Source organism: Centruroides vittatus, unplaced genomic scaffold (genome assembly GCF_030686945.1).
Source record: "Centruroides vittatus isolate TY-2023 unplaced genomic scaffold, ASM3068694v2 scaffold_861, whole genome shotgun sequence".
Taxonomy (NCBI): Eukaryota; Metazoa; Arthropoda; class Arachnida; order Scorpiones; family Buthidae; genus Centruroides; species Centruroides vittatus.
In genome coordinates, this window is record NW_027122718.1 from 8,438,872 (window position 1) to 8,861,163 (window position 422,292).

General features: G+C 29.5%; 2 protein-coding genes, 2 long non-coding RNA genes and 1 pseudogene across 7 annotated transcripts; 4 read left to right on the forward strand and 1 right to left on the reverse strand.

Annotated features, from left to right (window-relative positions):
• The first annotated feature begins 942 nt into the window (after window positions 1–942).
• LOC136989996 (protein FAM219A) lies at window positions 943–90,304 on the forward strand. 4 transcript variants are annotated; one of them, XM_067288308.1, is made up of 6 exons: window positions 943–1,268; window positions 8,868–8,955; window positions 16,490–16,580; window positions 21,844–21,924; window positions 31,360–31,517; window positions 90,036–90,304. In XM_067288308.1, the coding sequence occupies exons 1-6, from the start codon at window positions 1,131–1,133 to the stop codon at window positions 90,146–90,148; spliced, it is 669 nt and encodes a 222-aa protein (XP_067144409.1). In that variant the 5' UTR covers window positions 943–1,130; the 3' UTR covers window positions 90,149–90,304. The 4 variants fall into 4 exon arrangements, with proteins under 4 accessions (XP_067144409.1, XP_067144410.1, XP_067144412.1 ...); XM_067288309.1 differs by having other exon boundaries at window positions 946–1,268; window positions 31,363–31,517; window positions 90,036–90,302; XM_067288311.1 differs by lacking the exon at window positions 90,036–90,304 and adding an exon at window positions 40,955–41,124 and having other exon boundaries at window positions 948–1,268.
• An 8,994-nt stretch (window positions 90,305–99,298) lies between these two features.
• On the forward strand, window positions 99,299–254,417 carry LOC136989964 (uncharacterized). The gene is made up of 3 exons (XR_010882982.1): window positions 99,299–99,414; window positions 198,381–198,556; window positions 254,115–254,417. It is a non-coding gene; the product is annotated as an uncharacterized lncRNA (long non-coding RNA).
• A 15,641-nt stretch (window positions 254,418–270,058) lies between these two features.
• Window positions 270,059–274,244, reverse strand: LOC136990248 (uncharacterized). The gene is made up of 2 exons (XR_010883017.1): window positions 273,458–274,244; window positions 270,059–270,144 (listed from the first exon to the last, which is right to left on the reverse strand). It is a non-coding gene; the product is annotated as an uncharacterized lncRNA (long non-coding RNA).
• A 14,789-nt stretch (window positions 274,245–289,033) lies between these two features.
• Window positions 289,034–398,746, forward strand: LOC136989958 (semaphorin-2A-like). Its single transcript, XM_067288266.1, is given in 18 exon segments — window positions 289,034–289,189; window positions 304,155–304,242; window positions 317,513–317,564; window positions 353,050–353,112; window positions 356,487–356,594; window positions 368,213–368,318; window positions 369,025–369,189; window positions 370,150–370,271; window positions 372,057–372,165; window positions 375,821–375,881; window positions 377,887–378,227; window positions 378,757–378,881; window positions 380,288–380,323; window positions 380,325–380,440; window positions 382,108–382,154; window positions 382,303–382,584; window positions 393,408–393,517; window positions 396,402–398,746. Coding segments are annotated over 18 exon segments (2,091 nt in total). The 5' UTR covers window positions 289,034–289,086; the 3' UTR covers window positions 396,459–398,746.
• A 4,392-nt stretch (window positions 398,747–403,138) lies between these two features.
• On the forward strand, window positions 403,139–417,359 carry LOC136990186 (pleiotropic regulator 1-like; annotated as a pseudogene).
• Window positions 417,360–422,292: the final 4,933 nt, after the last annotated feature.

The window sequence follows — 422,292 nt, forward strand, 5'->3', positions numbered from 1 at the left end:
GTTTGTAAATTACTGTTGTGTGACGCCATAATACAGCACGAACTCGCCAAATTCATATTTTGTATGGAATATTAAAATCTATGTATAGTGACTGATGAGGGATCCGATAGGTCTGAAATGCATCTCAATAAATACATAGGAAATCAAAAAAAGTGTTTCAGTTTCTTTGTTTAGTGACCGTCCAGTGTGATAAGTCCGCCTACATGAAAAATTCACTAGCACAAAACATAATAAATAACATAAAGCAGATACTTGCTCAGCAAATAATTAGTCTAATTCACAAAACAACATCTTTACTTGTTGCTGAGATATTTTTATTGAGAGAACTAACGTTTTCGGCCTACTCAATAGGTATATATATACATAATAATAATAATAATAGGTACTCAATATACATAATAAGTCAACAGACAAAAAGCCATTTGGATGAAACAAAAAGAATTTATTCATATTTTTCAATCTAGTAATAAATATAGGCATATATAATAGAGAGGTTGCGGCCGAAGTTTTCAACGCGAAAACTCCGGCCACAACCTCTCTGATACCGAAAAAGTAGACAGGAGACATTTTGAAAATGGGTCTTTTCTTTTTTTTTTTTTTTTAACTTTCTGCCCTGTGAGCACTAGGAGGGCCTCTTTTTAGTAAGCCCATTATGGGTTCGGACAAACCCGCCGGGTGGTGAGGGACGGGGCCCGACATATCCGGATGAACCACCCCCGAAGAATTCCTAGGAATTTTTCGACCCATCAGGATTTGATTCCGGGTCCCCCAGAGCGGTGGACTGCCACCTTGAACGCTCGGCCATCCGACCGTCTTTGAAGATAGGGTCATTATTTATGAAATGATTGTTATTAACTTTATAATAATAATAATAATAATGAATTATTTTTATTTTATAATACAGTATTAATTATTTTATTAAAAAACGTTGTATTTTTATTTCTATAATTTTCAATAATTTTTTTTATGTAAAAAAAATTGTATTGGCAACACTTATAAATTGATAAGCAGACGAGAAATGGCGGTGCTCAATATGTGGTTTGATTCAAATTCGATTTAGTATTCGTTAGAAAGACTATGAGAGATACTCATTTTACGTTTGAATGTAATATCTATCTTTATAACCGAAAATGGAAGATAGTGGTATAGATAGCGATTCTAAATCAATCAGTTATGGCTGTGTAGGTGCTACCTCTGGCTGGAGTGGACATGACACATCGATGGCTGCGAGGAAGGAAAACACGCCACACGAATCAAATTTACAAGAGGTTTGTACCAAAATTTAATGCTGAATTGCCTACAAGTTTTTAAAGGTAACATTCTTATTTGAAACGTGCAATTACTTAAATAATTTTGTTTATTTTGAAAGTTTCTTAATTAAGATATAAAATAGGATATATTTTGAACGTATATTAATCAATATTGGAAAGGGAATTCTCTATATAAAATCGATTTGTAAAACATTTTAATTTTCAATCAGTTGTATATTAAATGTATAATTGTATTGTATAATAAAACTTAAAATACATATAAAGGAACGTATCAGAGCATTTAGAGGAAATTATACAAAGCAGTAGCTGAGAATTACAACAAAGAAAGATGTGAAATTAATTTAAGTACAGTAAAAAGAAAGAAATGAACTTAAAAGGCAATTATTTGAACATATTTGTATAAATAAAAGGTTAATGTTACCCTAGGTATCGAATATGGCGGCTCGTCTCCGATCCCAGCAATCAGAAGACAGGGAACAGTGGGGACACACGTTCTAACCTAACCTAACCTATTCTATTAAATTTCCATAATTATTGCCAACCAAATTATTAGAATAGGTTAGGTTAGGTTAGAATGTGCGTCCCCACTGTTTCAGGGACGAGCCGCATGTTCCTACCATAGGTAACATTAACCGTAATTTTATCTTATCTTAAATATTATTGTCAGGTTTAATATCATTGTTTTTAAAAAGTTTTTATACAATTGTTATAGAATGTTGTAAACCTGCTGAAGAAGGGCCTTCAGATCTGAAACACACAAAAAGAATGTACAGGTGAAAATAAAGATATTTTGTTTTGACTTTTGACTATTGGGTTGTTCAGAAAGTAATTTCGTTTTTTCCATAGAAAAATAAATGCAATATTCTTATAATAAATAAATACTGTATTGAATTATATTTTTACCATTTTGGTCAAATACCTGTTGTTGTTGTTGTTGTTTCTGGTAGTAGCACGATTTCACATTCATAAAAATTTTGATCGTTTACAAAAAACTGATCCAAGTGATTTTTGACACTGTCATTTCAAGTAAATGTCTTACAGTTAATAAAAATTTGTATAGACCGGAACAAGTAATAATCTGAGTGTGCCCAATCTGGCGGATATGGTTGGTGTGATGACACATCCCATCTAAGCTATAACAGTTTCTGACGAGTTACCGAACTTGTATGAAATTTGGCATTATCATGGTAAAACACTACACTTTGTTTGTTGATCAATTCTGGCCTTTTCTGTTTGATGATATTGCTCAATTTGTTTACTCGATGGCAGTACACTTTCGAATCAATTGTTAAATTGTCTAGTAAAAGCTCAAAAAAAAATTTCTTTAAAATCCAACCATAGAGAGCATCTCTTGTTAATAACATGTGGAACCCATATATTGAGCTTTGAAACGAAACCGATTCGTTTTAAGTAATAATAAACAGTTCAATTTAACAGATTTAATATCTTAGTGTTTTCACATGTTGTTATACGGCAGGTTGCTTTAATCCGTAACTTTATTTTGTTTTCATTGCCTTCAAATGGCCATCCAGAATGTGGTGTATCTTCGATATTAAAATTGCCAGAACACAATTTTGTAAACCAGTTTTGGCACTGTCTTTCTCTCAACACATCATCTCCAAACATGTACCACAATTTTTTTCTTGTTTGAACAGCATTTTGGTTTTTTAGTTATAAAAAAGCAAAATATGCCGAAAATGATGCTTTCGATTTTCAATATTTGATGGGTCACCGAAAAAGAACAATTGTACAGAATCAAACAAAATTTTTTACAAATAAGCCTTAAAATGTCAGCTGTTGAAATATATAATGAAAATGTGGTTTAAAATAAAATTGGCTGGTAAAAATACATCTAATTCCTCTAGTAATAAAAAAACGAAATTACTTTCCGAACAACCCAATAAAATTTCCACTTTTTGGTAATCAGAAACTACACCAGTATAAGAAGTCCTGTTGTAATTGTAAAGTTTGATATAGTTTAACAGTTGATAAAAATTAGGCCAATTCTTTAACATTTTAAAATGTGGATTTGGAAAGCTCTTCAGTCAGCTAACAAAACCAAAACAATATCCTTAAAATTTTGTAAAGCATTCTTCTGATAAACATCGATCTTATCTTAAACATAATAGCACATGAGATAAAAATTATCTAAAAAGCAACCAGAGAGCAGACATGAGATCAAATACAGAGACCAGATTTATCTCTGCTAGAGGCTATTGGCATCTTGTAAGGATTGTAGACTATCTCTAGAGATAAAATCTTGTGTAAAAGTAGTAATAAAGTGATAATTTGTTGTAAATTGATGATGATGATAAGATGTTTTTATTAAATAATTACCCAAAGAAACTACTTGAAAACTGGCTGGAACACCTATTTGAAAAAAATTAACTGTACTAATACTAAAGTTGTTAATGAAAGGGATAATAATCAAAGTTTAGTAAAATATTTTAAATTGACATATGTTAAAAATATGTTAGAAAAAATTAAAAAATGAATTAAAAAAGTTTAATATTGTATTAGTCCTGGATCAATGTAATAAAGTACAAAAATATATTGTGTTGAATAATATGAAAAGAGTATATAAATGATTTAGAAAAAAGTAATGTAGCTTATAGATTTAATTGTAGTTGTGCTGAAAAAATGAAATATCATTTTTTCAGCACAATTTTTTGTTTCTCATATATATAATATGTGTGTGTATAGAGGAGAAACAAAAAGAAATTTAAAAGTACAAGTTATAGAATATATAAACACAATAAAATATAATATGCCTAATTCTTCTGTTGCTAAGCATTGTAATGTTAAAGGATGTGAAATAGTGAAAGACTCAATAAAAGCAATAAAATATGAAACTAACGCTGAAAAAAGGAAATACTACAAACATGTAGAAATTTTAAAGTAAAAACAGAAAAAGAATTAATGACAATTTAGGAGTGAAATTAAATACAGGATGGTATGACTTTACTGATGATAATAAAAATAAATTAATAATTAATGATGCAATAGTTGCTGAAACGTGATGTATGTAAATATACAAATTTAGTAGTAGTGCTCTAGCAGTAGTAGTATGCAGCAGTAATGCAGTGTTTCAGTATTATCGTAAGCTGTTCCAGTCAGTTCAACCAATATGAGTATATGTCTATCACTTTACATTTATAATACTTTATAAAAATAGTAATTTTGGTAAATTGTATTAGTGTTCCAATGACAAAGAGCTGATATCAGATTGTGAAACTATTACATTCATGAGACATCACCTGTGATGATTGTGAAGTCATCACGTTTACAATGGCCTTTTAAATGTATTTGTAATTTATTTTTATAATTTTATATGTATGAACATCAACTGAAGAGGGACTGTTTATTATGTCTGAAATGCATTTTGAGTATTCTATATTAAAGGAGCCACAGTTTATTGTAAATTTTTATTATTAAGGTGTTAATAAATCTCATTCACTGGCATGATAAGTCCATATGTATATATATGTTTTGTTGAGTTACACTAATTGATAATCTGTAGATGTTAAAAATATGGGAAGTTTTATATAATTTTTTTACAATTTTCCCATTGATAATAAATATTTATTAATCTAATATATATTAGTGAATCTTGCTTTTGTGTGATTCTATGAGGCAGCTGTTACAATTGAAACTATCTCCTATTTCCTGGATTGCTGAAAGAATAAGAATAATTCCAATCAGTTATTATTGATCTACTAAGTTCAGAATAATCATAAAATCACCAATTAATAAACTTATCATTTTTATAAAAATTAAGTAAAAATATAAGCTATATTCCATGTCAAGTGGAAATAGTTTTGTTTGCCATAGATTATTTTGGCCAATAGTGGTTTGCTTTAGGAAAAGATTTATCAAACTTAAAAATGTCAAGTTTAATTTTTTAAAGTTCTGTTTGGGATAGCTACCCCAAACAGAACTAATATTAAATAGTATGTTTGATGACTAATTTATGCTGTTTTTGGATGATATAATTGTTTGAATTCTAAAGAAACGTATGTTCAGCCTTTTACATAAATTTATTGACAAAACTGTCTTGTTTATAAAATCGTACGTCCTGCTGTCTTATCAGCTTAGAGGTATGAAGGAGTACATGTGAGGAGTTGAAATTTGGCACAGAGTATTGGGTGCCCAAATCATGCATGCATAAAAAAAACCAGACTTGTAGGTAGTTAGAAGTCCAAGAACTGAAACGCAATAAAATACAAAATGGTGACACACTCTACAAACAGGCAGTAGTGCGAGATCTGCACATGCGAGATCTGCACATGCAGATCTCGCATGTGCAGATCTCGCACTACTGCCTGTAAGCTGGTTGGTAAGTTGGAAATACAAATATTTTGAAGTCAAATTTTGACAAACAAATCTTTGACGAAAACCCATTTACCTGTCCCATGTTATTCCCCACATATTTCTGGTTGCCACGTGCTAACCTCGACCGATTGACCGATGTCTCGTTTCGTCATTGGAACTTTTTGAAACTAGATGGTGCATTGTTATAATTTTATATTAAAACTAACTACCGAAATAGAATTATTTTTTCTTTTTACATTTATTAATATATATATATATTTCGTTTGTGCAAAATAAAAAAATAATTGCGAATGATACAATAGCCACCATTACTTTTTTCAAAAACGGGAAATTTTCGCATTGACAAAAATTCAACCTGGGCTGTCATGCAACGGAGAGAAATTTCAACATTCGGATAGGTTAATTTCAATGAAAATGCATCATGGAAGACCTCGTGGTCGTGGCTATGGCCGGTGAAGTTTGAATGATCGCACTCAAAACCAGCAATACCAAAGATGATTGGAGAATGAGAATGAGACCAGCCGTGAGTGTCGAAGTGATCCCACTTAGTGGTGAGTCTCCGAGACATAGTCTTGTCACAAATATGGCCTTGTCATTTTACTTGTTTTATTTTATCCAAATAAGAAAAAAACGTCTTATTCCTTAATAAGTCAATTTATTTTTATAAAAAATGAAACAAGAATGGGTATATTTTCATAAGTCAAAAATAAAGCATGGATTAATTTATCCCATTTTTTGACTCTGACCTAATCATCTTCATTATAATGAATTTACCATTTTTTGTTTGTCATCTTGAATCAACATGCTTAAATTGTCAGATTGTTTTTTAAGCTATGTTGAAGATAATTTTTAATTAATTGATACTCTTTAGGACAAATTCTGTTATTTAAATCTCATTTTTATATAAAGATTAATTAAATTCAAATTTAATTTTCAATTGTTAAATAATTTAAAATCTTTTGGAATGAGATTTGAAACTCCTCTTGAAGTCAATATTCTGGATAATAGCTAACAATAATCTAGTAGTTTAGTGTTGGGATTAGAATCATTTGGACGTACGATTCCTGCCTTTTTTCTCTATTTTCAAATGAGCAACGGTCCATGTTGGAGAAATAACCATTAGTTTGAAAAAGCCGGATCACTGATTGGCCACCTATCATTGAAACATCGGCAGACCTCTGACAGAGCTACAAAGCGCTGATTGGTCAATCAATCCTATCTTCAATCCATATAAAAAGGTTGAGTTTTGGCAGGAAGCAGGTTGGTCAAACTTGTTTAAGAAGGTTGTCTTTGTCTCGCTGTTTCATTGCCAGATGTTGAAGGAGTTTACGACCAGCTGAATCTCGGATTGCTTCGCAAGGTGTTTTTCCGACGGACCTGTAAGGATTTTGGTGGACTATTTGAACTTTAGTTTATTCTTGTGTGTGGAAACCTACATTGTAAATATTTTAACGTTGTAATTTTCATCTTTTGTAATCATCGTTGGTTTGTAAACTTTAATTGACATTATAAAGTTCTTGAAATTTCATGGTAAACTTGACTTTTAGATTTAGTTACAATTCTGGTTTTGGTTATGTGGGTATATTTTTTAAACTAATATGGGAAATTATTCATGTATAATGTTGTAACTATAACAAGTACAACCAAAAGCAATAATTGTTTTTGGTTGTACCTGTTAAAACAATAAACAGTTGACCTGATAAAGATCCAGGCAAAGGATTGAAAGGTGATAATTTACTGTGGATTTATTTAAGAAGGTTCTCTAAGAAGTTTTGAACTAAAACTAATAATGTCATACAGCGCCGGATTAAGCCTCTAGCAGGCCCTAGACAAAATTTAAATTGGGGCTCCATTTAAATAAGTTGCTTCTAAACAAATCTTATATAATGTGACATTAGCGTAGCTAACATGGGTGACACCCGGTGCGGATATCGTGGTGTCATTCCAAGCCACACCGTAGTGTCACCCTTTTTAACTCTTTTATAAAACACTATTGAATTGTAATATTTTCGCACTCGGGAAACTTGAACGCTATATCGAATATGCGATGTCGCGACGTATAAGTTTAGATTTAGAAAATAAATCATAACCATACATCAGTACTACCACGAGAGGCGGCCCTAGGAATATTTTTAGATGGTGCGAGAGATCTCGTGGTGTACATTACTTCTGGTGCACGGGTGGCTGTTGACCTTTTTTTTTTAGGTAGTAGCTAGTCGAGCGGAGCTAAGTAGGAATTGTTAAATACAGCCTTTTCTGTCCTATCGAATTTCTTACATAATTTTTAACTCGTTTTGAAACAGAGAAATCTTCTGCACTGAAGCCGGGCCCCTCCGAATTACGGGCCCTAGACATTTGTCTAATTTGTCTATTCGATAATCCGGCCCTGATGTCATATGACCAGAAATTTTTTGATCCAGAAGAGTATATAGAAATGATAACACAAAACAGTGTTGACAGATGTTAGGTTTGTTCAAGACCCATGTGACTGTCCAAAAACAATTGAATTTATTTTCTGAATTCTACAGTACATGATGTGATTAATTTTTCTTAAGTGGTGCTACTGCAATAAGTAAATATAAGATTATAGTAGGAAATCTTGATAACTGTTATCTTGGAAACCTTTGAGCAGGGAAAAAAAAGATTTAAACTACTTATATTGGCATGAGATGTTTGAGTAGAAGTAGCCTTTTTACAGAAAAACAAATTAATATAATTGAAAAGCGATATTGAATATGTTACTAAGAAATCAAAAATTTCACAAAAGTAAAATATTTGGTATGTACAAGATACTGAAGTTCAATTCTCGATGCTTTTCATAGAACATCATGATGTTCAAGCAATCGGTGTCATATGCTTATTTTTAAAGATGTTTATTATTAATTTGCTCTACATTATTTTAAATGACATTTTCTTTCATTTCATTGTTTATTATTATTATTATTTGTAGTTATTTAATCAACATTTATATAATTAATACATTTTATGTAAAGAATTATTATAAATTGCAACTCAGATATGATGACTAGTATGACAAAATGTTGGGATAGGGCTGCTGAAGGCAGTCAAGAGTAGTGCTGCTGTTGTTTTATATAAATACAAGCATTTCTTTTGCAAACATTAAAATAATACAAAATTTATATTTTATTTATACAGGTGTTACTCTGAAGATGGGTCTCAAGGCCCAAAAATATTCCTGTTTTTTATTTTGCTTTATTTGCAAAATTTAAGTTTTAATTTATTTAAAACTTTTAATTTAATTAGGCAGAAAATCAGAAAGATGAAATTAATGAAACTATTCCTACATCATCATCACAGTTGATGACAACTGTTCAGCTACAAAAACGTCTTGGTAAGTATGATATTTATGCTTAAAAATAATGTGTAACAAATACTTTAAATTAAAATATAAATTTCAATAATTAAAGTTATTCTTGGTACATACAATTGATTTTTATATGTATGATAACTATGTTCATACATATACATAACTCAAATAACAATATAATTATATAATTATATGGATATTTAAAATTTGTAATTTTCTTTTCCTTAATTGTTTAATATTTGGAATTTTTTGATTTTTTTTAAAGTGTTTCTTCTGATTAGTTTATACCAACATTTTATTTGAATATTTTTAAATTTTTTTAAATCTTGATTGCTTGTGATTGCAACTGTTTTTTTATTTTGGCCAGTTATTTCAACTTTTTATCATGTTTTTCTTTCATAAATAAACAACACTATAGCTACAATGTTTTCCTACCAATCAACAAGTCCCATTAATAACTAATAAACACAAATATCTGTATCTAAAGTAAAATTTAAACCTATGATATAATGAACAGGAAACCTCTCAGCCAAATTTCTTCACTAAATTCAGTGTTTTTATTCAACTGTCTGACACAAAATTAATATGAAGTTATACTATTAGATTATAAAAAATTTTCAAAATATTTAGTAATTGCTTTTTCTATTTTTGATGTTTGATAAAGATAATTTATTAGTGATAAAAATAATTTTCATTGATGAAATAATATATGCAATGGCAGTTACATATCATTTTATCATCCATTTGTTGTTGTACTTGCACTTATACTTTAATCTCTTGATAAATGTTTTCAAAAAAAATCATTCTTTTAAAAATCAAATAATCAAACTGGATTTATTACTGGGCTGCATTTTGGTTAATTAAATATATAAATGCTATGTAATTAGGACTAAAGATGAGCATCTTTAGTCTAAATTGTTACCATCTTGACAAAGTTGCCATCTTAATTGCTTATCTTCAGTTCAACTTACATAACATTTGTGTATTCATTTAGCTAAAATATAGCTTGATAATAAATTCAGCCTGATTTTATTACATTCGAAGTAATATTTGAGTTTGGTTTCTTATATGATAATTCTTTTATCAAAAATATTCAAATCAAGTTGATTTAAAATATTTTCTTGTATATTATTATATGTATGCTTTTGAACTAATTTGAGTATTAACTAAATATAGAATCAACATTTGATTGAGTAAAAATATAAATATTGTATTAAATGCAATCTCAATTTTTTTATTTAATTTGAGAATTTAATGAAATTTAATGAAAATTAAACTAGAAAGTTAATACAGGTAAACTAAGCATCACCTAATAACAAGACAAAAAATAAACTATACAGAGTTCAATGTAGTAAAGTTTTATGAAAAATCATTTGTATTCATAAGAAAAATGGAAGTCTGGTAAAAATAACATTTCACAAATCTATCATTTTGTCCTTTTTGCTATCAAAAACATTACTTCTGTCAAATCACATAACATTTCCATTTTGTTGTTTTGATATACTCCTGAATTATATTTTCTTAGAATATTTTGATAAACAAAAGCAGTTTATTTAATTATTTGGAACAATAAAATATAGAATAACAAAATGAAACAAGTTAATATACAATTAAAAACAGTAAAACTTAGGATTTTTAAGGAAAGAATGACAGACTAAGCACATTTTTATAATAACAATAAAATAAATTCAAAGTTGACATGGCTCAATTTTATTGGTTGAACACACTGCCTTAAAAAGCATACCTAATGACATTTTTCCTTTTTATTTGATGTCATCTTGGAGACATCATAGTTCCATAAAGTGGCATTACATAGAATTTTATCCAATTGGCATGCATTATCTCACTCAACTTCATTCTGCTGCACTCAGTCATTTAGTAGAAGCAATGACACCAACTTTGTAGGTAGAATCTGACCATTGACAAAACACTGTACAAGCCAATGTATCAATATGAAAGTATCTCAAAGAGTGTGATGAAATAGCTCAAATATTCACCATCTTCCTAGAAAAACAAATAAAGAAGAAAAATAATAAACAGTGCAGTTTGCAATGTTAGATTTTAGCAATTCAGTATAGATGTAATTATAAAATAACTGAAATGGAATATCTACGACTGAGTCACCTAAACTGCATTAAATGTTGAAGATATAAAATAATAATAATAATAATTCTCCCGTGGTCACTACCTGGTCGTGGTGGGAGAACCCAGTAATTTTACTGAACATAGAGCAATGCAGGCTGGAGCACAAGCTCCTGGTAGGGACACCCATGCCAGTAAGGTCTATGGGGAGAAATGAAGCTAAGAGTGACCACACCCACATTCTGTGGAGATATTTATCATGGTAGTAACCAGATCAAAGTGTGATACCGGCTCGGACATCACCCGGGTTAACAAGGTCCGCATTCCTGGGTTAGGCAGAGGTTCATGTTCGAAAAATAGGCCACAGTCTCCCTTGGTTACTGGTGGTGAAAGCAGCACCAGCCTAAGCATGGCTACTGCAATGCCCTCAACAGATGTGAGGAACCAACCTAGCCTTGGTGTTTCTGTGGCAGTGCATCCACAGACCACAAAGGCTGGAAAACCATGCCAACGGATGAAATGGACAATAGAAATGAACGAGTTTATCATCCGTATTTACTACACCATCACGAAACTCAAAACAAACATGACAGCATACAGACAACAACTACACCATAGATTCACACAACATCATCTTCACCTCATTGTCACCGAACAAAGGGTTGTTGATCAAAAAAGAACAATTATAGACAATAACCTTATCCCACAAACAACACTTGAACTTATCAAACAACAGGTTGTTGATCAAATACGTCAACAGACAGAAACATCTAACATTAATGAAGATCACGTAACCTATCAGGATAATTCAGCAACAAGCATTGATAATAATACACATACAACAACTACTACTAATGATACTACAGACACACTACAGGCACAGATCCCACACAAAGACCACGAATACCAAAAATCAACATGTCAAAGGGAGCAGGAAAAACACTAAATTACGTAAACACTCACTACCACACTACATTCATTCAATTTCTACACTCTCAGACATATATACGTTAGTTTATGCTGGGGCAGTCACAGTAGTGACACACCATGGACTGAAAATACAATCGCAGACAGATACACACAAAACACAGTTCTATCACAAGCCTGCCTGGCAGAGAAGAATAGAAACACAAATAAATGACATTAGACAGCAATTAGGCAGGCTGACACAATACACTAAAAGTAACATAACACCCAAATTAAATAAACAACTCAAAAACATTTTCAAGAAAATCAAAACACAAACAACACAACACACACATTACAGAATACATTGACACACTAAAACAAAAACTTGCAGCGAAAGCACGTAGGCTCAAACGATACAAAACATGTTCACTACGAAAACAAAATAAATTATTCACAATAAAAAACTCTTCTACAGACAAATCAGTACCAAAACAAACACTGATACACAGCAGTGGCACACCAACAGAAAAAGAACTCGCAACTTGTTGGTCTTCTCTTTGGTCCAGTGCTGTTACGCACAATGCTGATGCAGGTTGGATCGAGGAGGAGAACAAAAACCTGCATAACATACCAACTATGCCCTGTGCTGAAATAAACGTACACAACATCTGCTATGCTGTTAACAGAACACACAACTGGAAGACACCTGGTGTAGACAACATTCACAATTTCTGGTACAAAAAATTTACATCACTGCACCAGGAACTAGCTAAACATCTAACACATATCTACATGAAACCTAAAAACAACAATACCACAGATCCCACACAATACAGACCAATTACATGTCTTCCAACACTCTACAAATTATTGACATCCTGTATCGCAAACAAAATATACAAACATATTGAAGAACATGACATTCTTACGGAACAACAAAAAGGTTACCGTAGAAATCATCCCCTGTGATTTCTACGGTAACCTTTTTGTTGTTCCATAAGAACAGTTACTCATAGATTCAGTCATTCTATGGCAAGCACACAAACAACACAACAGAAACATACACATGGCATATATAGACTACAGAAAAGCATTCAGCAATGTTCCACACAGTTGGCTGCTACATATTCTACACATGTACAAAATACATCCATCACTCATTGCATTTTTCCAAAACACTATGCAGCACTGGAGAACAACACTACATCTCAGGGTTCATAACACTTCCATACAAACAAACCAAATATTCATTAGGCGAGGAATTTTTCAAGGAGATTCCTTGAGTTTTCTCTGGTTCTGCTTTGTCCTGAACCCATTATCCAACATGTTAAACAATATGCAATATGGTTACAATATCAGACATGAAAAAACAACACATTTTATACTGTCACATCTCATATACAGTGCATGGATGACATAAAACTTTATGCATCCACACAAAAACAACTTCATCAACTCATACGAATCACACATTCATACACCAAAGATGTACAAATGGAGTTTGGCTTAGACAAATGCAAAACACTTCACGTGGAAAAAGAAATCCTGAAGAAAGAAGATTTTGCACTTAAAAATGGAGACGTTATTGAATCCATGGAAGAGGGCAAGTTCTACAAGTATTTAGGATTCCAACAGGCCAAACTAACAGAACACGCACAAATAAAGCAAAGATTAATTAAAGAATACCAAAGTAGGTTAAATACTATTCTTAGAACAGAGTTAAATGCAAAACACACAGTCAAAGCAATAAACAAATATATCATCCCAGTACTCACATATTCTTTTGGAGTTATACATTGGACTCAAACAGATCTTGAGCAACTCCAAAGGAAAACAAGAACAACACTTACTAAGCATAAACAACATCATCCTAAATCCGCCACAGAAAGATTAACCCTTCCACGTAAAGATGGCGGATGTGGCCTGATTGACATAGCTAACCTTCACTACAAACAAATACAGTCACTGCGAGAGTTTTTCTACAAAAAGCAAGAAACATCACAGTTACATAAAGCAGTAACTCTAGCAGACTCGAATAACACACCATTAAATTTACACTCACAACATACGGACATGACACAACATATAAAAAGCATAGACACCATTAAGCAATTGTGGGCTCGAAAGGTGCTCCATGGCAGGCATCCCTACGACCTAGCCCAGGATTTTGTTGACAAAACTGTCAAACAGCTGGTTAGCTCAGGGATATCTTTTTGGGGAGATGGAAGGATTCATGATTGCCATACAGGATCAGGTCATAAATACTAAAAACTACAGAAAACACATACTCAAAGATGCAACACTCACAAATGACACATGCAGAAAATGTCCCATCATGCCAGAAACTATACAACACATCACTTCTGGTTGCAAGCTCTTGGTATAGACAGATTATTTACACAGACATAATCAAGTGGCAAATATAATACACCAAGAGCTTGCAAAGAAACACAAATTATTAAACATCCACGAACCATACTACAAGTACATTCCACAGACAGTATTGGAAAACAACACGCACAAAATGTACTATGACAGAGCCATAATCACAGATAAAACAATTTACCACAACAGGCCAGACATCACACTCATTGACAAACACAATAAAATCACATACATTATAAACATGTCCATTCCAAACACTCGCAATGTACAAAACACATGCACTGAAAAAGTTAGCAAGTACACAGAACTCGCCCAGGAAATAAGGCATCTGTGGAGGATGGATAGGGTGCTTATTGTACCTGTCATTCTCTCCTCTACAGGTGTCATACCACACACACTACACAAAAGCCTGGGCACATTACAATTGTATAGAAATGCATATATCACACTACAGAAGGCCACTATATTTAATACATGTCATATTGTGAGGAAATTCCTGAATACAGATACACACACTGATACACTTCTTTAATTTTTGTTTTGGTCACAGCCTCCGGTGTTGACCGAGTATATCTCACTTAACCCAACATAATAATAATAATTTCATTCAAAGATGATCTTCCTTATATGCTAAAGATCTTATAGCTAGCAATTGTGTCAGGTTATCCAATAGTTTCAAAAATTCTGTTTCATTATTCAATTACTGTTTATAAAATTTTGTGAGTAATTTTACTACTGTCTTTTAAATGCACACTTTATTTCTAAATTTTAGTAATCTTGACAATTTAACATGTTCTTGTTGTTGAAGACCTCTTTTAATATCTTACCATAATTAATAACTTTCACACTAACCATTATTAATTTGCATGTTTAAATTAATGTAATGTAAAATGTTTTATATTTAAATGATTTTATTCTCTTTTTTATTTTAATTTAAATGTAAAAGAAAGTTCATAGATAGATATATCTATCTATCTATGATCTTTGATACACAGCAGTGGCACAATTTTTTTTTTTTTTTTTGAACATTTGTATATACAGAGTACCCCATGTAAAATTGGTTATGCAAGTTTTCAAAATATTTTGTGAATTATTTTACTCCTCAAAATTTACTTTATATCAATGAAAAATGTAAGAGTTTACAGCCTGCTCTTATTATAATCATCAAACAATGTGCCTTAATTCTTAATGAGACTGACTAACTCATCAGAAATGATTTTGAAAAGTTTCATTTGTTGAATAGACAATAAATATATAGTAATAATAATTCTACAGACAATTACTAACCAAGCTCAATTACACAATTACAGCACAATAACACACACAATAGATAAAGATCTCTCAGATTATTTGTTGAATCTTTGATCCAGTCTAGTCACACACACAAGGAAGAACAAAACGTGCAAGAGTCATCAATCATGCTTTGTGTTGAAATAAACATATAATATATGATATCCAGAATTTTGTGCAAAAAATAGTTAGAAAGCACTTAGTGTAGATAATCACAATTTTTGGTATAAAAATTTTACATCTGTATTCTACAAAATATTCCCTTCATGCATCACAAACAAAATATAACAGCACATTGAACAGCACAAACATTTTCATAGAACAAAAAACAGGCTATCAAGAAATGTGAGAAGAAAAGAACAGCTACTTCTAGTTGTGCTCTGTTGTGTTGCAGATAGCAGTAGAATAGATACATGTCATGGTGATGTAATACCTGGTGTATTGTGTCTGTTGCAGTCTAAAACTAGAAAGATCTTTCTGCCCCTGGATTGATGTTTAAGTGGACATCCTGTATGTAATGTCATTGTGTGTACATTGAATTCCCAGCATGTAGCAATGTGCACAGTTGCACCCTGACCTTTTTCTTTGATTTCTGCCCAGGATCTTTAGTGCACCTTAAGGCCAAATTAATTTTGATTCATGAAATACTAGCCTGTTAGATTATCATCAGAAATTTTCAGAGGGTGCCAAATTAGAAGTCATTCTGGGTTATCATGTGTAGGATTAATTAATGAACTTGTATTATAATACCTTGAATATAAACAATAAATAATAATGACAATATTCAAACTATTATTTAATAGAATAAATTATTTATTAAATAATTTTCAGTGAATATAAATATGAACGTTCTTTGGAAAAACAGAATTCTGATAAATATTTTTAAATTTAGAAAAACAAATCCAGCAAGCAAGAAAAATAAGAAAAGAAGCAGGAAATGACAGTGAAGTTCACCCAAAAAAATCACTTATTTCACGAAACAGGTATTGTAAATAACTATTTAATGTAATACAGTCAAACCTGTTTTTATGCGGGGGATAGGGACCGCATTAAAAAAAACGCATTAAAAAAAATCTCACGAAACTTCACGAATGGCTGTAAATAATAGTTTTCGCAACACAATTAAAAAAATAATTTTTTTATGCGGTCAACAGGGACCGCATAAAAAAAGTCTCACATAGAAAATAACTCAAAACTGTACAAAATAGAATTTATTGACAACAGATGTCAGCACTTGACTGCATCGTCTGGTCTATCGTCTGTTTTACATATTCTTGTCCAGGTGGTGTTTTGTTGACTTAAAAAGTAAATTATTTCATTTTTTGCATATTCATGCAATAATATTACTATAATAAGTGCATTTATGCTATAATAAGTTTATTTAGCTATAATAAGTCAACGTAAGACATGACGAATCGCACGAGACTAGTCGCCAACTATACCGCACAAATTAAAAATTCGCATTAAAAAAATCGCACAAATAAAAAGAGCTCATAAAAACAGGTTTGACTGTACTTAGTTTTATTTTAATGAAAGGTGTGTTGTTAGAAAAATTATATATATATATTTTAAGACTTAATCATAAAATATATTTTAATGCAACATTGTTGAAATTTCAGCATTTTATGATTGACAGAATTTTTTTTATATACATTATTATATTTTTACAAACTGATCAATTGTTTACTTTGATTTAGAATATCTGAAAACATTATAATTTTATTATTTTATACTTAATACGTTTATAATATAGAATGGAAAGGAAACCAGAGATGGTATCTAGATTCAAATGCTTCTTTGCATATGTGCTATTAGAAATGAAGTTATTCTATGTTGAAACATCTCATGCAAAAGAATTAAACTTGGCAACTTCTCTACATCAAAATTCAAGGGAAGTGGTGATATAGTGATTGAAACAGGGGAACTACTTGAAGCCAAATTAGAGAACAACTTCTTGTGTCAGTAGGAATGATAATGGATTATGGCTTCAATGTATTCAAAAAGAATCAGACAACTGTCATCAACCAAAAAACCAAGAAAGTTCATCTACAAGCATTTAAAGGAGGAGGAATCTAAACTCTCTTGAACAAATGTTAGACAAATGAAAGTATGGTACGAATGTTTAAGTCACTTCAACAAAAGAGATGTATGGCACATGGTTAGTTGTATGAAGATTAGGGGATTAATATTAAACAAAAAGAAGAACTTGACCCTTGTGAAATCTGCATAAGAGGAAAACAAACAAAACTACCATTTCAGAAATAGAACAAGAAGAGATACAGAGAAATATTAGAACTTATCACACCAACATTTGTAGACCAATGAGAACTGCATCATTGAATTGGTTGAAATATTTTATCATGTTTATAGATTATCATTCTAGATGGTGTGAAGCATATTTTATGAAAAATAAAAGTGAGACCCTTGACAAATTCAGAACATATCTAGATTTAATAAAGAAAATAAAACATAAAGAAAAATTAAAGCTATAAGAAGTGACAATGGAACCAAGTACATAAGGAAGTTGAAAACTTCCTGAAGTAGAAAGGAATAAGACTTAAGAAAACAGCTTGTTATGCACAGTGGCAAAATGGCATTGCAGAGAGAGAAAACAGAACACTAGTAGAAATGGAAAGATGCATGCTACTTCAGGCAAGATTGAAAGAAAACTTTTGAGCAGAGACTGTACATCGTATCATATATTAGAACAAATGTCCATCAAAGAGTCTAAAAGGTAGCATATCCTTTTGAACAATGGACTGAGAGAATGCCAGCAATCACACATTTTATGACATTTGGTCAGACAGCATTCTCATTAGACAAGAGGCCAGGGAAAGGAAAAGTTTATGAGAAATCTATCAAATGCATATTTTATAGGCTACTCAAGTGAGTCTAAAATCTATGGTACACAATGACAAAAAGAGTCATAACAAGCAAAGATATAAAATTTACCAATGAATTTCTGAACAAATCAAACAATAATATCAAAATGATTGAAGATAACTGAACCTAAGAAAGAGAGAGAACTAACAATAAAGAAATACAATTAGAAATTATGAGCATACCAAGAAACAATTTAGAACTCAAAGGAAACACTTCATCATAAAACAAAACAAATGAAGATGAAAATGAGCAGAACAGAGAATTAACAGAAGTGAGTAGAAGACTACAAATTACTCATACCAGACAGAAGAGAAGATCTAAAAGAGAATACAAAATGAAAACTATGGACAAATCCTCCACAATCACTGAAAGTATAACAAGAGACAATACAGAGCCTTCAATATACAAAGAAGCTATGGTGTCAAATGGCAAGCAACCATGGAAAAGGAAATGGAATCCCTAAAAAACAAAATATAAAACTTATTGTAGCTACCCAAGAGTGACACCTATCAAATTCAAATGAATTTTATAAATTCAAGGATAATAAAGCTACAGAGGACAGGAAACACAAGCACACTTAGTGGCAAAGGGCTTTCCACAGCAAAACTTCATAGATTATGATGAAATATATTCCCTGTATAGGATTTTGACATAATAAGGCTGCTAACAGCTATAACAATAAAGAATTGGTTCTTACATCAATATGATGTGAAATCAACATATCTACATAGCTACCCGAGAGAAATAGATTTAAAAAATCCTGAAAAAATTTTTAATACAATAAAAACATTTTCAATAATTTTAAATGATCTTCATCAGTTACAGAAAAATCGAACATAAAATGAATTCAAAATAAATATAAAAATTAATGGAAAAATGCCCTTGCGGATGAAATATAGATAAATAAATAAACAACTTAAATAAGGTCAAAATACAGTGAAAAAGAATAAATATAAGATATAACATCAAAATTAGCATTATCATTAATTATTGTAAAATGATCTCCAAGCGATTGACAATGCGTCTGCATCTCTATGGTTTATACAACCAGTTCCCATGTGTGCCTTGAAGATTTCTACTTTCTCAAGATGCTTCACTGCTTGCCTATTCGATGTTGTTCTAATGATTGCCGCCTGATCCCATTGGACGCTAACATCTTGTTGTCTTGCATATGCCGCTAAAACAGTGCTGTCCAGGTTCTTATTGATTGTATATTTGTGTTCCTTGAGTCTTTATTTTAAAGTGTGCATCGTTGCCCCCACATAAACAAGCTTGGAATCAAAATGTTGGTTTTGTAAAGGTACCGAATAAATACTCGTCTCTGAATTCCAATCCTCTTTCTTTTTTATCGTTTCTTAAAAGTTTGAAAACAGTGGGATTACGTCGGTATACAATGTGAAAATTATTAGCTTTGGCAGTACCTCTATGTATCCTGTTTAAACATGGGATGTAATTTAGTACTATTCTTTTCCTGCAGTCTACCTTGGGAGAATGCCATCCCATGATTTGGAAGGCTGTAATAAGTCTCTCAACCTCCTCTCTCCAGTATCCTTGTTGTTCAGCTATCTTAAGAATGTAATCCAGTTCTTTGATTGTGTCATAAATGCTTGTGCAATGTGTATAAGCACGTTTAATCCATGCTCTGAAAGATGCCAAGTTGATGTGCCCAGGATCGATGGATTGATGTGGGATAACAATGCACTGAAAGCAGGGTTTATGATATATGTCGGTGCAGATCTCCCTTTGCTTGCATGTAATGGAAATGTCTAGGGAGTTGACATTAGTATCGCTCTTTTGGTCAACTTGTAGCAATAATCCATGAGGGTTATTGTTGATTGTGTCTAAGAAATGTTGCAAGTTAGGCTCCCTTTGCAACAGTATGAAAATGTCATCCACATATCTAGCATACAAAATGATATGTTGTTGAAAGTTAGGTAGGACTGTGTATTTTTTTACATATTCCGTTTCCAGTACATAGTTTATTATATGAAGAAACAGATCTAGAGTAACCAGAAGGACTTCAATGGAAGAGTAAAGAGCATTTATATTGTAAACTTAAAGCCAATCTATGGTCTAAAACAAAGTGGACGTTGCTGGAACAATCACTTTGGGAAATGCTTAAATGAATCAAACATCAGAAGGATTATGGTTGATCCTTGCATATATAAACTAATAAGAAAGAAAGTGATGATAATCTTAGCAGTATACATGGACAACACCTTCGTAATCTCACAAAACAAACATATGAGAAAATTGGTACAAGATTCAAAATTGATTTTAAGCAAACTTTTTTTTGACATTAAGTCCTTAGGACTCATTTCTGAGCTACTAGGAGTAAGATTCATAGGTTGAAAAAACAGTATCATCCTAGATCAGGAAAGATACATCGAAAAACTATTGGAGAAATTCAGTATAAAGGAAGTAAAGGAAGTTGCTACTCTGATAAAATGTAAACAGGATTTGCACAGAAACTAATGATACAGATGAGAATTTATCCTACAGAGAGCTTATAGGTGGGCTAATATATGTACATATCTGGCTTTGTTCTCTGTGATATCTCATTTGCAGTCAATAAACTTTCCAATATTGTTACAAGATGTGGGGAAGATTTTCTTGGATGTTTGAATGCAGACTGAGCAATGGACAAAGAAAGTTGCAAGAGCACTACTGGATACATCATATTTATGGCAGGAAGATCCATGATCTGGAAAAGTACTAAACAATCCATAATAGCACTGATCACCATGGGAGCAGTGTGTGTATCCCTACCGATATGCATGAGAGATGTGACTTAGATGAGAGAGATGGACAACTTGATCAACATGAACTACTGAAAGATCCTACAGTAATCAGTTGTAACAATCAGGCGGTGATAGGACACATCAAAAGTTATGTAACAAATGATAGGACTAAGCACATAGCTTGAAATACTACTTTATTTGAAAGAAAAATCACAGATGATACAATAGAGATGAATACATAGTTATCAGAACATAGCTGACATCCTCACAAAACCACTAGGGATGGAACCCTTTTGACCACATAACTAGTAAATATATTATCAAGCAAAGGTAGAATCTCTTCAAGAGAGGGGATAATTAGGGAAAGAACGTTAAAGAAATAAATATATACAATCAATCAACATTATTATTATATAAAGTGGCAGTACTTAGTGAGACCCTTAGAACACAAAGGGGTAACAGAAAGAATAGAACTGGATTTAAAAGTGTGCACTATTATCAATGAGTTAGAATAGTTATGTATAGTTATATGTTAGAATAAAAAGTAGTGTAGATAAAGCTAGTCTCATCATTTTCCCAACAGTAATCTTATTTTTAAATTTCAAAATTGAATAAATTACAGGTTGACAGTGCCTAGTAAATCTCAAGTTCCTGTGGTGACTAAATCTGATGAGCATCCATTAGTAACATGGGAAAGTGAAAGGTAGATACTAATTATAAGTAATAGATGTACAGGTATACTTCGAGTTACGTCATTCTCGATTATACGTCGTTTGTCAAAAAAGTATATGGAAAAATAAAAATCAAGTTTAAGTCATTTTATTCGACTTTACATCCGTCCACCACAAATATTGAAGTTGTAATATCACTAGAAAAGCATTAAAAGCACATAAAATCATATTAAAATATGTACATTTACAGTAAATGTTAATATAATCATCATAAATCCTAGAGAACGAAACATGAAAACATCTGTGTTTCTGTGTTGTCGTCTTATTTAGCGATCTTTAAATGCTCATTATTGGCATTTTCCATGGTAGTTCAAACATCTACTATTTATCGTTGTCGTTAGCACCACTCGATATTAGTAAATTTAACATAAATTAGTTTATTTTCTACTATTGCAAAATAATTTTAATAACTCTATTTGTTGTTTAACCTTAAAATATCGTCTTATTTTATAATGTCTTAAAGAAACCACATTCACAAATAAAGAGTTTGCGATGTACTGTAAACATCACCAAATTGTATACATGTACTGTACATTTACAAGTATTTACTGTATGTACTGTACAGTATATGTGTTTGTAAATTTAGATTACTTTTTTCTGTACTATATTAGTTTTTAATATAGTACTAAATATAATAGGCCTATAATATAAAATTTATATGTTTGTAAGCTTAAAATAGATTCTTATTAACCACATATTAAAAATGCATTTATACATAAAATACAGAACTGGAATGGTAATTTGTGGTTTAGCCTAGTGACAAGTAAATTCAACTTACGTTGTCTCTCCTGGAACCAATTACCGACGTAAGGCGAGGTATACCTGTTTTGAGTGATTAAGCTTTACATAAATAATATAGTATAAAACATACAGTATATAAATAATATATAAATTAATTAATTGAATTAATTTTTTGATTATTGAATTTATTTAAGTTAAAAAAAACTTTTACTTGTAAAATATTAATTTTTCACGCATCATCTTACAGATATTTATATATGTAGACTGATAACTTCAATTAATAATTTAAAGTATATATAAATGGTTTGCTGTATATTAGCTAATATGACGATTTTAGTCTCTGTAATCCAAATTCTTGGTAGACAAATCTCACAGCAATTTAAAACTTATTGGCAAATTAAATTTATTTTGTAAAGACTACATCAAATGCATTTCGGGCTGGTGTAATATCTTCCAGACCCTCTTCAGTGAATAACCGTTGGTGGTAGTTACAATGATATTTCCATAGGTAAGGGTGGTAAACTTTGCACACATTTATATGAATCAAGTTTAAGAAACTTTTCACACACGTGTATAATAAACATACTAAAACCTCCCATCATTTAGTATGTTTATTATACACGTGTGTGAAAAGTTTCTTAAACTTGATTCATATAAATGTGTGCAAAGTTTACCACCCTTACCTATGGAAATATCATTGTAACTACCACCAACGGTTATTCACTGAAGAGGGTCTGGAAGATATTACACCAGCCCGAAATGCATTTGATGTAGTCTTTACAAAATAAATTTAATTTGCCAATAAGTTTTAAATTGCTGTGAGATTTGTTTACCAAGAATTTGGATTACAGAGACTAAAATCGTCATATTATTAAATAATTTAAAGATTTAAAGTTACTGAAATTTCACTACATTTTTAAGTCAAGAGATTAAAAATATACAGGTAATTCCTGTATAACACAGCACTTCTATAGCATGGATTCACTCTAACACGGTTCGAGAATTGGGAACATCCCCTGTATAACACGGTGCTTTTATAGCATGGGTTCACTCTAACATGGTTCGAGAATTAGGTAAAACCCTCGTACAACATGAAATGTATTAAAAACTGTTACCAGTTGATGATTCTCATGCTGAGATCATCATATAGGATGAATAATCTCTGGTAAAATATTTACTTAAATAAGTATTTTACCCATAAAAAAATCTACTATGTAAAGCTGAAAAACTGGATTCTATCACTGTATGCCAAAAATGGCCACTAGGAGCACCCCTAGCAATTATTTAAATTAACAATATAAATTATTTTATATATATTTTATATTTTTACAGTATAATATTCAATATATTATTATTTTTATTTGTAATTTTGTATGCCCCGATGCCTGCATCGGCATTTTGTGAATCATAAATCCGATTTAAAGAAGGATTTAACAGCATGTTTTTTTAATTTTTGGAACCTAACCACCCTTTTCACACTAATTCTTTGTTTCGTATAACATGAATTCGCATAACACTGCAATTTTTTTGAATGTAACTACCGTGTTATACGGGGGTTGCCTGTACTATAATTTATTGAAGCCATAGAAGTTGCTGACAAATAGACATTTTGCTTTTAACTTCTATAATTCAAAATCATCATGTAAAAAAATTACCTTTTACTTTGTTCTCTTAAAAATTTCTGATATCATTAATATGAGTTTTATTTTATCATATTGAAACAAAAGAATAATGAGTCTATATTCAATATAGAAAAATTGGACATGGAGGAGCTTAGAAATATTTTCTTTCAGTTTCATTTGAATAAAACTATTGTTTGTTTGAAGCCTTTCTGATCCCTTAGATAAATTAGAAAGGCTTCAAATTAGAAATCTAGGGGGTTGAAGAGCTAATAAATGAATTATATAAAACTGCTTTAATATTAATAAAATACAGTGGAACCTCGCTTAATGAGCATAATTTGTTCCAGAGTCTTACTCTAATTTATCTAAGGGATCAGAAAGGCTTCAAACAATCCATCTAAGAATGGATCAAAAAGGGTAGAAAATGTTTTGGGCCAGAAAGGATTACTATTAATTTGATTTCTCATGTGATGTGAGAGTAAAAATGAATGAACTTATATAAAAGTAGCAATATTGATTTTGTTTGTTTTCTCTAACTATGAACTATTATATATTCAATTATTACTTCTGATTATATTTTTTTGAACTAACTTTTGAAGTTTTTCTTTTTTGAAATTAAATCATTGGTTTGTCTTTTTTTATAACATGTAAATTTTAGTTATGGTTAAAAATAAAGCATAACAGTTGGCTTAAAATAAATAGAAATCTTCAATTTTAATAAAGAAAATGTTTTTAGAATCTCTTCCTTCATCTTCAGTTCCAGAAATGAATTAAAATAATAAAAAATAAGTTAAATGATAAAACTTTGGACAGCATATATGGAATGTATTAAAATCTGAAAGTATGTTTTTTAATTTAAAATTTAAGAAAGTTGAAAGTTGAAAACAAACTCAATTCTAGTTTGTTAGTCTAAAATCACCACTTTTCTATTTTAAAAGTGGTTTTTTTTTTTAGTATTTAAAAACTAAATATTATAAAAATAACTAAATATATTAAAACTACAATTTGACAATAAAATGAACTATAGAAACTTACTCTGTCAATAATCTAGGTTTTGATAGAAATAAATGGTATTAATAGCTTGGAGATTTTTGAAATTTTTTTAATAATGTTGACAGAATAAGTTTTATTTAAATGAATAATATACAACTGGTGCTTCAGGTTACCAAAAATTATTTATTCACAAAAAAATGTCTTTTGGCTGTACTAGAGCCATCATCAGTTTGACATTTTGAATTTAATTTCTTTTTAGCGCACTCATGTATAAAATTTTGTTGTATTTCAGACCTTTTCATCCCTCATCAGCAGGTGTTTTATCAGTTATATTTCTAAAATACAATAATTTTTTTAATTACACAATTAAAAATTTTTTAAAAATGATAAAATCTTAAACCATAATTACCTACTTAATATGCTTTAGACAAATGATTCCCAAATTTTTTTTGAGGCACTGGCCCCTTGGTTCCATAAACTTATACCCAACACCCACAACCTATTTTCCCTTGTGTGAGAAAGGTTAAAAAATAGATAAGCTTTTCTACATCACTCACACTGTGTCCTTACCATACATTGTTGTCAACATCTGAAAACCATTAAATGCAATGTTTATTCTTACCCATTTTAATGGAGAAAAGGGAAAGGTCATCAGTGACCTGAACTCTCAACTTAAGTTCACCATTCAGGCATGCCTCCATTGCCCCCTGCTTCTCTTCAACCCCCTAGATTTACTCACCACTCCCAAGGATGGTGAGTAAATCTAGGGGGCTAATAAATGAATAATATAAAACTACTTCAATATTTAACAAAATACAGTGGAACCTCGCTTAATGAGCATAATTCGTTCCAGAGTCTTACTCGTTGATTTCTATGGGAAAAATTGTTTCACTTAATGTAAAATATGATAATGTGTTCCACACCGAAAAAATACTCAAATGTTTTACGTATAACGTTTATTCAAATAAAATTATACAGTGTACAAAGTTAAGGAGCATGAATCATCATCATTTTTCCTTCTAGCGCAGAATGAACCATCCTGGAATGAGAATTCGATTTGCAGAAACAAAAAAAAAAATTACAGCTAATATGTTTGATAAACAGTCCAAACAATATGCCAAATTCTTGAGTTATGTAAAGGCTATAATTAAATATTAGAAATTAATTAATTTGACTAGAGGTAGGCAGTTATGTTTCTATCTCATATTAAATTTAATAATTATAAATAGTTAATTTTTAATTTAGACATTTCTAAAACTTAATTTGGAATCGGTCATTAAATTTAATGACCCAAGAATTTGGCATATCGTTTGGTGTGTTTATTATATAATGGGCTATGGTTGTTGATGTTTATAAGTAATATGTGTGAACACAAGTTTGGAAAAATATGTGATTACAAGCGACACTAAGATGCTAGCGGAACGAGTGCTAAACACAGACTGACGGAGCATGCCGCATGCGCACAATTCAGGACTTCCCCTCTCTTCGTCACTTGTTATGCAAAACATCGCTTGTTAAGCAAGGCAAATTTTTACAATTTGTTTCGCACGTTATGCAAAATACTCATTTTGCGAGATGCTTGTTAAGTGAGGTTCCACTGTATCTTACTAAAATAGTTTGTTCCACAAGCTGTTCTAAACAAGCTTGATCAATCCGATCTGATAGCACGCTTCACAAAAGTGAATCAAATATTAATTTTGTTGAAAATAAATTTTATAAATTCTTGGAATCAAGTAGTTGAATTTTTTACTATAGCTTACAGTGACCGTAAATGAAAATGTTCAGTTTCCTTGTGTGTGTGGACATGTGCAATGAATGGAATGAACAGAACACATCTGACAGACATACAAAAGTTCTATCATAAGCACATAAAAGTTTTTATTAATTTGAACCAATAGATTGATTTAATCTCTCTAATTTCATCTGCAAGTTAAATCAGCGTAATAAGTTTTATTAATAGATTATAGTCACAATAGACTAATATTAATAAAATAATAATATTAGAAGCATTAATTAATTTAGGAATATAAGTTTTATTTTTTTGTATCGTTACTAATATTAAAGATTTAAAATTAAACTCATATTTAAAATTTGAATTATTTTATCATGATTCAAGTGAATTAAATTAAAGATCAAATTTGAAGGTTTTTATTACGATGACAAAAACAGTCAAATTTCAGATGAAGAGTATATATATGATAAGCATATCTGATAATCACACAGTGGACATTTAGGCCCTTAAAAGTGGCATTTTAGGCACTTAAAATAAGCTCTTAAGTTGCCTCGTTTAGGCTTTATAAACAAAAAATTTGCGCAATGAACAATTAATGTACTTATCAGGATGACAAATTATTTACTTAACATATGCATTCCAAACAGAAATGCACGTATTCAGAATGATGCAAACACAATGTTTGTACATTTTTTTATTCACTCTGTTTCTCATAGTTGCAACATCTGCCACTGAGAATTAATTTATATGCAGGGAAAGAGCATTTCACATATACTGAAGATAACAGACAGTATTTCAACCTTGGAAGAAGATGAACTGGCAATTCACTTTTAGTTTTGCTCTTCTTTTTTGCCAAAATATCATCCATAACAAACAAGCACTTTAATCCAGTACAGTAATACCCCGAACTTACGCGATAGGTGGGACCAAGCGATAACCGCGTAAGTCAAATTAGTGTAAGTCTGGTATAATTTCGCATATAAATACATAGAAATTATTTTTAATTGGGGCTGGAGACTAAAGAAAACAATAATTTACAAAAAATGTTTAATAAAATCTTAGATAATACACACGAATAATAAATTATATTATTAAAATCATAAACCGAAGTTATTTTGATGTAGAAGGCTTTATAAAATCTAACAAATTTGTCTGATGGCTCAAAGATTTTTTTTTCCTCCCACAAAATTTCCTCGTAGCATGCTAATAATTTTTTTATTTCTCGTTTTGTAGAAGAAATGTGCTCTTTGTTGGAGTCTATATTTTCTAAAATTTGTAACCCCTTTTCAATTGAACTGAGGCCATCTTTCAAGTTTCCAACCATTATTTGATCTTCTGATTGAACTGGGTTTAAAGAATCAAGTTCTTCAATGTCTTGCTCTTGCTCACGCATTTCTTTGAGCTCATCAATTGTCAGCTCCTGATTGTGGGAATCCAGCAGTTCTTGAACGTCATCGCTGTCCACTTCTAAATTTGTTTGCCTGGCAAGATTGACAACTTCTTCAATCACATTACCAATTTCATCAGGCTCTGGCACTGATTCTGCCTGAGTTTCAGTGGTGGAAAAAAAGGACAGTTTTTTTCCAGATGCCATTTAAAGTTTTTTGTGAAACTTCATTTCAAGATTGTCCAATGATTCTCACTGCATCTAAAACATTGAATTGTTTCCAAAAATCTTTAACAGTGAGCTCGTTGTTTTGTCTCATAGCTTCATGCGGATGTGCAAACTATCGTCTCTTGTAATAAGCTTTGAATATTTTGATGACTCCCCAATCCATTGGTTGAAGCAAACTGGTAGTATTTGGTGGCAAAAATACAACTTTCACACTTGGGTCAAAAATTAGTTAAAGTTGCAGGGGGATGACCTGGTGCGTTGTCGATTATTAGTATCATTTTAAATGAAATTTGTTTAGATTGGCAATAATGTTTGACTTCAGGTATGAAGTGATGACCAAACCAGTCCTCAAAAAGGGAAGCTGTCACCCAAGCTTTATGATTAAACTTCCAAATCACAGGCAAGTCAGCTTTAGATTTATTTTTCAATGCTCTTGGATTTTCCGGGCAATAAACTAAGAGAGGTTTTAACTTACAATCACCAGCTGCATTCGTGCCAACCATCACTGTCAATTGATCTTTGGTTGCCTTAAAACCTGGAAAAGCTTTCTCTTCATGTGCGATAAAAGTTCTTTTAGGCATCTTCTTCCAGAACAGGCCAATCTCCTCTACGTTGAATATGGTTTGGCTGGTATAGCCACCTTCATCTATCATAGCTTTGAATTTCTCTGGATAGTAAGACGCAGCCTCTTTATCAGCACTTACTGCCTCGCCACTTTCTGCAATGCTATGCCAAATTACAGTGACTTTTGAATCGGCTGAACCAACCATTACTAGCTTTAAACTCTTCATCTTTAGCCACCTCTCTAGCATCCTCTTTCAATCTCTCAAAAATCAGCTTAGCTTCAGAGCATGCTATGTTCTGATCAACAGGACAATTTTTCACATTTACTTAATTACCACACCATAATTTTAACATTGTTTCCATCTCAGCAATAGTATCGTGACATTTAGGAATGATGCCTGAATTTAAAGATTGAGCATTTTTCACAGCTTTGAGAATTTTTTCTTTACCTTTTATAATTGTTCTGACCATCGATTCCTGTAGATCAGCGAAGTCTTTACTAATGTTAACTTTACATTCCAAAGATAAAGTTTTTTTCTTTTCTTATTTGATGCACAAGAATTAGTTCTACTTCATTTGGATGACATAGTAGAGTCTCTCAAGTCTCAGTAGATGTAACAAACACAGAAATAAATAACACAAAATAAATTGTAGCTATGCGTCGATTTCGCGCAACACATCCGAATATGTAAGCTGAACAATAGTGTGGGGGAGTGAGTAATCAAGAGTTGCGTGGTGCTCAAACAAAAGACAAATCGACGAGATTTGAAAATCGTGTAACTCTGGGTTCACATAAGTTGAGGTATTACTGTACTCTCTTGAAGCACTGCTTTCAACTCTTTCTTCACTTTTTTGCAGCAGTGCTTGGTGCATCACAAAGTTGCTGCTTTGCTCTGTTGTGGATATCAATTTGTTCATATATAGTTTTCCCACTACTTTCAAGAGCTGTAATAGTATATTCAATGAATGTGAAATAAGACTTGATGTACACCAGATTGTTCTAAACATAAATGTCATTCAAAATTTTTTTGGCTTTAGTTACACAAACTGCATAGTCTGCTAATGTGGCCAGAAGTTTTTTGATATTGGAGAGATGTTCACTGTAGTAGTTGATACAAAATCTTAGCCATGTATACGCTAAGGGAAAAATACAGATTTGCCTAAAATCCACTGTCCAAAAATGACAAATAAAGCATCTCTAACACTATATTTATTAAATAAAAGCATTTATTTTAAAATATTTTATATAGTTTTAATTTTATTATTATAAAATTGCATCAGGGGGTCTAATTTATTTCCATTATTATTGCATTCTAATTTTTTCTGCTTGGGATATGCATTCACTGGGACTTAAATATAAATAATTAATAATTAAAAAATGAATTTGTCTGATTGCATTTTTGGAAAAAAAAATGAAACTTAAGCAGTTTAATTTAAGAATTAAAGTAAATCTTTGCAGAAAATGAAATGAAAAATTAATAAAACCTTTTTAAAAATATAAAAACAGACTAAACTTTGTGTTTTAGGTAAAAATAGGCAGAAACATCAAAATAAGCATTTTTAGACATTATAAAATACCATTGTTTCAGTCTAAATGTTCATGAAAGGTATTCATACGAAATCTTAGCCATGTATATGCTAAGGAAAAAAATAGGCATTTGTCTAAAATTCGCTGTCTACTAATAATATAGAACTGTTTTTTGTATCTAAGCAGAACATTCATAATACAAATTATATATTTTCAAATTGGTAAAGCAATTTATTATTAACAACAATGAGAGAGAATAAAAACTTTGTTTATTGATATTTTATAAATACTGTAATGATTGTAAACAATTGATTATTCTGACAAATTGATATGTGACATATCAATTTGTCAGAATAATCAATTGTTTGATCTTTTAATAACATTTTCAACTGAAGATATCTCCAAAGTTGGATTAATAAGTAATTTGCTACTTACATATTTTGTAACCTTAAAATAACATTGTTTAGTCATTTATAATATTTTTTTATTTATTGTCTGTAATTTAGCATGAGTCATGAATATTTGTAATTCTTTTAGTTTTTTTCCTTATTCAGCTACAAATAGATTTAAGCCAGAAAAGCCATTAAATAATTGATTTTAATTTTTACTTAGCAGTGACGATGACTATGAATTCCATTCCTTGAGTAAATCAGCCACTAGAGAAATAACTCAACAATTAATCAGAGATGGATATAATTTGGATCTGACTCCTGATGATGAAGACCTTGACTTAATACCACCAAAGCCATTGAATCAGCGATGTGCTTGTTGTAATATTAATTATTTATGTTTAATTCAATAATTATTACATTCCAATTTAAAAAATGTTTACTTGTTAAGTATGAAAAATTTTATATTTTTATGATATATTATTATTGCAAAGTAAAAGTTTGTGAATTCTTTTTATATTATTAATCAAATAAATGATTTAAACTACAAAATTACTTCAGAGAATATATGAAGAATATATATTAAATTTTGAAAATACTGGCACTCTAGTAATAATGAAAATAATACTACTGTTTTTTTTTTAATATTCAAAACACGTACCCAGAAGAAAATGCAGAAAAAATTCCAGAAATATGCATTAATGTATTTGTTAACATACTTTAAAACTAAATTTAAGCTAATTATTTTCAAAATATGTTACAAAGTGATATCAATACTTTGAAAAATTATTTTATTTAAGTAATATAATTAATCAAATTAATTTTTTAATATGGTGCTGTGATAAATTTATTTGAACAAAAAGAATTCTATCATTAATTATAAAAGTAATCAGTATTAAAAGAAAAACAATTGGAAGTTTTATGTATAGAGATTGTGTCAAAATACTTTACCATGTTTGCATATAGAAAATTATTGAATATTCCTGTTTTTTACATTTCCATTTTATACTTTTTTTTATTCTTTTCTTTGAAATGAAAATCAGATATTATATTTAATATAATGTTGATTTTAAATTATATTTTTTAAGGAAATTAACATTATAATTAGTTATTTTTATGCTCTATGCAATGTTTCATTTACATAAAAAAATTTCTCAGGTTTTCATTTCCTGTTTTTTGTAGACATCTAAACAAATCTGATAAGCATTATAAACAAATCCTTAAAAAAAAATGGAAAAAAAATTTTAAATTATATAGAAAATTAAATCAATAAAGTTACAAAAATGAACAGATGAACCTAAGCAATGAGGTATTTAAATTAATACAGTAAAATAAACTTTATAAATTTTTAAAAATTCATATGGAAAAATTTACTAATATAACAAATGTTTGGATATTTTTCTTTTACTAAAAATGTTTTCATTAATTCATTATCTTAAGTAAATTCAAAAATATTTAAAAATAATAATATTAAATTAAATTATTTTAGTTCTAAAGTAGTAATAAGATAGGAAATTTGTATAAATAGAGGAATAACAACAGTTTTATACTCAGTTCTAGTGTATAGTTCTCTCAGTTCTCAGCTTTATTTCTCAGTTCTAGAATCAGTAGAACTGAGAAATAAAGAACAAAATGATATGCAAAGATAACATACTAAACTTATCTGCTTCTTTTAAATCTTTAGCTGATAGTATTTATAAAAATAACAAAATATTTTAATATATTCAGAAATCTTTCAAAAAAATTTTAAAATTACTGTAATAAAACAACAAATCCAGTAGCTTGAAATTTTAATTAATGCCAGATAATTTGCTGGAATATCTGTCAGACTATATTAAGGCTAATTTAATAATTAGATATAAAGTAATTTGACTGAAGATTAATTTATTTCTAATTATTAAATTTATCATGAGATGATTGCTTAACTGCCACCTCAAATTACTTTAATTTGAGGCAGCATTTAAGTGAAATTATTAAATTAACCTTAATGTAGCTCAAATAATCCGGCATATCATTTGGCATTAACTATAATAAAAATTTGTGTAAGTTGTTAGTATTATTATTATTGCTTTCTTTATATTAAAATAGTCAATTTTAATTATATTATTTAAATAGTAAAAATTGAATAAACCAATGATATAAAGAAAAGAAAATTAATTAATGGACAAAGTACTAACAAATTTAACACATCTTAAAATGTTTATTAAAGTATTATTAGTTTTTTAACAAGATATTTGTCTATCGATTCTTTTTGTAATGATATGTTTCAATATTTACTGTAATTATAACATTAAATTATTCTTAAAAATTAGAAAAACTATTTAATATCTTTTTTACAGAGATTAAATTAAATCTTTATGCACTAAAAAATTCTAAATTACAAAATATAAAATAATTATCAGTTATGTATATTTTTGAAATGTTTGAAAACATATAATCAATTATTATTAATATTTAAAGTGATAATTAAATACAGTAGAGCGTCGATAAGTGGAATGATTTTCAGTCGGACTGTGTCGTGCTGAATCGAATGTTTTTGATACTAAATTTACTTCTAAAGTATAATTTTCATGTTTTTTATATTCTTTAATATATTTATTTTGTTTGTACAAAATGCAGAAATAATTTTTAACGATACGCTAGCCTCGATGATTATTATAAAAATTTTCGTTAGGCTTAAAATTGATGAAAATTCAACACGAAGCGACACGCAACGGAGAAAAATTCAACAGGAAGCGATACGCAACGGAGAAAAATTTGAACATCGGACAGGTTAATGTATTTTTTCGTACAAAGTCGGAAACTGGAACAAATCATTAACTGGAAGGACCCCAGTCCCCAATTGGTTCCACTTATCGACGCTCTACTGTATAATTTTGTAAATAAATAAAAAAATAACAATAATTATGATTCTAATATTGTTGCTACTAAAATATTTATTTACAAAATTATAGATTGAAAATTAAATATCATAAAAGAAAGATTTTTAGTTAGTAATAATCTACATTTAAATTTTGAGAATATTGTTGAGATTTAGAGAGATCATTTTTAATCATTATTATCCATATTTGAAAAAATATAATATAAAAATTCATTTGCCTGATAATAAGAAAACATCATACAAGTACCTACACTAAAAAAGACATTAACAACAAAGATGATAATTTTCAAAAAAGAATTTTGAAAATTGTTACTTAATATCAATGTAATCAATGCAATATGTACTGTATATATACAGGGTATCTCCAATCTTTTTGAACAAGATTTTGCCAGCTGATAGGAAACATTGAATACAAAAAAGTTTTCCCCATAAATGTTTTTGATTCAGTCTTGGTTTCAAGAAATACACAAAAAGTTGTCAATTTTGTAAAATAATATTTTTTGAATATCACCAGTTCCAGTCAACCAATTTTAATAATTTTTTTTCCTTGAATGAAATGTACTTTTCCTGTTGAATAGATTTTTTTTTTAATAACCTTTTAAACATGGGTTTTTTTATTAATTAGTGAAATCTTGTACAGGTATTAGGAAGATCTAAAACTAAAAAGTGACCAGTAATCATTAATCCATTTAACTGCATCTTTAAATTTTTGTGATTGTCAACTTGGGTCTGGAATTAAATTTTTAAATTGATAGTACATAAAGCTTTATTATTATTCAATCGATTACATATCTCAGAAGAAATAAAATAAACTTTTATAAACTTCTAAGTCAGACCTTAACCACCTTATTTTTTACCTTTAAAATGTTTTCCTTACCCCATTGTGAAGAGTATTTCAACACAAGCAAAAAATGATCTCATTGATTTTTGGACTGCAATTTGAAAAAACTGTAGACTTATAAATTCCCACTGTCATCCATTGAGATCAGAGATGGAAAGCTTGGCAGGAGGTCCCAATTAACTAAGAGTATATACAAACTTCCAGTCCAGACTGGATTTCAATTCAAAAATTTTCCCAGAATGGGGTTACATAGATGACCAGCCTCACACTGTTGTTATCAGGAAAAGTATGATGTACAGGGGCAAAGCACTACTAATTTGAGATGAAGAACATATTTCAACTCTCATCCAAGTGCGTCAAGTTTTGTGACGTCACTTTGTGCATTGTATTCACTGGATACATAAAGCAAATTAATGCAATTTTTATATTTTTACTGATATATTTGCTTGACTACAATTGTATCTTTGATTTCTACATTTTCTCTATTATCTAACAGTATAAAATACTTATGGGTTTAAAAAAAATGAGATTTTTATCTATATTTTCTATAATTTTATTTGTAAATGCAAAAAACTAAACTTATCAAATATTGTCTCTCTATAAATAATTTCAACATTTACTTATTGACATCAGATTTGTTAAATTTCACAGGGTTGTATTATTTTTCAACTTCAGAGTAAAGCTTTGTTTATTTTCTCCCACAAAAGTAATAGACTCTGCCCGTTTTCCACTGTGAAGTACAACAAACTGCTAATCGTTTTATTACTTTGTTTTCAAAAACTCCCTCTCTGTCAGTAGTGGGTTAAATGACTAAGGAATTGTTTTCTCGCACTCTGGAATGTTTTCTTTTAGATTTAACAAATAGTATTGCCAGTAATGAAGTCTATACTTTTATTTTTAATAATTAAAAATATATTGAGAAAATTACCAAATAAATGCTTGGTCACAATTACTAAATGGTGTTGCTACATAATAAACATAAATTTTAATTGTTGCAAACTTGAAAGTATTAAATTTCTTATGCTCTGATCACGAGACAGCAAGGCGATAATACTGAAGCAAGAAAATCTTGTTGTCATAAAAGCTGCAATGACTTATTTGAAATGAATTGGGATTGGTCCTGCCATTGAAACCAGGAAAAAAAGATAGAATTTGTAGTATTGTGGTAAAGGTTAAATATTCTACATTGTTTTTTTTTTTATTGAATTGCAATTGTTGCACATAACAATCACAAGAGTACAGTGCTCTCACACTGCGAGAGAATTTACTGCAGTTGGTAGTAAGGTGTTGTTTTTCGTAAAATTTCTCTTAAAAAGAAGTCATAAACTTAAAACCACTGTCAGAATCGCTTCAGAACAAATGAGGAATACTACAAAGCCCACAGTTCAATTTTTTATTTATTTACTTTTGAGGAATTGAGTTTAAAAAATGCCATGTATCTGCTGGATACATATGTGACAAAGTGAGAGCTAAATTAAATAAATTAAAAATTGCAGCATGGCATTGTGACAATGTCACAATAATTTTTGCTTGTTTTGTTTAGAGCTTTGTTTTTGAGATATAGCTAATTGAACTTGAATCACAAAATTTTTCTACTTTTTACATTTTAAAATATTGTGTTGAGATGATCTTTACAATGGTGCACTAAAACATTTTCAAGGTAAAAATAATGTGGTCAAGGTCACCAAACTGACTTAGAAATAAAAGTTTATTTTATTTCTTCTGAGATGTGTAATCGATTGCAATAATAAAGCTTTGTGTACTACCAATTTGAAAATTTAATTCCAGACCCAAGTTGACAATCACAAAAATTTAAAGATGCAGTTAAATGGATTAATGATTACTGGTCACTTTTTAGTTTTAGATCTTCCTAATACCTGTACAAGATCTCACTAATCAAAAAACATCGTATTTTCAAGATTATAAAAAAAAAATCTATTCAACAAGAAAAGTATGCCTTCATCCAAAAAAAAAAAAAATTATTGAAATTAGCTGACTAGAACTGGCAATATTCAAAAAATATATGTTTATATGTGTAAAAATAATAATAATTTACAAAATTGACTTTTTTTTTTTTTTTTTTTTTTTTTTGTGCATAACTTCAAACCAAGGTTGAATCGAAAAAGTATATGAGGAAACTTTTCTATTATATTCAATATAATAATTAATATTTTCTATCAGCTGGTAAAATATTTGCTCAAAAGATTAGAGATACTTTATTTATGAGTAATCAAATTAAATGTGAAGCAAGTGAAAAACTTGGACTTTGATACATTACAAGATAATTAAATAAAACAGTTTAATATATTTAGAAGTTTAAATAATCTAAAATTAAATTATTTAAAATATCAGTAAAACGTAACTTTATTATTACAAGATATAAATAAATTGATAACCAAGAATTTTATATTTAAAATTTTAAATCTTCAAGAATTGTTTATTTGTATTATGAAAATTTTTATTACTAAAATTATAATAAATTTAATTATTAGTGTATTGTAAGTTAATATTTTGTATTAATTTAGCAACAATATTGCTAGTTATTTGAAATATTTTGATAAAAGAATTATTTAATTAATATATTTTGTTTTAATATTAGTAATATCAATTTGGAATTCCAACTAAAAATATTATACATAATTTAATTTGCATCTAACTTAATTGTAATTATAAGTAAACTGTTCTAAATTTTTATAAATGTCAAATTTAAATCAAATAAAACTTCTAAATTAAGATTAGAATCAATTCTCAATGCAAACTTTGTTGTTAATAAACACATCTCTCATTTAAATGGTGTCATAAATCAGAAAAGGAATGATTTAAAACATAAACTGAAATTTTACAAATGTTTGTATATCATTTGAAAACGTTCATAAAATCAACTATTCCTTTGAAAAATCAGCAATATTTTAATGTTTTCGTATGTTTACATCTTTAAATCAAGTCATCTTAGTCTCCATCCTTTCATAACAGATTGTGAAATTTAAAATTTAAAAACAAATGTTCTTGTTGAATTGGAGATATTTGAACTGAACACATTTTCTTTAACATAGATAAAATTAACAAAAATCAAAATATATAAAAATTAAACTTAACAAAATAGTTATAAAATTTCGATTATAATTATCTTCTTATAAGAGTTCCTTTCATACTGCTTTGTGTTGTATTGATATCCATAGTATAATTACAGTCGACTCCGCGTAAGTTGACACCCCAAGGGGAAGTGGAAATGTGTCAAGTTATCTGATGTGACGACTAAAGCAAAGTTGGAAAAAAACCACAATTAATAAAATACAGTAGTGCATTATACAGTAGTATAGGCTTACAATAAATTGTGTCCACCATTTACAATTACTCTGTAGATGAAAAACTGAAAAATTCGTTTAGTGTTGTTTGTTTTGAGCACTTAATTGTCTCGACTTTTTTTTTCAACAATCATGAACGCCTTGAAAACATCATTTTTGCAATTGTCGGCAAGTAACGTCTAAGGATTCTTAATGCCTCTGGCGTGAGAAAATGCAAAATTGGATTATGGTGTGACGTTGATGTAGATTGTATATTTTCTTTTTGTTTATCTGTTATTATTTTATACATTAAAATACATAAAATGTTAAGGCATTTTTATTAATATGTATATATATATAAATATATTATTATATTATTAAATATATATTAATAAATAAATTGACTTCCCCTCCTGAAAAAAAAAATTAATTTGCACCACACGTGCAGAGTGAATTCATTTTTTCAGGAGAGGGTGACGACTTATCAGAGTGTGGGACTGCAAAAGTATGTCGACTTATCCACATAAGAGTTAAACGGTGTCGAGTAAACCAGAGTTTTTTAACATTAATGCCTATGTAAGTCGGCCGGGACCACAGAAAAGTAACTACTTAACCGGTGGTGTCGACTTATGCGGACTCGACTGTATTGTCTGAGATAATTATACTATGGATATCAAAACAACACAAAGTTATTAAAAACATATTAATATTGACTTTCCATGCATTTTTAAAATTAATCCACTCCTTTCTAAAATTCATGCTGCTGCTTTTTTTTTTTTTTTTTTTTTTTTTTTAAGAATTTTTCTTTGTTTGAGGTTGTTAGCAAGAAAAATTTTTTGTCATTTTATCAAAATATACATTGACCTGGCCTCATATGCCTGTGGACAAGGTAATGTTGAATGTACTATGTTGTGATTCCAGTGTGATTCCAGTTGGTGTTCTTTGAGTCTGAAGGTTAGATATCTTAATATGTATCCTATATATAGTCTTTCATTATCGAGTAAGCCAACTATTAGAGAGATTCCAGGGATTCTTTTATTATCCAGTTGCTTTATTATTACAAAGTAGATTATATATAATGGATTTCTCTTCTAAATTAATTTAATGTGTCCTATCTACTGGTATAGTTTAAGTATCTGCTGAATGTTATTGCACTTGTGTTTAGTGCTTGAACTGGGATATGCAAGTTAAAGTTACATTTTATAGTAAAAAGGATCATGTGAGCAGAATGGGATAAGTATTGAATAGAATGATGATTTCTGGTAATTACCGTATATTCTGGTGTATAAGATGACCCCCAACTTTTACAGTTAAAATATAGAGTTTGGGATATACTCACTGTATAAGACTAGCCCTCTTCCAACGCACACCAAATAAAAGTAAAAAAAATCAGATTTAATTTCAATATGGTAATTTTAATTCAAATGCTTATGACATGCAGGTTCTGAGAAGGTAAACTGTCACATATAAACATAAGGTTGTCTTGTCATCAAACAGGAAAAATTCGGCGGAAAAACACACTCACAATAATTGCTATCATCGATTGCGAGCACCTTTTTCACTATCAATTCTTTTCTCCCAATAATTTTTTTTTTATTTCAAGAAAAAGATCGATTCTAGCCCAATTTTGAAGCGAGATGTTGCAACATACTGGCCTGCCCTTGTGTGCTATTACCGTACCTCCTTCTTTGCCTCTCAGATCTTGCACATGCACGCCTGCGCCGCTTCACTGCAGTCCTCAGGAGCGAGATCTGAGAGGCAGAGAAAGAGGTACGGTAATAGGATACATACAAGGACGGGCCGGACAAGTGAAAGATGCATGTTTTTCTGGGCACAGTGATGCTCTATCTCTATCCATATCCCGGGCGTCCTGGCCGACTGCAGCACCCGCCCTATAAGACGACCCCAAACTTTTGAGAAGATTTTCCTGGGTTAAAAAGTTGTCTTATATGCTGGAATATACAGTAATATTGATTTCATTATTCATTAGTATGAAGGGGCCCTATGTGGTTATTACGTTGTTTCAATTGTACTTTTTACAGTTGGAACCAAGCCATGTAACCAGTCTATAATGGTTGTTGTTAACTAGTTAAAGGAAATGTATATTTGATTTTTTTCCTCTAAATGATAAGTATGTCATCAATATATCTTTTGTAGATGATGATTTTATTCTTAAACTGAGAAATGATATACAATTCTAACTTTCTAATTACCAACTCATATAGAATGTCTGCAATAAGGCTGCAAATAGATTTGGGAATTTGATTCAGTATTTAAACAGAATTGTTAGAAATCTGAGTAATGTTTAAAATTAAAACTAATTTATCTGTTATATAATAATTGATTGTTTCTTACTAATATTTAAAAAAAATTTTTATAAGGTTATTAGTATTCAGTTTTGTAATTATGTGTTTTCAAATTTAAAGAAGGATGAATAGCATATATAGCATATGAATAGATGTTGCTGTTTTTCAAATATATAGTTGATTTTATTGTTAGTCACCAGCTGTAACTGTTTTTTGTAAAAAAAATTAACAAATTAATATAAAATAGCATTATTTTAGCATTAATATAATTATTGTATTTTTGTTAGACATGATTAACAAATTATATATATTGATATATTTTACCATAATTTCCATTTTAAAAAATTGTGATATTTTCCAATATTTAATTTAGTTAGCTATATTTTATGTATTTGCTTGATATTCTTGATGTCTTAAATACATTAAATAATATAGAAATGTCTTACATGAAAAAAACCACTTAACTTCATATATTTTCATTAAAGTATATCATTATTTTTCTTCAGTCTGTATCAACTAGTTATCAAGTTTGATTTTGAAATTTGAAGAAAATATTTAGGCCATTTTATGTAAGTTGCTTTTGTCTTATTTGCAGCATGATTACAGACATAACGAAATAAATTATTTCAAAAAAATTCTTCCAAAATACATTGTTATTTCATGTTTTAATAAAACACTAATTACCATATTTTATGGCATAGAAGACTTGACTTTTAAACCAAAAAAAAAAGGCTAGGTAGGTAGACTAACTCTAATAAAATGTTTATATTGTTTAATTAAGCATTTATTTATTTTTGCTATACAGTAGCTAGGTAGCTTTTGCATGTATTCATGTGAAATATTTTATAGTAAATTTTAATTGTAAGTGACTTCTTTTAAACCCCTCTTTTTCTCTGATAAATAAAAGTATGTATTCTAATTTTACTTTATTCCAATTACAAAAAGTAAAAGAAAAAAATTGAGATTTTAGTCCCATAAGTGTGAGATGGCTTAAATACACTGAATACATTTTTCCTAAATATTCTGCACTGTAATGGGGGTGTGTCTTATATGCTGTATTTCTTAATTATGATAAATTTTAAAATTAGTGTATGAAATTAAATTTTGTACAGTAAGATTAATCAGTGCAATCAGAAGAGAAAGTAAAAATTTAATAAATTTCTTTAAAATAGAGTAGTATACATATTTTATTAAATACAGTAAAATTTGCTTATTTTAATCATGAGTATTGTTATAAATTAATGTTATCAGAATTATAAAACATTGCTTATTGTAATAAGAGTTTTGGTTATAGTCATCATTATCTTAAGGAAGCAGACATTTTTAAACTGTTTATTTGTGCTATCAACCTTAATATTTTGCTGAAAATACCATCATTGTAAATGTTAACTGATGCTTTAAACATTTATCATTTTAGTTACTTGCTTACTCACAGTACAGTAATATAAATTATAGACATTTTGTTGGGATGTCCCAACTTGCCGGTGTTTAGAAATAACTTGGCATAAACTATAAAACATAGCATTTATTTATAACACTGACTCCAATATAAATATCAGAGGTCTGCAAAAAAAAATTTTTTTTTAGCTGCTTGGAATATTTTTGCTGAATTATATGTTTTAAAGATCGGAGATTCTAAAAATGATTTCCGTAACATCCCATTGCGTATAGATTTTTTGCAAAATAAAGACAAATTTTTGATAAAAACTCTTATTTATTACAATGAACTAAATATATATTTTCTTACAACTAATCAAAAAATTGTTTCTGATATTTATACACAATTTTAGGTCTATTTTTTTTCTTATGAAACCTTTTCTTCTCTTTGATGCTTCTCTGAACTTGTTTCCAATTTCCTTCTTTGAACTCGTTTCCAATTTCCTTCTCTGGTTTCTCGATTGAGCATCCAACAGTAGTCAGCTAACATATTGACATCCCATTTTCCTTGGTAACGTCTCTCAATATCATGGACATTCTGGTGAAATCTTTCACCCTGTTCTTCACTGTAGAGCCCATGCTTTGTCTTGATTTTCAAGTTTCAATTTGAAATACACAAAATAAACTTTCTTCACAAACTCACTTATGTTTCTTTGTTGACTTTTCACTGTGTATTTACCACAAACATAACAGAAGCTGTCGGGAGAAATTATACCTCTGCGAGCCATATTCCAGAGATAAAAATACAAGCACAGTAGCATTCGAATGCTGGATATAAACTGAGTGTGGCATGAGATACTGAACTTATTTAGCTTGTTGAAACATGATCTAATCCAACAGCAGGTTGTTTATTTATTATTTATGTTAATATTTATTCTTAGTATCCCAGATAACATGTCGAAACATGCTCAACCTCACCAGTAATATTACTCACTATCAATTTTTAACCTGTTTCTACACGATCATGCGACCTTCCTCCTAACGCTAAAACTACTTAACCCACCTCCCCTACCACTACTCTCTTCAACCATTAACATTTTTTTTATTTATTGCCAAGTCCAGCTATAATTGATAGAATTAACCACTAAGGCCTCATTTTTTTAATGTTCATTATGAGTTTGGCCAGGCCTTAATCATATAGCTGGATAATGTGAGACAGAGTTTCATATATCTAAACTTTAGAAATGTTCAAACTGGATTCACATTAGGGTTTGTTGGTTTTTAAAACCCGGTTTTGAAAAACCAGTTTTTTGAAGAAATTTATATAATTTGAAAACCGGGGTTTTCTAACTAAAAACTGGCTTTTGAGCCTAAACTTTAACATATAAATTAATTAATTATTTGATTAAAATCATCAACATTTTGACACAAAATAGTCTCTGACATAAAACAGGAATATTGTTGAATACCAAGTTTCATAAAACTAACTACAAAAACAAAAAAATCCCCCTATGCCTAAAAAGTGTCCAATTCTCCTTACAATAGGAAGAAATCTTTCAACTATGGAAAAATGATAGAAAGATTTGTACACTTGAAAGAATGCCTTGTTTTAGATTTGAATGACATCAGTGCTTCTCACACGTGGAACAAAGCAGAGTATTGTAAAATTGTAGAGCTCCTTAAAGTTTGAGGGCCAATACATTTAGTAGCTGATGCCTTAGGATGACAAAGTTTGCATCTTGTCGTCCCATTTATTAACAAGTGAAGGCATATTTGAATTTCTGTTATTTGAATTGGAAAATTTGAAAACAAATTAGTTTTGAGTTGTTACATTCTGTAGAGGTACAAATTCAAGAGAGAAGACAAATGGGATTAGTAACACTTCTCCTTTATTTACAAAATCCACAGAAAGTTTGGACAAAGTCGTCTAGCGTATTTCTTCCACTAGCTGCAAAGTCTGATATCATTAAGTTATGTGGACAAATATTATTGAGATTATATCCAAATTATTCTATAGAAGATGACTACAATGATGTAAATGTGGCGAAGAAGAAAATTAACCCAAAGCTTTAAAAAATGCTATGGAAAAATCGGTTAAAGTTTACCTAGGGAACCCTAATGGCCGCGCTTCCGGTCGCCATTTTGTTTGCTGTACTACGCACGCATACTATGTTTAAAAACTTATGCAAATTAATTAGTATTTAGAATTTTTTGAAAAAATAATTATTAGATTAGTAAAAATTAAATGTTTTAAGATTATTTTACAAGTTTAGCTAACTATGAAATAAAACAAACTTTTACTCACGTGTTTGACGCTCTGTCATACATTTCCTTTTCGTTTTTTCTCATTTTTGTTTGATTTACGATCCTTATCGCCGATTTTTCTCTTTTTACTTGATATTTTTACACGTTTTGTAGTTTCACCACACGAATGTGCCTTAGTTTTTTTTACCTTCTTACACTCGTTGCTTTGTGGCGCAGCTGGAACAGACTCCGGTTCTTTCCATTTCGGCTCAATTCCAGACCCGGGATAAATAAAGCTCAAATGTTTTATAAAAATTTGAAAACGTTCCCCTGCAGATTTCAATTGCCATTTGTGATATTTTTTTATACATAAAAGAATACAGATAGGATTCTGACAATTCCTCTGTATAATGTACCGGAAGATGTTTCCTGTTTTTTAAAAACCCCCACAATCTTTCGATTTTCTGAGTGTTGGCTCCTGTTTTCGGATCCACAAAATTTTTCGAATGATTTACAGTTAAATGATCTATATCCAAACTTTCTAAATCATTTATACTGTTGTAACCTTTCCACTCATCTGTAATCACTGTGCTGCCTGAATTAACAAACTTTGAAATCACCCAATTCAGAGTATGTTCATTTGTATTGTTTACTTGGCATATAAAACAGGTATCATTTTCTCTACATACACCTCCTACAACCCACTTAGTCCCCTTCAATTTTCTACCTTTCTCATATTTTCTCTTTGCAATTGCTGTTTCGTCTATTTCCACAACTTTATTTATCCCGCCAATCTTAAAAGTACATAGGTTATTAATAGAAACCATCATAACAAAACGTAAAAAGTTTGCCCAATCAACTGCTGTTTTTTTGGAGATTCCTGAAGCTCCAGCAGCAACAGTTAGCGAACACTCTAAACACAATAGGTGCCAGATAAATGACAAAATACTCTCCCATGACAAACGACCACATTTTCCTTTAAAGGTTCCTTGGAATGCTGAATAATTTGTCTTGCAAACATTACATTGCATCGATACAGAGTTTTTATCTGCTCTATACATTAATTTACGACGTTTTCCACATTTGTTGCATACATCTTCTACATGTTGCAAATTCGAGAATATTGCAAATTTCACATCACTCGATATTTTCTTGTCTATTGCCAGATCATTGAAACCAGAGTACATTAATCGAAAGAATTGTCCAGACGTACAATTAATCCAAAAATTTTCAGAATTAATGTCTGCGGTATCCATTATCTCACCAAAAAAAAAAAAATACTTCTGACAACAAATAAGAATATGATAAAATTATTAAATTTGCTGCACATTGCACCACTAAAACTAGAGGGAATAGAAACTTACCTATTTACTATTAAAAATAACAAAGTATCGCTTTTTCTCCAAAAATGTTTAACTGGTCAAAAAAACATATGCAGGAGTCTTACTGTCATGAAAAACAAGAAATTTGCATACTATAGCGTTATTTAAAAATTGCACCATCTGCAATGAATTTCTAATATCACCTGCTGTCGAGATTACCGGAAGCGCGGCCATTGGGGTTCCCTAGGTAAACTTTAACCGAAAAATCAATACATAAATATCTCCAAGAACCTGAAGTGACTTCGTCTGGTCCTAAGACACTAGAAAAGAAGTTTTTAGTATTAGAGGGTACAAACAGAAGAATGAAAAATTTTGATTTATTATTTAATGCTTTAAAGATGATTAAACCCAGCTCAGTAGCAAGTGAGTGTTTTTTCTATTTCTGGCAATTTTGTGTGCAAAATAAGGACACGGTTGAGCAATAGATGTTCTTTGCATTCTAAAATCATGTTTTCTTAGGAAAAATAAGAAATAAAATAATATCTTCTAGGCATTCATTGTTATTCATTTTTCTTTATGGTTTTCTATGGAGTAAATTTTATAGTTTAATATGATAATCTAGCATTTCCTTTTTTTTTTTTTTTTTTTTTTTTTTATAAATATTAAATAAATTTAAAAGTTTTAAAATAAGTTGTAAACATTCCTTATTCCTATTTTGGGGGTGAAAATTCAAAAACTGGTTAAAACCAGTTTTGTAGAAAAGTTGAGATTCGAAAACTGGTTTTTTAAAAAGTCAGTTTTTGTATAAACCCTAATTCACATCCAGGTCTTCCAGAATAGTGTACTGACATTTACTGCTTTGACCATCAAATCATTTATGACTTTGTATTTTATTTTTCAAGATAGAATTAACAAAACTTAGATTGAGAGAAGTATTTTAATAATCTGAGTTTTATTGATTCTATCAATAAATTGTCATTAAAAGTTCTAAATGTCTAAATAAACAACAACTAACCCGTTATACATAAAGACACCAACCAATGCCGAATTATTGGGCTAGAAAACGGGCTTTAAATTATTTAATTAAAATTCTCATTATTAAATTTAGCAAGAGATGGCGCCTAACGCCTAAATCTAGTTCCAAATTATCTTAAAATTATTAATATTGCTATAGCTGTTTTCTAGCCTGATAATTCGACATTGGTTGGTGTTCTAAATGTCTCTCTTAAAATTTTTAAACAATTCGTAAATAAGAAAATAACATTCTAACAACTATATTATTTTGCTTTTTCCTTCTTATAGGTAGCAAGGAAACTTTTTAATTGAAGTTATATTCTTACAATATGTTATAAGAACAAAAATACTTCAATCAAAAAAGTAAATTAGTTATTAAAATTTTTTTTTGAAACTTAGGTTTTTTTATCTAGAATTATATTTTCAAGAAAAAAATTTTAATAACTAATTTACTAGGGTGTAAATAAAAATATGCTATGCTATAACTAAATATGCTATAAATTATAAAATATAATTTATTAATTAAAACAAGTAATGAAAAGATTATATACTAAAGAGAAATTGCTTAATAGAAAATGGTTTTAAGTTCAAGCATGTATTCTTAAATTTTTCACTTTATTACTCAATTATATGTTGTATCTATTTTCTGTTTTATAGACTATTATTTTGGTTTAATGAAAAAATATTTTATAAAATGGCTATGAAATATAGTAAATCTCTATCATGACAAAATATACAACTGTTTGAGTATCCACTTATAAGTAGCACTCTACCATGTTTTCCCTATTTATTAGCAAGTACTGTTATATCTTTATAATTTTATACTAAAATGTCTTGTGTTAATAATTGTAATCTTATTATTAGTATAACTGTTAAATAGAGATTTAAATTATGTATATGGTTATGTGAAGAATCATTCGTAATGCTTTTTCTTTAGACAAATGAAATGGCAGATATTAAACTTTATTTATTTAGGGACGACCTATTTTGGCATGTCTCTAGACCTCTTTTCTCCCTCTCTATCTCTCTGAGATCTTCTGTTTGCACTAATACTGCTATTTATCTTCACCCTGGATTTACTTCTATTTTTTCTGGTCTTCCTACTTTTTGATCTCTCTTTCCACATAGATCTATTCTTTTTGTAACTGTTTGGCTTATAAAGTTTAAGAAGCTCAATAATCTTAGATTAATTTCTCACTTCTTGACAAGAGATGTATTGACAACTGGCAATAGTTACATTCTAGTTATATATATGTTGTTATTAATGGCATTTTGATATCTATCTCTGTGTTACAGTAGTGTTATTTTGGCATTTTTGAATGAAAATGAATGTGTTTTATTGATATGTAAGAATTTATATTTTCATTTAAATTAATTGAAAGAAGTTTTTCCTTGTAGGCTTTACTTTAAGGACTGTTTCCATTAGATTGAATATATAATTGAGTTAGTTGATTTATATTATTAATAAGTACACTTATATAATTAATTAAGTTGTAAATAGATCAAAAAATAATATAGATTATATTTTAAGTGAATATTATAGTATAATATCTTTGAAAAAATGAAGTTACTATTTTGATATTGTACAAAGCTCCATACTAACATTAAAAAATGGTGAAATTATGCAATAATTTTTTAAAATCAAAAACATAATTTTGATTGGAAACTTTTTTAGATATTAATGAAATTCATTTTTTATATTACGTCATATATACAGGGTGTTTCTCTCAAACCTCTATAATTTTGAATATTCTGTAAAATTCATTTGTGCAGATAAGGTGCGTCCCATAAATATAAAGGCACAACTTATTATGCAAATAAAAGCTAATATAACAAAACCAAATTAATTTTGAGGTAGTTACAACTTACAAATAAACATACTAAAAAATCATGTAATTATATTGTTTAACAACTTAACAATAATTAATTTAAATCAAAATCATGTTTCTTGCTGTCCCAAAAATATATAAGCATAATACAAAATCACTAGAACAGTAGAAAATATTGTTACAAATCTTTAATAACAATCAACTAATAACCAATACACTACCCCTTTTTCATTATAACTTTGTAGATACAGTCTGACAGTGATTGTATAAGTTTTTGAAGGACTATTGTAGTTATTTCCTCCTAACGGATATTAATTGCATGTTTTAACTCATCTACACTGTTGTATTGGCATCCATTAGTGTATACAGCTCTAGCTAAGATTCCCCAGAGGTTTTCCATTGGATTCAAATCTGGGGAACGAGCTGGCCAATCAATAACTGGGACTCCATTACCTAAAAACCACTCATAAGTTGATTTAGCTGTGTAGATGGGCATTATGTTATTGGAAAACCCAACAATTTTCAGCAATTATATCAGCCCAAGGCAAAAGATAACTTTCTAGCATATCTTGATAATGATTTGCATTTATTTGGCTACTGAGGAATGCAATATTTGTCTTGCCAAACCAACTAAACCCACCCCATACCATCACTGACCCTCCCCCTTGCTGCTGTTTTGAAAATATTTTTTTCACCCCTCGAATCATGCCAATAAACAATCTGGTCCATCGAGATGATGGACCAGATGTTTATTGGACCATGATGGACCAGATGGACCATGAAAGCTCATCACTCCAGATGATGTGCTTTCATGTGTCTATCCATCCCATTTTCTCCCATGCCCACTGCAAGTGCTTTTGCTCATGGATGGGGTTAATGATGGTGAAGGCTTTTTCTTCTTATAGATGAGATGCTGACATGTACTAACAATTCTTCCAATTGTAAATTTTGATACATTAAGCTCTGGTTTTGATGCTAGTTTTCATAAAGATAAAACTGAATAAAAGTTAATGAAAAATGCCAAGTAGTCGAGTGATTGCACTATATCGTGTTTGAACAAATGAAAAAATACTGACACTGTTCCAAGAATGTTAAAATTTGGAAAGATATTTGGTTCCTTTTGATTTTCCTCAAAATACTATGTTTTCCTCTATTTGTAAGCTTTGAAGGTTGACCTGTTGATTTATTTTGTCCATATTTGTCTCGAAGTTTTATGAAATTGTCAATTACAGTTGGAGAATGATTAATTTCCTTTGCAATTGCTGTTGCTGAGTAATTTTCATCTCTTAAAGCTGAAATCTTGCCTTTTTCAACATCTGTTAAGGGTTTTGCATGTCTTATGATGAAAAACAACTCATTTACATCAATACATAACAGAAATAAACATTTGAAATACGTGGCAGTTATACTGTAGTACTATATGACCTCTATTGTTAGAAAATCAAACCAGCCTTCATATTTTTGGGACAGCGAGAAACGTGATTTTGATTGAAATTAATTTATTGTTTGCATAACAAGTTGTGCCTTTATATTTATGGGATGCACCTATGTGAATAAAATGTGCCACATTGAATGATAGTCAATACAATAAAACTTAATATGCAAATGCCTTGAAAGAACTGTTGCTGCCACATGTGGTGATCTGGATCTCCACTGCCACATGGTCTAGATCACTGGATTTGTCAATGCAGCCCCATTATTGGCCTGATCACTTGGTATCACTTTTTTGAACCTTTTTCTTTGTGGATAGGTCAAGGATAGGATTGCATGTATGCTATGAAAATGCCAGACATGAGAGCCCCACTTAAAAGAATTTTGGATCCATTAACAGAATGATTCCTAACATGCTGGCTCAGACATGAAACAAAATCAAGTACAGACTGGATGTTGTATGTGCTACTCCAGGAGCACATGTGGAAGTGTATTGAATTAATATAGTAAGTAACTTTTTCAGATGCACTTTCTATTACCATTTTCTACAGCAAGAGTGGGCAACCTTTTTTATAACATGAGCCAGAATAAATTTTACATTTTTTCTGTGGGCCTTAGTAGTTAATTGACGCCTTCTTGTGACCTGTAATTTTTTAGTTTGCAAATATGAAATAAATAAAAAAAAAGAAGTTAATTATTACATTTATTTCTCTTATCGTTTTCGAAAAATTACAAAGAATTGGCACAAAGCTACAGAGGTTCAAAGAGAACACTCTGTAAAAAGACAGTCTTCACCCGTGATTACCGGTACAAATAAATTCCCATACAGTCTCTCCAACCTTAAAATTCCCGGTACATAAGACGACAGTTAACACATAAACTAACGTTTTCGATCCTCCACCGAGGTCTTCGTCAGGTTCGTTGATCATGGAATGCGAAAAGAATCGAAAACTATGTAAAATACAAATGTTTCTGAATTTATATTTCTAAAAATAAAGTGGTATCAATAGAGAAATACTATGCACACTTGATTAGACCAACAAGTTTAAATTACCCCACAGGCTTGAATAAACTCACAACTCAGTTGGATTTAAAAAATAAATTGCATGTGGATTTATTTGAATCACATTTTTTAAGCTATGGATGGATAAACTATATAAAATTGTAATTGTATAAATTATTGCATTACATTTCTTGTTATCTGTGTTGCTTTTTTTAGAACTAGTTTTTTATTTCCTTTAATGATCCTGCAGTCATTCACACTAACGTATACAAAAATTAATTTTGAAAAAAATAAATCCGCAACCAAACAGATTTAAAAATAATAGGTCTATTCAAGTACATATGATAATTTAAAATGTATGTTTTATATTCAAATAATGCCAAAAAATTATCTTATTATATGCTAAACTTTGATTTTCTCATTATTAAAAGAAAATAATTATAATAATACTTGTGTACTATTGTTGAATAGTGGAAATTACAGAGAAAATGGTTTAAATTCTGGTAATCAAAAATATTTGGGAAATGTTTACAGTCTCTAATTGGACCATCCTTAAGTGCATGCAAAGAATATTATAAAACAAAAATAAAAATACAGAACCTATTTTAAAAAGGTCTATATTCGTATTTTTGTTATGACATTCTGTTTGCATATTAACTGGAAATGGCTCATTACAAATTCAAAACATTTTGTTAAATCTTTTTGATAATGTGAATTCGCAAAACTTTTATCTTACTATTTTTTTTTAATGAAATTAAAATATACAATAAATTATTTGGACATTACTCTGAACTTTTGTGAATAAATAATAATGTCATCAGCACATTTTATTAAAATAGATTGATCTTATTGATCATATTATTTCATTTCATCAAAGGAAGCTGTTTATATTGACAAATTTTATCAATTATATCATAATAGATTGCTCTTAAAAATGCATAAAAGTTTCTTTTTAGAATAAATATTCTAAAAATTTTAAACAAGTATAGTCCTAATAATCATTTAGCTATAATTATCTTAACTCTAAAAATATTAAACAAATTATTAAACATTTAGTCAAACAAATTTAGTGTCTATGATTTTGTGTTGATGTGAAATACAATATATTTTGCATAATATTCATTAATTATATAGCTATATTACAAGTAATGCACATGAAATTTATAATATGTTTGAAAATAATAAGTTTAACAGTAATTCATATTATTTTTTTTCATTGAAAATTTCATTGTATTTAGCATATGTATCAAAACAAAATCTTAATACCTCATTATTTATAAAATGATTTTAAACAGTTATCCTAGGAAACATTGCAAGCATTAATTTTTACAGATCTGTTTATTTAATATTGAACATTTTTAGAATAATTTAGAAAATTTGATATATTGACTTTGTCTATAAGTAAAACTCTAATTTTCTTGTACATTCTACATATATGTTTTAATTTTTTATTAAATTTATAAATAATTAGTATTATTATTTTAGGCATATCATTACAGCTTTATTGCGTGGCTAGCTTAGCTTTGCACATTTTTATCAGCACATATTTTATAAATGATATCATTGCTATCTAACATTATTAAGCATAAAGTTTTGTTTTATTTTAATACAAATTGATCTCATTTATATGTTGAAATATTGATGGTTTTTGATAAACCATAAGTCATATGATAAATAGTATCTAAAGTGGAAATTCTAATGTATATATCATACATCCACTCATATAGACTCAGACCAAGATTCAGATGGAAAAAAAGTGTGTTTGAATCTGGGTAGGATCCAAATATACTTTTTCTATCCATTGTATTCATTGTGTAACATGCTAAATGTTCTTATTATTGTTAGAGTATTTGATATACTATCTATGATTGCAGATTCATAATCTATACAGGACCAAATATACTTTTACCAATTTTTAATATTTATTTTTTTTTAGTTGAACATTTACATATAAATTTTGTTTAGCAATAAAGCTAACCATTAATTAGCTTATGAACATGGTATCTGTTATATCATCAGAATGACAGTTTCAGATTTATTTATTCATAAATATAAAATTCACATTTCTTTTAAAAAAGAAATGAAATTCTTTTAAAAACAGGAATTTTAAGTTTTTGGAGACAAAATATGTCAGATGTTTTCTTATGATTTCATATAGTTTTCCAGTGAAACTGTATAAAAGAAAGTGACTTTTTGCTTCATTTATGACAAGAGTTTACAAGAAAAGGCCTGAAAAAATTATTTTATGTTTTATTCATAGAAAATCAGTATTTTTTTTTTTTTAAGTACTTGCTTTTTAAATTATTTTTATATCTTTATTTTACATTGAATCAAGTAAATATTTAAAATAAAATTGTATTTTTCAATAAATATGAAATAAAATTCAAAACTGTTTTAGTTGAAAGTTTTTAGCAAACTTCAACTATAATTTGAGAAACTCTTTTAATTTGTTTTAATTAGTTTGTTTAATTAATTAACAATTTTGGTTAATAATTTACAATTACATAGATCATTCTAGTATGTAAATGTTAATGTTTTCCTCCAAAATGTAAATAAGGAACACAGATATATTTGTTAGTTATCTGAAAATTTACAAAATTTCATATTCTGATAACATGTAAATCCACAGTTAATTTTTACTAACAAATTTATTTGTTTGTACTATTTGACTTTAAAGGAGATATTATTTTCTCTATAAACTTATAAAAAAAGTTTAGAAACAAAAAAAAAAGTATTTTTGTATTTTAAAGTCTCATTTTAACATAGAAAAATAGCAACAAATGTTTGGGACATATCAAGTTTTATATAACTTTTCAAGTAGATAAACATTCCCTATGATAAAAATGAGTTATTCCAAACAGTGATATCAGTGTGCACAGATAAGTTAATAAAACAAGATCACTTGTTTTTTGTTTAGATGTCTTCATTTTATTAATCTTGCATTTTCATGTAAAAACATATTTTTAATGCATGGATTGCATGGATATTTTGCATGGATTGTTTCCAAATACAACTTTTAATTATATAAAATAATAAAAAGTTAAATCTAACAATGAATAACAGAATTTGTATTTTCTTATTTTTTTAGAAAGACCACTGCCTCTTGTACAAATTTTAAAAGTAACTGGAATTTTTTGCATTAGTGAAAGTGCCAATTCTCAGATTTATGTTAGTATTCTGTTTTTTAATTTTATTCATTTATGTTTCTGTAAAAAATGAGTTATTTTTGTTTTGTTGATTTTAAATTAATTGTAATATAGTCAATTCCACTTAATTGGGACATATCAGGACTTGACTAATTTGTCCTGATAAAGCAACTGTCCCAATAAAGCAAATTTTAAGGGACAGACAAAATCTTAAATGAAAAATGGACTATAAAGACAAAAACCATTTATTGAAAAATATAATTAATATTCAGTCTTATGTACTGTACAGATATGTGCAGCATATGTGTAATTAGATTTAAGTTCAAAATTAACATATTAAAATATAATTATTAAATTAAAAAAAGAACAGTTATTTTTGCCAAAATTTATTGAATAGTTCTTGAATGCTTTTTCTTCGCAAGTGGATAAAATCGGCACAGGCATGCATCACAGAAATGGGGCGTCTTTCATTTCCATCTTGCATAAAATATCATTTTAATCCAGGAATAAATTATCTTGCTTCCGAGTCACAAGTCTTGATTAGTAGTATTGTTTCCATTATTATCCTTATCTTCTTAGTTTTTACATGTTTTTCGAAAACAACTTGTTCGATAATTGCATCTAGACAATCCTCATTTTCATTGCAACACGGAAGATTTTTGTCAATGTATAAAAACTCTTTGTGATACATCTAGAAACACCAGGCCTGTGCTGCCACACATCCTCACAGATGTCCTCAATTATATGCATGCATAAGCTGTCCTGATAAACAACAGTCCCAATTAACTGGTGTCCCAACTAAACGGAATGTACTGTATATGTATTTTTAGTACTAAAATGAATTTAGGATAATCCAGCATTCCATTGTTTATACATTTACAAAAGTACTAACATAAAATGATTTTTCTTTTCATTTTAGGGGATTTATAAGTTGAATCTTTCATTTGATATTATTTTTTGTAAACAAAAATTTCATTGTCTTGCGTACAAAGAAAATGTTCTTAAAAAAAACCTTAAATGCACAATGAACCTTGTATAGAGTATAAATATATACTTAGTTTCATATTTATATCTATAAATGTCCAATTATTTTAATTAAATCATTATTACAGACAAAATATATTAAAATATTTGTTTTTTTTTGCAAGGATGATGGAATTTGTATATATACATGATTTAAATTTTATATACAATATATTTCCTAAACTGAACACACATTTTTTTAAATAAATGCAACTTTAACATAATTTATTGAAATATCTTTTAAGGTTTTGTTTTAAAATTGTCAGTTATAATACTATAAAAGAAAGTATAGAATCATACAAAAATTTTATCGTAATATTTCATAAATGCAATGATGATATAAAACAGATGGGCAACCTTTTTCTGTGTAAGGGCCGCATTTAAAACTTTTGAATTGATGCAGGCTTCACACGAGAAAAAATTGTTAAAAAATGCTGGTAAATCACTATTATTTATTCACATATGATTACAAATTAACATAGGTTTATTTAATGTGATTTCTGGACCGATGGAAATGTAATATATCTGAAATATTTGGCTGAATATTAGTCACTGTTATTTTAAATTATTTTTGAGATGCAAATCTGTTATCTGATTTGTTGTTTTACTCTTTACTAAATTCATTGCAAGGGAAAAACTGGTCACATATGTAAGTTGTACGAAATAACAATAGAATTTTTGCTGCATACTTAAGTTGGGAAATAGATTTTTATTAAACATTTATCAAAGAAAATCAATCAGATTTTTCTTCAAAAGTAACTTTCAAATCAAAATTACTTTACAAGTCTATTATCTCCAATTGAAGTTCATTTTGTATATTTTCTATATTTACTGAAAAAGGTGCTGTATTATACTATTTTCAGCTAAGGAATAGTATAATAAATGTAGATTAGTAGTGTATATATTTGCAAAGAAACCAAAAAACTAAATGCAATGATAGAAAATGTTTTTAAAACTTTATAGCTCTACACAGTGTCGAGTGAAGTCAGATAACCACTAGACATGTATGAACAGGTTCTGGGTATTTAGTAGGACAACAGACTGCTCGATGTCTGTATTTAAAATTTTTATTTTATATATTTTTTAAAATATTTTGTGTGATGCAGGCCGTACAAAGAACTAATGTGGGCCATGGGTTGCCCATCCCTGATATAAAATATAATAAATTAATCTTTCAAGTAAGTTTTTAAATTTTTTTTTTTTTTTTTTTTTTTTTATGTTTGAAAATTTATATATAGTTTTACTAATTGGTGATCTGTTTATGTAAACACAGCTTCAACATAAATACTACATATATAATACAGTAGAGCATCGATTATCCGACTTCATTGGGGACTGGGGTTGGTCGGATAACTGAAAAGTTGGATAACCGAAAAGTATGAAAATATACATTATTAGTATAGTGTATTAGGCCTGGTTTAAATACTAGCCTCCCTTTCATGGTCGAGCCAGTGCTGCCAGCTAAAACATGCAAAAATTTAACAAAAATAATATTAAAGTAGCCAAGACATAACCAAATATTGTAGTGCCACATCACTAGCGGACATTTGAATTTGCCAACTAGAACGCGGTCAGTTAACCAATAAGTCGGTTAATCGGGGGTCGGATAATCGATGCTCTACTGTATTACAAAAATATAAAAAATGTATAAGTCAAAAAACTGGAACCTCACAAATAACTACAATCTGTTTTACTTTATATCATCACTGTATTGAATGCATTTTCAACATTAAAATATCAGGTATGTTGTTCTGAAATTTCAAATCTATTCCCTAATAAAACATTTGTTTAGAGAAAATAAAACTAATTTATTAATGAACCTTTTTTTATTACACCTCGAAACAATTAAACTATTTCAATAGTTATTGTATTTATTATAAATACTAGCGCAATGCATTAATAGTAAATCTTGTCAATATAATTTCAGAATTTTGTAAGAAATATGAATAGTTGAATGAGAATTCTGTAAAATTATTTATGTATAATTATTGATTTACGGTAATATATAAATTAAAAAATATAAGGAGTCTTTAAAGATAAATTAATTCTGCAAAATATGATTATTATATTTTTTTATTTGTATTTATCATCTGCCTAAATTTCGAATTCCATATTTGTTAACAATTCAGCATGAGTAAATCATACTCTTCATATCTAGTATTGTAATCTAGTCAATTAATTATTGTAAATTATAACTATTTTATGTTGAATAATAATATCTGTAGATTTATTAAAATCCAATCTGTGATAAGATTCTGGTCATTGAAAAAATTCTATAACAGTATTTATTTTTTTCAAATAAGTTTCACATTACGCTAGTGATTTTCATCTTTGTGTCTTTGTTATCATTTAATTGTCTTTAAAAACTTATGTATATAAAGATTTTAATAATTATTTGAAGCCTGCATATGCAGACACCTCGCGTTGGATTCTCTTGATTGCCCAACTACAAAAAAAGCCTTAAGTGTCTTTTGTAACAATTTGAAATATAAAAATTCATAAACTTCAGAAAGTAACAGAATATTTTTGTTAAAAATCTCTGTAATTAATAACAGTTTATGATAAACATTCTTACATTTCATTTTATAACAAATAAAATTTTATTTTTAATATTTTTGCAAGTTTATTACTGATATATTAAATATATTTATCTGTAATGATTTCATTTTATAAATATTTAATTCATAATACATGTTAAACTCTGAACAAGAGTTGAATAAAAGCATTTTGATTATTTATTAAAAATAATTCTAGGTGTATATTTTCTTTAAACTTTAATTACTATGTAGTTAATAAAGAATTTTTAGAGATTAAAACAAAAATTTCATATGAAGCTATAAAAATCTACATAGTTGCCAAAAGGAATAGAATGTGAATAACAATATACCAATGGTAATTAGCATGTTGGTTATTTTTCAACAAACAAACAATTCATTTCATACAAGTAATCATCATATGATTATTTTTGTTAATTTGATCTTATTTAGTATCATAATCGTTATTAAGTTTAAAAAATTATAATAATTTTTATACAGTATATGTATATTGTATTCATTATATAAGTTAAGTGTTCATAACTTTAAGACATATGTATTATTTTATATAACTATATATATTTAATGATATAAAGTAAAATAAACATATGTTGAATGGAAGCACAAATTATGTATTTTAAACAGTATTGTCTTCCATTTTGTATATTGTAATATTTTTGGAAATAATTATGAATGGGAATTTTTTCTGTATATTGTTTGATGTATATGCTAATACTGTAAAATAAAAGAAGCTGGGTGTGATAGCAACAAGACAAAAGTTTTTGTTCATTTTATAAACAAATGTAATAGTTTATTATTTAGTTTCTTTTTATAGATTAACTAGATCAATTGTAATACTGCAAAACACACACCTAACAGAGCACATAAGAAAATCATAATTATACTGTCATTATATACAACAAATAAAACGGCGAAGCCATTCTTGGGACGAGACTGTTTCATGGAGAGTACGAGCAATGCATGCACAAATCTCACACTTGTGCCTGTTTGTAGAAAGTCTCAGCATTTTGTATTCTATTTTGACCCGGTTCTCTGTCCCTTGACTACCTGCAAGTCTGGTTTATTTTATGTGCACATGATTTGGGCACCAAATACTCTATGCCAAATTGTAACTCCTGATATGTACTCCTTCATATCTCTAAGCTGTGCAGCCGTTGACAGCAGCGCGATTTTAGAGATGAGACATAGTCTCGTCAAAAACATTTAACGTATAAAAGATGAAATGGCAAATGGACATAATTTATGTTTATCAAAATTTTAATTTAATATACTGTATAGTAAAAGCTCCATATTTTCACATACTTAGTTTGCATATTTGCAGAAGAAATAATGAAAGATATATATTTTTTGTTGTGTTTATTCAATAACCAGCCAAAACAACTTGCATCTGGCAAGTCATTGATTCTATGAGGTATTAGTAGGAGTTCAGTGAGAGCTGGAATCATAATGTCATCAGAAGAGCCTTCACTTGTATCACAAATCTGTTCAACTCAAACCACAAATTCTGATTTGTTAGAAATTCTTCTTCCATTCTGCATTGATTTAGTTTCAATGCACTGGATGCTCTGTCAGTAATGAACATTGTTAGAAGCAGCAAATGACAAGGCTGTGGCTCCATAAACCCATATTTGAGAGTATTCAATGAACAATGTTCCAACACATTTGTGCCATCATTACTATTGAAACTGTGAGAGATGTATCAAAGTTGTAGTCCTGTTTCTTCATATAAGATGAAACAGCCTATGCCAACATCTTTCATCAATGAGATATGGCTGGCCCGTGCCTTGCTGTTAGTTTGTTGTTTTGTCCTATTTGGACCATATGCACTCATTAGTAGGGTCAATGGGTCCTACTGATGAAGCACAAACAGCTACAGAGCTTCATTGTTTTGGAGATGCTAACATGAAGGCATCTAGCCATTCAGTTTGGCCTTTGTTGAAGTTAGGTGAATCTACTACTTTTACCCATTTGCGCACTAACAACTACTGCTTGTGCAACCTTCTGTCAGCTGTTATATATCCATTTGATAACCTTGACACATGTTGTGTGTCTACAGGAACTTTTTTGTTTTACTCTTTCCACATTGTGGATACTAAGAGAACCCTTTTTTAGCAAGCCCATTATGTGAGGTTTGCTGACAAGGGGAAGTTGATTGGAAGTCAACTAGAGTAGTCAGGATGGATAAGGAATGGTATATGGGTGATGGTGGACATCTAATACAAAGTACCTTTACAAACCCGTTTATTTGGAAATAAACTGATGACTTAATTAAAAAGTCTTTTTAGAGAGATGGTCCTTCTAGAACGATGATTTTAAGATCTCTAAGATGATATATCGTCGATGGTGCACCATCGATGATTCGTCAGCAGCCCCATGGCAATATCGTGAATAAGTCGGAAGATAGACGGCGATGGTCAGTCAAAAGATAGATGACGGTGAAGGAGGCAGAGCAAAAACAGGGAGGATGGTGTTTCGGAGACGACGATGTCACAAAGATAAAAAGGATGAAGTCACCTCCCGAAATTGGAAGAGGGAAATCCGCATTTGTCTTTAAAATTCGGAGTTTTACTTTCCTGGCTCTGTTATATATAACAATCGGTCAAAAAATGATCCCTCCCAGATTTTACATTTTTGTATTCAGTGGACCTTGAAACGTTGATAAATACAGAAAAATCTCCAAATCTTTTTCCCTGTGTGGGGAGCACGATTTTGTTCACCCTATTTGAAGCTTAATAACTTCGTGCTTTTTGTCGAAAATTTCTGAAATTTTGCAGGGAGGTTTGTGTATTAGAGAGATTGATGCTATTAAATTTTAGTGGTTAAAGGTCGATGGGGTGTGTAGATAAAGGGGTATGTCATATCTCGTGTGGAATCGGACTTAATGACTATTTTACTTATTATCATTTACAATTTTTTATAATACCCATCCCCACCCTCAAAATTAAGCTGTTTGCTATTTTATAATACAGTAAGACCCCGCTTAATGCGGGGGATGCGTTCCTAGACGACAAAGCGCTAAGCGAAACAGCGTTAAACGAGACCATTTTAACATGGGTAAATAGGGATAGGAAAACACGCGACAAAAAAATAAGCAAATTTTACTATAATTTTAAGTTATTTTCATATAAACTTTTGCATAATAATATATGATAAATAACACAGGCTAAACATAACTTTACATTTCTGTGCGCATAATTTTTTGTGACGAAGGTCCTGGCTCTTCTGAAATTCTTGTTTTTTGCGATGAAGTAGTGTAGTTTCATTGGTCGCTTTCTTTTTCTTTCCTTAAGCAAATGTCGGTAGCAGGAGATCGCATCCAAAACGCCTCGTTTTGCTTTGGCATCCTATCAAAATCTGGATCATTCGGCAGTGGCGTAGCTAGGGAGGTGCGGTCCGCACCGGGCCCCTGGAAAGCGATAGGCTCATGGGGACCCCAAAATCAAAAGAACAAAGACCCGAAAAATTTTTTCGGAGGCCCACAAATCTGGTTCCGCACCGGGCCCGGAGAACCGTAGCTACGCCACTGTCATTCGGTACAATTTGATCAACGATTTCGGTTATCGTTACCAAACTTTTACTAAGGAAATCTGTAGAGAAATTTTTTGGGTTCTACGTCTTCAGAATCTCTATTTTTCAGTTTTACACGAATGTCCCTGTTCTGCCAGTTCTTGAAGGTCGTCGTTGGTAAGGCTCTTACCAGAAACCTGCAGTAACTCCCCAATATCCTGCTCGTCTACATCTCATGTATCGATTAAGTTGACAATTTTATCAACCTAACGATGCAGCCATAGGTTCTTCTCGATGAGAATTCTTGGATTTATCAGTTAATTCTTGCCAAGCAAAGTCGATATTTCTTATGTCATCCTTGATGTTATATTTTTTCCAAAATTGCACAAAACAAACATAGATTTAAGGGAAGTACAGCGCTACGACGAATTGCCACCTTTTTGCTAGTTGGTTCGTGTTTGGGAATAATTGCATTAGGCTATATACGAATCAATGAAATACCGCGTTAATTTGAATCGGCGTAAATTTTGAGCGTTTTTTAGGCATCGAGCAGACCGCGTTACATTGAATCAGCGTTAAGCGAGGCAGCGTTAAACGGGGTCTTACAGTAATTAAAAATATTTTTTATTTTTAAAAAACTTATAACAGATGGCGTCACACACGCAGTTTTAAATTTTGTCGGAAAAGTTAAGTAACTCATTGCTGGATTTTTTTAATCTCAAATTCCATGTTTTGATTGATCCCGATTCCCTCTCGTCACTCCCTTGTTTCGAGATGGAAATAAGATCAGATCGTGTCAAGTCAAGTCGCATTCGGGACTTGCATTGTTTATGTTCGCGTTGCTTCGTTCCGCGTTTATTCTAAACAGTTTCTTTTCTGTTTTAAAATATATTTAGTGCGATGAACAAAATGTTTGGACTGTCTGGAATCTCACAATTATGAGTTTGGTCGGCTCCACAATGGGGCTGCCAGGTGGCGCTGAATGGGACCCGACATATACAGATGAATCACCCCAAAAAAAATTCCTGGAGTTTTTCACCCATCTGGATTCATCTCTGGTCCTCAGACTGATAGGCTTACACCTTAATTGTTTGATCCCTCCAACCAAGTACTCTGAGATTAAGACCTGAAAAGCTGAGACTGATATCGGCTTCATTATTTGAAACTTTAAAGAATATTTTTAGTACAAAAATTAAGTTTGGAAATACTTCATATAACTGATGACATTGTACTCCTTTTTAGATAGATTTTTTCCCAATTTTCACAGTTATAAGCAAAGTACAGATCATTACATATACAGTAGAGAGTCGTAAATCGGCACCCTGGTAATCGGAATGGCCGGTAATCGGCACGATTTTCAGTCGGACTGTGTCGTACTGAATCGAACGTTTTTGATACTAAATTTACTTCTAAAGTATAATTTTCATGTTTTTATATTCTTCAATATATTTATTTTGTTTGTACAAAATAAAGAAATAATTTTTAACGATACGATAGCCTCGATTATTATTATAAAAATTTTCGTTAGGCTTAAAATCGACGAAAATTCAACACGAAGCGACACGCAACGGAGAAAAATTCAACACAAAGCGACACGCAACGGAGAAAAATTTGAACATCGGACAGGTTAATATATTTTTTCGTACATAGACCGTAATCGGAACAAATCCCTAATCTGAACGACCCCAGTCCCCAATTGATTCCGATTTTCGGTTCTCTATTGTATCTTGGCTTGACAATGCTGCGACTCTAATTTTTATAAAATTCAAAAGTCCCTTTCTAGTAACCAGAGCCGGATTTGAGGCGATTGGAGCGATATGCTCCAGTCGGGCCCCGCAGCACATCAAAATTTATATAGGTTAGTTTTTTTTTTTTTTTTAACTCTTTCCGCCCTGTGGGCACTAAGAGGGCCTCTTTTAGTAGGCCCATTATGGGTTCGGCCAGGCCCACAATGGGGCGACCGGGTGGTGAGGGACGGGGCCCGACATATCCGAACGGACCACCCCCGAAAGATTCCTGGGGATTATTCAACCCGTTCGGATTCGATCCCGGGTCCCCCAGAGCGGTAGACTGCCACCTTTACCGCTCGGCCATCCGGCCGTCCTATATAGGTTAGTTTGTTGTTTTTATATTTGGCACAGGTTATTTAATATAGAAATTTGTCTACCTTATGGTTCATGACTTTTGACTTTTGTAATTGGATTTTGGATTTTGTTTTAAATAAATATTTAAAATATATATTTCAATATGTAAATTAACTGTTAATTAATTTTGTTATTTAAAGTTTGAGGGGCCCCGCAAAAAAAATTTCAAATCGGGCCTCGCACCTATTGGATCCGGCACTGCTACTAACTCAAAGTGATCTGATTTTCCAACAGATTCCTCAATATTCCCTTCGCAAAAGTATTTCACAGTTTTTTGTAATTAAACTGCTGTAGCACCAAGTTATATGGGCTAGTGGGGCTGATCTATTCGGTAATTTGAGAATAATAATTAATTAATTTATTTATAATTTAGAACCATTGTAGCGTACTTCGGCAATATTGTCCACTGGTTTTGTTTTAGAAAATCGCATTGCTGTTTTGAATGTGAACAAGGTCCTTACTGAAATTTGGACTGAATCTGTGATGAATCTCTAGAAATGCAGCTAGGAGAAACATTTGCAACGCGATTAACTCTTTAATTAATTATGATTACTAATGTACTAAAAATGAATGATTAGTGGTTTTATAGTTTTAATATCCTAGTTTAGTAAAATGAAGGTGCACGTGCATAGTTGCCAACCATCAGCATTTGGCTCTGACTAGCAGCATATTGCATGCTCTGTCGGTGGACAGGTCGCTTTTCCCTTTTGTTAGCGTTAGAATTTAATATTATCACATAAACATTTCATTTAACGACTCTAATATATAAGCCGAAGACATTGTATGTAGTTTATTATAAACGACTGAAGCGTACCAGAACGACGTTCTCAGATTCCTTCAATTGGGAAAGAACTAGGATTAGTAATTTTATGTATGTATGGAATTTTAACTCAAATGTGATCATTTTAAATGGCAGATAAGATAAATTGCATCTTCAATTCTGGTAACTTTAGTATCGTGTTGGCGGTTAAATCAATTATGGCCGACTCATCAGGGGAAGTGTTACGTATGTAAACCTTTAGGGGATAACCCACACCGAATTGCCCTTTGACCTACTTAGGCGACCCCTTTGCTGTGTTCCTTTATCTTCGGTCAGTCGTGCGTTAGCTGTAGTAGCACTTAGACCTGGAGGCACAACGTTGTATTATCACAGTTACGTTTATATTATATTAAAGTTAATTATATACGTTAACAAGTAATCGAGTATATTACGGACACAACAGGAAGGAAACGAGTTACTTTTACAGTTATAACAAATAATTAAACGGCGCTACAGTTTATTCGCCCAAAAAAGAAGAAACATCTGATTCAATCACTTGTCGTTGTTGCGGTTGAAGATAAAAACTTTTGCAAACCTGGTACTAGACATGGCATATTAAACCTACTATATTCCAGAAACCAGTTTATTTTTTGTTTGTAAACAAAGTTTCATCTGTTTGAGATGTACCAGGTGCAGAAATTTCGCTTAGAGAATATGCAATAATGTCATCAATTTCTGGAGACCGAAACTTACTTTTAAAAGCTCGCATGTTGTTTTTTAAAATACAGTAAGACCCCGCTTAACGCGGGGGATACGTCCCTTTTTTTTTTTTTTTTTTTTTTTTTTAATTCTTTCCGCCCTGTGGGCACTAAGAAGGCCTCTTTTAGAAGGCCCATTATGGGTTCGGCCAGGCCCACAATGGGACGACCGGGTGGTGAGGGACGGGGCCCGACATATCCGAACGGACCACCCCCCGAAAAATTCCTGGGGATTTTCGACCCGTTCGGATTCGATCCCGTCCCCAGACGACAAAGCGCTAAACGAAACAGCGTTAAACGAGGTCATTTAACACAGTAAATAGGGAAAAGAGAACACACGACCGAAAATAAACATATTTTACTTTAATTTTAAGTTATTTATATTATTATGCAAATTAATATAAATGTTAAATAACACATAAACATATGCACACAGAAATGTAAAGTTCATTTTTTGTGAAGGTCCTGGCTCTTCTGAAATCCTTGTTTTTTTGCGATAAAATCGTGTAGTGTCATTTGTCGCATTATTTTTTCTTTTATTAAGCAAATGTTGGTAGCAGGACATCGCATCCAAAACGCCTGGTCTTGCTTTTGCACTCCTTTCAAAATCTGGATCATTCGCTACAATTTGATCAACGATTTCGGTTATCGTTACCAAACTTTTACTAAGGAAATCTGTAGAGAAATTCTTTGGGTTCTTCGTTTTCAGAATCTCTATTTTCCAGTTCTACACGAATTCCTTGTTCTGCCAGTTCTTGAAGGTCGTCTTTGGTATGGCTCTCACCAGAAACCTGCAGTAACTCCTCATGTCCTGCTCGTCTACATCTCCTAGTGCTGATGTATCGATTAGGTTGGCAATATTGTCAACCTAACGATACAGCGACAGGCTCTTCGCAATGAGAATTCTTGGATACCTCCAGCCATAACTTCTTCCACACTTCGTTCATGCATATATCAGTTAATTCTTTCCAAGCGAAGTCGATATTGCCTATGACATCCATGATGTTATATTATTTCCAAAATTGCACCAAACAGATTTAAGGAAAGTACAGCGCTACGACGAATTGCTACCTTTTGCTAATTGGTTCGTATTCGGGAATAATTGTATTATATACTAATCAATGAAATGCCGCGATAATTTGAATCGGCGTAATTTTTGAGCTTTTTTTTAGGCTTCGGCAGATTGCGTTATATCGAATCAGCGTTATTCGAGGCAGCGTTAAGCGGGATCTTACTGTACTTTGAAATAATTAACAAAAAAAAATAATAATAATAATAATAATAATAATTACTTTTTTCATTAAGAATTATTTGAGATTTTAAAAAATTCAAATTGCCCAAAGGGAATGTAGCTGTATTCATAAATGTCTGGTCAATTTAATAAATTAATCAATATTTATCAGGCTGCGTGGCCATTTTAGTCATTATTCATAATGGCTGGGCATTATAAATAACGCCTTGTTAATAACTTTGTCCATAATGTATACGTACAGTACATTTATAGATACGGAAAAATAGCCTACAGATGCTGCAAAATAGCTACGAAGTTTTCCACAAAATTTGCGAATAAAAGATTAACAGTTAGAAATGTAGTATCTATTAACAAAGTACATTAAGAATATCTTCATGATTTTTGCATATGTCAGAAATTTCTAATTCTTCGTAATAAACAACTCCATCTTGTATCAGTTAAGATAAACTAGTTCTTTTCACTTTTTCATCAGGTTATGCAAAAGAAGGGGCGTGGGAGACCTCGGAAGAAAAGCTCCAAGGACGAGGAGAAAGATAACCAACAAGTAGAAATTTTAAGTATAGATTATCACCAAATAGAAGAAGAGAGTAAACAACCGTCTGTATTCACGAAAGAACCAACAATTCATGATTATTTTGAACCAGTAAATGAACCGGAATTACAAACTGCAGTTAAATCTCCATATACATTGCAATCTATTTACGAGTTAATCCAGGATAATTTTTGTCGGTTAAATATCGAGATTCAATCGATTAAATCTGAGGTAAATATATTGAAAGAAGAATATAAGTGTTATAAAGAGGAATTGACGGAAATTAGATATAAGCTACAAGAATTGGATAAAAAATCGGAAACTAATGACCATCTCAAAGGTATGTTCGAATTTGAGTTTGACAAATTAGCAAATGAAAAGACTAAAAAGAATATAATTATTATAAATTATCCATTCGCAACACCAGATTATTTACAAGAAATAAATTCATTTATTAATAACGAATTAGAATTAAAAAATGTTGAAATAGAAGAATTAATTAAATTAAATAGCAGTAATAATAAACCTATTGTTAAAGTAATCCTAGAGTCTGTAAATATAAGGAATTTAATTCTTAAAGAATTTTGGAGAACGAAACCGAATTTAGTTGGTGAGAATGAGAAAAAAATAATTTTTACTGCCGATTTATGTAGGAGATCGAGGATAAGGAAAAAACATTTACAGGCCAGAATTAAACTAGAAAAGTTAAACAAGGAAAAAATAATAGTACGAGATGATTATTACATAAAAGATAACTTAGTATATACGTACGATATTGCCTCAAATAAGATCATCCAATTAAATCATTTTTTAGGAGATGTTCGACTGCAAAGATAAGGAAGGAAGGGGAAATAAGGTGTAATACATCTAATTCTGATTCAATTGGTAATAATTTACAATTGGTTCAAAACTCTATCATAAGTCTGGATGATAGAGTCAATGATGTTAGCAATAATAATTTTGCATTTATAAGATATACTAATAACGTTAGAGACAAATTATTTATTAGTTTTTGGAATATACAAGGTCTCCGGGGGAAAATCCATAGAAAGTCAGTAAAAGTGTATATAAAAATTCAAACGATATGTGGCTTCACGGAAACCTGGATTGTTAATCTAAGTAAAGAAAATGAGGAGGTGTTAAAACGTGAAAACAGTATCATTTTGACACCCAATTTATCCTTCGATAAACAGTACAAAAAAGCCACCGCCGAAGTAAATACTTTAATAAATAATATGGTTAGATTGTTTTTCAGGGCAAAGATAAAGAACATCCAAGTTCATTTCCGGCTGTTTAACTCTATAATAATGAATTCCATTGGTTATGCGGCCCCAATTTGGAGCCTTACGAACTTTCAAAAATTAGAAGTGATCCAAAATAGGTTTGTACGCAAGATTTTTTTGCTGGATTACAACACACCAGGTAGCGTGTTAAGACTGGAATTAAGCAGGTTTAGATTGAGTGCTACTTTTATAAGAAGATACATGAAATTTTTATTTAAAATAAGAGACGCTCAAAATCTTTCAACTGTATTATTATATCAATTGTATCGAAAATCCTTGATTAAAGTACAAAGCAAAACTGGGTGTCACAAATTGCACAAATTTTAAAGTGTTTTGGATATTCTATTAAAATATTCCTAGATTTACCTGAAATAGGTGGGCAGCATTTCCAGATGTTGATTCAGGGTGTGCTTGAGGTCTCTTTGTCACAAGACATGGAGGACATATGCAAAAGAGAGAGGGCTGATTGGTGTGGCATAATTCTTGGGTGTCCATTTGTTGATGACTACATGTTGGCTAACCTGGCTTTTGGTGTTAGAGGATTTTTCATACAACTTAGAATAAACAGAGAATTAATATTGATTAATAATAGTTTCATTGAGTTTTCTAAGAGTATCTGCCCGGGATGCCAAGGATGATTTCAGGATTTCACATGTTTTGTGGCTGCGGAGATGCAGGGGAACTGGCACACAGTCTTGACTTGCATATGTTAACAGGGTGCACTGATGAAAGAGCAATGTATGAAATATTCCATACAGCCAAGATAGACATAATTTATAGACTATATAAACATGCCCACAAATTTTTAATGTAACAAATTCATTGAATACATAAGTAACATAAATTAATGGTATTGTATGTTATAGAACCATGTGTATGAAGAAAGTTACAAGTTGTAGTATAGGTTGAAATGACTTTAATTTGATGTTATTAAAATATTTATAATTGGTAACTAAATGTGGAATATAATGCTTGGTTCGACTTGTGTTGCTAGTGTATTTTTTAACAGTAATAACAAGTGATTGTTGTCAAAAACATCCTCTGTAACTGGCTACTGCCATATTACGAATAAATAAATTTTGAATTTGAATTTGAGTTCTTTTCACTTTTTGTAAAATTTCCAATAATAATAATAATAATAATATCAGGATGCATGTATTTATTATGTTTTTAATGCATTTTTTATAAACACCTCAATAAGACGATTAACGTGACTAAAGGGTACATGATGTTCATAAAAATAACCTGCCAACAGTAATTTTGCTTTTCTAACTTCTTTCATCTTCTAATTGGATTATTTTTTAAAGAAAAGACAATTTTATTTATTTTTTTTTTATACTTTCAAAACTGTTTGATTGTTTGTATTTTTATAAGCCAAGATCATAGGTTTATTGGCATTGTTTAGCCCAATCTTTCTCAAACTTTTTGGTCTGCGACCCCCCTTTTGCATTTAAAAATTTCAAAGGACCCCCGAAGAATGAGTATGTGTAGAAAAACATCCCAGAGGTAGTGAGTCAATTTAAATTCAGAAGTTAATTTCTTTTGTTTAATTAATCTATCCCATGTTGAAATTTCTCTCCGTTGCGTGTCGCTTTGCGTTGAATTTTTGTCCATGTTAAGATTAACGAAATTTTTTAAAAAAATTATTTCTTTATTTTTCACAAACAAAATAAATATTTTGAAAAATATAAAAACAAAGAAAATCTAGTCTCGAAACGTTCCAATTCAGCACAACACAGTCCTCAGAAAAACAAGCAAAACTTACCACTCACGATGGGAAAAAAGTCTCGTTCAAATACTGGCGCGTCCTTGGCTGCATATACTTTTCGTTTTGTATGGATCGATCTGTAAAATCGGATCAGCCCGTGTCACGTGATATAGATAGCTTCTGTCATGGCGGAAAGTATACAAGTAGGATCGAAAATGGCGGCAAACATTTGTTAGTTAATAATAGTCTCTCCTTGTTAGTTAACATATGCTGAGTTTTAAAAATATTATACGTATAATATCTTTGAAACTCTGTACATGTTAACTAACAAGGATCAATTAATTAAATTAAAATAATCCATTTTATCTCTCGATATTAAAACTGTAGTTAGTTCTAAACGACATACGCTGTTACGAATTATCGTGTATTTGACAAAATTGTTTGTGCTCATTCGTACGAATTTTTAAATCGTATTACTCTGTGAATAAAATTGTTTTTCACAAAATAAAATTTAAATAAAAATTTCACAAAATTAAAAAATAAAACTTGCAGAAAAGATGAAAGTGCACGCCATACATTCTTGAGGTACCACTTCGCAAAACTGTCTCTAAATACTTATTTTTTCATCCCAGTTTATCGGATATTTCAATAATGATGTTTTTACTTGCATTTATAAGCTTTAAATAAGTTTCCTTGTCAACAATTAAACGTGTTTCTTCGTTTTTTACTGTAAGCTTAACTTCAACCACGGAAGCCGCCATCTTTAATCTATTTTATCCGATCCAAACGATCTTACCCTCCGCTCGGATTAGTTTGATCGCGATCCAGTTGATCCTAGATGGCGTTTGTATACGCAAACAGAGATTGATCGGATCGCAGTAGTTCCTTTGTATACACGATTTGAACGATCGAAGTGATCTCGGATCAGTTTGATTCCAAAAGTATATGCACCCCTTAAGGACACTTTATTGGTACCCTCCCAGTGCTGCCAGCTAAAAACACATATCAACTAAAATAATATTGGAGTATCCCAAGACATAGCCAAATATTGCAGCGCCACAGTACTAACGGAAATTCGAATTTGCGGACTAAAACTCTCAGTTGATCGGTTTTCGGATAACGACGCTCTTCTGTATTTCTAATTGGACTTGCCTACAGACGCAACGCTGCTAGCGAACACCGTTTCAAATGACAACATTGTTCTATCATAGTTTAGGCGGAGAGTGGCACTCGGGGATTCCCCAATAGCGCACAAATTTATGAATATTATATTAAGGCTCGTATTTAAATATTTATACTGTTTTTATTATTTATATGCGCAATTTATTTAAGTAAAAATTATTTTATATATTTTTCATTTCTATTATTTCTAAACATGAATCCATAGTCAATTTATAAAATATTTGGAAAAAAAATTGATCTTGCATCATTTTTCAGCGACCCCCCAAATATTTTTCGCGACCCCCACTTTGAGAATCACTGGTTTAGCCGAACATTACAGCGCGTACAACAGCTCGAATGTTTATTATTGTTGTCTTGGAGCAACCAATCAAATTCAGAAAGTTGTATCCGTATTTCAGAGACTCGGCGAATGAGTATGAAAAATTTGGTGCAGATCGGATAAAGGGTTTAGGAGTTATAACGGGAGATGAAATCAGAGGAGGAATTGGGTATTCAGGTTTTGTGGTAGTTTATATTTTCCTCAGAGCCTACCACTCTGGGGAATCCGGGATCGAATAATCCCCAGGAATTTATCGGGGGGTGGTCCGTCCGGATATGTCGGGCCCTCACCATCCGGTCGCTCCGTCCGGATGTGTCGGGCCCCCGTCCCTCATCACCCGGTCGCCCTATTGTGGGCTTGACCGAACCCATAATGGGCTTGCTAATAGAGGCCCTCTTAGTGCCCACAGGGCGGAAAAAGTTAATATATATAGGTTAAACTAATTTTAACATTTCTGCGTGATTCTATGCTAATTTTGTTAGCTTATACCGTATTTAGTCGCATAAAAGACGAGGTGGCCCACCGGTGGCCGAGTGGTCTTCGTTGCCGCTCATCGGTGATGACCAGACCCTGAACACTGGGAAGTTCGGTTGTGGGTTCGCGCCGCGACTCGGACAGGCTGGCTGCTAGGAGTTTTCCGGGTTTTCTCCTAGCCAATAACGACTGAATAGGAGGCCAGTTCCCCATAAAAGTCCTCCCGGAAGACACTATTTCCCGCGCGCGTTTAGGCCGTTCGATATACGGCTGGCTCTTCGGTCGCGTAGCGATCATATACACACGTCTAGTCAAAGAAAGAGCCTTTATGAGCTAAAATCTTCATATCGAACACCTGTAGAAGATAAAGAAAGAAAGACGAGAATTTTATTCATCTTTCACTGCTTCAAACATCTAGGTCGTCCTATACGCGCAAACGAAGGATTCTTTGCATTTTTTGCAATACTTTCTGTGAACCGTGTATACTTCGTGCTTTTTCTTTTGAAATTTTTGTACCCTGTGGTAGCTGTGGGCACTAAGAGGGTCTCTTTTAGTAAGTCAATTATGGGTTTGGCCAGGCCCACAATGGGATGGCTGGGTGGTGAGGGACAGGGCCCGTTATATCTAGATGGACCGCCCCTGAAAAATTCTTGGAGATTTTTCGACCTGTCTGGATTCGATCTCGGGGCCCTGAGTAGTAAGTTGCCACCTTGACCGTTCGGCCATCCGGCTGTAATATACTTCATGCTGTCATTATAGGTCTACAGTCTATTTATTGCAAGTTGGCACCTACTATAAAAGACACACTTTCCTTTATTTATTGGTTTAATCCCATGTCCATCAATTAAATACCGCGTTCCATCTCATTCGTTCGCAGAAAATAGTTTCTAGTTATTTATAAAAACATTAATGAAATACAGGTCACTTATCAATGATTATAAATGTAGTTATTTTATATTAGTTAAATTGTTATTTTTAATGAATATTAGCACATTCTGAATCATTAAGAATAAAATTTTTCCGGTCATGCGCATTATAATGTTTTGGTTTTATTTTCCATTCATCACGTATTAAGGCAAACATGGTTGTATGCCTTAATACATGCATTTGATAGTATTTTATTTGTGATCAAACGAAATAAAATTACAATTGTATTATTAATAAATCTAATTTTTTTTTTATTTTGATCTCTAAAGTCACACCTCGTAGTAGCTTTTCAGCACCTCCGAATTAAATGGCCACGAGTCACCACTAGCAAGGAAGAGATTAACAGAAATTCAGGAAGAAAAACATTCACAAACTTAGAATATAAAGGCTAAAGATATTTCGTTGAGAAAAAGGATTAGAAGTGTCAATGTAGTCATTATTTTCTATAGTAATGTGTGAATGTGACAACGCAGAACAGAAGATGATTAATATTATTGAATTATGAGCATGAAGACAGTTACAGATTGTTTTATATATCTTGGGTATTCGGTTGGGGTTCTGGAAATTGTATTTAATAGAAAACTTTTTATAGGACTGTATATTTTTCTATTGAAGGCTACATCCAGATCTTGAGAAGAGAATCAGAAGCGCCGGAACAAAGTTTTGAACGCGGGCAAAAGTAATTAAATTCTGCATCAATAATTGTAGATCTAGAATACATTTTTAAACGTCGTAGAGCGCTGAACGAACGTTCTGTTGAAGTAGCTAATGCTGGAATCTTCGTGACCAAAATAACCAAACGTATTATTTGATTTAAAAATTGCTTTAGTGAGTGTGAGGACAAAAATATATACTTTGCCCCCATGATAATTAGTGTGGAGCAATTGCTCCCTTTGTCCCAGTTCCGGCGCAACTGAATAGAATACTAAGTTATTTTTTGGATTGAAATGACGTGACTTCCGGTTTGCATCGAAAGTTCTTATATAGTTAATCGGGGTTTTTTGCCTTTAAAGTTTCCATATCTGGCCTAGTCTTTCATCTACCTAACTCCGTTCTCGAGATGAAGGAAAGACAGATGGACGTACGGACGGGCGACAGTGTGAATTTCTACAATTTTTTTCAAATTGTAGCCCAATGAATCATTATTCATTGAACTTGAATTAACATTAAATTTTTACAAAAATTCCGTCGTTAAAACTAATTTTGATACATTTATCCCGAATTTTCAAGAGAAATCTTTGAATATTAGATGGGATTGGATTGATGGGATAAGTAATGCAATCGTGGGCAGTCTCTCAGGAGGATTTTCCATGGTAAACTGGCGTCTAATTAGGTGTTAGACATGCGAAGAAACCCCGGAAAATTCCACGTGTCCAGCCCGTTGGTGAGGCACGAACCCGCGACCAACTACCAGTGTTCGGTAGTTTTGTTCCCTAGGAATTATTCCAGACTTATGGCACCTTTGAATAATGAGAGGAATGAGATTGGTGCACTACTTGAATTTCCAGAATTCCAGTGCAAACCTTGAAATCTTTAAAAGGCTAAGAACTGGGATGTGTCATTTTTCATAATTTCTCCTAAATTCAATTCATTTGCCTAACTTTTCCTCGTCTTTAATTATTTTAAAGAAATTTCTAGTTTATCAAAATTAGAATAACACGTAAATTTTTTTTTTTTTTATTTCAGGTAAAAATAAGTGAAAAACTACGAAGAACGAATCATCAAATTTTATACAGTAGGCCTAATGAAAAAATATAAAATCGCCATGTTGAATTCTTCAAAATCTTAATATTCAAGTAAGTATTTTAATTTTTATTAAGATTTTTTAATTCCATCAAAAATAAATAAATAAATATTTATGTATAGAAATCTACAAATAATCTTAATTACTTGTAAAGTTTTTTTTTTAATTTACTTAATTATACAATTAGAAATTAATATAAAAACGAGAATAATATTAAGTATATTTTAAACATTTCTTCATATTTTACACTGTACACATTTATTTTTTCGGCAAGTTTTTTATTTGAAAAATCCTAATTTGTATTCATTTCCATAATAAGTAATATTTTTGAATAAAATTAATATCATAATATTTTATTATATGTAGCAAAATCTATACATATTTCAGAATTAGAGGCAAAATTTGATTTTAGTGTAATTTCCAAAAGTACTAACTTTTAAAACGGTTGTGCCGAAATGTTTTTTTGGACATTTAATACGATAGAAATAGCAAAATGGTCTGCCGAAAGAACACTAAAAAATGAATGGTGTTTTCTTTTTCTCACAGAATCTTCGAGTAAATCACTTCTTTCATTCGATTTCTTTTTCTCGGGACATTTTTTTTCCCTAGAACTGTGCGTCGGGGTCCTCGGGAATAACAATAATCAATCGGTTTCTAAAGTTTCGGAAGAAAAACAATAATCCGAAAGACGTGTTTCTCGGATATAAGAAGGAACATTAAACACTACTAACAGTGAAATTCAAGAAGGATCCACGTGGGTGTTGTCTGAAGAAATGCCAAAAGAAGCTCTTCGCTAGGGTAATTGGATATCCGATACAGAAAGAAAGATCAACAGAATAATTTCTCCTGATGTGCCCTAACAGAACTCGATGGCCAAAATATTGCAAAACTCTTACGCGGTGGCCATAAAAGTATTTGGATTATGTAGGCTCGTATTTCCCTAATATAATATTTTAATTATGGAGTCAAATCGATAATTACCATCCTAAATCGCATCTATAAATTATCAGAAGTGTCTGGTAACTTTATTGAAGTCTCCCAGATGGATTACGGAATTGGAAATCTTCAGCAATCGTGTTGAAGATTTTCATTCGCCGGAGAAAATGACCGTGACGTTAATTCTAGAATCAATAAATTCAATTAAAGTTCAAATTTAATTTTAAAATCAAAAGATAATAAGTAGTTTGGGCTTTTGTAAAAGATTTCATTCTGAAACTTTGAAAGTTCGCTGTTGTTTCTCTTCGCTACGTAGTGAAATTGTTCCAAATTTCTTATGTAAATGATCATTTTAAAATCATATTTGATAATATAATATAATCCCTAATTGATAATTAATAGAATTTAGCAAATAAATTGCTCGAATTCTAAATTGTCTTAATTACTGTTAAGAAAATAAGAGGATCAAGCAGTTAATTGGGTAAATCTTTAAGTCTTTTTCTTTGGTTATTAACGTTTTAATTCAGTTCTTTTTAATATACTTTTATCCTTGATTTTAATGGATATTTTTAAGTAACAGAGTTTAAAATTTTCTAGTAAACAAATATAAAATAATTACTTTGTACAATTTTATTTAAAATGTATTTTAAGCTCTTTGGATTATATTTTAAACAATAAAAACTTTAAAGTAATTTTAAAGATAATTTCGAATCTGTAATTGCGAATTCTGCAAGAACAGGAGCTTACCGAATTCGATTGGTGGAAGGAATTATTGCCAACGAAACATATTTGTAACTTTATACTAAGGAATTAGAGTTGAAATCGTTTATTTATCTTGGTTCATATTAGAGATTACAGTCTTAAAATGTCCAGTTTCAAATTTTGAAAGGATCGATGTATCTTGCACGCAAACTATCGCAATCCTTTGGGGGATTACAGGAGAAAGCTTAACATCAGAATTGTTCTTATCTAAACATATCCGTGATATTGCTTTTTAATTATATTCTCCTGTAAGAAATTTTACAAGTAACAAAGATTTGTAGCTTGTAAACTATGTAATATAAGTTTTTAAACTCTGAGAATTAATGCGAAACATAAAAAGCACATATTTATCCTACCATCCTTTAGAAGGGAATCTTTATTAATAGTTTTTTGAATTTTAAATGTTGTACGTGTGTCTAGAAGCCATCAAAAAATGTATAGACTATCAACGACGTTATTTTACTTTTCAAAAGTATCTTTAATAAGAATGTTGTACGGGGGCATGGAAGAGGGGTACGAGACGTGGACACGTTATCAACGTTTCCTGATTGGATCGCCGTATCTAACAATAGTATTTCTACCTGGAAGAAACGTCTCCAGTACATCAATCGGATGTAAAGCTCTAAGAATGAGAGTAAAGTGGATCCTATTTCGTATGTCTGCCAGAAGAAGACGTGTTTATCTCGCGTGTGTTCGGCGAGAAATGACATGAGTAAGATAAATGACGGCATAGAACCGTTCGTACACGTCTTTGTGTTATATTCCTAGGAGAATACAATCGAATCGTCGCTTTTCTGATTTTCTTATTATTTATTTTTTTCCGGTTTTCAAATTCTATTTAAATTCAATAAGATGTTATTTCTGGTCGGATTCCGGCAAATAATGTTTACAAAACGATTGTCGAGTGCGAGCCACGCCCCGATTCGTAAATTGGTTTTGTTGTTTACACTTGTTGCAATACACCGAGTCGGTTTTTAATCACGCGATTAGACCATCGCTCGATACGTTACAAATGGAAAGTGGGAGGGAAACGGTAAATACATTAATCTATCCATTTATTTAATTTGGAAGGAAACGAACGTGCAAACCGATTTTTCATCTAATGCGAATCGGAAACGTAAACCGGGGTTAGGACGTCATTTACACGGCGCCATTAATTAATTCGTGACAATTTTAAACTTATAGGCGTTACGCGTGACGATAGGAAGTTAAGTCGATTCTAATTTCGGAATCGAAACGAGCATCGATCACACACAAACTACTCCGAAACGGCAGCTAAAGTCTATCACGATTTTAACACGGTGCGTAGGAAAGAAAAGTAGCAAAGGTATTAGTCACGTTATCGATCGACTTGTTCGGAGTTTTATGCTTCTACCGTTCTATCTTATTTCTTTTATTTTGAAAACATTGCTGTAAAACTAAAATTTTCAACAATAAAATATCAGAAAATGATGAAGTTTAGAGAAGAAAAGAAAAAAGAAAAGTCGGTAACAGATGTCTTTCTCTAATGGTCGAGAAAGGGTCTGTCAAACTATATATGTTCTTAGCTTTTCCTTTACCTAATGGCGCACTACCGTTCGACAAATGACTTGTTTGCTGCATGATTGTTATTTTTAACAATATCAAATGAATGAACGGCCTTTTTTTTTCTCCCCCTAATCTACTTGTTTCATACGAATTGATCCTCTTTTTTTTCCTCTCTTGGTGAAATGAAAAACTTTTGAATTATTTTCTGCTTGTTTCTACTTAATCTTTCTTATTTTCGGTTCGGCACGTGAAGTTACGAAACAATATCGTCTTCAATTTCGCATTTTCTTTGATGTCTGAAGAAAGAAGGAGTAATTTAACGCTCCGCTTGTTTGAGAAAAAACCAAAAACCTTTATCCTCCTATATAAATGGTTACCTAAATAATTTTTTTTTCACTCCTTAAATTCTTCCATTTTCTCTTATTTGTTTACTTTAAAATTCGCCACTTCTTTTACTCTAAGCGACACATATTTTTAATTATTCTATAAATTTCTTTAGAAAGTAAGTTTTAAAAATGTTTTCAAATATGCCACCAGCGAGTTTGCATTGTTATAATATTAATTAATGCATATCGCCTGGAAGGTGTAAATTTTCTTTTTTTTTTTTTTTTGTTTTTTTTTGACCGAACTTTACCGATTTGCTAGAATAATTTTTAAAACTATATTTATATCAAAAGGATTGCCGATAGAAGAAAGGAAGAAGTTTGAAACATGCCAGAGTTATAGTAAGTGATAGCACTTCGGGGAATAGGGAAATGCCTATGGGGAATCGGCTATATTCCTCCCTTATCTAATCGCAGAATTGAAAAAAAAGAAGGAAAAAGTAAAATTTTTCCATGTCAATTCTCGAAACTTTCGAGTTCCTTTTTAAATTGGTTAAGAGATTAAGAAATTCGATATAAGTAGAGAGATTTTTGACGCTTAAATTTGTTATCGTTTTGCTTGTCCCTATAGAGATTGTTACTTCTTAAAACTAGAAATATATCAAGTTAGAAAATATTTCTTCCTTTGTATAAGCTGTTACTTGAAACAATTTAATCGATTTTATTTTATTTTATTATTTTATAACGTTATTTATAAATGTCTTTAGTTACAACTTTCTAAAGTTAATTTAACTGGTCGAAATTCCGACCTCGTTTTTACTGACAGCCAAAAGAGTTATAGAGGAATATGACGTTTGGATCGGATCATAATTTAGAAATTTAATAAGTTGAAAAGGCTGTAGAATTTCTTATAAGGTTTTATAAAGTGGAACGACTTTTATTTCGTCTAAAAATTGCATTCCTAAACCAATGAGACGAATATAATTCGAAAGTTATGCACCGCACTAATTTATAATTAAATCGATTATCCGGTAAGTTAATTTTACTCCGGTTGAAGTTACTTTAAAGTTTATATTTTAAAATAAACTTTACACGATTTAAAATCTCGTAAAATTATTCAGGCGACAATTACATTTTTCTTCTCTCTTCCAATAATTTTATTAACCCTACCACACTTATAAAATTTGCATATTCTATAGACTGAAACTAAATATGTTGAATAGAAGATAATGTTACAGAATATATCCTTATTGTAATTTATTAATTCACATTTATCTTGTAATCGGAGAAGTGAGAATGGTCAATTTTACTGTATCGTTGGAGTATCGTATATTATCGTCGAAATAAGTCAAATTGCTATTTATATAATTATTAAGATAATTAAAACAGCGTGGAAGCTAGAAGTAGATCGTTATTCAATTTTTCTCCGTGGTCATTATGTATACCATTGTTTAACTCTGGCCGTTATTGATGAGGAAATTTGCTAGTAGCCTACCGTACAAGCGATATATTTTTATGCCATTTATCTTATAAATAATATATAGTCAATGGCATCAAATATATTTTAGTGGCATTCGATTCGACGTTTATAAAAAATTTTTATTAATAATTTTCAGTGGATAAATAATATAACCCGCAGCATCGGTTGTAAGATCACTGTACAAGATGCATTCATCCGAAAACTAGGGAATAAAATTGCCATAAGGACGTTGTAAGTGGGCTAAACTGTATGTGTTGAGTGTCGTTCGACTTTTCCATCTTTATTTGCAGAGATATTCTAAGATGTCCACTTCTTAAGTGGATAGATAATAAAGTGCGGTCGTCAATAAAACTTATTTTATGAATGGTCTTGGTTGCAATATAATGAGTTAGTTAAAGTAGCCAATTATTGTATAATTTATTTGATGTGGAAAGGACTGTTGATTAAAGTGGTTAAACCGTAAAACCTCAACTCCCGTATTATCTAAATAAATTGTTCAAGTTCCTTCCTGCCATTTATTAAACGTTGTATAAACTTTTATGGAAATTCTTTTCCACAAAGCGGGGTGCGTATTGATTTATATCCACGTTTAATGAAAATACTGCACAAAAGATAAAAGAGTTATTTATAGTGTATTAGGCATATTTCTATCACTTTTCTGGTAAATTACTGAACTACATCTTTCAGTTTGTAAAGGCAAAAAGAAAGTTAGTATTTTCCTATAAAATCTTACCTAAATTATATTTCTACACATATCACTTTATCTATTTCAAAATCTAGTTTAATAATAAACCCTTAAATCTTTTATATTTTCTGTAAATTTTTCAACCTATAGATCGCCTACCCCAATCGTTCTTTACACGCTCTTTGATTTACATTATAAGAAATCGGCAGGTATGAAAAGGTTGAGTATTATTATATATCTTTCAGATAAATTTTTTAATATCTGCTATTATTCGGCTCTTAAATAGATAAAAATGAATAACTGTAAATTATTCATCGGAATACGTTCCAGAAAGGAAAAAAAAAAAAAAGTAATCGAAATAATAGCTATAGGAGTATTGAATAATTGTGTAAAAAAATAAATAAAAATAGCTTCCAAGGATAGTAGCATTATGTTTACATCAAAAAATATTATTATTTGCATTCGTCCAATAGTTGTAGACTCACGCAATAACCGAATATCGAAGAGAGTTTGGGATTTTAGTTTGTCTTTTTTTTTTTTTACTTTTATTCCAATATATCCGGACACAAAAATATTTTAAATTCAAATTTTAAGGAATAATATTATTTTCCGATATCGTTGGAAAGATGTATTTTTAATAACGTATCTCAGATCCGATTTGCTTTCGATTATATCCTTTAAAGCTAAGCAAAAACTTCCTTAAACGACAAATTTCTTATTTACATGGACGAAATTAAAATAAGATTATAGTTCGACTCGAGTATAAAGTAACTAGTAAACTAAACTATCGATTTTTTTAATTTTTTTATTTTAATATATAAAAGCGGAATATTTCCATTTTTCCTCGAGATTTCTGCATTTAGGAGCAACAAAACCTTTCGGGATTTGACGTTAAAAAACAATTTTTTTTTTCTTTCTTTGTTACGTTTTTTAAAGTCGAGAAACTGAACAAAAGAGCTTTGCAATGGTAAATATCCGTATCATTATAACGAAAAAGATTGTAAAATTTCCAATTCTTATATTTTAATAGCGTGGAAACATCAAAGGAATCATCCAAATCGTATGCTGTTATGAACTTTGGACTTATTTATAGATTTATCTATTTTATTATTACATTAATATATATATATATACGATTTAGTTAATTTTTCCAGTCTGCCTGTTGTTTAAATTTTTTCAACGTTTTTACCAGTTGATTAATCTATTAGATGCAGCATTATTCGTTGGTGTTATTTTGAATTTTTCCGATTTATCAGTCGATAAATTTCTTCTGTCATTATCCATTGTTTTCTGTTTTTATTGCTGTTTCTTCACTCCGTAAACATTTTCCGCTGTTATAAATTTTTAAACGTGTTTTTTTCAATTGTTTTACTTGTTTGTTTTGCATTATTTTTATTTATTTTTTGCGTTTTGAATTGTTTCAATTTTTAATACTGTTTGAATTCTTATGTTTTATATTGTTTATTTCGAAATTTTCCACCTTTTATAACTGAATTTTTAATCAACGTTTTTCCATTATTGTAAATTATCACAACGTTTTTTTTTTTTTTTTATTTCAAAATTTTTTAAATGTTTTCCATTGCATGAATTTCATCCGTTAAAATTTTTCCAAAGTCATTTTTATCGTATGAATTATAAAATGTAATGGCGGAAGAAACTTCATATCGTTAATAAGATCTCAGAAATATTTTATTCGCATCATTATCTTTAAATAAATAAAAAGTGGGCTACTCATTATTTAACACAATCAATCATTTTCGTACATTCTCTATCCAAACATCCTCAATTTTTTTTTTCTTCTTCTTCTTTTTTCTTTGCAATGCACAAGTGAATGAAGCGATCGAACATTTGAAAGAAGTTCAAATCCTTACAAATTAGTGGTTGAAAGAATAAAGGAAGACGTTCTGAAGAGGTTCCTATATATTGAATTAAAGATTTTTAATACTTTGCCTAAAGCAAACAACTCTTCTTCTTTCGGAACTACAAAGATTCTCTTATAAAATACTACAAAAATTGAAGGGGTTGGTTTTTTTTATTATTTTTTATTATTATTATTTTAAAGAAATATCGAAAAAAAAAGAAAGTTTGTTCCCCGAACAAAGTCTATTCTCTGATAGAAAGGTGTATCAATATCAGAAAAGTTTTTAGATATATTATTATATAAAAATTATTTTGAAATTCTGGATTTATCGAATTTTTCCTCCCCTCCTTTTTTTTGGGGGGGGAGAAATTCTGTAAACAGATATAAGAAGTAAACAGATATAAAGTTCGAATTTTGCATATAATGAATATAATATTTTCTCTTGCAGGATCTTTATAAATTTGTATAAGTTTCGACATTTTGAGAATTTTTATTGCTTACGCAGCATCGAAATTTTTTGAAAAGTAAGTTTTTACGATTTAAAATTGCGAAAAACTCGAGTAAAAACGGATCAGTAAGATCGAAGAAAAAGTACATAATTAAAGCTTAATTGTTTACAGTTTCGATGGTATTTATATTTTAATGTGTTTTCCCCATCTTTTCCTTTTTTTTTCGAAATATTGAAAGACTATAATTATCAAGAAATGTTAACATTTCTCGACTAGTAGACCGCGACTCACTAGTTGAAAATCATCGCAGCACTTAATGTAATAATTTTAAATTAAAATCCTAAAAGACGGGAATTTGTGAGTTTTAAAACAATTAGAAGATAATCCGCGAAAGTAATTCCTCTCTCGTTATTTTTTATGAAATGCTTTTTAATAGTTTTAATTCTTACAGTAATTCTTATATCGTTTTCAACGGTAGATCGCGATCTACCAGTTGGAAATTTATATAAGAATTCTTCATTTTTTTCTCTCTATTTTGCTTACATTTTAGTAGCTACGTCAGAGAAATTTACACAGCGAGGTATTAAAATCGATTACAAGGTTTAAACTCGGTAACAAAATTAAAAAAGAGAGTATTTTAGATTACTTTAGCGTACACAAATATCAAGCCTATGGTATAAAATAATTTATCATATATGACAAAGTACGTGGCTAACTTAATCATTTATCATAGTATCGGTGTTAAAAACTTCTTTTCTAATAAAATAAAACTCCATTTTTGATATTTTTTAAATGATATAATCGATAGTTGATTTTCTCAAGATTATTAATGACTAGAAAATATGACAAAATTCGAAAATACAATAATTTTTCCCTAATACTTTTTTTTAATTTTTTTTAAATAAATATTTAGAAATGGAAAGTCGTTAAGATTATTACGTTATTTCCTAACACAGATTCACTTAACTGCCCCCCCCCTCTTTTTTTTCTCCCTTATAATAATTATGGAAACAAGATTTATTTCTTTAATAAAATCTTTTGCTATTTTAGATCTTAGTTAAATTAATACACGAGTCGATATTTGCCGGCATTAAATAAGAAAGTTTAAAGGTAAGGAAGAAGAAAAGTTACCGAAGTTTTCATAAATAAATCACAGAAAATGTCTCTCTTATGTATAATAAAATTCCCTTATACAAATCAACAACGAGTCAACCCATAAACAAAGTTGTAAACTAGCGTAGTAATTCCGAATATTTCTAACATTGTTTTATCTTTACAAACGTAATTGCAAGGCACGTAGTGTCTCGACTTTAAATTTCAAATTTTCTAACAATTTTTTTTTTTTTATTGTTTGATTATATAATTTGCTCCACAAACTCGAGAAATGCTACTGCAACATTTTTTTGGAGGGGGAATAATTTATATAAATTCACTAACTATTTTCGGTTGAAAATAATTAAATCTGAAGTTTTACTGTGGAGAATGAGGCTTTAAATTGCATTCCGAATTCGAGAATTATTAGAAAATTATTAAAAAAAAAAAAAAAAAAAATGTAAGTCTTCTTCTTGCAAATCTTATATAAAAGTATGTTACAAGAAGTGAAGAAGAAGGAAAATATATTTAATGCGATAACGACATTGATTTACAACACCTTTTTATGATTACAATATCGATTTTTGAATAGAATACATCATCAAAAATTGTATAAAAAAATTGTTATTTTTAAATCCGTTTATTACTTACAAAGTAGGGAAAATCTGGCAATAACACTTGTTTATCATCTCTTAAAGAGGTTCGGATGACAATAAAATGTTATTAAGACCATTAATGATAAAGGAAACAAGTGAAGTGCCTATTTCTTTCGGATTTTATTTCGTCTGTAAAAACGTTTCTAAGTAATGCCATATGACAACTAATACCTTCGACGTTTTTTGACGTCACAAAAAGAGGAAGGAGAGGGGGGGAATAAAATCTTCGAGGTCACCTTTGTTTACGATTTTCTGTTGTTTATAAAAATTGATTTCTGTAGATTGATAACCCACGTTCAATGATATCATTTTTCGATTTCTCGATCGATCTCAAATACTAGAGCAATCTATCTAAGAATTTTTATACTTTTAATGCAATATTGATGGCATCATTATCAAGAATCGATATTTGTTTCGCACGAATAATATTTAAAATTCGCCTCTTGGAATTTTTGAAATTTTAAAATACTTCTCACTTAACATAGAAAATAATTTTCAAATTTCAAAAAAAGCCTTCTGTAATATTTTAAGAGCAATTTCTTGTAAAAATGTTTCGCTTGTCTTTTTTCTTTTTTTTTTAAGTCAACTGTATTTTATTAAATAATAATAATAATAAAAAAAAGACAAATATTTTTATTACTAAATACTTCTGGAAAATGAAGTAAAATAAAACTCGACCCTTGGGAATTCATATCAAAAACTTCTAAGAACTTCTTTTTCTTCTTTCTAAAAATATAAAGAAATATTGTTCGAAATTGTTAACCGTTTCACACTTTAAAAATTAACGAACTGAAAAAGAAATGTTTTTTTTTTTTTTTTTTTCAAAAATTCTATTCGTCCAAAGTGTATTTTTATATAAAAAAATAACACGAATTTACTTGAACATTAAATCGTTCTCACTTAATGTTTCCTAGGATATGGAAACAGATCAACAAAGTAATTGCAATGCATGATACCATAGAAACAATTATTTAATTGAAAATTTTAAACTATTTTACATAATCCCGCGGTTAATTACGCCATTATCTTCCTTATTTAATATGTAGTTCACGAATTATACTTTCTTCCTTTAACAATATCCATAAATTATTTAATTAGAAGCCAAAAAATCAATTAACTTCCATAGAAAAGTTTCGTTCAGTCGAAATATTATAGAATAATAGTAAAGTATGGTCACAAAACTAATTGTGACCATATTTTTCCCATATATATATATGCGACGTACGGTATAGGGAAGTGACTCCTTACCATAAACATTCTACTAAACTCTAGAATGTTTTCATTTTCTAATAAAATTCTATAAACAAATACTGTCACGGAAGAAAGGAGAAATATTAACAGACAAGAGTACAGAATTTTATCGTTTAATCAGTTATTTTCCATAAGTTTTTTTTTGTATTTAAATACGCTAGACTTATGAAAAAAGTCAGGAATTACTATAGAAGAGTTAAATTTCCAAAAAAAAAAAAAAAAAGGAAAACATTCTTGTGGATAGACAAACCGACGGTTAGAAAAACAAATTAAATGTTTATAAAGTTTAAAAAGAAATGAGATGTACTTAAAATTGAGACGATTTTCTTTAAACTATTACAAACCGTAAACGTTAATGATAATGCAAGGGTATATTTTTATCCAAGAAGAGAAACTGCTTATTTTCTGGAAATATTCATCATATTTTTAAAAATAAGGAATCGATACAAAAAAAAAAATCTAAAATGTTTCTGATTTTGTCCAAAAGGAAAAAAAAAAACAGAAACAAATTAACAAGAAACAATCTTCTTTCACCATTGCTTACATTAACATAGGCTTGCATTGTATCAAATTCGCTGCATTAACTTAAAAAATAAATATTAAATAAATCATAATTAAAATTTAAATAATTTTAAAATATAATTTTTAATTAAATATCAAATTATTACTTTTTTTTAAAATAATTATATTTAAATTTTATTATTTATTTATATTTGTCTTAAATTACAATATCAAATAAAAAGTAATTATAATTTAAATTTGAATTTTAATTTGTTTACAGAATTTTTTTTATGTACTTTTTTTTATAAAATATATAATTATAAATTTCTTAAGTTGATGAATGAAAAATATTAATTACTTATTTTATTAAAAATCATTCATATTTTTTAATTAAAAATGTTTTCCATATTTTATTCATTATTAAATGAAATATTATGGAAGTAACTATATGAGAAAATATAAATTTATAGGATGATTTATTTACATAATTAAAAATTATTATTATTATTATTATTATTATTAGTAATTTTGAAATTATTTAAATTAATTATTTTAATATTGAATAATGAATACTTTAAAAAAGTATAAATTTTTAAGCATTTAGAAAATATTCATTATTCAACATTATGGTAAATAATTTAAATTATTAAAAATATTTATAAAATTATATTAAATGCTTTTAATCTCATAATTAGAATATTTATTTTTTAAATAAAATTACATATTTTATTAGGCAACATATTTCTGTTACAGTAGAAAAAGAAATATTTTAATCATTTAAAAATAATATAAATTATTCATTTGAATGTTGAATAATGAATAATTTGTAAAAAAAAAAAAGTGTAAGTTGTTGAATATTTGGAAAAATTCCCAAGGAAAAAAAGGGGGGAAATGTTATTTTATGATGTCCAAACAGTCGACAACTTATATTTATTTTGGCATTTTATGGTATAGATCTTCTGCTTTATGATTTATTACAGTTTATTATAGAGTAAAGATACATGTAATAAAGCATTTCTGTCATTGATATAAAAATTGCCGTTTTCGTTTTCCTATATACAACTCGTATTAACTCTTTGACTTTTATTTATTTTATATTTATTTTTCTAGTAAATAGTCAAAATAAAAATAACTCAAAATAAAATTTTCTTTATTTACTTCTTTGCTTTGTTTGCCTGATTATATATATATATATAAATCTTTTAGCTTCAATTTTTCTTTATATATATTTTTTTTATATAACCCAACTTTTTAAAATTATTATATAATTTAAATAAATAAATATTTTTTCATCAATAAGTATCACTTTCTACTTTTTTTTAAATTGTATTAATTAATATATTTAATATTATAAGATTTTCTATATTGTATATTAATTTTTAAATATATGAAAATGTAATTTATAGGCTTTTATAAAAAAAACAACATATTTTTTTTTAATATTAAAAAAAATGTAGATTTATTATTTTGAGATAGTTAAGATAATTGAATTCAGATGGCGCCAGAGGTTAAGAACTTAATACGTTTAAATTTATACTTAAATTGCATTCCGAATGACTCATTTGTTCAATAAATAAAATATTTAAATTTAAAAAAAAATAATAAAAAAATAATAATAATATTTTTAAACAATAATTTTAAAACAAAATAAAGATTAAAAATATTTAAAATTTTTACATTTATTTTAAAAATATATTCATGAAAAGTAGAAATACCTTTAGGGAATAGAACAACTAAATTAAGTGGTAAATTACTATAATTTACGATTCATTATTTACAGCTTTAATAAATTATTATTATTATTTTTTTAAATTTAAAATAGATGAATTTTAATAAATGCCAAGACGTTAATGCCTTTTTTTTTTAAAAAAAAGAGAGAGATTAAAGATAAAAATATATTAATTTTTTTTTTTTTTTTTTTACTTTTTATTAAGTCAAAATTAGTGGGTCGAGCAATACTTTATTTTATTTTATGGCGCTTTAAATAAAAACGAACGTACGAAAAAATAAAAAATAAAATACTAATTGAAAAATAAAGTAAAATAAAAATTCGGAAATCCTATTTTAACATTTATTTGCATAAGCAGAAGTTGCGATACTTAAGTTTAAAATAAGATGTACTTTAAAAAAGTAACTAATTCATGCGATAAATTAAAGAATTTTACTGATTTTATGAGAAAATTTCCTGAATTTCTCACTTCCTTTTTTTTTTTTTTCCTCAATGTAAGTTATTTTGAATCTAAGCAGAGATTGGGTTTTATAACAAGCTAATTATATTTAAGTTGTATTTTATTTTCTAATAATTTTCTTTTTTTTTTCTATCTTCATAACAAAGCGAGATAAAGTGGAAAAGAGAATGATTTGGTAGTCGTTAGTTTCCTAATCAGATAGGAAACAACGTTGCTGCAAATTCGATGAATTTTATAATGAGAAAGGAGGTGGTTTGTCTATATATTGAATTCTGTGCCATTGGGTGTTGCCTTATCTACCGTTATAATTGGATTGTTTAACATGGAAAATGGGAAAACAAATTAAATCTTTCTGAATACTTTGCTTTGCAAAAGTAATCAGTTAATTGTTTTCTCTAATATTTCCAAAACTCTACTTTATTATTTTATGCATTTTTCCCCCTTTTTTTTAAATAATTCGTTTAACAACCTAACTAATAGGCATTAATATATTAATCATGTGTAATAAAATAATTAAAATATTATTAATTATCTTTAATAATATTATAATTTAATATTTTTAGATTTATTTTTTGGAATATTTTATTATATAAAATCACTAATAAAGCTTAATTTTCTAAGGTATAAGAATAAAAATTACTTATAAAAAGTAAGAGAAATCACATATAAGAATTGATATCTCGTTTCTTTCATTTATCACATTAAAGTTTGGAAGATTTTCTACTTATTAAATTTCATATTTAACGTATATTATTTTCAACATCGATCAACTCCTTTCTTGCATAGAAAAATTCGATAAAGAAGAGTAATATTCAATATAAGAACGATGATGATAATAATAATTAAAACGTCAGTAATTTATCAGGATCAATAGCAGTGGAGAAGCATTAAAGATATTCGATTGGAAAGACGAAGCATTAATTTAAATTTATAATACAGTAATATATTTCTTTCTAACCATTCATTAAAGTAGAAACTAAGTAAAAATTCTTTTCTTTGCTTCTGAATCGAATTGAAAACATAAAGATGCTGATGTTTTATAAAATACTGAATATAAAAATGCATTTAATTACAGAATCTTTCGAGATATTAGAAAGAGAGCGGTGAGGATTCGGATTTTCATGCTCTTCGTCCTTAGATAAGAATGAGACGATTTCTGTTATCAGCAAAGGATAAATTTCGGGATAAAGGGACGATTCGTAACTTTTATGTTGTTAAAAGAACAAAATTTTGACAATAATAGTCAAAATTGTCACCTTCTCCAACTTAATACATTATACGAATGGTCTTCTTCATCCCATTCCTATCGCAGAACCTGTTTATAATTTACTTTTCTAGAAAGAAGAGATTTAAATAAATAAAAAATATTAAAAAAATTTTTTTTTTACTCTTTTAATTCTTATTAAATTTTATTTTATTACTAAATATATCTTTTAAAAAATTCAAATAGTATATATTCACTTTACATTTGCATGTAACAAATAAAGGAATTAATATTTTGAATTTTTATTATTATTATTTTTTAAATAATTTATCTTCAAATCAGAATATTTATTTTTCTATTTAACATTTCTGCTGTAATTAATATCAGTTACATATAATTATAATGTAAATTATCTGAATGGATTAGTTTCAAAAACGAGAAATTACCTACCACAACAAATTAATTTTCTCTTTTTTTCTCTCTCTCTCTCTCTCTTCTCTTTATTATTTTCTGTATACTTTGATTTAATCGATATCCATTAATTTAAGTAACATATTAAAAGATTAGCATTACTTTTAATGAATATTAAATCGTTATTAACAAAATATTATTTTTAGAATGATGAGTTTTTTTTTTTTTTTTAAATTTTATCGTTGAAGCTGTAGATAAAAATTTGACACGTTACAAGTATTTCTTCTCCTTCTTTTTTCCTCCTGGATATGTAGACATATAAACATTAATTGTGACAGTAATAAAATTGGTATTTATTTTATGGATGTACAAATATTGAAACTTTGTGTTACTAGTCACGTGATAGGCTCTTTTTTTTCTTGGAAACGTTGGGTATAGTTTCTACTCTGGATGATAAATCTATCGATATTTATGTCGCGCTATTTCGTGACGTTGTAATAGCATAATAGACGTTAATAGCTGTAATAATAAATATTTAATTTTTCTCCACTATTATCACTTTGGTGGCTTTTTTTTTCTTCTTCTTTTGGCCTTTTTTAAATGTCATAAAAATTTTATGTTGTCGGTAGTATTTTTTTGTCGGAATCCTATAAAACAAAGTATATACTTTGATGCTTTTGTGAAACAACACGATTTCCTTTTTTTTTTCTTTCTTTCTTTTTCTAGTTCCTGTCATTCAAAAGCCTGTGACAGAAAAGATGATTGCGACATTCGAGACTACTGGACCGACAATCGGACCGTCCATTCGCTACATTTGTTGGACAGATATGGCAAAATAGACGATATGTGCTATCTGCTATTCTTTCTCTTGGTTTTTCTACATCGATTGTTTCTGTTGTGATAGAAAAATTCAATATGTCACTACTAAGGTCTCAACGGTCATCTGCAAACAAAATTATACCAAGTGTAATACACGTTTTCGAATTTATAAACTAATTTCACATTTTCGTTATGGTTAATCTCTTAAGTTTCTATGGTAAAGAAAGCAAGATATTTCGATTTCTTTCGGGTGGATAAAGTTAGTGAGTTCGAAATCGCTGATGTAATACGTTGTTTGATTATTTAAATAGATAAAAGAAGTATTTAAAAAAATGTAGAAGAATAAACTTATATTAAGATGGAAAATGAATTGTTCAAGATGTTAACATTTTTTAAACATTGACAAATGATTTAATAATAAGCAAAAGGGTGCGAAGATTAAACGAAACGGTTAAAAGTTTCGAATTTTATTGGGATATTAGTCTTCAGAGTCGTTCTTCGCAAAAATACAATATCCGAAGTGAATATATCTTCCATTTTCCGAAATGTTCCAAGAGTAGATCCATTTTGAAATTTAATTTTGACAGATGATATTGATAGGAGTTCAACGTGCGAAAAGACCAAGTATGAAAAGACCTGTTCTTCGAGATATATTCCAATTTTTTGTAAAGTTTGATCCTGAGCCTTATTGATAGTCATAGCGAAAGCCAATTTTATTGGAAATTGCGCCTTTTTATGTGAAAAGCATTATAGGATCAGAAATTGTCAAATCAATTCGCCGTAGCCACGTGATTCCTATGTCTGATCATTGATCACCGCTAGATCAATTTATGATAAAATGTGTGACAATTCCGATATCATTCTTAATTTTCTCTAATATTTCTATTAAAAATTTAATTAGCCTTCTCTTCCTTTTATAAATTTACTTACTTCGCACTCCAAAACACCCAATTATTTTACATTACAAGATATCATTAACGATTTATGGTAGAATTTATATTATTATAAAGAATTTTGGATAGAAATATAGATAATAGGATTTTTCAATTAAGTTATCATTTTTTAGCTATATAAACTAATAAAAAAAATCACTATAAATGTAGCATAAAGATTAAAAAGTGGGTATATTGGTTTCTTTTCTAATCTATATATCAATATGATCGATAGCGATTTCTTTTAAAATCGAAATGCGGCTCGTTCTAAAAATACAGAATGTATAAACTATAAGCTAGTTCGGTTGTCCTTGAATTATTCTTAGAATGATATTTATAAGACTACAACATCCATAACATCGTAACTCTAACATTACCAAGTCGGCAAGATCAAATAAGAGGAATGACTTTACACTAGTTATAAATATTGAACACTGAAAGTATACATCGTTGATCAAGTCAACCGAAGTATTTAACATCCGAAACCCAACGAAAATAGATAAGTTTTCAATGTTTATGCGTTACAACCTTTTACTTTATTAAAATATAGGTCATGTTACTGTTTGAAAACTCCACGTTTTCTTTGAAAAAAAAATCAATAGTAAAAAAAATATATATAAATATATAAAATTTAATTTATATAATAAAAAGCAAATTTGTTTCGGCCAATTTTATATATTTATAAATAAGAAATTGTCTTTGTCTTTGGGGAGATGAGGAGGAAAAACAATTAATTCCTAACTTTTAGTAATGGTGAATATAATATAAAAATCAAATTTTAATCTTGAAAAACTGGGTATAATTTTGAATTTAAAAAAAAAAAAGAAATTAATACGCGTGAAATGAGTTTTTAATTATTAAATTATGCTATTTTAAATATGATTTCCATTAAAAAAAAAAATAAAAAGGGTTTTTCGAAATTTCAGAACACGTTTCTGTTTAAATTTTTAAAATTGTCGAAAGTAACAAATTACTAAAATTTATAATAATGTAATAAAATTTAAACCTATTTGAACATTTTTTTATAAAGAATTAAATGTATTTAAAATTTATTTTTAATATTCCTATGCATTTCAATGGGGTATTGATACATTTGGAAACAAGTCACGTTCTTCTTATTTATATCAAAGCGTTACAAATAAAAGTTCAGCATTTTTTTTTTTTTTTTTTTTTTTTTTTAATTTTGACTTAAAATAATTATAAAATAAAATTTATGTGGAGAAAATGAAAATATTTCTTATTAATTTAATAAATTTTGCGCGACATTTCGAATAGAATTGAAAATAAAAAAGGACCCCCGACAGATCGTGGATTTGTTTTTTGTTTTTTCCGGAGGATTTTTCTATGACAAAAAACATATTTTCATTTGAAATTTTTTACAAATTGTAATTTATCTAATGCTGTTTTCTTTCAAATATCTTACAACTGTCAGGAATATTAGACATTTTTTCCTTTTATTCTTTTCATACCCTCAATGGCGTATCAAGAAGAATCCAAAGGGGGGGACCTAACACAAAAGTTTAAAATATTTGAATAATTATTAACGTGTGCAATTACGTTAACACGGTAAGACAAAACTTACTTCTAATTCTATATTCTTTTCTCACTCTAATATGTAAAAATAATATAAAAATATGTTTATATTATGAATGAAAGTTAATTAAGCCAGCAGAAAGTAAGATAAAGTCTTATATAACTCATCATAATTCTGCTCTGAAAGTCTGCAATTGTAGCGCAACATCCAGATTGTGATGCAAATTATGATAGGCCTACTTATTTTAAGTAACAATTACAAAACTTTACGATGATCAATATCTAAATTTCCATTGTAAGTCCCAGGGATTCGGAGATTCGTAAAGAATCATAAATTTAGATAATCTGATTACGAGGCATCCTTGGATATCCTCAAGTATTCGGTTACATTACAAATGTCACCCAACGTAAAACAGAATGCAACACACTTTTAATGAGTTAGACAATATTATTAATATAGATTTATCAAATAAATACGAATTATTTTTATTATAGATTAACTTTATTAATAAAATATAACAACGTGATATATTCTACCACTTGTACAGTACAATTGTATCGATCGAATTATGCTTAGTTAGCTTCTTTTGTTAATTCATTAAAATATATACATAATCTAATAATAGTTTGGTAATTTAATTAAATAAAACATTATTACTTTATATTCTTTATATATATATATTATTAAAATTAAAGGGGAAGAGAATGTTTTTATAGCTTAAGTTCAGCTTTAAATAACCTATCTATCTTGAAAGAGAAAGAGAAAGAAAATATTTTCTTTATTCTTCCTTACTTTTAAATGGAAGAATAAAATTTTAAAGTTTAAATAAATAAATAAATATATTTATATAAACGTTAAAAATTATGTAATTTCTCTCTTTCTCTAAATATATATATATAAAACTTTAAATATTTACCTTAACTTAGAGATTATAGAAGTATATAATTTACCCATAAAACTTTATAATTTATATTTCATTTGTAAATATGTAATGCAAATTTACAATTGGAATATTTTAATAATTCTATTTTGAAACTTTACTTATATAATATGTTATTTATATTTTTATTCTACGTGGAATTTCTTAGCTTTGTCATCATACATCGTAAATGATAAGTGACATTACATTATTTAAGAGTTAAAAAGAAATTACTTAATTGATAAGTGAGTTTGTAAGGACGTAATTAGGGATATTAAAAAGTCATTAAAACATGACCAATTCGAAATAATGAATTCATTTTTGTCAAGAGATATATATAAGAAATTCTTTTCATTCTTTATGTTTGAATACGAAATATAAATTGCTTTGTAACTTCACTAAAATTCGGCAAATTTAATATTATTTTTCTATATTTGATAATGCTATTAATTAACCGGAAATGGATACGGGGAAGAAAAATACTTTAAAACGACGATATCTAAATTTAAAATTACAAGATTTAACAACCGCATTTCATCTCAGCTCGAAAAAAAAATAAGAACTTATTTTTCTTATCAGATAATTTCCCAAAGAAAAATATATCATTTGGTATAAGCATTAAGGTAAATGCATTTAGTGTTTTTTTTTTTCCCCTCTCTTAATGAAATAAAATTAAAATTCAACATTTATTTTGCGAGCCAAGCAAACGACAGCGACAACATCATCTCCATAAAGTATAGAAGGTATACATAATTATTGCTAGATCACAAATGGTTATCTGGGAGAAATTTCTACGACGTATTTAAATTGGTAAAAGGAGAACATTTGCTTAACTGACAATAAGAATACTCTTTAATTGTCTGTTGTCAACCATCTCGGCTATTGTAACTGTTGGTCCAACCTCCTGTGCTGATTAGGCGGAACTGCATACTCCATCAATAGACTGCTTGTCACATCCATTATAGGAAGTTTGACCGAAAAGAAAAAAGAAAAAGCTCATTCATCGATTTACAGAGAGAAAAACAAAAATGATTGATTTACTTTAGTAAACATTATCTAGAGAAGTCTTTCGGGTTAACTCCGTATTCAAATATACTCCACACACTTTCTGGACTATGATGATATACAAGGCATTAATCCCTCATTCTTCCTATCTAGACTGTAAATAAATTTAACAGCCAACTATGATGTATATTCTACTTCGTTTCTTCATTGTTTCGCGCATCGTTACGAGCGTAACACATTATCAATTTTCCCATTCGAAACGTGGAAACGAAGCATTAAAATTTAATAAAAATTTTCGAATTCTCCAGGAAAGAAATAAAAAAAAAAGTGTTAAAATATTCTAAAAGCGATTTAAATATCCGAGCCGATAAAAATAAATGCAGTAAACAATCGAATTGTTATATAATTTCTTGTATAAGTGCTGACTACAAATATATTGCTACCTGTACAATTAGGTAAGCAGTTTAATAGCGGAGAAAAATAGATTTCCTACTAGTAAAAAAAAAAAAAAAAAAAAAAAAAATATAAATAAAAAGCATTGTAAATCTATTCAACGTTCTCCAGAGAATCACTAATGAAATTTCTTGTGATCCAATTGAGTTGTTTGATCTTAATAATATGTTTCAGAAAGACGAAGCGAATTAAAGTGTTATTTGATTATTTATATTAGTAAAGAAACCTGTTTAATGTCGAGAAAACTGGAAAAGATTTTCATTTGTTGTAGCTTTTGCGAGAATCTCCTTTTTAATTTAAGATATTCCTAATAATGAATATTCATGCTTTAATATACGCAATCAACTACTGTAACGTTTGTTGAGAAACAGATTCTTTAATGTAATAAACATGAAACAAATTAGAATATATAATTAGTTCGTATAATCAAATTTGCTTTTAGATATAACGTGACCAAATTACAAATTTTCTACTGCAGAAATAAATTTTCTAACATAAAAATCACTTAAAGTAATAGTAATGGAAGTTAACTTTCTTACACGAAAGTAATTCGGATACATAATTAATTTTTTTACTTTTCTTTTTTATATATAAATTATTTAATTTTATACACCCGTGTGCGCATCCTGATTATATAAGGTGTATAATGCAAATAAAACGTTCAATAATGTCTTTATTTAACTATAAAAAGTGAAAAAAAGCAGAAGAGAATGGATGTTATATTTGATTTCTTATAGGAAAAAACTGTCCATCCCGTTTATCAATGGTGAAAAAACGAGAGAAATAACCATCTGTTGTTTACTTATCTTCAGAAAATCAACACCCTCTTTTCTTTTCAGACGGTCATCATTTGAATGACGGCAACCTAGTTGTTGTCACAAGTCACGAAAATTCGTGATCGTGACAAGTATGAGAGATCGGTAGTAGCAACAACACGTGGTCAAATACAGGAAGAAGAAGAAAAAAAAAGAATGGTAATAATAAAGGACAATAAAATACAACAGAATTTCCGTTCGTATGCAATAAAATTAGCGTCATTTATGATAAACTATGATAAAGAGTAGGAAAAAGTACTTTTATTACAGACCAATATAAAGATTTTTTTGATGTTTTCAAAAACATCAAGTTCAACCTTTAACAATAAAAATTTTTATACACACACATATATATTTTCTATAGTTTATAATATATGTATGTAGGTTATATAGAGAGAGAGGACTATAAAGAAATCAGGGAATTCATTTTCAAAGATTTCCATCTAAGAATATTTATTTGGTAAAATTTAAAAAATAAAAAATAATAACAGTAATTCAAAAGCTTGATAAATGGATTCTTGGATATATATTTTTTTTTATTTTTTATATTATTATTATTTAAATAAATTCATCTCTTTGTTATTTAAATGAAAGTAAGTTTATTTAATAAATAAAACGATTTGTTTTTATAGAGAAGAAACTATGCAAATGTAAATATAATTTTTAAGAATTATTTTTATTTATTAGTTTTTCTTAATTTTGAATTCAATATTTAAGTTTAAAACTTGAATTTATTTTTATTTAAAAACATTATTATTTTTAATAATAAAAGAGGAAAAACTTTTACTTAAAAATTAAATATGATTATAAATTCCATAAATAATAATTGTTTTTATTTAGGTTAATTAAAGGCCAATATAAACGATTTATGTTTTAAACCAATTGTTTATTGTATATTAAATATATGCTTTTCTCTTTTAAAAACTATTATCATCGGTTAAACTGTTAAATCATTACTTTATAGGTAAGTTCTACTTATACAAAAGGCCGACGGTAATTTGTATTGACAAATAAGACAAGTTTTTAACCTATAAGAAACAATAGAAAAATAATGTTCACTGCTATTAAGAGGAAACATATCACTCAAAATAAAATGAATAGCATGTTTTTTTTTTTTTTTAGTTCTCAAATATATAATTTTGTTTTTCAAATATTTGTCTTGCACGAAAAATCCCTAAGGTCAAATTTAAAGATTGATGAGTCAAGCATATTTCTTTCTTTTTTTTCCATTCATAGTAAAAACTACAATTGTCATTAGTTTAGAAAAATTTTAAACATTAGTTGAAGTTTTCTAACAAAAAAAAAAAAAAAAAAAAACTACTTTTTGAATAAGTTACAACCTCAATTTTAACTGATAAATAAAATTAAATGGCATACTTTTTTTGAATTACTCACTCTAATAATAATAATATACATGTCTAGGTAAGTGAATTTACTATATATATATTTTTTTTAATATATTAAATTTATAATATATTAAAATATAATATATAATATATTCAAATTTTTATAATATATTAAAATTTTAATATACTATAAAAATTTTTAATATATACATATTCAAATTTTTTTTTTATATATTTTGTATATTTTGGATCCATATATTTTATTTTATTTTATTTTTTTTTTGTGTACAATTTATCCTACGAAGAATAGAGTTATAACATTATGAAACTTTATGTTATGCATTATTATCATTCACGAAAATCTATGTCGAAGTTAAAGCATTATAAAATGCTATTTATCAAAGAAGAAAACCAATTTTATTGTTGTTATTTTATAATTTATTTAACATTTTCTGGATACTGTTTACTTTTAAAAAAAAAAAAAAAAATTGACTAACTCTACAGAAAATTTAAATATAAATAAATATTGAAGGGACTCCTCTAATGGGAACTTGCGAGGTTACGTATGCGGATAGCAAAAAATAAAATAAAAATATTGCTTTACGGAGTAAACATGTTTATTTATGCATTATTTTGATTTCTGTTTACATTAGTTTGATTTACTATCCGAGTAAAAAATGTCGTGAACGTTAGTTAAAAAAAAAAGCATTCTCTTACGTTAAAACATTATTGTAAATATTTACTATCGGTAATTTGGATGTAAAATATGATTAAAAACAGAAAAGGTAATTATTTTTTATTGTTATATACACTGCATTGCTTCTATAAAGTTTATGCACTTTTCAAATATCATAAAAACAATCTTTAATATATATTATACTATATTATATATATACATTCATAAAAATAAAGAAAAATATATATTTTTCTTTATAAAGGTAAACAATTGTAATAACACAATAAAATATTCAAACTGAAAAATAGTATATTTAACTCTAATAACCAATAGCAAAGTAATTTTAGTATATATAAATTTTTTACTTTTACATTTTTTATATTATATAATGCATGTTTACCTGATATTTTTTAAATTAGACACGCACTATATATATATTTTTTTAAATTTCAATTATATATATATAATTGAAATTTAAAAAAATATAATAATAAAATTTAAAAAAATATAAAAATTATATACAATATAATTTTTATATTTTTTTTATATAATTTATCAGTAAAATTTTTAAGTACAGGTAAATTTATTTTCATTATATTTTTTAAAAATAAACAAAATACATCTGTTTTTATTATGGAATAACATCTTATAAATCCTTCAAACTTAGTTAATTGATATATAATATTTATTAAGATTATATATATTATATATATAATTCATAAGATAATATGTTAGTATTTATACATTAATTAAATTTAAAGAAATCACATAAATTTATAACATCTTATTCCAATAATAAAAGCTGATATACAGGTTATTAATGTTTATTTTTTAAAAAATGCAATAAAAATAAATTTTACTGAGAAATTTTATATTCAATATACTAAATTGATGGCTTGCAGTTTTATTGCATTTTTACAGTTATAGTATATTAAAAAAAAACCGTACAAAAGTTAATTAAAATCTTGATTTTTTTAATTGTATTCATTTTTAATAAGTTAGTATTACATATAGTATATATAGTTAACACAAAATAACTATGACAAATAGGTTTTAATATAAAAATATAATCTCTTTTACATTTTATTGTAAGAAAAGTAATTAAATAATATTCTCTTCTTTGTTCAGTCTTATATTCTTTGCTCAATTATTTAGAATTTTTTAAATTATTATTTTCTGACACAAAACTCAATAAAAAATCTTCAGTCAGCCAACACAATTCTCATTAAACTAAACATTAAAAAATATATTAAAAAAAATTTTTTTTTTACAAAATAAAAGATCATTAATTAAATTAAAAATGTTCTTATAAGACTTTATAATGAATAAAACATATACTAATATATTTTATTCATTAATTTAAATTGGCTTAATATGGTAAACATTAAGAATGAGAATATTACTTTAGTTTGGAGTGTTTTATTGTTATTTTCTTTATTTATTTTTTTTTTTTATTTTTTAAATCTGCCTTGACAAGGGAGAGACTCACGTGTGTGAGGATTGATCTGGTCGTTTCGTCCACCACTTGTTTTTGTATGTGGATGGTGATGGCAGCTAGCGATTGACGTCTCCTCTTATCCTAAAACGTAAACAACACTTCGGAAAGGTTAGTTTTTTTTATCGTCACTTCACTATGCACGAAACAAATGGCAAAGTGTGTCGTTTCCTATGTTATAAATGTGTCATTTGCGCTTCCTTCTTAACGTTGTGTGCTCGGATGGCGATCGACACCGATTCTCCTTTTTCCAAAAACACTTCGCTGTTATGTGATCGTTCTTCTTAACGAAATGATACTTTTCTTATAGAAATGGCTGCGATTTTTATCGAGATTTTTTTGAAACTAGACACGAAGTTGTACGTTGTTAAGTGTTGTGTGAGTTATAATTGATAACGAGCTACAGAAACGAAGGGTTACACACTATGTGGGTACTTAACATTGTTTCTGAATGGCATTACTCATTACACATGTTGTAATATCACGAAAACGAAAAAAAAAAAAATATCGTGTTTTCAATTGTATAATTTGAAGCATTTAAGTAATGTATACACAATATAATAATATACATATGTAATATATTAATTATGATTAATATAAATGAATACAATATTTGTATATTTCATTTTGACAATTATGAAGCATAAATAATGTCATGTTTTTATTTTGAAAATTAATGTATTTAACGTGCTTAGTGAAAATTTAATCAGTTTCCTTTTTATATTGTTTATTGTATTCAATTATATTCAAGTTGTGTTGATTAAGGAAATTTGTGTTTAATTTCATTAAGTTATTTTTTATTTTTATTTATCTAGGCGATTTATTGTATTTAATTTAAATATTTACTTTATTTTAAATTACATTTGATATACTTTACAGTATTTAGAATTTTTTAAATGGCGTCAATTAACAATAATTAAAGTTGTAAGTAAAACATTTGGAAAAAAAGACATATACACAGTATATATTTTTTTGAATGAATGTATATTTTTGATTTTTTCCCCTCTCATGATGTATTCCAGAATGTTTTTTTTTTTATTTATAAATTAGAATGTTTTAATAGTTTAACAAATGATATATTTTTTAAACTCTGTTCTACTTTATATCAAGATTTTAAATAATCACAGTTGACAATATTTGCAAGGATAACTATGAGAGTTTCTGAGTAATTGCTGGTTATGCATTGACAGAGATAAATTGCGGTGATCATCTTTTATCATAATTTTCAAATTAAGCGATTAAAGATAATAGGAATCCTATAAGTTAATAATTTTCATTGACCTTATTTAAAATATCTGTACTTAACAAATAATCTTTCTTCTCAGTTTCATGGTTATTTTTTCTAACATTTAGGAAGTTTTTATATTTTTTTCAATACAATAATTAAAAAAAAAAATTGATTTTAGAAAAGTTCATTTACATTTCTTTATATTTTAATGTAAAATATAGTATAATATATTTTCACTAAAATAAACATCTCTTGTTTATTTTTAAATGAAAGAAATTTTAGAAAATACCTTTGTATAGATAAATAGTAAACTTAAATAATAATATCAATATGACATAAAAACGTCATTTACTAATGCTTTCGTATATTAATTTATTAAATAATATACACGATGTAAATGTATATTTGATATTGTTACGTTTTCCCAAATAATAGTAATTAATAAAGTGGAAAAAAATGTGTAACATCAGAAAATCGACAAAATAAAATGCTCATCTTTTTACAAATTACAATTGATAGTTACTGTTATAGCTATAATTAATTAAAAAATTTCATAAAATAAGATTACAGGCTTAAAGAATAATCAAATATGGATTATCTTTCCTTACAAGTTTAAAGTTAGCCTTGTAATTAAATACATTCTTGGAACAATGAATTAAATACTTTTAGAATAGTATGGAAAAAATAAATAACAAGAATGTTTTTATTTACTTATTTACTGTGTAAATGTTTGTCTGAGTTAGATTGCCATAGAAATTTTTCATTATCATGTAATATCTGTATTATACTGAATTATGGCAGCATTTTGTGTTGCAAGTACAACAAGCTAATCATAAATTAAGTTAATGTTATTACTATCGTAATTTACAAAATGTTTTGTCGTACCTACTTTTCAAGAATCGTTTATGATAGAATGTTAGTCAAGAATATCAAGAGTTGAGGATCTGAAGTTGAGACAAACATTTTATCTGTACATACTTTTGACTTCTATAATCTTTCATGTGCTTTTACAATTACAATGTTTTTCTGCATTTATATTTTAGTAAAATTATCTGTGCCTCTATATGCTGTTTCAAGAAAATGCTGGTCATTTAAAATGTCTATGTCTATGTTTACTTCATGAAGTTTTGGGACTAAGTTGAGTAACAAATCAAAATTTCATTGATCCGAAAATAGAATGATGGAGAAAATCAGTTGCTTGAACACCAATGTAATATTTTTTGTTTTCAAATTACTGATTGATTATTATATAATGATACATAAATAATATCTTAGCAATGTTTTGTTAATTTGGTATTATAGGATATCCTCATTAGTTCAAAATTCGGGGGACAAAGTATTTGTGAATTCAGATTATCCGAGATTTACATATTTCTGTATAATATGCCAAATGCTGTGTAACTGATGTAATTTATTAAGCAAATGGAATATGGCTACTTATAGAGAATGCCATTTTCATTAATTAATAATTAATAATAATAATATAAATAAGCTGCAGATAAATAGCATGTGTTCAGTGAGAACCTCACAGGTCGCCAGATGGGTTTTATAAAAAGTAAAGCAGAAGTCAAAATGTAGCCCGAATTATTTTTCAAGTGACCCAAAAAAAAAATAGTGTAGAGCCTTAAAAATATTGCAATCTGTTACTCGTAGCCTAATTTTGCAATCCCGAAATCCAGCCGTACTTTATGAAATAAGAGAAAAAAGGGGTGGTGACATCCGAAAACGTGTTACTGTAAAAGCAAAGTCATAATGAACAGATTAGAGTTGTTCTTGGTCTGTTGTTCTTTTAGAGTATGGAGGCACTTTGATCTAAATGAATGAGTTAACATAATGCATATCATAGTTTGGACAGAATTTTCACTTCAAATTATGAAGTAGCCGTATTTCAAACTAACTGAATTTCTCAACATGTAAATATCTATATCCGTGGCTGGGACAAAAGTACAGTTACAAACTAACAGGATTTTGAATTATCTAAGTTGGAATTAACAAGGATTTCCTGTATCATTATGAAAAATTATTACATAATAAATGCTATTTTATGCTAATTCCATTAATCTTCCAGTACTAACACAACCTGTAAGACTGACAATTATGAAATTTATCTATGTCATGTATGGATACTCAGAAATTTCCACACACTCATTTAGCTTTGCCTGAGTCAGTTGTCTATCTGCAATGTGACTTTGTTTTATCCAAAATAAGCAATCAAAAATATTTTGTTTTATCCAAAATATAAAACTAAAACAAAATAAGCTTTTGTTTTACTGCTGTGGACTAATAGTAGTGTAACTGCTATGTTTTTTTAAAAGCTAAAGTACTATATTTTATGGCATATAAGATGCATGAGCATATAAAACATGCAATTTCAGCATAGAATATTTAGGAAAAGTATTTTAATGTTTTTAAGTCATATCACCTCCAAAATTGTTTTAGTGTATTTAAGCCTTTGGCATTTTTCCCTAAATTTTTTTACTGTTTTCTGGTTCAAAAAGTAGAATGCGCACTTTTACTTATCAGAAAAAAAGGGGAATTATTTACAGTTAAAATTTACCATTAAAATATTTAACATAAGCTGCTTAGCTATAGCAAAAAACACAAAAAGAAAAATAATAATGTGTTTAATTAAACAATAACATTTTCTTGAATAAAAATATTATTGTTTAATTAAACACATTATTATTTTTCTTACTTTTCCCATAGCAAAGCAAATTTCTCATAGAGGTTACCTGTAGCTTACTGAAGACCACTAGAGAATTTATTAGTTTATGGGAAACCACAACTTTTCATATAAAATGCAGGGCAATTTTTGAGTCTTTTTTGGACAAAAGTTGTGTTAGATATTCTGTAAAATACATTAAATACTATATCAGATATAGGATTATTATAACATTAGCTATTAAACATAACAGGTGATTATACTAGATAATAATGAGCATTAGTTTAGCATTAGTTCCATAATGGCAGTTTATGTCCCAAGTAGTGATCAATTATTTTTAAATTAGAAGTTACAAAATGCACATTGTGATAAAAGTTAAATAATTGTACATGCCAAATACTATTAGAAAAATAAATAACCTACAACACTATCTGTCAGTGTTACATAAAAAGAATTTAAACCAAATTGTGACTGGCTGTCAGTTTGCATGAGCTGTTCCATAATGGCTCACATTCAAATCAGGGCCAATCATTTTAAAATTTCCATAGACTGCATTCGCTATAGCCATACATCTATTTGTATGGTCACACCATGGCAGCTTATGATCTGAATTGGAATAAGATTTATTTTTGAATTTAATACAATAAATGGCACTTGTATTTTGTTTATATGTATTTTCTATTTTTTTCTGATAGGCTATATATCTGATATTTTAAATGGCTTTGTAATAAGATAATGCTAGAAATATTTAAGATATTAAATTTATTAACCTTTAAACCTGAGCTATATTTTAATTACAATTTTTTAATGATGTCTTCAAGAAGTTATTTAATGCTGTAAACTTTTAAAATTATAACTCTATGATAAAACTGACTTATCAATATTGCAATATTCTTATACATGTATTATTTATAGACCTGATATTATCTTAAATTATTAGATATATTGATGAGACAACAGCAAAGTGAGAACTTTTAACTAAACAGTGAGAAAATATTTTGAAGGAAGACTAAAAATAACATATGGTTTGAACTTGAGAAAACAAGTTGCCATAGTATTTGTAATAAACAATTACCAGTAATCATTATCAGTAAAATTTTATGTACAATGAGCATATTATATTGTATAGTATAGTATGCAATAATATTCCTTCTTCTTCAAATGTTACTGATTCTATACAGTTTTATTGTTAATTTCAAAAATTATGCAGATAACAAGCTTGTATTGATATCTATCAATTGTGGTAGAGCATATCAAATAATCAATATATGATTTCAAAATCAGCATCAAAGAAGAAAGGTTTAACATAAAATGATACAATGAAACAGTATCATATGTTGATTTATAGAAAATGAAATAAATATTTGCACAATGCTATTTTGTTAACTTAATATGTACCAAGTGTTGTCATGTCATATCATGTCCTTTTCAAATGATGTTTTTACAAGGGTAACTTTAGATTTTCTTCATAAACAGGAATGAATCACATGATAAGTTTTTAGTGTATTTTTCTCGTACTTCTGTTGGTGTCTGAAAGTAAAATTATTAAATTAAAAATATAAATATCTCACTTTTAGGAGTTTGTTACAAATTATCTGAGAAATGTTTTTGAAGCTTCTTTGCTTCATCTTCAGCTATCTTTTCAAAATTGTTTTTCTATTTAATGCATGGCTGTTTAAATGGAATGCAGTTTAGAAGAACTGAAATATGATCTTTTAAAAACATTACTTTTTAAAATTTTATGCATAATTTATAAGAGTATAGTTTAATAGTTTGAGATACAAATGAGAAGGTGTATGATAAATCAAATGAGTACTGAAAAGTGTGTGAGTTCTATGCTCAAATGTGGAGACTGACTGATCATTTTTAAAATATAGTCTAGTTCTAGTGATAAGAAGTCAAAATTGATAGCAGTTAACACATTTAAGACATTTAAATGCAGAAATCTGTAATAAGGAAGTAGAACACACCAATAACCACACATTAGTGGATTACAATTGGTTTATGCAACCTTTATATAAAAAAATTAACTAGTATTAAAGACACTACATTGGCTTACAAATGCAACCCTACTGTTCACAAATTGCTTTGCAATGATAAGAATGCAGTGAACACTCTTAGAATATACAGTCAAACCTGTTTTTGTGCAGGGGATAGGGACCACATAAAAGAAAATGCATAAAAAAAATCGCGCAAAACTTCACGAGTGGCTATAAAAAATAGTTTTCGCAACACAATTAAAAAAATATTTTTTTTATGCGGTGAATAGGGACCGCATAAAAAAAGTCTCATGTAGAAAATATAACTCGAAACCGTACGAAATAACTAGGAATTGCTTTTTTAACTCCTTGGGCCTTTTTCTGCAACACCTAGTGGGGAAAAAATCCTTTAAGAATTTTAATTTTTATATTAATTAATTATTTCCACTTAAATACCAATCTAACATTAAAAAGTTAAAAATAATTGTTAAATAATGATTTTATTTGATAAATATAGCTGCAGGAAGTGTTATTTCATTTAACAAGGTGTGAAATTTCACACCTGCAGTCTAAAGCTGGAGGGGAGCTAACTTACTGCATCTGTTCAAATATAACATAATATTTATGGTTTTTATGCTATTAAAATAAGAGGGGACTGAAATAAAGGTATGAAAAAAAAATTTTTCTGAATAAAAAATGAAAAAACCTGCTGATGTCATAGAAAACAACCAATAGAGTTTTTAAATACAGGAGTCAATTATGTTCCAATTTGATTGAAATTTTCATATACCGCACAAATAAAAATTGCACAGAAAAAGACTGCACAAAAACAGGTTTGACTGTATAAAAAATTATTCAAAATGATGGAGTCTGTTTCTATTTCATTCACTTAATTGTATTTTAAAACATACATGAAAATAATTTTCAATCTAATTCGACTTTATGAGGATAAAATTCTTTAAACTTTAAAACGTAAAAGTAACATAGTAAAAGTTAAAAATTAAAAGGGCAGTGATTCCAATTGCAGAAATACTTTTAATAAACCAATGATACCTCTAAATGCATTTTGCCTTTGTATCTAGACAGTCTCCTCAGTAGAGTCAGTGGCTACTATACAGTTTGGGTTTTAACAATATCACATAATACCAAATGTTGTTAAAACCCGAAACTGTATAGTAGCCACTGACTCTACTGAGGAGACCTAGATACAAAGACGAAATGCATTTAGAGGTATCATTAATTTATTAAAAGTATTTCTGCAATTGGATTTGCTGCCCTTTTAATTTTTAACTTCTACTATGTTACTTTTACAACATTTTAAAGTTTAAAGAATTTTATCCTCAACAAGTCAGATTAGATTGAAAATTATTTTTGGTGTATTTTTTATAATATAATTAAGTGAACTCATAGAATACCTGATGTGTACAGGGTTCCTATCAGAGATAATAGATTCCAGAAGTATCTTGAGTGTATTGATCTAACAAACATTCACTACTCGAGAGATCTGCCAAGTATAGATATGAAATAGCTATTAAGAAGCACACCACTGTCTTGGCTATATATGCCTCAGAAGAGAGCATGTTAACCAAACCTACAAGAAGCAGTTCTCATCAGAAGCTCTCAACACCTGACCACATTAGGGCTCTTGAAGCCCTTGAGATTTTCAAAGCTGAAAAAAGTGGGTTTATGTGCCTAGCAGTTCTCTACAACAATCCAGAGCCCACACGTACACACACTAAATCCCTCTATTTCATATCTGCATATGAAATAGAGGCTTCTATGTAGAAGGTTAATCTATTCGTGTAAGATTTCCAGGAGATCTATGATTCTTGAATGGTTCTATTGAGTCAACATTTATGCAGAAAGTAATGCTTGTTTCATGAATCATTATTTTGTTTGGTTTTGTTTTCAGTTTTGTTAGCCACTAATGAACCCAGCCTTATGTCAACAATGCTTCCCAAAATTCTCTAGAATTTTCTTACTTGAATTTCTGCCTTCTTACTCTTATAGTTGAGCAGATCCTAACATCCCATCCTCGTTGCTATGTGTTGTGTATATCCTTTGAAAGAATTTACAAATTTCAAGTAGTTAGTAGGAAATACACTTTACTCTGCCATGACCACTAGACACTTCTTCCTTCACTGGACCTAGTGGTCAGAATACAATTATATTTTATTACAACACAAAATTATTATTTTTTCATATTGATAAGATACATAACATCTTGAAAAACAGAACAAATTTCTTCACTATTTTTTCTTGACTTGGAAACTTATTTTGTCTGCATTTGAATGATAAAAATTTATCATATAACATCACATAATCAGCAAAAGAGTAATTAAGAATGTACTTATATCTGTCACAAAAGTATTGAACCTTGGAAAATTCACTGCTGTCATTTTTGATGGAGAAATAACTTCATACCAAATTAGACTGGAAAGTAATACTAAATAAAAAACCTCAAACAACTTAGTTTTTTTTTTTTTTGTTTTCATTTTATTAAAAGCTGATAAAAGCAGAATTGTAGTTCTTATGAAAAAAGAACATTATATTAATATCTCACCAATACTTGAGAGTCAGTTGAGGAAGGGCATGTTAATAAACTTCATGCACGTTTTATCAGATTCTCCCACACAACATTGGCCAAAAAATTAAAACTAAATAAGGCAGTTGTTCCATTCTCTGATACACTGAAACTATTTGCTTTTGCTAAGACTCATAAGCAAGGCAACACATTATGTTCCATAGTTGATTAAGCCAAATCGCCTACACGGCTACTGGAAAATGCAGTTCATATCCTGCTTAAAGAACAATTAAAGGGTTACCTCTTCTCCATAGATAACACTGAGCTATTAATAGAAGAATTAAGAAACATACAACTTAACTATCAATGCATTTATCACAGTTTTAGACTTTAAAGCCCTGTACCCCTCTATTAACTTCCAATCATGTTTCTGCACACTGAGAGATTTTTTTCTTATAGAGGCACCGAGAGTCTGAGCTTCATAAACATCCTTGAGCTGGCCCATTTGTTATGCTATTCCTCTCTCTTTCAATATGATTACAATACATGTGTAAAATGTAAAGGAGTACCTATAGGCAGCCCATTATCAGAGGATCTTAGCAAGATGGTAATTAGATTATTAGAAAACACAGTTTTACCAGTTTTCCTACTGGAAATACACATGTACAGAAGATATGTTGATGATGTCATTATTTGGAAAGAAAAACCAGATATTAAAAACTTCATTACCCAAATTAACAATAACCCACATGGCCTCAATGTAGAGTTAGATCAAGCCAGCAATACAACTGCACATTTTCTAGATCTACTGATAAACATCAAAAATAACCATGTACACACAAATTTTTATTACAAACCAACATACATATCGTTATTTATACCAACAAATTCCCATGACCCTTATATATATATAAAATAACAGCATTCAGTGCCCTCACTAAAAGGGCTTTTACATATTTAACAGATTACATGGATACACTCGCAGAACTCAAACACCTCAAGCGGATTGCTATTACCCACGAATACCATAAAAACCTGATTTGGAATATAGCCCGAGCCCTCTCTAACAACATACACCCCATGAGCACTAATACTCCACGTGAGTATGCATACCACACGAACACATAACATATCATTCTAGATTACCATCACAACATACTACTGATATACAAAGAAATAGCAAAACACAGGGGTATACAATTAACATTCAGATGCAACCATACCATATTTCATATCCTTAAAAATGGGAAGGATCATAACAACTTACTCAGAATTCCAAGGATTTACAAGGTTCCCACGAGAGACGATAGATTTGGCAACAATCTGGAATATATAGGCTCAACATTACGCTCACTCAAAGTTAGAATAGCAGAACACAAATATGATATTAATTTAAAAAAACAGCACTGCCCTGGCCACTTACGTGTCTGATAATGACGTACATGCCCTATCGATGAGGCAACTATAATCAAAACATTTAGGCATTTTGAGTACAAAAAACCCTGGAGGCCATAAAAATTTTTAAATTGGAAAACAAAGGCCACTGTATCAACTTTAAAGAGGTTCAATGCCTGTCATATGCTTGGAAAACACTATATGTACATGGGAACAATTATCTGGTGGATGACCTATTGAATAGGCAGAAAACATTAGTTTTTAATAAAACTATCTCGGCAACATAAAAGGTGTGTTTTGATAATCAAATATTTGTCTTCAAGTTGTATTTCTCTTCTCAATTTGCAAGTAACTGAATCAGTATTGAAAGTTTGTACCTGCATATACCTGCCCAGTAGTTTTCTTAGAAAATCAGTCATTAGGAAATACATACAAGAAGCTTCTTTCTCCAGTGTTTTTTATGAAGGTAGTGAACAATGGCAATTAACATGGGAAAAGAGCAAGTGTACCTCAATCATTGGGTCTTCAAACAGATTTCTGTCTTTCATATCTATGGCTTGGCTTCTCTTCTGATAAGAAATATGATTAAGAGGCCTGTAAAGAGTCAACATCCTATCAACAGCAATTTCAAGAGTTTCCCACCTAACGGACACATTTTATAATTTTCTTGTAGTGGACATCACAGAATTCACAGAACTCTTGCAGGTTTACTTTCTTTTTCTGGGAATACTTGAACCAGTAAAATACATCTACCACAAAGCCCTAATCATCAAACTTTGTTACTTTTTTAAATGTTGCATGACCTTTTCTTGCAGCATTTGCCTGATATGGTATGAATACCTATATGCATATATAGCTTCATTTTTCTGAATTACTCTTCTTTTTATGCTATTTCTGACTCCAATATTGACAGATGCATTGTCAACAATTAACCCTACACAGTACTTCTTTAATACATAGTTCATTGCATTGAAAATTCTTTCTGCATCTATCTGGTTGATAACACACATCCAGAAATTTGGATTGTGTGTTCCCACTGTTGATGTCATATATCCTAATACGTATTGATTCATTTTCAATGTCTTTTGATCATTACTATTATTAAGGTGACCAACTTTTTTACAATGAAAAGGAGGACACACATAAATTGAAGGAAAAAATATTGTAAATAAAAGAAACATTTTATTCATTGCAACAATAATACACTATAATAATCTCTACTGCATGCATATGTGCATGCCATGTTGTGTTTCGGTAAGAAGAAAACAAAGCTACTTGCATGCAGCGCACTCTCTCAAGGTCTCCTGTGCTGAGCACATGCGTTTCATAATCGCGGTTTGCTGCACTGTACCGAGCCTTGATGAACCGTCATGTCAAATACAAACATATCACATCACATTACATGCAACGGATCGGCTTGGCATCAATCAAATATGGAGATTTACAGATTAGTCTTCAAATATCAAAAAGGAGGACACGTAGGAGGACACTTTTCGAGGGAGGACAGAACTTACAAAAGGAGGACGGTTGGTCACCTTACTATTATCAATAGCTAATACAAATGGTTATGTTTTCATAGCATCCATTTGACTAATGGACAATCAAAAATTGTTTTACATTAAATTTACATTTTTAAACTGGACTTTTGGTTTTGTTGGATGTTTTATATAATCTTATCCAATTGGTAATGTATTCTAATTAATGTAGATTATTATAATTTAAGTCATTCTATCATTTAAATAAAATATTAAATATATATAAAATATCTGTTAGTCTTTGACATATAAATAATTATTTATATATATATAGCAAAAATATTGACTCGAATCTCATAAAATAATTGATAATGCATTAATCTAGTTTGTAAAGGTCACAAATTTAAATCATGCTCTGCATCAATCTTTAACCTATATATCTTGAAAATGATCACTGTATAACTTATAGGTTACTTGTATTTTAAAATCATTTGAAAGCAAGTGCAAATTATGTATTCTAGTAGTTTTTGCAGGTTATACATAAATAATTTTTAAATCAAAAACTTTAATAAAGTTGGCACAAGATGGCAGCTTCACTCACCTGTAGACCAAATTAATTTTATGAATTAATTGTGGTAACTAAAAGTTAGTAAAAAAAAGAAATTAATCTTCAAAACAGTTCTAATAGTTTTGGCTGAATAAAATATTGTCTTTTTAAGTAATATACAGCAGATAGCTCCTTGCTTTAATATTTCCATTTTCTAAACATGGTTTTTTATAATTCAGTATTGATTAAATGTTTCAGAAATTTAAACATAGGACTAATAGACAATAGTATATAGTAATTCTTACAATTCCTAAAATGAATCTTTCCTAAATTTTGATAATTCTAAAACTGTAAATTATTAGAAGCTATGTTGTGAATTGCATTTTTTTCATCAAATTAATTACCATATTTTACAGCATATAAGCTACAGCTTTTGTTCAAAAAAAGAGCTCAAAAAATTGCACTGCATCTTATATGTAATGTTGTGATCTCCCATAGGAAAATGATATCCCAAATGATTATGGGTATCCTCTAACTAGTCAAGTCTCAAATAAAAATGCTACTGTTTAATTAAACAAGTTATTATAATTATTACTATATGGTGTTGTTGGAATGTTTCCTATGCTGCATATATACTTGTGCCCATTGTTATGCCAAGGCAAATTACAAAAAACAAATATTTTGTTTATGTGCTGTTTGTGTATGTATCTGTGTTTAAAAATTTCCTGACAATGTGATGTGTTCAGTATGGCAACCTTTTGTAGCAATGCATGTGCTGTTGTGAAGTCCTAATGTTTCAAGGCTTTTGTGTAATGTCTGTGGTACAACACCTGTACAAGAAAAGACTGTTGGCATAAAACAAGTTAATAAAACTCAAGCCAAACTCATAGCCAACCAGGTAAAAAGTAGCATTAATTGCAACTACAATATATACTGTATTGCAAAAGATGTTTCTCAACTACAGTTTACAAAATGTAGCTGAGCTTTGAATTTGTAATTGATACTTCAGTTCATAATTTGAGATATAGAGGTTTTGGGAGAAAATTATTGAGATAAACATGGAAAATATATTGAATTTAGGTTGAAAATGCAGGAAAAAAATAAATTTGAGATAAAGAGGTTTTCAAGGGAATCATATTAGAGATAGGTTGAACTGTATTATATTTGCCATTTAGTTACGTTAATGTAAGTTGTCTGTTTGTCTTAAAAGCTTGCGATGTGTAGCATAGTTTTGTGCATGATATGACATTTCCTACAGGTGTCTTCTGTGAGTGTTAACATCTTTTAAGATATGCTTTTTTAATTTCTTTTATTTTTGATCTGTCTTGCATGGCAATTATAAATCCTTCTCTCTCCAAAGAGACCTCCATGAGTCAGCTAGCAGTTTTTCCTTACTGAGAAATGATAAAGACATAGCCTATGAAAAATCTTTACTATCTGTCATTTACACATTTCCTATTTTTGATAAGAGAGTAAAGTGGCACCACAAATACATTGCACCTCTGACCATTGCAGGCACGGATTCAGGAGGGGGTGATGGAGTGATCGCCCCCTCCAAGTTTCCAATATTTCAATAACCCAAAAACTCAGCATTTAGACATTAAGCACTGATAGGATTAGAACAAAGGAGAAATGTCTGTTAATATTAGTATTTGAAAGAAAAAGGGCATCTCCCATTGCAGTTTACTGGGACTTGATATAATTGTGGTAAATCTGATCACTATGCAGTCAAATACAGACAGAAGGAAAGAAATTTAAAGGAGAGCAATGTATGTCCCTTTAAATTTCAAGATGTAATGGTGGTCACAGTGCAGGCAGCACAATCTTTTAACTCAACAGAATGGTGTTTTGATAGCAGAGCCACTGTACTTGTGTAGTGATGGTGCAAATTTTATGAAGATAAACTAAGACTTGCACAAACAAATACAAACTGCAGGAAAATATGCATTAAAATATATTGGAACTGGATCAGTCTGCATATGTGTGCATATCAAAAACTGTAAAAACACAATTAAGCTACAAGATGTTATAGTCATCCAGATTTAAAAAACAACTTAATCTTAGTACTAAAAATAACAGAACATGGATACTGCATAACATTCAAGGAAGAATTTGCAATGGTTGCTTGCCAAGATGGTTCTGTCATCATGGTAGCAAAAAGGATCAACTATACATAATAGAGATGTTCCCTGACAAAGTATTGAACATAGATGAGAGAGAAAGTGACATTTTTACAAGGTAGCACTGTTGTGTATATCCTCTGAAAGAATTTACAAATTACAAGTAGTTAGTAGGAAATATACTTTATTCCATCATGACCACTAGACACTTTCCTTTGCTCTGCCTAGTGGTTGGAATACAATTATATTTTATTACAACACAAAATTATTATTTTTTCTTACCAGTAGGATACATTACAAGCATCAATGGCTTTGTAATCTGCAAAACAGCTACAGAGAAAAAATAAGTAAATATACTGTACTCCCTCAAGAAATAAAATGCATATGGAAAATGAATAAAGTCCATACCATACCTATAGTTCTCTATGCCACAGGAGTTATCCCACATTTGTTACATAAAAGCCTGAAGACAACAGACATTCACTCAATGTTAAAAAATTTGTAACAGTTGAAACTCTGCAAAATTTACTTCAAGAGAACTAAAACTACTTGATGGTAGCATTGTAGATGAAGTATTGATAGATGCTCTCTATAATTTGGATGGTTATTACTACTTGCAATAACAGAAGTTGCAGTTGAAAGTGGAGAGGAACTATTTGCTGAGAAAGATGAAATAGGAATGCTTTTAAGTAGCTTTTCTCTATAAACATGATTTGTTCCTAGATCATCGTCTTCACATGAGGAATTTAAAGAATGTGCTTTTCTTTTCTTTTGCCTTGAGAATAATTTTCTGAATCATTTATCAAATTAGGCTCACTTTGTGCCTTTCTGGCTTTTGTGAGGTCCATTCATAAGGTTTAATCACAGACTTGATATCGTCTGGAGTAATATGGTTGAGACTCTCCTTTTATGAAAGAGATATTGTTCAGGATGGTAAGAGGAAGTGAACACTTACGAGGCTGGAGTATGCACTGAGGCAATAACTCTTATAATTAAACCCATTTTATTTGGAAACAAAAAGATAGCATATAATATTTGGAGATTTCCTAATGTTAAAACAGACTAGTGGGTACAAGTCTGGATGATGTCTTCTTGAGATGGCAGCCCCAAGAATTTCTTCTGTCAGCAATTATGAGATCTAATCAAAAAGGCTTTACAAGGGATTGGCACACCAGAAGAGCTGTTGCCTTTCAGGGAGAATGTCAGTAACGTGCATTAAATTCTCATAATAGATAAAGGTATTCTGAGAGAAAACCAAGATGACGATATTCTAAGAGATGATATGATCCTAAGTTTCAGCTTTTTTAAAGAGTTTGCATCTCCAATCAGGCATTCTGGTAGGTCCCAGTCCTGAGGACAGAAACAGTATATATATACTGTTTCTGCCCTTATATGTATGCTAAATAATTTTTGTTTATGAATGAAACTTTTCAAACAAATCTATAAAAGTAGAACTATGCAAGGTCATTACACAAAAAATACACAGTTTCAATTTGTAAATTGTGAACTATTTAAGATATTAGCTCAACAAGCATAGTTTTGTAGGATTTTGTAGAAATTCTAGATGTTTCTCACAGTAAATAACATATACCATCTTACTGGTACTAAAAAGTTATGTAAAATCATGAAATTTAAGTATATTTGGAGATTAACAATTTTCTTTAGAATTACTGGTCCAATGTGTAACAAAAACTGTCTGTATTCAGTAGCCTTCCAATAATCCAGTTCTTTTAAACTTTGAGATTCTTGCCAAAATTCTTTTGAAATATGTACTTCATGTTATAGCACGCATGTGGTGATTTGTGATCTAACAAAGAGATGACAAGTAGTACAATAAAAATGTTCTTTATTTCACCCGTGGTCTTTACAATAAGCAGGATTCTTATGGATTCCGATACTCCTCGTGGTTCGTTCGTGTTCTTGTACGAACAATTAACTCTAGATACAGGCAGAACGGTTGATGCGGTTCCCGTGACAATAAAATATAAAAATAAAAAAAATCGGTCAATATTAATCTACCGCGGTACAAAGAAATCTTATATCTAAAGAACTAAAAACTACTTATGCTAACAAAAAAGGGAAGAAGGAAAAGGATAGAGAATAGGACGAGTATATCGATAGCATAAGACAAGAAGGGTACCCAAAATTGGTGGACACTCTTGTGGTGGTGGTGACCGAAATATTTCTTTCGTGATGGTTGAGGAAAAACGACATAAATATACTCAATCAAAAACTTTCCTATAATTTTCCAGAAGTCCTGAGATCAAAATATTCAGTCTTAGCTTAACTAATGTCTCCCCAACTGAGGCTAAAACAGTCTGGAGAACACTACACTGCGTCTTCTTCCTTCGACGTCCCAGCTAAAAGTGGCTTATCTGTTCTTACTTTTGCCCTCAGGGTTACCTCCTTTCTTTTGTGTTCGAAGTAGGTGACTCACCACCCCTACTAAGAAGTTTCTAGAAATTGAAAGACAAAAGAACCGAGAACAAAGAAGGAAGAAAGTATAGAAATATATACATATATATTAGATATATACAAATAAAAATATTGGTGTACTACCACATTCAAGTGCATAAGATATCACATTAACTTTATTAGAAGATAATCAATAAACTAATTCTCTTTTGATAGTAAATATATTTTCTTCACATCTCCAAGAATTCTAAATGCCTGTAACCATATGGTATTTTTGTTCAAATTCTTCAGAGTTTTTTTTAATAGGACACACACAGCCTATGTAATGTTTCTCCTCTACTTTTGTCTGAAATTGTTGTTTGTCATTAAATTTGCATCTATTTCTGGAAAACAAATTTTACCATTAATGTAATCTCCTTCAGCAGTGCATTTTGGACTTCAAAATATCTTATATGACCTTTTATATTTGTGATGAATGATTTTGTGATTTACAAATTTAAAAAAAAAATTTAACTTTACTAAAGTAGGCCATAATTGATTATTTAAACTTTTTGAATGTACAAACCATCAGTATTTACAAAAGTGCCTACTAAGTTGGTAGATAAATAAGAATTAGTTAAACTTTGTAATGTACAAAGTGTTATTTTACACCAAGATATAAGTAATCTCCACTATTTATTGGAATGGTTGTGTTGCAAGAAATGTTCAAAAGAGTCCTTGTAGTTATAGAAACATAACCAAATGATCACTTTAAATAATTGGGCTATACTCCTTGTAGTTTTTGATAAATTTCTAATACTATGATATTGAAAAAGAGTCAATAGTTTTGATAAATCATTTTATTTTAGACCGTGCTTTATGGTTCATTTTTTAATAGTTTTATTAAAATTTTCTATATTCTCTGCTGGCAGACTTGAATCTGTATTAGTGTTTAGCATGATCTTCTGAGAATTTAGAAGTTCATCATTTGAGAGTCTATTAAATAGACTTAGTTGATAATGATTCTAAAACAAGAAGAATTGGAATTGAATGATTTGTGATTTCTGTTATACTTGATTCATTACTGCCTGTGGTTTGAACTGAGTCAATTATTACTGCTTTTCTTTCTGTCATGTTGTTATTAGTTATTGATTTAATTTAATTTATAAATTTATATTAAATAATACAGTTAATTTAATTGTTTCATATGCTTATAGACTTCTAATTAGACATTTTATAAAAATAAAACATTAATTGAATTTTTGAATTTATTTTATTTTAAGTATAAATTTTTTTAAATAATTTTTAACATTTGCCAATACAGTTTTTTATTTGACTGCCTTAATACATTAATTCTCATATAAATTTGAAGTAGTACCTTAAATGTACAATTACAACTGTTCTATATTACTTATAATGGGACATCTGAATGAAATAATCCTTATAATCAATGTTAATGTGTTATTTTTATTAATTAATAAAATATTGAGATTGTTTGGAAAGTTTGTAGGGTTTTTGACAAATAGTGCTATTAACAAGCTTATCTGATTTTCATGTTTTATTATTTTTGCACTCCCTGTGTAAAAACATGTCATTTTTAATCATTATTTAAAAGAAAAAGTGTAGAAATTAATCAAGTTGTATTTGTTCAGTAACAGTTGAAAGACGGTGGACAAGAAAGTGCATTTCTGACAATTAATGCTTTTCTACTATTGCAAGGATAAAAATGCTGTGCACACACCCAAAAAAAAGATATGTGCTGTTTATGGAGATGATGCCATTAGTGCAAGCATGGTATGTAAATGGTTTTCTCATTTCAAAGCTATTAACATTTCTCTGGAAGATGTGGAGCACTCTGGAAGACTGTCTGCTATTGATAACAATTAGACAAAGATATTAGTTGCTAATAGCTCATGTTACAGTACTCAAGAGATTGCTGAAATCATAAAAATATTAAACAGTACTGTCTGTGAACATTTAAAACATCTTCAGTTGCTCCAATGTTTGGGTATTGCACAACTTAACAGAAAAACATTTGCTGGACTGTCTCAGTATGTGATTTGCTTTTAAAATGCAGCAAAAATGAACCATTGTTGAAGTGGATAATTACAGGAGAGAAAAGATAGATTCTATATAAAACTGTCAAATAAAAAAGAGGGTGTAGTATAGATTGCTCCCTATGGAATTTCGGGACTGAATATATATTTGAACTTGGGACCAGAGATGAAAAATAAGAAAGTTATTATATTTATGATTTCTTGCCTTTCACAATACATTCTACGCCATTTTAGAGTTTTTCACCAGGTGGCATTCGACTGATCATGCTCCCGACTGACTCCTCCCGGAGGGGAGCCTTCGGCAGGCCACCCGGTGTTTAACGTCACTAGTTATTGATTCATAGTAGTTCTTGAACAAAAGAAAAAAAAAAGAAATGTATACTGAACTACAGCAGTGCCACCTATTGGGAAACCATAAAATAGCATAGAATGCATTGTGAAAGGCAAGAAATCGTAAATATGATAACTTTCTTATTTTTGGTCTCTGGTCCAAAAGTAGGGTATCGTTGAACTTGACTTGGTCTCCTGAGTTCAAATATATACTCAAAGTCCCAAATTCCATAGGGAGCAATCTACAGTATCCCTGAAAAAGATTTTAGGGAAGTGAGATGAGCTGCTGCTATCCACTTCAAAACCCAGATTATATCTAAAGAAAGTTATGCTGTGTATTTGGTGGGATTGGAAGGCAATTTCCTATTTTGAACTTTTGACAAACAATGAAACACTTAATTCAGATAAATATTAGTTTCCAATTAGATTGATTAAATGAAGAAATTAAACAAAAATGCCCAGAATTAATCAACTGGAAAGATGTCATTTTTTAACTGGACAATGCTAGACTGCATGTGTCAATGAGGAGCTGGCAAAAGTTACTTGACCTTGGATGAGAGGTTTTACCCCACCCACCCTATTTAGTGGACATAGCACCCTCTAATCATTATTTGTTTCAATCTTTATAAAATTTCTTTAATGGAAAAAAATTAAATATACTAGAGGCAGTAAAAACCATTTTCAGGAATTTGTTGCCAAAAAGAGATAAAATGTTTTTCAAAAATAAAAGGGATCATGAAGCTACCTAGTTGTTGGTGAAAAGTCATTCAAACAAAAGTATATATATATTATTACTTTTCCAGCTCTGTTATATATAACATTTTCATTTACATTTACATTTACTAAAGAATTAGAAGGCCTCCACCTAAAGGTATAGCCTTGGAAAAGGAAAGATCAAGAGTTATAGTAGAAGTGAAAAGAATGAAGAGAATAGAAAGGTAGATAGGAAAGTGTGAAATATGACATCTTAGAGCACCTGCCGAGTGCCATTTATTAAATACAAAAAAGTACAAATAGCCAAAATACACTGGTATACAGAATAACTGTCTTCGTTTTGAGGCAGTAAAAGCTCCATTATGGCTGACTTGCCTTGGAGCTCAATAAACATATATGCGTGAATGTACAACCCGATTGGGAGAAAGACAGACAAATCCTCCATGCCTTGGGAGGGAACAAAAGAGAACAACCATATGTACAAAAAACAGCCCAAAACCGGGCGAACTGGCCCTTAATGGCTACTTTGCCACAGGTTCTGCACATAAACAAATGGGTATGTACTGTACTGTACATCCCATATCAATGGGGAGAGAACCTCCATGGTCTTGGAGGGTACATAAACGTGAGCGACAAATACTCCCGTGAAGGGACCAGGGACAATGACATGGATCCAAGACCAGTGGTGCATAACACAAGGGTGGTTAAGACACCGACCACCTTAAAAACAAAGAGCAAAAAACAGTGCCACAATTTATGCCCGTTGACAAGCCTACCCCGCAACGCCATGAGGCGCAGACAATATTAGGGGCAACCAGAGACACATAGTCTCAGAGCAAACTTTCAAAGATGCCAAGCCCGAGTTGATTGATACCAGGAGGGTCAATTACCTGGTGGACTTCAAGATGTCTGTTGCCCTGATGAAGCTTTCAAAAGCCTGGAGAGTCCTATGATTGGTAAGGAAATCTTTTATCTGGCAAGGCCAATGAAAGCCAACATCAGTCAGAGTGCCTGCCAGAAGCCTTCTTTCTGCTTTATATTTTGGACACAAGAAAATTATGTGCTTTGCATCTTGGTCCTTATCCATGGAGCAGAGACATTTTGCATCCTCTTTATTTAGAAACCATTTCAGGCATGCTCGAAAGTTTCCATGGCCCATTATGAATTGTGAGGTGGCAAAGTTTGGCTGGTAGAAGTTCTTAGTTTGTCTGTCCATAACACTCGGTAGAAATTTGATTCCACTGGCGTTACCACAGTTGTATTATGATGTTTAATACAACTGTGGCAACGCCAGTGGGAATTAGGGGATACGGGCCAACACGCCTTCAAGTTTCTATAACAGAGAGAAAGTATGGCAATTGATCAAAAAATGACCCCCCAAGAATTTTACATTTTTGTGCTCAGGACCAAGAAATGCAAACAGATTTGGGGTTTTTTTCTGTATGTATAGGTGTGTGTTTGTGTAGAGAGACATGATTTTATTCACCCATTTTGAAGCTTAATAACTCCTATGCTTTTGTCATAAATTTCTGAAATTTTGCAGGAAGATTTATGTATTAGGAAATTGATGCTATTAAATTTTAGTGATTAAAGGTTGAGGAAGTGGGGAGATAGGAGGAGTCAAATGTAATATCTGAGTGGGGTCAGATTTAATGACGATTTTACTTGTTATCAATATTTACAATTTATTATAAAACTCATCTCTATCCTTAAAATTAATGCCATTTTATAATAATTAATAATATAAAAAGTTTTTAAATAAAATATAACAGATGGTACCATCACAATTTTAAATTTTTTTTGCTAGGAAAGTTAAGCAATGTGTTGCTGGATTTTTTAATAAAACACTAATTACATATAAACATATTGCTTTGAATTTTTGTCAAATTTTACTACGAACTTTCTGAACAACCCAATAATAACAGTCGTTACATTAACTTAATAAATTAATTAATATGGTAGCTGTTTTCAAATGCAATCAGAAAATTCTTATTTTATCTTTTAATAATTTGTGAGATTTGATTCAATAAAACTTCTAACTCAATAACAAAAAAAAAAAAAACCAGAAAAACAAACATACTTGAAAAGCAAACTCTTTTGAAAAACAAATATTTTCTTCTTTTTTAAAGGACATCTTAAGGCTGATATTTTAATATGGAAATGCATAATTTTTGAAGTTTGTAATTTCTGTTTGAACAATTCCGTATCAGAACACCAGCCTGAAGTTGTCCTTTTAAAAATAAACAAAAACATTTGCTTTGAAAAGCAAATGTTTCAAGTGAGTGCTTGTTTTCTTGTTTTCTTCTTCTCTTCATCAAGATATCTTGATTTTCTGTCTTGGTTTTTCTGGTTATTGAGTTAGAAGTTTTATCACTATTAACCAGTAAACTGTTGTTGTCTTTTGGGATTTGATTCACATATGCATTATAATATATATATATATATAGTGAAGTCTGCATAAGTCGACATCCCAAGGGAAAGTGGAAAAGTGTTAAGTTATCCAACATGATGACTAAAGCAAAATTGAAAAAGACCCTCAAAACTACATTAGAAAAATACTATAACTAATACTACACAACTATTTAGGAAAATACAATAGTGATTTATACAACACTATAGACTTACAATACATTGTGTACTCCATTTTTACAACTGTAGTGCTTTGCGACTATGTATTCTTGTGTTTCGGTTTTTCCCTTGACCCGTTCGTTTTCATTTGTAGTACCATCTTTTTATAGGTCACTGTATGCTGGCAGCTGGATTGGCCAGTAGGGGTCACGTGGGGAGGATATCCACTTGGCACGATATAAAAGGTCGCGATCCACGTGTGAGGGGCACCCTTTTTTTTTCTTGTTCCCGCTTGCGGTGTTCTGGCCACCTGTGAACAATAGGAGATAGAGGCAGTGAGCGTGAGAGGATCAAGTATGGGATAAAGTCTGAAGAGACAGCAATCCATTTCCATCCAACCTAGGACACTTTAACGTCGAGTTACAACACATTCAAGGAAAGGAAAATCGGTGGGAGATTTGTCTAAACGTATTAGTTTACTTATTCATTATTTGTACACAGGAGAAAAGTGTTGTGAGCAGATTAGTTTGCATTTTTATGTTACGCAGCCTACGTTGTTCATTTTCTTTTTGTTATCGCGTGCCGTGAGCCCCCTTAAAGGAGAGGAGGAAAGAAAGGGGAACGTGAAACATCTGAAGCATTATGTTGTTATTATTCGAGACATTGAAAATTTCGTGATAGTTTGTGATAGTTCATGTTCCATGTATATATATTGTGATTGTGTAAACTGGAATTAATTAAAAGCCTAGTATATCTGTCAAGCCGACTTGTCTGTTTGTTTTTTTTTTTTTGTCTAGCCCTGCAGATCTTGTTCCACTGGGCATTTTTACACAATAATGCTGTAGATGATGAAACTGAAAAATTTGGTTAGTGTTGTTTGTTTTGAGCACTTAACTATCTTGACTTTCTTTTCAACAATCATGAATGATTTGAAAACATCATCTTCAGAATTGTCAATTATTGACAATTGTATAATGTCTAAGGATTCTTAATATCTAGGCTCTTCTAGTATTTCATTCTGTTCATCTTCAGATTCATATTTCTGTCCTGAATTTCTGCAACAATATCAACAACATTCACTGAGGCATACACCTATACACAATTGTCCACTATGCTGCAGTCAGTTTCATCAACAAAGATAGTTGCTTGCAGGTCATAGCAATAATGCAGCAGTTCAACCAATGGAATGTTGTGTTCATTATCCTCATCTTCATTGTGAATTGCCACTGTAGAATGAAATCCTGCATGTTTAAAGCAGTTTGCAATGGTTAAGCATGTTACATTTTTCATTGTATCCATCATGTAATAAATCACATCTAACAGGGAAATGTCAGTCAATTTTCCATTTCTATCATATGAATCAAGTCCAAAACAAACTTTTTCTGATACTGACATTTGAACAAATGAATGATACCTTCCTCTAGCAGTTGCACTACAGCAGTGGCATTTGGTAGTAGAGTAACACTAATTGCTTGTAGTCCTTCAACTTTTCCATGAGCAGAGCAGTTGTCAACAACAAATGCCACATTTATTTTTTGCTTAACAAACTGGGAGTCATATCTGTGAAGAATTTCCTTCCAAATTTCAAAAATGCTATTCTAATACAGAAGTCAGTTTATTTAGTTATAAAATTTTTTTGAGTACCCAACAACTCATCTTTAGATATATTTCCAAACTCAGTCAAATGTTCCTTATATTTAATTGAGCCTAGTTTACTTTTTCGACAGAATTTAATTGTAGAAAAAGACAAATACCAATTCAACACACAATTTTTCTCGATTCACTTTCACATTTTACAGACAATAACTACACTGACCTTTCTTTTGAGACTACAGAATTTCCCTAAAAATATTTTAAAATGTAAAAAGTAATCTTTGGAAAGATTTTTTTTAAAATTGTAGAGCTGAACACTATCTTCTTGTTTTATCTTCACTACAAAACAGTTTTATTTTCTCCTTCTGATAAAGTTTTTATCCAGTTGAATAGAGTTTTTTGTTATGCGACATGTTAAAATGTTCCCTGGAAATGAAGCGCACAAAAATCTTTGCTATTCAATAAAAATTTCTTAGGAAGTGAAGATAAATTTTTTTTTATTTCTATAGTATAAAGACAGGGTAAGAAGACAAGATACAGTCTTTATTAAAAGATCTTTTTAGTATATTTTTAAAGGAGATGTTTTAGGATGTTTCCATAGCCTATAACATAAAGCCAATGCTGTTATTTTTTGAGGTACAGTGAAATCTGCTTATTACATATTACAATTGCTTTGTAACCCATCTACACTGATAACATTAAATGGATAAGTAAATAAAACTACATTTAGCAAAAATTCTAGATTTATTTTATTACATTAAAAGTACACGTTAAGGAATTTAAAAATATGTAAATTTAAGAATCTGATAAAATATCAAATCTGGCTTAGGGCCAGTTGCATACTTGTAATCTCAAGGTTAAATGCACTTTAAACCATAGAAATTACCCTCAACATGCAGCACAAATGTCAATCTTTGGGATAAACGTCCAGATAAGTTAACTGGCCAATTTTGGGTAGTTAAAATTTATTCTGTAAATAAGAAAAGAAACAAGTTGGCTGACCAGGTACTATTCTTATGTGGATGAACTTTATCCTAATTCTGACAGAATATGTTTAGAAAGACATGATCCTATAATGTTGTATAGTGATTTTAAATTTTAAGAATTAATTTTGATTTATAAAGCTACAGTTCTATGTTAATTGTCAGAGTTAAGTAAACTGTGCTTTATATAACATAATAATTAATCGTTTTTCATTATAAAGTATGCAAAATTTCTAAAAATCCAGGATAGGAAATATTTTTTTAAATATCAAAAAAGACTAATTACAAATAAAAACTTGATGTCTTCACATATCTTTCACAACAACAGGAACACACAATTAACATGAGCAGAGTCAAGCTTTAGGTCCATTGACTGACAATTCAAGGTAGACATATTCCATTCTGACACTATTGGGGTATTGGTAAGCACTTTCCATCTACTCTCCACCTACTTCCAACTGGTGTATGTATCTTTTTCACCAAAGATGTATTTTTATTGCTTTGATTTGTAAAAATTCTATAAATTGTTGTGTTAGATACCAAGTAATACAGTTCTTGTCGTATTTGTCTGCATTCATCTCCAGTTCTCTCTATTTGTATACAAATATTGTTTGTCCTTACAGTAACAACCATAATCCTGAAAGACAGTTCCAAATGCCGAAATCCCAAAAAATTACAATCCTGAAAGATTAAAATCTTGAAAATGTAATCCTGGAAAAATATAATAATAATAAATCTTTAAAATACATTTGAAGCATGCAATGTGATAATTTCATAAATGCCAAAAAAAAACAAACTTTTCAGGAGAGGTAAAAAACACTTTTTGTAGCAAATGAATTTGTTTCAATTTTACGATAAAATGGTAAAAACTCACTAGGTTACAAATTCTCTGAAATTTCAAAATGATGCAAATATAGTCTTTAATGTTTTAAGCACCAAAAGTCATGTGACTGGCACTTTAAACATCATAGCTTCACATAAATTCAACTTCAAAATACGGCCACTTACGGCACCACTATTTCTGCAACATTTTTTATTGCAGCAGAAAACATTGTGTTTAGAATTCAATTCTTGAATAAAATGTATTTATGTGAGACTGCCATGTTTAAAGTCAGAATGGAAGAGATGTACCAATTCGGAATGTGAGCATGAAAGATACTGAGTCAGAATCCACAGTTACAAAGAAAGTTAACCCAATTTATTTAGACACCAAATCATGCTTACAAATATAATGCTCAGGGTGTAGAGCATGACTGTAAATCTTCAGTTTCTCCTATTGAGAGATAAAATTCTGATGGAAGGACTTGACCGTGTTGACTACCCTGGGATAATGCTGTCAAAAGTCCACAGAGAAGTTGAAGTCAGTTCAGCATGAGTGTCAAGAGTGAAGTAGAGAAGGCAATCAAGTAAGGTATATAGTACATTGAGAAATCAGAGAGAGATGTTCTCTGTGTCTTTGAAATTGAGTTTTTATCATTTTTGGTCCTAGATCAACCACTTCAATTGATTATTTTTCCTCGTCCACTTTCTAGTTGATCGTCACTCATTACTAAGTGTAATGAGATCTGAACTCAGATTGCGGGATGAGTCAAAATCGACATTTAATTTGATCCCAACCAGAGATAGTTGATCTTAGGACTTATATTGTCTAGTTTTCCTTTGTCTAATTTCAGAGAAACATTTTTTTTACATTATCATTAATATTTCCTTCTATGAGCATAAAAAATTATCGTTTACATTATTAATGAATTTTATTAGTTTTTCTTAATTTTTGTGATTCAAAGACATTTCCAAAGCCTCACATTTAGAGGAAAATGGCATTGCATGCATCATTTATTTACATCTTTAAATAAAATTTATTTGAGAAACATAAACATGTGACAGAAAACTTCATAGCCTTTAATATATAAAGGAACAACACCGGAGTGAAAATAAATGAAAATCAACAACTTTAGTGCCTTTGACCGGTGTGCCTTTTGTGTGGTTGCCGAATTCGTGATTTCCAAATGTCAGGACTTATCGTATGTGGGGTGAAGGAAAGTGAGGCAAATAGCTGCAGTGACAAACAAACGCGTTTATTTACACTAAGTCTTACAATCTAGTGTGTCTTGCGTGTCTTGTCTTCTGGTGGCTCTTGATGGCTCGGTTGTTGGCCCCGGGGCAGACAGTTGATGCTCGACCATGGGAGGTTGTGACGAATGGTGAAAGCCCGAAGTTCAATCGGATGGTGTCCACTTGTAGAGGCAGGGAAAAGTCTGGACAGTTGATTATAGTTGTTAGCTGGGGAAAGTCTGAACAGTGGTTGACACGGACAGAAGCTGGGAGAAGTCTTCACAAGGGAAGGCAGAGAAAAGTCTGCCCTGCCCTTGAGATCCAGGTTTTTATAAGATCTTTTTCCCCTGGATCTCCAGCTTCTGATTGGTCGGTTTCCTGTCTCTAGGCAGACGACCGACCATTTCGAGCTATCAAAGGTTTAAATTCGACACTGTGTTTTATTCCGATCAGGGGAATTTAATCGCAACTTGAAACCTCTGCTCGTATTCAATTGTTTCGAATTCTTATAAGTCTGATACATAATATCAGCGCTGCATCTCCTTTTAAGGTTAAAAAAAGAACATTTTTCTCTCGATTAATAGCTTTAATATTTCCCGATTTAAAGTATCCTTCCAATTTCTACGAGCATCAGAATCAAAAGCTTGTTCCCCTGATTTGACATTTTTTATGATATCAAAAACACATGAGCTCGAGTCTCGCTCGGGCTTCACAGGGCTCCGGCGCTTTTGAAAATGTTGCTACAAAATGGAATGCAACATTTTTCCATAGGTACGACCGCGCGGAAAAAAACATTTTTCTTTAAATCGGTTATTACACACCTTGCGATACGCGACAAGGAGACGAAGTTTACTTTGCGCGCGCGCGAGATTGGTTTCGCGTTACAATCATGAATATCAGGTGTTTCCGGTCGCACCCAGAATAACGTTCTTCAGTGCTTGGGATACATATAAAGTTTATGATACTTAACAGTTTTTCAAGGTATAATCACACGGATAACAAAAACAGGGTAGGTACAATAATTAATATGACAGAGTAACGTCGTATTTATGTCTTAACAATCGCGTTTATCGAAATAAAATGTCAATAACATAAATTCTGTTTTTGACAAATGATTTTTCTAAAATAGGTGACATAATAGCATCTTACTGTATTTGGCTTTATTAAATTTTTCAATAGTAATAATAAGTATATCTTAAGAATATATTTTCTTAAAACAAAGCATATATTGTATATACATATACGTAGTATATATTTATTTGGTGGATTATCTTAAATGTTTTTTTTTTCTATAGAAACAGTGTATACAATAGGAGGGTTTTTTTTCTCTCCCTATTTTTTTTTCTTTTGTTTTTCTTTCCTTTCTACTGGGAGTCTAAGATCGGTTGTCCATGCCCTCTTCCTCTTCCTCCAACGTTAGTGGTATTTAAAGCGGAAGCTCTTCGTCCTTTTCCTCTTCCTCTAAAATTGGAAGTATTTGAAACGGACGCTCCTCTTACTGATCTACCTCCTTGTGGATTGATGTCGTTGGAATTACATCGCTCTAGTGTTCTTCCTCTTCCTCCTACATCAGTAGATCCTATCGCACCCGCTCGCTCCAGGCAAGCCAGGTAAAATGCCGCTCTCCGACCTTGACCTTGGGATTCGGATAATGGAGATTTCTGTGTAATTTCTTCGGTTAGATCCGTCGAAGTTTTTCTTTCTTTTGTGCTCTTTTCTTCCTGTATCGTAGCGCCCCTCTCGTCCGCTTTAACCTGGACGAGTGAGTTTACCCTATCCAAATCCCTTTGAAGTTCCTCAGTTAACACGACTCCCTCCGGTAGGACGAGAATTTCAGCTCTCGGAGAGTTCAATTTTCTGCGGGTTCTTTCGATCGCATATCGGACCGTTTCTGTATCCACTTCTCTTTTCACCGATTCATGGGATGTCGAAGTAGAAACAAACGGCTCCCACTCATCATCCCAATTATCGGGGCCGTCTCCTTCTCCGATTGAACTATGGATCTGGATTGGTCCCGTCGCCATTCGGTCTGGGTAAAATACAGAAAGAGACAGTCAAAATAAACTTGAGGGAATCATGATTACCGATATATACATATACATTTCAAGGACTATGACCATAATCATTTTCTCATAGGAAACCTTTTTCCTCCCTTTTGTTTTTGTTTTATAGTGGACCGATCTGTATCATTAAATATCTTCTTCCTCCTGATTCACAGTCAAACTGTTCCTTTCCGTCTGTGTTGGGCGTATAAATACTGCCATCGACAAGATGCGATTCACTAAAAGCTGTTTAACTGTGGGTGCGCGGATAGTCATACAATCCCCGTTTTTTGTGATTTGGTTTATGTCTCCTGCGACGTCTCTGGGAATAGACTCCCAAATCGATGTCTTTCCTCTTCCATTCACCTCTATCCGTCCTTTGAAATGAGTTGCTTCATCCCGGTGCCCTACCAATCGGACGAGGAGATGAAGTAGGTAAAAATCACCCTCTGTTTCGGTTTTGATGATTTGGATTATAAAATGATGTCGGTAGCAGGTCGTTCTGGTAGTCCAAGCCAAACGTTGAGGCAAGTCCAGACCGAGTAATGCCATGTAAACGGTATGATTGTTCAAATGGATCACTCGGGGGTGCTTGTCTACTACGTGAGGGATAACCTGGTGATGGGTTCCCTCCCAATGGCAGCCTGAGCTGAGCGACGGACAGGCGCAAGTTCGAAAAGCGCACCGTCTCTCATGCTTTCGTCTATCCCTGAGAGCCAAAATCTCTTGACAACCATTGTCTCTAAATTTACAAGGGAGCGCCAGCATCTCCGCCACCTGATCCAGTAGGAAATTCCTGTTGTCCCTCATCCATCCCCTGCAGGTGGGGCATCTTTGAACCCGTGTCCTGCATTCTGCACATACAACGTGTCCCGTGGAGCATTGATAGACCGGAGGTCTAATGTATTCATAACAAACCGGGCATTGGAAGAGGGTCATCAACGCCGGATCTGTTGACGAAGATGGAGGAATAGCCTGAGTGACTCCAGACACCTCCCGACATTCGGTTGATTCCTGTCCCTCCATTCTTTTATTTATTTATTTTTCTAAAAAAAACAGAAAAGAAAGGGAATAAGTTATTAATATAATATTCTGGATAGTGTAAAGTTTGAGGAGATTAAGTCCCTTATTTTGCTGGGTGACACAGATATCTCTCAGCTTCTTGATTATAATCGTCTCGTTTGTATCGGCAAAGTTTCTATTCCGGGGAGGGGTATCATATTTCCCTCTCGTACGGCCGGAACGAAGATCTTTTCCACTGATGTGTTGTTTACCTGTAATTGATCGGTTCTGCTCGGAATCAAAGTCAATTCTACCAACTCAGTTGGCGTTGCTTCTTGACGTTCTCTCGGTCTGGAAAAAGTGGTCGCTTTTCTCTCTTTCCATCTCTTTATTCGGCGTATGCGATTTCGACAACGCCAAACGGTTACGAGACCTATAATAACTGCTATTATAGTAACGATAACGACTATATTCCAATTTAATAACGGATGATTGTAAGCCTCCAACGAATTTTGAAAGACATCGGTTTTCACTGTCGCGATATCCCTAGAAATATCGCGTAATGCACGTCCAGCGATCTCTAAAGACCAGTCATCCTTTCGTTCTCGGAGAAAACTCGGGGACGAGTTTCCGTGGATGTACTCTTGGAGAATTTTGGTTTCCGTAGTATTAAGTATATCGGATATTGCTGGTATGACGTAATGACTGCGAGCTGCGAGTGTGAAGGTTGCTCTCGATTGAAAGTGTGATGTCAGACGAACTCCCGGCACATGTCCAGTACATGTCATTGGTAATTTAAAAATGCCGGTATTATTTAATTTTATCATTTTAATTTCGGGTTTTGGTAAGTTGCTTAACTGACGACATTCGACCACCAAATTCAGTGGGGGAAGGAGTCGAATAGATCCAAGTTCCTTCCTCATCTATTCGGCGGAACATCGGTTTTGGATAACTTGTAACCCTCCGTTTGCACATTCTATTAACCGATGGTTCGTCGGCCATAAATAATGCATATTCACACGAATGATAAGGTAATTTCCATACTGCTACTTCCGGTGCGCATACGGTTACTACACTCGCTCTGCACTTCTGAAGGTCGTGGGCCTCCAATAACATATATAACTGCCGATCTCGCGACAGAGCAATGTATGGATATTCAACTTGATAAAAAGCGAATACTTTCGTGTGCGAAAAATAAGCGGGGAATTTTATTATTTCAAAGAGGTCGAAATACCCTTCCGGAGTGATTAACGGAAACTTAGCGAAAATCCGAAGTATACCGGGAAGCGCGACTGCCGTCGTCGTGATCCATTGGTAGTACTTAAATACGTTATCTTCTGATACTGGTTCTATTAAGGACACTCCACTAGGTAAGTATCCGTTTATTTCTGCTAGCATCTTCAATAACTGGGATTTTGATAAGAAATAAGAGCTAAGTCGGTTGCGCTCCAACATTTCAATTGCTTGTCGTAGGTCGGTGATACTTGATCGGAATTCGGCGATAGCGCTCTCGGCGTATCGTAAGACAGTACTTATGAAAAATGTGTAGCTAAAAGTTTGTAGGACTTTATCCAAATATTCTTGTCTACGTAATAACATGTCGATGTACTTCCGGTTGTCCTTGACGGCTCGAAGTGTTTGGTTTAATACCGTCGTTTGGGCTTCTAAGATGTGTATTATTCGTTGATTGTTTTTGTTCAGTTTGTCAATCTCGTTATTAGTGGCTTCGATCTCATCTGAGGTTGCTGTCCCGAACAAAAATTTTAATATTTTTCCTCCCACATTTATAAGGCCTCGTTTGGTTCTTGTAGTTTTACCAGTCGTAACCGTGGACTTTAATTCTTTATACTCTAATTCATAGTCAGCTAATTCTTGTTTTATCGTAGCCAGTTCGGTATCTGCCAGTGACCATAAAGATCCCATAGGATCGTCCTTGTTTTGCTTAGCTCTTTTAATAACAGGAACTAATGAACTTAGGTGATAGCGTAGATCGTTGAGATATCTATCATAGTCGTTAAATGAAATTTCTATTGCTATTGTCCATTGACTTGTAGTCATCAAGAAATTTCCTTGCGGTAGGAAGATAATCCCTTTTGTCAGTGCCGGTGCAATCGTATATGCCTTGTAATTAAAGGTCATAATTATCATATAAAAGTAAAGTAGTACGAGGTTTCCCATTGTGATCTACAAAAGAGTTCACATTAATATAATTTTCGATTTCCGATAATCTAATATTTAACTAATACGCGAATTCTATACCATTCGTCTCTCTCTCTCTCTCTTTTTTTTTGTGATGGTGTCCTTTCTGTTGTAAAAGAGGGAAAGGTCACCATTTACAAGCTCCAAAGAGACCGATGGGCACAGGTGGTTGCTCTTGCTCGGGGTCTTGGCCCTGAACTGAAGAACCTTGATCTACTTCCGCCCTTGAATTTGTTTCCGTGTCCAGTGACCTGGACCACGTAGGCGTTGGAAGGACCCAAGGGTATTCTTCCACGGGACCCTGACTCCTAAGAGCATACCTAGACGAGGTTTGCGATTGATTGGTTACTTGTGGAATTCCAATTTCCTCTTCCGGATCATCTACTTGACCAGAAGGAATAGAAGTCAGTATAATTTCATCCCAGGGGTCTAAAAGTTCTGTCAATTGTTCTACGTGAGTTGCTTGGTTATTTAGATCTCTTCCTTCGGGAACGTCACTTCCCAAAGTAGAGGTTCCAAATTCCATCCGTGCGATTGCGTGTTTTAATCTATTAGAGTGTACATGTAATTGTTTTCCTGAATGTATATGTTGCACCTTAAAATCTACTGGGCTGGTTTCGGCTATAATGCGATATGGACCAGACCATCTTGGCGCTAATTTTCGTTTTAGGCCTGGCGTAACAGTGGTCGCGTTAACAAATACCCTATCGCCTATGGAAAAAGCATATGGTTTATTTTTGCGTTGATGATACGTTTTTCTGTCATTAGCAGCTTTTTCCGAGTATTCTTGGGCTAATCTGTGAGCTGATGAGAGTCGTAACCGTAATTCACTTACGTAATTTTCATCGGCATCGTATCTGATTGTATTCGGTTCGGTAGCTATATCAAAAGGATAAACAGGATCTCTCCCATATAATAGAAAAAACGGAGTTTCGTTAGTACTGACGTGTACCGTTGTGTTGTAGGCAAAAAGTGCGTAAGGGACCATAATGTCCCAATTTCTTTGATCCCTATCGACATAACATGTCAAGATATCAGTTAGTGTTTTATTGAGCCTTTCAACAACTCCGTTACATTCAGGGTGATAAGCCGTAGTGAGAAGTCTTTCTATGCGCAATAATTTACATACTTCGGTCATCATTTTTGAAGTAAAGTTTGTACCTCGGTCCGTAAGTAGTTGTTTAGGAACCGAGTGCCGTAAGATAATTTGTGTAACAAAAGCCTTTGCAACTGTTTTAGTAGTTACATCAGGTATTGGGATGGCTTCAGCCCATCTAGAAAAGTGGTCTATGAAGACTAATAAATATTTATTTCCATTTTGCGTTGTTGGTAATGGGCCCTGTATATCCATGGCTGTTCGTTCGAATAATTTTGATACCTTAGGAAATATCTGTAATGGCGCTTGATGTCCAGGAAGTGGACGTCGTCTAACAGCACATTCCTGACAACTGTCGCAGTAATGGGCTATGTCTTTGTTCATGTCAGGCCAATAAAATTGCATGCGTAATTTTTTCTTCATTTTCTTTGCGCCCAAATGTCCCGAACTTGGAATGTCATGAAATAATTTAAGGATATAATCTACCATTATTTTAGGGATTACTAATCTATCCCAAATCTCATTTCGTTCAGGGATTAATTTCCTGTGATAAAGTGTCTGATCTGCATCTAAATAATAATTTGTGTTAGAGTTTGTATTTAATTCCTGCAAGGGTGTGTCATCTAACAACTGTTTTCTAATCTGATTGCAAAAGTGGTCTTTTTGTTGTTGCTCTCTAATCTGCGTTTTACTAAATATTGGATGAATCTCACGGATGGGTGCTACTGGTGCACGACTTAATGCATCTGCATTAGAATGGATCTTTCCTGGTTTGTGCACTATTTCAAACTGATACTCCTGCAGTGCTAAGTTCCAACGACTCAATCTTGAACTTTCATCTTTAACATTTATAAGCCATCTAAGTGGCCTGTGATCCGTGATAATTTTAAAGGGTCTTCCATACAGATAAGGCCTGAAATGCTTTGTCCCCCAAATTAGGGCTAGGCATTCTTTTTCTGTGGTGCTATAATTCTGTTCTGCTTTTTTTAATAAGCGGCTAGCATAGGCTATTGGCCTTTCTCCATGTTCGTCCTCCTGAGACAACACTGCACCAATTGCAAAATTTGATGCATCGGTTGCCAAAATAAAGGGCTTGCTAAAATCTGGGGATCGCAATAGAGGAGCAGTTATTAATATCTCCTTCAGCCTAGTAAAGACGGCTTCATGTTCCTCAGTCCATTGAAACTTTACATCTTGCTTTAATAAATCTGAAAGAGGTCTTGAAATTTTTGCATATTGGGGAATATGTCTGCGATAATATCCCGTTAAACCCAGAAATGCTCTGACATCACGTTCATTTTGAGGTCTTGGGAAATCTCGGACAGCTTTGACCTTTTCCGAATCTGGTTTAATGCCTTCATCTGATATTTCATGCCCTAAAAATTTTATTTCTTGTCTTAAGAAGTGACATTTTTTTGGCTTTAACTTTAGTCCGGCTGCAGCTAGTCTCTGGAAGACAAGCTCCAAACGTTCCAGGTGCGTTTCAAAGTCGGAACTGAAAACTAAAATGTCATCCATATAGACTAGGCAGATTTTGGTCTTTAATCCGCTCAAAATTAAATCTGCGCAGCGAGAAAATGTTGCAGGTGCATTTACTAAACCCATTGCCATGCGATTGAAATGATAATGTCCTGATGGAGTGCTAAATCCAGTTTTTTCCTTTGAATCTGGCTCTAAACCCAGTTGCCAAAATCCACTCAACGTATCCATCGTAGAGAAATACTTTGCCTTTCCCAACAGGCTCAACGACTCCTGAACCAATGGCAAAGGATAAGGGTCAAATTTTGTAACCCTATTTAATTGCCTATAATCCACAACAAATCGATAATTTTCATCTTTCTTCTTTACCAAGAGTGCAGGCGAAGCCCATGGACTGCTTGAAGGCTCAACTATACCGTGTTGTACCAAGTCATCTACTAACTTATCCATTTTTTCGCGTTGGGCATAAGGGATGCGATAAGGAGCACGACGGATCGGGGAACTGTTTCCTGTATCTATCCTATGTTGTATCAAATCGCAATATCCCAAGTCAAAGTCGTTTTTTGCAAACACACTTCTATATTTGTATAATAGGTCTAACAAAGGGATCAGTTTATCCTTTTCCACTTCGCTCAGATCAAACAAATTCGCTAATTGGGCTCTAGTCAGATCATTGTTATCAAAGTGTGGTATTTTGTATTGATTTGCTTCTTCTTTAGTTTCTTCTTCTGCCTTGAAAAATGCTCCTATCTTTGTTCCCTTATTTAATTTAATTGGTTGCGTATTTGTATTCACTATTCTAACGGGTATATTCCCACGTTTTTGAGTTGTTACTAACACACTTGCACTATATAAACCCTTGGTCTTCAGAGGTAAAGGTTCAACAACACCTACTTTTCTATATCTACTTCCTCTTACTCGCCCTTCTAGAATTACCTCTGATCGAGGGGGTATGACGCAGTCATCAACAAGTGTGACATCATCTGAAGTGTCACTTCCTTTAGGGATAGTGTTTTCTAGCTGTTCGAATTTCGTTACGTTTCGTTTTACACATTTCCGAGATTTACTTTGTTTCCTCGTTCGTGCTCGATTATCTTTTCTTTTCTTCTGCTCATTATTTTTACTATTGTCACTATTTTGGGTATTGTTTGCTTGTGCTGCTTCTCTCTCAGCAGGAAGATTGGTGTTATGGCATATCTCTGCTAGTTCCCTGAAAGTTATTTCGTCACCCGTGGGGAAAATCATTTTTGCGTTTTTAATAGAGATAGTTAGATCATATTTTGCAATGATATCGATACCCATAATTCCATCATTTGGCTCCGTAATCTTGGAGTCTACAAGATAACAGTCATGATAAAATGTCAATCGACCTAGTCTAAACTTGACCCTATACTTTCCTATTGTCTCAATTGTGTGTCCAGTGACACCGACTAAATCCAAAGTCCCAATTTCCACTTTAGTTAACTCATCTAAGTTTTGGAAAAAGGACCTTGATAACAAGGACACAGCAGCACCTGTGTCGATCGTCAATCTTGCTGTTTTATTTTCTACTTCGCAAATTATGGTACATGGAGGTAATTCTCCACCTTTCGATTTACTTATACTATTTAAGCGCATTTCTTTGCGCATACTATTTTCATCACATCTTAGGTCAGGTCGTTCATTTGTTTTTACTGATGTTATCTTATTTCTATTTCTCTTAACATCAACATCATTACCATTCTTTCTCTGCGATTGGCTTTCTGTTTGCCTAAAATCTTCAGGAGCTGGTAACGCTAAATGTCTAGGAGAGGACATGTTAACTGGGGTTCGTTCACTATTAAAACTACTTTCTGGACCGAATTGACCATAACGCGCTTGAGAAAATGTCAACTGTTCGCTATTCTGATCAACTCCTCGTCCACAAGGACCATAACGTGCTTGATAAAATGGTATCTGTTCTATACAATTATATCGTGGTGAAACTGTCGAACCTACAATTGGGACCTGCCATTCAGGGGCATTCGTTCTTAAGCCTCCTTCCTCTCTAAATTGTGGAGGAACATTTCTCCCCTGCCACTCCGTTAATGGTCCAGCGTAATAGCTACTTCCTATCCAAGCTGGATCTGTTGGGGAATACCTTGTCAGCTCACCTCCATTTCCCAACCAAGAGGGAAACTGAACATATCTATCACAGGAATATCTTGAGAGGGGTTGTCTTTGCCTAACAGCTGGTGGTATTTGCGGGTGATTTGGAGGGGGTAAGGAGTGCTGTGAATTCTGATAGGGACGGTAATTCCCTATGCTGAGACTTGCTCTTTCTACCCTCTGAGGTGTATGCTTAAATTGAGACCTTTCACTTTTTCTAGGACTATTTGCTAATCCAGGGGTGGTTTTACTTCCTAAATTTTTGTGTAGCATCTCTAACTGCTGGGTAATTTTATTTATTTTCGCATCTAGTGTGTGGTTTTGGTAAGACTTTTCCTTATTGAACCTAGTTGAATGAGACTCCTCTGTTTCTCCTATGCTTGCAATAACGTTGCGTGTCTTTCCTGTTAACTGCTCTATTGTCTCTTCCCTAATGGCAATCTGTAGTGCTTCCGAAAATGTAGCAGGGTCATGAGACATTACATTTCGTTTTATGCGTTCATTTAGGCCATGCAAGAACTGAACTCTAAGTTTCTCGTCCAATTCTTTTTGTTGATACCTCCTTATAATCGCACTTTCCTGTTCTGTAGCACCCGTCTGTTCAATCTTAGTCGCGTCTGCCAGCGTCTGAAGGCGAACCGCAAATTCCTGCACTGACTCATCGCGTTTTTGAGTGCATGCATGGAACTTCTGTACTCGGATAGAATACGGTTCTCGATCGAACCTTTCAATCATGGCGCGTTTAAAATTTGCATAATCTAAGACTGCTTTCATCCTAAGATCTTGCCAAGCAAATTCTCTAGCTATTCCTGAGAGCTTGCATTTTGCAATACTTAAACATTGTCGTGAGGTCCAACCTGCCAAACTCGAAATTTCTTCCAAAGTATCGAAGAAATCTGAGACGCGTCCACTTTCTCCTGAGAAAGTCGGTATCATTCCCCCAAAAGCCGAAAAAGCACCGAGTGAGCTGCCACCTGCATCGCGAGATCGCGCTGCAGTACTTGCCTCAGTATCCATCGTTCAGTCCCACTTTTCCTTCTACTAAACCAATCGAGAAGCAAAATTTGGATGTCGGCCACCTCTACGATTTGGTAGGACTGCCAAATTGCATAACAATCCCACTTCTGACACCAGTGTGAGGTTGCCGAATTCGTGATTTCCAAATGTCAGGACTTATCGTATGTGGGGTGAAGGAAAGTGAGGCAAATAGCTGCAGTGACAAACAAACGCGTTTATTTACACTAAGTCTTACAATCTAGTGTGTCTTGCGTGTCTTGTCTTCTGGTGGCTCTTGATGGCTCGGTTGTTGGCCCCGGGGCAGACAGTTGATGCTCGACCATGGGAGGTTGTGACGAATGGTGAAAGCCCGAAGTTCAATCGGATGGTGTCCACTTGTAGAGGCAGGGAAAAGTCTGGACAGTTGATTATAGTTGTTAGCTGGGGAAAGTCTGAACAGTGGTTGACACGGACAGAAGCTGGGAGAAGTCTTCACAAGGGAAGGCAGAGAAAAGTCTGCCCTGCCCTTGAGATCCAGGTTTTTATAAGATCTTTCTCCCCTGGATCTCCAGCTTCTGATTGGTCGGTTTCCTGTCTCTAGGCAGACGACCGACCATTTCGAGCTATCAAAGGTTTAAATTCGACACTGTGTTTTATTCCGATCAGGGGAATTTAATCGCAACTTGAAACCTCTGCTCGTATTCAATTGTTTCGAATTCTTATAAGTCTGATACATAATATCAGCGCTGCATCTCCTTTTAAGGTTAAAAAAAGAACATTTTTCTCTCGATTAATAGCTTTAATATTTCCCGATTTAAAGTATCCTTCCAATTTCTACGAGCATCAGAATCAACAGCTTGTTCCCTTGATTTGACATTTTTATGATATCAAAAACACATGAGCTCGAGTCTCGCTCGGGCTTCACACTTTTTTCTAAAATTTTGTCGAACAGAATTCCGTTACGCCTGACGAAGAACCAACGAGGTTCGAAAACGTTTGCGTTTTACAGAGAAAGAAGAGAGAAGCACACCGGTCAAAGGCACTAAAGTTGTTGATCTTCATAGCCTTTTTTATATAATAAAATATTTAATAACAGTAATAGTCAATATGTATATACTGTACAATACATAATACACACATATTGACCATTATTAAATTTAAACATAGTAGCTAAAATCAAATATATAGAATTATCAATTTAAAAAAAATCAACACTGAAAATATCAAATAATGGGGAAAAAAAATAAAAACAAAAATCAACATACGAAAAAGCATATTACAGGGAAAGATTACAGATGTAGTCGCTAAGAGCTAGCTGACTTTCATGATCATTAACTATATTTTGAAGTCTTGTTTTATGATGAATATTTGCTTTTTCCTTTTAATCTTTTGGGATTTTGATTTTCAGGATTTTAATATTTGGGATTATGACATTCAGGATTGTGTCCTTAAGTTTTGGATATGTATGTAATAATAATAATAATAATAATAATAATAATAGCCTAATAAAAAAGTCAATCAAAACATCAAAACCTCTAAAAAAGTTTATCATCTTTTTGTAAAAAATGAGTGCACTTCTTAAATAGATTTTCAGAAAAAATTTGTACATTGTAAATGAATTTTGCAATTGTGGACATCAAAAAGTGCATTAATAAATGCTCTGTGCTAAAAATAGGTCATTCATGGTATTGACTTTAATTTTATTCAATTTTTTATTAATTAAAATATTACATCAAATTTCTGATTGTACAGTAGAGTCCTGTAAACTTGACTTAATGTAGACTGAGAAGGTGACGAATTACTGAAAATGATGAATTTTGTGGCATAACGATGGTGCTAGTCTAAACAGCAGAATTTTTGTAAAGGCATTTTATGTGCAAAATTTATGTACAGTATGTATTAACTACATACTAACAGTGACTGTTTCTATTTGTAGTTAAATTTTAATTTAAAAAAGTATTGGTTATTCAGTGGCTTTTGAATTAGTGACATTTGTGTTATGGCATTTTACAGTGGCTCCTTGGAAAAAGGTTATATTCTTATAAAAGCACTAAACACATCTTACACACTTTTTCAGTAACTAAATTTAATCAAAACGTTTGTTTTGATTAAATTTAGTTGCTGGAAAAATGTGTAAGATATGTTAAGTGTCTTTATATACTAGTGAAGTTCTAACTCTGACTATTATTGATAAAGATTATATTCATTGTTGACACACAAAATTGATGCTATTATCAAGTGTCACCAGTGAATGATAACTTATTTGATCCTAGGGTGCATACACTTTTCATTTAAGATGGATCAATCTGTAAAATCGGATCAATCTTTTGTCGTGATACAGATTGCTTCTGTCATGTGTTTTAGTTGGTGGAAAGTATACAAGTAGGATTGAATCGTATTTACTCTGTAAATGAAATCGATCACAAAATGGCAAAATGGGAGAGTGCATGCCATGCATTCTTGATATAGTCTCGCAAAATTGTCTCATAAAGTATTATGAGACAATTTTATCAAATATCTGAGATGGAAAAATAAGTATATTTTTCCATCTCAGATATTTTAATAATTATGTTTTTACTTACCATTTATAAGTTTTAAATACTTTTCATTTTGACAGTTAAACATATTTCTGTGCTCTTAACTATAAGCTTGACTTTAACCACAGAGGTCACCATCTTTAATCTTTTTTATCCAATCCAAACAATCTTACTCTCTGCTCAGATTAGTTTAATCACTATCTAGTTGATCCTAGATGGCATTTATATATGCAGATAGAGATTTATCAGATTGCTATAGTTCATTTGTATACACGATTTGAATAATCATGGTAATCTTGGATCAGTTTGATTCCAAAGGTATGCACCCTAGTGTTAAGTTACAGAGGCAGAAATTGGATTTTTTTTTTTTTTTTTGAATGACATGATAAGTTTTTATAAATGTTGAGTTATTGAGAATTGAGTTTCCAGGGCTCTACTGTACATTCTATTCTATGATAATGACACCTGCTTAACATATTAACCATCATGAGGTACCATTTGTGTGACTTGCTTAAAATTTCTCCTTGTGCTTCAAAATACAAGGTTTGTGTCTCAATGACTGATTACACAATATGGACTACCTACCAATAGTACCTCACAGAGTATTTCAGTAAATGTAGTTTAATTAAAAAATAATGTAAAACAAATTTATACCAACCTGCAAGTGAGGCACAGTATATGTGACTCATGGCTTGTACATGTAAATTCATTCATTTAAGCCTTGAGGCATATATATTGTACCTCAAACAAAACTTTTAACTTGAGGTACAAATATTAAACACTTAAGAACAGGTATATATTATCTAAAAACACACCAATTAAGCAAACAATAAAAATATTTAATATAACAAATGTTTTTTTCTGTATCAGTCAGACATCTTTAGGTTACATAAACCTATTAAAGAGCAGAATACCAAATTGAATGTAGCACACAAATTGAATTTTTAAATGGCCAAGGTTTGGGCATGTATCCAAGTAGAGAATGTATATCATAAAGAAAAAACTTATATAATTAATAAAATAAGATTATTTTGATTAATGAACTTGAGAGCAAATGTGAAGTGATTTAAGTGATAGTTTGAATCTTTCTCTTCATGCCATTGTCAGATTATGTAACCAGATGTCCAATTGATATGGATGAAAACATGACTGATATTGCCTAGAATCTCAGCATATTTCAGGATTCTGTTTTGCAGGACATGACTCATCGACATACGCTTTTTTCTCTAAAAGAAATCGATGATATTATCAATGCCGATGACTTCTCTTCTGAGAATGAAGATGACGACAATGGTCCTATAGATATTGTTGAAATTCCTCCTGAACGGTCGATGAAGTTTCAGATAATGAAGATATTGATGACAATGTAATGGATGATAAAGAACCAGCAGATGTTCTGGACTTGTTGAAATTCACCGTGCGACAAGAAGAGATGAGCCTACTATAATGGATCTGTCTGTGCCGTCAACAAGCACAGCTACAAGAGATTCAGGCCCACCACCTAAAAAGAAAACAGTGACTTTGAATTCAAATTGGAAGAAAAGACAACCCAGTTATTCCAAAGTGTATCCAAACACTGATAATGTGGAGAGAAGGAAGAGTGAGCTCATTAGTGAACTACAGGGGAAAAATCCGTTTGAGTTGATATTTGATGACACAGTTGTCTCCAATATAGTCCAGCAGACCGTGACATATGCCACACAGAAAAACATCCACCACTTTCGACTTTCAAACAAGTGCATCAGGAAATTTATTGGAATTCTTCTGTTCACTGGGTATCATTCTCTTCCTCAAGAACAATTATACTGGTGTGAAGATGAGGACATGGATGTACAATGCATGAGAAAATGCATGAGTTAGAACAGGTATCTGGAAATCAAGCGGTACCTCCATATCAGTGACAACTCTAAGCTAGAAACTATTGCACCACAGAACATGATAAGCTCTTCAGGATTCATCCAAATAATCAACCAACTGAATGAGAAGTTTCTGCAATTTGGTGTGTTCTCAGAAAATTTGAGCGTTGATGAACAAATGCTTCAATACTACGGTCATCATTATCTGAAGTAGTTCATGTGTGATAAGCCCATAATGTTTGGATTCAATGGGCAATCTGCTGCTCACAAACTGGCTATTGTTACCAAATGCAAGTATATGAAGGCACATCAAGAGAAGTTGGAGATGATGCAACCGTAAGCAGACTTGGAGCATCAGTTGCCCTGAAGATGATTAAGATTTTAGAAACACCAGAAGCTCACAAAGTTTACTTTGACAATTTTTTCACTGGATTTGCTCTTATGAAACATCTACAAGATGTTGATGTCCAAGTGACAGGAACTGCTCAATTCAACAGAATAAACAAGTGCCCAATTGCAACAGAAAAAGAGATAAAGAAAAAAGACAGAGGGACACATGACTACAAATTTGATTCACGGAATGAAATTTTGGCTGTCACGTGGAATGACAACAGCTGTGTAAGACTGCTGTCGAATCAAGAACCCATTGAGCCTATCTCACAGGTGAAACGATGGAGTAGGACAGAGAAGAAAGATGTTCTTGTCCCCCAATCAACACTGATCACAGAATATAACAGGCATATGGGGGAGTGGACAAGATGGATTGGAAAGTCCAAAAATATAGAATCAGAATAAGAGGGAAAAAGTGGTACTTCCCATTGCTTACTAATGCTATTGATGTATCAGTGGTGAACACTCATGCTCTGTATTGTCTTGCAAATGGCCCAATTCCCCTGTTCAATTTCAGAAGAATGGTTTCCAGAGCTTATCTTGCTCTGTCTTCACCACAGAGAGGTGGAAGAAAATCCATCTTGTCCAGCAAATTAACTTTTACTATCACTAATGTTTTCAGTTTTGTTTATAGAATTTCTTCAGGTACTCAGAAATGGTAGTGTTTCTAAATTTTGGATTAAATCATAATACACTTTTCCTCTCATTACTCAATCCTACTTATTGATAAGATGTTTGCCCTTACATGTAGCTAGTAAACTGTCAATCCAATCAAGCATATAGAATAACCACATCAGGGTGCAATGTACCTGATATAATGTAATTCACATATGGTGTCCATGATGCTAGTACAGTGTGAAAACATATCTGATTAATGCTGCAAAAGCAAGCATTTTAATGTCATACAAGTTGATAGACATTGAAGGTATGAACAAGGTAGTATCTACATATAAGGGTAAATATCACAGCAATAAGCAGGGACCAAGCATTGAGAGGAGGAGTGTGATATAATTCAATCTAAAATGTAGAAATATCAAGAAATTGCCAGAAATAACAACAGTACCATTGTTTACAGATGGAACTCCACTGTGTTTCAACTCTTGAGAAATGACAGTGACAAAAAAGACTATTCCAGATTGCCAGGGGTGTATACTATTTTGGTCAAAGATAAACATTACATGGTACAAAGATCAGGGCTACTCAGAGAATAATGGGGACCTGGGGTAAAATATATATTGAGGACCTGAAAGCAAATTAAATTATTATATTAAAGTAAAGGAAGTAAAGAAAAAAACGTTGTACAGGGACCCATACTTACCTGGGTACAGAGCAATTTGCATCTTTTGCTTTTCCTCTGGACATTGCTGAATAGTTGCCAATCATCAGTATTTGGTGCTAACAGCATTTTATATGATCTGTCAGTGAACATGCCACTTTTCCCTTTTTTCAGCATTTTTAAAGAATTTAATATTATCACATAAACACTTCATTTAACGAGTCTAACACCAATATATATGCCAAAGACATTGTATGTAGTTTATTATGAATGACTGAAGTGAACCAGAACAACATTCTCAGATTCCTGTAATTGGGAAAGAACCAAGATTGATTTTTTACATATGTATGTTGGTATATGTATGAAAATTTTAGCTCAAATGCCATAATTTTAAATGGCATATAAGATAAGTTATATCTTCAAGTCTTGCAACTTTAGTGCCATAATGTTGGCAGTTAAATCAATTATGGCAGACTCATCAGCAGAAGGAAATGAGTTACTTTTACAGTTATACCAAATAATTGAGCAACTCTTATTTGCCCAAAAAGAAGAAATATCTGATTCATCTCTTAAGAATATACAAACCATGTGGTATGATCTTTCTCAAGAAAAAAACTACATGGTTTTTTGAGATTTAACTCCTTGCATTGCTGCATGAAAAAAGGAAAAGATATTCAGTATGGTAAGAAAAAGACAGAGAGAGATAGGAAATAAATCACAACCAGAAAAACTATTGTACTTAATAATTGCAGTGAAAGTCAATAAACTGACTGATAGCAACTGTCATGAGTATATTGTATCACAAGAAAAATTATTAACAAAGCAAAACATTGCACAAAGGCATATAACAGGACGCTCTCATCATGCAATATTCACGACACATCAAGATAGAACACATCATAAATCTAGGTGTACATTTGTGATACATTCCATAAAATATTTGACCTTTTTTAAATTGTGATGTTAAAGAGAGTGTAAAGCTATTGCTATTGGCACTTTTGTCACAGAGATATTGACAGTGTTTATTGCAATAGCTTTATAAGATATTGTACACAGAGATAACATTAAATTTTGTTAATTAAAGTTATTTAATATAAGCACTGTGCAATGTTAATAAAGAATCTTTTGCTTTTGCTTTGATATTTAAAAAAAATGTATTTTATCCTGGATTTTTAGAAATTTTGCATATTTTATAATGAAAAATAATTAATTATTATGTTATATAAAGTAGAGTTTACTTAACTCTGACAATTAACATAGAACTGTAGTAAATCAAAATTAATTCTTAAAATTTAAAATCACTATACAACATTATAGGATCATGTCTTTCTAAAATATTCTGTCAGGATTAGGATAAAGTTCATCCACATAAGAATAGTACCTGGTCAGCCACTTACTTCTTTTCATATTTACAGAATAAATTTAAAAAATTGGTCAGTTAACTTATCTGGAAGTTTATCCCAAAGATTGACATTTGTGCAGTTGTCAAGGGTAATTTCTGTCTTTTAAAGTGTATTTAACCTTGAGATTAGAAGGGTGCAACTGGCCCTAAGCCAGATTTGATATTTTGTCAGATTCTTAAATTTACACATTTTTAAATTCCTTAATGTGTACTTTTAATGTAATAAAATAAAACTAGAATTTTTGCTAAATATAGCTTTATTTACTTATCCATTTAATGTTATCAGTGTAATCTCTGCACACAAAGCTAGAACTAATTTAAAATCGTAGGCACAAAAAACCTTTCACACACTATTTCTAGCAGACAAATTAATGAGCACAAACGTTTTAAAACGGCCGAAAACGTTTGTGCTCATTAATTTGTCTGCTAGAAATAGAGTGTGAAAGGTTTTTTGTGCCTACGGTTATCAGTGTAGCTGGGTTACAAAGCAATTGTAATATGTAATAAGCAGATTTCACTGTACCTCAAAAAATAACAGCATTGGCTTTATGTTATAGGCTATGGAAACATCCTAAAACATCTCCTTTAAAAATATACTAAAAAGATCTTTTAATAAAGACTGTATCTTGTCTTCTTACCCTGTCTTTATACTATAGAAACAAAAAACAAAAATTTATCTTCACTTCCTAAGAAATTTTTATTGAATAGCAAAGATTTTTGTGCACTTCATTTCCAGGGGACATTTTAACATGTTGCATAACAAAAATACTCTATTCAACTGGATAAAAACTTTATCAGAAGGAGAAAATAAAACTGTTTTGTAGTGAAGATAAAACAAGAAGATAGTGTTCAGCTCTACAATTTTAAAAAAAATCTTTCCAAAGATTACTTTTTACATTTTAAAATATTTTTAGGGAAATTCTGTAGTCTCAAAAGAAAGGTCAGTGTAGTTATTGTCTGTAAAATGTGAAAGTGAATTGAGAAAAATTGTGTGTTGAATTAGTATTTATCTTTTTCTACAATTAAATTCTGTCGAAAAAGTAAACTAGGCTCAATTAAATATAAGGAACATTTGACTGAGTTTGGAAATATATCTAAAGATGAGTTGTTGGGTACTAAAAAAATTTTATAACTAAATAAACTGTCTTCTCTATTGGAATAGCATTTTTTTCTTTGTGTATTTTATGATAAAAATACACCCGATTTACAACTTTTATTTTTGTTTGTTGTTTTTAATTTTTTCTCTTTAATTTGTATTTAGTGGGGCATTTGTTGAGGGAAGTCATTCTCTAGCCTTGTGGCATTACTCAAAACTGTAAAAATAAAATAAATAATCCTTACTTCCTCAGCAGATTTACCAATAATAATACACAAACACCTAATTACTTGCTGAGCTTGCTGATTTCTTTATTCTCTAACGTTTTCAACCTAATTTTTATAGGTCATCTTCAGGAAAAAATTTATTACATTTCCAAATTCGAATATAAAGCTTTCGAATGCTCGCGACACTTAAAACTTTTCGAATCTTTACAAATTTTAACGGTTTAAATAATAACGGATTAAACATTAAACCAACTACAAACACATTAAAATCATTACTAATCAACAAACAAAATAAATAAATAAATAAATAAATAAATATTGTATCAAAAGTAGATTAAACTAGTTAATGCTGCCATGTCCTTTCTACGGGTTTTTTAATCCCATTTCTTTTTCTATTATGTATTTCCATGCCGTTGGAAGATTATTTGCGTCTTTTGCATTTAAACATTTGTTTTCCACCTTACTCTTATATATTTCTACTTTTTCCATCCCTAACGCAATCGTAGGTGAATGGACTGCCTTTACTATTCTTGCTTCATCCCATTTTACGTTCGCTCCTTCCTCTTGTCCCATGATCGCCAAAATGGTGTTATTGTGCCCTTTTTTTACATCATATTTGTGTTCTTTTATACGTGTTGCCAAATTACGTCTAGTTACTCCAATATATTCTTTTGTTACCGCTAATTGCTCGTTCTCAAATGGAATCTTATAAACCCCCGCCTTATCCTGCATTCTCATTGCGTCCTTATCATTTCTAAGTAATCTGTATATGCTTGGTGCTCTTTTATAAATCATTTTTGTGCCTTTATATCTACATAACTCTTCTATCACTCCTTCCATTTTTCTGTCGTACGTGAACTTGCTGATCCGATCCTCTCTATTACATCCTCTGTGTCTATGCTGTTTGTAACTCTTAATTAACCCTCCTATTACGTTCTCTTTATAACCCAACTGTTTTGCCACTTTTTTAATTCTGTCAATCTCCTTAATTTGATCTCGTACATCTGTGCAATATACGTACGCCCTTTTAATAAGCGCTTTAAACGCTGCCATCTTATATTTGAACGGATCATTAGACCACGCCGGTATATATAGGGGCGCAAGCGTTGGTTTTAAATATACTGAAGTTTGTATATCTCCCCTTCTAAATTTTATATTTATGTCCAGAAAATGGAGCTGCGTACGGCTTTTTTGTTCCATTTTTAGCTGTAACCCATGCGGATTGTCATTCATAGCAATTAAAAAATCTCCAATCTTTCGTTCATCTTTCCAAATTATCAATACGTCATCCACATATCTTTTGTACATTACAATGTACTCCTCAAATGATCTTAGGATATCTTTTTCTAGTTGACGTACTACTAACTCGCATAGGAGTCCCGACATGGGACTTCCATTCTTAAAAAGATTGCATAATCCTAACCCCCGAATGCCACGAATATTTGCGTTCGCGAAAACACATAAGGAGGGCAAGGAGATTCGGCCGGTAGTTGAAAAATGCAATGCACCAACCTTTATACTGGAGAAGAGATTAAAAAAGTACATATATGAGGAGATGGTGGAAAATATGTATGTAGCGAATGATCCGAATAAGGTAGTAAAGGAGTTGCAGGAGTTGGCTTTAATGAACGATGAGGTGGGGACGGTAATGGATTATGAAAGCATGTACCCGTCCGTGAATCTAACATCATGCTTCAATGCCCTTACTGAATTTTTGATAGAGCATAATCCAGGGTTGGCGGCGCATGTTGAGGACTTGAATGGACTTGCGGATTTGATGTGCTATCAATCATTTTTTGGATTTGATGGGGTGACATACAAGCAAAAGAAAGGTGTCCCGATGGGAAGTCCCATGTCGGGACTCCTATGCGAGTTAGTAGTACGTCAACTAGAAAAAGATATCCTAAGATCATTTGAGGAGTACATTGTAATGTACAAAAGATATGTGGATGACGTATTGATAATTTGGAAAGATGAACGAAAGATTGGAGATTTTTTAATTGCTATGAATGACAATCCGCATGGGTTACAGCTAAAAATGGAACAAAAAAGCCGTACGCAGCTCCATTTTCTGGACATAAATATAAAATTTAGAAGGGGAGATATACAAACTTCAGTATATTTAAAACCAACGCTTGCGCCCCTATATATACCGGCGTGGTCTAATGATCCGTTCAAATATAAGATGGCAGCGTTTAAAGCGCTTATTAAAAGGGCGTACGTATATTGCACAGATGTACGAGATCAAATTAAGGAGATTGACAGAATTAAAAAAGTGGCAAAACAGTTGGGTTATAAAGAGAACGTAATAGGAGGGTTAATTAAGAGTTACAAACAGCATAGACACAGAGGATTTAATAGAGAGGATCGGATCAGCAAGTTCACGTACGACAGAAAAATGGAAGGAGTGATAGAAGAGTTATGTAGATATAAAGGCACAAAAATGATTTATAAAAGAGCACCAAGCATATACAGATTACTTAGAAATGATAAGGACGCAATGAGAATGCAGGATAAGGCGGGGGTTTATAAGATTCCATTTGAGAACGAGCAATTAGCGGTAACAAAAGAATATATTGGAGTAACTAGACGTAATTTGGCAACACGTATAAAAGAACACAAATATGATGTAAAAAAAGGGCACAATAACACCATTTTGGCGATCATGGGACAAGAGGAAGGAGCGAACGTAAAATGGGATGAAGCGAGAATAGTAAAGGCAGTCCATTCACCTACGATTGCGTTAGGGATGGAAAAAGTAGAAATATATAAGAGTAAGGTGGAAAACAAATGTTTAAATGCAAAAGACGCAAATAATCTTCCAACGGCATGGAAATACATAATAGAAAAAGAAATGGGATTAAAAAACCCGTAGAAAGGACATGGCAGCATTAACTAGTTTAATCTACTTTTGATACAATATTTATTTATTTATTTATTTATTTATTTGTTTGTTGATTAGTAATGATTTTAATGTGTTTGTAGTTGGTTTAATGTTTAATCCGTTATTATTTAAACCGTTAAAATTTGTAAAGATTCGAAAAGTTTTAAGTGTCGCGAGCATTCGAAAGCTTTATATTCGAATTTGGAAATGTAATAAATTTTTTCCTGAAGATGACCTATAAAAATTAGGTTGAAAACGTTAGAGAATAAAGAAATCAGCAAGCTCAGCAAGTAATTAGGTGTTTGTGTATTATTAAAATAAATAAATCATTCGTGATAAGAAGTTAGTCATGTGAGATGCATTTGACATGGGTGCACAAAATGCACTGGTGCATATTGTTTGTGTACTTTCTGTTCATTATTTGTTATTTATTATCATCATTGTGTTTGTCATTACTAGTGCTAGCATTTTTATGTCATTTTTTAATGCACTTAATTTAAGTAGTGGTACAAATCCTATGTCAAGATAGATTTCTCTGTGACAAAAGTGCCAATAGTAATTAGGAACATTACAGTGATAGTATATGTTGATTCCACAACTGTCAAAAATTTATAAGGTTGGTGTATTATTAATGACATACAGCCTGTTAAATATCAATATTGTTTATTGACACACTGAAGCTCCTGTCTATAGGCTTATTCATTGTGTTCTAGTCCTGGTGCTCCTTGTTACTACCTGGCTGCACTTCCTTGTATATCTCCCCATTTGAGATATTACAGATATTTCAAGTATCAAGTTGGTTTTTTTGATTTTTTGTCCAAAGCAAGAACACTCATGTCATTAAGTGGTATAATGTTTTTAGAACCTGTGTGTTTTTTATATATATATTTTTTTGTTAGAGCTTTCTCATACTAGGTAGCTTTGGTTTTAACTTGATTAGTCTCATTTGGTAATGATGTCCATAATCTTATGTTCATTAATAGTTCCGCAGGTGAGTACCATTTGATAGTGGTGTAGCACAATAACATTGCAGCACTCAATATCCATTATTATTTTATTTAAGCATATTTTTATTACAGATATCCCTTGATTTATGTTGTTTTAAAATTATGCTTATCATGCTAACAGATTGTTACTGTCAAGATAGCCTGGAGCCTGCAAAACCTTGCAGGTGCCAGGCTGTCACAGTCTGGAAAAGAAGCATGTGAATTATAGAAATTAGCAGATCAATTGCAACTTCAAGTTTTAAAGACATTGTTTAATTAATATTCAAGGCAAATTCAATAAATAAAGGTTAGTAGTACTATTAAAGAAAAATGACAGCATACAAGATTGAGACTAATCATGTTGGAGTAATGCAATCCTGTATCAATTGTCATCCTTGTCAGGTGGCACATGCATATACTTTTCAATTTACAAAATGGTATCTTGCATATCAAACTGCATCAGAATAGAGAGCTGTTATTCAATTTTTGACAGCTGAAAGCATTATACCTTGTGCAGGATGTCTGCACAATATAGAGAGTTATGCTTGTCACTCCAAAAAGTTTTCAAGTGGGTTCAAAAGCTCAATGAAGGCTGAACAAACATAGATGATGAGTTGTGTCTTGGCAGACTAATTACTATTTGCTGGAAATTTGACGTTTAGATGAGAATCTATATGTATCGTTCCAGTTTACTGTTGTGGTTTTTATGTTAAATTTTTTTATGTGCTTTTATTTTCTTACAATAAAGATACTAATCTTATTTATTGAACCTGCCACAAATAATTAATACTGATGAACACAAATTGCTTTCATTTAAAAATGTAAAATGTATGACTTTTTGAACATTACATGATTTTATTTTAAGTATATTTTTGTTTCATAAATTCTTACTTTTGTAAAATACTACTGTGATCAAAAATATCAGGAATGGTTCATTTAAACTGCATGAGTGCAAGAGGGTGCTGCCATAATTTTTTTTGCCTTTTGGTACAAATGTTATATAAAATACAGTCAAACCTGTTTTTGTGCGGGGGATAGGGACCGCATAAAAGAAAATGCATTAAAAAAAAAATCACGCAAAACTTCACGAGTGGCTATAAAAAATAGTTTTCGCAACACAATTAAAAAAATATTTTTTTTATGCGGTGAATGGTGAATAGGGACCGCATAAAAAAAGTCTCACGTAGAAAATAACTCGAAACCGTACGAAATAACTAGGAATTGCTTTTTTAACTTCTTGGGCCTTTTTCTGCAACACCTAATGGGGAAAAAAATCCTCTAAGAATTTTAATTTTTATATTAATTAATTATTTCCACTTAAATAGAATCTAACATTAAAAAGTTAAAAATAATCGTTAAATAATGATTTTATTTGATAAATATAGCTGCAGGAAGTGTTATTTCATTTAACAAGGTGTGAAATTTCACACCTGCAGCCTAAAGCTGGAGGGGAGCTAACTTACAGCATCTGTTCAAATATAACATAATATTTATGGTTTTTATGCTATTAAAATAAGAGGGGACCGAAATAAACATATGAGAAAAAAATTTTACTGAATAAAAAATGAAAAAACCCGCTGATGTCATAGAAAACAACCAATAGAGTTTTTAAAAATTTTACAGGAGTCAATTATGTTCCAATTTGATTGAAATTTTCATATACCGCACAAAAAAATCGCACAAAACAAATCGCACAAATAAAAATCGCACAGAAAAAGACCGCACAAAAACAGGTTTGACTGTATATACAACATTGAAGACTTGCACAAAAAGTTTTTCTTTTTTTAAGTCTTCTTAAATGTCCTTTCAGAATTATTGGAATGTAATCAACATTGGTGGAGTCAACCTTCTTTAGTCTTTTATAGGCTTGATTGTGTTCCAATAATTGTGAAAGAATGTTTAAGACTTCAAAAGTTTTTATTTTTGTGTAAGTCTTCAATGTCTATTTTTACAATGTTTTTCTTAAAAAAGAAAAACGAATCTCATATGTTTGGCAAGCAATTTATGACATGGCACTGTCTGTGGAAAGCCATCCAATCAATGTAATTTGATTGCACGTTTTACTGCATCGTATGATGCAGTAAAATGCACGTTTTACTGCATCGTATGTCCATTGATCACATAGTGTTTTAAATTCAAACAGTATCTTCAATGCATGTTCTGTTTATAGAAAACAGAAAACTTGAAGCAGAAGGAGCCTAAAAACATTTGTTTACCCATGAATTTTTGTCACTGGACACCTGGAGGTTTTATGAGATGTGTTATACTGTAAGTCCAGTGAGAGGTGATTGAATAATTTCCTGGAAATGTGACTGATGTCATAATTTACTGTTATGACATCAGTCACATTGAGTACTTGGCTTACTAGTTTCATATGGTGCAATTTGGGTGGGATATTGTCTAGGTTTTTGACAAGCATTGAACATTTTTGATGCATTTGGTTGAAATGAACTATCATCTTGTTTTGGTTTAATAACTGCCCCTACTCTATATGATGATGCATCTGCCATGATCACCATTTTGTCTTGAGGAATTGTACCACACTAACACAGATGCATGCAAAAGTATTTCCCACAGCTTATTGTATGCTTGGTCTTGTGCTGTTTCCCAGTAGAATGTTCTTTTAGGACTCATATCATTGAGTGGATGGATGATTGGCAACAGGTTAGAATGAATTTGGCCATGTAAAAATCTTTTAATAACATTATTCAAGCAAGTCTGTAATACTATTTTTGGGTAATCATTCATCAGGTAAATGTGTATAACATCTTTTATTTCTTTCATTTGAGCTATTTCTATTGTTCTACTTATTATTTTTTCTATGTATAGTACTGGTACATATTAAACACATTTGTTTGTTTTTTATACATTGGTATTTTCTGAAGTACTTGTATGACTTTTTGAACATTACATGAAGATGTATGACTTTTTGAACATTACATGATTTTAAATTATTTTTGTTTTATTTTAAGTATATTTTTGTTTCATAAATTCTTACTTTTGTAAAATAATACTGTGATCAAAAATATCAGGAATGGTTCATTTAAACTACATGAGTGCAATAGGGTGTCGCCATAATTTTTTTTTGCCTTTTGGTACAACTCATTGACATCTAGCAGCAATCCATATGTTATTGTTTGTTTTTGTTTACAAATAAATGCTTGTTTTGTGTAGAGAATTTTTGCACTAGCAATTTTTCAAAATGTTGAGTGTAATTGAGCAAAGACTGTGCATTAAATTTTGTTTTTACAATAGAATTACTGTTACAAAGACATTTGAAATGTTCAAAAAACCTTTAGTGACAATAGTCTAAGAATAAGGAAACAGTTTTTGAATTTATTGTTTCTAATCTGGACTTTATTTTACAAAATACACAATGCAAAGTAGTTGAATTATCATGAATGTTGAATTAGCAAAGTCTGAATTAGCAAGGTTTTACTGTATTTTAAAATATTTTCATAAACAGATTTAACAGAAAAGATTTAAAACAGTCTTTATTTATATGCATTTTATTCAAATATTGAGGGCTCAATATTTATAGATGAAATCTTGGCCAGCTGACTATGATGTTTAGTAGACAGTGACAGATATAGTCGGCCAATTGTTGTATTGTAGAAGTTAAAAGTAAAATTAATAAAGAATTATTTGGCTAGATAATCAATTAAATTGTTGATTTCTTTTTACAGTAACATTAAACATAAATCTGCACTTCTAAAGTATAAAAAGAGAAACTAGTATGTCAGTACTTACAAGTATTTGATATAATTTATTGTACTTGTTATTACAAATTACAACTGGTTAGCACTGTACTAACAAATCAATGAAATATTTATAAAAGTTAATCATAAATGATATAAAATATTTAATTATATAAAGAATTTATTAGAATTATATAAAGTATTTAATAAATTCAAAGATGTTATATTTGATACTTTATATAGAATTCAGCTTAAAACAGAATGCTTAATAATTTTATTTGCTCATATCATACTCAGTTACCAAATTTTACTGTGTTAAATTTGTAAAATGGCATACACCACATTAATGTTTATTGGTAAATAGAATTCAATTTATCAGGAGTGAATTCTGTTTACCAATACATAACAATACAATTTCAAAGTAGAAACTTTATATTTCATTCAAACCGTTTTGACATTACAAATTATAAATGTAACTTTGAATGTATATTTGAATTTTCATTCTTGCATCTGCTTTAGAAAACTGTGAAGAAGACATTTTCTAATGTTGAAAATGTGAAGACATTTTCTAATGCTGAAAATGTTTGAATGAAATATATAAGCTTCTGCTTTGAATGTTTGTTTTATCCATTCATTTCACACTTAAAAAACTGATTTCTGTTTACCGGGGTTGCAATACCAAATTTTAAATATAATTTTTGAATTTAAATATTATATATCCTATATAATTAAAATTATATTGTTTTGAGATTTCTTTTAACTTACTATTATGTAAATTATAGTCAAAAACAAATTACTAGAAATTGTACTTTTTAGTTCAATAGTAAAATGTAATTTAATTCTACATACACTAGACTCTTGCTAATGCTGTCATTCCTTACACAGAAGATGCCAAATTAGCAAGAGTGCTGGATTACTGAGAGTTTATAGACCTAAAACTTGCCTAAAGACAATAAATTATGTTACCAGTCAGTACCAATTCTTTTCAGAGGGAGGTGAGAAAAATAATACAGCATACTGACATGCAATATTATACTCAGAAATGAAATTCAAGTAAACTGGAAAACAGGGTGTGTGACATTTTTATGCAAACAAGTGCAAAGACCAGTGATGGCAAATCTGTGACATGTGTGATGATTTTAAGATACCCACATTGAATGTTTAGAAAGTATTAGGGTTTTATAAATTATAAAAAATGTTTGATTGATTTCATAACTTTGCATATGTAGTGTGAAAGTGGGATCCTAAAGCTGTCAGGAAAAGTCTTAAAGGCCACTAATTATGAACCTCAAAAAGAAAAAGTTATCATCAAACAAACAACAGAAGATTTTCTATTAAACAAAATTTTTTTTCTGTTATAATCACATTATTATTTTCTTTACATTTATATAGAGTTTATTGTTATTTTTCTGATATAGATTTAAAAAGTGAAACAAAGTAAAATTTTTAAGCTTTTTTTTTTGTTATTTTATAACTACTCAAATTAAATGTTTGATCTGTGTTTAATAAATAGAACTAAATTTAATAAATTTTAAATTCAGTTTTGACCCAACTTCAGAAAAAGGTTTGTCATAAACAATCACACTGGGGGCAGTATGCCAGATAATTGAGAAGCTGGATTATTGATCCTCAGAAAATCGGTGATGACAGCTTATTTTTACTATTGCTGAGAAATACAGTATATTGCTTTGTGGCACTTATGTGTAATTTAATCCATGGCATCTGTAAGACACACCATTCCTTATATTTTCTGCTATTTATTGCTGTGCACAAAATTCACAAAGCACCATGTTCCAATTAATTTTAAATGAAAAAACTGCATTATGTGCGACAATTTGATGCCTACTATATTGGGTGTGGTATGCAATCCAGTGCAACAAAAATACTAGTAAAAATTAATTTTCATAATGCAAATTGTTAAAATTTGTAAAATTTTTGTTTGTTTTGTAACAGGGTTATTGAGTCATCATGACAAATGCATTTGATAAAATTTTCATCATAACTTTTAACTTATAAAGCTAATAATTTATGTACTCAACATCATGTGATTGCTTACCAAATTTTTGATTGTCCATGCATTACTTTGATTGCTTCATATCTCATACAGAAAACATTCCAGGTTAAACAATCAGCAAAAAACATTTGATACTTTCAGTAATATTTCAAATGATATCAATTTCCGATAACTGCCTGACCATGTCGCATAAAAAATAAACGAAAATAAAATTAAAATAATCAGTTCTGACAAAATTGGTTGTTACATCATACAGAAAACATTCTTTGAAATAAAATAAAAGAAAAGCATTGGATTAAGATCCAGAGAACAAGGTGGCCAGGCAATAGAAAATGCATGACTGACTAATCACTGTTATTGGTGAAATATTGCAGAAACTGCTATACATAGCATCTGATATACAGAGGCATTCCATCTTGCATGAAAGTGATCGACTCTCAGGGCATTGTCACTGTTGCAGTTGATGTATGAAGTGTTGAGCATCTGTCAATATCTGTGAACTCTTACAGAGCATGTTACAGGTGCATTGAGACAAGCTTTTTCAAAGAAGAATAGTTCAATGATAAATGTAGCTGTGAATCCACTTTAGACTAACATTAGGTGAGTGCAATGGAATCTGCTGAAAAACATGAAGGCTTTCAAGGGCCCAAATGTGACAGTTATGATTGTTCACTGTTCCATTAAAGTAAAAAATGTATCTCACTGCTCCACAGGATGTTCTATGGCCAAGACTTATCCACTTCCATTCCTGAATGCACAAGAATAGAAGGTTAATGTACAGGTTAGTCAGGTTTCCCTGTTGGCAACAAGCAAATGCTGGTTATGGCTGATCTTGTAAGGATAAAACACAATACACCAGGTGTTTTAGTGCTTTCCACACTGTGCTGTAGAATACCTAACTGCTGTGATATTGCACATATACTACTGGAATTTGCAACATTATTCATTGATTGTTCAGCAATAATTGTGGTAACATCTTCAATGACTTGTGAAGTGGTAAGTTTGTGTTCTCTACTGGGTTGAACTATCAGATGTCCAGATTCCTTGAATCAAGTGATCATTCTCCTAAGAGCTTGTGGAGTGAATGGTTCTAGGTGTAAATTTTTACAATAAAGCAAAATTTCCAAAGTGCAGGTGTAACATTGCTGTTGCTTTCATAAAACATCTTCACAAGAAATATGCATTCCAGCAAGGTGATGGCCATTCTAGCTGATAAGAATGACATTCAGCAGTTGTGGTTACTTTTATACCTAGAACTTGGCTGCAACATGTGGACTTACGAAAAGGAAACTGAGTTTCATTGCCTGAAGCCTAAAAAGTGCCAGAGTGGTAAGTTTTGGTACTGAATTTTTTTTAATGAAAATGTCTTCTGCATGTCCTGAAATGTCATCATACCAGATCTGGTTGCATTTGGACTATAAATATCTACAGATAGCATTGAATATGGTTATTTTAATTACTCTCGCCTCATATTAATATCAATACTTCAATGAATTTGATTGGTGTTTGTCATAGAGAACATTTGGAAAATAATCATAACTTTTTCTTTCCTAATACCATATATTGAATACAACAAAAATTATGTATTTAAAGAAGCTTAATGCTTTCAGCAATATAAACTACTGAAAGCATTAAAAACTTATTTACTTTGTTTTGAAATATTATTTACTGTTTCATAATTCACAGCTGTCTTCTCTTTATAGTCTAATTTGCAAATGTGTAAAACAACTAACAATTATGGCTATAGGAATTAGATTTTTCATTCTATGTCTAATTATTTCATTCATCTAAAACAGTCTAAGAAATGCAAAAGCATTTTCAAGTTTGCTTCTGGCAGATGATAATATATAATTGAACTTTTTTGAAATTTGCTATTGTCCTTAAATGATATACTCAATACATTACATAATGGATATGCAGAGTTACCTAGAAAATAGTATTCTAGCATTTTCTCTAAGGTTTTTAGAAACTAGAGTTTTATTATGCTTTCTTTTCATATATGTCATAAATTTTATTTTTAATTCAATAATGCTGTTTTATTATAAAATATTTTATTCACATTTTCTATTTTTTTTACTTGGTACTATTATCTCAGTAACAAAATTTAGTATAGTTGCTTTCTTTCTTATTGTTATGAGCTATTTTTTCAGTTTTATTTACAACTATATTATGAAGTATTACTGAGATGATTTATTATCTCACTTTAATGTCAAATTGTTGTGGTTATTTCTGTTCTATCCAAATTTTGTGCTGGAATTATTGATTTCTGATTCACATTTTAGTCGTATTTTTTTTTTTTTACGTATTCAGACTTTACAGTCCAGATTGCCTTATAATTCAGAACAATTATAAGTACAAGTGTTGAATATCTTGCAGTAACTGAACATGCGAAAGTGATGTTTTTTTTCATTAAATTCTGAGTTTTCATATCAATATCTGATATAGGTCTATTGTAAATATCTGATTCATTATTGACCTACTTCTGAAATTAAAATGTACTCTTTCCAGCTATTACTCTAGACAATTTTGCTTGAGTTAAAAGAACAATTCTGTAATTAACAAACATATTTATACAGATTACATACCATCTTTATTTATTTGGTTATTTATTTAATATAAATTATATATAAATTAAAACAAAAAAGTTAATATAAATTAAAACAAAAAAGTCTAAATTCTTCGAAAGAATTGGATGGTGAAAATGGCATCATGCTCTAACAGGCACTGGTCCCACGGATGATGATGATGATCAATATAGGAATGTCGTAATGCTAAATAAATTAAAAATCAAGCGATTGATTGCTATAATTAATTATTACTTGCTGAAAAATATATGCATGGATTTGAAGATTTGAACGTCCTTTTCATATACATTATATGAAATGGTAGCATATGGAAGAACAACTAAAAAAAAAAAAAAAAAAAAATACGACTTGAATTGCAATTTATTATCCACATTTATGACATATTGCATTTGGAAAATAAATGATTGATTGTTTTATGGTTAATAAAACACTTGTCAATCATTTTCCATTTTTATTTATTTAGGTAGGAGTATATTTAGCATTTTTTATAATCTTTTTGAACAGTTTTTTTTTAAATTAAAATGCTTCTAAAGCTGATTGTGCTTAAAATAAAATTGTAATAATACGAGCAAAAATTATTGTGATACGGTCACAATGTCTGGCTGAAATTTTTAATCATATTTTTAATTTATTTAATTTAAAATAGATGCTCTTGCTCCTGTACATCATACTTTTCCTGATAACAATGAGTCATGCCAGTCATTAGTAACTCCGTCCCGGAGAAAAGTTTTGGATTTTAAATCACGTGACTTCCGGTTACATCGGAAGTTCGTATATAGTTAATTAGGGCTTCCTGCCTCAACAATCCTTATTTTGTTCCGACCGACCTTTATCTAACACCGTTCTCGAGATTAAAGAAAAACAGACAGACAGTGGGAATTGATAGGTCTACAATTTTTTCAAATTGCAGCCCAATAATCTTAATATGATTAATATAAACACTAAAATAGTGTGGTTGAGATTACAGAATGATCTCAAATTTATACTATAACCACTTACAGTTGAGACCTCGTGGATAATTATTGCATTTAGAAACATGTTTTATTTAATGACGTATGTACAAGGTCTCAATTGTAAGTAGTTATAGTATAAATTTGAGATCATCCCGTAATCTCACCCACACTATTTTAGTGTTTATATTAATTATTTAAAAACAACAATTCATCTTTGTTTCACAATAATTGTTATTGGTAACTATCACTCAATCTTAATGTGGTTTTAGAAATGACAAGATTGCGGTAAAATCCTGTAATTTGATTAGAAGCGAATTCATTTATGATTTTTTAAAATCGCCTCAGTTATGATTAAAATGATTTTTAATCTGCTAAATTAATCGATGTATCTTTAACAGTAGGTGAAGTTGAATGAATGTTAACCTTCTCGGCCCGGTTAGCATCTTCAGGAGTGGACAGACAGCTCATTAACTCGGGTCGAAAACGTTAACGTTCCTTCAACTTCATCCATTGTTAAAGATGCATTGATTAATTTAGCAGATTAACTATAGTTTATCCCAGTGATTTTTAATTCCATGTAAGATTTACGCGGTACTTTTTATACCCGATCAAAAACTATATTTTTGTTGATTTATTGAAATTATTATTATATCAGTGGGCTAAAAATTCATACTCGACTGTACTTTTTATATCATTTCAGACCTTGTTTTGATTGATTTGTAGAGAACATATTAATCATTTCCGCATACAGTAATAACAAATTTGCTTTTCTGCACTCTCCGCAAAAAAAAAACTTGATATCAGAAGCTAGAGTTATTTAATTAATTTATAAAATTCCTTAAAAAATTTGTTTAGCAATAAAAACTTTAATTTCGCTATTAATTTATACAACTATGGATTACGGACGGTAATATTAGTCAAGCAAATACAAAATCTCAGTATGGCAACATAAACAGCGCGTTAAAACTGTTACTTTAGACCTTTTACTTAATTATATGTAAGAAAACAAACAAACAAACAAAAAAAAAAAAAAAACTGTCGCATACGTAAATAAGTAAAAGTAACTAGCGAGGTTGAGGCCGAAGTTTTAAACGCGAAAACGTGTACGTCGGACGTTCAGCGCCGCTTTCCTGTAAGCCTAGAAGTTTGACAATGGCGTTCCAAACGTCATTGTCAAACTTCTAGGCTTACACGTTTTCGCGTTTAAAACTTCGTCCTCAACCTCGCTAATAATATTTTGTATGTTAGAATCCATTTTCTTAAAATACATAGTTTAAATTCTCAGCCTGGACTGATCAATTTCGATTTAGAAAAAAAAAAAAAAGTGAAAGATTAATAGTGATTTGTTTAAAAAAAATAATAATTAAAGATAAATTTTTATACATGAAATTAATTTAAATTAAATATTTTTACAACATACAAGAGCTTTTCTCTTGCATATTTTGTTTTTCTTGGTAGGAGATCGCGGTTTTTTTACACGGTCGAAAATTGCGTGCCACGAATATTCCGCGTAAATCGAGGACCAGTGTATATTGCAAATGTCTGCAATACTAATAAAACATCCATTATGGTATTTGTTATTTACTTAATGTACAAATTTTCATAAGTAATATCTTACAGAAATTACAATTTTCAAGATCTCGTTTTCTGGAGGATGGATGATGATGGCCAGTTAAGGCCTGTGTTCAGATAGATCTTTCTTACGTTTCTTTACGTCTGGCCAACCAAAGAAGGCGTTACAAATAACGCCTTTTTTTGGTTGGCTAGTCGTAACCCATAATGGGCATTACTAGAAAAGTTCTTATAATGCCGACTGGGCAGAAATTTTTAAAAATTCTTATTTTCTGTATCTCGCTTAAAATGTTTCTATTCTTAATATTAAAACGAGAAATTATTTACTGTGACATCGTCACAATGCCGGACTGAAATTTTTTAATTATATTTTTAATTTATTTCATTTAAAATATACTCTCTCCACCTCAAATTAATAGTGGCTTGCCCGTGTACGTCATACTTTTCCTTTAACAATAGAGTCGTGTCTATTGTTAACAATGTATTTATCATTTCATTCAACGTTATAAACGTAAATATTTTTCATACTTCTCTTGTAAATAAAAATTTAATGAAGTAGAAATATCTTTTAAAGTTAATTTACAGAATATTTTTTAAAGCTTTGTATTATATTTTCTTTTGAAATAATGAAAAAAAAAAATTTAAATACATTTTCTCTTTTAAATAGATAAGTGTGCAAACTGTACATTAATTACTTAAAATTCATATCTTCAATTCATTTCAATTTTAGAGTAAGTTCTGCTAATTATTACGTTAATGTAAGCATTAAGAAATAAATAAGAATCTGCAAATTCTTTTTAAAGATAAAAGTTTTCAAATTGATTGAACTCAAAAAGGATGGATTTTTAAGCTCTGTAAATTAAAAGAAAAATCCATTTATAAACACACACACACACATATTAAAAAATTCTTTTATTTAATTTCTATTATAAAATTATTTTTATTTTAATTTAAATGACGGATAATCGTTAAATATATTTATTTTGTGTAGAACATTATGGAATTGACATAACATTAAATATTGTTAACGCATCGTCTAATGTGCAGAGGCTATTATTTCTCGTATTTAAAATTTGAAAAAAAAAATAAATAAATAATAATATGTGAAATTTTTCAATTTTCGCATAAACAAACATGGCATATTTTCATTTCAAATTTTTTTTTTTTTTGAGTTTATTTCTTAAATATTTATTTAGAAATAGCTGTTAATTTTATTACAAAGAGAAGTTGTGGAGTGATTTTTGATATTTTTAAAAAAAATATCGTAGGTTATTGTTTTTTAGACTGGAAAAAAAGAGAATTTGATTAAGTAACATTTTAAAATTAAATTTTATATAATCGAGACATTTAAATATAGTTTTTAATTGCACACGAATTTTGTCTTTATAAATTCTCCATGAAAAATTTCACCTACAATTTTCTAAAATAAAATTCAATAAATTTGAAAAGTTATAAGGTCCTTATACCTTATACTAATGGAGGAGGGGGGGAAAAACTTAATTTTCAATTGAATAAAGTGTATTTATTTAAACGAAATTGTAAAAATTTTAATTGTTATAATTCAAATTTTTGAAAATTAATTAATTTATCGTTGTTATGTGGAAGTTTATACAGAATATAACGATTTAAAATTATTTCCGTAAAGCTGTTAGAAAAGTTTTTTTTTCTTCTATCCAATTGTAATATTTAAGAAAAGCCATCAAAATTTGATGTAGAATCAAAATTTTTAGTTTAGCATTCTATGTCATCAGTCAACGTAAGAGATCGAAAACAAAATAGACATTTCTCACATATAGAGATCAATTTCGTGAAAGAGTAGAAAATATTTTATGAAAGAGAGATTTCCAAACGTCTTATTGCGAGAAAAGAGGAAGTAGGGTTTATATAAAAGTCACTAAGAATAGTCCACGTGGAATGTGGAATGTTTTCACGATTTCCAATGGTCGTTTTGATAACTCGTAGGTGAATTCCAAGATACTTGCAAAGCATTTCACTCATTAACGCATTAGATAAACCAATAATGAAATCAGTCTAAATCGGTTTAATATATTTGTTAGAATAATCTTTGGAAAAATCATAAATGAATAAGAAAATAATCGTGAATCGGTTAAAATTTTTTTTATATTTTATACTAATTAAGTCGTGTAATATCGAGAACTTTACGATTTAACGATGTATTTTATGTGTATTGTTTAATGATTTCATACCTTGTTGCTTAGTTTTACAATCGGTATGGCTTGTGTTTGTGACACTTAAATGTTGGTTTATCCGAATAAATAGTGTGTTTTTAAAAAAATATATATGTGATGTCTGCCGTATTCACTGATCTCTCCAATTAATAATTGTATAGTTTTATGCAAATAATAATAATTTATATAAATTGTTGCATGCACGAATATTTTAAAAATATTTCACTTAAAAGCTTATAAATTCATATAAAAATAAGCTGGTTTGTTGGAATAAAATTTCTGTAAGAAATAATTTGTAAATTGTATTTTTGTTTTCTTACAACAAGAAGTTCTACTGTAATCACGCGGTGCTTTCACGCATTTTCCCCCCATCTATTCCCATTTTTATTATACAGTATATACATTTTTTGTTTCTTTACTAAATAATTCTTGAATATGCCATTCAAAAAATTGAATGCAAAGTATCGAATTCCATAAAGATGTATACAGGATAATCGTAATTAAAGTATTCCTATTAACGCTGTCTAGGCTAAATTCAACTAAATCTGGAGTGGTAACATGCGGAAGACATTTCCATAAAAAAAAAGAAAAAAATTAATACAAAAATTCACCACTATAGCACTTTTGGCGCTGCAAATAAACATTTTATTTGTACAAGAGGCGATACAGGGGATACTGCAATGTGGTCCCCATTCTGAAGGTGTAAAACCGGAAGGCGATGAACGGTATGGGTTTAATGGTCGACCGTAATTGATCCTCTGTGATTCTATTCAATGCAGTGTGATACGGTCTTTTAAAACTTCCAAATTTGCAAATGTCTTGAATAAACCAGACTATTTAAGTGTCTCCACAAATGAAAGTTCTTTTCCGCTGCAAGCAACGAAAAAGCAGTAGAAAACACTTAATAGTTCTCTATAGATAGAGTTTAATTTTGACCATTCGATATTTGTTGCAGCTAAGTTTTAATATAGGTTAATTAAATTTTATTTTGTAATATGCACTATGTTAGTTGGTACTACGAAGGTTATGTATGGATGTTAGTATATATGTGTGTGTGTGTGTGTGTGTGTGTGTGTGTATGGAACGATTTTGTTCATCCTATTTGAAGCTTAATAACACCTGTGCTTTTTGTCGAAAATTTCTGAAATTTTGCGGGGAGGTTTGTGTATTTGGGGGATCGACGCTATTCAATTTTGGTGATTAAAGGTAGAAAGGGTGGAGAGATAAAGGGAATCTTCTGTGTCGGACTTAAAGGCGATTTTACTGGTTATTAGCATTTACAATTGTTTATAAAACTCATCCCTACCCTCAAAATTAAGGTTTTTGCCATTTTATAATAGTTAAATATACAAAAATTTTAAAATAAAATATGATAACAGATTGCGCCACCAAAATTTTAAATGTTGCCGGAAAAGTTGAGCAACTCGTTGCTGGTTTCGTTTTACTTTGGAGTGATGTTTTAAACCCCTCCCCATATATTAATATTTGTGTGTATGTGTGCGTGCATGCATGTATATACTGTATTTAACAATTGGTAAGAATCCATAAAATTCGATATTAAGAGAATTTATTGAAGATTTGGATTGCTTTTGGTAGTGTTTTAAATTAATTTGAAATGAATTTTTCTAGAATTTATACTGTTGTTTTGAAAAAATAACGTAGAGAAGTGACAGTAAACAAGATTAGAAATCCATTTTTTAAAATATTTTTTTTGAGTTAGAGTATAAACTTCATATTGTCACCAGAAAATGTAAATAATAATAATAATAATATATAAGAATTTTTATTAAAAATATGCGAAAATTTTTATATAATTTTTTTAAAGACGTCATTCAAATAATCGGAGATATCAAAATTCTCAAATTAAATTAGAAATATTTAATAACAGTTATCTTACAATGGATGTTTTTACTGAATATTTTATTACGTTTTAATAATATATAAGACGATAAAATTTAAAACAACATTTTATTAAGTAATAATTTATTAAAGATGTTAAATTTAATAATTATAAACAATCTTTTTTTTTTAAATTTTCGCGTAATTTAATTATGAGAACAAAAATTATAAATTTATGTACAGTACAAGGACTTAGGCAAAGTTTCGCTTGAAAAACTTTTTTAATTTTTTTTTTTCTTTTTTGAATGAATTATGAATAACTCACGTAAGCTTACATCTTTCTCTTTTGAATGGTCATTAATTTTTCTTAATCTTTGTAAGATTCTAGAACCTTTATTAACAATTATAGTTACTCTTCCATCGTTTCTTTCTTCTTTTTTTTTTTTTTTTCTTCAAATTTTTGACAAAATCTATTAAGACACATCTTGACAGTAAAATAATGAAGAAGGTAACTAACAGTTTAGGAGTTTTCATCCGTGAATTTTTTTGTAATTTTCTATATTATCAGATAAGTGCTGAATAATAATCAACTATAATCCTTTCCCATATCCAGGATTATGCTGTAAAATTTGTTATTTATTACAAAGAAAATGAAAATTATTCAAAAATAGCTCGCTTTTTATTTGCATTCGGATGTTTTGTTCATACTTTAAATTTATAATGGAAAAATATTTTATAACCTTTTTATTTTTTATTTTATTAATCTCCTTAATTAACTAGACGTATTCATTTTACGTTCTTTATGTAGATCGAGGTCTACCGGTTGGAAAACAATGTTGTAAATACGTTTAAATGATTGTATAAAAATCGTATGTTATTATCGTGACATCGTCACAATACCGGGTTGTAATTTTTAATTATATATTATAAATGTAAAAAGATCACACGTCTCGGTCCACCGGAAGTTCGTATTCCAGTGCTTCCGGCCCCTAAACTTTCCATATCTGGTCTCGATTTTCATCTAGATTAACGAAGGAATTATACGTCTTCAATCTAAAAATTGCAGCCCAATTATATATTTAACATTTAATTTAATTAAAAATCATAGAGTTTATTCAGATTTTTATTTAATTAAACGTTAAAATTTGATTGAACTCGTACAATTCCGTATTCAATTGAATGATTTACATCTTTTCTTCGTGTATCAATTAAAACAATAAATATTCTAATTATAATATTTGTTATTTTATATTTATAAATATTGAAATTAGATTTCTGTACACCGAGAAAAAGTTTATAAAGGTTTTTTTTACTTTTTTCAACGAGAAAAATTGTTCTCTTATTATAACTTAGATATTCAATTTAAGATGTAATGTATCAACTTCGGAAAAAAAAATATATATTTAAATAAAATAAATGTCTTTAAAAACTTTACTTTGATTGTTTTATCGAGATTACGTTTTCAAATTTACTACAAGTTTGTATATTTAAATATAACTTGATTTTCAATTTGTTAAAAATTTATTTGATGAATTCTCGTGAAGTTTAATATATCGAATCTTATGAAACTCGTATCAGTTTTCTTGTTGAAGATTATCTAAATTAGAATTTAAATACTTCCAAACATTTAGTTTAAGGTTTCATATAATGGTGATAAAAAAAATTTAGCTATCGATAAAATAATTTTATCTTAGTAAATTTAAATTTTACACTTTAAATCGACTTGTAAACATCACTCTTTTGTTTTTTTTTTTTTTTTTTTTTTTGCTGCTTTCTTTTAGTTATTGGAAATATTAAACACTGTTTTTAAAAGTATTATTACTAACAAGAAAATATATAAAAGTTGAACTTAATTAATGAGAAAACTTTTCAACTATTTCACTAACAAATTATCATTTATTATATAAAAGAAAAAAAATAAATAAACCGGGAGGAGGAGGAGGAGGAAGAAAAATATTGCAAAAAATTAATCTATTTTATCACATCTTTCAGAAATTCAATATATCGATAATTATTCAGGCAATTCAGTCAAATCTGTAATTTAATACAAGGAATTTTTTTTTTTTTAATTTTATTTTAATTTTTCTTCCAGTGAATATAATTGGAACGTCTTCTTAGATGCAACAGCTGCAATTCACTTTATTATATTAGAAATTAATAATGTACATGTTGATTTTCATTTTCTAGCACATGGATATTGATTTCATTTTTCTTTGTTTTAAAAGTAATAATAAAATAATTTAACGTCTGTTCTTATAAAATATTTATAATTCAAATGAAATTTTCTATAAGTAAGAGTTTCTATTATAAGATGTTCTAGGTGAACTACATGTATAGGTGTATATACACAAAGATTTGGCTTAATGCATCTTAATGTACATATGTACAATGTGTACAAATATATATAGAAAGTGTGATATGCTGTATTTTTTAGATTTTATTAGAATTAAATGATTATTGAAAGAAACCTGTCAGAACTATCATTGTTTACTGTTAATAACAAATAAATATTTTTATTTTTATTGTTTTACTGTCGTTTAACACATTTAAAATTACGATTTATTTATTTAAAATGGAGTGATGTAAATCTGTGAATTTATTTATAAGCTAGTTGTAAGAATATTTAAAGAAATTTGTTTATTTTCTTAACAAATTCTTTACTTAACTTGTGCGAAAATCAATAAAGATTTTTTATATCAGAATACTTTGTACCAAGATATTTTTTATATAATTTATGTATATATATATATATCTTGATATTTTCGATGCAAAATATATACTGCATCGAATATATTCTTATATATTTTTTAAATTTTCTTTCTAAAGCATTCATATTCAAATATGAGTTACGACTGGAGCACTCGCTCATTTTGCATATCGCATGTCGCTTAAAGAATGATTTTAACTTGATGAAATGTTTGCCAACGATAATCGAACAATAAAAATAATTGTTTGTAAAATCTATTAGCAAGAAAATTCTATTAATTCGAAAGTAAATTTGGCTCCTGTCGGTGATGCCCCGGGCTTTGGTGCGGTTCTCCTTTCCAAAAAGCCGATTTTTAGCTTTCATCTAGTAAAATAAATTTTAGATAGACCCTTAAGCGATCGAACGAGTTTAGTTTCTGATCACGTGAGGGAGTTCGATCATTTCTGTAGTAGCGCCTTGCCTACCAACAACGTTAACACTATGCTACAATAGATCATTATCATTCAATTTAATGGCATATATTTGTGATTTGTCTCTGTTTTCCTTTCGAATGTACACAATACTGAACAATGGAGCAAAAGTAAATGAAACTTATGAATAAAAATATAAATTAATGTAATATTTACAATATAAATAATCTTGTACAATTGAAATTTAAAAAAAAAACAAACAAAAATCTCTACTGTAAGTTTATATTAAATTTTTAAAAATCAAATGGAAGGTCTTAAAAAATTTTTAAAAGGTTTTAAAAATTGAATAAAAATCATAAAATACAGTTTTTAAAATTTAAACTTATTAAAAATTGATTCGAGATTGATGGAAGTAAGTAATACTTTCGATTAACAATATTAGGTTTTTTTTAAAAAAAAAATAAATAATAAAAATAAAATATATACGTTTATTTTATCCCTATAAGAAATTATTTATTTCAAAATTGAATGAATAGAATTTACATATAAAAAGCCTCCAGCTAATAACTTCAGGAACGATAAGAATGAATTTATAAGGAAAAGGTAAATAACATATTTTTTAGAAAATTTACATTTACTATCAACAGAATGGATAATTACAAAATCTATAAAATTCCTATTTCATGTAAAGTAAAAGAGAGGAAAAGATATATACATATCATTTCTATAATTCAACAAATCAACAAACGTATCTTGTTATTTGATTCTTTTTGTGTTTTATTTTTTTATTTCTACCCAAAAAATCGAAGAATTAGTTGAAGTTAAAACCAAAAATACACAAATGAACATCATTTCTTTTCATTCTAATTGTGTATAAAATAAAAAAATAAAAATAAAAAAATAATAAGGATTGATACAACCACCAGAAAATTATACACCGTCAGAATTGATGTTAATTATAAGTTTCTGTGATAGTTTATAAAGTTTTATTTATATTTTAATTCTTTTATCTCAGTTTTTTTTAAAACTTTCTTCTCTAAAAGTTGTAACAAAGTGTTGTTTCTTTTCATTTCTACTCTATTCTTGACTTCCACAACATTTATGACCAGAAAAACTCTTCTAATATTGCAGTTGTGAAATTTTATGTACCATTCAGATAGTTTAGCACTTGCTCTCACGCGATCTAAAACTATCCTTAGTTATATTGTATATATATATATATATTTTATTCTTCTCCTTTTCTCTTCCTCTTTTTTCATGTCGTCGTAAGATAAATGTAACAAACTACATTTTTAAGTGTGTATTTTCGATTGTAATCTTAACTTAAATTGTTTGATTTTAATTTTTATAAAATTTATTCTAAGTATATATTATAAAATATTGATTATTTTTATTCTTTCGGGATTCATTTTAACAAGAAATAATAGGTTCATAAGTTATAGAAGGAACGTACTTTAGAAAATCGTTTGGAAAACATGGAAGAAAAATATTTCTAGTTAAGCTGAAATTCCTTTTTAAGTGAGGAGATCTATATAAAAAAAAGAAGAAAAAATATAGTAAATGTTCAACATTTTCTAAACTTTTCGTTGTGTAAAATGTATTTGAACTTTCTACATTTATTAAGAAGAAATATGCGCCAAGCTTTATTTACTTTAATTATTTATAACACTTCAATCTATCATTTAAAGTGTTTACGTATCTCCCTTTCAATTGAAAATATTTTAATATTTATCAAAACTTTTGAAATAATATTAATTATACAAATCTTACTGAAAATTTAATTTCTAGTGAAATTTGTATAGTTTATAATTTTCATATATTAATATATTTTTTAAATTATTTATCGCTTGTCATGAATTATTACATACGTGCATTAAAACAGATTAATTAATGAGTAAGTTGTATATATATATATAATATAATAATATTTATTTAAATAAATGTATAAAAATTAATTTTTTACGTGAAAGTGTTTATGTCACTAAAATTCACATTAATAAACCCAAAAGGCGTACATATATATAAGGCTATAGAGAAGAATGTTTGAAGTTTTAAGGTCCGAACCCACGACCTTCGATTATACTATAAAATAACGTGGGTTTGATCTCGAACCTTTACATAAATGTTCGTGATATTAATAGTATAAGCTCTTAATTATTTTAGGGGCTGAACCTGCGAGGTGAGATTATAATATAATTGTAGGTCGTAGGTTCGGTCCCTAAGTGAGTCACTCATTTACATCGTTGTTCATAATTATATTCATAATATTCGGCTTAATAACATAGTTAAGATAATAGATATAAACATTTATTCTAATTTGTCTCGTCGCATTTAACATTAAATCTTAAGGGTTTTAGAATATATATATATATATATATATATATTTTTTTTTTTTTTTTGTAGGGAAAACGTCTCATTTTGGTATAATTTAGAGTATGGAAGTCTAAGATTTAAAATTGCATAAAAAAATGTTAAAAATTTTACGCAAATCCGAAATTCAAGTACAAAAGTTACACCAAATGCCAAATTTCGATATAAAATAAATAAATAAAAGAAAAATTTAATAAAATATTTAAAATATAAAACATTTTATCAAATATATATCACAGAAACACATAAAAAACGGTTAGTTTCTGTCTTAAATAACATAGTAAATTATGGAAAGTTTAAAATTCTCATAAATCCATAAGACGTATTCCCAAAGGAATTGAAAAAAAAAATAAAGAAAAGAAAAATATTGCAAGCTTATCTGAAGTAGTAATATACTTGACTACTTTAGAAGAGCATTAGAATGCTCTTTTAAATTAGAATTTTCTTTTATCTCTCTTCCCAGATTAATATTAAAGTAGATGGGTCGAGACAGCTTACCATTATACAAATTTAATGTAATTTATTTTAAATGAAGGAATATGAAGAAGAAAGAAAAATATATATATATATATATATATATATTTAATATAACTTCTTTTAAATTCCTGTAACAATTAATAAATATTAATTAAAATATATTTAAATTAAAGTTATTATTATTATTAGATGTAGTTTTAGACTTACATTTAATTGTAATTACTCAAAGTGACTTTCTAACAACTTATACAAATTTTATATATTTTTTAACGGGATTACGAATTACTGACAAGTAAATTAATATAATTTTTTAAGGAATAAATATATTAAAGCAATTTGAAATGAGATATAAAGCATCATTTAGAATAGTTATTAATAGTTTTTTGTGGTAGGAATATTGAGAGTATTTTAAAATTCTTGCCATTTTTTTTTTCCCTTTATTTTTCGTCTTTCTTATTCTGTGTCCTCTTTCGAGTATCAAATTCGTTTCTTCCATCATCTCGTACGCCCTTTTTGCCACCACCCATTCATCACTATCATGAACTTTCTTTGGATTCTTTCGCTCCATTCCAAGCAAATAATCAAACTCTTGTGATTCTATTCTTACTCCATTATAAACACGATGATATATTCGGCTTCTAACCTCGTATTTCTTTTTCTTTCTTCCAGATTTAACATTAATTTCTTATGTCAAAGTTATTATTTCGTTAGCTATTCATTTAGTTTTAATTTCTATTAATTATAATTACGGTAGTTCACTTAATAGTAATTTCTTCTTCTTCTTTTTTTATTATTATTATTGAAGAGTTGATGGTTATCGTTTCTAATTACAATTATTAATGTATGTCATTGGCTTAATTATCAAATCATTTGAAGTATGAATTAATTTTTTATACGGAGAATTTGATTAAATGTGATTTTTGGGATGATAAATATTTGAAATTCTGTTAAGAAAATTGATAAAAGTAAATAGAGCAATTACAAATGAATGTAGAAATATTTTAAGTGTTATTTGACTTATATTTTCTGTAAAATATGTTGATTTATTTTCCAGTTTTCCATCATTTTACATGTTCTATACTCTTAATTCATATGGAAATGAAGAGAAATGAATCGCCTTTCACTTAAATTGATACGGATGAAGTTTATCTTAAATATTTTTTATTTATTTATTTATTGATTATTAAAGAAAAGAAAGCGATTTACTATTAAAATAATATATCGAGAATTGAAGAAATTTATCTTTCTAAACAGTAATTTTAAATTATAAAAAAATTCTTGTGCAAATCGAAAATAATTCCTGTTTAAATTACATTATTAATTAATGAGTTATACACAGGAAGCGCGAATTTAAATAATTAAAAATAATAGTTAATATTAATATTGGAGTAATATTTACTGATAAATTATTTATCCTAATAGTCAAAGATTATGATAAAATGGAGGAACAAGTTATTAGAGTGAGATCATCATCATTCTCGCAATAAAAATGACCGAGAGAAGTAAGTTAATGACTATAAATCCCAAGTTATCATCTTGTTTACTTGAAGATGATTTCCTAATATAATTTATAATTCATTAAATTATTAGAAATATACAAATTTAGTTTCCCGAATTAAAAGCATTAATTATATTAAAGTGCTTAATGTACTTCAATATAAATAATTTTTAAATAAATAATTGTATTTGTTGAGAATTCTCTTATAAAATTTAAATTGAATCATTTATGAATTATCGATGTTTTCAATGCCCAATCAGTAAATAATTAATTTATATTTAAATTAAACACGAAATTTTAAGATGTTTATTATTGAATGAACGACGATTTAAAAAAAAACCTTTAAATACAAAGAAATTTAGTTTAAAAATCTTTTTCTTGTACATTTTTGGGTTTCAATGTTTTAAATTTTCGCACGTCCGGCTGTCTGTCCTTCCTTAATCTCGAGAACTATATTAATCTCTTTATTTTTGAAAGAAAATGGCTATCAATTTTTCTTATTTAATTAGCAACTTAATGAGAATAAAAATAATTTAACAGTTATAAAGATGATAATTATTCAAATTTTTTAAATAAATATTTTATTTATAATTAATTCAGAAAATGCTTTAAAACATTAATTGATGAGTATTTTTAATTTCTCCATTCAATTAATTTATAATAAAATACAGAAAATTATATAAATCAAATATATAATTTTTAAATAGAAAAATTTTATTATTTAGTAATAATAAAAAACAACAATTGATTTTTTTATGATATTCTAAAAGTAATAATAGCCATAAAAATTTAGAAAAAAAAAAAATTGAATTTTAAATCCAAAAATAAAAATGAAAGAAATGTTGTCTTTTTACATTTCTATTTTATGACAGTTTACATTTTATTGAAACTAAATGCTTTCAACGAGGAGAGGAAAAAAGGGGGGAAATGCAGATAAAGAAAACGATAGATAATATACTTTTAAGATTTAAGTCATGAAAATTTAATTTCTTTTTTACAAACACTGATAAAATTGGTGGAAGAAATGATTCTCATAATTTATATTTCTCAATTTTGTTATTCATTGTTCATAATTCATTTATCTAATCGATTGAAAGTAAGTCTTTCGCGGTCCTCAGGGAGGAATATAGAATCAAAATCTATCCTCTCCCGCGTTAAAATGATACGCGAGATACCGCCATAACTCTTGCAAAGTCGCTAGAGAAGTCGATATAATTTTATTCCTTGTTCTAAATACATACACATATATAAAGTTTTTATATATTCTCTTATAATTGTCGCGATGTATATAATATTATTTAAATACATTAAAACAACTCGAAACTTTTTCCGAATTTTGTTTCTTACATTTATTTATTTATTATTATTATTTTTTTTTATAATAAAAATTTTGTAATAAATTGAGAAAGTTGTTAAGTTAATTACAAAAAGAATTTTTTTTAAATTATTTAATGATGATAAAGTTGTTTTAATTGTTAGATAAATCTTTAATTCAGTATATCTAAGCAATATTTTTAATGTTATTTGTTTTCATTAGAAAGTAGCAAAACAAATGATCAAAAATTAAACTAATTTCCTTAATTTCCTTATCCTTCTTTATCGAATTAATTCATAACCAATTAAATTTTTGCCTGTTCATTCGAGTAAATAAACGAGGAATTTTTTTTTTTAAATTTTATAAGATGATATCGAAAAAATGAAGATATTTTTTTCAATTTGATTTATCGATGTAAGTTATTTTAAGATATACCTTTGGGTTCACTTAAACTTAATTCTAAATTCTACCATTTTATATTAGTTGTTTTATTGAAAGAAGAAAAAGAAGGGAAGAGGAGGAAGAAGGTAAAAAAAAAATTTCTTTTGGAAATTACTTAAGTTCTGACTAAAGAAACATTTTATAATTCCCCGAATAGCAGTAAAACACTGGATTTTATCACATCTTTCATGACATTATTTTCGTTTACAGGCCCTCAGGTTGACGCCCGGAATTTTTTCATTTTCTTTATGCCCTCGGGTAGTTCTCTTCCTAAGACAATTAATTACATTTGGATCCATTCTGACATCATTCACTTAAGATATATATTGTGTTTATAAAGTCCGGAAAGGTGTTAAAATTTCCTTTTATTATTATTTTTTCTTAATTCAGAAGTATCGATTATGGATCCGATGTTTACTTAACGTTGAAATATGGCTTTAATTTTTGAATATTTAATAATAAAAAAGTATATAGAATAAATAACAACTGTTATTCTTTCCGTAGAAAATTGAATAAATTTTATTTGCTTATATATATATATATATATATAAATTTAAAGTGATATATTTTTGTATATCTTACAAAAATCTAGTAAAAATTTAAGGTAAACAGAGCCAAAAACGTAAAAAAAAAAATGTAAATTTGTTATCAGTAAAATTCGATGAAGTTACAAATATTTTTATTCTACTCACGTAAGTTTAATCATTGTAAAAATATTTTTTCTGCGGTTTTTCTTCTTCTATATGCAGTTTTATTCCGTTATCTTTTGGATAAATGTCCCAAAAGTCTTTTTAGAAACGAATGATTGCTCTCGTTCCTGTGCCAATTACAAAAGTTCCAAAAGTTGAATTATTCAGTAAATGTTCTATACATCTCTCTCATTACTCGAAGGACATGATTCAATTATTATTTAGAACATCTCTAAAGCATACTTCCCATATGCTTCGGGAGAAATCTAAGTAATAACTAAATTATGAAACAATATATAAAATGTTAAAAGGATGAAGTTTTTTTTTTGTAAAATAGAAAAATATTTTAAATTCTTTTAAATTAAAGTAGAATTATAAATAATTCTTTATGTAGCTGTTGATAGGAATTTGAAGAATATTTATATATACACACGATAGATCTATACATGCTAGGAACTTCAAGATGATCGATTGGAGATGTCGAATATTCTCTCGATCCCTTTCTCTAATGAAGATGTAGATGTTGTGACATGAGAATGGGAAAGTCTTCTATTATTTGTATTCTTTCTTCCCAAACCTTTATATCAACCCGTCATTTTTAGAACAAGGAGGATGAAGAAGAAGATTTATTTCAAGTTGAAATATAGCATCCACATTTACCAATACTTCAAATATAAGATTTATACGAGTCTTTTATGAATTAATATAATTAAAAATTTCCTACTTATCAATCAATAAATCAATTAAGTTTACAACATTTTTCAAATAATATTTACATCTTAAATGTTTTATCCGGATGCTGCAGACTGCAAGAAATAAATTTTGAAGAGAATATCCCTGGATCTAAATTAATATATATATATATTTCACATCAAATATATTGCTTTTTTATGAAAGAATAATCATAAAATACAACATAAACTTAAATATTAAACGTTCTTTTTAACTGTTTAACATGACAAAAATATTTGAGGCCGGCTACCGAAATAGCTTGAATTTAATAATGATTTGATTTTGGAATCAAAAAGTTTTCTTTGCATTTAAATTTGTAGATTTATTATCTTATAATTTAATTTATACATGTATAAAATATATATATAATTTAATATAATTTATGATAAAATATAAATGTATAATATAATTTATAGATGTATAAGATCTTGATATTCATTTTTGATAACATTTATTAGAGTATAATTGTATGAATAATTTTTAGTTATAATAAGAAAAACTATAATTTAATATATTAAATGTAATCAAATTTTTATAAAAATACAAATATCTAATAGAAAATCTCAATTAGATGAGGTGTTTTTTTATTTACTATTGGATTTTCTCCTTGTTTTTACTCACGAAATATTTATTTTTCTCATAATTTATTTTATTTATATTTAACTTTCATAAATTATATAAATTTTCTAATTTACAATTTTAATTTTTAATTGATGAAAAGTAAAATAGTGTTTTTTTATGTTAACTTCAAAATTTAAATATTTTTCATTTATTTTTCAAAACTTTTATTTTAATGTAAGTAAAATTAATAATACAAATAAATATGTAAAATTCAAATATTAAAAAAGAAAATTAGAAAATTATCGATTATTTTTTTTTTCTTTTTCTCACAGAGTCTTGCTTTGATTATTAGCAAAATTTGAATATGATAAAAGTATAATTTAATATAATAGAGATACGAAAAACTTCTCATCAATTTACGTATGAATTTTGATAGAAAAATTTTTGTTCCATATTAAAAAATACTGAAAATATTCGAAAATATATATAAAGAGATTAAGGTATGTGGAAATGTATTGTCAGCATATATTATCCTATATTCTCTGATTTATTTGTATTATATGTGGATATATTATTATATATATATTCTTTGTTTCTTCTCTTCCTTGATTATGTAAACATACATAGTATATATATATATATATATATATATATATATATATATATATAGAGAGAGAGAGAGAGAGAGAAAGTATATAAGTTATATATATTATATTTTCGCATATAATCGCATACAAATCATAAAATATGGAAGAAGAATATTTACATTTTTATATTCATTCTGATGAGTTTGTTTACAATAATTTTTTATTAAATTGATAAAAAATCTGTCTTATTTTTCTTATATAAAATATTTTCACTAATATTTTCGAGGATTGTGAAGCGAAATAATGGCTAAAAAATGGTTAAAATTTACAATAATTAAAGTTTTATAAGAATATCTCCTTAAAACTTAATCTTTGTGATTTTATTTATGTATAAAAGAAACAAATTTATATTAATTTAACATCGATATTGATTCAATAAAAGCTTTTAAAAGAAATACAAATTTCTTTTTATATATATTTTAAAAAAATAGTAAAGAAGAAGGAAGGAGGGAGGGTAAAAAAAGGTAATTTTAGTGCGAGCAAATCGTTTATTTGCATCATTTTCCTCCCCTCTAAAGTCAGGAGACATTAGCAACGTCGTCTTTTCATTCACATCAGTCACTCTTCATCGAATTGGAGAAAAGAGCGCGAGGAGGCCAAAGTAATCCCATCCAGACGGCCGTCTTTGCAGCTTTGTTTACATTTCGACAGATAAACTAAATCAGACATGGAAACGACTCTGTATTGCTAGATCCTGGATGGTGACTTAGTTGGATGGGATGGTGTCCAGAGTCGCGTGAAATTGACTTCTCTCAAAGACACTTGCCGGTCGAAGACGATGCTCCGATGCTCGTCCTTAGTTTTAATATCGTTGGATGTTGGAAGCTAACGTGCTATTTCCGATACCCACATTCCGAGCACGTTCTACTACTGGATCTTCTTTGTCACCGGATCGTATTATCTCGGAATGTCGTGTATCGGAAAAGTAAGACGTTCTTCCGATACCTATTCCCAAATGTCCAAAATGTTTATAAATATCTCCATTTACTAAGAAATTCTGACTTTTTTTTCGTGGGGGGAGGAAAATGAGTTTTATTTAAAATGTTTGCGTTTTTCTCTATCCTTAATTAGCGTGGAAATATGTGTTTAAAAATGTAAAATTTTGCTAAAATTCCGCGCGTTTTTTGATCGAATTGATGTAAAATTTCGGTCGGAATTGAATCTTATCGAAGATCGTTCGAAAAAAATTCGTATTTTCAGTTTAACAAATCAAAATTATATATATATATATATATCAATACACTGGGAAAGGATGATGACAAAGTCATCATCCTTTCCCAGTGTGTTGATGTTTAAGGTACTGTACTTAAGTACAAAATCTGTTAAAAAACCATACAGTATAAAGTTAAAGAAGTAAGATTTTACGCATTTATATTTGAAATAATAATAATAAAAAAATCTACCAACGAGTTGCGTAACTTTCCTGGCTTTTAAGAGATTTTATTTTAAAAATAACATTTGTATTACTAATCAAAATAAATAACTAAATTGTGTGTGGTGCCATCTATTACGAGATATTGTTATAAAAACTTTATATATTTTTAATTATTATAAAATAGCAAAAAAAAAAAAAAAAACTTAATTTTGAGGGTAGAGATGAATTTTATAAAACACTATAAATGCTAACAGCAAGTAAAATCTTCATTAAGTCTGACCCCTCGCGCGATATATCACTTGACCACTCTCTATCTCTCCATCCCCTTGAACTTTCACAACCAAAATTTATTAGCATCAATGCCCCTTATATACAAGCTACCGTGCCAAATTTCGTGCCAAAAATCAACTTCCCATTACAATTCATTTTTGGAATTTCACTACACTCTTTTAAATCTCTTTCTTCTCTATTTTTTGTTTTTATTACTGGAGTTAATGTAAGAAAAATGAAAATTTGGAATTCAGTATATAATAACCCTTGCATAGTTTTATAAGTTTTATTTCCAGAACAAAATACCAAACGGAGTTTTTAGAAATTCGCATATCGGATAAAGAGGATGTTTATATATCTATAATAAAGGCTTTGAACAGTAAATTCAGAAATCACGATGGGCATAAAAGAATTGTAAAAAAAATGGAGGATAAAAAAAGGAAATCCGGTTAACATCATTGTTATTATTACTTTCAAATACGCATAAGGAAGTTTTTCCAAGAGGAGGAGGAGGAGGAGGAGGAGGAGAAAGAAGGGGGAAAGGATTATCTGCGCTTTATTCATTCGATTACAAAGAAAATCCAGAACGAAAACAATTTGATTGAAATCTAAGAAATGGGTATGGGATGTGTGGGAATGGAAGCACCGGTTTATTTATTTGACAAATAACACGTGACATCTTCACATCCTGTAATCAAATAGGATCGACTCTAATTATAGTGTAAAACAAGGCGTGACTAATAGACGTATACTCTCGAAAATCGTGTTTTCTTTGTTAGCGATGGAACAGCGGCATTATTCCCATTATAATATTCAATTTTTTCCAACTAATGAATCAAATTAATATACATAATGCGTAAGGAACTCCGCTAGACTTTCTAAATCGATTCTTTCCTTTCATACTTTATTTTACTGATCGTATCCAACGAAAAACTATTATCAAATTTTTGATCGGTATAATAAGCTTTACAGACGAAAAATGAACACTTATCTTTTTGAAATTATGAAATTGTTTCGTATTTTTCTAATAAAAATTATTAAAAAATGAAGAGAAATTGTATCTCGTTGCTAGATTCCTTTTCTTCTTTTTTTTCAGAAGAGGAATGCAATCTATCATGTCGATCAGACATTGTAGAGATTAGGAAATAGAAAAATAAGTAATAACGTTACTCTCATTATCAAGTCCAATGACTTTTTCGTGATTTTTTTAAAAGTATTATTATTATTATTCCATGACAGATTTATTAAATAATAAATTGTTTTAAAAAATTATGTATTTTTCTATATCTGTGAACATTAATAATCTTTATTATTCAATTAAAATCTTCAAATAATTATTTGCGAATTTTTTTTCCTAATTCCTCAGATTTGTTCGGTTACTTTAAAAATTTTTTTTCATCATTAACTTTGAATAATTTAACCATTTCTTTTTAATTTTTCTATATTTTAATTTTATTATTTAAAAGATATAAATATGAATGTATTCTTTGAAAAGATTTTTTATTATTTTATTTTGTTTTTTTTAATTAAAAGAACTAATAAACTAAAGTAAATTTCTTAAAAGATTTATTAGATTTTTTTTAAAAAAAAAAAGGATTTCATTCAGTTATATTTTTAAACTTATTCTTTAAAGAATGTGTTATTAAATGTAAATTATTAGAAAAAAAAAATCTATAATTTTTCTATGACACTTTTATAAGTTTGGCTGCTGAGAAAATTTTATTATCTAATGCATTACATAAAGAAGAGATAATTAATTCAAGTTTTAAATCTGACAGTTTGTTACTAACTGCTGTTATTGACAAGCAGGGATTTAATCTCTTTTATAATCGTGAAAACTTGCTTGAGGGCAACAATACCTTCTCTTGATTATCTCGTCCTCCAATCTGAATCTCTAGAAAAATGGCTCGACGTAGATTTCCATCTCAACATATTTATTTACACTCTGTTATATGGTATGTTTAATATATTTAAAAAAGCAGTTAGAAACTTCTTTATACTGTCATAATATATTAAATTTTTTAAACCACATTAAATTAGTGTTATTACCAAGAAAATCAAGTCTCTTTCTTTATGAAAATAAATCCAAAAAATCTAATCGAAAGTAAGAAGATTAATTAGTTTTGTGAACCTTAATACCTTCTACACGGTTTATAAAGTTGAGCATAAGGAGACCACTTAAGTTTATTGTACGTACTCAGCACAAATGGAATCCAAATCACAGTTCGAGATACAATTATCACAAGTAACGTGAAAGTTCTCACTTAAAGATAATAGGCTTGTTATATCAAAATCGTGATGATACTAAATACATGCTTACTCGAGGAAAAGAAGAAGAAGAAGAAGAAGAAAGAGAGATATGTTTATTGAATTATTAGATAACGTGACGATGTTTAAGTAAACAATATTAAATGTTTTAGTTAAAAAATCATATCTATTTTTTAGAATTTTCCATTTTGAAAATTACACGAATGTTTACAAGATTCGTGAAATAATAAAATTTTCATCCATACATAAAAACGTAATTTAGATTTATTTACATTATTTAGAATATTTTTAAAATTAAGCTGTGTGAAAGGTTTTTAGATATTTAAACTTAGAAAATACGAAGGAATTCTTTTGTTTAGTGTAGGTAAAGTTTATGTTTTTTTTTTACGAAATTTATATTAAATTAAGAAATATATTCGAAGGTGAACGTATTTTTAATTTATCAAATAATAATAATAATGTCAAATTATTATAACTGCCTACGATTTAACATTTCTGCAGCCGTGTAATGTTGCTTCACTGCAAAGTACCGAAGTAAAGCAGGAAAGGCGAACAAATAGGCGTTAAATACGACTTTCGCTTAACAAGCGTGATAATTTTGGAATTTTTACAATTTAATTTTTATAAATAATAAGTTTTGAATATTCGAAGTGAAATTTTAAAGTAGTTTATAAACAAATTTAATTATTTATCTCAGATTTTAAATGATTAAAAAGAATATTAAAGTAGCATATTTGCTATAAAAATTTCAAATTTTCTTAATAAAGGATGAAGATAAACTTTATATGACGTCAATTTAAAATTTTAATTTAAAAAAATAACGAGATTTTCTTAAATTTTAAATATTTTTAATTATTAAAATGTCAGATCTTTTGACAAACAACTTTTTTTTTTTCTTCTTCTTTTTAGATAGGAAAATTTTACACATCTCATAGTTAATTTCATTTATTCAGTAATTAAACTTATTAGTTTAACGTTAATCGATAATTTCATCATTATAAATTAGTATTATCGATTTAGAGACAAATTAATGTTAAACATTTACATTATGACAAAATTTGATTCGAAAACAATATTTAACATTGTATAATGGATCTTACTCTTTTCGATAAATCAATTATATTCATTCTTAAGATAATTAGCAAGGTTTAAATTTAATTAAACATTAACCTGTTGCTTGATACACACACAGTGTAAGGCTAAATTATAAAAATAATATCTCAATTTCCTACAAAAAGACTGTTTTAATTATGAGTTTAAAAAAAAAAATTAAATAGAGATGCTCAAGAGAAATAAAATAATTAATTATATATAGTTAAATGTGTAGTCATTGAGAAAAATATAAGAAAGATTCAAAAATATGGAACGATTTTGAGATATTTTAATGATTTCTGGAATTCAATTACATAAATATGGTGAAAATTCCACGTTTTAAAGTATTTATGTTAAAATTATACTTTAAATACATTAACATTTCTATTGTTTATTAATAATTCTCATAGTAAATTTATAAAAGTACATGGTAAAGTGAAAAATTCAAGAACGTTAATCAATTATAAACAATGTAAATTATTTTTACATGTTATATATTTATCAATATAATATTATTTTAAATTAAAGTTAATAACATTTTTAAAATAATAGGATTGTTTGTAATGTTTAAAATTAATTTTGTTTTCCTCTCTATCTCTCTCTCTCTCTCTCTGCGTGTTATATAAGTTATGTAGAGAGAAATTTAAAGATCTCTTTTATATATATATATATATATATATATATATATAGAAAGATTTATATTCTACATTATTTATAATAAATAAACAAATAAAAGTCATAAAATATGATGTAGAGAGATGGTGCGTTTAGTTAGGGAAATCCTACTACAAAAGTTTTGATATTAAATGAATATTTTGCGATTAAGATTGCGAAAAATGTATGAAATATAATAAAACTAACTTTAAACTTAAGTTTCATGAATTGAATATTGAGCTAGACAATAGTTTCATCGCATTATTTTCAACATTATCTAGACGTTCAGTATCCATTAAGATATATTTTTTCCATTAGTCGTTGGATTTTTTGATGGAAAGAGGTTGAATCTTCGCTTGATTTTTCAAACCTTCTTCGATCTATGAATATATTCTATAAATTTGTTATTTACTTTATTTTCTGTATATCTATATAATATATATATATATAATAGCTATAAAGTTTTACATTACGTTTATCTTATTCTCTGCTGATATGAAAAATTAGAGGGAAAAAAATTTCGAAATAATTTAAACTATTTATTTTTAAGTCACTATTTTATTTTATTTTTTTACTTTATTTTTATTATTACTTTGTAGAAAGTTCTGATGGAATCCAATAGCCTTTACACACCAAAGAGAAAATCAGGATTTAAGTAGCCTGAAATCAAAGGAGTCTAGTTTATAAATTGAATTTTCTTTGGTAGGTTTTATAGAGAGAATCTTAAATCAACGAACAAGCGGATTGGTTAGAGTTTAAATGGAAGAAGAGAAGTGAAAAAAAAGAGGAAAAAAAAACTAAAACACTTTCAAAGTTTTCGATCTTTTCAAAGAATTAATAATTTATTCGTCTATTTGTTGCCGATTTCTACCAAGTTTATTTTCCATTTTAAGTAAGTAATATAGAAGTAATCGTATGATGGAAAGAAAGCTATAACTATCTGAAACTGTCCATAACTATTTTCTAAGAAAAAACGAACTTCAATAATTTAAAGTGACAGATCGTAAGTGGTGTCCTGATAATGGCAAAATCCATTTACAGATTCTTCTGTAAATTGAACCACTAATTTTCAATCTTTCTATTTCTTTGACTTGTTTTTGATGGAGGGAAAAAGAAGAAGAAGAAGAAGAATTATTAGTTGTATCCAAATCGATTTTATGATTTTCTTATATTATTTTCTCTGTGATTCACCTACTTAAATTTATAGCTAAGTGACTATTGACTGACTGGACCGAACTGTTTACAATATCCGGTCGGAAAATGGACAGGACGTCACGTGATTCGGTCTTTTCAATCAATAACTTACCTCACCTTGATAGAAGTTTGGTTTTTGAATGAAAATTTCATTTTTTTTTTTTTTGGCATCTTTTATTAGAAAAATTGATTTTTATCCTCTTAGATTCTGATACTTTATTAAAAAAAAACTCATTAATCAAATTTTGGAAGTTATACTTTACCGGTTTCTCGTTTAAAAGGTGGAAATTCGGTAACATTTTTTTGCTGTAAATGCATTTTGTATGTTAGTGCAGCATATGTTTGAAGCGTTGTAATTCTCTTAGTCGAACGTTTCCGTTGGAACTGATCGTGAGAAGAGTTAGCGTGATGGAAAAACAAATTGTCAATGTGTCTACTCGCAATAGTGATATCATTATAATGAAAATCGACAAGGTTTATCGCACGTTATGTCGATTTATAGAAAGAAATTGTACGTCTGAATTTGATTTTTGCTTATTTTTTTCAACTGGAAGTTATAATTACGAGAGGCGAATTGATAAGATTTTGATTTCTTTCTTCGCACGCTTGTATCACACGTTGATAGGAATGCTTGGGGAGGTGTAAACGTCTTTCTCATCGTAACCGACTTCCAATTGCGAATTGACCCTGACCATAGGATATTTTTTTATTTATTTCTTTTCTTGATATTTTAGTCACGCGCCATCACGTGATCGGAGTGAGTGGCAACTAGTGACCCTTGAGATTAGAATTATTTGAAACTTTCGAAGGGAATGGGTAATTTGATCATGGAAAAATTTGTAACTTTTTCTTTCCGTGTATCAAGGGAAATAAATCCTCTATCCATATTCGAATGTATTTCGCTTACAGTTATTTGACACGTGACAGCAACCGACGTGCTCTCTACTATGAGGATCCATTTGCAATGACAGTGGCCACCTCATACATTACATCAAAACTCTCTTTGCGAATTTATTGAATTTATGAATATACCAAGAGAAGAAGTGAAAGGGAACGATTTGCGATTAAATTAACCTAATAGAACTCCTGGTAAATGCCACGGAAACTTTTGCATATTCACGTCTTGTACGGCATTTACTCTAGGTAAATTCCCTACAGACTACTTCCTCTTCAGATTTCTGTAATCAGTTGACCAGCTAATTACTTTACTCGCTTTTCTTCTATGCTTTGCGTTTTAATTACTTTTTTTAAACTCTGGTAAAGTGATTCTGTTTGAAATCCCACGTTAGAAATTTTTTTTTCTTTCTTCTTCTTCTTCTTTTCTTTTGTACTTTTCTGTCAGATAAGGTTCTTTAATAAAACTGATAAAATTGGATAGAACTTTATACTTTCGAGTTCCGTTTGATGAAATAAGCGACTTTGCAAATAACTTTCAATTATTCCTGTGGATGAGTTAGAGTAATCTGATGTTAGATTTGGTAGATTCCCGGTTTCAACAAGACATTCTAGTTTATTACACGTCGTCTAATCTGCAGAAGGATGGATGATTGAGTGTATATCCCAGGACATACACAGATTAGTCTGCAGAGATCCCTATCGTGGGGTGTTTTTATCGTTCGCCTACAGGCTGCTTGCCACTTCTGACAAATTTGATTGCTCCCAGGACCATCTCTATTTGACTGATGTCGATTAGTCGACTGCACAGTTTGAACGTTATCTTCTTCCTCCTTTTTTTTTTATATTATTTTTCTTATTTTCCGCCTTTTCTTTTTATTTTCGTGATTCTTAAGCTGAGAAATAGACCGTTACAAACCCAGAAAAGCTGATTATATTGTTACAGATACAATATTTTATCTAAAGAAAATTCAATTGTATCTTCACTTTATTTAATTCTATACTAAATTTATATCTTCTCTACAGATACAGATCACATATAGACTTTTTTCTAAATTAATTTTTGGTATTAGAGAATCAAATAAAAATTTTCTTTTCTTAATTTTTAACACGTTATTTATGAAATTGGCTACGTTGCGTGTGAAAAATTTATTTTTTAGATTGAAGTTTTTGTCATAAAAATTTTTTTTATATACATACAAAAAAGGGAGGAATATGGTTGAAAACAAAAGAGAAAATATATTCAAGTCATACATATATAGTGAATAAGCGAGTCGATCTAAAAGTAAAATTCGCTGTGATTCTCCATTATGGAGTTCATACGTTAGTATGAATCTGTATAGCCATATAGAGTGTTACTTAACAAAATTCTCCATGAATTTTAATAAAAATATCAAATCTAACTTCGAATTTTGAATTAGTTAAGCGCGTTTGTTATCTTTAAAAAGAGAAAAAAGTGCGATAAATATATTCCAAATTTATTACGATTTTTAGACTTTATTATTATTATTATTATTATTATTTAATACGAATTTCTATTAAAATTACACGTAAATAAATGGAATTAATCCAATGTTAGATAAGTAAAGTTATATTCTTTTTCTTTTTTCCTTTATTATATAATTTTTTTTTAACTTGATCAATTTTTCAAAATCCTCGAAATAAAAGAAAGTTTCTTTTGGTTTTTCTTTAAATCAATAAATACGTGAAACATATTTTGTTGGTCAAAGTTGCTTTATTGACTCATCTGCCAAATTTAATCCACGTGTATATAGATTCTTTCTACTCCTTTTGTATCGTTTCTTATACCCCTTTTAAAATTACGAAAAAGATCAAATAAAATAATACCTGCTTCACATCATACAAACAATTTACGTCCTCGATCATTTGCCCGAGTTTTGGTGAAATTATCTATTTTTATTTTATTTCTTTTTCCCGATCGATAAAACTGTTAGAAAGTACAACAAATCTATAATATAAGCTACTATTATTTTATTTGAAATAAATTGATCTAACAAAGAAAAAGAAAATATATATATATATATATATCTTGCCAAAGAATTATTGGAGTTGATATATGAAATGGTAAAAAGAAACAATGATATAATTCTGTTTAAAAGCTGATAAGATTGGTCCTATAGAGTGATTGATTTTCGAATTTTTTCCTTTTTTTTTTTTCTTTTATGTCTTACTGTATTTGATTGGTGACAGTAAGGAATTTCCCATAAGAAACGAAGGTTTTATTATAGATTTAAGATATAAATTTTATTTTATTTAAATTTATAAAAGAAGGAGAATTTTTTTAAAAATAATATTTCGTAAAGAAAATGTTGATTTAAAAAAAAAATAAATAAAAATGAATTCTTATCGCATGGTTGGTGTACGTTGCGTGATAATTTAACATGAAAATCATACGACTTCGACTTCTATGATCTTTCAAGTAGGTTATGTAAATAATTCATTTACATTCATTAAACATTAAATGTCGTTATTCATATAATAGAATATGGTAAAATTATAAATTTATTTATAAATTTTCTATTTTTAAAAGAGCCCAAAAATTCTATATTTAATTAACAAACTATAGTAACATTTTTTCGTGACTTATTGTTATTTCTGACGAAGAATTATATTAATTGAATTGGTTGGCAAAAAAATAGCATTAATGATATATATATATATATATATATATATATATATTTTTTTTTTCTATTATCGATAATGCTGTATCATCTTTATGTATAAAACTGGAAAAAATGAGCTTATGTTATTATAATTTGTCTGGTGTCTTTATCTGTATGGTATATTTTATTGCAGGAGATAAGTAGAATTACGTTCCTTCTACCGAAATAACTCAAAAAGTTTTTAGCTCGATAGAAATTAATCTCACTGTTTCTCATCATTGAACACTAAATTACCATTTCCATTAACTTGTGTATGTTTATTTAACATCGAAAAACTTTTTTTCTTTTATTCAATTTAGACGTTTCCAAGTTTCTCTCCTAATTTAAAAGCATTGAAGTATTTTTTCCTTGTTTATTTTATTTAAATTAATGCTTTCTCGAATAATATATATATATTTCTTTTCAGTTTACGCTATTTTTTCTATTAATGTTTATTGAGGGATTCACGATCGTGCCAATAAACTTACCCAAAAAAAATAATAGAATATTTATAATTTTTTTAATCTTGTCTCCATATTTATCATGTCTTTTTGATTGTCATATTATTGGTTATTTTTATTATTTTATTGGCAAATCTTAAACATTTATCTTCTTACGAGCAATTATTTTACCTTGTTATAATATAGGAGATAAGAAGGAAGTATCATCAATCAGAAGAAGAAGAAGGGAAAAAAAGTATATATATATATATTCAATAGTGAGATAATTAAAAGTAACATATCGTTTTATAATAAGTTAATATCTGGATAAAAAAAAAAAAAAAGACGAGCAAAGTAATAAGGAGACGTCTCTACAATTACGATCTTTCCTGAAATATAGAACTTCTATTTATATATTTATTTATACCACAGATCTTGACAGTTATTAATCATTATTCTTGTTAATATCTAATACATTTTGATAAATGTCAAGAAAAATGAATAGTTTTCGTATATTTTATTATTATATTATTATATTAAAAAAAATTATAAATAAATATCATTTTCCTTATTATTATTTTTTTATTCGAATTTTTTTTTATATACTCGAATATAAAATATTTATTTTATATATTAAAATGTTTTTAGAATTTGTAAATTTTTGAGATATTCTTTTGTATATTTTATAATATTCTATTATAAAAATATATTCTAAATCTTCAGAGATAAATATGTTTTATCGAAGAATGAATTAGAAATTTGTATACATTAAATTATTTTATTTGCAGAATTTGTAGTAATGAAATTATAAATTTTATAATTCGTTTCTTATTATATTTATTTATATTTAAATAAATTTTTAAAATTATTTATTATATAAAAATTCATTCCATAATTAAAGACTGTTATCAGCTTTTTTTTTTTTTTTTTTTCTAATGTACTGTACTTTTAACCTTGAATTATGTTAATAATAAAGTTAATAATTATCGTGAAGAATATTTTATAGTCAATTTGAATATATAAGCTTTTAAATTAAAAAAATAATAATAATAATAATAATGAGGAATTATTCTGTTAAAAATGATTATTAAATACGAAATGGTCTTAAGAAGTTGGGGGGGGAGAGAAATTTAATTTTGATCTTAGTTAATCGTGTGATGTGAATGATTTCATTTAATGGATTCTTAGAATTAAAATTAGTATAGTTAATGATGATTTAGTAGTTATCGAATATTAAATTAATTAAAAAAAATAATAAGAATTTTTTCAATTTTGTCCTAGAAAACGTATGGGAAAAGTTTTTATATCTTCCAAAACCTTATAAATAATTTAATTTTTAATATTTTTGAATTTTAAAATATATATATATATATATATATATATATATATATATATTTAAAATCAAATTTTAAGTCACTTATATTCATTTATTAATAAATTAAAATGGTAAATTGATAAATATATTTAAAATATTATTATATTTTTTTTTTCGGTAAATTTCTAGTGATTAAAAAATTAGAATTAATGAAATTCGAATTTCTATTCAGGTCAGAATGACTGTACTTTATTTTATTTTATTTTTTTGATAAAAGAAACCATGAATTCGAACTAACTTTTGCTAACTTAGCCGTAATATATTTTCTTTGGAATACTGCATCTTTCCTTAAATTTTTCAACAGATCTGGCAGAGTGCCATACATCAAAAATAATAAGTAGGAATTTTATTTTTGGCTGATTCTTTTTTTTTTTTTTTTTTTTTTAAATAATGTTACATTTTTCGGCTTTCGGTTTAAAATGTATGTAGCCCAGTTACTGTCATGACTCAGTTGTTTTAGTATAGATTTTATGGTAAGAATTATTTTAAATTTCGCTTCGACAGTTTGTCCAGTTGACGTTTTCTTTATTAGGATTTTTAAACGTTAAAAATAATATATATATATGATTAATTTATTTATTACGAGATAATGTTATTAAAATATTCTTTACTTTTCTTTAATAATAAATGATAGAAGAAAATATGTTAAAAGTATTTTTGGCATGTAAATTTTTTATTCGTTCGTTCGTGCTATGCGATTATATCTATAAAAAAAAAGTATAAGTAATGAATTAAAAAATTTTTATATTATAGTTTTTTGCTTGTTTTTATATATACATATATAATTTATAATTATAATATAAATAGTTTTATGATAAGTCAAATAAATTTGAGAATTTTAATCGTTATTCTTTAAATTTTATGAAAATAATATAATAATTAAATACAAAAATGAAAGATTTTTTTTTTAATTATATTAAATTTTAGCTCAATTTTTTTTATTAAATATTCTAACATTACGTATTTGTTAATAAAATAGCGACAATATCGAAAGTATAAACTACGAAATTTCTCCATAAAGTAAAGGAAAAAATAAATAAATAAATTACCTTCATAAATTACAAGAAAATCATTAAAGAAGTAGATAACGAAAAGAAGAAATTTATTGATTTGAATTATTTTATCGTTATTTATATTATAAAGAAAAGGAAAAATTTTTATATTCGACTTTTTAAAATTTGTATATAATTTTAAGAGAATTAAATATTTTTAAAAATGTAGACAATTAATCAAGTTAATTAATGTTTTCGCGTTAATCCGGAAGAAAAGATTTCGAGAAAAATAATTTGTAAAATTAAACAATTAATTATCTTTATTAATTTAAGGTTATTTTCTATATTAATAACTTAATACGCAAAACTTTTTAGATGTAATTTTATATAATGATTTGAATTGGGGTATTTTTGTGATATCAAGTTAATTAACTTTGCTCACAAATTGGTTTTGATTGGTGTAATAGTAGGATGTTAATGTCGAGGATTGAGAAAGACAATGGTGATATCGTCTTACGTATTAAAGATATCGTCGTTTCGAGGCTGTTCTAGCAACTTTTAGGACCTCTTCTCTTACACATTTAACTTATATTTGTGGCAAATTAAGGATATTTATATGAATTTATACGCTTAATCAATACTTTTTTTTATGAATTTTATATCATACGTTTATTGAAAATGCTTTAAAGAATCGATACTTTATGCGTTTATGGGACATTTTTTCAATTTTCTCTACAGAAACTTAGATTAGAAGAGGGATTAGAACGAAGTAAACATTTATATATGCTTAGTTTATGAAAATAACACCTTAACGCAAAATGTATTTTTAATGTAAATTTTTTCTCGTGTTTACTTTCTATTCAAAAAAATAAAAAAAAAAAGAAGAAAAAAGTAATTTCCTTATAATGCCTTAGTAAAACAGGAAATCTCGTTTTGTAACAAGATGCCAACGAATTTCAATTTTCGTCAATTGAGAGATAAACTGCACTATCCAAGCTGCTATCGTCAGATCCTTATTGCACATTTTCATCTCTCCATATATTAAATTTGAAATCTGTCGTGCATCCAACTAAATCCTTCCTCGATGTAGAGTAGGCTATGCATTATGGCGGAAATGCCTATCTTTCGTGAAGAAGACTTTTCCCTGCTTAGGAAGCAGAAAACGGAAGTTTAAAGCAGCTTATATTTCGGATGACGTGTGAATTCCGTACACTTTTCTATATTTTACCAAGGAAATGGCCAAATTTTTAACCATTTTGACTTCGAATATATAATTAGTTTCTCGTCAATTATGGAAAAATTATTAATATAATCTTATTTTATCATTGATTTAGAAGTAATTATCTTCTTTCTTAAATCAGAAATCGAGTTAATCAATCGGTAGATCGGGACTTCTTCACGTTGCATAAGAGGATTTCGTTACGAATAAAGGTTGGAAAGTTCATTCTAAACGACGAAACTTCACATATTTCGATTCTTATAACATTTACTCAGTTTAATTACTTATTTTTGTAAGAATAATAAAAAGAAGATATAAAATTCTTGTTAATTCTATTTAATATAATACATTTAAATGGTCCATTTATTTATATTCGGTAAATATTTAGATGCGATTCGGTGTTTATCACAATCAGAAAACTGCTTTGGGCGAGAACATAAGTAATTACAGTCTGATTACATATTGAAGTGACTACTTAATTTTGTTATGCTCATTAAGTTTCTCGTTTACAATAGATGGACCAATTATAATTTCATTATTTTCCTCGTTATTTTCACTCTATTAATGCATTATTTTTCTTTTATTAATTTTTGAAATTTGCTATTTATTTGTCCTTAAATTGGAGCATTTGTATGAATTTCTTTCTTTCTCTAATCTAAAATTTGAAGAATAAAATTAAAAATAAATTGTTAAATTAGGAATATTTATTGAATTTCTCTATAATAAAGTATAGGCTTACGTTCGGTATGTTTTAAAAAGTAAAAAGTAATAAATTATTTATATATAATGAATATATTCAAAAGTTATTCACCCACCAATGTAAAATTACATTTAAGTTAATAAGAAAAGAATTTTTGTTATTATTTGACATTTAAAAACATTAAAATGTCTTTCTTTTTATTTTAATTCATTTAATATTTTTTATTTTTGCATTTTTTTAAAATGATTATAAAGATTTATCCTTAAGAATATAATTTTTTTATATATATTCTTAAGGAAATTGTTTAGATATAAATATATAATAAATTTAATTGTATATATAGAAAAAACTATTTTTCTGATAAAACATTTTTTAGAATTGATCTTCTATAAATTTTGTATAATATTTTATGATTTTTAGTAAAAAAATAACAATATTTATCTACTAACTAATGTTATTTAGATAATGAATTATTGAATGAATGACCAGAAGGATTTTATAATATTAATATATAGATTTTTTGTGATATTAATTTTTAAATATTTATTTAGAATATTTTTAGAATGTAAAAGAAAGGAATGAATAATTTTTTTATAGTATATACTCCTTTTAATATACGTTTGTTGCCTTTAAAAACTAATGCATCTGTTTATAACACCTAACATTTAATAATATATAAAGTTTTAATCTAAAGTTAACTTTATATCTTGTATAAAAATTTAATTTTCGCTTAGTTTTATAGTAAAAAGTAATCGTTAAATCTATGACATTTTAATTTTAAACTTTCTTCGAGTCTTTGAAATAAATTTAGAAAATTATAAATTAAGTATCATGCACGAGTAGAGAAAAAGTGTCCTTTACTTGATCTTCTTTGGTACAAAAGAAGATCTTAATTATCACATGTTGCTCAAACCTGCTTCTATCATCGTTTATGATTAAGTCATCATTATTGTAAAGGAGGGTGTCTGGGTGTAGTATGTGATAGGCTACTGATTGAAGGCACGAGCCTCGGGGCTGTCCTTCTTTGCGTAGGAGCCACACAAATCGGCAGAGAAAAAGAGAGAATTAATCGTTCGGTGTGTCAAGTCTGTCGGCTGTTTGTGTTAGTGTGGCATGATGTATGGTTGCCCGCAGCACCTATCCACTCCCTGTGAAAACCCAAGCCAGTGTCATGTCCTGATGCGGTCCGCCATTGTTAGTGTTGGTTTTTTCTCTATCTATCTATTCCTTCTTGACGTTTCGGCTTGCAACTAAATTCCTCCACCCTCGTGTCTCCAGCTGGTAGCTTTCTCATGAACACCCACCCATCGGGTGCTGGAGAGCGCCTGCACTAGACAAGACAATTAATTTCGAACACGCAAACACTGATGGAAAATAGCGTCATTCTAACAGATGGTTGAAGTCAAGAAGTCGCATTTGCTTCAAAATTTTTCCGTTTCTTGAACATCGTCTTTCACTCTTTATTAACAAAAAAAAAGTATGCAATATATGGCAACGATCTTTCTGTCATTTTCTCCCTTAGTTGATTTTCTATATATATGCTTTTTTGCACAGAAATGTCAAAGAAATGTTGTGTAAAAATTACAAGAAAAGAAATCTTTCTTCATCTTTAGTTTCAATTTTAGTGAATATTTTAACATTAATATTGTCTATGATCTGTTCTAAACTGTCGAGATTTTAAATTTATTTTCGCTCTATAAAAAATTAATAGATAGATATATGTATGCAAGACCTAAATACATTCATTCTATCTAATTAAATATTAAATTGAAAGATACATATATTGATTTTCATAATTACAATTTGATAATAAATTTGTGACAAAAATATTTTAAAAAGTTCTAAAAAGTTGATGATAACTCTTGCAAAGTTTCTCTTATTAAAAAAAATAACGAAAGAAATGAAAATTGATTTTCTGTAAAATAATTTACATTCTCTGTTCTCTTCATTTCAAAAATTTGTTTAACTTAAGTCAGTGATTGAACGCGTAAGTCGTGTGTAATTTCCATGTTATATTTACATATATGATTTTTATTTACAACATGTTGCATGATTATTCAGCCAGGTGTTGGAATCTGGCAGTTTAATTGTAAATTTAACATTCCTCTATAGTCTGCAATCGGAAATCGAAGAGAGTAGCGGGAAAGTGATTTTTCACCAAAAGAAGACGAGTACTTGCAGAATGTAATAAATTTTCAAAGCACTATTGGTGGTGAAATTCCAGCCAGTGGTGGGTCTACGCCTCTTCTACCCCTTTGTCTTTCCAATCGATAGCACGCGTGACACGGAATACGACGATGTACTTTATTTACTTGTAGATCGTAAAGTTCTCGGGTTGTTAGCAACGCTAGTGGTCTCTGATTAGTACACACCGATGATCTACACTTTAGAAATCTTGTACAAAGCCGTAAAATCAGTTGTTTCGAGAAACAGAGAAAAAGCGAAGCATTGGTTTGTTTCCTTACTAGGGAGAAAGAGAGAGAGAAAGAGGGAGAGGAACGTGCCAGGAGATGCAGTCGGCTGCCACAATCACAACTACCAAGTTGATTTGATTTACTTCCGAGTTCTCGCATCTTTTGCCTCGAGCTTCGTTTTAGAAGTTCCGCTTCCTCCGCTTCCTTCGGGCAGTCTTCAATGTCATCAAGCGAACAAAATAGTAACCTTTGTTAAAAGTGTCCCTCTCTTACTGGAGCCAGCCTCATTACTTGAGACAACCTAAGAAGTTAAATCCCGAGCTTTCAATACACTCGTCCAATTATCCTATCCTTCTTAAGCGAAGATTTTTCACAATAATACATTCTTCTTCTGCTTCGGTTTTGACGAAAGAGGAATGTTTCCTCTCTTCATCAGTAAGAAGATCCTTGTTCGCAAAGAGAAAATTATGTGGACACGGGTTAATTGCATCGGTTAGAATGATCGCTCTTAAAACCGTGCAATAATTGTAACTAGATTTTTTGTGGATGGTTGACCATCAGTTAGAGACCAACGTTGCAGTTGGTATCATTTGGTGCCTAATAAAAACTGGCACAGTGCCAAGTTTTCGCCATCTAATCAGGGAAGCGGCCGAGTTAATTAAGGATGTAAACAAACTGTCTCTTTGGGCATTATAAGGAGGCGATGTTTGACGCGTGACAGTTGATTTGTGACCCTGACAAACATTGTCGGCTCTTCACGCTATCATTATTATAACTGTTCCCAACAGATTTGCATTATTGTCAATATTGCTAATAATTTAATTCGGCTTCGCGAGGTTGCCGATCAATTATACAGTATCTTGTAAAAATGAAGAACGAAGCTTTTTTTGTATTGATTGTATTTGGCTTATCTAAATGGTACTATATAACAATGATCGAAACAGAAACTCTGTCGAAAAGATTTTATTTTGCAATCCTCCTTAAGAGTCTTAGTCTGATGATGTGCCGATGCAGAAAGAGCAAAACAATACTTTGTTATATAGAAACCGGGGTCTAGTAAAGTAACCGCTGTATGAATTATTGATGGGAGTTTCACTACTGGGATTTACCAATGGAGTACTGTAAGATACATGACATCCCGGCATATTTTCGGACTCGTCCCACGAGAGAGAACCTCGTGCACCCGACTAGGCTAGTAAGTGGCTCGACGGAAGTTTCCAGGAACGTTTTTTGTTCTTCTTCCGTCTCTGTAGCTCCAGGATAATTTAGTTTTCCCCCACCTCCCGAAGGAATGAGCTTGTCCGAAAAGACTTGGTAACTTTAGTTTGTTTGGCTCGGCGATCCTTGCGCAGCGGACCATTATTCAGAATTCTATGGAATAAACTGAAAGTAATCATTCGTAAATAACTTTTTTAAAAAAAAAATTACAATTAAAACACCGTTATTTAGTGAAAAAGAATTAAAATACTTTATCCCCAGACGGTTGTTATGCCAATGATGCTACGAATGGATGGAATACTGTATCTTGGATAACGGCAACGACAGGAAGAGTTTATTTTCGATTGTGCCGAGGATAGTTCCTTTCGGAGAAGAGGAGGGGAAGAAGTCGGTGCATGTGACAGAGAATGCTGTTGCCCGACAGAAGAAAGTCCGTTGCCAATGGTTACCGGTGGAAATAACCGGGTCTCCAGTCAATAAATGGGTGTTTGCTAAGATTCGGGGCACGCGCCAAGACGAACGGAAGTCGAAACTGGTTTGGAAGTGTCCAACTTCCGGTAAGCTATCGACAGCTGGCATTTTAATGAAAGATTGATTTCGGTCGACAGGAGAGAAGAAGAGAAAAAAACCTTACCCTTCATTTCCCGTCCCTCGAGGTAGATATTAGACGTCAAGATAAGACCGTATCGATTGACGGCGGGTCAATGAGTACCGTTAGAACTGTATTCAAACAGCCCGATACCGGAGCTATGACATATAACGGTGATTTTTCTTCACTCTGTGCTGGCCAATTCGGTCTCTCCCATTGTTCTGCCCGACCACTTCTTCAAAACGTGAAACGTCGTTAAGAAAATTCTCGTGTCTCCCGCACCTCTGCTTCCTGATATTTCTCTCCTTTTTTCTACATAGAAATAAACAGGTGCTCTGCGATAATCTAAAATATCGAATTTCGACACCTCTCCTGTTTCCATTGATCGCCTTGTTGCGCCTATTTGACTTATCCGTATTTATTTACGATCGGAGTTAGTAGGAGGGAGGGGAAAGAAGTCGCAGTTATATGGCTCATTGTAGATATGCCACACCATTGCTTTACACATAAGTCTTTTTTTCTTTCGTTCTATGTTTTCTTCACTCGATAAAACTATGTGAATAATGTATTTTTCTACAGTTTTCGGCTATTGGCATCCCTCTCCAACTAACGAAAATAAGGGGAGGACGGAAAAAAATATATGAAACTTAATGAAATCGCGTGTTTAAATTTAATAAACAAATTTCTGAGTAGATTTCTCATAAATGTTGACAGGTTACTCGAAAAGGTCTTTTTAATTAAAATAGATCCAATCTAGAGTAACCTATAAAAAGAGTATTTCTATACTTAAATACACTTTATGAATATTATCTTCGGGTAAACTCCAGTAAAGATAAAATTCAAATTTATTCAGCAAAACGTGACTAAGTTAGAATACTTTTCACAAAAACTAAAAATTATCTTAACAGATTAGAATTCGTAATTATTATTTGAATAGGATAGCGTTGTTTGAGATACGGTTGAAGTGAATATAATTAAATAATGAAAGATTTGGAGATAATCCTCTTCCGCGTAAGCGCTTGTATGAACCGTTTGACCGTTTGAATATTTTCTAAGAGTAAGTTTTAAAAAAATCAGTAATATATATATATATATATATTAAAGAAGAATATTAAAAATTTAATGTTAAATTTATCAGTTTTAAGTCGCCGGTTCGTTATAAATTAAACATCGAAATTGAATGGCCCAAGGCACGACATCCATATTAGAAACTCATAATCCTTTCAAATTACAACTAATCGCTTTTTTACGTTTTGATTCTTCTTGCGCTTTCTAATTACATTCTCTCTAATTGACTAATTAACAATTGATATAATTAGAATTTACTAGTCTCGTTCGGGATACGGTCGACGTGAATAAACTAATTCAACATTTCATTCAGAATTTTATTATTATTTTTTTTCACATTGCAACAACGAAAACATCACATTGCAAACATTGAATCTTCTTGTAAGCAAACGAGAATTGACTGATTTTACGTTACATTATCGTTATTATTATTATTTTTTTCGGAACGTTTCTGGCAAAAACGTTTTTTTTTTAACTCGTAAATGCAGAATGGCGCGTTGATGGTGGCGTATTGCCAGCGCATCACATCACACGTCAAGAAAACGACCACCTCCTTCGGAGACGGAATTGAAACCGTGAAGTTGCGGTTTGAACGAGAGAAAGGGTAGAAAAAAAAAAGAAAAAAAAGAGTAAAAACCTCGCGTGACGCGTGAACGTTTTCGTGAATCTTCAATTTAAGAAACGAACCGAATTTTTACCTAACGTTATCTCTTAACGTATGAGAAGAGAGAGAGAGAGAGGTAGGCTCTTACACCTTCGTTCTTGTTTATTTAAGTCGACTGAGGACAGCTGTGTGTTTGCCTAAGGCTGTTTTTCTAGATGGTCGAAACACCGATAAGATGACGTTTGTCTTGCAGTGGGAATGCTCAAAGATACACATACGCCATTCTAACTCGATGGTAATCGCATTAAATAACAGTAACAATAATTATTGTCGTATCTTTGTTACTTTTTTACGGTTGGAAAACTTCGTAAAAAATTCTTATTTTAACAATTATTTTAAGTTTTATTATAATTTATTATTCAAAAATAACTTTTAATTCTTTTTTTTCGTGAGTAATATATTTTTAAAAATATACATATATACTGTTTTAAAGCTATTGAAATTTATGAATGGATGCACGTTTCCTCCCTGTTTTACCCTATTTAGTTAACAATAAAAAAGAAGATATATGGTTTAAAAAAGTTTTTTTTTTTCTCTGTTAAGAACTACATTATCTTTATTACGACATTTCGTACATAAATCATCCTCAGCACTAATTTTTAAAGCACTTTAAATCAGTTATCTCGTTAATCCTATTGAAATCCGGATGATTTAAGATTTATTTATCTTATAAAAAAAAAATAAATTTTTATAAAAATTTAATGCGTATTTTTTCTTTTTCGAACGTTGTATTCAAGGGAAAAAAAAGTACGTCTTTTAATTTCTAAAATTATTTTATTTTATTTTTTATAAGAAAAACTGTTTGAATTATGTTAATAAACACTAAAGTAGAAATCTGTAATATTAAAAAAAATCCAAATTTGTATCTCATTCGGTATTTTAGGCGATATAATATAAGAAGCGGGGAAAAAACAGTAAAATTGAAGTAATAAAACGGGGTCATATAAAATAAACAATGGAAATAAAATATAAAAATGATTTATGAATTGTTAAATATAGGCTAGTTTCTAGTTACGTTACTCTATAGGCATCGAGTAATATTTCTAATTGAATTTCTTGCATTTTAATGATTTAGGTGGTTCCTACAAAAAATCCATCCGAATGTTGATAATCGTCGACGCCAGATGGCAACACGTGACGGGTGTAGAAACTAGAGTCTGCTCGACACAGAACGGTTGTTTCGACGTTCTAGTTTCCTGCAAAACCGACAGCCAGTAGCAGCTCTCCTATAGTTCAGAGGAAAGTAGTTTGGTGAGTGGTTTAACTACTTTACAAAACCATTTTATTTTAAACCTAAGTTAATATAAGACGACCCTATCGTATTACTCAAGCAATAAACATCAATGCGTTTAATATAGTATTTACGATAACGACAACCATCCCTTCTCAGATCTCTCGTTTGATTTAGAGTAGATCGTCCCAACAAAATACTTTTCTTCGTGCTAAAGATTGATCAAAAAAGAAAAGAAAGAAAGAAAGAATACGGTCTTTTCTCATTTGTAAAATTTTGTTTTACTTGTCAAAAAATCAAATAATCCTAGTTTAAATTTCCCGGCAGTTTTTCCGTCAACGTTATCTGCAAGATGGACATCACGTGTTTAAGTTTTCGACTTTTTTTTCTCCTCCCTCCTCTTGTCAAAGTACAGTACATCTGCTATAAAGAACAGAGAAATGTGATGATTCTAATTGAAGGACGTTATGCAATATTTTTCTTTTACTTTCTATTTAGTCTGGAAAGCATTAAGAATCGGATCGTATTACTAAGAAACGTTTATTTACTTTATGCAAAATCTATTTTTTTTTTCTTTTTACGTTTTTATGAATTAAAGGATTTTTGACTCTGGTGTTTTATGGAAGGTTCATTTCTTTTTTTTTTTCTTTTTTATTTTTAAAAATGTTTGAAAAATTTAAAACTTTTTAATAAGAAAATATTCTTAAAGTATCGTTCATTCATTTTTTTAAAAAATAAATTTAATAAAACTCGTATTTAAAGGTTCGCGTGTGAATTCGAATCGATCTTTAATCGATGTAAATCTTCGCTCAGAAGATGGAATGTTTTGAAATATTTTTGTAAATATTAATTATGTTGTTGTAGAAACTATAATTTTCTACTTAAATAGTGTTTTTATTGAAAGAGTTTTCTCCATTTTTCCATTTTTTTCCATGATTGGGCGCATCTGGTGGGAAGAAGAGAGAACTAGCTTCGGATGGTAATGATGATGGAATGGATGTTAATGTTGCGTAACATCCGCAGATCATTCTTTTCGACTGTCTTCCAAATCTACTGAATCATATCCGTTCAGGTGATTCAGCTCGACACATTTATCCTCATTATTTAAGCCCTTTTCCTAAAAACCAAAAGAATTATCTTCCAAGACATTAATCATTACCGATATAATTCCATACAAAGTTGATTTAACGTTACCATAATAAAGAAATTCTTCCATTCTCGATATTATATCCTTCAAGTGCCGATAATTTGGGTTATTTTAAAAGTAAAAATTTTCTTTTCTTTAAATTTAAAAAAAAAAAATGAATAAAATTATGGTGATTTTCCAGCGATCAAATAAGATCGATAATCGTATAAAAATGTTGATTAACTTCTACTAAATTATCTTTTGGTTCATAACCAAGATAGAGTAGGTCTGTCATCATTATCTGTACATTTAACAATAGGGAGTTAGTTTCTCGATCCGTCAGTAATGGTGTCGTTAGTGAAGAAATCATCACAAATCCTCCTTCGATCATTGATAGGAGTTACGTGTCTGGATGGGAAGATGGCTAGAAAAAAGAAAGGATACCCTAGTGTTTGTATGTTGGCAGTTACCTGCTCGATTTGTCACGATAGATTTTAACCAGATAAGGCTCGTATCTGTTAGCTAAATGGTTAGAAAGGAGTCGTATCTACCTGAAACGTTTAAATAAAAGCTTAAAAGATCCAGTGTTTCATTAATGTAGTTCTCGTGATGACGTAGGTCGTTGAAAGGATGGCTGCACAATTAGCTAGGGAGGAATTACATTTCATGAACTAGAAAATGACCGAGCCAGGATCATTAGGACAGTAAAGGATGTCGTCGATCTGTCATTAACGGAGATAATATGGATCTATGAATGAAAGATCTCCCATCTTTGATTACCGGCAATGAAGAAAATTTTCTTATTTTCCTCATAAAAGAAATCGTTCCTTTACCATTCATTCACATATATTGCAACGAAGATGGAAAGTCGAACTTTGACTCCTTCAAAGACGCGACGTTTCAATCAATTAGGAAATTGCAATGTCTTCCATTCGACCGTAGTACTAGTAGCAGAAGCAGCAGCAGCAGCAGCAGCAGCAGCAGTAGCACTACGCGAGTTACATTCGATTGACATTGAAGCCACGTTCTGGCTAGTTACCTGTCAACAACAGCTACACCGGTCGGTAACTAGAAACGTGGAAAGAATAGCAGTAACCTGGTAATCGTATCCAAGTTTTACAGTAGATCGAGGTTGTCAGTACCGTGATATATCGCGAATTGTTGAGAATTCATTAACAATTCTCTCTACTATAGACATATACAACATTAATTTCGGTGAAAGTAAATATTAAATTGCACGAATTGTCGTCGGCTCACTCCACCCTTTCATTACGCCCTTAGTTTGACCGAGCTGGTATTTGAAGCGTTGATGAATTCATCACAGTTTTCGCAATAAGCTTCTCCTCTCCCTCTTTTGTTATTGTCTGTACTTCTCACATTGATCCATCAGTTTCCATTCTGGATTAAATTTTGCACTTTGCACAAAATTTTCAAGTTTCCTCTTGTTTAATTTGCAAATATAAACTTTAATTCTACCTGCAATAACTTTTTTCCTCTTCTTTACTCTCTACTGTATTCATTTCCCCAACAACAACAACAACAACAAGAAAAAACAAACATAATGAATACACGCGTACATTTAATTTACAGATAAATTAATTATAAATTTAAAGTTTATTACATTTATTTTAATATTTTTATAAGCTTACAAATTTGATAGATTGATGCAATGTTCTGTAATTGCTTCCAGTTCGAAGTTTAAAGTGAGAATACTTTTTTCTAATATATATACTGTATATATATATATATATAATATAATAATTAAATAAAATTTAATAATATTTAAATTTTGTAAATCTTGTATAAATGATTCTAAACTAATTATTTAATCTTTAAAATTAGTTTTCAAGTAATTTAATTTATATTCTATCTTCTCAAATATTTGCATAAGGTTGCGCATTTCTCTAGATATTGCTTTTTTAAAAAATATGTATATTTTTCAAGCCGTAACGTAGTACGTTTAAAGATGAAGAATTTATTCAATATTATCATAAAAATAAAAATTTTTTAAATATGTATTATGTTATTTATTACAAAAATTTTCTCTCAATGAATAAGAACATTGAATTAAAACATTTTTCTAAAAATAACCGATTTACGTTGGATAAAATTGATTTTTTTAAAAAAAAAACCTGGTTTTGTACGTTTCCAATTCAGAATTTTAAAAAAAATAATTAAAAACAGAATAATTTTTTTTGAAAATTTCTTACGTCGAATGATTAAAAATTATTCTTTCTACTTTTTTTTTTTGGTAACAAAAGATTTATAATGAATGATTTTTCTTTAAAAAAAAAAAACTTTTCAATTGCGATACTATTTTTATTCAGAAAAAATTATATTTTTAGTGAAATTTTCTATTAGGAAAATGTAAAAAATAATAATAAATAAATATTTCTGTAATATTTTATAAATAATTTCATAAATCCAGGTTTATTTCTACTGTAAATAAGCGAATATAGTTGTAAAGATGATGCAATTTTTATTAGAAAAATTGCAAAAGTATATATATTTTTTAGAAGAATAGGAATAAATTTCTAATTCTAGTAAAGAATCTTCATAGTTTTATTGATCTGAAAGACTTAATTCCGTATCAGCCATAGAGTTTTTCATAGACGTGTGAGAAGTATCTGAAAAAGTACATCGTTTGATACCGAGCACCTAGATTGGATGCGATCATTATCTGGTTACGTCTATACTAAGATGAAAATATGTTTCTATTTAAAAAAAAAAAGATGAAAAGAACAGATTCTTTTATCAGTATACGTAAAATGAAAAAGTTCATTGACGAACAAATGTAATATAAGCTGTGAGAAATAGATTTTTGTGCGATAAAACTCGAAGAAAAATATGGAGGAATGGATTGAATACAATTAGTTAATGGCATGAAAGATATAGACCAAATATTTCGTGAAATATTATTATTATTTAGAAAAATATAGAAAAATATTTGTATAAATGTACAATAGAACTAATGGAGTGAGAAATAAATAACATTGATAAGCTTGCTATAAAATATCATTTCTTCTTTTGCTTAAATCGTTTCGAAATTTAATCAAGTCGAATAGTTTTTTTTTTTTTTAATTTTTTTTTAAATTGGAAAATATAAAATGTATGATATAATATATCGAAGTGAAAAACTAATAGTTTATTCTTAGATAAATTAATTTTGAAATGTTTATTTTTAGAAGTGCGCAAATGATATTTTGAAAATAAACATTGTTCTAAAATAGAGTTCGACTTTAGTGTAACATTTTCTTAGCTTAGTGCATTGACTTTATAGTAAATCCAAACTATAGAGTTCGGTTGTGAGACGTGAAGGGATGCTCAAGGGTCACATGGGTAGCCATTCAAGCGTTAATATTGAAAGGAGGTTGGGAAGATGGATATCGCTTCTGAAAGGCACATATACTGACAGATCAAAAGGGCAAATATTCCTCTTTCGATTTATTTTAGGACTGAAAAAAAGAAAACAATTTAAAATCTTTTATAAATTTAACAAATTTGTATAAAAGATAATTCGCTTTTCTTTACACACACACACACACACACACACACACAAATTTATTTCAATATTCGCAATGGTTTTTCAATAGGAGTAAAGAGGCATATAAATTGATTTTTTTTCATCAATTTTTTATTATAAATATATTAAATTTAATTTCAACTTAAGGATATTTTTAATTATGAATTTAAATGTAGAAAAAATATAGTAATAAAATGTTATTTTTTTCGATATTGACAAATATTTTTATTGATGTTCTTTAATAAAAAAAAAGAAGGATATTATTTTTCCAATTTCAGAAACGTCACATTTTTTATTGTTATTTTTAGCATTTTATACAACATTTTTAATCCGACAAGAATATTAATAACGTGATTGGATTTATAAGAGAATTTTAAAAATATTTTAATAAACTTACACCTTATTAATTTTAATGAAGTCTTATTTTATAATAATAATAATAATAATAAAAAATTATGAATATAACAATGCTAGATATGAATATTTATGAAAATAAAAGCATTTATAAAATTCATCACGCCCTTTGTAACGTTAAAGCACCAATATAATAAGCTATAAAAGGAGGATCTAAATTACGTTGCTTACACTTTAAATAATGGTGACGTAAATTTATCGATTTAGACTCAATTTGGTTAAAAATAGAACTCCCATTGGCCTTAATTACCTTGCGAAATAGCTTAACTTTGAAAGTTTTACATTATGATGCTCTGTTTTACAAGAGAATTTGCTGTAGGCATAATTACATCAATTAGTTGAATAAGTCAAAAAGAACTAAAATACTAATCTTGATTTATTTAATTGGAATGAACTAAGATCTCTGCTAGTTTAATCCGGTTTCTGACGGGGAATTTATTGGTAGCAAGCAACGACTAAGCTCTAGGCAATTAATTCTCAGCATCCACCAATGGAGGCAGACTTGCCCAATGACCCAAGAGTTCTGTGTACCATTCGACAGATTTTCTTCCTCTTAAAGCCTATCATAACAACCATCGTTTATATGGAATCTTTCACGTTGTATATCTAGACTTTTTTTTATTTTGTTTCTAAAACACTGGGGATTTTGTTTTTCGAATGTTTAATTCGTATACTAAATCATTCATATTGTGTATTTAGATTTTTGATTTATAATAAAAAACACTGGGAGTTTTTATATATAAACGTTCATTCAATTCGTGCATTAAAATAGAAAAGAAGAAAATAAAATTTCGTTAAAAATTTTAAGGAAACTTGTGCTAAAATATGAAAATTTTGAAGAAGCAAAGGTTTTTTTTTTCTGAATATTTAATCTACACACCAAATATTATTAGTTGAAATTTTACCTTAAAAGTATTCTGTTCTTAAAATATTTATTTTTAAAATATTTAACAATACGAGCGCACCTTATCAGGGAATTTAGTAAAGTGTACAAAATGGATTAGAATTGATAAGTCTATAGTTTATCTGAAAACTGTTTGCTAACATAAGACCATTTTAAGATTACAGATTTAATGAGCTTTGCTAATAGGCTAATTTAAAATTTATGTTAATACCCGGTATTAAAATACCAAATTATGTTAACGTTACGAGTTTTTAATGAGTTTTTATTCGAATTCAATAGTCGGAAGAGCTACGAAAAAGGAATTCTTTACAAAGAGGATTTCATTATATTTAAGAACAACACCGACTTTCATTTACTTTTAGATATTCGCCACTGAGTTAAACTGTCTGAGAAGGAGCCTGGGGCTAGCTAAATTTCTCACACTCCCATTAGTAATCTATCATCATTTTTAGCCTGAAGTCACAAGACATTTGACAGGCGATTGTTGCTTGCATCCTTCAACTATACATCACTAACTTCAATGTTTCCTTTGCAACTCATCAAAAGAAAGACACTCCGCTATTGTGTAATGGATCCTCCGGGCTAAACTATCATCTTTCTTAGTTTTTAAATTCCCTTTTCACTTATCTGCTACGAAAAAAAAAATGCTGATTCCTTTTTAATTAATTATTAACATTAAGTACTTAATAAATCTAATTAAAAGAAAGTGTTTTTAATAAGACTAATAGGATAATAATCTTTTTTCTTCTTGCAAAGAAAACTAAGAGCAGAAAATGTTTTCGTTGCAATACGATAGATACAAAAAAGAAACGACGAAAAACTTAATATAGAAAGCAAGCATCAAATTATTAATATGGTAATGAATTCTGAGGATCATTAAATTAAAAAGTAAGCTCTGATATATTACCTCGTTTATTATAAGTTGTAACTATGCTCGAGTGAAGTGTGGGACGTTATTGAAACATGTAATAGTAACAATAATAATAATCCCATTTGACCTTGAAAATGGACTTTGGGTACAGGGTATTAGCAGTAGAACCTCCCTTGTCCTTTGCGTAATTACTGACTGCATCTATATTGTTTCTCGCACACCCGCTGTTAGACTCGAGTCCAGTTGTCATAGGAGGAGGTGAATCACTCTTCATCATTCTGTCTCGAGGGGGACATCAACTACATCCCTGCGGGAACCTTACCTAATTAGTAATTAATGGTATTTTCAGTGAACGAGAGAGAAAAATCCCTCCTAAGAATCCGGGTCGGTAGGGCCTTCAGAAATTTGTAGTTAACCTAACGAAGCATACCTTACTCTGTTTATACAGAGAGATTAACATTAACGATCCCAGCGAAACATTGTTTTCAATGTTTATCAGCTTTGGGTAGAGTAAAGTGTGCCAAAGGGATTAGAATCCAACTCAAACTGAATCGTTCGCATTCTTGTTTATATTTTATTCATTTGTTGAAAGAGGAAGTCGACTAGTTGTAAATATTTTAAAGACGTATTAATATGACTTATTCAACTTTTATATCTGAAACATTCGTCGCAGTTTTGACAATATTCGATCTATCAATAACTCGAGGTCGTCTCTAAACCACACTCCAATCTTCCTACTCGAAATCTATTCTTAATGGACCACTTTTAATGATAGTACAACCTCTATATATCCAGAAAACTTGATTTTTTTTCCTTTTATAACCTCTAGGAGGAATCAATATAAAGCAGTCCGTAGCTTTTGATATTATAAATCGATAATATTTGACAAGTTTCTTCCATTTCATAAACTTTGAAATATTATCCTCGAAATCAAATAAAATAAATAGATTCCTATTTTAGTAATCAATTTTTTTAAGAAATTCTTTAGGTTTTTTTTATGATTTATTTAATTCTTTTAGTTTAATAATCATTTCAAAGCATATTTTCTCAGCTTTGAACATTGCATCGCTCGGAATGCGATGTTGGACATCGAGTAAACAATGATTTTTGGCGCATTTTTCAATGACGCTATTAATCTTTGACGGAATGTTCTGTTTGCCATGTATGACGTACGATTTTAGATGCTTCCTATCGTATTATAATTCAATTTCTTCCGAATATGTCTAGAGTCATCAACATCAGTTTTGTTTTATCCGACATTACGCTTTCGTACCTTTGTTTCTCTTCTGTTTTCCCTCTTTTACTTAATATTTATTGAATTTTTTCTTTTCTTCACTCCATTTTCCGGCCTTTTTTGAATAAATTAGTAAAGAAATTACTTTATTGGATTATTATTATTATTTATTTATTTATTTATTTATTTATTGCTGTTTCTTTCCGTCTTTGTTTGTTTTATGTTACAAATTAGAAAAAGTTTCTAGTGCTAAAATTATTTGTTATTTGTTGTAAGATAATCACTGCGACCAATATAGGAAAGAGAAGTATGAAAGTACTGGCATCGGATTGGAGACAAAGCCATCTGTGCAGAGCTTGTAAGTAGTCTCCATGAATAATGGTAGCGGTAAATTGTGTGCATGACCAAGCTTCTCGAAGAGAAAAACATTCATTTGTGTGTCACAGCTAGCCTTATGCACGATTGATGTTTCTACGCAAGAACTTCAATATACGTAACATGTAGGAAGGCAAGTTGGAAAGTTTCCTAAACTATTGCACTGCCTTAGATACTTTTATGAGCCACATTCAGAAAGGGCGTAAAGATTTACTACAACGTAATGTATGCGTTCGTGTTTTTTCCATTTTTTTATATAAAAAAACTTCAATTTTTTTCTCATTCGTACAGGTTTCGATAAAATTTTATTTGAGAAACTTTTAACAATAAAAAAAAATAACAGAAAGCGAATAATTAATCGCCGTATTCATCTCGTAAACTTCCGTCGATTGGGGTCCAAAAACCAAGAAGATTCTAATGACTGGTCCTACGCCCGAGGAAGATTCGCCTATCTCGTGCCTCTTTTATCTCAACGTAGTCTTTCCATAGATTTTTCATTAAGTATAATCACATCCTCCTTTCAATATCTTTTCATTACTGTCCGTACATTTTTTCTCATTACTTTCCAGACTGTGGTGACAGCTTAGTTCAGTCGGTTTGGTCGCTTGTAGCTGCTCGTTTCCATATGAAGTTCATTCATCATTCGTTCTCTGAATATAAGCTTCGTGTCCGTCTTCCTTTGATCACTCTCTATTGACTGCATTATTAAAATGTTCTCGGGCTTCCCTTGCCTTGCTAAATTAAACACCGAGATTGACTACTGAAATTCGATAGCTTTAAGATTGGTTTATTTTCACTACTAATGAAAATACTTTCCTGCACGCGAATTCTTATTAAAGCAACGACTTAAGACTCCATCTTTCGACATTAATAAATAGAGACATCGAAACGAAACATCAATAAACAAATTTCTTTTTCTCATTCTGTCTTCGGAGGAAATGGAAGAGTCTAATTAATTGAATGCAGAAACAGTGGTAATTAATTAAGAATTCCAAGATGATCTTAACAATCGAATATATATGCGATCCGTTTAAATCCTTTATAATTATCACAGGTAGGATGTATACACTTTAGTAATTGTGTTTACAGTTAGGCCAATGCTAGAAGAGGGATTAACGTTCGTTGCTTCATTACTAAATAAGCCAGTCTGTCATTTGACAAACTGTCTAACCTTATATTCATATCTGGCTGTCACTCAAAGAGTGAAGCTTGTGCTAAACACATTCCACTGTTTTGTTGACAGTCGAGCTACCAAGACGTACCAGAAGATGACTGGGTACATATTGATCGTTCCACGAGTCTTCGCTTTTGACTGACAGAATTCCCGCCGCGTCTTGGTATCTCTTCCTCTTCGAATCATGTGATCAACTTGATGTGCTTTGTCCTTGGCGTGTCTTAATGTTAGCTTGTCATTCGAGTAGCTTGTGAATTGAATCTTGTCAAAGCGACAAGTCTATTAATGAAGCTGTTGGAAAAGGATAGTAGGTATTAGCATATTTAATTAGCCTTGTTTCGAGGGGCAACTTAGCCGAGAAATTCAATTATCGAATGTGTCTAATAGCGAATATAAGGTACAATATTTTCGTTGAGTCAACGGTCGATTCTCGAATTCGTTTGTTAGTGTATGATAGAGTTTAGTGTCAATAATAGTCGACTTTCTATCTCTCGCAGTGTTTACCCACACGTCTCTCTCTTACAGTTTCAATCATCGGTTGATGAACGATCGATCTGAGGAGATATAGGGTTGCAACTAAAGTCCATTTATCTTCCTGGACGTTGTATGAAATTTTGCATGAATTATCACTTTCATTTTCGATCGTTTCTAGTTTTAACGACGGTTTATTCTAACGATTAACATTTTTAACCGTTAGAATAAATTATCCTTTAACTGTTAAAAATCGATTTTTAACGGTGTTTTAAAGGTTCAAAATTTAAATATTAAGCCACTTATTTCTTCCTCTAGATTATTTATAAATAAATATATATATATATAAAAGGCGAATCAAATTGCGACTATATAAAAATTGCTTAGTTGTGTACGGAAGTAATAACCGTCGCGCTTGTACCATTACAATGATTTAGTTGGTATTATCCAGGCTACTTGACATCTTCCCGTACGAGTTACTGACTATAGTCATATGTACAGTACTAATGACAGCAATATCATTACGAACGATTTAGCTCTCTTAAATAAGGAACTCGATAGTTTTGCGACTTCCGAAACGAATCAAAAGTTGTTAAATCTTCTCTAGAACTTGCTGAATCTTCTCTAGAACGTCGAGAGTTAATTCGTAACGAAAGTGTTACGAATTAATTCGTTCTCGTAAAGTTTTTTTCACTGTTTTCTGTCGACCATTTGTGATAGCAAATTGAAAGCTGTTGAATTACGATCGTCTATGGTTATAAATATCCCGGCATGCACTTTTACGACACGGGAGGTGGAGAAGACGATAAATTTTCGGCACATCTGCTCCTACGATTGTTTTATGTAAGTCTCTCGTGGACATTTTTGTATAGACTGTATTGTATTCTAACAGCTAGACACACTATATGGCCAATTGATCTTTTCTCTATTAACTGGATACTCACTTTACATAGATCGAAACAATAAATATAACTTGATTTTCCTGCTGAAAAATTCGTTAAAAAGAACAGAAAAAACTGAAATATTTATTAGTTCTCACTGTTTGAATCTTTTTCGTATTTTTTATTTGATTTTATATAAACTAAACTATCATATATTAGCGAATACTGTAGCTAGTTGCTAGTGACTTTAACTCTCTGACTTTACAACTTCAATTTTGAGGTTTGTGACTTTTTTTAGCTTTTACTTTTGTAGCTTTAACTTTATAACTTGTGGCATTATAGCTTTAACTTTGTGGTTTTGTAGTTTTTACTTCGTAGCTTGCATTTTACAGGCAACTTTAGTAAATTTGTACCTTTCGTTTTGTAGCTTTATGGCTCCTGAATTGTTGTTTTTGTCGGCAATGTCGCTGAATATTTGCAACTTGATATTAAAATAAGTTGCACATTATAGAGAAATCTATAAATTAAATACTGCTCGAAGAGAAAAATACTGATTTGCTGACAGGTAATAATACATGAGTATCCGAATGAAGGTTACTTTTCGATAGATTTCTGGCGAAAAGAGTTACAGGAAACTGGTTTATAACACTTGAGGAAGTGATTATCATTACTTACTCGATGTTTCTTTAATGATGATAGCGTAAATAAATTAAAAGTTAGTTTCATTAGATACGTTCTAGAAATTGGTTTGATGAAAAACACGCGTGAAAAAGACGTAACCTAAAACACTCATTACCCGAAGTTGGTATAAAAGTCGGGTGTAAATGGGGAACGAAGGCTGTTTACCATGTTTATGTCCGTACACTCCTCGGGCACTTTTACCTGTATCTCTATAGTGAAGAGTGAAATTGACCTCGGTGTTTTAAATTTTAAAATAAGTTTGTGGGTAGAAATTATACCCGGTAGTATAAAAAAGAAGCGCGATAATGCTTCGTCCATAATGTATTCTGGACCCTTTCCTCTCTTGCATATATACTGTACATGTCATCTACATAATGTACTAGTAGTGGCAGAAAACCCTGGGGTCTTATAGCCTTCCTCTGCAATCTCACCGTCAACACAACGTTAGATGAAATTACTAAGTTTTCGTTGATGAAATTCTTGTAATAAAGACTTCGGAGATCTACTTCGTGCAGTTTGTCTTATTTGTCCTCTGGGATCGAAAGATTGGTTTGCAAGGAAATGCTTTCGAATTGTTTATCTTATATAAAAGATAAAGTACGATATTTATGCTTAGAATATACGAAATCGCATTTTTTCCATTTAAATATTTAAAAAAAAACTACAATATAATAGAACAACAATTCTTGTTTTCCTTTATTTTATAGAATATAAAATTCTCTCTTTCATTATTTTATTTAATTTTTATCTCTTATTTAACTTATCGTATGAATAATTAATTATTTTATAAACTTAAATGATTGATTAAGCATTAATTCTTAACGAAAATTATTATAATAATTTAATTTCTATTCTTATAAAATACTAATTTACAGTTTGATAGGTCGGTTCTTTGTTTTAAATAAATCCTTATTAGAATTGATCTAATTGATTAGAGTTAATTTTGATTTTAATAAGCTAATAATGGTGGATTAAATAATTTCGTGATGATGATATAGCGAGATTTTGATTGCTTTTGAAAGCAAAGCGGTAATTAATTAAGAAAAAAATCGATAATAACTTTTATCTACTATTTAATAGACTATATCTGTTCGCAATGGCATGAATAATACACATCAGAATATTAGTTACTCGGAATAAAACATCATGTACAGTACTCGAGTTGCTGTACGAAAGATTTTCTTAGAAGTACGGAATGTCTGGAGTACATTTATAGGTTAGATTATAAAGGTTTATCTAACAGTAAATCTATTTTAAGCCCTATAAAACCCGAAGTAAACTTTATATGGATAGGCTCTACATGCATAATATGTTCGTATAATAGGCATATTACCTTACAGTAATATTTCCAACCTGTTTACTCGAAGATCCCTTTTTAGCATTCCATTACTCAGAAATACGATCGCCACATACTAGTTCCATCTGTATTTTTATAATTAATTTTAGATTTTATTTAGGATTATTTAATCCGTGTATTATAGAGTTTATATTTGTAAAAATAATCGAAACATTAGAGTAAAATATATATATATATATACACATTATTTTTTCCTTATTTATTTAGCTGATTGCTTAGAGCAAATCACAGAGCTGCGGGTAGTTCGGAGCGGTTTTTATTTTCGTCATTTCGGCGCCACTTGTCAAAAATTGTTGATTAATTAGATGAAAAATATCTTTTCTCGTCGCTCTTTAATCTATAATTTCATTTTCACATAAATTATTTTTTTAAAAAAATAAACAATCGTCAATATAGAATAAAGAAAAGACTTGATTTCTGCGTATACCTAATGAGATATTAAAAAATAGTTTTTCAACTAAATACTTAACTAAATTATAAAATTTATTTAGAATTAAAATTTCTTGCTCATAACCCATTACTCTACGCTTTTAGATTTCGTTTAATACATTTAAATTTCTTTTAATGACGTTAAGCAGATTTATATAGGCCTATAGGGCCTATATATATATATTTTTTAATTTTAATTTTTGACATTTTTACGAAATATATTTTAAAAAAAATAAATTTTTAACTCTTACGTCGATACGAAAGCATGAAATTTTCGTTTTAATATTGAAAAATAAACTACTTACCAAAGGGATTTTAAGTTAATTAAGTGGATCAAATTCTTGTTTTGGAAAATGTAAGAGATGCATTAAACTCATTTTTCACCAATGAAATTTTCATTCATTTTTCCAAAGATTAAACTTTTATTAAAGATTTAAAACAAGAAAAGAATAAGAAACAATCGTTCCTCTCTATCCATAACAATCATTTATTGAACAACATTAACAATTTTCTAGAAAACAGATGTAAAAGATAAATTTTCTTACTTTAATCTGTCATTATTTTCAAAAATTCTTACTTTAATATTTTTATTTTTCGATTTTTATTAATTTTTAAATAAGAAATCTTATTTTAAACTTAAATATAAATCGATATTTAAATGATTTTTATTTTTATTATAGTTTATACAATTCATATAAATGGATAAATTAAATCTTAAAGAAGTAATATTTAAATTGGTTAGATTTAAAAAATAATAATAATACACGTATATATATATATATATGTAAATTTAAAAGTTTTATGCATTTAGTATATTAAATAAATAAAGTAAATTACTTAATTTATTATTTTTGTCTAAAATATAAATAATTTACTGTCTTTCCTTAACTTTTTACTCTAAAAATTTTTTTATCTTTAAACTCAAACTTTTAACTTTGTTAAATTGATTATAGGACCTATATTTTTTTAAATGTTATTTAATAAATTTTGCAACTTTTTTTTTTATTATAAATAAAAATTCATTCTGTTTTACTCGTTTATTGATTTATATTATCTTATTTTATGTTTTATATCGGCTGTAACCGAAATAAAAAATTGACGAAAAAAAATAAGTTACGAATTTTGTTCTATTATCTATTGATGATTCGAGGGAAATATGATGCTTTTATCTAACTTCTCTTGTTTTTGTTTGCTTTTATAACGATTAGAATTTATTATAATTACAAAAATAAGTTGTTTTTTTTTGTTTCAAGGTGTATTACACGTTAGAAAAATAGAGTTTAGATTAGATTGTAGGAAAATTCTCATGCGGAATTACGAATTGGCCCCGAGGTTGGGATTTCTGTAATTACTTTTATATTTATTGTCCAAGTTTTATTTGCGTTTATCATTCGGCGATTAATCTATGATTAATGTAGAATAAACAGAAATTTAATGAAAATTTGACATCATTAATCAAATTAACCTTATAAATTAAATATTTAAGTTAGAATGAATATCTAAATAGACATGCTCGTTTATAAAAGTTTCATCGACTAATAACGATTTCCATTAGCACATTTTATAACTGAGTTTACCTGTTTCTTCATTGTTTTTTTTTTGTTGTTGTTGTTTTTTAATAATAGTTTTAGTGATTTTATTTGACGAGGTAGAATTATGTATTATGGAATTTACGTTTTTTTTTTCTTTCTTCTTTTTTGCTGAATGCAAAGGGAAGGACTTCAGCAGAAATTAATCAGTAGATATAGAAGAATGTATCGAATGACTTATCGTCTTTGCGGCAGTTGTTGCAACGTGTTAGATGAATGTTATTCTCTCGTGCTAGTTTCAGAAAAGAGAAAAGAAACGTTCGAAATTGCATCGTTTTGGATGTACATCTGTTTTCGAAGAAAAGAAATCCACTCGAATAAGTAAGATTGCGTGATGACACCTTGTATCTGTTATCGGAATGAAAGTTTCAGGTAGTTTTTCACACACCTGTCACCGTTTTTGACCGGCGATATCGTTGAGGAAGATGGATGTTAGCTAGTAAGATGGTCGTTGCCATGACAACTTTGGTTTGAATTCAATTCTTGCAGATCACCTACCGTAATCTCTATCATCATTTTCCAACCCGCACTTAACCTAGCGTAATAGAAAATCCAGCCTTTCGGATTTCCATTCACACTTTAAGTCGGTTCTGATGACTCGAGCTTTCGAATCATTGCAAACCGGGATAATGTATTTGCTGTCATTTCCGTAAAAAGCCAAAGAAATTTTTTCTTCTTCTTTCTCGTTCGTCGCATCTTCTCGAGCACCATTAGATGATTGGCTAGCATGTCGGTCACTTTACAACGCTGACGGAAGACTTCCTGCTGGATAAAGACATTTCCGGTGACTGGGTGGTAATCTGGTGACAGAACCCCCGCAACTGTCGGATAAACGGTGCCCTTCTACTCTCTGTACATTGCTAGAAAGCACGCCTGATTGGATCTAACGTCTAGAATTTCCTAGATGCTCGCGTCAGCACGTCAAAAGCGTCGTTGTGTAGAGAGAAGCTGCGGTCACGTTCTCCTTGTCTGGCTGCATCTCAGCCTTGTAACTTCTATCGATGCTGACTGAATCATCTCATGCTAGCGAGTGATAATAACTTGGCTGTGTTGACGCTGTGACAGTAGTTTAGAGTATCTCGGATAAAGAATAACTCGCATCTTGCAATTGAATGAGTTTAGCTTCAATGGAACGAAAAAAAGCCTTTTGTGCGATTGGAAAATAGACAAGCCAGCTGCGCCACGTTAACCAGTGTAGCTGCATTGATGGGGTTGCTACAGTCAGACGTATAACTATTTAGCGATCTTTAAAACCAAGAATTTATCTCTTTTGTTACAATCGAAGGATCTTCGTATCCGTTTCGAAATTTAATCAGTAACAATTTCAAACCGAAATATATATATATATATTTTCTCTCTTTGCATTTGACAGGGCCACATACATTCTATATATCTTTGTGTACATTGGATCTGTCGATTTAACACGCGCTCAAAAAAAAAAAAAAAATAGAGCTATGGATCCTGGGTGAAAAGTGGATCTCGGTTCCACTTCCTCCGGTTTGAATAGCTAAGGTGATTTATTTCTTTACTTGGCACTCGGAATAGAGTTCGGCTTAACTGCTCGATCGATTCTTTATCTGCACTTCTCTCTCCATGGCTCCCTGGTCTACTGCACACTATGTAATCTGTGCAGTAGTAGACAAGAAACCATCTCCAAAACTTCAAACTGTGTGCAGATAGGTTAGTCTGTAGATTATAGGCCTTTTGAGAAGCACGTTTTTTGTCTCTACTCTTCTATACTAGATATACCTTGCATCTGTTTTATTTACGATGTTTTCATGTGCAGATCTTTCCAAAGAAATCTCTTATTTCCGATCAGATTTTTTTTTATGTAACTTATCTCTTGCATTTTTTAAATCTTTATAGTATTATTTTCATATTAAAATGCACTCCTGGTACAGTACATATACTTTGATAACAATACGTAATTTAACAAATGAATATAAAAGAAATTAAGAAAATTATTTAACCAAAATTTTATTTAATTTAAAAAAAAAAAAACAAATTTTTATTTACATTTTAAAAACAATTTTACATTTATTTTTTAAATATTAAATTAAGAAGAACTTAAGAATGAATCGGTCTGTTTTATTTATTTTAATTCTAATTTTTAATTAATTATACTTTAATTGATTGCCGTTAATTTAATTTTAATTTTTTAATATGAATTTTTAAAATTTTCTATTATTTAATAGTTGAGACGAATTGTGTAATTAAATATTTTACTTCTGACCTACGTGTTGAATTAAAAAATTACATAGAAATGTGGAATAATTAATTGTATAGCTCGTAGGAAAATTACTATAGTGAAAAGTACTGTTTGATTTTTGAAGTAAGAAATTTTTTGATGTAAAGAATAAAAAGAAGTTTTTCTTATAATTAATTTACATTGCTAATTTATTTTTTTTAAGTATATTTAATATCGGATACCGAGTTTTCCTTTCATTAATTCATTAATTTCGAAGAAATTCGTTAAAAGTAATTACAACCCAAATATTAATATGTAATGTTAATTATCGAAAATATTTTATAATGTACTTGTTAGCTTTTTATTTAAATATGCTGTGTTTTTTTTCTATTGATAAATAACATCAATTTAGTTATTTATGCGAAATTATAATGTTTAACACAAGTTTTTTTTAATGTTAAATTCACCAAGAGCATCATTTATCTTTCTTCTTGTTTTTTTCGGAGTTAATTTTATGGATTCATTTATGTTGACATATTATATAAGTTTATTATCGAGACATGTTTGTAAAGGTTTACAGTCTTTGATATGGTTTAATCTTTTAAGCAGATGTTTGTATAAAATAACAAGGGAAAAAATAACATGTGCTCTTGTCTAGAGGATCTGCATAATTTTGTTTAATTTGAAAAATTATAGGGTCTGCAACTGTAGCTATTATTAATGTACAGGACGAAAGAAAACGTTTTATTTTTTTTAAATATATATATATATATATGCTTAATATTCTAAATTAATGTATACAATTATTTTATGCATTAAATTAATAATGAGTTTATTATAAAAAAATGTTTATATTTGTGTTAAAAGTATAGGTTAATTGTGTGATACTTCATTCTTCTATATGATCTTTTCTATAATCTGATCCTTCTCTTTAACATGATCTCCATTTTCCTACATTATCCTTCTCTCTAACAGCCTTATTATCATGGGAATTGTAGTAAAGTGTTAGAAAGATATTTAAAACACTTTAACTTTGTTTTCTAAAAATGTAATTATAAGACCTTTGTAGAATGAGAATTATCGTAATAAATTTTAAATACTAATTAATAAAATATATACAAAAAAAAATTGTAAAAATTTTCCATCAAACTAGCAAACAAAACCAAAGATTTTTTTTTTTAGATAGTGAGACAATTGTTTGTAAATATATCCATATAAATAGATTCTAGTAAATTATAAAATTATATCATTTAATTGATATTGTATATAGAGTAAAAGAAGGGCTATTTTTTCAGAAAAGAGTCCACACAATGGTGCCACCTAATTTAGAAGGATCCCTTTAGTAGCTGTGGCACTCGTGGATGTAGCTAGTTTCCCCCAGAGGCTACTTTTCCAGAAATTGTCAGTGGCACTATATGTCGTATTGACCCAACGATAAGGTACGAGGATCAGAATAAGAGTTGCATTTTATCACGTGGTCTGCGGACCACGAAACTGAAATACGCTTTAAAAATAGGAAATTTTCTTTATAATTCAGAAGAATGTCTCATTACTTTTTATAATTTTAGGTTTTGTGTATACGTGTATATAAAATTTTTTTTTTTCTTTTGACAGTAACTAATAGTTATTTATACGGGTTTCTAGCTGGAAGTCATTCTTTTCTTCAAGTTCTAATTTGCAATAGTGTAATCGGAACTGGACTCATACATCATATCGAGACGACGATTGATCATGTTGCTTTCTGTGGGAATTTACTCCACTGTCATACTTTGACTGAGTCATACAGCAGAAAAATCAAAATAATATAACTTATATATTCTTCTTACTTACAGACACACGTACAGCACTTACACACTTACTTACAGCACATACGTAATTTATATTTTATATGTCTTTTTTAATATTTTAGCAAGTTGTATGAAACTTCTGTTTAAATTGAAAAAAAAACACATGTGTTTCTGTTTAATTAAATGCCTTAATTAACGATTTAAATAGAATTTATTATGTTATTTTAATACGAAGAATGAATGATTCACATTTCCTGTAGACTTTATACAAATTATATAATTTTATATATACTTCAATTAGAGATACGTTGGATTCTTTAGTCGACGATGAAAATTGTACCAAAGAGAGCAAATAAAATGAACAATAATTATTGTTAGAGTTTTTCTTTATCAATACCTTATTATTTTTTTATATAGAAGATGTAATTTGAGTGAAGCTCTTGCTCGTATCCCGTTTTGAAACCAATTACAAGATGCTTAAGTGTGGGTTTTAACGAACCGAAAGGTTTTTCTTCCCTTTACGAAATAACAAGAAAAAAAAAAGTAGTTAGGTTAGTCGTCGTGTCCCCAGACGATTGAACACAGATTAGAAAAGACAGTATTGTATTGGGGAACGAAGAGAGAAGATTATGTATCTCCAATTGTTAGTTGCTGTTAGGGAAGATAGAATTGTATGCAGATGATTGAGATGTCTAGAGGTCCCACAAGGGGTTAGGTAGTCGGTGTAACGTGGTAATTGGCCACAGTACTAAGAACGAGGCGGGACCGTGATTAGCTACAACACATGTAAGCAGGATGTGGAAGTGGTTTTTGTTCTTCTGTCGTCGCCTCGAGGATTTCCCTCCAACCGTCAAATGTGCGTATCGAGGCAAACTGTAATTATCTGTCGAAATTAACGGTGTTGGCTAGTCAAAGAAAAGCTATACTTGCATGGTAAAAATTGATTTACTTTACAGTCCTATGTGGTTTGTTTTTGTGTTGGAAGTTGTTAAATTCTTTTATTATTATTATTTTTTTGGTTGCCATATTTAATAACTTTATTAACTCCTGTTAAAATTAAAATGATTACATTCGATTTTAAAATAACCACCCTTACTTTATTAACTATAAAAATCGATTTGTTTTACAATAATATAGTTTCGGTAGCCGAGTTAAACTGGATTATTCTTTTTTATTTATTTATTTTTTCGAAACATTAGCTGGTTCTTTTCGATTTTTCGAACTTGTTTTCCCTTCTGATGTGAAAAATTTAATGAAAAATTCCTGAAATCATTTCCGAAGTGGATAGCTAAGCTATGAGTCACGCTTTCTCTCAAAGTGTCGGAATTGAACGTCCAGTTGACTTTTATTAGAGGGAAAGCCAAACTTCTACAAAGCTGCATTCCTGACAGCCGCATGGATAACGTAGTTTAAATCGTACTGTGACTTTTCTTCTCTACCAAGTCAATAAAACTGGGTTGCGTTTTCAATTAAACCTTAGACCTTCGAGTTTCGTTCGATTTCTCTCGTGTTTTCTCGGATCCTCATTCTGAATTATTTTAAAATTTGCACACCGACAGATCGAAAGTACCAATTAAGCATAAAAGTAAGATAAGGTGACACACATCTGTCCGTAGAAGACAATATAAATCGACATATGGTCATTGACAGTTTCCGTAATGATGTGTGAAACAGCGTAAATGATATGCCAGAGACTATCTGTATCACACCATAAACCCATTTGGGAACAAACTACCAATTCACCTTCCCTCTGGGAAGGCAATTATATCTGGCCGATAAACACCACGTACTAATGCATGTAATTACCATTAGAGAATGTGAGATTTCTTAAGCCGAGATTTTTCTCAATGGATACTTTTCTAAATATTACTCCAATCTCATCTCTAACAAAATCACATTCTCTATATTATCTCTCTCTCCTCTAATTTCGGTTTTGTAAGAAACGGATATTGTGAAGCATTAGGAAAAAAAAAAGAGGAACGTTTTCTTTTTAGATACGAAACAAGCTCTTTCCATCACGTTCGATAGAAGTTTATTTCCATTAGCATTTGATGCTTCTACAATGTGAAGATAAACTTTGCTCCCATGTGGGTAGTAACCACGCGAACTGGCATTTCTAGAAAACGGGGTTGCGATTTGCTTTGCACTGCACTATTCTTGGATCTTTATTTGCCTCGATAGACATGCCAAGGTTTTTTTAATGGATTGTTCTTTAAAATACTAATGTTTTCGACTTTATTTACTTTGTTCATTTATATAAGAGTGAATAAATTTTACGAATCTAAAGACGAATCGAGTAAAAGATCATTTTTGACGTTTTTCGGTGGAAAAAAAAAAAAATGGAATTTTCTTTTGTCGATTTTATAAGTGAAAGAATTTTTATCTGATCGGTTAACTTAGAATCATTTCTTAGTCGATTGCTTTCTATGCATATCGTCATTTTATAGATGGATTCGTCTTTTTCCACGTGACAAAAATCTATCCAGTACAAATTCGTTACAACGGAAATTCAATTGGCTCTTTTAAGAATGAGCTTACTTTTGTGTCGCATTTCTCTTCAAATCTTCAGCTTCTTTTTCCTACTTTTTTTTTTTTTTTTAATAATTTAGTAACTTAGTCTTTACATTTAAAAAAAGTTTTTCCCACTCTTTTGAAATGTCATCTAATTGCTAAAAATGTCGTTACAAATTTAAAATTTTCGAAATTGTTAGCAAAAGTACTGTCATAAAACACTCAAGATCTTAATACCAAAAATTTTTGCCAATCTTTTACTACAAAAGCTGATATTTAATGTAACTTAGCGATTTATATCTGTGAACATATTCGAGAGAAGTGGAAAGTCGTGTACTATGTAATTAAACGCTCATTAAAATACAGGATTGATAATAGTCGCTTCCATTATTAATAAAATGTATATTTGTTCTTATATACGTATTTAGTAAACTTAAGTTTATATTTTCAAACTAAAACAAGCGTTAAAATTGGAATATTCCCTCCCTCGTTTTTTTTTTTTTTTAAATAAGAAAGATAAGTTAAATGTCCTTTATGAGGAAGAACTTCAGGCAAGCGTTAAATTTATCTTATTTTTTGGAAAGTTTTTAATAAATTTTAGCAATATTTTTATAAAGATAACTTTTGTACACGAGTTTTTACTTAGTTTCCTATTAAGAAAATGATGATAATTATTATTTTTGTTGTTTTTGATGGTGCATCATTAAAGGATAAATCAGTTCCTCGGTGTTTGGATTAACCACTGTTTGTTTTTAGCAATATATATTTTTGCTCATCACAACTGTATTGTAGTAAATGTCAAACAGAAAATAACGAATGTCATCTTTAATTAAGTTTTCGTCCGTTATAGCTCTCCCGCGGGACCGACGACCTCTTCTAATTACACGAAAATAATAGCACAAAGAAGAAATCTTCTGAAGGAAAAAAAAAGTAAATAAATAAATAAATAAATAAAAACACTCCTCGTAAACATTATCATGAGCAATTTCATTATTAGATATTGTTCATTTTTTTATTATGGGACTTTTAATACATAAAACCTAACATAAAAAATGTAAAATAAATTAAACTGAGTATATGTATCTTATAGAAATTTCTCAAGAATAATAAAACGTTTATGCACATGGTGTATAAAAAATAATTAGATTAGAATGCTATGCCAATTAAAGCCGGGTACACAAGTACCGGTATATACCTGACAGGTATATATATATATACAGGTAGGTGTTTACCCGGCTTAATAGATAAATATTTTCGAATGAAATGTTGGAATTTTGATTACCTTTGCAGAAAAAAAATATATATATACATGTATATTCTTTGTTTTACTTTATTTACTTAAATTAGTTTAAATAAAAACATTACTCGTCCTTTTACTATGTTATATTTAATTTTGTTATTACGCTGAAGGAAAATAAGACAAGCATTTAATTTCAATAAATAAAATTCTGTCTTTTTGATGGAAATTGTTTATTTAATTTAATATTTTATAATTAATTAATATTTGTCTTAATGTAAATGTAGTAATAAATTCTTAACTGTCGACTCAAATCACGCGAATAAAAGTGTGATTAATTCAAAATCGATGAGAAACAAAGAGAAAAATATTGTCGAAATTCGAGATTTTAATTTAAAAATCTGTCATATATTATTTATAAAATAACTGTTCCCGAATATTGCGTTTCACCAAATTTATCGGGATTATATGAAAATGCCACGAAGAAAATGATATGAAAACTAAATATCTCCATGTACTATACGTATATGCCTTTGATTTAATTTAATTTTAATTAAAAACGGCATTTAATAATAGATATAATCTCACTTTCACAAGAATATATACTGTTTAACTGAGATATTTCAGGCATAAACAGTTTTATTTACTGAATAAAATATTTATTACAATCGTTAAAGTAACTTGTATAAGACCTTCAAATATACTTGGCTCGAGTTTATACACAAAAAGTTTTAGATTAATTACAAATCTCTCCATACCGAACAAGTAAATTTGAATTAATCTTACATTTTTATATGGTATTTTTTTTTTTATTTACGAATGTAATTTACTTAAATTTTTGCTTAATAGCATTGAGTATATATTACAAAGTCTAATGCATTTGTATGGATAAAAATACTAAAAAAAAAAAAACCTTTTTGGTGAAAAATTTGAATAACTTTTAAGAATTAATCTCCTAATTGATATAATTCACTTTACTGTAAAATTATTCAAAAAAATATAAATACTTGACAAATTGTATTACGTTTATATTCATTTATTTTACATTTTTAAAACGAAAATAATTTTAAAAAAATTATTACTATTGAAATTTTTATTTTAAATATCCTTCGTTAACTTATATACAGTTATGTACTTGTGAGTATGAAAGATTATAAATTCTTTGATATTTTAATTTATTTTTCATGTAAATAAATGTAAAAGATCACTACTTATATTAGAAAAATTCAAAGAAATATTACTTGAAACTGTTTGTAAACCATTTTTTAATTTACATATTAATTAGCATGATAAGAAAAATAAGAAAATTAAATAAAATATATATATATTTTTATTCTAAAAAAGAAAAAAAAAATCTAATTTTATTTTATAACTTCAGTAATATAGTCAGAGATTTATTGAAAGTTCTTTATAGTTGTAAACAATTTACATAAAAATATCAGAGCAGTGTGATTTAAGTTTAAACTGTTTAAATTCATCACATAAAATGTTTTATACGGAATTACAATGAAGAGAATTTTATTTTATTATTAAAGCTTGTGTTTTTTTATATTTTTTAAAGTTTTTTTTTCATTAAAAATAAGTGAGTTTCTTTTATAGTTGCAAATATTTAACTACAGAATCCACATAAACTGGAAAATTTAAAGTAGTCTCACTTAATTTTGTTAATTGATTAAATTCAATTAAAACGAATGGTTTTTTTAATATATATATATATATATATATATATTAAATTTCCTCATTAAAGATTGTTTTATTTTGTATAAATTAATAATGGATCGAAACCGAATCGTGGAGTGAAAGGATGTTTTTTTTTTTTTTTTTGAATGTTTTCTAAACTTTCAACAGATTATAAATAAGATTAAAATAAAAATTTTAATCTTATTTTCGATTTATTAAAAATGCTTATATTTAAAATTATATTTTTCGATAATTTTCTGTATCTTATTTTTACTTGGAAGAGAGAACTTTTCGTCTCATGCATGCATGCATCGCTGCAATCTTTAGATTTGAGAAAAATCGATAGTGACTGTTACGAGAAAATATTAACCAAGAATCTTTTAACTTCATAGTATTTTGTTAAAAAGCACATTCGATAAGCCCTGTAGATTATTTTGCCAAAGAATAAATAGAGTCAAATCATATTTTTTTTTTTTAATTTTATTTTCTTCTTTTAGTAAAAAATAAAAATTCCGCATCGTAATCCTAGTTATTTATAGATTTCAAAATTTACCCAATCGTAAACAAACTCATTAAAGTTTTAATAAGAGAGACTTTAAGTCAATTAAAATGCAACACGCTTAAATTAAAATCATTTTAATTCTTTTGGAAAATCCAGAGAAATTTTTGAATTTTTTGGGATAAAGAAGATGGGTGAATTGATGCTTTGAAAACGTTATAGAGATATGTGTCTTCGAGAAATAATTGCATGTATTTTCCTTAAGTTAAATATTTATTCCTTCAAGTAGGCACTTGGACGATGGAAGGAGCGGTAAATTTCCTTTCTTGGCCAAAGAGTGCCTGTATCTGGGAATGTATATGACACAGAGGACATATCCCAGGCGCCTGACTGCGACACATGAGCGATGACGAAAGAAAGAAGCTTTCTAAAAACTTGATTCACGTCATTCTGAAGCTAGATACTTGCATGAAATTGCATCTCACTTTTGCAAACGTGAGAAATAAAAAAATCGTCAATCTTCGGTAAAAACCTGGAGTTTTTCTCTTTCTTACCTTATTTAAATAGTAATACTTCATTAAAAAAAAGAAAGAAAATGTAAAACTTGCAATTTCTAATACGAAAATTGTGTAAAGATTTTAATATTTGAGTAAATAAAATTTTAATTTTGTAATTTTTTTTTTTTAAGTTATAGGCCTATAACCTCACTTATCCATTAATCTAATGTCAAAATATGAGCCTAAACGTTTATAGATTTTTTTTTCCTTTAAGTGTCTGCTATAAATGGTAAGATTGAATCGGAAACTCTCAACTAACTTATAAAAAAATAGCATTTTTTTTAAAGAAAATATATAATGATAGACGTCGAATAAAGTAATCCTTATTGATGTATAAGGTGTAATCCCCAGTTTAAATCTCGCAGAGTTGAAAGTAACAGTCAATTATTAACCATTGTAGAGTTTTATAATAAATTTATATTTTGTATTGGTTAAGACGTATTTTTTTTTTTTTTTGCATTAAAGTATATAATGAAAGTCTCCGTCTACTTGTATATTTTGTATGGAAATGATCGAGTAATTACAGGACAAAGTAAAGATGACAACGATGTTGCACACAGTTCAGATGGGGTGGTGATGAATCTCTCTAATGGTGTCGTAGCGTCAATCAGTTTTTGTAGAACGTTTCGCCACGCAAAAGGCTCGTCTGACTCTACCATTCCCATGCTGAATATTTGTAGGCCAAAGTCTAAATAGATTTGCTCACGCAATTGGTTTTGTTCGTATAATTCGAAGGAAAAGAAAAGAAAATAGTAATAAAAAAAATGTAGAGCAAAGAGCATGAATGATTTCTGTTTGTTTTTAATGCATTATTCAAGATTTTCTATTTTATTTTAAATAATTAAACATGAGAAAATATTCTTAGTTATGAGAATTCTAGCGATAAAAATTGTAGTTTCGGTCCAAATATAAAAATCTTTTCTTCTTCTTCTCTTTCTACTTATTATTCAAAATCAACGTTGCCTCTGGATAGACTTTTCAGGCAAGAATGATTCCGGAAAGTTTGACAAAATGTATATACTTCGCGACTGTTTCGGTAGCTCCTGTTCAAAAATCTAGAAGGAAAGAAAAAAAAATCTCTATCAGACGAAGTGAAAAACACGTTTGGTACCTGGTAGAGTTAGCACGTTCAAACAGCCACTGAAAGGATCAATAGATCATTAGCCAGTGGAAGTTCCAGTCAACTTTAGACTGAAAGCCAACATCCTTATACCGTATCTTAGCTCGAGTCTCTAGCAGCTGGGTCAGCTCTGATAAAGTGCAAAAGAAAAAGTCAAACACTTTGCCTTTTTCATTTTCTTTCTTTAGTCTTTGGATACCGCGTACCCGGTTTACTACCATTGAGTTTCTCTTGATATAGATAAAATTAAAGTAGCATTTATCCCGTGGCATTAAAAAACACACACACACACACACACACACACCTAAAAAAATTCTATCTTCTGATGAATTTAACAGGAAAGTCGGTAGTTTTTTGAATATAAGTTAATTTAGATTTTAACCTAGTATTTCTGTAATAAGAATTATACTAGAGGTATCTTATTTACGAAATTTGTTCTGATAAAAAACTATTTTTCTTTCACTTTTTCACCTCCTCCATTTCCCTATCTGACTAGTTTTAAAAGTCACGTTTCACTAAACCTAATTAAAAAATAATGAGACGTTTATTTTATAAAAAAAAAAGTGTAGAAGAAAAAGAAAGGATGTTTCGTCTCATTAAAATTATTTGTTTTGGATAAAAGATGCTTTAGTTTCTATAAGCGAATATTAAAAATTTTCAGATGACGTATAAAAATCTACGCTGTAAACCTATTTTAAGTCATAATTACTATAAACTATTCGAAAATATTTGAATGAAAACAGTGTTAAATTTTAACGTAGAATATATATATATATTTTCTACGTATTTATTTTCTTTAAAAAAAAAACAATTTTATTTTAAAGTTATCACTCTATAACGTAAACGTTATAGTTATTTCTTCGAACCGGATGGAGAATTGATAGACACAAACAGGTCTAAATCCTGTATATGTCCACTCTTTTCCAACTATGGTTAGGCTAAATCGTTTTTGGTTTTGGCAAAATGCTGCTATAGACAGACACTAATGGTACCAAAGCGTATATAACTGAAGTTTATTTTATCAAGAAGCACTCGAAAACCTTCCATTTGCTTTTATGTCACCCTAATATTTTGAGACAAAAAGCGTTTACTGCTGACTGAAAGTTTTCTGTAAATAGAATCTTTAGTTCTGAAATAAAATCATAAGATCTAACTAAATTTCCTTTTTTACTATATCAAAAAATAGATAAGTTTATAAGCGTGTATATACTGTGTGTGTGTATATATATAAGAAATGGTTTAAAAAAAAATATATCTATAAAACGTAAAATATTTTCGAATCAAAGCAAGAATGGGCAATTTCCGAATATTTATTATATAAAAAATTCACTTCCAATTCATTAAAACTGTTTTATTTTATAGTTTAGAAACCATAAAAATGTTTGAATTACTAAACTAAATTATCGTTAATTTAATTCTTTTTTATATATAAAAAAAAATTTACATTTAAACATTGGTGAATCCTTATAGAATTTTTTTAAAAAAAATTAATTAAATTATTAAACTATTTAAAAGTACAAAAATTGTTATTTTTCTAAGCTTTTTAAAAGTATAATTTTATTACTTCTGCAGTTAGTTTCGGTTTATTAATCGTTAGATGGAAGGAATGACTCTATCCTAGACTTTAAAACTTGTTCCTTATTTAACTGGAGGAAAAATTGGAGTATTATATAATTTCAAATTAAAGTAGTCATTAAAGAAATCTTAAGAAAAGTGGTCTATAATTTAGTTCTGTTTTATGATCCTGTCGAGATGACACGCATCATTATAACTATTGAGTTAAAGCTATCATAAAACTCATTATCGGCTCTTATTGATCCTAAAAATCAATAAATTCAATATTTAATAATTATATTTATAATATATATATATATATTTTAATTTAAATCTTCTTTTTCTTCATCCGGAAGGCAGAAAAATTTGCTTAGTAAAGTTTAATTAAATTATAATGAAATGGCGATAAATTTTAATACTATTGTTTGTGTCTTTTTTTAATCGTTGAATTTAATTTAAATTAATTATCAATGAAGATCATTTATTTAAAAGGTAATTTATTATTATTTTTTACTGTACAACAATTGATTGACAAACTTGTTAAACGTGATTTTATTTGATGATTCCAAGGTTATTTTATTTATGTTTACGAAACTCGATTATAATTTCTCTTAGGAAAATTAAATTATTTTAAAAAATGAGGTAAATTTTAATATTATATTATTATTATATTATTATTATTATTATTATTATTATTAGGGATTTATTGAATTTTTTTTTTTGTTGTTGTTTTTAATAACAAAACAAGATTGAAGAAACGTGTTTTAGTTGGTAAGTTATAGTTAAATTTATTAAACAATTTTGATAATTAACTAGGAAAACTAACTATTAATTTGTATTTAATTCGATTTTAACTCATTTTTATTATACTTAAAATAAATATACTGTATATATATATAATTTCTTCTGTCGGTGAAGAAAATTTAAGTTTTCACAAGACCTTTATAACAAGAATATTCATTATTTATTCATCAATTTAAATAATTTACCTTAAAAAACATTTAAAATATAAAATTTCTAAGGAATAGTTAATTTACACAATTACTTTTTTTTTTTAAATTAAATTCTTTAGAATGAGAAATTTTTCATCCTATTTATTTTATATAAAGTTACTCAAGGTGTTCATTAATGCATGAAAGAAATTTTAGCGTATAAATAAATAAAATAATAGTATTTTAAATTTTATATATACCTAGATAATTTAAACGTTAAGTAATTTAATCAATTTAATTTCAATTAAATTAAATTCTAAAATATAAAATAAATCTAGAAAATCGTGTAGATTCTATTTCGTGTTTGAAGCCAATTGATGACAATATTAATATATTCTGTTCACGATCGTGTACATAAAAATATATGATCATTTTATCATCGATTTTTGACGTTATTAATATATAAAAAAAAAGAGGAAAAATCATGAATTATTTGATTAAAAAAAAGGGGGAGATTTTGTGAGGTGTTTTTATCTGGAATCCTTTTTTACAATAAACAAAATGTTGTTAGCAGATGGTTAATATACAGTCAGTGAAATCTAGTTTACGAGAAACGACAGAGAAAGACCCCCTTTTCTAGTTTCACTGCATGGTTAGTGTGAGTAGAAGTGGCACATAAAGTGTCCAACAGATGGACTGCTAGAACGGTTTTATTAGATGGTCGTCAACCTTGTGCTGTGATACAGTTATTTTATAGACATTGTAAGCTATACGGAGAGGGGAATGGTATTATATCTAACATAGGAAAATAATATTTATTCGACAGATCCTGTAAGATCGTGTGCGTAAAACTAGAGGAAAGATGTGTCACACCGAAAGATTATATATTATTATTATTAGCCTGTTATTTTTTTTATTTGAAATTTGAAAATAATTAAGAAAGTTCGAGGTAGTTTTTTATTAAATTACTTCGAGGAAATGGTAAAGTGCGTAGTAGTAAACCCTTCCTCTGCTTTAGCTGTCTAATTATATTAATATTGTAAAACTTTATCTATTACTGATACGGTTTGTTAATAAGGATAAGTCACGTTTCCATTTCTTGCTTGTTAGTCGAGAAACGAGAATGGAATAAGCTAACTTTCTTATAATTAGTCAGTGATTTCAAAATTTAGATTAAATTTATAATTTAGTAGAGTTAATATTTAGTGTCTTATATTTTAAAACTTTTAGATTTATTATATATTATAGAATTAATTCTAATTACTGTGCTATTGGTTTAAAATACCAAGAGAGTAATTGTGAAGTTATTTAAGAAATAAATTATTAATTAAAATATTTTTTAAATAAATAACTTTAATTTTTTTCGCAATTTATGTTTTCGATCTATTTTTGTTCTATAAAATAGATTAATTATAATGAATGTAGAAGCAAAAAAAAGCACCACGCCTGGCTTCCCGTGGACAATGCAAACCTTACAATGCAGACAATATTACTTCAATTACAGTCGATGTTGGAATCAATGGACACTGTAGTAACCATTTCCATCCCTCAATAAAGCAGATTGGTGGTGAACGAAACCCATTTGGCGATGGGCGGATATACATCTCGGTCTGTTTAATTAGTGGGTGCGCGTGAAAATGTGTCTTCGATTGATTTTTTTCTCCCCTCTTCTCACCCCCTGCAAGAGGCAATATCGGTGGTCCAGATGTTCCCCTGTGGGTCATTCCACTCTAATGGACTGTCGAAATCTTCCTTTGGCCAGACCCGTGATGCTTTACAGCACGACATTCAATCGATGCCTTCAAACCGAACTTTTTCCCAACTTCCTTCAATAAAACCCATTACAATGTAACCGTGGTCAGTTATCCAGACTGACGATTGTTCTCGCATCTTACCATTCTGTAGCTTTCACAAAACAACATCGATATCAAATTGAATTTTATGTCCAGCAATCGGTCTGTTAATTACTGCTGATAACGTCTTTATATAGTGCCGAATTATTTTATCTTAAAGGTAAATTTTTCTTTAAAATTTAATTAATTTAAACCGTGTGAAATCATTTTTTCATTAGTTCGTTGTCCTGAAGTACCTGGTAATTTGCATGTATTTTCTTGAGATGTTTTATATGTAATTTGATTTTAGAAAATGATTAGAATTCTGTAGTTTATTTTTCAATCGATATTTAGTTTGTAAAATTATTATATCTCTTCTGCTGAAAATTTTATTATTAGTTTGTTTGAGTTCGGTCATGTTCAATATCTGTAAAGCATCTTCACAAATCGTTGTTGTTGGTGAATGACACGCCTGGCAATATTCCAAACACATTCCACCAAACACTTTAAAGAATGCTTTCTTCTTTTTTTGTGTATGTGTGTTCTTTCGAAACCACTAGAAGAAAAAATATTGAATAGTTTAAATAATGACATATAAATTACAAACAGACTTTTCTTTGATAAATCAAAATAGCAAAAGATATTACCGAAAATATTTCATTTTAAAAAAGAAAGACAATTAGAGTTTTTGAACATTTTTTGAATTTTCTTTCTCCCTTTTTTTTAATATTAAAGTTATATAAGTTGAATTTATTTCAGGTGTTGATAGGGATGTTTATGTATTCTGTGGAAAGGTCGATTTACCTTGCTTGAAGAATGACTTCAGAAAATCAACGTCATATTTGAAATGAAGAACTTTCTGTATAGATATGTTCTTCGTTTCGAACATAGATTCCCCCCCTCTTTCTTTTGGGGTGCCAAAGAAAAACGATGTCTGACATAAAGGTGGATTTGATTGGATCGTTACTTCAATGCTTAGAAAGCAACCCGTCGGTGCTATTTCTGTCACTGTCTTGATGGTCTCCCCATTTTTGGCCTCTGTCTCCTGTGGACAGACGATCCTGAATCCCAAACTGCTTCTATCAGTCAGTTCGTGCTGCTTATCGACTGCCGCAGGAATGATTGGTAGAAAGAATTTAAGTAACGAAAATTCACCATATATTTTTGATATCCCTTTCTATAAATCTAGATTTACAAGAGTTTTTAAACGTTCTATACGTTTAAGATCGAGATTTTTAAATTTATAAAAGAATAAAGTATGATAAATTCCTACATTTTAGAAAGTAGAACAGTTTAAACCAATTAAAATCAATGAGGTCCTTCATAAAAAAATAAATAAAAAAAGACAAACGAATCAATCATAAGGAGTAATTCTTTACAATTTTTTCCTTATCCTGATATCAAAATAGCCTAAACAAAGTTGGCATGGCCTTCAATTTTTATCTCATAAGAATGATTAAGCACCGGTTAAAGTTGTCATCTTATTAAGTCATTCGTTTCAATCACACTTTTAAGTTAAGATCCTTTGCAAGAATTGCCACTCTGTTTAGTAGAGGGCGGCAGTTAAACATAAGATGTTTCTATCCCAATTAACTCGATGTGCTTTTTTATGATCCTCGGTTCTAGTGTAGTGTAGTTAGAGACCCTCTACGACCTCCGGCATCGTCCCCTTCTTTTTCCTCTCCTCACATAAATATCTTATCTATAGGTACCATCAACGCCTCGATCCAAACCTGGTTATATAACTGTCTGTAGGCGTTTATATCTAGTTAGATGATTCGACAAATATTTGCAAATATCTTTAACTTGTTTTTTTTTTTTTGCCTTGGCAATCTTCTTCGGCTTAAACGAAATTAGACATTTCTTAATGATATTCTTTCATGTCTTATCGTACTGAAGATCTTCGGAGTAATCTAACTGATATATAAATGCCAAATAATCGATGATTTCAGTCAATTTCCTATCAATAATATAGATCGGATCGGAAGAAATTTGGCCAAATTGACTCGTAAAAATAAAGTGATTTTCTTTTTCTTTTTTTTTTTTTAATATATATCGACGAACGTTAATAAAAATTACGAACATTCCTAGGCTTCTATCGTGTGATGAAAGTTGGATCAAGCTTTATTTCCTCAGAATTCCTTTAAAAAAAAGGTTGGGAATGTGTTTTTAGAAATTTGGAGGAAAATTAGGAATGTGTTTTTAGAAAAAAATGAGGAAAATTCTTTATAAAATTTGAGGAAAATTTAAAATTATGTGTTTGGAAAATTTGAGAATGATGAGATGCGTGCTTTTAGAAATTCAAAATTAAATATAAAATGTATTTTAGAAACCGTAACGAAGAATTAGAAACACGTTTCGAGAGCATTAAATGAAATTTTATAATTAAACAAATTAACTATTATTAAAACTTTTAGGCGATTTTGTAATTATTCATAATCATACCGGTAACAATTACGTTGACCCCTATTATTGTAATTTTAATCAGCAAATATAGTTTAATATAATAAACTATTTATATTCTCGAATAATATTTACAGTATATTGATAAATTAGTAAATAAAGTCAGATAATATCCTCTCAGTTTTATGGATTGGCCGAAATTTATTCAAACATTGTGTAGTCATAGTTACATACTGTTTATATGAACAACTAATTTCATTCTGAGTATGATCCATAATGCTTTAAATACGCTCTTGCATATCAACAGTTGAACATTTTCTTCAATGACTCTTTTAGAAAATACAAGTCTATGTTCCGCTCTTTAGAATATTTGTATGAATATATACATACAAATGAATATGCTGTACATATATTAATATAATCAACACTGCATAATCGCCGCGAAAGTTTGGTCATTTTAATATATGATTCGCGAATTTTTCGCGGTTTTCTATCTCACTTAATCTTTGCATAATATATTCATTTAATTGTAGAGAATATTTAGAATTAATTTTAATGTAATCCGTAATTATTTTCAATTATTTTTAGTCAAGTGTATAAGTAATTAAGATATCATTGATTCGCGTTTTTCGTCGAAAGTTTCTTTTCGAAAAAACAAAATTTCAACGTTTAATATGCATTAAGAACATATGTAAATGATATGCAATGCGAACATTTTCTAATTTTCGAAGACATGAAAACGGTAATCAATACTAAGCTAAATATGAACGATTTCTTGCCCATGTGGATATTTTGTTATCGTACAAAATATTCTTTTTACAACAAAGATTCTTTGGAAAATTTCAATATAATTAAACCCCCCCCCCAAAAAATAAAAAAAAAGAATTGTATTTTTTGAACTGACGAATAGAACTTTTCAACGAGGTCGACAGTTAATGTCATTTCTGTCTAAACGTAAATTTACTACGAAAAATTATTACTTTTACGTTCTTTCACGACAAACAAGTAGTGAAAATTGTTTCACGACACGTTTGTTTCTATTAAGAAATATATTATTATAATGAAAAGCAATATACAATCTATTATCACATTTTCTTTAACATCCTGTCACGGTTTGATTGATGTAACCAAATGAACTATCTGCTGATAAACGAAGTTCTTACAAGATACTTAATACAGTTTAGTGTACGATGATTATGATAGAGTTAAGATGATTTATAGAGAGTATTCAGTGTCCGATGTTAAAAATATGTTTGTATGATGGGTTTAGTCATGCAAAATACGTGTAAGTTGTTAATACTCACGGAATGACAATATTTCTTAACTGGCTTGTTAGACTAATTCGGAAATTTTCTTAATATTTTATACTTTCGTAGTTTAATAGAGATAGATACTTGTTAAAACGAATTTTCGTACGACGTATTTTGTTATCAATTACTTACATTATAATCAGTTACATAAATCATTGCAATGTAAAGTTGTTTAAATTGAGATTATTCTGTTTGTTCATGTACAATATATATATAAAAAATGTATATTTTTTGAAAATTTATTCGTGTTTGTAAACTTTTCATATTTTTAATGTTTAATTTAATTTTTTTTTTTATATATATATTTTTAATGTTTTTGAATAAACTAAATGATTGCTATTCCGTTTTATGTCCGCATAACCTATATGTAAATACATTTTTTTTTTAACTTTATCGGATATTTCTGAATAGATTATTATACTGTATATATCGTAAAACTAAAATAAATTATACAAACATTGAAACAATTCGTATCTAATTTATGCAAAATGCATAAAACTGGATAAGGAACAATAAAATAAATTCATAAAGAAGTGCCATTCATTTTTCATGTTCTAGTTTTATTTTCGAAATGAGATTTGAATTTTCTGAATTGATATTTTTCTTAAAATGAAATTTTTACATTTGAATTGATGTAGAAGAAGATTGTTAATGATAATAATAATAATAATAATATACGTTTTCCAACTCTATTCGGTCGACTTCTGTACAAATGAGACCGCGAATTACCGATTGGGGTAAGACACGTTTTAGAACTTCTAAATTAATCTTTAAACGTAATTTAATAAATATTAACTCAAAATATTGAAATTCGATTGGAAAGTTTAGAATTAATTCTGAAAATTTTAATGAAGTTCTTTGTTCTTGGATTCAAATTTTGCAACCATTTTTCGTTTTTCCTTACACTTTGTGCACCAAATGTCAAATAGGCCAATACATAGATAATAGTTATTTTGCATATGGGAAAGCGTGATAAGAAAATGCATATAAATTATGTATGTTAAAGCTATTTTCACCTTGCTTTGGACTAAAATGTGGTATAACCGTTAGAACCGATCAATAAGTCAGTAGTCCACTGAACAAACAATTGGGAAGATGTGAATAGATTATCTTTTCTTGTTCTATTTAATTAATTTTTCACGAGTTTTCTTGAACGTAAACACTCTTTTAATTTGTTTTTGATGATTAGCCTTTTTATATTTGAAGAAAATAAAAATTTAAAAAAAGAAATCTTTGTTCGATGTTTCGATAAAGATCGATTTTTTGATTAAATTCTTTATGCCCCCCACGAAATATCTTATGAGCCATTTTTATAGTTTTTGGACTATTTCTGAGCTTTCTTTGTCGAGGGTCCATATATGAATTTTAAAACAGAAAAGTGTTCCTTTGAAGAAAAGTACACCACCCATCGATAGAAGATACAGTGATGCAAATATTACCATAAATCGTGCAGCGGGGTAATTACAACATGGAACTATTAGATGTAAACTGATTATATAGGAAGGAAAGGGAATTCAAAAGAGCCCAATCCATATGGATTTGACTAATTAAGTAAACGGTATTTGAATTATAGTGCAATAGGGAAACTTCAATGCGGAGCATTCCATATCGGATTAGTATGCATATTGTATTCATTATAATCTGCAAAACTCATTGTTTCTCTATTAAACTAACTGTCAATCAGCTCTCTCCGTAGCTGCAATTGAGTTCTCATCCGACAACGATTAGCCCGTACCAGACAAAGAACAATAGCCACAGCAGCGTGTAGGTCCTCATCTAAACAAATAGACTGTATCGATTGAAAGGGAAGTCTAATGGCGGACGTGACGTCATCCGGATGTCACGCGATTGGATATCCGGTCAGAAGGATTGGAAGGCATTCTTCTAACAAAACGTCCCCCAGACTAAGTTGTATAGTTTTCCATCTTTAGCATCCCTCTCCGACTCGCTCCCTGCTCGGATTTTAGATGATGTTTTCTTCTTTTAAGAATGCAAATGATCACTCTAGCCAACGATAAATTACTGTTGTGTCTAGATATCGACTGTTCTGTCGATAGCAGGACCCACTGGAGATATATATTCGCCTCTTAAGTCCAGCCTCTCCCTATTCGTTCTAATGAGACTGTCGGTTTCCCGCAGGTTAGGGAGGAGGCCGCATGTAGGGCCGTGCAAAAGTCGGTGCGGGTCGGATTCTACTGTGCCTGGCACCCGATGGTGATGTCGGATATCCGCTCCAGATATCCATTCATCAATCTCCTCTTTGATCCGAGCTCTCTATAAGTCGACCCCTCGTCATTACTTCTATAGAAAAGAATGACAAACCGGAATCAAATTAATTTGCTAACCAAGTTTTTAAGAAAGGTTATCTTCTAGTTTTGTGAACGATTTATTTATTAACACGCATTTAATTAACTAAAATGATTTATATAATTTAGAATTCTATCAAATGGAATTCTTTTTCTTAAATTAAAAATAAAGAGGGGGAGAAAAAAACAAACGGGCGAGTGTTGCAAGAGCAAAATTAATTCTTGAAGAGGCGATCGCAATGACGCCTTCCAATTAAATCAAAGAGATTTCTTTAGCGACGGTAATTGTCTTTAAACTGACAGAAATTCAATAATCGTCTTGCAAGAGTCGAGCAAAAACTTCAGCTAATAAGACTACTTGTTGTGTAACTTGCTGATTAGCTTTTGATTCTTGTCTCTATGTTTTCAACATTTAAGGTGATTATTGCGTCACAATCTTTCACACACAACTTCCATACGCTCTTATTCAACGAAATAATAAAAAAACAAGAAGCATCTTAGACATTTATTCTTTTAAAATCCTTTTTGAAACTTTCGAAATTCTACTTTATTGCACCAAAGGATAACAAACGTTAATAGGCTAAATGTCACCAGATTTTTCCAAGTTTTGCTAAAGTGCGAAGTCATAAATGACTGACATGATCTTAACAGATGGCGAGTCTTTGTTTTCCCGCCAAAATATTGATTCCTTCTCCAAAAGATTGAAAAGTTTCCTACAGGTCACTGACCCTTAACTCCGAATTTCTTTTCTTTTTTTTCTTGTTTTAATCTTCAAATTCAGAAAATTTATAAAGGAAGAAAAAAAAGACAAGAAGAATCTGATTTAAAATATCTGTTTATTTATTAAATATTGTTAAAATCCAAAAGTAATTTCTCACTTCATTAAAGATTAAGTATCCAGCAAACTTATCCAGTATAAACTTGTGTACATATTTAGTTTCTTTTTTTTTTCTTTTTAAATCATTTATCATTTTAAGTTACATGATTAATTTAGCAGTTAATTTTAGTTTTATTTAATTAAAATATAAGATAAGTATGTAAATCTTCGACGATCTTTGGTGGAATTCCCAGAAGTGGCGCCAATACACTAATATGTCATCACCGTAAAGAGAGAAGTAAATCTTTAGAGTTGTCCAACTCTCCCTGTTGTAAAAGCGGTTTGACAGGGTTTTATTTATTGCCTGTTAAGTGAGAAACCCGTACAAGAGTACCCCCAAAAAAATATGCTTTGCTTTCAATGCTATAAAATGGTGATGGCGAAGAGTTTTGAGGAAAATCTTCCATCAATACATGTAACAAAATTTAAATCTCTGTCGCGTGGTGCGAGTTTGAATTATTGGTGGGTGGAAAACACCAGGACCAGCATCCGCGAGACGGTGGATATAAACAATGAGTCTTCCTTCTTCGGCTCGATTTTTTTTTTTTACATGCAGAACCAGACCCGCTGTCAAAATGTATGTCTTCACGTAAAGAGGGACAAAACAGGGAAAGATAAAGACAAAGTCACGACTTTGAAGCGTTTCCTTACAAAAGAAAATAAGGTTAGTTTACCCAACTTTGATTCTTTATTATAATCTTACTAAAAATGTCTTTGTCCAGTACTCTAGAAAAGAATTCCAGGGAACAAATTAGATCTTTCCAATCATTCTTTTTCGTACTTTGAACGGAAATTTCTGATCATTGAACGGTTCATGTTATTGAACGAAAGAAACAGTCTCTCGAGGCTTTGTGTGGTTTTCTACAGAAAAAAAAAAGATTGAAAATAATTAGATTTCTTTATAAACTGGTTATTTTATTTTCATTTCTATAACTATAAAACGGATTACTTTTTTAAAAAAAATAAAAATAAATAAATAAATCGAATGAAAATATCTTACATTTTTATTCAGATAATATAATTGTTTTTAAATAATAGAAACTAAATGAGGGAATTTGATCTTCACAACAAAGAAATTTATCAAAGTAACCTTAATATTTATTGGATTATTGATCAAGAGAATTAGTTAGAAATTCTAGGACTATAAGGTAATTGCTTTAACGACCCTAGGTTATTTATCAGAATGAAGAATTTAATATTGTTACCAACCAAAATACGATTCGATAGTTATAAAGGTGATTGATCCAAGATGAATTAAAGTGATTCTCCATTAATCGCAGTTTATCTCTTTACTTTAATTAAAATTTTTCTTTCTTTTTTTTTTTTTCTTTATTTAGTGCCGATCTCTAAAAATTTTTAAATAAATTAGTGTCGCTTTATTTAATTCTGGTGTTTAGAATTAAATATACAATATATATAGCCTCTTTCTATTCTCTACAATTAAAGTAATTTCTTTTTTTTTTTTCTATCGAAAATTGGATTATTTTTATTATTATTTTTGGCCTATTTCTCTTAAGCAAGTTGGTAATCTTCCATTAATCTTTTTGATAAAACATGATTAATTTATATGTCTAAATATTTGAAAGACTGGATTTAGCCTCTGACAAGAAGAAGATTAATATTTCATCGTATAAATGACGAAACAACGAATTTATTGGGTTTTTTTTTAATACTACTTTTTGTACTCGAGATAGGTTTCGTTAGATTAATGGATTTTAAAATATAGAAGTTGTTTAATCACTAGGCAACATGGGGCCACCGATCTATGTTATATTTTAAGTAATATACTTTTGTTTTCCTGAAGATTTTATCGATGACTTGGATAAATTCTTCGTGTTTTAAATTGGATTTTTCTTAACAAGACTAAGGTGAAGTAACTTCACGTATGTAATTTTATATTTACTTACTTAAATGATCATTAAACATACTTTAATTGTAATTTAAAACTTGAAGATTGTTGAAGGATATAGTAAAGAAATCATTAATATTTTTATATAGCAATTGAGTTATAACTTCTTGTTCCTATCGTAGATAAGTTCAGTGTTAAAAACAAGATAATTGAAGATGATCACTTTGCAGACGAGTAGAATATTTAAGGAAAGATTTTTTTTCGTCTATGAAAACAGAACAAGAATAAACTCCCTTCTTATCTTTTTATACTTTATCAAATCAATTATTAATGAGAATAAGAAAAATATTCCTCAGGCTCTCTTATAAAAGCTCAGCCTCTGGCTATGTAGCCTGCATCTAGCAGATCGATAGTGGCACTTCTGGATGTGTAAGGCATAATAAGCATTAGAGAATTTCGACCATGGTCCAATAGAAAATTCTATATTCAGTTTCTTTAGAGATAATTCTGGTTTATACACTTGGAATTTTGTTAAGGTTTGTATTTTAAGAGCTTTACTTAAGATGTTATTTATATTTTATCGAGTTCATCAAACATAATTCGTAATTCTTACGTCGCCGAATACGATTCTTATGGCAAAAATTCGAAATTTATTTATTTATTTTGCTTTTTTAACTGCTAAGTTGAATGATTGATTCTTCTGTATACGACTGTTTGTCATCCGTTGCATTATATAAGTTGTGGCTTTACTTAGAGTCCGAAGATGAGTACATAGGACGTTACTTAAATCACTAAGTGACGTTACGGGTCTAAAGATTGGCCCGTAATCCAAGGTTATGGTCAGTAAAATGCCACGATTCTCGCCAAGCTGGTTATGTCGTTTTGAGGTTGATGGGTGATCTTTCTAATAAGTTAGTCGTCGTTTGATGTCCTTAACAACTGCAATATCTTCGAATAAACAGGCAAACGACGGAATTAGTGGTCCCACTGTGTCACGAGCAGGTAGCTAACGTCAGATTCACCAAATTTTCTACTTCTTCAGTGCAACTCGCTTGGACGTTGATGTACGTTCTTGTGACATGCTTGTCTTCCACAGCTGTGCTGTTTTGTCATAAATTTCTCGGAGCTGACAACTCGAAATTACCTTGATTTAGGTTATAATGATTCTGTTTGAGAAATTTAATTGCTTATCCATTCTAATTGTGATGCGTGTCTTAAAGAATCGATGAGGCTTTAGACGATATACTTTTTTTTCTTTCTCACACGACGGAGTTTTGTGATAAATTTGTTTGTACAAGCAGAAATTGCTGTAAGTTGGATTAAAGACTTAAAAGAAAATAGATATACAGTGTATATTTTTCTTTCCGTTGAATGTAAATCTAAGTTTTAAAATAGAAAGAATTCAGAAGTGTAGCTGTTATTTCAATTCCGTTTTTTGGATTTTCAGCAGCAATGGATTGGAAAAATAGAGTCGAGAGGAGAAATGATGCGTCTGATTTATGAAAGGATGTATTAGATCCATCTATTTCCATCTACTTACACACGATTCTACTTATAAAATTCTGTAAATCGGATGTTTTCTTGTTAAGTTAATCACTCTTTATATATACCTGTTTAAGATAACAAATATTCATTTTTCTGTTCTAATATCTCTTGCTAATGGATCAGGTATTACTTCATTTTTAAAAAAGACTATACCTTAATTTTTTTCTTGACTTTCTGCGGATATAAAAATATTTATTTCTTTGTAGATTTTTTATTTGACCTAATTATCATCCCGCTGTTCGTACGCGATAGACAAATGCGGGGTGAATGTGATGGATGGAGACTGTTCAACCCTTCTCCAGTCTACGTATCTTTCGCGAAAATAGCACTAAAATCCACATGACACACCAGCTTAGACACGACTATTCCCGACAGAATACAAGAGATCTATTTCTCCCATTCAACGTCTTATCCCTTCGGGTATTAAGATGTTAGTCCGGATGTGCTGTGTCCACGTTAAGCCTCTTCTCTTAGACCTTATAAATAAATGTCAATCCATCTCTGTAGGTTACTTTAGATTTAGCCCGTTTACAACAATGGCAAGTTCCTTGTGGTTTCTCTTTCTTTGTACACATTAACACATTCTAACCGAGAATATAATGTAAATATCTATAGTATAGACAAATATTATGCTTTATAGTAAGCTACGTTTTGACTACAATAAAAGGCAGAACGGATGAGAGGATGGTAATCCTCTTTATCGTGGATTTTATCAGTTCACCAACTACTTCTTAATCTATAGCATAAATTACAATGTATAATCTCTATATAAATAAATATATATTCTAGTTTTGACTGGTTAAAATGCGTAGATAAGTAGATAAAACATTGACGTGAAGGTAGTTTTTGTACGATTATCAATTCCACTTTTCAATTAGTCGTGATGTTATCAATAAATTGTCAGATTGAAGAGAAGAAAATCTAAATCTAGTCATTTACTCGATCCTTTCTGAATTATTGATCCAATTAAGAGAGAGGAAGCAAAATGGCGGACGTTTGGCTAGATTCGTCGTATTCTAGATGACTATCTCCCCCCGTTAAAGTTTGATAAATATAAAACTGTCTACGTATTCTGCATATTTCGAAAGATAAATGGTAGCGGTAGGTGCTTAGACTATACAGTGCACGTCGTGTGCGTGTTACTCTTATCTTAGCTATATCGTTCTGCACACGATATGCAACGATATAGGATGCACGTGGTCACTCTTAATCCATCTGCATATGATATCACGCGAGAAACCTATTGGTCGGTTAGCATTAGCCAAAAGCATAATGCATATGGACTTGCATACATTATCGGCGGCGGTGTTGAGCGAGGACCCTATTCTATACGGTTAAACGCAACTTGTCTTGGGAACCGTGTTTATAAGCTAGACGAGTTCATTAACCTTGACGACTTAGTGAATTTTTAATAAAGAAATTTAATATCAAAACGTCATTTAAGTAAATAATTTCGTGATTCATGACAAATAAAACACTTAATGACATTATAACCCACAGTAAGCATAATAACCAAACCGTAGAAAGTTTAACGATGGTCATAAATATATTCTGTCCGTTTTATATACATTATAATTCAAACGTCATATTAATATATAGTTTTAGAATAGAGATTTTTACGAGTTGTATTTACTCGGATTTCTTCCAGTTACGTTAATTTAATATTATTTCTGAATAAAAATCTGTTATAAATATTAAATATACATTGGTAAAGAAAGAAATATCACGAAAATATATCGAATAAATTGGCAATGATTGAAACATAGCGTTTTCAAACTAGACTATCTTTTTACTTACGCTACTTTGGAAAGTATGAATGATTCATTTTCATGCCTATATAAACACTAATAAAATAGTTTGCACGAAGAAATATCAATAAAAAATAAAGCTAAATTGATTTAATAATAGCTCTTTTACTTTAAAAATTTATTATACGCCTTATATCAATTTATATATTGATCTCTACTACTCCCTCGGATCTCAACTTTTTTTTTTTCCTCCTGTGTTCTACTCGTGCAATTTTCTCAACATCTAATTATTCCGAGAGATTCAAGAACCTTGAAAAAAGTGAATAAAAAAGGAAAAAGTACAGGAAAAAATCGACTACTTTCCTTTCTCAAACATTTTCCTGTCACTAATCATTTCATTACTGAAAACTTTTATTATTATTATTTTTTTATTCCAGTGAAAATGTTCAAATCTATGAAATTAAATGGTTTGCATGTCGCATTTCAATTTGGCTTTTGTTAATTTTAAACTTTTATTTTTGTTTTTTTAAGAATTTAATTTATAATTTTAATAAACGGGAAAAGTTTCTAGTCTTTGATATTTACACAAATCTTCATTTCTAAATTTATAAAAATTAAAATTTATTAATATATTCGATAGTTTTCTTCGCATTTCGTCTATAATTTTCGATAAATTCGAGTAGAAATCCAGCATAACTATGCAAATTTATAAATATAGACATTAGAAAATAAAGACGTCTCCATGTTTAACGACTTAGAAGCAATAAGAAAAACAAAGAAGAAGGAAAAAAAAAAAAAAAAATACATTACATACAGTACAAACATCCGGTCACTTAATATTCTACATATGCATTATTCACGCATTTGTGACTACAAGAATGGTAAGTTCGTAGCAAAGTATTTATTATTTTATTGTAATTTTAGTCAATTTTTCATAATGGCCGACTCGACTCGACAGTTAATCGACTGTCACACCATGCACACACACACAACTACTGTGAGAACGTGACGTCACGTAACAAGCGTAACTATTAGTAATCTAAATTTGAGTATAATTAACAGATGTCAGCTTGTAGAAGCCAGTTTCGTACATGGATCGTTTTAAATACTGCATTCTCCTAGGGATTCGATAATTAACTAAAATTTCAACTCTTCGGATGTTAAACGTATCGTGTACTGTACTTTATCACCTCGAAACGAGTTTTATTAAGAAATTCTTTAATTTTTTTCTTCCCCTTTCTTCTTATTCCTCTTTCTAAATTTATAGATGGGTTTTAATTGGATTCGAGAATTCTTACAGTATTTTGTTTTTTTTTTGTTTTTATTCTTAAATAATTCTTCAATTCTTAAAAAATAATCAGAAATAAATTTTTATTCATTCAAAAAATTAATAAATAAAGAAGAATCGTTTAATGTTCTTAATTGTTATTTACTTGTAATTAAAAGTATTTGGTAATTGTTGTTAGTTTAATGCTGCCTTCAGTATCTATTATTTGTAATTGCAGCTTACGTAACAAATTAAGATAAAATTTTAAGGATTTTTATTTTATTAATGTTTAGTTTTGAAATATTTTACGATTTTTAATACCATATTAGTGATTAATTTAGTTATGCAGGTTATTGTTAGTGAAGTTTTATATAAATACGCGTGAAAAATCAATGATAAATCCTTCGTTCCCTAAAGAGGTGAAGCTCATTATATGATATATTGCCATAAATAAATGTTTTGATGAAATTTTCGACATGTAAAAATGTTAATAATGGGGCAACACGCTAAAGGTACGGTGTGTACTAATGGTATTTTGTACAATCATCATTCTTACGTAAAAAGCGGAACTAGAAAATGTCAATATGAGTCGAGTTTTGGTTAGAATTAAATGACAGGATCATCAGTTAAAATTTACGAATTAGCTAAAATGCAAAGTCCATAATATGGCGTGTTTGTAGATAACTGGTAACGTATCGTGGCCATGGCCATGTTTGGACCGAGTTGCATTATTAATGAAGTGTACAGGGTGTACCTGGTTTATGAACGACCGTTACATTTCAGTGAGTTTCGACCATAGGGACCTGCCAATCTCTCGGCGATAGCCCGCAGGGTTTGGCAAAGTAATTTATCAGGGCCGGGGGCATTTATTTTCCATGTGGCACGCGAACTCCGTGCTAGGCATGTGTGTGCCGTCCTGATTACTAATAGGCTTATCTGTTCACTGTCCGGCAGCTTCAGGAAGGTTGAAATATTATTTCCGGTCACTTAGTAACGACGGATTTACATAGCCACTCGGGAAATTTGCTAGGTATACAGTACCTGTCTTCCCCGACCTTTGTCTGACTTATGTCATCGAAGTGGTTCACCTAGACGGGGATTTAGAGAAAGGTTTAAGCCGGATTAATTCCGCTAAGTTGTGTTGCAACTTACGCTTACACTCACCTCGTAATTCATATGCTAATTTATTTCAAAAAGCATACGTAAACTTCTAATTTCCACCAATGGTTACGCGCCTGTTAAAGGGTGTTACTAATGAGAATTTCCAAATGAATCCAAAAGTGTTCCTTCATACAAATCAAGCCAAATTTTAAATATAATTCATCAGATAGTTAAGCCGTTTTGCATAAATTTCAAACTCTACTCGGATAGAATAGCATATTAAGCAGTCATGAGGTTAAATAATTATGACGGACGTGTTGCAACGAGGAAGTTGTTCGTACAAGCTGTAGAAAAGTGTGATCGAATTATTTATTTTCGTCCACGAAAGATTTTACCCGAAGATGATCCAACTAGCTTTAAACGATCGTATAAGTTACGAGAATAATTGCAGCCGAGGATTAAGAACGACTGTCTAAACAACTCGCCGAGCACCCCTGCAGTATAATATTTTACAACCCATTAGAATGATAGATGGACGTAACCCGTGTGTATATCCTCCTTGCAGCCATATTATGATCCAGACTGTGTGTATACGTGTATCAACTTGCGTTAAGTAGTGCAGGAGTAAAACCGTTATCGGTTCGGTTTCAATTCCTCTAATGGATTTTCCTCCCTCCTTTCTGTACAGCTGAATATTATCATTCCGGCTGTTTGGCAATCGCTGTTATTGATCGTTCAATAATAATAATCATAATAATAATAAAGGGAATATAATTTTTTTTTTCCTTTCTTTCTTCTATCGGTTACTGTACCGAGTAATTAGACGACTTAGTCACAATGCAACCAGTCGCATCAATTGTGACGTTACCGCTTTCTTTCACCAATTAAATAATATTTCCGTGAAGCTGTTTGCCACCCCCTCTTGTCGATAACGATATGTCTCGCATGAGTTGGTTGCAGACTCAATCGATGCTGTGTTATCATTGTTGTTGAATTGCATGAGTTATGTTCCAGTGGGTAGTGGGTGGGGCAAGGCCGTGTTATAGCAGGTTGGACTCGTTAAGTAATGACTGTTTGTTGGCCTTGGTAATTCGAGGATCGCTTGTTTGATTATACCAAAGAGAAAGGATCAGATTTCAGTGTTAATGGACAAGTATCGGTTATTGTTTATTTTCAAAATAAAAAAATACGGACAGAAATGGCTCTATTTCATTGACGGATTCTTGCCATTTTCTTGGACGAGATTCTTTGTAAAGGAACTAGAGGATCCTTATAAAAGACTCTTGTAGAAAATTGAATTTTGTTAGGATTATTCCTCTACTAGAACGTAGTTCGTGATGAAATTCATACGAAACTTTCTTCCTCTTTTTACTGCATACTTCGGATACTTTATAAAGTCCTATCATTCTCGTACTCTATTACTCGAAGCTAATCTAAAACTCTAGAATGGTTGCCCTTGGGCATTGTAAGTCGGTAGAACGCCATCTACATGCAAATCCGCGAATTACTACAGCAATTTTTTCCACATCTCAGATCTGTCACCTCGACTCTATTTATTTGGTGACTCGTTTTGTGGCTGTGAGAACGACCGAATCTGCTACGACGAGGTGCGTGGGAAGTCAACCGCTGTACCAAGATTTTTTTTTTTTTTTTACAAATTCCAATCTTTAATTACACGTCTTACGTACAAAAATCGCATGTCTACATTTTTGTATACCTTCGAGTTATTATAAATCTTTTCAAATTGTTTGAATTTATATGAAGAGTAGTCAAGTAAAGTATTTGTCTGCCTGCTTTAGATCATTAAGTTACTTCTACGAGTGCAAATGTGTTTATTGGAATCGGATAAGAATTTTAAAATCTGTTTCCAGCAAAACAAAACACGTTCACGTTTATGTTTTTGAGATTAATCTCTTCTTTTTGTTGAATTAACTTTTGTGAAAAAGGATTGAATTTTTGTAATGAAAAAAAAAATAATAATAAATAAATGAATAAAAATTTATGTAACATCTTTTGCTTAAATTTCCATATCCAGAATATTTTATCCAGAAAATCATTTCTGACATTTCAAAAATCGATAAAAATCGAATAATCTCGTTATAAATATTGTATACTACGTTCCTTATATGCAGCATTTTTATTTATTTATTTAAATTAAATAATATAAAAGTCTGTGTATTAATTAAAAACTATAAAATTACGAATATTTCGTAGAAAATCTTCAATTTTTAAGAGTAATTTATGTTAAAATCTTATAACATTACTGTAAAAAGTAATTTTCCTGATTAAATTTCTAGTCTAATTATAATGACAATTAGAAAGTATTAAATTTACTCGAAACAAAATTAAATTATTTATTAATTTAAATATGATTTAAATATAATAAGTATGGAAAAATTTAATAAATCTCGCTAAACAAATTTACTCTCTTTTTTTTCGATCATTTATTTCTAATTTTAACATTAATTACGATGGATATAAAGCAAACATTTCTTAGATACTTAGAAACATTTATATATATATATAATTAATGAAATATTTTTATATATTAATGTAGAAACAGTTAAAAGTATTCTTTTTTTTCCTTAGTTTTTAAAAGATTTCTCTTAAGTAATGAATTTTAAAAAAAACCTTTCTTTTATAATGATTATAGACAGTTTATACAGTGAAAACCGGTCCGGTTTGGCAGGTTTTTTCCGTTTTAAACAGGTTTTTTCTCACAGGCAGCGATTTTCTGTGTTAAAAACGTTAAAACGTTTTATTTTTAACACAGAAAATCGCTGCCTTATGAAGAATTTTTTCCCATTTAGGCAGGTTTTACTGTATAATATATTAAATATTAAAATTAGAATATAAGTAATGTGTATAAAAGTTAAAGTAGAAAAACATTGGTTTAGATAAGTATGAGTTTTGAATATAAATTTCATTATTTAAATATTTAATTAATTACCAAATGCTACTACATTTCTCTAAAGGGTGGAAACAAAAAAAAATTAAATTTATTAATTATTTAATAAGTGAATTTATATTATATGAAAGATTTTTATCGCCTGCAATTCTACTTAGTTTTAATAAATACATATACAGTAGTATAGGCCTATAATATATTATCCTTCTTATTTATAATAATTAGATTGACGACTGTTGAAGATTATCATGTGAATAAAATCAAAAATATTAAATTTTATTTATTTTTTTTTTCTCAAATATTTTCCTTTTAAGATTATTCTATAGAGATTCAAAATTTAATATTGTTATTACAGAATTTGTTATTATAATAATACTTAAGGCTCGTTTAATATTTGAATATCTAAAATTTAATGAATATTAAACGCAATTCGTATTAACAAATTAGACTGATCTTAATCTATTAAGTTAAAGATAATTATTTTAAAGGTCATTAATGAGAAATATTTGCCATTAATGGATTTTGAGTTAATAGCCTAATTAGTGATTTTAGATCCTTATTTAGGATTAACAATTTAGACTTAGTTTAACGAGCTTTAAGGCTGTTAAAATAAATGACAATAGAAATTCAGGATATGTTATTAAACATTTGAAAATTAGTAAAGTTGGAAAGTTAATATACAACAATTCCTTTTTTTAAAAGTGATTTTTAAACTTGCAATATTGTCAATATTTTCTGAAGATGTTTATCAATTTCATTGACTATTTGTGGTTAGAAAACAGAAATGTTCTTGTATATAAATGAAAAAGTTTACAATTCACAGCGACGTGTGTATGGTTTTAAGGTATTATTAAAAGGTCATTCTGAATTATACGAATCTTAGTTTGAATAAATGTGTGATTTATATAATTTATTAACAAAAAAATTAGCTTTCTGAACTGTAAAAATCATATTATATGAGAATTACGTGAATAGAGGCGTAGTTTTTAAATAAAGAATGAAATATAGACTACATCAAGAAGGACGTGTGTTTGGATTCAAAAGCCAAACACATACTTTATAACAGGAATCATTGTTTGAGTAAAAGTACAACTTATTTATATATATATATATTTAGACGTCTTATTTAAAAAAAAAACAAGGAAAAATATTGTTTATACAGACTACTAAACAGGGTGCTTTTTTTATATAAGTTATGTATCAAGCACAAGTAGTAATAGTGTAGAGCAAATAAGCTCTCGACATAAAGCTTTCTTCGTTGTTCTTTGCTCAGTTTATCCAAGACAGATTCAGATTTATTATGTCCTATATAGATCTGCAATCTATATTTATATATAATAAACGCATTCTGAGGAGTACTCGTTCAAAGAAGAAATGGCATACGTGCAGACGTATTTACGACATCCCGCTCGATCGTAAATTACGACAGCTCGTTGTTAATTGCGTGGGCGTAACTCTTGTCTTCGTAATCCCGTCACGTTTCGAGTTAGAACTGATAATAATTTTTTTTTTTTCCCCCTCTCTCTTGGCTGGAATTTTGCTTATACGAAAGTGGACTCTACACTTGTTACAGGATCGATATTCACTGCGCTGACAGCTGACCTGCTGACTGGGCACGGTTTATTTTAGAGTTCACACCAACTAATCGATACGAAAGACTTCCACTGACTACTACTACTAGTTGGACGTTTTAATTCTCGTGAGCAACGTCGAAGTCGATGCACGATTGAGACGTCATCCATCGTTAGAAGAGGGTTGATTTCCCCACTCACTACTTACCATATCTGGTGTTTGCGGGTGGTAGAGTTGCCGATATCCCGTGATTCTCCACGCCAACAAAATATGTCATTTGTATGCCGGTACCGGTACCGCTCTTCCAATTTTCTCTGGTCGACAGTCAGGTGTGTTCAGGCGTTTAATGGAGTCCACCTCCTACCGAGTATCGCGTTTGCCGTTTGCTGCATTAATACAGATTCGGTTTGACCTTGCATAGACCAAGAACTCGTTGGCTATTTGCTAAAACTCAAAATTAATTACAAAGTGCTTTAACCGTGAAGAAATAAGATGATGATGAAAAAAAGAAGATTATCCGCTTTGTAGAAGAGCCTTATTATTGCATACAGTAGCACTGCGTGTGTATGTGTGTGTGTGTGTGTTCTCTAGGAGACTCCCTCTCTTCATTTCTCTTCTTTCTGCCTTTTTTCTATCCTTCCTGCTTGACTTTTTCAACCGCTCAATCTCATTTTGTAAATTAAATCTCTGTTGACGTGTTTAATTTTACACTTACCCAAAACTGCATCGCTGTTTTAGTAAGGATATTCTCTCAAGTATAACATCGGCTAATATAATTTATCTACGTGGGGGAGAGTTAAAAAGAAGGGAAAAAAAGGATTACCATCTGCCTCCAAACTGTATAGTTAATTTTTCTTTAGTGATAAACTTTCACAGAATTTTTTAGATATTTCTTTCTTTTTTTTTTCAAGAATGCATTTCACAACAGGGCGATTATCATTCTTGGTTCGAACCATTGCCCCATTTTGCGAGTCCATCTGTATTCGGGATGTAGCCTTATGACGTGTCATTGTGTGACACGCGCCGTTTACTCGTTGCTATGGCAATACGCGTGCTGTTGACTCGGCTATTTATCAGCCAACGACGACCGACCCGATAACGCTAGCAGTTGTGTTCATATCGGTGCTGCGGGCAACGTGAGGTGCATGGCGACAAATAAATTCCTACCTCTGCTAGATGCTAGCTAAGTCTTCCACTTGGGAAAATTCCCCGAGTTAAGGGAAGATTTCCCGGCGGACTTCATATCTAATAAATAATACATGGGTGCACAAGGGACAAGTATCCATCATGCAGATAACAAGTCGTGTAGAGCATTCGACCCCAAAACATTTGCTTCTCTTGTTATGTACAAGTGCTAATTCGTAGATTAAATTGTTATTTTGCACTCATACATTTTCCCCTCTCAGAAGAATTTAATCGCTAGACGTATTAATTCGATTATCCGGGGATGTTTTTAGGATTTTTCTCTCGTATTTTAAGTAACATAACTATACATTTATTGTATAGGAGGGAATACTATTTTATTTCTAACACATCTTAATCAAAAGAAATGACTTCTATACAGGCTTCTATTAACTATGTCATGCGGGAAGAAGAATTAGATTGACGAAGTATTGACAACGTATTGCGATACTTCGAACGAGTTTCCGTCCTATAGATTTAATCAGATTTGTTTTGGCAAACAAAGCTACACAAGATGCACAATACTTGGTTGTTAGCCCAACTTTCCAAAACTTTTCTATCAATGTTTGTACGGCGCTTAATTATAAAGGAGTAGATTTGATTTCATTAGGTTGCTTTAGTGTAAACTGGTTGCTTTGTTTCTCGTACCCCTCCGTCAATTTATTCCAAATTAAACTTAATAATGTTTCTCTACCAGTGAAGCAAACTAATAGGAACCGACAAAACTTTTACACTTGTAAAAAATCTCTCTTTATTCGAGTGGTCCATAATGGTTCTGTTTTTATTTCCCTTTAACTATATCACTGATTCCGATAAGATAAGAGAAAAAAGTTTGTAGAAGAGTGCAGTTCTGATACATAAGGAAAAAAAGGGGTATAATTAAAGAGTAATGGGAACAAACATCAATCCTTTTGAAAATCATTCTTTGTGCTCGTAAAGTGTAGCGAGGATTAATTCTCTTTCGGGTTTTAAACAAGATTCCAAAAAGTAAACTAGCAGCTGTCTTAATGAGTCGAAAGCAAATGGATGCATTAAAAGTCCGACTTCTCAATACTCGTTCAAACTCTAAAAATGTACGACACACAACGTCCGACTTTCTTCCTCCAACGTAATTATATTTGTTACTAAAGTAGTACTGTACGTCTGCATTCGATCGTGTTGTTTGAACTATCCGTCTGCTTACAACCAACACGACTTGTATTACAACTTTCTCGACTACATAACCAATCAATGATTTATCCTCTCTTTTTTTTCTGCTATTTAAACTGACAATTTTTAGTAAACATATTTACATTTATCATTTGATGAAAATTAACCTCGTTATATGTTCGACAGTTTTCTTCTTCTTTTTCCCCCTTCTTCTTTACCGAGTTTAAATATCTGTTGTTAAATAAATAAATCTTTTTTAATTATTTTAGTGACGGTTTTTAATTTATTTAACGGAAAGTAAGAAGAGTATGCTTCTTAATTAGTCGCTTGACGACACAATTCAGAAAAGGGAATGCTCTTCTCCATTAAAGTTGCAATGAAGACTAAACAAACAAAGCGTTTTGTGTCAATCTTCCAACAGAATCCATCCATTCTGTTAAATTCTAGAATGGAATTTAATTAATGAGTACGATAACACTGTCACTTATGTCACGTTAGAAACGAATCGCGACTGTTCACTCGCTATCTTTGATTTATACAGATTTTTTTCTCCTTTAATACTATTAAGTGCCTAATATTGCGGATCCTACAAAGAATTTTACTGGTAAACAAATTGTTCTTATACAAGTTTAATTGGTACGTTACTTACGTCTTAATCTTACAAGCGACAAGCGAACATTTTCTTATTTAATTGAGTTTTATACCGAAAATCCGATTTACTAGATTATTTTCTATTATTTAACTTGTAGCAAAAATTATTCTAAGTAATTTACTTCAGATTTATACTAATTTAATACTATAAAATTTATATTATAGAATATATTTAATGCTATTAACCTAAGCTTCTTTTATTTCATTTCTTTACTTTTATTAATTAAATTGCTAAAATTAATTTCGTATTTTTAAAATTTCATCTTACAGACTGAGAATTATTATTAGTTATATTTTAGTACTGTATTAATCTTGGAGTATCTGTTAGTAGGCTGTTAAGTAATGTAATAGCAGTTTATACCTAGATATTATCCGGATCTAAACTATACATTTAGTTATATTTAGTATATATTTATATACTTAGTGCATATTTAGGATCTAGAGTTGTTCACAAGCATTCCGTATACGAATAAGCATGAATGGAATGTTAGTACATCTACGTAGCTAGATATTAAACATTGACTAGCACTTCTCATTTAGGTATGAAGGAAGCATCTCGTGTAAAATAACATGGAAATAAAAGAAACACGTTAAAGTATGATTATCAACTGAAAATCCTCATAACAATTTCTATTACACTACAGAAATTAAATTGAGAAGGGTTGAAGAAAGTCGACTACCTTATTGTTATTTCCCCGAATTTAAATATAGAATAGGCTCTATATTTAATACTGTAAAATAGATTTCTACTGTTTAGAATCTAGTAGCAATTCTTTCCAATTAAAACTACTTTTAATATTACTAAAACTACGTACGAACTAGTGGATAATACAACGAATTTTTAGATCTTTTGATAAAAATAATTAATATATTCTATAGTCCTATTAAATAGAACTAATTTAGGAGCAGCATCAATTATAAATAGGATAACTTGAGAGATAATAAACTATATCGTTTATACCTTAAATTGACTTTTGCCATTGAAGTTATTCCTAAAATAATATGACCACCGAAAGAAAAAAAAAAATTCTAGTTAATTCAATATCGAATATTTCGAAGTCATTAACATTCCCCAACAAACAAAATCATCTCATTTGCCTGCTTACTGTTATAGATATTTCATAATATCAATTAATTTTTATAGTCAAAGGGAGGAATCTCCGAGTATCAAAAGGGGGAAAAAACAGTGAAGAAAGAAATAGAAGAGTTACTTTTTCCAAGAGATTATTTTCCGTCAAAATTTTAATTTATGACTCGCTACAATATTTTTAATTGAATTTTTATTTAATTCAAATTAAAAGCCTAAATTAATGATTGTAAAAAACGTGCGAATTATCTAAAATATCGTCTATTTTTCCCCCCTTCTTCTTCAAAGTTTCTTCTTAGTTACGAAGGTTATTTACGCTAAGTGTGTAGAAAATTTTCTTATTTATTTTATAAGATTATTTATGACATTGAGCCGAAGATACCTGGTCATCAGTGTAACAAGCTTATCTAAGTTTAATTACGCTCATTAACTTGTTTAGATGAAAAACTAGAAAATTATCTCGAAAGTATTACGATGCAGGGCAGAAGACTGATACTTATATTTAGCCGAAAATTTTCCTTTGCCTTACTTAAATTAAGGTATATTTTCTTTTACGTAAAACGTCAAATTATTATCTTTAATTAATTAACTTGTTTTTGTTTATATTATGCTTTATGATGTACTGTACTTCAAAGAGATCCGAGTCCTTTTTATTTTAGTATAACTTTACTTAAATTTAACGCCACTTGTGTGGATCCTGATTTAGTGGCTACACACCACACGTTTAATCAGTAACCTATTTATTTATTTTTATTTATTTTCTAATACAGACAATACAAATAATACTTTCTGGTGGAACAATTATCTTTGATGTGGAGGTGGTTTACTTCCAAAATTCGGGAAGAAGTTTTGTTTTTCTAATGGCGATACAAAACGTTCAATAATAATGTTTCATCGTGGTTGGGATGAGTCTAAAGGAAATTTTAACGGAAATTTATCGACGGATGTTCCGTGTACACACTTTCCTTTTGTTATACAAGTTAATAAAGTTCGAAATTAAAGTTGGAAAATATTGGACTTTATAAGAAATTTATACTCGTTTGCAGTATTATAAGTTTATTGTTTTTAATATTTTAACTTTTAAAATTTATTTACAACATTATAAATCAGTTATACATTTATTTAAACGTTATAGATGAGGCTAAATACTAGTGTAAAATTAGTAGATCTTACGGAAGATTATTGAATTTTTTAATATTTTCCATAAAGTTTAGTATAAGATTTATGATTATTTTTAAATTAAAACACATTTTTGAAGAATAAAATTTAGTTATATGTGATATTTCCAACTTTATTTTATTTTAAATATAAAATTTATCTAACTTTTATTCTATAGTATTATATTCCTCATTAGAGAATGAGCCATCACTCTATGGAAACTGTGCGACAAGCTATACATTACAAATTATAGGTTAAAATCTATATAAGACATAACACTTTAGGATAATTGAATTTGATGGAATATATTATAATTAATACTATAATCGCCAAGCAACTGCAATAAGTTTCAATAATTAAATGTCTGCACTTCTGTACGGAAGAGGTTTATGTGTTTTATGGCAAGTAATACGAAATGACACCATAAAATTTTATTTATATTAATAAAATATATAAAAAAGTATATATATATATATAATCTCCAGAGTAGATATTTCATAAATGGAATATAGAAAAGTATATACATTTTTTTTTTTTAGACCTGGGTTCATTTCAGTCTGTAAAGTAATATTGCGGCTTAAAGATACAGTTGAGTGGATCTCTCCCAAGGGATTGCGACAGCTGGAAGGAGTGGTCCGAGTCAAAGTTGAGATCGCTGTTACTGTAAATTGCCCATAAGAAGACACGAAGTTTCCAAGCCAAGATGTATGATCGGTAGTAAGAGTTCTGTACGTAACCGAGTCTCGACCACAGTTTTGTCGTCACTCCTAATGGATGTAAAAGTGCAAACTTGGATGGAAGAAAATCTCGAATGGTGACGATCCTAACAAGAAAATGTAAAATATTGCAGTGACTTTATACAGTATGAACTGTCATTGGTGTAGCATAGAAATCACTGTAATATTTTTAGCATTTTTTTTTTTCCCCCTCTCTCTAAGTTACAGTTGTTTTCGATCTTCTTTATCTGTTCAGTATGACTTTTGACACACTCGTTTAAGATTTCCATTTATACATTATTCCATATTTGTATCGTATGAATTGCTAAAAGGATTTCATGTTTATATTTCTCTTTATTTGCATCATACGATACGTTTAGGATTTCCATGTTTACGTTTCTCCTTATTTACATCGTACGACTTTTCGTGCACTCTTAATTTCTTATATTTGAATCGTATGATCCGTATGATTATACTTATCTTTACTCGCATCGAGTGACTTTTCGCATCTTTTTAAATTTTCTCATTGAATTCTCCACGTTTGCACGCTAACACCAGTTTAGCTTTCGTCTTATTTGCATCGTATGACCTCTGATAGCTCGTTTACAGTTTCATTTTTATAGTATATTTCGTATGACCTCTGGTACGTCTCTCTTTCGAATTTCCCATTTAAATTCTACTGCACATTAGCATGGTATGATTATTGACACGTGTTCGTTTCGGGTTTTCTGCATGTAACGAAGCAGCGCTTAGAAAAGTGTAAAGTGTAGAGGAAAGGTTAACTAGGCTATGTCCCCTGGCTAATTAAGCGTAATGGAACACAGTGCACTAATTACAGAATAATGACTGTTGTGACCACATACTGTTAACTAAAGGTAAAATGTTTCATTTCCTTTTCTAGATCATTCGCAGCGTAGATTTTGCCGTCCTAACACCTTCCAGCCAGTTTATACACGGTAAGTACTAGATAATTACACTTGATGAAGAAAAGTTTCTTAACTTGACACAAATAAACAAATAAATAAATAAAAATTCTTCTATTAAATTTAATTCAGTGTAGTGGGGGGGGTAAAAAAATCGAAATATTTCTCACGTCATAAATTTAATTAATTTAATATTTTTCGTTTATTTATTTTATTTTATTTTTTTATAAAAGAAATTGTGTGTGTGTTTTTTTTATTCTTATTGGAATTTTAATTCTATTTAAGACTAATACCGAATTTTTTTTTCTTACTTTATTTTGTGTTTTTTAAACAAATTACATTTTAAACTATTTAGATAGAAATTTAATTCGATTTCATATAAATTTTTGATAAAGAATTTTCTATTTTATTTTCCTTTTTAAAAAAAAAATACACAAAAATGTATGCAAAAAAAAGGTAATATTTAATTAAAAATAGAAAGAAGAATAAATTATATTAATTAATATTTATATTTTGTTTTCTTACTCGTTTAATTTAATTGGTATATTTTTCTATATTTTATTGAGGAATTTTCGGATACAATTTTTATTTTTCAATTTATATATTCTAAGAAATTTATTGTGAAATCCGAGTATTACTTCTCTCAACTCTTTTACAAAAGAGTTGTTCTCTCCTTGTACAAGATGCATTCTACAATGAGAGAAACTCTATGTATAGTGTAAGTTACTGTTTTCTTTATAAAAAAAAAAGAGGGGGAAAAAATGCTGTAAACATCGATTTTTTTTAAAGAAAAGAATTGCTATTAACAGTTAAACATTTATTTTATTTTATTTTTTTATAAAATTTTGTTAAAGTTGAAACGATAAAGTTTTAATACATCGCAGGGAAAAAAAACTTATTTTATTCCTATGAAGTTTTATAGACCATCTTAGAAAATATTGAACGCGATTCTTTATTGATTCTTTAAAAAAATAAATAAATAAAGTATATATATATATATATACAGCTTGTATCAATATAAAGGGAAGATTATTTAACTTTTTGATGATATATTCTTGATGTGTTTAATTGTTTTAACCTTTTGTTTTTAATATTTTAATTATTTTTTGTGATATTTTTTAGTGATTTTGATCTTTAGTCTGTGGTGTTTTCAGTGATTTTTACATTGTATTTTTTTTATTTTTTTTTTTAGTGGTGATATGAGAAAGATGCTCCATCTTCAGTAATAAGAGCATGGCACCCGTTCATTATCATCGCATTTGGTTTCGTTTGCAGCTCTTCGCATCATTTCTAATTCTTCTACATTGGGGGTTGATTAGAACTTCTCCCCCAATTCGGACTATCACAGGAGGTAAATATTACCGTTTTTTTTTAATGTTTATTTTACTATATAATAACTATTAAACATAGAAAAATCTATAAAAATATCTTGGTGGAGTGCGAAAGACGAGTTGTGTATACAACTAAATTAGCTAAATTTAATAATACAATTTAATTTAGGTTAATTTACGTGAGCTTGTTAAAGAGGAAAACATTAATTTGTTTAATGGAATTTTATTTTACGGCGTGAAAACATTGACAAATAATAAATAAAGATGTTGATAAATAATGGTTAAATTATTATTATTTTTTTTTTAAATAAATAAATAAATCAAAGTATAACATATAACTTTTATATATAAGTATTGGACTAGAGTATATAAACGAAACGGTAAAATTGCAATAAAAACAATATTTCATCTACTCTTTAACGTCAAAATACTGTGCTAATATGTCAGAAAGACAAGACATATTATAGTATTTTGGACAGTTAGACGTAAAATTATAAAAAATTGACTGGATTCCAATGATCGAAGGAATACTCCAGATAAGAGTCCTATCTGTCAACTTCCTGATAGCGAGACAAAATCCAAAAATACCAAAGAGTTTATCATCAAAATAAAAAAGAAAAAAATAGATAATTTTCTTCCATTTTGAGTATTCATGCAATGATTAACTTTATCTAAAGTGGAGCATAAAATATTCCTTCATAAATTCATCTCCCTCTCCCTCTCTCTCTCTCTCTCTCTCTCTATTCAATAGTTTAAGTCTCATTGATTGTTTCTAAAAAGTTTAACTCTTATATTTAAAATATATATAAAAAAATAGCATTTTTTTACATTAATTTAATTAGCTAATTAGTTAAATGTAATAAAATAAAGCCAACAAAATAAGAAGTTTCATTTGGTCAATTTTAATTAGCATAAATTATTTTTTTTTAATAATTAAGTGATGATAATAAAGTAATTAATTTATTATAATATGGATTCATACTTAGATTTTTTTTTTAAATTTAGATAATAGTTAATTTAATAAGGATTTCAATTGATACAGTTTAAAAATATTTACATTTTTATAATAATTTTAATATTTGTTATTCCAATATCTTAATTAATTTGTTTTATATTTATTTATTTATTCATATAAAATATATATTTAATAACTAATATAATGTAGTTAACGTCTGAATGTCTGCTCGTAACTTATGAATATAACTTAATGAAATTAAAAACTCAACTAAGAAAATGTTAATTGTGAAAACATCGGTTATAAATAATTATAATTAAAGTTAATTTTGTATAATATTATATTATTAAAATATTATTTTGAATTTTGACTTTACGAGAAGCAAAAAATGATGATAAATGTTCTCAATTTTTAATCTTTTTCGTTCGAAAGTTGTTGGATGTTATCACTTTCTCTTCATTGTATCCCATTTTCTAATAATTGTCTAGAGATAAAATTATTTATTACAGGAAATAAAACTAATTTATACATTAAATATAACTACTTTAAGCGTTATTCTTGGTTTAGAAAATGGTTTTAAGGGAAGATTTTTCGATAGTTACGTTTTAAAAATGTTAATAAACTTGACTGGATACGAAGTTATTTACTTTTCAGAAATGATCTTTAGTAGTAAAATATTAAGAGATTATCAGATAAAATTATATTGATAACTTTTGTTAATGATATAGTAACGGCAAAAGTTATCTACGGTAGAATTGGGAATTAATTTTACTTGTAAGTGGTGACTAAATCTGACTGCTAACTGCTGAGAGTGTGATAAATTACTTAAAGATACATTCTGGATAATAGTGATTAAGATCAAACGTTATTGTGCGTTTTGTAATTATCTTCAATGATTTCTCTTGCTACAATATAAATATTTAATACAAAAATAAGAATTTATAGTACTTTAAAAATGGAAACTCTTTACTCTAATTTTAACATAATTATAAGGATGAAAAAATAAGAGAAGATTGAGAATTTTTTTTTTCTTCTTTGAAATTATAAATGTAGAAAATAGCTGGAAAAGTTGTTGCTGGTCTTTCCCGGTATTATTTATTTGTTTTCATCCTTAATAATTGCTACTATTACCTTTATAAGTCTTCAGATTGGTTCGGGAGATATTGAGGGAATGGGTTCATATTTCCTGAATTAATGGTTGGATTTTCCTGAAAATTTCTAGAAACATTTCCATTTAATACACAAATTTTCCTGCAAAATTTCAAGGATTTTCGACTAAAGGTACAGGAGTTATTAAGCTTGAAAGTGGATGAAAAAATTGTGCTCTCCACACACACTAAATCCATATATATACAGAAAAAAACCCCGACTTTCTTTTTTCATTTCTCAACGTTTCAAGATCCTCTGAGTCCAAAAATATAAAAACCTTGGAAGGTCATTTTTGACCGATCGCTATACCTTTTTCTCTGTTATATAAAGTAATATTGGAATTTGTATAATCTGTTTGCTAGAAGTTTTTCATAATTATTAATTTAACTTGTCAAACACAGCGTAAAGATGCGATGTATTTAGAATAGGATTCGCGAGCTACTGGATGGGAGATACAATAATATTTTAATGTATAATAAACCTATTTGTGTGGATAAGGGTTAGTTACTGCATTTATTTTCGTAATCCTTAGGTAAAAGTTTTCTGAAAATACAGTTACGAATCTAAATTGTGATTGATACAAAATATTTGTATCGATTTCTCTCCCCGTTTGCGCTATCTCTTATCGTTCCAACACATAGCAATTGATTTAGCCACAAACTAATCGCTCTTTCAGCTTATAATATCATCAAAAACTTATAATTGTGAATATATTATATAATAATTTCTAGATATGGACTATTAGCCTAAATACAAACACGTGCTTTTTTTTTATATTTAAGTGTTTAATAATAATTCCATCGTCTTAACTCATATATAATCATATATAAATCTTTAAGATATATTTTCGACAGTTTTGTAGGGTTACAAGGGGGAAAAATAGGGAATTTTCTCCTTATTTTATCGAGAGAATTGCAATGTTCTGAAGGATAAAACTCATCGATTCGACGACGATTCGGATATGAGAAAATACGTCCAATGAATACACAACTAACATTTTCCGAGTTTGATAAAAGTAACCTTTTATGGGACAAGGCTCATAACGTATTTCGACCAACACACTATTATAAAAACCATAGAATAGCAGTCAATTTAATGCGAAAGACCAACTTTTGCATTTTAAAGATCGCTCTGTTTGGAGTTAGAAAATCATCAAAAAAGTCCCATCGAGATTTTTATCTCATCAAGCATGACCAAATGGCTTTTCTAATAAAACACTAGAGTATATAGAATCTCGGTTTTCTTCGACATTTCTCTCAATGGTTTTATCGGAAATGCCCTGGCTCTTTCCGTAAGTATAACCATCTTCGGATATCTTCCAATAATTTAAATTGTTCCGGGTCATTTCTGATAAAATATTAAATTATTCTAAAAGAGAGAGAGAAAGGAGATTATAAAGATGTAAATTTTATAATCTTTCTCTCGATCAATCGGAATTTAGTTCGATTTCTAAGCACGATAATGCAAAGAAGTTTGCAGAAAATAACTCTTCTCTCTTTCTCCTCTTTTCGATTTTCTTCAACTAACGCTCTATTGATTAACAGTTGTAATAGTTGGAAATGTTTTTTGCCTCCGGTAAGAAGAAAATATTCGCTAAATATTCTTATTTGTACTACGATTTCTTCTCTAATATCTGAATTATTTCCATCCGATTCTTTCTGCATGTTGAAGAAATTTATAAGAACAATTTATAACTTCCATCGCTATCTTTTCCGGATGATGGAGAAGATTTTTCTCTAGGAATTTTGATTAAAAAAATGAATTTATTTTCGAGATGTCTATATTTAATAAATTTATATAATATCGAGTTAGAATTAACTTAATTTTGATAGAAAAATCGAAATACATTTAACAATTTATCAAACATTTTAAGGTTTATACGATTTTCTCCGTCTAAACTTTGCATTTTTCGATGGTTTTTTAAAAAATGTTCACTTTACTTTCTTTTTTTACGATGTAATCCTTACATTTCTAATTATTCTACTTACCTTTATTAAAATTTTTGATTTCTATCTACGTCTCGAATGAAAAGAACTTCTCCATCTTCGGGGAACAGTTTTTGTCTTTGGAGTTTGATTCGATGTAGAAAAGATATACACTTTTTCTACTCTTTTTTCTCAGAGAATATTTTATTTGCAAGAAGGAAGGACGAAGAAAATAATTATATATTAATGAGTAAAATGCTCGGTTGGTTTCGTTGAAAAAAGTGAGTGTAAAAAAGAATTTGTCTTCTTAATGCCTGGAGTAATTATCAGAGAATGAGATGTCCGAGTCTAATACTTGTTCCTTTTCCAGTCATTGCAGATAGACAGCTGTCTCGATGTGGAATAAAAGTTTGAAGTGCGGTATGTTGGCAGGAAAGGCTATTGTGTTGGCTGTCATTAAACGAAATCCCAGCCTAATTGGAAAATTCTCGGCACCGGTCAACAAAAGCATCCAAGAAAATGGTTTCTCTACTTGGACGTCGGGGTTTAACAGCATTAGAGAAGCTCCAACGGTCGGGTAGTAGCGGAACAAAGGAAAGAATCATATTCCATCTAATTATACGTGTTAGTGTGAAGTGGGCAAGAAAACTGGCGACGTTAATGGATGGGCGCGGACACTTCGCATCGATCTGGCCTCCTCACCTTCACATTAATCCTCCTCCTCCTCCTCTTCCTCCTCCAACTCCTCCGTTGTAAAAATATTCTCCCGTTTTATCGCTTAGTTTTTCTATACCCGTCCACGTGACTGCTTTCGACACGATCATTGTAATTAGTGGCCTCGCACCATCTGACAATGTGCGGTTGTAATAATGTAACAGCTTGTGTTTATTCTTGCACTGGAGCGGCTCTCCTGTTAATATGGACGTAGTGACTGGTCGGATGTGTTCTATTGATGTATCTGTCGGTGACTTTCCTTCTATCTAATGCCTTTCAATTATAGATTCTTCCGAAATTACTACGATCGAATCGTATCATAAACTTTTATTCCACAAACGATTTAACTTGTCAAATGTTTTTCCTTCCGAAATACTCGTCAAATTGTTCCCTAACGCTCCGAATTGTTTCTATTTTTCAAGTAACTAAAGACATCCGAAGTTACAAGTAATAATAATTGATGGAGTGCTCTGTACTAATTTGATGAAACTGATCTAAATCACCTCGTTCGGTGGTCTATTTGGTGCCCGTGAGACTAACATTGTTTGTCAGTTCGGCCTCCTGCAGGGAGTTTCAGCTTTGGAGATGTGCCAGGGTCCACTGTCCTCGATACTGCACGACAATTACTCTTGTTAGACACAGCAACGTAGTGACAAATTAACGTTACATGGCTGGCCGATTACCTGTGTTCATGTTTCTTTCTTCTAATGCCATATTTTCTTAGGAGTATCGATATATTCAAGAACTCTCTATAAATCTTCTATCGATGATGCGCTATGCAAATGACTAGTTGGAAGATTTTTTGAGTGTTTTATAGAAAAGAAAAGAATTTAAGTATCTGTTTTCGTTCGATAACTTCCTTTCTGACATTGTCGATTTAGTTCCATAATAAATTTTTATAAACAGTAAAAAAGTCATAGGACCAAGTAAACGTGGAGTGTATATGTATATATATATATATATATGCTTTCTCTATAATACAACTCCGTAGTCGATCTACACAACGTGAAATATAAACCGGACACAAAAAGGCGAAACCATTAATCACCAATGCACAATAGCAGCGAGTGACGGTGCATGGTGCTCATCCATCAACAACATAGCTGGAACGTAGCTTAGGTGCAGGGAATTTCTCTTGTAATTATCTATTACAATTCGTCTGAGGACGTTGAATCAATAGAGAAATCTCCTCCCGTACAATAACCATTTAACTACAGAGAAACAATTTGATGAGACGCTTTATGAGACGATAGGGAATATACAGAATATTATTACAGTAGAAGCTCTTTAAAATCTTCAGTTTATATATTAGATGTTGCATAAATTGAGCCGTGTTTTATCAAATTCAATCAAATGAAGCGGCAATTGTCACTGATCCGACATTCTAAATCCATTAGCACGCGAGTTATTCAAAAATCCTCCATCTCGGTGAGAAAAATGTATATATATATTGTTTCATTTGATCCATTTTAACTGGTCCAATTTACTCGTTTATGGAAGAAAAATCAATAAGAACTGAAATAAAATTAAGAGATTTAAAAATGTAATTTTTTTCTCAGAATTATTGTTTAGATCTTTAAAGATTTCTATTAAAAGAGAACTCTTGGTCATGGATACTCATGAATACGGATTTTCAATTCAGATAACTTGCATTTGTTTATACTAAATCTCTAGGATATTTTTAAAAATTTTAAATATTTTGTAATATATTATCATTACCAATTTCTTTATGGATAAATTCAGAATTAATTTATGCATACAGATATTCATTTATCTTCATATCTCGTTACATCTTATCTATCTTCGGATCTTTATCCATTTACAAGTATAAAGAGAATGATAAAATAATAGATGGATAATGATGAATACCTTATTTTTTTTGAATTTTTATCCGCATATTTTAATATTTATACACACCTGGTAGAGTAGATGGATAATATTTTTAAAATATTCTTCTGTATCCATTTATATACTCGTAAATGGACTGGGAATTGAAGATAGATAAATGATTATCTTAATCCGTTGATTAATTGTTTGTCTCGTAGATTTAATTATAGAAACCATTCAACAAGAGAGGTGGAGGACATTAATCCTTTGCATCTTTGTTATGCCATTTTTACTTATCTTATAGGTTAGTGTCAATGACAGGAGGCATTTCTAACCTTTTATCTTACTTTACAGCATCATTTCTCTGAAGTCCGTCTGTATATTCTTTTGAAAATGTTCACCAAAATATCATTCTCGTTCGTGTTTCACAATAACGATTATAAATAGTTGCAAAGAATATCTTTTTAAGGGCAAAATGATCCCTAGAAGAGATAATAAAAAAGAGGTGCTTATTCACAATAACCATTCCGTGGGGCCCACTAGCATTACCACTATCACCACATAACGAGATCCACGATGCTGTCAACGAGCCGTTGTCTGTAAGTGGATGGTACAGAGTTGCGTGTCTCGAGCTATTTTTGCTTACCTCCCTATCACGAAGACAGTTAGATATGTACAGTTGGTCACAACCTGTTCTCCCGGCCACATACCCACGTGCCGTGTGTCATTATGTATCATTAACGAGAACTGCACCACGATATCCGTCTTAATTTCCAACGTTGGCCTTTAGGGAACTACCACCCCCGAGATCTTTCCAAAAACTTTTCTCCCCTCACAAAAGATAGTGTAGAATGGAATTCCTCCCTTCTTTTCAACCTCCGGCTTTCTCAGTTTTTAAACTGTCTCCCCCACTTTTTTTTTTACTTCGTTTATGGTCTTCGTCCCGAGTGTCCCTGCCTCGGGGTTCCATCTTCTACAGTCAGATAGTAAGAACATGGTGCCTTGTGACTCAGATAAAGTTAGCTCGCGTATTATAGATTACAACTGTCTATTTACAGCTTTGGTTACGAAACGAAATGTTTTTATATTTATTTCCACCTTTTTTTTTTCTTTGGTCAATAGACAGACACACAGACCCGCTAAAACCTTAAGAAATCTGAACGGCGATGGGAAACAAGTTTTAATCGGATTGGTTGACGTTTGTTGAGGTTATCAGAGTTGTACAGAGACAGACTAAAGCTATAATCCTCTGTAATAACATGTTGTACGGCCATTTCTGATGGTGATAGCTTGGCAGTGAATCTTAGCATTACAGAATGGATAGTAAAGTTTCGACAAATTTTTTTACATCATCATTTTTTGTTTTTTTTATATTTTATGTACAATCTGCGATATAATTAGAATGTAAATCCTAGCTTTATCAATAGAGATTCTCGCTTTAGAGACAACATCAGCCACTGTTTTATGGTTTCGTAGTTCTAGAAATTTGTCTACTAAATCAAAACAGTTGGAGGGTTGCCCGACTCGTTCTAGACACTGCAATCGTTCGAACTGTCAGCTGTTATTGATAAATGAGGAGTACACCATAATTAGGAGGTCTAATTAACGACACTACGTACAACACGAAATTCCTTCGTGCATCAAATGTCTGTTGTCCCGACAGCAATGAAGCATCCTATTTGATTTTCATCGAAATTTACCAGATTCTAATTTATCCCATTTACCAGAAATGCAACATAGTTTCTATTAATTGATTATCATGCAAATCTTCGTCTTTGCATTTTTTGTTAATACTCGATGTGCATCGAGGCATTAATACAAAATATTCCTTTTCTGCATCCGTGATGCTTCTATGTAAATTAATACGTAAAAGTTTTAGTGCAGTATAAAAAGATAAAGATCATAATTAGGCATTACAATATGTTAAAAAGGTGTTAATCAGGCAAGAAAAGAAATAATAATCACGCATTACATTACAGATAACGAGGCATTAATACTTCATTGTATATAATGCAATGGTCGATTATTCGAATAATCCCTTTAAGATGCCGATTATCGAAAAGTGTATAAGTTATAGGTATATAATGGATGGGTCACGATGGGTCGTGCGAAAAAACCACCCCTGGCAGGTGAGAATTTGGAGACTTATTAATAATGCGTTAAGGTGAATAGTTAGATAGAGTTGCAGGAATGACAATAGGCACAGACGTGAATTGTTTTGTATAGATGGAAGTAACCGAGCCGGAATTAGTATTGTGGCAAAGCCGATTTTAGTGTGCAGTGAATTGCAGAGTGATTTAAGCTGACCACATTAAACAGGCTCTGGTGTTCGGATCTCCAAGCGATCGTTAACTGGATGCCAGAAGCAGGCAATTGCACGCGATCACCATGAAATTGCGTCGAGAGGACATCTGTTGCTTGCCGAATGCACAGTCCAAAGCGCAAGGAATTTACTAGATTGGGAAGGAACTGTCCTTTACATTTAACAGATTCACTGCGCTTATCATTTGTCAACACTGGCCCAACACATTCCGCTAGTTTTAACTCTCTCAATTGAATATAGTAATTACCAAACTACTCTCTGCATATCCACTATATTCATTCTCTTCTGTCGCCTTATTTATGAATTTATCAAAGTATTTTTACATGCTAAACACAGTTTCTTATTCGTATATTCTTTACTGTAATAGAGAGATCTCGAAAAGTTAAGAATATAAAATCGTGCGTTAACATTAAGAAATTGTAAATTTTGTTAATATTTTTTAAGAACTCTTCTAATAGAGCAATTTGGAGGTTATCTGGAGATCAAAAAGAAATATTTTAGTGGGAGGGATTTTTCTGGAATTTCTCGAAAGATAGCAACAGTTATTGCAACGATCAGACCAAAAATGACCTTTTCAAGGTCTAAACAACACCTCATCTGTTATTAAAGCGAAGACAAAGATGTAATTAAAGAGTGTCTCAACATGAATAATTACCGAGGTGATCAATATATTATCTTTTCTTTATTTTATTCTTTTTTTTCCTGGCTTGTTTCGACGTATAATCAGCCTTTTTGGATTGAATCGGGGTGACGGACCTCGAGTCCTTTTCACCTCCACATTAAAAGTGACGACAATACTTTTTACGATAACGATTTTGGTATACCACAGGATAATTCTTTAATTTTATGGTTTACTTTATGACACCGTATACGTGGTGTGCCACTTAAATAGTTTTTATCTCTTCCTAATCCGCCTCATTTTTTACCATGAGTTTCTTTCCATAAATTTAATGCAATTGGATGTCTAAAAACAAACCGCTAATGTAATTGAAAATTGAATATTGAAGTAACACATTTTATTAATATATGGGGCCTATATATTGAGCTGTTGTAGTAACGTGTTGGTATAGTTTTGGATCTTTGAAAGGGATTTAAAATGTAATTAATGTGTTTCGTATCGTAAATATTTCTATGGTGGTATAAGAACAACAATGACATCTTAATGGTGGTGGTTTGTAGCTACTTCATCCGGATGTTCTTTCTTAGACATTGACAGACGAGATGGATGAAAGCTACTGATGTAAAAGCCAAGTTACTCAGTTCTGTTCTGATGTTCCCCTGTCAACATGATATTTGTCACCAAGCTTTATCTTTCTTCTGGTCTTAGTACCAAACTGTCTGTTAGCACATCGTCCTTATGCTTTTCAACTTCATTGATTTTTCTCTACCTTCCAACTATCCAAAATCGACTTTATATAGTCGTTTAGTTGGATGACTTTAATTAAATATAAATTATAGTTACGTTTTATAGAATTATGAGCTATATTAAGATGAAATTTTATCCATTAAAAAGTTATCTAAATATAAAATTCCGTTGGAATCTAGAGATTTGGATGTATACTGTACTAAATTTGGTTTTAATGTCTCGACGGATGATTAAGGGGGTGAGTTTCGATACGACGTGTTTGATTTAAATTATAATTATAAACATTTTTTAAAAAATTGTATCTAAAAATAAACAGAATCGTGGTTTAAATACGTACGCTTCTAAAAATATAATGTATTAAGTTGAAATGAAGGAGAAACTTTTTAAATTTGGAATTTTAACTTTAAAAGTAAATATAATCTAATATAAAAGCTTGCATATTTATTTATTTATTATAAAAGTCACTTCAACTTTAAAAATTACCTTCGTAAAGTAGTAAAGCGATAAATAAATAACATCCTTCTATATACTAAAATGCGTTTTTTTTTAAAGCGATTTAAATTAACTTTAATGGAGTTTCTAATATCAAAAAGTTATATTATTAAAAATTTAAAATATTGATATTATTCACAGAATGAAAAGTACTTAAAATTTTTTACGGCATTAACTATGTAAAATTTTGTTTATATTCTTATTTAAGTATAAGTTTTATAGGTACAATTTTGTAGTTTCACTTTGCTTACGGCCATTTTCATACCACTTTAACACGTTCCTTCGGGCGTTAGCGTGTTATTTTTCCCCCTTTTTCTTTTTCGGGGGTATTTCTAAGAATTCTCATCTTTCTGGCTTGTCAGTTTCTAAAAATTTCCAGCTTTCTCGAGACCTTAACTCGTGTTTTGACGACGATCGCTTACTATTCTTAGTAACATTTTACACTTAGAGAAAAGCGATCGCATTCCGTGCTCAATGGTTAATGTGCCTTATCTTCAAGCTTTTACTAAGATATTTCTTTAAAAGAAAGTAAAATTCTTTGGAATTAATTTGCTTTGAAATCGTTCCAACAAACTCTAAACTGGTGTTGAGCATTTACGTTAGGCATTCACGAACGTTGGGTTATACTGGAGATGCCGAAAGGATTTTAAGGGGTGGAGAAAAAGGAAAAAAACAGCAACAAAGTAGAAATTTAATGGAATTTTCTTTGTCCGGTGCTGCCAGTAAGTCTATCAACAGTGACGTGCAGTGACGTGTGACGTGTTGGGAGAAGGGAGCAACCAACCGGAAGTCTCGGCAACTGTGAAAACACGACTGTGACTGCAGGAGGTGTTTCCCTTAGAGAAACAAAAGCACTTATTGATTATAAGAGAAAGGCAGGCACAGAATGATAGTGTAGATAAGGCGTTGGGAAGCATGCAGTGCACTGTCCTCTTGACAGCCAGAGCTCTATTGGACACGTCTATGATGTAGGAAAATTGCACGGCCAAGAAGTGAGTCTGGCGTGTCGTGCCGCATTAAATGGAAAGATGGATCGAACGGGTGTGGGCAACTTAGTAAGAAGCTAAAGACTCCACTTCTTTCTTTCGTTAGTTGTTCGTCTTTGATTTATTATTTTCTCTCCTCAAACATCATTTACATTTATGTACCACTTTCTACGGGAATTTTATTAGATAGGAGTTGAAAATTAATTAGTAGAATGATAATATATGCTGTGTTTTATAATTTTTATTCGAATTAATTCCTACATGACGCATTTTTCTATTAAAAATAGAAAAATTGCATCATTTAGTGTTACATTTTTATCTAATTTACTACTTCAAGAATTACTATCTTTCTAGTTTAGAGGACGTGAGATAGAAAAGAGAAAGTCCAGAAGATCTGTTATTATCTTTAATTCTTTTCTAATCCTATATAATATGAGTCGGTTTGCTAATAAAGAAGGCCCAAAAGAATTTGATTGATCTTGATGATAATGGCTAACTTCTCCAGACCAACTTCCATGCGACGTTGTCGTAATCTGATTATATCCTTCGCTAGTTCCATTATACAGATCATCGTAATAACCTTTACTGATTAGTAAGAGGCTCCTCCCTTTGTGGATGGTGTGTATAATCAACAAATGTTCGAATGCATCATAGTTATAGATGCTGAGTCAGGAATTTCTTCTCCGCTTCTTTAATCGCTTCGTTTCTTTAGCCCACTGCTTGCGCTATCTTGACAGTTGACGGAGAACCCTCATTTTCTTTACTTGAAGATAAAACCCATGTGTAACAACACACTGATCTTCAGTCGTAAAATTCAGCAAATTTGTTGGTTCTCCTCTATCTATTGGCTCTGTGAAGCATAGTTTAAAACCCATGTCACTATCAACATTCTCCAGATTTTCTCTAAAATACTTTGCATTTAAAAAAACTTTTATTTGCTATTAGTTTGACGTGTGATTTAAGCTGTGAAATATATTTCACCATGTTTTTTACAACATAAGACAGCTTTACATATACGTTTTCTATATGAAACGATGGATATTTTTGTCTTCTATAGAACTAACTCTTCTAAACCCAACCTGTATAGAACTTAACGATGTAAAATAAAATCGAATTTTCTCTCTCTTACTCTTACCAGACAATTGTCTCCAGACAAGTATACATAAGATAAGTGTCAGACAATAAATAATGAGAGGTACGGGTGGTCCAAGATAACACGATGTACTAGAAATAACGTTAGTTCCTGTACAAACCAAATCCCTGTTATTTGTCAGCTGGGATGAAGACAAATCAAGTTCGGTTCTTTCCAGAAACGAGGAAAGATGTTACAATCGTTTCTCATTTTACTAAACAATCAACACAACCGATCCCTTTATTAACGTTCATGGATATTATCTTTAATTTCCATCAGTTGAAACGGGAGGTGTCAGCCATAGATTTTAATGATGGGAACATCACTGTGTGGCTGATATTTTTTGTCTAATTGAAGTTATTTAAGTGGTGATCCATCCTTTAAGGTCTTATAGATACTGTATATTTATTCAATATTTCGTCACTCATCTGTGATTTACGTAATGGTTTGACATTAAGTGAATTGCATCAAATTAGCTTTGTTTAAACATCTATACGTGTTTAGAATTAAAATTGAATCGATTAAGTCGAATTTTATTCATGCCCCTTCTTCCTTCATCTTCGGAATAACATGTTTGTTAATTTTTTAAAACAATTTTTACTTTAGAAAATCAAATAACGTAAGAATTTCTTTGTCTCTTTATCTTATTTTTATTTAGATACATCGATAAAATTAGAGTTGTTTAAGAGCTAGAATATATATCAAAGATAATCTGTTTTATTAGAATAATCTGCAAGAAAGAGAAGGAAAAAATTAGAAATTTAATGTTTATTGAAACAAATCGGATTTTGTTAGATATTAGCGTATCATATAACGAACTTCTTTAGAGAAAAATTGAATTTAGTGATTAGATGAAGCGATAAAATACGATAAATTGCCATCAGATCGTGTAACAGGAATGATACCTTTTTTCTTTTTTTTATTTTCGCGTTATTTATCGAAGGATTCTTAATTGATTTTTTTTAAATTTAAGTTAACTCGAAGAATCTCGAAAATAGAACCAGAGTTCCTTCTTTTGCATCCATAAAATTGTCATTTGAACGAATGTAAATTCTAAAAAAAAGAAAAAAAAACACATTTCCCGAACAAACAATACTTAATACATGAACGAAAGAGAATTGTACAATAAGTTTCTCAGGAGGAATCACCCAGATAATTTCGCAACAAAATAAATTACAATTTAGTTACGAAGATAGGTGTCTGTCTCTAGAGATAAACTTCTTTTTCGTTCCTCTTTCCTGCAAGAAAATAAAGTATGTAGTTGCATAGACGAGACACGATTGTTAATATTTCTCGAACGATAGAAGATAACACCCCAGCAGGTTCAATAAAATCTGACAAGCAACTAGAGAATACGTGTTAATGCAACATCGCTTCATCTACCTGGGAGGTATCAATAACTGACTCCTTCGCGGCGGGTACCTGTCTTAAATTCTACACCAATTCTCGAGATAAAGTCATTTCAAAAGAAGACAATTTTATATATATTTTTAACCTAAATCTGAGTTTTCTTAGAGGGTCGTTAATTACGATAGGATACGAGAGAGTTCTCCTCGACATCTCCCTCTTTTTTTTTTTATCTGATGGTAGGGTGAAGTTTTGCTATCTTCTTCCCCTCGTAACAACGTGCTGCGGGTCTGTTAATTACTCGATTGATGCGGATCAACGTTCCAAACGATTAGCTCGGTTTCATTAAGCTACAACCTTATGCCCAATTCGAAATGATTGTTATTAAACGTTCTATCGATAAATATGTAGCAGTAGGTTGATGTGATTGCTGGTTGTCAGCCGTCTAATTTATTAGTCCGTCATCACCGATATGGAAATTTAATTACTGTCATAATCTTGGATTCACCTCGATGTCCTCTGTAAGCTGTCATTTTGCACCTAACCGATTGGAAATATTCTCGTCTAGTGCTCTGCGGAAATTGTCTGTCACTAGTAGACAAATTGTGAATGTTATTTATGACCTAGTATCGATTAACTTGTTCGATGATGCCGTTTCTGATCTGGATTTACGCATTAAATACCCATCTGATGGTAAAATAACTTTCTGCAACGTTTTATTCACTGGAATAAATCCTTAAAAATACTCTTAAATGTTGCTATTCCTCATAATCTTTGGATTATTTAAATTGTATTCAATGGGTGACGAAAAAAAAAGTGAATCTGATTTATTGATTTGTGTCTATCCACAAGATTTCTGGAATGCCTTTTTAACATTTTCTGCCGTATCATATGTAATTGCATTCGTAAAACTTTAAGACAGTAGGCAAAATTGCATCCATTGTCATCACAGTTGCAATTCTTGTATAACTTATAATTTAATTCGCTGTAATCTCCCAAGGGCTGAAATGATATCCCGACCCTTGTGCCACTAAACTATATCTCGATTTTTATCTGGACTAAGGTTTGTATTCTGTGTTTCAAGCCAATAAGAGAAAAACGGATGTCGCTAAGAAGAAGGCGATGGGATAAGGAAAGTCTCAGAAGAATTAGATGATGTGTAAGAGAATGAGGGAAAACAACAGGAAGAATGAATGCAATTCCTTCGAAGAATTCCATATCGAATTACGTCCTTTTTTTGAAGATAACCACTACATTATTATCGGCAGCTTCTACTAATGAAAAGAACATCACCCAAACTAAGTCATCAGAATTACATCAGAATTTTCACACATAAATACAGATAACTGCACAGATTTCTACTCCTATATAGGATATATAAAACCACCTAACTATTCTTTTAATTTTTTCACGATATCACAGCCTGGTAGAATTTCCTGTTTGTTTTCTTTCTGTTTAAAAAGATCCTTCGCTGGCAACCAGCGTTTAGAGGAAAAGGTCTGTAATTTTAGAAGTTCAGGACTCCGCCTTACAATTTTGGGGAGGGATGCTTAGTTTTTATCCTATCCTATCCTACATAATTACATCTATACGAGGACAGAAGACGTCATTACGTGACCCAAGTTATCTTCTTGTGGGGTCTAAGGGGATTCCACTAATTACATAGAACCGCATTTGATTGTTTTCTCTTCACACAATTTCTCAACATCCGGATAGTTTATCATCTAATATTTAATCAAATAATACTTTTTAAATTGATTTTTTTGAAGTTTGACAAAGGTACACGTGGCTTTAATAAGAAATTATCGTATTTTGAAATGAATAAAGTCGTGGAAAATTTACACATTTCTAGGTAATATAGAGAAATAGTTAGAATTTCTCTGTTTGCAGAAAATTGTCTGGTTAATCACAGGAATCTCCAAAGAGACAAGTGATATGAAACAGATCTTTAAGCAAATATTTACATCGGTCATCATCATTAAGGAATAATGCAACTTGTTCTAGGTTTTAATTTTATTTACAGTCTATACTTTAATGAAAAATATATCCCATAGGATAAAAGAGAAAATTGAAATAATAATTATTGAAAATCATATCAAAATGTCTACATTTCGAACGTGAGGAATTCTAAATCCACAAATAACACATAAAGAATTGAATTTTAAAATGTCAAGTTTCACAACACGTTCTATTAGCAAATACGCTTCACAAAGCTAGAATACTCTTTGTTTGTTTAAAATTCTGTTTATATTTCTAATTGATAAACAAGTAAACGTTTACAGATTTATATTGGAAGAGAAGAAAGGAACACCCCCCTATGTAGACTTTATAAATGACGAGGATCTTGCAATATAATCAGTACCTGGACTTTAAGAAGATTAATAGAACACGAGAAGCGTTCTATAATTTAATACCATTCTGTATATCTGTATTCGCAGGGGGAAGCCGGCAACTCTCTATAAAAGGATTAAGGTCTCCCATCCATGATGTGCTTGATTTATTCCACGGGGGAGAGAATCTATGCGTCACTAGAGGCGAACAAAAATCTAGTCTGGATACAACTATAATATATATTTTTGTAAAGTTTCATTTTTTAAACCTTTATATTGACATAAAGTCGAGAATTTACGCCAGTTAATGCACGTAAATTGGTGTTATTTTAGAAGATTTTTTTTCTTCCTTCGACGAGAACTTACGTTCCCTTTTATTGGATAGTGTGAAGTGGTCAATTACAATTCCAAGATGTCGGGACGACACAGTTGATGACGTCGAGTTTTTTCTCGTTATCGATTTTCTCGTGGATTGTTGATGTTTGCTACTCACGCCATTCGACGCTCTTCTCCCTTTTCTGTCTTCTTCGTCGTCTCCGAGTCGTCTGTCGTCCAAAACTTGTATAGAGAAGATACTCGCTTGGATCTTTCTTATCTTAAAATTAATCTTTCTGTAAACAATTTATCTTATCCTTCCACATCCCATCGAGAGAAAGAGATTGGATTCTCTTCTCGGCAAGTTATTGTGTTATCGGAATGAACTTCCTTGATTGAATGTCGACTTCGGTATTTTTTCTTATCCTAGATTGTTGTCAAACACAATTTACTGGATTTTTCTGTTTTAAAACCGTGTCCAGCTTCTTTTATCTTCTAAAAAAAAGCGTTACAAACAACGAAACGTGTCGACAGTCTACGGATTTAGATACTTTTGACGATTATTCCGAATTTTTTTTTAAAGTTAAATTAGCCATTACTATTTACAAAACGACGCTCCTAATTAACTAGAAAAATCTATATTATAATGGCACAAAGATGGCGTAGGGTTGCTCGCTATTATTGTTGTTCCTGGAGCAAGTGTAGTGGAGTCGAAGAAGAGAATTTGTGTCATTAGGGAACTTCGTTCCTCTTATCTTACCCGCACCCTCATAATTGTCCTTGTTAGCGCTTCGTACGTTTACCAGTGACACGTTACAATAACAGGTATTTCCATTGTTTTCACTCTCTATTGTTAATCTCATTGTTCGCTTACTGTTCTTATCTATGTGTTGGAGGTGCGGAAATTACTGCTGGGATTTCCTCTGTCCGGCCCGCTAGCTAAACGTCACTCTCTCTATAGGGACTTTATGAACGCAGTTCTATGTGTTCCTGACATCGAACGCAATTATCAAGCAGTAATGAGTTAAATGTTCGTGTTTACTAGAAAATCGATGTAACGACCTATGCCACTTTTTATATATAATCAATAATATAACTCTTTTTTACGTCTTTTTTTTAATGTTTCCAGGTAAACAAGTGTCATTTCAATTGAAAGCTGTGGAATTTTGTTGGACAAAACTCGTCTAACTTTAAAAAATTGTTCTAAAACTCTAAAGTCTCTCTTTGTTTAAAATATTGATATTTAATTATATAAATTAATTTTCTCTCTCTCTCTCTCTCTCTCTCTCTCTCTCTCTCTCTCTCTTTTGGTATATTAAAGTAAGAATATTATTTAAATTATTTATAAATTGAAAAATAAGATATTTATACTTCAAAAAGTATTACTACTAGTCTCATTATTTTGTTTAAAAAAAAGGAGGATTTAATTTTTATTTAAGAAAAGAAGTTGCATTAAATCAATTACATTGTAAATTATTATCGATAATTGGTTTAGCAATTATTTTAACACGTTTTATCGATTTTTTTTTTTTGTTTTTTGGTGGGGGTCCTTAAAAATAACAATAATAAACGCTGAATTAATATTTTTAAATTAAATTTTAATTAATTTAATTATTATATTTAAATTTTAGCTTTAAAAAATGTTAAATTTATTATTATTATTATTATGTAAAAAAACACACAGCGAGATATTATACTTGTATTTCTTTTTCTATTTATCCAATAAAATTAATATTAAATCACGAAAAAGTGTAACATAAAAGTCAATTTCTCTTTTTAAAAATTGTAAATAATACTGTGATACGTTTTATTTTTAAAAGAAATATTTTTATTAAATTTAAATAAATTGTCTAAAATATCTCCTACTTTATTTATTTTTATTCTTGTTGCTTGCTTAGTTTGTTTTAATGGGGACTTGTTTTTTTTTGTATTGTTTTTCACGTGAAGTGGTCTTAAATCATGTCCCAATTTACCTTTGTATTCAAATAATATATGAATAAATAGAAAATAAAATTGCAAAATATTTACGCATATTTATAATTTGGCTGCAGTTTCGAAATTTCCCCTTTTTCGTCCGTCTGTACGTCTGTACGTCTGTCCTCCTGCGTTAATCTCGAGTTAGATAGATGAAAATCGAGACCAGATAGGGAAAGCTGAGGTCCCGAACTTCCGGAAGTCACACCGGAAGTCACGTGATTTTTTTTTTTAATTAAAAGTTGTTGAAAAATATATTGCTCGTTTTGAACTTATATTTATGTTAAAAATATAAATGTTAAATGAAATTCGGTTAAAAAAAATTCGGAAATATAATTATGCACATCACATAATTCAAATTTAAATTATTTGAAGAAAATATAACTGCATTAAATAGGGAAATGAATAGCCAATTTAGAAACACGAAATTTTCTTTATAAAAAAAAGAAGAAAAATTATATATATAGGCCTATATTTTTAGCAACTAATTTCGATTTTAATTTTAAATAACTTCGAATGGTGTGATGAGAATTTTTAATACATTTTCCATTAATTCGAATACACTTTTAGTAGATTATTTAGAATTTAATATGGAAAATATAATTTCTATTATATTAACTTGTTATACGAGTTTACCATAATAAGTTCGATGAATTTAGAAAGTGCATTTTACTGAATTTTTAATTACATTAGAATATATAGACTTCAACTTAGCAATAATTTACGAAATAAATCTCATCGGGATCTTCGCTATTTGAACATTTAAATTCGTGACTACACGTTATTTAATTATTAATTAAATGTTCCCATAAGTTCACCTGCTAATTGAACAAATTTAGCCTTTAAACGACTTTCAACTCTTAACCGTAACGTTTCTTCTATACTTAAATTTTCTATTCTCGAATTAAAATATCATAAAATAATTTTAAAAAATAAATAAATATTTAAAAATCAATTATTTAAACATTTTATTGATTTATTATTCATATTTTTAAGGTGTAACGTCTTCATTTTGAATCCTCTTGGAAGAAAGTATTGTAAAAATTAAACAATAAATTATAAAATAATAATAATAATAATAGTCTTTAAAAAATAATAAAAATGTACTTTAATTATTTTTCTAATTTTTATATCCCTCAAATTTAATTAAAAGCGTAAAGAGCAATGGGTTGTGTCATATACACAACCCATGATTCTTTAATTTTAGATTTCTATAGCGAAATATAAAGAAAAATAATATAAAATTCTTCATGTTGAAAATTTATATATCTATTTAACTTCATGAAATTTTCATTTAGAGTAATTATTTAATTACAACTAAGGATTTTATCAAGACAAAGAATGGTGCGGTGTTTGTTTTGAATTATTAAAGAAGTTAATTTATCAAGAAAAAAAAATAAAGATTATTAAAGAAAATGAAGGGGGAAAAAAACAACGTTTCTACCTTATGTAACTAAATAATTAATGTCGAATTTTGCAGACTTTAATTAAAACAGTTGATTGTTTTTGATGGTTCTCCTCTATCATTACAAGATGCACAATAGAAGAAAAGGTCCGTGTGAATCGAGTTTTTTTTCGAATTTTCTCTGTATTTATATTGATAAAACCTATGATTATATCGTAGAAATGTTTAAGTTCTTTTAAATTACATATAGTAATTAAGATAATTATAAATTAAGTTATAGAAAAATCAACTCGATTGAAATGAAACTCTATCCAACCTTATTATAAAGATGCTGTCTTTATTATACTTTTGCTTCTACAATGTTGGACTTGAAAAAAGATTAAATTATTCTAATTTTTTTAAAATTTGGGCTTAATTGAACATCTCTCTCTCTCTCTCTCTCTTAACATTGAGAAAGATAATTTGCAATTATTTGAATATACAACACAGGCTACAGTTTGCTTCGAGTAAGCAATAAGTCTTACACAATGGAGTCTACTTATGAGATTATTATTATTATTTAAAATAACGTAAAAAAAAAGCTATTTAATTCGTATAAAAGTCTCGAATTTTTAAACTTTTTTTCTTTATTTATTACTTTATGGCATAAATTTCCTAACTCTTAATACGGTAATACAATAGACTGATTTCATTTAGAAAATCAATTATCATGCTACAAATGCATGAATATTGTTAACTATAATTAATTAATGCTCATTTTCCAAGCATAAATGGCTTATATTATGATTAAATTTGAAGTTGAAGAATCGTTAAGAAGTTTGAATTTTCCTTCGAATAATTTAACTTTCAAACAATATTGCCATTTTTTATTTTTATTTTTTTACATTTAGATAAAATCAGTCTATTTATTATAACTGTCTATCAACACGGGATTTTTTTTTATATTTTTTCATCTATCAATTTTTATAGTAGTCTATTGGATGTTGCGTGATCGGTCTACATTCATTGGCACGAATCTCGTAAGGAAATGAACGTGTTCTATTCGTTATACTCGAAAAACTATCGATTTTCTATGATTTTCTCAGGGAATTTTAATACCAAAGGCTACTTATTTTATTTATTATACTTTTATAGTTCTAAGTATGAGATACGAGAAACTTTCTAGCTTCTATCTCTATAATTAAATGGAATTTTATTTTTATTTTTATTTTTTGCAAGAGAGAAAGATTGGTAAATATTTTTGTTGCATTCGCTAAATTTTTGATTACTTTGAATGTATTTTCTTATATAATTTATTTAATACTTTAAAACTTTTTCATGAAATTTATAAATTTATTCATATTACAACAAACGTGTCTTTAATAGATCACATTTATATATAAAATGTTTACAAAGATTCATTCTAAATATTTTCTTATTGGGCTGCAGCTTGAAAAAATTGTAGACCTAAATAAATTCCCACCGTCGTCCGTCTGTCTGTCTTTCCTTAATCTCGAGAACGGCGTTAGATAAATGAAAGACGAGACCAGGTATTGAAACCTTAGGGGCAGGAGAACCCGGTTAATTATATATGAATTTTCGATGTGAACCGAAAGCCACGTTATTTCAATTGAAAAAATTCCTCTCCCCGAGGCACGATTCCATTGCTAACAGGGAAAGTATGATTTACAGGGGCAAGACACTACTAATATGAGGTGGAGAACATATATTTTAAATTAAATAAATTTAAAAAATATGATTAAAAATTGCTCCCGGCGAAATAATTGCTCGTTTATACAATATTTATCTATTATGGTAAATGCTGAAATGAAGGTAAATTTATAATACAAGTTATACATAAAAGATTAATAAATAATAAATCATCTAAACAGTTTATAATGCGAATTTATATTAATAAACTACGTTAAAAGTTTAATTCTAATTTATAAATCTGTAATCATTCACAGAAAGGTACCGAGATTCAGACATAATAATGTATCTAGTGTCAGAATCCAGACTTTCACACACATGCCAGATCGTTAATCATGTAATTTGTTATCGGAAGGCGTGGGTTCGGATCTCATTTCGGACAAACATAATTTTCTCTGTATTCCTCGTTATATTTTTTGGGTGGATACGCCATTTGTACAGTACATTAAGAGATGTTTGCTCATTAACAATATTCCCACTTAGTATTCATACATGAATATATTACGTGAGGTGTATATTTTAAATAATTATAAATTTTTCAAACTTATACGAGGTTTAAAATATAGAAATCTTCGTATTAATACTAATAATAATAATAATGCATTTCTTTCATCGTGACTTTTTTTTAAATTTATAATATGGTTATATAAATATAGAATTTATAAATATGTGTTTAATAATGATTCTATTGCTGAAAATTAGATCATTCACCGTTATTTTTTATTAAATATTTCTAGAAAGTGTATTATTAAAATATTGGTCGATTTTAATAAAGAATTTCCTATTGTTATTGTGTTTAATATTCAAGTATTACTTTTATCATTACGAGAGATTTATCTCTTGTTTTTTCATAAAAAATTAAAGAAGAATATATTAAATTTGGGAATATTAAAAGAAAATTTTCAGTTCGTTTCTTAAAATTAATATATAACTTTTATATGCATAATTCGAATAAAAGTAATAATAAATAATAAATTTAAATGATATCTTCCAGGAAAAATAATGATAATACACACGAAGGATATTTTCTTACATTAAATTGTAAAGATTTTCTTTATTTTACGTCTAAATATTAACTTTTATAACACAAATTAAGCTATAAAGATGTGAAGAAATTATCTAAAAATTGAATGTAATTAATTTAGAGCATCATATTGAATTCTTCACGCTCGACTCCCCCTTTCACTATTAGATTTATGTGTAAGTTTATCAGAGTTAAATCTATAATCGTAATTTCTGCCTCTATATGCTAATTATAGATCAACATAGACTTCTCTATAGGAATAACAATAGTATTGTTAATTAATATTGAATCCCGCCATTCATCCTGAGATGATAACGTAGTATAGGAGAAGGGTTGTTTGATTTTACTCACGCTAAGAACAGATTTAGAGAACGATGAAGAAGAAATATCGGTGGTTAGTTTGAAGTATTAGTTACTTTAAGGGAGAAAATCGAAGAAACAACATACCATATCTTTGCTGAGTTGTTTCTTTACTATTCGTGACGAGGGAGTAGAGTATGTTTATGTAATCGAGGATTATTATTATTATTATTTATCAATAGAGAAAGGTGACAAAAGAAGACGTCACTCCCCAAACTCATTACGGTGTTAACAGAATATGAGAATACATTAAGATGTACAGAATAACGTCCATGTTTCCGCTCGACCATACGTACGATTTCTAGATTATAGCAGTTGTTGGGTCGAGTGTTTGATACGCTATCACATATATTTTCTGCTGCAGCATGACGTGACGTTAGTATATTTGTCGCGCTCGCACGAGCATGAAAAATGTCGCGAATCGACTTAAGCAATTTGCCCCATACAAACTCCCCATTTGCAGAAAGTAGCCATCACGTATTGGGGTCTATTTATTCGCTCGAAGAGCTGGAAATTCTAGCGAATGATAACAAATTTAGCAATATTAGTTGCGTGAAGTTAAAATATATAAACTTTTAATAGAAGTAAACGAGTGTGAGGAAATCAATCAGACAGATGAATTAAAAAAAAATAATAATAAAGTCTCATTAAGTTTTAGTCTAACAGTAGAAACGTGTCGATTGATTCAGATTTTTAGTCGTTGCCAGGGAAAGTTCTCAATTGAATCTCTCTAAGGAAGGGAAGAGAAAATTAGCTCGACAGACACAGAGCAGACTTTGCTGCATATCCAGTCTAAACATTGTTAAGCAAGTCGGTGGTAGTGCTGTCTCCCAGCGGTAATCTTCAAATATTGAAAACATCGGAGATGAAAAATTTAATACGACCTCGTCACAGACGAGGAGTTGAGTTTCTCTACTCTTGTTGAAGGCCGTTGGGAAGAAGTATTTCTTGTCACTAGCACGAAACTTGCACTTCGTTTCAGATTCTAATATATAGGAAATAGTCTCCTACAGGGAACACAACTCTGCATCCCCGGCCTATTAAATTTATAGAAAGTCTGCAAAACTTTCACTCGTTCATTTTTATAAGAATTTTATAATCCTTGCGGCTCCAACTTCCTTACACCTGTGGAATTTCTTCTTCTTCTTCTTCTTCTTCTTCTTTTTTTATATTATATACAACGGATATAACCAGAAAAGGAACATTTTTACGTAAGCCACACGAGAAAAATAGTTGTAAACATTAACAAATAGCTATTTTTTGTTGATTCTTCTATTCGTGTAATCCCACAAGATGCAAAGACAGTTGATTTCGTTTGTTTTTCTTCCATTACTTCTATCCAAATTCTTTCTTGAAAAACACCAAAAAAATTGTATTTGCTGAATCTTATAAAATGTTTTTATTATAATAATTATAAATTTAATTGCCAATATATATATATATTTTTCTTTCTTAGGTTTTATTAGAGTAAACAGTTTTGTTATATCTTTATTACTTTGCCTAGAAACGTCGTTTAAAAGAAAATTATGATAATAAAGAATTAGAATGAGCTATAAGACGAATAAATCTTTGATATAAAACTTTTATAGATCTTTCTCTAGGGGTAACACAGAAGAAAATTATATTTTATAGAGGAGAAAAAAATCCGAAACACCCAATTTATGTAGCTATATAAAGATTTCAATGTATTTTGTATATTAAAAAAGACAAGAGAGAGAGAGAGAGGTCTTTTCTGAGGTCAAATTCTTCAAAACTCTCAAAATAATATTTCTTGACAGCTAAACATGATATAAAATAAGTTTAGGGATTAATAAAACAAATTTTATATAGTATAAACTATTAATTATAATTTTAAAAAAAAATTCTTTTTATTTTGCAAATTTTCCTCTCTTTTTTTTTAATTTAAAATTATTAAATTAAACATTTCTTTTCCCTTCTTAATTTTCGAAAATATTTGATGTTTATCATTTTATAATACATTCAACAAACTTGAATATATTATAAAAGTATAAATTATATTTAAAAAGTCTTTTTGTTTTTCGTTTTAAAAAAATACATCAAAGTTATTTCAATTTATAAGAAGAGAAATTAAAGAAAAGAAATTTAAAAAGTTGTTTAGAGTTAAGTGCGGTTAAGTGATCACTTAACTTCAACTTTAAATATGCATTTGATTTTTGACTACTTTGGAATTTTGTGGAAGACAAGTAGCGATTTTTTTCTTTTTTTTTTAAATAAAAAAAAAAGCTTCTTTCCTTTTAGATAGTTCACTAGTAACAACTATCATATTTTATGACTGTTTTTTTAAAGATAGATATATTTTTTATAGATATAATTATCCCCCTTTGAATAATTGATTATTACAAAGTGTGATTTATTATTCTTGCTTTTTTTTTCTCTTTTAATGACTTCAATTCACTAAAATATATATATATATATATATGTATATAATTTTCCCCCATTCTTTTTATTAAGCAAAAATGTACAAATGTATTTCTTTTCAAATAGTTTTTTTTTTCTTTTTTTGTATATAAAAGTATTCATCCTGATATTTTTATTTGTAAAAGAAGAGAATGTCATTATGTACTTTCGAACGATCTAGATTGGATAGTTTAGTAGAATTGTGTAGGAAAAAATAAAGGAAATAGGTTTTAAAAGCATATAAATCAATAAGGATCGAAATAAAATTCATTAATTTTCTCTTTTATTGATTCTAATTCTGTGAAAAGAATAAGTTTAACAGATGAAAATATATATATATATATATATTTTTAATCGGCTTAATTTATTTATTAATTTAAATTTATTAATTAACTGCATCTCGTAATAAATTTATAGCATTTAAAGCGTTTAAATTCGAAATATTCGAAATTCTCTGATTATCCCTCAACTCCTCTTCCTCATCTTTAGATGGTGTCCTTTTTCGACTGAATTATTACATTTTACAATCAACATTATATATAGAATACTAAAACTATATTGAGTTATTAATTAATTTGTAGTTTCTTACCTAAATCTATTAATTATTAACCCCTTAAGGTTGAGATTAACCTGAATTGAGTAGTTCGCGACTCACAGGTTGTGAAGCATATGTATACTTTGTAGGCTATTCGACTGTAACGAATTAATTACTCATTAAAGCTTATAAAAGGTAATAAATGGCTGTTAAAATGTTATAGAAGTTAAAATTAATCGAATAAATTGAATATTTTAATTAAAAATAGAGGTTTTTTTTTATCCTTTGGATTAAGACAACATTTTAAAAAGATAAAGCGTAAATTTTAAGAGGAATATTTAATTTAACCGAAAGAAAAGATGAAAAATTATATATTTTAAATCAAAAATGAATCTTTTATGTAGATAAATCAATTATATTCATGTGAGAAACTTCTTTATTAAAGTCGAACCAAGTTTAGAATATATTGTAATTATGGATAATCTATTGTCCCAGAGCACATTTAAATTCGTAGCATTTTGTGAGATGCAAGATGAAGAGATGAGGAGGAAGAGGGACAATAGTATTCGACTAAAACGAGGCTGTGTCTTTGGTTGGAGGCTATCTCGTCCTCACGACGTGCCCGAAGCTGGGGATGCTAGTTAATGGAAGAAGGCTGTGGTTATTGTCCTCCTCTGCATCATTGTTGTCTGCCGTCAAACTGGCACAATTACTCCCTGCACACGAACGTGTCTGGATCCACTAAATATCTCTTTTACTTTCACTTTCCAACCTATATGTTGACGTATTCCTCCGTAAAGCAGAAAATCACTATTCTGTTATCTTCTTCAATCCTTTTATGGATGTTCCACGTGCAGCACTTACTCTCAACTAATTCCAAGTGCACAACTTATTCACTTTGGAAAAAAAAGAACAGGAAAAAATCGATCCTTCGTACAAAATGTATTCCCAGTTTACTTCTCTACTGAATAATTTCTTTGTTTTCGTTTTTTAAGAAATTAACATTTAATAACCGATTCTTTCGTTTTGGTATTAAAAAACCTTCGAATTTATTCTTGATTTGGTGTCTCCGTTTTATTTAATTATTGGTCGATTCAGTTGTTTAACACTCATTAATAATAATATTCTCACTGGATTTACAATGGAGGTCGTAAAATTTCGTTATCGACGTTAATGCACAAACTTCCTGAAAATTTGACAAAGAAACCTTTGTAATCTTTTCAATGGAAGTTTTTGGAGGATTAAAGTCGAAAATTCTTTTATTATTTCCAGTAAATAACAATAGTCAATTTCCGTAGTCATTTAGTACAAAAGCTCTGACTACAAAAGTTGTACAACATTTTTGTCAAAGGTATCAAAGTCCAGAAAGTGTTTTTTCTTTTCTTTTTTTAATTTTTATCAAATTTTATTACGTTTTGACGTTTTCAAACTATTTAAATCGTTAAAGAATACTCGATATTGTATCACGTGTAAGTAATTCCACATCTCGAAATATGTTTATATCTCTTGGAGGAAAAAACTCCTGTAAAAATTTCCAACAAACAATCTATAGTTTGCAACTTTAACGATATAATAGTCAATAGTTTCTGCAAGATTCTAGGATAAATTTGCATCTTTACATTCCATTATTATGTTTATGAAGCGAACAAACTATAAATTTACATTACTGGATTGTTTCATACTACACTTGCCCATATGTCGCGACTTACCATATGGACAAATATAGTTTAATTTCTATAATATTCGAATATTAGTTTACATCTTTATATACAATTCTATATCATGAAATTATAGAGAAACCCTGGAAAAAAAATCTCCAAAATACAAATTACAGTGCGTAGTTTTGAAACTATCTTTTTACAATGTTCTCATTCATTGCAAACATCTCGAACCTTAAATGTTGCAACTTAACGTGTACACTAGTACAGTTCCTATAATTTTGAAGTTAGTTTACATCTTTACATCCATTGTTCTTTTGTTCCTGTATTCTAAGGATTAAATTTGTTTGCTAAGGGGGGAAAAAAGAAACGCTTTTTTTATTTCTCACCATTAGAGTCTATTTATATTCTTATCTCAACTCTGCAGTATTGTTGTAACACTTTTGCGTTTAAAGATTTATATGTCTGTTCATTACAAAGTTTTCCGAACGTAACAAAGAAGAAAAGCTATTAGAGTAAGTTTTTTTTTCTGTTTTTAAATTCTTACGTATACGTTCACCTGTATAAAGTGGACAAGAAATCGGCAGGAGTGCGTCTATTAGTTTGTTTCCGTTTTTCCCTGGCCGATCGTAAATTTGTTTCATGTTTCTGGATCAGTTCGTGACTGGGCAATCGATTGCTATCCTTTGGGAGACAATAAAACCTTTATCTATCTGGGACCTGAAACCCGAGACCCTCGGACACTAGAGAATAGTTTCAACCTCCCTCACGCTGCATTGTCCACCAGATTTTTTTTTCTTCTTCTTCTCTTCCTCGAGATACTTCAATGTCAAAGTGGGTCTATTTGGTTGTAGTCGTCTCGATAGTCCACGCTTCTTACCTTTTAGTAGCTCTCGTTGTACATTTTACGTCTCCCCCGGGTAAACACGTGTTGCACTTTGATTTAATTTCCATCCCGCACTATTTTATACTCGTATAACAACAACGAGATTTCGATGATGTCTTAGAGTCGACGTCGACCTCAGTGAAAGATATACAATCTATTTTCTACCACGGTTGCTATTGTCCCATCAACTAGTCTAACTTAACAGAATAACAGGGGAAGAAAAGACGAATAGATTAAGAAATATTTTCGAGAAAGGAATATTAAAATTTCTAATCTTCTCGACTTTCATGCAGGAATGGAAAAGGACGAAAGGAGAAGTTGTCTTTCTATAAAACCAAGCTTCAGTTTCCTTTGTTCGGCGTAACAGCTTTTCGGATGGATATTAAATTTTTCACTTCTAATTTTTTTCTTTTTTTTTTCTTTCTTTTTTTGCTCTTTTTTTTTCTCTCGGCACGTCACCTGTTTCGTGTTTCTGCCATGCCTCTGCCTTCTGTTGCCAATTGTCTAGGTTGATAGCTAGAAAGTGAATCGGCAACTCGCGCTTTAATTTCCTGAGGCTTCCGTTGCCGAATCACCCAGTTAAAAATCTTTATACATAAAATGTGGTAGAAGAGGAATGTCGAGATTCGTCACTACGTAGTCGAACACACACGATGCACGCTTTTATAATAGTACTCAATTTAAACCGATGCCAATAACTGTGATGACACTTTGCCTCTCTTCTTCATTTACGATTCTACAACTGATCTTCCAATCGTTTTCTTGATAGTTCCTCACTTTCACTACTCACTTCGTTAGAATTTTCGGATTTATTACGTTGACCTCGCGTTTTGTAGTCATTCTATCTCACTATTTCGACTTTCGAGTTCTTGTTTAAGGTATAAAAATAATATTAAAAGGTTTACAGAGCAGTTTCCTTTATTTTTGTTACGGTTTTATTATATCTCCTTATCTCGTCCATGATTGAAGATTACCAACATTTAAATAGTTCTAAAATGTAACCACTTCTGACATAAAATCAGTGCAAAGGTTAAGTAATTATTTTACTACTAACACAGTACCTTACATTGTATCTTACAGTCTCTATAAACTGTAAAAATTAAATACATTTTTGACAAATATATACGTAAAATATATTTAGCTGACATTTTTTAATATTTAATATAATTCTTTATCAATAAAATTAATAAAATGGATTATTCTTTACTCATTATTCCAAGTGTGGATAATGGAGGACGAATCCAAGATGGCCGGACTAAATGAAGCTGGATTTTATATTATTATTATTATTTTTTAATTTAACAATTTTAGAATAGTAATATAAAATGAAAAATATAATTTATTTACATAATAAAATAGTATTTAAGTGACGATTGAAGGAGAAAAAATTACAGTTTCTATATAAGATATGGGACATTAATTAGACTAGAGATTTAGATCATGTTTCTTAATCGACCTATAAATCATGTTTGGACACAGTAACTTAAAGTACTTATCTATAGATAAGTTGAATTTTTTAAATATGTATATGTATATATATATATATAGTTTTTTTAATCTGACTTCTGTCAACCAAAACATTTAAACGATCTCAGGTGGGAATGTTATTTACTGCATCATTAACTATTATAAGAGTCGTGCCACTAGAAAACTAATGGCCTGTTTGTTATAGTTCAGAAGAGTGTTTAAATGGTAAATTTATATTATGTTAGTTTGTCTTCTTTCTAAATGACAAATGATACAATCTATATTCGATATAGAATATCATTTTTTGGAATTATCTCGAAGCCCGAAGCTATTCTGAGAGAGGGTTATCGTCCATTTTAGTTTTCTTCTGTCTCCCCCGGGGCAGGAGTTGTCCCTTCGTCTTCTCCCTTTTCACTAATTTATGTGCCAACTTCTAGGTTCTGGCGATATAACAACCTTTATATCTCTTCGGTGGCACCTCCTCACTTTGATATAAGTTCACCCGAGCATAAAATTCACTTTTAATCATAAGTTTATCGTTATAAAAATGCACGTAAAAACTTTTTTGAATATATATTTATTTTTTTATGAATATATTAAATATATTTTTTTCTTAAAAATGCAAATTTTATATGTTAAACTTTCCTAGTTTTGATATCATTATACGAGAACAAATAAGCTAGAATTATTAGATTCTAAAGCAAACTAACAAACCTGTCGTTTTTTATGTGAAATTTATTTTTATACATTTAAAATTATGTCGCATTTTTTTTTTTTATATGCGGGAGAAAATATTTTCAATATTATTGATTTTATGAGGAAAAAACACTTACATGTACCGTTAGCATGAAGAAATATATGTTGCAGTTCGTAAGATGACTAGTTGAATCATACATTTACAAGACGTCTACGTGAGGTCAGAGCTACTTCCACTTGATATTTTATTGAAACTGTTAAAGCATTTCGTCCAATTAACTCTCTTCTTATCCCCCCCGAAAAGTTTTTCTCCCCAAACTGGTCGAGAGGATGGTCGGTTGAACTCTGACATCGTAATTTTCTCCAAGGTTCAAAGGTCATAGGAAGAGGTTGGTGATGCTCGGTAAATAATGGATACTGCGTAACTTTTTCCAACCTCATTTCAACAAAGGTTATCACCTTCCAACTCGTCTGTTTCTACTTTTCGTTCTTCGTTTTTATTTTTATGATGTATGAAACTTTATTCTAGATTGTTTCGTACTTTGTCATCTTCAAAATTGCTTTGCTAACTCGCTTGTTATATGTGCAAAGAATGTCATATATATATAAAGAAAAAAAAGAAAACATTTAAAGTTTGAAGCGATTATTTTCAGCAATGGATGGTCAACTCACGACCTCTTTTAAAGCTTAATCGGATTCGAAAAGAAAAAGGTTACCATCAAGAAGACTTCCCTCGGGGATCTGACGACTTTGGTTTGAGTTTGGAATATAACAAGCATCAAAAACTGGAAAAGCTATGATTTAACTAAATTGCTGGATAAAAGGGTCGTTTCTATTGACGTCTTTACTGAATTTGAAAAAATATCAAACAAATGTCCTTTTATATATATATATATCATATTTATTCGCATTTATCAGAATAATTCTTCAGATGGATGCAAGAAAATCCTTTTCGCATCATTTTCGCGAAGTTAGAATCTGATATGTGACCGGATGTAACAGTAAAATAGTTTTGTTTTGGGCAACTTGCCATCGATACACAACTATTCCTCGCATACTATAAATAGGGAGAGGTACGAAATTAAATCATGCGTTATAAACTATATACTATCTTCATTTGCAAAATTATAACTGTGTATATTCTTAGATTAGTAATTTATGTACATCGTCGGTGGAATAGTGCTTTATATTCTCAATATATGTTGTAAATTTCCGTTTGCGGATTTAAAATATGCACCGTCTAACATAGAATAATCAGAGAATTATGTAATATGTAGAAAGATTTCCGTTTGTTTACAACGTGGGGTGAGTTGTGAGTTATCTGTTAAAGGGAGTCGTGAACCGTAGTCGAATCATTTGTCCTTTTTTTGAAACACGCGAATTGTAAAAGGGGTAGATTGTAAACGTTGACATCCGTGCAACAAGGAGAGGGGGGTGACAAGTGATCTACGGCCTCACCATTGATTGATCGCGTCACGATGCGAGTGAGGCGCGCCATTGGTTAGTCTCTGGACGGGTGTGTAGGACGACGAGATTGCTGGTAGTTCTTGTCTGCGCGCCCTTCAGACATGCTGCTTTATTTTGTGCTGTGGCTCGGTTCTGTTACAGGCTACAGACATACTAACTGGGGATTGGGAGAAACGTGCTGTGGTCATCTTCGTCATCACAGGGGTAAGTAGATCTTTGTTTACCCTGGTAACCAGATATGTTGTCGCAGATACGACAGACAGCTCGTCCCACGTGTCGAATGTCGTTCTCTGTTGTGGCTGTCGTCGCACAAAGGAGGCTGCACTCACTGACGATATTAACTGAGTTGTCTCTTCGTTGACACTTCTTTCGTCATAAAAAACTTCTTGAATTTTAAAAGAAAGGAAAAAATATCAAAAATCTTAATACTTTTTTAAAAAATTTTTACGAAATTTGACATTTTTCAGATAAAAAAAAAAAAGAAAGAAAGAAAGAAGGAAGGAAATGGCATGTTCGAATAAAAGTTTATACACTTTATAGCTGTAAGAAACTGAAGATTTTTTTAAAAATATAGTTTCAAAAAGTTCGAAATAAAAGATGAGACTACAGAAAAATGAAATTTTTGACATTTAGAAATTGTAATTTTTCTAAAAATTCAATATTTAAAAATCTTCTTAGCTGTATATTAACGAACTTGATCTTTTTGGTCTTCAAACTTTTCAGTTTAATGATAATATAATCTTAAATTAAACAATTAAAATTTTATGATTCATTTTGGACTTATATATATTTATTCTTTCTCACTTAATCTATAAAATATTTCCTAATCTTCACTGTAATAATAGTGGGAGGGGGAAATTAGAGATTTCATTAAACGTTATATCAAGTGAATTCACATTTTTCCATTTGAATAAAGATATTTTATTTATTTTAAGAAGGAAAGAACAACAACAATTACATTGATTATGGAAATATAAAATTCCTACATTAATTTATATTTTATTTTGTAAATAATCGTACAATGAAGTAAAAGTTATACAGACTTTTAACTATATCATGTCTTGTAATACACTAGTCACGTTTAATTAAGTTATATCTAAAAATGTTTACAGTTAAATTTATTACAAAAATAATATAGTTACAATAAAATCTTATTAAATTCTTAAAAATGTAATTATATTTTATTAAAATTTAAATTTTATATTAAAAAAACAAAAATAACATAAGTGAGTAAGATCTTGAAGCAAGATCGTGTTTCACGCGATATAAAAATGCTTAAAATCTTGTTAAATTTTTACAATTTTTAAAGAATTTTAATTCGGTTTTATGATTTTTTATATTAAATTTAACTACATTTTATAAAATAGTTAAATTTCTTATTAATTTTATCGTGTTTTGCATGGTGTATGAAACACGATCTTGTCTCAAGACCTTACTCCCTAATGCGGATCTACTTCAAATATTAGCTTAATTCACATCTTGTACTATTAGTTTTAGTACATAAAATACATCATTCGATCTACAAATATTTTTACAGCTAGCTTTATATACTTCTATCGTTTTTTTTTATAAATAAAAAAAAAGCTAGTTTCTATACCACCATTTTGTCATCATTTGTCAACTGCTGTAATATTGAGCTTTCGGTTATATTGGAGAAGTTTCGAAGCTCTTCGAACCGTATTTACAGACTACTTGTTGCTTCGAGAATAAAGTAACCCATTGAATGACTAGACGAGGAAAAAATCAAAAAAAAAAAGAGGAAGCTTTGGTCTGCTTCCTCCCTCTTCAAAGATGTTAGATCTACTATTCGTATCGTATTACAGTATGTGAGTGTATTGTCTTTTGCTGCTCTCCCCGGGGATGGTCTTTTCTCGAATTGGTCGCGTCTAGATTAATGACGCGGCTTTAGCTCGAGTAGTGAAGTAATCTGATACTGCCGTTAACCCCGACACCCCAATGTAAACAATGGTATGTTTACCTTGTCTGAGAACTTTTAAGTGTTGTACTTTCGGCTAAAACCGCTCTCGTGTCTTCCACATAATGATGTCCACATTAGCCTTGATGAAGAAATAACAATAAATGTTGAAATTGTGCGCTTTTTTTTCACGAGGTGATCAAAGATACGGCGCTCCGAGATCCATTGTTGTACCACATTGTTTCGTGTATTTTACGAAATCGTGCGTGTTAATTCCTTACATTTTAAACTTACTCCTTAATACTCTTCTTAAATATTCAGACTATATCGTTATCAAGCTTAAAATTTCTTCTAACTAAAGCATTGTGTATTAGTATGAAGGATTCTACCAAAAAATCGAGAGAAAAATAATTAGTCGCTCTTGTTTTTTTATGTTCGTGTTTTTTTTTACTTACTACTCCGCATATATTTCATTTTATTTGCTTGTATATTTTTGTTGTTTAGGCTGTATAAAATGCAAATGGGTACCGTTTTTCATCGAGCCAAGCTGTTCAAATCGTTCCACGTCAGACTTGGGAGAACTTTGTCCATTTGTCTTCGAGCCTCCCATAACACTACATCAAATGCAAATCTCTAGATTCTTTACTACTCTACGCCGTATGTAGTTGCGGTGTTATGCAAAGTATGACGTGTCGCTCCGCATCACCTAAGATAGTAAAGGTTCTAGACTTTTATGATTGGTTTAAATAGATTTTTATGTGCAAAGACGAAAATAGGCTTGTTCTTCATCTCATATTTTAAAACTCGAGGGTTTTTTTGACGTGAGTAAAATAATTACAGATGCTGACTAAATGTTTAAAAAAAGGGAGGATTATAAATAGATTTATAATGGTATTAGAAGATGCATTATTAAATTAAAAACAAAGATCTTTTCATTAAACGTTTGAACGTTGACTCCTCTCGATTGTATTCTAAACGAAACTGCTTTGAGCAAAATTTATCTGTTATCAGTTTCTATTGTAATTTAGAAAAGACTTTTGTTTGCTCAAAACGGAAATTAAATTAATCCAATTTGAATATTAATCCTCTGTTTAAAATTAATAAAAAAAAGAGATGGAAGAATTCTTGTTGGCTTAGTTCTAACAAAAGTCGTAACTTCTACAAACGGTCGATTTAACGTCGGTATTTAAGCGATACAAAAGATTTTAATCCTTCTCCAACGAGCCATTGCTGCAATGCTTTATGACTGATTCGACTTTGATGCCAATGTTTTATATCTTCCGACTTTATCTTTCGACGAAATGTTGCAGAGAAAGTTTACCGATTCACCAAAACTATTGTACTTAGTTTAATTATGGCTTCGGTATAGAAATCTATACAATTCTATGCTAATTCTCCGGTGGTGTCGAGATAAAATGTATTTAAAGTCAATCCATTGTTCTTAGGGACTCGCATTTCTTTGCCAACATTCTCAGAATAATTGAGTCTAAAATGGGAGAAAAAAAAGGAGTAAATTTCATGCTTTAAAAAATGTTAAATATTAATATAAAAATTATTTAATTTTCGAGAAAATTTGTATAGAATTCCTTACACTTTATTGTCCGAACTCCTGAAAATTTCAAACTATTTTAGATATAGCCTCAACGAAAATACACGGACAGACTCGCCCACTTATTCGGTTTGAGACACACTAAATAACGCCAAATAGTGACAAGAATAACTCGATATATAAAAGAATAAGTTAGAAACTGGAAAAGACACTGAAAATGTTTTCATCTCGAGCTATTTTGGGGGATATTTTCCAAAAAAAAAGGGGAAAAATTATACACGAGGTTCTCTTAATCTCCATTTCTCATACTGTTATTACAAATACAAATTTTCTACATAGAAACATGTTTTTGGATAAGCTGTTAAAATATGAATTCGCTAGAAAACACACGCTATTCTTTGAAAATAGGATAAATTCCTGCGTATAAATCGCCGAAAACGTTTATGCGCTTATTTCTCTTATTTTTCATCGATAATTCACTTACAGGAAAAAAATAAAATAAAAAATAATCAACCTTTCTCTTCGACTTCTTTCTGTCAAAATTCTGTATGAATATATGTATTATAATAGAATTGTGGATGCTTTTCGAGTGTTATTGTGGAACGAGTGTCATATTTTATTAAAATCTCAAATGTATTGTACTTTTATAACTTATGAAAAATATATTTTATTATTATTCTATTAAAGTAAATGAAATATATGGATAAAATAATAACAAAATATATATTTTTGTAATTTTTTTTTTTACATTTTAGAGAGGTATTATTAACTCAAATCTCTCTCTTAAAGTATTCTATAATGGTTAATGCTATTAAAGAAAGGTTAAGTTTTAAAGATTATATATATATATATTTATTTATATATTTAAAAGATTGTTAACTTATAAATGTATATATAAATTAATTTTTTTACTTAAGTTTTTTTCGAAATGAAAAACAGAAAATTGATTTTTTGCATTCGTTCGTGCAAATCTTTTGATTGACGATGTTAATCTGTCTGGAAGAAACGTGTTCGGACTTCCGCTGCTTGGACAGCTCCAAAATCGATTTTTTAATGCATTAAATAATGAAAGAATGCTGAAAAATAAATTCAATATATTGTCCCACAAACTGTCATTTATATAAAAGTAAAACTTTTTATTAAAAGTATATTTTCTTACATCTAATCCAATGATATGTAAATCAACTAAATTAGTTTATTCAACTTTTATTTATTTATTTTTTCTATATATATATATATATATATATATATTTAAAATCTTTTATTCTATTTTAAAATGTTTAATTATATTGTTATAATGTAAATTAATAGACTTATTTACATCTTTTATCACGATATCGATCTGTCACGTATTCAATTTACAATTTAGTAATTATAATAATCGATTTTTTTTTTATCCCTTTGTTAATTGTTTGTTTTTTTTTAAATTTAATATTTAATCGTATAATTCAGATTATTTTCTGTTTTGATAGCTGTTTAATATATTGTTTTACTATTTATCTATTTATATACAGTACTTACAATACTAGACTATTGTTAATACTACTTCTGTATAATTTGCTTCATTTATAAGCTAATCCCAAGAAATTATAGAATTTTCTATGTTATAATAGTTAATCTAGAATTTAATTAAATTAATTTTATTTGAAAATTTTAATTTAGAATAGTTTCCCAACTAGTAGATTGCGATCCCTTCGAGAATAGATAATATTATTTATCAATGTTCTTGAATCTAAAAGGTTGGAATTCTTTGCTCTGGAGAAGAATAATAATAATAATAATTATTATTATTATTTTTAATATAAATATTTTTAATTAAAGTATTTAATTAACTTTAAATTTTATTTTATTTAAATAATCAACACATATCCTCCTGAAGGTAAGATTTTAGTAGATCATAAAACTACGAAATTCTGATTTTATTTTCAGCTCTTGAGTCAACATTTTGAAATTTATAATATCTTCAGAAGTTAGATATTTAAATAGGTTATTCCTGAGCACACGTAGAGTAAATTATATTAAGAATGGAGTTTTAAATATATATATATACATATAAAGGTCTAAAGTGAGAGAGGGAAGATTGAATCTGGAGGATCATTTGCTCCAAGGTTCACATGATGAGAAATGTATCAGCCTTATATTTTTCAAATTTCCCATGTTTCTAATCACGCTACTAACAGATTTGTTGCCTTCTTTTTTTTTGATAACTCATTTTGTCTATGTTTTTAACTCATTCTTTTTATGTCACGGAAGATTTTCTATTCTCATTTTTTATCGCAATTACTCAACCGTTTCCGTTTCAACTTTAGATATGCCAAGCTTAATGGTTAATTTTTCTCCCACCCTCTTTTTTTTATGAGAATCGTCCTAGCAAATTATAAATTATATCTGTTTGAATTAATCAGTTTTTTTTTTTTTTCCTTAAATATAATTTACTTATGGATATATTATACGTTTTGGTTTGTTTTAAATGCACATCTTACTTAAAATTTTGATTATTAATAAAGACAGAAGACTGATTTAGAGACTTAGATTTATTTGTGTTGGTTTCTCAACAGGTAGGTCGCGATCCTTTTGTGCATAGAGAGTTTCATTTATCAGTGTTCTTATACAGTAATGGTTGAGAATCGTCGCTTTAGAGGAGAATTATGACTATTTTCAATATAAATATTTAAATAATCGGCAATTATTTTTCATATATTCCTCTCGAAAGTGGATTTTTAGTAGGTCATAGAACTACAAAATTCTAATTTTATCTTCATCTCCAGAGAAATCCCGAAAATGTGGGGAATTTTTTTTTCCTCTTCCTCTTTTCTACTTATTTATTTTTCTAAATTGAAAATTCACAAATATTAAAATCATTCTATTCTTAAAACCAATCGAAGAAACGTAAAGCGAGAACTTCAATTTATTTTCAAATAAATCATTTTTTTTTTAAGTTACGATTTTATTCGAAAAATAATGCTCATTCGTAATATAATAATATATTTAGGAACCACATTATGATGAGAAAAAATCGAAATTCAATATTCTTATTAAATTATCTTGAGTAAACATAAGTTGTGTACAGAAAACAAACTATTTTTTCCTCATTTAGAAGTCATTGCAATGACATCTGATGCTTCCTCTTCAAGAAAAACTATTCTATAACGATGTTAATTAATTTCTTTAATGTAACCCTAGTAATTAATAAGATTCACTCAAGTAAAGTGCTTATGAATGGATACTTTTATTTATAATTCTTCTATACAAATTCCATTAAGTTATCCTTTAAGCTAGACTTCGAAAACTTTTCTTATTTTTAATCTGAATATTTTTTGTACATACGTGATGCTTGATAAATGAGATGTTTTACGTGCTTAATACAGAGATTCGGTTCTTGTACAGATATAATATATAGATAATCGGGTCTTTGTATGGATGTGAAAATTGTTTCGTATCGATCTGATGTAAAATAATTAAGTCTTTGTACAGTTTATACAGGCGTAATGTTGAGATAACTGTGTCTTTGTATACTATTCATTCTTTTGTGCAGATCTAATACAAAGAAAATCATGTTTTGTATGGTTCTAAATATTATTTTATACGTTGAGATAATCAGTTCTTTATCTGTAAATTATTATTTTGTATATAACTCATTGTTTTGTACAGATACTGTATACTATATGGGTAATCTTTGTATATAAGCCTATATATATAAATATTGTTTTATACAGCTGTAATAGATAAATCAAATCTTTGTACAGACAATCTTTTGTCGGATATAAATGTTAATTTGTACACATCCACAATCTTTGTAGAAAATTATAATACATGGACACACAGGCCATTGTAAAGACGAAAACATTTCTTAATACTTTATTCATTTAGTATCATTATTTCGTCTGTAAGTAAAATGTATCGGTTCTTAAACTATGAAGGAAAATTTTTTTCATTCCAGAAATAGTTTCTCTCTTCGAAGAATTTCAAAGATTGTTTCTCAGCCTAATAAAGACTGAACGAAAACTAAAATCCCAAAGACGTATCCAAATTCTGGTTAGAAGGAAAGAATCTTTTAAGGACTGGTGCTTCACCTGGGTCCATCAAACATCACTTCTTTCCCCTTATTCGACCATTCGTATTTAATGGGAAGCTTGATTAGTTGTCGTAATGACATTACCGCTTCACTGATTGCTTCCTGTTTGTCAGAACTGGGAGATGGCTGCGGGCGTTCTGTTTTTCAACCACTTCTTCGATTTTAGTTTTCACTCGCTTTTCCACTTCAACGAGAAATTGTAAGATGGAAATAAGAAGAAAAAAATGAATTTTTTGTGTCATTTTTTCAAATCGTACAGAAGGACACGAAGATTATAAGTCGCTCTTCTCGTATAAAGTGATCGAAACGAAAGGACGAGTTTCGAGTGAATTATTCGAGTTACAATCGATCTTTATCGATTAATAAAAACGCGTTTGATTATGACATAAGATTTCTGAAGGAAATTCTGTTAGGACACCCGGAGTTAGCTATACCTGAGGACTGCAATATAACATAAACCAGTAATTGTCGAGGAGGAATGAAGCAGCGGGAGAGCTTCAAGCTGGAGTCCCTAGCTTCATTACACACTTCAGTGCCCCTACGTCCGATAATAGGCTTAGTCTGTGCAGCAGGTTGTGTAAAGTCGGCCAGATTGGGAAATATGTCTGTTTATCTCTGAGGCAGACCCCGCTCTGTTGGATGCCACCTTGCTAACTAACTATGCTGCTACAAACGTCAAATCTACTTTTAAATACAGTATATTGTTAGTTAACGCTTATCTTTAATGTAATAATAAAATAAACTGAAACATTTGGTATTATTTTATTTTAAAAAACATTATTTTAACTCGTTACCTTATGAGAACAGATGAACTATCTTTAAAAAAAATCGATTAATTATTTTAACGTAGTTCCAATTAATCAGTTTTAATGGTTATCGAAGAATTTATCGATTTTTTTAACTAGATAATTCGTTTCTAAATATAGAAATTTTCTCATTTTTGGCTAATATACAGAAATATAATAAGAAAAGCACGTTAAGAGATTTGCAGAGCTATTGTTTACTTCGTACTAAGAAGATCTGTAACGCGTTGACAGATAAAAGGTTTGAAAATTTTTGACATAAAAATCAATTTCTTTGTACTGTTGGAAGCCTTTCTGTAGATTAGCGAGATTTTTTTTTATTATTTTATTTTATTTTTTATCGAATTTTCTTAAGAGACGTTTGCTATTATGGTAACGGATGCTGAGAGAAGATAACATTTGTTGCCATCTTATTAACTGTACTCCGTTATGGCTGCTGACAGAATTTCTTACAGAATTGGCAGATGGAGTAACACTCTAAACCTGTCAAAAATAAACATTTTCTTCTCTCTCTCCCCCTGGATATACAGTATATAATTTATACAATTATTATTTTATTCGGTATTTTTATTTTTTGTAGAAAAACTTATCAGCGAAACTGTTAAATTGACATGTTTACTTCTTGAAAGAATTAGCCTACTCCTCGTTTGAAATTTTATTATACTAAAGTGATTTTTAGAATTGTATAATTATTAAATTTAAAAAAATATAAGTGTACTTTACGACTTTTTTTTTTTTGAAATGTAAGGAATAAAAACCGAACATTAGAAGAAGCTTTGAGATATTGGTACATGGAGTCTATTGATTGCTACTGTCGTTGCAAAATGACGCCGAACAGTTTATTAATTCTGGCCAGGTGCTATTTAAGTAATTTGACGACAGGAAAATGTCAGAAGAAGTAATTCACAAAGTCATCAAGTCTCTAGTTGTGATCTGTCAGCATTATCTCGGTTGGTTTCTTTGACGCGAATCCCTCTACTCGCTGCTTGGGTGGTCGATCCTCTTGCTCCTTGCAACACACTCTTTCTCTCTTCTCCTTCTAGGCTTTCTTCCTTAAGACATGCATCATTTCCAAGTAGATATTACGTTCGGATGTTTGTTCTTTGCTTGGAATCTTATAAGTTTCGAGAGGGAGTCGTACTCATTAAATTTCGCTTCTATGGACATGTAATTTAAAACAAAACTTTGTCCTTCTCTTAATAACCTAGAACTAATTTGAATTCTCTACGACAGTATCCTTTATTCATAGTTACTTTAAAATGTTTCAGCAATATGTTAATACTGTTTTTTTTTTAATCTAAACTTAGATGAATCTATTGAAATACTTAAACGCATTCAAAATAAACGAAAATGTCTATTTATAACTCAGCATAAAATATCTTTTATTTACAGATTTATCTTATATAAACATCAAGATAAATATATAATGCTAATAATACTATTTTTTCTATCAGTAAACTAAGTAAAATAAATTCAAATTGAAAATTTTTTTATTTTAATATTAAAGGTCGCGCTTTACTTACACGGTTTGTTTGTATTTAGAAATACAATGAAGAAAGGAAGAGTTTATTTAATAAATTTTTAAATATCAAGTAGAAAGTAATATATATAATTATTTCATAAACGAATAAATTGTAACATTTAACATTTAGTTTTATAAATGTTTAATATCGGAATATTAAAGATTACATTACGTTTAAATCTTTCATTTTAAAATCATTCAAGATTTTTTTCACTAGCTTTGAACACTTTAATGTTTAAATTTCCATGAAAGACACTTTCATTTATTTCAATATTTAGATAAACTATTTAAATATATTTTCAATTTATCAAATAACTATCAATACTTATGAAATATTCTGTAAGCAATAAATAAAATACAGTATTTTAAAATATATTCTAATATTAAATTATTTTCTACCTAAATTTATAAATTTAAAATTTTGTATATAAAAAATTTATTTACAAAAAGTGTTTTCAAAATGCATAACATCTGTAAGATCAAACGATATTTGTGAAATTTTATCCTTTTTCCCCCTTCTTCTTCTTTTTTGTTTTTTAGCTAATTAGAAATGAATTAAAAACAAATTTGGTATTAGAGGAAATCTTTTAATATCGTTGAACTGTTTTGAAAAAAATTTAAAATATGATAAATATTTTACGTATATAAAATATTGAGGACGAATCGAATGGCAATAAACTAAGCAAAAGTTAAAAAAAAAAAAAAGTTTAGATATAAGTTGATACGATAGAAAAATTTTTGAATATCTAGAAGAAATGTTTATACGTTGATTGGTTGGAGTTATGATTGTCTTAACGACGATTGGTCGGAGTTATGACTGTGTTATCGATTGAATGTAATCACGTGTATATATATCGATTAATAGTTTAATAATTTTTGTTAATTTTGAATTAAATAATTTATATTTTGTCTAATAAATTTTTATCAGAACTGCATTGTGTTTTCTTTTTCAACTGAATAACTTTTCCTGTAGCATTTTCCTCTATAATGTTTGGATATAATTAAATGTATTTTGCATTTAATTCAAGGAAAGCATTTAACAAAAGAAACTGCTATTTTTATTATCGTGAAAATCTTTTATTTCAGTTGAAATAAGTTAAAACTTAATGGGAAATAATCAAAATTTCTCAAATGTCTCAGTTTTAACTTGCAAAGAAGGTAATGGCGTATTTCGTTCTCAACATGGATTTCAATCCCTTTAGAAACACGCTAACATTTATGAAGAAAGGACCAATTATTCATCATTTATGAAGATGAGACTGTAATGTAATCTAAGCCAAGTTTATGACAATCATTTAAGCGTGCCACTTATTTTTATTTCACAATTTAAAGATGAGGAAGAAAAGTCTAATAAAGCAACTAAAGTGTGATATTTAATATGACTACTTTAGCAAAATATGTGCGAGCTTTAACGTTGTTACGATTGAATCTTTTCCTTCTTTATAGAGTCATCATTTTCTCTCTCGTATAAAGTAAATATGTAATATAAACGTTAATAAAAGTCGTTGATATCGAAGTTTATCATCTTTCGGTATTAAACTTTAACTGCTACTCTTGGGAATAGTAAATTTCATACGAAATAAATTGTTTTACATGTTAAGGATTAATGAAATAACCCAATGAAAAGTTTATGATCTAGTAACAAAGTCTACGACATAGAATTATAATTGAATTACCGATTATTTGTTAACCTGTTGATAGATAATGGGCATTGCAACGTGTTTTAGATAGATTCAAAGTGATTGACTTCGATAACATTTAATAATGGTTGACACTTTTGTTCGTGTTTTGTTTGCTTAGAACCTATTGTTAAGTTTCCTTATCTGTATTTAAATCTGTTTCGCATATTGTATACAAGTGACCATTTATACTAATTACTAATTAATAAATGATCCGGACGATCCCTATGCTTTTGAATGAACTTATCAAGAAAAAATATGAAAATTGACTACTATTTTAAGCTTAGTTTATTCAACGAAATCGTTAAATTAGATTTTTTTCGAACGACAAGTAAAGAATATTTTATTTATGATACATCGCATTAAAACGTAACGCGATACAGTTGATATAGAAACGTATTACATTTACTTTAACTTTTAAAGTAAAAGAACGAAGAAAGTTTTGAATGAAAGTAGGAATAAAAGTTCTGAATTTAAGATTACGTTGCTTTCGCTCTATTATAAAGGGTTTTGGATGACTGAAATCATGACATACACATGATTTAGCACTGAACATTACTCATAAATAACCTTTTTTGTAAAGTGATGTGGAAGTAGCCGGATCATTTGTCACGTTAAACTGTTACCGTTCATCAATACCTCCATTTTCTCGATCTTTTAGTTCGCTTCTGTGATTCTCCTTGTTATGCTACTACTTCATTACATTCTATACTAAGGATATAAGATTCCAGTCGTCGACGCTCTTTGTAAATATTCATAGGTAATTTACAGAACAATGCATCATGTACCAAACTCGTCTTTCCTTCCGGTATGCTACGTCACGCTGTCGTTGTTCTCATCTCAACTCTCACAGGCATTATACAAATTATCAATACCTCTTGTCTGTTTAAATGTCAACAGCAAAGGACACTAAACTTGTCTGTTTGTACTCCTGCTGTTTTGGATAGTTGCTGAATTCACTTATACTGAATCATGTTTCTCGGATTCGTGGACATATATAAATGCCATCATTGTAATTTACTAGAAGTTATTCGACACGAGAAGACGAAATTTTCAACTCTACGTGATTGGAAGATGCGATAATCCAAATTAAGGACCGTTAAAATAACTTCCTGTTGATATCTTATGAGGTCTTTTACTTACAGCAATAAAAACTATCGGTGTAAAAACCGAGTGTAGTCGATGGTTGTTTAAATTCTATTAAAAGAAGTAAATGCAGAAGGCCTATTTTTTTGTACCAAACCGCGTACCGATCTCTGTTATAATCGTAAAGAAAAACACGAATCTTGTGCTCATCGTCCGATTTTTTTCCAAAGAGGATTTCGAGATGTTTTCTTCGAAATGGCACCAGATAATTAGACGTGGTCTGCCAATAAAAAAAAGAAAATTTCTTCATTCCAGAGCGAAAAGAAAGGAAGGAAAAAAAGTCAAGTATCAGATCTATTTGAAGCAAGAGAACCAGCTTTGTACTTTATCCTCTTTAATCACCCATTACGTTCAAATCGCGCAACTTGTGTCCTGATGAAAGAAACCACGTGAACTGTATGCGTTACCAATCGATACCAAAACCTCCACTCCTGCAGAGCTGGGTCGTGCGAGTCGTCAAACTAAAAACTTGATTTTTCTTCTTTGTGTGCCTTTTTCTCTAGCTCTTCGAATATCTAGAACCCCGTGAAAAGACTCCATTGTCTCACGAAACTGCTATCTTGGTTTTATCAGGCAGAGCAACCGAAGGGAAAAGAAGATATTTGTTGACGTCCTTTGTTCTGCTCTCTAAGAATGATAGAACTGACTGAGGCAGACCGTCCCTGCCTCATTAGTTCCTGCCAACGAAGCTACTGTCTCTAGGGGAATATTTGACTAATAAATTTTGCTATTGTGATTTAATGTTACTCTTTAGTTTCGTGCAAACTTTGGTCACTCCCGCGTGCCGTTAATGCTCTACGTTTCGCCATTTTGTCACACGCTTCGTGACTTTAATCATTTTCTTAAACTTTTAACGAAAATTTTAACTAAGTTACACAATAATTGAATTCGTTTCGATTATTTTGCGACTTTCCTATAATTGAATTTCATCAAACGATAATTTAGCAAATGAATAAAATAGAAATCTCTTCTATATCCTCGATGGGAATCGTTTGATAAACTCGACTTGATATCGAATGGCCGTGTTTCATTTGGAAAAGTATCAATGTTTTCAATGGAATTGGGGACGAATGTTGATCGTTATCTTCAATGACTTCGAATTTCATCTTGATGAGATTATTCGACTATCTGACTAAGTCACAGAGATCATCCAATTAGAGTCAGAGTGAGTCTCTCCCATGGGATAGCTCTTCAAAATGGGCAATATTGGCGCAGTCATTGGTATATCCAACTCGTCGCTTTCCCCTTTAGCTATTGATTTGTGGATATAAAATACTTTCTCTGACAAAATTCTTTTAGTAATGTCTTCCTGTGAAATATTATCTAAAGCAATTGAAACTTGTAGTGTCAAACTCGATAATTAAATAACAGAATTCAATTTTTCATTTTTAATATTTCAAATTTAAAAAAGAAAAAAAGAAATTCTTTTTATAAGTTTATAACTATTTCTTCGCGAAGAATTCCTTTCTAGAGAAATTTATATTAACCATTTTCCTGATTAGTTCGGATAAGAAACCAAGTTAACTCGTAATTTTGTTTTGTTATGTCTGTCTGGAACGGTGTAAATCTTTCGAAAAACCTAGTTAAATGGCTCTGGAAATGGTTTCTTTTGTTTCAGCTTGGAAGTTTTTCTAATATTTTATCGTCTCGCGTCAATCTCGGAGACTCTGTACGTCCATTGTACAAAGTATATACTACTATCCTTCTATCTATTGCTACCAATTTTCTAATTCATCTACTTCCTATCATTTATCATTCTTTCTCTAGTACGGAAGTTACTTATAAAATTGTCTTTCTTCCCATTCCATTGTGTAGATAGAAACTAAAATTGGCTACTGTTTCCCAAACAATTGATATTCTTCTCACATTAGATCGTGGGTACTTTTTTACTCTAGTTAATTAACTATATTCCTCCTCTCTCTCTCTCTCTCTCTCTCTCTTAAAAAAAAAAAAAAGGGCTGATCAAACTCACACTTTTTCTGATCCACTAGTCTTTAGTAGCAAAAATATAAATAAATTATACATTAAACTTTGTAAAAATATAAAAATTATCCTATTTTATACAGAAATATCATCAAAATTTCTAAACTTACTCCATAAATTGCTGGATATTTTTTTAAAAATACCCATTACATTGTTCTTATCTAAAAATTTAATTATATAGCAGGAAACTTTGTTAAATAAATTTATTATAGCAATTTTTGTAAGTCTGATTTTTGAGAGAGAAATTATAAAAATTTCTCTTTCTAGCGATTTATGCGCTAAATTTAATTTCAACGGAGTGTAAATAATAGGAGAATTTTCTGTAACATCTGCTAATGATACTTTTTGGTCTTTTATATATATATATATATATATATACATATACAATGTTATATTTATAGAATTTTTTGGGGGAAAAAAAGGGAATTTAATGAATTGAAAATTTATTTGATAATAGTTTCTTTAATACATTTTTTTTCCCTTGTGTTTTCGTATAGAACATGTTCACGATTTCAACTGTGGCAAGCTTTTCTACCGCACATTTTACATCGATACCAAGAAAGATGCATTATACGTTGGAGCTATGTAAGTATTTCTTTACTTTTCTCTTTTACATAAATTACATCGTTGCTGCGGGATCTCTACCTCTTTCCGCATACAACTAGATGCGTTTGGTATTGAATGTGTCACGAGAACCAAATCGACTTTTACTTGCTTTTCTCAAACATCGTCATATCGCTTGATATCGCATCTAGGAGGATGGAAACCACGTGGTTTCTTCGATACGCAACATTTATTATAACAGAAAGAAGGGAGGAAAAAAAATACATCCCCCTCTCTACCCTCTCCACATAGCTTTACAAATGTCAGCATTCTGAGAGAAAAATAAAAAAGAAATATATATATTTTCCCTTGCTGTTTACATTAAAAGAGGGGTGCAAATCGAGGGAGGAAAATGTATTAAAAAATAGTCAAATATATATTTTTTCTTCTTTTTTTAGAAATTGTTTATATTTCTACATCTGTATTGAGATTAGTTTAAACTTTGCTTTCAATATTTATTATTTTATATGTAAATTTAGTGTGTGAGCCTAACATAGAACTGATGGCACAAAGAAATTTATTTTCGTGGCGTGATATCACGATCCCAAACGTAAAATAACATAAAATATTTATGATTCGAGTTTTTTTCAATTAAAATCTATGGAAAATTTCGGTTATAGCGAATGTAAATCGGTTAAGTTTCAGTTATGTAACGTAGAAAGTGTACAAAACAATATTTTTACGTAAATAATAAAAGTTTTATGGATTCGGAAGAAAATATATCTATTAAAAGTAATTAATAAATAATGTATAATATTTTATCTGTAATGTTTCAATCATAAAATGAAGTGAATTATACGTTATAAATTGTTATTTGTATAGATTTTAATCTAAGCTGTATCTGGCCAAGTTATAAAATAATGAATAAAAGTGCAGTTTGTGTTTGATAAGCTTTCTCATAAAGGTTAATAGGTTATAAACAATTATTTATGACCCAGTTTTGTTCGTATATTATTGTCATTATTAATAATTCACATTAAGTTCCCTTTGTAGAATCACGAGATTCTTAATAATTACATATTGAAGAGAGTTTAAGGAGGTAATATATTGATGCCAATATTAGATACTGAAATATAAAGTATATATGTCATATGTACAGTAAGGTGTAAGAAAGTACAGTAGTAATTATAGTAAGAATATAGTACAGTTAGTGTATAAATTATCTTGAACAATTCAAATGTTTTTAATACATTCATTCTGTTGTAAATATACTCGTAATATAAAAAAAGGTTATTTTATTATATAAAAGAGAAGAAATAAAAGCATTCAAATAAACTTCGTTTTTCTTATTTTTAATTTTTATTAAATAAAAAAAAAATTATTTTAATCTTGTATACGTTACGTCTCGAACTCGAAATCTCGAGATGCGAGTAATCCGGATGGAATACGACAAAACTAATATATTCTATGATATTTAATATTTACTCTGCCATAAGAAAACGTTATAAGAGTTATTGTTTGCCTAGCCACAGGAAACCGAGATATCTTCCTTTCTATGTGTATAGTTTGTAGTTTCTATAGGCCATTCCTTATACAGTCAGTACACACATTCAGAATAGCTTCGGAGGGTGGTCTCGAAGCCAGATCCCGTCGACTGACATAGCCTTGGGGACAACAAGATATTTCACTCGTCACCGGCATTTTATAAATCGATCTCGTCTCTTTCCAATAGATAGCTCCCGGTTATCGGTACCCTCTTACGTAATAACGTCTCAGAAACCTAGTCGCTCCCCGGGGCTCCATCCCAACTATTATTATGGGTTAGATGGCGAACGTTATGAAATATTTGATTAGAAGTTCGAATCGCGCGAGGAGGATCCGAACCCCAGTCAATCAGCGTTATGATCTATGTCTTCAGATAACACCGGTTTGAGTTGTGTTCAATGAAGAGGATGGAACCGAATGACAGCATTTAGAGATGAACTAGAGAAAGATAAAGCGAGAGAATAGAGTTGGGCTGTGTAAATATCGAAGAGATAGAGTAATGAACGGCGTGCACGTGCTATTTTTGATACCAGCCATTCCCTGGATGGATAGCTCACACCTAAAAACCGTCGAGAGTAATGGTGATGGATTGACACTCGGCCTATCTGCATGTTTTCTCATCCAGATAACGCTTCCTTCCTGCAATTGCCTGACAAAGTGATGCTTTCACACGAAACTCCGTCAACAAACACCGATCGTTTATACACGGGAGGAAACTAAATGCAACTTCAATTTACGGGTTATTTACTCATCGATTAATATTTTTCTTATTTAAATTAATGCAATATTTTTCATGTAATTTGTTTATTCAACGTGGAATCGTAACTTAATCCGCATCTATAACTTCAATAAAAAAAATCAATATTTTTAACTGGAAATTTAGAATAATAATAGTGTTAGCCGATACTTGACAGAAATATTGACTCGATGGTTCGAACTGGAAATCTGTATTTGCCAATTTTACGTAGCAGACTTGCTTCAAGCGTCTTTGTTTTTCTTTTTTCTCCCTTTCTCATTTTTTTATTTTCCTATAGAAATTGAATTAACTACAGTTTTCGAGAAGATTACGCTAATGTGAAAGGCTATAGGCCATTGCTAACAAAATCACAGCAACGGGACTAAAGTACACATCCATTAAGTCTTCGTCACTACGGATCAACAGCTTTTTAATGGCCACCCCTTAGCTAAACCATCAAAACTTATTTTCGACCCATTTGCGAGTGAAAATATTGCTCTTTCGCTTGTCTTTATTCTCCTCCCCTCTCTAAGTTAAACACGGGATGACGATGGTGGTGGTTGTCATGGCAGCGAGGAACAATCATGCAGAAAAGTGACACGACGCGATACTGGCAGATGGTCGGCACACTCTTTCCCAGAAATATTTATTCACGGCCTCTTAGTTCAATCTCTGCACTCCCCGCTGACGAAGCAATGAGAAATCACTCGGGTAGGATGACCGACGATCTATCTTCGACTTAGTCTCGAAGAAAGTCGTCAATAAATGACGTGACAGCCATCTCAACAGCATTGACTCCATTTAGAATAAGCCGAGTTTATATTCGCTTCTCGACCAATGATGATAACTCTGTTTCTACTACAGTTTTCATCAATGTACGAGAATAGTCGCCATTACTATTGAGAATATTCGTCAGCTTTTCAACCGAGATTTAGCCGTTTATATTCAGAACCACCATCATTTTGTATTGAGTTATCATTGACTTGCATTGAAAGTTATAGTTGAGAGTTATCGTTAATTTATATTGAGAGTTATTATCAATTTATATTAAGAACCATCAATTTGTAACGAGAACTATCGGCAGTTTATATTGCAATCATCATCAGTTTATATCTAGAATTATCCTTAATTAATACTAAGAGTTATCATCAGTGGTAATTCTCATCATCATCAGTAATTGATGATAACTCTCAACAGAATTATCATCAACAAAGATAGCTTTCTGTTCTACCGAGTTCTTCCTTCGTGATTTATCAAGACATTAATTGATTAGTTGCATCAATCTAACGGAAATTATTCTCTACGTCTAACAACTCTTAATCTCTCTCCATCCGATATTTTTCCTAATACGCAAAATTGATATTAATTCAGTTAGGATAATGAGAAATTAAAGTAATTTCATCTTAATAAATGAAATCCAACGAGTACTTTTTTTTTCCTGTTAAACGAGTGTCGCGGGAATAACAATTAATGCCATTCGATAAATAAACCGTATAGACTCATAAAATGTATTTTAATATGAACATAATTATTAAACCGAAAGCTTTTATCCAATTATTCTTGTTTCTCGTGGGAGAAACCATCAAAAATAATCGAAACTCAACTTGGAAATTCAACCGAAATAATTATAAAAGTAGTACTCTTAAACCAAGTAAATCCACCAGACGAAGCTCTCAAGTCGAAATTGCACTTCTTTATTTATTTATTTCAATTCTTCTTTTTATTATTATTATTTAAAGAATTAAAAAAAAAACTATATATAAAATTTTCTTCAAAATGGTTCGAATCGTTGGTGCAGAAACATTCTCATCACTAAGTGCCTTCTGACGAGAGACAATAACTTTATTCTTGTGTAAGTGCCAGACTTTTTGGAATCATCGACCACATTTTTGGTGTTATAATAGGAAGAACGAGCCATTACACCCATTTTAATAAATGTTAAAAGATATTTTTATCCGACATTAATAGTTTTTCAAAGTGAATTTTTCTTTAAAATAGGTATTTTTAGAACGATGCGAAGCCTTCTTTAACGCCGTCTCTTTACATCATAATTCACTATAGATAGATAGATACAAAAAAAATGATTAATGTATTATATATAGTAGCGAATTGGAAAATTTCTCTTCTATTATCCTCACCGGTTCATAAATTATCCTGTTTTGAAAATCAGAAATGTTTCGTCGCCTTAGTTTTCTTAATGTTTAACTCATCGGAGGGGAGGGGGTCGTTCTAAATGGGACACGTTGTACTTCAAAACTTGAACTCGTGAGGACTTGTTCTCATGAGTGTTGCGTGACCCGATTGAAAATGCGAGTGTGCTGCAGTTTTTAGCATGTCAGCTGTTTCAAAAAAGGAAAAAAAAAAAAAAACTCTTGAAATGATAAAGTGAGCTTTTATTTGACTACGTTGCTGCAGAAAGGTCGTAATTTTAAAGTGAGCGTTTGTTTTCTAAAAATAATTGAAAGGTCTGTCACGACGTCTGTTTTCAATTTCTCTCTTTTTAAATGGTATTTTAACAAGATAGATGCTAAAATATGTTGAAAAATTTAAGTATTTTTCCCACATTAAAATCGAGATTTTAAAATTTTATTATCAACCTATCATCGTGTTGTTAAAATTTTATTGAGAAATTATCAACCGTTTAAGTTTCCTATAATCGTAAAAATTCAAAAGCTCGTTTACTTCGTTTTATGGTTTAAAATAAAACTTTTTGAAGATTTATGTCGTTTATTCCAATTAATTCTACTTAATAATCATTATCAGATCCTTCTACATTGTTAAATTAACACCGAAGCGAAGAAATTAGGTTTATATAAAATAAAATTAAATCGAATTTAATATGGTTTGACAATTACCATTTTTCGCGCGTTAAATTACAAAAAAAAAATCGTTCGTTTAAAATATATTTTAATACTCAATTTTTAACATTAAAAAAATGATATTTTTGGAGTATTTTGCTGCCTTTTTTCGAGTGTTTACTACCCAAAATACCCATTTTTTGATCGCATTTAACATTAAAAAAAATGATATTTTTTGTAGTATTTTGCTGCCTTTTTTCGAGTGTTTACTACCCAAAATACCCATTTTTTGATCGCATTTGGAGTATATTTTTGTCGCATTTTACTCCAGAAATGATTATCTCAAATCGTATAGAGAAAAAAATAAAATCGATTTTTTGTAAATATTTAATTCGGTATTTTTGTATATTTCAGAAATAATATTTTATTTTATGTCATATCATTTACGATACAAAAATAAAAATAAAAAGAAAGATTTTTCAATTTGTAATCCTTATTTTCATTGATAAACATGGCACTAGAATGTTTAGAAGGCAAGCAGTATTTTTGCATTATAAATATGAAAAACACTTATTTAAATAGAAAATTTTTCATTTTTAATGATTTAAATTTTGATTAAAAATGAAAATATTTTTAAGTATATATGATATATAGGGAATAAAATAAAGGATAACAATGTAAATTTAATCTATTATTAAAGCATTTTAAAATATATTAATAAAGGGAAAAAGTATATGTACAACAGTACAGTTCGTTTAAGAAGAATATTTTATCTTTCTTTTCTGTTGTTCAGCATCCCGTTACTAATTTTATACTGCAAGCTTACTTCTATACTTGGTTCCCAGTAACTTATAGTGTATTTTACTTCCTTCCCCCTCGAGTTCTTTCATGAATTTCTGCAATTTCAAATTTCCATAGAAACAAGATTCCGACAAACATCGTTATTATTCTTTTCTTACAGGATTATTATAGTAATATATTCTTAACGGATAGCGTGTTCTTAATCTATTATTCAGCTTTAGAATAAGAAATTTAGACATGAAATTGAAGTTAGTTTAATAAAATTTTTCTATTCTGTAATCTTCAGTAAATTTATTTCATTGGTTTTGTAATAAACTAAAAGTTAATTTCTGCAAATTTTCACATCGTAAGAACGTTTTAAAAATGATTGGTTTAATAATTTCGTGATTAAAAATATTTATATTTAATTATGTTTATTCTTTAGAATAACGTTGATAGAACTTGAATTCGTTGGATTTTAGTTCATTCTTCACGCCAATAAATTCGTATATGATGCAGATTTGTTTGACTTGTACAATATTAAGCATAATCGGAATTTGTTCGCTTATTCTAATCTATCAAAACAAACTGACTCTAAGCACATGGTCGGAATTATTAAATTATTTGTCATACAAGCGAAAATTATATATTAACTCGCTCTGTTACACACCTGTTATATTTTATGCTAATGATTTGTAACCTATACTTAACGTTCTTTGCACTTAGTCTGGAAGAAGAGATTGCTAATTTCTATCATAATTCGTCAGCAAAAAACTAACTTAAACGAGTTATAATTATAGAGCAAATTTTATATAAATATTTATATATATATATAATTATATCATGAATTTCTCTTCTAATTTTACGCGTTTAAAAATAAAATTTTTATAAATATATTCGTGGTCTTTATATTTAAAAAAAAAAAAAAAAGTTTCTTTTTATAATTTGTGAGAGAAGATTTAAATAAAAATATTTAAGTTAGAAAATTGAATTGGATAATGATAAATTTCTATTTATTTTATTACTTTATATTTTAATATTATTAATTAATTCGTGTTTTAAAAGTGGATCGATGAAAAATTTCATAGTATTAATAGAAAATTCAATATTCTCATTTGGAAATAAGATTCATTCCTCTCTTTATTATCGTTATTGCCACGATACTTCTACAGTTTTCTAACTTTAATTACGTACTACAATTTCAATCCGAGTTGTTGTATTCTGTACAAGTATCATCCCAGCTATTCCATTAAATTTAAGCATTGACTTCAAATGCTTTCAAATAACATAAATACTTTTCTGTTTAGCATATTCTTTACTTACTTTTCTATACCTCTATTACACAAGTTTTGAACGAAATTGAATGCCTTTTATTACTATTTAAAAAAATTTTTTTTCTATATTTTTCCCCGTAATTTAAAAAAAAAAATTTTTTTTAAGCTTTCTATTCACATTTAGCCAAATCCGAATTTCATCTTTTATTCATCAATTTGTTCATTTTATTTGCACGAATGCGTTATATATTTTAAAAAAAAAACAAATATATTTTCACTATTTAATATAATTATAAACGTTTATAACTGTGATAAAATTATAAATAAAATTTTTTAAGATGATAATGAACCGTATTTTTGCAGCCATTTATTTTAAATCGTCGAATCTTCAATTCTAAATTTCCAATATTTCGGAGTTTGTGTGCAGTTTGCAAGCTTTTTTTTCCTCCCCCCCCTTTTTTTTGCAGGTGCAATTTTGCATTCTGCAAACAAAACTGAAATATTGAAATATGATGGATCGAATGTTGTTGGAGAACTTTGGCTTTTCCCATGTCGACTGTTCTTTAAATTCCAAAATGTTGCTTACTCTTAACATCCTACAGATAGGCCCTATATATATATATATATATAATTCCTTATTGAATTACAAATATATAATATATGATATCTGTATAATTTTTGCAAAAATCCCCTCCTCGAATATATCTGTAGTCATTTCTATACAAGAAACTATTATAAATAGAAGAGTTGTAAAAAAAAAAATAGGTCATTTGTAACTCTATACATAAACTTTTTAAATTTTACTAATATAAAACGATGTATTAATTAAATTTTACTATTTAAAATACAAAAAAAAAGTACATAGAGAATAAGTAGAAAATATAAGAGTAAATTTTAGGAAAAATATAAGTCATATTTTTTTGATTTTCTAAATTCACTTTTTCGAATAACAAACTCAAAGTTTGTTATAAACTTTTCAATTTTTTTCCCTTTTTTTTCAAAGTGGAAATTTGTTTTTGGATCAACACACTTACATTTTCTGAAAACAGATTCTGACTCTGCAACTTAATTTTTTTTTCCTTGAAGGTAGGTTACGTTATTGATTCTATATAAAAAAAAATTATGTTTATAGCGCATCATAGTTTAGTATAGTGTATAAAACGAGTTGATTATATCCATTTACAGTAACATGAACGAAAGTCGAGTTTCGATTTCCTGTGCTAATCAGTTAATAATTAATCTTCTGTTTTCCTATTTAATTTAATAACCTTGTAAGTTATATTCGAGTTACAAATTTGCATTATAATTATGATAAATTACTCAGTTTTAGAAATTTTCTTGAAACTTATCTGTTAAGTAAGCCGATTTAAGTAAAAGTATATTGTTGCAAAATTGGAAAATTCTTTGTTTCCTTATATATATATATATATATATACTTTTAATAACCATAACCTGACAATAATTTTGAAATTAGCATTGCTACCGTAATTTAAATTCGTGTGTATTTATAATTACTCTCTGCTGTGAATTTCTCTATCGATTTTTATACGTAATTCTTCATTTAAATATTATAAACAAATGGAAAAATCTTACTTATTTATTCATCGAAACAATATAAAGATAGTTTTGATGCTTCGTGATATATTTTAACTCAGTTGAAGAGTATGTGTATATATATATATATAAGCCCCTGCATATTTATATATATATATAATGTAATTTTTATCTGTGTAGAAATAAATACTCGTATACAAATATTATTTGTCTATAAAGGGTATAAATCATCGTCGTCATCATCATCTTCAACCATTATCAGTCCACTGCTGGATGAAACTCTCTGATCATACTCCACATCTGCCTGTCATGAGCTTTACGAGCTGTGTGCAGTTTGCATGATTTCCTCTCTGTTTGTCTATACATTCTTATTTTATATGCCTATATATTATATATATACAAATACAATGATAGAGGTAAATATCCCAACTTATACTGTACGTAGGCATACGTTTAATAAATGTTTGTATAAATTAAAAATAGCTGTAAAAATGTATATTTTAAATATAGAATTATCTTGTGTTTTATTAACTAATTATTTCATAACTAATTCTTAGAAGCGATTAAGTCCATAAGGTATTTAATAGATCAATCAAAATTAACCTTTATCTCTAGTTTTAATGCGATGATAAAGGAACCGTTCGATAGCTCCATTAAAGGAGTCAATTCGATTAATCCTTTAGGCTTTCTCTATAATGAACTAAATTAATGAAGATAATGCATTCTCTAGAAACTTATTTTATATATTTTTATACAGTATATATATAATTTAGTTTTTGTGTAAAAAAAAAAATACATTTTATTTGTGTTGGAAAGGTAATGATGATTGTTTCTTGTCCCTTGTTGGTAAAGAAATGGTGTCATTTCTAAGTTATCGATTAGTGTAGACAGTTCAATGAAAGAAAGAACATGTAGAAAACAAAACATTGGAAAGGGCTTAAGAGACAAAACATCAGTAAACAGAAATAGTTTTTGTACAACAATTCCAGAGTTATTACATTTAATGACGAAAAGTTCTTTACCTTCTTTTTTTTTCTAAAAAATATTGTATCCATTAGAATGATCTATTTTTATTTAGTAAAAAGAGATAAATAACTACAAAACATTTACTTAATGCTTACTTATTTATCTATGGTTTTGTTAAATCGATAATATTTAATTATAAAATGTTAAATAATTTAACATTTTATAATTAAATATCATAAAGTATTAAATAATTATTAATTTTTTTCGAATTTTCTCTTTGTTTAAATATTTTTAAAAATACTTTTTTTTTTTTTAAATATTAAAAACTATAATAAATAAACATCTTATCTCATTTAAATTTCTTTCATGTATCCATTTAATGAAGCTTTGTAAATATTTAAATGTATATTTTTATTTTTACGTAATTAAATTTATATATTAATTAAATATAAAAATATAATTTCTCTCTCTCTCTCTCTTTTTAAAATACATTTAATCAGAATTTTTATTTAATTAAATATATTTAAAGCTATATTTAATGTTTTATGGAGATAATAAACACGACTTTCGGTGGATTTTTTAATATAATCCGCAAGAAAAATATAATATCATCTTGAATTAAATTAGAATTTTAAATTTATTTTTCATCCTTTATAATAAACCCCCTTTTTTTATTTATTTCTTTTTGTGATTTTTTACACTTTTTAAAGTAACTCTTTTACTCGAGAAAATTAAAATAACAATAAATAAATTTTAATTTCTTTTTTTAATTTATAAGTTATTTTTTTATTTATATAAAATGAGAATTCATTATTATTTATTTTTAATTGTCGTCTCCCCCTTTGCAAACGTATGCAAATCAAAAATAACTGTACAAATTATAAAATCTTTTAAGTAAATCGTAAATAAAATTAAATGAAAAAAGTATATTTATATATTTTTAAATGTCTTCACAATAAAATAATATATATATATATATATTTATTATTATTGTATAATCGACTCTAAACTGTTATTTTTATTATTTTTTAAATTGATAATAGATATTTTAGATTAGTTTTATCAATATAATTGTCGTTGATCTACTTTAAAATTACATTAAGTAGAATGAATATTAAGTTTTTTACTCGATTTGATCGTAAATTTTCTTCGGAATATTCCATTTTTTTTTTTTTTTATACGAAAATTAAATCTCTAGATAAGAAGATTTCGTTTTATTTTTATCGATTTTTAATCTTTTCGCATCTATCAGAAAGTCATTGCTTAGAAAAATAAATTAAAAAAACAGAAAGCAAGAAATGTAATTCAAAAAAAAAAAAAATTAATTTTTAATTTTAGATTTTTAACAATTTAAAATTATTTTTCTACTAATTTTATATATCTTCTCGTATAAGCTTATTTCGATTAAAATAGTTTAATTCTAAATGAAAGATTTGATTGATTATTTCTAGATTTAGATATTATTATTATTATTATTATTATTAATTTTTTTTTACATACGTAAAAAAAATAATTTCATACTTTATTTTAATTAAAATTAAATTATTAAATGTAAGAAATAGGTACGAAATTCTGTTTTAATAACCGATATAACAATTGGTATAATTGAGTTAGGCCTTATATACATATTTTTTTTTTTTTTTTTAAATAAATAAAAAATTTATTACTTTATATACAACACTGTTTCGTAATTTTCTTTATTTTTTAATCTCTTAAAACACGATCAAATTATTTAATATTAAGCTATACATTTAAATCACTCGTATTTAAATCCACATAAGACTGTAAGCTTCGTCTTATGTAAAAGTACATTCCACTCGAAAAATGTAAGCTACTGTACTTTATATTTTTACAATTTATAGAAAAAAAAAATACATTGTTTTAAGAAGTTTTTCTGTTGTTATTTATACATTTATATATTACTTTAATTGAATTATTATTATTATTATTTTTTTTCTTCCTCTAAATATTCATTCAGTTTTACTACTTTCGTTAAAAAAAAAAAATCGTGTAAAATGAAGTAAAAAAAAGTTGGAAAGTTGTAAAATTTATCCTAAAATATTATATTTATTTTTAAATGAAATCATTAAATTAATTATGTTAATGGTTTGCAGAGAGGATTACAAGAAAAATATGGTAAATGCATTCGAAGTACTTTAATGTGTAAAAATGTGTAGTAATTAATCGAATTATAATGAAAATTTTATGATGTGATTCTAGAATTAGCGTATGTAGATTTTTAGTATTAGAGAAAATTAAGTTATACAATTTATTCACGTTGTAATTCTAGTGTTAGTGCATAGTGTTTCTAGAAGTAATGCGTATTGTACTAGCTCTAGAACTGCTTTTATTCGCTTAAATCTAATCCAAAAATGTTAAAATGAAGCTTATCAATTTGTCCTGTAAAAAAAAAAAAAAATTCATTTTAAAAATTACATCCGGCGAAAAATTGGAATATTTCACAGCTTTTATTTAAGAAAAATGGTCAATTTACAAGCGTTAAGTACGGTATGATCCGTAGATTAACATTAAATAGGTCCTATAACACACGTTTAACTACAAACTTGTAAATTGTTCTTTGTTTAAATTTAGTTACTTAGTAAATTTATCGAATAAATTATTCTGTCTTAAACAGGAAAATAAGAATAAATTCTTTAAAAAAATAAAAAAAAAAATCTAGCAATTAATATGTTGAATAAATGAAAATTATTAAAAACTAATGCTTAAAATTTCTTTTACTAAAAATAACAAATTTTTATAAAAAAAAATTTAATTTGAAAAATTAATAAATAAATATTGATTAATTCGAGTTATTATATATGGCATAAAAGTTACTTCTGTGTTTACGTTCTAAAATGATATTTGCCTTACATTGCACGTAATGAGTTTTTGATGAATTAAAAATAAACTTTAATAAATATTTTTCTCTTTTTAGAAATGAAATATGTAATATTTTTAAGCATTTAAAGTATAATGTTTACTATTATTAAAGATTTACTTTTGAAATTTTAAATTCATGATACTTTTTGATGGAACTAATTACGTAAAAGTCAGATCTTGTTAAGAAAACATTGAGAAAAAACCTTTTTAAAATAATAATTCTACGTCTAAGGCATAATATTGATTCTGCAATATTTTATTTTAGTATAAAACAATAATTAATACCCTATAGAAGTTAGATGTATTGTATCAGTTTACCTGTAGGAGATCGTAAATATACGATATTTTACCGTCAAAAAAAAAAATATATATATATATATATATAAATTTTTGTAAAATAAATCATATTAAAATTGAATTTTATTTACCTTAGTGAATAAATATCAAAAATAGAGAAAAATTATTTATAAAAATTCGGCATTCTTTCGTCTCAATACTATTCTTTTCTTCGCTTACGTTATATCATTAATATTTTAATTAATTATAATTAATTAAAACATTGTATAAATATGCTTCTAAAGAATTCTTTAAAAATTTTATAACAAACGAGATAATTAAATTTATATTAATTAATAATATTTTAAAAAATGTATATATATATATATATAACTGTGAAATTGAATAATGTTTAACTTAATGAATTTATTATAAAAATTCTTTTAATTAATTAAACAAAATTAATTAAATCTTTAAATATATTTTTCGATTTTTCTATTCAGGGATAAAGTATTCCGGTTGGATTTGAATAACGTGAACAGAACTAGATGCGAGGTAAGTTCTTTCATATATTTTTCTATCTTTTTCTATTGAAGATTTCTGACTAAGTTTTCACTTTCAATATAAACCCGTTACGGTTTTTCTGTCATTTTTGGTGATTTTACTAGAATCGCTTCCAACATTTCTTACCCTCCTGTGAAATCACTTTTCCTTGCCACAACCAATTGCTTCATATAACTTCTGAAGAAAGAATTTCCACATTTATACTGCTCCTTCCTCCTTTTCTTTGTCTAGAACCTATAGTTTTCTTCTACTAGAGAGTATTTCGACTCTGTTTTATAAATTTTCTTCCCTTTTTTTTTTTTTGCAAATGTGTCGAACGAAAACTAGAATATCTCATTGAAGAAGACGTGAGATTGGATATTCAGAGAAGTTTTTTGAAAAGAATTTGACAGGATAGTGATGTCAAAATGAGATATGGATCTTTTCCAATGGGTTGTTTTTTCTAAATCCTCTTAAAAAAAAGACAATTTTGGAATAATCTTTGAATCAAAATAAACTCTTCTTATATCTTTGTATTGCTGATAATAATTTTTTTTTTATTTTTCTTTGGTTAGTGCAATTTTAGTTTGTTGCAGTTCTTATCTTCGATTTTGTTTAATCAATTTTTTTTTTTTATCTTGAAAGTAATCCAGTAAGTAAATACAAAGTAAAGATATTGATGATTGGAAAAATAAATATTTTCTTGAAGTGGAACTCAATTTTTCGTTGAAATTTATTTGAAAATTTCTTGCTATATTGATGATTATTGCGCTTTCAGGTTCATTAAGTGTCTACATATTCTATTATTAAGCGAAATATTAATTTTTTATGCAATACAATTTCCTCGATGCAACATGTTATTTTGTCACGAAAATCAAAAATCAATCGCTTTTCTTTTATTTCTTTTTGAAAATTGTAAATGAAATATAAATTATTGATTACGTATACAATGACAGAAAATATTCCTTACTTTAAAAGTATATAAACATTAAATAAATTTTACTTTTACTCGTTGAAATCTTAAAGTTTTATTTATGATGAGATTTCTTTTCTTTACTTATAACGTAAGGATTATTTACGATTGTTTTTTTTTAGCTGGATCGTTAATAAACTGTTAAAATATTTACTATGAAAAGTGCTTTAGCAGTTGCCATTAGTTGAATCTCAGTGTAATCGATATTATTCAAAAATAAACTAACTGATGATGAAAGGTATGAAGTGATTTGTGTGTGATAAACTTTACGAATCATTGCTCACTTCTAGGTGCTATTATTTTAATATATTTTACAGAAAATATCCATTTTTCTTTGAATTGTCTTAACGGATTATTGAAGATCACCCTTCTTCTTATCCTTAATAACTGTGGAAAAGATCTTTTCGACAAAGATACGGGATTATAAGACACGATTTTGTGCGCGGAGTTCAGTGATCTTTTAACCTTTTGCAGAATGTTATACAAAGGAGAAGCATTTCTCACCTCTTTTTTTTTTGGACAAAGATAAATGAATTTTAGGTGTTAGAAAGTCACCAGAGAATAAATATTGTGCTCGCTATTAAAGCGATCATTACAGATGTCGACGTGTCATTAGGGATTTGAAGCAGCTGTCACTTCTTGAAGTCACTGGTTATGAACTGGATCCCGGTCTAAATGCGAACACCTAAATGGAAATATGATCGAACTTTAATTTATTTTATCGTAAGCAAAGCGAACAGAAACGAAAATAAGCATAATTAAATTTTAGTTGTCTCAAATTAAATAGTTTAATGCGAATATGTAAAATAGTATCTTAAATATATATATATATATATATATATATACAGTATATATTTTTTCCTCCTTTAACTCTATAGCATAGGTAAGGATATGTGAGAAAGTTTCTCTAATGCTCCTTTGGAACATCTGGCGAGGGTCTTCTTATACGCAATATTGACCTAATGTCCACTAACTGTTTACACAGGTTGTTCCCCATTCACTATACTGATACTGCAAAAAGTTCTAGAAAGTCAATATTTAATGTTTGTTTATCTTGTTTTAATATAAAAAGTTTATTTATTTTTATTTTTTTCCCCCTCCAGATATTAAAACTAATCGAAAATTACTTATTACGTCAGGATATAAAGGAACAATAAGTAATCTAATTAATCTTATAAATTATTTTTTTTAAATCGAATCATTTTTTTCTTACGAGGCGAGATTTTATATTATTTTGTTGTATCTTAGATCATTTATTTACTTATATATATATGCGTATTCAATAGATACGAATTGATTTATGTAAAGCTAAACTGTAAATTCAAATTTGCCCTTAATTAATGACGAACTTTACAAATTAATCATCTTTATATTATCATTATTATTACTATGAATTATTAGTTTAAGTAGCAGTTTATCTGAGAGGTTTGAGAGGGAATCGGTTAATACCAATATAAACATTAATTAAATTAGCTACAGTTCTCGAGAGTGTTGATATGTATTTTTTTTTTTTTTTAATGAAACAATTGAAATATATATCAATAAATTAAAATTAATAATTGTATTATTACTTCTAAAAATTAATATATGATGTGTGTGTGTGTGTGTTTTTTTAAATAAGCACTTATAAAATTATGTTTTCTTTTCATCAAAGATGCTGCATTACTTCATTCAATTTGATAGGAAAATAATAGAATTTTCATACGATTTCGTCTCTGTGGATGTAGTTTCTATTTTTAATTCCTTATAAAAATAAAAATTTTATAAGTTGTTATTTCATTAAAGAATAGTTTATTTTAACAAAACAATTTTCTAACTTTTGTTGAGTCAATATTGAAATTGTTCTCTTTTAAAAAAGATCCAGAAAGGAGAAATAATAAAAAAAAAAAAAAAAGCAAACTTTATCAGTAATTAAACGAACAACTTTTAACAATAAATCACACGATTTACATGAAAAGTAGAAAAATAAAATTGTAGAAAAGGTTTTCAGGAAAAAAAAAAAGAAATTTGAACGGATTTGTCAGGAATCTCTCTTTTCTTTTATAAAAGTATTTACATTGGCAAAGGACACGAAACGAGCACATCCTATGCATACTTTATTAATCCTCGTTAGCTCTATAATTAAAACAAGACCACGTCCTCACGTATTCAAAGATTCTTCCCTTCACACAATTGACTTCCATTTGGTTCTACTTTGGAAAATTAGCATAGGAAACAATTAGTTTTAACTTTAACTTGATAGAAAGTGAATGAACTATTTAATGCACTCCATACTTAAGCTCCCTTCATTGTCACTCGTGGTCCTTTTTTATTCTTTTTATTTCTACTTTGCATTTGAAAAGAATAATTATCTAAATTATTGATATATATATATATATTATTAAATTATTAAAACTTTAATTTACACATTTTACGAATGAAAATTTGTAAGTTATTAATTTTTAGTTAGAGAAACTCGAAAGTGTTTTGTTAGATTCGTGATGACCATGGTTAAAAGTGGAATTCGATTTAATCTAAGGTTAATTCAAATCCAAAAATATAAGATATCAACAACTTTTGAATAGAAAAGATTCTGAATAAAGTAAGGAAACGACAGTTTGAATGTCACAATAATAAGTTCTCTCTTCACAAAAGTAATCCAGGTGCCATTGGCATATGGTACATAACAAAATCAATCTTTTTATGTGCTGAATTCTAAAATGTAGAATGTCTCCAAATCCAACTATTGGATTTTTTTTTCTTTAAAAATAAAATAAGAAAAAAAAACCTTATTTTGTAATCGTTGCAACTTGACCGAATATTTCATCTTCTGAATGATATTCTCTCTTTTCTTTTAAAATATTTGACAGCGACCTTTCCAACTTATCATCTATTTTGAAGGAAACTACAGAATATTTATCTTTATGGATTCATAATCCAGAATCAAGCAATGGCTACAGAATTTTTACAATCATTTTCCTTAAATTCAGTTATTATAATTTATATACAGTTTCGTAGACTTAACTAAAAGTATTTTTTTTTTTAATAATTAAATGCTTAAAAGTCTTCTTAAATTAAATATAATGAATGATTTTTTTAAAAAAAAGTTTAAATTAACGTTTTAAAAAGATTTAATTATAAAAAAAACATTTAGAAAAAAATAATAAAATATTGTAATTATTACTAGAAAAAAAATCTCGTTTTTGTAAATATAGAAAAGAAATTCGAGACGGTTTTTCTTATATTTTAATATTTAATAAACTCCCTTTATTGCGATTTAGAATTTTATTTAAATTATAATACACGGGTTACCTTCCTAAATAACAAAAGATTTTTTTTTTAGAATTTATAACAAAAGCCGTGAAAATAACATATTGAAATTAACGCTATCCAAAAAGTAATTCTCTATCGATTCCCTACGTATTCTAACGAAAACAAATTAATTTTTCAGTAGTTTACTGATTAATTAGGATGATAAAAAGTAATATAAAAAGTAAGTGAGCTATAAAAGTCCCGAATCCACTATCCATAAATAATGGTTTTATAGGACAATCTATTTTAGAGGGTCATTTTTGTCTACGTGGGGCTTACTCGAGAGCGTGTGATTTCACGCAACGAAAGTGAAGAGTAGCATCAACACAAAACATAGTCACGTGTGGTGCTAAGAGGTTGTACGTTTGTTCCATTAGTAGCATTTCCCAATTCATTAAAGATTACTTATCACCTGCTAAGAAAGGAAAGAGAAATCTGTCGATATCTTTCCATCCACTTCATGGACGTCTGACGTCTCTTAGGGTTTTGTTGCAGCAGCAAACGAACAAAACAAGCAATCATTAACGGTATGATTTATGTGGACACACAGACAAGTGGTATTGGCTTTTCTAGTCGCTCGCATGTCGTACAAATGAGTTGTGTCATGCAAACTCTCCACCCTTTCCTTCATAGTGTCGGTCCGAAAGCAGGTGTATGGTAGCGTCAATGGTCCATTATGGTAATATCGGAGTATATCACTAACTCCATTACCGTTGTTGGAAACTATAAGGTCTGCAGGAATTGGAAATAAATCCTTTGCCTAGAAGAGGGTATTCGAGTTTGATGTGTGAATTTAGTCCAAAAATACTGTCCGATCTGATGGATGTGGCAGCAGCTGGATACTTTTGCCCGGTCTTTACGATAAGCTGTGCCATTATCTCTGTTTGGTCATTGTTCTCTTTACTTAAGTTTTTTTGTTTTTAGTTGATTCAGTGTACTTTTGTAAGTTGCTAAATACTTTTCTATTGTTGTTATTATTCTATTTACACTCCATACAACAGGTTGGATCAACAATGCGCCGTCTTCTTATTAAACTCTCTATTGAGCACAATCGATATATAATGGTTTTTAATTAACAATTTAAACAAACGATCGATTTTTTGCCAGTGTATCATTACCTTAACGTTTAACGAGTGTAACAAGTGCTATTAGTGCGTTCGAAAATTAAGGATTATTCGGGAAGGTGCGGGGCATTGCAGCGCATCACTTTCTGCACGAATCAAAATCTCTTCCATTATTGTATAATATTTGCGGCTATGGTAATGTTACCGGACGTAGTAGAGACTATTAATGGAAGGTCGTGACGTAACATTAATCACCGCGTCTTGGGATTAAATAGAGACTTTAATGCACACGTGGGTGGCCCCGACCTCGCCCACTCTGTCGTCTAATTAACTAGACCTAACCCATCGTACTACTTAACCCCGTAGGTCACGTGAGAATTTATTACATTTTCTCATCCCATGGTCATTGGCTGCCTTTCCAATTGCTCAAGAACTTGATCTGTAAGGTATTCATCTGTTAGAAATTCAATTTAAAATTTGAAAAATAACCAACACGTTGTAGTTTTAATTGATTAGAAACGTTTATATTAATTAATTTCTTCTTCTTTTTTTATCTAGAAATTAACAAGTTTTTCTATATATTTTTTTTACACGACGTTTTTTAATGATATATAAACATTAAATCGAATAATTTTCATAGATAATCGTTATATTTTTGTTAATGTGGTTTTATGAAAAATCAATGAGTAAATGACTTCTTGATCTGTATGAAGTCTCAGCAGCAATTTTTCTTGGAACTGAGACTCCTTCATGCTGTGCTATTGATTGGGATGTCTTCGTTTCTGTCGACTTACTGTCATATTCTCTGCATGCCTGACAGCTGCTAGAAGAACGTCATACATATGCACATAACATAATATGCATATCATTTCTTAATGGAAATCGAATGATATGGAGTTTCAGAAAATTTTTTCGCTATGATAACTTCCATTATTTTGTTTTTATTCCAGGAATTTTATATTATTTTATCTTCAAAAAAAAAATATATATATATATATATATATATTAAAAATTTTGGATAAACAAGTGAAAGAATAAATAAAAAATTACCTTTTTTTTAGATTTATTTTTTAAAATATTTTCTAAATGGAACACATCCAATGGCATATGGCCAGATGCGGAAGATAAATTTGATATTTGGTGTCAGCATGTGTTTGGAGCCGTTATAACACTCATCACCCTATTTTATAAGATAATTATGAGCATATGAAAATAAATAAAGATTTCCTTTTTATCTCTCTTAAATCTCCTTTGTAAATTTTACAAATACACCGAGCTTTATAATTCTTCTTTGTATCGAGTTTTGATAGGATATAAAAGATTGATATACATACACAAGAAAATATGATGAATAAATCTCAACAAAATTCTAAAAGTATTAATTATAAATGGAGAAGGAATAAAACGTGTTTTATATAATATATATTCCTATATTAAATGATAAATAAATGATTCATTCTATAAGAATTTTCGAGTTTTTTCGGGGGGGGGGAAGGATACAGGAGAGTTTATTCAGAATTTTGATACTCGATTATCTCTAAAAGAAACATTTTTATCTAAAATATTTAAAATTATATGTTTAATTTAGTTAAATAATTCGTAAAAGGGTTCTTAACGTGTTTGATTATTAACGTTAAGCTTATTCTGTATCAAATTTAATTATTTTTATTAAAATATTATATATTTAATTTTTGCATTTTTAAGAATAAAATATAATAGTAATTTTGAAAAACGAACAGGAAAATTAAGGAATGAAACTAGAAATTTGAATTTAAATTCCTAAAGTAGAATTTTAAGAAGATAAGAAGGATGAAATAGTGATATCTCGATAATAGTTATGTATAAATTTTAATAAATCCTAAAAATTCATATGATATTTTTATAATATTCTAAAAATTCACCCCCCCAAAAAAAACTATTTTCTAGACTGAAATATATGTGATATTGATCCCAATGATCCTCCATAACTTAAAACTTTTCTAAGTTATACTAGAATAATAAACAGAAGGCGACTTTTTCGCATAGCACAAATTATATGGATGGACTGAATATATATGATAATGTAGAAAAGTAAAGGAAAAAAAAACAAAGATAAATAACAGAATCATAAATTATAGACACGATAGAGTATCTGGAGTTAATGCTGTTAGATATCAAATCTACAGTGTGGCTGTTACGGACGTTGAACTGGTTATAAAACAGATAAACTATTATTAGTGGACGTAACGAGTAACATGAAATATGAACAAAGATAGGAATAAATCTATAAATATGCAAAAGAAACAAATAAAAATAATATAACATGATGGATTTATCGTCACTTACGAAATTTATAATAATAAAGGCAATAGAAAATGAAATTACTTAATTTTTTTTTTATGAATTTTACTAAATAATTCACGAAATTAATCGTCTTGTAAATTATAATACCGTACACAGTAAGCTTTGTACAAAACATATAAGTGGAATGATAATGTAATTATTATAATAAATGGAGTTTATTATCAATTCCAATAGTTTATGTGTTTTCGTTTTTGTTGCTTGTCATTCTACTCACGAATGATTATAATCTGATATTCATTCGTTTGAAAAATCGGATTGGCATAATATTTAAATTACCATTTTCTTGTAAAAGCACTATAATTATCATTGTGAAAAGACAGCGACAATTGCTTTTTTTTTAACAGGATAGAAAGGAAAAAAAAAAAAAGTATATGAGGTGAAATGACCAGAATTCAAATGAAGCCCTATCTATTGTAATATCTTTTTAAGTTTGAAATCAGCACAGTTATTGGTAAAACTAGTAGAATAATATCCTCTGTACATTGCTCTTTTCCATTTAGTTCATTAGAAAAGAAAAGAAAAAAAAATATCTTAAAAGTATGCAAATGCTCGATTTTTACTTATCGGAAATTATTAAATTCCAATTCAAACCTTCAAAGATTACCGAATTCCACTTTTTTTATACTTACATTCATTACTAAATGACAATTTCTGTGTTTATCTTGAAATTACAATGATGCATTTTACTCAGAAACGACTTGGAATTATTTTAAGGAACTAGCAAAGTTTGGTGCCATTTTGGGAATTGCGGTAGTGAAGGAAACACGATCATGTTGCGATTTAAAAATTAACTTTTAAGAAATACTAAAAAAATCAGCAAATAGCGTGGTTGAATAGGTTGATGTTTCTACCTCTGCCTGATCTACCTGCAGACAATAAAATGCATTCGTGGAATATAAGGCTTCGATATTACACTCGGAGCATCATCATCTATATTTTACATGAGCAGCACTTATCTACGTCCATCCAAAATCTAATACTGATTTACAGAAGAGCCACTCTGTGCAAAGTATATAGGATTCAGATTGAAGAGAGAGAAACCATCTTGATGTCTTTCCGCTCGGAATATAAATTGCATCATCTCTTACCACCGCGCGCGCGATGTGTGTGTACGTATGTCTGTACGTTTTGTATTAACGTACGACTGTGCACAGACGACGTTGATTTATCGCCATTTTAAACTGTTAGCGTGGGTGTTATTATTTATTCATAGTTTGTCCGTACTCGTTTGTCAGCGGTTAAAATGTTAAAAAGTTCCATAACTCATCCCATTCTCGTATCCCCATTCGTTCACGTGCCATCATCATAAATATTTATCCGGCTCCGGTGTGCCATTTAGCTAGGGATTGACTTCTTGGCTTCTATTGTCGTGTTTGTCCTATGGATTGTCGTACCCAAACTGAGACACGCCCGTTATCGTTCGATCAATGTAAATTGAAATCTCTAGAGGATGCTTCGATCCGATTGCTCCAACCAAAAATATCTGCACACTCCTGCTGATTTAGATTATGTTCTTCCATCGACTTTGTTACAAATTGCATTCTATGTTTATGATGGAATGCCACTAATAACTTTTCTTCATCCCTTTCCACCTAAATTTATTCATTACACTCGCATGTTAACGTCTACCCAACTCTCCAGTTCGACACGGTAATTTGTTACTTTAAACCCCGTTATGAATAAATAATCTATATACAAATATATATATATTATATAACACTATCATTCTAAAATATTTTGATATGAATTTATTATTAAGTTACAGAATTTGAGTCTTTCACAATTGGTTTCTATGAGTAAAAAATCGACAAGTTATTGTAAAAATCACGTGTTGTATCTATCGATAAACTACTCATTATTTATTTTTGGGGGGAATTTTTTGTGTAGAAACGTAGAAATTTCTATTGAGACGATTTCTGATATTCCTATTTGTATTATTGTAATTTTGTTTTCACTTTTCCGTGTATTTTATTGTGACTAAACGATGCATTCCACTCTTTTCCTATCATTTCTGATGATGTGGGCATTTGGATAGATTTACGCACATTGTATGTTTTTGGAAAATCTGCCATGGTCCATCTTAAATGTTTATTGTTATCTATCCTATAAAATATCCTATTTATAGGAATTTTTGAATGATAAAATATATAAAATTTATCTAAAAAAATAAATAATAAAAAAACCTTCTTTTATCTTATCGGTAATTTAAGAATTTGTATAAATTTCAAGACATTTTTTTTAACGTTTAACCAATGATTTATATTGATTTTTAAAGGTTTTTTTCCCATCTAAATCTGCATAATTTTATAATATTAAATAGATTTAAAATAAATTATGTTTATTTTATGATTTTTAAAACCATTTATATCAATTTTATTGGAATATTTCATTGGATAATTGAAACATAAATTATGCATTTAAAAATGTGTGTTTTTTGTTTTTTTTGAAAGGATAATTAAATATACTTTTTTTGTTAATAAAATAAATAATAAGTTTTTATACGATTTTTTAGAGAATAAATAGAATTATTAAATGATTTATATTGCTTTTTAATTTGTTCATAATTTTTCAATCGGCTTCCTTTCTTTACTGAATTTTATATATATATATTTTTTTCTTAGAATAAATAAATGATGCGAAATAAAATTCCTTCATACGTGAAGCAATTAATGAAAGTATTATTAATTAATAAAAATATTTTACCTTTTTTTTGCGAAAGTTTAAACTTAATTATGTAGTTGATGTGTACAGTTTTTTTTTGCGTAATTAAGTTTATATTATTTTTAGTTTAAATAATTATTTTTAATTAATATTTATTAGAAATTTCATTTAAAATTTACAAAAAAAAAACAAAAAAGTAAACCGAGAAATCGATTCTACTAGATGAAATTTTTGAAAAAGTAATATATGAATTAACAAAATGCCTTGAATGGCGCAACTTTTTACCCTATAGAAAATTCTATATAAAATATTAATAAATGAATATAAATTCTAAAATATAAATTAATTATCGAGGAGTGATTCAAAGATTTTCTTCATAAAAAAAACTAAGTTCGCAAATTCGAACTGAATAATTAATTTCGTCATTTATTTAGTGAAGTATAGTTTATATTCTCGTCGTTTTTTTTTAAAATTATTATTATTTAATTTATTTATAAAGAAAAATACAGAATTAATATATAATTCACTCAATATTTTATATCATTTTTATTACTTATAATAATAAAAAAATAAATTTTATAAGTCAAATTTCCTTCGAAAAGTCCTAATTTTACATTACTGTACAGTGAGTCATTATGAATAAATGTGTGTATATTTTAGAGTGAAAACAAAACAAAACATTAATATTTTCTATATTTATTAATTAAAAAATAGATTTTATTTTAAATTTAAATCCAAATGTCGAATTTTTAATGCAAAACTGAAAGATTTGTTACGGTCAGATACAAGATCTTGATGGATTGAATTGATGCTGTCACTTAAAAATCGGCCCTTTTTTTTTTTTTTGTTTGTTTTTGTATAAATCTGCGGCGTGAAGAGTTCTAAGAGACTTCCGAATATATCAATTGATGTCAAGTATATCATATTTATGTATACATGTATATATCTTTATTGTAAATGATAAATATTGTGTTGAAGACAGATCATCCATGCTTTTCGATAGTGGGAATAGAGAAGTGAAAAAGTCTATTGCCATCTAACGAAAACGTGACCTCAGAAAATGGCTAGTCTACTCCATCGTCCTTTTGTGTAGTTGATCCGAATCTTTGTCCAAGAAACGAAATTTTGTTGGAGTGACATTGCGTTATTGCTTCCTCGACGTGATCGCCTATTTCTAGCAAAGAAGAGCGGGGGGATATATAAAATAAAATTAGTAGTAGTTCCGCCAGCGAAATATGATCAGATTCAGAATGAAGGACACAATAGTTTGTATCTAAATCCGAAGAACAGAATGTCGTTGGCAGAAAATGAAATGCAAATACGATACTCTTCGTTTTTTTCCCCTTCCTACGCCCCTTTTCCTTGACGAGATACCATTCAAAAGGATTTACATGGTGGATCCTGGATTTGTTCCGGTCTAGTTTTCTCGATTCTCACGAACTGTTAGGAAAAATTGTATTACTTCGTGTCGCCGGTGCCAATTTCTATTGCCACTTCCCTTCCATTTTCTCCATCTGTTCCTTCCTAACAACATTTCGTGGTTGTTCGACAAAATCTCTTCCTCCATCTCCTACCTTTTCGTTAATTGGCTCGTCAATTCTTTTTCCTAATTTGTTTCATTTAATTTTTCTTGTTCATTATACATCTACTTTATCTTTTCTTAATTCGTTAAACCGGTTTTTCTTTACTTATCCCTTCTCAATTACTTAACGCTTCTTTCTTTCCTCCTCTTCTAAATACAAGTGGACAACGGTTTACACAATACCCAATCTGAAAATCTAGCATTTTTACACCAGATGGAGACACTTATCATAGTTTAAGGGGTATAAGAACCCGTGACAATTTTTCTTATTCACGAGATCATTAATCGTCGTGCCACCAATGAAATGTGCTAAGTTTGGAAATATCTTTTTGCAATTTTAAAGCGGATCGAATTGAAGATAAGCATCTTTCGTCTATAGATTTCAATCTCTCCTACTAAATTAGGATATAAAACTGGTGCCAAATTTTAAACAATTGTCTGCTCTCGAGAATTTAATGTTTAAATTTAATTAAAACTTACTTCCACATACTCAAACTTGTGTTTCTGACGTTTAAATAACATGATAAATATTTAAAAAATTCTTTCAGACTTTCTTTTTTTTCTTCTTCTTCTTCTTTTTACGTAGCCCGTTCGTTTGTCTGAACGTTATCTCTAACGATTCGATTTTTTAAACACGTTTTTAATTGTTAAAGAGGAAACCTTTTGTACAATTTTATTTATGAAAAAAAAAAATTGAACAAAATGCTAGTCAAAACCTTTGAATTTTCAGTGTAATTAAATGAAATTTTGGCTTTTTTTAAAACTAAATAATTGCTATAAAAATGTGCTTTTTTTCCATACAATAAAACAAAAAATAAGGCTCGAAAATTCGAATTTTAGATATTAATTTCGTTTTGATATAAACTAATTAAAATCTGATTTATTTGTATATGTCACATTATAAATTTATTTGGATTTATTTAAAAAAAAAAAAAACAAAAATACATTTCATTAAATGTAAACGAAATTTTTCGGTTTAATGAACGAAAAATCTGAAATTTATTTTTATATAATGAAACAAAATGGCGACTTCTTAATATTTTTTTTTTTCCATGTAATCAGCATTAATAATTCAAGAAACGAGAATAATTTAACATTAATACTTAACATTTTCAATTTAAAATGTAATTATTCGTTCATTTATTAAAGGAAAAAGTATGAATTTCATTTTCAAGAAAATATTTTACAGTTTAAACAATTTATATATTTTATATATAAACAGAACATTTTATTAATTCTAAAAAAAAAAGACTATATATATAAAATACAGATAAACAACTAAAAATTAAATTTCCTTCTTCAGAAAAAATAATTAATTATATATGCTATTAAATTAGAGGGGAAAAAAATAAAATAAGACCTTAATTTAAATATCTGACAGTAAATAAAATTGCTAAATATCACGAATTTATCCATTTTAAATTAAATTTATTTTATTTTTTTTTTTAGAATTATACAATATATATATATATATATTTTAAAATAAAATAAACCGTAAATAATAAATTTTAAAATATATTTAAATATTTAAATAAACTTAATTTAAATTTAGTATTAAAAAAACTACATATTTTCTGAGGATTTTTTTTTCCTTTATTTTTTCAATAAAATAGTTTAAATTTGATTAAAAATTTATTAATATATTTTAACATTAATTTATGGAAGATTATACGAGGTGTATTGTATGTGAAATGACTTTAAATCAAACTATGGTGAGACTTCTTTGTTGACTATATATCTTCGGATTTTATTATTATTATTATTATTTCCCCCCCCTCTCTCTCTCTTCTTGATGTCAGTGACATAAAACATCCCATTCGGATATTTTAGTAACTTGGTTTCGTGGTATCTTCCTTCTTCTAAAGTATATCTCGATGTCTCTTCGATCTCTCAAATGCTTTCAATCGGAAATAACATCGGTCATTTGGGCTTTAAAAGATTCCAAGAATACACATTTATGGACACGTCCCAAAAAAAAATCTATGTCGTCCATGTGACCATAGATGGGTCTTTGTGGCATTCCTTTATTAACATTCTTTCTGTGAACGTCATGTAAAAAAAATATTGTGGATTTTTTAGATGCTGCTTATATTAAGAATGGCCATATATTATCCATACGACCGTAAGTGAATCATTGTGGTGCCCCTTTATTACGGTCCCTTCTGCGAGAGCGCATCAAAGAAATAATAATTTGATTTTTAGGCGATAATTCTCTTATTCTTTTAGATTTTTTTACATGATGATATTAATTATCGTAGTCTTTTATGGAGATTTTTGAATACATTATAGGCTTTGATGTAACGTATATTTTGAACGGTAAAGAAGTAAATGAAGCGAAGAAATTAACTCAAAATTCTTTATTTTGACGAATATTTAATTCGAATAAAGTAAATTATTAAAGCAAATAATAATAAAAAAAGGGATTAAGCTGACATTTTTCTTTATTTACATTGATGACCGTTTCTGATTCGAACGTCAGCAATTTATTCAAGTTACCAAATATACACTAAGAATTCATCTTTCTCGGAGTTTGTAGTAATATATTTTTCTTTTTTTTTTTTTCTTAAAAAAAATGTTTCTAGAAAAAGATTCGGAGTCGAGTTCTCTAAGCAGTGCAATGCTGGTGTGCACAACGAGACAAGAAATGCTGAGCATGCAACGTCAGATTCTGCATGACGAAGTAATAGAATTCTTTAGGTCCGTACTGTGTAACGACTGGCAAAACTAGTCTGAGATTACCTCATAAATCCGAAATTTCTTCTCTTTCTTTTTTTTGTATCCAGTTACTACTCTATCAGCTTATTTGGATTTGGCTGTTTCCTTCTTATTAGTCGTGCCACAATGTAAGATATTCCATTTTGGATCGTGTATAAAAACGAATTTTTTTCTTGAAATTCGGAATAGTAAACACGATTTAATAACATTTCACGTACTATTATAGAACATATTTAACGTTACTTCGCGTAAAACTCGATTTAGATATGTAAAAAAGTAATTTAAATACTCTTTTTTTTAATGTATAAAATCGAATGATTTTGGGGTGTAGACAATGATAATCTAATGATAATGACAAAAATATTACAAGAAAGGTGTAAAAAAAAAAACGTATTTAATAATTATAAATTTGAATTGTTGTATCGTGATGTAAAGCCAGGAAAATTTTTATGTATTTATAAATAAGGTTTAAAATTCTACGACTTATAAAATATCTAATCATCTTGCAGAGTAATTTATGTGATTAGAATCTTGTTTTTATTGATAATAAACTTTGCAGACGGAGAATAGAAAAGTTAATTAAGACAGACGAAGAGGAACATAAGTAATATATAAAACTATAATAAAAGAGAAAAACTAAACTTGCTAATTCATCACCTGCTGAGCAAACTAATTACATTTCCTTGGGGGAAAATGCAAAAGTAAAGAAAAGACACGTCCAAATCAGCTTTCTGACTCATCACTGTCAAAAATGTTATCAGAATCTTTGCAATTTATTTCATATACAATGACAAAAATTGGTCTACAGTTATACCCTCGAGGAATTTATTTTATTATTATTAATGCTTTACTAAATATGTGATAAGATGTATCCTTTCTCCAGACAGAGTAAATCCACTCGGTTGAACGAACAGCATCTTTGCTCTTTTTTTTCCCTTTTCTTCTTTTTCCTCCTCCTCTTCTTCTTCTTTCCAAATATTCAAAAATCGACTCGTGATAAAATGAATATTGCACAGCTGCATCTATTAATGTAGATGGATGTTAATCTTACTGTAAATATCTTCCGATGCATGAACAAATACTTTTTCCTCGTGACAAGAAGTCGTTTTAGGTCGTAAATTGGTAGAGAGATGCCATTTCTATTCATTATACTGACATCTCCTCGCTATCAAAAAATGCTTTGATATTTGCACTTATCGCGCCGGGGATGGGCTATAAATTTAAATGATGCGACAAGTTGGACCGTAAGAAGCCATCTTTAAATTTACGGCATGTTCTAGTTTGTATAATCCTCTCCACTGACACATTATTTCGACATTTTGTGACTTCATTTTTACCACTTGTACATTCATCCCCCTCTTTTTTTTTAACTTCTTTCCTGTTATGATTTGGTTATACACTTAAAATTTATCATATATATCTTATAAAAATATTTTATCCTAAAAATAAGAGGACACACATAAGCCTATATATACATACATAAATTCAATTAGATTCCAAAATATTGAATGAAAAAGACGATAACTTCTTAATTACTCTTAACTTTATGAGGCTACTAATAAGAGTAAGTGTTGTCGTATGCGATTTAGAATCAAGAATATTGCCTCTTTTTTTCTTTATCAAGTCACTTCATATCAAATTTCTCTATTTGTATATAAAGTGCCTTCCATTCCCTTGGCTTATTTGTTATACTTTCGAATAGAACTCTGTTTACGGGACCTTGGTTTCCATATATATGTAACATGCATTCTCCATTACTGAGCCAGAAGATCGTGCCTCTTCTCATCTAGCATTCAACTTTTCTCTGCACTATGTAACTTTTCTTGATATTTATCTTCTCTTCTGACATTATCGATCGACAAAACTCTTTCACATCTTTATTTTCTCTTATTTTTTTCGACAAATTTAGTGAAATGACAATAATAACAGACACGAAGTTGTTATTAGTTTGGATTGTTATGACCCGAAAACTTCTTTTATCAAGTAATTAAACAAATCATAAATAACAAAAAATATATATATATATATTTCTTGATGCTTTTACAACAATATTCTTTGTTTACAACGTTCATGTTTTATGAAAACTTGATGTTTATGATAGAAAACTTTTATACCTCGGGCGAAAATGGAGACAATTTTTTTTTCTTATCCTCCCGAATTCCATTGTTTGGATATTAAGATTTCATAAATTCTATCGAAACTATAAACAGAAATACTTTTGTTCTAAAGATATATAAATGCCTTTATACGAAGTTCGAGTTTTTATTAAATCTTTATTTTCTCTTCTGGAAACTTTGAAGACAATTAAAGAAAATGAAAATAAAAGTTTGTCCGTAATTTCTATCGTATATAACATTAAATATTGTAATAAAAATTCTTACAACCGAAAATTTCTTAAAAAATTATATTAAGTTAGTGTTTTAGTCTAATGGTTTTCATAATATAATACACAATTAGTTATTTACATACTTTTTTAAATAAATTCTTGTGATAAAAGTAATAAAACTGTGAACTTTTTTTGTTAATGTTTTAAATAAATTATTGTTGTTTCTGTAATGTTTTCCTTGATGGTTACATTGCTACAATAACCAAAATTTAAGCAGGAATCAACTGACAAACTGCCATAGATTGTTCGAAACAAGTTTGGGTGAAAACTATCACGTTTTCACATTTATCTATCTCGTAAAATAGATAAAATGACATTGTACCAGGAACACGTGTGCCTGCAAAAGTTAGATTGTTCTCTTAGAGAACCGACAAATCGTTGTACTAGCGAGTACCAGCTGCTCTCCATCAGATACTGTACTAACATCTCATTCTACCTCCGTATGAATGCAATCGATCATCTACTCTCTTTTTTTTTTTTAACGCTCTTCAATGCATCGAAGAAGTATTACGAATGTTATTTATTAAGACCTGTTACGATGATGATGATGATGATGATTAACAATCTTTCAAAACAGAAATTCCAGAGTAGCAACTCTGATGACCCGCAGCGACTGCACCTTTGCAATGTTGTTAGGAAGGTTTGATAACATCAATCGGACGTTGTGACATCTTCTGATGCCACATCTTATTGATACAAATAGTTTTCATACACTGTTGAGTCGCTAAAAGAACTCTTCGTGATTAATTGTTAGATCTGTTAACTGGCAACAAGATTAGTCTGTAAATTAATCATAAATATGAAGAATAAAACAAAACTAGGCTATATTTATCGACTCTGAATTTCTTTTTTTATTTAAAAGAAAGAAAAAATATATATATATTTCAAATGTCAAAGTTTTGGATATGAAAAAGTGTAAATTAAAAGAGACAAAATAAATATAAAATATGACGCAACCCGTGTCAATATATTTCTAGGAAATAAATTGAAGTTGACAAAATTTATTCGTGGAAAAAATATCGAAAGATAGTTGATGGGTGAGCTGTCAAGTAAAGTTTTTCCTTCATCACTGCAACAAACTCAGACCAGAAATCAAGCACCACACCTAACAGTCTACATACAGATAAGATCTTCGAGGGGTTTATAGGTGTGGTGCAAGATTTCCAGCTTTAGTTACGCAAGAGAAACAGTAAAAAATAGTTTAAACTGTGAAAAAAAAGAGAACAGATATAGTCGTAAGGTAATCGAATTTTTTAGACTTTTCTCATTTATTTTAAAATACATTGGAACGTTTATTTCTTAGAAACTAGTCACGAATTTAAACGTTGAACGGTATAAAACTAGATTTTAATGAAATAATAGGACAATGATGCTGTTATACTCATGGGTCTACTTGATCGAATTAGCTAAAAAATTTCATTCGAAAATAGCATTTAAACAATTCCCATCTGTATTGCTACAACGTGTTGCGATTAGAGTTTAATGCTTCGAGAAACGACTTTATAAAACACAAAAGAGGTTTGTAAAAATCTTTTATCTACTCTTAATATAAGTTTTTCTTTTGCTGACGATTTGTCCTCTTTTAAAGACAAGATGCCTACAATTACATTAAGGTACGTGTTAGTGTGGAACATGCACACTCCATTAGGTTGCTTCCATTAAATGAAGCATACTAAATTAACGTTTCTGTGTGTAAAGATCAGCCCAGAAGAGAAATTTCCATCTGGATCTGTCTCTTCTTGTTTTATTATCTCTTCTCATGCAACTGTCCTACTCGAATCTTAAGTTCTGTGCATTGATAAATTATCTCTTTACGATTTACAATTTTTAAAACATTTGTACGATAACTAACACTTCATTATGGAATGATACATCTGTAAATGGTTACGATCGTCTTCTAATTCAATACATCTACTTTAGAACTAATGCAGAAATCGAAAAATACACTTTAAAATACAACCCACTTAAAGAACTTAATTCAACAGCACTCGAAAAATAGTTTCGAAATTTCAGGCATTGTTAAGATGTAAAAAGAAGATAAATCACACTAGAATTTGCCATTCCAATCTACAGATTCTATCAATTTATAACACAGATAAGAATAATTTAAGAGGGGTGGAAAAAAATATTGGTTTGATGTGCAGAAAATTTCGAATCATCTACGTTCTTCTAGAGCCATGTCAAACTTCTTGGTTCGTTAGATGGATATTAATGATGAAGGAACCTGTAAGATGAGAGTCCAGACACGATTAGCATAAATTTTCCATCAGCTTGATGAAAGAAAGAACTTGTGTTTGGTTTCTCGTCAACCAATAACCATCCAAGCCATCTTCTTGGGTTGCTCAATTAGCGTACGAAATATTGATGGCAAATTATCACTTTCCTATATTTATTATAAATTAACCTAACCCAAGAAAATCTCTCTTACTACATTTACAACTTCTTTCTTAAAATAAATAAATAAATAAAAAATATAGGCTATTTTTTATGAAAATTCCTCAGCATCCAAAAACTTCAACTTTTTCTCTTTTCGGGGTGATAAAATTAATCAATTTACCGTAAGAATTTTTATTGAAAACTTAAAAGAATTTTTTGTAAACGAAAATGTTTTGCGTGTTTTATACATCTCTACAGAAATTACCGAACTGCACTTACGCACATCTTCCCTATTTTATGAGGGGGAGGAAGAAAGAAAAAAAATATATATTTCTGGCTTCTTCCCAAAATAATTCGTAATGTAAAAAGTGTATTATCATCATCACACTGACTTATACAACATAAATACTTTTCGTTTATTAATAATTTTTCGCCTATTCTTTTTATTGACATAACTTAGAAACTAGTTATGAAATATTGCCTTTTTTTTTATTATGATTATTCCCTTCAAAGTTTCAATTTCTTTATTTAAAAATCTAATTTAGAACTTTATGCACTCTTGTGTAACTTTTTCTTATTTTTTTTTTTAAATATTTTTACTTAGTGTAAAAAAATGCCAAAAAAAGTATTAACTGAGTCTAGTTTTTTTTTTTTGGTAGGAGTTTTATAAACGCTAACTTATTGATTATATGCAGAATCTCATCCATTATATAGAAGTAAAACACATCCCACTTGATGAAGAGAATCCCTATATTTAGTAGTTATCATTTGGAAAATTTTATGGATAGACGGTTTCAAACGATACGGTAAAGGTTGCACGCCAACAATTAACCTATAAAGAGCTACATCAATTTTATACAATTCAAAAAAATAACATAGAATAATTCATTTTCCGATAAGTCGAAGAGAAATGGTTACACTTTCAAGTTTTAGAAATAGGATTACTTTTCTCTTTTTAAGTATTCGATTCGCGTTTGATGTTCCAGAAGAGAATCAATTAAGTTTTGAAAGGATGAGAGAGAGAGAATCTGGCTGCTTGAATTTGTTTTGTCTTTAAGGTTAATCCTTACCTTATAGTGTGTTCACGTCGTGTTTCTTGATAATTACGTTTATTTTCCTGTTCTAAGTAATTGTTTCCATCAATGAAATGCCACTATGAATTGGATATTTGTCGAGAAACTTATCTCTTTCTTAACTCGTTTGATTGAAATTTAAAATTCAACATTCGATTCTGCTTGAAAGGATTCGATTTCTTTTAATTTATTTCTTTTAGATTTAACTTTTATCCTTTCATCAATTTTTCAAAGTACAACGTTTGCTCTCATTCTATTAATTTAATAAAATATAAATGTAAGAAAATTACTAGAATAAGTGATAAAATAAACTGAAAAACGTCGAGAAATACCTCTCTTCAACGTCAAGTCCTCAAAGAAGGCAAATCTTAAGAATTAATAGAAAAATGTTATGTGACTAGAATATACTTTATTATTTTTTTTTCTCCTGTTAAATTTGAATTTGATCGAAAATAATTTTTATAGCAGGTTCCAACAATATCGAAAGCTTTCATAGAAAAGAATAGTTATTTGCCTTACTTGTTATCTTCAAAAAAAAAAAAAAAAAACACACACACACACAAAAGAAAACAAACATAAGATATAGAAAGAGGCCTTTCGGCACTATTGAAAATATATTTTATTATATATATATTTTTTTTTCTATAAAAATATTAAAAATAAATATATAATATAAAGCTTTTTAATTATATTTTTTTTCTAATATTGTTCTCTTGTAACACCCCAAACTGTACCTAATTTATTATGTAAAGAAATGTCAAAATGAAAAATGAACCTTGCTTAATTAATTACTGGTAAATTACTAGTTTGTTCATTTTTAAACCTGAAGCAACATTATGTTAATGGCGATGAATTTTAGTAGTATTAACAGAAATATGATACTTACCAACATCATTTTTGAACATTTTTTTTTTTCCTTCTTCGTCTTCTTCTCCATCCTCCTTGTCATTTTTTAATGAAGCCGAGCACGTCGAGTTAGTAATTTCAAAATTGTATAATCATCTAAATTACGTATATAATTAAAAAAATTTTGTTAAATCTACTATAAAAAAATCTTTTAAAATCTTAATTGGTGTATATTAAGACGATGTTTTGCAATTTTTTTTAATTAGACGTCATCTTTTTAACCCGAAGCTTTTGTAGATCGCGTACTACTCGTTGAATTAACGCAATTAAGAAAATGTGTTTTTTTTATAATTTAATCTCGTTCTATCTCATCAATATTTTATTATATATTTATTATTAAATAATAAACAAAATCGGTATCACGTTCATTGAACTGATATATTAAAAAATGTGACATTAAATGTTAAGTTAAACTGCGGGTGTTTTCCAACCAGATAGGTGTGTCGCTTTTAAGAAAATAAAAAATGATCTGTTGATCGCTAGCTTATAAAACAAGTTTTTGAGAAAAATATGAAGAAAATAGATTGTATCTAATGCAAAAATATAAATAAAATCGTGGTGGCTTAATAATTATACTATAATTACCTTGATTACATATGCCAGTGACTCGAAATTTGAATTAAAATAGGTAATAAGATAATCAATAGTCATTAATCCCTTACTTTCTTTGACTGTCTTTTAAAATTAAATATTTCTATTAATTTAAAAAAATAAATAAATAAATGAATAAAAATTGAATTTCTACTTACAAAACGTGTTCGAATTATAAATCGACTTCTTCAAATTTCTAATTAGAAAATATTTTTCCTCTTTCTCCCTGTGTTATCTTGTTGTTCTCGATATTAATGAACAAAAGTTGGAGAAGGGAAATTCGTCTTTTCAATCGAATTCTCTAAATTACAGTTAATTATTTGTTGGATTTCTTAATAAATATACGTATTTAATTAGGCAAGCAAGAGAATTCCTTTAATACATATAAATTAAGAATGTTATTTAAAGTAAAATCGATAAAAGAATTTTCAGTCGAAAAATAAAAATATTAAAAAATTAAAAACATTATTTTCGTTTTATTCAATTAAAAATATATTTAAAAAAAATTTTTTTTCCTTAGTTTCCATATAAACAAAATTATTATATATATATATATATATATTTGATGCTTGCTGTTTAATAAGAGTTATTTTAATTCGAATATATTTTTTATTAGAATTTTATTATTAAAAATATATAAGTTTTAATCTTAAATTTCGTATTTTTTTAATATTTAATACGTTAAATTCTATATAATGCCTTAAAAATAATTAATTATTTAAAAACAATAATAATAATGAAATTTTTTTGACATTCTTCCACAATTAATAACTATTATAAAATAAAAATATTACATAAATAATATTCAAAATTGATTTTATATTTTATTCCTTTTTCTAGTTGAAAATCGTATAAATTTTAAAAAGAAACGATACTTTTACTCAATTAAATCTGTCCAATGAAACGAAACGATATATATATATATATATATATATTAAATATTAAATAACAATTTTAAGCATCAGGTTCCTCAATCGATTAGCAGATTAAAGTTAATTAAAACGAATTAAAGTATATATCAAATTGGGAAATTCTTAGAGACGTACAGTACAGTACTGTACGAAGTGGCATATCAGTAAAGTGCATCTGGACGTACCAAGTGATCCATTCGCATTCAAACTGATCAATCGATTTGGAAAGTTTCAAGGGGGAAGGGAGGAAATAAAAAAAATTTAAATTCTAAAAATTCTTTTATCTATCTGCACCACGAGGGTGGAACTGTACGAAAACAATAGAATTTTTGTGTTTTTTTTGTTTGTTTGTAAATCTTCTGTGCTTGGCCTTCTTTATTTCCATTTCGTTTTCTTAAAAATATTTGTGCTTTGTTAATAGTTTAGTATAAATCATTCAATATATTTTTGTATAAAATAGAATTTCTCTTAATCTTTGTAAGTGCTTTCTTTTTTGTTTTTCTCACAAAAAAAACTTTATGTATATACATACATACATACATACATACACAGCCGTAAATCTGTATAAATATATACACATGTATTATTCGATAGGTATTTTATTTAGTTTATTATGTAAACTTCTTAATGTACCTGTTCAAATCGGTTTTAATATTTAAAAAAAGATTTTTAAAAATAAATTTATAAATTAGTAATTAAATTTTTATTACTCCTAATTTTATCTAAAAATCCATTATTTTAAATTTCTGATGGTGATGAATGTATACGTTACTACTACGTTTATAAGTTTATTTTTTGATTTTTTTTTTTTCATATTTTAGATTGCTTCTTAAGTAGCTTAAATCTTCAAATCGAAATTATATTAAAGCGTAATTAAATTGCAAAATCATAAGGAAAAAAAAAATACGATTTAGCATAAAATTCTCCAATAAATAAAAATGAAAAATAACTTTTATTTGATATTATTTTTATCAAATAAAATCCACATCTATTATGTAAAAATCCATTGAAAACAAGCGTTAGATACAGTAAATGTGTACAGTACATTTTATTATTATTTAAATGTTGATAAAGGTAACGAAGAAAAAAAAAGCTGAAAATATAATTAATTAATTTAATAAAATTTCGTAGTTTTTTAAGGAACAAAATATTATTTTAAGTGCGATTTAAAAGTAAATTAGATATATTGTACAGTACATCGATTTAACTTTTTTTTTTAAAAAAAAAGCTAAATAAATATTTATATGTATATTTTTTAATATAATATATTTATTTTTCGTATATTTACAGACGGATTTAGGAATATTTTTGACGTATCAGACAATATGTAACCCATTTTTCAACATTCAGAAATTTCATTGTTTTTTATCGAATTACGTAAAAGAAATTTCAGAATTATGTTAAAATATGGAAATATCACTTTGAATGAAAGAATAAATAGAAATGATAATGTTACGTTATGTAAAGCTATCGACTAGATGTCAATTTAGATACGGTCTACATACTTTAACTAATATAATCCACATTCTCTAATGCTGTATATTGACTAAAACAACGTTTGAAAATGATGTAGAAATGAGACTGAGATGAAATTTCCAACTTATTATTTCTATAATAATCATATATATATATATATAGACAATAACAATTCGTAAAAAGTAGTTTCTAGATTTCCTGTAACTATTTATTTCTTGTCTCATCCATGCGGGAAATATAAAAATGCTGGATCAACAATTGTATCATTCACTCCAATTCTTACAAAAATGGGATTCTTTGAGCTTTATATTTTACTTATATTACTTCTTTTAGATTAGTTACTTTATATCCTTTTATATCCGGTTCCTGAAATCCTCAATAAAAGATTTAAAATTAGTTATAAATATTGAAAAAAAAAAAAAGAATTGTTTCTTGAATATTGTGAAACTCTAGAAGAATTAGATAAATTGGTATTTAAATTTGATAAAAGTTTCTTTGTTTATTTTTAAAGTAAAAAGAATAATCTTTGTCCTAATAAGTGCTAAAAAAGATATAGATTTAATTAAATCTTATAATGTATGTGTTTATTTCTTTAAATTCTGTATTGATATTAATCTTACACTGCACATAAACCATAATTTGAAGTTAATTAATTAATTGAAAATTAATATTTAAATAAATAAATAAAATAAGGTTAAGTTTTTGAGTATTTGATAATGAATTATCATTGTGAAGAATATTATTTAAATAAAAAGCTTTCTTTTTTTTCCTTGTTAATTTAATTAATACTACCCACGAATTAAGTTAATACAGATATTATAAATATTATTAATTAATCAGTACAATTTTTTTCTTGTTTTTTCTCTTCTCTCTCTCTCTCTCTCTCTCTCTCTCTCTCCTCTCCTCTCTTTAATATTAATTATAATAATAAGAGATGTGTTATATTATTCATTTAACGTTGACTAAACGTAACAACACGTTACGTTAACGTTACGCTTATTGAATAATGATAAGCAGTTATTAGTTCTGCGTTACGATTTTCACCGAATGATTAAGTTAAATATACGAATTTTAAATTATTTTATACTATTTTACGACATAAAAATTACTGTAATATATACAAAAAAAAAAAAATAATAATAATAATTTAGATGTAAAATATAGAACGATTGTAAATAACTACTGGTAAAAATACTACATCGAGTGTATTTTAAGGTGGCAGAAATTGATTTCTACTATATAAAATATTTCTTCACAGTCCTCACTGATTACAAATGAGGATAATTCGGATTCTAGGATTTTACAGATTCCAGAAAATCAGAATCAATCGATTGACATCCTTCTTTTTTCTCGTGTCATTCCTGATTCTTGTCACGCTGCTTATCTGCTTCATGTTTCGAAATTTCAAAAAATTCCTACCAAATATATATTTTATAATATTCAAGAATATAAAATTCTAAACATTTTGGAAATTGTTCTTTGTTCTTGTCTTCTTTAATTCGGTTTAAATAAGTGTTAAACGCTTCAAAATTGTAAATTTCCATTGCGTAATTTTTCAAAGAGAATCGGTTGTTTGCTTACGAAAGAAATTTTAATTTTTTAAATTGTAAATAGCTTATTTTAAAAAATTTAATATTTAATAGTAGTAATAGATTGAGAGTCGAAAGAGCATCTTTTAATATATACCATATATTCTTTTTCTCAATTTTTTTATAATTTTATAAAAAGACAATACATTATTTTCTTTCGGTTAATTAAATTTTATACATTAATCTAAATTTCCACGATATTCTCCATTAATATATACATACATACATACACAATTTTACCAGCAATTTAATTAATTTGCATATATGCAATTCACACACAGAACATTTAATCTCCGATGCATTATTCTTTGTTAAAATATTACTTGTGAACTTGCATATTATTAATCTTAATTTAATGTTAACGTTTCTCGTTTATATTTATATATATATATATCTTTTTTTTACGTATAGACTAAAATGAATATTTTCGTGTATTCTTTTAAATTATTCTTCTACTAGTTAAAATAAAAAGAAGGTGGTGTGTGTGTTAAATGAAGGAGGAAGAACACCGACGTCAGCAATGGAACTTGTTGACTTCAATGCTTTTCCTCCCTCGTTAGAAAAAAAAAGAAGCCATGTTGAAGTTTAAAACTGCTCGTATGTCATATTTCAGTAGATTATATTTTTACCATGTCACCAGTAAAATTTAAAAATGCCAATTTTCGAAGATAGATAACATATTTAGAAACTGGCTTAGCAACTTTCTCTATCAATTTAGTTTGAAATTTTTTATAGACTTATGATGAAACATTCTTAGATTTTGACAAATAACATTTTTGAGCGAATATTTTTTTATTTATTTTTCTTCGATAGAAATATTATAAAATAAAAACTTCAGACATTATTTATTAATTTTAATATATATATATAGGCCTATATATATGTATATTTAAAAAAATAAAAATAAAAATATGTTTATAACCTATTTAATATATTAGAAACACTAGACAAATAAACTGAGAAAGAAATAATATGTTAGAATATCGAAAACAATAAATATTTTATTACAAAAATCTATTATTTTTGAAATATTAATGATGATTTTTTTAAAAATTTCCTTTTGGGATTATTTATAAAAACTTCGGATTTTTAAATAAATAAACATATATATATAATTAGCTAGAAAAACGAGGTAATTATTTATATACTAATTGGAATTAGTATATTTTAACTGTTTACTTTCGTAAAGTTTTATATTATAAAAGACGATGGTAACAATTAGTAGAGAAATATTACAAATTCGTGAGAGAAGGCCATACCATAAATGTTGGTGAGCAATTGCCTATTAGTGACGATAATCAGAATTAGTGAAAATATATTACTAGGCACATGTGATGTGGTAACGAATGGTTTATCCTTGGTAAAGATGGGTTCCATCTACATATTACAATTTGTTAATTAAATTCTGTCTTTGAATTATAACTGAAAATTAAGCCCATATTCTATGATTAAAGTGCAACATGTTTAAGAACATCTCCATTACCAAACTTTGAATCTTTGATTAAGACTGAATATCGTCTTGGGAAACTCGAAATAATCTTCGTTCATTCTTGTTTAACCCCATGATTACTTTCTCCGATTTTTATTATATTCATAAATAGTGTTTTTTTTTATTTAAAAATATTCATTTATTTTTCATTAAAGTAGTAATAAAAGTGATATTTTATTTATTACTATTTAAAAAACAATATATAAAATAAATAATTTACTTTAGAATATGCATTTATTGTTTGTTTAACCGTTATTAAATATAGATTAACTTTTATTCTTAAAAATTTATACATTAAATATTATGAAATAATCTTTAAAGATTTATTATTATTATTATTATTATTTTTATAATTAATTTTTGGAAAAGAATAAAAATTGATTGGGTTAAAATTATATAACATAATATATGCTTATAGTATATTTATAAATTATATTCTCTATATTATTATTTTGTTAAAATTATGGAAAATTCTGCTTAAACAGGTAGATTTTTTCCCCTTATTAATCTTTAAATTTTGTTTCGTGAAATTAAATTTGCAATTAATAAAATTAAACATTAATTTGGAAGGATAAGTAACACAACGTAACACACCAATGACCTTTTAAACCTTTTGCAAAGCGAATTTTCATATCCGCTAAACAGTAAATAACGTTAAAAAAAAAAAAAAAAATATGCACGATCGATACATATATATTGCAAGTTACCTTTAAATTGAATATACATATTTTTAAGGATTTGTGCCACTTTGGCATAGTTACCCTGTTAAGGGAGTAGTTCATCGATTACATTTCACAGCCCGTACGACGAGATTTCAGAAGGGTATAGAAGCAAACAAGGCAGAGTTAGTGGCGACATTAAACTCGAAAGTAGAATAAATTATGGCCGTACTGGGAAACAAGTAAAAGAAAAGTGAAAGACTTAATGGCTAGCACGTTGCTAATCAGTAATGGTGTCCTTGCACGGTACTTCGGGGTGTGGCAGCTGGAACCACATCCACACTATCGGATTGCTATTAAGGAAAAGCAAGTTGATTAGAGGCACATGTTATATCTCCTGAAGGATTATTTGGCTCGGATTCTCTTTTACTATATACTAACAAACAATAAGTAAGCTCTTCTATGTGAATGCCATTTGCGGGTTTATCTTAATCCGCAGATAATCCATCAAACGAGTTAAACCACCATTTTTTTTTTTTTGGTTTTTTTTTATGTTATCCATATCCGCCGAGGTGATAAACTCTTAATTATACGTTTGAAATGGCGAAATATTTAAATTATCATATAAAGGGTTACTTTGCATTTATTTCCATCGAGTAAATTGGATTAATTTGAATAACAAATGCTTAATTCATTATTTATTAATTAATTTGTTTACTGTAGTAAAGAAAATGAATGAAACATTATGAAATAGGTCATGTAAATAAGGAAATTTGAGAAAATTTTAATAAATATAAATTTAAACAATCTTCAAGAACAAACAAAGAATTTCCAATTGTAACAAATTTTAATGTAATTAATGAGATAGCAATCTAATTTCTTTATATAAATTGATATAATTAGATAAATTTTTATGTAATTTCCCCCCCCCTCCAATCGTATCTTGTTGTTACAAATTAAACGTTTGCTTATTAAAGGTGTATTATATTCCGTAGGTGTATAGAAAATTAAAACTTGTAATTTTCCTATATTGCTGCAGGCTAGAGAGAAGGCGTACAGTATCTTAAGCTTTCTAACTTTTCCTACAATTTTAATTTTGTTTAAGATTGCTTCAAACCCATCTGTTAGCTATACGAAAAATTTGATAAAATTAAATTCGACATCACTGATTCGTTATTAATTGTTTTAATTGTTCAACAAATGTCGTTCGCATATTTTCCATTATTTCCCAGAAGACATTCGTTTCTCTTATTTAACGAAGAAAAAAAATTTATATATATATATATATATATTTGTATGGATTTTTAAAATCGAATTCTGTAATTGTTATTCGTGTTTATATATATTTTAATTTATAAAAAGAAAAATATTGGATGTAGAATTCGATACAATTTAACGCCGTTAGAAGAAGAATTTTTATGTTCTCTCGACGCTCATAACAATCCAATTTCTTAGGAAATAATAATTTGTATTTGATAAAAATTTATCTTCTTCCATAAAGCTTGCCTTCACGACTCGTTCCAATAGTTATATCCTTTATGTAGCCCATTAATCACACCTACTAACGCGATTCTTTTTATTATATTCATTAATTTAATCCTAGTTGGAGAATAAATATGTACTAGAAGCTTTGAAGTAGTATAATAAAGACGATGCTACGAAAAAAGGAGAATTTCTTCTATATATTTACATTATTCTTTGTGTTTTTTTTTAAAAAAATAAAATAAAATTGCTAGAAAATAACGTAAATATTGAATAAAATATTCAGTTCTTAGCGATTTTATTCTACATCTTTTCCATATCTCCGGCAAAATAAAAATCAGAATTTTTGAATTATAAATACTAGAAAACATCAAAATAAATAAAATAATCGTATAATAACATTTACTAATTACATTAATTAAATTCTATTTCTTCATTACATTTATAAACATCTTACACACTTCTATTATTACTAGAAATGAATATCGACATCACTTAATGTATACGGGCCTGTATGTATATTTTAATATTGTAATTTAACAATGAAAAATATGTTTTATTTACAATCTAAGAAGTGTAAAATTAATTACCGTAACTAAACTTTAATTTTTTTAATATTATTTTAAAGGTTTTTAGTGTGGTAAACGTGTATGCTTTTTTCTAGCTACCAGGATTTAGTTCTTTCTGTTAGCCTTTTTTTTTTATTTTTTGTTTTTAGTCATGCCTTCTTTTATCATCTCTACTTCCAATTCTAACATTACTCTCGGTAATCTCTTATCTACTATCCCTTTTATGTATCCTTTGCTATCGAGCTCTCGTTTTCTCAGTCTAACAATCAAGTTTTTCATTTCCATCCTCTACTTTATCTTCATTGCCGACTGTTTCTTCTTCTATTCCCAATGGCACTTATATTTTCTTAAAACATTTTTGTTATTTATATTTTCATTTCCATTCTTTCTTCCTATTTTTATTTTTATATGCTTCCGTTTATACAGCATAATTAAAATTCTTGTGAGAAGCTATCTTGTTTATTATAACTAAAGAGAGAAATTGCTCTTAACCTGTAACGCTGAAGAAATTTTTACAATTGTTAAAAATATTTTTACTTTCTCTTTTATTTTTTAAGGGTTTTTTTTAATGCCGTAATTACTACTACTACTATATACTAATAATAATTATTAATTGTATTATTTTTAATTCTAAAATTAAAAAAAAGTATTGATTGTAAATTTTATTATTTTCCTCTTTATTTTTATGATAAATTATATCATAAAATTACTTTTTAAATTTTGGGTTAATGTTACCTATGGTTCCAAAATGGCGGCTCGTCTCTGATTCCAGCAAGTAGAAGAAAGGAAACAGTGGGGACGCACGTTCTAACCTAACCTATTCTAACTAATTCTGTTGTACATAATTATGGTACATATTATTAGAATAGGTTAGGTTAGGTTAGAACGTGCGTCCCCACTGTTTCCTTTCTTCTATTTGCTGGAATCAGAGACGAGCTGCCATTTTGGAACCATAGGTAACATTAACCAAATTTTGTTATAACTTGAACATATTCTAGTTAATTAATTAAAAATTTAGCAATTATTCTTATGATATAAACCGCGAAAAATAATTAAAATTAACGAGAAATTATTATTCACTCATTTTAACTAATTCCAACTGATTTTCATCTTTAAGAAATATGCGAAAAATCTAAACCTTAGATAAATTCCGAATTTATAGCAGGAATATATATCTTACAGAATAATTATTAAATCTCTAATTTAATTAATTAGAATATTTTAAAAGCAAATTGTTAAAGAAATTTTGCCCTTGACTTTAAACTTAATTTGCATACATTTCTCATCATTTATTATTATTATTATTATTATTATTATTATTACACGTCTAATCAACTTTACTCATTAAAAATAGTTAAATTAATTATATAATCCTCGTTAATTTTCATGTAATTATTTTATTTTCAAAGTTATCCAATATTTTACTATTAAAAAAAAATCATACAAGAATTTGATTGTAGAATCTATATCATATTATAAAATACAATTGTTTTAATATTCGATATATAAATACAGTAAAACCTGTCTATGGCGACCACTCACGGTTCCTTCCAATACAGGTGGTGGTGTAATACCGCATCTCTGCACGTATTTTGCTTAGTATATAATAGTATATAAAAATATCGCGGAAATAAGGTAGGTTGATACAGAAACTATTTATTGCACCTGTAAACGGGCTTCAAAACAAATAAGATAAATTTCATCAAACGATGAGACCAACCGATTAATTGTATCGTATACAATATTCTATACCCTTAAGGAAAATACTGTAGGTCTACGGTAAAATAAATTTCGTTTTCCCACAGTTAAACTTGGCCGCTAATTGCCATTGTGATAAACCATTTTCACTTTGATAACTTTAACCCGATCCTCTAACGACAGCACTTCGCATTTCTTTTGTTGCTAAACTAATTCATTAACACCTGCACCTAATTTCAAGGGTGGAGATGTGCCCGAGGTGGGTTCGAACAATAGTTTAGACCAGATATATTCGCGGAAGTGGTCGCTTATTACAGTTGTTTCGGACCGAAAACCGATGATGCCCGCGGTCGCGTTACACAGGTGGTCGTTTAATACGTGTAACTTAAACGAAGACTCCGTGTATAAACTATTCCGTGCCAGAAATTTTTGCCCGTTTTGTCGAATGCGGGTGGTCGCCTAAGCAGTTTTTACTGTATATTTTTTACCTTCTTTAACTCTCTTCCGTGCGTTAAAGTAAAAACATACACGTTTTTTACATTTGCAATAAAGAAAACACGTCAGAAAATGATACTGATGTTCGCTTGAAGAAATTCGAAAACACTCTATTTAGTTCATATCCGAACTTCTTTCAAAACTGAGTCCAATAGGATAAACCTATAAGGAATAATCGTTTCATTTCAACTTCAACGATTACTTCCATATTGCCGAGTCCCAAACCACAGAAGTTATTACCTTCCGACCTTACCTGTTGATACCTGTTTCACAGTTATCGAAAGCTAATTCCTGGGATCAACAATTGTCGAATGGTCAAAACAAGAAGAAAAAAAGGGGGAGGGAAGGAAGATGAAGAAAATAACAACTCGGATTTGATTACTTTTCATTTTCTTCACTTTTTATTCTCTGCTATATTTAACTCTAACACCCGTTCCAAAGTGTAAAGATAAATAAACGTTCTGGATTTTCAGATATACTCTTACTCTACACTGTATTTTCGTTAGGATATAAGTGGACTGAACTGGAAAAAATCCTATTTTTTTCCTTTACATCATTTCAAAATATAACAACTCGATTAAAATATCAAACTAGTGAATCTAAGCTATATATTTAAATGTTCTGATATATTATTTTAGTCTTTTTTTTTTAACTGAAATAAAAAAAAATCCTACACGTAACTAGTTTTTTTTTTATATCATTAAAGTTATAACATGAATCGGATGCTGATATTTATGTTTTATAACATGTTATCTTCTCTGATATATAAGTTCTACTAACTCCTTGACTTAAAAGATTCATAATTTATCAAGCTATACAAAATATCCAGGCTTTATTTATTTTTTTTTTTTTTATATTTAACAAGTAAACAAGTGTGTGATTTTAAATAAAAAGAATTACACATTTAAAAATTTTTGACATTTAATCAACTAAAGTAAAGAATATGTAAATCTATACAGTATAATTTACCATATGAAAAGTTAATAACTACAGATATAAATTGGTACCATTATTCAAAAAACTATTTAAAAAAAAATAAAAAATAAAATACTATTATTATTTATTACTTTGAAAATTCTACAAATTTTTAACCTTACCTCACCATTTAAATAAGCTATTTTATGGCAGATAAAAGTTTGCATCTAATTTGCATATTTCTTAAATGTAAACCAATTAATAGGCCTATAATCTACGTTAAGATCATCCAATAATTAGTTACTTTAAAGTAAAGGATATTTAACGTTACAAATATATGCAGATTTTATTCTTATTCATATGTATTACTCATTTAAAAATCTATTTACAAATTATGTATGAGAAAGAATTTAAGAAGGAATTTTAGGTATTTTCTCTTTAAAAATTAGACAAGGAACATAATATTATATATGTTATATACAGTATATATATATATTTATTTATTTATTTATTTATTTATTTTAGATTTAAACAAATTGATACATCTGTAAAACTACACTCTTAGAGAATTCAACATTGCACTTTGCAAGGATTCTTTTTATGCTACATTTAAATGTACTGTTGTATACACTATTTATAAACTAAAAAAAAGGCAATTTTAGTAGTTTTGAATATGTTAAAGGATAATTTATACATTAATATTATAAATATAATCAATAAAAATTCAAACAAACTGTTATAAACTAATAAAAATAAATTATGGCAATTTTGTTGATGGCTCGGGAAACTGTAATTTTAGAATATTTTAATTAAAGGAACCTTCACTTTTAATTATAGTAGTTTGTAGGATTGTTTGTGTTATAAAATGTTAAGTTATAAATCGACGTATTAAATTTGTACCGAAAAACAACGAATGCCAAAGAAAATTCTGTTCTCGTCTTCGTTATCCATTTGACTTTATTTTCGGTACTGAATTAATAACATAAAATGTACCACAGCAGTATTTTCCAATGTTTAGTATTTCAGCAATGGCACATACACTGAAGTATTGGAAGTGATTCAACTGTGACAAGATGATGCTAAATGTTAATTTTGTATTCTAAATTCTTATTTTTATAGAGTAAAATGTAAAAAATCTCTATAAAGGTATTAAAATATGAATTATTAAATTAAATTCTTTTATATTACCAATCGAAATGTGCAGAATATGTATACCTTTTATATACTACGTAACTTTGGCAGTAGCTACGTGTCACTATATTCTTACATTAATTCTGAAATTTGGATTATCAAAATTCATTATAAGACTTATCCAACTTTCATTAGAGAATATTTTCTAACATTACCTAATAACCAAAATAATGTTGGATATTATCTTCATTACTGGAAAGTTAACTTATATATTTATTTTTTTACTCTTAAATAATTCTTTTTATGAAATACTACAACGATTTTCTAAGAATTTCAAGTAAACATTTAATTATGATGTTAATTTAATCAATTAAAATCACAGCCTTTAATTACTTAAAATTGATTATTTCAAACAATAAAGTGAAAATGCAAAACCAAATTATGGCATAAGGTGATCGAAATGTTATTTTCTAAGATTGTTTGAAGTGATTTACTAGTTAATATCCTCAACGTCGCTTAACTTTTTGTATCATAGAATTCGTAAAGACAAATTTATTCTTCCTATATTTCTTTTATTATTCGGTACTAAAATTATTATAAAAGATTATTTAAATATTTGTTTCATTTTAGAAAATTAGCAAACATTTAAACTCTTGTGTTATGAATAATAAGATTATTTGTTTATTGTGTTAATTAAGTGTGTCAGAATATTTTTAAAATAGATGCTTTGTTTCCGGAATTTAAGTTACTCTTTTAAAAATATTCTACGAATTTTCCGTTGGCGCGAAGAATGAGATAAATGTTATCTTTCGCCAAATTTAATAAAATCATGTTTAATTAAATGAAAATCCAAAATTTCATTTAATTAAATAATTTATTAAACTAAGTTAAATATAATCAAATAATAAAGTAATTACTGGTGCAGCAATTAGGAAAAACTTAGTTAATGGCGTTAATTTAATTTCCTTAATAAATAAACAAACAGAGAGATATTTATAATCAAAAATAATTGGTATAAGAACAGATAATGATAAATATTAAATGGTTAAAAAAAAATATTTAAAATTTCAATAATCTATCATTGATTTCTATCATATTAAATATTTTAATATATTTTTTCAGAATGATTATCTTTCATTGGAACCATCTAATGTAGCAAGTTGTGTATCAAAAGGAAAGTCTGAAGTAAGTTAAAGTTTCAGTCTTATATTTTTAATGTTGTAAATATAAAATCAATATTTTATTGGGTGGATAATTTCAAGTTCCCTATTTTTTGGTTAACTTCTTAATGTTTTTAAATATTGTACGTTAGCTAAACGAATGACAATATGGAATTTTATTAAGGAGCCAAAGTTCGTGTCCTTCTGGGAAGGTTTTATGCTTTTTGTCAGCACAATAGTTTAGACCGTTTATTTGTTACTATAGGAAACCAACAATCAAATCCGAGCTGTCTCTCCCGGTTTTCTGTAGATCTAATCCTTTAAAATATAGATTCTATAGTGCTTTAGTGCTGCCTTTGAATACTGCAGTGCATGAAGTTGTGATCATCTGTAGTATAATGCTAAATGTAATAGATACTGGGATCCAATTGTGGATTCTGGATGAATGGAATGCCAAATATATGGTCTCTTGTCCCTGAATTTTCAGTCAATTTCTATACAACTTGCCATTCAAGTTAATATGTCAGATGAATAACCCCCAATATAATATCACTCTTCTTCCTTTCCAATGATTGCTTGTTAGTTTCATAAATTAAACAGATCGAAAAATAAATAAAATCATAATTTTTAAGATACAATATATTCAGAAATTATTATTATTATGTTGGGTTTAGTGGGTTATACTCGGTTGACACTGGTGGCTGCGTACTGTGCGGGACCAGTCAAGGCATAACAACCAAAACAAAACTAAAATTAAATGAATCAGTGTCAGTGTCTGTATTCAGGAATTATTATTATTATAATTATTATTAAAAACACTATTAAAATTTTAAAATACAAAATTAAAACAAAACAAAATAATCCTTCTTTTACATTTAATTAGAATAAAATTAAATTAATTGGAAAAAAATATTCAATAATTTTTTTTATTACAATTTACAAAACTTTCTACACCAATTAATTAAAATGGTTTCAATAATTACTTTTGTAATAAAAGATAATCAACATCAATAAGAAATATAAATAAATAAATATTAATTAATTTATTATGATTAAACTTTTTCTTTTGAATAATTTTTTAAACAAATGAAAGTTTTGTTTGAAGTAGTCATAAATAAACCTCTTATTTTATGACATTATTACAAGTTAAAGTTATTGCAACTTGCATTGTAACATATCAATTAAACTTTTTTAAAAATATATGGCTTAAAAAAATTATCCTGAAATTATTTCTGAGGAAATAAATGCAATGTTTTTAAAGAAAATTTATTTTTCTTACCACTATCTTAAAATAATTTATGGTTAATGTTACCCTTGGTGCCAAGATGGCGGCTCGTCTCTGATTCCAGCAAGGAAACAGTGGGACGCACGTTCTAAACCTAACCTAACCTATTCTAATAATTTGGTTGCTAATAATTATGGTAATTTATTAGAATAGGTTAGGTTAGTTTAGAACGTGCGTCCCACTGTTTCCTTGCTGGAATCAGAGACGAGCCGCCATCTTGGCACCAAGGGTCATTATTTTATTAACATTGACCTAATTTATAATCTTGTGTTGATTTTGTTTAAAGGATTTGAATTTCGCATGTCAAGTAACCCAACTATATCTTGATAATTAATTTTTTATTCTCTATAAGTAAACCCTTTGTGTCTTATATTTTGATATTTGACTTTAACACTAAATCATATGCTTTATAGCTTTTACTGTTGAGATACCAAATATCTTAAATACTATGGTTTGAAATGGAGAAAAACTATTTTCAATTCTATTTATTTATTTTGCTCAACTTTTTAGAATTATAATATATTTATAAATAGTTACTTTTTCATAAAAGTTTATAAATACAGAACATTCAATACAGTAGAGCATCGATTATCCGACTTAATTGGGGACTGGAGTTGGTCGGATAACTGAAAAGTCGGATAACCGAAAAGTATGAAAAAATACATTATTAGTATAGCGTATTAGGCCTGGTTTAAATACTAGCCTCCCTTTCATGGTTCGAGCCAGTGCTGCCAGCTAAAACATGCAAAAATTTAACAAAAATAATATTACAGTAGCCAAGACATAACCAAATATTATAGCGCCACATCACTAGCGGACATTTGAATTTGCCGACTAGAACGCGGTCGGATAACCGATAAGTTGGTTAATCGGGGGTTGGATAATCGATGCTCTACTGTATTAATTAAGTAGTTGAAACCATTTTGTTAAGAAGAAAATATGATTAATTGAAAAAACAAAAAATTTTGCATAATTTTATGCTAGAGAATACAAATTGCAATGTTTTACTTTAACTTATCTAAAACAGTTTTGAGGATAACTTAGTTTTAAGAATTTTATATTTCTCTGATTTATATATAGTATTTCAGCTTCCAAAACTTTAGTATTGTTAATGTAAAATAATGACACATTACAGATAATGCAGATGTAAGCAAAACACCAATTATTTTTCTGAATTTATCTATTTATAAAAATCACAAATCCAATTATGATTGATTGGATTTGTAATTTTTGTATTTGTAATCTGAACACTTAAGTTTTTAAGTGTCTAAACAGAGTTATTATAAGATCGACAAATATAGAGCGCGTTATATTTAACATACATTAAATTTTAACGATTTGTATGTAAGAATCCATAAACCTAACTGTATTTATGTACTAAATTATTTTGTTAATTGCTTGAAAAATGAATTTATTAATTACATATCAAGATTAAAAATAAGTATTAATTAATTCTTCAATTATTGTTAATATTTTTCAATAAAAGTTTAAAGAAAAAAAAAACATTTAATTTAATGTTGAACAAATAAAACCTTTAATTTTCTATGTGACAAGAAATTTATAGAAAAGGATATAATCTTGTATAGTATAAGTCTTGACTTCAAAATAGTGAGCCAATACCTAACTTATAGAGCAACCATTCTATAGTCTAGTAATATATAACTGGATAAAGATAACACGGTTGCTGTCTTGTTTCAACCGTGAGTTGCGGGTCACCATTGGCCATCGAAAAGAAAGAAAGTAGTCTGGATAGTTTGAAAATCAAGAAAAGAACAAAAGAATTGCATTGCATTGCATTGGGTTCGCAGACAGAAGAAAAGAAGGATTTAAATCTTATTTTGATAGTTTAATTTTTTTAAATCTTTAACAGTGTTAATAATAGAACTTATTTTTATATTCTTACATAAAATTTATAATTATATAATCAATAACTTACAACATATATGAAATAATATAGTATAAATATATTGTAAATGCAAATATACGTAAGATAGTATTGATCATAAAAAACTATTGATATTTTTATTACTATAAAAATTGATTTTTATAATAATTTAAAATTCATGTTTGTGATAATGCTTCTTATCAGTCTTTAATATATGCTAATTCTTCAGCAGTACGAATGCCGCAATCACATAAGGGTCATTCAACCGGTTGGAGATGGAAGCAAATTGTATATATGTGGTACAAATGCATACAATCCTATGGATTGGGTAATTTACGTAAGTCTTATTATTTATTCATTTACTTAGTTGAGAAATTTTATTATTATTAAGTTTCTATTCATATATGTATTATTTTTTTTTTTTACCAAATGCTGTTTATTTTTACCTAATAATGTAAATAAAAACTAAAATTTGATAACAAAATATATTGTCTCATCTGGAATAACATTATTTATTTTAATTTACTCATATTACAGAAAGTAATAAGAAAATTTTTAAAGTCTTTCCTATTATAATTAAATAACAAGGAAAATTATAATGCATTTTAAAGATTTTTTAAAGAAAATATTAATATACAGTACACTCCCTATCTAACACGGATTCATATAACACGGAATGTATCTACCGTGTTATAGGGGGACCTACTGTATAAAAAAGTAACATTTATTAACGATAATTAAAAGTTAGTATTGAATGTAGAGAATTTTAATTTTCCAAGAAACTAATACTGTAGTTATATTTTTTGGATTTTTATGTATAGTTAAGGAATTGTACTAAATTAAAAAAGACAGTTACGGCTAAAAAAAAAAACAAATTAATGTGATCATATGTAATTTATTCATCATTATATTACAGCAAAAGAAGCTAATTTGAAATATATTACATCATCATAAGTACAATAAACAAAATAATGATTGATATATTTAAAAAATTAAATCAAAAATTTGTATAAAATACACATATTTCAATATTGTAACGGGGAAAGAGTGAGTTACCTTCTATCATCATATATTATTTGTCTTGCTTACTCTTAAACTGCTTCACTGTTTTCAACTTCACTAATTTGACAGCCAAATAGCTATGATGCATGTCTGTCGTTCGGAGAGAGACAGATTCAATTCCAGGTTAGATCCCCGGAATCTTTTCTAGCCTATAAATATTTTGGGTCTCCATTCTTCACGTACAATTATTCCATTGTGAGTCTAGCTAGATCTGTATGATAAAAAGTTCTTCAATACACAAAGAAAAAGAAGAATTAAATTAAAAAAAGAACTAATTTCGTATAAGATTATAGAAAGTTTAATTAATATATACTAAGGAAGGCCCAAGATAGAGAGGAATGGGTGAAAATCCTGGATGAGGCTAAGGTCCTTCAAGGACTATGAGGGCCAGAGAGGAGGAGGAGGAAGCTTCTATAATCCCTTCTATAAATTTATGAGTTAAGATCAATAGAGTTTGCAACTTCTCTCATCAGAAGACCATGAATAAAAATGTATTTCTTTTAACAAATCTTTTATGAAAATAAATATTCATAATTATATAAGATTGAATAGAGATACTTTTATCTTGCTCTAGTAATTGTAGATTAAAATTATTTTGTGATAAGTTCTTCAATTAAATTAATATATAAAATATATAATTAAAATCAAGTAACTTTTCATTACGTGCATCTTTATTTGCAAATATTATAAATGAAAGTTAACTTTTATTATTTAATATAAAAAGTATTTTTACTGACATTTAAAGAAAAAAATATTCCATTTATAATTATCAGATATAAAATCTAAAGTTCCGAAATTTTAATACTGTATTTACTCGCATATAGGACGAGATGTGACTTTAAAGATCAAAATAAAGAAAATTAGATTTATTAATACAATTCTAATTTTATTTCATTTAATAACAAATAAAATATCAAATGCCCGTAATGTACACATTGTCCCGCAAAAATTACTAGCATTTTAAACTTTAAGGAAAAATCTTGTAAAATCGACATAATTTCTTCACCTAAAGCTGGACAATTGGGAACCTTTTTTGCCAATTCTTAACAGTCGAATCCACTCTCCGTCGATTACACTTACGAGTTTCTCCGAATCCTAATTTCCGAATAATTATGTTTTCATGTGGGAATGGATTAAAACTTATATCATGCTCCCGTGTGATTTTGGAATTTCAATTTGGAATTCAATTCAAAAACTGCTTTTCCTATGGCTATTCATCTTTACTTTTGACAATACACAAAAACAATTCAAACGATCCAGGTAAAATACTTTTGTTTTTAAACACCAGAGTGTGAGCATCCGGTTAAAAGTGTGAATTCGCAGTTCACAAAAATTATTGCAAAAACGCAAAGAATCCTTTGCTCACGCCTATAGGACATCCTAGGTTTTAGAAGCAGTAAAAAATGAATAAAAACCTCATCTTATATGCGAGTAAATACGGTAAATCCTTAAGTATTTAAAATTAATTATTTGAATAACTTATTTTATGAATTATTTTAAAAGGCAAGAAAATTTAACTTATCACGTTAAATCATATTAAAATTTTGTTTATTTTATATACAGTTTTTAAAAAACTCTCCTCTTTGAAAATGAATTTATGAACTCTAAAACTTAATAAATTCTGGAGAGTAAAGATAATTGTAAAACTTATTCAAGTCTTTCTTTGACTGTGCTATTCAGATACATTTCTCCAGTTTTGTAAACAGAACATTAATGACTTTATTCCTGTACACGTGTTACAATTCTATATAAAACGAAATTATCATCAACAAAACGTTTGAACTTGGCACATATTCAGAAAGACGAGAAAAAATGCTTAATTCTGGAAACCAAATTAAATTTTATTCAGAAATGTTTTCATTCTTTTATAAGAACACCATCAGCTGTGAAAATTATCAAGTGCATTAGAGGAATACATTGAGAATCTTTCCAATGTATTCATTCTAATGCACTTGATAATTTTCACAGCTGATGGTGTTCTTATAAAAGAATGAAAACATTTCTGAATAAAATTTAATTTGGTTTCCAGAATTAAGCATTTTTTCTCATCTTTTTTAAATTATTATTTAAAAAATAAATTGTCCACTTGAAAGTAGAAATCAAACTAAGAGAGATGAACTGTTTTAATTTAATAAAAGAGAAAAAGTTAGCAAATTGAATAACATAAAAGATTGAACTTTTTGACTACTATAAATAAAATTAAAGTTAATACAACACAGAAATTAACTTTAAGTCAAAGCAACATTGTAACTAAGTACTAAATACCAATATAAAGAGCATTGCAATATTATTCATCAGTTTTTTTGGTTAATGTTACCCTTGGTGCCAAGATGGCAATTCGTCTCTGATTCCAGCAAGGAAACAGTGGGATGCACGTTCTAACCTAACCTAACCTATTCTAATAAATTACCATAATTATTAGCAACCAAATTATTAGAATAGGTTAGGTTAGGTTGGAACGTGCGTCCCACTGTTTCCTTGCTGGAATCAGACAAGCTGCCATCTTGGCACCAAGGGTAACATTAACTGTTTTTTTTTAATAAAGAAGGATATCTTTGATTAACAATTACAAACAAATTTAAATAATGATAATGTTTTTAAATATTTCTAAAATTCATTGGCAATGCCAAAAGGTAATGACGACCTCTTCTAAAACAACATAAAATGGAAGATCAAGTTAAACAAATATAATAAAAGGGAATAAATAAAAAAAAACTTTTAATTATTTATAAATGAGATTAAATTTATGAGTTAAAATTTTGAATAACTGCATTAAAACATTATAAACTATTAATAATAGTTGTTACACTATGTAAAATGACTAATCACAATTGTATTACATAGAAAAATCAAATTAACTTCAAAATTAACACTTTTATTAAAGCTATTTTTAATGAATTTTAAGTTTTATAAACAAATAATAAAAGATTTATTAATAACATAAATGTGATTTAATCATTTAGCGAAAAACAATTATGCAGTGTATACTTTAAAAATAGCCTGGATACATATAGACGACCGAGCCCAAAATATTCTAACGATCAAACAATAAGGCCAGATTAATTATTGGGCTAACTTGGCTAATATAAATTTAATTAGCCCAATAGTTAATCCAGCCTTACTGTTTGATCATTAAAAAATTTTAAATTTTCTATATTTATATAACTAGAATAATTGTTTCATTTTTATCGGTTATCATCTCTAAATTTGATACTCATTATGTGTTTATTGGAAGCGTAGTAGTATTTTTTGTTCACTTAATAATATAAGGAATTTGTATCTTCGTTCTATATTTATAATTATATTAAATATCAAAAATAATTCATTAATATTCTCAGTTTCTAAATCTTTTTATTTTGACAAACTTTGCATTGACAAACAAATTATTTTGAATAAAACTCTGAGGTATTCAGAAGCTTAAAGCATGATTAATATATTATTTCAATAGATTGTACTTACCTGCTCTTTGGACATAAACATATTAATTTATAGATGATATAATTATATTTAACTTAATGTTGATTGTTTAGTGATTATTAAAATATGATTAACAAAGTATTTATGCATAAATGGTTCAATTAATTAAAAAACAGTAAATATCTTTTCTTCTTAACAATAGAACAAAATCAATAAATAGAATCATATTAATAAATAGTAGAAAATGGCCAGGATGATAAGTATATTTAAAAAATTCACAAAATAATTGAAAAACACAAAAAATGTCTTCACATTTTTTGTCATATCTTTGGAATATCTTATAGTGGAGTCAACCTTTTTATTTTTTATTAATATAATTTTATAATTGTGCCACTGCCAAAGGAAAAATTCTTAACATCTTACATATTGAGGTGGAAGAGCTTCCAATAAAGATTGATTCTGCTGTAAGATTGCATAACAATCTTACAGCAGAATCAATCTTAGTTTATTTATTTATTTATTTTAGTTAAAAGGTTTTTAATAAATTAAAATCCTCAAGCAGTTCAAGTTGCCTGTAAAAAATTGATTAAAATAGTTTTTATAATAACAGTCTAAAATCCCTAATTTAATATAACTTTAAACTGAATGTTTATGTATCAGAAAAATTCATTCTGTAATTAGAAATTATTAACGTCATAAGATATTAGGTATTAATGCACAAAATTTCCATAAATAGAGCATTTCCATTAAGACAACATATTATTCAGTTTGGTTCTAAGATAATAAATACAATATATAACACAAGTAGACATTGATCTGATTCAAGTCGGATTGAAACAAGAGGGCTGGAAACTCACATTTCCGACTTATACAATGAAAATTGGCATAATCCTCAATATTAATACGTGAGAATTAATCTGCATTTTATCATTATATATTATTAATTTTACAGTTTTATTTATATTTGTATTTAGGAATGCTATAAGTAGTAGTGCTAATCAAAATGGAATAAAAATATAGTATAGAAAATGCATTTGATCCTTCAAGAATTTCCTACTATAATATGCAATAATAAGCTACAGTAATTTCTATAAAATTTCTAATTTGTAATATTTATCAATTCATTCAATTTGATATAATTTTTTAAAATTTGGAACAACATGTAAATACATCTTATATTGTTTATATAATAAATAATTTATTAAAATTCAATGTTTACAAGTTTTTTAGTTGATGATGAACTATATTTTGGCATACCAAAGATCCAGAAATACGCTTGCACCCTTGAGATTATGATTGATTGGTTAGAAAATACCATTGTAGTGTGAACATAAAGGCTGTGTAACACTTGCTATTTTCACGATGAATTGATGATGGATAACCTATAGCAATAGAGGCCATGTTAACACCTATTAATAAGAGTGATTCAAAATGTATTGCATCCAAAAACAAATGGAAGCATAAATGTATTATAAAAAAAAAAAACATCAAAAATCAATTTTAATTGTCATCTTTTAATATTTATATCATTTATTATCGTAATTATCTCTTTTTACAAAAAGAGAATCTAATAAAAGTTTTACAAACAATAAATACAAAAATATATCCAACATTTTTCTTTTGCATCCCTCATATTAGTTACCATTTCGACTGAATTCCTCACTTTTTGCCTTTCTATTTCTATTTGTTTATTTCACAGTAAATAGCTTCACATATTCTCATATTCTCTCTTCAAAGTTCTTTTCGGTGTTTCCTCATGATGCTCATTTGCTATCAGTTTCACAACAATGTATAGTCTTAGATAGAGGTTTTTGCCTGCTTGGGGTGCACTTCCAAACAAACTGCTCTCGAGAAGTTGAATCCCAATGCAACAATAGCTACGAATCTTAAACTTGATATCGGTAGGATAGCTTATACCATTACTTATAAGAAATAAATCCATATTAAAAAATTATAGATATTTTATATATAATCTAGTAAAAACTTTAAATTTTCTTTATTTCTATTTGTTTGTATGAAAAGAAATAATTTTTTTAAAATATAAAAACACATTTACAATTTTTAAGTTTTTGAAATTGTTACCTTTGTTTTTATGTATATTTGTTAATTATTGGGGGTAGATATCAACTGTCTTTCCAGACTTTTCTAGTTACTTGTAAAAAACTAAATAAATAAATTTTAAAGTGAAAAAGATTACAGATTTAGTTATTAAAAGTATAGATTTTTTAGAAATTTTAACCTACTTATCGCATATATAAAAATTTTTTTTAATGTTTTGATATTTCTTATTAGTAATTTAATAGCGAAGTTGAGGCCGAAGTTTTAAACGCGAAAACGTGTACGTCGGATGTTCGGCACTGCTTTCCCGTAAACCTAGAAGTTTGGAATGTCGAGCATGATTCCACTGACTTTCCAAACGGCATTGTCAAACTTATAGGCTTACGGGGAAGCGGCGCCGAACGTCCAACGTACACATTTTCGCGTTTAAAACTTTGGCCTCAACCTCACTAATTGTTAAATTTTATTATTTTATCTGTTTCATATTACTTTTATAGCTATATGAATGATTGGCTGGTACTATCATTTGCTTAAATATCTTATATTTTATCTATATAAAAAATTATATAAGCTATATTTTGAATACTGGAAGAAGTTATCATAATTTCATATGAATATACATAACACATACATAATACACAAACACATAAACTTACAGTTTATGTGTTTGTGTTTGAAAGTTATCTGCCAGTTTTAACTTGCAATTACAAATACCTCAAATAACCTTTTCTCTAAAAGAATCTATCTTTTTTAAAGTCACTAACAGCATCTTTAGAAAATGTGAACAATCTTGTGCAATTCATCTGTCATATTGATTTTTCTTTCTAAAATCATCAAAAGACACATACTGTATGCACATGCCGCACCACTAGTTCTCATTTTTTGCTTTCAGTGCACCAGTTCACATTTTTATTGATATCATAGCATACTTTTACTTGAACTCCTACTTAAAAGCTGATAAATTTTCAATAATTTTCCACTCTAATAACTATTTAGAAGGTTTTGTTTAGAAGTCGAGAGATTGACCTTCAAACCCATGTTAATAGATGTCATCAATATTTAAAAAATTGAATAGAGAAAAGTTTTAAATTTGTTTTAGCATTTATTATTATTATTATTACAGACCATCCAACAAAACATGAGCTTTGACTAACTGCTTATCAAAAATGAGTTTAAGTCTTGTTGACAGTTAAGATGTTTAATTTTAATGTTGTGAGACTATAAACTCTTGCTTTAGAGTGATGAAAAGAGCAAATTTTTATGACTAAAATAATTGTATATATTTAAAATGTTAGCCATAGCTTAACTGTACAAGATTTCACTGTGTTTATGCAGAACAGCATTACTTTCTGCAATCTTGTTAACAAAATTGAAACTAAAAATGATGTAATTATTGTACCGTTTTTATTTGCTTCATTTTTAAACTCTACAGTGTAGAAACTCATGTCATATTACTTAAAATAACATTTGTACCCAATTTAAAATATTATTAAATAACAAAAGATAAATCTAAAAACTGTCTGTTTGCATTACGGATAAAAACATTTAATTGACAAGTACTTTCGACAGTATATAACCATCTTCTTCAGATAATATGGCTGATAGAATGTTAGAAATCTGGAGAAAGAACATATTAAATAATTTTCAAGTTAGAACACAACAGTAAAATAAATCCTTGTGTAAAATAATAATAATTGGATAGAACAAAACAGAATTTCAATGTTCTGTTGGATGGCCTGACAATTACATGAGATCTTTACCATCTTTATCAATATCAGAAGGCACATCTTTGTTGAATAAGGTATAGTTCTCTACAATGAATAAAAGCTGAGTGTTCAACTCTTGAATTTATGATGTTGGATATTAATGATATTAAAATTATTTTCTACTAGGGAGCAAAGCTGTCTGGCTGCATACAATGACCTGACTTACAGCTTGCTTTATCTGCTTGTTCTCAATATAGACTATTCATAACAAAAATTTCAATATATATACTTTCATCTGTCTAATTACATTATGGAATCCTCAGTTGGCATTAAGCAGATGAAAGTACACATATTATTGAACTAACTACAGATCCACCTTAATACCCAAATTAGTTGGAAAAGTACAGGTTTTATTCAAATCACATAAAAAAATTTTTCAGATTTTCTCCATCAAAATCAAACATGGAACAACCTTTAGATTCCAAAACAAAAACCATTCTGTTTTTGAATTGGACAAACATCAAGATTTTTTGAACATCCCACAGAAAAACATTTCAATTCCATGGTTACATGGTTTACTTCACTCACCTACCTACTTGTTCCCAATACAGTTTATTCATAAAAATTTTGCAACAATTCAACTCCTTGACCAACCCCCACTCACTTTACATCTTTTGCTGAACCTTTCTTGGGATGGGTGACCCAACCCCACCTTCATTCACTTTTCTCCCCTCTTATTGCAGTGCCTACCTCCACTTGCAACTCTCGTCTTAACTCTGCTCACGTTGCTCAGCAGTTGCTTGCTTTGCTCTCCCTTCTGGCCACCTTCTCACTTCACTTACTTGTTCAAAACTTTTGTGATGATTCATTGATTCTTAGTGCCACCATTTTTTTTTAATGGTAGCTTAAAACCATTATGATACTTTTTCTAAGTAGATTTAATTTTTCCCAGCATTTTTAAGTTTATTTTAGCATTTATAATTATTATTATTATTATTATTTGATAAATAAATCAGAAATAAAATGATACAATAAAAAAGCTTTGTCATTTGAAGGTCATTTTGCATTTTCTAATCTTGTGAAGTTTAGTAGTTTACGAAATACTAAGTGTTGTTTTAGTATTCCATTTTTTCTGTTTCATTTATTATATAATTACATCTTAATTGAACTTTTAATGGAAATAAAATATAGAAAATAACATTTTAATGTTTGAGATATCACCTTTTAAACTACATACCAGCAAGTTCCATGCTTTCAACAGTCATTCTGGAGGTTAGGCAAAGGTTGTATTTCCTTCCAGCAATTTTCTGTGGGATATACATTAGCATGGTGTCAACTCTCTGCCTTTTGGTCTGAGAATCCACTTTTGGAAGCAGTTATCATTCTAAGTTGGGAAATCTTTCTCTTTTGAGAGAGAGGTAACAACACCTGTGATAATTAAGAAAAGGCTTCGATGACCAATGAGGACAAACACTCCAAAAAAGACAGATGAAGTAGATGGAAAAATGAATATATTATATGTAATAAAAAAATACAGGTAGAAAGGGATTCCAACTCTAGAGAGGTATTGGTTAACAGTTACCGAAATCGGGTTGTTGGTAGAACAATTACAAAAATTATCGTGATTCATATAAAAAGGAACTAAAAATAATAATTACAAAAATTTTTCCTTAACACTAATCCTTAATACTAATTTATACCTAGAAGGAAATGGAAAGTAGGGGGTGAGAAGTAGCTTAGATGGCAGATAGGATAGAAAAGAATACCAGGGTAGTGCAAATGTTGTTCGGTTACCATAAGGGGCCATGTGGAAGCTTCTTAAACACAAAATTTTGCTTCTGTCTTCCTTTTCTTTGGTTCTTGAGTGTGTTTTGTATATTTGATCCCAATAGCCAGTTGCACGTTTGGACTTGTCAAGCTGACACACCAGCTCTAACACAAACTTTGGCCCAGGAATTTCAAAGTTCTAGCCTCACCTGTCTCTCAGGCATCAGACATTGTAAAGTCTCTTTTTTTTTCATGGTGTTCTCTCTTCAAGCCCAGCTCAAAAGTAACCTTCCTTTGCTTTGTCTGCCTTCGGGTAACCTTGCATACAATATATTGGTAAATTCTAGGAAGTGACCCTCACCTCCAAGAAAGGAGAATTAAGATTAGAAAGTTCTAGAAGTTGGAAAGAACAAAGAACTAGGAAAAATGTCAAAAGAACAAACAGACAAAAGCAGACTATATGGCATACAGCCACACACCTTTAATGCATTGTCCTCACAAACATGGATTTACAATCAATACTAAAAGTGCCAAGTTTGCTTCTATGCTGATTCTTTTAGAAATTATCCTCTTACCAACATTAATATTTTATTTGCATTCAATGTTGCCATACTCTAATGAGAATTTCAATGGAAGCATTAAATTTCTGATTTATGAAAGCTTGATTTTTTTTCTAAAAATTGCCACATGAAATTTTGTCTCAAAATAGATATATGAGAGCGTCTGTCTTTGGTACAAGAAAGCCAATTTGAAAGTTCTTATAAATCTAAGTCACATGCCAAAATCACATTTTTTTAGGCTTAAGGTTATAAGGAATTATTTATTTTTGTATTTTTCCTGTAGATAATTAACTTTTTATATAATACTTATTAATAGTACAATATACTATTATTCTGTATTCTACAGTACCTTTTTACTACTAGTAATCTGTCTAGTAAGAAAAGCCAATATTATAAACATAGTATTGTGATAAAGAGAACAAAGATTGAATAAATGCTTAAAAGAACTGCAACTTTTGTCTACAATCTTTCTACAAATTGTGTTTTTATTTCTCAGCCTTTGTATTCCAAAATCAGCCTTTCCTAGTTATCAAATCAGCCTCATCTATAATCTAATCATCTAGCAGCTAGTTTTGTAGCTGCTAGATGATACATTTGAATTTCCAACTTTGAAGAAAGACATTAAGGGTGCGACTATGCAGACGCAAATTTAGAGCAAGCGAGAGGTTGCAAACGATTTAGTTTTTGCAAAGGAAAACCATGCACAAGCGAGAAGCAAGGAATAATGCTGGCGAGAATGAATTTCTGGTTCTCACACATATCTGACAGGTTTTGATATTTATTGCGTCTAGCGTCTTCTCGCTTACTCGCGTCTGCATAGTCGCACCCTTATACTCATTTAGAATAGTTAGAATAATTCCTAAAAGTCAATTCATTTATTACTCATATCATTTACGTTTATATATAAAGTGCTCTTTAAATATCTTGATTATTTGGTAATTTAATTAACTTGAATAAAAGAAGTGATGAGACATAATATAGTTTTAAGAATTATCCACCGATTTGATACTATTTCTTCATTTTCTATGTTAGAAATAGTTAAGGAAAAACATTGAATATAATACTATAGCATTTCATACAAATCAAAATTTTGTATTGCAAGCAGTAGATATTATCGAGTCTGAAACCAGTTCTGGCCAACAAAAGAGGCAAATAGTCACTGGTCGCTAGGTCATAAGTGTTCGGAGAATAAAGCTATGTTGAAAAAACCTAAGTCTTTCTTTCATAGTGCTGCTCTGAGTTGCTTAATTACATCCGTGGACTTAGATCCATCGGATAATCAACAATATAATGTGTTTAATGTTACTGTATATCATGATTTTTGTGCAACAAATATTGCTTAGCCAATCAAAGATGTTTATAAATATATTTATTTTTGTGTTTAGGCTAATCTCACTCGGTTAGGAAAAAATGAGAATTTTCCCGGAATAGGAGACGGTATAGCAAAATGTCCATTTGATCCAGAAGATAACGCAACTGCTGTTTGGGTTGGTAAGTGGCTTATTTTCAATAATTACAAAAATAATCATATTTATTGCTTGTATCCAGTGCCATTTTTCAGCTGGAACATGCCAATATAGCATTGTGATAGATAGCACGAAAAGTATCAGTAGCCCATGAGGAGTATCAACAGTTGCTCTGTAAAAAAAATTCTACACGTTCAGTCACCAAATATGCATATTAGCAATAATTTTTTTCAAAAAAGAATACTGTTTTATATTTATTACTTAGATTTATTCTTTTTGTTTATACTAAGTATAAATATAATGTTAATATATCTTTAATATTATTCTGTTTGTTAAGATATTAAGAGATTATTATTATTATTTATATTATCATAAAAAAATTTACTTTAATAAGATTTTATTATTGTAATTTTATTGAAAATTTATATTAAATTTTACAGTGAAATTAAATAATTTTATCTTGAATTCGTATTTTATTTAGTATTTATTTTTGCGAGAATTTGATATTTTTTCCATTACTTTAAATTTATAAATCATATTAAAAAATAAATAAAGCTTTCTATCAAGGAAGTGATAAGAAATGATTTTTTCTATAATAAATCAAGACAAAAGTTATTATTAATTTATTATTTTTTCCAGCATCACAACACAACAAAATGATTACATTTTAATGCAAAATCTTCTATCAAATTATTATTTTATCTTTTAAAAATATTTCTTTTTATATATAGAACATGGAAATCCTGGTGGACTGCCTGGTTTATACAGTGGTACGGTAGCTGAATTCAGTAAAGCAGATACAGTGATATTTCGTTCAAATTTATATAATTTAACAACTGGTCAGACTGTATATCTGTTTAAAAGGACAATTAAATACGATTCAAAATGGCTTGATAGTAAGTTCCTTGCTCTGATGATTTATTATTACTTTATGATTTAAAAAAATATGATAGAAGAAAAACTCTAAGAAATAGTGTTGTAAAATATTTACCCGAAATAACAGAAGAGCATTGATATATTCTCCGTGTCGAGCTGTGTTCTTCTTTAAATTATATTTTGAGACACCGTGAAGTGTTAATAATAGACACTGGACTTTTTCCACTTTATTTTCTGATGTAAGTACTTTACGGTGTATAAACCAATTGTTCCAAATGCCAATATGCATTTCAGGCTAGCACCTCTCATCTGTTAGCTGATGTAAGTTTTCTACAATGGTTGTAAATGTAAATCATACATAAAAAATCTGACACAACAAAATGATTATATTTTAATTGATTATATGTTTGTTTAAATGTATTGTAGACATACATAAAACTGAACACCACTGTGTATTGTAAACCAGTTAAAAATCCTTATAACCTGAATAAAAAATACAAAAATGGTGCAATTTCCATTTTAAAAATTACCTGCAGAGTTCCATTTTTATGTCCATACATTTTACATACAATACAGCACTCTGCAAAACTAGTCCAGTGTCAACACTTCATGGTGTTTTAAAATATAATATAATAGCATTGATGTATATTAAAAAATAATATGATTAGGAAAAGTTTTTTCTTATTAAGAAAATAAAATAAAATGATTCTTGTATGCAGAATAGTATTGTATAAACTGTACAAATACATAAATTTAAGTTTAAATCTTTACTATATAATTAAATGCTAATAATTAAATGTTTTTGTGCCAATTGTGGTTCGTAAAGTTCTAAACATACTGTATCCGATAAGACTGTTCACGGAGTGAAAATTATGTTAAAATAAATAAATTATATTTAAACTATAGAAATAAATATTTCCTTATATCTTTAAATGAAATAAAATAAGAATAATATTTTAATTTAATTAATTTATTTATAGAACCACAGTTTGTAGGTTCGTTTGACATAGGGGATTATGTCTACTTTTTCTTTCGAGAGAGTGCAGTAGAATATATAAACTGTGGAAAGACAATATATTCTAGAGTAGCTAGAGTATGTAAGGTAAGTTAATTAAATTTGATAAACTACAGAATAATACCGATTCAAAAATTTTTTAAACAAAAATTACTTTATAGTATGGCTACACTTTCTAAAAATAACTTTTTACAAATAATAAATAAACTACAATCTCTTATATAGAAAACTGCTTTCTTAGAGCTCACTAAATCAAATTAATACCATTTTCTCAAATAGTTTCAGGCTACCAAGTCCTGTCATCAGTTTTTTTTTTTTTTTAATATAATAAAGAAAGATGTGGGGGGGAAATAGTTATATGAAATGATAAAAGTATAAAATTCAAATAAAAATGATAATATTATGTTAAATAGTTAAATCAAAATTGTTTATTGAAATATATGAATAATCTAAATGAGAAATATTATAATTACTCTATTTTTAACCTTATAAGATAGATGAATATTGCAGTTATAGGCATAAATCCAAATGCCTTGCTTTTCACATAATGATCTTTAAACTAGAAAGAATAATATACGTATAATTATAAATTGTCTGCAAAAAAGTAAGATAGCCGAAATAGATAGGGCTATTTTAATTATGATCGTCTTGTATATATAGATTTTGTTTGTTTTCTTAAGTGGCCAAAACAGGGGTGTCTGAAAATGACATTATCCCCATTAACATGGCCAACAGAATAAGAAAACCCTGTGTTACTAAACACAACATATTGTTTAAAGCACTTTAAAATGAATTGACCTTGTTTCATGTGGTTTTGGAACAGTTTGGGAGATCCTACTGACAGTTGGCATTCGTATAAAATATATATTGACTTAAACTTGACAAATTAATCTCCAGAATTTAGTAAGACAATTTATATATTTTTCAATATATTTTTGAATATTTTTGATATACAAACTCTGTATTTTGTAGAATAAGTCTACATCACTTAATACACATGCAGAAGCCTGATGTAAAAGATGGTCTAACTATTAACACTTTTTTCTGACACTTAAATAATAAACAATTTCATTTAGTACTGTACTGGATAGTCTTTGAATGAAGCTACTGTAAACAGCTGTACATGTAATTTGTATTTCAGTCCAGGCATATAAGTGTTGATAGTGGTTTGACATTACAGTGTTAAATGAATAATTGAAATATAAGAACGATGATGTCTAATATAACAAGAACAAATAATATACAATATAAAATATAGTGAAGATAATTTAATTGATGATGAATTAGACTGAAGAAATATAGTGAAAGATCCATAATTCATGTTTATATGCATGATGTAAAATAAAATTACCTCCATGGTACAATGCTTTCATAAGTCTGTGCGCTCTACTTTTACTATACTATTTATCAAAACTAAACAGGTTTGAAAATTAAAATTAACCATTTATATTTGTATGATAAATAGTAATCATCATCCATGTCAGTCATCACATGATAAATATTAATAAATCACTATATAAAAACAAATTTTTGCTGACATTTGAAGATTTATTGTTTAACTTTGAAAATATTTTAAAGTAATTTGAGTCAATATCTTAATGAAAAGATTAAATCCACAGTAAAGTAAATGTGCTTTAACACGACATGCAATACAGTATTGGCATTTTGATTTTTTTTTATACTTTTATGTAAGAATAAATACAAAGAATAAGAATAAATTAAGCTTCATAATTCAATTAAATTGTTTTAAACATTATTTTTGTTAATATTTTGAAGAAAAATAAAATGTTTAAATTCCTTCAGAAATAATTTCATTTATTCAACAATAATAGATTTAATAATGTAATTTTTTAATTATATTTACTATTTTAGAGAGACACAGGTGGAAAAATTATTTTAAATAAAAATTGGGCTTCCTATCTGAAGGGTCGATTAAACTGCTCCATTCCGGGAGAATTTCCTTTTTATTTTAATGAAATACGTAAGTTGATTTATTAATACTTTCCAATTAAACAAATGATAATGAGTGTTTTTATACATTTTCATGTGTCTTTTTATGTTTGTAGTGTTTTTACAAGTTTTTATGTCTCTTCTCTTTATCTGTCAAGTTTTTTTCATGCTTATGTGTGTCCTTTTTATAGGTGTTGGGTTTGGTTTTTACATGTTTTTGTGTTTCCTTTTACTGTAGTTGGGCTTTTGTTAAATGGGGGTGGAGATCTACAGCTAGTCAGCATTTCCTACTTTTGTTGTAATAAATGAATATATAAATACAGTAATGCCAAATTGATCTTATGGTAATGAACGAGAAAAATCAGATATATTATCACTCCATTTTTACTAATTTTCTTTACATGTAGATATTGAATTCAGTTTATTGATTAGCTAATATTTCTAATGTTCCATTATTAACAAATAATCAAAAAATTTTTCAATTATATTTCTTGTAATTTATTTGTTTTTCAAAAATATACTTTATATCTTCTTAAAAATGATTAATTTCATTGTATTTTATATGTTATTAATTTATTTAAAAATAATCATATTTGCAAATAATTTTTATATATATTATATTATTCTATACTTTCATATAAAAAATTTTAATTAAACTGTTCTCTTGTTATTACTTACAACACGAGATCACAAAAAGAGAATACAAGAAAGACTGAATCATGTTCCACACTAATACATTTATTCAAGTTTGAATAAATATTTATACAGTAGAGAGTCGAAAATCGGCATCAATTGGGGACTGGGGTTGTTCAGATTAGGGATTTGTTCCGATTACGGTCTATGTACGAAAAAATATATTAACCTGACCGATGTTCAAATTTTTCTTCGTTGCATGTCGCTTCCTGTTGAATTTTTCTCCGTTGCGTGTCGCTTCGCGTTGAATTTTCGTCGATTTTAAGCCTAACGAAAATTTTTATAATAATAATCGAGGCTATCGTATCGTTAAAAATTATTTCTTTATTTTGTACAAACAAAATAAATATATTGAAGAATATAAAAACACGAAAATTATACTTTAGAAGTAAATTTAGTATCAAAAACGTTCGATTCAGCACAACACAGTCCGACTGAAAATCGTGCCGATTATCGGGCGATTCCAATTACCAGGGTGCCGATTTTCGACTCTCTACTGTAAATACAAAACAAATAGATATTGTCTTAAAGCACCTTGAAAAAATTTTTTACAAATTATTTTTCTTTATTTGATACTTCCATCATTTGACTCGTGGACCAAAAACAATGGAATAGTTGTCACCTGTGTCAGGATAACAGAATCATTTCATTTTAACAGTATAATCATAATACATATGTTTTAATAAATGTGGATAGACATCAACATGCACAGTTATCGGTATTTCTTTGGTCCTCCATGGGCTGCACTTATGGCTTTATACAGAAGGTGCGGAATGAATCGGCTTCTGGCATCGAATGATGGATGTTCGAGTCCACATACGTTGTAGCTTTGTCTTCAGATTATTGACTGTAGTTGGTTGCAACATTGCAAGTTGTTTTTTTACAATATTCCACAAGTTTTCAATTGGATTAAGATCAGAGAGTTGTCCAATCAAGATGACATTGTGATGATGTGTTGTGCTTTTAGTGAATAAGCTGGCACTAAATCATGCCAGAACACAAAATAATCTGCTCCAAAAAGATCTTCAGCTGATGGTAGCATGAAGTATTCCAAGCTACTCTGTTATATATCATTGTATCTACCAATGCAGTGCTACCAGCACAATTGGTAGAAAACAATCTGAAATAGTCATGCTTGCTGGTAACTTAACTGAAGTCTTTATGCTTCATATTTTCAATGCCATACATAAGACTTATCACCAAAACCAGTGCAGAAATATCATGTCTGAAAATAACACTTTTGATCAGTGATGCATTATAGTTTCACGAGACTCCAGGCTAATTTGAATTAGGGAGCCCCATGTACTGTACAGTGTTGACTTCAGACATTTTTCTTTGAGGGAATTTTTTGTGAAAAGATTGGTTTGAGGTTCCCTGTTGATGGAGATCCAGGCAATTGTCCTTTTTTCCCACAGTGCCACTGCTTTTGATTAATCATCTGTTATTCACAATTCATGTTGCCTGCACCATTTAGAGTGTTGTGGTCAAAAGCCCTTTAAACACAACCATTACAAAGTAGTTAATTGACTTGGACACTGCTGTTTCATATTCTTTCCGCAATGTTTTTAATCTGCTGGGAAACTTCAAGCAATGAGTTGTTGTTAGATGTTTTAATGTTTGTTCATGTCTTTTCTTTGCAATTTTGTTTTTACCATGATTTCTTCTTTTCAAAGAACCATTTTTATTGATAGTTTTGCTCTGTAATGATTGACTAGTCACAGCCAACTTTTTCTGCAGTTTTGATGTGTGAACATTCACAATGCAGAACATTGTGAAGAGCAATTATAAGATTCTTGGCATCAGTTACAAGATCTTTTTTCTTACCCATTTTGATATGATATGGGATTGCCGAAATTTGCTAAAAAAGCATATTATTTATAAAGCTGTTTAAATACCTAATTGTAATAGCAATGGTATATAACTTTAATTTAATTATTCTGTTATTTTGATGCAGTTCATAACTATTTTATTTTATTTTTTCACCTAGTTTATTGAACAGTAATGAAGGCAAAAACATTTAACCATAAATTATTTTGTGCATATAACATACGTTCAGAGACCAGTTACAACCCTGATTTTTTTGTATTCCAATGAATTTTTTATCACAATAAATGTAATTCATTTTTTCTTGTACTCTGTAGGGAACCCGACGAGGAGGTCTGATATCACTACATATTCCATTTTTACTTTCCCGACTGTTATGTATACATAACAAGGAAAAGTATGGGAATCGTGTCAAATTTGACTGACCCTCAGAGTTTTTTGCAAATCTCCACATTTTGAGACCCCCTTTTTTGATCCCAAAAAAGTCAAAAAACTTTCTTGTGTGTGTTGGTGTCTGTTTCACTTAATATCTCAGGACAGGGTGAAGATAAACAAACAGAATTTGGCATGGTAGCTTGTATATAAGGGGCATTGATGCTGTTAAATTTTGGATGTGAAAGGTCAAGGGAGAGAGAGAGGGTGGTCACATGTCATATCTTGTGAGGGGTGAGACTTAATGAAGATTTTACTTGTTTTTTAGCATTTACAGTGTTTTATAATTTTGAGGATAGAGAAGAGTTTTATAAGTTTTTTTGCTATTTATATATATTTTTTAATTATTATAAAAGTTTTTATAACAAAATCTGATAAAATTGTGTGTGGAGCCATGTGTTATTTTTAATATATGTAGAATACAGAAAATATCTTTACTTCTGCCCTTTCCAACATCAGGAACCAACGAACAGTCTTCTTTTGCAGAGATGACTCTTAACTGTTTTGCATACTGTAGCAAAATTTTATTTTTGCTTAATATAAAAGTTTTTTTTAATAAAAACTCATATTATTAGCTGGGAAAGTTACACAACTCTTGTTGCTAGATTTTTTATATCTGGTGTTGCATATCTATGCTTAATAAGCATAGATATGCAAGTACTGTAATATGTTTTATTAACAATGTTATATATTGTGAAATAATTTTTAACCTACAATAAAATATCTTTTCATTTTAGAAAATGTTTACAAACATCCAGAAGATGATCAGAAATTTTATGCTGTGTTTTCCACTTCAATGTAAGTTAATTATGATTTTAATTTAATTTAAAGATAAAGTTTCAGTTATAGTTTTTTTTTCCTTCTCAGAATATAATCTCATTAAAATTTGAAGAAAAAATAATCTATTATTTATTTGATTTCTAATATGTTATAAATGTATTATTTTTTTAATACAAAAAAAGCAATTAGAATTAGAAACAATTTTATTTATAATAGTGAATTCTCCTGCTGCAAGGGGTAGTATAAGTTACGAAATATAATTACATACATTAAAATGAAATGGTTTTAACTTGTTCATTGTTGAATATAATATATATATATATATATATATATATATAATCGAGACGAGTTGATAATAATAATAATCAGCACAGAACCCAAACGGTTAGGAGTTGAAAGTTGAAATTTGGTACACAGTTAGGGTACGTCACGAGAACTCAGTCGTCACTTAGTTTAAGAAGGGATTTTTCGAAATTCCTCCCCACGGGGGAGAGGGACAGGATTAAGGCTTAACACTTCCATCAACAATGGAAGTGTTAAGAGAAAGCGACGTGCAAGATGCAGATGCAGTTTTTGCAGGAAATCGAACATATTTTTAGACCCATCTAAAAATTCTCTAATTAGTCTGGAAACACGGGGACCTAATTCTTGCATTCTGTGAAAACAGGTAAGGTTGACTATAATGTAATAATCTTAATCTTTGCTATTGTTACTTTTGCCCAAGCAACGCTGGGCCTATCTGCTAGAGTGTGTGTATATATATATATATATGAGTTTTTTTGATATATATGATATTTTTTTTGAGTTATCATTTATGGTTCAAAGGACTTCTATATGTTTTATCTATTCTTTTCACATCAAAAAAATAAGCTATAAAACAAATATCCTTTATATTAAAAGGATTTTTTGCAGTACATCCTACCCATTCTGATTATTATATTCTTATAAATGTAAAATTTTGGATAATGTTATCAAGTTTGCATAACTTTGCTCTGAAATTACATCTATCTCAGATTGAATAAAACTTGTAAATACTATATCATTCACTGTCAAAATTTAGTTTCATTATAGTTAAGTGTTCCAGTGGGCTAAAATACATTCCTAAAACTCAGAGAAAAATCAAGTCAAATAGGAAAATGATCAGATACCTCAATACTTAGAACTACAAACCTCAACATATTTATCAAGGATTCCAAACAAATTATAAAATTATTACCAAATCCCTAATTAAGGAAAGAAAGATATATTCCACTGGTACTGTACATCTCCTACCATTTAAAATATATAAATTATTTTTCTGAACAAATTCTATCAACAACCATATTACTTCATTAGTAAATTAAATCCATTAACACTCATGTGGGTTAGGAAAAGTCCCTTATTATCAGCCTAGCCTGTCTTAATTAACCAGATATTAAAGGTTTTCAAATAAATTTTAAAGATGTCTTATTTTCATTAAGGAAACAATAACACAATACGATACTTAATTTGGATTCAGGAAAAGTTGAAATAATTTCCTATTTGACTCAGTAATATCTCTTTTGACAAGTAACAGTAAGCCACCACAGGATGTCCAAACTTCATTCATTTAAGAGCTTAGTATTTAAATTTAGAAAAAGAAAAATGTACTGAAGTTAATATATTAATAATAATAAAGATCTCTATCTATAAAATTTGTTAGATTACAAATAAAATAAATTTTTTCTTAAATTTATTTTTAGTATAAAAATTTTATAAGTAAACAATAAAATCAATATCATGCTTAGTTAAGATTCAATGTAATGAAAAATGCATTTTTATAGTTTGGAAATTAATACAGAATGCATGAAAGAATTATATATTTCACTTTATAAATTAATTTACTTAGAATATACATACTACAAAATATATTTTTAAAAATATTCAAAACTTAGAGTATGATGTAAATATGTATTCTAATTAATGAATATATTACTCTCTGAATATTATATTTTGAATAGACAAATACAATAATAACATTTTAAAATTAGTTTTTTGTTTACAGGAATGGTATCATGGGATCTGCAATTTGTACATTTAGTCTAAGCTCTATTCAAGAAGTTTTCAATGGGAAGTTTAAAGATCAAGCAACATCATCATCTGCTTGGTTACCAGTTCTCACAAGCAAAGTTCCAGAGCCTCGCCCAGGAATTTGTGTTAATGATACACAGACACTTCCAGATTATGTACTAAACTTTATTCGTGGACATCCATTAATGGATTCGGCTGTAGCGCAAGATGGAAATAAACCTGTATTTTATAAGAGAGATGTAATATTTACAAGGCTAGTAGTTGACAAAATAGAAGTGGACGGAGTACATTACACAGTTTATCATGCTGGTACAAGTAAGTACGGTTTTAACATTAATCATATAAAACATTAAATTTTAAAAAAATATTTATTCTGAGTTAAGAACAATGCCCCTCCCCAAATAACAATTACCATTGTGCATTTGCATTCCAATTCAGGAATCTGGTAAACTAAGAATGACAACTTAGCAAATTCTACTAATCTAGATTAGCAATTTTTAGTTCTAAAAATATTTACAATTTTTTAAAATTTTATTATATTATTTTACAGAATATATAAAATCCTTAATCATATACTACAAAAATTCAGAAATATTTTGAATTTTAAAGTATGAAAATATATCGAAAAAATTACTGGTATTATATAGGATATGTAATGAATTTCCCATTAAAAGTTGATACTTAATTATTTAGTTCATATAATTTATATCAAAACTCACCTGTGGCAATTTTTGACATTTAATTTACTATAATATATTTTGCTTATTATTAAAAAGAAGTTGAAAAAGAGTTATATCATAAAATATTGTACAATAATTATAAGAAATTAATATTTTTCTAATAGGTGAAGGATTAGTTTATAAATTAGTAGAATGGTATGACAGGACAGGTGAACAACATTCTAATTTGGTGGATATATTTGAAGCAACTGTACCAGAACCAGTTCGAGCAATGGAAATATCAAACAAGGTAGAAATTTATCTTACATTTGTCTGATATTAGTTTTGAATCACCCTGATATATAATATATATATTCTTAAAAGTTCCCAGACACTGACAACACTTTTGTAAAAAAGATCTCTAGCACTGGAAAAACTGCTGTGAATGCAAACGAGCTGGTATTTGCATCTTCATCAAAGCACATACTATCATTTTATTCAGCTTTTGAGTTCATTCTTTTGGTGAATTTTGTTTTCCCAACCAAAAAAAAAAAACATTCTAAGCTAAAATAACAAAATATATACATATTTTAAGTAATTATTTCATTTATTTTTTAATAAAAATATTAAAGCTTGTGTTACAATAAAAAAAATAATAGCCACCATCAGTGCCATAACTAGGGCGGTGCCCAGGCACAGGGTGTAGACCCTGGGGAGGTGTAGAAATGACCTGGACCAAGTTTTATATCATAGTTTTGGGGCATAGTTACAGAAGCTCGTACCGGGTGCATAAAAGACTAGTTACGACACTGGCCACCATTTCCACTCCTGGATCCACCACTGAAATTGAGCGGCTGAGTGGATCCCACATTAGGAAGTTTTTAAGAAAAAGGAGGGTTTGTTTCAATTCACCAGCATTTTAATGTGGATGTATAACCTGTAGGGCATGTAACAACCATGAAAGTTTCAAGATACTAACAAATTTGTGGGATATGCCATTTTTCCACTCAGTCCCTCAATTGATAATGTCAGCCAGTATTACAAAGCTAGCTGTTCAACAATGTATTGTTAATCAATTAAAATAAAAGTAAATGAATTTATTTACATTATCCTTTTTAATTTCTAATACTTCCATATATTTTCATTTAAAGAAGCAGCTTCAACCCATTAGTAACATTTATAATTTAGTTGCAAACATTGTCTATTCATCCTTCAGGATGCATTTTGACATATCTTGTCCATAATATTGTAAAATTCTGGAAATTTCAAAAGTAAATTTTTATAGTATTTCCTGTCATTCGTGTTGAAAAAATATCAATTATTTTATTATGATGTAAAAAATTATAGATCATCTCCAAACATTATACTCTGAGGTTTATCTATATGAATAATATTGAATCATATTCAGTGGAATTCTTTTTATTTGTTGGAGATGAAAGACATATGAAAGCTCAAAAACATAAAAATGAGAGCTTTGCAATACAGCTAGATATATAAAACCAAAATTTAAATTATACCACTATGTGTAAATGTTTTTTTTTTTTTTCAATTTTCTGAATTGAAAAATTAAAATGTCTCAAGTTGACTAAATATAAAATTTGAGAATTAAGTCAACTTAATTTAAAATAGTTTTCTGTAACGATATCCAAAAATAAAATAATTTAATATTTAAATATGGGATAACTTTATGCAGTTGATATTTTTCAATATTTACAGCATAAATCGTTATATGTAGCATCGGATTCTCGTGTTACGACAGTTCGATCTCATTATGTGCAAAGGTAGATACGAAAACTGTCTCCGGTGTATCCAGGATCCTTATTGTGGATGGGACAAAGAACGTGGTGAATGTAAAAAGTTTGTCACTGGGTAAGTATTTTGAATGTCATTTAAATTACACAGTATAAAATATTTATAATACTTAAGATTTTTTTTCTTAATTATTTAGCATTAAATTTAATAAATTTTTTGTAAGAAGTCACGTTTGTTTAAAGGGTGGCTGAAATGCTTTTAAGAAAAATAATTATTTAAAAACTATACTAACAAAAATATAACCAACTTTTGAAAATTTTACTACACTTTATGATTTCTATAATTTGAAATAATGGAAAAAAATACACAAAATAATGCTTTTTTAAAATGAATTCACAGTAATACATTAAACATTTCATATCATTGATTATGTTAATATATGATCAATAATATGTTTAAACATGAATTAATTCAGGGTCATTACATTTTTCAAACTCCAAATTTATTTTTTTTTAATAAATGAATAAAATTCTATTCCAAACTGGAACTAAGGATTGTTGCAAAATCAAGGACCAACACCATATGTCTTACTTCAGAAATTTATTCATTATTTTATATTATTCTTTACTTAGCATAATTTCAAAATACTTAAAGTTTTTATATTTTACAAAATTTTTCAGTCAATTTGTATTAAACAAATTACATAACAATAATTTTATGTATAAAGTTCTAGCAAATTGTTTTCCACTACTTAAATTTGGATTTAAAAAATTGGAAACATATTTGCATTAGTTCTTCTAATCATTAAATTATGGGCTTACCTTATCAGAAATGTATGAGTTTATTCTTTTATATTAAATGTTCTAAAGCACAAATGAAATTATCAGAAAAAATATTATCATTTCTATGCTGTAATTACTATGCCTACATACTTTGATTTCTAGAAAATGAAATCTAAAGCTGTGTGTGAAAAATTAACTTTATAATTTCTAATTTTTCTCTTTTGGAAATTGAAAAGACAAAAATGTTATTGTTCATTCTCTTGTGGTCTTGCTGATGATAATGTGATCTTATTAAACATGCATGTATATATACAATCATTTCAAAGTTCAAATTACTTAAAAACAAATAAATGTCTAGTATAATTTCAGCAAATAGCTTTTGATTAAATATGATTATAATAGTTTTGAAATGTTAACAAAGTGTGAAAGAATTAAATATATTAATATATTTATACAGGGTTGGCAAAAGTCTTTGTTACCCCCAAATAAAATATATCATCATCCATAAAAAGCTGTTCAAGACTGGGTTAACATTATGCTAATGTTCTTGTCACAATAATGTATTTTAGAAGGGGTTTAATTCTTTGTTAAATCTTATCAGGAAGTCCTATTGCATGTGCTTTGTGAACATCCATGAATCTATACACTTGTAATAAGCCATTTTTCCACACTATAGGAGCTGGTGTCAGCTATCTGAAATGAAATATTATTGTACAATTTCAAATAAGACTTCTAGGGTGAACAATTTTTGGACTACCTGTACTTTGTTTTAATAAAACATATTAAACTCAATGTTCTTATAACTTTAAATTTTGGTTTGAGTTTTATTGAAATGAAATCTTTGAATATTTACAATCAAAGCATTTTGTGTTTTATAATAATTTATGCCCATGAAGATGAGCCAGCAAGGCTTAAAAACACTTATGTTTTAAACATTTCTTTGCAATAATGTATCATATTAAAAGAATTTATTTTTTTATTGTAATTATAAAATAATTACAGATTATTGCAAGATGTAACAAACGCAACACCTGGAATCTGTGATAATTGTAAGTCCTTTTATAATTTTTAAAAGATTAAGATAGCAACATATAGAACTAACTATACAAACGAATTTCATATTATTTTTAAAAATTAACAAATTCAATATGCTTAATTTAATATTAATTTCACATACTTGTTATGTTTATTTTACAGTTGTGAAAAATAAACCATTGCATGTGTATTGGGGTCAGAGTCTTCATTTGACCTGTGCCATCCACATGCCAGAAATTGAAGAACTAGGAATGGGAATGCTGCAATGGTTTCACTACAGTAGAGAAAAAGGAAAATATCTTGTCTCTCAACATAGAGATAAATACATTCACACAGCCAACAATGGTCTTGTCATCTTATCTGTGAATGAACGAGATAGTGGCAGATATGATTGCAAATTGGGTACCAGCACATTGTGTAGTTTTAACATCACCGTGGATGCAAGTATGTCATTTATTGTTCTCATTAAATTTACTATATTATTAATACAATATTCAATCAGTTGTGAACTGATTGAATATTGATATAAATAGTCACACATATATTATGTTAGCCTATATCAGAAATCACAGTATAATGAATTCTAGCAGATTGTTTTCTAATAGAAGGATGTTTAAAACTTCAATAAGTCCAAATGAATAAGTTTTCATTTCTCACTTATTTAAGTAATATTTTTCATTATAGGAAGGATTGATATAAAAAGAATAATGAAACATAAGGATTTTTCCATAATACATTGGCACCTCACATAATGAGCGAAGTCCCGGATTGTGTGCATGCTCCGTCAGTCTGTGTTTAGCACTTGTTCTGTTAGCATCTTAGTGTCGCTTGTAATCACACATTTTTCCAAACTTGTGTTCAGGCATGTTGCTGATTGGAGAGAAAATTCACACGAAAAGGCATTAACTATTGTTTTCCTGTACTGTACATTTTATTTTCTTATGAGTGCTTTCAATACAGTAATAGACCTCGTCCTCAGGTAGATACAGAATTGTACCGATTTTGAACAAATTTTTTAAATTGAATAAGAATGGTATTAGCCATTTGGAATTTTATAACAGATAGAACAAGAAAATTTGAAAAACACATAACAACAAAGCATATGCACCTTAATACCACAAATATTAAAAAAATTTGAAATACAGTAATTTCTTTGTTTTCTGCAAATCAAATTCGCATTCCAGGTTGGTTCATTCCATGCTAGAAGAAAAGACGATGATGATTCACACTCCTTAACAATGTATATTGAATAAGTGTTATACATGAAATATTTGAATATTTTTTTTTGGCATGGAATGCATTATCGTATTTTACATTGGTTTATATGGGAAAAATTGTTTTGCTTAACAAGTGTTTCGCATTACGAGTACGATTCTGGAACAAAATATTCTCGTTAAGCGAGGTTCCACTGTACTTTAATTTTAAAATTGAATGGGGGTGTGTTTTCTATACCAAATTACTTTTCAAACATACCCAACTTATGAGTTAAATTCCAATCATAGAAAATAATTTTGGACAGATAACTCATGATTATTTTATCAGACAGTCACATAGTATGAATTAACTTTATTATTGCTAGACAGAAAAAATTAATTTTTTCTTTTTTGATTTTATTTTTCAACTAATTTCCTTTGTCCAGTAATATTAATAAAATAAAAATGCTAAATCATATTTATTTTTACATAATTGGAACAGTTTATAAACAGCTACAATTGAATTATAAGAGTGGCCAGGGAGTATAGGAATGGATTTTTTAATATTCCAGAGGGATTTCTCAGTCTTAGTATTCTCTTTCCTGTTAAGTACCACATGTTTGAAGATGTCTTGTGTGTATAGTAATACACACAAGACATCTTCAAACATGTGCTTGTGTATTATCTTTAATAACTTTTGACCAAGTGGGCATTAGCAAATGTTAGTTTAGTTAATGTAGAATGGATTTTTACATTACCTTTCTGTAATATCATGTTAGTTTCAATTTTGTTCTTAAATTTAACTAGTAATTACAATAATTTTTGAATTTAATGTTAGTGTAAGGTAGCATGCTAACCACCTATTTTATATTAGTTATTAAGATTTAAAAAATGATTTGGCTAATTACAGATAAAATATTAAACAGTTATCCTAAAATCACATGCATTAGCTTGCTTTCAATGATTGTCTCAAATGTGCAGGATATATGCCATTGCAATATATGTTTTGATATATTAATTTGTTTTCTCCTTTATTTTCTTGTACAAAGCAAGCTAATTCCAGACAATTGGTAGTTTAGAATGTGAATTCCTAGGATTTAGGTAAATTTCTCATAAAAATCCATAGTCAAATTGTGAACTCCCAGGATTATAATATTCTACTAGATATAGTGCATTCTCACTTATATTAAAAATCAATCTCTCTCTGGTTTGTCTTATGCATATAAAGTTCAAGCATGATGTTATGGCTTATTATGGCTAACATTTTCACACATGTGACCTAAAAACCTCTCTATCAGATTATACCATACATACACTTGTCGTGTGATAAAATGCACATTTGTTCCACTCCTTTGCCATGTTTGTGGTCTAGCTTGCATGTAGTTTGTTATTTCACAGGTTGGCAGTGCTTTTTTTTCTATTTAAACATAATTGCCCATGATATAAAAATATTGCTTTTCTGGCAGTCTGACAGGACGAGATGCTGTTTTATATAAGGAGAAAGTTTCGATCCATATGAAGCCAGCATCTTCATTGTAGATCAAGAGTTGTGGCCTAAAGTAGAATTTGATGACATCATAAATTATTTGGTTTTGACAACAAATTACTACACTTACTGTAAAGATTTGTAAGCTTTCATTTGTGAAAACTTATAAGATAGTTATGGTAAGTGTGAAGCACGATAGGAATACACAGACACGTGAATTCAATTAAAACGAATTTAATTTCGCGATAAACAATATATACAGATGAGTTCTTTTTGGATTCCCTCGGTCCAATTTCTCTTACTGTCCGATAGTAACAATAACCCAAGTAGCTTACCTTCTTGGCAACTACTTGCCCGACAATACTAATGAAACCCGCGCGATCCTTAACTAACTTAAACTAGGATAGAAAGTATAAGATAGGGAAATGAGAAGAATTGATAGGATAGTGGGGTACCCTTGTTCTCGCTGAACTCCGATGCCGGCTGGTGCTTTATTCTGCGTGTCTCTGGGTTCGTCAATGTTTTAAATATCTTCTACTATAATTTCTTTTCGGTGTCTCTGATTCTACAGTCCGGATCCTCACCTCACGGCTGTCCATTCGGCCCTCGTGGAATTCCGTCTCACGAGCTCGCTGTTTTCGTCCGTGCTTCTTCGTGTCCGGCCAGAGAAAAAGTGACCCTTCGTGACCCAGATTTGACTCGTCCTCAACTCGAAGTCTTTGTCCCACCCGGCCCCCTGGTGGGTGGGGAGTGGGAAACCCCTGTTCCCAGAAGCCAGAACAATGAACAAAGGAAGTTAGAAAGAAGGGTTAAGAAAGAGAGAAAATTATTAAAACTAATTAAATCTATAATACATATGTACAAAAATATATGGCGTACAGCCACATACGCCCCATCGGAAAGGCTCAAAGTCCATGATGGAGTTTGTAGTAATCTACTCTCCTTTTTCGAAGGTGGTACCAACCCTCGCTTGCGGGAACAGCTTGATGCCCGTCATCCGATTCAAGGGGATTCTCTGGTGATGCATCGTCTTCTTGTCGTCTGATAGATGTCATCGGCTGTCTCCTGTACTGTAATGCAATCTCATCACCTCCATCATCATCGGTCATATCCGGGGAATCATTGTTGTTGGGTCGGTAATGGTTTCGACCCTTATATACAGCATATGAATAATATGGTTTCAAACGATCGAAATGCACAATACAATTTTTTCTCCCATCGCTACCACCCAACTCTGCGGTTACTGGACCTAAAATTCTTGTAATACGGAAAGGACTCGAATACTTAAGGGAAAATTTTCCAAACTTCCTACCCTGGTGCTTGCGTAACAGCCACACTCTCTCACCAAAAGCCACGCCCTTTCCTTTTTGTATTGCACCGCTCCCTATTCTTTAAGTTGCTTTGCCTGCTCCATGAATAAGCCAAGTTACGAACGGTGTTCAATTTTTCTAACAGCTCCCTCCGATAATCATGCAAATTATGGTGGGCGGCACGCCCATCGGAAAGACCTGAGGTAACCTGGGGTCGAAACCGAAAAGAAGGAAGGCAAGGGATTCGCCGGTGGATGCATGAGTGGCGTTATTATAAGCAAACACTGCCTGAGCAAGATGCTCGTCCCACTTCCCATTACTTCCTCTGGAGATCCGAGATATAATACTACATATAGACTTATTAAACCGCTCACAAACTGAGTTCACACACGGATGGTAAGCAGTAGTGATTTTATGTTTGATACGGAGTACGTCACATAATTCCTGAAACGTGGAAGATGTGAAATTAGCCCCCCGGTCTGAGATAATAATTTCGGGGCAACCATAACGGCATATCACATGCTGGAAAATGGCATCTGCTACGTTCTTTGCAGTCTGGTCTTTAATAGGAACTGCTTCAGAATACCTGGTGAAAACATCAATGATAGATAGAACGTACCAATTTCCGCTAGGAGTAACCATGAGTGGGCCGACTATATCTATAGCTACCTTCTGAAACGGGAAGCCAGCTAACTCTGTTTCTTGGAACGGCTCCTTTCCCTTGTGTAAATTAAACCTCTGACATGTCCTACACACCCTCACTACTGATGGGGCTATTGATTGTAGACCCCGTATGTAGTAATGCCTGTCAACGGTATTACAAGTCTTCTCTATGCCCAAATGCCCCCAAGGCCAGACTCATGGAACGCTCTAACAACCTCATCACCCATTTTCTGACCTACACATATCCACTTCCAGTTATATAGTCCATATCTTCCTGGTTTAACGTGGACTAACACACCTCTTTCCAACTGAAATTCTGGCTGGACACCCTTTCCGGCAAAACCCTGATGCATGTTCCTTTGAGCCTTCGCAAGACCTAGTTTCATTTTTTTTAAAAAAATCGTCTTCCATTTGTGATTCCACTACTCTATGGTGGAAACTGGGACTATGCACATCTAAACACTGGTTGACCAAGTCAGGTCTCTCTCCGCAACATATCGGGTGTGACAAAAGGTCGGCCACTGGATTGTGTTTACCCCTAACATGAGCTATCGTAACATCGTAATTCGTCAATTCTAAGGCCCATCTCATTAATCTGTCGTTGTGATTATTCATACTCCTCAAGTAAGATAAGGGCTTATGATCCGAATACACAGAGACTTTGTGACCTAGAACTATCGATTTGAAGTGCTGGAGAGAGAGAATAATCGCAAGGCACTCCTTCTCGATCGTTGAATATCTCAATTCCGGTCCCCTAAACTTCCTGCTATAATATCCGAGTGGGACCACGCCCTCATCCCGTTGCTGTCCCAAAACGGCACCTAGCCAACTATCAGAGGCATCGGTATATAGTACAAACGGAGAAGAGAAATCTGGGTGTGCCAAAAGGGGGGGGTTTGATAAAACTTCCTTGAACCTTATAAACTTGGACTGACAATTACTGTCCCAAACAAAATGTTTCCCCTTTTTTGTTAGTTCAGTCATGGGCAGCGCCATCTCGGAAAAATTGGGGATGAAATTGCGGAAAAACCCGACCATTCCGAGGAAACTGCGAACTTCTTTGACATTACGCGGGGTTTTACATTTCTTAATTGCTTCGACGTTGCCTGGGTCAGGGTATATACCATCACTACTAATGATGTGACCTAAATATTTGATTTCTCTAACACAAAATTTGCTTTTGGTAGGGTGGAGCTTCAGATTTGCCTTATGTAAGATCCCTACCACTTGATCAAGAAGTTTTAAATGCTCCTCCAGAGAAGGGGAGAAAAGGATGATATCATCCTGAAAAACATAACACTTGTTTCCGATGAAGGGGGCGAGGAGACGTGACATACAATATTGAAAGAATTGACCGCTGTTCTTCCCCCCTTGTGGGATACGCGTTAATTGATATTTGGACCAAGGGGTAGTGAATGCAAATATATGCCTAACCTTGGGGTCGAGCGGGATCTGGAAGTAACCAGATTTGAGGTCTATTACGGAAAAGTATTTGCTACCATGGAAGGTCGTGAGTATCTCGTCCACCCTACTTAGCGAGAACACCTGTGGTTTCGTTATGTCATTAATCCTACGTAAGTCCAAAGTCATCCTGATTTCACCCGAGGTTTTCTTCACAATATGGATGGGGGAATTCCATTCTGAATAGCTTTCCTCTATGATGCCTGCTTTAAGATATGCATCAGTTAATTTTTTTAACTCGGCAAGGTAGCAATTCGGAATACGGTATTGACGGGTATTGATTACCCGGTTAGTGTCTATTTCAGAGCTATGCATAAAAAGATCGGTGCCTTTCAAATCCTCGACCCCCTCCGAAAACAAACCGGGATACTTATCGAGGATGCGAGTCACCTGATTTTCGTCATTAGCTTTTGTAGTTCCTGGGGTTATGGCGGTGTCAACCGGAGTACTACTTAAGCAATCGAAATACATGATCAATGGGCGAGGACTATGGTTCAACACTCTAGCTTCACGATTGATGAATGTACATCCATCAATTATCAATGACGGGATTGAGTTGATGACATCCATCTCCAAGATCCCTTGGTATTCTAGCCTATCCGGGAATTCCATACAACAAAGGGAAGCGGGTATTATCTCATCCTTGTAGCTTATGGATCCCTTTAGGACTTCCTTACATGTGGAGATTGTGCCGTTGATACCTCTGATATGGGTGATCTCACCCCTTATTGCAACCTGGAAAGACTTAGCCATTTTTGCATTTTGAGTCAGCGCTATATCAACTAAAGACCTTTCCGCACCAGAGTCAATTAAGAACTTAATCTCTATCCCCACTACCCTGCCACTTATTAACGGGAGTCCCCTCTCCGAAGGTGAAAATTCGGTCAGTTTAAATGTGAGGATGGGAACGCAACACTGACCCTGATCGGGTTCCCGGGCTAGTTTAAATCCCGAACTATTTCTTTTGGGGCATTTCCGAGCTAAGTGATTTGGGCTGTTGCAAATGAAACAAAGTCTGTTGTTAATATTAGGCGACTTAGTAGTCTGGGTCGGGTTTTCGGCCATCTTGGAAACTATTTCAAACAGGGTCTTCAACCTTTTTTCTAAATTAGCTAATTGATCCTCATCCTTTAGAGTATTATTAGGGCTTACTTCAGGATTTGTACATTCAGCACCCACTTTGCTCTGGGAGTTATAACAGACCGTTTTGGGGTCTCTAGGATTACTACATTCCTTTTCTAGCTCTTCCTCCCTTTCAGCGCATTCGAAGGCTTTCTCTAAGGTAGCAGGTTCCCTGCGACACACGTGACTTCGGATACTTATGTCTAATCCCTTGAACCTCTCCTTGATAATCTCGTCTTTGAATGTCGCGATATTTGGGTTACTCCGGATAGCCCTAGACATGGTTTTAGTCCTAATGATATACTCACTGACTAACTCCTTCCCTCCTTGCCTCAAATTTAATAATTGATCGAGTAAGTCCCTTCCTCTCCCTTCGTGCTTCTGGAAACATTTAATTAGATCTTGCTCAATTTCCTTAAACGTTGGTGCAGGCGTTTGCTCCAATAAACAAAAGAAGGTGTTTAATGGTTCACCCTTTAGTTTAGCTTGCAACGCAGCCACCTTAACCTCGTCCCCCCATTGGGCTAACTTAGCCACATTATCAATGGTTCTAAATAGTTGATTTATATTTACCGTATCGTTAGGCGAATTCGAGAAGGTGGGGATCATCCCTAAGAACCCAGTAACCACGAGTGGGGGTTTCTCACTGTGGCTTTCTGCCACTAAACTCATACTGGGGGTACCTTTGTCCTCCATATAACTTTCAACGATGGCTGATAATCAGTACAGCTATACATAGAATTGGATCAACAAGGAGGGAATCCTGTCGCGGACGCCAATGTGAAGTGTGAAGCGCGATAGGAATACACAGACATGTGAATTCAATTAAAACGAATTTAATTTTGCGATAAACAATATATACAGATGAGTTCTTTTTGGATTCCCTCGGTCCAATTTCTCTTATTGTCCGATAGTAACAATAACCCAAGTAGCTTACCTTCTTGGCAACTACTTGCCCGACAATACTAATGAAACCCGCGCGATCCTTAACTAACTTAAACTGTAAGGATAGGGAAATGAGAAGAATTGATAGGATAGTGGGGTACCCTTGTTCTCGCTGAACTCCGATGCCGGCTGGTGCTTTATTCTGCGTGTCTCTGGGTTCGTCAATGTTTTAAATATCTTCTACTATAATTTCTTTTCGGTGTCTCTGATTCTACAGTCCGGATCCTCACCTCACGGCTGTCCATTCGGCCCTCGTGGAATTCCGTCTCACGAGCTCGCTGTTTTCGTCCGTGCTTCTTCGTGTCTGGCCAGAGAAAAAGTGACCCTTCGTGACCCAGATTTGACTCGTCCTCAACTCGAAGTCTTTGTCCCACCCGGCCCCCTGGTGGGTGGGGAGTGGGAAACCCCTGTTCCCAGAAGCCAGAACAATGAACAAAGGAAGTTAGAAAGAAGGGTTAAGAAAGAGAGAAAATTATTAAAACTAATTAAATCTATAATACATATGTACAAAATATATGGCGTACAGCCACAGTTATATGGGTCTCTACTTTGTAAGTGGCTGGATTTCTCCCGATATGCAGTTGGGTTGTGGCCACTCTCATACCCCATTTATAATGAGTCATCACCAAACTGGGTGCCAACATCATAAAATGAGAAAGGTTTTTCCTTTGGAGTAAAAAACTTCTTTTTAATATTGTCATATATTAATATAACTTTTTTCAATAAGTTTATTTGTTAGTAATGTAAAAAGTAGCCTCTTAAAGAAAGGTATGTTAATGTTGTTCACCAAAATAAACTTAGCTATTTGTAGGTGATCAATCAAAATTATTTTTTAAGATATAAACCAATAGACAAAGATATAATTAAAAAAGTTTGTGTATGTTGGACTTATCATAGGTGGTATTATTACTGGTGTTGTTTCAGTTTTTCCAAACAGAGATGGTCTTATTCAGAAAAAACAGTGTGTACATGTGAAAAATAAAGGTTTTGTTTTTTCTGAATAAGACCTTCTCTATTTGCAAAAACTGAAACACCACCAGTATAATAAGTCCAACGTACACAAAGATATAATTAAAATTGAATACAGTAAGGACAGAGGCAAAAGAATTAATACACAAACTTTTATTTATGTAAATTAAACTGGAAGGACAATTGATTCAAAATGCATTTCTAATTCTTCATCTGCTAAGCAATTATCTTTGTTTGTAATACATACACAGTAAAGTTTAATATTAAAGTATTAAGCAGACATTAAGGAAACAAAATGATTGTGTTCTAACTTTATTTTTCACCTTTCGATATCTATTTAAACTAAAATCTGCAGTTGTTAAATCCTTTTGTTATTACCGACAAAATAAAGTTAAATAGTTTTATCAACTGGCTCGTACACACTTTATGGCACTTGTACTAAAGTTTGCTAGTTATCAATAAATGATTAGATAATCTGTTTTATTGCTTACCTGAAATGAAACGTTTCTGACAGACTTGTGTATTGAAATTTTTCTGGTTAATTCTCGAGAGCCATGCAGATTGCCTTTGTCATGAAAGCTCCTCAATTTTGAATCCTTGGCGACAAGTAATGCCGGAAATTTTAAAAATGATATCCCTTTGTTCTTGAGTGAACTAGCATTACAACCAATTACACAACAAGTCACCATAGTGATATTTGAGACAAATAAACAACACAAGAGTTCCAGCTAAAGTGTCCATAAACACAAATAAACCACTGTGGTTGTTCGTTGAGAAGGGCTTGTAAACCCGTGAATGCACGTTACAAGTATGAACACAGAGACTGATACACAATTAAAAGTCTTTTTATTTCCCTTCCGGAACACGGTTCTTTCCTTTTCTAATTTACAAATGATCCCAACTGGAATAACTTCACTGAGGAAGGGGTCGCCACGTACAAAGAATCACACCCGCGCTCGTAACACAAACTTTTTACACCCGACTTAAAACTAAACTTATATCTACCTTAAAACTAAAAAGGAAAGGGGAAACAGATAGATTTAGGAAAGAACGAAAGTAGATAGAATTAGATGGAAGGTACCCGGGTCTACGATGATCGGTGTTTTCGCTGGAGTGTATTTTCGCAATGGCAGTCGTTTTTCTCTCTTTTTCCTTGTTCGGCTGTCTGCCCTCGACGTCTTTTGATTCCCTCGGTTTTGTGTCTATTTTCCCTTGGCCTCGACGGTCCTGTAGCCTTCTTTCGACTTTTCCCGTTCCTGGTCGATCGCTGGCTCACACTTCCGTCCTTCTCGAGGTCCAGTAGAAAAGTGTCCCTTGTTCACCACTTAGCCTTCAGGGCGTCCTCGCCTTCTTTTGTTCTTACTTAGGAGGGGTAATCCTGCCCTCCAGCAATAACGGTCAGGTTGTTTAGACAAAGGAGAAAGGAACGGAAATAAGAGAATGGAATGAAGGAAGAAGGAAGATAGAAAATATATATATATATATATATATAGTATTTACAACTTATGAATTAAACAAAAATATACAAGAAAACAATATGGCTGACGGCCACACCACCAAGATGATGCCAGACAATTGCGCATGCTCGTGATGTCGACTTGAAACCTCTCTATAGTCAGAAAATTACTATAATAAATCTAAAAAGAACACACTATTCATTATTGAGCATTTTTGTAAATACATAAGCTTAACAAGTGGGTTATTTCATATTAAATTTACGTTTAATGTTTTAATTTATAGAGAAATATAAATTTCATTAATAAAGCTCCTCAAGTGTTAAATTAATTCAAAACTCATTTATGACTTGTTACATGTTTCCCTGCTATAAAAAGGTTATTAATCTGAAATAACTCTAAAAGGAAAATCATGAAGTAATAAGTCAAGCAAAGCATAAAGCAACTCTTAATTTTAGAAGAGTTAATTATTCTCCTGTTCAGAAATTAATTGTTATCAAGATGATACCACTACTACTGTATAATGATCATTTTTGAAGCCAATCTAATATCAGATCTAAAACAACAATTTTCTTCTTTTTTTTTATTATTAAGTGGCATATATAATGAAATTTTTTCTATTTGAATGAAACATATTTTCACGTAATTTTATTTTCCATTTTAGAAACTTGTAGCGCACCTTCGGCAACAGAATATCGGAAAATCTACTCAGATTGGTGTAACGAATTTGAGAAATATAAAAGTGCAATGAAAACATGGCAGAATAAACAAGCGGTAATTATATTTGATTCCTCATTTCTTAATGAAAATTATTATTCATTAAATTATATTTAAACTAAAACACAATATGTTATTTTCATCAAACAATTTTTTACAGTAAAAACAATGTATCAACACTTAAAAAAATTTTCATTTGTACTGTTGAATTTGAATATTCCATTATTTGATTTATTTAAAAAAAAAGAACCGAAGTTAAAACTGAATAATTTGTGTGTATTAATACAAACAAAAAACAAATTCTTCAGATTTTATAAAATCATCCAACAAACTGTTTTAATGAAAAAAAGATTTATATATACAAATATAATTTATTACTCTCAATGCTAATTTCAGTAATCCAGGAATATTTATTTTTTAATCTATTTCTGTAGTTTTTTGGAGGGCTTAATTTTATACACAGGTCACATTTCTTTATGCAGCATTTCTCAGTCACTTTGCTGTCATGCAGCAAACATTTGAAATGGTTCCACTAGAAGAGTTCACTGCAGCTTTTACATCCTCTAAACGTGCAAAGGAAAATGGATACTTGTATATATAATGCAATATTATGCTCTGAAAATAAGTTGTAGTGACTCCATAATATTTTTTTTTTATCAACAAAGAAGGATTAAATTTTCTAAAATGACTCTGAAAGTCATCTAAAGAATGGGAAAATACTATATCTTAGAAGATAATTATTCATCTTCTATCTTTATCTCTTTGCTTTGTTCACATTTTTGAAGAGAGAAATGCTCAATTCTTTATATATCTTTTTTTATTACCCTGTAGTTCTTTAAATAAAACACTACTTTCAGGTGTAACTGGAATTAAAGAATAGATTATGACGTCCATGTTTAGAAACACTTTTTGCTCGAGCTAAACTATAATGCAGTGACGTGTAGCGATAGCTGCTCGTGACGACATTTTCACTACATTCTCGCTACGTAAAGAAACTAGTCCATACTGAAGAGTGGTAGTTGTCACAAAAGCATGCAAAGTATATTATCTTTCTACATCAGTGCACTGAAATATAGAAGTCATACTGCAACAACACTTAATGATGTGTTTTAGTAGTAGCACAAATAGTAACATTAGAAAAGTGTATTTTTTAAATTTTAATTGTGAGGCATACCAGGCATATGACAGTATATTGTTGACGGTAGATGCCAATTACTAATTGTGTACCAGTGTAGGAATTTTTATAGTTTGTAGCTGGTTGTTTATCTCTCCATTTTCTTCAAGGAGTGTCGTATTGTTCTGGAGATTTTTAAACAGGTGAAAAATTTCATAGCAGATTAAATGTCACATGGTTGACATAGTGGTATAACTTTTAAATTCAAGTAGGCTTATAATTTTATATAAGTACATTTTATTTAACAGAAAATAAACTATGATGATTTTTGAGCTATTGAGTAAGAAATTAAAAATACTCTGGCATTACAAACACAAATACAGAGACCATAGACAAGCCTTATGCCTCCTGTGACTACAATTACCACCTGCTGAATATCAAACATTCAAGATATTTCAGGTTTTGGTTGAAATCAAAAATGTTAGTTTTTGAGAAAATTATCAATTTTTAGATATAATTATGCACACATGAAAATTACATCCAATCTACTGATTTCCCAGGTCCAAAAGCGATCTGTCATTAAACTTATAAACATTAAAGAAAATTTACTTAACTTTTAAAATAATTATCTCTTTTAAGTAAGAGAGAAGTTTATATTGTGCACTAGTTTAAATAAAAAAGTTGTTTTCTCAAGTTGAATTCAATTTAGAAAACTTTTTCGATCTTTCTTTCTTTCAACATCAAAGTATAATATTTATTTGAAAAATGGCTAGGACGGTAAATATAAATTTTCACAAAACAAAAAGATTATACAATAAGAGTCTTCTTTTGTCTTTCTCTCGAACTTCATAAAAGTTCACTGTAAGACTGACATTTTGCATATTGAGGCAGACAAGAAGCCTCTAAATAAAGGTAGACTCTGAGGTGTGTGAAAAGTGCAGTTTGTGTACGATAGCCATGAAGGCGATAATATAATACGATTAAGACATTAAATCAATTGTTTTAATTACGTATTAAGAAATGACAACACAATGCACAAAAGAATTTGGATGCTAACTCTGCCTAAGAAAAAAGACTCGACGCGTGAACTTGCACGACAAAACAAAACAAGTCTTACAATTTTGTTGAATAGGCACAACTATGTACTACAAAAATTCCTTACAACTAACTTATAACTATAGAAATGAAATGGAAAAATTAAAATAGACAAGGAAAGGGAAGAGAAAGAGGTACCTATACTCTGTTGATTCCTCTTTTACAGAGATGATTCTCAGTGAAATTTCCTTGTTCGTCCTTTTTGGAGGTTAACATATCCTCTTATGGGAATCAAAAGAGACTGCCTTTATCAACGATTAACTGAAACTCGAGAATTTCTTGAAGGCTTCGTGCAACAAGAATCCTTTGCTATGGTCAGGATCAAATTCTCCCTCCCGGTCCAAAAACCGATACTATTCCCCTTTAGGTCCTTGGGTATTTTCTCTCCTTATGGGATAGTTCAGAACATTAATCATCAACCAAGTGAAGTGCAAATGGGAAAAGACAAGAAGTGAGGACAGAACCTACAAACTAGAATATTATAACTTAAAATTACAGTATAGAGCCATGGGTGTAAGAAAAGGATAAAAGAAGACTGTTTTATTATATAGTCTTTACATATAAAAAAAATTCACAAAATTATTCTTCTACTGTATTTTCATTATCAATTCCAGTATATGGTAGGTATTAATTCAAAAATCTAAAATTGATTATATATTATCAAAATATTTAGAGATATTTTTAAGAATTGATTTGTGTTACATAATTAACATATATGTTCTGTTTTGACAGAAATGTCAAGGCACTCATCCAAATGATGTGACATATCAAACATATCCATCAGCATGAACAGATCAACTTCCAGACACTGCTCAATCTTGCCTCCTGTCTTTGTGAAGTGCTGCATATTGTTGTGATGTTGCCAGCTGTTGAGAGTCTCGCAAGCGTTATTTTGGGCCAGAGTTTGTGGTTTTCGGACGCTGCCCGCGACGGACGCCGCCACTGTACATACGCACTCAAATACCGAATGCTACTGGTCCAAATCGACTCGTGAAGATCTGCCTAAGGACGACATCTGTCAACACTGCATACATATTAAGAAATGTTTCATATTTCCACATTATTATAAAAATAAACAGATAACTATTTCTGTCTCGGAGACAAATGCAGCAATTATTCCATCGTGAAAAGTTTAATCGAAGAAGCAACAACAGAGTATTTTGCCTCGTGAACATTCCACGGATTGCAGAGACAATATAATGGTAATTTTGAAATATATCGATGTCAAAGTGGCATAGAAAAGAATGAAACGATGTGAATTATATATATGAAATGGATTGTTGGATTATTGTATTTATCCTGTTCTTGTCAACAATTTAAATACTTTATTATTTACATCTTTCGTGTTACCATTAATAATTTAATATACACCATATTCTTGCATTATTTATACAATAAATTACTGCAGTCTTTCGACATAAGAATAAAGGTAAAATTATATTATTTTCAAACCAAAACAAAATTTGCTTAGCATAATTATAAAAAAAAACACCAGAGATTTAACATTACAAATCTGATATTAGGCAATAATTCAAATTTATGTAATTGTTTTACAACATAAATAAACTACTCTTACTAAAATAGACTGTGATTATTAATAGGAAAATAGAAATAATAATTATTTTTGGTTTGACACAAATAGAATTAGGTAATTGCTCACCAAGTTAAAAAGAAAGGTTATTCTCGGCCACAAGTGCGTAAAACTAAGTGGTTATGTATATAGTAAAGAGGAAGAGTCTTAAATGACAAAACTTTTTGATATAATTCTTATCAGCATCTATCAAATTAATGGCTGATAACTATTAAAAAACAAAAATGGACTATTACAAAATAAAGACCAAGTCCAGTCCATATAGTGAGACAGCTTGTCTTTATACTGTCCAATATTATTGTCATTGTCAAAAAAAATTATATATATATATATATATAAAGTGTTTTGACAATTTGCTTGTCAATATCATCATTTACGTCTGTGTACTTTTCTATTTTTCTCTTATATTGACTTTTGCCAAAATTACGACTCCCATCATATGTTTACCCCATTTAAGAATGTGGTCGTCCGTTGCAACGAATTTTTAAATTGGGCGCGCATGCCGCGGCACGTCTTGTCGTCGTATCGCATTTACCGATTATCTTTGCAACAGTTTTAGAACTAAAAATCAAATACGCTTTAAAATTCTTTAAAAAGTGTGATGCATTCTGGGCATTGTATTTATTATTTTGATCATTCCATTTATATAGATACTAAAATAGGATGACAATACTAAAAACAAATTGTTTCGGGCTTTCTGACCAGAGAATATTTGATTATTTATTTAAAAATTAAAAATATACAGTAAGATATATTAGCTGATGCATAAATTATATAGTAGCATAGAGATATTTTAGACTAAATAGTATTAATAATTTCTGTATTTTAGTGAATATTTTTTAACAAAATCTTCAACGTTTTTTAATATCTAGTTTTATTCTACCTCATATTTTAAAAATTGTATTTATTTTGCATTACATGTCAAGGGATGAAAATGGATATAATGACTGTGTTGAAGAATGGTTCTACATATTTATTATCTGGTTAATCACACCAAAAAACAAAAAAACTGTTCCTAAAATCTCATTCTTTGCCGATCAACTGTTTTGTCAAAGCATTACATTATTCGAAACAATTTTTTAATCATTTCTTATATGAAAATTTGTACGACTTTCCCGACGCAATTTAATTTCCGTAACAATTTAGTGTCATAGGTTGGTCGGATTGTGTCGGACGTTTAAGTGTTCGGTTCCGACGGCAACTAGATAGCGATGGAATCGTGTCGTCGTAATGTGTTGATTCTCGTCACTTTCGTTAAACATTGAATGTAATGTCCAAAGATATTGCTGCTGCATCGGTATGACTTACAACCTCTGATTTGTCAGTCTGTAGGTATCAGTATGTTTTGTAACTTGTTACATTATGATATTTTGTGAACTTATCTGATATGTTGTACAGTTTTTAATGTTCTGTGGTATTGATTAACTAAAAATGTCTTGTAGTTTATTATGTAACTTAATTAAAGAAAATTATGACAACATGCAAACATTGTTATGAGATTTTAACTCTAGTAAAATTTGCTTTCGACACCATTTTATCATTATTATTGCAGTGTTTTACTTTACAGAAATGAAATCAACATTCGTCCTAGAATCTGTATTCTCATTGAATGTCTAAAGTCAAAAATATGAGTCTTACTTAGAGTTATGAATATCATCAAATAAAATTTTAATGTGCCTCTCTCTCAACCGCAGCTTAACTAATTTTAAAATAATCAAATTACATTAAAAATTTTTGCATTATCAACATCCTTTTTTATTTTTAACCTTTAAAATACTTTCGACAAGAACATCAATCAAACGAAATAATTTCAAATGTTTTTATATTGAAACTATCGTTATACTTATTTTCTTTAAATTTACAGTACATTAAAATATTAAAATCATCATTTAACTTCATTCGTGATAAAATTAAGATTTAAATCAATACGAAATGATAAACAAAATAGCAATAAAAAAATAAAAGTAACAAAATATAGAAACATTAATCAAATATCATCATCTGAAAGTAATATTTGCCACCTATGATATAAAACAAAAGTCCAGCAATGAGTTGCTTGACTTTTCCAGCAAAAAATTTTAATTATGCATAGCATCATCTGTTATGATATTTTATTTAAAAACTTTTTACATTACAATTTTTTATACAACTCATCTCTACCCTGAAAATTAAGTTTTTTGCCATTTTATAATAATTAATAAATGCTAATAACGAGTAAAATCTCCATTAAGTCCGACCCACTCGAGTTACAACACGACCTCCTCTATCTCCTCACCCCCCATGAGCTTTAATCACCAAAATTTAATAGCATCAATCCCTCTAATACATAAACCTTCCTGCAAAATTTTGGAAATTTTTGACGAGACAAAGGAATTAAGCTTCAAAGTGAGTGAACAAAATCATGCCCACATAAATAAATAATCTCAAATCTTTTTTGCACTTCTTGACATTTCAAGGTTTCCGAGTCCAAGGGGTAGGCCTAATTGTTTTGGCCAGTCACCATATTTTCTCTCATATATAACAACCAGGAAAATAAAAAGTATATCTAAAACAACATATATAAAATGTTCCATTTAAAATCAGCCAGACTATGATGACAAAACATTAAGGAGGTAAATTTTATAAGGGATGTTTAAAAGAAAATAGTGTTTGAGACCAATCCCAGAACTCCATACAAACTGATGAAAAGTATTCTCAGGAGCATTGAAGCTATTAAGTAAGTATTTTATGTAACATCAGTCTGAACATGATTACACATACAGACACCAACAATTTCAGCCCCTTCTGTAAGTTTTTGTGTGTTTAAATAATAATAAAATAAAATTTCTAATGAGTACACTCCACTTGTATCATTTCCAGTGAGTGGGGCCGATTTTACACGGAACACACTTTATTTGAAACAATGAAAAGATACGCTACGGTTACCTTTTGGAAGCAGTTGATTAGCCGTGAAAGTTTCGCGATATCTTGTACCTTGTCGACACACATTTTTCCAAGAAAGCGACTTTTATATTTATCCTTTCTGTTTAGCATAACTCATGATTATCTAAAGATAGAAAGTTATTTTAATATTGATAAATTATTACTATATTTATTTAGAGATAAAACATCTGATTAACATTCAAATAAGCTTAAATTCTTGATTTCTTTATTCAAAAAATGTAGGTTTAACTGAAATTTAGAAATGTCATCAACCAAATCATATGTTTCAAGGAAGATCAATGTTATGAGCATTATAAGAATGTAAGCTTAAAAAAGATTAAATGTACATTTCCAACATCTTCTCTCCATTTGTCCATGATTAATCACAAGAATGTAGATAGATGAAAAATAACACCAGATATGGAAAGATACCAATTAACCATATATAGACCTCCAGTGTGGACCAGAAGCCATGTGAAAATTCAGTTTGGATGTTCCTGACAGTTGGCAATTTTATTGGCATGATCTTAGGATAGAGGAGTCTGTTTGCCAAGCATCAGAAAGGAAAGGGATTGGTTGTAATCTGGGCAGATTTTGGATGGCTGTTTATGAATGCTAAATTAGTCTTGCTGGACCAACTTAATGCAGTTATGTATAAAACCTCTTGGATGTATATCTTCTGCCATTTGGAAAAAGAATTAATGTTCCATTCTGGCAGTTCCAACAAGATAATGTACCAATCTACAATGCAAACTCCACTTATCAGTGGTTACTGGATAATGGCATTCAGGTTATGGCCTCCTATTCTTCTGGTTTGAACCCCATAAAAAAATATATGGGTTCTAATATAGGGTGACCAAATTTTTTCAGCAAATCCAGGGAGATATGTCAATCGTCACTTTTTAGTGCACATAATAGCAGGCCTACACGTATAAGTATTGTTAAATGGGTACTGTACATGCACATGACTGAGACCTAAACATTTTAATTTTGATTCAGCTCATTTGCTTCAATCAAATAGCTCTCCTCCAATAAGGTTTATGGCTATTTACTTCTGGTTCATTTTAGCTATACTTTTGTTACGGCTAACAGAAATCTTAGCCGGGCATAAGTTCAAGATGGTCGATACTCAAGAGTCCGTACCCCAAGTTTCAAATCTGTTCTGGGGTATACGTTCATTCTTTTTGCTTCGCACTCACCGACGTCTTAGCAACAAGTGGTCAAGTAATAAAGTGTCTGAACCTGCGGTTCTTCTTGTACCGTGCAGGATTACTATCGCAATGACTACCGTAGGGGACTTCTGCTTTAGGGGTGTTTAGTCATAATCCCACGAACAATAGCTTCACGCCACTGGCCATTCAAACAAGCACATGTACCAAGTGCCCATTACAACTTTTTGTTGAGCTGCAATTTGAAAAAATTGTTAGACCTATAAATTCCCACTGTCGTCCATCCGCCCATCCTTCCTTAATCTCGAAAACAGAGTTAGACAGATGAAAGTTGAGGCCAGATATGAAAAGCTTATGGGCAGGAGACCCCAAGTAACTATATATGAACTTCCTTTTTGGACCGGAAATCACATTATTTCAATTCAAAATTTTCACTCGAAGGAGTTAGATAGATGACTGGCATGACACTATTGCTAACAGGAAAAGTATGATATATAGGGGCAAGACACTACTAAAAAATTAAAAACACTGACAAAAAATTGTAGCCAGGTATTGTGACGATGTCACAATAAATGATTGCTCATTTTCATTTAAAAATTTGACTCCTTTTTGGCATTTCCTCAAAAAATTGGTAACTTCATTAAAAAAATAACTGGAAATGCCAAAGACGTTGGACACATCCTCTGGCGGAAAAACTGCGACATTGACAATATTAGAGTAACCACAGGAAGCAAAAAAGGGGGGAATGCTTCCTTGCCGGGGACAGAGGGTCAGAATCGGGGACGGGTGGTCACTCTATCTAATAGACGGGAATGTGTATGCAGGAGGAAAATAATTCCGCAATTATGGAAGAACTCAAAACTGCAATTAACTGCATGGAGAAAAAATTGATTTAAATGTGTTGCAAAACCTTGTTAAATAGGTCGAATACTTCGAAACTTAGTTTAGTACTAATTTTGGGTCTGCCAAAGCATGCAAGTGCAGTACGAGAGTCCGGGCACAAATATGTATAGAACGATCTCGCTCATTTGTTTCGATTCCACATAATGACGTGTCCCGCTAGCAATAATTGGTCTCCTTCTATAAAATTTCTCGATAAACAGCTACAAGCAGCCTATATCATTACATTTTTTTTTATTATTAACTATTTTCGCCCTGTGGGCACTGAGAGGGTCTCTTTTAACAGGTCCATTATGGGTTCGGCCAGGCTTACAGTGGATGGTGAGGGATAGGGCCCCACATAACAGAACGGACCATTTCCCGAAAAATCCCCGATTTCTCGACCCGTCCGGATTCGATCCCGGGTCCCCAGAGCGGCAAGCTACCACCTTGACAGCTTGGCCATCCGGCCGTTGATATCATTATATCGGGCAGTAATATATGATTAATTTTACATTACTAGTTACAAGCGACCCAGATAAAGTAGCTATTCTGTAAAAATGCAGCGCCCTTATAGTTCGTAAAACGCCAATACCACAAAATTTACACATTAAATAAAATTTGATCTTTTAATTTTAAAATTCCTTAAAAGCAAACGTTATTCGTAACGTATTTTCATATTATATCTTCACGTTGTTAAAAATTATTTATAGTCACGTTTTAACAGTATCTTATTGTATAATATTTTTATCAATTATATCTTAAATTTATTATAGTATATAAATTACCATGTTATATTTTTATTCTAAAAATTTTAATGACAATTTTTTAAATTTAAATTTCAAAATAAAAATGCCGATAGGGGATGTTAGTGTAGCTCTGTAAACCCACGTGAGAAAGAAATTTTTTTTAGTGTTGCTGAAATTCAAAATGGAGGTATGTTATGTTTTATATTTTAATTTGAATAAAAGAATATTTAAATGAGATTTTTCAGAATGTCATTTATTAAATAAAAATGAAAAATACAGTAAATTTACGTAGCTTTTAAGTAGCCAAATTAAAATCATTATGAATTTTGAAAAGAGACTAACTGATGAATACAAATAAAAAATGACAACTAAGTTGTAAGTATTCATTGCTAATTTAAAAAATTAAATCTTATTTTATTTTAGGCTATTGTACTGGCAGGACAACAACAACAAACTATTATACCTAAGAGAGCTCCAGCACTATTGAAACCTCAATGGCATCCACCATGGAAATTGTATAGGGTAAATTTGTATTTGTAATTAATTGTACATAGTATAACTGTTTTTACAATTATTAAATAATTGATTTTGTACATGATTAACTTTTTAATATTTTAACACATCTGAAATGTAAATTTAATATTAAAATAATTTTTAGGTTATAAGTGGTCATTTAGGATGGGTTCGATGTTTAGCTGTTGAGCCAGGTAATGAATGGTTTGCAACAGGATCCAACGATAGAATGATAAAAGTAAGTTTTGACTTTTTAATATTGAATTGATAAAAGACAATAATTATATTAACCGGTAATTCATTATGGCTAATAGACTGGTTCAATTTGCTTTGTTTATTTTTACTGTGCCAGTCACAGGGTATCTTGTCTGAACATGTAGAAGTTTTCTTACTGAACGACTGCTGGTACTAGGTATGCCGAAGTGGCCAAAGGAAGACCATAAGGTGACTTTTGGATGAATCCTTTCCTTCCCCCTTTTTAGTTAGAACATGTTCTAGTATAAAGGGAAAAAGGAAAAATCGTTCGATCAAGAACAAATCAAACCTTTGTGTACATCACTACTAATACTGTATTTATCAACACTAGTGTTATGCAAATCAGTTTTCTATCGTCATGAGTCTGTCAAATTTATAGTACAAATATTTTCTGCATTTTGGTTTAATAAAGTATTAAAATAGGTACCTAATTATTATTTTTTACTTACGTGTTACATATTTTATTTTAGAATTTATTATTAGTTCGTTTAATTGGGGCAGTCGCTTAATTGGGCCAAAATGGATTAGTTCTAATGTGTCCCAATTAAGCGGAATTGACTGTATATATGTATTTTATATTCCTTTTTATTATTCTGTCTGTTTGTTCATTAAGCATTTGATAACTATCAAACAAGTTGCCCTATACACCAACACCACCTCATAGATGTGTGAATGAGACACTGGGATTGTTCATTATCAAGTAGCATTGTAAAGGAATTTTGCCTATTTTTCTGAGTTTAGGGACCCTCCATTCTAAGTTTTTAGCAAAACAGATTAAAAATAATCAAGAGAAACAAATTAGAATAAAAATTTATCGATTTTACTTGTTATTAATCTCTCAACATTTGGAGGAAAAAACAAAGGAGATGACTGCCGTTTCTCCCTTTTCAATTATTATTTGAGTGACAGTTGTTAACCTTATTCACATCACATGGCACATGGACACATACAGTTCATACTAGACAAGAGAGGAGGAGGACTAAAAATAATCAAGCTTATCCCTCATTACATCAACTTCCCCTAGAATAAAATCATGATTGGTCAGAAAAAAGAATAAAACAAAAGGGAATAATAAGGGAGAGGAGAAAACAAAGAGAGGAGATGAAGAGTGAACACAGCATACGAGTTTAAGAGAGTGAACTCTGAGAAAACAGAGCCAACACAACAGTAGAGAGCCACACCAGAGGAGAGGGTCAAATCTAGAGGAAATAGTCAATGAAAAGAGAGAGATATGGAAGGATAAGGAAGAAAAGAAAAAGAAACCAAAGAGAAGACAGAAGGTCTTTGAAGAAAAGACAACTCTTTTCCTGGTATGTTGAGTCACAAAGTTCAAATACCCTCTGCTAGGTAGCTCCTGGCTTAATAGAATGCAAATAGGCTAACTTCTGAGGATAGACTAAATCTATCCAGATACAGACATATTGTTATAGACAGACTTTGTCTTTAATATTAATTTTAAACTTAATTTTAGTGTTATGTTTAGTTTTTGTAATAAATTTTCCTTTTTTTTATTCTTAAGTTGGTTTAGCTGATGTTATGTTCATCCTCCTGAGAGGCTTATTCCTGGACTTTTGGAGTGATTCTTATCTCGTGTCTTAAATATCTGTCTTTTCTAAATTGGTCTAAATTGGTCTAAATTGGAGGTTTGTCCGATAAAACACCATCTGGTGGCAGGATCCTTAAAACTTTTAGTTCACAATTATAATAGTCTCCAAACCCCCACACAGCCATCTCTTGTTGAATTTAATAATTATAAATTAATTAAATATAAAGATGTGGCCAATATGATTATATCTAAATTAGTTAATCATTTAATTAGTCTGAAAACAAATATGGAGGCCTGAATAGTCAATTAGCAATGCACCTGCATGGTAAGCAGGAGTTGTGGATTCGAGTCTCGCTTTGGACTGATCTTTTCTTCCAGAATATTTTAAGTAAATTCTATAATTAAATTCAACAAGAGACGGTGGCCTAATCACCTACCTCTTGCCAAATTATGTAATAATTATTTAGGCTAAATAGCCCAATAAAGGAATCTGGCTGTCGGTTGTATTTATTATATATCAATAATTATTTTTGAAATAAATAATTTTAAAATTTGTTTATATGTTTTTTAAGAATTTTTTTTTGATTGTATAGATAAATTTTATATTGTCTTTGAAAATTGATAATTTTATTGTTTGTTTTTAAGATTTGGGACTTAGCAAGTGGAAAATTGAAGCTTTCTCTCACTGGTCATATCAGTGCTGTGAGAGGATTAGCAATAAGTCCCAGGCACCACCATATTTATTTTCTTGTGGTGAAGATAAGCAAGTGAAGTGTTGGGATTTGGAATATAATAAGGTAATTATAAAATATTCAAATGAGTTAGTAAAATGTAATGTTAAAAATTTCTTTTTTTGGTGTCATATAACTGATAAGGCTTCAATAATTATTGTTTCTTAAATTAAAGTGAAAAAATTTAATATGATGAATCTTGATTAAAGATGAACATTTTTCCAGTAATTTATTCCTCAAATAACTATTAATTAGCTCTTACAGGGATCTTTGTTAGTGTATTGTATTCATTATACAGGGTGTTTTAGAAAAACATCACAGATTTTAAAGGTAAATAAAAAAGGGCTGATAAATGCTAATCAGATTTTTATTTCATAATTTACAAGTGCTTGGAGTACAGTTTGTTTTCACTTAGTTTTGAAAATGATATCATCTAATTGATTTCCAATACACATTTGTAGTCAATTTCTGAAGTTTTGCATAACCCAGCATGTCATTTTCTGCATTATTACTTCAATTTCTTTATGAATAGCAGCTTTCAAATCATAAATGCTTTTTAATCTGTGTGTGCAGACCTCAGCTTTTGGATAACCCTAGAGAAAAAGTCTCAAGGGGCAAACATAGAGGCCACCCAATGTCATCACAGAATGAGATCGAGTGCCCTTGAAACAGTTTTCCCAAAACTTTCATCGATCTCACCACATAAGTAGTTACCCCATCCTATTGAAACCACACATCTGTATTTCCAAGTGTGGTGAGTTTTGGTAATTTTACTGCTTATTTCAGGAAACCAAATATTTTTTTATTAGAGAACATTTTCATTCTTTTTTAAGAACATCTTCAGCTTCAATTTTCTACTGGTAAAGAACTATACATTCCATTTTGAAAACTGAAGCTAAAGATGTCTTTAAAAAAGAACAAAAATGTTGTTGGATAAAAAAACAATTTGGTTTCCTGAACTAAGAAGTAAAATTTTTGTTATTAATATGGAGCCAAGTTCATTCAGCATTTATTTGGATAAGTTATATATGATTCATTTGGAGATATTTTGATTTTTGAATTTTTAAAAAATAAAAAAGATATTTTTATGATCATTAAATATATTTTATAGTTTTTATTTTTCTGTTGCAAAATAATTTTTTTATGTAATTGTAAAATTTTACAAGCAGTTTGTGAAATAAACTCAAGGTATTTTTGATTTAGACCACTTTTGGAAACACTGATACATTTATGAATTGTATGAATATACAGCAGAGCATCATTTATCCAAATCAATTGGGGACTGGGTTGTTCGGATAACCGATTATGTGCGAAAAAATATATTAACCTATCCGATGTTGGAATTTTTCTCCGTTGCGTGTCGCTTTGCATTGAATTTTCGTCGATTTTAAGCCAAACAAAAATTTTTATAATAATAATCGAGGCTATCGTATCGTTAAAAATTATTTCTTTATTTTGTACAAACAAATAAATATATTGAAAAATATAAAAACAAAAAAATTATACTTTAGAAGTTAATCTAGTATCAAAAACGTTCGATTCAGCACGACACAGTCCGATTGGAAAGCTTTCGGTTAACCAGCTTTTGGATAAAAGACGCTCTACTGTATTTATTTATTTATTTTTTTTTTTGGACATGAATATAATTTATGATATTTTCTGTTTACGACAATGATATTAATTTGTTTCTTTATTTTTTTTTAATTTTAAAGAACTTTTACATATTATTACATTGCATTAAAAATACATAAAAAATATTAGTATAAGTTATGAAAAAAATTTATATAGTAATCAAATTTAATAAATAAAAATTTTATGAAAATTTCAAACATTATATATTACAGGTAATTAGACATTATCATGGTCATTTGAGTGGAGTCTATGCATTAGCACTTCATCCAACAATTGATATTCTAGTAAGTGGGGGAAGAGATGCTACAGCAAGGGTAAGTTGAAAATTTTATTGAGATAATAATAATAATATATAGTAAAACTAACAAATATTAGCTAATCCTTCTAATGCTTCATAAATATTTTATCAGATACTTTTATAATATAGAAAAAAGTCTGTTTTGTTGGTTAATAATAATAGTTGTAAATTTTCTAGATAATCTATCATCATCTGCCATTTTGCAATTATCTGTTATATGATTTTCTAAGGTTTCAACTAGTTCTTTAAGGTTCTGAGGTTCTGGTGTTATTTCATTTCATGACAGTTTGTTGTTTGACAATCTAATATAATGAAATTTTTTTATATATCTTCTTCCTAGTTATTGTAATAGAATTTGCTAATAGTAATTAAAAAATAATTATATTGCCTTCTTTCCCTTAATACTATTTATATTTTAGGGATGATTTCATAATAAATGATGTCATGTTTCTTTGAAACTTTTGTTTTTTTTTAATCTGCTTTTGCTTTATATTATTGACTTCCACTGATAACTTCATCTGATATCTTTTCAATTATTTTTATAGTCCAGATCATATTCTTCCTAACTTTATCTCCTTTAATTTTAGAAAGGTGTCTGTTGAGAATAGTTATTTAAAAATGAAGACAATGGCCCAACATAAACATTTTTCTTACTTAGAAGCTTCCCAAATCATATATCATGTGGTGAATTGCAAAATATGAAAGCCATTAATAGAAACATGGATTTTTTTTATTATTCTTTCTGTATTCATAAAGAATAAAAAATTTTATATTATTTCTGCTCATGTGAAATTGCCCAACATCGATTAGTGATTTTAACAGAACCTTAGTTTCAGTCTTTTACAATTCTTAATTGCTTAATTCAATGTCTTAATTGCTTGTTAATATATCAGAGGAAACAACAGATGATAAAGTTTATTATAAAAATTGAAGTGAATAAAACCGTTAGAATACTTGACTGGAATTGACCATTCTTTTTTGTATCTGAAATAATTTCTATAATTAGAAAAATATTGCATATATATTCTAAATTTGGAAATGGTCTTTTGTTTGAACATATTCAGTGTTTATATTTCTTTAGTTTACATGTTCCGTAGACTGAATATGTAACATATTCCCATATATTAATAAATATATCCATATATATTCACTTTATTTTGCTGCATTTAATGTTATAAAGAATGATACAACAAAAGAGTAATATCTAGATTTGAAAAGTTCAAATTAAAGTAAAATATATATTGTAATTTTAAACTTTTTATTTCTGAAAATACACTTTATTTCTATAATAATTTATTAGATTAGGTTAGAAAACTACTTCAGTTGAAAATAATTGATAATTTTTTACATATTTATCATTTATAGCCAAAAAATACATAATTTTATTTCCTCATAGGTTTGGGATATGAGAACAAAAGCCAATATTCATACTTTGTACACTTGCTACAGTATTTGTATGTCCTGATAGTGTCAAGCAGTTGAACCACAGGTAACTAATTTAAATATAATATACAAAATTGTCAGTAAATTCCAAAAAATTTAACTTTCTAATTGCTAAAATAACTAATATTAAATTATAAATTAAGAGTATATTTAAAAATCTTTATGTAATTATATTTAAACAATGATCAATTAAATTGCAAATCAGATAATCAGACTATCAATTATCTGGACTATTTTTATACGTTGAGATTTAATGATTGAATGAATTTGTTATTAGAGCCAGATGAAGTTACCATTTCATAATAACTTTTATACTATTAGTATTAATAATTTAAATTACTTCTTAAAGTTAAATCATTGCAGGGATTGCAAGTTTAAATCTGTTATCATTATGTAATTTTAAATTTGTCAATTTATAATGCAGTAGTCTACATTACTAAATACATTACTATGGTCTATCCAAGGAAAGATGAACTTTTCAAATTTATTTTCAATGAGTGGTTAGTTAATCTTGTTGACAGTTAAGACACATGATGAAATGTTTGTCATGCTAATAATAATGCTATAAAGCAAATTTTAACAACTAAAGTAATTATACACATTTAAAACTAAACTGAAACTCTAACACATAATGGCATTATTTTTTGCAATTTTGCTAAACTTTATATAGTGTTTTCTAAACAATAATTGAATGAACAAAAACAGAATTTCAGCATCCTATTTCATGGCCTGACCATTGCAGTCCATTAGGATTTATCATATTAATAAGCTCATATTTCATTGAACAAGTTATAGGTCTGTGAAAGTAATGTTACTGTTTAGCTTGCAAAAATTGTAGATTTAAGTATGCATCAAACTAATTTTTGAGAAATGAAAACCAAAATAAATGTTTGTATTTACTATCTATTGGTCTCAGTATATTATTAATTCTGAAAAATAATATAGTAATAACATCAATTAGTAAAAATCTATATGTAGAAAAAGAAAGTTCTTTATCAATATGTTCAAAAAACATACAGAAAAGTAATTTATATCATATTTATTGTATTTGTGTGTTTAAGTCATCTTTCAATAGACATTTGGATATTTTAGATCAATCAAAAAAAAAAAAATGTTAACTTGATATTAACTATTATTAAAGAATAGAACTGGAATATTTAATTTTTATCATTTCTGTAAGCTTCAAACACAGTTTTGAAGTGAAATGGCTAACTTCTTGTTAAAGTTTTATCAGTTCAAAAACTTTCAACTGAATTCACTGAAAAATTAGTTTTTAAAATAAATGAAATGTAATAAATAAAAAATTTTCTCAAGCATTAACTAACATCCTTATTCCAATTCTTTAAAATTTTAAACAAGTGATGCTCTTGTCATCACATAACTTCTTATTACACTGTTCTGGAGTAAAAAGTTGTGTGTGATACATATTAGCAATTTTTATGCCAATTTCTCATCTGTGTTTAGATTTTCTTAGTCGGGGATAGTTAGGAAAACTTAAAATATTAAAAATGTTTGAGTAATTGGAATTTTAAAGATTTATATTGAGTATACTCATGAAATAACTTAATCAGTCTTACTTTATTCCTAGAATATAATAATAAAAATTCATAAATGAGGTATGTGACATAATATTCACAAAAATATTATTATATAATACTTATTCTGTGAAAGAATTAATAAAATCTTGCATATAAACAAAATGATTTTTTTTTCTGGTGACTGTCAACATATTTCTTGTTCAATACATAGCTTGCATCATTCCAGAAGTTCCTGGAATACCTTTGTGAAATCCTTTTTTGATCAACCACCAGAAAATCATCTCAATATCTTCTAAATTTTGTGGCTCGACCTATATGTCCTCTTCGTACAACAGCAGCATAATACGCTGCTGTTGTATGAAGAGTCAATAGACCATTCTTCACTTCAGTGCAAAGTGGAGCACATCAGATATTTTTGAGTAGATGATCCATTATCTTCTTGAGAACAGATGATTTAAGTTTGTTCTTTAGACACAAAATTTTGTTGGTGTTGGTGTTGGTTATAGAAGGGCATTTACTCCTTTGGTCACTCTTCAATGGTTGGGATAAATGGTCATCCTTCAGCTTTGATATTCCATCTCTCACAAAGTGATGAGATCAAAAATTTGCAAAGCATATTTATTATTCAATACAAATGAATCAGAACTGAGGAGGAAAATACTATGATGTCTTAGTAAGCAACTGTTAAGTATTTCATGTATTACACAATAGATAACACAATAACAATATTTTTTTTAAATTGTTCAGGGAACTTTCTGGATAAATTGTGTTATATTTTCTTCAATATTTTTAATTATGCAAAAAATTTAGTAAATAATAAATGTGTATCATTTTTTCTGATATCAAGAATGCAATTATTCATTATTATTTTAAATTTATTCAGGTAATGACAGGCAGTCATGACTGTACCATCAGGTTATGGGATTTAGTTGCTGGAAAATCTAGAGTTACGTTGACGCAACATAAAAAAAGTGTCGGAGCACTTTCGATACATCCTAGACTGTAAGTACTTGCAAAGTTAAAATTATTGATTAGCTCAATGAATTTTTATGAACTGTAAAACTAACTAACATATTTCATTAATTCAATGGATTCTGAAATGTTCCTACAACAAAATTTTAGAATTATTTATATTCTATATTTTTTATATTAAAAATAATGAAATGTTTTTAGTAAATTAATCACTGAAATAAATATGGATATAAAATACTTTGAATTTAATGGTCATTATTAAATCAAACAAGATAAAAATAAAATGTATACAGCATAATACACATTTAATGTTTATGTCAAAATGTATGTAAAATAAATAATTATGGAGGAATGGCAAGAAATAGATAATTTACTAAATTTCTGTATTTATTAAAAGAGAGAATCTCAAAATTTTCTATCAAAGAATTAAACAACTTAATGATTTTTTTAAACCTTTCATTTAATTAATTTTTATAATTTTATCGCAATTATAGTTTGGTTATCATCTTTCATTGTTAAAAATAATCAACATTTTTAACAATCAGTTTTGAAGGAGATTAAAAGAAAGTTTTAGTTTTTCAGTTTCTGAAAATTATAATGGCTAGATTTAGAGACTTAGAGAATTGTTTAAATAATTAGAATTAACTGCTATATATTACGTAGAATGAAGTACAGTAGACCCCCCCCTTATAGCACGGTAGATACGTTCCGTGTTGTATGAGTCACTTAAATACATGAGCCAATCACAGCCCGGCACGTGTGCAGTTTAGGGGCTACGGCTGTTTGAAAGGTTTTCTTCCATAAAATTAATTGATTCTAGACTACTATGACTCAAAATTTCCAAATAACATATAATTTTTTGGGAATAATTAATATAAACTATGCTATAAATAAACAATTGCAGGATTACTTACCGAGTGTGCACCGTTCGACGATGCCATTGCTTAAGCTTGTTTACATCGCGGAGCGAGCGCCGTGTTTCCCGATCGGCGAATTTTTTCGCAGAAAAATAAGTTATTTTTATTAACGATGTCTCCAAAGTTATAATTTTTATGGCCATTGAATAATAAATGTTTTTTAGTAGGTCCGGTGCTCGTTTAAACTCAACAGTTTGTACAATATCTGCTATTGGTCCAGATTCGACCAATCCTGTCGCGACACGAGTCGGTGATGACGTTTTACCATGTTATACGAACCCATGTTATAGGGGTCTACTGTATATTAAATTTTTGTAAACTTTAATTTGACCTGAATATAATCTAATTTGTGTGTTTACAGTTATATGTTTGCATCTGGAGCACCAGATAATATCAAACAATGGAAATGCCCTGATGGTAAATACGTGAAGAATCTTCAAGGGCACACAGCTATCGTGAACTGTTTAGGTATAAATGCTGACAATGTCTTAGTATCTGGAGGTAAATTTTTTTTAAATAAAATTTTGCTGATTATTATTTTACAGTTTGAAAATGAATACATTTATCCTTCTATTTAAAATTTTGTAGGAGATAATGGAACGCTTTTCTTTTGGGATTGGAGAACGGGTTATAATTTCCAAAGATTACAAGCACCTGTTCAACCAGGTTCTATTGACAGTGAAGCAGGAATATTTGCCTGTACGTTTGATCAAAGTGGTAGTAGATTATTGACAGCTGAAGCTGATAAAACTGTCAAAATATTTAAAGAAGATGAGACGGCAGTAAGTTATAATTTTATATAAATATTTACAGTAGAATCTGCTCATCATAATTACAGATATTTGTAATCAGTCATATAATGTTATACAGTCTATATTTTGGGAAATGCTAATTTTGATATCTCGGCAGATAAGACGATAGTTGAATCGTAAAAACAGGCCCCCAAAATCTGGGGTCATCTTATAGGACAGATACAAAAAATTAGATTGTCCATTTTAATTTATATAAATTTCAAACTATAATTATTTACTAGTAGAGAGTAGGGTATGTGCACAAAATAGAATAGCCCATACGTTGTTTTTGTGAATAGTCAAGGTCATTACCCGAATGCCGAATCAGTGCGAATGCTTGCAACAATTGCAAGGCAGTGCTGCCAGATTCAAGAAAATAAATTTGTCCATTTGAAAAATTACAAATAGGACATAATTCCGTATATGCTATACAGTATTATTATTCAGATGATGATCGTCGATCTAAACTAAATTCATAGGTCGTCGATAGTTTGGGGTCGTCTTATAGGACATATAAATTTTCGTCAAAATTTTATAGTTTTAGCTTATACCTCATATTATCTGCCGAGATATACGGTATTCCTTAAATGAAAATACTTTAAATACAATAAGCAAATTTTTACAAGTTTGTTCTAATCAGCCTTAACCAGTACATTGAAAATTGAATGTTAATTGTGTTATTCGTTAGATGAAATGAATAATATTTAAGTGATCTGATAATAACAGTTAGTTTTAAATTATTATTATTTCAACATAAAAATCACTACTAAATTGCAATGTTTTCTAAATCTAAAAACGTTCATTAATTTTGAAGAATATCCAAACTAGAGATTTCCTATACTTTCATCTTGGCAAAAGACCTACAACTGTACTAGAAACATTTATATCGCATATTGGTGGACTATAAAAATATTGACTGCCTCTTAGTGACCACAAAACAGTCAAATATTTTTCAATCATACTTGTTGTGAGTTTGGATGGTAAAAGATAGGGTCCAACATTCCCAGATAAACTGCCATAAATAATTCCTGAGGTTGCTTGTTTGGATTTGATTCCAGGTCCTCAGAGCAGTAGGATGATGCCTTAACTGCCTCAGCCATTTGGCTATCTATTGTTATGGACTGATAAATTATATATGAAAAATGCTATTGATTTATTTTGGGAATATATAAACTTAGTAATAATTTTTATTTAAAGAATTATATTTTTGGTATTAACATTTTATGTATAAAATAATAACAGATAATTATATATTAATAAAAATGCCTTAATAAATAAATTGACTCCCCCTCCTGAAAAAAATGAGTTTGCACCACACGTGCAGAGTGAATTCATTTTTTCAGGAGGAGGTGATGAGTTAAAAAACTCTGGTTTACGATACTGTTTAACATTAATGCCTATGTAAGTCGGCCGGGACCACAGACTACTGATGATGTCGACTTATGCGGACTCTACCTTGCATATATATTATATATACAGTTAAGACAAGAATTTAAATGTTTGTGTAAATATTTCTGCTAATAAAGTATTCTGTTCATAAATTGTTTATGTAATAAGGCTAATTAAATAGTCTGTCTACAACTGTTAACCCAAGTTAACTGATTCTGTAGAGATGCAGATGAATTTATCTTGTTTTAGGACTTAAAGAATAAAACTTAAGGACCAATAAACTTTTATTTTTTGTCTCCTTCAAGTACTCCCCCTATTCACACACTTATTCCATCAGTGTTTCCATTTTGCAAAGCAATCCTGGTAAGCTTCTTTTGGAATGTCCTTCAATGCTTGTGGAGAATTTGTTTTAATGTTATCAATTGTATCAAAATGGCATCCTTTCAGCACTGATTTTAATTTTGGAAACAAGAAAAAGTTGCTAGAAGCGATGTCTGTTCAGTAGGGAGGCTGGAGAGGACAGCAATTTGATTTTTGGCACAAAACTGGTAAATTGACAAGGCTGAGTAAGCAGGCATGTTGTCGTGGTGAAGGAACCACAAGTTGTCTCACCACACCTCTGGTCTCTTTTTGCACAACTGTTTCAGAACACCTGCATAGTACTTAAAGTTGGCTGTTTGAAGGAAAAATTCAAAGTGCACAACTCCATTGAAATTGAAAAAACAGTGATCATCATTTTGACAATGGATTGAGACTGTTGTGCTTTTTTACTGGCATGGAGATCCCTTGCCAGCCCACTGTAACGATTTGAAATTTTGTCTCTGTGTCATAGCCATAAATCCAACTCTTGTCACTTATTATGATCCTTTGCATGAATGTTTTGTCGTTGTTGAAGGAGTCCCAGACAAATGTCTATTCAATTTTCCTTCTGCAACTTGATGCATGTTCAGTTTTTTCCATTAAAATTTCACAACCCTATTGCAAGTTCTCTCTTCACTTGGAACACCCATTGTAACCTGGCCGAGCTGGCCGTTTGGGAATTCCAGTCTTGCTACCACCTCCTACCGGTTCCTGGCTGTCGAGGACTCTTTTGTGTTTCGTTGTATTCTGGCCGAGTTGGCCATCTGGGGGCTTTTCGCATTCATTTTTAGTTATTTGTTTCATTATTTTTGTGCTTTTATACACCAACCCATTCTGGGTTGGTATTTTCAGCAGCTTCTTGGGCATTGAGTCGGTTGTGCGCATGCATAGCTGCCAATTGCTCACATTTCCTGTCTTCCTAAAGGCAGTACCATGTGCAGACTTGTTCTCTGTATATATTTTGACCATACAGTTTTCTGTGGGCTACGCCCCATGTGTTGAAATTAAAGTATACTCAATAAATGGAACTTGACAGTGCCACGGTTTCCATTTCACACTTTCCTATCATTCTTTACTTTTCTCTTCTTCTCACTTCCTCTAAGCCTTTGAAAAGGAATGAAGAGTTTATGCCGTAAGGTTTGGCCTTCTAACACTTTTAATCGTATCATATTCATATATTGCAAGTTCTCGTGCAATAGGGTTATGTCAAACCTCTTCTGCAAGTTCTCTGACAGTCAGACAACGATTTGACTACAACTACCACCTGCTGAATATCAAACATTCAAGGTATTTCAGGTTTTGGTTGAAATCAAAAATGTGCATATTATATCTAAAAAACTAACACATGAAAATTACATCCAATCTACTGATTTCCCAGGTCCAAAAGCAATCTGTCATTAAACTTAAACATAAAAGAGATTCTTACTTAAGTAAATTTTCTTTAAACTTTTAAAATAAATGAGAAGTTTATATTGTGCACTAGAGAAAACTTTTTTATTTAGGGACATCCTAAATTGAATTCAACTTGTTTAAAGTTTGGACAGATTTCTTGAAAATTATATATTTTTGCCTATGAAATTTATCATCATTTTATTCAATTGGATTATTAAATAACATCTTTAAGATAATTTCTAACATTTTCAGAAAAAGAAGTCAAGAGGACTAAGGTCAGGTGAATGAGGAGACCACTCCACACGACCACGTGGTCAGTGGACACAAATGATACGACCTTCCTTCACATCCACCGAGAAGTACCAGTCCAATTCTTTCTTCTTTCAACAAAGTCGTACCGAAGCTGCTGATGGAAAAATTACAGTTAACGAGATTTCCCGTGTGTCCAGACTATAGGGGCGCCCCGTATTACTTTTCGGATAAAACTTATTAGTATGATAGTGAAGCTAAAAGAATCCTTAGCACCAAAAAATTAGGTGAAAATATATAAGAAACCGACGATGACAATTAATGGACAATAAATTAAGATACGGAAGTCTTAAAACAAACTAAATATAAAAGGCACATTATTGAATTGTGAAATTTAACACAATCCAAGTCTAGCTTCAGAATAAATTAGTAATTGAACATTTTATCTTGAAATAATGAAATAATTTTCAAGACCCAAATTCTTACTTATTAATGCAAAAGTCAGCAATATCCTTTTTTATTTGAGAAGTATTTTTTTACTTTTATTACATTTAAGAATATGAGAAAGTATCTTTCTCAAATTAAGTATATCACATCAGTCCAAACATATTACTATCCTGTTTCTGGCAGCAATAAAATGGATGCCATAAGCAATTGTTGTTAAAGCAATAAATTACCAAGACAATAATAAAAAAACTAAACACAAAAACTGTTGTACTGTACGTACCTCCTAAGTTACAACAAGCAGGGTCTGATTCATCGTAGTAGTAGTAGATGAGTCAGGTGTTGTGCACTAGCAGATAAAAAGTTTAAGAGCACTGTCTATTGGTGTTTTTTTTTGACGAGTAAAACACAAATACAATATATTTCGCAAGCATTTGACACGCATAAAATGTCTTATTCGTGTAAAACAAAAACAAATTTTAGAACATTGACATAAATTTTAACATTAATGTTAATTTTTACTAATTGGATCACACGTGTTAAATTTAAATGGTGCACCATTAAACTTACACATTTAAAGGTCAAGCTATAATTGAAAATTATTGACAGCTGCAATTTTAAATTTTTTAAATTATTAAATAGTGAAATACGTATCTTTGGGAGCTTTGGAGTGGGCCTATTACATGGCTCTAATTTCCCAATTAATAACGTTTCTCGGATGAATAAACAGTTGCAGTCCTCACTTCGTACGAGGATGGAAGATTCATTCCAGAAGGCCGTAAAGTAATGATTGAGAACACTTCTAGATAGTTTTGTGGAAATTTTATTTTTACAAATATCATCTTATTTCTAATATTTGGCTTTGCAATTTTCTACTTGTGGCCCCGATACGTATCACTTTTTCATAATTGTTTTGTTGTTGTAAGGGAATATGTACACCTGATTTTTCTAATGTAGTTAATTTGTCCATCATTACATAGTATTCTCTGGTGTGAATGCACTTGAATTTATCATAAGTGTATCCTGCTCTATGCATTGCCATATTAATTAATAAATTATAAAACACTTTTTGTACCATATGTTGCATTGATGGTAATATGTAGGCTCTACGAATAAGTGTAGCTATGGTGTTATTTATATAGCCAGGCAGTTGGAGTGGCCAGTGTAATGTGAGATATAAACTTGCGATATACACCAAAACAAACTCCTTTGGGCATTTTTTTGTATTAGATCTAGGAATGCAATATGGTAATCGGCGATACATGTTTGTAGTGTCATTTGTAAACTAGTTTTAATTACTAAATAGGTTAAAAAATAGTCAAAGTTTTAAGTAATATAAAATGTATCATTTAAATGATTAATATTTTGTGACAAGAGGAACAAAAAAATATACTCTATATAGAGAGTAACCTTTCATAAAATAAAAACTAAAAAAATTTTGAGCAACTTTTTCCATTATATTAAATCTGATTGGTTACAATCTTATGATACCGTTATCCTAACCCAGCCTCGATGACATCAGCATACCAAAATGTTTACATATATTTGGTATGGTGATGTCATTAATGTTCATATTTATATTTAATTTGGTCGGCAAAATGAAACACAGTGGAACCTCACTTAACGAGCGATGTTTTTGTATAACGAGTGACCGGGAGAGGGGAAGTCTTGGATTGTGTGCACGCCCCATCGGTCTGTGTTTAGCGCTCGTTCCGCTAGCATCTTAGTATCGCTTGTGATCAATTTTTCCAAACTTGTGTTCACACACATTACTTATGAACATCAACAATCATAGCCCGTTATATAATAAACACGCCAAATGATATGCCAGATTCTTGGGTTATGTAAAGGCTTTAATTAAATATTAGAAATTAATTTGACTAGAGGTAGGCAGTTATGCTTCCATCTCATTAAATTTAATTACCAATTCCAAATTAATTTTTAATTCAGACATTTCTAAAATTTAATTATTCATAATTATTACATTAAATACAAGATGGAAGCATAACTGCCTGCCTCTAGTCAAATTAATTAATTTCTAATATTTAATTATAGCATTTACATAGCAAATGATATGCCAAATTCTTGGGCTGTGTTTATCAGACATATTTTCTGTGACTTTTTTCTGCGAATCGAATTCGCATTCCAGGTTGGTTCATTCTGTGCTAGATGAAAAGACGATGACGATTCGTGCTCCTTAACAATGTATATTGTATAATTTTATTTGAATAAACGCGATACGTAAAATATTTGAGTATTTTTTCGGCATGGAATGCATTATCGTATCTTACATTAATTTATATGGGAAAAATTGTTCGCTTAATGAGTGTTTCTCATTACAAGTAAGATTCTGGAACAAATTATGCTTGTTAAGTGAGGTTCCACTGTATAAAACAATTACAGTAGATGCTGTCATATCCAAACTGATGTGGGTGGAGTAATCAGGATATTAGAAAAATCCAGATGAGAGTGATAATTCTTAAATAAGATTAACATATATGCCTACTGTATATACAGGGTGGGCCAGCGAAAACGAAACGGCAGAGTGTTCGTGTTCGTCCAAGCAAAGCGCTCTGACAGGTCGATTTTACTCTCGAGGGGACATCTTTTGCAATAAAGTTTTTGCGATTCTGAATACAACAGACAACAAAAAATTTTAAAAATTCATTTATTTTGTATTAAGTAAACAAGCATTTATTTCGAAAAAAATGTTTGTTTAGTTAATATTCAGAATCGCAAAAACTTTATTGCAAAAGATGTCCCCTCGAGAGTAAAATCGACCTGTCCGAGCGCTTTGCTTGGACGAACACGAACACTCTGCCGTTTCGTTTTCGCTGGCCCACCCTGTATATATATATATATAATATAAATAAAAAAAAACATTTATTTTGACTTTAAAAATAATTGTAATTGTTGAAATAAGTGTCAAAGTATTGTCAGTAAATAGAGAACAAAACCAACTTTAACACAATACTTTGACACTTATTTCAACAATTACAATTATTTTTAAAGTCAAAATAAATGTTTTTTTTTATTTATATTATATATATATATATATATATATATATATATATATATATACAGGGTGGGCCAGCGAAAACGAAACGGCAGAGTGTTCGTGTTCGTCCAAGCAAAGCGCTCGGACAGGTCGATTTTACTCTCGAGGGGACATCTTTTGCAATAAAGTTTTTGCGATTCTGAATATTAACTAAACAAACATTTTTTTCGAAATAAATGCTTGTTTACTTAATACAAAATAAATGAATTTTTAAAATTTTTTGTTGTCTGTTGTATTCAGAATCGCAAAAACTTTATTGCAAAAGATGTCCCCTCGAGAGTAAAATCGACCTGTCAGAGCGCTTTGCTTGGACGAACACGAACACTCTGCCGTTTCGTTTTCGCTGGCCCACCCTGTATATATATATATATAATATAAATAAAAAAAAACATTTATTTTGACTTTAAAAATAATTGTAATTGTTGAAATAAGTGTCAAAGTATTGTGTTAAAGTTGTTTTTGTTCTCTATTTACTGACAAGCTGCTAGACCAATGCCTCATTGGTGATTGATGCATTGCGACAGCTCATCAATAAGTATTAAGATCCTATTATACATTATTATAAAACAAGTATATATACAAATATTGTGATACTCTAGCATGATCAAATCATACAAGGAGTCAATGTAGACAAGTGAAGTAATTTTTACTGTTTTATATACGATGCGTTATGCTTTTCTATGAACTTCAAGGCACCCTTAATAGAAAAATTGTTAATTTACACACTTCAGTATGGAAAGGTAAGATCTGTACAGTAGTAGTATACAATATTTTCAAAACTTTTTGGTTGCTTTTGATCACTCTGGATACGGGAAAGTCTACTGTACCTGCATATTCTAGTCAGTTACATTTTCACTTTGATTCCTAATAAAAAAAAAATTATGTATATAATCATCTTATGGACTTTAAAAATCTTAGATATTGTTTTTTAAATCCTCCATTATGTTTGAAGCAATTTTTGCATGGAAAGTTTTTTTGTTATATCATTGTGATTGCGATACCTTAAAATTGCTAGAGTTTCTCGTTTCAAAATCTTCAAAATGAATTTCCAATATGTACAGCATACTTTTGAGTTGTAGGGTTGTCAACCCTGTTTATTTCAATAGTAATGATTATATCAGACAAAAATATCATCACATATTCATATATATAGTCCAAATTATGTTTTATATTTTTTAAGAAAGTAAGAGAATAAGGCCAACAAAAGCAGTATATCAATAAATAACTTCAAAATTAAAACATCTGAATCTTAACCTATTGGTATGGTGGAGTCTTTTAATGGTTCATCTACTTAATTATACAATTTTTGGAATAAAATTTTGACTTAATTACTAATTTGTAAGAAGTCTTATATTCAATCATATAATACTAAAATATTTTAGAAATTTTTTAATTTGTAATTTTAAATATAGTCAAAGAATATTTAAATGAAATTTACTTGCATAAAACCACCGAAACTGAGCAAAAGTTCAAATTCTACTTGTCAAATCAAGTAGAATTTGTCAAGTATTTTACTACACTTTTATTGTATTTCTTTTATTCAAAAGTAAAAAATAAATTGCATTTAAGATGGTTTTTTTATTTTTTGACCATCTTAAATGCAATTTGTTTTTTCAGAATAGAACTCATTTATGTTGAATCTCAATTATTTATTAGAAGTAAAAGTAATACTCACAATTCAGATTTCTTTGTTAAAATTTTTCAAATTCTGAAACAAATTCTATATAATTTTAAGAAATATCAAAACAACAAAAATCAAAAAATATGACCTCATAATTCATAAGA

Coding starts and splice junctions, on each gene's coding strand:
- LOC136989996 (XM_067288308.1), top strand. CDS start 1,131: ATGGAAGATAGTGGTATAGATAGCGATTCTAAATCAATCAGTTATGGC. Junction 16,581..21,843: donor TCACTTATTTCACGAAACAG/GTATTGTAAATA, acceptor AATAAATTACAG/GTTGACAGTGCCTAGTAAAT. Junction 21,925..31,359: donor GTAACATGGGAAAGTGAAAG/GTAGATACTAAT, acceptor ATTTTTACTTAG/CAGTGACGATGACTATGAAT.